This window comes from Centruroides vittatus, unplaced genomic scaffold (assembly GCF_030686945.1).
Source record: "Centruroides vittatus isolate TY-2023 unplaced genomic scaffold, ASM3068694v2 contig_1408, whole genome shotgun sequence".
NCBI classification, from domain to species: Eukaryota; Metazoa; Arthropoda; class Arachnida; order Scorpiones; family Buthidae; genus Centruroides; species Centruroides vittatus.
Window position 1 is genome coordinate 213,980 of NW_027120884.1, and position 561,709 is coordinate 775,688.

The 561,709-nt window shown below is 26.5% G+C and overlaps 3 protein-coding genes and 1 pseudogene across 7 annotated transcripts; 2 read left to right on the forward strand and 2 right to left on the reverse strand.

Annotated features, from left to right (window-relative positions):
- Window positions 1–8,662: 8,662 nt before the first annotated feature.
- LOC136968165 (glutamate receptor 1-like) lies at window positions 8,663–72,149 on the reverse strand. Of its 3 annotated transcripts, none has more exons than XM_067262127.1 (16): window positions 71,936–72,149; window positions 70,030–70,182; window positions 58,603–58,851; window positions 33,894–34,150; window positions 32,611–32,775; window positions 31,913–32,113; window positions 29,137–29,244; window positions 28,687–28,797; window positions 28,349–28,564; window positions 26,601–26,956; window positions 22,620–22,818; window positions 22,262–22,512; window positions 22,050–22,158; window positions 21,173–21,310; window positions 10,474–10,548; window positions 8,663–9,923 (listed from the first exon to the last, which is right to left on the reverse strand). In XM_067262127.1, the coding sequence occupies exons 1-16, from the start codon at window positions 72,021–72,023 to the stop codon at window positions 9,828–9,830; spliced, it is 2,772 nt and encodes a 923-aa protein (XP_067118228.1). In that variant the 5' UTR covers window positions 72,024–72,149; the 3' UTR covers window positions 8,663–9,827. The 3 variants fall into 3 exon arrangements, with proteins under 3 accessions (XP_067118228.1, XP_067118229.1, XP_067118230.1); XM_067262128.1 differs by having other exon boundaries at window positions 10,449–10,548; XM_067262129.1 differs by lacking the exons at window positions 70,030–70,182; window positions 71,936–72,149 and adding an exon at window positions 68,602–68,730.
- A 66,608-nt stretch (window positions 72,150–138,757) lies between these two features.
- Window positions 138,758–253,098, forward strand: LOC136968166 (glutamate receptor 1-like; annotated as a pseudogene).
- A 521-nt stretch (window positions 253,099–253,619) lies between these two features.
- On the forward strand, window positions 253,620–430,299 carry LOC136968167 (gamma-aminobutyric acid receptor subunit beta-like). Of its 2 annotated transcripts, XM_067262131.1 has the most exons (8): window positions 325,108–325,614; window positions 327,747–327,820; window positions 334,105–334,172; window positions 334,310–334,536; window positions 369,779–369,861; window positions 403,850–403,987; window positions 408,133–408,599; window positions 426,336–430,299. In XM_067262131.1, exons 1-8 carry the CDS (start codon window positions 325,520–325,522, stop codon window positions 426,594–426,596), a joined length of 1,413 nt encoding a protein of 470 aa, XP_067118232.1. In that variant the 5' UTR covers window positions 325,108–325,519; the 3' UTR covers window positions 426,597–430,299. The 2 variants fall into 2 exon arrangements, with proteins under 2 accessions (XP_067118233.1, XP_067118232.1); XM_067262132.1 differs by lacking the exons at window positions 325,108–325,614; window positions 327,747–327,820 and adding an exon at window positions 253,620–253,624 and having other exon boundaries at window positions 334,110–334,172.
- Window positions 430,300–521,694: 91,395 nt separating this feature from the next.
- LOC136968175 (gamma-aminobutyric acid receptor subunit beta-like) lies at window positions 521,695–547,295 on the reverse strand. Of its 2 annotated transcripts, none has more exons than XM_067262147.1 (9): window positions 547,182–547,295; window positions 546,524–546,624; window positions 538,805–538,872; window positions 535,324–535,514; window positions 533,701–533,783; window positions 530,953–531,084; window positions 530,718–530,870; window positions 525,440–525,675; window positions 521,695–522,228 (listed from the first exon to the last, which is right to left on the reverse strand). In XM_067262147.1, exons 1-9 carry the CDS (start codon window positions 547,286–547,288, stop codon window positions 521,878–521,880), a joined length of 1,422 nt encoding a protein of 473 aa, XP_067118248.1. In that variant the 5' UTR covers window positions 547,289–547,295; the 3' UTR covers window positions 521,695–521,877. The 2 variants fall into 2 exon arrangements, with proteins under 2 accessions (XP_067118248.1, XP_067118247.1); XM_067262146.1 differs by having other exon boundaries at window positions 521,697–522,228; window positions 535,324–535,544.
- Between the last annotated feature and the right edge of the window lie 14,414 nt (window positions 547,296–561,709).

Below are 561,709 nucleotides of genomic sequence, written 5' to 3' on the forward strand. Positions count from 1 at the left end.
ATCTCTGAAATTTTTTGTACTACCTGAATACAACAGTAAAAGATGAATCATCATCCGTAAAGACAATTCCAATCGCTCATAACAGTCTTTGTCATTCAGTCTATCACAAAAATCAGAGTAAATCATACACGAAGTGTTTTAGAAAGTTCCATTGTTACTATTAGAAAGGGGGTCTCTGTCATTTAGATTAAGGCAGATCAGGGCCGGATTATCGAATAGGCAAAGTAGACAAATGTCTAGGGCCCGTAATTCGGAGGGGCCCGGTTTTAGTGCAGAAGATTTCTCTGTTTGAAAACGAGTTAAAAATTATTTAAGAAATTCGACAGGACAGAAAAGGCTGTATTTAACGATTATTTTCTTACTAAGCTCCGCTCGACTAGCCATTACCTAAAAAAAAAAAAAAAAAAAAAAATAACAGCCACCCGTGCGTCAGAAGTAATGTACAGTACGCCACGGGATCTCTCGCGCCATCTAGAAATATTCCTAGGGCCGCGTCTCGTGGTAGTACTGATGTATGGATGGTTATGATTTATTTTCTAAATTTACACTTATACGTCGCGACATCACATATTCGATATAGCGTTCAAGTTGCTCGAGTGCGAAGATATTACAATTCAATAGTGTTTTATAAAAGAGTTAAAAAGGGTGACACTACGGTGTGACTTGGGGTGACACCACGATATCCGCACCGGGTGTCACCCATGCTAGCTACGCTAATGTGACATTATATAAGATTTGTTTAGAAGCAACTTATTTAAATGGGACCCCAATTTAAATTTTGTCTAGGGCCTGCTAGAGGCTTAATCCGGCGCTGAGGCAGATTGATAAAATTTGTTTATACATAATGTGTCATATGAAGATTACTGTATTAAATTTATAAATAAATTTAGTTTGTTTAATTAATTTTCAATTCTTTACGCTTTTCCGTCTAAGAAAGAATATATCTATTGAATATATATATTGTAAATAACCGATTTCAGTAAATATTCTTCAAAGAATTTTAAAACTGATATAATTTATTAAAAATTTACGAAAGTTAAATCCATTCTACAAATCATTTTTATAGGTTTTAAAGTTATATAAAACATATTTACATTCAAAAATATAGACATCTGATATAAATCAAATCAAAAATATTTACGATATTTTGATTTTTTCCCCTTCCAAGAAAAAGAATGGCAGAAATATTATTTACTCCATTCAAATATAAATTTTGTTTAGTCCCAATTGTAATACATTGATTCCAAAAAAAAACGACAAGAAATGTCAGCATTTTATTAAAGTGAATCGTAATATATTTTTCTAAGAAAAATCAAAAGAATAAATTTTAAATTTAGTGTAAAAATGTCTCACCAGATGTCGACACAGGACGGCACCTATAAAAGCTGACTTTTTACTGTCATAATAAATATTTAAATAACTTTTTAAATAAAATATATTACTTTTTAATATTTAAAAAAATATTTTAATATGTTTTTAAAAACTTCTGTTTAATTATTTATTTAAAAAAACGTTTTATTATATTTTAAAATAATGTTAATAATAAATATTAACGAATCATTATTTAAAAATAATTAAATACTTCTAATATATATACATAAATTTTTATATTCGAAAATCAATAAAATGAATTAAAATGTTTATTAAATTTCAAAATTAATTCCTTTTACGAGTATTTAATCATTTTTTTAAGGTAAAAAAATAGACTGGAAAAGAATTAAATTTTTCTATTATTTAATTATATCAAATGAAAACTTTTTTTTAGTTTGAAAGTACAGATAATGTTCGAAACCGGAGGCAAAAAAAAATTAAGTTTATGAAATCTCCGAGAGCAGAAATGACCACAGAGACAGATAAAGAAAATGCAGTAAACCTCTAAATAACGGTCACCGCGTGAACATAAAGAATAGCCGCTGTATGCAGGTTATTTTGTATCCATTTTGCTCAGAAAATATTCCTGAAAAATATCCTGAAAAAAGGTAGATGTGTCCATTGTTGGGAAGTGACTGTTATTGAATGTCCACCTTTATTATCCGCGTGTAAAGAAATGCTTTATAAAAGTTGTTTCTTCTGTAAAGTAATATGCCTAGAAATAAAGTTTAATAAAATATACATATATATAATATATTTCGTAAAATTTCGAATATCTACAATTTTTATAATTGGAGAAACAATTCACAAGTGGGCCTAATTCTTTTCTTAGTTCGCATTCTTTCATTCTTGTTGACGATGTTTATAAATGTTATCGTCATAAAAACCGAATAAAAAATTTAATTTATTAAATTAAACACCTATAAAGCGACGGAAAATGAATTTTAAAATATAACGAGGGAACGTAATTAAGAAAAATGATTAAAAGTTTATTTCACAGATTCAGACATTTTTAATTTATCTCGTGTCAAATAATTTTTTTTCCAACCCCCGAATGTCCGATGTTACGTAATAAATTATGAAAAATTAACTACGAAAATATATAAATTCGCTTTTCGTTAATTACGTTTATTTTTGCCGTCATTTACAATTAAAAATGATCTCGGTAATAATCAAGTTAATTGCAATTCTGCCTTTTTTTTCCTCTTTATAAGTATTTTTATAATTTCTTCTTGGTTAATTCGAATTAGTTCTTCGTATTAAATACTCGTTAAGTTCGATCGAGATGACAAATGGCCAAATTTGATAAGAATTATCAAATTTGGACATTCGAACATTAATTTTATTAAAAAATTCTATAAAAATTTGGTCATTTTAACACTGAATTCATCAAAAATTCTTAAACATTTGGCCCTACTATCAAAATTTGGCCATTCTAACGTTGATTTTGTGAAAATTATTACCATAATTTGGCCATTCTAACGTTGATTTTGTCAAAATTATTACCATAATTTGGCCATTCTAACGTAGATTTTGTCAAAATTATTACCATAATTTGGCCATTCTAACGTAGATTTTGTCAAAATTATTACCATAATTTGGCCATTCTAACGTAGATTTTGTCAAAATTATTACCATAATTTGCCATTCTAACGTCGATATTTTAAAAATGATTTTGTATAAAAATTTGGTCCTTGTACATCGAATTTGCCAAAAATTTTTAAATCCGACATCGTTTTAGTGTTTATGTTATCGTCTTAAATAAATCTTATAAAATCAATTAAAAATTTAAAATTAATTGAATTCTAATTACTTAAAATACTGTAAAAATATTTAGTTTTGTTTTTAATATTTAAAAATTTTTATATTAAATTGCAAAACGTACTATATTTTAGCGTGTGTTTATCTTACTTTCGAGATTTCGATTTGTATGATAACATTTCTTATAAAAATTATGAAATGAGTTAAAAATAACTCGTATTTTATATTTATAAAAATGAAAGAAAAATCGATACAAAAATTACTTTTTCCGTTAGAAAAATATTTCATACCCCTCCGAATTTTGTTTAAATTAACTAAAAATAGCTTCAGTCTTCAAAACGAATATTAACTTTCTTACAATATTCATTGTTTACTTTGAATATTTAATTTACAAAGTTATAAAAAAAAAGAATAAAATAATATAAAAGTAATTTTCGTGAAAGTTTTCTTCTTGATATTCTTATTTTTAAATGTTAATTAAGAAAATTCCTCTTTATTCGGTATGTATGGCCAATTAGTATGGTTAAAGATTTTAGGTAATTGCTCAGATAATCTCCAAATAAAGTTTTAGGTATTTAAAAAAAAAAAAAAAAAAATTGAAATTTTAACAAGGAAAAAATTTGTCATATTGAATATAGCGAGTGACAACATTGCCTCATTTAGTGGCATTTTGTCGTTCAGACATCGGTTCAAGTTTTCTCCTTTCTGACACGACCTGTCAAATTCAGATAGGTAGAAAGGAAATGTGGCAATACGTGTTAAGGAAATAAAATTAATGTAGCGTAAGTAAAACATCTTTTTAAACCAACTTTTCTAAGAGTTTCCGTACTATTTATTAATGTTATTCTGCCCTAATTGTTTATTCTCACAGATATGTTCGCGTCATAAATTATTCGTTACGTAAATGTGCTTGAAAATTCCGTGAGAAAAGTAATAAAATTTATTATTTAAATATTCTTAACTGATAAAAACATTTATTACAATAAATTTACCAATGTATTTATTATTATTGGTTTCTCTACAAAACGAATTCATGTTTCGTAGATAGATCAAAAGTAGTGTAGGTCGATCCCTCCCGTATGCATCGTATAAAAAGCTATATAAATATAAGAATAATTATCTTCAATGATGGAGTATACTCTTCTTAATGGCAATTAGGAGAAATATGCGGGCCGAATTTCGAATTTTTGCGAGATAGATCGCTATTATTGATATTGTTTCAACACACGTAGTAGAGGCAATGCTTATTACAAGATGATTGGATTTCGGTTCCACTCTTTAGGAGTTTAACTGGATCAGCTAGTATTAGAGAAAAGTACCCCAGACGTCGTCTTAGTCATCAATCCACCCATTTAAAACCGAAAATTTTATCATTTTCGTACACCAAACTCTTCACGTGTCATTTACTGAAAGGCATGAAGTTACGAAATGGTTCCTTCAATGTGTCGAGATAAAGTTTTACCAAGTAAGAATTTTGGTTTCATAAATGAAAAAATTTTTGTATTTTTTCGGAACTAAAAGTACAGTTTTCATAAATGAAAATTGGTCTACTTGTATCTTATCTGATATAAGATCAAAATTTGCATATGATCTTATCTTAAAAATAATAATGAAGACATAATAATTATACATAAATTAACAAAGTTACTAAACTGTTAATTACTGTAATAATAATATTATGTAGATCTGTTCTCAGAGACAAAACAATTATTAAATAGTTTAAATCGTTTACTGTATAAATATGTTTAAAATCATTAAAAAATTACTTTAATTAAGTAATGTAATGGTTCAAATAAATATTTAATAATATTATTTAAAAATGAATATGAAAGAAATTGATGGGATCAGAGATAATTCAGAAATTCGCTTGATTTTTGTGCTTTAAGACATAAAGTTCTGTGCATTTAGAGTTTCATGAATTATAAATACTGTAATGAAATTACTAGATTTGAAAGTAAATTAGTTTACTCAAAATCTAATGTAATGTTACGTGTATGACCTAGTTTCGCGGCGCTACAATCCACAAATGACGTAATAATTTTCCAGTTACGTGGAGAGTTTCTATGGCATGTACTGTACAACGCTTCAAGTTCCTTTTATATAATCGTTTTTAATAATTTGGAATTTTGGGTAATCGAATTTCTAATTCGAATATATATTTGAATGTTAAAATCATTTGTTACTCTTGTACAGATATAACTAATAATACGTGTAGGTCTAATTTTACATTCCTCAAAACCGCATATTTATAAAAGAAACGGTTGCAATATATTTAAATTTTAATGTCTGCGTATCTATTTTTTTAAATCTCATTGACATAGTAATGTTTGATAATAATTATAAGTAAATATCAGTTTTCTGGTAAAGTGTGTCAATTAAAAGAGTACTTGTTTATAAAACTATGGAAAGTTTTATAGAAATATAATGAAAACGATCCATCTTTTTAATTTTAACAATTTCTAATGTTTATTTAGCAGATATAAAATATATTTATCTCAAAGAGGGATATTTCCAATGAGATTTTATGAAGATCTTTCCGATTCAATGGCAATTCCTAAACGAAAATATTATGAAATCACGAAATTCTAGTAATGGGATTTTTCAATATTTCAATATTAAATTCAATGTTGAAATATTGAAAAAATAGAGCAATTCAATTTCAAATATTCAATATATCTATTTCAATATTAAAACAAAATTTTGATCTATTATAATTACAGTATATTAATTTAATTAATACAGCGCTTCTTTACTGCACTGAATATTAATAAATAATTTTTGAGTGATTTTCATTTTTATTTATTACATTATTCTAATAAGTAAATGAAATTTTATACATTATCTTTAACGCAGAATTATGAAACTTTAACACTCAATTGAACACTTAACTAATTGTTTATCGTTCAGTCTTTTATTGTTTATTCACGCTCCAGTTAAAAAATATATCAATATAAAAATGTTTTCGGGCAGAAAAAATTGCTCTAGTCAATGGGAACAATGTTATTGTAGTGTTTTGAGGTGTTCAATAAAAAAAAAAACACTCGAAACACAAAATTGTCTTATTATGTCTTTTTATATATTTAACTTATATTGGAAATGGATCAAATAATTCATGTTTTGGGAATTTCAGTAGTTCTTATATGGTCCTTATTGATAAATATTGATATAAGGCCTGTCCTGAAAATATTTGAGAAAATGGAATAATTTTTATGATTCGAAAATTTAACGTAGTTTATAGAAAATAAAGTATAAAAACAATATAAATTATTTGTAAATCTACTTAAAATTACATACGAATCTAAACTCTAAGGATCTAGTTCCAAAAATAAAGTAGCCAAATTAGAGTTTTTTCTATGCAAATCTAAGTAATTTCTCCTTGTAATTCCAAAAATGAGTTAGTCAAATAAATTTTTATGTTATGTAGTGTAATTACTTAATTTAGTACGTGTAAAACATTATAACAACGCTCTTAACGTAAAAAATAAGTGATTTTTTTAATAATTTAAAATAATGTTATCCATTTTTAAGTAATTGAAGTGGACTTGTGCAGAAGACAAAGTAACCACGCGAAACAATGTAAAGTTGTAAAATAAAGAGAATTTTATTCATAGAAAGTTGAAAGTAGAAGAATCGGGTTACATACAAAATAATAGGAGACATCAAAAAACTGATCATGTGATTGCTGATAACCAATAAATTCAATAGATTTATAGTCCTTGGCATTCCACAAGAGAGCGATGCTTAATATAGAAGATCTCGAATAAATCACCCTAAGTTAGCAGCATTATACTATTACATTCAAGAATTTAGATAATTCCAGTTTAAAGTTAGCAAATTTCTAATAAATTTTTAATTATTTTTTAATGGATTTATACTTATAATTGGAATTTTTATTAAGGTAAAGTTCTTAATATAATTTTCATATTTAATTCATTCTTAAGTTATTTAATAAACAAAACACACAATATTGCTAGAATTTGTTCAAATTCTCGACATAGGTTTGGAATAAAGGAAGTTAAGTAATAAAAATATTTAATATTTACGTTAAATATAATACATTTTATAATTTATTAACAACGCAGCAAAATCATAATTATTTTTGATGAAAAATTTATGAACTCTCATGCAAAGTAATTTAATTATTTCGAGAGAATAGCAACAAACTAAATTAATCGAATTAAACAAGTTAAGGAGAATTACCAAGTAGAAGAACTGAATATAAATATCTGGTTTCTTACAGAAAGACACATGCAAATGAAATTCTTCTGGAAATTCCCGAAACAAGAATTCCAAGTTTTCTAATCCTGAAGATTAATTTCGATTCTAATGATTTGTTAATCATAATTTACCATAATCTCCATTAATTAAATCAGATGCAAACTCACAAAGAAATTCGACTATCCATGTAACAAGACGAGTTTCTAAGAGTTAAAACATCCGCATCAAATTCCTATACAAATATTCTTGTTTGCCAGGGCGTAAATTATATTCCATTTGAAATAAAATAAAAATTGGTTGGAGAATTTGATAAACAAGAAGAGTTTGAGTTTTCAACGAAAATAAATTTAATTAATATTGGGTGGCCAAGAAATGAAGAAACCGAAGCAAAGATTGAACTTCCTCGGTTACAACTGGGTAATTACTGTTGTTGATGAGTGGCAGTCTATTGTCACCTCTACTACCAACAGGGAAAGACTCGGTAATTACCTAGATAATGACTTTTAGTTGTTTTCCTTTGCTGGGAGCAACAATTGGCACTGACTTTCCCCCGTCTACTCCCCGTTTTCAAATGTAGAAATCAATATTCAATTCACTCTCGTACAATTTATCTTTGTGGTTTCTTTTATTTATTAATATATTAAAGAAAATTTTCTTCGTTAATTAAAGTTTTAAGCTCTTCCAGAACGCATTTACAATATTTTAAAAACTGTAAGGATTTAAGAACATTTTTAATCAGAATGAAATAAAATTTATAAAGTAAATCAACTGGAAAATTCTTCTTATTCTATTCATCAAAATTTACGTTTTTGATTTCTTATTTAAATTAATTCGATAAATTTTTAGACTGTAGTTTATTCCCCCCCCTCTTATCAGGAGTTAAAGCTTGTAAGATTTAATTAAATTTTAGCTTCATATAAAACGTTATCACTCGTCCATTTTGAATAAATTTCGAGTTACGATTTTAGATATTTCTCTGTAAATCGATTATATCAAAGAAACTTATATTAATAAATTCAAAATTCTTGATAAAATAATATTTTTAATTCATTATAATCTACAATATTGCATAAGAACAGTAAATTTTTTAAAATCTTTCATACATAGAATATTAAACAATTTCAGAAGATATATATATATTTTTTAATCAATAAATATAAATAATTTTTCGATCGGTGATAAAAAACTCAATTAATTAAAATCATTATAATTTAAATTCTAGTTTAACAATAACAATATACTCGTTTCAAATGAATATGTTAAATAAAATAAAGAATTTAAATGATTTTCGAAGAAAAATATTAAATCTGTCAGAACAAGTTGCTTTTTATTTTTTGAATTTTTATAGTATTTAAAGTGATATTTTAATGAAAATTATTTTTAAAACTTAACGTAAAAGATGAAGAGAGCATAAATAATACGTAATTAAATTTTTTTATGCGCATTTTTGAATAAAATTACTGTAAAAAATATATATACGTAACAGAGTCATAAATGCTTTAATTTGGTTTCTTGTTGAATGAAAAGAAGCAAATAAAAAGATTAAATTCGAAATTAATTCACGTAAAATACAAGTTTGCTCTTAATAATAACAAATGCGAATATTTTTGAAAAATATGCGATAAAATTAAAAGAAAATTTCAAAGAGAAAGTATGAAAGAAGAATGTTGCAACTCAGTGATTCGGAAAATGGAATATCGTGTACTCTTATCCAGGATTTTTGTTTTCAACAAAACAAAAAAAAATACAAATGTAATCACTTGTAAATATAAAATAAAGAATTATTTAAAAATAAATAAATTCATTTGTAAACGAATTCATTTCTATCGTTTATAATATTATTTCTCGATATATGACAATTTGACTGTATTTATTAATATATTCGAATTGTAAAATTAATTTTGCAAATATAAGAAAAAAGATCATTTAAATTTTATTACAAGGAAATATTCTTCATCTACAGAAATCTGCGAAATATTCTAAATTGTAGAATAAATCTCATAACGTTTTTTTTTCTTTTTTTGTTAACAAATAACAGATTCTCTTTCCAACTGGATAAGATTTTGATGCTATTTTCTAATCTATCATAATCCTTTTTTTTTGTACAAAACAATGTCTTCTTTACAATGATTCAAAAAGGAGATAAAGACTTAATGGAGAAGCAGTCGGGTCGTCAGAAGAACTCTTGACATTAGTATACGTGATACAATATATAATAGATATGCTTTTGCACTGTTTAATAATTAAAATTTTAGCACCAATATCTTATTAGTAATTTTGACTTTCTGAAGATAAACGTGGAAAGCTCTCTTCTCCTGTTTTATTTATTTATTTATTTTTTCTTCTAAAATCTGCAAAACTACAACTGTTTGTTGACTAAAATTTAAATGATTCGGAAATACGTAAATTATATATATTTTTTTAAGAATTATTTTTTTCCGATAGAGTTTATTCTTCTTTTTTAATCTATAAAAAGCTCATTTTGAACGCCTTCTCACTTCTGAACGTGCTGATAAGTGTTGAACATCTACAACTCCATCCGCTACGATGCTGTGAGAAGCTGGCGTGTATAACTGTAAAATTTATTAAATAATATATCATTTATACCATTTTTTTTACTAAGAAGAGGATTTTATATTATCTGAAAATATTTTCTCCTCTTTAATAATATATACTGTATATGCTAAGCTTTACATTCTGAAATCTTTTATTTTAAAAGATGCGAATAAACTGTTAAATATTAACAATTTAGGCAACGATCGTTTATAGATGAAAACTTTTAATACTTAAAAATATAATTCTATATTTATTTTATCCAATTCCAAATTTTATTTGAATATTTTTGAACTGTTTTCTAGTGTTATTCGCTAACGAATCGAGCACCAGTTTTAAAGAAGAAAAATTTTTTATCTTCTCTTCAATTTTAGTAAAAAATAATTAAATTCTGACTAAGTAAAATTTCCTTACCGTTTTTTAAAAATATCTTAAGCTGAAAATTAGAGAAAATTTCCAGAAAATTATCACGAAAAATTACAATCGAGTGGACCACTTTCCACTTACGTAAAGTACTAAAGAAATAAAAATTGAAATTGGTATACCGAATTAAATGGACCCTGTTCGTACCCTGCTGCATTCTCCTTCTAAATCACCATTTATGGACATTCGTAGTTTATTTTTCATGGCTTCCATTAGACTCACCTGAAAGATTTGAACGTTATTATTTATTTTTCTCGTGTAAATTGTTTGTCTTTTTCAAACATGAATTATGTTTTTACCTCACGTATTTCTTTGGCATTCGATTAAATGTTATTTATTATATTTAACATGCAACTTTTCATACTTTTACTATCACAATTTTCTGTAAATATAGCTGATATATTCGACAATTTTGCTATATTTCAATATTCAAACTATTATCAATTTATGAATAAAGTTCCATCCTTGTCTAACCCATTGTTAACACAGTTCTTGTACTTCGAGTAATTTATAAGAAAAATTAATTGTAATTAATCATTTATAAAATTTAAAACAAAAATATTTATAATAATAAACAAGCTGAATATAAAATACTAAAATCTATAAAAAAAATTTCACTTATGTTAGAATTAAATTGCAGTTTATTATTATTATTATTATAAAAATCAAGTATATTTTCAAATTAATTTATAATATTCCATTGTGATTAATATAAAATTAAATCGAATTTTATGATTTTTTTTCATTTTTATCAAAGATATTTATATATTAAAACAACTTCTTGCAGAATTACTGGAACGTATAAATCACACTCTAGAAGCTTATGAATGTAGTAACAACAACACTCGGAGGTACTGTTATGAAAAAACGGGCAACACCAGCAGTTAGCAACCTTTTTCTATACCATTATTTATATCTTATTATTGACTGTTTCTATCTCCATTCTAACATATATGGATAAAAGTTGTCTACACGCGCTTAGATTGTTCCATAGATTTTAAAATAATTTTTGAACACGTGTTCCATACGTACCATCAATTTTTAAAAATAATTTTTAAATATTACTCTTTGTATTCCACGCTCGAATCGTACTGGTTTAAAAACGTGAGGAAGACCGGGTACGGTCGAAAACGTTAGTTATCCATTAAAGTGTTGTTCCTGGACTCCTAAGGTTCTAAAGTGTGATATTTATATAAATTATTATTTTATCTTGTATTATATAATTTATAAATCTATTCAAAAATGAGAACGTGCTCATAAAGATACGAGAGTTTATAAATTACAAGAGAGATTTATAAATTTAGAATATTTTATTACATATAAATTTAGATATTAGAATAAATTTAGAATATTTTTACAGAAATTTCGAATAAAAATGTAAATTAGAGAGATTTATAAATTATATAAATCAATTCCGAAATGAGAACTTGAACATCAAAGCATGAAATTCGTAAATTTTGTGTAATTCGAGACAAAAAATTTATTTTCTGAATGAATCAAAATATGCAAAAATTAAATATCGAAATTAACTTTTTATTGAATTCTCTGTGTTCAAGAGCGATTTTTCTTCATACAATAACGAGAAACAATAAATTCATTGTTTTATACACGTATAAAACTGCAACTTGAAAGTACAAGTTTTAGAAAATAATCTTAAGAACCAACAAAATAAATAATTATTATCAGTTCTTCATCATAATTGAAAATTTAAAAGCAATATTCTAGCTAATTTAATTTGGATACTTAATTATAGGAATAAGTTCTGCGGATAAATCACAATTTAGTATAAATATAATTGAAAATTTCTTATAGTTATGAATTTTTAAAGACCAACTGTATGTGAAAAACACGTATGATGAAAATCATATGTTTTACATGACCAATTAATAGCATCGAAACTGACAATAATTCAGTTTCGATGCGATTTATTGGTTGAAACGAAAAGTCCGAAAGCATATAAAAGTATATTTTAATATAATTGTCAGGATTGAAACTTACAGATTTATTTCGCATAAAATTTTAACTCGTTTACTGGAATAAGAACACATTTGTAAGAGCACTTTACGACGAAAATTCGTCGTAAAGTGCTCTTACAGCAGAATTTTCAATGTGGCGCAGGAATGTTTGTTACTTTTAACACTTCATACAGTAAATTAGATAAAATGTCTTTATGTATGCAGATAATTCAAGGAAAATTGTACTAATTTAAACAAAAAATTCCAATAAAATGAATTTTTTTTTCGTAAGTGACGTGTGCTGTATACATCAGTCGTAATTTCTACTAAGAATCCATCTGGTTGATTCAGATGTGTAAATGATAGACTAAAAAAACGATGGCTGAATACATCCCGAGTGGAACTGAAATAGGTTTAAATTTCGAAACGAAGTCAAGATACCTAATTTTAAAAAATCATAATTTAATGTAGCCTTAATTTTCGATACAGTTTGAGCTTCTAACATTGATCTGTCAATCCGTCATTCTGCATTACTCCTTATAAGTTATAGTCTATAGAATGTAGAATTTTGTCGGCGAAATTAATCCTTAAGGAATCATTTTTTGGCATCATCCATCCAATAAGTATGCTTATGCGTCATTTGATACATTCAGAAAGTATTATAAACGACTCACAGAATTTGTATTTGCGAATTTCTTAAAAATAATATTCACGATACGTATCATTTGCTAAATATTGGTACAGAAGTTTAGCACTAGTATTGAGAAATATTTACATTACGAGAAAGTATTTTTATGTCATTTCAGTCGGATTTGCTAATTTAAATTCGAAAATACACCGAACTCCTGATTATCCGTGCTAATTAGCGCATGGAAAATCGGAAAACACGGATAATCCAAAATAACCCTCGAAACTATAAAAAAAAATACTATTTAGAGGTTTTAAATTAACTACGGGTATATATACAGCTCAACCTCGTTATAACGTGATGCTATTGTGAATAACAACCCCCAAGTTTCTAAAGTTCAAGTCATGCTAAATAATATTTTTAAATATGTAGTATAAAAATTTAAATGTTACGTTTCTAAGCATAATTCTTACATCTTTTTCCTAAATTAATCTATTTGTAATTTAATTTTAAGACTAGTAGGGTATTTTTAAACTTTTTATAGCGTATAAGTGTGTCTTTTTGCGTGTATCAATAAATTTCTAAATTTTCGTATTTAAATTGAAGTCAACTCCCTTGCACGTTTTAAACCTTTTCATGAAAAGTCAGCTCAGCTTGAAAGATCACTGCATGTGCACTGATAATGTGTACACAACTTTCCTTCCTTTCACTGTCCGTGGTCAAAATAGACAAATTATTTTGGCGATGCAAGGATAATCGGGAGTTCGATGTTTGTTATAAGTTCACAATACTCGCATTCTTGATATTATCATACAGCTTTAACAGTTTTATAAAGTGAAAAACTTCACACCCTTATAACGGTAACTGACAGAAAATTAAAAATATCGTCAATCATTTCTTCATTATCATTCGATATTGCATCGAATACTTTATTGTTTTGATAATATTTTCGAATTTATAACGGATTTCCCTTAACGTACGGTATGAAATGCCGATATATAAAAGGCTATAAATGTCTCTGGCAGTACGAAAATTAAGATGTTATATATTTCAATTTGTTTCAGTCATAAATTACTATTGGTGGCTTGCTTTACACTCCGATGAAATTCGTTAGAATATTATTGGAATTAGTAACGTTAATAATTATTCAAATGTTGAGTAATATCTCTTCGGGATTAACTATGATGTTTTAAGTTGATGAAATGGCAAACGCACTCGTTTTGAGAGAAATTAAATGTATCGAAATTCAATCAGATCGAAAATGATATTTCGGCATCTCTCCGAACTTAATTAAATTATTTTGGGAATTTAATTGTCTGTATTAATTAATATTTAATGTCTGTTATAATACTAGAGTAATCATAATTATTAATCACAATATCGAGTTCTCAACTTTTCAATTACTTTTCTTTTATAAAGACATAATCTTGTTTTTATTTCATCCAAACAATTAATATTTTTCGTATTCGAGCGAAACGAAAACTAAAAAAACACCGTCACAACTCCGGGCTGTAATTTATGAATCACCCTTTAATTTAAAAAAGTCTCGCGTCTTCCGAAATCCGTATATAGTTAACGGAAATCTCGGTCCATAATCTTTCCGTATCTAGTCTCGATTTTCAGCTATCTAACTCCGTTATCGAGATTAACGAAGGACAGACAGATGGACAGACGTCAGTGGGAATGAATAGGTCTACAATATGAAAATTTTAGCCTAATATACAGAATTTTGTCAAATTTCTCAATATAAAGATTATATAAAACCCTTAAAATAACATTTTATTTAACATTTTAACATTTTTAAAATGTATTATTTTATTTTTAATTTTTGCAATATTTTTCTATATTTATAAATATTTACTGTATAGAGCAAATTACATATAAAATATTTCTTTAAAAGAATACGATGTTTAAAATTTTTATTTTAAGTTTTGTACATAAGTTACTCGAAATTCAAATTTCTAAAGTCAATATTTTATTGATTTTTTAAAATTCTTCATAACAATTAAATTAATTTTTGTAGATATAACATAGATTTGGAACACTATACACCAGTACTAACATGAAAGTCCTATGTAAACTTATAAAGACAGAGGGAGCATGAATGAAGCAGAAAAAATAAAGTGTGTTTTGATATAAAAAATACGAATCATTTGTCTCGAAAGTTGAAATTATTGTTTTCAATATTGCCAAGTTTCCTTGAATCATGCTGAAAGAATTTCAGCAATAAGCTGCGGGTAATGTTTCGTATGAATGAAGTGAATCGACTTATTCAACACTTTCGCATAAAACAATTCATCAAATGTCATGTTTATGTATGAATAAATCTTACTTCGAATACAAAGGAGCTGATTTATTACGTCGATTTATGACTCTAAACTAAAGAAAATAGATATTTTAACGCACATTTATTATTTACTTTCTTTAATTTATGGTAATGTTAGAAGAGTAAGTAACAGAAAAGAATGGACTTAAAAACAGAAAATTTTCTAGATGAAAACATGGAAATTGTGAATTTCTGTAAAGAAAATACTGTAAAATATTTACATAACTTAATCATTTATGTGAATATGCAATAGCATTATGAATATTTAAATGTAACTTTAGAAGTTTAATAGAGCTTTAGAAACATTTTTTAAATTAGAATTATAATACAAAATATTTATATTTTATATTTTAAAAATTTAAGGTAAGATGAATTGTTACATGATTTTAGGAATTTGTAAGAAAAATGATCGAATATGATTTTCTAAAAGTTGTAAAGAAAAGAGAAAAATTGTGTTGTCGGTTTTATCTTTACAACTGTCTACAAATGTCTTTTCTTGCAACAAAAATACAGCAATTGCCAAAAATTTACTGAGAAAAGAGAAAAATATTTACAAGAAAATAGAGTGAAATATAAAAGAAAAACTTCCATTAAGATAAGCAAAATTGGGTCCATCAAAGACTATTACTAAGAACTGTAAGGTACAGAACAATGTTAAATGCTTTTACTATTATTTTTTACAATTACTTTCTTACTAAATGTTATTAGTAACAAAATTTAATAATTTCTAGTTGCATCGTTCAAGTATATAATTATTGGGCCCAATAATTATATACTTACAAATGTCCCAAAAATTGTATACACAAATGGGAATTGTAGAAGGTCTACAATTCCCACTGGTGTCTGCCTGTCCTTCCTTAATTTCGGGGAGAACGGGGGTTAGATAAATGAAAATCAAGACAGGATATGAAAACTTTAAGGGCAGGAAGCCCAGATTAACTATATATTTATCACGTCATTTCAATTCAAAAGTTTTCCCAAGAATGGAGTCACATAAATGACACCGTTGTCATCAGGAAAAGTATGATATACAGGGGGAAAGACGTTACTGATTTGAGATCCAGAGCATATACAATACAGTATTCTAAATTAACGAGTCTCTACTGTAAATTAAAAATATTATTAAAACGTGCAGCCCTGTGACGATATTATAATAATTTTTGCTCGTCTATATTATATATATTCTTACTCTCATTTATTTTTATATGGATATTTCACTAAAACTATTATAATGCTGTCGAAAGAACAGTTGTAATGATTGTTTTAAGTTACATCTAAAATAATAATGAAAATGTTGATGAAAATATCAGGTTTATATCATCGAATGTCTTTCTCACCCCTACAGCCAATACGATTTTAATTGAACTAATTAGAAGAAGGAGAGAGAATGAGGCCACATCTAACCACTGACATTAATAACCTATGCAATTTAAATTATAAGTTTTCTTTCAAGAAAACGCATTTACAATCGATTTTAATTATTTAAATGAAATTTTATAAAGGTGAAGATATAGTTTGTTTTTATGAAACCTCACTAAAACATTAAAACAGTTTGTAAGGAAAGAAAAAATTTCGAAATTACATTCGGCTTCTTTTTCTCTCGTGATGAACATGATCTGATAATTTCATCTGTGAAGACAGCCCAAACAGGGCCCTCCATCTATCAAGATAATGTCGATAGTAAGGTAAAAAGAATCATCGATATTATTTGATTGATAAAATTTGATCTTATAATTTCTCGCGGATCACTTCAAATTACTAACGATTTTTGGCATTTCTCTCTAACTTATCGAATGAACATAAATTCTCAATGAGGAGAATTAAGAAAAACTAGTTATAATCCAGTTGTTAGCAAAGTTATAGCAATTTCTAAAATGATTACCCCAAAGATTATTTATAATAGCTGTAAGTTACTAAAAAATAGTTTAATGATTATTAACTATTAAAGAGTTTTATATAATAAATTTATACAATCTTACGTAAAGAAATTCTACTCATTACTATAATTACAATATCAATCATTATTAGGCCTATGTTAAGACAATATATTATATTAATTTATCTATATTATACAATTATTAAGGTTTCTTAATTAATATTTATTTGAATCAGGCAGTTAATTTAATAAAATTGAACATTTCATTAAATAGAAATTAAATTACCTCCATGTTTTATTCAAAAAGGTGTGACAGCATTTATGTATGTGGTTACAAATATATAGTGGAAAATAGTTACAATAGCAATTTCAAAATTTTAAATGAAACTAAATATACTATTATAATAATTGCAAGAAGTTTCGAATGTTAAAACACTATCAATTGATACATCAGTTATTGTCCTTTTCACAAACGACATATGTAATGCCAATTAACTGAGTTAACTTTTATTTAAATTTTCAAATTATTATTATATTAGCTATTTAAAAAATTAACACCATTTTTATAAAATTATCAGCCAAAATGTAGAAACTGAAAAAATGCACTTTCACAGAGAATGAAGAAAAAGATGCTATTTCACATCCCATGAGTCAAAACTGCTTTCAGATGGATTTCAGATGTAAAATTTTGTATCTAGGTTATTGGAAAAAATCTGAAATCCCTATTTGTGCATTCATCATAATTGACACGGTCTTTTCTTGATTGTCGCCCGACTGTTTGAATCGAAGAAATTCACTCACATTTCTCAGTTCCGAGTAGATACAAACCACTGAACACTGGTAGTTAGTCGCGGGTTCGCGCCTCACAAACGAGCTGGCCGCGTGGAATTTTCTGGATTTACTTCGTATCTAGCATATAAATATGGGCCAGTTTACCACAGAAAATCTGGAAAATATTGCCGCTTTAGTAGATAGCCCATAACTCAATCTATCAATCGTCAATTTTTCAGTTTTGACATAAACTCGGCTGTATTTAAAATGTCTAGTTTCCCTTAAAAATTCTCTAAAATACTAATTCTTATTAAATTTTCATCTTTATAAAGCTGTAATTTCATTAAATACTAAATTAAAATGGAAAAATTCAAGTAAGAAACTGTATTATACTTATTCCTCAAAGCGGTAGGATGATTCTTAATATGTGCCATTCAGTTTTCTTGTTTTAAATGGTTTACTATTTCTAATTGTTCTTTATAAAAACTTTATTCAAAGTAAATCGTTTTCATAAAATTTTAATTTAAAAAATTTTAAAAATTACAAGCTAAATTAATAATTTAAAAAGCCTGTTATAAGTAATAATAGGCATACGCATTTTTAAATTAAATAAAAAAGGGGGAATTAATTTGCATATTATGTTATGGACAAAAAGTTTTACTATCTTTAATATATAATAAATTCCTCATTTTTAATAATATCTTTCATTCTATATTTTTCTTTAATTTCTAAATATTGATAAATGTGCCTTGAATTTAGAATTAATAGATTTTAATTATTTTTTCAATAAAATATTTCTCTAACGGGGCAATCATTATTATAAATGTAGATGACTACATAAAAGTAATGTATTGATGTTTTTGACATCATTAATGTGTAATTTAATAGTATTATTTACTTTCATTTCGAATAATAATGGAATAATTTAATTTTAAATATGATTATTTTTTATCAATTTGGAATTTTCTTTTCTATTATTAAATCTGAAGATACTTGATAGGAGAAGAAACAACTATTATTAGTCTTTTTGTCGAGAAATTTTTTCAATGCAAAATTTATTTGAAATAAACCGATTTCTCGTTTCCCTCAATAATAAATATTCATATAATTAAAGGTAGTGAAAAATCGCATAATAATACAAGAATATTTTATTGAATTCCTATTAATTAGAGTCAAGAGCGTTTACTAAAGTATTAAAAACCTATTTGAAATAAATTAGACTTTGTCTTACAATCATGCATAATTACTGCAATTTCTTAGTTAATACTGAATTATGGAATTTAGTTTCCTCATTTATTAATCATGACTTTCGTTAATGTATAATGCATCTCTCTTATTATTTTTCTTTTACGTTTGATTATTTACAAGCGATTTTTGATCGGTTTCGCTTTTTAGAAATAAATTTCCTTGAGTTTATTAAAAGTTGCATTAATTTAATTATTAATTAAACTTGCTAGAAAGAATTTCTAAAGATCGAATTTCTTGGAGTAGAAGAGAGAATATCTATTTGATCTGACAAAAATAACTGAAGCTTGTTTATATGGAACAAAGAATGGAAAGAAAAATATCGCAAATTGAGTCAAAGAAAATATCTGTTTGATAGGACTGTTTTTATCTAATAGGTGCAAACAAACAAAAACAGAAATAAAAGTAAAGCTATCAACAAAGAAAATAGATCCATTAGGTGAACACTTTGATAATGAACACTTTCTGTCTTCTCTGAATGATGCTTTTTTCCCAAATAACCATCCAGATGAATTCTACTTACAAATATTCTGTCATTAAATTGGCTAATGAAGAAAGTAGTAATGAAAACATTTATTACGTTTTCTTCACTATTTTCCTTATTAACTCAATTGGACGAGTTACAACTTACGAGGCAAATGATTCTGACAAACAAACAAATGCATTTTCATATATAACGTAAGTTAATTATGAGACAATTTGCATTTTAATTATTTTAAAACAATCATTGCGCTTCATTAATCAATTTTAATTTTTATGATGAATATTACGCAACGCATTTCTAAAGTTGAGGTCGATCCATAACAGAAATAATGAAATTGTTTTCTTTTTTTCTTAATTTAACTTTTACAAACAGATGGCCGTATGGAATGCTGTATGGCCGTAAAGAATGATAAATTTGCAAGTTCCTAATTAATATTACGCCTAAATGTTTTTAAATTGTTTACATAAATTTTATAAAAGTAGATTTGCTTAATTCGAAACAACAATCTTCGCTTCATATCTGATAATTAATTATTATTTACTTTATAGATACTATAAATATTTAATGGGACGACTTCAAACCTACATAAATTTTATAGAAAAGTATACATGTAAATTTAAAAAATTATCATCATTCAAATCAAAAAGTAAATTATGAAATTACACGTAAAATTATTCTGCTTTTCTTCTTGAAAATACTTAGATAATGCGATCAAATTTAAGTTTTAAAATATAAATTGAGAATTTAAAAAAGTTAATGATTTAGGAAGATAGAAAAAAAAAGACTTGAATGTAAAGGAAAGCATTTTTCTCAATTACAAAATAAATATTATTCTATGTTAAGTGCCAATATGAAACGAGAGAGAACGAAAAGCGAATGTGTCAATGTCGAGAAAGATGGCATCTGTTGGAGAATGACTGTTTACATTATATCTTGACATTCACAGTCCATTATTGATAGGCACACTTTTGTCTCTTGCACTTCAAATAGCCAATATGGACTATAAGCCAAATCAGCTTAGCAGCAATCTTCTGCCTTTGCATGATAAAGCAACAAGACTGTCAATCCTGTTTCATTCTTTAAATATCTCTTACAGTCTCGACTTTAACCCGTCTCACTATACTTTGCGATCGAGTTAAACGATTTCTAGAAAGGCAATTTCTTCAGGAAATGAATTTGTGTAATAGGATTTCTCTAACAATCTCTCTTTGTTTCTTAATTTGCTTTTATGTAATTTAAAGAATATATATAATGAAGTAATCCCGCAGTTTCGAATTATAGTAATTACGAATATTCTACTTCTTTTCTTTTCATATTAACAATTTAAAAATATTCTAATATTTATCAGGAATATTTAAAGAGGAATATTAATATTTCTTTATGATTTATGCATACATAATTTTTGAAAATAAATATTACAATTAAAATAAATTTTAATTTAAAAATCTGTAGTTTATTTATGTTAAGCTAAGTAGAGTATATTTTTAAAAATTACTATCAGCTTACAAATATAAAGTAATTTTATTGCCAAATTATCGAAATCTTTATAAATTTAACTTACTTTTGATCGATTTGATTCAATCTGGGATACATAACAAAATTCAATTGTAGCTACGCATAGGGCTAATATACACCCTCCAACCAATATATAGAAACAACCGGCCACATTACTTAACGTTAATTCGTTTTGAGAAGATTCCTGAAAAGAAACTCGATAAAGTTTAAAGTTTTGCATTAAAATATTTATTTTAGTTTATATATTTTTTCCAATATAAGTTTAGTGTCTAAAGATAAACCCAATAAGAATATTAACTGAAAGTAAGACAACAGTCAAAATAAGAGCTGCATCAATCAATCATGGTTTGTTATTGGATGTTGGTGCAGTGAGATTGATGCACCATCCATCATAATTTGTTGTAGCTAAAATATGGTGGCTAAGATGGTCCGGTGGGCAAAAACATACAAAAATGCACATGAGAAAGAATTTATATCCATTCTGTATAGTGGATCATTTGTTCACAACGACAGCCCATTCCGATGCAGAAATATTTTGTGCATTGAGATTTATGGAAACAGGGAATAAGACTTTGAATAAATTTATATGCCAATATATTAGTGAGTTTTGTATAAAACTACCAAAATTCATACACGTATGTGTATACCGAAATAAATATTACGTTGTAAATCTCTTTTAAACTGTATACAAAGTAGTATGTTTGATACGAACAAATACTTTAATAACGCAAGCATCTATTCATTACACAGTTTATTTAAACAGTTAATGTAATATTTGTGTAATTTTCAAAATTGTGAAATTTGAATTATTATGCATTTTATTATCAAAAATTAAGTATTGAAAATTAACAAGGTTTAAAGTTTAATTCGATATAACTTGAGGCTTTTCTTACTAGCAGAATTAAAATTTATCCATTTTTTACCTTACTATCCCCGTTTCTGCATTCACTCCTATCGTACCACCATTTATTTTCCAAACGAGCTAAATCTCCTTTCTCCAACATTGTCAAAACAGCCAAATTCAAACGATCCCTAAAAATTGCCCATTTAATTAAAATTCTACAACTTAAATCAGAATTATATTAAAAAAGAATACTACTTAATATATTAAAATGTCTGTAAATATAACATGTACCTGAGATTAGATCCAACAGGTGTTGCCACACCGTATCCTTTAGCATCTAAATTTCTTCCTACTTTCATCGTATCGCAAGGTTGTCTCTCGTTAATATATTCGTTCTTAGTAGATTCCATTAAAAATGCATATTTTCCCTTCGACTCCCTTACTCTTCTAATGCCCTCTCCGTAAGAAGAGACGAAAACTTGCTTTCTCGAATTCATAAATTCCCACATTCGAGCATAAACAGCTATTTTTGCGCTTTGAAGCTATCAGAATAACGAGATAAAATCTTACATTAGTTACATTTAAAATTCTTATTTTTAACACTTTCAATGTTAAAAATCGATAGAAAATACCCTTCATAAAGTCTTACCCTGAAGAATTCCTGCGTCGAAGAAAACGATAGAGTACCATATTCGACTTCGGTCTGTTTGGCTAAGTCTTCAGCAGAATTAATAGGCGTTACCATTCTTTCCATTGTGAGAAAGGCAGCCAAATTGGCAGTGTACGAAGAGATAATGATGAGTGTGAAAAACCACCAGACACTGCCCACTATACGACCTGCAATCGACCTAAACAGAAACGTTACAACAGATACTGCGAAGCTATTTATCTCATTCGCTACGACGAAGACGAAACTTATTATTTTCATAATGACTAGATTTAAATTTATATTAATTCGAAAATCATCATTCCAAGCAAAGCATTCATCATAAAGTTCAGCAGATAAATAAATCAAACTCTACTCATTTTCGTCACTACGTTTTTCGAAATTTCATAATTATACATTGTTTTTGCAAACGAAGTAGCATAAAAAGTGAGGAATACAAAAGAAACGGAAATTATTTTTAGAATTGAACGAATTTAAATAATTTTAAAGCAATTAATTATAATTAATTAGTAAAATAAAACTCGAATCGCTCGATTAATCAATTAGCATATTATACTTGTTTTTTTTATAAACTACTATAACAATATAAATTAAATTTTTAAATATTACTTATCATTTTGATTTATACATGCGCCAAATAATAAATTAAATGTTTCTATTTTTGTAAACAAGAAAAGCTGTTCATCGATTTAACTATCTGCATTCTAAAATACAGTATATGCATTGCAGAAAAGGTTAATAAAAATAAATGACCAATTAAACAATAAGTTAAATATCATAAATGTAAACAAAATTATCGAGAAAATAAATTGAAATATTTTCTGTAATTACATTTTCACCTTAAATGTATTAAAATTTTAACTGTTTTTTAAGTTAAAAATATTCATTCTATTCTCCAATATAAATGTAATTCAGTTATATGAGATTAAAGCAGTCTACAAAGAAATGTGAGTAAAAATATGTAAAAATTTAATAAAGTTCATTTCTTTATGAAAAATGTCCTTGAAAAAAAAAATGGTTAAAATGATCAGAAATTCATTTAAAAACATTTTGCTTTCTTTAAACATTAATGTTTGTTATTTATCCTGAGGTTATGCCACTCTCTTCGTTCTCTTGGTGATTGTAATGGACTCGTATATTGTTTCACTGTTATTTTTTTTTATACTTTTTTTTTATTCAAGTTTGTAGTCACTCTAAAATACCTCGTGCATTAAATCACCGAACAGTATATCACTTAACCATTAATTTCCATTAAATTACCACCAAAGTGTGTCTTTGACTTTTTTTTCTTTGATCATTCGAGTTGTTTTTTTTTTTAAATACTGGAAGATTCTTCACAACGCTGATGATGGCAGGTCTCGTTAGAGAAGTAATCTTATCTTGTTCGGCTAGCATTACTTATTTTAAATATTCTCCCAGGTCGTCTGGATGTAACGAAGACTGTGACACGTGCCCATTTGTTATGTGTGAGTTTAATTTAATAAATTATTATTAGTATTATTAGCATTATTATTATTATTATTATTATTATTATTATTACATATACATATATACATATAAAGAATGGAAAACTATACGTTAACAGTGAATTGCTTTACCTGGGAATAACAGCTGCAGCCTTGGCATACCCAACATGGCAACACTTTGTAAACAAATTTGAAATCTCGAATATGTTCAATGCTGGTTGAAATCAAATTAAAATAATACAAATTGCACAATGTTTACAAAATAAATAATATTGCATCAAGAATTATGAAATAATTGATTAATCATTTTGTTAGAATATTTGAGTACGAATTAATATCTTTTTTTTTAATTTAGAAAATGAATTAATTTTAAATCATTAAAGTGAAAATAAGATACTTATAATAATACAAGGAAGAAGAACTTTCAAAACATAACTCATATTTAAGATAAATTTTTATTATTTTTAAGAGAAAATTATTTGAAATACAGTAAATCATTATTACGGTGTTAGATGATTAATTAAACAACAGAGCTTAGAAATTAATCGTAAGAACTCTTGATTATTTATTATAAAAATTTTTTATGTGAAAAATACTGATATAATAATAAATATAAAGTTCAGCAGACATGCTAATGATGTAGAAACTGAAATTATATATTTAAATAATTCAGATCCTTACATGATAAGGATGATCAAGTGAGATGTTTTAATTAGTCCATAGAAGACAGAGTGCGGCTCACCCCAGGATAAACAACAAAAACAAAAAAGGTTTTCTTTTTTAATATTTTAATAGAATTCTTCATTATAATTTTATTATCAAAAATTATCAAGAGTGATTTTAACAGTTTCAGAAAACAGACTCGACTTCACTACGTTTCATACCATACAAATATTTCAAAATACATTCCATCTTTTAGACTATTTCTAGCATCATTTGGCATTGCAGAAATAAAATTGTCATTCCTGTTTGCCAGCAACATTCCATTTATTATTATTATTATTGTTTTACTTGAATTTTTCCTGTTGGGCTTTCGTAACTATTGCCTCATGCACAAGACTACAACGTTTCTTTCCAGGTAATCAATCCACGAAACTATTTTATATGAATCAATTAATTCCTATATCCGTTTTCACACTTATAAACTACGTAAACTTAAGGCAGATAACTAGAAATGTTTGCATTTTAGCATTCATAACTTATGTATGCTATCGACATTCTTCACATTCACAGACCATTAAATATAAAGCAAGCATGCAAATTCACTTTAAAATAAATGGATATAACAAGCCATTCCTTAGAGGCAAGGCAAACAAACTTATCTTATTATTATAAATTCATATGCTCTATTATATCATCATCAAGCATATAACATGCAAATTTTCGAAACGAATACTGTATATTACGTACAATTAAACCTGGCGAATATTCTAATCGTAGGAAATAAATTACAAATTATAAATGTCATGAGTAGATCTAACATTATAATTAATACATAATTATAATATAAAGTCGACATATTATATATTTTTTTAAATTGATATATAATTGATATTTATAGGGAGCGAATCCTTGGTTATTAATTAACAAATCCTTATTAAATTGCTAAAATATAATAAATATAACTGCTACTAAGCAATTACTTAAGAAAAACCGTGGAAAGAATATTATTTTTCATTGCTTTTCACATACTAAATCCTATAGAAAATAGTTTTTAAAAAAAACTCATTTTTCTTTCTAAATTTAGTTAGATAAAATTGAATTTACAATATCTTGTTCGTTGATTGCATTAAAATGAGAAAGATTTACAAGAATTTCTGTCGAAGGATTTAAATTCAGTTTTCAAATCATTCACTAGAAAAGTTCAAAAGTAAATAAATTACTTTTTGAAATATAAATGGTATAGGCTTTCAGATATGAGAACGAATAAACTGGGAAATGAGAAAGAATAAATTGCTGCTGGAGGAGAAGGTATTTGAAAAATTCCTCTGAAAAGTAGATCAGTTTTCATATTAGGCTACATAGAAATAAAATTTAAAAAAATAATAATTTAATTACATTTAATTTATAAATAATTACAATAAAAATTATAAAACGATATTTGCTAATTAATTAAGCATTCACTCTCTAATTGCAACAACATTTTAAGTATAGCTTATATAAATTAAATAATCATGCAAACTTTGAAGGATAAAATTTATAAAACGGATAATTTACAGTGCAACGGTTATAATTATCAAATCGTTAAATTTTAAAACGATTTTCGTTTATGATAAATTTATAAATTTTATCCATCAAATGAAATTAATATTATACATTAAATTTTAAGCTTACATTTAAAATTTAGCTATAAATAATCTAAAGATAATATTATCAGTTAGATACGTAAGATTACGTTTAAATTTTAAATTCTAAATTCTAAAATAACTGTAAGTTTAATTTCGCTGTGGCCGGGCGAAGAGAAAGTGTGGATATGATATAGGCATCGTGTTCGTACCTCGGACAAATGTCACAGCCTTGTTGCATGAAGGCGCCCAAGGAAAACCAAAGACTGTTTTGTAGAGAGAAGTCATTGGAAGCCGTTGGTCCCATCATTCCGTCTTCGTATCTCCATTCGTGGGGTGAGAAGCGACTGACTAGAAACAAGACGACAGAAACACCGACGTAGGCGAAGATAATGCACATCCAAATCTCTTCTGACAAAGGATTCATAAAGGAAAACACACCAGGTTTCCTATTTACCGGTTTCTTGATCATGATGCTGATACCCAACGACATAAAAGGTTTGGTAAAATCTATCACGTTCTCTCTAGCCGATGTTATTGTTAATGGAGCAATGGCTATATCGGCTTCCTGAAAAATTAACAATTCGTTACGTGAAAAATATTTGCTAAACTCTTTCTTTCACTAAGCACTAGTTTTTCCATTTTAAAACTACAAATTTATACTTTAATATGATAAATTACAATATATTTTATATACCTTAATACAGTTTTATCGCTGAACTTATATACTTTACAGTATAGAGTGAAGCAAGATCACTACCTTTTAGTTTAATTTAATTCATATAAAAACTGTTTGACTAAATTTATTACTTAAAAAAATCTATTAATATATTATTAACTTTAATTTAGTATAATAATTAATAACATTAAGTTTAAAAATAAGTAAAATATTATACGTTTGTAACAATAAAAGTTTGTAAAATATGTTTTACTAATTACTAAAATAATTATTTTTTATACCCAAACACATAAACAATAAATTTTTATATTTTAACTTCCAATTATTTTGAATAATTAATTTAAAAAATAGAAGAATATTATGTGAGATATAATTACTGTATGTTATTAGTAACAATAATTTGGAATGAAAAAAGATCTCTCTTTTAATATTTCGATAGAAAATTCTAAAAATAGAATAAAAAGTGTGAAAAGTTCAATTAATTAAATTTATAATATATAAGAAATTAATAAATATTCGTTGAGTCTAGACGTCTGCGAAAGTTAATTAGGAATTCAAGCAGCAATTTATCAACAAAGAGGATTATGCCATCTCTTAAACTGAAGGGAGCTTTTTTAGTCAAAGAATACGTCAAAAGACCGAGCTGACAATGAGACTAAAGTCACCCAACGTATGACATTTATTTATAAAATGTATTTTTATTTTTAGCCTCCTGAGGGCAAAAGAGTGCTTTGTCCAGCCCTTCAGCAGCTTTGAAACTTCTTAATCCGTTTGCAGACTACTTCGTTACTTTATCAATCTTTCTTCTATACAGAAATTATTTTTTTTCAAAAAAGGAAAGCTTCTTGGTCATAAATTTTAAGGAGAATTTATCATGTAGCTTTAAACTTTCCTATCAAAATATTTATAGTATTTGAACTTTAATCTTTTCGGTCATTTTTTCAAAAAATTGTAAAATTTTCAATGAAAATATATGATGTTTATTCTTAGAAGCTTTTTTTTGTTTTATTTTTTATTTTTTATTTATTTAAGCAATTTTTATTTAAAATTCTAAAAACGATATTAAAGAAAAATATTTTTAGAACGAATTCATCTTCAGTTCTATGAAATATCGAGTTGTTAACATTAAAACGATTAAGCAAGACGAAAATTTGAAACGTTTAAATTTAGTCGACATTAAAATATCCATCCAATGTATATTAAATGGCGATAAAAACTGAACATATATAAATCAAATTTATTATAAAACTCTTTAATAAAATTATCTAGAATTCATCATACTTTGCGAATGAGTTCTCCAACCATTCCATTCCATCCTCCTTTAGCATTTGGATCCAACCCTCCATATTTAGAATCGTTAACCAACTGCAAGATGTAGTTGAATTTTAGATTATCTGCAATCAAATCTGCGAGATCTTTGCAATATCCTTCGAACCTATCGTTTCCTTCCATATTTTGTCCCGGTTCGGCTTTTTTTTCCATTAAATATGGTTCTTCCTAAAATCACGCAATAAAATGCAAAGTTTTAACTACTACTTAAAAACTTTCGACTTCAGTATTTATATCAATTTGTCAGATAAAACTTTTAAGATTTTATCAACATTTTACAACATACATACTAATATACTAGTAACGATATATGTTTTATTTTCAAATCCGGTATTCTGTGGTACACGCCTGTATTTAGGAGGAACTAACTCCAAACCTTTCGTGTCTGACCATTGAGCTATCTGCAACGATAATTAAATATTTATTTTATTCATTTTTTATTAAATAGTTTAAAATTTTTTAGATTTATTTTAAAGACCTGAAACCTTAAAAAAGTCTTCAATTCTCTACCTCATTAAATTCTTTACTTATTTTTTTATTATACCTAAATTTATCGTTAATTTTCTTAAATTTTATTATTTTAATTATATATTTAATAGAGATATTTACTTTTTAAACATTTAACAATTAGAACATGAACATTAAAAGCTAAATAATCTCTCCAATGACAAAAGTAAAAAGAAAAAATGAAATTATTTGTGTTAAAAATAATTTTAAAATTTTAACATTTATGTTCTTACTTTCACCATTTCGCTGTTAATTGTCATTTCTACAATATCCACCGTAAAATTTTTTCTGTAACCATATTCATCGAAAGAGATATTTCCAGTTAAACCTTTTATTTCTGTCTGTAAACAAGAAATAAAATTAAATGAGAAAGAACAAGAACGTCAAAACAAGAAAAAAAAGACGTTTAAAAATTAAACAAACTTCTTGTTTATATTGAGGAATTAATTTCAGAACTTATATTTACTAAATCGAGAAAAAACGTTATGCCACTTCGTTAAACGATACTTGGCAATAATCTGATCCTCAATCAAAAGATTGCTATAAAATACTTTGAAATTAGTTCTTTGATTGAACCAAGTGATTAGTTTGCCTGCCACGTTAAATTTAAGAAGTTGTAAGTAATATGGCATCTATCACGGTGTATACGGGAACTGTCACTTCCTGTTCGCTCCCTATAAACCCCTTTTTATAGCTTTTTCTCTTCTACAGTCTAGGCAACTGTTAAGAGACATCATAAATCCAGCGAATGTTTTTTCTCACAGACGAAGTTTCCAGCAATTTTATTGAAAGTAAAAACAGCCATCCTCTACTATTGCCACCAGAGTTTAAAGGTTAAAATGAAAAACGTTGCTATAGCTTTAGCAACCGACTCGATCCTTTCTCCTGACACCACATATTACTTACATTTAAGAAAAGGATAGAATTTGAAAAGAGCAGAATATATTGTCATGAAATCCTTTTGTATAGTATTATGATTCCTTTTTCTTTAAATTTATATCTATTTTATACATTATCTTCTCTTAAAATATATTCTTACAAAGATCAATTCGCAGAAATAACTAGTTAATTGATATTAAAATTTTTTATAAAATATTTAATTATGTAATAAACTATCGTCATATTGAATATATATTTTAATTATTATAATATACCATTCATAGAATCTTAATTTTGATTAGAGTTTACGAATATTTTTACTTATTAAACGCTAAAAATAACTATCGCTGATTGGTATAAGAAAATATGTTTACTTTTTGGAATATATATATAAAATCCAAAAATAATATATATATAGGCATATATATATTAAAAGACCGAAACGTCACGATGCACTTAGTTTGATATAATGAAGAAAAATATCAGGTAATATATAAAAATTTCGTAAATATTGCTAAATTGATTTTGCCATTCAATGAAGAATTCTTGCAATAGAATTTCAAAAATAGAATAAACATTAAGAATTTGAATATCTAAAATATATATTAGGCCTATTAATTTATTTATTCATGATTTGAAAGGATTCGCTTGCTCTTCCCACAGGATTTCGCCCACTTATTCCTTATATAGAATTTTCATAAGAAAAATTTTATGACATTTCATCAATTCCCGGTGCTGCCGTTTCTATTATATATATATTAACGTTTCGTTAAGTAATTCATCGAAATTATATTAAAATCATTTAATTTAATCGAGTTTACAATAGATTCTTAAAAAATATCTACGATTTTATAAAATAAACGAATAAAATTGAATGACATTTTATTGCGTGAAAATGCTAATTTAATTCTGTAATGAAAGTAAAATTATCCTATACAATATATATCTCATGCCAAGAAAATATATTTAGCTTAAAATTAACAGCAAATAAATGTAATTATAAAAATTAATTATCATTATAAACGTGTTTTAACGATTAATCATAATTCTGTTTATCGATCAATTAGTCTATTACTCAATAAAATGTTTATACTTGTATAAGCAATTATTGTTCAATGCTCTCTGTTCATTGAGCTGTTTACTCGTAATTGATATATTAAAATATATTTTTATATTTAATTATTAATGTACAAATCTTCTAATTTTCAAAATGGATTCTGATTTTTTATTGATAGATCAATTTATTCTTCTCATTTCTTGAATTCTTTTTTTACGATTTCGTTATAGATATATATACTGTAGATTCAGAAATTATCATATTATTCGAATATTATAATATATATAATATTCGAATAAAAAAAATATATATATATATAAACAATGCATCAATATAAAATTTAAACACAAATTTTAAACATAGTGTAGGGTTTGGAATCGCTAGGCGAGCGATTTCCGCCCTGGTTTATTATAACGAACTTTCTTAACGGAAAAGCCGTTAGGATCGGCCGTTAGAAACGACCGTTAGAAGATCCGTTGTGTTTCAAATCGACGACAGACAGACGATTGGCCGGCGGGAAATGACCGTTGGCGGCCGTTGTGGAAGAATTCAAATTTGATTGGCGGACGATTCGAACGTTGGGACTATTTAAGCCGTAGTTTCGGCGGGAACGGGAGTTCGTATCGTGAGTTCGTATCGTGAGTTCGTATCGTGAGTTCGTATCGTGAGCTGTATCGTAAGTTCGTATCGGGAAGATCGGATCGGATTAGGAGATCGTCGTTATCGAAGTGCTAACTAACTCTCTCGTCGGACGTTACGGAAATCTGGATAAAGTAACTCCAGTGTTTTAGTACGAACTTGTTCCTGACTCGGAGGTGTTATTAATTACAAGTCTGTTTGATCGTAAGGAGTTCTTTCGACGAATTTGTACAGGAATAGTCGGTTGTCGTTAGATTAGTGTTTGTGCATATTTAATTGTGACGTTGATTTGTATTATTTTGTACATTTACTGTAAATATAAATTTTGTGTTTCGTCAAACCGACTGAGTGGTTATTTTGAACATTACTCATAGATTCTTATTTTAAAATGTATATTAATCTATCTTAAATTAACATTTAATTTTTTTGTTTACCTTCTTCATAAAGTTAATAATTTTTTCACCATGTTCCCAAGGCATTACTGGAATCCTTCTGCAATCAATTCCCTTTGTTCCATTATTATAAACTTCGCCCCTACGAAAATTATTGCGAAATATATCTGGTTTCTTCTTCATTAAACGACTGAATGCATCTAAAATAACTTTGATGCCGTCATACATAAGAGCAATATTAGCCTGAAAGATAATGGTTTTATTGGAACATTGAAAGACTATGAATAAAATACTTTATATATTTTTAAATATCTTACACTAAATATTTTTTTAAAAATTAAAAACTAAATTATTCAGATAAATGCTCATAAGGAAACGAAAAAAATATTGAATTTTAGTACGAATTTATTTAACTATTTAAAGAATGTAAATACTTATCGATTCTTTCGTTATAATTTTTCCTTCTGCAGAGATCCAGCGAATTTGCTAATTTTTATGTTATGAAAAGAACAAGATATCTGTGGTTATATAGAAGATACTCGACGAGCAACAAATGGAGAAGGTATAGCCAGGGGCTATGACATTAACTGTCTCATTCTGCTCGGCCATAATCAATATTTGGAGGAGAAACACTTTAATGATTCTCCGAATAACAACACTAATCGAAAATGGAAAGACATCGACCTCCCGATTTTTGTACTTATTATAAATATGAAAGAAAAAAAATCAAATAAACTTACATCAAAGAATTTATTTCCAGAGCCCGGCCATTTAAAAGGATCGAGTTTTTTCCACTGAATCAAAAAATGCCTCATTTCTGGTCGATTTGGTTGAAGTATTTGAAATCCCGTCACGTTAATAGCACCGTGTTGCAAGACTTCGCTGTTCCAATTTTCGTCTACAATCTAATCGTTGGTAAAGATAATACAGAATATTCTTCATTCTAAATATCTTATGCTTCATTTATTTATAATTTTAAACATATTTTTTTATTGTTAAAAATTATATAATACAGTGTCGAACGTCTTGACAATTGTCGATGTCTTTGAAATTTACATTTTTTTTTTTTTTGACAGATTTACGGATTTCTCAATAAAAACCTTTTAATATTTTTATTTCATATAAGTTATACCTTATATCTTGTTTCATTATAAAAAATCTTGGTCTAAATAAAATGAATTATAGACTTTATTCTAGAACTCTCAGATTTATTTGAAAAATTAATAAAATTATGGTATAAATTGAAGTTCTCTTCATAATATTTGTTCTTATAAACATATAAATATTTTTATTTTATTCATAAACTAATCAACTTACTTTATGAATAATATAAAACATAAAAGCTATGATTTCGGATTTTTTAAAAGAAAGAACTAGATTAGTAATAAGAAAGTTGTAGTTTATGTATTATTGATAGATAGAATTACTTATGCAACGGCCGTTCATACAATACGATGCAATATTAATTTTAAGAAGCAATTCTCCGAAAGACATTAACAAAATAAAGTCATCTTCTCGAATTTCCCTAAGGAATGACTAAAAGCTCACTCCTCTAACGCCACAGATTTCTAATATTAAATTTATCCATCCCCAACCAAAAGATGAGGTAACAAAGAAATGCATTTGTTAGCCAAATACACGCATAATGCATTTTAGTATTTCGTCGTAATCTATTATATGTAGATACCGTATTGAAAAGACAAATCTTTTCCTGTAAATGTTTATTATTGACATTAAAATCATTCCTGGAAATTAATTATATTTTAATGTTACTTCTATTGATGATTTCCTATAGAAACTATGTTTAAAACAGTTAATGAAAATTAAATGATTCATCCACAAATGTCAAGATATTCGTCTTCAAAATATAATCACCGAAAGTAAACTAAGTAATTTCTCTTTATACAACTCAAACTATACATAGAATGTCATCTTTCTAGAATTTACCATTAATTATACTAAATTATATGATAAATATATCCGTACAAATGATAAAAAATACGTTTTTATATGGAGTACTAACCAAACTAGTTAGAAGAAAATGATAGTTCCTTCGACCCATATAAATATTTTTGACGTGATTAACAATTATTTTTTGTGCTACTGTCGCATTGCAATCCAGAATAATATATTTTTCTTTGTCTTGAGTTTGATCTTGACTTTGCATCGAATAGAGAAACATGTTGGCATCGGTTTCGTTCACTATCCTTCTCACTCCTCTTACTTTTAACTTATAAGTTTCGGTCGTCAAATGAAAGATATGTTGGAGTTTTAAAAGACCTATAATAAAAGAAAATTCTATTTTAAAATTGTTTTTACATGTATTTAAATTATATGTTTATATTATTTATATCTGAGATCATTGCGAATTTTAAAAATTCATAATCATCACGCAGCAGAACGTTGAAGAGAAAAATTCGTGCATCTTTAAAAACAATCCTTCTTAAAATATTTTTAGTTGAAAATGTTGGCAAAAAACTACTTTTAAATTGAAGTATATTTCGAATATACTTTATTCTATCTTCGTATATAGTAAACATTCTAATTCTTTAAACGGCGCAAACTGTATTATTAAAATCGACTGAGAATACATTCGAACATCCAGTAACTGCAACCTGTAAACAGCGGCCTTTTTTTCAGAAACTTTTTTAAAACAAAACTGTTTACTGTACAAAATAACCTTCGAACAATGTCAATTTTTATGTTTTCCTCAGTGTCCGTTGTTCAGAGGTTTGAGACTAACAATAAGAGTTCATTGACAGTATTTCCGTTCTAAATAATATTATCCAAATAGATTTCAAATAATAATATTTTTATGCTAAATACATTACATTTTATATCAAATGAAGTGACCACATGTCTTTGATTAGCATGAATATAGACTTTTATATACTGGTATTAAAATTAATTTTCATTGATTATTATAAAAATATAAAACTACTACTAATTCTAAAATCCATTGTTCAATAACTGCTGAAATGTATTATTGTTATTATTATTTAGACGTATTTTAATTTTATTATTTAAATCCGTAGATCAGTAAGTATCAACAATGAAAATTTCCGTGAAAAAATTTAAAATCATTTAAAATTTTTTTGGCGAAGACTTGTCATGTTTGGACGTATCATCCGTCATCCTTCGAGCAAAGGACATTAGAATGCAGCAAAATAGAAAAATAGTAAAATAGGCTGTTTAATAGAGATGTCGAAGTCGATAAACATCTCGGAAATTTTGTCAAAGAATCTTAAAACTTGTTTCTTTTACTTTGGAAATTTAGAATTTATTGGGACGGCTACAGATATAACAATGTTCATTTTATTTGCGAATTCTTGACACGTTCTGCGCCACTTCTTGCCTTTTCCCGTATTGGATTGGTCCATTAAGTTTAAATGTAAGAATCAGCTCACGTTTTCAATAATTTCGTAATGTATTGTGCTTCTATCTATACTAACTTTGTCGGTTTGTTGAGGTGTGATATCGAATAGCATAGTTTCAAAATTGCATCCCTTCCTTTTCTCTCTCCATCTTCTCGGCTTCAATTTATTAAATTTAAGGTTAGAACCTCGGAATGTCACAACTTATCATTATTGATTGAAGAATTTCGAATGGGAAATGTAAGAGTTAAAATTCTAAAATAAAAATTCGCTCCTGTATTTCCATATTAAAGTTGTCCAATTTTTGTAAAATAGCCTTTTATTTAAAAAGTTTTTTTCATAAAAGTCAATTTATCAGCTTGAAAAAAAATGCAAGTAACAATGATTTGAAAGCGCATTACAAATTGGAAAATCGGTATCTTTCCTCGTATTAAATGTGGATGAATTTACAAGATATATCGATAATTCGTAATTATTAAAGCTTTGATAAATTCATTTCCAATCTACTTATTGTTACCGTGTTCACGTCTCTCGAAATCAAATTCAAACCTTTATTAATAGACAAATCGAGTCTAACTTGACGTAATGAGTATGGTTCAGAAATGACATTAGATTGGGATTGTAATTCAATTGCAATTGTATTGCTAGAGTTTGTTCGTAATGTTTATTCAATTACAAAGTCTTCTATTCATCACTTAGAATACTTTTTGATATATTCCGTATGGTAAACAAAGATATTATAGAGCTGTTTTCTCTATCAACTTTACAATAAATGCATAAATACATTCCCTGTAAAAAATTGAACAGTGTTAAATGGCTAATTTATGAGAAAATATATTTAACTTTTAGCTCAGTTACAGAATTTTGATGCATTATTATGATATATTAGTTACTGTAAACATAATTAAAATTGGAGTGTTGTCGAGTATCTGGCAACTTAGAGTAATATTGTATCCAGTTAGTTTATTAATTATAATTATATATATTAGTCGTTGTTTTCAAGAAACTTGAAATTAATACTATTCTAATTTACACGAGAGCTCTTTTATAATCAAAAGTAGGCTTATATTCGATTTAGTATATAATTAACCCACAATTTATTTCTTTACTTTAATAAATAATACATTTAAAAAATCTAAAATTTATTTAAAATGAACGCTTTTGTTTAAAGTTTAAAGAAAAGTTTTTTCTGGGGGGAGATATCTGTTTTTAAGAACGTTATATTGAAACGAATCGAAGTTTGAGTTTATAAGTTTTTTAAAATATAAAAATAATATGCGTTGCCTGGAAATTCTTCTTTAGTATTTACTAGTTTTTGTAATATTGAGATCATTTCTACATTTTATTGACAACAAATGATTGTAAGCTTCTTATCAAAATCAGTCATACGTTACGAAGTTCTTTCACAATCAATGAAACAACACTGTGGCCATTTCAAGTTCTTTATACCGATGTAAATCCGAAAATTTGACACAAATACGATTAAGCTTATATATATTCTTGTCTGAACCAATCTTATAGAAGATAAACAAACAATCGCAAATAGTATAGCACTGTATACTGTACTACAGTATAATATAGTACTGTAGTATTAGTATATTCTAGTATACTGTTGTACATTTATTTATTTCAAAATAGTGTACAAGTAAAAGTCTGAAGACCGAAGATTATTATCCCCATTACCCATAGGAAACCCTAGAAACCAAATAACATAAATCAGAATACAAAAACGTTATGCATAGAATAGTAGAGTATACATTATCTACAACGTGACAAAATAAAAATAGAAATTAATTTTTACCATGAAGTTGTAGCTTTTACCCACTACAATAAAGTTTTAATTGTGCATATTCTTTTAATATAAAGAATTTAATAATATTTTGAAGCACAGACGTTATGTAGTAAAACAGTTATTCGCTATTTTGAAAAATGTTAATTATCTAACTAAAGTGAAATACATTATTTTTTATATTACGCTTACCATTATCAAGATAATGAAAAGAAAATATTTAACAATTAATATTGCAAAAATTATATTTATTATATTAATTAGCATAAGTAACAGATGCACAAAATTGTTTTCTTTACGCATGTAGAAAAGCGAGGTGTCGACATCGTTTTTGTATCAATGTTGAATCCAGATATTGTCGTCGAGGTGGAAAACAAAAACTTCGAGGGCATTTTACTGTAGAAACAAACTTAACGGCGAATAAAGCAATTTTTTCTATCGGAAAGAGTTTGACTTGACCCCGAGCGTAAAACCTTGGGCACTTCCTGGGATTTAACATTGGTTTTTTGTTTCTCCTCTCGACGAGTGACACAAAATAAAACAACTTGAATTTATTCGAGCAACTGCGATGTTAAACACAAACACTTCTAGATTAGTTTACATTTCTTATTTTGTATTAAGAGTTGTGTATCCAACTGTACTATCTTTAGAAGATCGTTTATATAATGTAAAATATAAATTATTACGTCTTCATTTTACAATGGCTTAAGAGACTCAATTATATAGTAATGATTGACTACGATCAGTATATTATTTGAAGACTTATTGCCTTTAATTAATATTTTTAAACTAATCTTCTAAAGCAATATTAATATTTTAGCAACAAGCATTTAACGAATTACATATATATATACAGAAGACAGCATTATATATATGAAAACGTTACGTTATGTAAGTACTGTGTTTCGTAATTTTCGGAATAGATATATGAGGCAACGTTACAGAGCATTACAGAGTAGGAAGGCAGTTGAAAGACATACGTAACTTATAGACCATCCCTGTGTACAGTGTGTAATTAGGCAGGTGCAACAAGTATGCAGGCATAGAGACCGGGGACGAAGGTAGGAATCATAATGGAACTGACAAAAAAAATTGTCAAATATACTGCAATAATATTTTTGCTTATAAATACATATGAATGGTTTTGTATATTTCTTGTATACACAAAAATTATAAATAATTGTTTTATCATATATTTATTATTATTATTATTATTTACTCTCCTCTAAAAAATTAAGAGTTCTGTTTACGTATATATAGTAAATCACGTTCAGAATGCTTAAATTATTTATAAATCATACTTATGAATGACTTAAAACAAATATGAATCTCCAAAATATAGGAATATTTTATTATAAATTGATAAAAATAAAATTATATATAGCTTTATCAATAAACATTCAAATTTAGATTTTAAAATATTCTAATTTTGTCTCGTTTCTTAAAATATCATACTACTTGAAAGTCATTATTTTGTTTCTTTAAATGTGGTGAATATTTTCAAATAATTAAAAATTATATATTCATTTATTTAAATAAAATATATATATATATATATTACATCAGAAAGTTTTACAAGATTTACATAAGTACACATTAGGAACAATTATTCACTTTCAGATCCAATATAGTAAATCGCCTAGAGTTGGCATCAAATTCTATTAAGGATTTCGATGCTCTCTAGGGAAGTTCAAGGAGATAATTTTGAATGTCGCTGTCTAATTATGTAAAGATCACTGCTCATTTGTCTTGATTGTGTGCAGAATTGCATACTCTTGCTGAAATATGTATTCGTTCTACCGAAACTAGATCTTTGCTCACTTTTAATCATTTCAAAGTAAATGTATAAATTTCTATACGAAGTATAGAATTGTATATGTATAGAAATGTAAAGTAAATGTATAGAAATTTATACATTTATTTTGAAATTAGTAGAATATTTATGAATCTTAGAAAATATTTTCTTTACTCTTCGCCATTTGCCATTTAAATATGTATATATGGCGCAGTAAGGTCAACGTCTCTGGAGATTATTGCAAATGCCTCGACTCTAAACATTACTATTTGATGATGATAATTGTATCGAAGCAATGTTCCCGTTTCTGCAATAAGAAATATGAGTCAGATATCCATTTTCTTTCTGTTCAAGATTCAGAAGAGAAAGATAGAAATCCAAAATTTATGGCATAAATGACCGCCAGAACGCGTTGGATTTACTTCGGAAGGTCTAAAAGCACTTTGACGTAGAAACTTAGGGACAGTGACTGAATACTGATACACTCATCAGAAGTAAGCAGTTGGATCGATAAAGTTCCCTAAGAACTGCTATAAGCCGTTGGAATATCTCTTCGAAAAACTAAAACTTAGAGTTTCTTCCAACCTCTTATACCCCTATTTGAAAGCACATAAAACGTTATGTCGAAGACAGATAGTATCTCTGGGGATACAAAATTGCAGCATTTATCGAAGTAAATGTCACCACTTCGATGCAACGACCGCTTTCTGAAGTTCATTTTTGTACAAGTGAAAGTAATTACATCCCGTAATTGTTTCCTGTCTTCGCTCTCTTTGCAACCGCATCGTGCCTATAAATTGTCAACTACCTACTTGCACACAATTATACTTATCTACTCCTTATGAGCATTACTTTCGACGTGAATTTTTCGGACTTTTCGTGTTCGCTTTGGTTCTCATTATAGATCTTATTTGCAAGTTGGTTTCGTTATTTTTTAGATACAAAAACTAAACTAATTGCAACATTTACAGCTAAATCTTCATAAAAGTTTTAATAAATTCGTATTATTCTTCCTTCAATACTTTTTCGAGGAGGATGTTTTCATCTATATCAATATTTTCGAGGTTAACGCGACACAAATTCAGTTGCATGGTGATGAAGATTCTTCTAAAATAACAAGTAAAATTTCAAATATCAAAAGTATCATATATTCAAATCAAGACTTTATAAACTTTAAAATTTTCTCTTAATTTTATCTGCTTGCGTTAAAAATTAAATAATGTGTCCGCTCAAGAGAGCACCCTTGGATTGCTGTGTTATGCTCTCTTATCTGAAGTTACGAGAGAGTTACTAATGGTATTCGATTCTCTTCATTTTTTCATGTCTCACGAAATTTATCTAACTTATAATACTTGTAAATGTTAAGATTCATTATCACATACAATACATTTACCAGTCATATTGCTTTCACTGCTCCCCAGAAATACAGTATGTGACCTAGATATAAACGTCCTTACTCCAAAATTCTGAATGCTCTCTAATGGAAATAAAATACTTCTTTAAATGTAAGATCACGTCACTTCCAAAATTTGGTCGCTAATACTTCTTGCTTTGTCCCCTCGAGATGAGGACATATATACGATCTGAGCTGTCTGTTCATTTATACTTTATGATTCCGTTTTAATAAGTAGATTTAATTGTCACATGTGTGTCCAATAAAACCTGTTTATTATGATTCTGTAAGAATTTATTGTCCATATATTAGAAAACTTACCAATGAAAGGTTTCACTAAATCTCTACATAACATACACCATAGTGTAGATGGTCCTGTTGCCATGCGTCCTGAGAGGTAATGTACCTTAAGATTAAAGATAGGCCCTTATAAATCTTCCTTAGAATGGTGCTCCCTTATGCGAACTGCTTCTCTAAAAATGTTGCCACACTATCACTCATTTAAACAGACTGCCCTACTATCTGGTTCTCTGTTAACAGGAGTTCCACTAGATATAAAGTGTTATGAAGTCCATCACACTGTTTTTATAACAAAACTTAGGGGGAAAGTATAAAACATGGAAGAGCGGTCTCTTAAACAAATTGCTCCCTTATCTAATGTTCTGTTAAGTATATAATTGACTGTGCTACCAAGAGAACAAAACCTAAAATAAATAACATAAAACCGAGACAGAGATTAATTTAATCAAGTTAAAAAATTCCCAAAGAAATAATTAATTAAATAAACAAAATATTGTTTTATAAAAATTTCTCAAAAAATAAAGAATTCTGTTTTCTTGCATCGAAAGACAATGGAAACGAGAGAAGTGTGTATTAGAGTTTTTTGCAATTCCTTTTTTTCCTATTGCTCGGTGATCGAGAATCGTTGTTAAAAATAATTAAAGTTTCCATAAATACTTTTTAAAGATAGCGTAGAGAAATTTCCATCACGGGGTGTCCGTGAACTAATTACAAGGAGAGGGTGAGATTAAGCTGCAGTCACGCATTCTGACGTCGCGCACGGGCAAGTGCGATGCCTCCGGTGATGAATTACTCTTAGAGCAGTCTTACATCTTGCACTTGTAATCTCCTGCAGCCTGTAATTGGTCGGGGTTTGGAATTTCAGCAGACACAAGACGATTACTGATACAAAAGGTGATAGGACTAATGGCACGGCGCTGCACAATTTAAAGAGCACACACACACCGATGCTGTTTACTCGACAAATTTATTTTTTAAGAACTTTTCCATTTTTAAAACGTGGGAATTAAACCCGAAATTTATCACCTCCAACGCTCGATCTAATTGAACTTTATCACACTTACATTCGACATTTCATCTGCAAAAAATACATCGGGAAATTCTTAACATTTTTACAAATTTTTTTAGAATTTAAATTATTTTTGTAGATTTTTTGTACGTAATTATTTTCATAAATGTATAGTTTACTGGTCTGAAATAATTTTTAATGCCAATTCGTAATGCTTCATTATTATTTTAATATGTTAATACAAACAAACGTCTAATTAGTTTAGAGGTAGAATCTGTTGATAAAATATGTATTTATACGTGAACTGAATAAAAATATACAAAATTCTGCTTAAGAAATGTAAATATCGCGTGAAATAAATGGAAAAATGCAAGTCGGATATAGAAAAAGGTTTTGTTTTATTATTATTTGACCATTGAAAATCATATTTGATTTCATACTCGTGATTCTGAGATTTAAATTCAATGAAAATAAAACTTCTCGGGTTTTTATTATTTTCACAAAATCAAAATTATTTCCATACAATAATTTAAATTTTATTCATTTTATTTTAAATAATCTCATTTTGACTCTATATAAAAAACATTTTAATGATATATTATACTGAATACCGAATCATAATTAACGTACTCTTATTCAACGCTGTCTAAAGGTGTTCGGCACTTAAAATGTAACTAAAGTTTATAATGTGACATTTCAAGATATATGGAAAAAATTTCCATTAAAAAATTTTTACCATAATTCACCACTGTAGCACTTTTGGCGCTGTAAACAACGAAAGAGCAGCTTCACTTGTGGAAACACTTAAAAAGTATGATTTATTGAGGATATGTTATAAATTTATGAATTTCTCCACCTTTAAAGACAGAATCACATTCTAAGTGAGATTATTACAGAGGATCGGTTACGTCTCTTGTTGTGGCACACTGCATGGCTTTCAGGCAAAATGGATCCACGTTGCTCAACATTCTCAATTTGTCCCACATTGAGAAATATCTGCGTTACTAAAGTTTCTATACATCACTAGTGTCTTACACAAACAAAATATTTGTTGCTTGCAGCAGCACCAAAAGTGCCACAATGGACAGTTTTGGTACTAATGTTTTATACGGAAATGCCTTTTAAGTATTCAGAAATGTCACCAGTTGTTTCTGAACCGGTAGTTGTCTCTCTATACCAGCGTTGAGTAGGGATTTATCATACACAGTTACTTAAAATTACAATAAGAAAATATTGTTCGTATTTAATATCCAAACTTCATTTTCATATATATGTATTAGCAAAATAAACATCATTTAAGTTTATTTTTTAAAATATTCTTATTTAAAGCGGCGTAATAATTTTAAACTTTGATTTCGTGTGTGCTGTAAATTAACACATTTAAAATTTTGGTGCTGTTTCAGATTATTATATTTAATATTTTGGTTTAAATATATTCGTTCCTGCTGAAAAATTTTTCGTAAGAAAAAAGTAAAATATTAAAACGTTTTTCCAGTAACTGGAAGTAGGAGGCAACTAAAGATAGTATCAAAATTAAATTATATTATTAAAGATAATTCTGTTCTTCAGATTGCTAGACACTAATATACTGATATTAGCGCTTAGTACTTAATTAAAATTCTAAACCAATTAATAAGTAATAAAGAGTTACTATAAAATCCCAAAGTTTTAAGATTTAATCGCTTATAAAATGAATCGTAACGAATATTTATAAATTAATTATTTTTATTAATTCTAATTAACTTCGTAGAAACGAATTAATCTGATCGGCCATCTTGTATCGGTTTTGGTGAAAGGAAACGTTGTAAAAACGTTCACGCTACGTTACCTCACGAAACGTAACGTGAGACAAATGTCGATAAATCTTATATAACTGAAATTTAATTCGGATTTGTTTAATTTGAATTTTATGCCCAACTCGAAACCTTTATATTCGGAAGAACTTCATTAAAAAATTTAAATTTTGAATTTATTTAATAAGAATTTTTAAATTTATACCAAACTGAACGAAATAAACAAATATTTTACACAGGATTTAAAATTTTAGAGATAGATTCGGAGAGAAATCCGCACATGCCATCGAACGGACGATGCAATTTAGTATTAAAATAATATTTTTCTATATATTTTTCTATATATATAATGAAATACTGAGTAGAGAAATAAGGAAGAAAATTAATAATGGCAATGTTAACTTGGTAACGTAAATGATCTTCCATAAAATATGGATTATACAGTGACGAAACGATAATAAAATATATCAAAACTTTTTAATTATCGAAAGTTTTAAAGTTCAATCCAGTTTTTACCTCATTAAAAATAAACAGAAACTTTCAAGTCAATGATATATTTGACGCACTTCTAAAAATCGTGCTCTTGTTTATCTTATTTGAAAATCGATGATGTCGCTAACGGTTTGAAATTTTACATAGATGCTGTATATATATATTGTAGCATGGCCATGTTTTATTTTTTATTTTGTGGATCGTCGAAGCAATTATCACAATCGCTATCACATCGAAACGGTTATCTATAACGCGTTAACTTTCGCAAAATTGTCGTAAAATTCTGGAAGTTCGACGATGCGATAGGAGTTTAGATAATAAAAACTACAGGTAACATAACCTAACATTCGACCGATAACATTTAAAATCGGGAAGATTCCATATTCCTATCAGAATTTCTGTAATCTAACAAACTTCTGTGGCTCGTATCCAAAATGCAATTCGTCTCTAGAAGATTCCTGTTAAAATTATTACTCCAATTTAAATAAATTTTAATTATTCGTATTCGAAATGGGGCTATTTAAATTTAAATAGAGAATGTTTAAATTGAGGATAATTTTAATAAATTATTCACTCTTTTGTAATTAATTATATAAGTTATTATACATTCTATTAACCATACTATAGTTAAAATTATCGCAATTTTTGTGAGCGTTAAATGGGGGTACTTTATCAGCTAGGATCAAGTTTTCGGAATCAAAGATAATTATTATTATTCCTCATTTAGAAAAGTAGAAACTCGCGAATTTAAAAGTAATTAAATATATAAAAGAAGGAAAACATTAAGATATCAAACTGTTGTTTATATTATGTTAACATAACTTCAGCAAGATGAGGTATGAAAACGAAACTGTCGCAGAATTTCGATATGTTTTTTTAATATTTGGAAACGTCAATAATATGTAAAGATGAAACTTGGTTCTAGGCCAGATCCTGCAATTACAAACCAAAAGTTCGGAAAGTCAGAATCGATTTTATTATAGATTTAAAAGTAGAAAATGAAAATAGTTCTAGACTCAAGTTTCCGATTGGAGAATTCGTTCAGATAACAATTCATTCGCTTGGACCCGATACAAATCTGTCGAAAACATTGCCAAAGGTTTGATATTGACGATAAAATCGAGTTATAATTTTCCTTTCAAATAATATTTTGTAAGATATAACTTCATAAAACAAAAAAATCTCCCTACAGAAATTGCAGTACGTTGTTTTCAGTTTAAGTAAAGAATTTTCAGACCCAAATATGTCCATTCGACTTTCGTTTTTCATTAATTAATTATAAAAGTAATTTTATATCGTAATTTCTTTAAAGAAGTTGGCATATTCCTTAATATTTTTAAACGCATTGCCATGCTTTATTAATATTGCAGACCTTAAAGAGTTTTACATTAATAATTCTAAAGGCGAATGTGAAATTGTTTAAGAATATTTACACGCTGCGTAAATATTTTAATTTGAAAATTTCAAAACTTCCCTAGAATTAAGCGAGCTAACGTTACTTTGGTAATAAGTGAAATATTGGTAGAGTAGGAATTTTAAATTACTTGTCAATATTTCGGTTTTAGATGAAAGTAGCGTATTATGCGCTGCTGATAATAAAGTTTAGAGGGTCTTTATCTCGTTTGTTTACACACGCTTAAGACCTATCGACGCATTTTCAAGAAAATGTCACCAAATATCGTCGGGTGCATTTTCTGTAAATATTCATCAATCGGAATTTTTGATGTCTCTGACGATCGATAGATCATTATAAGCAATGGCATAATCTCGCTTCTTCAAGATTTCAGAAGACAAATTCATTTTTCTTTATTTAATATGATTAAATATTTTTGATCTCATCACCGAGAAAGCTCTGAAGACTACACGCATTTGCGCTTATCCCTTTGAGCGATGCCTGCAAATCCATCACATAATTAATGCTAATGCACAGAAGGAACTTATCCTTCGACGGGATCGAAATCCTGTCGATGGTAACGGAAAGGTGGGGGGTCGCAGTGGCAACGAGGAATCGCCGATGTAGAAAGACGTGGCAGGTTTGCCAGACAGTTACTTCGGTCACAGACGATTTGCAGAACCGCCTAATCTTTTGGAAATAAGCTGGACCGAATGTTGCAGGGGGAGAGAGAACGAGATAGCAGATTACACGTCCGCTACAGCGTGTCCTCGCCACGGTGTTATTTTGCCCCATTAACTTTATATTGGGTAGCCTTCTAACGGAACTTCCGCTCGAAAATAATATTTTCTTTACATTTCCGTTCTTTGCTCGACCCATTTTCGAGTAAATTAATTATATTTTTTTGCTTAAAGTACCCTCACAAAGATATCTTAGAAATTAATTTTATAGGCTAACTTATTAGAGATTTTACGTTGTTAGACTAACTCTCGAGAAGTAGGAAGATAACATCTTCATACTTATTGAAAGTTAAATAAATTTCTAATGAAAAAATATATATTTTATTAGAAATTAATTGTAGATTTCTCTGTTACATTTTAAGTATCGAAGAATTGCTTAAACGGTTTTTGGTAGAAAGTTTCCTTCTTGTAACCACAAAGAAAGAAAGTTGAAATATGATAAGAGAGGGAGGAAAGACAATCATTTTTTTTCTAACTTCAGCAAGAAATATTGTTAGAGAAGCAGTGAGTGTGGTGATGCGTTAGACTCTCCATCGGTCACGGCTCCTGCAACAGACGACATAAATACTGTTCACTAAGCCCACTACTTCTTCTTGCCGAATATATCACCCTTTTCGGATACCAGGGATTTACTACAAGAAACTAAAGACTCATTAATGACTCTCGATGCAAGCTTTCGCTTCCAAACGTTCTACTTTCACTTGTTTACAAATATGCCGTGCTGCAACTACCGCATTTCTATACATATGTATATACACAATAATAGCTTGTATGGCTGGTTCTTTTTTTTGGCCGTAAATTTGCTTTATCACGCGTACTCGATTGATAATATATGGCGATGTGTAACTACCTTCCGAGCCATTATTTATCGATTTGAGAAAATTCGTTTATTCTTTGTACTTCGCTGCCATATTTCATCTCCGTACTTTCACTTTTTTCTCCCTCGATATATGGCATTTACCAATGCTTGGGTATTTTAATAAATGATCCCTTTTTCTAAACTTCGAGCTATATTAATCTTTACTTTAAATTCCACCTGTAAACTAAACTTGTATTTTGTTAGATGAATTGAAATATTATGCTAGACTTTTATAAGATTTTCTTCCTTAATAAAAATGCTAAATTTAAGAAAATTTATCTATTAAAATTCCTTAAAAAAATAAATTTAATTCGATCATGAAGAGATTTTCATTCCAGACTTTTATTGTTTTATTCGTGCTTAACAACATATTTAATGCATCAAACTTAAATTTTCGTCAGCATAAATCTATTTTTGACATGCTCAAGTAATTAAAATTGTCATAAATCTCTTAAAGGTAATGGAATCAAATTACTTGATGAAGATCTAATTTGTATATTAATTACATAAATGATTGTACGAAGGTTGAGTCGAATTGCCTACTTATTTATTAGTCAAGAAAGGGGAAAGAAGTAAAGAAAATATAAGAGAAATAATTAGAAAATTGCAAAAACTTTATACACGAGGAAATATTAGAGAAATAGTAGAAAAATAAATGTTTATTAAGGTAAGAATCGTCGCTTTATCGATTAGAGTTATGAGATGAGACGAAGACTGTATTGCTGGTGTGGATGATAAGAAGAAAGCTGTTATATAGCGAAGGTGTCACCGAGTCAAAAGCTTTGGATACATCAAGTCACAAACAGTTCCCTAAACACAGACATTCGTTTGGAATAGCCAAAAGATAGATCTAAATGATACTAACAGCGGAAAGAAATGGCAATACAATAAATAATTCAAATGATTTTTATCGCAAATTTCTTTAAATTGAATTAAAACACTATTACAGTGAAACCTGTGTAAACAGGAACCAGATATTTTTACCGGTTTAGTAAGATTCCGTTTAATTCAGTTTCCGTTTTAGACAGGTTTCACTATATTCTTCAATATGTTATGTGATTTTAATTTGTAAAAATACAATTTAATTGCGATTTAATTAAAATTTATAACGAAAAAAAATGTTCGAATTACACGTATATATTATACGATTATAATTGACACGAAGGAATAATCAATATTAATTTTAAATTATTTACGCAAAAGTAAGCATTTAGTACGTCATAAAAATAGCTTTCATTTAATAAGTTATCGTCAATACTTATTATAAATTAAATAAGATCTTTCTACTAAAGAAGAGCGTCACAAATAATTAATTAGTTTATAAAATTTTACTTTAGTTTCTGGAAAAGACTGATAAACAAAACAAGCAATTTAGATTCGATTTTTTGCTTCACTGTCAATAGCTAGAAAGCTGCTTTTTTTCTATTGTCATAAACATCATTGAAATATATATATATTTTAACAATAATTAACAATTATTACTTATTAAACTATATATAATTATGTGAAGCAATAAAATATTTCCTGGAATTTAAAAAAATTATAAAATTCTTCGATCAATATGCAGTACATAACTAAGATAATGTCTCTATTTAATTCTGTAAAATTAAACTTTTTCTTTTATTTCTTCGTCCGATGTTTAAATAGCAAGAAGACAGAAAAAAATTATTCATAAATTTTTATTTTATAAGAATATTTTAAATCTAAATTGATCTCGTTTATTTTCAATTATATTTAAACTGATTACGGTTTCATCGAACGTCATTTGCTCTCTTTCTTCCCTTATCTATCTAATTTTTTCCATTCATCCTGACAATAATGTAATAATAAAAAAAAGTCTAATTGGTTAGAAATATCGAAATTATTCTTAAAAATGGCTTTTAAAAAATGTATATAACATATTACAGTTGAATACTTACGTTTCAATTTGTAATTTCCGTGTGTTAACAGGAATTTAGAATTCAACTTTTTCTATTTTTTTTAAAATATTTTTTATGGAAACTAATTGAAGTAAAATTACTTCGAGTATATACTTCACAAACCTTTAATCTTTAATTAAATTTAATAATAATCTTTCAATTAAATGGAATAACGACATAAAATGTAATAAAAAAAATTACTTTAAAAACCATTATACATATATATTACACTCGTTTAACCGTGAAAAACTGTGTCCAAGACACGTAATTTTAACCAGAAATCAAATTATTTATATATAAAGATGTCTTAACGTTTTGCTGCATTGTTGTACGTACATTTTTATGTAAAAATGTATCGACGTAATTATGTTATGACTAAATTTGGGATACTGAAAAAATAAGAATGTTTCTTTTTTTATTCTTAGACATAATTAACCTTCTAATGGCATTAATATTTGATGCACGAAACTATATTCTCTACTCCCAATTCCATCGAGCAGACAAAGTTTGATATAATGTGCTTAATGAAGCGAGCTCTAATTAATTGTTCATTTTACTTTGTAAAAAATCCCAACTTATCAAACACCTTATAATTGTTGTTATATGACTCGAAACGAATAATAAATACGTAATTTTATCACTCGACTTGTTTATTCTCTATTCACAGAGAGAAAATGAATATTTAATAACGCGAATTGTAAAGGATTTCGTTAAAGAAAAGCTGTCCGTGTTCATTTGTAATATGCAGAATTACTTACTTCTCGACTTTTTATCTCTTCTATAACGTTAAGGATGCAAAGTTATTGATTATATTCAGTTAATATCGAGTTAATTTTATATTCAGGAAGAATTTATTAATTGAACTGGGACATGTAAGTTAAATTATTAGTTGTTATTAGGGTTTCTCAAACGGGATTCCGGGATCCCGGGATCCCGGTCGTTTTTTTAACCCGGGAAATCCCGCAAATTTTTTTAAAAATTTACTTTTTTCTTATTTTATGTTAAGGTTGAGGAAATTTTGCAAATATAAAGTATCATTAACTCATAAACTGTCAGAATACATTTGTATTTATTAATTTTAAACCTACTTATTAGTTTTTTTTAACTTTTGTTCGTTATGGCAGGTCACAAATGGTCAATAATCAATACGTAGCTTATTTGTGGCAGAACTCTCAAAATTCTTTACCAGTAATATCCGGAATAAGTGTGCTTATGCTGTCTTAATTTTTAACCATGCTTAGTAGCTTCAATAACTGCGTAACGCCAAGTTGTGCAAATTGGGCAAGGATACAAACGAGTACGAAGTCTGCAAGTATGAAGTTTTTCTTCATAACCTGATTATTAAAGACAAACGAACTGCCGAATTATTGGGCTATGATCTTTCTATTAATGCAGCCGAGGTAGACAAATCAAGAATACTAGAGAACAAAAGAAGTACTACAATCTCGAAAACGAACTAGAAATCTTTCAGGATACAGATGAAAACACATAATATTTGTCTTCTCTTAAATGCATTAAACACGATTCCAATCGCATCAATTGAATCGGTAAAGGCATTCTCGGTAGCAAGACTTTTCATTACTAAAATAAGAATCAGATTGAGTGATCGGAGTATTGACCATCTTTGCTTTTTAAAATCTTATAAAAATTTACAATATTTTGTATTATATTTTATTTAAAAAATCAAAAATTACCTTCTAAGTTAGAAGTTTGATCTAAGTTCATTTTTTTTAATTTTCAACTCAATTCAAAGCATTTTTGTCGTTGCTGTATGCAGTTTCCAGCAAACTTTAATAAATTTTTTCTATTTGTGAAAATTTCTAAGTAATTCAAAGGTAATTTTTAATACATATCTTATACAGCATTATTAATATGATTTTGGAAAATGCAGAATGTATTAAATTACTTTAAAAGACGAAAAATAATTAAATCATTTCATTTCATAACATTTTGTATATCTTAAAAACAATTAATTTTATCTTGGGATTCCGGGACAAGCAAAAGACCGGGAAATGAGAAACCCTAGTTGTTATAAGTTCTCTGAGGATGTAATTTAGTTGTTTTTTAAACTCTTCCACCTTGTGAGCACTAAGATAGGCATTTTTACAAGCCCATTATGGGTTGAGCCAGGCTAATATTGAACGTATCAAGACAGACCAACCCTCGAAAACTTCCTGGGTTTTTTAGCCCGAAGGTATTTGATCCATGATGATGCCTTTAATAATTTAGTTTAATAACACATATTTTGAGTAAACAAGATAGATACTTAATTAATGCAATATATTATAATATAAAATTTTAATTTACAGCGTTATGTTTTGCTTCTTCCGACAAGTTTAATCAACAACTCCTTATCACTTAAAAACTTACTTTTAACTTTATAAAAACATCTTGAATTATAATTGCGTATATTTTAAAGAAAAACACATTTATATAGTTTCGAAAACTTAATTATTTAATAAAATTATAGGCCAAAAATATTTTTAGTTAAATGGTTTCCGAACTTATATCATTCGTAAAATTTAAGTAATTTGAGCGAATTTTTAAATTGTTGGTAACAAATTTTCGAGTAATTTCCGAGTAATCCCATTTCGAAAGTATTTTAATATTTCTAACACCGGTGGAAATATTTGAATGCATTTTTCTGCGGTTTTATTTAGAATTTTCCGAGTGTATGAAAAATTTCATACCTCGGCTCATTCGCCTTTAATTGAAACCGAAGTAATATTTTTCTTTTTTCCTTTTGCTGAAATGCTGTAAACATTCAATGTCAATTCGATTAAATCTTACTTTAAGAAAAATTTATTTACTTTTATAAAAATGATCGAACGCAAGTTTACAAATGAAAACATTTTATCAAAAGTTTTCTAACGTTTTTACAACCGATAATTTGACACAAAACGTATAATTACCTTAAGATTAGAGTGAATCATTATATTTATTATTTGAAATTCGCCATTTTGACAAGCAAAAATTCAAAATTTGCCATTTCGTTTACAAAAATATAATCCTAAAAAATTACAATAATGTTTTCAAACAAATATTTGTCTCTATAATATCGGTTAATTTACACAAATGAAGTTAAAATTTTTATGTATTTGTACTTTACTAACATCTAACATCAATCATTCTAATCCTGGAAATTTCAGATTTAAATATTTTTTACTAAATTAATTTTTGTGTATATATATTACTATTAATATCATTAATATAATTATTCTGTAAAAAATAATATTTATTAAATTTAACAATAATTTCGATCCTAATCGGAATAATTCAAATACAATCGAACACTTCTAAACAGCGGCCATTTTTTTCTAAAAATCAATTTTTGAATAAAAATGCATACAAAATAACGTTTAAGCAACGTCCATCTCCGTTTAGTAGTCGTTGTTCAAAGGTTTAACTGTGTATACTTATATATAAATATATTTTAAAATTGTTAGTATATTTTATCCAAGTTCCTTTAACCTCTCGATATTTTTTAAATTATATCTTGTGTAGGAACAATAAGAATATCCAGAAAATTATCTGCACTTTTGATATTGTATCAAAGGTATTCATTTTATAGGAAATATACCTTTGAGGAGGAGTGAACTATTTTTATTTGTTTTTTCTTTTCTTCGAATAGCATTTTTCTATTGTGATATACTTTATTAAAAGAAACGAAACCACAAACCGTAGCACTCTACAAAATTGAATCTTTCCAATCTCTTTCTAACTTATTTAGATATGTAGAAGGAATACATAACTTATGTTTTATAGTAGTGCACAAAATCTCGTACTATCGTAGTTTAAATACAGACATTTTGACTCGACAAAATATTTATTTTATATTCTTATTTCTGGTTCTTATATAATCGAAAATAAAAATTTAAACGCGATGCGTTATTTTATCCATTTTTCTTAGCGAAATATTGAAATTATACATGAAATAATGATAATATACATTATTTTTTATATTATATTTAAATAATGCATATTAAGTAAGAATTAAAAAGAAAATCGAAGAAATGTTAAAAAGTAAACGTAATATAAATAAAATTTCGAGAATATTGCATCCAGTTTTCAATTCGTGATGTGAACAAGTCCATGTTAGAACCAGAGAGTACTCACCGTATGGTTCTCACTTGGACTTGGATATGAATTGGGCACTTGGAACTGACTTGGAAACAATTTTACAGCAGAATTTGAAGTTTAAAACTTTGACAACTTTAGCAGATAGAAACACATTTTCACGTCTAAAACTTGCTTATACTGTTAATAGAATGAAAAAACTCTGTGTTAACAGATAGATGATCGTAAAAAAAACAGAATAGAGTAAAAATCAAGCAAACAAGTGAAAAAAAAAACGCTGTGGCTCTCACCTCACGAAGTGTCAGGAAGATAATTCCTGAAGACACTCAAAATATTAAAAGAGAATTTGAAAAGAAAAGATATATATATATTTTATACATTTTAATTTTATAATTCTTCAAGCGAGAAAGCCTTATTGACAAAGTTAGAATATAATTCGAAGTCTAATTTAATTTTTATTTTTTTCTAACTTAATTAGAACTCTCGTCAAATTTCCTCTAAATGTATAAACGTCGGTTCGTATAGTGTCACTTTTGACAGACTGATCGACACGACGTGTTTTTTAAATATAAATTAATTAAAATATATATCAGTTTAGTATATCTCTTCTATTAATTTAATAATTAAAAACTTGTAAATATCAATTCAAGATTATTTCAATATTTGAATCGAAATTGAAATTTAATATTGGAATTGCAAAACGAAAAATATTATGCTCGAAAAATAATAGAAATTATAATCATTTACGAAAATTTTTATTAGAATATATTTTAAAATCCACTTCATTTCGAATCGCTTAACACAATTCAATATCAAAATCATTTCTAGATATATTAAATCACCTTGGAAATTTATTGGAATAAAATAATTCTTTCAAAAAATTTATCACTCGACAACTTTCATTTCCTAGATTTAAGAAACGATATATATCGGTGGCTTCTATTATATTTTGACAATTGTGAATAATGTCGTTTGAGGAAAAATGCGAAAATTCCACCAAAGATTTTCTACCGGTCACTACTTTATGACAGGAAATAGAATGAAAATCTATTTCCCACTTCCAATATTTTTCGCAGTTGAAATAATCTGACGCCTCTTGTTTTCTAAAAACGCGCCATATACCCCACCCAAACTGTAGAAAGAATATATTTCTTAGAAAACCGGAAATATTTTCCACTTTCGTAGGCTTACATTTCGTAGGCTTCGACTTGGATTTACGATTTATTTGAGTTTTCCAAACTATTCTTATCACTTTATAGCTTCGGTCTATCGTTCTCGATTGAGAAAAGGAAAATTTACTCCTCCCGGAAATAAATCTAGAAATTAAATATCTAAACCCTGTTACAAAGTCAAAATATTCACTTGATATTAACTGCTTATAACATATTTGCCATTGTTTACAGAAATTCTACTCTAGAAAATAATTAAAATTTTCTGTAAAATTGTTATAAAATGATATAATTTTTAGGATATTTAATAATAACTTTGTTACTATTCAAAATTATTAATATTTAAGTTATTAAGTCATAAAAAATTGTAAGATCAATTGAAAACAAGATAAAATTTTATTTACAATTTATAATTCGAAATAAATAACAGCTAAATAAAATTTTAACTTGTATCAAATTTATATAATTTCCTTTTTATTTACACTATAAAAAAGGTGATAAATGTGATCAATATGGTTTATACCTACGACCCTACTCGAGATTTGATTACCATCCCTGTATCTCCTCTTCCCCTTGACTTATAATCTCAAAAATTTAATATCATCAATACCGTATACGGAGAAGTATTCTTGCTAAATTTTTAAAATTTTCGGTCAAGTAGGGTCCTGAGATATAAAGCAAAATAGTGACCAACATACACATATACATATTACAGAATTCTGTTTCCCTTTTTATGATGTTTTTGGAATCAAGGAAGCTGAAACATCAAGATGCAAAAAACTAGGAGAATGGATTAAAATACTTTCTCTCTGTTTAGTTTACTTATGAAATCAATTTTTCTGCCTAGTAAGGGGAGAGAATGACGTAATTTAGTAAAATTAACAATTCGATCAAAAATTCAAAAGACATCTCTTATCTTCACCTTTCATTCTCGGGGATTTATCTTTATCCAAACCATTTAGATTATTAAACAAACTCGTCGTCTGCTGGTTTATCTCTTCACCGTTGAGTAATTTAACAAAATTGTGTACATAGATGCTAAGCGGCGATAACATTAACTCATTTTATACATAAAAGATAACTTTTAAAATGCCAAATAATGCTTAACAAATACAGAATAAAACGTTTCGCCTCGTTAAAAAAATAAAAAAAAAATTGCACAAAAACCTTTACAATTAATTTTCGCTTTATTATATTTACGTAAAGTATTAATAAATTACGACTTTTAAAAATTATTTTATTAATTATAAAATGGCAAATCAAAATTATTACATAAAAACTCCGAATATTTTATAGATTTGCAGGATTTTCAATGTGAAAAGAATAAAATCGCCTGCGAAGTTAGTTTATCGATACAGGCAGAATAATAGAGGAGTATAGATAATGATTCAATACACCTAGCGATTTTGATTAGTTACACGACCGAGTTTATTGAATACAGAATACAAAGATAAGAAGTGTGAATCATGTTTCTGAATTTGTTTTTTTCCCCCGGCGTGTTATCAATTGCTCACATGTTTTACAATATCCTTTTGTCAAGTTGTGAATAGTCAGTAAATATTGATTGACTTCCGAATGACGAGAAAATCAAAGAGAGTGTGTATCTAGACAAGAATTACAGAAGGTATTCGACTAAGATGAATAGAGGTGATAGGTATTCTCGACTCCATTTGTCCTCCCATCTTTTCTTGTTCAACTTTGACTAAATGATGCAAATCTTCATTGTTACCAGGCTTATCCTACTTACTAAGTCGTACCTTTTTATCACACACAACTCCTTACTGCCTGAGCATTTACTACATCCAATATTTATACACGGCATCTCTTAATCAGCCTTCTTTACAGCCTATCTTATATACGTTTATATATAATTCAGAGTCAAATAACAACAACGTTGTTGTTTTATAATACAAATTAAATTTCTATTATTGCTTTTTATTATTAACAAGAATCTATGCAGATGTGAATCGTTTTATATTATATTTAAATGCCTTATATTTCCACTGAAACATTATTTTTAAGTGGTTGATTCGAAGTTCAATAATTTAAACTATTTTTAAACATTTACGTAATAGAATAAACTACATACGTATACATTCAGATTTGAAAGAAACTAAAGAAAATTAATAAAAAAATAAGATAAAAAAATACCGACACAATCTATATTTACACGACATCTTGTAGTCACAAGAGTGGAAGAAGGAGAAAAGATTTTGATTTTTAGCATTTGATACATCTTAGTTATACATTAAGTTATGAATTATTAAAAAGTGAAGTTGATTTCTGCGGAGGTGACAAGAATCTGCTGTAAACTAAAGCTTGACAGCGGGCTCTAAGAAGCCAATGATGTATCGTCGAGCAACCGCCATCAGTCGTATTGACATCAAACACGTACATACCTAACAGTGGAGAAAACGTGGAGCTGCCGCATGACTGCCTGACCTAAGATAGATCGATACGACCATGTTCGAAAGCTTATGTTGTATCTGCTTTGTACACCTTTACGATACCAGTCGAAACTAAGCCGCATTTGCCTTTGACTCAGAGGAGAAGAGAAAAATATGGAAGAATTCATCCATTTCTGCACCCAAACAATCGAAAATAAAATTCTTTCATTTAAATACTACCAAAAATTTATTCGGACGTAAGAACGTTTCCTACTATTTCTTTTTTAATAGCTTCTCTTTTTTTACCTGAACGAAGCGTTGGGAATAATAATAATAATGGCATCTCCTTCGGATGCGGAACAAATAAAAAGAGCCATTAATGAAAAGCAACGTAATCTCGATTTTTTTTCCTTCTTCTTCTTATAATTTGGACCTTTCGCTAATTACTTAATCAAGGAAAATTAGAGAAATAAAAAAAATGCTATTGACAGAAAATTAAATGTAAAGCATTTCATTAGTAAATGTTTCCAAAGAGAAATTAAATTTATTTCTATTTAAAATAAATAAATGCAAGTAACTGTGATAGAAAAACAGACTATCATCGTATACAAATTAAAATGTAGAAAAATGTATATTTTTTTACATGTTTTATTCCACGAAATAATATTTCTTGTAGAACTAGAAAGAGAAATTTTCAAAACTAAGGCTCTTTTTTCTAAGTACTACGTAGTACTTAGAAAGGGAAATTTTCAAAAAAATAAACAAGAGAATAAATGACGGCCGCGATATACTACATCATCTCCAGAGTTTCGATAAAATAAAAAAAGGGGACGGGCAAAATTTAATGAATTCCGGGCCATTAAGTCGAGAAACGAAGGCTTACACTAGAGATACGGCGCCATTCGATAGACCGCATTCAAATTAATAACTCCGAATACGTAACTTCACGCTTCCTTTACGTAACTTCCGTTTATATCGTTTAATTTCCCGTTCGATGCGCTTTTAATCTGAGCCACGAGTGAGAAATAACGATTATTTAAACTATAAAGAAAAAATATATATATTTAAATAAAATAGTTATTGAAATGTTTAAACAACACAAATGGATTTAAGTAAAATGAAGTGGCTTCTAACAGAGAAATTTTCGGTGGTGGCCACTCATGCAAATTCTCTTTTTTATACGAAGCTTTCACGCATAAAAGCATCATTAACTCCACTCCAAAGTGTTTTACATTACGAAATAAAAGTATAGATAAAAGAAATACTTTATTTTCACAGAATTTTCCAAAATATTTTACGTACAATCGACGAGTTTTTAGAAGTTAAGGAAAATAAAAGATGTATTGTATTTTTTTTTTCTTTTTAATTTTTAATTTTAATCAAAATTCTTATTACGAAGTTTAATACGTAAAAATTATTTGTCTAGTGATAAATTTTAATTTACAAAATTCCGATATATTAAGTTTTTAATGACGTCTATAATCTATTTTTAATTTATTTTTGTGACGAAACAGGTAAAATCGATAATGATTTTCATTTTTATTGTCATATCGCATATTTGTATTGATTTTCAGTTTTCCTAAAGATCGAAAAAGATAATCAATTCGTAAATTTTTATTTTAAGAAAGTGGAGAAAAGTGAATTTTTAGAAAATGGAAATGCACAGATTCGAGAATATTACAAGAATAGAAAAAGGAATCTTCTCCACTTTTTTTTCTTCTTTATATATCATGGAATACGAAACCTTTTGATACAAACATTCATTCAACATCTTATTTTATTTTTTTTGAATTTTTTGGTAAATCATTTCTAAATCGAGGAATGAGAAATTGGATATCTGCTTATATTTTATTCTGGAAATGCACAGTTTACTCCGGTGCATAAAATGGGAACAAAAATCGTGTAAAATGATAAGACGGCATTTTAACAATTCCCCTTCGTAATTTCAAGAAATTAATTATTAATGATTCCAAATTTCCACTTTTATGCTCCACAGAGCAAATTATCTTCACGTCCATATAATTATTAAACCGAACACAGACGTAAGTTTATACCTTTAACAGGGATGTAACTTACATGAATGCGTGGTTATAACTTACGCCCCGTTCAAGATTGAGTGTTTAAAATATTTTCTGCGTAAAAAGTCTGTTATATCATCGCTTAAACCCTTTATTTTTTTAGTGTATAACCATTACAGAACACGATCAAACTGTACAGGAATCAAAGTAAAGTAAAGGACTCACCGTCGTCCGAATCGTATAAATAAATGATAGACTTCCATTGATAATGTTTGATGACGTCGACGATTGCACGCAAATAAACGGGTTTCATGTTGAGGGCAAATTGCATGTCGCGGTCAGCCCCGGCTTCCGGAAACGAAGGGCTGACCAAAGGCATCTGAAAGGTGTTGGTATAGGCAGCCAGAGTGTGATAGGACGGTTCTGACGTCGGTGAAACCAATGCGAATATACCACGACTCAGTTGATTACAGACTGAAAATAAATAAATAAATAAAATTTTAAAAATTATTGGTTTATGCTCCAAGCGAAAATAAAGTAAGAATTTCATGAAAAATGCAAGAAGTAAAGCAACGACGTTGCTGTAATTCTCGCGATTTCATAAATGTTTACTTCTAGTAGCACCGAACGTAATACGCATTTCTGAAGAGGGAAAAAATATATATTTAAAAACTATCGAAGACTCGGCCGAATTGAAATTTAAATTATTCAATATTTTATATAAAAGTTATTTTACACGGCAGATCAAAAAATCAATTATCGCTATTGTAATTTTAACACATAAAACTGTCAACGTATTGATTTATTACGGAATATAAAAAGTTCTAATGCGAAGATTCTTGATAACAAAATACTAATAAAAAGTTTTAAAATGGGATTACGTCTGAAGTTTGGATTAAAGCTGTGATTTCCGAGGCCTAAAGAAAGTTTTATTCAACGCTTTATAAATTGACACACCGGCAAAAAATACGTCGTAAAGCCGAAATTATCCTTTTAAAAATTAATAAATAATTCAAAAACCAAAATTAATATTAAAATACTTTCATAATAACCTTAATACGTGTTAATATTCGTAATAATGCATATAAATTCTGAATTTCCTTTTGCTTTTATATCATAAAACATTATTATTCAGATTTTAAATATGAATTTCTTGGTAATAAATTTATTTATTTTGCTACGTTGAAAGAAACTTTGCAAACAATATCAATTTTCTGCAAATTTCCTTGATGAAATTTGCAAGTTTTGTCAATTCCGAGAATAAATTACCAGAAAGATTTGCAATTAGCAGACCTTTCTGGTAATTTTTTCTTGGAATTGACTTTTCTCTTTTAACTTTTTCTAATAAATATTTAAGGAAAAAGTCAGAAAAACAAATGGAAATAATTAAAAGCGTAGATAAATATTAGAAAATATTTTCATAAAAGCATCTATTATGAAAACTGTAATAATGAATAACTTACAGATAGCCTGTTGCATAATTTATATCGATACTTCCTTACAGTAATTTGCAATTAGTTGCTAATAGTTAAGATATTTATAACCCAACCATCTGGTTATATAAATTGATTTTCGGTGTTGCATAATCTATATTCTATTATCGCAAATTTACGTGCGACTTTGTTTTTATATTCATTCAAAATTAAATGGTTAAGTTAATTTTTCTCGTCCATATCCGTACAAAAATTTTAGATTATTATTCTAAAATAAATGGTGTTTTTATTCTTTCCCATGTTATAATGTTTACTACATTCTTAATACCGATTTTTGCTGTTATGATATGTACAATAATTAAAGTAAAGTTTGATTTAAATAATAAAGAAAAGTTGGCAACGTTGTGTTGGACTTTCCGAGTATTCTTTGTTTGATTTCATCCCTAATAATTGCTACCATTACGTTTGTCTTCGGATTGATTCGGGAAATGTTAAGGAAGTGAAACCATATCTCCCAAACCAATTGTCCAATTTGTCTGAAAATTACTAGAAAACTTTATTCTTAATACCCAAATATCTCTGCAAAATTTCAGCAATTTTAATTAAAAAAAACGGGAGTTATTAAGCTTTAAAAATGAGTGAACAAAATTGTTTCCCTCCCATATAAACACTAACATCCATTAAAACAGAAAAATCCCCAACTTTTTTTTTGCATTTCTCATTGTTTCAAGGTCCTCTGTGTTCAAAAATATAATTGGGGAGTCATTTTTTTACTAATCGCCATACTTGGAAAGTAATAAGTGATAACAAAATTACTTAATGTAATTTATATTTAAGTGAAAAAATTACTTAGTTATGTAAGGAATTAATTCCTTACGTATTGTAATTATGTTAAGGCAATAATAAACTAAATTTTAAGGAATTTTTCTGTATTTATAAATGCATGAAAAAGATATGAAACGATGCAAATAGAACGTGGCGAGTTACGCTGTTACTCGACATCGATATGACATACAAACACGATGGTGGAAGGGGGAAAAAATAAATAAGACACGAAGCGCGTAACATCGAAGTGTCAAAGTACTGTACATATGTTGAATATGAAAGTTAAAGAGAAAGATGAAAACATGGATGAAGAGATGAAACGTATGGATAAGATCTTATTGCAATTCAAGACTGGTGCATAGAAGTAGCTATGTATGACAACAGGAAAATATACGTGAAGTTACAATGTAGGTCATAAGAAAGAAGATTCTTTTCGAAACGAAAGAAATATAAGTAATTTAACATTCGAAGAAAAGGATTTGTTTGAAGATTTAGACTAGAAGTGGAATTGTAGAACAGCAACTACAAAACATCGCGACACAATAAGGCAAAAAATTGGAACCAGAAGAATTTACGGGACGTATTGTACATTTGAGAAGAATAAAAAAAATATTTCAAAGTTAGTGAGTAAATATAATAATAACAAATAATTTTAAGAATACAAATAGTAAAGGAATACCTGACGATTTCATGCTACAAATTTCCATCATTATCAAGATGTGAAGAGTGGTGATTGATGGTTCCAATATATATACAAGTGAAATTAAACAAGAATGGCAAATTTGTTTACAAACGAAATAGTTGTCTCTACTACAAACTTAAATTTATTATAATCATTTTCTTATAATTCTGAGTTTGATAAAATAAAATTTGATAAAAATTAACACAGTTTTGTTTAAATTATACTCATAAATTTCCTCGAAGATTATAGTTGTTTTTATTTTAATTAAATATTCAATATTTGATAAAATTCAAAATTTATAATAAGATTTAGGTGCCTTTTATTTAAAAAAAATAAACATAAGAATACAAAAAAATTACAAATATTTGAATTGTTGATATGTAGAATTTCTCTATCGTGTCTGTTGGGAACGATGCACCTGTACATAAAAATTAATTTGTATGATATAATATTATAATCTAAATTATATGTTATATTAGTTGTAAAATATATTTATTAGTTAAAATAAATCGCAATTTACACTTCATAACCTATAAAGAAATATAAACATAGCACAGCCTACAAGTGAATAAAATCTATCAGGATGAAATCTGTATACAATACTCAAGATGTATAATATAAATAAATACGAAATAGAATTTTTTTAAAATTATACTTAGGTAGCACAATAAAATTACACCGAAAAATACTTTCCAATTAAAATCTTGCTTTAAAAATTAGAAAAGGTATTTACAATGCACATACTCGAGTGCTATTATTTTACGATTAATAACGCTAATTAAATGTATTATAAGTAATATTAAATAGTATAAAAAATAAAATCTCTTGTGTGAATACATGTAATGAAATCAGTTCGATTTTTATAAAAGAATAAATTGATAATTTAAGATAAAATCTGGTCGAAAATCAATAGAAAATTCATCTTGCGATAAGGATTAATAATTATAATTACCGCCTAATTACATTAAATACAGTTAAATACAAAAAAGCATATGATAAAAACATAACTAATCTAGGCATAAGAAAAGCTGTATAAAGTTGTATTTAAAATTATTACATAAATGGAGAACATTAAATGAAAAATATCAGGATAATTTAGTTGTAAAAGGAATGATATATAAAGCAAAAACATGCACAAAAACGTAGGATAATGCTAGTTAAAGAAATGTTTAATGCTTTAATATTTTTTCAAGATTACAAGTGTAATTTTTAGTGAGCAATGAGACAGTCTCGTGTTTTTAAATAAAATATTTAAGTATATATATCTAGCATATAACGTTTGTGTGTGTAATGTACTGTACATATTTGTGTGTGTAGTATATCAACCGTTTCAAAATCAAACTTATGTGATTTATATTAATTAAATAACAATAAAGACCACTGTAAACAAACTAATTGTAATTTATAATAATTAATTGGATCAAAAACGTTTTCAAATATTTAGAAAAATAAAAATTTAGCATTATCTTTTCGAAATAAACAAAAGAAATTAATGAATTTTGATTTATCCATCGTCAATAACAAAACCATTTTTCTTATATTAAATATTTGTTTATGATTATAAATTTTAACAAATCTTAATGTTTTAATCAATTTAATTTAATAATTATAATAATTACTTATATTAAATTAACATTTGCTTATTAACAATAATTAAGATGATACAAAATATATATTTTAAGCATTTAGAAATTAAAATTTATCGAAATAAATACTAAATACGAAGAAGAAAAATCTACAAAATTGTAGTTTTTAGATCTTTTTATATAATTAAACTAAATCTGTTGTCAATTTAAACTCAATTAAATATTAAAAATTCCATCACCTTTAAGTTTTGCTGAATGAATTGAATTTAATGATAAAATTTATAAAAATATAAATAACTATTACTATTATATAATTATTCCTTTACGAGAATATTTAAATTATTCTTGAATATTTCTGTTCTGCCATTTAATTTAAATTGACACTCGAAATTCATATTACTGAAATATTCCATTACGAGTTAAATTCGTACTAAACGAATACGTATTAAATGTAATTATTATTTAATAAAAATAATAATTTAAAATTACTAATGACTAATCGGAATATTTGAAAATAACAAAGGAATAGTTGTTTAACATATTTTTTTCGACTTATTAAACCAATTTATTTATTAAAACTCTTAATTCCTTGAAAACAAAAATGTATAAGACTATGTATCAAGTTACTGAAACCGCCTGAATTTAATACTCTTTAATGAGTTTATATTTAAATATATGATATAAAATATTAAAAAAAATTCTGCGTCGTTCCTCGAATAGAAATTTTAATTATAAGTTAATTAAAAGTCTATTTAAGTGGTAAATTCCTTTATTATTTTTTTAAGCAAGTTAAACGATGAACTCTTGCTGTTTAGATGTGGATAAAGGAGATCCAGGAACCCTCAAGAGGCATTCTTCTACCTTGCAGTAATAATATAATGCCAAAGAAATGAATATAAGCGAGCGAGTAAGATAGAATATCGAATAAACTTTTATTTATCAACGATTTCTTTTCGGGAAAAAAATAGTTTGTTTACATTCTCAATTAAATAAACAAAGGAGAAAACGGTTCTAAATATTATGTACACATTTAATAATTTGTAAAATAATTATTTCTTCAAAAAATACAGTAAAACTGTTTAAATAACTTCATGAAAGAATTTTACTATTTATTTAATTATTCTCTTGTAAATATTCGATTTAATTAAATTATTTTTATTTATACAAAAAATTATATAAAGGTAAATAGCTTTAAATATCGATACAAAAATTAATAAAATATTCGTGTAAATAGTATCTTGTATACTAGAAATTTAAAAAAGTAAATTATTTATACTGAAATATCTTGTCAAATTAATGAAATTTTCAAGTGAATGAGTGTAATTTTTGAATAAGTGTACATGTGAAATTTTTAATAAAAGTATTTCAGTGATCAAATTTTCATCTAATAAAAAAAGAATTTTTTATAAATTATTTTTATTAAATTATCGAATAATAATTTTAAAATTCAACAACTAGTCGAGTAACATTCTCTGCAAAAAAGTTAAAATTGTGTATGGCGCCATCTACTATGAGGTTTTATTTTTAAAACTGTTTATATTATTAATTATTATAAAAAGGCAAAAGCTTCATTTTTAAGATAGAGATTAATTTCAATAAAAATTGTAAATGATAATATCGAGTCAAATCTTCATTAAGTACGACCTCACTCGAGATATGACGCATGAATCCCCTCTATCTTTCCGCCCTCTCGAGCTTTAACCACCAAAATTTAATAGCATTAATGCCACTTAAAATCAAACAATCTTGCCAAATTTCAGAAATTTTTGACGAAAAGGACAGGAGTTATTAAGCTTCAAAGTGGGTGAACAAGATCATACATCAATTCCCACATACACATGCACACATACACACTAACATCCATATACACAGAAAAAAAACCTGAATCTTTTAAATAATATATTCTTGCTTAATACTAAATTTTTTATTTTTTTCAAATATATTTATGTAAAATAAATCAACAATAACGTATTATTTACTTGATAAGATTTATGTCTGGCTGAACACCATCTTAATATAATTCAACGTTATAAACATGAAGGCCCGTTGCATATATTTCTCTAGCGAGTAGGAAATTTTGTAATTACTGTAGATTTGATAGAAGCAAATCCCTCGAAAATTCAGAAGCATTTATCAAATTGAAGATAAGTGAAATTGGAAATCTTTTACAAACCAAATAATTCTTAATAAAAATATTCTAAGATCTTAACTCGTGCTACGTATTTATACGAAAATAATCCAAGATAATTGTTAAAATATTATAATTTCGGTAATATTTTTTACTTTTTGGAAGTAATTTCTAACCTACGAAGCTGCTTCCATTTGCTAGAAAAAATATTAAATTATATAATTTTAAATTTTCTTTTTTGAAATAATTAAATAATGAGATAAAAATTTGTACGATATAACACGTTTTCCGTACAAACGTGTTACAAATTACAGAAACGTTTACTTAATTTAATTTAATAATCCTATAGATATAGGCCTATGTTTTAACCTGAGAAAAATGTATTAAATTTATCGAATTCTACTTGTAAAATTTGATTTAAAAATGCCTATTTTAAAATAAAATGATATTTTTAAATAAATAAATTTATTTTCACGAAAATATTTAAAATGAATTTTTATTGCAAATTGTTTTTATTGAAAGAATTGAATAAATGATGCGAAAAAATTCGAAAGTTTTCTACATTTGTACTTCTTGCAAATTACTAAGCTTATTGTAGAGCAATGATTCCCTAAGTCCCCCTTGAAGTTGGAAGAAGACTCAAGGGGACTGGAAAGCAAGGGGGCAATAGGGGTGTTGGAGACAAGGGGAACAAAAGTTCATTTTGAACAAACAAAAATTTTAAAAAATGTAAAAAATACATGCACTTAAAACGGGGTGGTAGCTCAAAAAGTTTGGGAAATAGTGGTATAGAGTAACTAGAAACTGTACAAGCTCTAATTTCAATGAAATTTGTATAAATGAAAAAATTTTTATCGAAAAATAGCAAAGATTTTTACGCTAAGAAGCAATCAAATTATCTAAAAATATCTTAATAAAGTACGTAAAATTTAAATTACATTATTTTCCTTGGCATCTTTTCTATTTTTAATCATTAAAATGTAAAAACTTTTAATGAAATTTAAATATATTGATAAAGAATTACATATAAACACTATCTATCGATTGGAACGTACTGTATGTACTGTACATCATCCAAACAAGAAATTCGGACGTTAAACATCGTATCTAAGTACAAATGTTAATAGAATATCTTGGAAAATGAAGCTGCTTATGTAAAGAGGGGGTATTTATTTTACTACTATGTCATTTTACAACTCTACTAAATTGGTTCCTTAATAACTATTTTAAATTTTGTCGTAGGAGTGTGTGGAAGAATTAGCATTCCGGCATAATAATTAAAGCGTGAATGGATATAACATATAAAATTACTCAAGTTACTCTTCCTTATAAATATATGTATTATCCCAGCTATAAAGTTAATTCTATTCGAATCGATGTTTATTTAAAAAGTCCGTAATTAATTACTGTCTAAGTAGTTCTCTTCAAAATGATTTATTACTCTTAAATAAGTTGTAATAACCTCGTTTCGTATAGAAAGTGTCACAGTGAGATTTCAACATAATAGTTCGTGTCATATAATCTATTATATACTAATAATATCTTCAATATCGAGCAATATTACAACTTTAAGCCATCTAAAGAAAATAAAACTAAAGCAATTTCTTATTTTTTTATTATTTTTTATTTTTGTTCATCTTTGAGGAGCTTCTCACTCCTCTGTTTCTGGCATTATTTGATGGATGATGCACGAAAGGCAGTGTCTTCTACCATTCCCTTCCCTCGCGTCAGTACCATCTGTATGCTTTTTTTCTACGCGTTTTATGTGAGAAGTAACAGGCTAAATCATTTTAATAATTCGAAAAGAAATTTGTTTATAAGAAGAGTCATTAAGAAACTTGAATAAATATCCTTACTTTTATTTGTAGTGATGTAAAAAGACGATTCCGTACTCCAATATATTTCGATGGGATTCCCATTAATTTACTCTCTCTCTCTTTCTTCGCCAAGTTTTTTTTTGTCACTAGGAACTATATTTATATACCAGGACAATAAAATTACTCCCTCAATACTGCTGGAATATCGCGAGTTGCGTTAATGTCAACCCATACTGATGGACGACCAATGTATAACAACCTACAGCTCTGTTGTATCGACTGAAGATAAGAAACACGGCAGACAGAATGGTAATAGCCAAGAACATCTAAAAAAAACTAATGATATGGAGTATTTATTTATTTATTTATTGCATATTATCATTAAGCAAGTGTTCTTTTAATATAACTCCTTGTTTTCTTTACCAGAAGATCTATAAAACAGCGTACTTTACGTACACTATTCGTCACAAAGTAAATAATATTTTAAAATATGTTTTATGATTAAATAAATTTTAAATATATATATGTATATATATAGCACTTTGGCTTACACCGCGATAGATTTAACTTTAAAATCTGTTTATGAAGAATCGGGTGGAACTCGATGACGTGGAGAAGATTGCTTCCGTGACAAGAGTGTATCACTAAAGAAAACCCATCCCATTCTGATAATCGGTTTCGGTTTCGGATAGTATTTATGACATTCCCTTACTCGTAGATCCATCTGGATGCTTAGACATGATTGGAAAGACCCGATAATAACATTCGTTTACTGAATGTTATTGCTATTCTGTTAATGTCTGCTACAGATCATCTTCCGTATCAAAGCTATATCGGTTAACATTATTACTACTATAACAGGAGGGTGAACGTAACGGACCATGAATATGATATAAAACAATTTTTTTAAATTAATATATAAAAATATTACGGATAGATATTTAAGTATTCGACAAGTAATCCTGTTAATTTTGACTATTTGTAGTGTTAGACATGATACTCAAATATTATGATATTGATGTTGATTAATAAATGATAATTAATCAATTAACATGGATATTTTTAGACGCTTTTATTTAATTTATTTTGTAACGTACTGAAATTTTATCCCCTTCTAATTAAGATAGGAAGCTGAAACTTTACAGACACATAAGTCTGATGACGATGTATTTTAATGATGTTTTAGGGGTGGACCATCCCCACCCTCCTCCCTAACCCAAAATCTTATAAACAACTAAATGTAGAATTTACTCATGATATATATGTGTAAACGTATTGTAATAATATCTATGGTGGAGCGAGGTCATCCCACCATCTTCCACCCCATCTCGAAAAACAGCCAATAAAAACTTATTTTAAACATATATTAAAATTATATAATGAATTTTACAATTCTAACTCAATAGTACAGTTTAGAAAACAAGGACTATAAAATCATTAACAATCTGATTATTTTAATCAATATTATCTTATTATAGCCTAAGACTATTAAACAATGCTTCAGTCTTCTACACGAATAAATAAACTTAATTTGATACTTCAAAGCATCAATGCAAAGCAGGATTTACAAGAGAAATTTTACAAACTTTAAAGTTACAATAGATTTTACGAAAATGTAAAAAAAATGCGTTACGCAATTCCCGAAACGAATTTAATGACTTTTTAGTTAATCCAAGATTTTATATTTTTCGAGGAAAACACCAAGAATCTAATATATCTAGCATTTTTATATGTGGTGACCTTTTCTGCTTACCCAGTTGTGAACACAGGAAAGGCCCGAGGCAGCGGTACCACTAAATTTACATCTCTCGATTCAGTCCTAAAGTTGTTTACAGAAGAAGAGGTTCTCCGCAATGCAGTTCGGGTCAGAAACACTTCCCGGAATCATAAAAATTTAATATGATAGTTACTCTTTGCGTGTACAACTATAAAGATACAACACTTTTTGAAGCATTTTTACTTTATCCTCTTTTATTTTATACGCCGAGCCCCGTACTAAAAACTAATTTCTTTCCTCCATAATAATATTCCACTATAATTTTTTTTTTTATATTTTGCTTACGCAAGTTGACAAAATTTTAAAACCAAGTTAAAATAATCGATACGAATACGTTTAAATCAATTAATAAGAAGCCACGTTGTAAAATTCTGTTCGTTTCATTAGAATAAATATAATTTTATAGAAGAAATTCGTTTGAATTAAAATTCATTTGAAGAAATCCAACATTCCAAATCTTTTATAAAATTAGATATTACTTTAAAATTAAATAATAAGTAGTCAGATTTAAAGGCTGTACAGTACAGAATAACGTATACGCAGCCTTCGAAAATCAGTGTAAAATTAAAATAAATTTTACAGATAATTAAACAAAAAGGAATAAATTTAATAAATGTTATATAAACTAATCGAATACAAATTAATTACCGGCTTAACATTTATTAATAAAGTATTGACTTAACACACGAAGTAATTTGTAGAGTCGTGTAAGATAATGCTAGAATGTTGTTATTCTATTTTCTTTTAGAATATATTGAACTTCTCTTTTGTATTTGAAGCTGTGAAGACATAGGAACCCCACAAGGCATTAAATTTTACAAATGATAGCACCGGAACATGCAACAGTGTGCGTTCCACACAAGAAAAGGAGGAATTACTTTTGTTGTAGAGTCATTTCCCCTTTTCTTGGAGATTGCATAACTTTGTATGTTCGCCTGTCGTTTTATAAAATTTAATGGTTTTAAATGATTTTAATATTGAAATTAATCTTGATATAAAGTATTATTATACCATATATTTAAAATTCTGTATAAAAAGTTATATTTATAAGTAAATAAAATAAATATATATCGATGAAATTCTAATGGTGGCTTAGCTTAACATGAAATTTACGTCTGTAGATCTGGGCGTATTTTATTGCCGTTCGAGATTTGTTATATAATATAAGATAACCAGAATATAGAAAGGAATCTTTTGAAGGAAACTTCACTATCTCTTTTGAATTCTATTGAAAAAGTTGTATAAAATTCGAGTAAATATTTGAAAAAGTTTACTTTTCAAACTATGCAATACCTCAAGGGGATAATATTTAAAAAGTACGATTTTCAAGAACGAAAGTAAAACATATTTTTCATGTATCACTTATCGACTAATATTGGATAAAGGATACATTAAATAGCTTACGTGTTCTAGAAATCTTGAAAGGATCGTCCAAATCAAGGACATCAATAACAGCTTTTACTTTAAATCTCGCTTGGCTATCACTGGTATTATGAAGGTAGATGGCATACTCGAAAGCTGTATGTAAGGACTGTGTTCCCGGTGTGAAGATGGCTCCTAGGAGAAACAGGAAAAAAAACTGTATAAAGGAGTCATACAATTGAATATATCAAATTATCTATTAATATATCATAAAAATGACACAATTTTCTTGTATTATTGATTTAAAGAAATAAACAAAAACACTTCAATTATAGTTTTTAATAAGTTTTATATTAAAATTTACAAGAGATATACTGAAATTTTATATTGTTTGAAATATCTTTAATGTGTAGGTTTACATTAGTTTACATTAAAAACTATTTTATATATATATATATATATATATATATATATATATATATGTAATATTTATTACAAAATCTTTATTAATTTACAATCTAGAATAGTTTCGTGCTAGAAAAATAAATAAAAATCAAACAAGTGTCGCTGAATATTCACAAAAACTTATTCAAACTCCTAAACACAAATAACATTCCCAGAAACTTTACATGGTTTAACTAGCATTCACTATCGTAATATATAAATATAATTAAAACTTTATATTGGATTATCTTCTAGATAATCTTCTTTTACGTAAAGTATATTTTATGAAATCTATATTAATTTTACAAGAACTATAAACTAAATACGAAATTGCTAACTCTTAGTATAAAAGAGATTATAAGGAAACGTCTCTTATCTCTTACATAAATATACTTTACATTAGGTAGAAAGTAATTTTCTACATGAAAATGAGGAAATGAAGATGTTAAAAGTAAATGACTTAGAAAAATATATTCTCGACGAAAATAAATAATAAATGAAACAGGAAATGAATCGGTTTGCAAACTTCTCTGATAATAAATTGATAGACGAGATTGCTCTTAATATATCTCTATAACAGGAAACCTATTAATATCATTAGATGCGAGGATGCTCGCATAAGTTTATTAACACGTAAATTATTCTCCAGCACAATGATTAACTATTGAATAATAATTATATAATCCATACTCCGAATGAGGTAAGAATAAAATGTATAAAATATTCAATAAAAGTTGCCTTTATTTTCTTTCAAGTATATTTAAATTTAATGAGAAAACTTTCGCACTAATTACGTAATTAATTCATTCTTATTTCGTTATAAAAATAACGTAATAATTTCTAGAAGAAACTGCATAATTTGCAAGAAAAGTAGTTACTTCGATATACGCTCATAAAATATAAAATAAACGACTTCAAGATCTTTCCTAATCGTTCGAAATTAGATTAAAAGTAATCGAATCTCTAAGCATTTTTAACATAAAAATTTTTCATTTTTAAAATACTTGTTGCATCTTCTATAATTAACAACGTAAGCTTAAAGCCTATATTACATTTTTATTTTTTAAAAAATAATATATTTCTATTTTATTACTCTTAATAAAAAAATAATTCGAAAAAATAATTTTTTTCTATATTTTTTTTTACCATTTTTAAATTTAAAAATATATATTTTGGCTCAAAAAAAATTTTATAAACACGAATAATTCGCGCTTAAAATATATTTTATAAATAAATTAAAATTATCGATAAAAAATTAATTTTCTTAATAATATTTCGAGTGATCGCTTATTGTATTTAACAATAAACTTTCTTTTCGCGTATTTAACAAGTTTGTTGCAGTTTCTAGAAACAAAATATAAATATGGAAAAAATAAAGGAAAATGCGAAAATAAAACGAAAATGATTCGAAACTGGCAAAAATAAAGGTAAAAATCGCCGAATTAAATTATGTAATTACATAGTTGAAGTGGCGCTATCAGGTGTCTTTATATAGTGTACTTACCTATGGGTAACTTTTCAGGAACGGGTCTTACCAACGCCAGTATGCAAGTGAAGCTGACCAGCTTCCATGTCAGAACAACTTCCTTCATAATGATATTAGAAGATGTGAAACCGGTCGGTCATATGAAAACTCCATGGACTTTGGCCGTACGAGCCTCGAGCGACGACATTGTTTCCGACAGGCTGCAGATTTCTCGCGAGCCTTTCGGATCCAGCCACAGCCTCCGACTGCGCACGCGCCGATAAACGTCGAAAATGTCCGCATGGCGTCGCTCTTTGACCAGTTAGCTACGAATAGTTATCGTCGCTGCTCCACTCGTTCTTAAACTAATTATTCTGTTAAAGTTAGCCACTTACTCTTTATCTTCCTTTTTTAAATGTTATTTTAATTATTCTATATAATAATATTAAAATGCATTCGCTTCTATGTTACATGCTTTATCTTATTTCATACATCAGTATCGCGATAGTTTCCGAACGTACTATAAAACTCGATAGTTTATACTGACAAATTCCTTTAAAATTTCTTAAATTAGTTAAATTCTTAATAATTTATGTTAAAAAAACGCTTATAAATACGCATAAATTGCGAATTTCTTCCACGAAGAACGAAGATGGCGAATTACAGGTGGATCTTCGTTATATATTTTTAAATAATTAAGAAATATGTAGAGAGAATAAGAGCTTGTTTCGTAACATTCTACAGTTTCGACCGTCATTTTAGTTGTAGTTACTGGTAACCATAGCAACAATCCTATCATTGCTGGGATGCAACTTTATCTTTTGTTCTTCTCTCAGAGGTGATGTTCACTCTGGTTGATCACAAAGTATATTTAATTTTCTTCTTTCGAAGACAATCAATTGTTCTATCCCCGAGATGCATTCTTACCTTTATTTGCCCATATACCTTTTTGCCAGATTACTTTCGAGAATTACTAAATTAATAAAGAAAATTCTTATAAATAAATATAATTGACATTTAATTCAGTACAAATATAAATCGAATTTATCATATAACGAATTATGCCTTTTTTGATAACCCAAAACTTTAACAAGAATATTTAATTTGATTCTGCATCTAAATATCCATTCTTATTTTAATCGAATTCCAATTTGATTCCGTTGGATTTAATGGAAAAATAATTTTATGAAAATCATTTTTGTTATGAAAAATTAAATTTTATTTATTTTTCATTATTATTATTTAAAAATTAAATTATATTACACTTTAAAATGCGTAATTATTCGAGTTTTAACTACGCTTATTTATTAAATCTCAAATTAATAGATTAATAAGTTAATTTAATATTCATTAATACTAATTTTTATGTCTAAAATTCAAAGAAAAACATCTATTTAAATATTCTGACAATATATACAATGTTAGAGGAATAATTTATATTAGAACTAATTATAAATATATATTTATTCACACATTGAATAGAAAGACAAATGAATAAAGGCGTTATACTTAAGCATCATTAATTTTATTTTAATTAACCTTTGTTGTATGAAAAATTCTAAGCAAATAGCAAAATTAATAGATAAATAATATTAAATTTATTATTCAAATAAATCAAATTTTCAATTCAATTTTTAAATATTTTAATAAATATTAAATAATTCATATTTTTTAATAACTATAAGTATTCGCCATATTTTACTAATTATTATATTTAATATCGTAACATTACATTCAACAGTATTGATTTCCGAAGTGTTATTTTTCTTGTGTTTTTCTATATTTTTTCGAATTTATTTATTATTAGAAATGTTTTCTAATAATAAATAAACTTATTGTTGACGAAGGTACGAAAATAAAGAAATTGGTTTTTCACAAAATGTAAATTCTTGTGAAATGGCCTTGGGTCAGTGGAATTGTGTATAAGCCATACATACATAAATATCAATAAACATGCATTATATTCTGCAGTAATGTAAATATATCCTATATAAACATTGAATAAACTTCCATCTTCTTTTCGACTAAATCTTAGATTTTTACAAGATATTAATATAAAGTGAATAAAAGCAAATATGACAAATATATTATTTTGTAGTGTAAAATTTCATAAATCTGTACTGTACAAGTAATCTGGGTTATAATGTCAGTCACATTTGATTGTAATGTATTTATTTATTTATTCTAAAATCTGAAAAGAATTTTTGCCAAAAAAGAAATAATTTTGCTTAAAAAATATCAAAATATAATTAATAATGAATGTTTCTTTCATTATTAATGTGGAGGTGTCTTATACTACTAATTGGACATCGCCGTGTATTTATTTTTTTGTGTGTATAAAGAATAAAGAACAAAAATTAGAGAACAATAATCTCATAAAAAATTAACTACAGAATTATTTTATACGATTATTTATATTATTTTACAGTTTGTTTTTTATAATAAACATGTATAATTGATGAGTAATTGTTAATATTTCGTTCAGAAATATTTATTTTCAAGTAGTGTGTTTATAAAATGAAAAATGAATCTTTTAATTCTTCCCGATATACTGTTTTGAAAATTGAGAATAAAATATGATTAGTAAACAAAAGTTAAACTAATAAAGAGCTTAAATTCATTAACTACTGTTTCACTTAACTTTCAGTACTTTAAAAATAGTGTCTTGAATTATTTACCGAGAAGAAATCTTTTTTAAAAAAATCCTTTAATCTTCGAGAGTCGTGAAATTTATCATTTGGAAGTGAGTATCCACAGAGCTAAGGAGTGCACACGGGGTGATTTGCAGGTGTAAAATTCGGGCAAAATTAAAAAATTAAATATAATTTAAATGTTTAATTTAAATTTTGTTTTATTTTATTTATTAAATTTTATTTATTTATAATTATTTTGTATTCGCCCAGTTCGTCGTAAGTGTTGTGTTACTCTATACACTTACATTTTAAAAAATTAATAAACTACGTTATGAAAAAATAAAGTTCTATATTTTAAATCCCAATCTTTTAAAAAATGCTACGCGGGGTCTGTACAGAGCACTAACTGTTTTTATAGTTACAATAATATGAGATTGCTCAAATTTCAGTGTAATTATTCTAGTTATTTTGCCTGTCTTTTCGAAAAACTATTTTTGAACACGTGGCAACTATCACATCATCCGCGCTTGTCACTCGTTCGCCATCTACTACTTCCCTCCAAAAGTCATTTCCAATTTGTACCCGTGAACAGTTTGAATTTATTTTGTTGTTTGTACTTAATGCGGCCAAATGCCTCAGTTTCTAAAATCTTTGTTGTTTACCTGCACGAAAAAACACTAAGACTAGAATTATATTTGTAACTTTAGTTTCTCGTGAACAGTCAATTCTAAGCCGAAAAAATAGCATAACTAAATTTATGAAGAGAAAAGAAAGTATTTTAATTAACTATTACTTAAACTACTTTAATTGTTTATAAATTAAGACATTTCTTATTCAGAAATTAGGCATTAAAGATGTGTCAGAAAAGTTTCAACTAAACTTATGACTGTTTGATATTAGAAATGACAAGTGAATAGGGAATACAGATGCAATATGAGGAAGCGTGCTTTTTTCCATATATATCTGTTAATCAAGTGTTCAGTTTCAGGACGATACATACAGTACAGTGCATCTGTCAAAAGTATCTTCGAATTTATTTGAAACTATAGAAAATGGAGATATATTTGAACCCAATGATTTGTTGATGAAATGCTTAAATGAAAGCAGTATTCAAATACAAAGGAAACTTTCGAATTTCTACTAAAGTGAAGAATTGAATGGATTTTCGGTTTGTTTTTATGTAGTAAAGCGGAAGAGTTTTAGTGTATGTCATATATTTTAATAGGCTGCACGTCAAATCAAAAATGTCATTGAATCAATTTATTACTAAAGGATTTATGACAAGGTAAAGATTGAAACAACTACCAACTTGAAATACAAAATATCCTACGAATTTATTCATAAACCTCTGTCGTTAGAAACTAAAATATTTTCTGATAATTTTAACTTTATAATAAATTAACACAGTATAAACTTTATGTAAAAAGCAAGCAGGAATTAACAGTAAATAATTTTATAAAAAAGCAATGATCGTTTTTATATATAATGTTGTTCATTATAAATTTTCAAAGGTTAATTGTAATAAATACTTTCTATAATTAAACTGTTTTTATATAAATTGAAATGCCCATTATGTTCGATCTGTTCGATTTTCTAATCAATTATTTCTAACGAATCTTCAACAAATTAATTGCATTTGTAGTTAATTACTTGAAATTGCTTAGAGAAAACTAAGAAATTCAGGAAACTTGTTTCGTTTATTTTATATTCATAGTCTCCTAGACTATTTTATATCTTGTTCAATTCAATTAGGCCTGTTACATTTGAATAATTAGTTATTTAAATGTAAAATTTAGATCTTTATCCGTAGTACAAAATTTATTTAGAGATTCAACTGGATCGACAGTTGTTTTTACCATGTTAAACTCAATTTTTTAAATTCGATTTTAAACGCAGATCTCATCAGTCTAATGTAATGTAAATTTTGTTAAAGCGATGATTAAAATTTTCTTTATTAATGTCTGGTATATATCAAATAAACGTTGAATACACAAGTTCATGATACTAAAATCTGCAATATATCGTGCAATGTCACATATTATCTCGTATTAAAATGCCAGTTGAGAAACACCAGAACCATCTTTGTAATTGCCAAATGATAATTGTTATTGCCATACGTCATTTACTAAAATCGACAAGAAAATTTTGTTCCAGATATCTTTCTTATTTTTGGATATTTTCTTCAGATCGATGAACGTTGAAATTTTCATTCAGTGCTTTGAAACGGGAAAACAACTAATTATCTTTATCTCTTAACGAACTGAGATTTCATCTAACAACTGTAAATTACAATATTTCGTTCTTCAAATAATGCATTTTGTATATTTATTCGTTTATATTTTATGGTTTTCTTCTCAAACTCGTCTCATAATTAAGATAGTATTTCGAGTAAACAATGGCTTTATTCAGAAAATATAATTATAAACTGTTTCAACAAATTTTTAATTAATGAGGAGAAGTATTTTTAATTCAGTATAAACAAAGTAATTAAAATGAAAATGTTTTCATATTAGTGTAAACTTTCAAAAGAATAAGGGCGTTTCGTAAAATCGTTGCTAAATATAAAATCGAAATTGAAAAGAATTTTGTTTTATTATGAAATGGAAAATCTCATAAAATTTCTCTCACGTATATTTAGTTACACCGCCGAATAGAATTCAAGTCTTCTTTAACTTGTATTTTCGTAACTATGATAAAATCTATACATTTCACTTTGCATTTCACCATAAGAAAATTTCATTCTGCACAACAACAAAGCGTGTACTGTACTTCCATTTACACATTACATTTAGAAAAATATACTTTAGTTAATTATTTTTTTTTTAAATCTTGTGAAATGTATTTACTTCGATACATTTTTCCATCTGTATTTTTCGTTATAAATAACTGTAAATATTTTTTTTATGTTTTGATTTCAAAACTCAATTTTAATAATGCGAAGTATCGATCCTTCATTATGTAATGCGTATTGTTTCTGGTTTAGAACAAAATTTAATCATATCAATAGATTAGAATAACGACTTCTTTTCAAACTAAACTATTTTCTTCGAAATTTATTTATTTTTTTTCTAAAGTTAGTTTATTATAAAATATCGAATCGATTAATTCTTTCGTCACATTCATTAATATCGAAAACATCAATTAATTTTTTCTTCTCGCATTTCACGCGCTTACAAATCTTTTCGATAATTTAATTTTAGTAAATTCGATAAATTTTTTTTTCTTTACAACTTTCAGATGAATCATAAATTAAGTTTCAAAATTAACTATTTTTTAAAAGATGCTTTAGATTTTGTCATTTATTTTCTCTTTTGTAAACAATTCCATTGCAATAATCATTTTCAAAATAAAAATAAATGTATCTCGTATGCAAGTATTTTTTAAAAAAGTTTTATAATTAAATATATATGTATATAAGAAACAAATAAGGCTTTGTAAGATGAAATTTCGAAGGTTATTGACATTGTATATCAATTTAGGATATATGTTTTAGAAGATTTTTCAATTATTACATGTACTAGGAGTATAAAAAAGGATTGTTTACTTACATTATTTACGCTACTTGGATACAAAAATGATAAAACAAAGTACAAATCTTCATAGAAATGTTCTTTGGAATATGCAATATAATTAAAAAAAGTAAATAATCATTAGATTTATTTACATTTTTCTTATACCAAACTGTTTTTAATATTTTCGAATATTTATTTAACTGGAAACGAAAAATTCGAAGTTCTATTGGTATTAGAATCAGAATTGTCATATTTGATATTGAATAAAAACTTTGAATCAAGTAGAAATATTTTTTTTAAAAAGTCATCAGTTTAAATTTATATTTAATGTAATTATCGTTTGAATATTTGCGAAATAATTTTTGTTTCCTGTTAATGTATGGTAAAAATGTTTTTCATTTGATAAAATATGGAACTCATTAACACCAAAAGTTACCTACACAGGTGAATTGAATATATGTAAATTGCATCAGATAGATATGTAAACGAATACAGTACCTTAAAATCGCTATCATAAATCGTACAAAGGCTCTGAGCTTCGTCGTGTTCAGTATTTACAAGTGTAGCTATTGTTTGGAGGTCTTCGAACACCAGCCACATATGTACTGTTCGATGCAGTCAAAGACATTATTCATAGCTGAAGGAGTTTGAGAAAAGCAGCATTCTCAGTCTGAGAGAAACAGGATGGCAATTTCGCTGAGTTCCACTATTTGCGGCGTTCTGACATGTTGGAAGCAGGGATACCTAAGGGCACACATATAGGTGGCCAGGCTCTGAAGCCCCAGATAGATCATCTGGAAAGACAATTATCTGATCTTCAGTTAAGCACGAACAGCTGCAACGGAGTTTTGGTCTACCATCCAGTGACAGACAGAAGCCTCGCTAAAGTACTTGGTCTTTTTCCATACGATTGGCAGGCACCTAGAAGAAACAAATTTGCATGGATGGTGATTATTACACGTCCTACCATTAGCACTTTAACAAAGGCTACTTCATTTTTAGCAACGCAGAACGAGAGGAACACGGACTACTATAATGGCCTTTAGCAACAAATCTTAGAATACTACAATGTTAGAACTACTAATGAATACCTGAATCCTGCCTTCAGTGTTGAGCAGCACACCGCTGCCATTGCTGGCGTGTTGGTTTGGTAGCCATTTCGATTGACAGTCTGTCTGCCCTAGTAGTAATACGAGGGACATTAATGACACAGAGGTGCTGTAGGTTCAGAAAATCCTGCGCAGTAATGTGTCGTCTAATGGCAGGGTTGCAAACATTGGTTTTCCAGCTAGGATTTTCCAGGAATGTCTTTGTCACGTTGTCACACTTTCTCCGACTACCTGGTGTCCAGATTTTACGCTTGAACAGATGCCATGTTAGCTTCATCCAACTACGAGTGTGAGTGACCTAGAGCAGCAGTTGCAATATGTATAGGCAAATCTGTCGCAGGATAGCATACGATGTTTGTATGCCTGCATGGACGATTGTATCACCGCCATGTATCGGTAGTAATAAATTATTCAAAGTTAAACGACAAACCATCATCAATTATTCATTGTTTAATATTTAGCTGAAATTAGAAAAGAATAAAAGTTTTACACAGACATTAATAATAAGCATTTTAATTATATAGTTTTGATGTATAAGACAAAACAAAAATCATGTAAATTAATATCATTTTTCCTTTTCATATTAAAGAAAAATATTTCATACGAGAGGGATATCCATTTAAATAATTGCAAATATCCCCGAAGTCATTGAAAACATACAAAGATTATAGAAAAAGTCAATAAAGAAGCATCTTTCGTTCTATATTCTGATAGGATATAATTCCTCCTAGTATCAATATCCTAATGTTTGCTTTAAGGATAGCCCTACTACATAACTTAACAATGATACATCAACAATATCACGATTATCTGAATGGAAATACAGTAGTAAGAGAAACAAGACTGTTTATCACACAATCCTACAATATTCATTTTAATCCATCTAAAGATTTGGAATTATTATATACAATCTAACATACAATTTGAAAGCTGAATGAACACGAAAGCTGGGATTTTAATTTTTAATATAAATTAAATTGTATTTGATATGTGAAATAAACACTACCAAGAAATAAACTTGAATGTTTGAAAGTGTTTGTTTGTTTATTTATTTATTTATAGCATTGGAAGTTACGAAGTTACTTTCGAGTAACGTTACGTTATCCAAACTGGAATCTAATGCATTGTAACAGCACTTAAAAACGAATGTATAGCATATTTTTATCGATCGAATCCATTATAATTTATACATATTACAACTATTATGTAAAATGATAACAGATGTACTCTCTTATTACTTGAAAATTTTATAAAAGAGTTCTCAATTTTTTTTCTAAATGCATCTATTTTTTTTAAAACTTAATAAAAGACATTAATTATTTTATATGAACTTAAATTTAACATAGATAATTAAAAGTAATTATTACATGAAGAGACGTTTTGAAGTTTTCATTTAAAAAATTGCTTCACCGAACGAAATTATTTAGGAAAGATTTTAAATTGAATTCCATTTAAATCGTGTTATTGTAATATCATTTAAACAATTTATTTCTATATATTTACTTATCTTCAATATTATATTTTTGATTCCATAAATAGCATATTCCTCGAAGCTTCATTTAAACTTTTTAAGTCTATTTTGGTATTTTCACCCGAGGATCTTTGTGCTACGAAGTTTGGTAATCAATTATATAAAAAAAAGTAATTCAGAATAAAATTTAAAAACTAGTTCTTTAAACATGTCTAATGCGAAAATTTTATAACCTCGAGAAACTTTGCATATATTTTAATCGTAAATTACAAAATCTTGTAAATCTTCGAGTATGAAAGATTTTCAACGTGCACTTATCGTTCTTGGAATCAGCAACTTGTTTGTTTGTGTCCCTTCGACCGTATTTAATTTAAAAATTAAATTATTTGTAATTAGGGCTCCAACTTCTCAGACTCTCTAAGTCAATTGGTAATATATTCGTTCGAAAAGAAATATTTTCTTTCTTTGATCCTTGTATCATTTTCTTAAATATTTTTTAACGTGCATAAAGTATTCATGAAGAAAATCATTTTTTTTCTACTGATTTTTACTTTATAATCTAAGTTAATAAAGCACTTCTAATTGTTTATTTTATGAATAATGTATTTTATTAATATTATTTGAATTTATTTATTTTCATCTTTCTTTGAAGTATATTACATACTTTTTTAAATACATATTTTGAACAAAATTAAAAAGAAAATGAATGTTAATTTAATTTAATTAATTCGAATTAAATAGAACAATAAATTCATTTTCTGAAAATTATTTTTATTTTAAGAGGATCATATGTCACAAGATTCAAAAAAGTATTCGTAAGTAATTCGAAAGTGACGTTGCAATTTATTTTCTTTATAACTGTAAACAATTTTTTACATACAGAAAATTTCTTGGATGTAAAATAACAACAATAATAAAATAATTGTATAACCAAACCAATTGATAGAATTTTATTTTACCTTTTCCATTTGCAAATTAGAAAACGAAACGTTGGAAATTCGAATCATTAAGAGCAGAAGCTTGAGGGAATAGATTTTTTGAAAATGAAAGAGAAACCGGATTTGGTTCTGATGACGGTTGGAAATTCTTCTCGAATGATAACTGTTACTGGTAATTTGGAATAGCCCGCAGGTGATTTGGCCAATCGTTCCCTAGTGGTTAAGTTGATAATGTTTCTCAATCGATGGAAACCCATACAAGGAATTTCTGCTCATTAGTCTTCAATCCATTCCTAATCAACCAAAGGTTCGGTCGAGATACGTCCATTTTGGCCAAAACTTTAAGATAATATTTGTAACCCAGAGAATACTTCCCCGAAGCGCGCTTATCTTTCGTAATTCGTCCTTCAAAGTTTTAGAGGACCGAAAGTAATATTATACGTTCGTTAATTAATATTAATTACCGTGTCTCTGTTTATTAACTGCTTTCGAGAGCCGAGTGGATAATAATCCTTTCTAATTATATAAATAATTACCATTAAAATATACAATGCACAATAATATTTCTAGATTTATCATCGCCGAGATAACATCTTTGATCCGTTATATTTTGATTATCGTTACGACATTAATATTAATTTCTTAAAAGTAATATTAATATGATAATGCATTGCGACATCGTTATTAATTAAATTCAATACGCGAATTTCCCATCGTATATAACGTTGTTTTTCTGTATCAATACATTCATTTTTTAAAATAGAATAATCCTATTGTTGTTACTTTACGCGTTACGTCTTACATGTAATTAAATTTTATATAAATATATTGTTAATGAGATTATTCTATCGTTTAATTGCTAGAGTTTGTTATTGACTAATGTTACATCATATTTAAAAGTTTTGAATCTTGTATAAATTATATAGCTGATGAATGAGATTAAGCTTTTAGAAACAGGTGAGTAAATGGCTTAAGAATTTCAATATAATTGGTGCTTTAATAGTTTTAATTATATATTGAAAAGAGTTAAATGACATTTTGTATATTTTAATTAAATTTTGTAAAGTCAAATTGATAATTTTAAGAAATTTGATGGCGTTTAATGTGGTTCTTTCCAGTCTGTGGGCACTAAGAAGGCTTTTTTTTTTACTATACCCATCGTAGGTTCCGCAAGGTAGCAAGGTATCTAAGACAGGCCATCTATGTAAAATTCCTAGAGTTTTTTTCTATTGCTTGGATTGAATCTCGGGTGCCCCAGAACAGTGACGCGTTATAGCTTCATGAGGCCCAAGCAAATTTGAATGAGGTGCCTCATGTACAGAGTTGACTTCAGACATTTTTCTTCGAAACTATTTTTGGAAAAATATTTTCTTATAAAAAATTAGTTTGGGCCTCCTATTGTGGGGCACCCAGACAATTACCATTTTTGCCCATAGGATACGCCACTGTTTTAAACGCCTCCAAAATATAATGATTTATCAATGAGACTTGAATAAATAAATAATAAATTCAAATATAATTTTGACTTTTTAAAAAAATATTTAAACATTTTTCTTAATTATTAAAATATAATCGAGTGTAATTAATGTACGAGTATTTTTATTTGTTTAATATCGAGTCCTCTTCATCTATCACAGACGACTTACCTAAACAAAATGAGCTCGCTCCTCTTACTACAGAATAAGCTTTTATTTGTCTCCAAAACTGTCAATTCGATTCAATAAAAAACTCTATTAACTAAATTAAATTAATGGAATATATTTTTTTAATTTCTTAAATTATAATTTAATTCGCTAGAAACTTAATATAATTTTCTTCGTTTAATTTTTAATAATATTATGTTTTACAAAAAAAAATTATCATAAGCAATATTTATAAAATTTTATTTTCTTGGATAATTCTAACTCTAATAAATTCAAATAGGAATTATTTGGAATCCATAAAAGCAAACGGATATCTGATGAAGTAGAGAATCGATGACATACTTGGGAGAGTAGTGACGAACAATGCCAGTCACGCGATCATCTCACGCTTCCGACACGACACGAAGTGACACTCAAGAATTTGTCTCGTTAAGAAGGACGTGAGAGTAACGATAATGATATTGTTCTATTAACGACAACCTTACTTTAACGGATTAATAACAAAGACTTTAATAGCCGTCTTCTTATTAAATAGTTACAATGTAAACACTATTACGTCATTTTACACATCACCCCTTGTCTAAAAGTTATTATAAAGTGCATAAATAGAAAGTCATCAAGTCACAAATTTTCATAAAATATTCAGCAGAAGAGTACGTAACAAATTACACAATTTAGATTTCATTCCTTAATTAGAACGAACGTGTTCCGTTCATTCATATATCATTAATAGTAAACGTATTATAGAGTAAACAATTTTAAAAATAATTTTTTAATTAAAATTTTGAAATATATAAGTTACTTGGCTTGTAAAAAATTGCTTTTTGATGAACAGATAAATCCGCAAGACCGTTAATGGCAGTCGAATTAGATTGGCATAGGCATAACTGTAATATTGGAATAATCAATTATTCGGATGAATAATCTCGATAATAACGCGGCGAATATCTAAATGGACGGTTTCAATCTTATAGTTTTATTTATTCACGACGGATATTAACAAAATCGCGAGAGGTAATAAATTTCGCTAATTCGACTTGTCGAGTTCTTTACACGAGTAGCAATGGACGGTACATTATTTGTTTGGACACTCCCGGTTGTCACACGCGACTAACTAGAACACAAAAGAATATAATCCATGAGTCATCGTCAGTCTCCACAGACGACAGTGCTTACTTCTCGTACGTCGCCCCGAGCTAATAATTCTCTACCCATTAATCTATAGACAAGGCGCATGCTCGTCACGTCCCTTAGGAAGACCGTAGAGAGGGGATTACCGAAGTTTCAACAGCAATAGTCAGAGACACGGGCGTTGATTTCCCGTAGGGTACATCAGGTTTGAGATTCTCTCTCTAGATATATAAAATTTATATATCGAAACTTCTTTCGTTGTACTTTTTGTGAGAAAATTCCACCAATCTTAACATGTCATACGTTTGCATTTTTATATTATAACAATACCTCGTTACTTATTATTAGTGTTATATTAAGTTAAAATACCATCATATGTGTTCGATATAACGATATATCGGCTTTTGTTTATTGAAGAAGAATAGTTTTGAGAGCAAATAAGCGTTCAGTCCTTGAAATGATTACTTTCTAAAATATTTCCGGGTTTTTTATAACTGTCTATCATCACTATTAACACGTCTGTATAATAATTTTTCTTTTTATTATTACTCTGTTTTTCTATCTGAAGAATAAATTGCCAAGTGAGTATCTGAAATTTCCAACGTGTAGTCCTCTACAGAATAAGAATTATTCAGTAAAAATATTTAAATAATTCTTTTAAAAATTAATATATGTGAAAAAAATCAGAAAGAATTAAAAGAAAATTTATAAATTCTGAATAAATGCCTATTTACATCTCAAAAATTTGATAAGTTTTGATAAATAAATAAATAAATAAATAAATATATATATATATATATATATATATATAAGTGAATGAAACAGGAAGCTGGTAATTTCTCCAATATTTAAGCAACAAATACAACTGTACTAAAATTTCTTAAATATCTTACGAAGTTTTTAAATAAATAAACTGTTCGGGGGTAGTAAACGTTTATTAATAATAGGTTTTTCCCCTACATAAAAAAATCCATAAACATAGCAAATAATAAAATTTTCCATGAGTTATGAGTGCTATTATTCTGAATAATAATGATTTGTATTCATAATATTGGGAATAAGGAATTCGGTCTTATAATCAATTCAAAAGTTTTAATATCTCCAGGAATAATATTTCATCTTGTTCATTTCCCAAGATCTATTCATTTTTCGAATTTCTTTAAAATGTACCGATTATTCGGGACGAAACGAGAAAAACAGGAAAAAGAAGAAGAAAAAAAAATTAGGAGGACAGACAAGAAAACTCATTTCACTGGGACGATGTCAATCACGTGACCTCCCCTTCCTGTCACGTGACTCCTCTGGTGCAACGGAAATTGAAGATGGGACGTGGACCTAAATCCCCGGATCGAAATATAAATCCTTGATTCGTGGCATCCGATGTCACCACGTCGAGTTCTGATTACAGAGAATTTTTGATTTCTGACAGAGGAATGACATTTCATTTTTGGAATTTGCCAAACTATTTTCCTGTCTGAATATTTGTCAAACTCGAATTCCATTAATCCTAAAGAAATATATTTCCTGAAAATGTACAGATAACGTGTACTTAGTTATTTGTTTGACTTTTCATCAAAAAATCAAGTAAGTTTTTACTTGGCTGCTTTTGTATAATATAAAATTACATAAATTGATTTATTTGCAATTTTTTAAATTTACAATGAATAAAGAAACAATATAAATATGCTGAAAACACATTCATGATACACTAAAGCAGTCCATATTTACATAAAGGAAAATATACAAACTTCTATTCAATTCCTAAAATTTACTGTTTATGTAATCACATTTCCGATTTAGTACACAGTTATAAATCATTTACAAATTTCTAGTGGCAAGAAATCGCCATTTCACCCTCTTAGAAAAGAAATTAACATTGAATTATTTCATGCTTCACAACACGTGATTTCGAACGACCGCATCACACAGGATGCAAGTATTGGAATTTTGTCACTCACGCGCAGGATTTTTTTTCCTCCTTATCTTTCCTTCAACAAATACCAAAGATTCTTGAAGAATGTCTCTGGCAAAAAGACTTAAACTTTAAGCTATTTCAAAATAAATACAAAAAAGTCACTTTTATATAAGTTGTCGTAAATTGAATAAACTTTGTCAAATTTTCATGTTCATTTATAAACGTGGAAGACAATCCGGAAATGGAAACAAAGAGACCGCTAGCGAAACCATTAGAGGTTACTAAGTGAAAGCAAAGAGACCGCTGTAGGGAATGGAAAAGTGCGTTTGTAGTTTGTTCCTCTTCAAATGGACCGCTGCGACTATATGACCCGCCATCTACTACTATACCTAACATCACCTTCTTGTCAGAGAATTGCACGATCCTTAGGGAAAAGTTCTTCCATTATATGTTATCAAATATACATTAGTAAAAGCACTGGGAATATCTAGAATATCTTGTACATCTTTTTGATGTCCTTTCCTAGGAAAGAAGTACGAGGGTATATAAATCTGTTTACAATTTAAGCCGTTTCTTACGTAAAACACCATAAGAAATTCTCGTTTCGATAGAAGAAAGTCGAGAGAATTATTTAGAAAAATTTTAAATATTTCAATATATTTCAACTAATTATAAAAAGAGGAAATATTCTTTGTTCAAACTCATCTTTTTTCGCTTAAGGGAATATATATTAAATAAATCTGTTCTGGAAAAGGAACCGTCATTTAGTGGGAAATGATCTGTGAGTCTTGTGGTCTTTCGATGTTCACTGATCTCTTCTTCTTCTTTCTAAAAGTAAAAGAAAACAAAAAGTGATTAATGTAGTGCAGTGTCGTCCAGTTCAGATAAAAACTTTCACAGTCTTCTTCGACTTCTTGTTATCGAAAGCCAAAAAAAAAAAAAAAATTGATTATTTCTTAAGTAGACGTTTGCGGTAATTTTCTAACCTGATTGATGTTAATTTTAAATTAAGTCACAAGTTTTATTGTTATTATTATTTATTGTTAAATTTACTAATATATATACACACTAAAATTGCAAAACGCAAAAACGAATTTTATAACGTAAAGTAGATGCATATTTCATAGGCATCTTTTTATCGATATGCTACCATTTCCTGTGAGAAAATATCAAATATTTATGATGCAACTTTTTAAGTTTTAATAGAATATATTCTCTTCTATTGAATAATAACGTCTAGTATAAAATTTCTATTTGTTATACGTCTTCCTTCCTCTTTTTCTTACAGTTTACAATGTTCAATCAGTTTACCAAACGTAATAAATACTTTATTAATAGTTGTAAATATACTTTGATCTGTTGAAAGTCGTAATACAATCTTATAAATTTTTATCTATATTAATATATTATGAAATTATTAAACAACTCCAACGTAATATAAATAGAAATCACGGAAATAATGTTTTCAATTTAAATTTATGTCTAATCTGACTTCATATAGTATGAGGCAATAGAAATTTTTGGATATTAAATAAAATATAGAAGAATGTTGGAAAAGTTCTTCAGATAAATTTATATTTAAGATTATTATATAGAGTATAAAAGGAAAAACAGGATAAGAGAGAATAAATAGATGATAAATAATGTTAGGTAGGTGCAAGAAGACTTACAAAGAATAAATTACTATTTTATCTTAAGAATTTGTTTTCTGTTAGTTGAAGTTTTTATTGAATGGACCCAATGTTCGATTTTTATTTATCAATAAAGTTTTTTACATTTAAATTGTGCTAAATTTTTATTATTTAGAAATATTATTTAAAAACAAGGAAAGATTACTGTTAATTTAAAATGTAAAGGAAACAAGTTATATCTTATTAAATTAATTACTCTCAAAGTATTATGTATTGTATGAGTAAAAATAATGTAAAATACTGGTATATATTATCAAATAATTAATTTTAAAATATTTATTTAATATAAATTATACAGTATATGTAATATTGAATTACTCTTTAGTATTATTTAAAAATTAATAGTTTCATCTATTAATAGTATCAATTAAGAAACTGAATTATTAGAGTAAATGTTTATAAGGAAATTATGTAACATATTTCACTAAAAATATTAGTCTGTCCAGTTAGAAAAGATATTTTATGTCATCCTAACATAATTGAACAAAAATGGAGAAAATATTCTATATAAATTCAGTTTGAGAAAAGAAAATCTTAGATATTTCATGGTTACACTTATCTGTAAAGAGGAGTTGACACGAAAAGACGTTTTACTTATCCCGAATGGGAAGAGAGTGACATATCACCCAATAACAGCACACTGTGATTGCTAATCGTTACAAATTAGCTATTGCCTTCTCGTCCATCCCTATTTGAAAAGAGAAGATTCTGTTGGGAAAACAACTTGTTATTCTTGTTTTATTAGGACTTCCTGAAGGCTTTTGACAAAGATACATGACAATGAATTTGTTTTTTCTATGTATTCTGAAAGAAGTAATATATACTGTACAATTCATGTACATTAATTGTATTTATACACATAAAGAAAATTAAGAATGACAGTTTTATTTGAAAATCCCGATTTTCTTTTTGTTATTGATGTTAAAATTTCTAACATCTAAAATTAAATCCATATCTTTGCAAAGTATATTTAGTTTTAATTAAATAAATTTCATGCCAAATTTTTAGATTATTTTATAATAATTAGATAATTTAATATGGTAAGTATCATCTTTATACGTGAGAAAAATTGAATTATTTTATTGAAAAGTTACGTTGATTATAATTATACCATACAGAATTTTGATCGTAAAGAAAATTGATAATAGTTTTCCTCTTTATCGTATCGTAGCTACTTTACAAAGAATTTTTATCAATATTATTATATCAATATTTTTATAAATTTTTTATTGATAAACAATACAAAAGTAAGACGTAATAAGAAGATAAACTTGAAACTGTTTAATGGAAGAGTTCCATCTATTAAAAGTGCGAATACTTTATAAAATGGAATATTTATTGGGTTAAAAAATTGTCTGGAGTAAATGAAAGAAACATCTTTAAAACGAATAACAAAAGACATTCAATTTGTTTAACAGAGAGAAAGGCATAACAGTCTTCATTAATCGATTTAGTGCTGAAACAGAACGATGTTGTTCGGTGAAGAGTCATTTACAGGCGCTCGCTAACGATCGATAAGAACTGCCGGAAATGGATTTCAAGGTGTTACAAAAAACGGAGATCAAACGTGCTAAAAGGAAAACAATGTGACGGATAATATATATGACAAGTAAATTTGTAAAATGAAAACGATATAGGTTAACAATATGAAATGTGACAAGAGAACATTCACAGATTTTTATACATTTTGACTTATTGAAATTTCAAGTTCCGTATATGGTAAGATTGATTCAAAAATTTCCATAACTAAATATTATTTTTTTTCTAACATATTACATATTTTCAATAATATAAACACAATATTAAAAAATTAAATATATAAAAATTATTTAATATTTTTATATTTGGAAGAGTTATGAATCGTAAAAATCGAATTATCTAAATAGAAAATGTATTTTTATTTATAATATATTCTAAATAAACAATTTAGGATTAATATATATTCTTAGATATATAAATTTAAAAGATGATAATTAAAGAATAGTGTTATATACATCGTCAGAATGCTCGATATCGCATAAAATTTATCAAAATTTGAGAATAATAAAAAAATTAATACAATTAATTACATTAATTTTAAGATATTAAGAATAATTTTCTAAGATTTATTTTTAATGTATAAAAAATAAAATTCTGTTAAAATTAGAAATCCATGTTTTTTGGGAGGATTTGGCAATGGTTTCTATATATAAGACTAAAAAAAACGAATAAGAGGAGAGATTAATCATCTGCTAAATTAAATTAACCTCCACATTTTGTTCAATGGGAAATCTTAGTTTGAAAATAACTCACTTTTGAGATGTTATATAATCATGAAAGTTAGAAATCGACAAAAAAAAGAAAGAGATAGAGGAAAAAAAGATAAGGTCTTTCAAAGAAATAAACCGTCACACAATAAAATATTTCATTCTGAACAAATATTTTTTCGCTTTCTAAAATCTTTTTTATAGTACGATTCAAGTACAAATTCTATCGCAAAATAACAAAATATTTCGATGTTTATTTAAATATAAATATTTTAATTCAGTAAATTTACATTTATATTCTCAAAAAATAATTATGTTGTTATTATTATTATAACATAACAAGAGTTAGATAAGAATAATAATTTAAGAAGATGGAGATGCGCATTTATCCTTTGTACATGATCAGCATCACCAATGATTTGTTCGATAGCAACCTGACTCTGTTCTTCGACATGCTGCCATACATTTGTCGATCGTAACACTAAACATTGTAAGAGGAGAGGAGTGTTCACTCACGGATACAGAGTGTTCTTGTTTCCAACCAAAATCTCCGACCATGTTTTCTCAACTGTGATTACCTTTTAATTCAACAAGGATGCTTCAGAAAAAAGTGATCTTATTCTGTTTTTAAATAACATGCAGATTACTTTAATTAATTAATTACATTTTTTATACTAAATTCTTATACTTAATTGCATAATATTCAACCTATAAAAGTATAAAATTGCATTAATCACGTCACCAAAATTAAAATCTCTATAATTTTCTGATTTAGAATTGTAATAAATTATTTTCCTGTAATTTCTCATAGAAAAAAAACCAATTCTAATTTTTATCAAATTATAAATTAATTCATTAAATTAAAGTAAATATTTATATTAGAATTGAATGTTGCAATGTTTAATCATTTATGGAAAAATTATATATGCATACTTATTATTGTATTGTATATAAATATATTATTAATTACAGGTATTAATATAATTTATAAAGGGTCTCTCACAGAAGGTTGTTTTTTTATCTTTTTTTTTTTTCTTATAGTTTCTTCTTGTTAAAGATAAATGTGAGAGGAACAAGAGCAAGAAGGAAGGGCACTCCTATTGAAAGCGGAAAGAGGAAATTTCTTCCTTTTCCTTTAGTCTCTTTCATTTTATTGCTAAGAGTTTCTCTACTTTTATTGTTTTACCAATTATTTCTTGTTTAGAAACTAAATTTTCGTGGATAGTAATTCAGTAAATATCGAAGTATTCCTAAGAATAAAGTTTAAATTTTCTAAAAGAATTTTTTAAAATATATATATTTATTAATTTTCTGGATTTTCGAGAGACATTAATTTAAATTCCCCACTAAGATAATAAAATAAGATTTTTACAAAAATATACTTCGAGATTAAGTACATTAATAAATCGATAATTGAATTTAAACGAATAAAAGAAAATTAAAGATATAATTTATTGTAAATGATAGAAGAAAAAAATTTACATTTCGAATTAATGTGAAATTCATTAATGTTTAAATTGGAAGAAGTACAGAATTTTTGATAAATGAATGTCGTAAGATTATCTGTTTGAAAAGTTTTACTTGTAATTAAATGATCAAATTTTAAATAATTAGTGGCTTTTACTTATTTAAACTCTACATATTACGCATTTAAGACAGTAATAACTAAATTATACATTAAATCTATGAGAAAACGAAAGATTTTATCTCAATTTTAAAGGAATAAATAAGTAATTTGTTGAAGAATATTTTAAATTTCTGGAAAGTTTATCTTTTCTTTTTTTATTTTTGTTTTTCTTCTGTATGAAGAACATCATTCTGCGATGATACTTTGAGATTTTTATATAGAAATTCGACACGACCTCTGTCATTAAGGTAATTGAATTTTGTTGTTTTGTATTAAAGCAAGAATTGTAACTCTAATAATACTTTTATAACAAGGTTTTTATCTCTTATTTTTATATCATAACTATGGATTAACTCTTAAACAATAAGAGAAATTGCTTGTCATATTGTTTCAACGTCTTAAGGTTTTGTGATGTTTCTATGGGTGTTGACATTTAAAAAACTCCTAAAATTTAACGTGAAGTATTGAATTAAATTGTAAGAAAGGCACGAATATTATTTCGGAATTCTATTAGTCTTTAAACGAGTGTATGTAAATTTATCGAATATTTACGGTTAAATCAATGTACTTTGTTCAAGCTAAAACCGAAATTATAAATAATTATAAAGCAAATTAAATAGGCACAATACGTGTAACAAAAATAAATGTATAATTATGCTAATTTCTTAATAATATTCATGGAATAAGAATATTCATGAAAATAAGAATTGGTCGACTTTATAATGAAGTCATATATGATTTTTGTAACAGGAAATTCTATACGATAAGAAATAGGGACAAGATGACTAACACATATTCGTCAACTTGCCCCGATTCCTAAAATAAATTGAAAATTTTGACTTGTTCCACGGTCGTAATTAAAGTATCCCTGTTCAATGTGGTTCGAAAGATATTCAATAGTCCAAATGCAACAATTATGGGTATGATGATATTTTACGACACACTAAAGACATTTTCGAAAATATGAAAAATAAAATAAGGAACCAAAACTTGCCACTACCGTACTTTTGGCGCTGCAGACAACGAAAAAACAGTTTTATTTGTGAGGACACTTATCGAAGCCATGTTGCAAATTTGGGAGATTTGAAAGACAGCATCACACTGCGTGTGAGAAGCGTCATACAAGATCAATTACACTGTTCATCGCCTTCAGGTTTTACATCCTCAGAATGGGTACTACATTAAACAGTGTCCCCTGTATCGCTAAGGGTCTGCGTATAGCGTTAGAATCTTATACAAATAAAATGTTCGTTGCTTAAGCGCCGAAAGTGCCACAATGATGAGTTTTGGTACTAATGTTTTATTTACGCATATATCCTCCGCGTGTCCTAAAATTTCACCTTACCAAACTTTGGTTGCACATTTAGGCTACCAAATAGCTCTGTAGATAGCGTTGAATAGGGATATTTCAATTGCCAAAAACAACATAATATAATAATTTTCTAATTACATATTATTATACGATATCTGTAAACAGATTAAAAATGTAAAATATTTATTTAAATATTATTGAAAAAAATTAAAGTGTTTCTATAATATAAAAATTAATGACAATAAGCGAGAAATATCTTGTAAAATAGCAATAAATATAGCAGAAAATTGATGCAAGGGATAAACATTGATACAATTGTTGATAAATATCGAAACTTACAATGATTTCTGAATAAAGGTATTAATGTCAATATGTGTATTGTAATATCGGAATGGCTTGATGAATTTGCCCAATTTAATTAAATTTTTGGATAGTGCATATTCTTAAAGATGGAGATTTCTTATGACGAAAATGAAGTTTCGAATTTCTAATTCTTCTATATCTTTTAAGAAAATAATATTTATAAAAATGCATTTTTGACAATAATTTTACAGTATATTGAAGATTATAATATTCAAATACTTTCAAGAATCTTAAGATTTATTAATAAAGGTGTTCTAGTCCTGAGTTATAACTTCTCACGCTTTAAAGCATATTCAGGATTAAAATTTTTAGCAATTTTATTTTCTCTGCTGTTATATAATAGATAAAAAGTATGGTTATCGGCCAAAAAATGATTTCCCCTCAAGACTTTTTACATTTTTGGACTCAGAAGACCTTGAAATGTCTTGAAATGCAAAAGAGGAATTTTTTCTGTATGCATGGATGTTACTGCGTACGTGCGGACAGAATTTTGTTCACTCAGTTCGAAGCTTAATAAATCCTGTGCCTTTGTCAAAAATTTCTGTACTTTTGCAGGGAGGTTTGTGTATTAGAGGACAATGTTTATAGAAATTTTTAAGAAAATCGAACCATTGATTCGGGAGATATTGCTCTCTATTCCTTAAATCAATCTGAACACTTATATAAGTAATGGTAACAATTATTAGGAATAAAAACTAATAAAGAGTGCCAGGAAAGTCCAGCAACGACGGTTCCAGCTTTTTTAAAAGATTACAAATACAAATACATTATAATATTAATCTTACAATAATTCTATATTTCAAAAATCTTTAATTAAAAATGTTAGTGATGATAAGAGACTTCACACATTTCACAAATTACATTTTCTGATTCATTTGTTCCCATAAGATTTGTTATATCCATTTACATATAAATATAGCATGCAATAAATTTATTCAGATGTAAAACAACATTTAAATAAGTTCATATTATATAAAGAATCGTGTCATTTATATTATTTTAAGGAATAAAAATTACATTTTTCAACTTGGTGAAGATAAAACTTAACAATAACAACTATCAAAATTTCAAAGAATAGAGAAATTCCGTGTAATTTATCTTAACAAACGAAGTTTTCTTAAGAAAATATTATTAATTTTTTTTAAAAAATTGTATTATATTTTTCTTTTTAATGTAAATATTTCACTAAAAGAAATTATTCATCTCTTTATTAATAGGCCCATTGCTGCAGTTTCTTCGGAAGTAAGTTATTGTAGAGAATTTGTTAAATTCCTAATTTTAATGTATATAAATTGAAATTTTGGAAGATTTTTTTAAGGAAAAATCTGTTACATTATGCTTATTTTTCCAAACAATTTTGTATGTTTAAAGGTTTTTAGGTCAACACCTAAGTATAGTCAAACTTTGTCTTTATCCAACAGCTCTCAACCAACAATATATAAATATTTAATGATTTAGCTTTAGGCATCAGTTTATCAATTGAGATTGAAGTACGTGTAGAAAAATTTAATGCTTCGGTATAAATAAAAAGTAGAAATATCGTTGACTAATTTGATTTTCCTGTTATAAATTGTTGACGTTATAAGCAAAACGTGTCAAATAATAATGATAATTTACAGGCTACAATTTTATTTTTTATAATAGTAATAAAATGTTCGATTTTATAAAATACCAGTGGTAAAATTTCAAGTAATTATTATTATTATTTTTTAAATTTTAATTTAAATTTTATAAATAAATAGTTTTTGTTTTTCGTCAAATTTATCTGTACAATATAACTCGTTTAATGTATGATAAACATTTCATAAGGTTATTTTTATTAATAAAAATGCTTTTAAAATATTAAAATCTTTTGATAAAATATTATTTTTAGAATTTTAAAAATACATTATCAAATTATTAAAGCTGCATTAAAATTAGTTTTTAAATAATTAAAAATAAATTTATTGTAAGACAGTCAAACCTCTGAACAATGGCCAGTGATACGATCTAAGAAATGGCGGTTGTTAAGAGTGGCCGTTGTTTAGAGGTTATTTTGTATGCATTTTTATTCAATCTTCCTGAAAATGGTAGCGGTTTAGAAGAGGCCGTTATTGAGGGTGGCCGTTATTAGAAGTTGGACTGTATACGTTCCAAGTTTAATTTCTTATTTTTAATTATACGAATTATACCTTAAAATCAATACATATTATTTATATTTAACATTCATTGGAGTTAGATTGGATTAAATGCGAATTTTTATAATACAAATGATCTTTCTCAATTTCTTCTTCAAGTTTTTTGGATAGTTTGATTGAAGAACGAAAAGACAAAATTTTATATCTTATTTTTAATAATTTAAAATATATATATATTTAAAAAAATATTTGTAAAATTTTATTCAATAGAAAATATAATATAAAAGATAATTTTATAAATATTTTACACGAAATAACCTTATTTTATTTTATAATCTTTTCTAGATATATATTTATAGCTTCTTTTATGTTAACATTTCGCATATAATAAATTTAAAGTTAAACTTTTAAAAGGATGTGTTGTGTGGTATGTGCTTAAAACTAATATATGTATTACGAATAATGTGTGATATTAAAGGAGATATCAATATCTATATATCATTACTTTGTTATCGTTTCCATGGCGCAGAAATCAATAATTTCTAATCTGCTTTCCCGCGATGCCCATTTTAATATAAGCTAACAATTTTTTTCCTCGCTTTCTTTCAAATAATTTAACTTTTTGTATAAATTCCGATAAAATATTTTGCGATGTTAGCATATTTTTGTTGTTGCAGTGAATACGCTGAAAAACCTTTCAAGGTATTCTCTGCCACAACATATTGTTGATAATACGCTGAAAATACTGTCGCATATTATCTACAATATCATTACAATTATCTACCATTTCCTTAATAATTCTAGAATATTTGTAACGTTTAACTGTTACGTGATTTACTTATAAAGCTAAAATAGAAATTTAACGAACATAATTTTAATTTTCACCATATATTTCGTATTAAAATGAAGTTAAAGAAAGTATTTGAAGAATGCTTTCAGAACTCTCTTTCTCATAATGTTATAATAATATATAATAACATATATAAAATTGTTATTTTATATTTTGACTCAAACACCTTATGCCTCCGAGAATTAGTATTTATTATATTACAAACGTTTCCTATCTGCTCAATAGGTCATCATCAGGTAATTTAAACTCTTGGAATGTTTCCTTGCACAGGTTCTAGGTTCGAACGTTTAAATTTCAAATTTTTCCATAGTTAATGCTAACGATGGTGAGCGTGCTTGTTTAATAACCTTAGCTTTATTACAATTAATTACTGATCCTTCAGTTTGTGCCATTCTAGATAAGGCCGTATTGCAGTGTTCTTTACTTATGTCATACATATGTTAAGTCTTTTATTCAAGCTCCTGTTGGTGACTCCTATGTATTCTTTATTAAGATCCAACTGATCATTTTTATGGTATTTTATAGACCCCAGAGCATTCATCACCTTTGCTGTTATCCTTGTCGTTCCTAAGTGCACTGTAAATGGTGGGTGCCCGTTTATAGATCAACTTTGTGTTCCTACAGTTAGCTACTTCCTTCATTATAGCAGACAATCCTTCTCTGTAAGTGAATTTAGTGATTTCTCTGTTTGAATTCCCTTTTGGTTTCTTTTTGTTAGGTATTAGGTAAGATTTTATTAACTTTTCAACTATTGGCTTCCTAAATCCTAAGGATGTTTCAATGGCCCTGATTCTATTCAACTCTTGCATTCTGTCATATATGTTGGAGCAATAAGCAAATGCCCTTCTAATAAGGGTCGTAAACGCCGATAGTTTGTAAGTTGGCGGATCATTAGATGTGGAGGAATGTATAGTGGGTCATGCGTAGGTTTAATGTATACTCTTGCGGATAAGGAACCTTTTTTAAATGTAACGTTGATATCCAAAAAATGCACCTCTGTTGTGCTAAGCTGGTCCAGTTTTAGCGTTAAGCCATGGTTATTAGAATTCATCTCATTCAAAAAATGTTGTATTTTTCCGTCATTTTTCCATAAAATGAATAAATAAAATGAAAATGTTATTTTATAAATATCAATATTTAAATCCATTAATTATGTTAAAAGCCTTTTTAATTTTTAACAGGCTTTTGCATAAATTAATATATTCGTATTGATCAGAAACTATATTTTATAATTAAAATTGTTTGAAAATTTATAAATTTTGATGATTTCTTTGAATATTTAATAGATATCGTTATTTTTATTAAATTTTATTTTCCAATATACAAGTATTAAAATATAATATATAACAAATAATAAGCCTATAATTAGATATTGTAGAAAATGTTTTCATTAAAAGAATATGTAATTTCTCTCATTCGTTTCTATTTAATAATTCATTTATCAGCAAGAAATAAATAATTAGTTAAAGAAAGAGTAAAACTTAAGTAAATAGTCTGCTTCTTATCCTAATAAGAAGCATTCTTTATAGTAAACAACTAATATACAATTCCGAATATTTCGGGGCCTCGTTTTTCACACCTATTGTGGGCCTGGACGAAACCACTATGGATATAGGGGAAAAGGCCGTCTAAAATCAAACTAGGAAGAAAGGAACAGGAAAAGCCAAACATTCCTTCCCCCTGCAGATTGATTTTCATATTTACAGTAATACTGATATACCCTATTATGATGTTGTTCATCATAATCTGAAATATTTTAATCTTAAAAGAGAGTAAATTATGAAAGGTTTGAATATTTCTATTACTTAGACTTAAACACTTTTAATGATTATTTCTTTAACTGTAATTTACAACATGGACATTGTTTCAGAGATAAAAATAATTCAAAACTTTATAATTGCTTTAAAAAATGATTTATTCTAATTATTTAAAATAGAATAACTTTCTAAAACATTTCGATCTTAAACTCTTTCGTAAATAACTTATATAAAAATAGAAGTAAAGAATTTCACGATATCACATAATAATGGAATTTCTATCATAAAATACCACGATCTATCTTTAAGAACGAGACATGTCAATTTTCTTCTTCATATCATCGGAATTTCACTCTTTTCTATTATCTTATTACAGATATTACAACATAATCTTGACAATTTACACCAGCTTCTATCCTACATGTGATAACATAGTTTTTTAATATATATATATATATATATATATTTCTTTGAGGATATTCCGAATTTTATTTGAAACAAGTAATTTATTTGTCTTCACTTATACGTAATTTATAAGCAAAATTTATCTATAAATCTGCAGACTTCTGAATTTATAAATCTCTTACAAAAATATGGCGACCAAAACACCGGGCTGAAAAGTAAATTGGGTCTTCGGTCAAATTATTTTTCTTTAATTTAATTTATTTTACAATGTAAATTTCTATTACTTGTAAATTAAATTATCAATAATTTTTTCTTGTTTTTATGCTACAAGAAATTTATTATTTTGTTTCTGAAATGTATGTTTTACAACTCAAATTATTGCTCCAAAAACATGTGATTTACGTTATTCCGTATCAAGCTGAGTGAGATTATCTCATATCTGTATGCGATTTGTTATTTATAATCTATATATAAAATTCTATATATTATATCAATAGTATCATTAATTAAGATACTTCTTTGTTTTCCTTAAACAAAATGAATATATGTATATTTTTGTATATGCAATGTTTTAAAAAAATTGTATGCATAAAAACTAGATATTTAAAGGAATTTCAAGCTCTGATCTGATGGTAAAGTATATAAACATGCCAGATTCCTTGTACTGTACGTTATCTGTAGATACAGACGAACGGACAGGGCGATTGATGCCAGTGGTGCTGCTCTTTATTAAACTCTTGTTTAACTTGCTTTGTATCAAGTTCTCAAATCTTGCAACTCAAATTTCAACTTCTAATTACTCTAAGATAGAAGGCTAAAACTTTCAGAACATATCTAAGTCCGATGACAATGCAAAAATTAATGATATTTTAGAGAGAATGGTGGCTCCACCTCCCTCATCCTCTCCACCCCGAAACTCGATAAACATAACCAAATGTAGAAGTTAATCATGTGTGCGTAAATGCACTGTAGTGATGAATACGGTAGGATGCTCTATCTTCATCATTCCCATCTCTAATCTCCAGTAACATGACCAATAAAAACGAATTTTTTATATTTATTTTTAAAAATATATTAAAATTATTTTGCATAAATAATAGATTATATTTTGCTCGTAAAAATTTTATAATTTTTTTAGAAACTTTCTCTTCAAACTTTTAAAAAAATATATTTATTTTAAAGGTTATATATAGCATTGAAATACGAGTTATCGTCAACACGAGTGTATATGTTTAACGCAATAAATAAAAATTTTTTAAATTTAAAAAAAAAATTCTTCAGAACTTTATTCTAGTCAGCATCATCAAAATAAATCCGCACACAATAAAAATGAATATTTTAAAAATAAACTCCATCCACATCTTAAAATACATTTTTATATTTTTAACAAAACGAAAGAAATATAAAAAAATGGGCGACGAAAAAATTAATACAATATTTCTAACAATTATTGCCATTTAAGGGAAAAAAAGAGTCGAGAAGATAGAAGAAAGGATTTTTTTAACATGGCTACTTTTTAATACCAAGATTCTTTACACATCGGTTGATTTTATTTTTATAAGACACATCTTTGTACGAAAGTTTTCTTGCTGAAAAAGAATCGTCATGAATAATATTTTCGAACCCCATTTTTCATTTTTAGTGCTGTGGCTAAGTTTTTACCACTCTAATCCCATTCAAGTAAGAGTTGCTCAGCTGTTGCAATGGGAGTTGATAGTAGCTTTCTACTTAAACTAGTTCTTACTCTTATGGATGCCGAAAGGAAAATTTAATATAAGGCTTGTATTGACAAATAAAAAGTAAGGACTCGGAGAAATTTCTTATTCTCCTTCGCACCAAAACATAATATATAAGTTTCTGCAGACGGAGTTATTGGAATTCTCGTGTTTAACAAGCTGAACCATTTCCTGCTACGTTACAATTTGTATGCAGAAAGTAAAGATAGACCCGAAGGAAAATAACATAAAAAAATTTTTATGATCAACAGCTCCGAGATAGTAAATTAAAACGGTAAGGTCGTAAGTTTGTCCTTAATTAAAGAATGGCCAGTGAAAGCTTTTATTTTAACTCGACGTAACTTTATTGTTCTCTATGAAAATGCTATAAATCTTTTACTCTAATATATCGGGGATTGGTACATTGGCTTCATTTTCATAAAACGTATCATCAATTTTGATGAATAATTGTTTATTTTTAAGATAAAATATGCGCTTAATTATTGACCATCGTTAAGTCGAGTGCATATTTTACATTTAAAGTTTAAATAAATTTGTAAATCTTCCTTCCAAAAACTTCCTTCTAACATTACTCAAAATAATGGCACACTCGTCGAGTATAAGTGACTCCATAAAATAAACAATTTAATCAAAATAAAGATATGAGTTTAAAATGGCTGCAATATTTGTTGTTAAAATATTATCCCTTATTATTTTATTTTATGTTTACTTTATTTTTTTAAGTTAAGATTCGTCTAAACTTCGATTATTCGTAAGGCAAACTAACTATTATGCATATTTTCTCATTACTGCTAATTACTTCGCAATCAAAAGGCTTGCAAAGTGTTCGACGTTACAAAATACAAACTGACACTTTGTGGAAAGTAATAATTGCTTAATGATAGCAAACCGCATTTATTAAGAATATGCCCGATCATCTAAGTTTTAATTAAAATAACTTCTAGCTTCGAGCGTTTGGAAATATTAATCTATGTTTTGATTCGTAAAATCCCTTTATTTTTTTAACTGTACAATTTAATTTCAAAAGAAATTAATATTAATTTTTGAAAATTTCTATAATTTTTGAAATTTAATAAATTTATATAAATTCAATTTTGGTTTAAAATTTTCTTTAAAATATTGTACACTTATTTATTATTATTAAGCTTTTTACAAAATATCATTAATATTACAAAATAAATATGTTTTCTTATAAAAATTCATGATTTTGTCAATAATATTCGAAAATAATTTAAATTAGTCCGCGTAAGTACTTTATTGGGCTGTAACTTGAGAAAATTGTAGATCTGTCTGTCTGTCTGTCCTTAATCTCGAGAATGACGACAGATAAATGAAAGTTGAGATTAGATCTGGAAATCTTAGGGACAAATATCCCCTATTAACTATATACACTATATTCGAACTTCCGATTTGCATCGGAAGTCACGTTATTTCAATTCAAAATTTGCCCATAAATAGAGTTAGATAGATGACTGATATAACGCTATCGTTAACAGGAGAAGTATAAAGTACAGGGGCGAAACACTACTAAAATCAAAGCCAATATTTTAAATTAAATAAATTATAAAGATAATTTATAATTAAAAATTTCAGTCCGGCATTGTGACATCGTCACATCAATAATTGCTAGTTAAATATATATATATATATTTCATTTTAAACAGAAAATATTCTCAAAAATAAAATTAAAGAATAAAATTTGAGCATAAATTAAAAATATTATGCTTATTTGTATTAATGTAGTCAAAAAATCAAAGAAAGGTGAATATGAAAATCCAGTAAAATCACATGGGTTCGCGAGTTCACAAGTTTTTTAAAATGATTTTTGTATATTAAATATTAAATATCCTGAAAAGTAAGATTTTTAATATTAAAAAAAATTATTTATGAAGTATTTAAAATACGTAAAATACATTTATATACGCCTGACAGAAAACAAAAACAAAAAATTGCGTGTTAACATTGCATTTATACATTTATAAGAACAAAATTAAGCAAAATATAGCCCATACAGCAATAATAAAAACACATAAAAAGCCTTAAAAAAGGAAGCAAAATATACGAATAAAAAATAAATATTCGTAAACATTTTACTCAAATATATAGAATTTTAGATTTTTACATCATAAAAAAGTATAAACCTGTTTTTCTGTAGTCTTGAATTTTTTAAAACTCAGATTAAAATCTCGAACATCTCGACAGAAACTGGATAAATATACATAAAGGAAAAAAAAAACAACTTATAAAATTTACACAAGTTCGTCCTTTTGGGAATTAATGCGCTTGTACGAATCTATTAAAAGTTTAGAAATTTAAACTGATAATTTGAATTTTTTTTAGTGAAAAATTAAAAAGTTTTAAAAATATGTAATTGCTAGAATTAATTTAAGTATTATCCTATTTTTAATTATTTAAAAATACCAAATGAGTATTAATTAATTAGTTTGAACGACGGTTTAATTAATTAAGAGAAGCGTAAGATTAGAGTAGTGTGAACGTCTTTTATCGAAATGGGAGCGAGCATGTTGTCACTGAGGTCAACCTCTGGTCAGCAGGATGGAAAACGATAGACGTAGATCTGCTTTTATTTCTTCTTCACTGGATTCCTGTTTTCTTCTCCATTACTCCTTTTGTTCTTTTGTGTTAGATCTTCTACACTGATTTCTTTCACTTCCGCACTCTAAAGGGTTCAGAGGTTATTTCCTGTTTCTTAAAAAGTTAAATGTCTCTTCTTACTTCGCTTCCGTCACGACTTTAAAGTAATTAAATGTTATTTCTGTATTATATTTATTGATGTATTGACTCTATTCGTGCTTAAAATGTAATAATATATGTTTAAAACCCGCATCGATAAGTTCAATTTACATATTTTTATTTAATTCTTAATTTTATAAAGTTTAAATTAAAATTTTCGTGTAATTACTTTATTTTTTTGATAAAATTATAATTAATTACTAAATTAATTTGCTCGTTTTTTTAAGAATGCTTAAAAAAACTTTATTAAAAGTTTTCTTAAATTAATTTTAATTTTTAAAATAATTTAAAATTTTTTAAATATATTCTTCGTCGATATATGAATAAAAATAGTGAAAATCTAAGGTAAAAAAAAATGCAAAAAATGGAGAAAAATCAATATTTGATGTCTTTGATTTAATTCTTTTTATTTTCATTTGGAAACTATTTTAAAAAGATATTTTTAAAATAAAAGTTTTTATGTCTACTTTAAATTAATTTTAATAATAAAATTATAAAATTTCTCTCAAGTACTAATTAAGTATTAATTTTAATTAAATTATTAAATTAAATTAAATTTTATATTTAATGTTTTGTATTTTATTTAGCTATTTACGCTTCCAGATATATAAGATTTAAATTTAGAATTGTCAGTAATAGCATATTACGATCGATTAAATAATTCTGTCTACGATATAAATATATAAAAGTTAATTTTATATTTTAAAAGTGAACAATTTCAGTACGTAACTTGTAAATCTTTGCAACGATAATTACAAAAATTTACGATTTTTTATGTAATAAATTCGTAAATTTTTTCCTAATAAATAAATTAAAATCATTAAGAATTAAATAAAATATTCAATAAAAAATTGTTTCTGGGATAAATATAAAACGTATCTTATCATAAGTGGAATTATTTTTTATGATTTCGTACATACAATAAATCACGAGAATTTTAAAAATGTTTAGAGTACTTTCGAATGTTTACCTTTCTATAAGATGGCGAATTTATAAACTAATGCAAAATTTGAAATTGAATACAAGAAAATTCGGTTGTATAAAATAAAGATTGATTTTCTTTCAAGCGAATATAAATATTGCATAGGATTAACCAAAGTGAAATAATTCAATTCACTTGTTTCGAAAGTGAATATAAGTCTTGTAACATCGAACTGTATCCTCATAGGTCTAGCTTCTACTCTGGCCAAATTTAGTTGCTAAGTAACTCATTCGACAGTTGTCAAGGCAACGCGAAAATACAATTTATTTCCTAACATCATTGCTGTTTATGATGTGTCATTGGGGTTCTACCAGCGTGTGAATTTGAATGAAAACAAAAACACCTTCGAACTTTAACATAAGCACAAACTTTTTTTATGAACAATAATTTACTTTTAGTTTTTTCGTATATAACAATGATATTCTCTTAATACTATATTATAATTTATTTTTTAAAATATTCCCCAAATAAATAAATTCGTATTATAGCAAACAGAGACTTATTGCATTCTTCATCCAATGTGTCTTTGTAATAACGCGTTTATTGTTCTATAGATAGTATATAATAAGCTTTATATGAAAATATTTTTGAAATTTTACAAAAATTTGAGATAAAGTACAGACTTTTTGGAAAACATACCCAAAGTTATATTTATTTTTTTGTATCTAACAATAAATATGGTCTGCTTCATTGTTTTTATGATGGAGTTACGTGAGTTTATCATTGAATCCTCCATTAATTTAAAACTATTCATACATGACATGCCTTCTACATATTAATTTTTCAAAACTTATAAATATTTTCACCCTTTTTATTCATATTTCATCATAAAAATTAAATTTAAAATTTACTTTAAACATTTATTAATCCTAATCGAAATGTAAGCTTCAAATTAGTTATACTTTGAGATAAAACATTCATTAAAATACGAAATAGTTCAGGGATATAGAGTAATAAAAATAATGACAAATTGATAAATAAAATAAAAATTTACTACTCTCTTTTTATCCACTCTTCGTTGCTAATTAAATGGTTCAATTACGGTTATTATTGTAGGATTTATGTTTTTGACTTTATTTTCTTAACCCTATGTTCCAAAAATTCAATATATCTATAATTAAAAATTTAAATAAAATATTACAAAATGAAAAAAATGAACAGTACTTTCAATAAAAGTGAGATATTCTTGTAACCAAACAGAACAAAAATACTTGAACCTACGAAAGTCGAATTTTTTCGATACTAAATATTTCCAAGCACTTGTCAAACAGATCAAACAGACTGGATCTATGGTATTCAGACATCCGGAATGTATCTTCTCATGGTATACGTTCATCTTTCCTGCGATTCCACCTATCAACACATTCGTTACACGAAGAAAGATATCATTTTATCTGTTAAAATCCTTGAGCTTTTCACAATTCTGTAACATAGATTGATATTGTCAACATCCAATCTATGCTCCTTAATTCTCTATAAGAGATGTGTAAATAGTTATTTATATCTTTTATTTGCAATATCTTTCATTTTATTTGCATTTAAAAGTACATAAACAAATTGTCGATATAATAGAAAAATTGATATATATACAAAAATACACCTTCATAATTCAGAAAATTAAACTTGTATATCTAGAGAATACATTTAAAGTTGTAAATACTATAGATTTACATTGTTTAAAGATATTTAGTATCGAAAATCTCTCTAATGAGCTATACAATTGCTTAGTTTTACAAAGATACACTGTAAGAAAATAAACTAGTAAACTATTAAAAATTATAATACATTATCCAGAATAATTAACTACTACAATATTCTATTCAACGCTATAACATAATTAAACTATAGTCATAGAATATATACTGTATATGTCGTAAATCTAATGCAAATATAATATATATTATATTATATAATAATATAGCTACTTATATACTACATTATAATGTACTATACAATATTATTATTATGCAATACCAAACATAAATTAATATCTAATGAGTCATTTTATTTTCTTTGCGAATTTATTTATCTTTTCATTTATTTTAATGATTAATAGTGAATAATTTTACAAAATAATTTGTTGACAAATCGCTATGGAATTAAATGAATGCGATGAAATAAAAGAAAAATATTCTAAATTTTTATATTATTATTATTTTTTTATCCTTAGATTTTTTTACAAATGAGTGGTTTTTAAAATCACATCTTATCATTTACCACGTATTTAATAAACACTTTATTTTGTTTTCATTGCCACAAATATAAACGACAAAATTATTTTTAATTAAATTTTTAATATTATTATTCGTATTATTTTTAGAATTTTTTCTTCAAGTCTTGAATATATTTCGGCTGCAATTTTCAAATTTTAGAACTGTAAATTCCCACTATACGTCTGTTGGTCTGTCCGCCCGTCCTTCGTTAATCTCAAGAGCAGAGTTAAATAGATAAAAGTCGTGAGCAGATATGGAAAGTTTAGGAGTTGGAAGCCCCAAATAACTACATACAAACTTCCGGTCTGGATCGGAAATCATGTGATTTTTTTATATTAAAAATTGATTAAAATTTACAGACCGGAGTTGTGACGTCACAATAATATAAATTCGATTTTTTAATCATAAAACTTTGATTAAAAAGCAATTAATATATTAATAAATATTTAAAACTTAATTTATCTGTTAAATAGGCTATATTATTTTTATATTAAAATAATAATAATAATAATAATATATTTTTTAAATAATCAGTTTATAAAAATATTTCTTATGACTCGGAATTAACTATTTGAATTTAAACAAAATATTATTTTAATTTTTACCATTCTTCTACGTTTAATTTAATTTTTATTAATATAATAGAAATTTTCGATAACGTAATTAAATTGCAATAGCCACACAAATAATATTATTATATTCTTTGGTAACAGAAAAAATATATATTTTAATAGGTTTTTTTTATTATTTATAAAAATAAAATAAAATTAATAAGAAAGGTTGAAAATTTATTTGAAAAGTTTAACGATAACAAAGATGAAAAACGAAATTACTTTTCAAAAATGGATTAATTTAAGATTAAAAAATGAGTAGGAAAGAGACAATTTTTGCTTTTTTTAGATATCAGAAGAAGATTATTTAATATTTTTATCATCAGGTAATTGCTTCTTGAGATAATATTTGTAAAATTTAATTATTTTAGCAAATGTTAGACTAATAAAAAAAAAATAATAAAAATAGATTAAAGTCGGAAATCATTTTAAATTAACGTTTGCTTCGGGAGATAGAAAAGATGTTTCAAATATAAATACAAATAAACGATTTTTCATTATATTCTTTTAATCTTTGTTGTATACAGTATTAATTTATAATTATATGTTTAAAAACAAATTAGTTATCGAATGTTTATTATATTTAAAAGTAGAACATTTGCTCGACACTACTACTAATACAGGAAAAAATTAAAATGAAAACCGTATTCAAATTTCAATATTTTACATATTGTTATTGTTTATCTCGAAGTATCAACAGGAGGAAATCAAAAAACGGGTTATCCGGGTTTTACGATAGTATGTATTTTCTACAGCAGTGTTTTTCAACCGGGGGGCCGTGGCACCTTAGGGTGCCACGGCGCCAAGATTAGGGTGTCGCAAAGTTTAAGACCTTTAGGCATTTTCTTGAAAATTTACTTAAGTGTAGTTCAAGATAACTCATTGTCAGTATTTCGACAAAATTCAATGGACTTAAATTTTGATTTTGAACACGTAGAAACACTATTTTTGCATTAAAATACTACTTAAAACTGTCAATTTTTAAAATTTTTCTTCCCGGGGAGGGAACTGCCTCCCCGGACCCCACCCCAGCATTGCGCATAATATTCGTTTTCACAAAAGATTCATCTACCTCCCCATTAAAGCCCTCTTTTTCAGATTCTAGATCTGCCGCCGGTCAAGGGTGCCGCGATTTTTTATTTTTCAATCAGGGTGCCACTCAATGAAAAAAGTTGAAAAACACTGTTCTGCAGTATTCTTCAGAGTTACTATGAAAAATTCGGTGCAGATTAGTCAGAGTTTAAAAGTGTACGGAGTACGGACAGACAAACAGACATTCTAAGTTACATACGGAAATATTTTCTTCGCTTTATATTCTTTTGTTATTGGATTGGATATCTAATTTAAAGTAAATTATTTTGGAATAGTCCAAAATCTGCTTATCTCAGTAAATTGGGAACAATTTAAATATATTTAGAGAATTTGTAAAATTATCAAGAAAGAATTTGATAAGTTCATTTAAATTTGACCCCAATCGATAAAGCATTGATTGTTATTATATTCTTTGTAAAATTACTAAAAAGAAAATTAAAAATCAATATAGATAAATGAGTTTTTCCTCTACTTAAAAGCATCTATTTATAACCATTCATTCGCTTTTATTATTTTTTATAACGTTTTTGTAAATTTAATTCTAATTCAATTAGTTTTTTAATCGATTAAATAAATTATAAAAGTACTAAAATATAAAATAAAAACATTTTAAATATTAAATACTGTACAACGTATTCTATTTTTAAAATAAAAAATTCCAATACTAATTAAATCTCTTCTTTTATTTTAAATATTTATTGCTCGAATGTATATAAAAACATATTTACAAGCAGGCAATAAACGAACACATATATAACAGTACATATTTCATAAAATGTTAAAAAATTTATAGTAATAAAAGCATCTTTAATATTTAATATTGTAAAAATCCATATTCTCAAATCTTCACTTTGAAGAAAAATATGAAAATTTTAGATTTTATTTTGATTTATTTTTAACAACTTTTGCATTTGAATTTTTAAAGATTTCAGAATGTAAAACTTTTAAAACTATATATTCTGATTAAATATAAATTTCTTCAAAATTTGTAATATTATAAATGTAGTATAATAAATAAATAAAAATTCATGACAGGTTTGGGGGAATAATAAAGAAAGGTGAGAACATAAAAATTTGCAACATAGAGCGCATAAAAATTGATTATCTATCAGAGCAAGGGTCGTTTACGATCATCATTTAGCTAAGAAAGTAGTTAAACGAATTAACACAACTTTTCCTATTACTTATATAGACACTCTATTTATATATTGCGTTTTAGTGTTTCTCATTAAAGTTACATGGTGAGAAAAGAAGTCCCATGTGACAAATATATCGGCAGTTGAATATGTTTTCCGCTACTCTAACACTTTAATGGGCAAGTTTCTTGAAAGTAAAAATGCCGACAACACTAGAAGTCTGGTATGTTTAGTATCAAACTATCACCAAATTAAATATTTACTATAAAAAGTAGAACATTTCGTATTTGAAATAATTATTAAATATCTCGCTCCTCGAGACACTTCACATTTTGATGGATTTTAATTTAGAATATTTATTTTTATATTTTTTTTAATTCGCTCGACGAATTTTATTTATTTTGTATCCATATCAGCCAAGAATACGAGACGTTCATTGTAAATTTCGTCGATTATAAATAGAAATTTTGCGATAATTAAGAGCTTAGGACGTTTCTTAATTTAAATTGTGTATTATTAAAAATTTAACAGCTACACTATAACGATTTCCCTAACGATTTAATGGGATTCTTAATGGTAATGTAGATGAGTAATCTTTTGGATATTCTGTGAAAAAAATATGTACAGAAAAAATTTAAATTAATACCGATAATTTTCATTTATATCATATCTCTTTATATTTAAAAAATGTTATTTTTAATTATCTGTATTAAAGATTTCATTCTTATTTTGCCTTCTGCTTTCAAAAATATTTTTATGTTTAAAAAACTTTATTGAAAATAAATTTTTTAAATTAAGTTTATTTTGTCTTTCTCTCTTAAATGCCATTCTTTTCAATATTTTATTAAAAAATTTACAAAATTAAATCCTTTTCTATTTCATTCTCATCTTTAGAAATATGTTTTAACACGAAAATCGTAAGTTTCGATTCTGAACTGCATGAAAAAACTACTCAGGACGGTCTAAAGCCTGATTTGGAACCAGGAAATGAAGCTAACCCCTTTTTCCTAAGCCAACCTCTTTTGCATATTTTTGAAAAAATGAATGTTTCTTGTTTTAGTAAATAACAATCTTACAGGTCTTATTGTTTGTTAGTAAAAATAACATAAATGTATAAGGTCTTACACTATAGAAACCACTAAAGGCCCCAAACTTTACTCTGACCCTGAAGAAAAATTCCCAGCTTCCTTCCTCTAGACGGCCTTGGTTCTACATTGTAAGGAATTTTACATTCTAGGAAAGATTATAATTTTCGTTTCTTTGATTAATTTTGATTTTTCAATCAAAGAACTTCGATTTACAAATAAATATATCGTCTTTTCGTTCGTCTTATGGTCAATCTGAACGTATAAAAAATAAAATCAAATTCCAATAAAACTATATGGAATGTGGATTGAAAATAATGACGAAGAAACTAAACATATAAAAAAAATTAAAAACAAATAGTAAATTTTAGTATATAAAGAGCACAAACCTATTTACCAGCTTCGGATTTTAATACTAACGAATAATTTGGTCCAATTTGAACCATCTTTAGTTTCTCTATCATTTACAGTTTAAAATAAGTGTTTGTAATATTCATTACACGTATAAAAAAACATTATTTAACATTTTTAAATACAAAAATCAAATAAATTTTAGTAAAGATACTACAAAATTTAACCTAAAAATAGACGAATTTACTTTCTTTTAAATGATTAATTTTCTCTGTTTCTCAATAATCAACCAAAATAGTGACTATATACAATTTTCCTTTACCAGTACAGTTGAAAATAATGCAAATATTTTAAATTTTATAAATTAAATTCCATTGAACAACTTTAATAAAAATTAATAATTTAAGATCTTTGTTACGCCGATTATTTACTGTAATAACGTACTCGAAGCAACGTTAACAAAAGTATATTTTTAACTAATTATTACTTCTTATTTTCTTAAAAAGAAAGTAAAATATTTTTAATTTTAAATTAATCTTTCAACATTTACTCGAATTCCACTTCAAATATTGCGCTAATGATTTCGAGAATTTAAAATTCATACAAAATTTTAATAATACAGTTTTGAGTGGTAAAGTTATATAATTGACAAAGAAAAATTTCGCTTTTACCATCTTTTATAATTTCATAAGATTAAATGTATATGTTTCAAGAATAAAATTAATTAACTACATGAATTTCAATATTCAAAATTAACGTTGATTAATTTATAAACATATAACAATGTTTATAAATTAATATTTGTAAAAAAAACTAAAGAATGAAACATTGTAAATGCTTGGGTTTTAATTAATAAATCCGTTGAAAACGCGTAGAAACAAAGAGATCATTTAAAAATTATAACGAAATCAACAGCACTCTACAGTGGCTTGTCGACAATACGTCCATTAAATGTCAGGTAAAGAAGGAAAAAGTAAAATAAATGCGAATAAACAACGTATAAAATGGTGCCGTGGCTGAAAAATGAAAGACCTGAATTATGAATGAGCTGTTTTTACCGGAATAACACCAATTTCACGACAATGCTTCGTAAATATCGAGTTTGAAAGAAATTGGTGTTTACAGTTTGATATGTTTAAAGAGACATCGAACAACGGTATTTGAAGACACGAATCTTCTCGTGTATTTGTAGGGATGAAATCATCGACAACTCACAAAGACCTGTCTATTCGTAGCCATATTCTAAGATACAAACAACATTAATAAAAGATACGTAGGTAGGATTTTGAAAGTTGATTTTCAATTTATTATTAATAACCGTGAATGTTTATTTTATGTGAAATATTGTATACAAGTCCACTTTTATTTAAAGGTGGAAATTTTTGTCAAATTTCCTCGTAAATTTTATCGTAGAGTTGTGGAATTCTGTAATTTTATGAAACGTTCACAAAATTATTTTGAAATTTATTTATTCACAGAGATTATTTTCAAATTTAAATGCTTTTACTATAATTTTTGTATTTTCTTTAATGCAAATTTTCGTGAAAATATCTGAAAACGTAAAAATTTGTTAAGATAATAGTTAAATATTTGCATTGTGATATTAGCATTAACAAAAACACAAAAATACATTTTTTTTTTCATTCATTAGTTTTATTGTACAATTATAACACAATACAATGCCTTGCACCGCCGAGCACAACAGGGGTATATCCATTACAACAGTATCACCGAATTACAGTTATCCACTAATAAAAAAGTGGAAAAGAAAAATTCGTGACAATCAGAAAGAATCAGAATAAAATTGCAGCAGCTTGCTGCAGCATCGAACAGATCGTTTTGTCCGTATCAGATCCGAACGCAATACAGTAGATCCCTCTATAACACGGGTTCATATAAGACGGATTCGTATAACACGGTGGAAAAATTACGATTGTGTTCGTATAACACGCTAAAAAAGGCTCGTATAACACGGTAAAAGAATGAGACAGATTGTCATGGCCGACTCGTGTCTTGACAGGATTGGTCGAATCTGGACTAATAGTGGACATTGCACAAACCGTTGAGTTTAAACGAGCAGCGAACCTATTAAAAAAAAAAAAAAAAACATTTATTATTCAACGGCCATAAAAATTATACAGTCGACTCCGCATAAGTCGACACCCCAAGGGGAAGTGGAAATGTGTCGGGTTATCCGATGTGACGACTAAAGCGAAGTTGGAAAAAAACCACAAAACTACAATTAATAAAATACAGTAGTGCGTTATACAGTAGTATAGGCTTACAATACATTGTGTCCTCCATTTACAATTACTCTGTAGATGAAAAACTGAAAAATTCGTTTAGTGTTGTTTGTTTTGAGCACTTAACTGTCTCGACTTTCTTTTTCAACGATCACGAACGCCTTGAAAACATCATCTTCGCAATTGTCAATTGTTGGCAAGTAACGTCTTAATGCCTCTAGCGCGAGAAAATGCAAAATTCGATTCCGGTGTGACGTTGATGTAGATTGTACATTTTCTTTTTGTTTATCTGTTATTATTTTATACATAAAAATACATAAAATGTTAAGGCATTTTTATTAATATGTATATATATATATATTAATAATATTAATATATTATTATATTATTAAATATATTAATTACACATTAATAAATAAATCGAGTTCCCCTCCTGAAAAAAAAATGAGTTCGCACCACATGTGCAGAGTGAATTCATTTTTTCAGGAGGGGATGACGACTTATCTGAGTGTGGGACAGCAAAAGTATGTCGACTTATCCAGTGGTGACGAGTTAAACTGTGTCGAGTAAACCGGAGTTTTTTTAACATTAATGCCTATGTAAGTCGACCGGAACCAGAGAAACTGACTACTTAACCGATAGTGTCGAGTTATCCGGGTGTCGACTTATGCGGACTCGACTGTATTTATATTAATGATGTCTCCAAACTCAGCGAATTTTTCGCAGAAAGAATAACTTATCAGGAAACGCGTCCGCCGTTCCTCGACGAAAACAAGCTTAAGCAATGGCGTCTTCGAACGGTGCGCACTCGGTAAGTATTCCTACAATTTTTTGTTTATAGCATAGTTTATATGGATTATTCCCAAAAAAATTATACGTGTTTTGGAAATGTTCGAGTCAAATTAGTTTAGAATCGATTAATTTAATGGAAGAAAGCCTTTCAAACAGTCGTATCTTCTAAACTGCACAAGTGTCCGGCTGTGAACGGCTCATGTATTTGTAAAATCTAAGTGACTCGTACGGAACAAGGAATTCATATAACACGGAACGTATCTACCGTGTTATAGGGGGTCTACTGTACATTGAACCACAAAACACAAAAGGTACAAACCCATCTGTAACAAAGTAACAGCACTAATCAGTGCAGTAATCCGTTATAACAAGTAACTGAAAAATTACACATTACCTTGCATTGCACGCTCACATTACCAGTTAAGTTACCTCAGCGTATAAACAAAGTCCACACAAGATTCATGAACATTGTTTTTATGTCCAAAAACTTTCCAACAAAAGATGGAGTATACCGGGAGAAGCACTCGAACTTTCTTTCTACCAAGTCTTTACAAAAACCAACTAATGAAAAATGACGTCTTCCTTACCTCCGTTGTATCCAGTAAAAAGTAACACTGCTAAATTATATCCATGTCCCCCAGAACCCCAATGCACTAAGGCAAGTAATCAGCTGTTTTAACGTAAAGAGCTTTCGCCTTTAAATAGGCTGGACATTTCTTGTCTAACGTATTATGATCATGTTTGTCCAAACCATTCCTTAAACAATTTGCACATCTGGGCGTCTCACTTTTCTTTGGACATGTTTTAAACAAGTAATCATCTCCACAGTGACTACAGACCGACCCTCCTTGGAGATGGACAACTTTTCGCCAGATGACCGAAAGCAAGACATTTGTAGTACTGTCGCATCGGAATAAAGTCATAAACGTTGCACGTTTTCCACTGAATATAAAAGAACCCCTGTTTTTTAATCATTGCCAAAATCCCTGGTGGCATTTCTATAACCCATGATACAAATTCGTCATTTTTCTGCTTAATTGAAAAACTTATGTTTACACACTTTTTGAACTCCTCCATTTTATACTTCATTGGAAAATCGTTCTGTTCATACAAATATTCCATTAAGTCCTCTCTAGTGACCGACTTGGAGACTGATGTTACCTTTATGAGAGGAAGACGCCTCTTTGTGATTCGAGCATTTAACCCCTTAATTTTTTCCACTTTCTCCTGAAAGTATTCAGCGCCTTCTCTAGTGGTTAGATCTACTGCAATTCCTCCCTTATTGACCTTACGAAAACGCTTAACTGGCACCTTATAATACTTTAAATCTAAATTACTAGTAAGCATTCCTTTCGTTTCTTCCGAAATTATCTCTTCTTCATCGTTGTACACCAAAACAGTGTACGTTGGAGATAAGGACTCATTTTCAGATTGCATAAGTTTAGTAGGCTTAATTCCCTGTTGCAGAACAGAAATGTTCTGCAACAGGGAATCCGTCGTAACATCCGTCGTATGTATATATTCGTTGCCGTATTCTAAGATATAAATAAACACCATTTACAGCGGATAAATGTTTACTCATATCTTAGTATATGGCTACGGAAAGAAAAATGTTTGTAAGTTGTAGATGATTTCACTTTATTAAATACTTGAAAGTGTTTGTGTCTTCAAATGCCGTTATTCGATGTCTCTTTAAACACATCAAACTGTAAACACCAATTTCTTTCGAACTCGATACTTACGAAGTATTGTCGTGAAATTGGTGTTATTCCGGTAAAACAGCTCATTCATAATTCAGGTCTTTCATTTTTCAGCCACGGCACCATTTTATACGTTGTTTATTCGCATTTATTTTACTTTTTCCTTTTTACCTGACATTTAATGGACGTATTGTCGACAAGCCACTGTAGATTGCTGTTGATTTCGTTATAATTTTTAAATGATCTCTTTGTTTCTACGCGTTTTCAACGGGTTTATTAATTAAAACCCAAGCATTTACAATGTTTCATTCTTTAGTTTTTTTTAAACAAATATTAATTTATAAAATTTACAAACATTGTTATATGTTTATAAATTAATTAAAGTTAATTTTGAATATTGAAATTCATGTAGTTAATTAATTTTATTCTTGAAACATATATATTTAATCTTATGAAATTAAAAAAGTTGATAAAAGCGAAATTTTTCTTTGTCAATTATATAACTTTTCCACTTATTAAAAATGTATTATTAAAATTTTGTATGAATTTTAAATTCTCGAAATCATTAGCGCAATATTTGAAGTAGAATTCGAGTAAATGTTAAGAGATTAATTTAAAATTAAAAATATTTTACTTTCTTTTTAAGAAAATAAGAAGTAAAAATTAGTTTAAAAATATACTTTTGTTAACGTAGTTTCGAGCACGTTATTACAGTAAATAATCCGCGCAACAAAGAACTTAAATTATTAATTAGTTGTGAAAGTTGTTGAATGGAATTTAATTCATTTTCAATTAACTCTCTTGTTCTTTTAGAATTATGAAAGCTTCTATTAGTAAGAATTATTCTCTATCCTAGCCTCAGTATCAGCACAAAAATATTTTTTACATGTTTTGAAATCTCTCTACTTCAATACACCAATCACCCATGTCACTATAATTTTCTCTTTTCTCTTGAATTATGCTTAGTCTTCTTTCCAATTCAGCTGTAGGCCCTACCTGTAAACAATCTTATGATTTTTTGCAGTCATTCATAAGTGTGGAATTTATTTTATACCAGACTCGGCAATGAATATTCTTACTTATTTCTGCTATTTTTAATGAGCTATTTGAATTTTTTTTATCTTCTAGACAAGAAAGTGTTTATACATATTCTTTATTTTTTACAATTTGTTTGTTTTCAATTAACATGACAGCAAAATTTTCATGACAAAATCTAATCGCTAATATGCAAAATACGAAAACATTTTTCTAAATATTGACTTGGAATTTCAAACAGAAGTTTCATTTAATATTACTATAAATATTACAAATAAGTAAACAATATTATTTGCGATTTAAATGTCTTTTACATTTACTTCAGGTATCCAATTTAACAATTTCTGCAAGGAATGTGATCAAACAATTCAATTAACTTACTGCAATTAACTGTTCTAAAGATTTTAATTAGTGTCAGTATTCTTCAATTGGTTCATTTACAAACTATAATTTTTTTTATTATTGCTTATTTCCTCTATTTTATTTCAATACACCTTATAAAGGTATTGTAATTGTTATAATATATAATAAATTAGTTCATTAGGAACAGTTTATATTCTAAGAAAAATAATTAAACTTGTTTAAATATTGTAAATTAAACTTCTATCGAAATGAAGAGAAATAATTTATGAGTTCTTACCTTTTCACTATTACCAGTTATGTCAAATTTACTATTATCAATACATTATTTTAAACACATTCTTCTAATATAGTCATGACCAAAAAAATTATTCACAAAAACTTAGAGGTTGGAATCAAATGAAACTTTATTATTTCAAATTTGATAACCATGATAATAAGTGACTCCAATAATGGACATTTTCCTGAACAATAACAGTACGGTTTAAGAAGAACCTTTAATATCTTGTAGAATCTCCTCTTGCCTGGATCCATACGACGATACAGTCGGATCTACAAACAAGTACAATATGCTATCTTGCAACAAACTTGACTACAGATGTTACAAACTGCCGCTTCATATCCCTCACACTCGCAGATCGCTTAAGGTGGCATTCCATCTGGTCATACAAATGCTCGATGACAGAAAAATCTGCACATAAAGGTAGGCCAAGAAAATATGGCAACATAACGGAGACATTCCTTGGAAATCCTACGCTATGTACGGTGGAACGTTGTCTTGTTGAAAAACAGCCGTTTGAAGCCTTGCTGTTAAAGGTAACACACGAGGGCGAAGGAGTTTCAAAATGTACCGCTGTGTAATCCATGATCCTTGTACCACTATTAGCCGATTGTCATCCGAGATAGCTCTCAAATCAGCATGATAATGTGAGGTTTCTGCGATGATATGTGTTGGCGGTTGACATCTAGGACCACTGTGAAATTTTATTATGGTCTTTCCTTTTGACACTAAGTAGGTTACGCCTACTACACGAGGTTTTGAGCGTTTTTCTGGATGGCAATACGCGGTCTCGTATGTGAGACTTGGGGTAAGAGGATGGAGTAGGAAAGGACGAGATTCAGTTCTAATTGATTCACCCAACATAATTTATTACATTTAAACATTTATTAGACGGCACGAAAGTTAATGCAACACGTTACACAGAGTATTCGCATTCCGCGGAAAGAGAGAGATTACAAATTCTTAGAACCTCAGACTTCGGAACTAGAATTCTCGTTAAGGATGTTCGGAATGTAGTCCTTCGGTTAACCGTTTGGGAGAGAAGCAGCAGGTAGAGAGATGACGAAGAATCGGAGGGCAGGGCATAGAAGAGCACTAATTCAGAAAGGCTCACAGACACAGTAAACTGAAGAGTTGGAAGATCGGCGACGACAATCTGGAATCGGCCGTTCCTTGTCATATCCAAAGCAGTAAATACTTTAGAGGTGACCAAAAGTCGCGAGAAAGGTGTCACTACCGACTCTGAGAAAGCGTAAGTTGATACTCTCTCAGGTCAGAAAATTAACATAGGTCTATACTAGTTTTTTTTCCTTTACTTGTTCGATTCTCACGCTAACAGGGAGTTCAGTATGCTGCTCAACATGCATAAGTCTGAATCCAAACAGAATCAGGATTCGTTGCTGAAGAAGATTCGCTGTTAATTAGTAGAAGTTCATGCTCTTCTCTCACTGTACCACTTTTTTTTTAACTCTTTCCGCTCTTTGGGCACTGATATGACCTCTTTTTAGCAAGCGCATTATGGATTCGGCCAGACCGGGTGGCGAGAGATGGGGTTCGACATATCCGGACGGATCACCCACCAAAAAATTCCTGGGGTCTCACTGCACCGCTGCAAACAAAGAGGACGATTTTGCGGCATTAATGGCAAAACGCGTAGCGATCACTACGCATGTATACAGCAGACCCCTATAACACGGGTTCATATAACACGAATTCGTATAACACGGCGAAAAAATTGCGCTCGTGTTCGTATAACACGCCGAAAGAGACTCATATAACCCGGTAAAATGTCATCGCTGACTCGTGTCGCGACAGGATTGGTCGAATCTGGACCAATAGCGGATATTGTACAAACCATTGAGTTTAAACGAGCACTGGATCTACTAAAAAAAATTTATTATTCAACGGACATAAAAAAATTTATTTTTATTAATGATGTCTCCAAAGTTAAGTTATTTTTCTGCGCTGATCAGGAAATGCGCCCGCCGTTCGATGAGCCGCTCCGCGACGAAAACAAGCTTAAGCAATGGCGTCGTCAAACGGTGCACACTCGTTAAGTAATCCTACAATTTTATATTTGTAGCATAGTTTATATGAATTATTCCCAAAAAATTATACGTGATTTGGAAATGTTCGAGTCAAATTAGTCTAGAATCGATTAATTTTATGGAAGAAAACCTTTCAAACAGCCGTACCCCCTAAGTGCACACGTGCCGGGCTGTGATTGGCTCATGTATATAAGTGACTCGTACAACACGGATTCATATAATACGGAACGTAGCTACCGTGTTATAGGAGGTCTACTGTATTTGCTTCTGCTAGTTGCCGGCCAGTGGTACGGAAAGAGACTGGATTCTGTAGCAAAGCTTTCATTTATCCGGTTGATGGTGAGTAAAAACGCCGCTGCAGCTGTTCGTACTTGTCTTTCACTAAAATGAACATAAGTATTGGTAGTCTGTTTGGGATGTTCTCTATTTACTCTCTGTGTTTGTGTGTCCTAACGTCTTCTCTCAGATCAGAATAGCAAAAATAGCTAGCAATTTGGGAAGATGGCTATCCTGCTTTCCTCTGTTTGGTGATTTGGTTTTTCTGAAAAGTCATTACCGGACGTGCAATCAGACCGTAACTGTAATCATTTACAGTAGTGGCATTAATTCTGAACACTTTTAGTAGATATTTTCAATTTTCCTTACACTCACGAATTTCATACGGTATTTAATATTCTAATCAAAGGATGCTGTATTATTATGTTTTCTGTTAAATTTTACACTATAAATTTGGAAATCTTTAGTAAAATTATTTAGTTAACAGTTTTACAAGAATGCTTTATTCATAAGATTTCATTCGAAATACACACCGTAAAGTAAAACAGTTTATTTTTAATATTTTCTTGCATGATTATCCTGAACTAAGTTTGAATGAAGGCTTCTCTCAACTTTTGTTACCGAGATTGAGGTCTGACATCAATACTTTAGGCCTGAACACATATTTTTTGTTGGATTTTGGTCATGACTATTTCTTGAACAAGGCAAGACAGTAATATTTTGGTCCCTCAATTACTTTAGGCAACTTCTGGCTCTATAAGATGGTGTTCCATGCTGCTGAAAGATGCATTACCTTTAAACAAATTCCGAATGGTGGGCAGCAGTTTAGCTTTCAACACTGCTTCCTGGTAATTTTTTCATCAATTTTGCATTAAGACAACGAATACTATGTCTGGCCATGCAAGCTCACACCATTACATTCACAGAATGCCTAATGGTTGCCGTAGTGCACTTGAGCAAAAGGTCTTCACTGGCTCGGCGATGAACGAACTTCCAAAGATACAAATTTTTGTCTTGTCACTTCAAATAATCTTTCCCCAGTTTTCTTGTGTTCACTCCTTGTATGCCAGAGCTCAATTGTTGCGTTTCTGCCTCCGTGTTTTGTTGAGTATGGCTTTTTTCTTGGTGTCTTCGCTTATAGACCATTGTCATGCAAGTTTTTTCTAACGATTCTGTCAGCGATTTGCATGTTAAATGTCTTCAGAAGTTTGTTGATGTTTTTTGATGATCTGTGACAGTTTTGCAGGGAGAGTCAATAGATTCTACTCACATTATGCTCAGTTATTTTTGGTTTTCTACCTGTTCTTGGAGCTTTTTTGTCAATCCCGTCTCAGCAAAGCATTTACAGATTTTTCTCACAGCTAACTTTGCAGCACCACCACTCAATTTAATTGCTATTTCTTTATATGTGTAGCCTTCTTTTCATTGCCAGAGTCCAATCAGCATGTTTTGCTTTGTTAGGAGCCATAATTTCAGTTTTATATTTACATAACCTCAAAATTTAGAGATCTCTCGTCAAAACAATACCTGCTAAGAATGACAAAACCGTCAGATGTGGTTGCTCAAACTCTCCTGATTGAATACTGAAACATACCTACGTGTTATCCTGTAATTTGTTAAAATAAACATATGGCATTCAATATTGCTTTTGCTACTGATCAGAAGGTTAATGCAGAAATTCTTGTATAAAAAATTATAAGTCCTAACTTGTTAAACTATTGAATTAAGATGTATAAATATAGAATTAGAATGTCTTGAATTAATGTCAATTACTAAAAGTGTTCAGAATTAATGCCAGTAATGCATATATCTATCCGAGACTTAGCTATAAGCCGAGTTTTGCACTAATTGAATAATTTATCCGGGTGCGTAACGTTTTGTCAATGGGCAAGGTAGGTCATAATTATGTTCCATATTTTATTTTAAAGCAATCGTATTGACATTCATATACATTAAATACATTATAAGATATTATAAAACATATTCCGGTAAAGGATTTTGAGTTTCGCTTTATTTAAATACGGCCACTTGCAATGATAATGCACATGCTCATGCGGCGTTTTGTTTTATCAAAGACTTTCGACGTAGTATTACAAGAGGAAAAATCGCCACAATTTTTGTCTTAAACTTCTGAAAAGACAGCGACTTAATCACATAACCGCAATGCTTTAGAAAATTTCAGAAGAAAAAAATCCAATGAGTAATGCCGGGCGATTTCGGAGGCCATGGAATATCATCACGCTGGATTTCAACACGATTGCTTTAAAATAAAATGTGGGACATAATTATAGCCCACTATGTAAATATTTACGATTGTTTCGAATAATTCAGTAATGTAACATTTTTAAATGTATTCAAATTAATTACACTATTTCAAATACGATTAAGACGACTTAAATCAAAACTTCTCAATTTGTGACCGGGAATTATAATTTGGAATAATATCTATAGAATAATAACTTAAAAATATTTTAAAAAAACAGAATCTGTAGTAGACTGTTTAAATCTTTTAGAGGAACGCGTTTACAAAACAATTAAAATTTTTCCTTGTAGATCTCCGCTTTCTTCTCGCCGCCATCTATGCCAAATATCTCCCAGACCATGAAATCTAGATAAAATGGTACCTAAAAATATATTTTTAATTTAAAAGTTACATAAATGGATTTATTAAAGATTTATAGAGGTATCCAATTATTATTTTAAGACTCTAAATGACGTGGAACTTAATATGCATCGCACATTGAGAACAGAAATCGTAATGTTTGTTTATTAAAGTGTCCGTGGCCCTTGCATCAGATTATGTTTGTACTGGCAACTGAATTTTCTTTGGACATATGTTGTATAATACTTAAACAATTTCTGAAGTTTCAGCATCAATTTTATGAATGATTGTTTGAACTGTTAGGAAGGATTTCTAACCTTTGAAGGGAAAACTCTCCTCCGAGGTGCCCTAAATAAATGATGTTTTAGATACCAGGTACAAAATTAACGTTGGATTCAACGCTACTCACAAATGCTTACGTTGAATTTTATGTCAAAACCTGAATTTTAATGATATTTTAAAATTATTTTCCATATAACAAATAAATAACTAGTGACTATTTCATTACAGGTAATATTTTAACCACATTTATTTCCAAATTTCCAGTAATTCGGCAAATAAATTTAGTCTATAATGTGTAAGTTACGTAGTTCAACAAAGGATGAAAATCGCCACTTTTTATAAAATTTATGCCGACATTCTTGCATTCTCGTCGTTGTAACATTGCTTTACTTTGCATCTTAATTAGAATTTTACATAATAAATTATCATTATTGTTTCTGTAATATTCAGTTCAGATAAACATGAATATAATTTATTCTACACTTATTATAAGTATATTGACAAATTAAATGAATTATGTTTTATATTAAAATAGACTTTTTGAAAAAAAATATATCATATTTATTGTAGTTTTTATAATCGAAATATTTTCTATAAAGTTTTCATAATAATAAATAAAAATTTCGATTTTTTCATTATATTAATTAGCATTTGTTAATTTGATCAAAAAAATTTTTATTTTTAAAATGCAATCAATATATTGATAGTTCTGATTATTAAATCGAAATATTTTCTATAAAGTTTTCATAATAATAAATAAAAATTTCGATTTTTTCATTTTATTAATTAGCATTTGTTAATTTGATCAAAAAAATTTTTATTTTTAAAATGCAATCAATATAGATGCTGAATAGTAAATCAATGCAAAATAAATCACAATTAAACCGCTAACGGAACAATATCTTAATAAACGAAATATAAAAAGTCAGACAAATTTAATTACATAATATTCATTCATGAAACATTTTCAAAATATTCATAACATTTTCATTTTAATAGAAGGCTAATACTTAATTTTGATAAAATTTACAAATATATTTTAATCGGAGTGCCCACCATAGACGAGTGGTCCAAAGCACTAAGGCTAATAGTTGATTGCGTATTCCGCCTCATGAAAGGACTGATTACGTAGTTTTTCGCTCTTCACATGTCTAAACACCTAAATAAGGATTATTTTCGCATTACACATGGGCGATCTACCAAGTTGTCTGATTCCACCTTGTAAGATTTCCCATGTGTTACGTCAGGGCCGGGCCGTGCCGTGCCTTGCTATGATGCACGGCACGGCATCATATGAGGCGTCACCGTAAGGGGGCGGCATAAGCAGCGAAATCAAAATATTATTTGAACCGTTCAATAATTAAAAATTTTTACGCAACGCTTTTCTATATTATTCTGATATTTATGTATACGATTTATGATTCATCGCATGCCTCTGTTTAAGTGCTTTCGGTACCCTTTGATTTCGGTTTATGGTGTAGGTGCATTGTTGGCGAGTGCTCGCCAACGTGACAGCGCAAAGCTATTGTGTTTGTTTCTTATATCGCACGACTTCTCCTAAAAGCTGAGGCGGCAATTATTATAAAAGACAATTGCACGTTACACGTGCAATTGTCTTTTATGATGCAACTATCAACACGTTACACGTGTTGATAGTTCTGTTTGGAGCTTAAATTATTGACAATATTTGATTGTAACGTTAGTTTGTCTCCAGAAGTAGCAAGTGGCTGTGCTTATATATATCTTTATTAGTATAATATTTTTGCATTTATACTAGTTCAGTTTTTGTGTTTAAAAGATCAGGTAAGAGAATTATTGTTTTTACAGCAATTGTAGTTACTTATTATCATTCAAAAGGATTATGTTGTGACAATAGGGACTCGAATTAAAAAGTAACATTTGCTTGGACTGGGTTTATATCAAGTGCGAAACGTGTCCTGTGTATGATAGATAGTTAGTTATTTAGGTAATATTAGACTACTTTACGTTCTGTGTGTGATGGAAAGTTGCTTAGGAAATATTTGCATTTGCTACTTTTGCGTTCGTTATTTTTTGCTCTATTTTTACTAAATTCATATACGTTGAAATGGAGACAATACAATGACAAGTTAAGGAAAAGCATATGTTAAACTGGCTGCTAGTTGTCAATTTGACAGATATTCGTTATCTATTTACTAGCAGATGAGCCCGGCGTTGCTCGGGCAGAAAGAAACAATAGCGAAGTTTAAGATTATTAGATTATAGCCGATCTTACCCGTTTTCACCGGGTGCAAGAATTAGGTCTCCCTCTTCCGAGATTAATTAGAGAATTTTTACATGGTCTGAAAATATATGTTCGATTTTATGCAAAAACGCAAAAAAATTGCATCTAAAATAGTACAGTAAAGCCAAGTTCTTTAAGATAATCCTTAAAGAATTCGAGTTTCCTGCTATTAAAGGAAGGCGGAGATTTTCGCCCTCGCGTTATTTGGAAGTGTTGAGCAGTGGTGAAGTCGTTGAAGGAAGTTGGTTGATTTACTCTGTTAAAAACGATGCTGTTTTTTGCTATTGTTGTACTTTATTTCATAATTCCTCTGCTATTAGTGACTGGCCCAAAAAAGGCTATTTTGACTAGTGAAATCTTCCGAGCCCTCACAATGCACGAAAAGTCTGTAAATCACAGAAATGCTTTTATAGCAGAAAAGAATTGGACATTCAATTATGGATATAGAAATTCAGCATTGGAAAGGAGTTGTAAAAAGAATTATGTCAATAGTTAGACTCTTAGCCTGATAATGCTTAGCTTTTCGTGGAACAACTGAACATTTGTCTCAGCCTAATAATGGAAACTTGCTAAAATTGATAGAATTGCTTTCTGAGTTTGATCATATCAGGAGACACACTTCTGGAAACCTGTAGCAAAAATTTGCAGTTTTTATATGACATTTTAAACCTCAAGTCTAGAAAATTATTGTACCAGTATCCAGTCAATATTTTGGGTCGAAAATGAATCAGATATAGATGCAAATGATCGTCAAGAAGAATCACGTGGTATATCCCGAATGTTACCATATTCTATGAACTTTTGGATGTTTTAAATAATTTGTGCCAAAATAACTTAACTACTTTGTATCCGAATACTGTTGTAGCTCTGAAAATTTTATTAACACTCCCTGTTCCTGTAGCTAATGGGGAAAAAAGTTTTTCCAAATTAAGATTAATAAAACACTACTTAAGAAGTTCAATAAACCAAACAAAACTTAGAAATCTATCATTAATTTCTATTGAATCTACATTGGCTGCCACTCTAAACTACACATCCCTAATTAATGAATTTGCTAAAGTTAAAGTTAGAAGAGTAAAACTGTAGTTTACAGTTGATATCAATATTTTATAGTAGTTTATATTTTCAAAATAAAAATAGTATTCGTACATTTTGTGCAGTTAAAAAAAATCACAATCGAAGGTTATTTTAAAGAAAAAACATTTAAGGGGTGGCATTTCGAACTTAGAAAATCTACCGGACGGCCGTGTTACGTTGCTTTAGATCATCAATTGAATCCAATGATGAAAATGATTTACCTTTCAAATTTCAAATATTAGCCCTATCTTGTAGGATATCATTTTAAAGGATTTTTAATTCCGAGTCCAACGGTGTAGTCAAATTTAAAATCGAATAAAGCATTTACAAGTTATACTTTAAAAACGATCAATTTTTGATAGAAGTGCAACTAAAACGTTTTAGTAAAATTTTTTTTTTTAAATTTATATATTAAACGACTTATAGAAACATTAAGAATCGTGTTTACCAGAGATTTTTTTAAATAATACTCACTTGACAATGAATCATATTCAAAAACAGTCAGGTATCGAGTTAAAAAAATCCTGAAATAGTGTTTAGATATAGTCCTATGTAAACAGTTTTAGTACGAGTACAATAGACCTCGTTTGTTTTTCACCCTCTAAATTAATTTAGTTCTATTCATTTACTTTCCTAATTTCATTTAATTATGTAATTTCATTTTATACTAAATTAAGGAATGAAAAAATTTTATTGTAAAGTGATTTTATCTGAAAAATTCCTCATTTTCATGCGATGTCACTTATTAATTTTTAAAAATTCTGCATTTGATCGAGTCAAATCGTGTTGTTAATGGACTGACCAATGGTCCCCGAGAGTTCATATCCAGAAAATTCACAAACGTCATATGACGTTTGCGAATTTTCGAAGTTTTTATTCGCTACTTTGCTCCGGCAGCGGAATGATACATATTCAAAATCCAGCATTTCGGCTCCATTGCTATTTTGGAAATTACTTTGGATTTAGACTTACGTTTAAAAAAAAAATTCATTTTTCCACTGTTCTAGGCTATCTTAATGAACTTAGGCGAATTAAACCGACTTTTTATCAATAAGGATGCCAATAAAAACGTTTAATTTTTTTTTTAATTTTTGAAAATTAAATAATTTTAGTTGGATTAAACATTGAAGTTTTGTAAAATTATTACAAGATCAATCATAATTTATTTCTTTCAACGGGACGATAAAATTTAATAAAATTGCCTAAATATAATATCTTACACAATTATAATAGATACATTCTTTCTATAATAAGATGTAAAATAAGCGAAAGGAATAAGAAATTATTTGAAACCGTTTATTAGACGTGAATTATAAGAAGTATTTAATAAATGTTATGAATTATTATTGGATACTTTATATTATCAAGTCATTTGGCGAATGTAACATTATTAATCATAAAACAATTACTCATTTTATTAGATATAAAATTGTATTATTTAGTATAAGAAAATTATTAATCTAATCGAAATTATGCTAATTTTACAACATAGAATTATTGAAAAATTTTATATCAACGATATTGATGAAAAATAAAGAATTTCTTTCTTTTGCATCTGTGCCATTAATATATAGAAGAATCAAACAGTTATTTTTTTATCTCAATTAATATTTTTAAAATTTATTTTCAAATTTATAGAACTCTTAACTTAGAAATACTGTATAAATATAAATCTGGATGAATCTTCTTTTCCATCCATTGCATTTTTGTAACACTAGATATCGTATTTGTAGTTATTTCGGCAACAATTTTTCTATTGTTCTTCATGTTTTCTAGATTCATTTTTTTCGGGAACTGTTATTTTTTCCACCATTTTTTACTTTAACCTGTCCGTACTGACTCTAAACTGTCTTCGTAAACATTTCCATTCCGTTTCCTCATATTTTCCGCCTTCTTTTAACACTAAGCTTCCTGGAAGTTTTTCATTTCATCACATATCTTTGCTGTGATTTATTTTGTCAAAGTCTGCTTTTGTGATTCAGGTATAGTTTAAATTTTATAATTTTAAACATATTTTTCGTTTTATTTAGACATATTTTATAATAATATCCTATTTTATAAATATTGAAATATATCCTTCAGACATTCGTGATGTATGCTTTTAACGTGAGCTCATTTATTTTATGTTCTAATTCTTAATTTATTATTTCACTCAAACGTTGGTAAATTATTTCTACAGTTTCTTAGTTACAAAGTGCTTTAGTTTTAATATTAAATTTAAAAAATACGTGTTAAGAAATTGTTTAAATATTTAAATTTTATTATTTATATATCAGCTAAAAAATAAATAAATATTTATAAATAACTCTGCTATATATTTGACAAAAAATATATTTATCAATTATCTGATAATGAGCTTAGATGCAATATTAAAACATTTAACAATAAGTTGCGTAACTTTCCCGGCCAATCTTTGAAATTGTGTATGACGACATCTGTTGTGAGATTTTATTTTTAAAAGTTTTATATTATTAATAATTATAAAATGACAAAAATACTTAATTTTGAGGTAATTATGAGTTCAAATGAAATAGAAAAATGAAAATGCTAATAATGAGTAAATTTTTCATTAAGTCCGATTACACACGAGATATGAGAAGTGACCCTTTGACTTTTAACCACCAAAATTTAATAGGATCAATCCCCGTAATACACAAACTTCCTTGCAAATGTTCAGAAATGTTAGACAAAATGCACTAGGGTTATTAAGCTTTAAAATCGTGTTCCTCACACACATATATTAACATCCATATATACAGAAGACACTCCCAAACTTTTTGTATTTATCGACGTTTCAAGGCTCAATGAGTCTAAAAATGTAAAAATCTTGGGGTCCATTTTTAACCGATCACAATACTTTTCTATGTTATATATAACAGACTGAAAAGGAAAAAGCCGTTAGTTTCTTGAGAAAAGATTCCTTGAATTTCTACTCCTTTGTTATATCAAATTTTTAAACAGATTATCTTCGTTAGAGCATAAAATTATTTAAATTTGTAAATTGATAGAATTAGGTCTCTGAATTTTAAATTTGATTATTCGTTGGTCTACATGCTACAAGTGCCAAGTGAACTTTACTAATTATATAAACTTATAATCGAGATAAGTTAGGAAAAAGTTAATTAAAACAAAAAAAATGAAATACGAAAAACATATTAACAAAAATTAATTTAAAAGAAAGTTAATGTAAAGATGAAAGATAGATTAGGATCTTTACTTGTTGCATGGAAAACAAATGAAAATCGTATTCATTTCTATTCGGATAATGTCATTTGATATTCTATTTCCTAAATAACTATTTATAGACATAATACGAGATCATAATGCATTATTAGATGCAGGGTTCATTACGTTGATTAAAATCTTTGATTTTCAATACCGTTATCTTCGAATAATAGTTTTAATCATACCTTTAAGTTATTTTTCTTCCTGGAGAATTTGTAACTAGATATTATTTGTACTTTTATATGTTACAAGATTTTTGAACAAGTTAGCAATCGATCGTTCATACCAAAGTTTGAGCCACGAAGGGCGATCCATCAAGAACTGATCATTGATCTTTGTTGAAGAGATTCGTATAAAGTTGTTTCTAAATGCAAATACAGATTATATTATAAAAGTTTTTAATTGAATTTAAAAATAATTTCGAAAAATTGATGGATTATTACGGATTTTTACATCATAAATTGTTAAAATCTTTATTTATTTTTCGAATATTTATACTTTTCTAAAAGAATAGAAACAACGAAAAGTGTCAAATCTAAACATTACTTCTCTATGCGAAGAAACTATATTTTAAAACTAATTTAAAGTTATCAATATTAGATTATGAATACAATATTGATAACTTCGATAAGCTAAGCAGAAGTCATTACAATTTACGCAAGAGATACGCCACTTCGTATATCTCGTTCCAAATTTACATTACAGTCGAATTAATTACAATGCATATTATAAGAATTATTCTGCAGGTTATATTTGTTAAAACGAAGAGAATAAAATAACTTTATTATATTAAAAATTTTCAAGAATTTTTGAAAATAAATTTCTTAAATAGTCACGTTAAGCTGTGCTGCGGGTTTGTAATGTAAATATATTAAAAAAAAAAAAAATTTAACTCCAGCGATTACTTTCCGATAAGCTGGAAAAACTTATCGAACTTATGTGACTAGGCATGGAAAACTAATAGTCGAGGGACGAAGTTTAACAGGAGACAATATTTATTTTTGCGCAAGATCAACGATGCCGATTACGTTTCTATTATATAAAGACGTGTGACGTCGTGCGAATGCGGAATTTCCGGAATTCGTAGGAAAGCGGAAAGGGATATCTGAGAAGCGAAGGTTATTAAATCCCACAGAAGCTGTCAGAGGAGTGCGACATATACCTGGGGCAGATGTGCGCCGTGCGAAGGAGTTTGCAGATTCACGCAGCGTGTTGCCTTTAGGCTTTTGATGTAGAGAAGAACATTCGACTGAATGTACTCGTCGTGATTGCCACACTCAATGAAATGTAAACAGAGGAGACAGAATGTAAACGAAAAGAAGTTCAATCAGCGAATGGCTCTCCTCTCGATACAATGATGACTAGCGATTTCTTAATGTTTTGTTTTCCATAAGAACAATTCTTTTGTTAGAAACACATCTTATAACTTGGTTTTTATGAACTTCTTTTACGAATTCCATCCAACTAAATAAACTTTTACTCGAGTGTGTTGTCAATTCGAACAACATCCAGTCAAAATCTTGTTTCTCCTATTAATGGATGTTTCTCTTGTTTCATATTTATCATTAATAAATATATTAAAGTTTCATTTAACAATTAATTAAAGAATTAAAATTTTAAAAAATTTTAAATATAAATTTTGGTTTAAAATGTGTTTCTTGTAAGCGATCTTACTAAATATTGTTTGAACATTGCTCTCATTTAAGAATATTTATTTCGTTTCCGAAGCATATTTAAATTAAAATTCAATAAAGTAAAAATCTCAAAAATATTCAGACAATTATTCAACTTAACAATAAATATTATAATTTACTTAACATAATTTTTAAAGTGAGAAGCGAAGTTCAGTTTCTTTCCTTCTTCTTCTTCTTCTTGAACTTCTTCACATGGATGCTCCGCAATTCAAAAATTGTAGGTAAATTTAAAAATTTATATAAACCGATGAATAATTAATCAGTTTTTGTGGAGAATATAATAGTTTGACTTTTCGGTATATTTATTATAAATAAATAAATAAATAATTCACGACTCTGTTAAATAATTTGATTCCCTTGCCAATGTAACTAATTACTTTTCTAGCTTTCTTTCTATATCTGATGAATCTATAAGTTTGAGAGAAAGGCAGAAGATGGATCATATTTGTATTAAATTTTAATTACAAGTTTTGATTCATGATCTCGTGTGGTAGCATCGTATCATGATTGTTTGAATGCAATGTATCAGCTATAATGGACGGCACGCAACTACAACCACGTAAGCATCCAGTTTCGGATAAATAGTGTAGAAAATCTTTTGCGGATTTTCCTTTGCTAATTAATGATGCATTTAGTAAAATTTGTTTTATTATATTTTTAAAATTGTATTTTAATTAACCCGTACGAATTTAATATTTTATCGATGTCCTCGAATTCATTAAGAAGTAATCATTATATGAATTCTTTAAAGAAAACTGATTAATGGAGTCGGTTGTAAACAATGTAAGTAATCTACTGACTTCGTAGATAAGATGAGAATTTTATGGATTTAGATTTAATTACTTACATAGAAAGATGCGCTCGGTTTCATCTGCCTTTTGATGATTATTGTTTTGAAACTTTTGTTTTGTTTCGTGTATGAAGTAATGAAATTTAAGGAAATGTCGGTTCATTATCATTCGTTTCTTTTGTCAAAAATTTCTTTTAAGATTTTTACAATGCTATCAACGAAGCACTAATGAAGCAGTTTTGCAATTACTTTACAAAATACAAAAGAGAAGTAATTTTACTTTCAATCTGCTTTCTCGACTCACGTTTTCTCTTATTTCACCAAAACAATAGAGACTTTTTCAAGGTTGAGTTGAAGTGTTGTCTTTACCGACGATATTCAAAACGAAATTAACTTTGATTTACGTAAGCCTCCTCCCCGCATCGTCAATAATTCTGTTCTCTATCTACCAACGAATTAAATTAAATTTCATTTCGGTGAATCCGTACAATGGATACGACCAACCAATCGAAATTTCGCCGCGATAACCCCTCTTTTTCTTATTATATTTCCTATTATTAAGAGCATAAATACTGTTGTACGTAACAATCTTCGGCTGCACTACAGCAACACCGTGGCCGGAAGGCAATAAACTCGGTTCTTCCCGCAGCCAATCTGCTTAGCATCGTCGTAAATTGAAGCTGACAGCTAGGGTTTGGAGAGTGCTCGAGTAATAAGACGAAGCCTCTGGTGCTATATCCGCAGCCTGGCGAGAGCCGAGCGTCGATGTCCATCTATACCCCTTGTGCCTTTCCTTGCTTTACCAGCTGACATCTATGACTGTTTCATGAGCTTGTAAGCCAGGGGGAGAAACTCCTCTCTCCACCCTCTGACTCATACTCCCCTCTCTAGGATAATGTCGACCGTCGTATAAAGCCAGCACCAATATTTTGGCTGAGGTCTCCATTGGTACACCAGCTGGTACAACGGTCATGAAGATATATCTGTATAGCTATCTCTATTGCTTCCACCGACAGAATGAACTAAACCGATAAAGTTCGTGGCTCGATCGTTTTTAGATCGCCTTTATTTTTATTTATATATAACAATACGCAGTCTATACGTTTACTTACATATACTTACATTTTTGCCATCTGGCGTTGATTTCCTGACAAAAAAATTTATTATACATTTATTTTCATTTCCTTTTTTTTTCCTTGCAGAAATATTCATTTTGCTTACGATATTTTAAAAATTTTAATTACATGTAATATGATTCGCATTCAGTTACGTTTATTCTTCATTTTAATAACAGTAAAGAAATACAATTAAAATAAATGCTTTACTTCTTATCATCACATCACTTTTACATATACTTTATATGTAAATAGTTTTTAACTTTAATAAATTAATTTACGAGTGATAAATTAGTATATTTTAAGCTTTAATTTGTTAAGAAGTAAATTTTTAAAATTAATTTATATAATAACATATCAAATTTAAAATTTTACAATAAAAATCAATTCAAAATCGATAAATTCATATCGATTTTCATTGAATTTTGCTTTAGAAAATTTGTAATTTTGTCAAAAAGAATGAGAAAAGTACGTCGTATCCGATAACTATATGTTTTATGTAAAACCATTATTCCGTGTGGACGATAGTTTTGGTAGAAAACACGTTTAAAACGTATTTTCCGCAAGAGACCATTTAAGAAAACCGAACTGGATTTCATTTCTATCCAGTATAAAAAGAGATAGGTTGGAAATTACTGGAGCTGTTTGCCCTGCAGTGACACACTATTATCAACACGTTCGATAGAAGGTAGAGGGGGAAGTTGATAAGACCTGACTTAACTACTATTAGTTACATTTGTTTTCTGCCAGACATCTTACGCTCTTATCAGTATTCACACTACCATTATGCAGGATTCCAGACAAAATGGAACTGACTAAGCGTAAACGAAAGATTAAGGACCGCACTTTAATAATGTAGTGCTCTTGTTAAAAGCCGTATAATGATAATTTCGCAATTTTTAATGAAAGTTACACATGTATTTTATTTTATTTTATTTATTTTCGTTACTCTTTCTAATGCTGGGAATAATTTTTGAATTCCAATTTTGTAAATAATTGTTGTAGAACGTAAGAATTTCTTTTTAGTTACGAAGAAACGAATTGGCTTTCTTCGTTATCTCTACATTATTTCATCATTCGATAAATCATTATTAAATGCGAGCGAAGCCATTACTGGAAAATTAGCCTAAATAACAAGAATGGGAAAATCGATAAGGGTTTTCCCATTAGCTGAATCATCAAAAATTGTAAACAACTAGTAAATAGAATAATTGTAGTCGAAGACATTTTACAAGAATTAATTTTTCGATAAAGACTTTACGAGTTTAAGAATGAGTCTTATGTCTACTCTCTTAACTAAATTCTTCCAGGAATCATTACACAACACACGTGATCTGTTAGCAAAGAGTAAGTAGGTGTATTTACTGTAAAGCTAAATATCTAATAGTCTATAATCATACTCTCTCTGAATGTATCTTCATTTATAATGCATCGAAAACATGCATTAACTGATAAAATTCGCTTCAAGGAATTGAAAATTAGATTATTATTATATTTTTAATCATAAAAATATCTTCTAGTGTAATTACTCGAATATCACGTATACAAAAGTTATTATATTATTATTTTAGAATAATTTTCGAATATTTTCTAATATGAATAAAGTTCATATTTAAACAATTATTAGTGAAATTTCTCATCGTCTGAACGAATAACTAATTTATATAATCCTTCTTACAAACCATAAAAATTGCAAATTCCATTACAAGAACATTACTTGTAACTGTTTAGTTTACATTAATTATTTATGGCTAATTTAAAAATTTAGTAAAAAAATTTCTTTCTTTATTCATCATTTTCTTTCTTTATTTGTAAGGCAATACATTTACTCGCTACTTACTAAAAACATGATAAGCCATTATTGTAACGTTTTTTTTTTTCGTTTCAATTTATCTTGGCTTTTAATGGAATTTTAATTTTATTAAATTTAGTAATAAGATCTATATATATATATGTTAGAGTCTGTAAAATTATATTTTTATACTTTCGTCTTAAATATAATTCATAAAATATAGAAAAAAATCTGCATACGAGTTTTTACCATTTTTTAAACATTAGCATTCTGGCAACAGCATGCAGAACGTAGCTATTCTAGAAATAACTAACTCAAAACATATTTTTTTTATTATTTCATTTCTTTCACGTTCCACAATCAAGAAAAAGGTAGAAGTTGAGTTGCTCGTTAACAAAGAATGGCTGCATGTCACGATTACAGCTTAGATGCGATGTGTTGATTTACATACATCGCTTGTTTCTTACCAGTTATCACGAAGAGAATTTCTTTCCCATTGCGAATTTTATCTTTATTTCACGAAATAAATTTATTTTAACTTTTTACGATATTCGTGTAATTCAATTTATGTATCTATAAATATGGACAGACAATTTTCGTCTCCTAAAGAGTATTATTTATCGATAGGGATTGGGAATATTTACGCTCTAAATACTAGAAAAACACTTTAAAATAATAGATATATTTTAGCTTTAAATACTTCCAAATTTTTACAAGAAGAAAAGAGAATTGTATATATGCAAATAAGTGATATCGATAATTTTTGAGAATGAAGTGAGACGTGGTTTTGGACAAACAAACTCTCTCCAATCATCAACAGGTTTGTTGTGAGGGAAGTTAAAAGCGATCGATACAGGCAAGAAAGATTCTGTCTGCAATGTTGAACGTGCGTTTAATCCGCTACTAGATCTCTAGGGGAGACTTTTTCTTATTCTTCTTGTTTGCTTCATTTTCTTGGTTTTCTCATGATTGTAACTAAGCAACGGATTTCGTCATCCAGGTAACGTTTGCTGATGAAGAAATCTGTTGATTCATATCTTTTTTCCTCTCTCTTTTACTTTACTCTTAAAATAAACACTTCTATAATTTAAGAGATTACTAATTACATTATAGTTGATTAAAAAAATTCAAATTTTATTAAATTTTCCTTCACGGATGCTAATCATTGTGTATATAATGATCTAAAATTATTACAATTTGTTGTTTTTTCTTATATGACAGACAATATTCTAATATAATTGCGTTTATATATATATATATATATCTTTTTTTTACATCTTACGAATAATTGACTAAACATAGAATTGAAAATATTTAAAAATCCTGATGTAGATTAAATTCAATGCCTTTAGGTTAAATAATAATTGTATATTGTTTAAGAAAATAAATATATAATTTACATATATATTTATTTGACAGCTGGGAATTAATTACGATTTCTATTTAAACATTTATTTATTTATAATTTAATAAATACAGTTTCTTATTTTGGAGGGGATTGTTATTTTTAGAAAGGTAAAAATCTCATTTTTGTAACGAAATCGTCGAAAATTTAAAAAAAATTATTAGATTTTCTAGAATTAATTATTTCGAAATTTCTTGAATATCAAACAATCCACAGATGTCTGTAAGTAATCCGAACATGTTTGTTCATAGAATCTTGACCTAGTTTATGAACTGAAGCCGGTTTTCAAACACAAAGACCAGTGGTCCATTGGTGAAATCTCTATAATGATTGGTTTACAAATCTCTTTTCTTCTAACATGTTTCCATGTGCAGTGGTTGGAACACTCTCTCCCCGACTCTCCATAATCCTAGTATTTACGGTAATGGGTCATAATTCTCGGTAGGAGGCACAGACTCACTTTCCATCATATACTGTAGTGTACGAAAGAGGAGAAACCTAGTCGTAATTCATGACCCACTGTGCACTGTTATTGCTGATATTGTTCGATCGAACCCATAACTTTTTAAATTATCTTGCATATTATTGATTTAGCTATAAAATATTTATTGTTTATGCTACTGCACTTTTAGCAATTATCTTTTTTTTTCTTTTCTTAGAGTTTATCGGTTTTTAAATTCATTATAAACATCTGCACCTTTATTTGTTAATTAATATAAAATTTTATCTAAAAATTCTAATAAAAAAATCTTTTTAAGGGTTTTATGTTCTTTTTAGTTCAAACATCACTTGTTAAGTTAAGATACTTTGTATATAAACACTTTACTTAATCAGTTTATGTAGAAATTCTATGAAAGTTTATTCTAAAATTTAAGTGTACAGTAAATACCTGTTGGCTAAATATCTTCTTGCTTTATATAATAAAACATTTTTAAAATATATAAATGAACTTATCCTCCATTAAAATATATTTGACCAAACAATAATACAATTTGCTGTTTAAAATTATAAGTAACGATAATGTTATATTTTAAATAAAATTAATATAATAAATTGTACTTAAAGTATAGTTTATAAGAAATATTTTATAATATTAAACGTGAATAATCTAAATAATAAATAAAGTAATTCACAGAATAGATTTACGAGATGCATAAACGTTTATAGCTTTTATATAAATTGAATCTGATGATTTAAAAAGATAATTTTTCTGAGTTATAACAGATTCTCCGGAAAGGAGCTTTTAAAAGATGAAATAATATTTAAGGGAGTCAAATATTTTTTCTTAAACCGGTATTTTTGATAAAAATAATATTTTTATATTATAAAATATTTTTTAAAAATTGTTTATAAGTAATCATATTAGTGAAGAAATATTAGTTATATTTCTTCCCTAATATAATTACTTTCTTCACTAAGTTATATTAGTGTAGAAATCACGTATTGAAATACGTGATTTCTTACATATTATTTAATCAAAATAACCAATCATTTATCAGAATTTAAAATATAATTTCGATTAATAACTAAAATTGTATTAAATTTTTCATTTATATTTGCTTAGTTATTTTAATTTTTAAACATTATAAAATTATAATATAAATTAAAATTTTATTTTTAGATTTTGAAAGTAAATCGGATATATCTCGAGTTTGTTCTTTATTTTATATAAAATTGAGTTGTAATAATGATTATTTATAAAAGGATTAAATCATTGAAAATAATTAAAAATTAAATATTACTAAAATTAATTTTAAATTCATATATTAAAGTATAATTAGAGACATTCGGTACACCGAAAATACTTAATTATATATTTTAAAATAGATTTTTAAAGATTTTAAACATTCCGAAATTTAAAATATTAAATAAATTGATAAAATAAAGTAATTCGAAAAAATAAATAACGAATTTCGAGTTAGTCATTTACAAATTATTTCGAATGATCAATACTTATAACTTAAAAATGCATGCAAATTTTAATGTTACCTTATTTAAAAATAGGAAAATTTTTCTCTAAAAAGTTGAAATGTATGCATTTATTCTAAAGTATCTTATAACACCTCATAGTAACGTCGAGTATAGAAGTTTAAAAGTATCTTCTCGAATATACTCTCTGGATGCCAGTGATAATAAAAAGAGTTAGGAACGAGAGGTGAAAGTTTATTTCTTTGGTAGCATCAAACCCGAGGGAAAAGGGTCCTACACTTCGAGTCCATTTACATGTCACTCCGTCTATTTGTCAGTATACTTGTCTATGCTTTTGTAGGCTCTCAACACTCGCATCTGCTGTTGTATTTAGACACTTTCTTACAAAAAGATAACAGCAAGGATTTTTCCAATATCGCTTTTAATCGGGGAGACAACATTTCAATTGAATTATATTAACATAAATGAATGTATTTCAAGAATAGTAAATCCTTTCTTAGCTTTGCCACTAATCATTATTTACCACAAGTTTCGGTATATTTTTAAGGTTTAGCCTTTGAAGACAAATTTTAGAAGGATGTTAAGGTTAATTTTCATTGTAAAAAAAAACATTTTTAAAGCTTCTAAAATTTCAATTTTTTAAAAATAATCGTTATAATTTTATGTTAATTTAAATTTAAATTATATAAATTAAACTTTAAGTAATATTGAGGAATATAATTTATAATTTATTTATATCCATTATTTTGACATTTAATATTTTGAGAATACGTAAATAAACGAGTTAAGTTGCTTGTAATATAATAAGTCCGACTTTAAAATCAATAAATATATTTTTTTTAAATCCTACATTCTATTCAATTTATATAATTTAATTTTTAAATTAATGATTCAATTTGAATAGCCTTAATTTAAAGTAAAAATGAATATAACCATATTAATTTTATCTACATAAATATTTTTTGTGAAAATTATTTAAATCGGACGTTTGAATAATATAAGTAAAAACAAAAATAACATGGAGTTAGATCGTAGATGAAGATGCCACTCGGAAAATGCGAGGGAGATAACACAAAAAAAAAAATATTTATTTTTTGTTTGTTTTCTTAAACGTATCTGGAATTTGTACGTTATTTGTACGCGTCGGATATCAGATGTACAAGAATACTTCCGTCTAGATTTTGCAGAAGCTGCAAAGCGCCTTCTTTCTACAAACTAACAGTCACCTGATACCGTTGGACGTTAGCTCCGTAATTCGTGGCGACGACACGATAGTCGCTGCATCCAAAGCGCATGCGTACAACAGACCTGTTCGTCAGACGGTCTTCAAAGTCCGTCGGCCGCGAAACTCGCTACTCGCAAAATATGAAGTTGGAGTCAGCCACGTTCGCCTTGTGGTGAGTATTAAGAGAAGCGGTCTGGTCATGGAGAAGCTGGTGTTAACCTGGAAATTACTCTGCTTCACTTGCATACTGGCTTTAGTACGACCCGTTCCCGAGAAAATACCTATCGGTAGGTAAATCTATACCTATAATACCTCCAAAAATTCCCTATGACAAATTATCTCCTCGTATTTCCGTATTTATATGCCTTTCGTGTTTTCATTCCTTATTTATCTGTCATACACTGTCTTGTTTACTTAGGTTTTGTCTGCTTTGATGATTTTAGTGATGGAATTTTTTATTTATAATTTACTTATATATATATTATATTTATTAATAACTCTTACCTGTTTAATGTATTAAATTTAAAGGAATATCTGATCTTTTAATTTGTTTATATTCTGAAGAGAAATGTAGAATAGTCTCTTCTTACACTCTCTAAATATTCATCTCGTATATTCTCTCTCTCTCTGTCTCTGTCTATAAATATTATTTTCTAATTTTTCAATAGAATATCGAGAATATTAAATATATAGATACCTTCGTTTCAGGTATTAGAGAATCATAATAATTTTGACTTCAAAATTTTATAGTTATGCTGTGGTTATTACATTGAAACTTAATATTTATAAATCTATATTTAAGACGTAAAATATTAATTAATTAATAGAAAGTTTATTAAAAAAAACGAATTAAAATTCGTACCTTAAAAAAATCTTTACTTATTTTAATTAATAAAGCGATGCGCTCTCAACCGCACGTAACTCGAAATATATTAATATATAAATAATGTTATTTCATTGATGAAAATTAATCTAAAATAGAAGAAATTTCGTCTAAGTATTTTTCGTTAAAAATAAATTAACTTTTGTCTGTTTTTCTTATTTTTCGACGCCTTAATGCAATTTTATACTACTGCAGTTTACATCGAGTTGGAAGGATTAAGAAAAAAAATTCACTTAGGTGAGAGTTTTCATTAGAATTTGATTAAAATTGTTAAGGAAAATAAAAATTTTAAAATTAATTTAAAAAAAACTGAAATTTTATTTAGAGAAATATTTTTTGTAACCGGATTAAACAGGTGTTTATCAAAAAACAGCAAAAGAAAAATTTAGATTAACAGCTTTAATAACTTTCCTCTCCTATCATCAATCATTTTAACATGCGAGCTATATTATATATGTATATTTTCGCATATATTTTATAAATTGCTATAAGTCACAGATAAACAACTTACAGTTTATGCTATCCCCGTCATTTATCATATAACTCACCTAATTTAGGCACAGTACTTATGATGATGTAGCCACTCCATGCACTCTAGCTTTTAGATGAAGTACTCCTACACCGAGATAACTAATTGACTGCATAAGCTGTATAAGAATATCTCCCTTCTCGATATACCAAATCTAATCAAACACACACTGCCAAAGCTTCCTCCATGGATGGACAAAAGTGTCAACTGCTTGACTTTGCGTACTTTCGGATCGCCGACTGCGACAATTGGAATACAAATACATTAACTGGGAGACGATTACAAAAGTAAATAGTGGGTCGGCGGGAGATTGTATAGGATGAAGCCCTATTCTCCTCTGAAAATTGATACGTCGAGCCTTTGATGACGAAAATGACAACATTATGGTTGGAATCAACTAACTGTTTACAATACCCTGGTTTCTGCTGATGATACCATTTTGTTCCTTAAGTTTTTATAAAATAATAAAAAGGATTTTGTAATTTTAAATAAAAAACGTCCTAAAGTTAATATTCTATACCTTGTTTAATAAATAGTAGAGATATAGTGAATATTTACATATATTATACTAGATATAATATATCTATAACTAATTTTAATATTATAAATTAAAAAATGGCTGAATCTATCATTAAATATACAGATTTCATCAAAAATTATTTAGTTTTTATGTAGAATGTAAAGATATAAAATTAAATATTTAATCCAAATATAAACGATTTTATTCGTTACATAACCTATAAATTAGTTCAAACTTTATTTGTTTGTATAATAGAATAAAAGTTTTATTACTGTTTTAAAATAAATTCTAATTTTTTTGTGGTATTAATGTGATTGACAAGTAATTTGTTCCCATAAATCATTTTGTAACCTCAATTCTTGACAAGTTTCGTAAATAATTTGTATAATACATCATAATATATCAGTAGAGGCATTAATTATAATACTTGTCAATGGTAAAAATCATATTTACTTTTTAATATTTAACATTATAAAAATTAAATTGTAAATTTTTAGATTGATATCATTTATTTCTGCGTAAACATCCTCTTCATAATTACAAACAAGAATAACTTTGCCATTTTGTATATAATTAGCTTCGCGACGTAGAATTCAGTTATTTTCTCTAAATTGCAATCACAAATGAAATTTTTCTGAACTAATTGCTTAAAAAAAATAAATTATACATATTTTTTCCTCTTAGAATCATTTTTAACTTATAAAATCTTTCAAGTGATTTAGTGGAAGTGCACATTAAAGTTGATTACTTTGTTCAACAATAAATGGAATTCATTACAATATCTTATTGTGAAACAAACTCTTTCTTAATCTATTGTTTTTAATTTATTTACTTTGACATAAAGAAATATAATTAAATCTATAAAAAAAGCGGTAAAAATTTTTAATATTACTCAATTATTTTATCGAATATTAAAATAGATTTTAACTTAAAGTTTATATAGGCTATTATAAAATATTTTACTTAAAAACCTGTTTATAAATTTAAAATTAGTTTACTTGTAAGAATATATTTTAAATGGTCTTAAATTAGAATTTAATTCTGTTTAATATTCCTGTATTTTATCATTGCTTCTATATTTAATTTCATATGATTTACTATTATTTTGATATTAGAAATTTAGTCATTTATTTAACATTAATGTCCTTAAATAACGCTTTAAAATTAATATAACTAGTTTATATTTTTTATAAACAAGACACAATAAACCAGTTTCATACACTGAAGCTATGAAATTAAATATTTTCAGAGTTTTGTTTAACTATTTTAAAAATCAACAATATAGTATGGAGCTATTCTAATTTAAATATTAATAGCTGTTTCTAATAGCCACACAATGACTTTTTGTCGCTTCTTTGTTCCTTACCAAAGAAATGAAAATTTTCAAAAACTAATTAAGGTATAAATAACCTTTGTAAAAATAAAATTATAATATTTAAAAGTAATTTACATTAATTCCACAGTATTATAAAAGGCAAACAGAAACAACTGCATTCAATCGACGAATAACATTAAACAAGTGGCGCTGTTTCTGTAGATCTAGTTGGCTATTTCCGAATATATTTTGATTCGATTTCGAATTGATATCAAAAAATATATTTCCCTAATGCCAATGGAGTCTCGAGTCGAAATTTTGGACGAAATTGCGTCGTTTCTTCTGAAAGTTATCATCACCTAACAGGAAATTTTTAGTGCATAAATGGCTTTCAAACTTGGCCTAGTAGTTGCATCACAACTTAAATGTCGTGTCTAACTTTATCCAAACTTCAAACTTTAATTTGAATTATTGTAACACTTTATTCAATTTCAATATTAAATTATTAAAATAAGATATTCCTGATAATCTTGGCGAGCTTGCTTAGTTGATAATTATTAACTCTCTTACCATGGTTAAGCAGTCGTGTTTATTTTATACAGTAATTTAATTAGTAAATTTTAAGCATCATTTTCAGATTTTATAAATTTATACAAGGTTAAATTATATTAGTTACGCACTACTTTACACATAAAAGCACAATTAGAAGACAATTATCCACTATTATGTCGAGTGTTGAAGTGTAAGAGATGAAATAGTTCGACACTTCGTTGAAGAAGTTTTAAATCCCAGTTATCTACCGAAATACAGTCATGGAGCTTAAAAATAAATTTCTCGCTTCAAATAAATTCTTTGAAACTAAGTTAAGATAACGTAGAAATGTTAGCCCCAGGAAATTCAACGCTCTGTAAAACGTGTGCAACGTATTCGTGTGAAACCGAGTGGCAAATACAGTATTTGACCCTATGGCAAATTACAACATTCTACCACATAAATGCGATTTAGACAATATTTGAGACAAAAACATTGTGTGCCAGCAACATAAAACATAGAAATTATATCTTGACATTTTGAAAACCTATCTTTATCTCTTGTAAATGTCATAATTATATAACTTCGTTCCTCCTAACCATTCAATATACCATACTTTATATTTCTGTATTCATAGGAAAATCGGATTAAATTTAAGAACTAGACTAAATATTCATAATTAATTTCTAAAATAATTTGTTATTTAAACAATGAATAAATTTCACTACAGGAATGTTACTTATTATTTGAAAGAAAGTAAAAAGATTTTAAGAATTTAAAATGTCTTATAATAAAATTTTTATTCTCTTTTAACTAATTTAATTTGTTTTTATAATGATTAAAATATGTGAGGGGTTAAATCCTCTATAACAGTGAGAAGTGAGGATGAAGCAGTGGATTATAATAAATTATAAATAAAATAAAGCTGTTATAAACTTATAATTTTTGTATAATTATAAACATTATAATTAATTAAATTTTCTATAAACATAGATTATTTATAAAAACCCTTAAAGTTGTATATAATTTATAATTAAAAGCATGTTTACATATTTTAGCTCTATAAATATTCTATTGTAACAATTTATAATTTAAAACTAATCTTTGCAAAAAGAGAAAAATTTTCTTTATTAAAATATTTTATCAGTAGAAAATAGCTTAAAAATAAAATATAAATATCACTCGCATTTATTAACATAAAAATTATTATTTTATTAATATTTTCGAAATTTTTTTAACCTCTGTTTTTTTAATTTCTATTATTAAATATCTTATAGCTTAATGTCTAATGTGATTACTTGATAAAAAAAATAAATAAAATTAATAAACAATATTAATCTTATTATTAAAAGTGCTCTGTAATGAAATAATCTCTGGATAATAATTTCATTAGAATATTCGTATTTTTTGTTCTTTGGTGAGAAATTGTCTATTGGGCAATCATCGAATTATTTTTCTTTCCTTTTCTTCTAATAAATTAATAAAAAAACTAAGAAAAAAATCAACAAATTTCCTAATTTATATAATATAAACTAATTATTAATGTGAAATGTATACTACACTGTTTAGGCCTGCGTAATTATACATGCGAAAATTATAATTTCTGTTATTATAAAGAACTACCATATAGACTTACATATTTGACACTTTTATAATAATAAAGTTAATAAAATTTCTTCTTTGCCTAATAAAATCTCATAAGATAATAAGATATTCATTCGAGAATAGAAGACAATTAACTTCCCTTTAAGCTCCTTTAACTTAAAAGGTTTAAGTTAAAGGAAGCTAATTATCTTTTATTCTCGAATGAATATTTTGAATGTTTAATATATCGATAATTTATTAAAGAGAATTTTAATTAATTTCAAAATAGTCTTGTTTTAGGCTAATGTTATTCGTTATAAGAAGTTCATATCTTTAACCAAACCATGCGGATGTTAAGAACTTGGAGGCAGAGATTTTGGCTAATTTAAATCATATTTAATGTATTAATTTAACATTCTATTTTAAAAAATATTATTGCAAATTAATTACTTTATACAACAGTTTACACTATTTAAATAAATAATTTTTAAACCGAATTTTATACTAAAATTTTTAAAATATCATCAAGTAAATACAATTTTTCTTATAAAGTATTGTATTTAAATATATTTAATTTTAAATAATGGCATAAATTTAGAGCATTATTTAAAGTTTTGTTATGAATAATTTAAAAAAAATAGTAATAATAATTAAATTATTTTTTTTAAATTACAAAATTAATATTATTTTTTATATAAATATATTAAATTTTGATTTATAAGCAATCTACTACAACAGTATTAATTTATATTCATTATAACGAGCATAAAAAGTATCATTTATTTTATCTCGTTTATGCCTTATAAATTTAATTTAATTTATTATAAAAGTTTTAATAGGATTTACTAAATTTAACATTTAGAAATCAAGTGTATTATCCTATAATTTGTATGAAATGAAGCTTTAATAAATTTTATGAGCTTAATCTTTGAACGAAGACGATTGGTAAAATTGATCGAATGAGATTATGATTAAATATATTAAAATATTTTATGTAAATTATTAAATTGACTGAAAGAACGAATATTTAGAAAAAAAAGTGAATTAATTTTGGTAGGTAGATCCACATCTATCGAAATATATTCGGTTAGAAAAGTAGGGGAAAAAATTTAGTAGAAATCGAGTGGGTTGATTTGATGGATAACTTCTTTTCTTACTATTTTGTAGAGGTTCTAAAATAGGCACTTAGCAAATTGGAGTTACATGAAAATGGACTGGTAAATAAATTCCGTAAACTCCATCAGTAATTAATTTCTATTGTATTAGTGACAGAAAAATAATGCTTAATATACTTTGAATATATTATAAAAATTTATATTTAATACGTGTAACAATTAAATTAAGCATTTGTTTATAAAATATCCGTCAAAATATTCAATCAAATCTATATGAACTATGTGTAAGCATTTATAATTATAATATGGTGTATTTATTCAGTCAAACCTCTGTATAACGGCCACTAATGGGAGTATAGGTATTGGCCGTTGTTTGGAGGTTATTCTTTATGCATTTTTATCTAAAAAAACTGTTCCTGAGAAAGTGGTCGCTGTTAGGAGGTAGTCTTTATTGAAGGTTCGACTTTATACGAGAAAACAAAGACTTTTAAGACTTAATTTTTGTAAAAATTCAGTGTTTCGGAAGAGAATTTTTATCAAAACTGTAAGTTAAATAAGAGTTTTACAATCTTCAACTTTTGTCTAAAGAGAAAATTGAATAAAAATAAGAAAGTGACAACGCAAATATAGAAAAGAAGAGAAAATAAACATTGCGAGAAAGTTAACTAAATAGTAACAATGAATTTTATTTTAAAAACATGTAAATAATAACAGAAAAATATAAGAGTGAAGAATTCAAATAAACGACAAATTCCAGAAATTTCTTGAATTTTTTGAAAATACACAAATTTTTCTAATGATAAAATTCGCTTTATTTTTTGAGAATAAGGTAAGGACGTTATTAACTTATAATGAACAACCAGATAAAGAAACAATATGACTTATATTCTTTGTAACTATAGAAATTTTATTATTATTATGATTATTATTATTTTATTTTTAAGTTTTTAAATAAATATGTCTTGTTTATATAATTATTATTCTTTATATCATATTCAAATTACTAATAAACAGTAGTAGTTAAATAATGATTAATAAAAAATGCTTTCAGATTAATTATATATTAAATAATTAAGCATAATTAATATTAGTTTTCTACAGTTCATTACAGGCCATTTTAATAATTAATGATAAAAATATTGCCAGGGTTGGACTTAGATTTGTTGTGGCTGTAAGCTATAACATAATAGACCTCTCTCTCTACTAAATAATGATACATGTAAAAGTATTTTTCTCTAAGCTATAGATTAATTACACGAGGCCCTAAGCTGAAACTTACTTATGTACAAGTTAGGCCCCAAATATTGCTTAGTTAAGCTCTGTATCACTTTTATATACTTAAAATAGCTTGCGTAAGACTTTCAAGAGTTCGATCCTGAAATTCTCTTTTATTGTTAATCAACTAATGTGTTATAATTTACAAATAAATAAGAAAATCTGCGAGACATAAATCAGAAAGAATCTTAAGATTTATATAGACATATATCATAGGATTAAAATAGAAATTATAGATTATATTTTGGATAGCTTTATTTTCTAAAAATTTTATTAACTGTCAAACGTGCTTCGTAATACAGTCAATTCAGGTTGAACTAGTATAAATTTAATCCCATGAATAATTTACTTTTATATAGATTTTATTATAATTTAAAATACAGGCATGAACTATAATTCTGTTGTCAGTATTTTGGTTATTAATTCTCATATTATATTACAAAAATTGGAAGGAAAATTAATGTAAATTTTTAATCACAGTACATATTTTGGAATAAACTTATGTTTATGAATAATTTCTTTGTTAAAAAGAATATTTATATAAGAAGAATAAAGAGATTCTTTTTTAAAAAATATTAGGAAGTTTTGCTACAACAAGCAAATGATTAATCAGAAAATTCAATATTTTATTTCAGACAAAATGTTTTTATCAGTACAAATGATATTAGAATTTATAAATCAAATTTAACAACAATTTCGAATAAAAAGAAAAGGATGTTATTGGTATTAAAGAATCAGTTCTGTATATCACACAAATATCTAATCTGATATATCATATATCAAATCGATTTTTCTGCTTAAAATATTGAAAACTCGTGCGCATTCACTCAAAATTTCAGAACATTGGATTGCGGATTTGATTGTGCCGAGCGACTACAAAGATCAAAAGAAAAATATGTAACTGTTTTGTATGTTCCCGTTCAATTCTCGAGAGAGAGAGAATGCATCTTTATGTAGACTTTCGACTTTTCCATCGAGAATACTACAGAAATTTCTCTCAGAACACATGTATATCTTCCACTACATCACACTTCTAAACTCTTGAGTCGACAGTCCCTCGATACGAGATGGGTGATATTTCGAGAGTTTACTTCTTGTGTCTTAGTATAAAATCCGATGTTGTTCCATTTTTAGATTCAACATTTACTTTCCTGATTGTTTTCTCGAACAATTTTAAAATAAAAAAATACTTTCCATAATAATAAATAAGTAAATACTTTGAGTATTCGTAACATGACGATAAACACGTGTATCGTATACTTATTTTTTAAATTTGCAAGAATAACTTGCCGTTAATACATATAATATATTTCGATAGATTTATCATTAAGGTAATTTGTATATCTCGTGATTGTTTCTATTCTATCGTGTTATATTATTCACAAATAACCATTAAATATGTTAAATACTTTTCAAATAAAAGTATAAAACTAATTTTATCACACAATAAAATTAGATTTAAATCTACTCAGATTTAAACATAAAGTTTATAATTACGTTAAAATATTCTAAATATTTAATGTATTTCTTCTAACCAATCCTAAGCTGTTTGTTGAGAGTTATTTATAACTTTAGTCTTTTAAAAAGAAATAAATAATAAATAAAAAGTAAAGTATTATAAAAATTGAAATATAAATTAAATGTTTTAAGTAAATCTTGTCAAATTTGTGTATAAACAAAAATTAAAGAACGAAAAGATGTCACAAATTTGCATGTTGCCGCATACAAACAATAGCTATCTGGCAATTTCTAACAAGACTCGCGGGAGTTGATAGGAGTGCAGCGGAAAAGCCTAACGTTGTATCTCTGTTTTATTGCCTTTCTGGATGAGAATAGAGTCCAGATAAAGTAGACTGTTCCATTTGAGTCGGTTAACATGCCGAATATGCCTCGTACCTTGCTCACTTTATCCTCTTCTTCCTGGCAGAAACAATAAAACGGTCTCTTTGGTGTCAGACTCGAAAAATATAACATTCAAGTTTGACCGAAAGAAAAGTAATTAAAGTATATATTTTTTCATTCAAAATACTAAAAATAAATGCATTAAAATATTCTATAAATATAGAAGAAAGTCCGATTTAATCGTAATAAAACAGTATTTATTAACCAAAAAATTCGGTTTTTTCTTTAAAGCTGTCATTTACTACGTATCACTTTAGCAAGATAAATAACGAGTGTATCCAAATCTGACAATGCTTACCAACCCACCTGACAGGTAGGTTGGGCTCAATCTGCCGCTCGAAACTGCATAATCCATCACGCAAGAAGCTCTAGAACACCTGGCAAGGTAATTTCCCTGCCACGTGACTTTACGAGTGACAATGTAAAATTTCTAAAAATTTTCAGTGATAATTAGATACAGATTATCTAATACTACACAAGTTTAAAGTGCTTATTTTTAATACGCAAACAAATTTAATTAAGTTTAGAAATTCTAATATTAAATAGATAGGCTTCCATATTAAAAATTCCGTATTAATGTTAGAATGAACGTTGTAACTACACTACAAAAATGATAATAGAATATGGAGGCGAGGTATTTTTATAGTATTTTGCGAATGATCATTTTATCACTCGATAACAAATCGAAAAAGATGTTGAAGATCACATATGCTATATCGTTATAAAAATATTTACTTTAAAGAATGATTTCTTTTACAGTTATGAGTTCCATCCATATAAAAATGGGTTACGTGAATTTTGAAATTTATTTTTCAATGAAATATAAAATAAGGAGTAAAGAAAGGTTGTTACTAGAAATGAATATTTAATATATATATATATATTGCTGTTACAGGCGCTGTTTTTACTCCTGGCACAGAAGATCTTCAGACCGCTTTCAAATATGCTCTCTATATACATAACATTAACGATAGTCAAGCAAGGTTTAAGGTCGATCCCATTATAGACGTTATAGATAAAGAAGATCCTTTCAAAATTGCGAGGACATGTAAGTTTTTCTATATCTATAATTAAAAATCAAACGTTACTGTACATTATTGTGACATCGTTACAAATACTGGGCTGCAATTTTTATTCATATTTTAGTTTAAAAAACCACGAAACTTACAGTCCAATCCGGAAATTCGTATATAATCATCGGAGCTTCCGGTCTTTAAGCTTTCCGCATCTGTTCTCGATTTTGGTGTATCTAACTCTGTTCTCGAGATTTACGAATGACAGATGGACGGACGGAATTTAAAAATTGCAGCCTAATTAAGTCAATATCATGTATTTGTATGCAGTTATGGTTATGATCTAAGAAAAATTCATCAAGGAATAAACATTTTACACTTACCTAATCTAGAAAACAATATTCTTTACAATATATATATAATACGTTAATAAATTAATATTTATATATTTTAGTATGAAAACATTTAAATTTTTTTAAACTAGTAAATATTAAAATATATACAATAAAAATTTCTTGTTAGCCGGATGAGAATAGAATTAAAGTGGAATTATTTTTGAAAGAATAGAAAAAAGAATTTATATATATATGACATATACTTGCTGGTTCCTACATAATATTGGAGCGTGCGTGAGTGGAATCGCTCATAAACTTGGTATATTGTTGAGTTTGTAATAGTTTGCCATATTTTTTTTTAGTTTTATAAAATTTTGTTGCTGCAGTATTTTTTTTTTTATTTTATTTTAAATTTTCCTGTAATTCTCTATTATGAGAAAATATACTGAAGTGCATTTTAATTATAGAACAAGTTTAATCGATATAAACTATGAGCTAAATGATCTGGACTGTAAAATAAATTAGTTGTCTTTATAATCATGTAATGGAAACAAAATAATTAATGACTTTTAAACAATAGAAAATGTTTGAATTTACCATTTTTTTAAAAAACAGATTCTACCCTCTCGACCACGTTTCTCTTCTGATTTATGCACTTCAAACTTAATTAATATTTTGTAATAATTAAAAATTTGCACTTAAATTTACCGAAAAATTTCATTCACGTAAAATATTTACAAAATATTTTAAGTATCGTTTTAATCGGCAATTTACTTGGCCATTAATTCGTACATAAATATTCATTCAGAAATAAATCATAAATTAAAATATTAATAAATTATACTGAATTGACGAAGAATTGATAGAATTTATAAACTGATGTTTAACGTTTATTATTAATTTGATACTGAATAACAACAATAATTAATTAATTGTAAATATTAATTTTAATGTTATTTAACATTATACTACTACGGTATAATGTTAAATTATAAAATTTTAATTGTTAAATTATATCAACTTGTTTTTATTTGCTAATATAGAAGTGTTTACTCGAGTTTTAAAAATAGAAATATGCTGAAAAAATGCGATTTAACACGATAATGATTGTAATAAGAGATAAATAAACATTATTAAATAGCATTTTTAACAGGAATAAAAGTTTAAATAAACATAAAGGTTACTCCATATTTATGATATTAAAAATAAATAAATATTATTTTCTAATTCAATTAAATTCAGTATTAATAATAATTAAATTTTTAAGAATATTTATTTTTTTTAATTCATAAATATAGATTAAAATATTTTTTACGAGTGATAATAAAGATGAGGTTATTTTCTTATGGTCAACGATTTCTAATAACTTCTAATTTTAATATGAATTTTGAAAGGAAGGGAAAATGTGATTAGATATGTTATTACAACTGTCATTTTTGTAACTATATTAAGGATAATCGTAACAAATGTCAAGATATTTTACGTTCTTCTCTGACGTTTCTTACACTGATTAACTGCGCGTTATAGTCGAGTTTGACCTTTTATCTGCCTAAAATTACTCCCTTCTAGGGAAATATAATTTAAAAACATAATTTAGAATAAATATAAACTACAAATTTTGTTAATACACTAGTGAAATTTATATATATTTGTATATATTCTAAAAATATATAAATACAAAAATAGCTTATTATTTCGTGAATTTATTTTAATGTTTTCGATTGTTTAAATTATCAAAATTAAATTAAAAACGGGCTTTAGTATACAGTTAAATTGAGTAAATTACTCAAAATTTAATATAAAGATAATAATAAAGGATAACGTATGATATTTTTTGTACGTCGTATTCGGAGTTTAACCTCAGAGTAAATATTTCTTTAGCAATTTCCATTATCTTTATTACGGTAACTAACTGGATCAATTCAAAGTAGTAGCTTCCATCATTCTGTAAGCACGTATTGTACAAGGATGCTTAGCTTCTTTGCACGTTAGATATAACGTGATTGGTGAATCACCATTAATTCGAATAAAGTGCATTTTCAGAATGTTGTCATGAAGGTTTATCCTTCCATCAGTATTATGTAACGCAATAAAATTCTTTTCATTCGAGATCGGTGCGAAACAAACCCTCTCCTGTATTCTGTTACAAGATGCTTAAATATTTGATATAACCGGGTAGAAGAATGAAAAAGATCACTCTTAATCCGTTGTAATAAATGGTTTGTGTCTAAAAAGTCTTCTATTATCTACTCTCAGTTTATTTATTTATTTATTATCGAGAAAACTTCTAAAGGACGTTTATAACAAGCTATTCCATCGTCATTGCTGTTAACGTCTGAATTATCAATGATGAAAAAGTATTATAAAATAACTTCTTTTTATTTCTATCTTCGGAACATCTAAACAATTATTATACAACTTTTTCTACACTATATTTACCATAAACCTTTCAATAATTTGATTTTTTTAAACATTAATTGATTCTATGTTTGATTTGTGTACTCTAATTATTATAATGATCTTTATTTTTGATCGAGGTGTAATTTAAAAAATTGTAGACCTATAAATTCCCACTGTCGTTCTTCGGTCCTTCCTTAATCTCCAGAACTGTGTTAGATACATGAACATCGAGACCAGACATCGAAAGCGTAGGGGCAGGAAATCCCTATTAACTATACAAGAATTTTCATATGATTTCAATTTAAAAATTTTCTCATAGTGGTGTTACATAAATGACCGACAAGACTTTGTTGTTATCCGGAAAAGTAGGATGTACTGTACAGGAAAAAGAAACTACTGATTTGAAATCGAGAGGATATATTTTAAATTAAATAAATTGAAAATATAATTAATAATTGCAGCCCGGTATTGTGAAAACGTCAGAATAATTTTTATTCGTTATAGACCGCCATTCTTTTCCTAATTATCTAGTATTTTTTACCATTATTTCGATTTTAAAAAATGATTTTCTTAAATCCGGTTAATCATTATTACGATATTTTATGACTTTTATATTTAATTTGATTCCTTTACCTCGTAAAAAAGTATCAGCGAAGCTTAAAGTATTCTCATTGAAATTTCTTTTTAAAGTAATTTCTTCTCCAAAAAAAAACTAAATGTAATTCAAACTTTTCTATTAAATATAATGTATAATATTTATCCATATTTAAAATTTCTACATTGAAAAATTGTTTCGAAATTGGGAAAGACGTCGAAGAAGAAAAATCAGATTTTCTTTTAAAATCTAAAGAAAATCACACAGTACTGGCTTGTCATTAAAAATGTAGGCCTGACTGCTTTGGGGAGAAACGTGTCTTCTACGCTTTAAAAGTTCCCCATGCATTATTCAAGCGGGAGTAAAAGTTGCAGTAGTTATTAATCCTATACTTCTGTTGGTATATATGCTATAGTGGAGAGTAAATCGGGCATGCATGATGCATTTTTAGAAATAAAAAAAAAGCTACTCTCCTCTTTCCTCCATTGTTAAAACTTTAAACGATTATAACAAATATCAAGATTTTTCTATTGTAAAATTACAAGAATTATCATTTCCTATTGAAAATCAACTATCATAATTGTTTAACCATATTATTATTATTATTATTTTAATAATAATATTTGAGATTTAATCTCTAGAGAAGTGCTATCGTTAAAGACATCAATTGTACTGTACGTGGTACATCGTACAATAGACTTTACTTTTATTTTTTTGGAAGGGAAAAAACTACAAATTTGGTTCATTTAGTGAAGAAATTTCATTATTTTGGCATTCTCCACGTTATCGAAAACTTAATGAAAGTTAATGAAGGTGAACAAAGAGGCGATTTCCACCCTCCCAAAGCCAAAATGGCAGAAAGCGTAGAGGAACAACTGTTCTATCTTTCCGTTCGTGCGAGACTTACTCATCGATTTTTAGCGTGGGTACCCTTAACATCATCGTCCGACCATCAACGTTAATTAGGATTTTATACGCATAACCGTCTCTGGGAAGTAAATAGCTAAATGCTTTCCATAGTCAATAATGGTAGGCAAACGATATACTCTCGGGTGGGATATTGATGGATATTTCTTGTTAAAAAAAATCACTTTGTTCCTACCGAGCGACTCACAGTAAAATATGAAAGTTATTAAGTACACTACATTAGATTAGATTAAGAAACTGAAGCCAGATGAAAGAATTATTTATTAGAAACTTTTTCTTTCATCAATTTTATTAATGCAAAACATATAAAAAATTAACTTTGAATTTTATATAAATTAATAAATAAGCTAATGTAATTTTTCTTTATACAAAATTCTTCTGAAAATGCAATTTTTAATAATAATTTTTTGTTTTATTTTTTATATTTTATGTCGAAGCACTTTGTTACCATAGAAAAATTTCTAATCTATTTATCGTTTTTTAATAATTGGATTATTTTATGCATAGCTTAAGCATTTATTTTTAGCTTGATTTATTAATGCATTATACGAAAATACATAAATATTCGTGTGTAATTCGTACACAAATAATTTATTAAGTGAATGGTGAATTAGGCCTGTTTAAATCAGTCATTTCTATTAAAATAATCCTAATAAATAATTTTTAAAATATTTAATTTTAATATTATTATTAAAGTGTTTAATTTATATTATGAATATAGCTGTTAACGTTGAACAATTTTTTAAAATAGAAAAGTAATTACTTTAAAATGAAGTAAGCACGTTTAACAAACCGAATAACTTAAATTAGATAAATAAAAGTCATAGAATATTAAAATATTTAATATAATTTATATAAAAACCTTTACACCTTAAATTTATAAATAAATTTAACAATACTTTTAAATGGAAAAACTAGAAAAATACAAAAGTTTTATTGGGCAACGTATCCAAGTACCGGTACATTTGAATTATTCTATATTCGAATATTCACTTGGCTTGAGTATTTTTCCTTAGATTTTCTGACGAAAACTCTGTTTTTAACCCATAGAATTTTGAAGATTTACTGTGAGAGAAATATCTATATAGTATTTTAATATATCAAATATATTTGCAGAAATTCTTATGGAAAGTAACAGAGTGAAAATTAGGGGGAAGGCAATGTTTCTCTTTTCTTGGATATTTTGTTCTTTTTTCTTTATGAAAAACAAAATAAAGGTAACTTCTTTCAACACATTTTAAATTATAATTCTGTCAACTTCCTCAGTCACATCAACCGGATTTTGTATTTCAAAATTCATCTCCTTCCTGAAAGAGGATGACGAATTCTTGAATAATACATGGGGATAACTCTATTTTCTTCACACATCATAATACAACAGAAATATAACTTTATTTAATCATCTGTTTCTATTTTAGAATTGCTGTTTTTAGTGTTTTCTATCGAAGGAAATTCCTTGTTAAACAAATAATCAAATTTAATTCTCTACACATTAAAATAGATAATATTTATATTTAAATATATTATATTAATCATTTTCATTCTTAAATTTCGATTAATTACAAATGTGCTAAAAATAATAAATATTTTAAATCGATATTTGATAAAAATGGTTATTATTTTTTTTATCTTTAAAAATTATTAAAATATCGCTTATATTTTGCAACGTTTAAGTCTTATTAAAGTAATGATCTGGTATTAAATATATATATTAATTTAAGTAAAAAATATAACAAATAAGGAAAAGTATATATACATAAATATACAAAACTATGGATCTAGTTTACGTTATTTTCTGTCGTATCACATTCTATCAGAGAACGTAGGAAATCATATTTCAAAAATTCTTGCTTTTCTTCCCTGTAGAAAAAAAAGTATTTTTATATCGAAATACCTTTTATTAAAATACAAAATATATTACAAAAAATGTAAGTTATGGCCAACGAATCTAATATTAGTTTTGTCATTTTCGCGAAATGAAATTTATAAGTAAAATTAAATCCAGACTTACCGTAAATTACATCGAAATATTTAATTGTTTATATTTAAAAACACGATCTAAAAATTCACATAAAGTAATATATATATACATTTTTTCCTCCATTAAATGTTCGTGATATAGCTTACATAATTAGAAAATTTTTCTTGTGATTCCGTATTTAAGATCAATATATAATTTGAGATGTAAAATGCGAGCTTCCCTTAACTTAGATTGTGTCGTAGAAAACTCTTCGATTAGATTTAACATCCACATAATTACAAAATTCCGAGCATTCCAATTTCTCGTCTCTCAGGCAACGAACTGAACGTTCAGCAATTTAATATAACACTCCACATTGTATTTCTCGTTAAGAAACTTAAAAGTTTTTGCTATTAAAAAATCGCATTCGCAAATTTTCGAACCGTAAAATTTCTTATATTTCCTTTTCGAAACGAAAATGAAATTCGCATCACGAATTAAATATATTAAATCTTTTATTATTATACTTTCCATTTCTTTCATTCGTTAATACTGTTTGTTGCATAAAGTTTATTTATGTTATTTAGCATTTATATTAAACTTATATACCATTTTATAGAGGAAAATTTTAAAAAATGGATTAATAGAAATATAATTTTAAAACGAGCAATTATTTATTGTGAAATCGTCACAATGACGGCTGCAATTTTACTAGGACAGACACACACACACACACGTAAATTCGAATATAGTCTATATTCTTCCCTGCACTATCCTGAATATATGTAGTATGTACCGCACAAAATTTCATAGAAATGGGTTGAGCCGTTCTTACATGATACTCGAACAAACGAACAGACAGCAGACGTGAATTCAATTTTTTATATACAGTACAGATTAGGAAATGGAGTAAAGATAAATTCGTTAAACTTAAATGTAGTAAGGATTAAGGTAAGAAAGATCAAATATAAAAAATAATCGCAATTTTCCTGTTAAAATTAGCTAAAATTCCGTACGAAAACTAAAGTAAAACATATTTTTAACAATTGAAACACGTGCTGGATAGAATTTCGTGGAAAGTGCGTGAAATTCTATCGAACATGTGTTTCAATTTTTAACGAATTAACAATAGTTTCTTAGTAAGAAATTTGTTTGAACTTAGTATTTTCAGTCTGCGTCAAATGGACATATTTCTTATCATTTCGTGAAAGTCAGAGTACTTAGAAAGGAGACCAATTTCTCGACTGAGATTCAAGTTTCGATAAAATCTGCCAGAACGATGACATTGGTCTCAGATTCCTGATGTAAGTTTTTCTATGGAAGTTCCGCGCTTGAACGATCGACATTTGTATGACATTTTATTTCTTCTCAATGTATCTATCTATGCTTTAAAACGACTGTTGTCCGAGTTATTGAAAGATTACGACCCAGGCATACAATATAGAAATATATGATTCGAAAAATTTCGAGTTCATTGATTTAGAAAGTAGTTCTTTATCTTCCTTACATAGATTTATTCGGAATATCGATATTCAAAACTACTATTACATTTACTGTGGAATAATTGTTAAAAAATGCAGTAATTATATTTAATTTTTATAAAAATGCAGTAATATTTATGAATGTAAAATAATTATTATCCACTCTTAAAACTTCGATATTTAGTTTTAAATAAATTTTCTTTTAAAAGATGTTTGACGTTTATTGCGTTTTTATTATTTATTAGGTCATTGTTTTATTTTTTATTTTTCTTTGAATATTTAATTAATTACTTACGTCGAGAAAATATGATTTAAAAATTTATATATATATATATATATATTTTTTAATTGTTAACGAGTTTTATATACATTATTTTTCCGAAAATTTTGTTTATAAATTATTTTACCTTATCTAAAAAGTTACATCAGGCTCATAATTCAAATACATACAATAGTTTTGAACATATTTCGTACAGTAAAACTTGCTTAAACCGGAATCTACGGCACCGAGTATGTTTTCGTTTTGACAGGTTTCCGCTTTGAAGAGGGTTTTTCTAAGCGTAGAAAAATCGCTCCGTTTCGAAGATTTTATCTTGTTTAGGCAAATGGTTTTATTCAGGTTCTATCTTGGACAGGTTTTACTGTATTTTTAGAATATTAATATATTAATTTAATCTCTGTTTTTATCATCAAAATTAGTTTATTTAGATGTATTTTACCTGTATATTTTCAAAAATAACGAAATTATCAAATAAATTTCTTGAAAAAAATATATATAAACCATCAACGAGTTGTTAAATTTTCCCGCAACAATTGATGACGCCATCTGTTACGATATTTTATTTAAAAGAATTTTTTTATATTTTTAATTATTATAAAATAACAAAAAACTTAATTTTGAGGGTAGAGATGGGTTTTGAAAAAAATTGTAAATGATAATAACGAGTAAAATCATCATTAAGTCAGACCCTATTCCAGTTATGACAGAACTCCTCTATCTCACCACCTCCTCCACCTTTAACCACCAAAATTTAATAGCATCAATCCTCCTAATACACGAATTTCCCTATAAAATTTCAGAATTATTCGACAAAAAGCACAGGAGTTATTAAGCTTTAAAGAGGGTGAACAAAATTGTGTCCTCCACACACACACGTACGCTAACATCCATACATACAGAAATTTTCCCCGAATTTTTTCTACATTCCTCGACTTTTCAAGGTATTCAAGTCCAAAAATGTAAGAATCTTAGGGGGGTAATTTTTTGACCGATTGCCATACTTTTCCATTGTTATATATAACAGCCAGGAAAGTAAAGTTACTGTTTTGTGATGAAATATTATGAAAATTTGACATTTGATACTATTGAGTAATATAATATTGATAAAATGTATTTGTAGTTTGCACGAAATTTTAAAAAAAACTTTTATTTATATTTCATTTCACATAAATAATAAAATTATGATTTTTGTTTTGTTCTTTTATTGTAGGTATGAAAAGCACTATAATATCTTATTTATATTCGTGTCGAATGTAAAATTTAGTAAAAATATTATTATTAAAAAATTGTTTTTCTCAGCTCATTTGATGATAAATAAATAAATTACTTTGAAATTTCCTCTCCATAATAGTGTAATTTTATCTTCTTTTCAATATAATCAATCGAATTGATTTCTTAATACGTTTCTAGAAAAATGGGACAATTTCTATAATGAAGAAATGTAAAAATCAGTCCTAAAATTTCAAAAAAGAATATATTTTATTTATTTTAAATATAGAATTGTTTTTTTAAGATTTCATTAATTTTTATAAATATTTCAAATTTTCTTTCATGCTATCGTTTACTTGTAGAAACAATTTAACAAACTGAAACCATAAATCGAGAATGTCATTCCAGATAAGAATTTCTGATCGACATATTTGAATTTTCCTCTTTATTCTAGTTTTTCTGTGTAAATATCGAATGACGGAGACAGAACTAATAACATGGGATGCGTGTCAAGAATCTAGAGACAAGAAGTCAAACGAGAAAACGGAAGTTTGTACTAAATTATCGTTATCCACAATTGATAGAGAATTTTGTTTAGTATGGAAGAATACAGATAAAATCTTGTCTTGTTTATCAACCGTTGTTTATATCTTATAACAAAACCGATAGCAATGATCTACAGATATTTTCTTCCATAAAAAAATAATTAAGTTTGTTTTTTCTTCTCATAACTTCGCCTTATTCACTCGAATTTACCATATGTATCTTGTTTCTCTCCATTATTGTTAGCTGGCAACAGAATACGTTAGTGCCATAAAAACAATAATAGTTAAGGTAAACATATTTTGATTTTAAGAGCATGATTAATTAAATGAAATATTTTCAAAATTGAAGAATAATTTTATTTAAATACGCGTATTCTCCTGAATAAGTTTGAATTGGAATATTTACAAATTTAATTGAATATTCAGAGTCAAATATTAATAATTAGATTTTTAAATAAATATTGTAATTGAAAATAAATATAAATAATAATTTATAGTTTTTTTTACTTCCTTACAGCAAAGGAAACATAATTAAAATATTAGAGAAACGAATACTATTGTAGGCTCTATTTCGCCTGAAATATGTAAAAATTACTCTATAGTTTTGGGTTCTTGACTATTTTATCTTGGATTTTTAAACTTCTAGAATATATTTTTAATATAATTTTTAAAATATTTAACGTGTAGAATTGAAGAAATTCAAAAATTTAACTGTTGAAAACATATTTTTTTTAAACTTTTCAGTCTCGATATATAATGTTTGACGTTAAATTTAACGAAATTCTTATCAATTCTTTGTATAAACTTATTTGTATTACATTAATCTACCCATAATCACATCAATTTGTCTTGTACGAAATCTTTCCTTTTAATGAATATTCCGCAGATAATTGTCATGTCCTTATTTTACTGATTTCCATATGAATCAGTTGTATCTATGAAAATTAGTAATCATTCCTTCTATACGTTTGTTTTCTAAAATTATCAATATTTTAATTACATAGTTTAATAAAATTTATGGCTTCGGTATTATTAAATTTATATTGAAAAATTTTAAGATTACATTTATATATACTGTATATATATTTTATTACTTAGAATTAAGTTAATGAGACATATTTTCATACTGACTTAAAGTCATTAAATTTCCTTTAAAAACGCAATGCTTCTTTAAATTATAAAAACATTTTACATCATTAAGTAAATTTTTTATATATAATATGTAATTTAAACAAGAAGTTCATTGTTATTATTTTTTAAATGAATTAAAATTAATTTCGAGTAACGTTAATCTTCCGTATCGTTCTACCATAATCATCATATTTGTTACAAATATTATCTTATGAGCTATATATTTTAAAAATGCCTTCCAATATCCATAAAATATGCAAATTTTATACTTTATTTTATTTCCAGGCATATATTTTAAATGGTTAATTAAACCATTAATGAAATAATATCTTGAAAATGTTGAATATTTTCAATGTTTAACATAGCACTTTCTTAATCTCTATGAATTTATTAGTCCTGTTCTTGAAAGATTTTTAATAAATATTTACATGTCTCATGCTAAACTTTATACGGGTGTTAAGAAATTGAAATCTAAATGAAATGCATAAATTTAAATACCAATAGATTTAACACAAATGTAGCAAGAGTTTGTAAAAAGTTGTATGAATCGATGCTTAGATGTGCATGAAATATTGACGTCATATTTATATCCAAGTAAAGCATTTTGACTTTTCAATGGACCATTTTCTTTCATTCATATTCTAAAATATTTTAATTCTATTCAACTTTTAAAATAAACTCGAATATTTTAAAAATATGTAAAACAATTTGAAACCATTATAAAAAGCATTGATAGAGTAACAATTACAAACGACGATGTTTACTAATAAGTGTTAGGCACTTATTCTTTAAAAATTGAACAACGATACATTTGAATTAAATGTCTTTTATTCAATAAAGTTTACAAGTATTAAATTCTACTCTCTTAATTTAATTAAGGTAGTCATACTGAAAAATTAATGTTGGATTAATTCTCAGAATTATAAAAGGTTTACACTAAATATATGTAAAGTTTGTATACTACGAATAAAATTAATTAAAATTGATAATAAAAGTGTCATATTTGTATTATTATTGTTGTTGTTGTTGTTGTTCTGTTTTAAAGGTTCAATTATCTTAAATCTATTATACATCACAGAGGGAAAGTATGGCGATCGGTCGAAAAATCTCTCCAAGACTTTTACATTTTTGGATTCAGGGGACATTAAAACGTCGAGAAATGCAAAAAGAGTTGGTTTCCTCCCTGCTGGTGGTGTGCTTGTGTGTAGGTAACACGATTTTGTTCACCGAATTTAAAGCTTAATAACTCCTGTGCTTTTTGTAGAAAATTTCTGAAATTTTCCGAGGAGGTTTCGTATATTATGAGTATTGATACTACTAAATTTTACTAGTTAAAGATCAAGAGGTGGGGAGATAGAGGGGTCATCTCGAATGGTGTCGGACTTAATGAAGATTTGACTCGTTATCAGCATTTATATTTTTTTATTATTTTATAAAGCTCATTTCTACCATCAAAATTAAATTATTTGTCATTTTATAATAATTAATAATATAAAAAGTTTTTAAATAAAATCTCATAGCAGATGGCGCTACATACAATTTTAACTTTTTTGCCTGGAAAGTTATGCAATTTGTTTGCTGGATTTTTGAAATATAGCATTCATTGAATTCTCTTCGAATCCTACAAAATATTTATTTATTTTATTATTAAGAAAGGAAATGACGGAAATTATTTGGAATTTTTTTTCAGAATAATAACATCGAGGGAATATTTAAAAGGTAATTTAGGCCTAATTTTCGTTTGTATTTCAGCGATTAATTTAATTCAAATCTTTTCTGAATATATTGTTTACTAAATTTAACACATATTTTACAAAGTGTTAAAAGAATTTTAACAATGAACTTGTAAAAACTAAAGAATCGAACATCTTAAGATTGTAATAATTAGCTTTTTCGAATTTGTTTTGTAGTATTTCGTATATGCCTAAATAATAATAAATACAGCATTTTATCATTTTCTCTAATGTATCTAAATTTTTAATTTAAAATATATGTTTAGTTATTTTCGTTTTATTCTATGATTGAGAACTAATTGAAAGCACAATTTATACAGTTAAAATATCACCTAGTCTATATTTTATTATTAATGTAACAATATTTGATCAACAACTAAAATATTCTAAGCTCTTTCTTCTATTTATATATATTTATATATATAAGATAGATAGATACATTAACGCTTAATCCTTGTTCTTGTGTTTATATATTGAAATATGTCACTTAAATTTGCTATGTAAGGTATGCATCAAATATTAATAGTATGACAGCATAGAGAAAAATCTTTTCTAATCGGTTATAAAAATAATAATGTATTATATCCTTATAAATTAAATTATTAACTAAAATAATTATATGTATTATCCCCTGTAACACGGAAATTTTTCCCTTTCGCTAATAAATTATTTGATTTGAATATTTGAATAACGATGTATTATTTTAAATCTACAAATAGATTTACTACTTCACACGTTGGAAATTAAGTAATCTGATGCTGTAAATTGTATTCCAAAACTCATAGCAGTTTGGGCATAGGTCATTTATCTCATTAGAACAAAGAATAGAATAGTTATAAAGTAGTAGGAACATATAAATAACAAAAAGTCATAACGGAGTTTAATTAATCATATGACATTGATAGAAATAGGTTTTAATTTAAAAACGTATAGATTTGATTATTCTGAAGATTTGTTAAAATAGTTTTATTATTTCGAGATAAATCACTTTCTTTTTTTTTATCTTATTAACTTGGTTTTCAATCAGTTATCAATCTTTACTTATATTTAACCATCATGGGGTCATGATAACGAAGATTTTATGTAGCATGATCTGTAAATCGGACAGGTTTTTTAATAACAAATTATCAATACAGTTTGTCAACGTCAGACTCATAATTAAATGATTAAGATATGTTGGTAATTAAATTTTATAACACGATAATCTCATTATCTAAGCTTCCCTTCTATAAAATATAGTTCGATTATTTTGTCTTATTTACATATTAAAAAATTTCGATGAAAGGAAATTAGATATGTTAATATTATATTAAAGAGTTCGTAAGAATAATTTTAATTCATTCAGTATTTTGATACAATAAATACATTTGTAAATTCTAAATTTTTTTAACTTCAATATTGTTTCTATATGAGTAATTTTAAATTTATACATTCGACGTCAAAATATATAATCAGATTTAGCAATGATAATGATAATTGTATTGTTTATGTAAGTCTTATTTCAAGGAAATTATAAGGATACATATAATTTATAATAGAAAAATGTAATTTTAAGTTTTGAATATGATAAAAATATCTTTTACATTTAATATGTTTTCATAGACTATCATAACTGCAAATTCCATCTGTTATGACTAATTCTCGTAAATTAATTATTATATATAAATAAAACTTTCGATAAAAAATAAAATAAAACATTTAGATCAGTCACTTCAGAGTCACATTGGAGAGTATAGTAACACTACCGTTTCCAAAGAAGTCCAGAGAAGAGAAAATTAGGCTCATAAAATAATTTCGTAACACTAATGCCTACAAATTTCGATAAAATTATAGAGTATCCGTAGAAAAAATGCATTTTTTTTAGAAGTTTAAAACTTATCTGAGATCAAATTACACAATTTATTTTTTAATAACGTAACTGATCGATTAGAAAATAATATCTTTTAAGTGGATCATGTTTCGATGCAAAAACTTATATTTATTTATACAATTACATCGTAATCATTATTTTATTTCTATATTTAAATATAAAACGAATATTATTTTAACTTCATAATTATTTTATTTATAAATGTAAAATTTTTTATTCGTGATTTACAATCGATATAATTATATCGTGTTTGTTATAAGTACAGTATTATGTTATACTGAAATATATCAGTGTTGTAAATTCGAGTGAAATCTTTAAGATTTAGTACGTAAAAGATTTATAAATTTTCAGAATTCTATATTTCTTACACTATTATTTTATTTTTGGTAAAAACAATAGCATTGAAATATGTTTTGATTCGCTATCTGGTTTGATTATATAGAATGCTGTTGTTTATAGAAACTGCTTCTCTGCAATCAAGAGATTATGAAATAAAATGTTTTGCTTGTTTTCATTTCTTCTATCCTTTTCCAGGGTCATTGCGTTTACAGTACTTAAGTGGCTTAGAAGGTAAAATAAATATGGAATTTCTTTTTGAAAAACATCCAAACAGTAGTGTTGTGTTTATTTATTAATAGTATCTTAGTCACATGAGTTACGAGTATTTATATTGTAAATAATTCAATTATTTTATTGTATTAAAATAAATATTTTTTAAAATGGAGACAAATAAATTGCATAATGATTTATGTATGATATTGATTCTACGAGTATATACTTTGCTTTAATTGACTAATTGCTTCAGTTTATAGAAATAAAGTAAATATTAAATTTTTTAAAGTTTAAAAATTATATTTGTGCCTGAATTTAATATCAATAATTTATCGTATAATGATACGATAATTCTATAACCATTGTTAGGAAACTCAAATAATTCAAACCCAACAGTAGTCAAAAACCACTATACACGAATTGTCGCGGGTTCGCTCCTCACCAACGACCTAACCACATGAGTTTGCCAGGTATTTTGCACCTCTCTAACACCTAAATAGGGGTTAGTTTTCCATAGAAAATCTTCATGGCAGGCATCCTCTTGGAAGATTGCCTAAACGTTGCGTTGTTTTATTCTATAATAGAATCCAAATAATCTGAATTTCATGCAATAAGTATAAAATTGTTATTTCAAACACAAAATCGTAAATTAAATAATTGAAACAGGACGGCAATAACAGTTTATATGAATTTCGTATATTGCATTATATGTAATGAGCTTTACAATGAAACTAACTTGCTGGATAAAAATTTAATATGTATTAGCCATAAAAAAAAATAGTTGTATCATACTTTATTTACATCCATTCTTTGAGAAATTGCATTCATTAATATTGCCTGAAATCTATTTAAGAATAAAATTATATAATTACTTCGTGTAAATGATCCTTAGTTTCTCTCATGCTTTTTTCTTTATGGAATAGATTATAATTTTGTACTTTTTGGTGAAATATTAATATTATCAAGAAATAATTCTTGATATTCTTAGCTTGAAGTTAATTACAATTAATTTTAATTTTAGTTATTAATTCTAGATTTTACAATGAAATTTCGCAAATATTTGCAGATTACTGCAGTTACAAACTTATATTCTGCAAGATTAAAAATGGAAATCGTTAAGTTAAATAGCAAAACTTTTAGAAAAAGTGACTATTGTGTTCGATTCAGAATGTCACAATAGAAAATCCGAATCAATACCTCATGGTCAATATTATTCAGTACAATATTTCGTGAACTCATATGTTAGACATCTTCCATAGTATTTCATGAACCTTGCAAAATAGGTATGGGGCGTCAATATTTTGCAATGATCCTCAAGAAAATCCCTCAAGAAGACTCCTGAAGAAAATCCAAGAATCAGAATCGTTACAATGAATTACCTAAAATATTACAGAATTGTTTTTCATAGTAACGAATTGTTTAAAATCGTTATAAATACTGTAACAAGTCTCTAATTCTTGTAATAGACTGTAAATAGACTCGTTAGAGTTATCATTGTTATTGACTATTTCAACAAATTAAAAGAAATCATAGGAACAATATAATAGCCTTGTAATAGTAAGAAGGCATTGATTAACGACTCTTTCAATCTCTGCTTAGTTCAGTAACAATAGAATGTAATATTACGTTAACTTAAGCTTGATTTCTCTTAAACATCAAAGAGCATTATCGAAGATTTCATGAATAGTACTAAGAAAGAATCGTTTTCTCTTAAAGGAACGTAATTTACTTTTCTCTTATTCATCTGGCAGGACTACCAGATGAATAAGAGAAAACTAAATTACGTTCCTTTTATTTTGTAGATAAAATAACAATAATCGTAATAATATACACGACAAAATATATTATTCTTATTATAAATAATATATTTTGTCTCTAGCAACTCAATGCAATTTACCATTTGAAATAGATGAATAGCGGTCACTTCTGTAGCTTTAAGAAATTTAAAATTAAAACAATTACATATCATAAGTTGCATTAACATTCAATCAATAAATTCTCAACAGAAATCACGTAAAATTGAAATGTGTTAAAAAGTGGAATGACGTTACATTCTATTGTAATGTAAATTGCTAAAAAAAAATCCGACTCTCACTTCTGTGAGGATTTTTTTTCGAAAAAAGTAATTATTCTATAATATTCTATATGAAATTAGCTTCAATATTAACAAATTTAGGCATGAGGAAACTCTTACTATGAAGTTCTCTCCGAATACAAACATATTGCGTTATTCAAAATGGATAGCAGATTGTAGACCTAACCAACTGAAGGTATATCAAGAATCTTAATTTCAAATATGTAATAATAATAATTCTAGTATTGATTCTCGAAACTATTTTAATTTTGATTTATTCATCCATTTATATGTTTTTGAATCAAGTAAATTATGTTCTATTAAAACAAACGTGTTTGCTCGTATACATCCATATATATACTGTATATATATATATATTTAATAAAAATTAAAGCGTATAATAAAAGTTTTATAAGTATGAAAAAATTCGTAAAATTGTCATATTTAATTCTAGAATACTCATTATTAGTTTTTAGGAACAAATATTACAAAATATAATACACAATCATATGATATTTATTTTAAATTATATTATTATACAATATTTAAGTAGTTAAAGATTCTGATATATATTTTTTCATTTGATATCTTTTAAATATTAAATAAAATTACTATTATGGTAATTTTAACATTAATAACATAAATAAGCAATATAATTACTTCTTAACCTGATTATTCTATTATATTTATTAAAATTTGTATATAAATTTTAGGTGAAAATTTTAAAATATAATTTCTTTAATTATAAAAATAAATAATTAATTATGAAAAGAGTAATTTCATTAATTTATTTATTCAAATCATTTATAAGATTATTTTATTTGTCTTTTGAAGTTAAAGTCATTATAAAGTTTAAGTTAGTAAAGGAAAACAAAGTCAACTTTTATATACCTTTATTGAGGATAATTTGTTATTTCTTCAAATTTATTCAGCACGAATGGATATTTTTATAATAACCATAAAAAATTATTTTTTGTTTAATAATTAAATTTCATTTATAATGATTATTATTTATTTATATAATTTATAACATAGGATAAGAATTTAGTCTTTCGCCAATGTCCTCGATCAATGCATTAAGTTAATTGGCCAAATAATTGAATAGAACTTAATAATTAATTATATCAAATTTCGATGAATATTTGCATAATGAGCAATAATAATTATATATGTAGCGAGATATCGAAATGAAATTTCATTTAATATTAGATAAATTATTTAAGTATTATAATCCTCCTTCAAATTGTAAAGTATATTTGATCACGTTTTACAGGAGAGTATTTTTATTTATTTTGTAAAGTAAAGAAAAATCAAATTCAACTAAAATGCAAATTTTAATTATTATTATTTTTTTAACGATTTAAAAATTATTATTATTTTATTTTTATATCAACGTAATTTTAAACGGCATTAAATTAAATAAAGTATTAAATAGTCATTAATTATAAGTATTTTACAAACATGCCAACGTTTCACACGTTTTTTTATATAATAAAATATCTAAATTATATAAAATATATTGGCTTCTTTTAGAAAATGGGTAGAAAAATATTCGTTTATAAGCAAGAAGATCCATCGGTTCTTAACACCATTACCATAGCAACGAGTATATGGTCCATGGCAGTTACTAATTCTCTCTTCCTGCCTGTAGATGTATTTAAATTCAAGTCACGTTGAAAAGCAGGAACAAGAGCACTACTTTACCTTTGGGATTCCCTAGACTTTTATCCACTTGCTATGACTTTAGAATCATGTACGTGCTAAAGTTCAACTAATCTCCTCTTCAGTAAAGAAAGTTTCAAATACAAATTTAATTTTTCTTCTTTTCAGAATAAAAGCATTAAAATTCTATACAAATATCAAACTTACCTTACTAATATCACATAAAAAATTTCTATTTATATTTAATTGGAATTTTTTTTCTTGCGAATTTTAATGCAAATTTTCTATATAATTATAAATGCGTGAGATTAAAAATATTATTAAAATTTAATTTATAATATTGGGCGCTTGACAGATTTCTGTGTTTTACATAAATTCTTATGACTTTAGATTATGTTTATCGTAGTACATTTACTTTGTTTTTACCAAACTTCTTAATGTCTTTATTATATTTTTAGAGAATACCGTAATTAAATTTAAAACTTTGCTTTACAAATTCAATTATTTGATAAATTTAATAAATTATATACGAACTGATTTCTTATTATATATTATTAGATAATCTAAAAAAATAAAGGTTTTATTTTTAATTTGTCTTCAAGATTATCTTTAATTAACTATTAGAAAATAACTTATACTGTATTTAATAAAGAAATTCATTAAAATATATATATATACATATACATATACATCTTCCAACTTGGTAAATGAATTTCTAAAGTTGTTTTAAATCAATATTTTTGGTAGTTTGTCGCGGGTTCGTGCTTTTTTAATAGGCATGTAGTGTTTTCCGGGTTTTCTTTGCGTATCTAACACCTAAATAGGTGCCAGTTTCCTATAGAAAGCCTTATTGGGAGGTACTCTTTATTGGCAGTTCGCTCATGTGTTGCGTTATATTAATCTCATCAATCTACTCATATTTGTGAATTCTTCTTCAAACAAGCAAACATTCTTAAAAAGAAACGTAAATCATTAGCATTTACATCTGATATAATCATTTATAAGCCTGTAGTGAAGGTCATCAATTAATTTACATCATTTAACTTAAGCACTGTTGTAACAAATATCTTATAAAGGAAAGCGCTTAATATCCTTAATTTTGCTGTCTGTCCGTCTGTAAGTAGATTATCTCCGAATATTTTAAAAATTTTTATAATAATTTTTAAATAAAATTTTGATTGGAAAAGAGAAGTGTATTACAAAATTATTTTCACAATTAGCAAGCAAATAAATTTTCGAGTTTTAAATTGAAAATAACTTCGAGGTTTATCTAGATATTTTTCATATTTGATTGAAATTTAAATTTTAAAGAATTTCATAAAAATTTCAGTTCTGAACTAATTTAATTAAGTTGTATAAGATATTTTTTGATTAATATGGTTCGATATAGGTTAATTGCTTTTTAAAAACAAATATCTAAGAAAATAATATACAATTTAATTTAAAAATATCAAATACGAGTTATACAACAAGAACTTTAACAGAGAAACGATTATAAGTTTAAATTTACGATATTAAAGTATAATTTCATAATAAATAAAATTAGATATATAATTAAATTGTTGTTAATTGTTACAAATATTGTTAAATTGCAAGAAATAGTCACATTTAATTGAAATATTGGCGAGACGATTTCGTAAATCAGAGCAAAATTTGAAGTAAAACGAATTAAAATATGATTAGATAGAATACATTTTAGATTTAAAGATCAAAGTTGAATATATTTATTTTAAAATGTAAATTACAAAAGGGGTGAATAATAAAATAAGCTTTGTAAACTAATTTAAATAATTAACATATTTAACAACTTATAGAGTGATTAATAACTATATTAGCTTCTAAAGGAATAAATTAAATTCAGTTGGAAAAATCAAAGCGTGTACATGAAATATTTATGCAATTAAGAAGTTGCTTAATAATTTGTATATGACTGACTTAAAAATTCAAAAGCTTGTTATGAACAAGAGTAAATTAAGTCATATTTATGCTAAGAAACTCCACGATATTATCATCTAAATTTTCATTTCTACATCATTTTTATGACAATTTATATATTTATTTTTTGGAATTTATTCGATTCCTTATATTATTCCAACGTTTACTTCATATTACGTTTAACAGAATTGTATACATTATAATTATATTGAAATATTATTTGTATAAATTTGTATAAATTATATGAAAATATATTTGTGTTATTTTAATGATTTAATGTACTAAAAAAGCAAAACTAAAGGAATAATATTATTTTATTACTCCTTTTTTTAAAGTATTTTATAAAAATTATTTTTATTTCTTTCGGAATGATAACTTTCAAATAGATTACATATAAATTAATAGAAGCAAATTGCTATAGTTTGCTTGTCAAATTTTCTAGACTTTCATTATTCTAGAAAAATTCCCGGAAGGACTTTGATAGAAAAGTGATTTTAATTGGGTGTCAAAAATTATTGAGAAGAGAACACTTCCCATTACAATACTGCTAGAATATTAGTTATAAAAAACCAAAGAATGGGCTAATTAAAGAAAAAACTGATTTCGATTAAAATATATCTTAACTACGACAAGAATTTTACATAAATTACGTTAAATTCTCATAATTAAAGCACGAATCATACTTGTCTTATAATGTAATAACGATGTACTGTACTATGTGTAAGACATAGCGTCATGTTTACTTATGAAATAATTAAAAAATTCTTGACATTAAAAAAAATTAATAATAATGTTTTTATTTTGTTTTTTAAGTTTATTATAAATACATCAATTTAATCTTAATATAAAAAATTTAAAAAATTCTAAAGAGCAAATAACAAAAGCATCATTAATATTTATTATATTAAAATGTGCAGCTTTATCAAAGTTAATTTTATTTTCGGAAAAGAAAATTGGTTTTTTTAATTATTATTATTTTTAATAATATTTTTTATTTCTTAATTATTTTTTAAATTATAAATTCAAATCAAATATCTAAAAGATAAACTTTTGTATTTTCGCTTTAATTATTATCAAATTTACAAATAAAATAATGAATTTATTATATATTTTTTAAATATTTGCGAGAAATTTGTATGAATTATGACACATTAACGTATGGAAATTAGTTGAATTATTTTTATTATTACAGCTTCTTTACTTTTCTATCAAGTATTTCAACAGTAATAAAGAAAATTATCGAATAAACTTTGAATTAATTTAATATTTAACATCCGAAATTACAGATAATGAAAATAATGAAATGATCCTCCTTCGGATTATTTTTTAAATTATTCACTAACTTAAGAATTGTGTACAAAGGCAAAATATAAAAATAAATCGAAACAATCGTATGAAGTATAGTTTCTGGTGTAATTTGTAAATGTAGATTTTAATTTCCGAATGTTTAATTAAATTTTAAAAATATCTTAAATAAAAATTTTCCTTCTTACAAAATGAATATTAAAATAATAAAAGAGTTAAAAATGAGTTTATTATATTTAAGAAAATTTCATTTGCATAAAACTTATTCTCACGAAATGAGACTCGGAGTTATTTTTATCAATTCCTCTTTACATCATGTTAATTATTATTGCTATGAAATTATTTATTTAATTTTTAATAAAGTTTTAATTATTGTTTTCTAGAAAGTTTTGTGCTTTTATTATTTTTATTTTTTATATTCTAAATAAATTCGAATGAAGGTGATAAAAACATTATAAAAGCATAGCTTAAATTATTATAATGAACATTTAAGAAATGATGCAAACAATTGTACACAGAATAAAAAGGGGTCTAGAAAAGTTTTCGCTCATTCATTTATTTATTATGTACCGCTAAAAAGAGTAAAATATAAAATGCTTAGAATATAGATACACGTGTTTACTAAAATCATTTGTTTTAATGAATAAATCCATAAAATACAACGGGAAAAATGTATTTTTTTTTTTTTTATTGAAATAAATTATAAATTTACAAATATATTTTTAAATTTTTCACTTAAATGCATGAGCCAATCATAGCCCGTGTGCCGGGCTGCGATTGGCTCATGCATTTAAGTGACTCGTACAACACGGATTCATATAACACGGAACTTATCTACCGTGTTATTGGGGTCTACTGTAATCCAAATTCCCAGTAAAAAAATAAATAAATGCTATAATTATAAAATGAATTTTATTTACAGTACTTCTTATTTAATATATTTTCTTAAAAGTTCGTCTATTTGTAATGCAAACAGTAAATAGTTAACTCGTTATGTTTTGAAGGGTCAACTTTCAATATTCTTCAATGTACATTTACATCAATAAATTCAATTTTAATTTTACTTATTAGTCGTAGAAAACAATAATCCATCTATTTATTATTTCATTTTATCTTTAAATCCATTATTTTCGGTAAACATTTATAGATTTATAATGTTATACCTTCATTCATTTGATAAACAAGTTTTCAATTTTCAGTGGAAATCTTCAATCATTTAAAACGTTGTTTTGGGCTAAAAATAGTATAAAAGGAAATTATATATTGGCTTTATTGTATTATTTATAAAGATATTACGTGAAAGGAGCTTTGTAAAGTAAATAATCTTACTTATTTTAAAATGTTTAAATTTAATTAAGTCGATAAACTCACTGTAAACTGGAAGAATGGAAGAATTTTAGTGAAATCTTTAACAAATTTGATCAGTAAGTGGAGAAAATTTGTGCTGTTTACAATGCAAAGAGTTCAACCGTCAACCATATCAGTGAAATTCAAAATTCCAAGTAAACATTCCTAATACGTACTTTTACTCTCCATGTCATCATTATAAATTTTTAATTTAACGATATTATTTATTCATTCACTCTTGATAATTGTATTTTACAATTTACCTGTACTTATAAATTAATAATATTTACGATGATAGATCTTTCAATTAGAAAATTTAATTAAAATAATAACTTTAAATTCTGCTTATCTTATTAACAATCGAGACTTTTATACAAATAAAATTTTAACAGAATGATATATTTTTTTAAAAAATGTTTAATTTATAACTAGAAAATAACTAAGTTTATGATAAATTTATTTTTAAATTTACATTATATTGTTATAAATAATCATTGATTTAACATATAAAAATAATTATTTTGTATAATAAATTTATATTTACTGATGCTGTAAAAAAATTCCAGTCATTTCATTGTGTTATCTGAGAACTGGTAGAAACAGCATTTATAATAGGAAATATCATATATATTTATCATGAAACAAAGTTATAAAATGTTTATGCATCTTATTCATGCAAATTCTATAAACCCACTGTACCAAAACTGCGGCTCTCATCACATATGGCTTACTAAGACTCTCGTAGGCCTATACTTATACAATTTCTTTTTATAGATTTGGTACATACTATTGATACTTGCACAATCAATATTTCTGTAATTTTACTGACTATTATGCAATGTGATATACTCCTGAATTGTAAACGTAACTCGCAACTTACCCTTAAATAGACGACTAAAAGACTGAGAGCACATTATTAAAAACCGAATTTTAAGCATTTAGTATCCTAACTGCAGTCCCATAAACCTTCTACCCGTAAGTAATTAAGAGGAAACATTGATATATATTTACAAAAAAAAAGTAATTAATTTATAATAAATCTAATTTCTCAACGCTTTCTTACATGTTTATTCAGATGTACACATTCTTTTCCTAACATAAAAGTGATATTTATTATAGAACAGTATTTTAACTATATATACTGTATAAAATACCGTTCCAATATAGAATGTGACTCTCGCGTATTTCTGATAAGCGATATATGGCTCCTATCGTGACAATGTTTAGCCATCCTTACTATAAACCAAATACTGTAAATGGCTATTCCAGTTTTTATTTATTTTTTATTTTTTTCCATTTAGGTGGGTGCTAGAACACGATGATTTCGACCTGTATAACCAGTTTTTAACATCAGTATTTCCTGCAAAATACTTACTTCTATGCCCCTAATGCTATCATTATAATCATTAATATGAAAAAGAATATTCAAAATAATAAAATCCAAATTTATGACGTCAGTAATTAAAAAATTCAAAGAGATTTTTTAAAAATTAAATGTTATTCAAATATTCCTCTGCCGTTTAGACTTTGTAATATTTCCAGATTTCTAATTTTATTAGTGAAATGTAAGGAAACAGCATTGATTTTAATTTTATTTTTTAATCGAAATTAAACAAATTAGTAATATTAGAAATGGAACATATCAAAGTTCAAATTATGAAAAAAAAGTAAATAACTCTTTGAGCTTCGTCACATTCAAATGACTAACGTTAATAACCGAACACTTTCTCAATAAGAAAAACAGAATTAAGTTAATCTTGGACAATTCCAACAGCGAATTAATATTTTCATTTCTATCAAGAATATTTATTATATTCATTAATATATTTATTTATTAAGCTGTATATTATATAATGATGATAATACAGTAGAGCATCGATTATCCGACCCCCGATTATCCGACTTATCGGTTAACCGATCGCGTTCTAGTCGGCAAATTCAAATGTCCGCTAGTGATGTGGCGCTACAATATTTGGTTGTGTCTTGGCTACTTTAATATTATTTTTGTTAAATTTTTGCATGTTTTAGCTGGCAGCACTGGCTCGACCATGAAAGGTTGGCTAGTATTTAAACCAGGCCTAATACACTATACTAATAATGTATTTTTTCATGCTTTTCGGTTATCCGACTTTTCAGTTATCTGACCAACCCCAGTCCCCAATTGAGTCGGATAATCGATGCTCTGCTGTATTATTTATGTAAATTTAATGAATATTATTCAGCATTTATGTTAAATATTCTTACAATGGTTAGAAATTACAAATTGAAATAAATTATATAAAACCAAGAAACTCAAGAGTGAGGAAATTTCTATCAATGATATGTTACTTTTCTTAAAAGTTATATAATAAACTTACAAGTTACATGTAATTTAATGAACGATGATTACATTATATATACATAAAAATAATATTTTAAAATCTTTTAAGTGATTTAATTTCATCTTTTTGAAATTAAAGTGTTAATGATTACGATTTTATAACATTCAATTTACTTTTTTACAGCTGATTTTTAATGAAAATAAAAGCACATAAACCCAATTAAGTTAAAATACTTATTTTAAGACTTGATTTATTAAAATATATAATAAAAATATATAACGGTAGAAATGTTATTTTAATGGTAACTTATTGTTATAATTTTGATTTAAAATTGAATTTAAACAATAATTAATTAATTTATTATTATTATTATTATTATTAAATATATAATCAGAATTTCGATATAATATTATTTTAATTGGCTCACCATTCGTTAATTTATTTGTTAAAAATTTAAGGTTATAGTAAATAATTTTCTAAAACTTCATATTTAATTCCTGTGTTTATATGTAATCCTTTATATAAATTTAATTTTACTGATAGAACAATGATTAATTCTTTTTAATAAAAATAAAACTTATTAACGTCCATCGACTAAAATTCTTTTTAATATGGCATATCTTAAAATAATTTCGATAATCTCTGTTAAGAGATTATCGAAAGAATTCTTATAAATGATCGACTAAGGCCGAAGACAGAATTGTTTTTTCTCTAAAAAAATTTATTGCATGTCCTACTGATCAAGGAAAGTTCTAAAACTTGTCTATACCAATGAAAAATTATTAGATTCATCTTTGACCCCAATGTAAAAACTATGAACATCTGTCGACAGACAGACAAACGGTGCTCGAACATTGATCGCATTCAGTAGTTTAAAACATAAGAGAAAGATTATTATCGACCTCTATCCAAGATTTTATCTCGATTAATCCTACTAAAACTTATTTAATCCCCGATACCGACGATAAATAAACGCTTTATTTATTCTTCGTTATAAGGGATTAATATATTAACGAAATACATATTTAAAAAGTAAATTTAATAGAAACATAAAATATAAATTTCTCTTTAAAATTAAATTTTTAAATTATTCGAATTTTAAAACACGAAATGTAAATTTATATATATATAGGCCTATATTTTAATTAATGAAATATATCATTATAAATTCCTTGCGAAAATAAAAAAGTAACGACGAAAATAAGCAATAATTTAACTAATTTTAAAATATTTAATCTTTAAATTAAAATATTAAAATTATTTTTATAAATTTAATTTTTATTGACTAATTAGAAATTATCAATGTTAACTTTTATAGATTAATATTAAATAATTTTTAATATTTTATCATAAAATAATTCTTTTACAATTTCGCTTTATATAATAATAATACATCAATAAAAATAATAAATATAGTAACCATGTTCTGTAGGCGTAGTAATTTAATTTACCCATTATAGCCCATAAAATTCATATTTATAACAATAAAATGGACTATAAAATAGGATCCAGCCCATAAAATTACTTAATTTCTTGCCTACAAGGTACGAAATCAACTAATGTGAGGTAAATTAGTGCGAAATATACCAAAAAATAGGTGCATTCTGCAGTACTTAAGCCGCGTGGTGATATTTAAATTAGTTATAAGGTGATGATATTTACACTAATTATTATATATTAAATTCTGTATTAATACAGGATAATTTATGCGCAATATAGAATTAATTACGTATATACAAGTGTAAGTTATACAATTCTTCTGTAATGATTACAGTAGGCCTATTGTAGATTTATTTGTAAAGTGTATTAAATATATTAAAGTCTACAAAATTAAATGCCATTAATTATGATGTTATAATTTTATGAAACATAAATAATTCAAGTATCATGAAAAGGTTGTATAAAGAAAAATTTTGATGCTACTCCATTGAATTTTCGAAAGTAGAGAATTTTTAAACATTAAGATCTTTTCGAACTGTATCCGAAAGCTAGGCAAGTAGTGATGTTATTTAATAAAGGCGGAAGTTATTATTATAAATTGCCAACGTTGTTCATTTTTCTATCAATTATTGACGTAACGGATGTTGTGCTATAAAATATTGAAAGTAAAAATATATCTGAAAGCACAATTGAACAGTTTTTATTAGAAATGAGCTCTCTTATGACTCATTTTCCGAGAATATATAATATTAAAGAGTGTACCCCCCTCACAATTCTTATAAGCTTAATGCACCAACTATTATAATATTCCATTTGAATACATTTACATGAGAAAGACATAAACGTCTGTTATAAATCTCACTTCTCTCTCGGTGCAAAAGCATTACTTCCTTTGCCTCATTAGCTTTTTCTTTTGCTGTGACACTTTCGGCATTTTTCCTCCTACTCTTATCAAAAGTAATTCCGATGACTGACTCTATATCGTAATTCACCACCCAAAACCCATTAGAAAACCTCGTTATCCACTTTTTTAAATAATAAAAACAAAAAATGACATTTTCGGTCCACTGTTCCCTTCTTCTTTTTTCTATTATGATACTTAAAATTATAAAAAAAAGAGTATATACCTTCGATTCCATTTCGAAATTTAATTCATTGACTTCTAAAAATAATTCTCTTTGATATAACAAACTCTTATTATTTTTATTCCAAATTACTTATAAGATTTAAGATTTATAAATTTAAAAAAAAAACTAATTAAAAGTGGCATAATTAAACGGTGTATAATAATTTATTTTTTATTTTATTTATAGTTAATTTATATCTTAAGTACGACGAAAGGAAGTTGTAGATATAAATTCCCTTTTATTGAGTTACTTTAAATACTTCTACTACTACACGAAAAATGTATAGAATTTTAATATTAATTAAAAGAAAAACAACTTTTTATAATGAAAATGTTTTTAAAAATTCGTATTTAGTAAGTAATAATAGCTTAAGATACTTACGTAAGTGTCTTGTATTTTTATAAACAGGCGAAGAATGTGTTAATTGAGTTAGCGTGATATTTATTAGTGTTCGAGAGCAATGTTACAATCTATTAAATTACGAAGGAAGTCATAAAAAGCAGAAGACGATTTTTGGGTAAAACATTTCTTTTTAAAACACCAGTGGCAACAGATAAGATTGTCAGAAACAATGATTGCGTTGGATGAGAAATGTTGCGCAGAGTGGCATCTCTATCCAGAACATCTGTTCATTGCTAAGTGGTCTGAACGAAAAGAGTTCAGAATCTCAGAATGAAAGCCTCAAGCACTGTTCAGAAAAAGTTAGAAAGTAATTTTTTCTTTTTTTCTCCCCCTCCCCTCTCCAGTGTCAGAAACAGAAAGACTGTTGTCATCTCGACACGAGACTGAAAAGAACACTTCTGTGTTGATTCAATTTGATTCGAAATAATTAAGAATAAATTCAATTAACTAATCCGACTTCTATCTTTTCGACAATTTCATTAATTTTGTTACTTTTTAAAATATATATTTTGTTTAAAAATAAATATATATTTTTTATTCCTTTCACTCCAACTCGTTCCAATATATTTGATTTATTTTATGTTTAAACATTTGTTCTGTGTTATTTTTAATTATTGAAAGAAAAACTTGACGGTGTCGTGTATTGTTTGCTTTAATTCGATGGCGTAGAATTTAGAATTAAATTATTAAAAAAACAAATAGTTTAAAGTTTTATAACAAAATTAGCAAATTGGGTATATTAATTTTATTTTCTTTACACGCTACTGACTTTGTATATAATCTTCCTATTATTTAGTGAATAGAATTTAGTTAGATTGGAATCTTGGTTGGAATTTGCAGAATATCTCGACTATTATTGGCAATGGAATATGAGTAAATCCTATGTGGACCTTGCACGGATAGTTCTTTAACGATCCATTTCGGATTTTAATTGCACAGCAATAAAACAACCGACGTAACATTTGCATATCTCATTTCGGAGTTTCAATCTAGATAAACTAGTTTGAAATGTTTCCAAACTTTTTCTGTTTGTCGAGTTATAATTAGATATCAAAAGCGAATATTTCGCAAAGTTAAACATAAATGTCGCCCCCGAGAAAAATTTATTTAAATATGGAATATTGGCATTTTAATTGGTCCCATTTTCCAAATATAAAACTTATAAAATCTATTAATTTTGTTTTTATATTGTCCCTGTTTATAAATAAGACTTAATATAAACAAATAAGACAAAATATCTTATTTTGACTAAGTTTTCTTCCTTTTGATAATTCGAAACTACACCAGTATAATAAGTTTTATTTATAAGCAAGGTCTATGTGGACAATATAAAAACGACATTGAAATATTTAAGAACACAGAGGCACAAAGAATTAATTATAAAATCTGTATTTAAAATGTAAACAGTAAAATTAATTTACGCGACGATATGGACAAAAATTTTGCATGTGAAATTTACTAAAAGACACACTTTAAAGAATTTCGGGTGATTAAATATTAACATTTAGCGACGCACCGAGTTAGATGCATTAATGTTTAAAGTGTACTTTTTCATTGGTAACAATGGAAGCAGTCCATGCTACTATAGTTATCAATACGTGCCATTTGTAGCAGGAAACGGGGTGTTCACACTTTGCCTTAATTGGTTTTAACTGTAACAATTACTGACTTGGTCGACTCGCTATCTATTATATTCGACATTAATTGAAATTACTAGTGATGTTTGTGGCGTAAATTTTGACATCGATGGTATATCTAGGACCGAAGCCATGCCAATATTTGGCTGACCCGACAGTTTCGATAAGTGCTTTTAAAATCTATCGAGCAGTGAACGTGTCGTCGTAGGAATGCATAAACTGCGATAAATCGAAAAAGATTTTTTTCTGTTAAAGTATATTTTTATGGTTCAATACTAAGTTTCAATAACGAACAATCGATTTTAACTCACCTTATTCGAAAATTTATCAAAAATCTTTTACGTGAGAAAACTGAGGATGATACTAAATCAAAGCGAAATGATTTTCATTTTGTATTTTTTCTAGGTCAAGTTTGCTATACAATTGCAAAATTAAATTTCACTTAAGTTGAATTCAAGTTTTCTCATTTAATCGTTGAACAAATTCTCGTAAATAAATGTTATAAAAGGCATTCACCCATCTTGTTGTGATGTATGTCAAATGACAATGGAACAGATTTCTATTACGTTTGACATCCTTGATTCCCCAATTACTCGTACCTCAGAGACACTCGATTCAAATGCAAATGATCTAATTTAAGTCATTCTCTGTTCACAACAGGTGTTTTCTGAGTTAGCATAATCTTTACAACTTCCTTTTCAAGCTAGGAAAATTGAAAGACCCCATTCTTACAAAAATTGCAGAATTCACCAGTAAATCGAAAGTCGAAAAGTTGATCGTAAATAGAGTTATAACATGCTTTTTTTCTTGGATTTGGTATGGATTTATTTATTTTATAAATCTTTATATATTCCTATATATATAATAAAGAGAAATTTTGAAAGAAGATTATAAATTTTGTGTTAGCAATTTTGATGCTTATTATTTGCCTATAAGCTGGAAGGATTTTATGTATGTTTTATATACGAGTCAATTTATTGAAAGAAAATATTTTCAGAAAATCATATTTACTTTAATATAATAAAGATATATTTTAATAAGTTTTAGATAATATAAATTATTTTCATTTATTATAATAATCTTAATAATTCTATAATATAAACAGTTGCTACATAAATTTATATATAAATTTTATTTGATGAAAATACGAAGATAAATCCGTTTAGAGAAGACAAAACTGAAGCGGGTTATAGATAGACTTTCTTAAGAGGATCCGAAGATTAATTTCAGTAAACAGATATAAAATAATGGGCAAATAAAGTATAAAAAAAAGTTATAAGTAAAGCAAATAATAAAGAAAAAACAAAAGTGAAGTAATGAAGAGAGCTCGCAGCAATGAAAATAAGATAAATGATAAATAATCCATAATGGATAGCAATAAATCAAAGATGGAGGACGTCTAAATGAAACTAAATTTAGCTAAAAATAATAAACAGATCGATGTACTTATTATTAATATCTTTAATTAAGTTATCGTTGAAATACTTAATCAAAAATATTGTTAAAATTTATATTTTTAAAAGTACGAATATTAAAATATTAATTAAAAAAAATACAACTAAATCCTATCGTTGTGCATTAAAATAACTTAAATACGTCGTTACTTGTAAGCTTATTATTTTATAGAACTCGTTGTTAAAATATGTACTATTTAATTAAATTTTAATAGTGTTATACAAATATTATAGAAAAAATTTAATTTTAATAAGAAATATTCACATCTTTTATGATAATTTTTCCGAATATAATCAATTTTTAGTACTTAATTTCAATTTAAAAAATTATAAATAAATATCTACTCTCTACTAAACAGAATATTCTGCGTTAAATTTAATTGTATTATAAATATAATTATTAAATTTTAATTTTATCGTTAAAAGAACCTAAAAATAAATTTAGAATTTTTTTTAAATACTCATTTTAATATTAAAAACTTATCTTGAGAGCAAGTTTTATATACCATCTACACGTAAGGTTAATAACAAAGGGGGAAAAAAGGAATTTAATTTAATTCTTTATAATTGGTAAGAAAATTCAAGAATTTTATGTTTATTTAAGGTTTAATCTTTTTAAAAACAAAATTCTAATTTTAAATTGCAAAGTTACTTGGCGTGTTATTCCCTTAAGATCCACTTTTGCTACTGTAAACAAGAGAGTAAGTAGAATTAGCTAAGCTTTAATTAATTCTCGTGTTTGGATTTAGATGTCTAAACCATTTTGCCATTAACATTTTACGAAATGTCAAATTGGAACTTAATACGTTTATCGTAAATCAAGAGGAATTAATGGTTCTCGAAACACTTAGATTTATGTAGCTTAAGGGGATATTATTGCATTTACACTATAATATAAGCTATTAGTTGCCTATAGGTGACCTTTCAGTTTATTTATGGAAGAGGTATTAACTTCTATATATATATATTCCTTAATTATTTTTATACTAATCAATTAAAGTAAGCAAAAATTTACTTTTAACAAATTGAATAATGTAAATAAACCATTTGGTATGTGATTAGTCTCTACGTAAAACCAAAAAGATTTTAAAATAAATAATAGAAATTACTATTAAATTTATTAAGTTTAGTTGTTTACTTAGAAAATAGAAATAAATTTTTCAATTTAAAATATACATATTTCATTTTATATTATTAACGAAATGAAAGGTTTAAAAAGAAAATAAATAAAAATAAATTATATTTTTACAAAAATTCTCAATTTATAAAAATTTTCATTTCTCAAGGAGAAATTGAATTATAAAAATATTTCCCCCTTTTTTATAACGAGAATTTTTATAATTAATAAATTCCAATTCCTTCCAAATGGTTTTTTATTCAATTTTTTTTTGTTTTATTTTTAGGTCAACCAGTTTTTAATTTAAGAAAATTCTTTTATTTTTTCCTCTATCTTTCTCTAGTTCTTGAGAAAAATAAAATCATTAAAGAATACAAATATTAAAATTCAACTCCTCGTTGAGAAGTTACAAACGAAAGTTTTTGTAAGAATTGATAATTAAATTTTAAAAAAATTTTTATTATTAATTAAAGCAACAGGGATAATTTTTAATAGCTTAAAAGAATTTAATATAATTATTCAACTAAATATATTGTGTTTCGTAAAACGTTTATGTTATAAAATATTAAATAATTAATTTTACGGTTAAATTTTTATTATTTTATATTTATCTCGAATAATATAAATCTGAATAAATTCGAATTTAACCAGTTTTTCATTACATAATCCATCAAAGTTGATGGAAATTTTCTTCTCTAACGCATCATATTTTTCTTGAAATAACGCGTTGTAACGATCGACAAAACTATTTTCACTTCAGCATTTTGCTTCCTTAGTATACAAATGGAAATATATGCTCTTATTCTATTGATTTAAAGTGCGAAGAAACTTCAAAATAATTAAATTCTATTTACTTTGCAATTATTTATACTTTGCAGAATGTAAATTTGTACATCAGTTAATATAATACAAGTCATTCTCAATGGTTGCTTCGATTATAAGTATCTATTAATAGATGTTTCACAATGGATGAGGAAGAGGAATTTATTTACTTTTCATAACATTAATGAAAGAAACTTATAAATGTTGTTAGTCGATATTCATGAGCTTTTATGTAAAGTTTCTGTTGTATAAAGAGCTTCACGAAGTTGGGTTTTAAAATTATTTAAATAAATTAAGCAGAAAAATACTCGCAACTGATGCCATGGAAGAGTGTGTTAAGTTTATTTTTTAATTAGAATTACATTCTTGTCTTTATTTTTTAATAAATGAATACATAAAATATTCAAAAGTTTAAGTTTATAAAGTTTATTTTCTCCACAAATAATTAACTTAATGATATATACGCTAGTAGAAAAGTTAATCCTACTCATCTTTCATTTTATCAAATTTATAGCTTACATAGTTTGTTATAAATCTCATGATGGAGCGATTTCTTTATTTATTATCATTCCAACAAAGTTTCTTAAGTAAAAACTAATGTTTCGAATGTAAAAGATTAAAAAAAAATTGAAAGAAAAAAAGATTTAGCATCAATCTTAATAATGTTTTCGAGAAGTTCTAGATCCATTAGTTGAAAAAACACTTCTTTGATTTAACGTAAAAAAATTAAAGTTGGAGATTTTAATGATATCTTGATTTTTGTTTAATTGAAAAAATACTGTACAAACTTGGTGGATATAACTGAATATTTTAGCAACGAAATCATTATGGAAAAACAGTTTTATTTTAGAAAAAATAGTAATAAAACTCTGATATAATTTTGTTTTCTAAATACAGTAGAACCTGTGTAAACAGGAATTGTATAGTACCGATTATTTTTTCTGTTTTGGCAGGCTTCCGTTTACTCAGGTTTTACTGTATTTAATTCTAAAAAACAATTCTGCTTCTATAAATGAAAATTTTATTCAGTTTAGTGCTCTCCGTTGTAAATTTTCCAATTAAATTTAATCATTTTAAAACTATCCATGCATTCATTTACAGTGATTATTTATAGATTGATCAGAGCCATTAATAATATGAAATTATAAGAAAAATTACATGATAGAAGCCAAATCAATTAAGAAACAAACATGTTGTATATTTTTCACATTGGCAATGAAATTAATGTTTTATCTGATAAGATAATACTGATCCTGTAATCTTCAGTTTGAGTTATAGAGTATGTATGAATGATCGCGATTACATGGAAGCAAGAATCTCGTGTTGATGAAAAATGATTTTTCTATCTGCAAATGATGACAGATCCCATCCATTCAGGAATAATAAGATGGAAATTGATTTTATCATCATACTGAATCCAGTAGTTATCGACTCCTGTGTACTTAAATTGTAAATAATTATCGCTTATTCCAGATGAACTTAATGATTTTGTAGTAAATATTTTGATTAAATTCTCAAATTTAACCTTTGATAAGTTAATATATATTTAAATTAAACAAATGAAAAATAACTTGTGTAGCGTAGAGAAATTTTTCGCCAACAAAATTAAGGTGGAAAGGATCTAATATTGATATTTGAATGCCATTAAATATTTTATATGAATTAAAAAATCTTGATCTGCTTTTGCAAGATATACACATAAGTTATATAGTACTAGGGTCGCCGAAAGGAAAAAGCTGAGGGTTTTTTCCTATGGAGAAAAAATTCTTAGCTTCCTCCTCTCGACAGCCATTTTAGAGGATAGAGGATTTTTTCTCATAGGGAAGAATCCTCTATCCTCTAAAGGAGGATTCTCTACAGGATTTCCATCCTCTAAAATCCGAAATCCTCTAAAAACTTGAAATGAGTCTATATGCGTATAAATTAATGTTGTTTTTAAATGATTTTATTTAACTTATTCTGTATCATCCTCAAATATTGCAACTCAAATTTCATCCGCTTCTAATTAAGATAGAAGGCTCCAAATTTTGAGGGCATAAGTCCAATGACAATGCATTTTACTAATGTTTTAGACGGTACAGTGCATTGATGAAATTTTATTTGATATAAAATTGGATAGGAGTTTTTACTTTGTTATTTACTTACTTTCATTTATTGTGGAGATAAATGAAAATTACAAGATGTTTATATAAAATTTGAAGCTAAAATAGTTAAATATCAATAATAAAAGACTTATATATTCAAATATGAAAATTCTGATTATTTCGAGAAGAAATTATTTTTTCTTCTAATTTTAAAAACGTTTTCGTAATAAACTCAACATATTTAAACAAATGATTTAAAATTATATTTATAGGTCTATAAATAATGCTTGGCTCGAATCATCCATTTTAAATATTCATTTTTTTTTGTTATTCAATTTAATGCAATTTATTAAACTTAAAAATACATAAAAAGCGTATAAATTATTTTAATAAAAAGTCGAAATTCATTTCTGTTCTCAAAATAAAATAAAACATCATTTTTGTCATTAATTTAAGTAATGAGAAATTTGTTTTTCTGTAGAATATAGAAGCATTAATTTAAAAAAATATATATATAAATGATTAACGAACCAAAAAAAAATTTTTAAATATAAAATTTAATATTTGTTAATTTATTATTTTATTTTTACTTTAAATAATATAAATAGAAAAATAATTTTTATGAGCATAAAATAAAAATGGTTATATCGACCACATGTTAGAACATTTACGGCATTAACGTTACTTAGAACAGTCTCTGTTCACTTTTAACAACCATTACAACCGTAACTGTGGGTAGAAAAAAGGCAGAAAAATTAATTTTCGCAAATAGCACCCACTCCAGAACCCTTAACTTTCATCCAACAGTACCATTTGGACAATTCGCCAGCATCTTTAGAAAATTGTATCCTCATTAATTGCCGGAGCGTGGTTAAGATCACGTGACGTCGGGATTAAATTCGCCGTCCGGCGTGACGTCGTCAGTCATCCGTCCCTCTCGAACACGACACGACAGGTTCGCTATGACATATAGCCGCTTGTGTCCGCGTGGCTCCTCCCCTAACACACTCCTACCGTCCCTAGAGTAATAGAAGCTTACGGAGCAGCAAAGCTTAACAACTGGGAGGCGTATTCTTGCTGCGGGCAGCGGGCGGGACGGAAGATCCATCACGTTACTGGGGATGTCAAAAGCAGAACCGCTGTCGGGCCGCCTCCCCGCCGTCCCTGTCTCCGACACCCGCTGGGAGTGTCGTCACAGACTGCACCACCGCGGAGATGGCAACACGGGACACCCCGCGCTTAAATGTTATTACGTTGTACGCGTCGTTTCGTTAGAAAGACGAGCGAATCTTTCCTTCTACCTCGACCTTTGCAACGTTTACAGCTCGAGCACCACTTAATTTGCTTTGGAAATTACTAATGGGATATTGAAAGATAATTAAGAAACGACTGGCTCTAATTTGTACACGCTATAATTAAAGGTTTAAGCAAAGTATCAATTAGAGAATAGACCTTGTACACTGGTTTCAAGTTTTTTAAAAATCCGACTGGAAAATTAGAATGGAGTCGAGTTATTGCGCTCATAAACACCGTTATTTATTGTATCGTCGGTTATTGTTGATGTTTGAGTAAATATATTATCAAAATATTTTTTTTTCAGATATTTTGAACAAATTTCTTAAAGGAAACATTAGAATATCTCCATTTAATTTGTTATATATTAAGATTAATCACACTCATCATCTTTTTCCATAACTGGACTGTGATTTCACTCTCTCTAGTGACTAATTCTATTCTGTTTCAAGTATTTTAATATTATTTTCTCGCCTTTAATAATATTTAAAATTAAAATAGGAATATAAAAGCACCATTAACATGTATCGTCCTAGTTAAATGTTAAGCAGAACTATGCAGAACGTATTAAACATTAAAGTAGGACTGTGTACTGTACTTTATATTTCTTGAATAATGGAGTATTTATGTTAGTGCTATGATTCGAATTTAATTTTATTTCTTTATTTTACAATTTTATTTTTAAAATACTCTTGGGTCTAATTCTATGTATTCATAAATTGCTTGCATTTGCTACAGACAACATATGAAGGAATGCAGACCTATATCTTATGATTTAGTGTTTAAATTAACGATATAAAAGTTTAGATAATAAATATAATGTTAATATGTTTAAAATCCCTTTATTAACTTTGCTATTTTATAAAAATTTCAAAGTAATTTAAGTTTCTAGATGAACAAAGCCAAACATAAGATTAGTAAAGTGATTCCATAAAGAAGATTAAATGTAATTATGCTACTGATAAATAAGACAAATCTTATTGATTTTGATAAATTTTTAAAAAATGTATTTATTTTGTGTTATATCATTGACTAAATTAATTTCAAAATGTGCTGAGCAGCAACAATAAAAAAGATAAATTATCTTTCTGAGTCTTGTAAATAAAAACTTTAACAAATTATTCTCTATATTTTTGTAGATGAATATTTTTAAGATAAGATCACTTCAATTGATTATGAATTAAAATAATTCTTTAAATTTTGGTATATTATAACAGTTGTAATATTTTCTTTATAATCAAATATATAATGTTTAAAAGTTGTTCTTATTTACACTATAAAAGCTATGAAACTTGAATTTATACGAATGAATTGTATAAATTAATCTATGTTTAAGATCCGCATTGTTTGGAATAAGGTTTCTATCGTTTCCATTTAATGATTGCGTCAATTTCGAATGAGTTTATCTCGTAATTACTAGGTGAAAAGTCTAGGGACTGTTCATATGCCCTAAACGTATTGTATACACAATTATTGATGCATTCAAGTATAAATTGTTTATATATCGTTAAATACTAATACTAGACTTGCATATCAAAAGTGTCTTTTCTACTTATTATATTAATATAAAGTCGTAATCCTTCTTTTATATTTCCCCCCCCTGAAATACTTGAATATGTAGGCTTGTATAGGCCTATAGTAAACTAATTTTTAAAAAAAATTAAATTATTGTGCAAAAATAATTTAAAATAGAATAAATTTATCATAATTTATCTTATTTATCTTTTGCGTTAAGAAATAAATTTATGAACAACATGGAGTTAAGAGCGAAATCTATATATTAATTCATTAATCTCTACTTTGTTGAATTAATTAAATTATAATTCATAAATAAATATTTGTTATTTTTATAAATATGAAACTAGCAAAACGTTATTTAAGATAGATTATAAAAATTTAATATAAATAAAGTTAAATTGAAATTTATATGCATGATTTCATTATGTATGACCTACTAATTAGACATTGAAAAGTCATTAATTTGAAAATTCGCCAGTCTTAATAACTAAAGGAATTAATAAAAACAGTAATTTGATTTCTTAAGCACAGAATTTGAATATTTTCAACTTAATATCATTGTTTATAAAATTTGAACATGGACGGATATTATTTTTATTTGTTGGCTTGAAGCAATCAATAGAACCAATGGTTTTATTGGTTGCTTCAAGCCAACAAATTGACCAATAGAAATTTTTGTTATAAATTTCAAATTGAGTTTAGTATCTAAATTTGTCTCTATACTTTGAATTTCTTATAAATGCAATCAAATTTTACGTGGAATATTCGTAATGATAAGTACTGGAGGATGCAAATGTAGGTAGGCCTATACACTTTCTATTTAGCGGGGAAAAAAATATTAATTCTTATGCGTAAATCACAAACAAGGAATACAACATAATAATAATAATAATGGACTCTGCATCAAACAACTGTATTTGTCAAATTATATTGTTATACATACAGTACTTTCACTCCAGTATATAAATATAAATTAACAATATTGTATAAGGTTTATAGAAACCTTGTGGGATCTAAATTCTATATGTTAAGTTGACTACATCTTATATTTTTTGTCACTAAATTTTTAAAGTAAATTATAATTGAAAAGTATTGTTTTAGGCCTGTATATGTACTGTACTTAGGAACAATTTATCTGATGCGCTTTATTTTAGGATCATCTCGAATTAAGAAGTTTTATTAGAAAAAAAAACTGAAAAAGAATCCAGTCTATACTTACTGAAAGTCGGTTAGAAAAAAATCAAAAAATAACTAAGAATTCTTCTTAAGTATTGTAGTTTCTCCAAAAATTTAATAAGAGAAACTCGTCTTTCCAATTTAATAAATGGAAGTTAAAGTATTTTGAAAGATTCCTAAAATGTGTCTTTCAAAAAAAAAAAAAAAAAAAAAAAATAGAATAAAAATGCATTTGGCTTATAGAAACTATTAATTTATAGAAAAATAAACTAAAATAAAAAATAATATCAATTAAATTCGGAAAATAACTTTGTTATCTGGCTAAACATTGAATACATTACAACAAATTTGCTTTGTTCTACTCGTTAATGATTGAACATAAAATTATAGAAGTTTTTGCTGGTAATTTTAATAGTATCAGTTTATAATAGAAACGTATATCCTGCGTAGAAACCTATCAAAAATATTTATAAATATTTTAGATATATTTAATTATTGCGAATATTCCTTAACTGTTCTTATCATTGTGCCATTGTTATCTTTAAAGTTGTTTTATACACGCGCCTTTTAAAACTTTTTATAAATGCATTCTATAAAAAGGGTTGTGCCTAAAAGGGATAAAATAAGCGCGATAAAATAATACTTTTTGTCGTGACTAAAATGTAGACATTATGTTCAAATTTTGCCCTGTAGCAATTTTCCTAAGCGTGATGGATTGCTGGCAACTCGATCGAGATTCAATCTATTGTCCGTAACACGCGAATAATCGAGATTTCAATTTTTTTTAAACCCGAAAGAAAAAAATTAAAGATTAAATTTAGGAATAATATATTAAAATATATCAGAAATTTTTTCTCAAATAATTTAAAAAGATTCTAAAATATTTGAAAAGACAATTAAGTCTTGGTTACTGAATTTAAATTTTATCCAAAGGGACACTGTTGAAAGATGTGAAATTATCAAGTTTGTTGGAAATTCGTTAATGTAGTAAAAACAAATAAATGATTTGAAAGTAGTAGTAAATCATCGTGTGGTATTCACGTGTCTTTGCAATTATCTCTTTGGCAGTATGTCTACAGATGAGTCGTGGCATCTTCACCCTCGTGGCACCGACGAGTCAACCGTCCTACGATATTATCGCAGCTTACTCCAACATGTTCCAGATGCCATTTGCAAGTCCTGCATTTCCTCAAACGGGAGCACACAAGCCGATGTATTACGGTCTGAACATGAAACCCAACTACCTCCGAGCAATTTTGGACGTCATTAAATATTACAACTGGAAATCTATCTTTTATCTTTATGATTCCGATGACGGTAAGTTGTAATTCGGTTATCAAATATTAAAAAAATATATATATATATATATATATACCATTTTGTTATCAAAATCGAGTAGCATTAAAAATTATCACGTCTTTTCGCGAATTATTTATAAATTCTTTTTATTTTTATATTATTATTATTATTGCTTCGAAAATATTTGCTAAAAATTAATAATATAATTTTTTCCACCAGCAATAAACTTTATTATTATTATTTACTTAAAAATGGGGACGTAATTTAATCTTTATTTTATTTTATTTTACTTTTACACGAATGCTTTAAAGTACTATCGATTGAAGAAATTTCTACAGATTTAAAAAAAAGAAAAAAAATCTTATTTGAAACAATTTTGCCTTTCAGATTTAAAAAAATAAAATAAAACAAAACAAATGCTATTCTATGAGCTTCTATAGAGTTTATCCTATCTGAAAGAGTGCAGCTTTTTGTGGAAGACGTCAAAAAGATCGCAGTTATGGTGTCAGGGACAATAATAATCTTTAGAAGAAAACAAGAAAAAAGTCTCCTGGATCTCGGCATAGGATTTAGTTTCGTACTCGTTATAACTTATTGTCAGAAATCACCAAACAGACTGAGAAGATTACTTTCTAAGTTAGAACCTGTCAAAAGTCTGCCCTTTTCTTTGTTGCTTCCTAATCCGGTTATTCGCTTAGTTGTTCGTAAAAATATTCCGTCTTTAGATATTCTTTCAGATTTTATTTTTATACCTTTTAATAGATCACAATATATATATATAATATTTATTTTCAATGTTTTTTTATATAAGAAATTTTTAAAAAATAAATTTATAACCTCTACTTATAGAAAGGTTGATAATTTACTTATTGTAGCCTCTATGTATACAGTCTATATTAAAATTATAAATCAATATATAGAGAAATTTGAAACATTGTTTGGAAATTAATAATTTATTAATTTTTGGTTAATAATAAGTAAATAGATCCTTAATTATTGAATTTAACTATTGATGCGCTCATTTTATATTTATAAACAATATGCCATTAATTATTATTATATCTACGTTCGTATTCAATAATGAATTATATTTTTAGTATACTAAGATAAAAATACAGTACATTCTACACGTAACGAATGATGCAATAATAATTATGATTGTTTAGATTTATTTATAGGATTAATAAGCAGGTGTTTATTGCGTTAATATTAGTCAATTTGTATTTGCTTTTGCGTTTTTATCAGAACAAATATAATTGTTGAGGTGCTAGGAGCAATTTTGTTTGTTTATTTGGATTTGAAAGTATCATTCGTCTCGATTATTTGTAAACAGATATTTTCACAAAACAAAAATTTTAAATATTTTGTAATTAAAGTGAAAGAAAACACGCGTGGCAGTGCATACAATAGATAAACTAAAGGTGTTGTTACAGAAAAGTTGCTAAAAATATTCAGTTTTTTCCATTGGAAAGTGTTTGTTATACATTTCCTTTAATAACTCACGAAACTATTTTTATTATGAAAATATTTTTATGTGACTCATTAAACCGTGCACTATTTTAAATTTTGTTTCTTACAAATATTTACAAACATTTATTAAACTACGGGTATCGATAATTAATTCAAAACTTGATGTTTTTGTTCGGAACCTTTATTTACATACTGCATTTACTCTTCAGAAAATATTTGCATAATCAACTTACATAATTGTTTATAACAAACATTTTAAATCTGTATCAATCATAAGTTCAATATGTTTCTGTCCTAGTTTATTTACAAATTTATAGTCCTTTACAATTCAATGATTTTATTATTCCAATTAAGTTTACATTAACATTCTACAGATTCGATCCATATTTTGAATTATTAGCACGGCTTCTAGCTATTATGTTTTACATTTATAATTACTTAATATATAAAGTTATAAGCAATTTGCGAATAGCAAATTTCCGACTAAGATTTCTCATTAAATATCCTCTTACTTCCAACTATAAATTGAAAATATGATATTACGTTTATTACCGATGCAATTAAACTTCATAGCTTTGGTATAATATGAGAAAATTGAAGTTTTCTCGTCTCGTAACTAAATTGTTTGCTCTGGTCGAAGCTCTTAATGCACGGTTATTAATAGAAATGAAAGGAAATTATTTATTGTACGTAAAGGAGGAAAAAAATGAAAATACAGTTTTTATTATTAAAATAAAGATTCTTTTCTGTAAATGTATGACGTAAAACATAAAAGGGAGTGTTTTGTATGTGATACATAGAGCATCGATCGAGAGAGGGTGGAGTGTAAGAGGCTAAGAGAAGAAGAGAGCTTCGCGGAGTTGCATGCAATTCGTCCTTTTTCTCAGACTCGCATTCGATTTTTGTCTTCCGGGGATTGTTCTGCAGAAAATCGGTAATTTATACGCTCGACGGAGATACCCGACTGGATACCAACGAATGCCAACAATGTGACGGCAACGTCTCATTGGTTCACTTTAGTTGCTTGATGGAATGTTCGATCCGAATTCTTAGCGAATGGTGAAGCGTGAATTTGTAACGCACACTTCGCTTCCTGTGACGTTTACAGTATTTAAATTATTTTAAATTTTTGACCCGACTTAAATATTCTTTCGATTATTATCCCTTTAGGCTTTTCTATCGAAATTAAAATTCTAAATTTAAGATATGGTTAGATTGCAGGGTTAATATAAATTATAGAAACTAAGGTTTGAGTACGTTTTTAATTGAATTTTTAATCTCTAATTTATTTAAATATTAATAATAAACCTAACAATTGTACGTAAATCCTTAGATTTAAGAATACAGAATTAAATTTGAGAATAATCTCTCTATAAATTGAACTAATTCAATACTTGATAAAGAACCTGTTTATAAATACATCTAGTGAAAATTTATGCACTTAAAAGTATTATTTTAACATTTTAACTTCAATTTTATAAGTAATTCTACATTTAATATTAAAAAACACTTATGTTTTAAATAATTCTACTTTAAAACATGAAGTTAATTTGCTTTTTATATGCAAAAATCATTTTAAGCATTAAAATGTTCTCAAATTTAACCACAGAATTTTGGCATATTTGTTATATTCTGCTACAGAAACTCTCTTATAATTTCTGAGTTATTACAGTTCTAAACACGTAAACTGTGTAATCAAATAATTAGATAAGTTGTGCATTTGATACCCACTTAAACGAGTTTATAATAAATAGGCCTAATGTGCGCAGGTTATCCAACTAAATTGAATTTAAAGGCAAAGATTCATCAATTCGTGTCATTTCTAAACAAAATAATTAAAATTAGGCCAATTCAAAAATTAGAAATAAACAAGTTCCGCTTAATTCTTTAAGAGGAAAAGTTAAAATGTAAAATGTTCAGTCGAAACAATATAAGAGATCATTGTAAACAGTATAATATACTTTCGTTAATAAGTATATAAACAAACAATTAAGCTATAAATTATATAAATGTTATAGCTATCAAAATAAATTTTGGATCTCATCAATAATGCTTCTATTGCACTTAATTCATTTTGCAATAGTAACTTTCCATAAAGACACCCAAATTTAAATTAAATCAGCTTGAAAACACCTAAATTGCTTGAAAGATAATGAATACAAATATTTATTTAGTTATTTATTTTAATTATAAATAGGAAATGTCAAGCACAAGTGATTTCCATTCCAAACCAATAAACTCCTACAAAAAGTAATTACTGTTCCCCTGTATATTTAGTATCTAAGTATAGAGAAAGAAAATTTTTAACATTTAAACTGTGCACAATACATAGAAATTTTATTTTGTTTTCGTATCTTATTTTATAAATAATTTATACCGTAAAAGTATGCAAATTGTCATTAATAAAAAAAATAATAATAATAATGATTAAATCGATGTGTTTGTTTACAAAATGCAGCAAAAATAATCGATTTATATATATATATAAAGTTGTTTTAATAGGAGACTACTTATTTTTCAAAGATGTCGAAACGACAAACAAGAACGTGTCCGACATATTTAATATATACAGACCGGAAAATTCCGGTTGAGTGAACACGAACTCTGCCGCCAGATTAAACTGCTTTACCCTGGCTGACAGCGGGACTTCCTGCACCAGTGCCCGGTTAGCCAGCGACGTCATCCGTCATTCTCTCTTTTGTGACCATCTTTAATGTCTGAACTCGAATAACCATTCCCCCGATTCCTTTTAAAAGCTCTCTCTTATTTAGATTTCTTAAAGTGAAGCGCATTTCTTCTGGTAATTATGTTTCTAAAATCACCCACCGGCCCACTTTCTCTTCGTTTCAAAAAATAAAAAATAAAATAAAAAAATAAATAAATAAAATAAAATAAAATAAAACAGAAACTAATCAGGAAAAAAATAACTCTTTCTATCTCCGAGTAATTTGTTTTTCTCTTGTAATTTTTAAATAAGAACTTATACAGTTATAAAATCGAAAACATTTATTATATGAATAAAAATCGCCAAGAAAAATTGAGTATTATGAAACGTATCGGTTCACACTGAGCACGATCGGTTGCGACGCGAAAATTGCGTACGCAATAATGTATCAGTTACATTCGAATGTCGTCGACTGTGACGCCATCGCTGACGTAAATTCCGTAACTGTTTTCGTCATTGCTTCATGTTTGAATTCGGCGGGTAAATTAGATAATTTTTTTGTTTTGTTTAAAGTCGTGGCGTTTATTTCAACATCTAACACGTAACATTTTATGTATATCGATAAATAATTATCTGTTTAATTAATTACTTTAAGCATCGATCGTAAAAGATTATGAAATGAAACCTCTCAACAACGGCCACTGACGTAAACAAAAAAATGGCCACTGTTTGAGGGTGACCGTTATTTGCAGGTTATTTTGTATGCGTTTCTAAAAATGGCTGTCGTTTACAGGTTTATCATTTTTATTTATCATTATTCTCTTAAAATCTGGCTGCATTTTATAGTAGATCGAAAATTCCTACGACTGCTGAAATAATTGAAAGAGAAAATATAACGGCCACCTCTAAATAGCGGCCATTTTTTCAGCAACATTTCTTTTTAAACAGAAATGCATACAAAATAACCTCCAAGCAACGGACACCGAAGATCTGCCAATTTGTGTGTTCTCATCAATGGCCGCTACTCAGAGGTTTGGCTGTATTAAAATAGCATTATTCTATTCAGTGTGTTAAGATTATTTTATTCGACTATGATAAATGTAAACAGGCATTCGAATGATCGAAGTAAATTCTTTCATCGTGACCCTCCTGTAAAATGTCTACTTAATAAATAAATTCGCAAGTATCGTATATCATTTACAAGATGATAAAATACGTTGTTACTCCTTCAGTTAATTTACGTGTGGAGAATACAAAGAAACTATTATAAATAAATCCTTCAATTTTTAGCTTAATATTATGTGCAATTTCAATATTTTAAGAGAAATTCTAAGTTATATATTTGATCAATTCGTCAAAAAGTACTTTATACATATATTGACGGAGTACATATAACGCGCACAGACCTTTCTTATGCCACAAGTCTTTGTCGACCCCATAAATCTCAATAAACAACCGGTTATCCCATAATATTAAGGGGTCTGGTTTCTGAAGGCAGACGGCAATTCGATTAAAATTGATAGCCTTTGAAGTCACTCTGCTTAGTTTCATCACGCATAAGTTCTTCGCTTCGAATTATCGTGATTTATGCTCTCTATATATACATATATATCCAAAATGTATAACTATGTATAACTTTCTCCAGTAAGTTACTTCAAATAATTAACGACGTATTATTATTGGTCACGAATTATTTAAAATTTGTTCATAAATTACGTAATTATCATTAAGAAGTAGATTTTGTGAAGGGTATTTTTGATGTCACAATAGAGAATACACTTAATATAATATGATGATGATAATATTAAATTTATATAGACTGAGATTTATAAATAATTTAAATGTTACGTAATATATATTTATATATATATATACTTGGAACAAAATGTTTAAATTATTTTTCTCGAAGACTAAGCTTGACTTTTGTTGGAAAGTATTTGAATAATTAATAAGCCTGCAGAGAAAAAGAAAATCAATCTGACTTTCCTTTTGAATATTAAGTCTGTTTGCAATTCATAAAACTGTAGGGAGTGTTGTAAATTAATAATTCTTGAATTTTTTTTTTTTTGCATTTAAATATTACAAGTTCTCCTTCTTCCAATTTTGTTAAAGCTACTGAAAATGCGCATCGATATCAAAATCTTTTATATTGAATGACGAGAAGAGTCGTTCTGTTTCGATGCTACAAAAATTTCTCATCTTCCTGTCTTATACCGTTCTGCAAGCCCCAATTGCTTGTCACGCACCACACGAGTTGCTATGACGACCGGCATCACTAGTCAATACCACGTGATACTCAGGGGATGACCGGAGTACTTGGATCCTGACGACACCCCGGAGACACCGAAACAAATGTCTAATTTCGGAGAAGGCTTGGAGTGATGGGGGACAAAACTGTGTTGACGGATGAACCAGGTAGTTGTGCAGTGTTAGTTGAGAAATGAGAAAGTTTGGCTAATCCTAGATCAAATGTCACTTTTTAAGAGATGACAAAAGTTTGAAAGTTAATTTAGAAATTTAAATTAGCAAAAGAATATTAATTTAGATAAATAATCGACGTTTAAACAGGGTTAATTATTTTTGTATTGTTCTTTATAGTAGCATTGTATGAAATATAAAAATATAAAAGAATAGCATTTCAATTAGAATTAGTAAGTTGAATATTAATTTAACATAGAGGGGTGTGTTAGAATTATCGAGTAACTCGTAGCAGAAAAAAAGCCCCTGTGCAAAACTTGTATAAATTATGTTATCGCTTTCTAATTTCTTGATAATTTCGTATAGAAAAGTTAACAATTGTAACAATTAAGGATTTTTCTCGTTCTCTTGGAACGAATATGGTGATCATCTATTGTCGACAACACGGTTTAAGTGCAGCTGACATCATACTAAGCTAACCTTTCTATAGTCGTTATCTGGACGATGCAGGCAGAAAACGTGGCCGTAAAGCACGGGAGGTAGTATTAATTCGGAGCGCAGTTACCCACCCGTTCATCCGAGAAGTAAACACCAGTGGAAAGACTATAAATCTGACGAATGGAACGTGATGCTGCAATACTCTACACGGACCATTAAGCTGGGAAAACCCGTGACAAAATGGCGACTGACTTACTCTCCCTCAACAATAAGAAGTGAAAACTAATTGAACCTTTATAGGTCTTACCAGAACAACAGTTTTGAAATCACCAGCCCGAAACAGATTTTGTAAAGTAGCTTTTTAGGGGAGTAAAGTCATTAAATCCCTAGTTCTGTTAGAGGAAAGAACAGAACCATTTCTCGATTATTTTGTTAGATGACAATTAAAATACATGGCACAATCTATCGCACAATTTAGAAATAATAAAAAAATTATGTTATATATATTAAAGTAAAATAAAATAGGTCTATTTCTTTCTCTAGAAAAGTAGTTTGTTTATGAATGATCGGGTCGAAAGCTAGAAAAATAAATATATTCAACAGAAAACTCCACGTTACAACACGACTCCGCAAAAACTCTTAGAAACAGATTCTTACAATAAACTTTTCATTCTTTTCAAAGACATTTCGTGTTGAAATGCGAAGAATTCATCAAAAGAGAAATTTCTAACGTGATTCTCGCACAAAACACATCGACCAGACCCGTATACTACAAAATAGACAAGTTTTTTTTTATGTGCCAGAATTTATTTCAGTGTCTTCTTTCGACTCAATTTAAATATTCCGAGATCTATTATTAAATAAAAATAAAATAGGAAGTTAATATTATCTTTATAATGTAGATAAAGAACACAACAGTTTGCAGGTGGCTCATTAACCATTTTTTTTTTTAACCCAAAATTTTCTTTATTAGAAAAGTAGATTTGTTCCCACTATCTGTAGTTCTAAGAGGCCTCTTTTCATCGTACCCATTGCGAATTTTAATCAGTTGTTGAAGGAGAGGCTTGATACATTTTACAGACCATCCCCTGAAAATTCTCATGGTTGATCACCCAGATTCGATCTCGGATTCCCAGAGCTGTAGGTTGACCGTTTATATTTCTAGAAAATTAAAAAAAATGATAAAACAATGTCTAGAAAACTATGACATGTAGGATCATATGTTTTTCATATTTTTATTTTTTTCGTAACGTACTTCATTACACGTATAATTTGTACGACTTAATCTATAATATTGTAAAATAAGGTAAAAATCTAAATCGCAATTACAGAAAATTTCCTAAGAAAGTATTAACTCTATAACGCTGTGTCAGGCAAGAAAATAATCCTATCCACGTTATGCAAATTAGAATAAATTCTAATTTTTCTTCTTAAATACTTTAAAAACTTTCTAATTTATTTAAATATACACAATAGGCGACTTTAATGTTATATTTATTTACCCAAATTTATTACTTCTCGTATAAAATCTAATTAAAAGTTTTAATTTTAATAAACTCCTGGAAGTTTTAGGCGAAGATTTTTTCTTTGAAATATTTTCATAAAATTAAAATAAACATCTTTATGATGGAAGCGATGATTTTTAAAAATAAAACGTGATAAATAGTGGTTTTTTTTTATATTCGAGATGACAAGAAACGATATCAATTGTTTATTACGGTAACTCCGAATGAAATGAAAATAGTAGGAAATGATCATTTCCTCTTCTAGATAGGCCTCGAACTATATATCTTCGTTACTTATACTCATACAGAGATTTATAGTAGAGTTTACATACTCGGAAAATTGTCGACAATAAATCAAACAGATGGTAGTTTATTCGGTGAGAAAACTGTTCAAGATACTCTCGAGGGGATTTTTATATCATATATCTGATCTACATCATGTGGAAAGTAGATATTCAACTGGCAATAAATTACTTAAAAGTACTGTTTGATACGCATTCGCCCCGGGTCTTAAATTTGCAACGTGTGCCTAAAACCGAATAAGTTATTCATGGCCACGTTCTTAATGACTCTTCGACAGTCTTTTGTCGCTTTTTGGTACAGATTTATGATATCGTTTGAATATTTTTATCAAATATTCAATCATTGCAAATAGTTAGTTTCCTCTTTACAAATATTTCATTTTTCTATCGTCCATTGCAAATGAAATATAAACAAAATTTAACTTCTCCCACAATGATTTTTATTGTATGACGATTTAACTAAGTAGATTTTATTTTTATATATTTTAAGTAACAATTGTAATAAAATTAAATAAAAACCCCTTAAAGGAGATAGATTTTTTTTTATGCGAATATTTTTTTTTATACTTTAATTTTCGTTGAGTTAAATTATATTCATTGCGGCGAAGAAATCTATTTTTTAATATTTAGATGTAATTTGCCTTGTTTGTTTTAAACTAACATTTAAAATTTAATTATTTATAACTAATTTGCACACATTTTAAATTATAAAACAAATTCAAGTAATTATCTCACTGAATATTCTAATGTAAGGGAATTTTTAAGTATATTATTCTGTATTGCAGGACTAAAATATTAAAAAGTAAAATTATAAATCTAGTGAAAAACAGAATTTATCTGCAAAATAAACCATGTGTTGATTTAGCATATAGTTTTCCTGTTAAAAGTGGCTCTATAAAACGGTGAACAAGTTACAGAGAAACTGTGTGGTAAACAAATCTGTGGAACTGAGAGTTTTATAGTTCAAGAAAAATTAGTGTTAATTATATACGAAACAAATGTGTACATCAATAAATAATACATTTTTTCACTAGTCGAATTATTACTAACAAATCTATTAACAAATCAAGAATAACCATCAAGGTAACACTAAAACTAGTGTTATACTAGTCTAGTGTTATCAGATACTTTTGTGTGTTATTGAGTTTCATCCTTACACTTCTTGTTACCAACAATATTCACTTTCCTTTTCTATCCGTACAGGCATTACTATTGAAAGCCTTTGTAACATTCCGGCATAAATACAATCTTACACTAAAAAAATTCACTTACCTCCATAGAGAGAAAATTCCTCTCTAATCTTCGTTGTGTCGACTGTATTGAAAGAAGAGAGAATTTCCTAATTTCCTAATACATTTTCAATTAAAATCCTAATTTTAATTTATTTTAATACATTCATATAAGAATAAAATTAAAAAAAAATTTTCTAGTAGTGTTCAATTACTAGTTACAAGATAGGGATGTATATACATTTTCCGTATTTTAAACAGATAATTTTGTAGAGAATGAGAAAGAAAAAAAGAAAGTATTGGAAGGAGGAGAGTGACGTGAAGAACTTAGTTTGTAGAGAATGTTTGCTAGAGGTCGAGACATTCTTTCCACAAGACATATCTGTGTGGCGAGTGTCGGAACGTGTATCCTAGTCAGCTAATCAGTCGGTCGTGTGGTGGATCTGCCCACTTCTGGTTTGCCACGACGTGGTAATCAGGCTATTAGTACAGAAGGTGGACGTAATCAAGCGGCGACTAACGATCCTCCGACCCGGCTACTAGGGGTGGGCTATGGCATTAAGTCTCTTTGTTGTCGAAACTCCAAACGATAACATCACAACGGATGGCATTGTACAATGGTGTCAAATGAACGTGTCGACATAATCACTATTTTCGATATTTTCAACTTTTCCACTGGCACGCCGGAGATTAATCTATTTACAAAAGGAAGTCGCTTGCTTATTCAGTCTTATTCAATAATTTTAATAAATTATTTTTCGATTCTAAAGAGGGGTAGAATTAAATTTTAGATTTTTCAGAATGGATGTGGCTTATTTTAATTAAATAATTTATGTATTAAATAAACAAAATGTGCATACTATTTTCACAAAAGTCTTTTGATAATTTTAGACATTTTTAAAAGTTAAGTTGCTATCTCGTTTTAAAATTGTTCGAAAATCGTAGTTTCTTTGAATGAAGCCATTAATGATAATAATTTTAACGAGGAATCCAGGATCAAATTTCTTTCGATTGCCATAGCTATACGCTAAATTGTATACTTTACATCCAGGGCTGCAGGAGCGCTGGTATGTGGCTTTGGGTGGAGAGGGCCTCTTTCGCTTTTTAGGGGGCCTTTTTTACAGTATTTTTGAGGATTTTATATCTTCAAAAACAGATATATAAACAGATGTTTTATCATTAACAGAAAGTAGTCTTAAACATTTTATTTTAGTTTATAAGGGTAAGAACCACGAGAACTTCCGAGTTTTCTCCTTGCCTCCTCCCTCTCGATGTTTCTGTTTATAACAAAAGGCCAAGATACTCTTTCTATAATAAGATATAAAAGAGGTTATACAAAAATAATTATTAATAATTTTTAAAATAATAAAAATCTTAAAAATCACTTAGAAATTTAAGCTAAGTAAGTCAGTTTTCCTCTTTATAAGTTTTTATGGTATTTATTACACGTATTTTGAATAAATAAAAACTATTGTGAAGAATTTTTATCCCTATTGTGCAGTACGTTTATTATAAATTTTACCATTATATTTAAACCCGCTATTCTTTCTATGCCTAGTAAGCCTTACTATAATGATTAAATTTCGAGAATTTGTACAGCATAAACAACTTGGTAATAGGGCCATATTTATTAAAATTTTACTGTAATTACTCCTATTTTATATATTGAAAAATGATATATTTGAAGGGGCACTTAGATTTTAATAGTGAAACAATGTCAGAATGTAGCTTAATCATTTTAAAAATGGAAGCATCACTATGGATAAGCCTAGAAGTGATAGACCTTCAACAAGTGTTACAGATGAAAATCGTTAAAAATTGATGACATGATTCAAAATAACCGACGTTTGAAGATCAGAAAAATCTCAGAAATATTGGTAATATCCATTGGACACATTTGTTCAATTATCAATCACTCAGGATATCAAAAAATAATCTCACCAGACTCTGGAGAACATTGCCAATTATGCATGGAAATTGATGCAGCACCCCTCTTTTTTTTATTTAGTCACTCGAAGAGGCATCTACGAGATCTTTCAATCAAAACAGTGACTTAACTTCAGTTTAAGAAAACTGAAAAATTTGTGCAACTCGCTGGAACCCCCCTATTTATAGAATGACTTTCACATTATGAAAAGAACAGTGGATAAAATGTGTAAATGAAGATGGAGGGTAGATAGAGTAGTTTCATTCTGTAAATATGTCTTTGTTCTTCATTTTAGAAGAAATTAAAGTATTTTGTCTTATTATTTCATCATCAAACAAGCATTACTTTGTAGCGTAAATACGCATATCTGCATACTATATAATAATTATATACCCTTATTCTTATCTAACTTAGTAACTTAAGATCAAAAATGTTGCAATTTTAATCATATTTTTAATTAATTTAATTTAAAATATATGCTTTCCACCTCAAATTAGTAGCGGCTTGCCCCTGTACATCATACCTTTCCTTTAAAAACAGAGTCGTGCCGGTCATCTAACACCTTTCCGGGAAAATTTTTCAATTGAAAAACATGATTTTCGGTTTGTATTGGAAGGTTATATATAGTTAGTTGGGGCCTTCTTCTCCCTCCATTCTCGATATTAAGAAAGGACAGACAGACAGACAGACGGAGAGTGGGAATTTATAGGTCTATAATTTTTTTTCAAATTGCATCCCAATTACTGAAAATTTCCGCGATTTATTTACAAAATAGCATTGTTTATATTTATAACATAAACATTTTCTATCATTTATTAATGAATATTCAATTTTGAGCATTTTTGTGATGTCGAGGAGAGTACTTCTGAAAATTTTCTTTAAATTAAAATATCGAATTGTTGATTCAAATCAATTTCTTGAAGTATTCTACTTTCCAACATTTACAAAATTGTCAAGAAATATTAAAATTGCAGTCGAGAGTAAATGCGATTTTAATTTCTAATTATTTTCGCTCGAATGTTTAAATTTTCAACACAAATGCGCTGCAATAAATATAAATTTTATTCTAAATCAAATAATTGGATTTTTTAAATTTTCGATATTTTTATTTATTTATTTATTTATTTTTATTATTCATATTAACAATTCTAGTGGATAATCCAATTCTCTTCTTTAATATTTTATTGATTATAATCGCATTAAGCATTATTGAGGGATTAAAGCCACAATTAGATTAAAATATAACATTAAATAGAATTTAAAAATTAAACATCTTAAGTATTAATAGAAGAAAATTCAATTAATTTTTTTTCCTATTTCATTCTAAAAATTTACCACTAAAATTAATTTGTAAGTCTACATTCTAACGAAATCAGAAAATATTTTCCCTCTTTTAACATTAAAAATTCTAAAAAAACTCTTTAAATTAAGTATTTTTTTTCTGTAGATAATAAAGCTTATATTTTATATAATAACAGCCATTAAAATACTTTTAAATATTATTTTATATTTAATATATAAAATAAACAAAGAGTTTTATAGTGTTTATAATTTAATAATTAAAGAAAATCCATAAAAAATAAATAGAATAAAAATTAATTATCGAAGAGGAGATTTAAATCTCTCTCTCCTCTTTATCCTCATCCGAAACAGTTGTTAATTCTCGGCATCTCTGGATATTTAATGAGAGTATCTTTGTAGAATATTTTAATGGGGAAGTCAAAGTGTCTATCCGTGCTATGCCAAATGACGTCATTATCCTCTAACCGTATGGCATATCACATGTCTGGCTAAAGTTATCGCATCGTCTTAGCGTTGCAGAATTGATTGTATCATCTAGTTAAACTGCAAACTTTTCCATATATATTTAAAAAAAAAAAAAAATGGTCTCGTTATAATTTTATATAAAGTTTAAAGAATTTATTATATTTTTAATGTCGAAACCGAACTTATCATTCAAATTTATCTCGAGTAATTTAATATATATTTGTAGAATACATTAAAATTACACTCAAAAAAAGAAGAGATCCTTATCATTAAGTACTGGTATAATTTTATTTTATTCCCTTTCTTGCAACAATTATCACGTTACGTATAATAATAATATAGTGTCGATAGCTGTGCTCAGCATCTCCCGCAAGAAATTTAAAACTAAAGGGTATTAATTAGCGATTGGCTGTATTATTTTGTGGAAAGAAGGGGGAGAAAAAGAGGAATGTTTTTGGGGTGGAGGAAAGAAGAGTTCGGAGCTTTTCAGTGGGGTTGTTGGGTCTTGGAACAGCTAATTGCAGGGACAGCGTGGCCGAGATAAGGGAGACACAGCCAACTTGTCTCTCCATTGTGCCAGGCCTGTAGCGGTGCAGCGATAAGGCGAATGTAGTATGGAGTCCTCCGGGGAATCTCTATTGTCGTCGACCAATGATGTGTAGAATGTGTTTAAAGGTAGCGAAAGGCAGCAACTGGATCGATGGCAACTCGGCTTTATAGCCTTCTACCCAACCTGCTGCCTGGCGGAAATTTCTAGACTCTTTCGATTGTTATACTTTTTGATATTTTCCATCCAAATCCGCCATTTTTATTTTTATATATTTTTTATAAAAACCTAAATTCTCTTCTCCCAACTTCATATAAAATTTATATTTCTCGAATTAGAAAATTGTTTATTGTTAAATATATAATTTGCCTTAATTTCGTAAACATTTTCTCCTTCCAAATTAATTAAATTAAATGTAACATCGTTCATTATTAACGCGTTTATAATGTAATTTACGAAGAAGTAACCGTTTTACGTATTTTAACACCATCTGGTGGACGATTTCGGAAATGATTTTATATATATTAAATGTTTTAAAAAATTTCCTAAAAAATATTTATTTATTTATTTATTTCATAAATATAAGTAGCTAGAAGATACGACTATTTATGTATTTTACATATTGTTTTGGCTATTAAGTTACTTTTTTAAAATAAAATTTAATATTAGGGAAATCTGGGGATTATATGCGTGCGTTGGGAGAGGAAGATGGAGAGAGAAGAAGGGAAATTGAGAAAAATTGACGAGTGAAAATGTTTATTTTTATTGGAAGGAAAGAAGACGAGGAGTGATTTTTTCCCCATTACGTAGGGTAGAGAGAATGGAAAGCGATTGCCTTTCTCCGGCACCGCAATTCTCTCGAGAGTAGAATGCAGAGTAAAATGACGTCACCCCCTCCAGTAAGAGTGTATCTAAAACTGTGATTTGTAATAAGATATGGATGGAAACTGCGAATAATGACTTAGTACCGGTCTACTATACGGCAATGAATATTGATTTCTAAATAAAATTAACTGGCCCGCTTATATACTTCATCACTACATTACAACTAGGCCCTATATTCTTCTATTAACATCCCAAGATGGTTGGTAATCTTTTTCTTTATATATATATATATATATATATATATATATTATTTCGTCCGTCCATAACCATAACGCCCTATGAGATCGATATAACCGGACATAAATTTTATACCGTAATTATTTCGTAAAGTAATAAAAATTTGAAATGTCCAATCGAAAATCCCTTGGATGAATAATATTTATTTCTGATGAGAATTATTATTTGATGCTTATTATGTAAAAGCTAAATGGGCTGCGGTCGAAGATTCTGCAATGGTTTCCAGTAATTGGTTATGACTTGAGGGATTTATGTCCGTAACAATAAACGACTCCAGAAATCTTTATAACTACTCTCCCAGGATGAAATTATATAACTTTATCTCAAAATTTACAACTTAATACACTTAGATAACTGTTATTATGTAATTTTAAATTACAAATTAACTTTTACTAATTTTTTTTAGGCTACGTATATACATATACACGTCACGTTCGAAATTCTGTATTTTATATCCGATTAGAGTTAAGTCTGTAACAAAATAAAAATTATATTACTTGTATGTAAATGATATTCCATATTGATGAGACGGTTGCGAATTTAGAATTGAATTCGATTATCCGGATAAACTCGAGAAGTGGATAGATTGTCACTCAATCAAATTTACAAGAAAATAAATTCGGTTAGAACGAAATTTTCGAAAGAAATATTAACATTTCATTGAGTATATATATATATATTTTTTCTATTTGCAATTTGTATTCAACAGACGAGGGATGAATCGTAGAAATTTCCAATTGTTATACAGTACCACGGATAAAACGAAGATATACAAAGAATACTTCATTTTTTTTTAATGGAAATTATTTAAATATTTTTATGTTATTGTTAAAGGACTGATTATTATATAAAACAATAAAGGATTTTTCATTTGCAGGACTTTTAAAACTTCAATACATATTTCAATTAAGCGCAGAGAACTACAAATTGGAGGTACCCGTGGTGAAGAAGATAAAAAATGCCACCGAAGCTAATGATTTTTTGCATTCAGTAGAGATAGCCGATCCCGTTAGTAGAAAATATGTAGTTTTGGACTGCAATGCCGCAACAGCCAGATCCGTTGTCATTAATCATGTCAGGGATATATACATGGGAAGGAGAAACTACCATTTTCTCTTTACCAATCTGGTAATACTATATTTGACAATAAGGAAAAACCTGCACTTTCTACTTACGTTATTGAAGTTTTGTTTTGTCTATAAAATCTCCATAACGAATATTATTTTCCTTTATTTTTGTAAAAACAGAGAGTATTTACTTGTATCTAGAATATACCTTCTTTCTTTTAAAAGATTCTATTCGCTTTTAAAAATTGAATAATATATTAAATGATTTATTCTTTTAGTTAAAATTTTTATTTTTAAGGCGCTTTATTATTTTAAAGGTGTTAAAAGAATTTTTGTCATTATTTTAAAATTCTTCCACGAGATGGCGCTACAGATTTTTCGAAAATATCCCTTTTTTCCAGGTGATGGACGAATATTGGAATAACGAAGTGTTAGAATTTGGGGCTCTTAATATAACGGGATTTCGGATTTTGCAACCGTCTTCTTCGGAATTTAGGCATATTTTATCTACTTGGAAATTTCTGGATCCTTCCAGATGGCCCGGAGCGGGAACTAAATATATATCGGTAATTAAATATTTCATCCGAACCCATTTTTACTACTTTGTATTATGAAATACCTCTTGGTATCAAAGATTATTCTTTAGATGAGGCCTTATAATGGAGGAAATTCCAATGCAATAATGATTTTGTACATTGGCAGGCCGACGTTGCTCTTATGTACGACAGTACAAAGGTGATTTTGGATGCGTACAATCGCCTGTTAAAAAGGAAGCCAGACATATTCCGTAACAATTTTCGAAGAGGCGAAGTATACAACAATGGCACCAAAGGGATCGACTGTAGAAGGCTTCCAGTTTTGGCGTGGGAACACGGAGAGAAGCTTGCAAGATATATGAAGAGGGTCTGATACTGTAATTTTTCTTCATCCCTTTCTACCATCATTCATTCAATTGTATATTGTTCGGTTCTCTTTGATAATTCTTATTTATAAATACAATTAATTTTAAAAAACAATTAATTTATTAAACTATATAAAACTAAATTTATCATTAACAGACGGACATAAAAGGGTTAACAGGTAACATCTCGTTTGGGGAAGACGGACAAAGAAAAAATTTCTTCATAGACGTGGTGGAAATGAACATGAACAGCGAAATGGTTAAGGTAGGTAGCGCCATCTGGTGACACAAATTCCATTTAATTATATTTTTAACAACTTCCAAAATTTACAACAGTTTATATACGCTTTATAAAAGTTACAATTAATTATTGTGTAATTATTTTTAATTACTAAAAGAATGGCCACAGTCGGGAGTTAATTTTAAGCATTAAAAAAGGAAAGGAAAGATCATTTATGTCATTCATATTTTAATAACATTTCCAGATGACAACTCTGTTAATCTGAATAAAGAAAAAAATAAAAAAAATAAATGAAATTCTGGAAAAGAAATAAAAGATAATGATCATTTACTTTCGTTTTGCTAAACTTTGACGATAATTGCTTTGATCTAATGAAGGTTTTTACGCTTCGAAAACATCAACCCTGCAATAAACTGCCTTTTTTTAATTTAAAAAAAAATCTTTCGAGATTTTGTTTTTTCAGATGATGATTTTTGGCCACGCGACTGTTTACAGGCGCCATATTTTTTTACATTGCATTCGACAATCTCTTTTGTAAAGATATCCAAAATTTGGCACTTTATCATCATTATTCTCAATCGTTAGAAGTGTCTTCTCTTCATTTTTAAAAATTTATTTACGCAGATTTTCCGAAGAATTACATACAAATAATTCGAAAAAATTCAAGAAAATTATCTACGTTAATATTACGTAAAATTGCTTAAAATAATAATAATATTAAAGTATTTTAATTACATTCGATTTAATTAAATCTTGCTATCAAATTTGAGTATTTAATTATTAATTTTATAGATTTTCTAAACATTTTATGTTAAATTACGAAAAAATTTCAAAATTTAAAGTATTCCTTCATATTATCAGGTGAAGGTATTAAGATTTCATTAATATTATGATTGTTATTATTAGGGGGTAGAGTTTAGTCTGAAGAGTCTAGGATGAAGAAAGGAAGAGAGGGAATAAGAAAGAGGATGAATGAGAAAATATAAAAATAAATAAGATATTTATTGAGGAATGTTTATATAATAATTGTAATTACGTAAAGTAACAGCTGCGCTATAAGGGTATGGCCTTATAGTGATTTGTATTGCCTCCATTACAATATAATGGAGGCAATACAAATTCTAAGCTATAACAATGAAATATGATTTTACTACTGTGATACATTCTACAATAGAATTAAAATTAAATGAGAAAAAATGAATATATTTGCATATTTAAATATCCATTACATAAAAATTTATGATAAAATATTGTGAAAATTGATACAAATCAACTCAGCCAATCAAGATTGACATTTTATTTTTTATTTTTTAGGCTTTATCTTTTAAATTATATCTAGATAAATAAATTTAATATAAAATTTTAAATAATAATAATAGTATAATAAATAATTATTTAATTTTCGTTTATTTAAATTAAATTAAACCAAACTCGTTCCATTTCCAATTTATGTTAACAGATGGAGCCACACAATTTTCGTTAGAAATCGCACCCTATAAAGATTTATTATGATTTATATATAATTAAAATTAATGAAATTATTTTATTTAAGCTGGGAAGATGGACACCTTCCGGCGGACTAGTCTTAGATTCTTCAGTTTTTCTTCGTCAACCGAAGAGTAAAGAAATCAAAAATAAAACCTTTATCGTGACAAGTATCTTTGTAAGTTGACTTTTCGTGACGTTCACTTAGTGAAATTTCACTTAAAAATATAAATATTTCATGGTTTATCGCAGGAAGAGCCTTATTTAATGTTAAAGAAAGCCGAAATCGGCGAGGAATTAATCGGAAACGATAGATTCGAAGGTTACTGTAAAGATTTAGCGGATTTAGTTGCTGAACATCTCGGTATCAAGTACGAGTTAAGGTTAGTAAACGATAGCAAATATGGAGGACAAGATCCAAATGCCGAAATGGGCTGGAACGGAATGGTTGGAGAACTTATACGACAAGTAAGTCACCATTTATAAACCTAAATTACCATAAATCGCCCCTTAAATAGGCCTACTCCCAATAGAAACCGTGCGTGATGAATTCCACGCGTGAGGGGGAAAAATCGATATTTTAAATGTTTATAACACTATCTGCTCTACACAAATGTGGCTTAATAGAGATTTAAAAAAATCTTGTCATGTTTATTTTTTTCTGGCTTCTAATCAAAGAATATTCTCTTTTGAGATCTTGCTAAAAATTTCGTTATTCGAGAGATGTTGTTAGATAAAAATCTTTTTATTAGTAAGATATCTCGACATCTCGTGATACAAATCTTCAGCATCTTTGATTTATCACAGAAAATCCTCTTTTCTCCTCTTTTCCCCCCTAAATAATATAATTTCTGATACTACTAGAATTTTTTTCCCGTTTCTTTTCTTACGTCCGGATTATATTGTAAGAACGAATCACATAATATGGAAGAAAATTTCATATTTTTATATATTTTTAATTATTAAATAATATAATTTATATGAAATTTAAATATTTCAAAGTAAATTCAAGAATATTTTATAATTTTCTTTTTTAGAAATTATAGATATACATTGTTTACTACTTTCCTGGCTATTTATACATAACAGAGGGAAATAGTCGGTTTTCTTTACCCTGTTTGAAGCTTAATAACTCCTGTGCTTTTTGTCGAAATTTTCTGAAATTTTGTGAGAAAGTTTGTGTATTAGGAGGATTGATGCCGTTAAATTTTAATGGTTAAAGGTCGAGGGGGTGAAAAGATAGAGAGGTTCGTGTTATAACTCGAGTAGGGTCTGACTTAATGATGATTTTACTCGTTATTATTATTTACAATTTTTTAAAAAACCAATCCCTACCCTCAAAATTAGGTTTTTTTGGTCATTATATAATAATCAAAAATACAGAAAAGTTCTTTTTAATAAAATATCGTAACAGATGGCGCCATCAAATGTTGCCGGAAAAGTTAAACAACTCGTTGCCGGATTTTATTTTTTCACCGAAGCTGTAGTGAAATCGCTGATAATACATATACGCGTATATCTTAATTAACGTAAGGATAAGTAAAATTAAATGTCTTGAAGTAATTCACTTACTCCAAAATAAATAATAGATAAATAAGTATTATCTGAGTTATTTTATGTTTTGCTCCCAACATAATAATCCACCATTCTGAAATCATGAACCACATTAACTATCGTAAACGGAGAAAATAATGGATTCGATATTCTTTTACGATACCGTTACCACGATTTTCCAGGTATATTTTTTTTAATGTGAGATAGAAAAATATAACATTAAAGAAAGTAAATCCGAAAAGATTATTTTCCTCATCCATTAAAAAAGCGAACTTTTCCTTGTTTAAAAGAGAGATTTCTTTCATCTTGGTCGAACAATGCAATTTATTTCTTAAAGAACATCCTTTATTCTTCACTATTGTGGCAAAACTTTTCTTTGGATATATTTTTGAAAGACTCGTATCGATAAGTAATCGAGAAGTTGAATAATTACTTATTAATTTCATTCGATATTGTAATTAAAACATCAACGCCTCGATATGTGCATTATATAATTACTAACGATTCATCATCGTTCGATTTTACTAACAAATTTTAAATTCTTAAAATAAATTTTATGTGCAAAGTTCGACATCACATAACGTTTATTACAGTAAAGATATTTAATTAAATTAGTTGAAAATTTATATACCAAGGCAAATTTTTCTCTATTTTTTAGCGTTTAAAATTGCGATTGTTTTTAAAGTAAGTATTGTGAAATTCGATGCAAAATTTAAAATCGGTGATAAGAGCTAATTAACGTTTTTTACATTTTGCTCTTCTCTCTTTCTTTTCTGAACACTGGCTTGGTCGTGGGTTTATGCCTCACCAACGGCTGGAATACGTGGAGTTTTTCCTGTTTTATTCGCGTGTTTGACACCTAAGTAAGATGCCATTTTCCATAGAAAGTTTCCTAGAAGGCACTCCCTTCAGGAAATTTATTTATCCATGGCCAAGCACCTAGGCTTTAAAAGATTTTCATTCAATCTTTCACTCACACTACAACCGATACCCTGCCCTGGAACGATAGAGACTAGACTGCAGTACATAGCCTTATTTTTGTATATTTTTGTAAAACATTATTAGTCCTTTTATCACCATTTCTTTAACTGGGCCCTATTATGCCTATTGGCTTTAATGGTTAAAATGGTCTGCCCCTTCGGCAAATAGATTATGTGTTTCGTTGCCATATCCCATCAATTCAATTTAATCCAATCCGCTCTTTCTTCTCTGAAATTCGTGCATACAACTATACATACCAGTTCTCAATATGTGTGTTTCTCACTTATGATACACACCAAACCAATAAATGCAACTCCCAAAAATTCTCATAAATGTTATTTTGATTAGTTAATTAATGCGTACGTTATTCTCTAAAGCAGCAGAGGATAAATTTTTGATATTATCTGTAATTAATTCTTATGTTCTGTGCAGATTTCGACAATTCAGTTGAAATCTGTTTATCTAAACAATGCTTACAAATTGATGTGTTATGTGATATTGTCTTACTTGTTATGGGAATCGTCTATATCTGTTATCGACAAATTTTATGTAGAATTAAATTTATAAAAAATTCTTATTGATCTTAAACTGCTGTGCCCAATATACTTTGTGATTCTTTTCTGTGTATGTCTCTTTTGTCTATGGTTGATTTTTATCATACAGTGAATTGTTTATATCACGAAAGAGATTCTTACGAGTGAATTTCGATTAAGAAGTATTGTATTTATTTGCATACACGCTTGTATCCACGAAAATAATTTTACTGTATGCCTTTTTATATTATCCTATTGTATACAATGTAATGAAAGACAATTTGTAGTATTTTTTTGTAATAACTTTTGACAGATTACTTTAATCAATAAAGTAACATACTTTTTGAAAGGACCATTTCATTATATATATTTATATATATAAGTGAACTGAATAATTATTATTAGAGTGCCAATTCAAAGATTTGGCCTGAAGAAGATAACAGAGAAACAAAGAGAAGGTCCCATTTGAGAACTGAATAATGAAAAATATAGATATTTGTTAAGAAATGTTAACTATAGAGTACGTTACAGTAATACATAGTAGTAGTAATTATATAAAGTAACAGCTATTCACTATGTAACGGTTATTCACAGCGTAGTGAATAGCTGTTATGTCCTTACAGGACATAATGAGAAAGTATAGTGAAGAGCTCTAATGAATTTGTATTCAGTACTATATTATTATTTAATATTATATATTCTAAATCGATAACAGTTTTTACTCCGGCAACAATTTAAAATTAAAAAAAAATTTGGATGATTATCAAATTACATTAAAAAATTTAATTATAAACATAAATAGATTACTAAAACGAGTGGAAACGATTTAAAAGTATATAAAAAGAAAATTTCGAGCGATGAATATCAAATCAAGTCGAATTTGCCAAAAGATGTGGTTAGCATATTATTGTTTGAATAATTTATTATTTTCAGCAACGTTTAATCTCTTATTTTTTCCACTTATTTTCCAGTAGTCACTTCGCACTCTTAGAGGAATTAACTTAGTTATTATTATTCGAGAAAATCTAAAGAAATTCACTTTTTTGCATTTACTTTAACTAATTTAATAACGTTTTCCATTAAAAATAAAGCAAATGCATTAGTCGAGTCTGGAAAAAAAAAATTGGAACAAATTCTAATCCTTGTTACATTTAATGATATTATTCAAAAAATTACAATGGAAAAGTCACGAACGGCATGAAATATATTTAAAATATATATTTTATATAATTTTTTTTATAATTTATAATAATAAAATATACATTTTAGTATATATTTTACCTCATTTATTTGACAAAAACATTTTCTTTATTAATATAATTAAGCTATAATATGTCTTAATAAGTGATGTTTTTATTTATAAAGCTATACTTTATAAGTAAAAATTTAAAATTTATGTAATAATATTTCTACTTTTTTATACAAGACACACATATATACATAGAAGGACCTTCAATCAATTCTTTTTGAATATATCTTATACTCTTCTAAGAACGTACATCAAAAATATTTCTGTGGTCATTTTTTAAAATTAAAGCTGCTGAAAACAGTAATAATAAATTTTAAAAAAGTCTTGGGTATACAACTTTAGCTATTCAAGAATAGAATTTTTTAAAAAAAATCAAAAATATAAAGTGTTGCACTATTCAAAATGCTAAAGTTTGTGTTATGATAAGACGAATTGATCAGAAAGGAATTTTTTCTTTCTATAAAGTTAAGCATTCGACAACCCAAAGAATATTTATTCTGCTTTGATTTTATTGATGTCGATATATTTGTAATCATAGAACATTTTTAAAATTCCTTAGAAACTTTTTATTTATTTATTTTGAACAATAAAAATTGAAGCGTATTTATTTTCAATGAGTAATATTATAGAATATTTTTTCTAGTCTCAAATTTAGGAAAGAGAAGAGAATTTTCTTTCTCTTTTCTAAAGTTAAAACTAAAAAAAAAATTATAATAATATTATATTTTAAATTTAGAAATTTTTATTTAATATATATTTTTTATTTTACTTCTTAGAATGAAATTTTTAAAAATAAATTTAAAAGCAGAAACAATATTTATGTAAATTATTATTTTGTGTAATTAAATAAACGTTTTGTATTGTGTAAATGCATTATTTATTTTATTTAAAATGTAAATAATTTTTTAAAAATATTTTATAAAATGATCTATCCTGCAGTAATGAGTAAATTTGTAATTTTATAAATATATTTTATATTGTTATTTATTTATCAAAAACTTTTGATTTATTTACACTGGTGAATTGACCTCAATAAACAGAATTCCTAATCGATTAAGATCGATTTTATTTTCGTTTTGGTACAAATCATTTGTTTCGTGAGTCACGATTCTATAATATCCAATCGTGTTGTATATATTATCTTCGTGAAAGAATGCTGCAGTTTAGTATACCTGTCGATTAATATTGTGTATCTAAAAAAAAGTATAAGAGTAAATTTCATTCCTATAGCTTTCTTAATGATTTCGTGTTCTATATACTTGTAGAACATGCAAGTAATGTTCAAAATAACCACTCTGTCGGTTTGACGAAAAACACAAATTTTATATTTACAGTAAATGTACAAAGTAATCCAAATTAGAGTTACAATTAATTATGCACAAACACTAGTCTGAACAACAACCGACTATTCCCGTACAAATTCGTCGAAAGAACTCCTTACGAACAAACAGACCGGCAATTACCAAAACCTCCGAGTCAGGAACAAGTCCGCACTAAACCACGTAACGTCCAACGAGAGAGTTAGTTAGCACTTCGATAACGACGACTTCCCTTGATCCGATCCGATCACCTCCGATCCGATGCCAGCCGATCGCGATACGAACTTAAATAGTCGACGGCGTTCGAACCCTGCTCCAATCAAATTTGAATGTTCCCGCAACGGCCGCCAACGGTCACTTCCCGCCGGCCAATCGTCCGTCGGTCGACGATTTGAAACTTAACGGTTCTTCCCACGGAAGTTCCTAACGGTCGTTTCTACCGGCCGATCCTAACGACTTTTCCGTTATGAAAGTTCGTTATAACAAACAGGTGGGAATCGCGCGTTTTGGCGATTCCATACCTTACAATGCAATCATTCAAAATAACTGTAATAGGTATGAAATTTGCTTATAGATACATACGCATACATGTGCATAAGCGTACAAGAACTGATGTGATTAATAGTTAGGAAATTACAATGGAATTGGACTTGCCGTTTAGCACTAATAGAAGAAAATTGATGGATGCTTAAAATTCTCAATTGGTGCTCAAGAGATCACAAAAGATCAAGGAAAAGACTTCATTGAAAATTGAGAAACAATCAGAGAGATCTCCATCCAGCAGTAGATTGATAATGGCTAAATATGCAATAATGATAAGTTTATGTATGTGTGGAAACTTACCATCATATTCAGCAGTTATCAATCAGCTGCTGGATAAAAGTTTCTCTGATCATCTCTCCCATTTCAATGAGTTCTTTTTCTTGGTTTTTTGCAATCTCTTGGGCGCCGATTATGAATTTTCAGTATTAATTAATCTTTTATCTTTATACATAAGTTAATAATATAAAGGAATGGTATGAGAAATTAGAAAGGCTACACATATATTACAGATATTTATTCATTTCTCAGTTTCCTTTTATATTATTAACTTAAAATTATACTTTTTATTTAAGATTTCGAAAGATTCGAGTTGAATCCCGTTTCATAAGGTACGAATTTAAGCTAGAATCTTACTAACGACGAGTATCACGTAAATCATCAACGGGCCTTATAAAGCAACTTAAGGATTTTTCAACAAAAGCGTGACTTATTTTCTCAAATTTTAGATATAAAAATAAAACAAATAAAAATAAAATTATTTATTCAGTGCAGATCTAATGTAATGCAAACAACGCACTTAAAATTCTTTTCAGCTAAATTCAATTTCCTGCAAAGGAACTCAATTTAATATCCAGACTATTAAATACTTCCTTCTGTTCATTGTTTTAAAAATGCAAATGAAATGACTAAAATCGATGAAAAAACAAAAAAATAAAAAAAACTTTACTTCGAATAAATTACAGAGTATAAAATAATAATCACTAAGAATCGCATATGTTAATTTTCATTTATTCAAAGTTTTATCGAATATTTGGAGCGAATAAAAATCTAAAATTAAAAAAAATTCTGTAAATAGCTTAGAAAGTTGGAAGATTTCCATAAAATGAATTCGATCAGACTAGTTTCCTTAGATTATTTTATCTTAATTTCTTTGTAAAATTTCATTTTTCACTGTTAATAAATTATAATAAATATTCGTTTACTCGATCAGATTATAAAATAAGCGGAATTAACATTTTTTAACAATATTAAATTCATTAATTCAGAGGTTATCTACTTTATCTTATTTTATAGTTTCGTTTCACGAATATTAAACGAATTCGTATAAGAAGCTATAGAAAATTAAGATAAAGAACAAGTAAAAATTGCCAGGTTGCAATTTTTAATCATATTTTTAATTTCATTTAAAATATATGCTCTCCATCTCAAATTAGTAGTGTTTTGCCCCTGTATATCATACTTTTCCTGATAACAACAGAGTCGTGCCAATCATCCATCTAACTCCGTTCTGGAGGAAATATTGAATTGAAATCGTGTGATTTCCGCTTTAGCCCGGACATTCCTGTATAGTTAATCGGGGCGCTTTTCTGTCTGCTTTCGACTTTCATCTATATTAAACCTTTCTAGAGATTAAGGAAGGACAGACATCAGACAGTGGAATTGATTGATCTACAATTTTTTTTAAATTGCATCCAATTAATTAATTTGTTGTTGTATAGCAGAATAGAAAGCATGTAGAAAGAAGTTAATATCTTCTGGCCCTATACCAAACTTTGGTTATTCATCTTACTAGATGAAATGACAGTTTAAAACAAATCGGTCTTCGATTCGGTAAATATCGAATGTAGTTTCAAACCATTATTTATATCTCGTTGGATAATATCGATTCACATAGAATATTTTGTTTTTTAATAATAGAATCGAATCACAATTTTTATTCCTCATACAAAATTATGGTATTTAAGTGATGCGATTTGTTTCTTTATACGCAATTTTCCCACAAAAATGATTCAAAAAAAGATTATTTAACTATGCAGATGTTTGTCGTTGATTAATGATAAAGATAAAAACATTTTATATGATGTATTTTTTTTAAAGATTGGAAATTTATGTATATTATTTTTTAAAAGTATCTTTGAAGTTTAAATAAAAAACCATTAAGTATTTTTTGAAGAGAAATTGAAGAATGGTAAATGAGGAATATGTTTTATATTTCTAGTATATTAAGGTAATTTATTATAATTATTTTCATATTTAATTGTTTTTTATTGTTTTTCTGTATTCAAAGAGATTTGTTAAGTGAATATATAATGAAAACAGCATCGATAATGTTAACGGAAGAAAAAGAAGATAGTATGGATAAAAGATATGGATAATATACATATTTTTAATATTTAATCGAAACCATTCAAGATTCTACCTTGATGTAGATGCAGCAGACAATTGATTCGAATAGTAAATGAAGTATTCGTGCTTTTGTACTGTGTAATATGTATCTGCAACTTTAAGTACCAATATTCAGCAATGCCAAAAAATTCACGGAATTTAAGCAATTCGTCTTGATTTCCAATTTCCATTGACCCGATTTACATCTTTGAAAATTTGCACGAGTAAAAATATATTATTGGTAGAGTTATTTGAAAGATTTATACGTGTATAGATCTCAAGAATATTTTTTGATCAGTGGAATTTGATCTTCGTAACAAAATAGTCTATCATTGATGTGATAAATTCCACCATTGTACAGGCAATTTTCGATACGACCTTTTATAATATCACTATAGTAAGTAGTATCACTATAGAAACAGTTTTGCACTGTATTTTCAAGTGCCTGTACTAGGTTTAATGTCTCTGCATTTTATAATTGTTTAAAGTGTAATTAAACTATCAAATTTGCAAGATATGTTCGTATATTTTCACATAAGATCGCTACATTGGTCTCCAACACAACTCCATTTCTGCCCTCGTAATTATTTATTCTGAAACAATAGATGTGTATTTCGCCCTCAATTACGTTTCTATTTTTTTTTTTTTAAATTTTGATTAACTCTAGTATTATTTAATTATTAATATATATTTACCTTAATTTGTATTTTTAAAATTAAATTTATAAGTGTATTATAGTATATTTTTAGGATATAGTTTTTAATTTTTTTATTAAGAAAATTAAAGTTTATTCAAATTGCTTTACTTATTTTATGGATTTCTCAAAAAACTAAGATTAACTATGCCAAAAGCACGTTTCCTAGGAATTTAAACTAAGACCAGTTAAGATTTTTAGAAATTATATGGATTAATTTTCGAAGGTATACGTTATCTGAAGAAAAAAATACATTGCCTTTCGTTTTCAAAAGGATTTTTTGTGATCTCTTCCATTTAAGAAGAAGCAAAACAAAACGACGATGTCGAAATAAATTTTACTTCCTTACAAACTGATAAGAAAGTGTTGAGATTAACTCTATTGCAATCTTGCAGCGATCACTCCAAGTTAATAAATCATTGTGCTGCTGTCATTGTTGTTTGTGCTGATGGTTGTGTGCACGCCAACTAAACACTACTGATCTTTCACAGTTATTTCCTGCAGTCATTGAACAACACAAAAAGAACCGAAGCTTACCGAAGTACAAAAGATTTCAAAATGAACAGTTGCTTATTTTGAACGTTGAACAAAAACTGCTTAAAACTTCTTTTTTACCTGTCATTTCCTCTTTATAAACAATTGCTATAAACAAAGCTTTTATTTTCATACTTCCATTCTATTGATAAAATTGCTTGTTTTACAAGTTGTTTATTCCAAACCGGTATTATTTTCTAAAATATCGAATTTATATAAGTTTCTTCAAATTTAAGATACTTTAATAAATCTAGAAGTAAGTATCGTTGAGAAAAATGACTTAAATATACATCAATATATTAATAGTTTAAAATTTACTCAATTAATTTATAAATTATTTTTCCAATTTTTAGGTATGTAGGCCTATACCATAAAATAGTTTTATAAAATAATATATTTTTGAAAATTTGTTTATAGAATTCGCTTTAATTCTATTGTTTACAGTTATTTTATACATGAGATGGTTAGAAAACATTTATAATTATAGCTATCAAATAAAGTAATGAAATGAAAATTCACTTACATTCTGTGAAAAATCTTGTCTGAAACGAAGTCAAAGTGTAACGTAGTTAATTAGAATGATGCAGCTGTGCAATGTTGATGTCATAATACATAGTATCAAAGACAATAATCCTGTTGATCCTATGATCTAATGGCTACTAAGATTCTCGACGCGTTACTCTTGAATACTTAAAGCATAATTTGTGTCATATTTCCAGTTTCAGAATAAAATCCTTAGGTTTCTAGAATCTGCCATTCATATCTGAATGCAGCATTATGGAAAGTCAGCGCTGATTGTGTAATATGATGAATAAAAATATCATCATCTAAAACTAAATTTCAGTAGTATTATCAATTTTATAAATGGCTTTATTCGTGAACTGCGATATTATTTGCATTTTCGACTCATTTGCAGAATTATATATATATATATGAAGAAAGAAACTAAGAGTAACCCCGCAATCCCTCATAATAACGCGTTAACTTATTTACTGAAATCACAATTCCGATAGATATTGACTTTTCCAACTATGTCTAGATCTCTACTGTAGACAAACAAGAGTCGATCGTAGATGTTTGTCCAGCTAATTCCATTCATCCAAGATACGTTAGGAAAACACAATCCTTAAAAAAAAGCACTACACAGCTTCTGCATCAAATGTTTTTGTAGAAACTAGAACCAAATTAATGAGAAAGTCGAGAAATATTTTTTATTCAATCCTTTGATAAAATATAAACACGGCATTGCTATGGTTACAATAAGATTTCATCTTGCTGTGACATACAATAAGATAAGATACAATACCTAACATCAATATCAGACGAAGATAATAACTTTTTGTTATCCTTTATTTATACGAGAAATGTGTGTAGATTACTATTATTCCATATTTGCATATTTATGTAACTGATCCACTAAGTCAATAACATGTTTTAACAGTGAATATCGATCACGTACGAGTGGTCTCATAATTGGAACATGGCACTGATATATTATTTATTAGTTTCTTTTTGTAATTCTAGTGAATTGTTGTACAACAACTCGTAATTAAATCTTTTATTAGTGATTAAAAAACTTAAAAATTTAAACACGATAAAGGAGCAAATGCATAAAAATAGTGAATTTTCTTACATTTTCCAATAAAAAATAATTTTCTTCGCCTTGTTTCACAAATTGAACGTATTGTGTTTTCTCTTAATTACTCTTAATTTAAGTTTACTTATATTTAAAGAAGAATCTCATTACTGAATGAAAGAACAAATAAAAGAATAAAAGAAAAAATAATTCAAATTGTCAGAAAATAGATTCTTTTGTAATTTCGAAAAATAAAACAATTGTTAAATGAATACTGTACTCTTACAAACTATACTCTTCTCCACTAACAAGTTTCTCTTTTCTTTAGTCTCTTTCAGTTTATTATAAACCTTTTGATCTTTCTCATTTCTTTTAATCCAGTGATAGTTTCCTCCTTCAATTACTTAAGTATTTAGGTTTATCTCATTAAATTAATTAACCAATCTAAATAAATACCTATAAAAATGTCAGTAATATTTAAATTCAGTTGTGATTGTTTTAATGGTACTCCATTCTCTAAAACTTTCACTCAAAAAGAGAAATGTAGTAAAAATTGATATGTGAACATAAATCAAAGTAAATTCATCCATATTGACTTTACCAAATTGGATATGGACCTACTAATATAAGGGAATAACTTGATGATAATGCTATGGATATCAACGCGTCAGATTTATTTATTATCTAAATATGATCTTCTCTGTATAAGTTTACATATCAATAAAACGTGTAAAAAAGATAAAATTTATTAAATTATTTATGTTAATTTTAACATTTTGACTTTTACAAACACATAATTAATTAAATTAGGCTTTTGAAATAACAAAATTTGATACTTAGAATGCGTTTTCTAACGTATCAAATTTTACTTTAAGAAGTGGGATACCTATCTGCAAACCTAAATACCTTGAATTGTAAAATTTATTCATTTAGAAAACAGTAAAGAATGAAATTAAGAATTGGATAAACTTATAAATTTCTTCTTATCAGTTTTTTAAAGCTAGAATGGTGTCAATATGTTTAAGGAATTAAATATCGGCGAAATCTATAACGTACTTCAAAGTAAAACATTGATTAGGATAGACATAGTTTTAAATTCATTATCTACACCACGTTGATTAATTTACCATTTACTGGAAATGCCCACTATTAATGAACATCTCTTTATTCTTAAGGGGGTATTCGAAATCGATCTGTTTGTATTCTTCTTTTGTCCTCTTCAACTCTACTAATTTTATTCGGAAATCGATATAGTTTGTTTGGTGACCAATCTACGACCGTAAATAAATTTAGTTAAATTTATCGCTTAAATTAATCAACGCCGACTTAAATTCTCGCTTTAAGGGACATTTAACTACTAATTTTTAAATTTACAGAAAGAACAATATAAGTTTGCAAATTACCTTCTCGTGTTTTTTATGTGTCCAAGATAACCAATAAAATAAAGTTAACGTTATATTTTAAATATAAAATAAGAAATTTTAGTTAGAAAATATATTTTACAAAAAAAGGAGAAAAGATGCGAACAAAATACATTTCAAGAAACATTTTTTAACTGATGAAACATACGTTAAGAAGGAACAGATTCAGTCAGATCCCATTCACTTTTCTTCTCTATGCTAGTAATATCTTGGCATCTTTCAACTTCTGCACACCACTCGATCGATATTATCCTCCTTATTACCATTATCAAAGCTTCGGGCTTTCACATCTTCCATTTCTAGTCATTTGCAGATAGAAAGAAGGAATAAATATCCATTATAGTTGTCGCATTGGAATCTGTTGTGGCAGAAACGAAATGGAAATAAATGGTTGCAATTTTTACTTTGCTTACTCATGTACTTTGCTGATTAAACACGAAAGTAAAATATCCATAGAAAAGCTTTATACTAATGCTTCACTTGTCGATATGTAACTATTTCCATTTCTAACTCTTCAATTTCTGAAGTGTATGAATCGATATATTCCTCCTCCCCCTCTGAGATCAAATCCAGTGCTTTATATTAAGGATATCTCTATTGTAAATTATCTTATCGACGTTGCCACTCGACATAATGGAAACGTAATATTTAACAAAAATGTAGTAGGCAATTGCTAGTAGATAAAACGATAATCTTCTAAGTTGCATTCGCTTCTAGTTTTCACATAAATTCCATTTTTCGTACGCTCAGAGGTCCTTAACCCACGATCGATTCGAGAATTTTAACTACTCGACTTTAGCTCTTTAACTGGTTCGATGTAAAGGGAAGATCGGATTACTTTACCCTCTCTAATGGTAATATTTAGTTAATTATATAAAATTTAAACTTCCCTCATTCACTTCATAATGTATATTTTATAAAAACGTCCAACAATACTATCAGAATTTTAACCTTCCTCGTGCTTCGCCTTAAAACTCAAACATTTTTGAAGTTTTTAATGTTAAACGAGTTCGATTTTTCTAACTTTCAAGCTGACAGAACTAATTTATATATGTTCTTTTTTCTATAAAACTTACGCATAATTATAATTAAAATTGATTTAAATACGTATGCTTTAGTAATAAAATGATTGGGAATATTTTTTCAAAGCTTAAAAATTCTTTATAATTTATTTTTTTATATTACAGTAATTTGTTTGAGTAGTAACAAAAACTCAATTTATTCCATTTATTTTTTAATTGTATCTCCCTTTATATATTGACATAATGATAACTTATTTAGTTTAAAACAAGCAACAAATTGTGGATTATTGTTGATAATTCGATATAATATTTTATTGAAAATTACAAGTTACGGATTTATGGATGATAGATTTAAATATAACAGCACTTATATGTGATGCATAAAGTTTACTATCGAATATATTTTTAAATTTACCCTAGTTTGTAACAGGATGAATTAGAAGAAACTTCATTTTTTCAGGAAAATTTCCTCTCGTTTCTTTAATAAAAAAATAAATAAATGAAAATATTCTATAAACAAATTTTTCATTTCGATTCTGGAGACTTTTACAGTAATTTTTTAAATTAATTTATCGAAGACGGTTGTTTTCTATTGTTTGTTTCATGTTCTTTATTATCTCTCCTGGAAATAAATCGAAAAAACAAAGATATTTCATCACTAAAGAGTTTTTTATTAATTCAGTTTTGTTGCTTATTATTTTTAATTATAACATAAATTAATAAACATTTTTTTAAGTTAAACGTTACAAATTTAATACATTTATTAATAAAATTTTATATATGACTTTTAGTTCCAACAAAATTTTATTTTTGTATATGTGAAATAATTCCTAATTTTAAAAAACATAAAAAATAAATAAAATATATTAAAATGTCTGCTTTTTAAAATATAAATTATTTATTAATATATTTGTAATAAGCAAGATGCAGAATTTAAACACTGACGAGTGAGAGTAGCCTAAATACACGTAGCCTGTATCTGAACAAAAGATGTGTTGCACATATTGAAGATAGGCTTTGGATAGGCGTATATTTACAATGTAGAAGGTATAATTTAAATAAATTTAATATAATATACGCAATAAATTGCAGTTTATTAAAATGAGTAAATGTAATTTGCGAGAGAGAGAGAGAGAGAGAGAGACAGACAGACAGACAGACAGAGATAGAGTTGAGATAGAGAGAGAGAGTTGGATTTAAAGATGAAATTTATGAAAATATTTATTAAAACTTTTAATAAAGGTTTAGCTAAAAAAATGAATAACTTTTAACTTAAAGTTTAATAAAAATTTTGAGTTTAAAGCAAAAAAGGGGAATGCTAATTTGATATTTTATACAGTAAAACAAAGGCATTACAGGCATTTATTCACCGTGAAATAACTGAATTAAATAATTTTAATCTACACATATTACATATTTTGCCTTTAAAAAGAAGTTTCATCCTATTCTATTTGAAAACATTTTAATTTTTTTACATTTTGTAAATGAGAAATTTAAATTTTGCTCTGTAAATTTTTCATTATGAAATATCATGTTTTCAGAAGTTCTCAGAAGTTACACTTCATTCTTGTAAAAGAAAATTAGCTTTTTTAAGATAGTTTACGTACATAAAAATCTAAAATACATTGTTTTTTAAAGAAAATATCATATCTACTAACATTAAATTATAATAAAATGAATAGCAAAAGGAAATGTACAGTACATGTACTATATAGAGTAGAGATAAAAGAAAATCTTTTAATTTTTTTTAACTTTTTTGCTGAAAATTTGTTTTATTATTCGATAGGTTCTTCCTGTTGTTCTCTAAAATCCTTAATTGTGTTACAACACAAGGCACAATAGCACAGTACAATATTGTTGCCGTCTCTTTTCCCAATATTTTTACATTTTTGTTCTCAGGGGACTTAAAACGTGGAAAAATGCAGGAAAAAAGGGTTTTCTTCAGTATGGATGGATGTTACTTGTGTTTGGGAGTACGATTTTGTTTACCCAATGTGAAGCTTAATAACTCCTGTGCCTTTTATAGAAAATTTTTGAAATTTTGCAAGGAGGATTGTGTATTACAGGATTAATGCTACTGAATTTTGGTGGTTAAAATTCAAGGGTAGAGGAAAAGTCACTTGTCATATCTCGAGTGGGGTCGGACTTGATGAAGATTTTACTCGTTATTAGCATTTACAATTCTTTAAAAATAAAATCCATCCCTACGCTCAAAATTAAGTATTTGCCATTTTTTAAATAATTAATAATATAAGTTTAAAAAATAAAATTACATAAAAGATGACATTTCACACAATTTTAAAGTTTGGCCGGGAAAGTTATCCAACTCGTTGCTGGATTTTTAACATAAACTTTGTAATAAAATAAAATATTTAATTATAAATAATAAAAATAATTTTATTTTGAATTATTATTAACAAATTTTTAAATTTTCTATCGAAATTTAACGTAAATTTAAGTAATATACATAGAAAAATATACATTTTTATGAAAACAAATTCAAATTTTACTGAAATCTTATTTTTTATTTATAATGATTTTACTTCGTATATAATAATTATATTAATTTACATAAAATTTTCATTTAACAATTCAGAAAAAGATAATTAAAAAAAATTCAATTATAAATTCTGGTAAAAAATGAAGAATATTTTCCTATAAAATTTAATATTTACGTCGATTTGCCTTCCCATTTTTAAAAAGTCCTTTTAAAAAACTTTATCACATTTTGCAAATGTATTAATTTAACAATAAGGAAAACTTCGTTTGACATTTTTACGATAAAAAATTAATTTAATTTAAAAAAAATTATAATTTCTAGAAAACGAATCGATAAAAATGGTCTCATAAAAATGAATAATTAAATTTATAAAAATGTTTCGTAGAAAATAAGCATTGGAGTGAAAGTATTAATTATTTTAAATACTTTGTTTTCGTGTTTGTTATATATTTAATGTGTGATTCCTATTAAAACTTCACTTTACGCTTGGTTCTGCTCGAAGGACTCGAATCCATTTTAATTATCTCAATTAAATATTCACTCTGTGTTACTGTAACGTTATAAATATAACACAAAATTTCAAACTTACTTTTTAAACATTTAGTATATATTTGCCGTATTTAAAACTACAGAATCTGCTATAAATATTTTATATTTTAATAATTATAATAGTCAAACACGTCGAGTAGAATATAAAAATCTTCTAATGCTTAATTTAAATTTAAATTCTCTAATGAAATCAATGTTAAATTTTAAAAATTAATTTTGTTTTGTAGTTTTACGTATCTAAAAAGCATTCTTTTATTTTTGATACTATAGGAAAAATGAAGCAATATATTTTTTTCCTTCTTTTTCATGAGAATGGCTTAAAGAAAGTTTGTTACTATAAAAATGGCATTATTCGAAAATAGTCGAAGCTTTCCTTGCAAAAAAAAAACACCCAAAACTCTATTGTTATAATTTGGAAAAGGTCCAAAAATACTTTTAAATGATTAATAAAATGTATTTTTATTTATTAATTATTTATATATTTACAGTTTTAAAATTTCATCTTTCTGCTCCTCCTCCTCCTCGTCTTCTTTTCCTAAAGAGGAATATTCGATTTTATGAAATATTATACTGTCACTTGCACAAATTTTTATAATTTTCCACGAAAATCTTTGCTCATTATTTGTAATTTTATTTAAAGTAAACCTTCAATTTTAATTTAATTTCAATTTTTAATTTTGGAAAATGGCGAAAGATATAATTAAATTAACTTGTTTTTATGGCTTCCATTTTTTTCCTCTTAGTGTAAAAATACTGGCCTGTCAAATTCTTTGATCTTATTGAATTTTATTGCGATATTTAAAGTAACTCTAAATAAAATAAATAATTTTTTAAATTTATTCATCTGTAGTAAAAGAAAAATCAAGTTATATACCGAATATATAATTTTATTTTTTTATGTTTTTTGATAAAGGAGTAGTGTCGAGTAAAAGTTTAGTTAAAATAAAATGAACTAACAAAAAAATGTCTTATAATTATTCTTTTGCGTGTTTGTTAAAGGTGTGGATGTATTAATAGGAAAAATATATTACATTTATTGTAAATTGCTACATTGACACTGAATAACGAACGGAATAATAATTGATAAATGTAGACATTTTTTATCGTTTTATCATTAATACAAGCATTTTTTCGATTTTTTAAGTAGAAAAAAATACAGTAAAACACTTAAAATACATTTAAATATATAATGGAAACTCACTATAATATTTTCAACTAAATTCTTTAAATTCTTAATTTACATTTTGCATGATTTATATAAAATTATAACATGTAAATCTGTGTAAATTTACATGTTGTAAATTTATCTGACATTCGGATACAAAATATATTCGTAATATATTTTTTTAACTTGTTAAACGAAATAGAGAAGCGAATAAATTTAAAATAAAATGAAAATTGAGTGAATAAACTGATATATTTTATTATTATCGATGTATACAGATAAGATAATACTGGAATCTTTTCTTATCGTGTATTCTGAAGTGGTCCAGAACTGGTAAAGTACTTAAAATAATTATATCTTTCACTTGATGTGATACGATTCTAAATATATACATAATCTATTGAAGATAAGTAGATTCGCAGGAATAAACTTAATATCTAGAATGGAGATTATCCTGATTATTATCACAATTGTTTATTATATCAAATAATAGTCATAAAGTTTCCGCAAATTAATTCTGCTATTTAAATTTTATTGCCAAAAGTGTAGAAGTTGTGATGTTTATCTAATTTTGCTAAGTTGCATTTACATGATTAATAGATTTACTTCGTTTACCTATACCTAACTTTAAAAGTATATTTATTAATATTTCATGTAAGAATTTTAAGAACAAATATCATTAAATTTGTCAGATTTATGCGTACACTATAAATTAAATTACCTTATATGATTAGCTGGAGTATAGATTAATTTCCAATACAGTTAATTCGATGAAGAAACTAACTTATACATGTAATACGAAATGTATATATAATATATTTACTTACATGTACATTTATTCTATTAGAAATTAAAAAGAAAAGGTTATTTCATTTAATTTTTAAAATTATTTCTCTTATATTATTTATTTTATTAACATCTTCATACAACAGAGGGCAACACTGATAGTAAATAATGTTAAATGGCACCGTTTTGCTGTGAATTTTTAAAGTTTTTTCAACATTTTTAAAGTTAAATATAATATTTACGAATGTTTACTGTCAAAATAGATTTTTTTCTGTATAAATTTATTAATAATTAAGCTATGGTAAATGAGCATTATGCTGTGTACAATGAAGTAGTTAAGGAAGTCGTTAAATAGTATTAGTGGTATAATATATACGTTAATATGCCTTATTCCGTATATACCTAGATATATCAATATAAAAGGAAGCATAGAAATAAGGCAAGTTAATGCTACAGCTTGCACATTTATGACATATTTCCGTACCGTTCTTCCGCATCAAATACGTGACATTAATAGTGATGGCAAAGTTTTAATTAATGAATTACAGGTGTATTTCGCGAGACAACGCCTATAATCTAACATTTCTACTGAATTATTTCACTTGGCTTATTCTATACAGCATAGAATGATTTATTACAAAATTTTTCCATTAAGTTTTATATATTTCCATTAAAGTCTGATTTACTTTACTTAGTTTTTAAAAATAAATTATTTTAATTTATTAATATCTGTCTCTGTGAAATTTCAAACATTAATATTTGATTTAGAAATATTCGTGATAAAATAATTTAAAATAATTATTTTAAAATGGCACTTTATAAAAGTTTTAAAATATTTTAACGTGAGAGAAGAATGAATTATGTAAATATTTGCTTTACTTTTTCGATAATTAAATAAATTATTTAATTAAATCTCATTAAATATTTATTTTGAACATTTAAAACGTCATTGATTAAACTAGTATTTTTAAATTATTTTTTTAGATAACAAAATCTAATTAATTCTAGTTAAATTTCTATTTTATTCTTTAAAATAAATCAATGAAATTATTAATAAGTGTGATATATAATAAAAGAAAAAATGAGTGGAAAGTATTGCTTCTAATAGATTTTATCGCATCATTTTACCAATGAACCTATAAGAATCATATTAAATTGTTTTTATGTGTGATATTTCTATACAACTTCCAAATAAAAATTACCTTTGTACAACTATATACTTTCTGAAAATGGTTTCAAATGCTACGTGAGCACTAAAATTGTCGCTTAATAGAGCTACTTAGAACAATATATCGAGTAGAATTATTGCTTATGACTCAATAAATCGTCAAAATATTCTGTGTAAACATTCGACTATTATGTTATATTTTTGCTAGACCGCCCATAAAATATAAACTTAACTCTTACTGCACTTTTTCGAAGAATCAAAATGTGCTACGATCGCTATAAAAGATGAAATACAATTTTAGATAAATTGCGAATATAACCGAGAAGATAATGTAAGAGATACATTCGTTTAAAACAAAATTCCAAATTTAAATCAAAGAAAATTGAATATAAATTACAAAAAAATCATATATTTTAAATAAAACAGGCAACAATTGTTATGACGTTAAAATGCCAGGCTGCAATTTTTATTCACATTTTAAATTTATTCAATTTAAAATATATGCTTTCGATCTTGAACTATTAGTGTCTTGCCCCTGTACATCATACTTTTCCTGATAACGAAAGAGTCTTGCCGGTCATCTATGTAACTTTGTTCTGGGGAAAATTTTCAAATTGAAATCACGTGACTTCCATTATATACCGGAAGTTCATGTATAGTCTGTCGGGGCCTCCTGTCCCAAGCTTTCCATATCTGGTCTCGACTTCCATCTATCTAACACCGTTCTCAAGATTAAGGAAATTGCAGTACAATTATAATTTATTTATATCATCTAATGGGGAAAACGAATAAGTAATTTAAAATTTTTATTACGACGATCATAACTGAATAAATTATAATTTATTTTTTAAACATCTACATGGAAGGTCAAGAATAAGTATGAAACATAATAAATTAAATAAGAAAAATATTACATTATTTTCAGATTATATTTTAATTCTATTAAGAATTGAAAGGAGAAAGTTCTCCACGAGAAGATTAACATAAATTAAATCTTTTACGACAAGAGAAGATTACACAGGAACAATAAACGTCGTAATACGTTGCTTAAACAAAGCATAAGTGGAAATTATTATACGAATCGTCTTACAAGATACAAAATAAACTCAACTCGAATGCTTTATTATTAGTAGTACATTTACATAAAACTATCTAATACGTGTTAACTGTACATAATATTGAAGAATTTATTTTACATATTTTATAAAATCTTATAATATATTTTTATTTCCAAATAAAATAAAAATAAAATTATAATTTGATTCGAATATTCTATAAAAGGGCATATTATTTTTTACTAGTGAATATTGAAAACTTTGTATGAATAACATAAGTAATGAATGTCTCAACTACAAAGATGATATCAGAGGCTACAATATCTATAAAGATATAACGTAAAGAATAACTTCTCTTGGTATTGTTTGCACATTTTTTATTGAAATTTCAAATATTTTTGCCATATATCTAATATAAATTTTTATTTATGCAGCGTATAAAGCGTGTAACATATTTATCTAAAGTAATATTATTCTCTCAACCATCTATTAGTTTTTCCCCCATTTCAGTCACGCAAAAATAGCCTTATTCGTTTCTCGGAAAGGAAATAGAATATTCAAATGAATGGGAGGAATAACATTACTTTATAGAATTGTTTATACAATTTTATATCTTTCCGTTTTTAACTTTTAAACTAATTCAAGTTTAACTTTTTAAGGATATACGCTTTTTTTTTTTTTTTTTTTTGATAATCTTTTCTGAAAGCTATTTCGTGCTCAAATGATTTTTCCTTGCAGTTTAAAGTCATAATATGAGTTTTATTTATTTTTTCCTACGTCTAATCAATGAGTAACAAACACTGGAAACTCTATCTATCAACTATTGAAGTGGAGTATAAAATAACGAGTTGATATTAAAATAAAATATTAATAATATATATAGCAATAAAATATATTATTTTTACATAATAATATATACAAATTTCAATATCGATATAAAATTCATGTTTTATATCGATATTGAAAAATTTATATAAAATTTATGTTTTATATCGAATAAATCATCCATTTTCTTAAAAGTTATCATTTCCTTTGTGAAAAATGTATTTTAATATAATTAAATAATAATAATAATAATAGATACAGTTAAACCTGTGTAAATCCGACTTGCACGGAATATTTTTTAGGTTTCTGTTTTAAACAGGTTTTTTTTAATACAGAAAATTGCTGCTTAACAAAGAATTTTACCCGTTTAGGCAGGTTTTATTAAGGTTCTGTTTTTAAACAGGTTTTACTTTACTTATTAGATTCATTAATTAATTACGTAATGTTCCTTTTAAAAATAATAAAAATACACGAGTAAAAACAAAGGATTTAAACTAAAAGCTTAAAATATGGAACTCAAGTTTAATAATGGAAAATAAGGAATAGAAGCGGGAGGAAATATTCGCTTCTTGTCAGCTTAACGTCTGGAAGTGATATATGATCGAAGTCTGCTTTTCCGCTGGGATATTAGCTGTGAGCAAAGCGGCATTCTAACTTGGCTACGATAATATTAAACGAATGGCTACCATTCGGAAGCGAGCACACCGAAATCCCTCGATAATCACTTTTTCTGTTTTAGATTAATTAGGATTTCAGCAGATATCTTAATGCAGTTCTTTTTTTTTATGAAATTAGAGAATTAATGAATAGTTTAACAAATTATTAAATTCTTCAAGATAAGATTTTCAATACAATAGAGAAATTTGTGTGCATTCTTCACTAGAAGATAAATCTTTAATTTTTTAGTTTACTCCTGTAAATCATACTTCTCTGTCTAACTTATTGATATTACAGTCGAGCTGCATGTGCAGGAAGTGAATGATGCATGTTTTTCTCTATAGAAATTATATCAGTTATAAATTATATAAACGAATAAAATATAGCACGAGAATGTTTTAGAGTGTTGCTTTTAACTTATTAAGCAATATTAAGATAATAAATATAATAAGTTTCATGCATTACTAGAATGCTGATAGTAAATTGTTAAAATTAAGAGGAAAATCTCACGAAACACATCAATGAATATAAATCTAATGAAACAAAATTTAGTAGAATAGGTACTGAACATGAAATACAACTTCTAAATTCAATTACGAATAAAATAGTAACATAATTTTAAAATAATTATCTGAATTGAGATAATTATAAAATGTTGAAGTTGAAAATATTTTATGAAATTACTAATTAAACCCCATCATACATTATATTTATTTTAAAATCGTATAAATAAGAACCCTGTATTAAATTAAATTCTAATTTATTATTTTATTAAAATTGTTTTAAAAATACATTACTTAGCATTGAATGAGAAGAAAATATACTTTTTGTAATGGAAATTTTCCTTAATTTTTTCTATGCAAACATAATTAAAATTAATAAGAACTCTATTTGAAAAGTTATATAATAAAAGGAACTAAATATAAACAAATTTCGAGAAAATAAGATAAATAAGAATAGAGAAAAGAAACTAAATATAAACAAATTAAGAGAAAATAAGAATTTTCTGAATAGCTAATAAGTTATACTAAACATAAATATAAATAATACAAACGTTATATAATTAACTGTAGATATACGTTTCCATATCTTAACATATCCAAAATTATAATACTTATAAATAATTTAGCTAATTTAGAGATAATTGAAAAAATATTGTTATTAATATTAGATAAATTTTTATTTGTAGGAAGCGGATATAGCAATTGCACCTTTAACTATTACTTCAGCTAGAGAAAGAGTTATAGACTTTACTAAACCATTCATGTCCTTGGGAATCAGCATTATGATAAAAAAACCAATGAAGAAAAAACCGGGGGTATTTTCTTTCATGAATCCACTTTCCGAAGAAATCTGGATGTGCATTATTTTTGCATATGTCGGTGTGTCCGTTGTCTTGTTCCTCGTCAGTCGATTTTCCGCACAAGAATGGCGCTTCGAAGAAGGTTTCATGGGTCCTAGTGCCACCAACGACTTTTCCTTTTACAACAGTCTATGGTTTGCTCTCGGAGCTTTCATGCAGCAAGGCTGCGATATCTGTCCCAGGTAATGTTAATGTTGCTTTTTTTAACTGCACTTTAAACACTAATATGATCTATAACATGCAAAGATTTTGTCATAAATTGACAATTTTGATAAATTCTGGCGGTTTAAATTTAATTTTTATGATGTTCTATACTACATTATTTATTTTTATTCACAATCTAAGGTGTAAAGTATCTCTCTGATCGTTTACTACGATTATTGTTCTCTGGTTCCTGAGAGGTAAAATTTCGGTTTCAAAATAACGATACAAATATAGTTTTTATCGTCGATGATCTGATAAAATATAAAATGATGCGAATGTTATGTTGGAAAATTGTATAAAATAAACTAGAAATTTTTATTCAACCAGTGAGCTAATGTTACTTTGATATTATTACAAATATATCATAATTGATTAATGCTTACAAAGTAAATTCACTACAATTTCTCGAGTATTTTACGTTGATAACAGATGTTAGTGGAATATTATTTCTGATAAATTTCTTTAAAAAAATTCTAGTAGTGAATTTTGATGACAATCAAGTAACTTCAATTTATCATTGGGAAAAAAGAAAGCATTACTGTTCTTTGTCATAGATGAATAGAACATCGAAAGAAAATGTCATTCGTTGGAGGGGCCGACACCGTTTGAACTCGCACGAGTTTAGTGACCCCAGAGGAACGGTCATTGTAGTAAGATAGAGGGATATGTCACTAAGGTGGCATTATACAATGTCCCTTAATGGAAGAATCATCGATCAAAAGAAAGGAATAAAAAATAAATCTATTTTATGCTCTTTATTCTTCTCCTTTTATAATATGAATAAAGTATTTAATGAGAAATTTAAATGACTTTATATTATCTCATATTGTTTCCGGTACATGTTCAATGATAAACTTTAATAACGTTTCTTCTACTTTACATGTACTGGAAAGAGAAAATGCAATCTCAATTCTTCTATTATTTATACACAGTTCAATATTTTTTCTAGCAATAAATTGAATAAGAGTAATCTAAATTTTTTTTATATATATTAATCATAATATATTTAATAGTTACATTGAATGCTATTGTTTTCGTTTAGTGCTGTACTACTTCCGAAGGTAATAAAACTATCGATGTATCTGATTTATTTATAAAGCAATCATAAATACTATTTATGTCATTACTAGTCTATAAATAACTAGAGGAAGGTCTCCAGTTATCCTGTACAAAGTAGGCTATAAAGTAGACTTACTTTCTGTCTTAAATATAGAAAAAATTTAGATATTTGAACATTTTAATAATTCAAAATAAATTTCAAGAAATGCCATTAAGACTTACTGAAAGATATAAATAGCTTCGGATATAAAAAAAAGGCAACAGGCAACTCGATAATTGCTTCTCTTATGAAGGGCGTAGTATCGATGTCACGAATGTGCTGCCGAAATTTCTGGTTCAAAATGAACTTATTGCATGAAGAGTTTTTTAAAATATAACAAACGATAAACACTTTTAGGAAGAACGTAAAATATCGTGACTCAGAAATTAAAAGAACCACTCCTTCATTCTCTCCATTATTTCCTATTTAAAATTCGATAAAGAAAGAAACAAAACAAATAGTCCAATTGGAATGGAATTTATATTACTTTTTAATCAAATTATTTAATTATTTAAAATTTAATCGAACATTCTCAACAAATTTAGCGTGTTCAGACGATTCAGTTGATGCGGATGATAGGCAGATGACGATTAAATAAACGATATATTCGCATGTGAATTTTTGTTTAATATGCTTAATTATATATTTATTTTAAAAATATATAATTAAAATTATACAATTTTGTGTCAAAGTATGAGTATAAATGACGATACTTTCAAAGTTTAAGAATATTTATTGAAGGAAAAGCAATAGAAACTGTTCCACACAACAACGTTATTATTAACAATTATGCATTAAATAAATGATGTTAATATTATCATTAATGAGCGAAATTAACTTCAGATTGAAAATTAATTAAACAATTCTATTGTTAAGTATCGAATATTTTCCAAGTTATGTTTATTTAAACAAGTTTAATAATTAGGAACTGTTAAATTCTTGTCGGAAAATATCAGATTTTATTCAATCTTATTTGCCTGTATCATTAACACATTAACAAAGATAAATTTAATAATTACAAATGAAATATAAGCAATAATATAAATACATATTTCTCTCAAATTTTTAAAAATAAAATATTCAGCATACGTAAATATTTTGTTTAACAAAAGAAATATTTTTCCTAAAATTAATCAAGTCATTCACAGTTTCTCTTATACGAAAGGAATTTTGTATAATAGATGTAGAAGTTTTTATCACACAAACTTATAAAATAGCCAACACATTATCTAAATTTGCAAAATATAATTTTTTCTACAAGTGGCTGAATGGATAAAACCACTAAACACTGATAGTTAGTCGCGGGTTCGAGCTCACCAACGTGCTAGCCACGTGGAGTTTACGGAATTTTTCACGTGCTTAACACCAAAATAGGGGACAGTTTCTTATATAAAGTCCTCCCGAAAGCCATCTCCTCGGCAGATCTCCCGTGCAATATTTAATTTTTGAGTTTGCGTTATTTCAAACTTCAATGGCACTTGGAAAAAAATTGACAATTTCTTTACAATCATGCATGATTATACTTCCAAATTGTAACAAAATATCTGAAGAATTGATATATTTTTATCAAATAATAAACAATAAATTACTATAACTTCGTATTTTTTATCTTCTCAAGAGAATTAGTTTTATACGTAAGTCCATTTTAATGATTTGTGATAAGTAATTTAATTCTGTCTCACAAAATTCCTATTTCTCATGATATAAACGGAAATAAAAATTGCTAGAAAAATGTATTTAAAAAATTTAAATTTTCTATTAAAATATAGTTTTCAAAAATTGTTTATGTATTATAATTAGAATAAATTAAAATTAAAATAAAAGCTTTTACCGCTACCTCTGTCGCATTTATGTATCAAATTAAATTAAATATTATCTAATTTCTAACTAGAATTGCAAGAAATGTATAAATATAATTTAAAAACTCAAATTTTGAGATTAAATTACAAATCTCTTTGCAAATTTATTGGTAGTAATTAGTCGTTTATCAAAAGAAAAATATTATCATTTCTTTAATAAATGACTAATTACTATCAAAATGGAACTACTGTTGTAATTAGTATTTAATTTTATTATCAATAATAATTCTTATAATTCTTATAATAATTCTCATAATAACTCAGTTCGATTGCGGGTACGAAGGGGTTAAAAATTGGAAATTAATTATTGTATTTTTAATATTAAAACATTTTTTAACTTCTTGATCTAGGAGTTGAAAATTCTTTTATACTAAAAATAGAAAATTAATGAATATTATTGAATTAGAAATTAAAATTTCACCAGAGATGTTAAATTTTTAAAAATATTTTTATTTAAATTTTTCGTATTTAAACAAAGAAAAGTATAAGTGACAACTTCTAATTCGATTTGTCAGAAAATATGCGTATTTTACGTATCTTCATCTCTCAAAATGACTGTGATTGAAGCTGTCAAGTACTTTTCTTCTCTATATTAAGATTAGGAAAAGGAAAATAACTGACACTTTCCTTAAGCTATGTAAGCGATTGGAAAGATAATCAGTTTTTCAATTTCTCTAATTCCATTTTTTTCTTAAATATGATAACTAAAGTTGTATTTTTTTCTAAAAAGAACTCTTACTTTCTATATAAAACTTTAACTAACAAGGAGAGAAAAATTTTTACTCTCGGCACGATTCATTTATTCTAAAAAAAAGATTATCAAACTTTTCCATTTCTTCGCCTTTTATTCTATTATTCGTACATTTAGAATGCTTATTCTCGTCCTAAAATCCACTAGCTCAATATCAAAATTGAATATTTCATAAATGCCTACATGAATATTTCAAAGTTCCTGTTGTTGGCAAGGTGACCTAAATGATACATATGTATAGAAAACGGTTCCAATCGAAAGAATTGCTCTAGCGATAATTTATTCTAAATTATTCCCTTCTACTAAATCAAAAAATTAAGCTTTCATTTATGTGAATGGACGTTATAAGTATTATAAAAGGTTATGTGAAGCCAAACTTCTAGAACACAATAAAAATATATATTTTAAGGCGATGGAATATTCTCTCTCTTTCTCCTTCGCTCGTGCTCTCTGTCGTTCTCTTCTCTCGCCCCCTCTCTCTTCTCTGTCTGTCCCTCTTTCCTCTCTCCTCTCTGTCTCTTGCCTCTGTTTGTCTGTCTGTCGCGTGCTCTCTCTTCCTCTGTCTCTTGCCTCTCTCCCCCTCTCTCTTGCCTCTTTGTCTCTCTTATCCCTCTTCCCCCCTCTTGCCTCTCTGTTTATCTCTGGCTCCTCTCCCATCCTCTCTCTCTTTCTCATTCTTACTTTTCCTCTCTCCCATTCTCTGTCTTTTTTATTGCCAAACAGTAAAGAATCCGGGTTCGATTTCCACGTCTACTCAACTTTTGTTCGCTTAACAGCAATTATTTATGTCAATATGACAGATCTCGCTGCGGGGTAAGCGGCACCTTTTTATGTATAATGGCCCATCTTACCACCTTCTAGATACACCTTCCCAATACATTTGATTGAGTGGAAGATAATCAAATGGTAAACAAAGCATGCACAGTACTTCGTGATTGAATGTACGAGAAGATGCTGAAGCTAAAGATAAATTAAATATTCTCTGATAATTTTACAAGCAATCAAATGAGCAAATAAAATTTAATTTCCCTAATGGGAAATATCGTGTGTAAAAACATATATGTTTAGTATCTAGAGATATATTAAATTTATTACATAATATTTTTACTAAAATAATAAATTACCCTATAATTCTTAAAGTTAATAAACTAAATTTTAATAAAATGCATAGGATAATTTAGAAAAAAAATACATAAAATTTTTTAATATCTCCATTTATATATTATAAACGACGACGAAAGAAAATCTCTTAATTTTATTATTTAAAAAAATCTAATTTTATGTAATTATATATACGTATAATAACGAGTATAAGTTATTTTATAATATATATAATTTGTAAATAAGTAATAATAATTATTAAAATAAATAAAACATTAATTAATTTATATTATTAAATTTTAATAAGCCCCTTTTAACATTTTAATACATTTTTTCCCTTCATTAAATATTATTAAAATAATAATAACAATAATAATGTAAAATTTTAATTTTCATTAATTTTATTGAAATTATTTAATAATTTCATTCAATAATTAATTATTTTTATAATTATAAAATTGGAAATGCAAAAGAAAAAAAATACGAAAAGTAATTTCAAAGTAGAATTATAAGAAAGAAATTAAAACGTGACCTTTGACATTATGATTATTCGTAATAATTTGCATGAATTTATTGATTCTAATCACGTAAATCGAAGATATAAATGCTATAAATCCACAATTGTGACGTAGTTACATTACAAAGTAATTACGCAACATTAGAGAAGCCATCTAATTATAACTTAGAAAAGTAGTTTCTCGGGTTGCACGCTGTCTGCCTTAATCAGATTCATTCTCTTAGAATAATTTAAATGTTGTAGTAAAACATTGAATCGGATGCACTTGAATTGTAAAGGGCATTTGGAAAATACGCAAGAATGAATATTATTACATTCTTTATGATTTCAGATTTGAATATTTTAAGAGTCGTTTATCTACTAATTAAAAGATGCATGCGGATGAATTAATGCGTTTCCCATAATGATTTATGAGATTGCTTTTCGTGATACGTGAATATAATTAGTATTTAAATAGAGTCACGTATTAAATGGGTGTGCGAATTTTTTTTTAATTCTGTGTGATGTAATGGCTTGATGTCTTCAAATAATTCTTTCCCTCTAATAGTAGAAAATGTATTATTTAAAATAATATTTTTATTTATTAGCCTGTCTTCTAGAAAAATCTTTGTCTTCGTCATCCAATAGCGATTTTCTAATAGTAAACATAACGTGGTTATGATGTTAGTGACGTCGAGTTTTTGTGACACTTTGGCTAGTTTTAACGGTGTTCAATGGTATCATCAATGAATAACGAAGCATTTTACTGCAGAATTTTTAAAATTTTATCTTATTGGGCTGCAATTTCAAAAAATTGTAGGTTTATAAATCCTCACTGTCTTCAGTCTGTTTGTCCTTCTTGAATCTCGAGAACCGTGTTAGATAGATAAATTTCGAGACCAGATATGGAGAGCGTAGAGGGACGGTGACCCAATTAACCGATTAGACCGAAAATCACGTGATTTTAATTCAAAAATTTTTCCCAGAACGAAGTCACATAGATGATTGGCACGACTCTGCTGTTATCAGGAAAAGTATAATTTACAGGAGCAAAACGCTACTAATCTGAGATGGAGAGCATATATTTTAAATTAAATAAATTAAAAATATGATTTAAAATTACAGCCCGGCATTGTGACTATATTACAATTACTTTTGCTCGTATATGAAGATTTTACATTATATACATTTGTATAAAATATCGTGATTATAAACAGTCATTTTCATCGGTGTTAGTGAACTATTCTATATTTTAAAGATATAATTACAAAAAAATTAATATGACATTTAAATTTTATAAATACTAAAAAATTATTCATGAAGATTTAAACTTTTTTAAACAGTTCACTTTTTTTTATTTAATGTAAAGATAGAAAAAATAAACAGATGCTGAGATGAGTAGCATCATCCTACAAAGTAAAATATAGAATTTTTGATGTAAAAGCGATCGATAAATCCTAGTAATAAAGAACCTTACCAAATAATACAAGAAATCCAACCGACATTGATCAACATTGAAAGATATCTAATGATATACTGATCTAGAGATCTACTGTATCTCCAACTTCCTTATCCTATCAGGAGCAATGTATAGAGCCGTAGACAATACATCCATCATTCCTAAGCTCGTAAGGACGTCTAGAAACAGAATTAGATAAATATTTGCTTTGCTACTTAAACATGGCGTTATTTAATATTTAATTTTGTCTCTCGTATCGCTAGACATATAATTGACTTTGTTGGATGGTATTGAATATTATACACCAGTATATCAGTTATATATTTCTGATAAGATATTTATATTTTCTAGGTCTACATCGGGTCGTATTGTTGGTAGTGTTTGGTGGTTTTTCACCTTAATCGTCATATCTTCCTATACTGCTAATTTGGCTGCCTTTCTAACTGTTGAGAGAATGGTAACTCCCATCAATTCGGCAGACGATTTGGCCAAACAGACCGAAGTCGAATATGGTACACTCATAGACTCTTCCACACAGGATTTTTTTAAGGTTTGATTCCTTTACACACTTTTAATAAATATAACATAATATTATAAACTATCTTATAATTCTTGCTTAATTTAATCTTATAAACTAAGATTTTCTAATTTATAATCACTTTTATGCAGGGTCAAATTTTCTTACAATCAAAAATATCTAAAAAATTAAAATTATACAGCAGAATATACTATAAAATTCTACTTCCTACTTCTTAAACATGATCGAAAATAACATAAAATTATCTTCTAAAACATAATTTATAATAATATAATTTCAAAATAATAAAAATTTTTTCAACAAATTAAAGAATTTTACTACAAATTAGTGTTATTACATAAAGACGAAGCGTAATTACAGTATAGAAAAAATTAATAAGACAATTACCAAAAATTTAATTCAGAATAATTATTAACAATTTTTTTTTAATAATGAATTTAATCGCAAAAAATTAAATTTAAGCAATAATTACAGTAGAGCATCGATTATCCGACTTAATTGTGGACTAGGGTTGATCGGATAACCGAAAAGTATGAAAAAATACATTATTAGTATAGTGTATTAGGCCTGGTTTAAATACTAGCCTCTCTTTCATGGTCGAGCCAGTGCTGCTAGCTAAAACATGCAAAAATTTAATAAAAATAATATTAAAGTAGCCAAGACATAACCAAATATTGTAGCGCCACATCACTAGCGGACATTTGAATTTGCCGACTAGAACGCGGTCGGTTAATCGGGGTCGGATAATCGATGCTCTACTGTATTTTTATTATTGAATATTTTAATGCTGTTTATATATATATATATATATTTGAGTAATTTGTTATTTATATACATGTAATTTTTCTTTTGAATGAATGCTTTTTTTAGAGATCCAAAATTGCGGTGTACGCCCGAATGTGGGAGTTTATGAAATCTAGAAAGCATGTTTTTGTTACATCATATAAAGATGGAATAAAAAGGGTAAGGGAATCTAAAGGGAAATACGCTATTCTGATCGAATCCACAAAGAATGATTACATAAACGAAAGGCAACCCTGCGATACCATGAAGGTAGGCAGGAATTTAGATGCAAAAGGCTATGGTGTAGCAACTCCTTTAGGTTCCGAAATAAGGTGAGGATATTTTTAGAATTTCAAAGTATATAAATACTCTATTTTATCTATACTTTACTTTGCGTGTCTCGGGAGCTTGTTTAATTACGGACCAAGAAACTTTTGTATATTTTTTAAATGGACAAAATTTCGTTCATGAAAAATTTAAGATAAAAACATTAAATTTTTAAACTTTTTTTTTAAAAAAAACTTATAAATAAACCTAAGTTAAAAGAATGCATTTAGTTGATTATTCTATATTCTTTACGTAAAAAAATGCAACGTTTTCTACTTTTCTAAACGTAATTTTTTGTTTTTTTTCTATCCTTAAACAAGAATTTGAAAGAAATGTACTGATTCGAATATTAGAACCTTTAGACATCATATCCTTATAATTTTTAAAATAAATTACATTAAAACCATTAGATTGTTTCATGTTTCTTTTCAAATAAAAATATAATTTCTGTTTATTTTCGATATAGATTTGTTTTTTGGACGTGATTATTTTATTCATAGACGCAACATAATCAAAATGAATGACTTAGAACCGAAAAATGATGATGGTTTCTGAATCATAACATCAGTATCAATATAACGTTATTTTTCTGATGAATAAATTATATTTGAGCAGATTATACGAAAATAAATAACCTTGCTCAACCAAAAAAATAATTAATGATATATAAAACATTAAGCTGTCTAGTAAAAGTTATCGAAAAGTATTTAATTCAGAAAAATTTTATAATTAATAATTTTCTTTCTATAAATATCATTTTAATAATAAAAATTTCTGCTTAACAGAAGACTAATGCAGTAAAATCTGTGTAAACTGGAACCGTACGCTACTGAATTTCCGTTTTAGCAGGTTTCTTGTTTAATTAGGTTTCGTTTTAGACAGGTTTTATTGTATTTATTGACTGAAAATTATCTTGACTTTTCGTTTATTTTATTTCACTGAATTTTAGTGATGAAAATACCTTTATATCATTTTTAATTGAAATATTTTTATGGCTTATGTATCATTAATTTTTTTATTTTATAAAAATATCAATTTATTTTTTTAGAATTAAAAATGTTTATAATATATTTTATATGTATATTTTATGTTTATTAAACATATAAAAAAGACATCTTTCTGTTATTAATTTGTACGAAATTTTGTATTAAAATTTACTTTAATTAGGTCTACATTTTTCAAATATAAAAAATTTTCACCTTAAGTGCAAATATAAATTTATAAAAATGCTAAAGATAATGTAAAATGTTTTAGTTTGTATTGTGTTATTTATGAATATGTAAACTCGGAAAAGAATAAATGTTTAGATTATTAAAAGGAGTTTTTGCAAGAGATAATTTGGGAAAGATGCCAAATGGGGGTGAAATGGCCAATGCCTGAATTAAGATTAAAATAGTTTTTAATTATGCCAAAAGCACTTTATATAAAAGAAGACACTATTGAAAATTGCACGTTTGAATGTATCAATTTTATATATTTTATTTTCTTTGTAATTGAATAAAATAATAGAAAATATATTTTAAAATTATATATATCTATATATAATTTTATAGAAATCAGTTAAACCTAGCTGTTTTATCAAGAAAAGAAAAAGGAGATTTGGCACGACTTGAAAATAAATGGTGGTATGACAGAAGTGAATGTAGAAAACGGGGACAGCAAAGTAAGTTTTTATTTTAAAATTATTATAAAAAATATATATATATATTTAAAAAATCTAATATATATATATATAACGGTGGTATGATTTATTACTTACATTATTTTATACTTTATGATTTTTATTATGTGTTTTCAAATTTTAATCAGCAAATTGAAACAAAAATAAATTCGGTTGGTTTATTTTTTTAAAACTTATCCCACTTCTTTTACATGCTTTATTTTTTAAATCTTTTTCCTAAAAATATTTCTCGATTTAGTGAAGAGCAATTAGAAAATAGAAAAGTGATATTTTAAACATTATTTTTTTTTAGTTTGCTACCGCAATGAATAATTTTTAAAAAATATTATTTATTAAAATCTGAAGAAAGTTAATGAGGCTTTTGTGTATTATTCACAGGAATCCTCCCAGAACGAACTGACATTAAGTAATGTGGCTGGATGTTTCTATATCTTAATTGGTGGCCTAGGGTTTGCCATGGTGGTAGCTTTACTCGAGTTCTGTTACAAATCGCGCCTGGAAGCAACTAGATCGAAGGTAAACAAATAATAAAAGAATAAAGAAAGACAACTTCCTATAAATGAATTAAGTACAATAATAAGATCGAATTCTCTTTCGTAATTCAAATATAAATATATTTACTCTGCTATTTAAATCTTACTATTTAAATCCATAAAAATCTAAAATTTTTACTCTGGAATATCGATTAAATTAATTTTATTAATATTTAAACAATCAAGTACAGTAAAACCTGTTCAAAACTAAACCTTAATTAATCAGGAAAAAATATTCGCTTGAGTTCGGTTTACACAGATTTTACTGTATCACTTTTATTGTAAATTTACTTTAGTATATACGTTAATTATTAATTTTAATGAAAAATTCGTAAATGTTAATACAGTTTATATTAAAACGAGCAAAAAATTTTAATTATATTCTTAATTTAATTGAAAATATATGCTCTCCACCTCAAATTAGTAGTGGCTTGCCCCTGTATATCATACTTTTCCTGATAACAACAGAGTCGTACCGGTCATCCATGTAACTCCGTTCTGGGGAAAATTTTTGAATTAAAATCACGCGATTTCCGGTCTAATCGGTTAATTGGGGAATCGTCCCACTACGCTTTTCAAATCTAATCTGGAAACTTATCTATCTAACACGATTCTCGAGATTCAGGAAGAACAAACAGTGGAAATTTATAGTTGTACAACTTTTTCAAATTGTAGCCCAATTAAATAATTTATATTAAAATTCATATCTGAAATAAAATTTTGCAAAAATACGATAAATATTGCAAATTTTATAATTTAATCTTCTAAATATCAAATTCTAAAAAGAGGGATGAATTTTAAATTTCTCGCAACATTTTTTAATTTATTGACTATCTAAAATTTAAAATTTGAGTTTATTTCGATTATTTATTTATATTTTTTTTAGAAATAAATTTTAATTTGGTCGGATACGTTTATAATAAAATAATATTTGCTACAACGCTTTGTACGACCAAAAGTAGAAAAGTGAATTAAATAAATTTAATTATGTATGATAAACAAATATTAAAAGTGAACGAGAATTGTTTCCGTAAATTTAATTATTTAAATTTCACTTATTTATAATAAATAGCTTCGTATTTGTTATTTTAGATAAATTAGATGCTAAAATATTTCAAATTTCTCTTTTATCAAATATGGAATGGATATAAGTGATGCTGATCCTCTCTTGATCCTTCCAAATAATTTTCTAAGTAGAAAAATATAAAATATTTTAAAATTTTCAAGTCTAATCTTTGTATTAAACTTACATTTACTGGTTGTATAATAAATATAAATCAAGTAAACTTATAATGGTTTACTTGATTTATATTTATAATGATTTTAATTATGTAGTTACAACTTAAAATGCTATCAATACTTTAGATCTAGAGCAGATGTATAAAGTTTAAATTAATTTAATATTAAAATACAAAACTAATTAAAGAGGAAAGCTTGAAGTTACAGTTTTTAATCTATATTTTAAAAATTATATTTAAATATTAATTATAATTTTCCATAGATGAGTCTGTGTGATGCCATGAAGACAAAAGTTCGCTTATCTGTTACAGGAGGTCCAAACGGTGAAAGAGGGAGGGTAAGTTTTCATTTATTTGTTTAATGAAAATTATTTATTTATATTATTCCGTAAGGAAATATATTTAAAAGAATAAATTTGCATGAAAATTATGAAATTTAATATTACATTTGGTAGTAATTTATACAAAATGAAAGTATAATTTTGGGAACGGAAGCTACATGCACGTTAACTTTCATGCTATTTTGGATTATTTTATATATTCGAAATCATTATTTTCCACATATTCTATCATTATTTAATCCATCTATAACTTATTTTTTTACACTTTAAAAATTTCTTCTTATATTACTATTTTTTTCCCTTTAGTTTCATATGATTAGCCTATAAAATATTTACCTAAAATAACCAAAAAATCGTAAAATTTCATCAAATATTTAAAGTTTTATAGTGATTTAAATCTGAAGAAGTATTTTCAAATGTGCATAAGCTTTAAGTATCATGTATTTTCCCTTTCGTGTTTACACAAATCACATTTTTTCACTTCCAAGTGAAAAATTTACTGATATTGATCGATAATATTATTTTTCCACGAAAATGCTTATATTTACAAATAAAAATAACTCATAATTTCTGAAAAGAGAAGAAAATCAAACATTTACATCCAAATATTTGCAATAAAAAAATTCAAATTAATATTTGAAATTTCACAATTGTTAAGTAGTGCAAAAAGTTATACAATCCACAACAAAAATTAAAATTCAAGCGACTATAAATGTATAAAATTAATTTCTTTCAAGTAATTTCTTAATTGTTTATAAAGTAGCATTGTGTTTTTATACATAAATATAAATTACTCCATAAATATCCAAATTAGTTGCTTCAAAATGGCGGATGAATATGAGTGTAGTGTTCCTCAGGTGCAGAAACAAGGCAGTACCACGTTTTGTTACGATGAGTAATTCTTGAGATAGTGAGCAATTCGGAAATTATATAGCCACGGTGGCCAAACTGTGGCTCTTGAGCCACATGCGGCTCTTTTCTAGTATACTTGTGGCTCACTGCAAGATACTTAAATTTATACCAAATTTGTTTTTATTTTAATTTTGTTTTTATTTTTTATGTATGATTCCTGGATAATATAAAATAAATAATATATTGTTTGAAATAAAAAAGTCAAAATATGGCAACGTTATACATTATTTATTGAAAAATAAATGTAATATTTATTAAATATCATAATACGTAAAAACATTAATAGAAAAAAATAATTATAATGCTTATTTATCCAAATCAACATTAAAAATGAATATATAATGAATAACAATTTCTATAACGTTAATAGTTTTGAAATTTATATTTCCTTATTGACAATTGAAACTAGGAAACGTTTTAGCATTTTTTGGTTTTTAAATTTAGATTATGCTATTTAATACGGCAATTATAATTTATTTATTATTAAAAAAATTATATTGTATTATAAAACATAATATATAATGAAATAATAGCTAAAGTGTTGTTTTTTTTTATAAATATTTAAATGAATTGCTGTGGAAAAATATGTATATATGTATATGCGGCTCTTCAACGAATTCTGTTTTCAATATATGGCTCAAGTTCTAAAGAGTCTGGCCACCCCTGTTATATAGAAAATAAGTTAAGATAGGATGACAAATAGAGTATAATGATAAATCTCCTTTCATTTCTTACATTTACGATAAGAAAAACACTGTAAATAATGCTGCATTTTGTCAGGAACCACAACGAATTAAATGTATAAATCCAATAAAACTTTTAAAATTTACTAATGAAATCGAACCTTAAAACTATCAAGATAAGTCATTTCGACAATTGTTTTTATATATTAATAGACACTTCTTGTTAAATATAATAAATGCCCCTCGTGCTTATAATTCGTTACTCATTTTTTATAACTATGATTATACTTTAAATTAATATCTTACCGTAAATGATGAGCTGCTTAGAGTAAGATAAATGGTTAAGTTGAAGAATCGTCATTGTCTTAGTCACTTTTGATTTGAATTTATATGAATAATTTCGCAATTTCTAATTTAAAAAATCTAACAGATGTAATTGCGAGCCAGCTAGGGTATATTGAAAATTATAATTCGAATCACATTAACTTAGCAAATGTAATTTGCATGCAAGTTAATTATATTAAGTAGATTACATAAGCATATTATTAGCATATAAGCTAATTACTTGGTAATATGTATGGAATATGTAATGTTAAATCAAATTAGTCACCTTATACTAAATTAGAAAACTGTAAATTTGACACATACACTACACTGAAAATTTTTGATTTTTTTATCATATGCATTACATAAACATAGAAACAACATAATAATATTGCAAAATATGAAATATAATACACAATAACCTGCCTGTATTGATTATTATTTACAATTTAAGTTAGAAACAATATAAAGATTTTAATCCATTTAGCTTCCCCCATACGAGTCATGTTAATTTTATATAATTTAAAGTTAAAATATTTAAATTCTTGTTACTAAATTACATATAGTGATAGATTTATTATAATTCCTTGCAACATAGCGATGGTAAGTAAAATTATTCTACTCTATAAAATTTGATAAAATTGAAAAATTTTCATATTGTGAGAACCGAAGGGGTTAATTAAGCGGTGAGCTTGATCCCGCTTATCGGCTTCCTTGTCAGGGGGCTTCTTGTTTTTATGTTGTATGCGAGGGGGCGGGTTGGTGAGGTCGAGATAAGGTGCCGAGCGTACTCAAGAATGACAAACCATAAATGATAAAACGACATATTTAATAAATACATAGATACAATTTTAGTTACAATTATTTTAGAGTACACATATAAGATACCAAATTAAACGGTAAAGACTTGTATCGGCCCGACAATTCTAATTAGCGCGTGACCGTTCGTGCGTCCCGTTGAAGTCGGGTAAGGTCTAAAGGAATCAGAGAGAAGACAGAGAGTTCTAAGTACCCAAAATAAATACCTCTTAGAAGCAGCGATCGCGTCCGATCAGTCCTCATGTAGGGGAGTGGAGCCGAGATCCGAATGGAGTTCCTGGTCTAGGGTTTCCAGTAGATGATCGCCCCGAGGCGCGGGTGCAATCTCGTTTTATACCCTTTCCGCGAGAGGACTCCCGAGGGGGGGAATTCAGATGCAAGATGATCTAAGTCCGATCCGCGTCTGGAGGTTGTTTATACTAATCGTCAGAAATCGAACATTTCGTCAAATTTATTACTTTTGTCTATTCTGTATTGTTACTCATTCTACCTCATAAAATTGATAACAGCTGTCAAACACTGAATAAATGGCCGGAGGTGATTGAGGTTAGGATATATAGTGCAACCTTAGCAATAATTGTTTAATTGGTGGGTCACCTGATCGGTTTTATCAGTGACAAAATCGAGCGAAGTGGGAAGTGTGGGGGTTTGTTCGATTCGGACTCCTCTATTGAGGTGACCTTCTCATTACCCCCTGTCCAGTAACAAAGTCAGTCTCTCGTTAATTGGCTAGCGCCGTAGATCATAACACAGGTGGAAATGAACAAATGATACCAGGTCGCGAGGGAAGAACCGTCTCTGACGTTCGAGACGTATTTGAAAGGGTAAAAAGGTCACTTCTTGAAGTGCCGCAGCAATCGGAGGGGAAAAAGGTCGTCTTCTCGACCTCCCACGGAAAAGGGGAAATTGAAGCAAAAAGGAATAATAATTAAATTTATCTAAGTTTTAAAACTCACAAAGAGCTGAAAATCTCACAATATATATGAAATTATCAACAAGATTTCATGAAAATTTGTGAAATCTTGGCGTTAATTTAATTGTTTAAATATCACTAATTTGATATTCAGACAATACGAAAAATTACTTAATATATATTATTTTTCAATTATTAAAAAAATAAAAATAGAATAGAGACTTTTAACAAATTTATTTTTATAAAAGATAATTTGTGTAATTCGATAAGTTTTTATTAGCACGTGTTCAAATATTTTAAAGTGTTTTCGTTAAGATCAAGTAGATTTAACAAGTAGAGTAAATATAATATTACGCTTATTTTAGAAAATATTAAAATATTTTTTAAAAATTAAATGATTTAAAAAAATTTAATATAAGAATAACAAAATAATGTTATTTTTATATTAAAACCTACCGAATCAACGCGAAATTTTCGTTTTTCGTTAACAAAGTTGATTTATTTTAACAAAACTTATGAATAATATAATTTCTAAATATTCAAAAATATGAAAAAAATAATAATAATTCAATTTTGTACAGAAAAATTTTTAATTTAATTTAAATAGAATGTTTATTTATATTGTATGAAATTTAATCGTGAATTTCAAAATTTACAAACTTACAAAATCTTTAAAATTCTATAAAAATAAAAACTCACGAAGTTAAAAATTTTAAAATGTTTAAGAGAATTTTTTAACAAATTATTAAAATGAATAACAATAATAAAGAGAGTTTAAGTAATGAAATATATTTATATATGCGACTATTTTATTCCTTTGTAAGTTTATATTTAAAATAACATGTAAATGAATAATTGTTACATTTATTCGGGGAAATTTTTAAGTATTATACGAGATAACAAACTTTCAAGAATCGATAATTTAGTGACTATTACTCGAAATCATTTAAATTATATTATTTGCGACAATGTTGATAAGATGCATTCGCTCTACCATAAAATGATTTGGAGAAAAGTTTTCGCTTTTCAACTCGGATAGTTTTAGTCTTTTAATACATTCTGTATTCAAATGAGTTTTTGGAACTAGTTAAGAATTTCAACTACCGCATTTTCCAACCGTCTACTTAATCTTATCAAAATTTCGACTATGAGAACACAAATTCCACATTTGTAATGTGTGCATCCAGTTGATTTTTAAGCTATCACATTTAAAAAAATTGTATATGCATATATATATATATAAATTATTGATTCTAATCTCAATTATTCGTGTAAATATTTAGAAATTTATTTTAAATTTAATTCTGTAATTTATGTTCAATTCTTAATAATAAATTTAGCAAAGTTTGCCATTATAGAATTTTTTGAACGTAGTAAAAAAATCTAGTATTATTGAATTACACAAATTAATGCTTTAATATAATTTAGAAAGTTTGAAAGTTTGGGATTATATTTTATAATAAATTTTTTATTAAATAAACTTAAAATAATTTCAATAATATTTTCTATATTAAAAATATTAGATATTGTAAAATTAATTTTACAATATTTAATATTTAGGATAATCCACTTCTGTAGGTATTACTTATTATATATATATTATTGGCATTAAATCTAAAAGTGAAAAAAAATTAATTTATTAAATGTATTAAAAATATACAGATATACTTTTAAATATATTAATTTTTATTTTTTACAATCATCTCTTTTTTAAGTTTCGTATAAGCAGCTCTATTTTATAATTTCTTGTAAATTAATTTAAAAATTTATTTCTATTTTAACTGTAGATTCATAAATTACATGTAACATTTATCAAATAACTAGTTCAGAAAATTAAATTTAGTTTATAAGAAAATTGTTGTAAATTAAATGTAAAATATTTAAAAAATTAAATCGAAATTTCTCATATTTTATACTTGAATAATGATATTTAAGTATTTAAATTTTAGCAGAAATTCTTATCATAAATTAATAAAAAGTTATTTTTTTATATCGTTAATTCGAAGAAGTCAAATATTTTTCATATAATATTCGTGTATAACTAAAAAGTAAGTCATTTTTACTTATCATAAACTGCTTATACGGAAATTATAAAGAGAGATATAACGATAACGAATAATTATCTAAAAATCTGTCAAAAATTATATATAATGTGGAATGCCTTTTTCGAAATTTAAAATAAATTATTGCGGCCAATAGTAGCGTTTGTTTTAATTCTTACTGTGTCAACAAAATCGGCCGCTTTTGTGGTGCTTAGAGCAACTTCCTCTTTGATGTAGCATTCTCCCGTGACCAGTACAACAGGGAGTTGCTAGGGAGCAACAATCTTCAACCATTTTCATTTCCCCTCCAGTTCTACACTCCTGCCTCTCAACTGATCACTGCAGACGGGCATGCGGACTCCAATACACATACCCAAGTTTGATCTGACCTTTCACATCGTGGATCTTCTCATAACTGTTCAGAAGGACGAAGTGCGACAGTTGGAGAGTGGACTCTGAAAGAAATACCGTAATATAGTACATAAATATAATATTTTATGATAGGCCAGATGCTCAAAATATTTGTAAACGAATTTTCCGGTTCTATTATACTAAATAAATTTAAAAATAGAATTTTTTTTAATATATTCGTTATTATATTTGCGTTTTTTTAAAACAAAAATCAATTATTAATGAAGAAGAGTTATTGTTAATTATATGTGATAGAAAATATTTTATAAAAATTGTTCTGTTATATTTAAATTTTATAGAAGAAATTATTCGTATTGTTAAGAGAATACGGAAAATAATAAGTTGTAATGTAGTGAAAAATATATATGAATGGAATCGTTATAGTGTTATAGAATAACTAACAATTTAGGGATGAAAAAATATGTATATGTATAATATAATTTAATACAATAAATTAAAGTAAATAAGTGTATATTAAGATTATTCTTGGAATGTTTAAAATTAATATATATCTAAAAAAGTGAAAAATTAAATTTTATAGTTAAAATTTTAATTAGCTTTCAGTAAATTTGATGAAAAAATCGATAATATTTTTATGTTTTTGATGAGTAATTTAAAACGTAATACGTTGATATTTTAGGATATTATTTTATACGCTTATTTCTAAAATTTTTATTTATATAGTAGAAAGAATAGATGAAGAATATTCAAATAAAATAAAGCATTTCAGCTATATGAATTTTTGTACTGGATCATTGAAAAAAAAGAAAAAAAAGAAAAATTCTCTATGGGAAAACTTCATCACTTCAAGCACAAAATATTTTTTAGAATGGAAAAAAGGAGTAGTTTCCTCGCTTTTCATTTTTTATCTCTTACAAATACCAAGATGTTTTCATACGGGAGTCAGGGAATTGAAGTCGAATAAAGAATTTTCAGATCGCATCAAGACCTTTTGATCTCAACATATCGAACGACATCCGAACGAATACTTTCTCTGTTAGAAACGGTCTTTGCACAGATCCAGTTTTCGAATTTCTTTTGAGATAATCAGATTTGAAGTTTTAAATATTATTTTATTTTTTCGTGATAAAATAAATGCATTTCCTTCTTTAATCTCCTTTCTAAAAAATCTAAAAAAAAAGGGATTACTTCACTGTATAACATTTATAAATGCCACACATCACCTTGGCTTTAACAGAAACGAATGCTTTTTTATAAGAAGAAAATATATATTGTTATATAATCATAATAAAACGATTAAGAGTACGGATTTTATTATGATAATATAATAATAAAGAGAATAAAAATTGAATGAGCTAAATTATAATCTATCAAGGACACTTCTCACGAGTATCTTTCCAAATTTTCAATATTCAGCTTGAAACTTTATGAAAGTTTTACTTCTTTTCACATTAGCGGAGATTAAACATTGATGTCAAATTAGTCATCTTATGAATGACATACACGAAAAGAGTGGAGCCTTAGTCCAGCTGGATTTTCTGTCACTGACCTTTGCTTATTGATACACCTCCGCCCTCGAGTCTAACTGGCGCCAAGTTATTATTTTCTAAAGATATTCGCCTTCCAAAATCAGAAAATTCAGATAATAAACTCATTATTCTAAACTTTTCAACCATTTTCTTTGTATTAATAAAAAAAATTATTCAATAACATTTATTATTCTCTAAAAATCGGTAACTCTATTTGTGTCATTATCATTTGAATCGAAATGGAAGTTCTTGATACATAATTATCCGAAAATAAAATTAGTGATGAAACTTTAATATGAATAAATAATGCTATAATCCGTTATAATTCTAATAGGTCTAGTAAAATAATCTGAATTTTAATAGTTTTGATAAAGTTTTAATAATAGCTGTACAGATGTATTTAAGATACACAAAGCGTAGTTATGTAAATATAAATAGATGGTTCAGTAGAAAAAATAAATAAATAGTAAAATTATCTTTCTATAAAGTTTTTCTATAGAATAATTAAATATTTATAGTTCTAAATTTAATAAAATTAATTTTATTCTGTGCTTTTATATGTTTTAAGTAGATTTTAATAGTTGTTCTCTTCTCCAGACAATCATTTACTGATCCTTTTTATAAAACGGATTATTCCGTTATGTTCGTGAAAATATTTAACTATCATTAGTTATTCATTAGAATATTAAATAGGGTTATTAGAATTTTTTCTTAATTTTTTATTATAGCTGTTTGGTTAATAATTTAATTTCTCTTTAATTATTAAGTCGTCGGAGACGTTTCATTGCTGCATTCTTTAACAATCAAACTCTATATAAATAATCTTGGATTGAAAAAAATAATTTCAACACAGAAAATTGTACATTAGATGCATCGTTATCCGCTTATTTCAAGTCAAATTAACTCAGCTTTAGGAGATTACGGCTTCTTATACGTAGCTCGCTCCGAAGATAGTTCAGTGAATCGCTACCATACGAAGTGTTGTATATTATATAAACAAGACACTTCTTTCGTCATAAAATAGGCAATTAATTTAATAATTCTCATAAATAAACTATACAAGAGTAATATTCTTTGTCTTTTCATTTAGAATCGTATACAATGCTCTAAAAAATCTATCTTAAATTGTACTTACCAAAGATAAGTTATTAATTCATAATCGCATACAAATATACACTTTATTATAGAAGTATAAATGTAAGAAAATGTTAAAAATGTGGACTTAAACCGGATCACTGGAAAATCAAATAGACTTTTCTTAGAATATATTCTTGGAACTAACGAAGAAAATTATGACTTACATCCTATAATTAATTATAAGAAAAAAGAAAAAAATCTTTCAAACATGAATATTAATTAGAAAAATCCTGTCAAGAAAATTATATAGAGAGAGTTCTTTTCCCCTTCTCTTAATTAAATGCGATGGAGTTGTTGAAATTTTGAATCTTGCCTTAAATTGTAATAGATTTTGTGATGTCAAAGAAATTTTTTTTTTTTTTGACAATATATAGATTTTTGTATATATATATATATATATATATATATATATATAATTTAGTTAAAATCTCGTTGTGTGTTCATCTACGTTAGTATTTTCCTTTAAAAAGTCAAAAACTTATTTAAAATATTTAATCTTTATGTATATTTTGTATTATAATATATTTAAAATATTTACTAAAATTAAAAAAAAACCGGAAAATTATGTTATGGCCTATCGATCATATGTAAAATTTTTATTTATTTTTAAAGTGTTTTCATGATAAATCAATCATTCAAAAAAAATTTTATTGATAAAAATTGCAAAATTGTTCTAAAAAGTCTAATTATAAATTTGTTTTTCCAATTGATTTAAAAAGCTGTGTATATAATAAATTTCAGAAAATAAAATTTATAAACCCCAAAGTATTTGTATCTGTGTTTAAAATATTAAATAAATAATAATATAGAGTTTCATTAAACCCTGTTTATATATATTATTTATTGAAATACTATTTGGAAAATAAGTTTTCTAGGAAACACAATATAAATTTGGGTCGTACCTTAAAATAATTAATTAATTTTTAAACAATGTAGACGAATTTTTTGATCCTATTGTAATCGGTTTATCGTGGATCAATTCCAGATTGGGAAACATCCATATTTTCTTTGTAATGTGGATTGATCCTCAACTCATTTACAAGTAATTTTCACGATTGATTGCTATTAAAGTCGTAACATTTGTGTGTATCCGACTAATTGTTAAAGGAGGTGCGTGTTGAATGAATAGCGAAAAACTTTGAAAGTACAGTATATTATTGAAGAGAAACTTCAAAAAAAGATAAAGGATGCATTGAATCTTCAATATATCCTTTGCCTTTGAATTTTTTACAGTTTTTTTAGAACAGTTCTGATTGGCCGGGATAGATTCAAGCGAAAGGCTCATAGGACGATTTCTATTAAACATTATCATAATTAAAGTATTGTATATTCGAATCAATGTGAAAAAAGATTGATCTTCTCATCCTCTAGATGCATTAATAACAAATGATTTTAAAATTTTACAAGTAAATATATTATTAATATAATTCTTATTCGGAACAGAATTTGGGAGCAGAACAAAGGCGAGACATAAAATAATTACAATCGATATTTGATAATATGAAGAAAATTAGAATTGAAATTCAGAGCCGTCGAGAATTTGTATGGGATCCGGGGATTGAGGGCCCCTTTTGCGTTTTACAGGCCCTTTAGTTATTTTTTTTTTGAAGAAATAAAATTTGTAGAATATTTTTTATTAGTTAAAAGCAATCTTAGAGGTTTTATTTTCTATTAGTAAAAATAACGTTAATTTTATAGAAGTTATAAAAATCATTACGTGTCCCCAAATTTGTTCGGTTTGGACCAAATCTCCATCTCCTGCCTCTCGATGTCTCTGTTGAGATCAATAATTGAAAATTTTTTGGTTAAATTTTACTTAAAACCATGTAATTATATATATAAAAATATTATTTACGATATTAATCTAATAAAAGAGAAATATTAATTTATTTCATAATTTTGCGTAATTATTTCATAACTACAACTTACGGGTTAAATATGAAGAAAATATAAAATATTTAAAGCGTAAAAAGTATTTAAATAATGTCAAAGATGGTAGAAGAGAGTAAATTTGAGAAAAATAGTCCAGTTAGATCTATATATAGAAGCACATATTTTATGTGTCATACTCAAAGTGAAAATTGAATGCTTGGGGCAATTTACTTCGGTCATATTTCAAGCTTCAGAATTTCAGAATTTAAAAGAAACTTTTCCTTCTTTCTCTACATTAATTAAACTTTATTATTACGATGCTCACAAAGGCATTAAAATTGTGACACATCGTAAACAATCGTATCGATTATTTTAATGACCTTTATCACATCTCATAAAAATTAACTTCATCGAGACATTCCAATTCTATACATTATTAAAAAAATATTCTACTACTCAAAGTAATTTAAATAAATAATAAATAACAAAATTTATTTAAAATAAAATTAAATATCAAACATTTGTAAAAATTTTATTTATTTTCATTTATTTTATTCTTATTAAAATATTCAGAATAAATACAATTTTTATGCAATTTTTTACGCTAAAATTATTAAAATTAACGGCTAAGAATTAAAGATATTCATTCGAAATACTCTTTATAATTTTCGTTTTAATGTTTTAAATAAATTAAAAGACTATATTCATTTATTTCTATGATATATGCTAATCTTTATAATAACTCCTAGATTCTACATCTTATAAATATTTAATATAACTTAAGGCGAGTTATTTATAAATATTTTCTAGCAAACATTTTATTTTTAGAAAAGTAATTGAATTTACTAAAAGATTTTTAAGCAAAAATCGATATTTTTCCAGTATATACTGTTACAATGTTTTTTTATCTCTTCTATTTTTAACAAATATATTTTTAAAAATAAATAAACAAGTATAAAATAATTTGAAATTTAAAATTATGAAAGGGAAATTCTTTCCTGAATAAATTTATAAAAGTTTGTTTACAAATTTAAAATTATATTTTTAATAAATACGAAATGTCAATTTAAATACTTTTTACATATTTTTTCGTTGTTATTGTTTAAAAAAATTTTTTTAAATATATAAAATGATGTGTTGGGAATTTCTTTTTTCTGATGATTTATAAGAATTTTTGTTTTGAAATAAATCAAATGAAGAGTTTCATCGTTTCCTATCCGTTCAATATCTGCAGAGTTGTGATTTATGAATTACAAATATAAACATCGATCCAAAATAGAAATATGGAAAAATAATATCATTTTCATTGAACTACGCAAAAATATTCTGTTTTTCTGATATAAAATCGAAATGGATATTTGTCATCTTAATATTTTTTTATATTTTTATACAAAATTATTATTATTATAAAAATAAACAAATAAGGAAACTTTTATAGTGTTTTTTTCATCAAAATATATAAAAGGATTTGATAATATAAAATATTATTAACAAATATATTTATTTTAATACTATATATACAGTGAAACCTGTGTAGACCAGAATCGCACGGTACCTAATAGTTTTTCTGATTTTTGACAGGTTTCCGTTTAGAGCAGGTTTTACTGTATTAAAATAATACGAGGGCGAGTCAAAAACGAGTGAGAATGAATTTATTAATCACGAAATATATTAGGCAGAGTCCAGATACTACTTCGAAAAAGGACATATTATCCTTTTTTCGAAGTAATTCCTATCGAGTTGTTTGCATTTGGCTCAAAATATCTACCTGTCCTGGAAGACGTGCTGGAACATCTGTTTTGACATCGTCTTCAAAACCCTCTCCGAGTTCTTCAGGATGATCGTTGATGAGTCAAAACCCTGGCCCCACGGCTCTAATTTCAGATGAGGTAACAAAAAACGTCACATCGAGAAAGATTGGGGCTGTATAGAAGGTGGTAGATACGTTTATACAACTCAATGAGGACTAGTACGATAAAGGCCATATCAACCTGGACCCTGCCTAATGAATTTCGTAAATAATAAATTCATTCTCTTTCTTGTTTGATTGGCCTTCAAAAACAATATAATTACTCAGTGGCGTAGCGTGGGTGTCAGCCGCCCGGGGCGGAGGAAAATTTCGCCGCCCCCTTATTTAGGTATTTTTACAAGATATTATTATTTATTGTGAAATTTTGCCGCCCCCTATAAGTGCCGCCCGGGGCGGGCCGCCCCTGCCGCCCCCACTACGCTACGCTACTGTAATTACTTTGTCTAATATTGTGTACTTGTCGATATAGACAATACTGTAAAATTCTAAATAAGTTAGAAGAAATGCCCGCTAGCATGTACAGTATTGTACCGGTACATTGTTTTCCAATTAGTGAATTTTGATTATAGTTTCTAAAATAATTTCTTCTGTTATTCTAATAAAACATCTGAATGTGTAAAGATGCTTTATGAAAATACAATATCCAAATAATTTCCTTAATATTTAAAGCTAGAGGATATTGCGTATAACACGTATTGCAGCTGAACATTAATAAATTTCTTATAACTGCATCCAATATTTGCAGAAAACTTCTAAAATACCTTATTATTAGTGTAAATATTTGATTTTTACTAATATTATTAAAAAATAATTATAAATATTCTGTTCATATTTATAGGATATGATGATACACACCAAGGAGTAAATGCAGAGTTAAGTTTTGATTAAATTTGAGATTCTTAATCAATAATTTAAATAATGTGGCTTTATGTGAGTAGAACCGATATTAAAAATTTACTTTTCAAAATTCTCTAGGAAATTACAAGCAAAAATATGTATTTGAGAAACTAACTAATTTAAATGTATTCCCAAATTCTCATATGAAATTTATCCTATGTAATAGGTATGATTTTTATTATACTCATTGTACGCAAAGGTAATTATCAACTCAACTTATCTAAAATATATCATTTAGATTTTTTTATTTAATTATCTGTTTAGATTAGTGTCAAGAGTAATAATTTGAATTATGGCTAGTTTTATTTTTAGTTCATGTTACTGACCTACGAAAGATTTTTCGAAAACGTTAACTATTTTATTCTCTAAAGAATTTTTCATACATTAACATTAGATTATTTAAATAATAGCTTTTAGATTATATTGTGAAAAAAATCATAAAAATAAAATATACATTTTTGTTGAATAAGTTAAAATGATTGAGAGAAATTTATCAAATTAAATAATAATTCAATTGTATATATGTATAAGTATACATGAAAAATGTGTAATGATTTTTATTTTTCCGTGGAAAAATCAAATTGTAATTTTGGTCAAAATTTATAAACTTGTTCTTAATAATATTAGTGAAAATATTCTTTAATCAATTAATCAATAAATAATGTATAGTTTAGAAAAATCAAATATAATTATATCTTATATAATAATAATTAAATTAAACAAGTATTAACTCATTCGTTAAGTCAATGTTATGATGTTTGGGTTGCAATTTGAAAAAACTGTACACCTAAAAATTCTAACTGTCGTCCATCTGCCTGCCTGTCCTCCCTTAATTTCGAGAATGGTGTTAGATAAATGAAACTCGAGAGCAGATGTGGAAAGTGTAGGGGCAGAAGGTTCCGATTAACTAGACCGAAAGTCACGTGATTTTAATTTAAAAAGTTACCCAGAATGGAATTATGCAGATGACCGGCAAAACTCTGTTGTTTTCAGGAAAAGTATGATGTGCAGGGGCAAGTCACTACTAATTTGGGATGGAGAGCATATATTATAAATTAAATAAATTAAAAATATAATTAAAAATTGCTCGTTTTGTGTTTATTTTATTTCTTTTATTTTATTTTTTCAAATGCTTCTGTAAAGGCGCAGCCACGAAGTGAATTTGGCACGCACTGTTTACAAGATCAATAAAGTTTAAAGGGAATTAAGTTTCACATACATACGTACAAAGTTTTATATTTGAATTTTTATTGTACTTTCACTATAATCTTATATTTGAGATTTTATTTTATGTTTTCTGATATAGGTTACATTCTCTGTAAACCTGAACGATACGAAAATACAGTTTAACCCCAAAGAAAAAGAAAAATATTGTGAAATATAGCAATCAAGTAATATAAAAATTAAATATTCCCAAATATTAAAAGAAGACAATATAAATTTGAAAAACTCTTCATAACTGTAATGCTACGTAATTATTTTTTTTTCAAAATTTGCAACCGAACTTGGTTCAGCGTTTACAGTATAAGGCAGGGATTTTAAAGGTGTCTACTTCCAAAGTAAATTTACAAATCCATTCAACTATAAATTCAATTACACATAGGAAAAGATGAAATTTCATGTTAATTATTACAATATATAAGAAACATTTACTTATCATGTGTGCCATGGCTACGTTTTTGCACAGGTTTCTCATGTGAGCGTGGTAACTGTAACAATGAAGAACCCAATATAGTTGTATTGGCAGGTGTTAAATGGATGACGTGTGCATATGACGTGTGTAATGCATACGACAGGTAAAATCGCTTTTTCTCTGATTTCCGACTACTAACAATTGATATCGGTGATTTTATGATACCTATTATTAAATCTCCGGTAGCGATATAAATCTCTTTCTAATGTTAAAAGCTTATCTTGACATTTTTAGATCATTTCTATATAACAGAAATGTAGCCATTTATAAACTTATAAAATATTTAAATGTAGTTATATAATGGATTATATTTTACTTTAAAAAATAATGAAAAAATGGATATTTCACGATACAATTTTCCTAATTGGTTTAAGAATAAAAACAAATTTTTACATTTACGTAACGAAAAATATTTTTGACAGAAGTAAAAATTGTGGTCATAAAATATTTCACACGTAAGCAATAATAAAAATTAATTTGTAAGTCGAAGATAATCTAAAAATAATTATAATAAACAGTTAAAATGTGAATGTTTGCTAAATTTAAAATTGTTAAATATTAATTTAACAAAACATTTTAATTAATTAATTTTTCTTCGAAGCAATTTTTATTTTTTTATTACACAAAAAAGAAAATTATTTGCCAATTTTTAATAAATTACTGTATATGTTTGTAAGATTATAATTGCACGTGTTTGTTTTGTTACACGTGGTTTAACGTCTCTCTCAACGTGGAAATAATAAATTGTAATTAATAATTACAGAAACTCGATTTTGTTATGATGATTGCTTATTATACTAAAATAAACTCCAAGACGAGAAAAACTGTAGAGAATAGAATAAATTCCTAAATAGGTAATCTTTCATCCTCGACAATGGGATGCTGTGATGCAATACTGTATTCTATAATCTACAGAATACTGCATCTAATTTCCTGTGAAAAAAACCATAAATTAAATAAATAAATAAAAATTTATTGATATAATTATGTCTCTAAGTTTTAACCTCCTCCCCGAAAAACTTTCTGCGGACGTCCACGAATTAAGCAGTAATTAAACTTAAATAATATTAATTATTGCTAGCAATATGGACATAACACTAGTTCTATAAAAATTGAATATATTTTTGCACGATATTTGATTTTTATAATGCATAAAATAATAAGTATTATATTTATAATTATTAGAATAGAAAACTTACAAGAAAATTTCATTAATGAAATATGAAAGTATTTAAAAAATATAGCTTTAGGCAAGTTAATGAAATTAATTAAATTGTTGTAATAATCAAATAGATATATAATATTTTTCAATCATATTTTGAATATTCTATACAATACAATACAACCGAATATACGTTCTTTCCTTCAAATATTTAAAACTTAAAGTTTAAGTTGTAAACTTTCCAATAATTTCTCTCAAAACTAAATTATCTAAAGCAAATATAAATGATTAAGTAGCATAATTATTGATTAATGACTCCTTGATCTAATTTCGCTGGATCCATTACATAAATTTGTTATATTGGATTTTCAATTCCTAATATATAATGCTTTTAAATTTCGCGCTAAATCATTTTGTAAAATACTTTAAATGACATTTTATTCATGTTTTGTCAACTATTTATTTATTTATTGCATAAGTTTTGAAGGAACAAAGAAAGTAATAAGAAAATTTCACGTTAGAGCTGATAATTGAATATCAAATATATATACATCGTTGTAATTGCTGAAAAATTAATTTTTACAATCTGTCAAATCATTTTGCAATATAGAAAATACTTATGTATAAATTTTGTTTAAATTACAATGATGAGCATGATTGAATGTAATATTTATATAAAAATATGTAATTGATAAATAAAAATGGTAAGAATACCATTGTAAACTTGGTAACCTAAAGTATGTAGTTGTTTGTACGTAGGTATGTAGGGAATAAATTTTAATCTTATAACAGATAATGATATAAAAATATAAAATTATGAAGAAATAATCTTTCTTACACCTCTTTAAAGATTTTAAAAAAGAAAAAAATCGTTAAATAATTAAATCTAACTCTACTATTAGCTTCTATTTCTTAAACTCTAATTGTAAATAGACCTATGTTAAAAGGTTAACACAGGGCGCAAGATACGCATATTCCTGTACTTCGAACCTTCATCGACTTTGCCAAAATATTTGAATCGATAAACAGAAAAAAGAAATGTGTAAAATTTTAATGCACTACGGAATCCTTTCACGATAAAATGTTTCAGACCCAACACATAGAGAAGTGAGCAAAAATTTTGATAAATGGAACATATACAGATACCATTACATAGCTACTAAAATACGATCGGCAATATTTTCTCTCCGTATGTAATATAAATATCAATCTTTTCATAAATGTATTCAAATCAAAAGTGATGGCTAGCCCTATAGATTTTAGAGTAACTTTAAATGTAATGGTTAACGGCTGACATAGCTGAAAAATTTCAATAGTTAAGATCATTTATCATAAAACAGAAAAGTAAATATAAAACAATTTAACGGAAGACATGCCTTTCTTTGAAGATTAACTATTAGGAATTCAGATATATTAAATTAGTCTATGTAAATCGATAGGTTCTTTTCATAGATTTCAGATATGGGAAGGATGTAAACATAATTTTCTAAATTATTTACATAGATACTATCGAAATCTTAATAAATATCTTTGGCTTTTACAATTCAAAAGTAAAGACGAAAATATAAATAATTAACAAAATAAATAATTGATATTATCATCAATATTTTAAAATAAATTTAATGATTATTGTTTAAATTGAAGCTCGAGAAAATAAGAAAGACAAGTCAAAAATACAGTAAATTTCGTCATTAAATTTGTAAAAAATTAAGTTATGAGGTCATTAAATTTGTAAAAAATTAAGTTATTTTAACCCTATAAAAACTCTTACAGAATATATGTTAATAATTATTATTTCATATAATATATTTTGAATAATTATAACTTAAAAGAGATAAATAAAAGTAATAAATTTAGATAAATTCGGATTTGGTGTAAAAGATTCAAATGAAATTTAATTAAACAAATAAATAAATAAGTAACAACGGAGAAACAAATTTCAAAGAATCATTCTTTATTCGTTTCGAAAATATTTTCAAATTGAAGTGTTATTCGAACATTTTTAAACAGTTTCTCTATAGTTGTTTTCAGGAAAACAAAAATTATATTCCTTGAATTTATGAAATTTAAAATAAAGATATTATACATGCATACTTATTAAAAGTATTTGCATTTATTTAAATTTCTCAAGAAAATGTGCTTTTTTCTTTGAAAGTTCTTAAGAAACTGATTGATGAGCGTGTCTCCAGAATCAAAACTTTTATGCATCTTAATTTGGATAAGAATTTTTTTAGCTTTAAATTCGATATTTTAAGAAATCTCGTTATTTATAATAAAAACATGTAATTTTTACTCACAATCCTTAATTATAAGCACATATATTTCAACTACAATTTTCAGATTGCAGACCTACGATTCTCAATGTCGTTTATCTGTCCGTTTGTCTGTCGTTCTTTAATCTCTAAAACAGTGTTAGTTAGATGAAAGTTGACTAACTATATACACACCTCCGGTCTGAACCTGAAGTCACATAATTTTTTTAATTAAAAATGATTAAAACCTGTAGTCTGGAATTGTGATAATGTCACAATAATATATTGTACATTCGATTTTTTCAGATAAATTCTCTATTATATAAAAGTATATTACTATATTAATTTAATTATAATTAATAAACAATAGCATAAAACATGAAGGTATAATCAATATTAACATTAAAACAATTAAAATTTATTTATAAAAAAATATTAGCTTATTAAATTTTCAATTTTTTTCATTTCATTAATTACTTCTAACATTATTAACATCGTAGACTTAAAATAAATATTATAAATTAAACATATTTATTCTCAAGATAAATCGTTTGTTCTTGTTTATAAAATAATATTATTAATTTATATTGATAATTAAAACAAATTTATTTATTTAAATTAAGAATTAAATCGAGTAATAATTTATTAAATTACAAAAATTAATTTAATAATTTTCTTTAAGTTATAAACAAGATTAAATTTAAATTTATAATCAAAAATTTTATATTATTTCTCTTGTTTTAAAATGCCTAAAAATGTTTTAGATAATCTTAAATTTATTATTCGAGAATTAGATTAAGAATGAATTTTATGACGATAAAATAAAGGAAATATTATATGAATTAGATAAAGTTTCTGATTGATGAACTCAATAAGATACATTACCTTAATGAAATTTTCAGGAAATACTTATAATTAACTGGAGAAAATGGAAATATGAGATAAATACATATTCAGATGTTAAAAGATATTCTCCAGCTCAAAATTTCTTGTTGGTTCCTCACGAAAACATTGTTCAATTTTATTTTTAAAAAAATTCAAGTAATGAGTTGATTGACTTTCCCGGCAACAATTAAAACTGCGTTTAGCGCCGTCTGTTATGATATTTTATTTTAAAAAACTTTTTATATTTTTAATTATTATAAAATGGCAAAAAGTTTAATTTTGAGAACAGGGATGACTTTTATAAAAGAATTGTAAATGCTAATAATGAGTAAAACTGTCATTAAGTCCGACCCTACTCGAGATATGAGAAACGATCCCCTCTATCTTCCCACCCTCTCGACCTTTAACCACCAAAATTTGTTAGCATCAATCACCCTAATATCCAATCATCTCTGCAAATTTTCAGAAATTTTCGACAAAAAGCACAGAAGTTATTAAGCTTTAAATATAGTGAACAAAATCGTGCCCCACAAACACACACACTAACATCCATATATACAGAAAAACCCCCCTCGAATGATTTTGCATTTCTGAACGTTTCAAGGTGCCATGAGTCCAAAAATGTTAAAATCTTGGGGGAGACAGATCATTTTTTTTTACCGATTGTCATACTTTCCCCTCTCTTATGTATAACAGAACCGGAAAAATAAAATTCCTTTTTCAGCTATATTTATAAGATATATTACAACTTAAGAAAAGACAGAAAAATTTTCCTTTATTTATATTCTATGACTACATTAATTCATCCTTTTAATTAATCTCATCATCTTATTCAGATATTACAGATTAATTAGGTTTATTAAACTAATCAAGAGTTAATTACTTATTGTTAGCTTTAGAGAGATTTCTCAAAGTTTGTGCTTATTATATACGATGAAATTTGTAAGTCCATTTCGATATTTGCGTGAGAAAGAATTTTCTAGTAAGTAACCAATGATGAACTCATTAAGTAGAGGTCAAACTTTATCCAGATCATTATTGGTCATAGCATTTTCGGTGCATCCCTACTAAAGCTTGGCCATTACTTTAACAAATGACATTCGTAGGAATAACCTTTCTACGTTATTCTTCTTGGTTTTGAAGCGTGCTATACAATAACAGGATTTACTTCACTTTAATCTTTTTCTGTATGTTTTCAATTTATATAAAATCCTGCACGAGGACATTTTCATCAAGATGATTATTCTGTATCCAGAAACATCTCTATCTACTTATCAACTAAAGACAAATTACTCGTGTACTTTGGTAAGAACGAATTATTTAATTTCGTTCCTGGTTTGTTTTTATTTTGAATATTTAAAATTTATTCGGTAAAATATTTGTCTATTTTGTAAAATTTTAATTTGTTTTGAGTTTAAATCTCTTATATATATTAATAATTTGTTATCATGTTTTATGATTTCGAAATAATTCGAGTAGAAAGCATTTATATATAAGATGATTATAATTAAAGTGTAGAAATCTCTGTAAATTGGACAAATCTTTACTTCAAAATTCAGCCGCTAGAGTTAAATTTGGCACTCTGACCCTTTAATTTGCATATTGAGTACGTTTTCTAATGAATTTCGGGTATTAAACGTGTGGCAAAACGTTCTTCACAATTATTCGACAGTTATGGTGCTGACTTTGCCTGCTCAGGAGTTACTTATCAATTAACCTCTTTAAGTCATCAATTGTACAGTACAGTACCTTCCACATCTGTAATTTAAATAAAATTATTGAACTCAAGAAAAATATACGTAATATGCAGTTTACGATGTCAGCAGCGCCAAATTTTGCCTGGGGGCTGACTCTTGAAGTAAACTTTTTAAAAACCGAAACAATCTATTCAAGACACTATATATGCCAAATTTGAGATTTGCTTAATAATTATTTTTACAGAGAAATCAGAATTATTTGTTATAATTCACTCTAACTGTGTTTATACTTGTAAAAAGCGCATCTAGATGAATAAATTATAATAATATATAACATTTTAAGCTGTAACTTCTGGTTCTTATCAGATAAATAAAACAGTAAATATTTATTTTAATAAGACAGGTTGAAAAATAAATTTAATATATTTAATCTAATTATTTTTACTTGATTATTTAAAGAATAAATTAAAATTTCAAGTTTAGGAAAAATAGAGAAATCTAGGTAAACATTACGACGATAACAAAACATTTGTGCCATAATTTCTATACAAAGCAAAATTATTCACTTATTTATTTTTAATTCAAATTTATTTCGAATATTCTGTTCAAAAGAATAATTTTAAAAAAAATTTTTATAATTTTTAAATTAAATTACACGATAATTTTAATCTCGATATTTATTAATTTAATTTTATATATAACACTTTTCTTGTGTCAAATAAATTAACAAATGAACATCAAACTCGAGGTTAATTAAATAAAGATTGTGTGAAAGTAATACTACAAAATAGCATTTATCTGGTCATCTTGAGGCCAGAAAACACGGTAAATTTAATGGATTTTTCCAAATTTTCTAGAAATTCATACAAATAAAGTATTTAAAAATTAAAAATAATAATAATAAATATTTATCGAATTTTACTTATTGCTCACGTTTGCATCGTTTTAAAATTGAATTTTATAATTAAAATTAAATAAAGTTATAACATTTTTGCTAAGAAGATAAATGATGCTGCGCTATGATACGTCTAGTCGAAGTATCTCTACGAGTCTATGCATTGGAGAATATATATATATATCTATATTGTCGAGGAAATTCAACAAACCGGCAAAATCTGATAACTGACGTTCCATGTTAAGAGAAATTTATTATGTAATAATTGATTCACTAACTTACACTATTCACTGCTTTTATATGCTGAACGAATAGGTTAACGCCTCACTAAACTATTGCAGAATATAGTATCATCAATCAATTCGAATTTTAAAATTGATTCTAGAAAATTTAATATATTGATAAGAGAAATAAAGAAAATATTCTATTTTATTTAGTTACTCAATTATTTAATGAATAAAGATAAATAATTTGGTAAATTTATTTCCTTATCAAATACAGTATGATCTTGCTAATCCGGCCTCTCAATTATCCAGTGTACTGCATTGTAATATATCTGTCTCTTATTCGTTTTACTCTCCCGGATAAAGGAGAGAAAGTACGGCGATCGGTCAAAAAATATAAAAATCTTTTTTATATTTTTTGACTTGGGGGACTTTGAAATGTCCAGAAATGCAGAATATTCGGAGGTTTTTCTGTATGATGTTACTATGTATGTGGGGAGGGATGATTTTGTACACCCTCAAAGACGGTGAAGATCAATAACTCCTATGCTTTACGTCGAAAATTCTGAAATTTTGCAGGTAGATTTGTGTATTGGGGGATCGATGTTCTTAAATTTTGGTGGTTAAAGGTCGAGGGGTGGGGAGATAGAGAAGATCGTTTCTTTTATCTCTAATAGGGTCGGACATAATGACGATTTTACTCGTTATTAACATTTACAATGTTTTTTTTTATAACAGCCATTCTACCCTCAAAATTAAGCATTTGCCATTTTATAATAATTAAAAATATAAAAGTTTTTTAATGGAATATCATAACAGCAATCAAAATTTTAAATGTTGCCGGGAAAGTTAAGCAACTGGTTGCTGGATTTTTTCAATGCTCACAGTAAACTTATAATATTAAAATTTAATACAGAATTAAACTTACAATGTCTTACTGTGTCTCTATGCAGTACATAATTTCACAATAACGAAAATAGTAGAGATCCAAAAAAAAAAAAAAAAATCAGTACCAAATGAATACAGGTCATATCATTCGTTGCCTTTAGGTCTATAGACTCTCAGTAATCCGGCACTCTGACTAGTCTAGCACCTCTCTATGCAATAAAGGACCTGATTAGCAAGATTGTACTGTAATTTGTTATAGTTCAATTTAAGGAACAAATAAAAAATCGATATATTTTGGATAATTATAATGTCATTTATAAAATTGAATATTAACATTGAATAAAATAGTCTAAATTATAAGTAAAGGATAAAGAATTTGTTATATATTAATCAGGTTACATCATTCGTCTTAAAGTAATACATCTTAATATGTATACATCATAAAACAGTATTTGACTTATTACCAATGAATTTATTAAGCCACATGTCTTATTGAATTTAATTTTCTATCTAACCTTCTTAAGAAATCTGTTTTTGACAGTGTATTTATCTTGTTAAATTTTGATAAGATGACACGTTTATACTTCATTTGATTAAGATAACTCTTCTAGAGGTGAACGGTTTAGGATAATTTATATAAATTTAAAGTTTATTTAACCGAAGGAAATCAATAACTTAAATATTTTAAATTTATTTTTAAATTTATAATTTAACAGATGTTTGATACAGATCTTGCCAATCTCTCTAGAGATATGAAATATGTAAATCTCGAGTATAACGATATCGAAAATTTCTCGTGGGAGTGAAAACTTTCCTTTGTATAAGTGTACATTGATACATTATTACGATGTTTGTAAGTAGAGTTTACTTAAATATAATGTATATATTTTTCGGCCATCTTCGTACAGGTCATAAACTGCTACCTGATAGTTTGGAATTCTTGTTTATGAGGTCTTTATATAGTTTATGGTCATCCATTTGATACTTTGAATCTTACCTATAGCACATATTTCAAATTATTTGGCTTTTAGATAATTTTGTAAAATATTTAATATTATATTTACTACGTTACAACTATATAAAGAGATTTTGGTATCGTTAGAATATGAAAAATAGCATTATATATTATTATTATTATCATAAATTTAGGCAATAATAATTTATTATCATCTAAATAACAATAAAGAATATATTAGAAATATTTTTCTTTATTTCCTTCTCTATCATACAAGAACTTTTCATTATTTATTTCACATATTAAAATCTTTCATATGAGCAAAATATTTATTAATAATAAATGAAAAATTTTAATATATTTATAGAAACTCGAAAAACAAAGAAAAAATAAAAACTAAGTTTAAGTTTAATAATTACATTAGAAGATTATTTATTAATTTTATGTTTTTTCAGGCATAAATATTAAATATAATCGGATTAAATCAATATTTAATTTAATTTTATAAAAAATTAAGGTTTTGTTTTTTTATAATAATTTAATTTAAGAAAAATATGAATAAAAATATTCGAAAATGAAATTAAAAATTTATAAAATATTTTTCTTCGTTGAGTTTATTGGATCTGACTTTTTTTTTATGTCTTTTATTTGATTTGAAGTTCAAGATGTCAAATTTTGTCTAGAATTCAGCGGATTTTTCGTCGAAAAAAACGAAAATATTTCACTTATACATATAAAGGCAACTTCTTCCTCTTCTAAATTCTTATTCGAGCACCTTCTAGATCAAAGAATTTTGTTTTCTTTTAGGATATAGATAAAAGTATAAAATAGATCCTAAACAAAAAATAAAATATTCTAAAACAAATTTCAAATAAACTTTTCAAAACATATTCATGTTTTTTATTTTTTCAAATATTTTTATTTAAAGAAAATAATAGTAGATTTTATTTACACAATTATTTTAGAAAACATTTATGTAGACTCAAATTATTAGAAAAAATTATTTAAAATAAAAAAAATGATAAATGCCACGACTTAATGCATAAATATAAATAAATTAATAACAAAATTTTGTATTTTTTATTTTTGAAAGGAAAAAAAATTTGCTAAACAATATACAACTATTCATAAATGTCTAAACATCCGAAAGTTCGAATTTTCACGAAAGAGTTGATTAATTATATTATACATCGAATTCACATTATGTTATGCAAATATTATAGTTCATTAATCATTAAACAAACTTATATGTTACGTAGATCTCGAATATACTAATTATCTTATAATTTATCATTAATACATACGCTGTAAATATTTGCATCCTGTAATTTTAGAAAATTCAAGTGTAATCACATTTTTATTAATAAATTAATCTATAAATTATAATTCCAAACATATCAATTTTTTTGAAATTTTTTATTGTGAAATATTCAATTTTTCTTAATCAATACATTAATGAATTTTGATTTAATTATATATATTTTTTGTAGAAAAATATCATTACAGTAATTATTCAAATATTAAATATTAAGTTTTAATTTAATTTTAATAAAATAGCATTACTTGTATTTATAGTGAGAGAACTTTGTTATCAGAAAAGCTTTTAAGGATATATTAAATATTACTGAAGTTCTAACTGATAAGAGATAAGTTATTAATTGATGTATCTTGTTTTCGAGTGGTTATAAATATATAAAATCATGCCTAATTGACTAAATACTAAAAATATGTAAAAATTTATACGAAATTTTAAAAAAATAGTCTAAACTGAATTAAATTTTAGTTGAATTTTTCAACTAAATCGCACGTTTATAAAACTGATGACAATTATTTATAAACTAAATAGTAAAAATACAATGCAGTAACACCATAGTTAAATTTTATAAAGCATTTATATTTAAGAAAATTTCAAAAGAGAAATGGATTTAAGATTAATAAACGTTCAAAAATGTTTATTTTTAAATAATTGATTCCAGGACCTCCCATGGATATCAAAATCTGCGAATGCCCAAGTCTCTTTGCATACGGCTAATGCATATTTTCCTGTATACTATAAATCATCTGTAGATTACTTATAAGACGTAATACAATGTACATGTTATGTAAATAGTTGTTATACTGTATTGGTTAAGAAATAATGTTAATTTAAAAAAAAGTATATATAGTACACGATCAGTGTAGATGCAATCATCTTATAACTAATTGCTTAGTACATGTCAGCAACAAAATAACACTTTCTTTCTTTAGATACTTGCAGATTGTCTTCTTTTAATGGCCTGAAAACTTCTTTTTCGAGTCCTTAAAAGAATATTTTAAATAAAGGCAAATTGAAGTTTTACTTTTTGGAACTTTCTTCTTTTTTAAATTGGTATTTTTGATCCGGATCGGTTGAATCCGCGGATGCAGAACAAACGGATACGAAGAACCGACTGTATTTTATATTCGTGTAAATTTTAATCTTATTATAATAGTAATCTTACAAAAAAGATAACTGACATTCTGGTATAAAGATACTCTTAATTATTATATTTACCAACTTTGATTACATTAATTACTTAATAAATATTGTAATGGAATGTTGTAAATAAATATAGGTTCTTGAATTATTTCTATTACTTTAATAATTACTATATTTATACAAAAATGTTTAAAAATCGATATTGTTCAAAAATAACTGATATCATTCTATCGAGCATTAAAGCCCATTATTTAACTGAATTCTTATTCCAATTAAAAATTATTATTGCTATTATCCAAAACGATATTTTATCAAATTATAATTTGTATTTAGTTCTCTTTCATACGTAAAAGTTAAACTGTTCTAAATTTAAATCATGAAGATTTAATTGAATTGATGTGATAAATACTTTCGATGAGGAATGGACTATTAAAGTCCTAAACAAAATGATTCATAATCTAAAGACAACTTTGACATATAAATAATTCAAATTTTAGTAATTGATATTAAAAAGTAAATTTTCTATAACTGAAATTATGAGAATTTTAACTGAGAATTTTCATTTAGATTATATTATATAATCATATTTTTGAATATTGCTCTAAATCAAAGATTTGAAAACTGTATGGCTAAATAACAAAAGTTATAACAACTGAATTGTATGAATATAATGCATATAAATAAATCAAAATATTAAAACTAACGTTCATTGAAATCTATCGAATTATTGTTGTGTGAATCCAAGCAATTCACCGACTTCGTACCTGACTTTAATATAAAAGAATGCTTCAAATTGAAAGTACAGTACATAAATGAATAATAAATATGTTCAATAATTAGAAAAAGTTATTTAAAGATTATAAAAAATTAATAAATTCATATAATAAATAATTTATTTGTTTCAATTACAATATGCATTCTAAATGCTAAAATTGCATTACTTAATGGGGATAGATTTTCATTATATCAAATTTTAGCTGAGAAAATTATAATTAGAAGTGTGAGTACATGAATAATAATAAATTTTAAATAATTTATTACCCCCAACTAATAAATTACTTTTCGTTCAATTAAATTATTCTTGATACGTATTTACAATTAAATTTTTATACTTTAACTGTATTGGAAACTTGATATCTATTACAATAGTGTTATTGATTAAAAGAAAGTTAAATGCTCGACCAATTATAACCTCAATTAATCATAAAAGTGACTAAATGTTCCTGTTAATAGCAAATATATTGCATTTTTATAGCTACACGTTGACTATGTTATATATCTGAGCATGGTTGATTTACAATAGTGGGGTGATTGAATTCATATCATTGTCAGGAGTGTCTTGAATCTTCTTATCCACGAATTTCTCTTCTTGTGGGATGGGATAGGTTACTGAAAATTCAATTTAGACCACTACTTGAGTAAAATATTTTTAATGTTTTTAAAATATCATGTGTAAAAACTGTTAAGACAATATTTTATAGACGTATCAAGAGGAATTTCGAATAATTTTTAGCTTTTCACAATATAAATTATCGTCCACTCATATACGATTATAGCAATTTTGGATGATTTATTTGAAAATATCAACGATGTAAATTATTAACGTAATAGCAGCAACCAAGTTCCTTGTCAACATTGAAAGCATTTCTTTATAATTCAGAATTTAATTTATGGCTTTAATAAAATATTGCAATGGTTCTCGAAGTATTTATCATACAAATCAGTTAGAGCTACTGATTAGAGCTACAAAAAATTAAAATTTGGCTGTAGATAACTATAAACATATCTTAATCTTATTTCCTCAACATAAAACTCTTTATGCTTTATTTTACACTAGAGAAATATTAGAATGTTTGAATAACAAAGATATTCTCTTTGTAAATCAAAGAATTTTATCAAGTTATAATATTTTTATGTTGAATATTATAATTTAAATCTTTCCCATGAGAAATTCTCGTATTAAATTTCAACTTTTTTACAACTCTTTACTCAGCTTTCTTTAAATTATTCGAAGATTTTACGGAGCAGTGTGTTTAGTTATGACAGTAGTTACAAATTTGTAAATATATTGATACTGTGTTATAATATAACTCTTCATATTAAGAAATATAAAGATCCTGATTTATCGACAAAATTATTGTGACATCATCACAATGCCGGGCGCAATTTTTATTAATATTTTAACTTACTGTATTTAATAGTGTCTTGCCCCTGTACATCATTCTTTTCCTAATAACAAGCAAGTCATACCGGTCACCTATCTAACTGCATTCCGGGTAAAATTTTTGAATTGAAATCACGTGACTTCCGGTCCCGCTCTGAGGTTGGTATATAGTTAGTCTCGGTCTCCTGCCCTAAGATTTCTATTTCTGTCTTGATTTTCATCTACCTAACTACGTTCTTGAGAATAACGAAGGAAAATCAGGCAATGAAATTTCTATATTTGCAATTAGAAAAATTCTATGTCCCAATAACACATCATTAATTTTCTGAATGAATTCCTTTTGATTAATAATTAAACTTTTAATCATCTTAGAGTGTGAATCTCAGTTGTACTTAATAATCTTAACTATAAATTTCTATATTAAAATCGTTTAAAAGTTTGAATTATGTATTTAAATAGTTTGATAAAAACAAGTAAATTTATCATAATTCATTTTTTTTAATAATATTTTCGAAGAATATAATTTATAATGGATTCATTTACAACTGATAACGGCAGTTGTATATTTTAATAACTATCTTAAATGATTATATTTATATAAATATTTAATGAAAGAAAATTATATTTAACGAAATTTTCTGATAATGTAATTAATTTAATTAAAGTCACGAATGTTTGTAGAAATTAATTTATTTAAATTAGTCAAAGGATACTCTTTGGAAAAATCACGCTTTTGACTGTCTCAATTTGATCAAAGATGACACTCTCACTGTAATTAAATTTGATTAGAAAAATCTTTTTAAAAAGTAAATTATTTACTTTACTTTCTTTCAAGTAAACTTAATTCGTTAGAATGAAGTTTGAGAAAATTGTATTTAATTAAAAAAATAAGCAAAATCGATTTTAAAAAACAATACACAAAATGTTGGATTTTGATTTGCAATTTAAGAAACTTTTAACAATACTAAAATCATTGAGAAACTTACTTATACTTACAATTTAAGCTAGATTTTGAAACATTTTTTGCTTAATTTGTAAATATGTATAAATTAGTTTATAAGGTACATATTAAAGAAGACATGTTTACAATTTAAATATATATATATATATATATATGTTTATTTCATAATTAAATTTACGAGGAAAACACATTTGTAATACATTGTTTAGATAAAATAGTAGGCGAGAATGTATAAGCGATTTTGTTATAGGAAATCTTAAAGATTATTTATAAACGGATTTAAAGATACAGAAATATACTGAAAGCTTTCAATATTTAACAGAAGGTGCACCTAAAAGTTAAACACAAAGCAACCTGATAAAAATAAGATTTATTTCTTTAAAGTACAGCTTATAAAAACAAAGAAATGAATCATTATAATATATATATATTTATAGAAACTCGACTCATAAATTTATATTGTATCCGAAAAACTCTAAGGATATTGCATAACATACATCCGTATCCACAAATCTTTGATTGGAAAAATATATATTTTACAAGCAAGAAATATATAAAAAATGTACATTTTACAAGCAAACATAAGAGTCTCAAGTCAAAGTTATCAGTTTTTGGAAGGAAAAGTATAGCAATTTTGTATATACAGTAAATTGTTTCGCAAAAATTCAACGAAAATTTATGCTGTAGTTTTGATAGAAAAAAAATGTGGTTTCGTATGAAAGAAGAAATTTGAGTAATACAAAAGTTTCGAATGAATTCCAATAAGTAAAAAGAAAAAAACTGAAAAGAGAGTTGGAAAAACATTCAAAGTTTAGAATGTTAGATGGAAGGAATAAGACAATTTTTCAACATCAACGTGATGATGAAGAGAAATTCGAAAGCAATGAGATTTGGGAAATATGTTTTATTTCATTGAGATTACCACATTTGAAATAAGAAAAAAGGTAGATAGGAACTAAGTTACTTCCAGTTTTTTAAAAATTGAATTTTAGAACATGAGAATTCCATAAAATATGGAAATATGGTTACAACTTTACGAAAGAAGAGATGTAATTGTTTTGCTGGAAAGATGAATAAATATTGGAAGACAGTTATAGGCTCCAGAAATTATGGATGTACTTCTTAACATGATTAATAATAAAATAATAAGTCGTATTTAAAATCTACAAATAAGATTTTGAGAAAATTGTAATTAATTATTTGATTTGTATTCGAATTATGATTCTTCGTTGCAGAAGATTAGTGACGACACAGAATAAATAAATATATAGAAACAAAAATAGTCTCTTAAAACTAATAGTTGCATAATGAAAGATAGCAAACTAAATTCATTTATCGAAAAATTTTATTATAATTGCTTTAGGTTTTTGAAGTTTATTTGGAATTTTTATCTAAATATTTACTTTAAAACATTGTTTTAAAATGTTTACAGAAAAAATAGCAAAAAATATTGTTTATTAATTTCAGAATAAATAAAAATCAAAACAAAAATAATATTTAATACTATTTATGTACTCGGATACTTTTACATAGCATATGATTATGTACAGGTCATAATTCGAAAATGGAAATATTATAAATGTATACTAAATGAATTCGATTTATACAAATTATTTAATAAATGAATTTAAGAATTTTATTGATTAAATATCCTTACTACTAACTTCGATTTTTAATAAAGAAAAATAAGTATAAAGTAGCAATTATTATAACGTCAAAACTATCTTATGTTGTTCAAGTGTAGATTATTACAATATCGAACACCTCATTGCATGGTTAAGAATTTAATTTCTAAGTTTCCTCATTTAAAAACAATCCGAATGTAAAAATATTTTATTTCTTATTTTTTCCTCTTTACTCTTGAGTCATTTATATCTATTCTATAAGAATAATGCAAAACCTTTATTACTTTTAGTAATTACTTTTCCTTATAAACGTTATTGGATTTACTTTTTTTTTACCTAATTTCTATTAGTTTACTCCAGTTTTCCGTAATATTCTCACATCCGTAACTGTTTCCATATCTTGTCTGTTACATTTTCTTCATCAAATTTTCACTATCTGAAAAACACAGCAATACTTATAATTACTTTCTTCTCTGAAGTTTGATATAATTCTTGGTAATAAGTAATTCCGTAATTCAGAAAGTTTTTTATCTTTTAAATATTAAAATTCGATTATATTTAACTGTAATTTAATGCATTATTTAATGTAAGTGTAAATATTTATGAACTGTAACAAGTAATTTACCTCTTGAATCTTTTAGGTGTTTCTTTTTATGTCTACTGTCATTTGAAGAGTTTCTAACTAAAAACATAGTGAATTTTCTCACTTTAAGATAAAATTATTTTAAAATTTTGATAATATAATAACGTAATTATAAAAATAAATATCGTAGATTGTCCTGCAATATAGATTTTCATACAGTCATTTTGGAAAAGCTTTTAAATTCTTCATAAATTTGAAGGATTCAGAATGTATCGTTACTCAAAATAAATTTTAGTAATTTAACTAAAATTTATTTTGAGTAACGATACATTCTCTAATGAGTTTACGCTGTTTTTTCATAGCTTAAGCTCATAAATCAGTAAACAATATGTATTGTTGAGGCTTATCTTTTACCCTCTTAATTGATTCTTCTCTTTTTTAATTCTAAGCATATTTTTTAAATTCTTTTATCACTTTTTGTTTATATTTTAAAAATTCTATCGATTAAGTTAAATGAAGTTATTCATAATTGGAAAAAGAAGGGTCAGTGTCAAGTGCATTTGCCCCTATTCTTCCAAGCCACAGAATTGTGTTGTAATATAATCAAAAACTTTATTTTGAATGCAGTTAGCGAAGAATCAAAGGTGTGTCCTTTACAGATTACACATCTACAGTGAAGTTTTTTTATCCCATTTCCCAGCAGCAAGCAATTTTTTCTAGGCTAGACGAGCCATCAACGTACAACACAAACCAAAGATAATCCACACATTGTCTTCTGAGTAATGAACTATAAAGATTATGAAATCATTTTTCTATTTTTTTATACAACAATTAACTTTGAATAACAGCTGATGTAAGCTGTTAGTAGGTAACTTCAACGGGATATCTGAAGATTGTAGTTAGCTTAATATGTTTATATGATTGTATATGAGAATAACATTTGGAACAATGACATTTTCAAAAAATTCGGATCCTCCGTAAGTATTTGCAAGATATAGTGATAAAACGTTTTAAAGCACTTGAGTTAGAAGTTATTAGCGATAGTTGAGAGGAATGAAAGGCATTATTTTGAATAAAATCCAATACACTTATCTATCGGCTTATCTTGGAAGCATTACTAGAGTCTTACTACGAAAAACAGCGACATATTCAACTAGATTATTCGAATATAGGCGTATGTATGGATTTTCTTAAAATGAATGAAATCGTTAATAACAATAACATATAAAACAATATCTGTCATTTGTTTAGTTACTGCTTTAAACTACTTAGTACGTTTCCAGTTAAAACCGGAAACATACGAGGGTTGTTTAAAGCATTGTTTTGCATTTCTTGATATCGAGTATACAGCCAATTTAATTAACTCGAAAATTCTTGATAAATATAATTTAAAACCATTCAAGATCAAGAAAGTAACGGGATAAACACCGCATATATTGGTAAAAAGGGCACTGCCACTCTATAAAGTTCAGAGATCACGGGGTAAAAATAGAGTCAATAGTTACGAAGGAAGTGGAGTGCGACCTACTACTAGGGACTCATATTTAAGAATTGAATATATAGTGAAATTTTACTAAGCAAGAACTATTCTTAATAAGCTTGGATCGGGTTATTTTGTATATAAGCATATAAAGTTTATACCAAAGAACTTAAGTTCACTGTTGATTTTGATGTTAGTATGTAAAATTCAAACTCTTTACTTCAACTGTTCTTGAAGCATGGGCATTAAAAATCAGTTAGCTTATAGATGAAATACGTAGTGATTTCAATAAGTGCAAATATTTTACCACATTAGATTTAAGAATATGGATTTTAGCATATAGAAATTAGTAAGGAAACTAGAAAGTATATCGCCTTTGTTATACCATTTTGACATTATATATACTTATATGATAGGGTAAAAAATTTCCGTGCCTTTTTTTAAAAGATAATAATGTGGTATTAGGAAAACTTTTAGATGATGAGAAAGAATTATATTGGAATTATATTGATAATATAAGCAGGGGCATAATATGAAATATAAAATAAAGGAAGACATATCGAATCCTATAGAAATTATACCAAGCTAATTTTGTCATTAATCTAAATAAATCATAGTTTAACGTTAATAAAATTAAATTCCCGGTTAAAATAATTGACGATTATAGAGAAAATACCACGCTAAACTCAATGAGAAAGATTGCCAAATGCCTCGACCACGCGATTTTCATATGTTTCATCGGGTTAAGTGGTCATTTTCATGCCTAAATCCCGAATTATAGTACTTTTGTCATCCATCACACGATTTCAAAAAGAAAAGTACATTTTTTTTCATCGATTTTTAGGCAGTATATAATATATTTACATATACATTTTTTTTATCATATTCAAATGGAGGTGTGTCTTACTACTTCTGAATATATTTCTTTAGGCAAGGGACTTTCTCGTGCAGGAAATCCCATCAGGTGATAAATTACATGTGTGAATGTCTGTTTGAGTGAACTGCTTAACAGGAGTTGTTACGTTGAAGCACATCTAATCTCACCCTTTAGGTTGTGATTGGAATTTGTAGTTTGAACTAGGCATGAATGCTTCCTCATTATGGAAGCAGATCTATATTATAACAACGGAATCCAAAAACAGTTATGGATAGAGTGCGAGTTATTGGTTACCAGTCATACACTTTTAGTGTAGCAGAAATTAATTACAATCGACAGAAAACGTATGTTTGGCAGTGATGAAAGCAGTTAATCTCTCAGAACCCACCAATTTTCTCAAAACAAATAGTCCTTTCACACGTATACATCATACATGCTTCGATTAATAGAATACGTTGAAGCTGTATTTGACAACAGTTATAAAATGTTTTAATAACTATTTGACGTTTTAAATAAACAATTTTATATAATCAGATTTATAGCAAGATTATTTATTTTATTTTAAATATTAATAAAAGTTAAAAACACGACTGCTATAAGAAATTATATTTTTAAGGCGCATTTATTTTACATTTATTTTAATTAAATTTTCACTTGATATCCAGAAAAACTTTATATTTTAAGTGTCTTTTATTAATTATAATTTATAAATTTCTATCTATTATTTAATAAATATTGACATTTAAACTAAATTAATAAAGTGAGTAAACTAAAAATAATATAAATTAATTAATAATTTTAAAAAGATATTTAAAGTAAAATCTTAGAATAGAACCAGTACATAACGATTTACATATGTATACTGTATTTAAAAGAAAAAAAATTCTACTGAAGTTTTTATTTACTTATCGAATGTTTCCTAATACTTTACTCTTTCAACAAACGGTAAGTTACATTTTTTTCCATCGATTTTTAGGCAGTATATAATATATTTACATATACCTTTTTTTTATCATATTCTATTCAAATGGAGGTGTGTCTTACTACTTCTGAATATATTTCTTTAGGCAAGGGACTTTCTCGTGCAGGAAATCCCATCAGGTGATAAATCACATGTGTGAATGTAGCAAATTGTAGAAGACAGTCGACCGATGAAAATGGAAGATACAAATCGAATTGCGAAACTCGTTTTTTTTTCCCTTTTTTTCATAAATTCCATTCTTGCAAAGGTTTTCCTTCTTCAAAAATCGAATTGCAGCTATCCTGTTATTTCTTTTTATACCTTATTCTAATATTCAGTTATCTTTTTGATATATTTGTGATCAAAATTTTTATTTATTTAGAAGTATAAAACTTGTTGGTCTCTATGCAGATGGAAATATAATATAAAAACATAAATATATATATGTATATATATATATATATTATCGATTTCTTGATTTCGTGTTATAATACAGTACGTGACAAGTAAAATGTTTTAATTAAATGTAACGCGAGCTTTTTTGTAGTAGCGGTAGAAAGTAATTAAAAATCTACTTAAATATTTATTTTTAGATTTATTTATTTGGTAAAATTAAAATAATAATAATAATTATTATTATTATTTCGGTATTTGAGGGTTTATAAATAAGTAGAAAAATTTTCTGTGGTTAAATGTAATTGAATTGAATTGATAATCTGGCTACTTAATTATTAAATTATTCATAAATATCTTTTAATATTAAACACTTTAAATAATTTATTATTAAAACATTTAAAAAAAAATTAAAAATCTGAAAGTCAAATTCGATTAAATTGATTTTATCAATTAGAATTTACATTATTATTACATGTTAAAATTCATTTGATTACTATTAAATTATTTTATATAATTTTGAAAGTAAAAGTTAAATGAAAGCTTTATGTCATGGTCGAAGATGTAATGATTTAGAGCAGAATAATACAGAAATATAATATTAATGTGTCGCAAATAAATCTTTCATAGTCGCCATAGAAATCGTGATGAATTTAACTTCATTTTAAACCTGTATATGAAATAAAGTTAGTTATTTTAATAATTTCATCATTATTAACAGCTAGGGCTGGACTTAGATTTGTTATGACCTGAGGCTATAACATATTGCATGCCCATTATTTCAACCAAATAGTGAAATATGTAAAAATGTGAGGCCCTTAGCTATAGATAAGATTAAGCTGCAGCTTGTTTAGTTCATGCAAAAGTCCAATCCTGCATATTTTAAAATAATAAAAAAATTCCAATATATATATTATTTACATTATTATGTTATATAAAACTATAAATCTATATTTTGTGTTTATTTTTATAAGTTATTTAAAGTAATCATTATCATAAATAATAAATAAAGTAGAACTTTATTGAGAAATTGTTGAAGTTTTATCAATGAACATTGTTTAACTTACTTTTAAAAAGCCTCAACTAGGATATGAACGGAAAATTTTATAATAATTAGAGTATTTACATTTACTTAATGATATCAATTAAAATTGTATAAATGACTAAACATGGAAACTAAGTTTGCAGAAGATATAAAGTTTTCCCTCATTTCGGTATCACTTATTCCTCGCGAGAAACATCATTTATATAACAATTGTCGATAAACTAAAACCACTGTCATAATTACCAAATGTGATAAAACTGAAGGATTAACTCTTAATCATTTTAATCTAATTTCCAATAGAGAAATCTCGATGACATTTTAAGCTGATTGATTTGATTTCTATGTTAGAGTTGATATTCCTGTTTTAAGTAAAAGGAATGTATATTCTTGCTAGTAAAAGTTAATTTTATAAATAAAATACATTTTATTTTCAAAACAAATACTTTAAATTAATGTTCTAGCAAGTAAAGAAACACTGATATGTGTCGTGAATTTTATTAAATAAATGATTTATTTATATAGAAATCAATGTTAAATTAATTTTCATAATTTAATAACACTCTCGAATTATTATATTTATAAAACAGAAGCGGATAATTAAGTACGAGTATATTAGATAAAGTAGTTTTAAAAACTATTATTTTAATTTCTACACAAATTTTAAATTAATGAGGATGAGGAGAGAATAATATATGATTCTTTCATTTGCTGTATTGAATTTCGATATGTTTAATAAATAATTAATAATGAAGAAAAAATACTATTTCATACGATTTATATTATTTACGTATTTAAAGTATTTAAAAATAAAATTCAATATTATTCTCTGCCGAGTTAATGACTTAATAATGACTTTAATATTAAATGAGCAAAATTGGTTTAACAATTATTGAAATTACAATGGCAGTAAACGGACTTCACTACTAATTATTGCATATTTTTAAAGTCTAAGTTGCATAATTGGTAAGTAATTACATTTAATATGAATGCAACTAAATTAATACTAAATAAATCGCAAGTAAATTCGAGTTAAAATTGTTGATTATGGATGAAAAGAAATTGCATTCAAAATCAAAATAAAATTAATAGAAGTATAACATTAACTTCATAAAATAGCTTTGGATCTATTTTCGGCTGGTTAAATCAATATTATGTAAAATTCATGACTGGCAAAAATAATGTTGATGTTACAGAATATTCACATTATCTCATCGTAACGGCATATTGCATAAAAGTATTATATTTTAGTTAAAAATTCATTTTGATCAGCTTCCGAATTTCATATAACTATGCACTTAAAGCATTACTCAGTTCATAATCATTTACTATATTATTATATTATATTACTATAATAATAATTTACATTAACTAAATTCTATAACTTTGTAATTTATTATAATTGAATAATATAATAATCTTTATTAGTTAAAACTCTTATATTTAAATAGCAAAATACTGTAATAGAGACTTTATGAAACTACGTTTTTATAACGATTACTTCGAAAAGGATGAAGATGAAGAAAGGAAATTTTTAAATTTCTTTTAATTACTATAATTTCAGTTAATTTTTTTTATCTTTAATCATTATCATTATTAAATATTCAGTGGTAAAATCACTATTTTTATGTGAAAAAAAACCAAATTGAATGAAAGAAGAATAATAAAATTTTATTTAAAAAATTATAATAATAAATGCAATTAGGATAATTTTAAAGTTTAATTTTAATTAATTTACTTTATAATACTTTAGAATTATTAATTAATACGAGAGAGCAGCTAAATTCAGGAGCATTTCTTCAATAGCTTTAATATGCTTTCATATTGAAGAAATGTATTTTTATCATTACAGAAATTTTACTCTTTCATATTTTTGAAGTTGGTAAAAATATTAAAAAATTATAAAATTATTTAATAAGTAACTTATCCTATTAATATATCAAAAATATTTGTTATAAAATCGTACGTAACGTTATTTTATACAGTGTTTAATAACAAAATATGCTAAAGAAAAATTATATTTGTAATTGTTATGGATATTAAGTAAAACGTAGCAAAAATAAATGAGTTTAACATAATATAAATAAATTTAATGATATAAAAATTTTACTTTTTAAAATTTAAAGATAAAGGATTACTTCTGAAGATGGAACTTCGAATCGTTTACTTGTTGGATATAGTTAATGATACGGGTAGAGTATGGTTATTAATATTTAATAGAAGTCTTTTGAAGAATGTAATTTGAATTATTTTTTATACAAAAAAAAAGAAAATCTAAAATAAGAAGCGATATATGATTGACTTTACTTCATCATAATTCTGACAACCATCAGAAAAGCGTTAGATGGAACATGGTCTTTAATCGAACTTTTAGGTGAACTATTTCACGCCAAACTTCATCTGTTGATGGGTTGTCAGTTTTAGCAAGCACATTTCTTCCTATATTTTCACTAGATTTTATTTACCAATTATCAAAGTAACGAAAAACTTTATAAGAAAAAAACAGAGTAAAAATATGACATCGTCACAATGCCGGGATGCAATTTTTCTTCATATTTTTAATTAATCTAATTTAGAATGTATAATCTCGATGTCAAATAATTAGTATCTTGCCCCTGTACATAATACTTTCTTTTTACTGTAACAGTATCACGCCAGTCATTTATATAACTCCGTTCCGGGGAAAATTTCTGAATTAAAACGACGTGACTTTGAATCTAAAACGGACGTTTATATATAGTTAATCTTAGTTCGCTGTATATACACTTTCCACATCTGCTCTCGACTGTCATCTATCCAACACCCTTCTCGAGATTAAAGAAGGACAGACAACAGTTGAAATTTATAGGTCTATAATTTTTTCAAACTGCAGCCCTATAATAAAAATAAAAACCTGCACAATTCTGTTTAATTAACATTTAAAACAATCGACAATACCGTGTTTTTAATTAAGATTTGAAGGTAAGAAAATTAAAATCTGATTAAATTAAATAAGAAAAAATATATATATAATAATAAGTAAATTTAAAACTCTGCACTTTTTTTTTAATTTTGTTTTCATTTAAAAATTATGAAAATAGATAACACAAAAAAATTTTTCCTGTTAAAAAATGTAGTTGACAGAGGATTGAACTATTTAGTTGAGAGTGGTCTGACACCTGGACGGTTACTACGGAACTTTACCAGATGCCAAACAGATTTAGAAACAACAGATTGTCGTTGAATCTATTATTTTGGAAAAAAATGTTTATATTGACTTTAGTTTATATCGTGTTTTGTGTAAGAGTAGAAAAGGAAAACGTTGCACAAAACTAAGAATTGAAAAACAATCAAAATTCGATATAATCTTACAAAACAATTTTAAAAAAATATATATATACGTATATTAAAATTATCCACCATTGAAAAAGAATATATATATTTTTTCTTACAATGCTCTAGTCTAAAATTCAAAGCAATATTTATCAAAGTTATCAAAATTAAATTATTAATTACAATTTTCAAGTGAGATATTTTACGAGATAACCGTCTGAACTTAAAATTAATTTATGATAATTTGAGTGAAGATGATATATAAGTGAGAGCAAAGAATGAATTTGAAATCTTGAAAGCATTACAAGAGGTCCTTGAAATTCTAAAATGCAACTAAATATTCTAGAAGCAGACGAAACTACTTAAAGATGATTCTTGTCTTTGTTCCTCAGGCAGGATGGAAAAATGAGCAAACTCTCTCTCCATCTGCTTTGATTCGATTTTTTAAATGTCTTTCAGTAGAAATAAAATATCAATTTGTAAAAAAAAACACTTTTTTCTATAAAATTTGATTAAAATTACACACTTATATAGTTTAAAAAATCGTTTTAAATTAAATCCTCTAAACGACAGACACATTTTAGGAACATTAAATGAAATGGCTTACAAAATAACTTTCGAACAACGGCCACTCCCAACAACGACCTCTTTTTTTTAATCTGATCGTCAGTGGCCGTTGTTTAGAGGTTTGACTATATTAAATGGGAAAATAATTTGATTATTAAGAAAATTGTTTTCTTCTGTATTTCAGAATTTAAAGATCGATATATATTGATTCATAATACTGAATGATCATACTAGATTGCTATGTATGTTAGAGTTATTTCTCTGTTATGAAAATACAAGAAGTTTTAGACAAAATCAAAGATAATGTTGAATTTCTTTTTTTTTAGATTAAACTAAATATGTTATAGATTCTATAAAAGAATATTTGTAATATAAGTTCGATCTATGGATAATCTGTTTAATTCGAACTGCATGATTCATGGTAATTTAGCATTTGTTATTCAAATTTCTCTTAAAATTTCATTCGTAATAAGTCTGGTCGGCTAATAAAGATTGAAGATTAAAGCTAAATAATCACACAAAATAAAAGAAATAATAATAAAATATAACCTCTGGTTATTTACCAATGCTATAATCGTGAAGTATAATCGTGATATATACTCATAAAAATTCATAATTATTCAATCGAATCCTTATAATTCACACGAAGAGAAGAAACAATAGTGTCATTTCCCGATTTTCACTCAACTGTCTGTCTGTTACACACTCCAGAAATGAAAGAGATTTGACATTGAAGTAAAATGTGAGAAAAATTCAAGTAAATTTATATACTGTTAACAAATGTTTTCCTTTCTATGTAAAACCCATTTTCGTCATATCCGGAATTTTACCACTTCCAAACCGGAAACTATTTCATCTTTTCTAAAAATAGTTACAATTTTTGTATCCGTCTGTCTTCTTTCTTTATGAATTTCTCACGTAATTTGTAAAACAGAATTTTATTTTTTGCAACTATTCTTGTTCTTTTATTTGAATTTGTCTCTTATTTAATGTAGAAATAAGACGTCTATCAGAAATTTTAACAGAATATTTTTCAAGTAATTGATCAATCAACAACACCGATCATTATCATGCTTTGTAATAAGATGTGACGTCTTTCCTCGCAGATTTACAAGCATTTTTCATTTAAATAATTTTATTTTTTGATGGTAAATTGATCCAAATTATATGAAATTATATTTTAAAAAATTCTTATTTCGTCTCAAACTTTCTGAAATTATTTGAATTCGTTTTTGATCACATTTGAATTATTTACTATACATTTAAAGTTATGTATCCCATGATTTAAATTTAAATAAATTACGTGAAATAAATAATAAACAAGCGACATAAACGATATAAATATTAATAAAAATAAAATAATCGTATTTTAATGTTAAATCCTATATAATTACATGCACCATTCTACTATATTTATAATTAACATTGTTTACATCGATACTTACTGTTATAAAGGACGAATAAAATTAATAAAGATAATTTCCATTATACAAAAGTTTATAAATAAATTTATTTAATTCCCATTCTTCAAATTATAAAATTGTAACATTTTAAATATATTTATTAAATATTTTACTATTTAAATAATCGATATTACATAAACAAATATAATTAATGCTAATATTACATATTAGCTGGTTGCAGGAATATTGAATATATGTAAATTATTCATAATTTAACAATTATTTAAAAGCAGTTTAGGAATAAATGAAATTATGAAAAATTTAATAATGTAAACGGAACATAATTAGTGTCTATTTTATGAAAAATAAATTAAAACGAGCAAAAATGTCGTTATAATTAATCTAATTAAAAATATATGTTCCCGATCTCAAATTAGTAGTGTCTTGCCCCTGTACATCATTCTTCTCCTGACGACAAGAGAGTCATGCCGGTCACTTATGTAACTCCATTCTGGGGAAATTTTTTGAATTGAAATCATGTGACTTCCGGTCTAAATCGAACGTTAGTATAGAGTTAATCTGGGACCTCCTGTCCCTAATCTTTCCACATCTAGTCTCGAATTCCATCTATCTAATTGATATTAAGGAATAACAGACGGACGACGGTAGGAATTTATAAGTCTACAATTTTTTCAATTTTCAACCAAATTAAAATTAAAAACTATCAAGAAAATACATCGAAGAAATCGAGATAATGATATTTTTGGAGACTTTTCTGGTTTTCCAATTAAAAAAGATTTAATACGCAAATAAATTTAAAAAATTATAATCAAGAATAAAATAAAAAAGTCTCTAATTGAGTAAGTAAATTACAAAAGTACAATTAACAAAATTAATAAAGGAGATAAAATCAAAGCAAAATAAAGGGAAAAAAACTTTAATTGCCGCATCTGAGATAATTTACACTAGTTATTAATTGCTTGGATAAATTTAATAGAAATTTAATTTTATATATTACATTTATTATTTTTAATACCCAATTCTACTTTAATAATAATAATAAACAATTTTACAATTTTACGTTATAAAAATAATGTTTTTTAACCAATATTTAATCTTTCAATGCCGAAATAAACTAAAATTCAATCATTTATAAGTATTCTTAACGTATCATGGTTCTTTGATGGGTTCTTTGATAAACACGCAATAAATTATAATTTTAGATGTAAACAAGCACGAATATCTGTAATTAATATTTTAAAAGTTGTAATTTAAAAATTCATTTTTAATATATTTTTTTAATTAAAATTCTACGTAAACTTCGATTTAGTGCAACTGTTTGTTCCTCTCTGAAATTGGCATTAAATCGAATCTGTAGCGTTAAATCGAAATACCTCAAGCCATTAGAATTATATATATAGGCCTATATATAATAAATACAGTTTATATAATGGGATCTAAATACATGTTTGTGTTTAAATGTCGTGTGTTTGGTGATAATAATGTCGTTTGCAACGCAAAATCGTACAATTAGTAATTCACATGTACTGAAGAATCCTCTATTTAATATTAACACGGTTAAAGAGTAACGATTATTCATTGATTCCTCACGAGAATGGCGCTACATCGAGGTTTCATTGTAATTTATTCATTCGTTTAAATCAATTAGAATCTTTACAGTTTGTAAAAATAATTGAGAAATGTTCTCAAATTAGTAATTTAACAACATTTTTTCGTGTAAATATATATAATTTTTATTTAAAATATTAATCAACAGTATACTTTATTCTTCGTTTCGATACTTAGCACTAAATTAAAGCGTTAAAAAGATACGTTGACATTAAATTTAATTTAGAAAAATATATATACGTGCTTTTATATACAATAAAAATAGCAAATTATTCAAAATTTGTGTGTAATTTTTGAATATTTTGATATTTACAAGTTGAAAGTTATTTATAAAAAAATCAAAATGAAATTCGCAGACAACTCTGGAGAGATTCATTTTACAGTTGATTGCTTGACACAACACTTTAGCTAATCTCTTCACTTTTAAATCCCTTTGGGATATTCCTCATGTGATATTCATCTTTCGTTTTTTAACCGTTTCAATACTCTTTTTTTAAAAATGATTATCATTAAATATTCCAAAAATTATGTTTTATGAATAATATTTTATGTCTCTTCAAGTTTTTACATTTACATTCAAAGAAGCTCTTTAATTACTATTCTCCTTACAAATTGTTTTTAAATTAATTAACATTAATTTAGTAAATTGCGACGTAGTCACAATGCCACGCTGCACTTTTTTAATAATATTTAAATTTTAAAATAAAAATTAATTCGGGCCTCCGACTCTTAAGCTTTCTACATTTGGTCTCGATTTTCGTATATCTAATTCCGTTTACGAGATTAATGAAGGATAGACGAACAGATGAACAGACAAACAGACAAACGACAGTAGAAATTTATAGGTCTTCAATCTGAAAATTGCAACATAATTATTAAACGTTTTAATTGATTAAAATTAATTTAATGAATTAATAAATGCAATTAAAATTACTTTATTTTATTGTATTTAGCGAAAATTATTTGATTAATCTTTAAAAAATTTTAAATATATTTTTTGAAGTTATAAATAAAATTTAATTTATTAATATATTTGGGCCTTAATAGAAATGGATTTACTATATTCAAATAGATTTTCCATTCGTTTCTGTTGACATTTATTCCAATTACAAATTAAGAAATTGTCATTCGGATGATGTTTCGCTAGAAATTGTTATTAAAGAATGAGAGCTAGCTTTGTTCACATAACAATATTTTAATCAATTCTTAAGAGCCTTAATACACCCCGAGAGATGATGTCGATGCTAACAATTTCAGTTAATTATGGACAGATATAAACGAAATATGCAAATGACTCGTAATTAATTAGTTCGACTACAACAGCATTATCAAAGACAATCAAAGTGAAATGTTCAAAGCCATCCTTGTTTCTCCTCATCATCAATACAGAATCGGGATTTAACTACAAACCAGTAATCATTAGATTCTTCATTAATAATCTCAAAGTTTGTGTATAAAATTTTAAACTGTATAATTATTATTAAACTTAAATTTTTTTTCATAATTATCATTAAGAATTGTTTAGTTTACTTACAGTCATAAAAAGAATAATCTTTAATTATTATTATTTCAAGTTTAATATTAATAAGATTAATAATAATTTCGGTAGTTTTCAGTGGATTTTTGTATTTAGAAATTTCGAAATAATTGTCTGATAACTAGAAAATTTTCAATAAACATTTTAAAATAAAATTTCGAGATTACTAGATATAACATTATTTCTTTAGTCGATGGAAGTTAAAGTGAAAGAACTCGATGGCATTACTTTTTGATAAAGTATACTTCTATTTTTATCTACGACGACGACGAAAACAAATAAAATATTAACGGATCAATATAGATTTTGCAATGATTCAATATAAAAAATAACATTTGATTCTAATTTTTTTAAATATATATATATATATATATATAAACTTTTAAAAAATAGAGTAAGAATAGTGTAATTTCCAAATGCGAACTGGATTTATTGATTTTCAATGATAATGAATGATATAATTAAAATGGAAAGAAGTGTAGAAACTGGAAGGAACAACGAGTTCATCAACCTCTTGAAGTTGAAGAAAATAACTAAACAAATAGAATACTATTGAATAATTTAAAATGAATAATTTAAGTTTAAAGACAAGTATGAAGTTGAGATGAAGAATATAAAAGATTATTAAAGACATTTTACATTAAAATTGCTTATAAGTTCTATATTTTTATAATCTAAAAACATTAATTTTAAATAAACTATAATAAATTATAATATAAAAACACAGAAGTCTATATATTGGATAATTAACTGTGTATCTACGAATTGAAAATGTTTAAAAAATAATAGAAAAATTTGACATTATAATTTAATTTTAATAATACAAATACATTTAAAATACATAAATTATATTATTTTTAATAAAAGAAACGAAGTAATGTGATGTAAATTAAGTAAAAATTCTTTAGATAATATAAAACTAATAATATATTTAATTTCAATTTTATTTGATAAAAACTCTCCATAAATATCACTAGATGTATTCTTCGTTTATTAAATTATACGAAAAATTACAATGTACAAATACATTAAATAAGAAAGATAATAGATTTTTTCTTTGTACGTCTGTTTGTATATCCTAAAAGAAAATATTTCAAATTTCAAATTACTATAATTTATTTCGATTATATCATAGTAATTTCCTTATAAAAATGTTGTTTTACTACATGTGTATGTGCATAATTGAATAAATTTATTTGAAAACAAAATCATTGTAAATATTACAAATTTTTCATTATTAAAACCAAAAAAAAAACAAAGAATGAATAAAAAATGAAATTCTATTTTATAAATTGTTTTTCTTTCAGAGTCGAAGAAACTAATTTTAAATTTTGTATTACCAGATCTATAAAATATTCTGTAATTGTTTAATTTAAAGAAGAAAATTATTTTTAACAAAGCTTATTTCTTTTTTATAGAATTTTTACAATTATTGAGAATACGAAATGTAATTACTTGCATCCTTCGATAATTAATTTTATCGAAAAGAAAACACTTTCTTCTAAAAACCTTTTAAGTTAATGAATTGGTACACATCGTATAATTGATTTAATTTTTTTTTTATTACTCGACGATGTGATAATTTTACACTCTCGATTCAAAAATATTTAATTCTTTTAATAAAAGTAATTTTTTCCTAATAATTTTTTGTTACTCAGTGTGCGTTTTTATATAACTTGCCACCATAATTTCCATAGAGAATTGTTCGTATGAAGAGTGCCTTTTTATATATCTTACCAGCATAATTTCCATACAAAAATTTATAAATATTTATTTAATTTCTAACGGAAATGTCATCACATTATTGTCGATGGTGTTTCTAATTTTTAATGGATTTTATTGATTTCGTCTTTAATTATTACCCTTTTCAGTCGAGCAAATTTATTCTGACGTTTCGCTTTTCTGATTAACTATTTCTATACTTACACTGTTCATTAATATTCTTAACGTTCTCGATTTTACATAAACATATGAAGATAATTGAACTATGCTGTAAGAGTGAATAATGAAACTTCTGATTAGAGAAAAATCTGAAAACTCTCGTCTTGAGTAAACTCAATTCTTAGAAATAAGACTTCATCGATCTTTTTAAAATTTCCACCTTGTTGTTTTAATAATAAAATTTTCTTGAAATATGTTAATTTATTCATAATTTTAAATGACTCGTTTTGCCTTTTAATAAGGTGATAAGCAGTTTTACAACATTTATAATCAAAATAAACTTAATTTATTCGTTCTCTCTCTACGAAATTTATTGTCGGCTATCACGAAATTATTTTCATTACTTTCTTGTTACGTATATTATAATAATTATTTCTAGAAATTCAAGAATGATAAAAAGTTGTAGGAAGTAACATACTACAAGTATAATTAATTGTAAAGAATTATATATGAAATTAAATATATAAGAAAATATATCATTTGTTTTAAATGAGATTTTTTCTCGTTATATTATTTCTTTTACTTTTAAACACGAATTTTTTAAAAATATTTTTTACATTGATTGAAGCTATTTTTTAAAGTTTTTCACATTCTGATACGCTTAACATCACATAAACTATAAAAAGGCTAAGGTTGAACTTACTTTCAAAGATAGAAATCTTCGAAAGAAGTGTTTCTTCAATTATAAATCAAGCATCAAGTTAAAAAATATATATATTGTGTGTTAAATATATGAAATTTTGAATTGTATATAAAATTTTAAGCTTATCGCAGGTTAAGTTAATAATTTTAAAACAATTTTTTACATCTACTTCTAATAATTTATTCAATTGTTCAGTATTATTCTCTTAGTTATAACATTAAACGAACGATTTTATCGTTTCCAATCATTTAAATTTTAAAAAAAATTTTTTTTATATATTTATAATAACTCAATCATTTTTTTAAAATTTTCTTCAGAAATACTTTCAATTTACATTAAATCAATTAAAAGTAATCCAGATTTTTCACTTCTGATAATAGTTGCAGCTTCTGTTAAAAGGAAATCAAATATACTATTCGTTTTGTTTGTATTTACATACTTTATTACGAAAACAACTTCGATTAGTTAATCATTTTTCATTTTAAATTACTTTAAACTACTTTCTCAAAATAATCGTTCTAGATTTGTTTAAATATATTTTAGGTCATTCGACTGTGAAATTGTTTTAACTCATTTATTGCTCTTGACTCCTTATAGAAGATAGAACTAAATATACTTTTCTCATATCTTAGGATTATTAGTTGAAGAATAACCTAATTCTCGACAGTCGATTCTTTCGTGTTAACATCTAAGCTAAGATATGCAAATCAAGGAATATTTTTATTAACAATTTTAAGTAAACTTATTCTCTATTCTAATCTTTTTTTGTTCCTTGGATTCCTTTTCTAGTCAGGTGAAGGTTACAGACTACTTCTCAGAAGAATGTTTTTAAATGCATACAATGAAATTACGAAAGAAACCAGTTACATCGAAATACATTTATTAAAGTAAAAAACATAGTTATAGTGATATATGTGCTTATTTCTTTACACAATAATTAAAATGTTCACACAATAACACAGAATTAAAATAATAAGTTGATTTTTACCATTCCAATCCCAAAAATGTATTACTCTTCAGTTGAAACAAGGGACCCCTGGAAACTTTTTAAAAGACCTTTAGTTAAGAACCACTATTTTAAAGGCATACTTTCTGTATTATATTCTGTTATTTATTCGATATTTAAATATGAGGGGAGTACTAGGTTAATTTTTCTAAATAATTTCATTTAACTATTGTGTATAGTTGTGTTCGTTTATTCACTAAATTGTTCGTATATGTGTTTACGTATTTGTTTACTATGTTTTTCGAATACATTAAAGCATTGCTAGAAATTGGATCTCACACTATACACATACGAATCTAAACAGATGAGATTCTTCTCACGTTTGTTTGCTACTAATATTAAAGACACCTGTGAGAAGATTACAAATCACTTATTTGAACTTGAAGATGCATTTCAGCTTTTAGAACGAATATTGAATATTTAGCATTTCTGTATTTATTAATAGGAGTGAAAATATTGATTTATTGATAATAGTTGGAGGCAAAGTTGGTAGCTAATTTGTGATAAAAGTTTCGTTTTGTTTGCCATTTTCAATCCAGAAACAATACATAGAATTTAAAATACAAACGTACAAAGAAATAATTATTCGAAACTATTCCTTGAAGATGTTTTGTACACCAATTTAAGATGAATTATATTGTAGAAATTTAATGCATAGTAGATATATGTTTGCAATGCACTATATTTTAAAGTTATATCATTAGAAATTTGAAAATTTGATATTTTATTATCGCTTTTGTACAAATTCATATAAATTAAAATTGTCTAACACTGTTTTTTATCCGAATCTTTAAAAACTTCTCACTTAAAATTGTCTTTTCAAAGAAAATAGCATTAAATTTACATATTAAAACAAATTAATGGCATAGAAACAATTCTCCTGTACTGTATCAATTCTGTATAGAGAGCACGCGTATACTGCTACCATTATAAGATTACAGTTTAACTTTTCGGAGATTCGAGCACTTTTTCTAATTTTATATTTTTTCTCAATAGAAATTTTATTTTAAAAATTATTTTATAGTAAGAATGGCATTATTCTGATGAGATATTTTAGCAATAATCGAGCCACCAATCTTGAATTTTGACCTCATTTTCCAAAAGGAATAAATCTTTCTTTGAGAACACGATTTTATCTTTATTCTGTTTGTTCTGTTAAGTTGATGCACTGTCGAATTTATTTCGAAGATTATCATTTGAGGTTTATCTTGCAAGAAAACATTTCTCTTCTATCGTATTCTTGTAACAAAATTTATAAAAAGTAACTTAAACTTCATTTTAAATTATGATTTTGTCTTACTTTAAATACTGTATATTTAGATATTTTATAGTTGAAAATTATAAATTTATATTTTTTATTTTGTTTATATTCGTCTCAAATCAGTTAAGAAAATTATGAATATATTCTGAGATTTTAATAAATATAAATATGGTAAATATCTATTAAAATGCATTGTTCGCTTTCTTTTGTCACGAAAATTTGTTTAGCTTAAACTATAAATTAAAGTTCTTTATTATGTTTAAATTTACAATTATATTACTACATAAATTTCAAGAGTTTTTAATTTTTTATTAAATCTTTCTTCTTCCAAATACTTATTTTAAAAAGCGTCAGAGAAGCCGAAATTAAGAGATAACACATTGCTTTATGAAACAAAATTCAATTACTTTCCGAAGTTAAAAATTGTTCGTGATAAATAAGTGATAGCTTTATTTATAATTATTTTTAATCAATTTATTTATAATATTTTACAATTTATTTAATCTATCTCTGTAATATTTAATTAATCTTGCTCTAACTTTTGTTTATTATAAAAATTCTTAGGCATATTACTTCTACATATAACTGAATGTTTATCGATGCAACAAATTTGAATAATTTATGTAAAATTCTATACTTTGACATTATTTTACATGAAATGTCAATAGTTAGTTAATGAGAAAAGATACGAGAAAATTGCATCATCGATGATGTCATTTAATCAATTATACTCATATATGACGACATTTTGATGTAATTTCCTCATCCCTTTGTAGTTATAGCATAAAGAATCTGAAAAATAAATTATGCTTCCGAATTTTCTATCAAATTAAATTATGTTAATGTTGAATATTCAGTTACTTGAATAAACTTATTTAATAATTATAAATCGATTTATTTATGTAAAGAAAGTAAATACGATCTTAAATAATGAATATTTTTATTATTCTTTCTTAATAAAATATTCATTTTAAACAAAATTCTGTATTTTTAATCATAATTGTTGTTAAAATTAAATATAAAATTAATATTATATAGTTTATTGGCGATGCACGCAATACACTCCAGCCATAGCTCTATAATTTTTGGTTGATTAATTTTGGATGTATCTCATAAAGATAATATAAAAGTATATAAACAAATTGAAAGCAATAAATTATTCTAAGATAAAAATATTACCTGCTATAAATACTTTTTTTATTTTTAATATAAAAATATATACTGAATCGTTTGGAAAATTTATAGATATGCCAGAAAATAGCAGCGAAAAGGAAAGCGACAAATCACAAAATTGCTATAGTATGATATTTGGATATCTATCAAAAAGAATAAAATGGCTGTATCAAAGGATGGAAGAGACAAAAAGATGGTGCAACATTTCTTGAGTCGACACAGGAGAAAAAAATTCATTGACATTTTCTTCTGCTGTAATTTGCCTCATAATTTAAAAAAAAATAATTATAAAATATTTACAATTATTACTTTACAATAATTTGAAAGTAAACATATACTTTCATTAATGTCAATAATTTTCGGTAAAATATAAATAACTGCACAACATTTTAATTTTCGAATACCTTTATACTTTGAATGTTTATATTTACATTAACTTTAATTTTATTTATATGAAATATATATATATAGGAAGAGAGAGGGATGAAAATTCATAGGGTATTCATTGAAATATTGATTTAATTTAAATTCAGAAAGAAGTAATTATATATTTTATTAAATTTATAGAATTCATTATTTTGTAAGATTTTTCTGAATTAATCATGGAAAGTTTAAAGTATTTTAAAATTAAAAAGTGTAATCGAAAACGATTTAGCCACGAGGAAAACTCTTCTGACGACATCGGAGACAAATGCTGATCGATAAGCAATTGATTCCTGTCTGTCTCAACTTAAGTCATTAGAAGTATTCACAATGCTCAACCCCCATATATATATATCTGCTTTGTAATTGTTTGTACTTTATGATGAAGTTTACGTTCTTAATCGTATTTTTGGTTCCCTTAATATTAAATCCAAAAAATCGAAGATAGTTGACGAAGAAGAAATTCTTCTTGAAAACTTTGCAGTTTTCTTCGATTTATTTAGAAAACGATCAAAGACATTTCTATTAATAATTTCTTCAAAGTTATTTCTCTTAAAACTGGAGATGTTTGAAACCGTACGGGTTACTTTAATATATCTTATTGTCAAAAAACTCAGTTATAATTGTGATTGATTCAAGATATATCGTTTATTCTTTCAATTTTTTAATAAATTACCTAAATCCATTTTGGAAATTATATTAAAGAAAAAAAAAACATGTCGTATGCAATCTAAGAAAAGGAGTTGTGAACATTATTCTTAAAGAATATGAATATTTCATAAGATGGCAATCAGCATGGAGTACGCTGGAAAAATATTTGAAGTTTTCATAAATTACTATATAAAATTTAAAATTAATATTTATTTTATTATAATAAGAAGTTATCAATGTGTACATATTATTACTTTAAAGTGGAATAGCTTTATTCTCCATTTAATAAATTAATATTTAAAAACGTGTAGACAGGCGAAAATTTTATTTTCATTTTTATCGAAAATATATACAAGATAACGAAATAACCGAATGAAATTATTATTTTCAACTAAATAATAAATTAATTCGGTTATTCAGCATTTTATTCTGAAAAATTACTTTATAAGAAAAAATACGTAATGATAATTTCAAAAATTTATATAAAATTAATTAAAAATTCTCTAAAAAATTTAATTTATTCCGTTTCTTTATAATGAACAAAGAGTTCAAGCTAAAAGTAGATATATTAATTAAAATTTCAGCTTATATGTTCTAAAAATCTTGTTCATATTAACTGAAGATTTCACTTATAGATTTATGGCTATGAAAAATTAATTTTATAGTATTTTTCACAGATATATTACTTATACATCAAAGAACAGCTGAATATAGCCTACATATCGACAACGTGACATAAATACAAAATATCATTCAAATCAAGAAGTATAAAGTAAAACAATTCACGATGCCATGAATTCTGAAATTATATTCCCATTTGGCATATGTTACAGAATTCTGTAAAATGCTCACATATAATTATTACTTGCCATAAACACTCGAAACTTCTCTACTTAACTGATACATGAATAAATTCTCGAAGCTGGAGGAGGAGGTAAAAAGTTGATCTTTGAGTAAAACTAAACTGTTTACAATTCGTATGGAAGCAAAGTTATGAAATGTAATTTAAATACTACTTTGGAAGAGTTTCGTCTCGATAACTGCAAGCAATTTTAGAAATAAAACGAGTAATCCGAGAGTTCAGCATAAAATAGACTTAAAAATAATCTCTCAGAATTTCTCTTAATTATCATTTACACTCCAGTAAAGAAAACTTCTTTGTATAACATGTAACTAAATTCAGATCATTGAATACCTTTTGTGGTGAATATTTATTTAAGTCAAATTCTTATTAATATTTACTAGATTTCTAATAAAAATATAATAAAGCTAATCTCATTCGCAAAGTAATTTTACACTAATTTGTTTGCTTTTGTTCGAAACGACGTCCATGTAAATAAATTACTTTACTTTTAAATTTTATCTTCTTTTTACTAGCTTGGTTTTATCTTTCAATAACTCTAAACTTAAGTTATTCTATCCTGTTAATTATTATTTATTTGTGTAAATGATTAAGATTGATGTAATTTAAAAAAAAACAAACTTGTATTGAAAGAATAATTTAAATTTATGAAATTTTTGAATATATACGAATAACTGATCTTACTGAATCTTTACAAGAACGAGGGATTATCCACGGGAGTACTTGTGGTGCCTCAGCTTTAATAACAACGCAATGAGTTTTGTCACTTTAAAATAAAAATAAATATATAATAACGCATTTCCCATGACTTCAATTAGGTAAGGTTCGGTAACTAAAGTAATTCTAAGATAAATGAGTAACATTCTCCAAAAAAAAAAAACAGGGGCACGTGCTTTTGTCTCCCCCTTCGGATTTGCCTTGAGCACTACCCATACTTTTAAAATTCTATATACAACAATGAGAAGAATCCTTCCTGACCTTAGTTGAAGAATTCTTCCTTATGTTTAGAATCAATGAATCAAGAAAGAGAAGATTTTTTTTACAATAATTTGAATAATTGGATAATTTAAAATATAATTTTATAAGTCGTAGATATTGTATTATACATAGTATCTTATACCTTCCACTTCAAAACGTCAATTGTTTTACTGGTAATTTAAAGATACAGAACTAACTTTTTTAAATAATAATAATAAGCGTTTATTCACAAAAAGGGAGAGTTTCCCTTTTAAGGGGGTGTTACATTTAATAGAGAAGATTGCAAAAAAGTTGAACAGTTTACATATATAAATAATAATCATTATAACATTAATTACAAGTATATTTTTGTTGGATAATAACAATCAAAGCCTTAAAGTCATCAAGACAGATAAAATCACAGTTATTTAGTATTAATGAACTATTAAGTTAGGTTTTTTAACATTTCTGTAATTTTGATAAAGTAATTATATAGTTTATATAAAACTTTTTTATTATCTTTGTTGATACTCATTCTAAGTTCGAGGAGTGGTTTACATTGAATTGTTCGTTTGATATCAAGTGAGTCGCGCACATTTGTTAAGCCTTGACAGTCCTGTATCAGATGGTAATGGGAATCTTTCGGAATTGCACCAAATACAACGATTATTTGCAAAATTAATATAACTGTTGATGATTTAAATAGAATATTTATTAAGGCGTATTTGAGCTATTAATCTTTTCACATTTAAATTAATTGATTTAGATATATGTGGTTGTGAAGATGGAATATGGAGCAGATTGGAGTACCAGGGATGATATTTACTCTGATTTAAACTTGTTTGATCCATGTTAATAGACTGAGATATTGCAGATTCGATTAATAGAGTATAGCCATATTTCCAGTTTTGCAAATTATCTTTGAATAGCAGGTCAGATACACCGAATGAGTAAAATTTTTTGAAACTTAGTTTGCCATAGTTGGTTTGAACTTATGTTTTTGCTTTTTTTGATAATTTTCTGATGTAGAACAATTAAATTATTATCACTTTTAAATTTTATATGGTAGTAGAATTTTATTATACGATTGAGAAAAAAAAAGGGAATGAGCATATACGGTCGGTTTCGTTACGTATAGCATAACCAGGAACAGATTTTTCTAGATGGAGAAGTTTACGATGAAAATAAATTTGAAAAGATTCCAGTTTATATAAGTAATTGAGACCCCAATTATTGAATTATATAACTTCATATGGATATTCAAGTTTGATGTTTTCAGAGTAGAACACAGATACAAGAGATTGTCAATTTCCAGCTTTCCTTTGTTATTAATAGTAGTTAGATGTGCTTTGAAGGTAATATTTCAATCAAATATGACTCCCAAAAAATTAATTTTTTTAACTATTTGTAGGGGAGTATTATTTAGATACAACTCCGATTCTGTTTGTGAAATTTTACAATTATTACGGAATATTATAATCTTTGTTTTAGCGGGATTTGTTGTTAGATGCAGCGAAGCGAATGAGATTAATTGATTAATTTTCCTCTGTAAAGAAATTTTAGTAGGTACAAGTAAAACCAAATCGTCAGCAAATTGAATATAGTGAAAAACTCTGTCAGCGATCTCAATCCCATCACTGGATTGGAGAAAAGGATAATCTAGATCAGATAAGTAAAAATTAAATAGATACGGTGAGAGAGGGTCGTCCTGAAGTATTCCACGTAATAAATTTAATGATGGAGTTTCCCTGTTTAATTTTTATACAATAGTTTGAAAATAATTTAAGTACTGTTGTTGAAAATCGGTCACCTGCACCCTTAATTCTTAATTTATGAACCAGTAGAGGAACGTAGACAGAGTCAAAAGCCTTTTTGATGTCTATAAATGCTGCGTATACTTTCCTGTTTTTCATTGTTAAATGAAGTTGTATTATAGACAGTAGTAGAAAAATTGCGAATTTGGTTCCTTTATTCTTGGTGTAAACATATTGAAATTTTTCATCTAGATCCGTATCTTTGTTCCACTGACAAAATTTAGAGGATAGCATTGACGTATATCATTTCTTTAATATCGAAAGCAATGGGTCTATAATTATCCGAAGATGGTCGCCTTTTCTATATATCATTGTATGGAATGTAATTTCTTTGTACATAGAATTAAATACTTTTTGGTACTTCTTAGGAGGTTTAATAGCTTGCTTTTGCGAGAATGGTAAAAATGTAGTTATAGTTGGGAAATGATCAGATGCATCAATTGTTGTTGTGATGAATTTGGAGCAACAGTCTATTAGGAATTCTGAGAAAATTGTGTAATCGATGGTGAATTTTCCATTATGCTGTAGACAGGAAAATTCAGCCGGATAATCGGGTTTAATACGTCCGTTAAGAATGAATAATTTGTTATCAGTTATTACTTTGATTAAGTTGAGTTCAAGTCTATTAGTATACTTATCTTTAGAAAGACGAATGTTCAGGATGCGGGAATTAGGACCATCATACCAAGAATCCATCAAGTTAGAAATACGTGAATTAAAATCTCCCAGTAATAAAATAAATGGAGTAATATGTTGCCAGACATCAATAATGTTAAAAATTGTTTTTAGTTTTTCCAAGGAATCAAGCGAAATAAATTAATTATAGTAATGATTATTTATATTATTTTCATTTCCGAGTATAGATTCTTTCATGGATATTAATAATAGTATATAGTTATCAGATTTTTTCCGTGTGAAGAATTGCACAAAGGTTTTTTTTAATAGATTGCATAACCCACCACTAGAGCGACCAGGTCCTGTTGGTTTACGTGCTAATGCTGTTTCAATTACGAAATGATTAAAGAAATTTGATTTATATACTATGTTAGATGTTATCCATGTCTCGGTTATTCCAATAATATCTGGATTAAATTTGGATTGTGAAAAATTGAGTACTGGTATTTTAGTTTTAGGTCTCTGGCAGTTCCAGTTCATGATCACAAAGGGATGATTAATTAAAATAGATTTCTTCTAATGAAATGTACTCTGTCTCAACAGACATCAACTTGTAGTTGTCCCTGGCAAGGAAAAAGGGAGAAAAGTCTCTACATGAACCAGTTTTCCCAAAACATCACTGAATGTCAGTCTGTCTCGACCTTTTATTAACATATCGTTGCGTAATTTTACTTGCTGGTTTTGTTTTATAATATCATGAAAGATTGGAAATAATAGTTTACGTCTAATTCTGGATTCCTTTGTTAGATCATGGAAGATTTGCATATCTGTCCATTCCTTCAGAGAGTTTTGTTGTTTCATTTTTATGAATTTTGTGAAAAAGTTATCACGGATTTGATTGTTTTGTAAAGTTAATCTTATTACTGTGTTCATTGATTTAGTCAGTTGAGTAATCTCCAGAATATCTTCATGTGATGCATTTTGTATATTCAATACTGTAGTAATAAAATTATGTATTTCTACTTTTGAAATATTCCTTGAGGTTGGATAACTATAAAGAATTATATTATTACGATGAAATTCATTAATTAGAACATCCATTTTGTATTGCGTCATTTCTTTTTTTAATTTTAAAGTCTCAATTTGCTGTTTTAGGTTATCATTTGTCCTTGCATATCTTTATATTGGTTTCTCGGATACTTTCGCGTATAAGGTCCAGATCTTCCTTAATAGATGATATTTGAGTTAAAAGTTTTTCATTAGAAGTAAAAATTAAGTCAGAAATTTTGTCCCATAGATCTGTCGTTGGGATGTCCGGCGAAATGTTCGGATTATTTAAAGAAACATTTGGCTCACCTGGTGGTCTTGCGGGCTATGGGGAGTTATATCTTGAAACAAATCAATAGCAGCCGAAGATGATTCTTGTGAAACTTTAGCACCGAGCAAGTTATAATCCGTTATAAGTTTAGAAGTTTGACAGACGAACGTTGCATTTTAATTAGTATGTAGTATTTCTTCAAAAATATTAGATAGAATTTAACTTTGTTTAGTAAAATTAATTGAACGAAAATAGCCAACAATTCGGTTCTTGCAAGTTAACAAAGTGCACAAAAAAAGTCACCCGTAGCCTCGACTACCAGACACGCCACCCACTATTTTTAATTATTTTTTTTCACAAAATTATTAATATCTTTCTAGATTTTCCTTATCACTATTGATATCATCAGATATTTATAATATCAAATATCTTTATGATCTAGCTATTCACATACTAGAATAAAAATGATTATTGATTAATAAACATACACATGAATTCGTAATAAAATGATTACAATTCATTTAATTAAATAAGCCATATAATATATAAATTTATTCCAATAATGTATTGAAATTAAACACGGACATAGAAAGGAAAGATACTCTAAACATTGAAAAAAATGTAGAATTTCGATCTTAAAATCTAGTAACTTTATACAAATTACGAAAGTTTGTACTCGATATTTTATAATAAATAGATTTAGGTTATTTGTATAAAAGGAAAATGAAATTGCGTTAAGTGAAGTAAGACAATTCGGTTAAGTTTTTTGATTATAAATTTAAGAAAAAATTGCGTGTTATCGGTTATTGAAGATACATTTCATAAGTTATGCTTGTCTGGTTTATATAGAAAGAGCAGGAAAAAACTATCAGAAATGGCTTACCGAGTCTAGAAAGAATAAGTTTACACTTGAGGAGGATTGATGGGAATTCATTTTATATTCTAGTCGTCATGTACTGAAAAAAATAAATAAATGCATCTTTTTCTCCTTTTTAGATGAATAATCAATGATGTGATACGTCTTCTTCACTTCTGACAATTTCTTTCAAGTTTTCTATGTTTTAATACAATTATTTTCTGTTTTATTTTAATTTTTTTCTATGATAGAAGATTATTTCATCAAAAACTTTAAAATTTTATATATAAGTTATACACCAATTTTATTAAAAGTATATATATTTATTCTTACATTTAATTACTTTGTTCTCACTGTTTGATGGATGGAGAATAATAATATTTATATTTACAGTAATGTACAAAATAATCCACTTTAGAGTTACAATTAAATATGCACAACCACTAATTCCAACAACAACCGACTATTCCCGTACAAATTCGTCGAAAGAACTCCTTACGAACAAACAGACTTGTAATTAACAAAACCTCCGAGTCAGGAACAAGTTCATACACCAACACGTAACTTCCCACGAGAGAGTTAGTTAGCACCTCGATAACGACGATCTCCCTTGATCCGATCCGATCCGATCACCTCCGATACGATCACACCCCGATCCGAACTCCCGATACGAGCTCGATCCGAGCTTAAATAGTCGACGGCGTTCGAACCCTGCTCCAATCAAATTTGAATGTTCCCGCAACGGCCGCCAACGGTCACTTCCCGCCGGCCAATCGTCCGATGGTTGACGATTCGAAACTTAACGGTTCTTCCCACGGAAGTTCCTAACGGTCGTTTCCAACGGCCGATCCTAACGACTTTTCCGTTATGACAGTTCGTTATAACAAACAGGTGGGAATCGCGCGTCTTGGCGATTCCATACCTTACACCTCCGCGGCCAAGGATCAAACTGAGCTTAGCCCAAGCCTGTTTGATCCAACAACACTCAGCAATTTTACAAATGTCCGTTCGTGCGGACTGACCCTTACCTCCGGTACAACCGGGCAAACTCGCTATCACCCGCGCACAGAGATGCCTCGCGATAGTGTAGGACCCCTTGGATCCCCGAGACCTATCCGCGCGGGTCCCCCTACGAGGAGGTCGTCCCCGTCGCCTTCGGCGCGTCATCCGGTTTTGTTGGTCACCAGATGTCGCTCGGCCCTTCTCACGGAATTTGGGTTTCTTACCGCGAGCTCGGTTGTGCCCGTTGTCCGTCGTTTTCCGGACCGGCGATATGCCTCCCTCCGGACTTAGCACGTGTGTGGGTAGTTCCGATTGGCCACTGGCCGCGCCCGCCGTGGCCCGAGACCTCCGGGTCTCTTCACCTCTGTGTTTTCTTTGAACCCGAGTGACGGTCGCCAAGATCACGTTCGCCTGTTGCCCAATCAATCCGGCCAAGTCGTCCACGGAATGACACTCCTTCGTAGCATCCAGGGGCTTATCCCGTGTCGCATTCGGTAACCCTAGCAGCGGTTCGCTAGTTTCCCCGATCGCTCGTCTTTGGTCATCGGCGTGTTGCGCCAACTGAGTCGCGCCTTCCCGGCCGATATCTCCCAAGTCGATTATTTCCCCGACGCCACAATTTTGACCCTGAGGCGTCCCAGCTACCCCATTCTTTACTGCTCTGACTCCCGGCCTCCCTTCATCAGCGTCCTCGCCCTCCAGTTTCCTGTTCGCGGCGGGTCGTTCGCTTCGGCTATCCGATTCGCTACCGGAATATCTCCTCGCAATAGGAGTCACGTCCCCTGCTTTATTTTGCTCAGACTGCGCCCTCCGCTCACACTGGGCCGTGCGCTGCCGCCCTTGTGTCTGGTCAAGCGGTCCTATGACCATCCCCCGGTTTTTGTCGTCGGGCGGCTCTCGTTTAACCCCCTCGCTCGCTTCCACGAACATCCCCGCTACCGCACTTAATATACTCTGCTCCTCAGCTAATTCCCTTTTTCTTGCCTCGGAATCCGCTTTCTCTCTCGCTTCTACCAGCGCTCGGAAGTCCCTTTCCGTTAAGAGGGCGTCTGTCGCTTTCCCTAACCTATTGGTGATCGCACACGTCACCCGTGCCGATCCTGGCGTTTCTTCGCGTCCTTCCTCCCACAATCCAAGCGGCACTGACGCTACGCCTGCCTCTACCTGGTGACCGAAGGCTCCAACGAGTTGGCTTTTCTCCTTCGTTCCCGTCACCGCTTTAGGGACCCATGCCTCCCTTAACCCCGACGCTTCCGTTCCCGAAACGTTCTTAACTGGGGGACCATTTCTGCCGCTTACTGTCTCAGCTTCCTTCAGCGACCTCCCGACTTCGGGTTGGATATTATGCACTGCCTCCTCTCGTCTTGCCGCGACTCCACTAGGCTCCCTAATGTCCCGGTCTACCTGTGAGCTGAGCCTACTTTCTACTCTTAGCATGGGGACTTTGGCCACCCTGACCCCAGCGGTTCCCGTCCTCGATCCGGCTACGTACGTGGGCCTCCCTTCTCCCCGCATTGCCTTGACCCGATCCTTTGCTTCCCCGCTCCCCGGTGGGCAAGAGAGTTTGGACGCTCTCACCTCCACCACCACGCGGTCCGCTGCCTTGGGTCGCATGCGTTCGGCCTCGTCGTCTACCCGCCTATCAGGACACCCTCTTTTCTGCCGGTCAGTTTCCCTTGGCCTATCCCATTCTACCCGCGGCCTGTTTCCCGACGAGCTTGTTCCATCCCCGAAGTCGCGGTTCCCCTCGACTTTAAGTCCTTCGGATCGTGTTTGCTGTTCCTGCCGCTTCGTATCGTCTAATTTTCCGGTGATCCCCAGCCGTAACTTAAGTTGTTCTAACTCTATCTCTTCCCTTCTCACCTCTGCCTCGATTTCCGCTCTTCTCGTCACTGCTGCCTCTGCTTTGGCCCTGAATTTCGCGATCCTCTCCTTGCTCGCCGCCTTGATTTTCGCGATCTCGGCCCGTAACTTACGTGCTTCGAGTTCACGACTCGACCTGTCTGTCCTACGCGCCGTTCCCTGCTCGTCATCCTCCCAGTCCCTAGCATCTAGCTGCCGCGGTTTCGCGCGTCTAGGCATCTCTGTGTGCTAGCGAGAAACAAATAATTTACCTGGGTCTAATTGCTGGTGATGTTCTGTACGTCCGTCTGCTTCTCTGTCGTAGCTCAGTTCTTCCGATTCTTTGGAGTATAATCCAGGATAATCCACCGTAATCCAAAGTATCCAAATTATCCTGTCGAGACTGCGCCAGTAATGTTCAAAATAACCACTCAGTCGGTTTGACGAAAACACAAATTTTATATTTACAGTAATGTACAAAATAATCCACTTTAGAGTTACAATTAAATATGCACAACCACTAATTCCAACAACAACCGACTATTCCCGTACAAATTCGTCGAAAGAACTCCTTACGAACAAACAGACTTGTAATTAACAAAACCTCCGAGTCAGGAACAAGTTCATACACCAACACGTAACTTCCCACGAGAGAGTTAGTTAGCACCTCGATAACGACGATCTCCCTTGATCCGATCCGATCCGATCACCTCCGATACGATCACACCCCGATCCGAACTCCCGATACGAGCTCGATCCGAGCTTAAATAGTCGACGGCGTTCGAACCCTGCTCCAATCAAATTTGAATGTTCCCGCAACGGCCGCCAACGGTCACTTCCCGCCGGCCAATCGTCCGATGGTTGACGATTCGAAACTTAACGGTTCTTCCCACGGAAGTTCCTAACGGTCGTTTCCAACGGCCGATCCTAACGACTTTTCCGTTATGACAGTTCGTTATAACAAACAGGTGGGAATCGCGCGTCTTGGCGATTCCATACCTTACAATATATTTATTCTTACATTTAATTACTTTGTTCTCACTGTTTGATGGATGGAGAATAATAATAAATTTATAAAGTTTTTGTAGTTCTCGTTAGATTTATGATTAAATTTTCTAAAGTAATTTCTAAAGATTTACTTTAAACTTATCCAAAGTTTAATTCTCTCAACTTTTCATTTTCTGGAACACGATTATTAGCGGGAGGAGAGCAACTAACAACTGCATTATTACAAGTTTTAATATTCGACTATGAAACATCAAACATTTTCTTACTCTATAACATGTATAACACTCGAAAAGCTCATAATAAACAGTAAAATAGTTCAAGTAAAGAAGAATGATAATGAAGAAATTCAAACAAACACTTAATCATGTTTATTCCTATGGGAAATTTCGGAATGTTTTCTAACTTATAATTTATTTAGGAAAAAAAATAAAACTCAAAGAAATAAAATCGAGTAATTTATTTCCTTTTTTATATTTTCCAAAAAATATAATAATTTACTTTAAATAATTTATATAAATTACGAATTAAATGTTACACCGCGTTTACACGTTAATGTTGCATATTATATACATAATACACATAAAATATTAAAATGTGTCATTATGTTAAAGCATGAGATGCAAAGTTAATGGAGAAAGTTAAGATAAAAATGCGAATCTGTTCAACAAAAAGTCTCTTAAAAAGAGAAAATCTTCCAGAAAGAGATTAGAATCTCGTAAAAAAAAAGTCATTCAATCTTTAGTAAGACGAAACCTCATTACAAACAGACTCTTGAAAGACGAAAGAATAGAAGATGCTTTCATTTCTTCCAAAAGAATGCGCTACAAAATTTTGTAGAGAAGCTCCAGAAAATATTCTATAAATTATAAGATTAGTTTTTAAACATTCAAATGTTTTGATAAATTTTAAATGTAAAACTCTTTAATAAATAAAATTAAAATGTTTATAAACAGTTTTTACATTTCAAATTATTTATTTTTCAAATACATTTAAATTTTTATATTAGATTTATATCCTAATTATTGTTCACCTTTCCACGTGTCTACTATTAAAATATACTAAATTAATTAATTTTATTTTTTATTTATTTATTACAAAAACAGCTTATTTTAATTTTTATTATTCTTTAAAGTATACAAATTAAAAGAATTGTTTCATGATTTGTAAAAATAAAAAAACTCTTCTTTATATTTAATGTATGATTTAAGGCAGAGAAAATGTGTTAATATTTAGAATTTAATAAGTTTAAAATTAGAAAAATCAATATAATAAAATAAATATTTTAAACTGAATAATAATATAAAATTAAAAAAAAAGTAAATGGAGTTAATGAAATTTCTTAGAAGTGTCGACATTAAAAAATATTTTCTAAAAATAAATAATATTTAATTTACGATTTAAAAAATTTTTATTGTTAAGAATAAAGATATAAATAAAGTCTTGATAAATTTAAATTTGATTTTCTATATTTTATTTATTAATAAAAACATAATTAAAATGTGACGTCAAGTTACATTTTAATTATTTTTTATTATTGTTTTAAGTATTGTTTGTTTAAATATATTATTTTTAATATTAGTTTTATATAAAATTGGAATAAAATATATTATTTATTATACATATTAAATAATAATTTGGATCAATGATAACTAGATTAATCAATGAATTAAATTGTTTTCGATAGATATGTTATTAAAAACGTCTGGAAAATTTGATGAAATTATAAAATTTAAATAAAATAAATAAATTTGATTAAAAATTAAAAATAAATTAATCATAATCTTAAGAATTTATCTAATTAAATTAAATATACGATAGATCTTCCCATTTTAAGTTATTGAAAATTTGATGAATTGGATAAGATTAAATATTTTAAATTTATAATATAAATTGATTAAGGAAATATTTAATCTTATTTAATTTATTAAACTTATTATTTCAAAAATTAATATTAAATTTCATTCCTATTTTATTTGCTAAATATATTTTTAAAAAATCAATTTAAATTTAGTTTTTTAAAATATAAAATTATAGAAAATTTAAACACGTTCCAATACATATATACATATAAGTTTTGTAAAAAATATAAAATAATTTTTTAATTAATATTCGTTGAGGGATATACTTTAATGTTAATCTGTTATAGTTTATATCATATTAATTATTAAAATTTCAATGATAACTATGAAATTTCTATTACAATTTCAATATCACGTAACTAATAGAATCCTTTATGAAATCATTATTCAGCTGGTGTCATTATGATATATACCAACAGAATGTAAATGAGAATATCATTTCATTTCTGTAAGTATCGTTAAGATATACATTCTATACTTACTTTACTTTCGGATTTCTTACACTTACTATTATATTTAATATAATTACTATTTATAAAATCGAATTTGCAATTGTGGAATAAAGATTCCGATAACCTCCTATGCCATCTCGTGAGTAGATTTTAAACTTTCAATGTTATCAATGGGAATATCTTTTGATATTTTATCAAAAAATAATTCGAATTTTCTTATATGTCAACATATTCTAATATATTTTTACATATTAAACTTATAAAAGTTATAGATATAAAAAGGTTTACTTAAAATAATTTTTCAAAATCGATACTTCAAACATCGGGTCCAACTTTTGAAAGTATCTTTGATATAGATTTTTTTAGAACTTGGTTTTTTTTCAAGCGATTTTCATTTTTTATTCCGTTTTCTTCAAAGAATTTTTGTTTGTTTTGAATGTTTTATAAATTTTCTTGTTTCCATTAGAATAATATTTTCTTTCCAGTTATTATATACGTAAATAAAAAAATATTTTTTAAAATAAATCTATAAATTTTTTTCAATTTTACTATAAAATGGATACATTAATTAGATGCATACACTTTGATTTCTTTGAAGAACTTAGAATTAATGATCACTGAATTAGTATTTGTATAATGATGCAAGTGGAAGAATGTAGTTTTGTATAAGAATTATTCAATCGTTCATTAAGTCGTACGTTTAAATATAGAATAATTTATATCTTAGTTTCTCAACTGGTAGTACGCAATCTACAAAATATTTCAAGATACATTATAATTTTTCATTAAAAGGTTTGAAAATTAAAATAATTGGGAATAAGTTTTAAAATTGAATAGTTATAAAGAGAAAAATTAAACAATAAATTAATTACGAATATATTTTATTACGGCTATTTATAAATTCATTAATATCAGTTACTCTGGATGTTGTATTTATATTAAAAGTAAATATGCGTGTATTTAACAGTAAAATTTCGTGTGGATTATTCTATGAGTGAAATAAAACTCCAAATTTAAATTAGAAATTAATAATTAGTATAGAATTATATATATTATTTCAATTAAAATTCTTAATTTTAGAAGTATATCTCTTTATTAGTATAATTTTATGCTCAATGTCTAAATGCTGTAGATGATTCTTAAGTTGAAGTATGTGGTATATAAAAGTCTATAAGGCGATGATAAAGATATTTGTTTTAGTTTATTTTTTTAATTGGATGTGTTAAATTAGTTTGATAATTTAAGGAATTGTTTACTAATAAAAATATAAAAATATCTTTATATTATGAAATCCTATTAGACTATTAAAAAAAACCATAAAGGTATCTAATTTAAAACTTCTTTGTTCTTTATGTAAATTTTTAATCGAATAAAAACAATATTCGCTATCATTCGGTTAAACATTGTTTAACCATTAGATAATGCCTACAGGTATTTTGTTCAGGCTTTTCATTATTATGAATAGTATGATATTATTTTATATTAAACCATATCATAATTACCGGTAATTAGTTGTGGAATAAAATTATTATATTTTAAAACAATTAAAAGTTTATAAAGTATCCAATGAGTTGTTCTTTCGTTTCATTACAGTGCTATAAAATAATTGTCCTGAAGTTGATATTTGAGCAAAAAAGGGAACCAAATTCAATATGTTTAAAAATTATCTGTTTTTTAGATTATTTTTATAATTATAATTACTATTTATAGAAAATTTAATTTAATTAACATAACTTAAAAGAGAATTTGGATAAGCAACAAATCAAGTTTTTCTTTCTTAGTATTGGGTTGATTTAAAATTACATGAAGGATTTCAGATTTGCAGCGAAATTTTGAACATTTCAACGTCGAAAAAATCAACTTTTATTTAATTACTTAGGAAAAAAACTCGAGGAAACCTTAATTATAATTACAAATATTAATAAATGCGATTATAATGTGTATCTTAATCTATGTTTTCTAATAAACAAAATAAGTTATAAATAAAGTTTAAATCGTGAAAAATTAATAGAGCTACTCAAATACTTATCAGATTTTATATATAGGTTGAAAAAATGAAATATTGATTGAAATGATTAATGCTTCGTTCTACTAAATCTTAAAAATCAACCTGGAAAAAATCTGCATTTTCATATATTAAAATTAGTAATCCAGGAAAGAGAAGAACGGGATTATATTATAAAATATTTAAAACCCAGAAAAATATTGATAAAATACTGATTATACAGGATACAATTAGTTGTTGAAATAGGAAAATCAAGCGTGGAATTACAATTAAATGAAAAAAGAAGAACTTAATTTTAATTAATACTTAATTAATATTATTTAATGTTTATGAGGTAATTATAAATAAAATTATTTTAGTAAATGAAATATTTAGTTTAATATATAGAAAATATAGATACGTCATCTGTAGAATTAAGTAAAAGTGGAATTCTCAATTACTCTTGTTTACTTTTATATTAAGAAATAAATCTTATTAATAAGGTATGTATAATTTTTTATAGATATATATTAATCGCTAATGCTAATGGAATTATCGATCCAAAGTTATTTTTAGATGTAGAAAATTTTTCTGCTATCTCCTTTATCTAATATTATTATATTAGTAACATAATACGTATTAAATTATTTACTTTAATGATCTATCTTGTAATTATAAAGATGAAAGATAGTCGTAAAAATCATTGAAGAGATTAATAATATTTTAATTTATACATTTAGATATCAATCTACCGTATAAATGCAGTATTTATAAAAATATAGAAAAAATGTATATATTGCATGCGTAGATAATACGATCGTTATCTTTATACCAGCAACGAATATAAATTATTAGAAAAAATTTTTTAAGATCAATATATAATTTGTAGAATTCTGAATAAGAAATTAAATTAAATACAATTTTTATCAATATTAACGAATTTCTTCCTTATTTTTCTTTCTGATTCGGGAGAAGTTACTGAAACACTTAAGTATAACACTTTGATACTTAGTTTCTTATCAAATTACTGAAATCAATAATTGAAATTTTTATGCGATCCAACAGAATTAGATAATATCTCGTATTAAATTCAATCGTAAACAGATCAATATCACAATTGTATCATGATCTGAGATAACCTAAATCCTGGTTGAAGTGCAATTATAAATTTCAAAAGTAATTCCACTGTCCACAGCTTATTAAATTAAAATATACACGATTCTAAATGTTCAATACTTAAGTTTTCTTATTGATTTTTAAAATCACTTTCTTCTATGACTAGTAATTTGCATGTAATAATTGTTTATTGAACGAATTTGATAAGCGCTACAGAAAGAGAAGATACAGTTTAAAAATTAAAAAAAAATAACAAAAAATTAATATAATTTAAATCAATAGATTAAAAATATTAAATTATTCATATTCTTTAATTGGAGATATTTTAAAATTTAAATATAACATATTTTGGGGGTATTAACTAGAAGATAAGTTATGTTTTCTGAGAATTTCTAAATTACGACTGTCGTCAAATGTATAGGTGTTGATTGCAGTGTGAATTTTAAAAAAAGAAAAGAAATTTAGATGTAAACCTGAAGGGAAATTAGACCTGAAGAGAAAGGCAATTAAATCCGATTTAAATTAATTAGGATTTAACTATAAATTTGAAATTTTCGTTGTGTATATAAAAGTGAGGAACGTACAGCACGTATACAGTTTTAACATTCCATGGTTAATTTTTATGGATAATTTCATAATTTTTATGAAAATTATCTATGGACTGTTGCATCTGTTAAGAATTTTCTATTTTAAAAGTTTCATAACAATTAAAATTTGGTTTAAATTATAAAAATTTTAATCTTCTATACTTCAAATCTTGAACTAAATGATTTTTTGTTTTAAAATAAGTTACTACAAATATACCAAAGCGAATTTCATTGATATTAATTTTCGAAGAATCGTCTTGTAAACTGTTCAAGAATATAAATAAAAAACCACAATAAATAACCACTAAAAAAACTGTTATCTTTTCTTCAATTTTTACCAATATTTTTGTATTTTAAATGAAAATAAATTCTGTTTTGAAGTGGATAAATACTTTAAAAATTATTTATGAATTTCACATTTTTATGTAATTAATCCATATTAAAAGTAATTGAAAACTGAAGTTTAATCTGCCTGAAATAAAATATATTAATAATGTATAAGATGATAATAAGATGTATATGATGATAAGCGCTTGCATGATACCTTGTATACACACGTGTATATACAGTGTTTATGTTTTTAAATGATATTTTTCTTGAAGATTCGAGCAAGATAAACTACTTTATACTTCATTAGCACACGCTAAACAAACAAACCATATGTTCGTGGCAAGTCAGGATGTCTACTCGCCGATTAAAATCGTTTTGAGATTTTAATAATCTTTTATTTTGACTGAATAAACACACATTTTAGCTATTTTTTTAAAAGTGTATTAAACACATAAATAGTTTAATTAAATTACTGATTGACCTACCTTCTCTTCAATTATATAAAATTATACTTATTTGGTTAATTGTAACTATAGTTTTACAATATTATAAGATAAAATATAAATGCTACCTTCATGAAAGACTCATCAAAGATTTCAAATTTTTTAACTTTTATATATATTATGTATTTAATATTCTTATATTATTATTTACTTAAATTCTCTTTAATGAACAAGAAAAAATGAAAGCAAAAAATCTACTAAAAATTGCACAAACATCAAAATTATAATTTTAATTAAACAAATTGCTAATTTATTTAAGAGGACTTCATTAATTATACGTAAACAGCAATTAATTAAAATTTCTTAAATTTTTTTTTTAAATTAAGTATAAAAGTAAACGGATGAATACTTTTTATTGCCGAAAATAGTCTCATTGAAGAATTGAATAATCTGTTTAAAAAAATAAAGAAAATATTACATTATTTATTTATCATATTGTTAATCTTTAATGAAAATTTATATATTTAATTCCAAATATTGTAAGAATTTAATTAAAATTAATTTACATCTTTAATTGATCTACATTTTATTTCGGCGTAATTTAAAATGATCCGTAAAATAATAAAAATCGTAAATTAATTTTTAGATTATTTATATGAATTAATATGAATTATAAAATTAAAAAATCGTAGAAATATCTTGTTTTTTAGTATATTTATTATATAAAATGGATGTATTTACGATGATTTATTAAACATTAAAATAGGTAAATCGAGACAGTTTAAACTGAATAAATACACATATATACGTAAAATTGATCATATTTACAAAATTAAGCTAATCAGTAAAGAGTAAATTGATTAATTTTGATTTAATAATGATCTTAATTTATATATATACAAAAATTAAGAACGATTTTCAATGTAATTAAGTGTAATAACATTATGTATATATATATATATATTATAGAGAGAGAGAGAGAAATAAAGATGGATAAAAAATAAATTATATATTTTTAAAAATTGTTAAAAACATGTTAAAAATTTATAAATTTTTCCTACATTTTGATAAATAGAATGAAAATTTTTAAGTTGTTTTGAAAGGAAATTTTAAAATAAATATAAACCGTGCACTAACAAAATTTAAAAATATATTCATGCAATAATTTCATTAAAAATTGATTCATATGTTTCTATTGTTAAAGACGTGAATAATAATAATAATAATAATAATAATTTTTTCCTGTAAAAATTATGTAAATGTTGATTTTGCTGCAATCTTTTCTCATGCCCATTTTCAAGCAAACATTTTATACATCATTATAAATTAATGCAAATCATCGAACTGTATACACTTTAAATTTCGTGTAATTGTTATCAATAAAATACATATGTAATCATTTTAAATAAATAATCGCTAATAAATAATTGCTATTTTCATGTTGAGTATTCAATTATTTATTTTAATTAATTCGAATTAATTTACTTTAAATATATATTTATTATATAATTAATGTATAATGGTTAAATATGCCATTTTATTACTGATTTTACAAAAACTTATTTTAAAAATGTTTACACATTACAAGAAAAAAATTTTTTAAATAATTTAATACAAAAAAATTCTATTTTTGCTATATTTTATAATAAATATTTTATTTTTAATAATAAATTTTTATAAATTTTTCAGATAATTATAACAAAATTCATTACTCTTCTCCAAAGCCATTTTTAGCAGCCATTAAACTAATAATTATAAATAATTAAATCAATAAGATAAAGTTCAATAACCATTTAAATTTTTTTAAAAAATTTGAAAATTGTATATTTTAAGATACTTAATTCCATGAATTTCAATTCTATAACCGGCTTTTTTGAAGTTTTATTTTACTTTTCTTAATAAAACATTTATTTTCGCTTCAGCGACTCTATTGTTGCCAAAAAGTTTTAATGAAATTAAATTTTTGGAACCATCAACCTTCACTAAATCAATGTTTTCATGTGAAATTTTAACGTAATTAATATATTTAAACTGTTACACCTCTATCAACGGGGTAAATAACGCTTTTTCATTAATGTACAGTACATACAAACACATGATATTAATGTGCACGCATTAAGAAAGGAGTAAATCGAATTTAATATTTTGCATGTACCTAATTTTATCGATTATCTTGATAAATGTTGGCTTATATATAATTATAAAAATAAATATTGCTAATGGAGTTTTTTTTATAAAATACCATTTATAGTTTTTTTTTCTATTTTATGTGAGTCAGGAATGCGCATTATACTTAAACAATCTTTATACTTCTACATTTTCTACATATTAATCTACAGTTAACAATAAATTAATTAAATTTTATATGTTTTAAACTCTTAAAAATTAAAAATTATTATTATATTTAAGTATATAATGCATATATCAATAAATTTGAAATTATTTCTTTAATCGTAATTAAATTTTGAACTTTCATAATGTTAATGATATAAAATGATTTTAAGTAGGAATTAAAAAAGTGTTATAATTGTTCGATTTTAATTAAATAATTATGGATAAATAAATTTATTATTTATTAATAAATGAATGAATTTAAATAAAGGGACATTTTTGATTTTCCCACATCTTAACTATGTTTATAACGAAAAGACTGAATTCAGGATCTGCATCACAATGATATCGATCATGCAGTAACACCCCTATCTCTAACACGGAATTTAACTGAATTTTTATATTAATATAACGATTAGAAGTCATTCATATAATAGTATTAATCGATATGTTACATACTGCTACAGTAACAAAATGCTCGATGAATGCAGGTATTAAAACAATATTTAAATAAAAAACAATATAGCTGAGGGGATGGATCACGTTCTTCTAGTGAATTTTTAAAAATTATAATAATAATATTATTATTATTATTATTAAAAATCACGAAGTTGCGCAGTCATTATGAATTTTAATAAAATATTTAATGTAAAACAGGAGTTATTTCTATGGTAGTTCGTTCCTTTACTGGTATTAATTCTGGCTTTCTGCCAATGTTTTTTTGTAATGCTATGACGTGCCTTACCCGCAGTATCTTCAACTTTATTGACTTATGAACATTACGTTTTAAAATCCTATCCAAAATAATGTATAATAGCGAAAGTCATAATGACTTAAAATTTTAACACTAAAATTTTTCTTCTGTCCTATATATATATATATATATTTTCCTTTCGATTCTTAATTGAAAATTCTAATTTATGAAGAATTTCTAACGAATTTTGTTTTGTAGATTTATAAATTTTTTGTAAAATTATTTCTTAGCGCAGATTTAATGAGTGACAAACAGGTGTGGTCAATTCATGGTAGTGAAGAGCAAACAGTTAGAGTGATGAAGTAAGAGTGACGCCCATGCTTGTGGAATTTGATATCTGTTAGAATGTATATCATTACTAAAAATGATCTCAATTTATATTAATTTTAATTACCTTTAATTGTTTAATTCCATTCGCCAATTTTTCGTATCATTTTTAACGTTAATGTAGATTTTATTGAAGACATTTGCATTTTAAAACACTGATAATTTAAATTTTAAATAATGAATATGTTCTATTAATAGAAACTATTAATTTTAAATTAAAATCGTAGAAAACATTTTCAATATTATAATTTTATCTGGGAATATTTAAATGATTTCCAGGAATGATTTTGTTGATAGATTATTTTAAATAAATTATTTATGTAAAAATGTATGGAACTTATTCAAAATTTAACATTTTACCAGTTTCTTAAATTTTTTTTTTCTTTGTCGGAAGTTTTGGTTGGTGATGGATGTACCTATTTTCACCCTGTTTCAACAATTTAATAAATTCTGACAGTTGAAACAGGGCTCTTTAATCATTTTTTGTCTACTATATTTTATATTCTACATCACTATACACATAGACATTAAACTGTTTGTAAATTTATTAAAATTTCGTTCAAATTAATATAAATTTATAGAAACAAATACATTTCTAGGTCTGGATATTTCTGATATTAATTCAAGAAACGATGATTTGGATTGTTAATGATCACTTTTAAGTGTTTTGTTATAGCTTCAAACTTTCTAAATTTAACTGAAACAAATTCTTTTGTCAGATTTAAGGTCCAATAATGTATAAAAACTGTTAAACTAATTCGAAGAATTTATATAGCTTTACAACATTTTGTAGAAGTTTGTTTTAATGCCAGGAAGTATTGAGTCATATAAATTTCAGACAATTGAAAGTTAATCGATACTAAATTATTTCTTAGTATCAGCTGCAAAGGCTAATGATACTACAAAATGATTATCCTATTTCCAGCTATTGTAATAAAATTTCATGCTCTAAATATGTACGCACAACTACTGTAATTTATATATTTAGATTTTTGATAAACACTGAATTGATTTATTATTATTAAGTACGAGTTACGGAATTCGTCTTACGTTTATTTATAAATTAAGTAGCGGATGTTGTGTAATTAGTGTATTTTTTTATTTGTGGTTTGTAGAGATCTTTAAACGTGGTACGTGAGGTGTTTATTATTATTATTATTATTATTATTTTTGCAAAGCCCGAGGTGGACAAGACGTCGTGATGTTCAATGTTTGTTTCTGATATACGACATCGGCGTGAGATATCTACTCGTTCTTACATACAGTTCTAGTTGAGAGGTCGACCACACGGTTTGGTTAGGACAGATTGCAATCGATCGTAGCTGGTGGCGACACACTGTAGAGGAATCTCTCTTTCTCTATGACCCTTCCATTTCTCGTTTCTTGTTCCTTAAACAGACTAAATAGACCATTTTAATAAAAAGAAAGCATCAGATTTGATGTTTTCTCTAACGTTAAATCAAACAAAATATAATTATCAAATAAAACAACTTAAAATTTCTCTGTTTAAAAAAAAAAGAAACCTTTAAAACTCCAACTTATTTTAAAAAGATAATCTTTTATATTCAAGATTTTACATTATTTTTAACGTAAGTATATTTTGTGTCTACAGAAATCACGTTGTACTTTCATTTATTCTATATTTTCTTTAAATATTACTAGAACATCATTAACAGAAGTGTATCGAAATTCTTTAGTAAAGCATTGTTTCATGTTATTCACCCATGCTTATCGAAATTATTAGTCGATGTTAGATATGAAATGGTGATGATTGAAATCTTTGAGAATCATCAGCTTACTCTAGAATGGAAGTGACTGACGCATCTTATTGAAAAAGCTATTTGTTTTCAGCTCGAATCTTCACAGATCAATATCTGCTATCTGACTGAATTTTGTTTAGGTAAGATAGATGCGATAAGAAACTTAAAATTTCGCTTGATAAAGAATTAATTTTTTTCTCTCTTATGTCCTTTAAAATGAAATTTTTTTAGAAAAAATTTTCAGATTTTTCTATTAAAATTTTTTAATTATGTTCGAAGTCTGTTCTCGTCTTACGAGGAAATGACAAACGAACGTCAATAAAATGTTGAAAATTTATACAGGAACACAATTAATTTTGTTTTGTTTAATAAATTTTTAGAAATGTATAAGTGAATTTCTATAAAATTTTAGTTCTCACTTCTTTCTGTTAAGTTTATTTTACTTTCAACTTTACAGTGTAATTTCCTTTAAGAATAATGCTAAAATGATATTTTATAGAAATAAAAAAAATTTTTAAACTGGTAAAACATGCAATTTTGTTTTTAAAAAAACGCTAAATGCATTCTAACAGAATCTAATAACACAGTAATTTAATTTCTATATAAAAAAATCTTGTCATGAAATATTCATTTTCTTAATTTAGACATTAAGAAATGATATCGCTTAAAGAAAAAAAAAATATATAAGGTATTTTCGAAAATACAGTTGAGAGAAAACTTTAAAATTTTCAATATTTTTCTAATATTTATAAAATAGACACTTAAATAAAATTTATGCATAATTTATAATAAATCTAGTCGCTTCGTGTTATGTTTCGGGTGGGATCACGTCATTGTAAAGTAGTTTGTTCAATGTATTGCCTGTCACAAGATACAGGAAAATATAAATTTAATATTTGTAAGATTATATATTGTTTAATACTTCATCCAAACTAAAATATTATATATAGATAGATCCACTTACAATGAATTACTAAAAATATACTTTTTCTTTCACTCGAAATCATCTTATTCTTTTCAATGATCGTTAAGAGGATCAATGTATTTATTATGGACTAATGGACTAAAAACGTTTAAGGGGAAAAAAACAATTTTTTGATTGATTTTAGTGGGATCACTACTTTTAAATTAAAATTTCTCTGAACTAAATACAAAATTATTAAAATATAGTTATTTATAGTCTAAAATTCTTCATTATTATCTTAATTAATATACTATCAATCATTCTAAACTTACGCCATACACATAAATAACTACATAATATTTAAAAATTAAATAAAATTTTGCATTTTCTGTTGTTTCGATTTTAAGTTGCTTCTACAGTTCAGTCTCAACTGCTATATGCAGTGTATACTTGTATGTATATATATATATATTTTTTAAATGAGTTGTTTTATAAATTTAACATCGAATTTTTACTACAGAATGATGTTTTTTGATATTTTCTCTTGTTTTATTTTTAGAAAGTATGAAGAGAATAGAAAATTCTGACCCTTTACTAAATCGAAGAAACTATTTCTCAGCCACAGTTCTTGCGATCTGTACAGTTTATCGATGGCAGAGCCGAATAAAGTGCCAATCAATATCGACCCTCGACAAACCACGCATGCCTGGAAAGAAATCGAAAAGCAAGACGAGAAGTAAACTCGAGGGAATGTCAAGGAATGTGAAGAGGATGGAACCGAATAAGAAAACATTCTTTCTCGAATTTAGACAGACAAAAAGGCGTTAAGTGAGTTAAGTTTGCAACACGACTTTCAGCAATGTTAAAGTTTGTTTAAAGAATCATTTTGAATCTCTTCGACTCGTAGAAGAAAGAAGAAAAAGAAGAAGAATAAGAAAAAAGAATCCTTAAACTCCACTGTTATCAATCTGGATAAAATTTTGTCACCGCTACTATAATGCTAGATTGAAGCCACGCGTTAAGCCATCACGTATGAGATAGACTTGTATATAACATTTTAAATTCAAGATTTAAAATATATAAAAATTGATTTTTACACTTGATTATTTATATACTTTTTTCTTCTACTTTACAAAAAGTCCTTTATAAAGTATCTTCGTTGAAAGGCTTTGATAAAGCAACATGCTTTCAAAACTTTATTGATTAGTTAACTGCTTAATTACTTCAATAATTTAAATATTTGATGTTCCTTCGCTTACTATATTAATGTTCGTAATATATTTTTGAATATATTAGTTTGTAATAATTTTTAATCTAATCTCTGAAGACTTCAACGCAATAAGCTTATGAAGTTATTATTTATTTATTTATTTTTTCTATGGCTATTGAAATCTGCAACTTATCTAATAGTACATCAAGCAATTTTATAAGGTAAATAACTTTCGACGTGAGATTACTTACATTAATTAATAAATTTGCAAACATAACATCTGATGATATTTATAGAATTTTAAGTGTTTGAGGAAACTCTTCAGTTCCTGTCTGGTTGTCTGTACGAATTTAAGTTTAATGTATATTGCTCAAGTAGTTTCAGATTTTAGAATAAGTTATATTTTTTGCCCTCCATTTTGATTCAGTTTGACGGTTGTTTTGATTCTTTATATTTTAGAATTTTGAATATATTCAAATGAAATTTTTAGATAAGAATTCACCTGATTAGGAAACGGTATTTGCATTTATCTAATGAATAACTTAGAAGTGTTTTGAATTAATTTAAATAATATTAAGACATTTTATGTCATTTTTATCTTGTTATCATCATTAATTGGTGTATTATACTTATAATAAATATACAGTATTTTAACATATATTTTTGATTTATCTAATTTCATAAAAAATTAAATAAAAAAATAAAACAAGTGAACTATATAAAATTTCTCGAATGGCCTACTTCCTATTCACTTGAATTTTTACTTATCTGTTTGATTTTTTTTTCTTTTTTTGAACAGCAAGACTTATAATTTTTCTACATTTTCTTGTTTCTATCATAATTAAATTGTAAATTCGCATGCAATTTTAATTTTGTCCTGAATATAAATAAATTAATATATTTAGTATGTATCACATTAAAGAATCAAAAAAGTTTTAAAAACTACTTTAATAATACATTCAAATCATATATAAATACAGTATTTGTTTGATTTTAAAATATATAATTTATGCTTCACGTTTCGTGTACTTTCTACTACGGCCTTGAGTTTGGAAGAAAACAGAAACCGTTGCTATCCTGCTTAAGAATGCAAATTTAATAAAAGTAGCTATTTGTTCAATGAATTTTAAAGTTTCTTTTGGAAAAAAACTAATAAAAAAATCATTTTAATTTTGGTGATAGAACGTTAAAACAATTGTTCAATTTGTTCATTCAAATTACTCGTACCATAAAGTATTCGAAATTCTAAACGTATCACGCTTAAAATAGGCGTAGAGACACTGAATTGACAATTTGTAAACTAAGCTAATATTCTTTAAACTATTCGCCATATTCATCACCATGTATTCACTTAATTTAATAGTCTAACAGTAATTATTACGTAATAAATAAAAGGATTTTAAATGTAATTATGTTAATCATTATTCTACTACGTTCATATAATCAAAAATAAAATTATTTAAAATTAAATTAAATAATCAAAATATCAAATAATTTATATTTTTCTCACTTATCAAATTTTTGAAATTTTAATTTTAATAATTACATTATCTCAATTGATAATTAATAGAAATTTTATACATATATAAATTTTACTTTATTTTATATGTGTTGGATAGATTTATAAATAATTTTTAAAGTCTTATAAAATAATTTATTTATTTATTTAAAATGAAATTGATAATATCCGTGTATTAATTATAAAAGATTAAGTAGCGAGAGGAAAAAATCCCTCTTTTTTCATGAACTAGGAATTAAATTCCTAAATATTTTATAGTATTTATCGATGAATATTGAGTAACTTATTTTGTTTTATTAATAATTTTTGCTGATTAATAAAATTTTTGTACAGAGTAAAGAAAATTTGTAACGATACGCCAGCCATGAATTGAAATAATCAATCTACTAATCTGACGTTTCATTATAGCTACGAATTAAAGCAATTTAGAAATATTTTACGATGAGGTAATGCAAAATTGAATTTAATAATACGTTAAACGAAACGATAGCTACGTTACAACAAATTATTCTTATTAAATATATTCGAAAATCAGAAATTAAGTAAAATTTAGGATGGTAATTTGTAGAAAATTTAGGATGGTGATTTGTAGGTAATTATAGAATTCCCATCGAAGTTCTTTAAAATACATATATGATTTTATAGAAAAATTGATTTCATTATCAATCTTCTTTAAGCTTGATTTTCTTTATATAAGAATATATTATAATTTAATATTTAAGAGTAAATATGACGGAGAAGAGGATAAAGAAGAAGTTGATTGTTTCAGTAATATAATTGTCTCTATTAGAGATTCTGTAAACAATTTTCTGCCAACGTTTTCTTCTGCTTTATTTCTAGCCAGGCTGTGTGAATCCTACTGTAAAACCAATTCATTTAGCTGAAATTTAACAGAAACGATCTAGTGCAAGATCTTCGATAGTCGAACAAACCGAGTTGATTCTTATCTGAAAGTAAATAATTGATTTTTTTTTCTTTTTTAGTCTTTGAAAACCGAGTCCAATAAATTAGGAAATTTTCGGCATTCTAAAAACAATTAATTATAAAATCGAGAGAAAAGTCGTGGCGAGTGCCACTGCATTTCATCGCCGATGGTGTGGCGTATCCCCAGAGAATCCAATCTAACAGTCGACGGAAATAGAAAACCACCGACCAATCCGCTACCTCAAGTCGAAATTACGTCAAAGCAGTTAACTACGTCATTCGTGGGGCCATAATTACGTGAAAATTTGTTAAAAATTTTTTTTTAAAATATATTATCTTCAATTAAGTATTAATTTCGACGGGTAAGAAAAGAAGAGCGATTATATTTTAGATACTCGACGGGAAGGTGGTGTTGATCGAAATCGCGCATTTACGTCGATGGTTCTTCCACGTTAAGATCTTCCCCGTACCAAAACCAATGCAGCAGGTGCTCGGTAGTGATGCGCAGTGGTGGTATCGATTATTTTTGGGTTCGCGGGTAAACGGACAAAACGGGCCGAGCGCCTGGTTGCGAGATTGGAGTTCAGTTCAGCAAGTTAGACAACAGAGGAAGGATCGATTCTGTTTCGGGCGAAGGGATATTGGTCGCCCCCCGTCAGATCACACCGATCTGGCGACATTGTGAAGGTCTAGAGTGTACCTTAGCCCGTCCCTGTCACCCGGACAGCCGTGCCGGACGAAGATCAGGTGACAGTAGAGAGTGAAGACGGAGGATAGCTATCGTACAGCCTCCTCCTCTCTCGCTCTCTCACAGCCATACAGTCTCTCTCTCTCTCTCTCTCTCTCTCAACAGTGTTCTTCGTGAGGAATCATTATACCATAATCTCTGTTTAGCCTTCCATGGCGAACTAGAGATGGAGGACATAGGACGACTGTGGTTTATTGTGACCTTCTTCGCCGTGCTCGTTCCGATGTTGTGGGTAAGGGAAGGAGCCGGCGAAGCGTTAGGGTGAGTACATTATTTTTTTCTCTTCAGGCTTTTAAGGCTTGTAATTGACGCTTCTAGGAAAATTGATATCATTTCTAACGTCTAACTCCATTTTATCCATAGTTAACAATTTCCTCGTTCGGTGACTTTTATCGCATTGCAAAATATGTTCTGTTGACAGAATTATAAAAATTCGCTCGTTAGTGCATTCGATTGAAATTTCGTAGGCCTACTCTAAAATCGAATAAAAATATTCAAAATGTTATGTATTTTATTGTATAATTTATATATAAAAATTAAAGTTAGCATTCATTAAAACTAATCAATAAATATCAAAAAATAACCCATTTTTAATTTTACTCATAATGCTTTACATTCCTTATTTATTTTTACATTAAATCAATTAAGCTACAAACAATTACTATAAAATATCATTTCACACTCTTCAAGCAGATTATATTCTATATCGTTTAAAAAATAGCAAAATTATTGAGAATATTCTCATTAAGTAAACTAAATAACAGTAAACACTATTCAAAAATCAATAAGCTAATTAGATGTGTATAGTGAAGCTTTGAAAAATTAATAGGTTAACAGTTGCTATACAGGTAAAAACATTAAAAATTTGATAGCAGATATATGGAATTTAATAGATAAAAAATCCTATTTTATGCATATAAATATTGTAAATATTTACTCACTTTTATATTTATCGACTTAAGAATGACGATATCGAAAAAAATATTATCTAAGATCGATCATTTATAATCGACATAACATTCTCGGAACAGTGAATATAAAATATAAAAGTAATTTTGTAAGAAAATTTGATTATGCAAGAATTTTAAACATACTTTTTTTTAATTGAAAGTTGCTTTCTTCTGCATAAAAGTATAATAACTATTCTAAATATTTTTCGCCCATAAATTAAAAAAGAAAAAAAATCTGTTGTAGAGATTGTGCTAAATCGATTCTACTATTAGCAGTTAATCTTACACAGTTCATCTGAAGTTCATCTGATATGGATACTACAGTATATAATTTTCAGTAACTTTTATAATAATTTTCAGGTTTTACCTTGAATATTATCAAAAATTGTTTATAATATTTTACTAAATATATATATATATATGTCCAACATTCTTCATTAAATGAACTTTTTATAAAAGGATAAATATTAAGTGGCGAGATATTAAATATTATTAAAATATTAAGAATGGGGATTAGTACAGGCCTAAATAATCACTTCACTATCTTGCAGTGTAAATATTCAACTTGATATTTATTCAAATATTGTATTTGCATAAATAGAGTAAATATAAAAATTCTCATTTAAAAACAAGTATATATTTTTAAAAAAATATTTAACTTTTTATGCATAAATCTGCATACATTTAAGAGAAATTAAACTAAAAGTAAATATGTTATAAAAATTTTACATTAAAGATAGCCCTAAAAATATAATATATTCTAGTAATATAAATTCATGATGCTCAATGTGTAAAAAAATCTTTAAATTATATAATTTTCTTTTAATAAAATCGAAGTTTGAAGTATTTTATTAATATGATTTTGGTAATTTCAAATTCTGCTTCATTGTACAAAATACTGAACTACCAAAACTATTAATTAAACTGTAGAAATGTATTTACTTCTATTAATTTTTTAAAAATATCGAACTTTATTCTAAATTTTTTTTTATTATTTCACTAATTAATTTCAATTAAAACCCAATACAATGTTTTAAATGAATTAATTATATGCAAACCGTAAAATGTTATTCTGAATGAAATTATATTTGAATAATTACCAATTTCATAAATGAGATTATCAAGTTTTCTTATGAGACTTTGTCGATGCCATTGAATCAAAACAATGTGGGAAAATTACGTATAGCGTAACAGTATTTAACTTCGGGTGATAACCTTTTCGAGTAAAATGTGATAAACTATACTATAGGGGTGCTATGTATTTTTCATTAGATAATTTACTTTGCTCTAGGATATGCGATAACATCTACTATTTGTAACACGATAAAGCTATTAGGTTACAGTCTTTAAAAGTATATTGCTAATGACTTCGTTTATTCTTATAATAATAATAAAAATTCTGTTGAAAAACTATTGACTAATACTAAAAAATTTCATTTGTAGCGACCACATCAGCCGTATCCTCGACGCATTTTTTCAACAAGGATACGACAGGAGAGTGAGGCCTAACTATGGAAGTAAGTTCTAATTTGTATCATAAATAATATAATCGAAGCGGAAACAATATAATATATACAAAGAAATTACGAATTTTTTCTTAAATCTTCATCAAGATCTTTTCAAAATGATGTCTTATAAGCCACGATCATCGCGTTATAATCTTCAAAAACTACTTTAATTCTTATATTTTATTATTAATTTGCATGAAATATTTTTAATAAATGTCATAAAGTTACAAGTTTTCGAAACTATTAAAAATTAGGAAGATTTTATAGTTTGCATTTCGATTATTTTTCATGTTTTCCATACCATAGAAAATTGATTAAGTTTAATAATTTTAAATTAATATTATCTATAATCTAACAAAGTTCTGGTAAATAAACCAGTCAAATAGTATTATTGTTATAAATCCAATTTTTATAGGAACGTTACTTATATCAATCTGGTAATCTACATAAATATTGATTGAAGTTGTACTGTCGATACAATAGAAAAGCGCTAGAAAGTATCATTTGGATGGTTTCTTTTATATTTTAAGTGTGTATAATCTTTCTTAAACTTGAATTCGGATATCTTCTTACAACTGATTTGATATTTATTAAGTTGATAGAATTATATTTAGTTCTGTATCTTACTACGGAGCTTCTGTTTTCATTCTAAAATAATCATTTATACAATGAAAGATATTTTATCGTATGACCACGTATTTGAAATTCAAGAAATTAAGATAATTTTGCTCAAAATGTATTATTAAAGCTACGAAGTTAATATTATTACTTTAATTTAATTTTTCTAAGATAAATACCTCACATATAGGCTATGGCGTATTAAAAACTATATGAGATTTGATCTTCTTTTCTAATTCTCTAGATATCAATGCTTAATAATCAGCAGTATTTAAAATTTATTTCTGTTAAACTGTCAGAGATATATTAAGAAAAAACTTTTTAAAATTATTTATATATTAAATTTAAATAGGAGTCTGTAATAACGAAAGAGTTGTGTCTGCATAAATATAAAAAAATTGAAGAAATTATTATTATATTCTGTTATATTTTGAATAGATAAATCTATAAACATTCAGATTAATCTTTAGATACTTTTATTTACTCAATAGTTAATTATCAGAATGTAACTTCAAGAAGAGAATTTTAGCCGATCATTTATCATTTAACTTAAAACAAAGATGGTTTTTGCACCAAAAAAATAAAATAAAAAAATAAATAAAAATAAAATTTATCACGAACAAAAATTTTTCTTTTATAAAACTATACAAATAATTTAAAAGTATAAAAATGTGTAATAAAATATTAACAAGTTAGAAACTTCTTTATTTATTTTTTATAAGTTTTTCATAAAAATAAAATTTTAAACTATTATTATAACTAAAAGAATAAATATTGAATTGCTATAGCTAAAATAGACGATGTAATGTTTCAATTCGTATCATGAAATTAGCTTATAAGTAACTTTCTTTTTTGATTAATCTGTTACTTTGATCGATTCTTATTCCTGTCCAATTAATGTGATCAATTCTTGAATCTTATTAGAAAAGTATAGAGAATCGATCAGTACCACGTTAATTTAGCATTTGCAAAATTAATAACAGGAAATTATAAATAACTCGAGCTAATAATTACAATATTTAAGATAGAAGCGGTTCTTAATTTGTTAACGCACGAATAAATTCAATTACAAGTATAAAAGATATTTTATGGAATAAATTAACACGATTTTTAATCGAATTTTGAACAATTTTCTCGTGTTAAAAATAGTTGATCGCTAAGAATATTTCCTGATTACTTACTCAGATTCGCTAAATATTCTAGAAGCGTACGGAACTGGAGAAAAGTGAGGATACTCTTGGGAATGATAAAGCTTGCGAGTCTTAAATGACCCGATCCATTTTCTGTAACCTTAGTAGGCATTTATCGAACTAAAATATCATCTCCTATTGCATAATAATTATAAAAAATGTTGTAAATTTTTTTTCATATATTTTCGCACAAAAATTTCCAAACTCTACGTTATGAAAAATAATTTCTCTATGAAATATTATCGATTTTAATAATCGATTCGATGTAACTTAAACTCTAACGATTTATATTAATTTAAACGTTAATGTATATGATATATTTAAACATCTCACGAAATCTACTAGAAAAATCTATAATTTTTTTATTTTTTAAATTTTCAACAAATATAGCAATATAATTATTTTCTGTTAAAATTTATATTCTAATTCTGTTTACGTTTTCAAAAATCCTTTCTGTTCCGATTTTAAGTAGATATCTGTATATAAAATATGTTTTCTTACGTTTTAAGTTTGATAATAAACAGAAATAACGATGCTATACGATCCTAGATAAATTTTTCCGGATCCTCTTTGTTGTACATTCTTTGAGATGTGATGCAGCAGCGAGAAAGATGATATCAAGCAGATCAAAGTAGGAAAAATATTTTTACAAGCAGAAGCAGATGGAATAAAAGATTAGTTTAGATGTATAAGTGACGTTTGAGAATTTTTATTTGCTTGAAAAATTAAAAAATACCCCGAAATCTTGAGAAGTTGTAAAGTTCAAATAAAAATCTCTGCGCTTAGTTTAATATAAACTTTAAAGAAGTATAATAATTTATATTATTTTTAATGTTCGTTTATTTAATTAAACGGATTTACGCATTTATTAATTGCAGTTATCTACTGAAAATACTTTTTTTTATGCTTTAAACATTTTTACATAAAGTTATCAAATGTTTTAGTCTATTGAAATTGTTTTTATTATCAAATTTTAAAATTTTATATATGTGATAATTGGATGGTAAATAAATTTCCTCATTAATTTGATAAACAAATATAGTACGAACTAAAAATTTTATATCCAAGCTCAAATATTGAAGGAAAATGTCATTCAAGGTTCTATAAATATATTCTAGTAGCAACCGTATTGTAAATAAAGATGTTATACGATCTGTAGTTTCTTTAATTTCTGTTTCTAAGTCCTAAAGATATGTTTATTTTATGATCAGAACGAGATGCGTAACATCAATATCTATAAAATGTGTGTTACAGTTAATTATCTTTTTGATTTTAAAACGAATTTAAAATGCATTATTTTCATATAAAATACAAGAAATATAACAAATTTTAAATTCGATTGTTAAGATAACTGCAGTATAACTCATTTCCACTCTGTGTACATAATGCTATTTTTCTTCATTTTTCCTAAAAGAACATTTTATAAGACGTCTTTCAGACGTTTTATAAAAACAGAATAAATATAACAACAATGTATTTTATACTGTAAATATCTATAACACGAACTTCATTATTCATTTGAAATAGACCAATCAAATTTGATTAGAACACACCTTCTAAAGATTTCTGGATCCGATATTGTCTACCTAATGGTTAAATTCTTATGGTGAAAAGCTTTGGATTGTCATAGATCGCATTTACAATAATACATACTTTTTATCTTATAATCATAATCATAATGTACTATTGGTCACATGTGTAATAAATATTATGTCCCATGACATACAATTACAATTTGACTTAGCCCACTAGCGGCCAAGTGGATAAAACCACTGGGCACTAGTTGGCCATGGGTTTGCTCCTGGGCAATGGATTGACCACATAGAAATCTTTTGTTTCCTTTACGAGTGTAACAGCTAAATAGGGCTCGTTTCCATGAAATTCCTCCTGGGAGGCACACCATTCTTGGCAGTTGCATTCCTTATCCGATCATTCTACTCCACATAATTTTAATAAACATCAATTCGAAACCTTCATACAACCGTTTAAAATTCGAAAAGTATAAAATAATATTTATTATTCTTCATAGAATATGTTCTAAATGGCTTCTATTATTAAATTGATAATAGTCATTCATTATTTCAATTTATGGATAATTTATTAACCACAGATAAGTAGCAAAAAAAGATAATTTAATGAAAAATATTATAGGCAAATTAATGGAAGAGAAAAGGAAATTAGATACAAATCCAAACTCGTAATATTCGTCTTTTTATGTGAGAATTCTATCTTCTGGTAAATTTTTGACCTTTGTTTGGTGTGTATCCTAAGGGAAATCTTCCAATCCAACGTTACCGAGAAGCTAAGCATTACTTTCAAAGAAAATCATCCAAAAAGAAAATTCATTCCGATCTTCACAAATTGAAGAAAAGGGAATTGAGAAAAATGAACTTTATGTTATCAAATGTCACGATGTTCGCCATTTTTGTGAAGAAATTTTTTTAGAAAATTCTGACTTATTGAATAAATGGATTTACTTTTTTAAAAAATAAATGTAAATTTAATCTTTTGAAATTGTTTCGCTTCGATTTTTTTAAATTAAAATTTCGATTGTCCTCTTATAATCCAAACATTAAAATAAGTTTATGATAGATAAAATTACTATAAAAAAATTCGGAAAAATATTTTTAGCATAATTATCAAAATTTAATGCGAATATAAATTCAAATTTAAAATTATTTTTTATTATTTTATTTCCGTTATTAAAGGCCTACTATATTATTTTTATATAATTATATTTTAATTTATAAAAATAAAAATAAGTTCGTTTTACATTAAAAAAATATATATCGTACGAAAGAAAAATTCGATTTTAAAATAGTATAAAGCATTAAATTAATTTAATAAAACAAGAATAAGTTTTATTATTTTTAATTTCGAAATATCAAAAAGAATAAATTAAAATTGAATATTTATATTTATAATTGATAATTATTAATGTCATATTTATAAAATAATTTTATTTTATTTAATTATATACACATATATATATATTCACAAAGGAAATATATAATTAGGAGAGAAAAATAAAAATATCTGCTACATAATTAAATCAATAACATCCAACTTCAATAACAAACAAGCCGTAATTTATGTTTTAATTTAGTGAAAAAACATATTTCGGTCGTAAAATAAATAAGAAAAAAAATCTATATTAAAAATATGTAAGGTATATTTATGTTGAAATCAATGAATAAGTAACGTGTTATCAGCATATTTATCAAATTAAGTAAAGGTGACGTCAGTAAATTAAACAAAGACTGTTTCATTGTAAAATAAAATTCGACTTAAAACTATTTATTTAAAGAAAGAATTCTTAAGTTGCCGTCCAGACTCAGTAAATTAAATCTTGTTCTGGCACCCCGGATAATGGGATTCTTCAGATTGCATTAGTGCCACTCTTGTACATTTAATGGAGAACTAACATCCGGAGAAGTCATATTCGTGAAGCAGAATGGTGTAATGCTGCATTCGAAATTATATATACCAAATTCAAATATACCGGATTTTTGAAAGACCACGCTTTCTAATGCATGTTTTTAGAATATATAGAGAAGGATATATGTCCATGTGTTTCTGAGTAAAACCTTACTTTGTGGGAGAATAAAACAATTTATTAAATTCTATCACTGCGTGTTTGCAAAGAACTTTTCCCTCAGTATCACGCGAAAATATTTTTCAATATAATAATTACATTACGTCTTTTGCGATAACATTAAGAATATATTGAGCGAATTTCTCTCGAAACTTGTATTTACGTTTAGTATCATGTACAGTACGTATAAATTAAAAATATCATAAATTTATTATATTTTTATTATTAAAATTAATAAAGAAATCTTTACGAAATAAACACTATGTAAGACACCCGTATAAAATGTCATTTTTATATTTATTTCCCGGCTGTTATATATGGCGGTCGGTCAAAAAATGAACGCAAGATTTTACATTTTTGGACTCAGGTGACTTTGAAACTTCAAGAAAAGCAAAAAAATTGGGGGTTTCTCTGTGTATGGATATTAGTCTGTGTGGGCACGATTTTTTTCACCTAATTTGAAGCTTAATAACTCCTGTGACTTTAGTCAAAAATTTTTGAAAATTTTTATCTAGATCGGACAATTAGTTTGGGAGATGTGGCCTATCTCCCGAATCAATCTGAAGACTTAAAGATAATGGTTGCAACTACTAAGGATGAAAATAAATAAAGAATTCTGGGAAAGTCCAGTAACAACATTGCCGCTTTCTTTGTATATAATTTGCTTCTGTTTGTATAAATCTTATTTATATTAATACTTGCGTAATCAAAAAATTTAAAATTTTAATATCTATAACCTAATTCCTGATTCATTTGTGTGTAAAAAAATTACATAAGCTGCATTTTAAAGCACTAATTTACACTTAAAAGAATATAGTCATATGATTTTAGAACTTATATAACATTATTTTGTAGGAAATTTATTTAATTATCTGTTTATTTATTTAAAGGTTTACCAGTTGAAGTTGGAATAACAATGTACATCATCAGCATAAGTTCAGTTTCCGAAGTTCAAATGGTAATGAAATATAAATTTAAAAATTACAATTAAATTATTTTATAAATTAGTTCATTTAAGTAGGCTTATTAGAGTCAAAATCTAAAAAAATTCGATAAAATATTTAGCAGATTAGAAAGATAAACGTATCATTTCAGGACTTTACACTGGACTTCTATTTTCGACAATCCTGGAAAGATCCACGTCTAGCGTTTGAACCTCAGAAGGGTTTAGAAAGTCTCACAGTCGGGGCTGAAGTAGCGGACAGAATATGGGTACCAGACACATTCTTCGCAAACGAGAAGAGTGCTTACTTCCATTTGGCGACCACTCCAAATACCTTTCTTCGAATACGTTCCAACGGAGAAGTTTTTCGTAGCATACGGTAAGTCGTCTTTGCTTTGTGAAAAGTGCTTTGCTTTGATGACGATCAATGATTTTCTACGGTTCTCTCTGAATTTCAAAGAAAAAAGAAAGTAAAGTAGAAGAAGAAATAGTTTTTGGATCGATTTTAAAATGTTGCCTTCAGAAAGATATGCTTAAAGTACTAGACATCGTTTGGAGAAAAGTATTCTTTTGACCTTACTTCGTCATTTTTACTGAAAGAAAGATCCATAGAAAACCGTGGAGATAATTTTACTTTTATTTTGTTTTCGGTTAATTGCAATTACTTATAATATAATATAGAATTAAGATAATTTAATCTCCTGTATTCGATGGTACAAGAGAAAACTTTTACAATTCGAAAACTCTTTTACAATTCGAAAAAATAATTTAAATATTTTTAGATTAAAATTACAACAAGTAAATGTTAATTTAACAAGTTTAATTTATTTATATATAATATTCATAAGTAACAAAATATAAATATTTTAATCACAGTTGGGATAATTAAATACTAATTTATCAAATTTCGTATATTTGTATATGGATTCTTTATATAATAATGAATAATAATTCCTCTCTCGAGTCTCACCAAATAGTTCTTTTCTTTGTTCTTGAAACACTGCTCAGTATGAAACAGGTGATCAATAAAATTTTGAGGGTTTTTCAGAATATGTACAAATTTGGATAAAAAAGAATAATTTGATTTAATGTGAAATTTATTCCGTCTGATTTGAAGTAACATGAATGCAGCCTTATAGTAAAGATTGCAATCGAAAACATGATGAGCTGTACTAAACATTCCGAATATCGCTGGGAAACCAATAATTTATTTTTTGTTTTTCGGTTCAACTGACTATGTTTAAACAATCATCATAGTGTAATTCGAGGCTATAATTCTCACTATTCTCAAACATTAGACCAGGATTAAAACCTACTTTTGTAATAACGTCGATCCACGGAGCAATTCTAGTATGAAAATTTACTTCTGAATAGAGTTTTTGTAGAAACTGATATTTTGACGATCAAAAATTTTAAGATGGTAGAAAAAAGTTTTGAATAGCATTGAAAATACTTGCTTTTTTATGAGAATTTACTAAATTGTAATATAATTGCAGTCTGGGACAAAAGGATCAAACTTAAGCATACTCCTGAAAAATCGTAGCTGAATGACCAAACATATGATATATATAAATATTTATGTAAACATATTGAACTAAATAACCGATATGCTAAATTTATTGAAGTTTTTCATTGATGCAAAGGGAAATCAAACCTCAAACCTTTATTTATTTGAATAACTTACGAGATGACATAATTATAACGTAGATGAAAAGTACAGTGAGAATTAAAGAACACACCTAAGTATTTAAATGTAATAACTATCTCAATTAATGGCCCATTTAAATTTCATTTATCCGATATTCGTAGGCTTCCTCCACGCCTAAATATTATAATTTTCGATTTATAAGTATTGAGTTTAAGGTAACTTCTAGCACAATATTCAACAAGCTTGTCGATTTTTTTTGTATTATAATTCCATTTTCGCTCTCGAAAACAGCACAATATAATCTGCGTAAATTTAAATTATAATTAGAAATATTATTAGTAATATAGAAAAATAGAATTAAGTTATAATAACATTTAATAATTAGTCGTAATAATAGGGTAGATATGGGGAAAGTACAGTTTCGAGAATGGTTAAATTGAAAAGAAATGAAATTTTTAGCATTTTAAATTTATATTTAAACGGAGTTTAAATTCTGTAAATATTGTATTCACATTCCATATATTAAATTTAAAAAATTATAATGTAAAAAATTTCTAGCGAATACATTTTGTGTGTGGACGTAGCGGTATGCAAATGATTGTGAGATCAGTGTTTACCTACCATTCACGAAAATGAAAATAATGTACGATAATATTTGAGATAGTTATTTCTTATAAGATGGTGCACAACAATTTCGTGAGTAAAAATAAGAACGTTTCTTGTCTTTACAAAGAAACAACAACACGAATTTTATATTGATCTGATGCAGTTTCGAAACGAACAAACGTGATCTGAATAGGAACCAAACGTGATTTATCGTCTAGAAAAATAAATCTCTTTTTACAAGTGTCGCATATTTTACTTTATTTTAATATAAAATTTTATATAATTAACATATTTCGCTTATATTTAAACTTTACAAGTATATAAATCGTTTAGCAACCAAGCAGAAATTCACATTAAAGGATATCTAACGTAAAAATTTGAAAATAAATTATTGGCCACTTTTCTCTATTCAAAAAAAAGTTCTCATTCAGAAAATAAATTTCTTTGACGTCTTATTTGCGATTTTTTAGATAGGACGACGATCCATCAACGTTATAAAGCGTACAGTTATAGAACATTGCTCAATTCATCTCTTACCATTAAAATGTAATAGCGTAAAGTGAGCTAGATGCTTAGCTGTCGTAGCATTTTTCTAACCATGGCCTTGGGTGATGTTTGAAGAAAGATGGAAGGGGACGAAGCCATAACAAAATGGAAAAGGTATAATCTATAGAATGCCTGTGAGAGAAAATTTCAAACGGATTTAAAAATATAATTGAAATTCATCTTAAAGAAGCATCTCGTATCTTTTATTTTAACCTCAAGGTAAAATAAAAACATCAATTCTTTCATAGCAAATATACACTTCAAACAATCCATTTTGATGACTAACTTGTGTTCTTTTTCCTTTTACAAAATTGATGGATGATGACTTTATCCATAAAACTATTTTATTATTATTGTTATTATTATTATTATTATAAAAGATTTTAATGATATTTTTATTCAAATTGACTGTAGTATATTTCATAATTTATTGAAAGATTTTTCGGAACGTCGTACGTTTCTTATTATTTTTGAATATATTGTTAAATTTTAAAAATATTTATAAAAAAATTATATAAAAGATAACAGCCTTTCCTTAAAATAAAAAGTAAAGAAAATTCAATATAATTTTAATGAAGTATTTTTTTTCCACGTAAACAAATTACATTGAAAAGACTCGTGTGAGTGGAGCCGACTAAAAATAAAAGAAAAAAAACAAATAAATTGTCTAAGAGAAAATATGATGTTGTTCATTAAGAATGGATGAGATGTAAACATCTTTTTTGACATCTCATATTTCGAAATTATATTAATGTTAGATTTTTCAAAAATATAAAAATTTTAAATTTATCGAGCATCACAGAAAAATACTCTTCGTTACTATGAAGCAAAGTCTTTTATAATTTATTAAAACTCGAAAAATTGGGTATTAACAACATACTTTTAACACAAGACCTTTAAAATATTTTAAAGTAATTTAAAAATAAACAACCATTACAGTGAAAAATATCATGTGGAATTCAAATAATTTATAATAATAATCATCATAATAATCAATTTTATAAGTTAAATATATTTTAAACTGTTTGCAAATGTATTATTTCATAATTAAATAATGAAATAGTTGGAATAAATTATGATTTTGCAAGCCAAACCTAAGAAAAAAAATATTGTTCGAAAAATGTTACTTTTTTTAATAGAAAAATTAATTTTTAAATATATTTTATTATATTAAAAATAAATTATAAAAAATTTTTATTATTTGAGAGCTTCAGTATTAATTTTGAGGATATTTATAACATTCTAATTAGCATTTTATGTCGAGTATAATTTACTCTTACGTAGAAATCTAATATTATTTGTTTTATCAAACTTTAAATATTCGTTAATTACGAACAAATATAATTATAATTAATTTGATTTCTAGCCGATTGGTTATTTAATGATTAAGAAAACAAAATTTCTCCTTTATAGTTTTATTTTCATTTTTCGAATATTGATAAAATTAGTCGAGCAGGTCACAATTAAGCACGATTCTATGAGTGATTAATAAATATACGCAACTGGATGACCTAAGAGTGCATATATTTAATAATCATTCGTATAATTGGTATTTATAATTGTTAATACATTGATTTTCAGAACTTCTATACAAAAATTACATTCACAAAAACCGCAATCTAGAAAAAATAAAGGAAGAAAAAGTTCTCTACATGAAAAACATCGTTATCACGTAATAAATTATTAATGCAAAACTCGGATGTAGTTTTGAAATTGTTTTGAAGAAAAACAATTATTTTTAATTTTAAAATTTATTTTTTATTAATATTTTATTTATATAGAAAATTCAGATATATGTTAGTTATATCGTTCATCTAGAAAAGATTATTGAACCAATTGTTATAGTATATTGCATACGTTTGCTTATCAATTTATTTTATGTTTGCATATATTTAATCTTAATAACCGTGCCGAATAAAGTGTGATATTCCAATTCCGATGCAAACGGTCGGAACTAGGATAGATTTTTTTTTCCTTTTCATATTGAACCGCATCATCAAAGCGAATCGCCATCTTTCTCATTTCATTTTTTGCAATAACAGAGATATAATCGTGGGTTGTGAAGACGGAGCAATATAGGCTAATACACATGGAAGAATTTTCACAAGATCTTTATCAAAACTTTAGTATTATTTCTGAACTGCATTCCGAGAGAGCGAACGACCCTTTCAGATTTCCTACATAACATTCTCATCTCTCTACATATGACTTCATTTCTCGTAAAACAAATGATGTTTCTTCTTTTTCTTTCTTTATTTTTTGGAAAATATCTACATGATTTCGTTTTTTTCCAAAAAACACATCATTCTTCCTTCGTATCATGATGGAGTCTCTATACTGATACATCAAGAAAGTCATCAGCGTAAATCTGTTTATTCAACAATATATTTTAATTCTTTTTTTATATTTTTATAATAAAATTCTAACGATAAATATTTTAAAAAATTTTAAATAAGTTCAAGAGCTGTAATTATTTATCGATTGATTTAAAGAGAATTTTTTAAATTAATTTTTTAAGTAATCATATACTATATTATATATATTTCCTAATTTATTCTATAAATATTTTGAAGAATTTTGGATTATTACATTATTGATTAAAGATTTATTTCTTTAAAATATTCTAGACTTGATTAAGCTTAGGAATATTTACAGAATATTCAATATTCTAAGCAATTGTAAAGGCAGCAGTTTTATAAGTGTAGAATTTTGTTTAGTTATAAGTTAGATAAGTTATATACGTGAAAACCTCATTAACATTATATTATATTTAAAGAAATTTTAGCAATAAAAAGAAATTATTTTAAAGTTTTAAAATATTTATTCAGATAGATCGTTTTCTAAATGCTAGAAAAGTTATAGATCAAATAAATTACTGATTTTAGGAATGTTTCTGACGTCATTACAATTATATTATATAATTATGTAAAATGATAATGATGTTATATTAATATTCAAAATATTAATATTTGTATATTAGTATTTTCCTGTAAATATTTGTATTTTCCTAATTTTGACTCATTTTTATAACGCATATTGTTCTTTATATATAGCAGAGTACAGAATATAATTTAAAAAATATATAGTATAGTTGTATATTTTTAAATAACGTTCTATACCTCGCGAAGTTCGAAAATACTAAAAAATATACAAAGTTTATTCTAAATTTTTTTCAAAATCAAGAGAACTTTATGTCAAAGAAACATATGCTTAGACACAGATATTTAGATAAAAATTAATAAAGGATGCTAGGCATTGTATTTATATTGTAGTAGGAAACAGGAAATCGTGTGGATGGGTTGTAACCTTTGAACTCTAAACACCGCAGTTCGTTTCTGTCCATGTTTTTCTGTTGACCGTTTCCATTACAATTCTGTTTCTGTTTCTATCCCTTTAAAAATTGATTTCCACTCGGGTCAGGAGCTGACTCGAAGATCGATGGAATTCCTACGCTCCTTCTTGACAGACTGGCTTCGTGGCGCAGTTATCGTCTTTGAGATGTTCTGTATTCATTGATCGAGACGACAAAATCCTACTTGAAACTCTCGCCTACCCTTTAACAACGGGAACAAACAAGTTAGAAACACAAATCTGATTCTAAATTTTCAACTCACATCTCCAGCAATGTGTTAAAATTTTAGTCAGTTTATATGTAGTTATAAAAATATATATATATTATAGAAGTGTAAACCAAACTAAATTTATATAGTTAATAATTCATAAAATATATTATATCGATAGAAAAAGTTTTATTTATTTTGATTTAACCTACTTCTTTCGATAGTTATACGCCTGTATATAAAAATATTTTCTTGATGAGTATCAGTGAAATTTTTGTATCTTAATCAGTAAAATAAAATTAAAATAAAGAAAAATGAGTTAGAAAACTGTTCACGAATCTTAAAACTTGAAAATTTTATAGAATTATGTGTTTATAAAAATATAAATTCTTTCCTGTAAAAATTGGAAATAAAAATTTACAATTTATACGAAATTCAATATTTATTATTCGCTATTTTACGAGTGTTCTAGAGCAACTTATATCGAATTAAATATTCTTTCGGGATGCCTAATATTCTAAAAATTCAGAAGATAACTGATTTAAAGAGAATATATGAAAGTCATCCATTCAATTGGAATTTTTCCAAAAGTACAGTTACTCGTAAGAATTTATATTTATTTCTTCTTCGATCTATACAGGAATAATAATATAACGATTTTGCTATCAACTAGTATAGACTACATGTATGAAAATCCTATAATTTAAGTTTTTTATTAATAAATTTAATGAAATTTTAATGAATTTTAAAAGTACAGGTTTGATTTTGAGTATTAAAAAATATTTAATATGTAAAATGCAGGAATTAATTGAAAGTTTTCTGTTTGATTCGAATTTTACCATGGCATTGATTCAATCAAGTGAAAACCTTTGTTGAGGCAAAATGTAGTTGACGTAGCTAAAAAGTGTTTCTTGTGTGTCAGGGTGTGAGAGAAACAAGAGGATGTTAGACCATCTAAGTCGGTCGATAGAGCATAGAAGGATAAGGAAAAGGACTTCCATCGACCATTCGACAACCCCCTTCCAATAACATGTGCCACTATTATGTTTTGGTGTTTGTTATATAAAGAAAGACTATATCAAGTAATTCGACAATATAATTCAATACAATTATATTCTTAAATAAAATTAATATTTTAAATAATTTTAATTGTTTAAAATTAATTTAAAATAAAGAAAACAAAAATATTAACAGTTGTTCAAGCCAAAAAAAATTGTATTAAATGCGCTAATTTTTAACGGACGAAATTCGTTTTCGTGAAATATCGATTTGTTTTTAGTGAAAAATAAGCGAAAGTGGTATAATTTTTAAATATTTTTTTCTTTTATAAAATAGTAGTTGACTAAATAGTTGCAACAAGAGACTTGTTCTTAAGGGAGGAAGATAGTTATTCTGAAATCTACTGTCACGCGATTAAGCTAATATGTTTCGATGGTCGAGTTTCTTGGGACAATCCAATCTTTCGGAAACTAAGGGCGTTACAACTCACGCATTTACGTAATTAGATTCTTTTTTTTATCCATATCGACTTTTACAAGTCTTTAAAGTAAAAAAAAAGCTTTTCAAAAAAAGGATTCACTTTTTACAGTGGCTTTTCGAAGCTCAGTAATTTAAACAACACCACAACTATTTAACAATGAAAATTTATTTCTTATTTTTTTAAAAGATAATATAAAATAAACTATGTATATATCAAATCGATTTCCTTACAAAAATATTTTATATAAGAATTTCTAAACATTGTCCGTTTGTGTAAGAAATTGTAAATTTAAAAAAAAAAATCGAAATTGATGTTACGTAAAAGAAGAGTTTTTATACAAAATTCGAATGTACAAAGATTGATGTAAAGCAGAATATTTACCTGAGTAGCACGTAGCACAACAATCAATAAACATAATGTTGATTATCTAAGTTCCAGAATGTTGTTTGCAAGAACACAACCCATCAACTTTCTTTTTACTCATGCTGAATGATAGGTACCTAGCAAATGGACAATTTAGATATGTGAAATAGGAGTTAGTAATATTGTTAATGTCTACAGTATAACAAAAACATTGCTGTGATTCTTCGGTCTTTAAGATTGTATAACTTATATTAATATAGTTATAAGATATATATATTTTTTAATTTAGTGAGTTTTCTAAATAAATTTTATTTTACAATGTATATTATGTTTTATGGGATGTTGGTAAGAGAAACTTTTGTTTCTTTGCAAAAATTCTGTTTGTTTTTATAGAGTTTTTTTCTAATTTAAATAGATTATATATAATTCTTCTTATTATACCACGATTTGTAGTTTATGTTCAATTAGGCTACTATCGTAAATGGGATAAACTATTTTTTCAAATTTTGATAAAAACTGTAATATATAAACGAAGTGTAATAGTTCTAGACTGTACTCCAATGTTATGGACATAAACATCATCTATTTAAAATTTTAACGTATATTGTTTAGAATATAAATTAAAATACGTATGGAGGTGCAGAATAGTATAATTTATAGTTGAATACTATAAACTGTCTTGTACAATATGTGCTGTGTTGTAAGTTGTATTATTAGGAAAGTTGACGTTCTAATACAAAATAATGAAGGAAAGTTATTATAGCAAAATGTATTTTAATTGAGGGATAACTTAAACTTAATATTAGCTTGTTTTCTCTTTATTTACAGAGAAAAAAATCAACTTAATGAGGTTGTTAAAGAAAGAATAATATAAACATAAATTAGTTTCCAAAAACACCAATATTAGTATATATAGAAAACTATATAGAATAACTTTAATTAAAAATTAAATGCAACAAACTGTCACTGGAATAACACGTTAACGTTTTTTATCATCATTTACGCTGATTTGTACTCATCACAATAAAATGTACCGGTACAATATGAACAAAAGATGCAGGTACAAATTATCGGACGGCGCTATATTTTCTTACAACGTTCTTTCCTTGAGGATAAAAAAGATAAATTTCAAGTATTGTTGCACTGAATTATTGCTATATAAGTTAACTGTTATGCTACATACATGATACACAATTCATACAACGTGAGAGAGTGCAGAGGCTTAGCTTACCAACCAGATTTTTACATCATAGAAGCTTCAAAAAACATCGTACGTGTTGGTGTAAAATTCGTCTTTTTAGTAAATCTACGTTACTATATTGGTTCGTTACAACTTAATTCTTATTCCTTACAGTAAAGTGCCCCATAATTTAAATGGTTTATCAACTATGCGTGTTAAACAATTTACATGCAGGTATAACATAAAAGACTTCACCCTACTTCATAATTTTTAACTTTTATATAAAATCTAAAATATATAAAATAAAAGCTCGGTATAACGATCCTCGATGTATTGGATATCGGATATACCGGATCGGATCAAATACAATAGAAAAACATACTCATAAATATCTGAAAAAATTTATAAGCGTAAACAAAATATTAATAAAGTTTTTAGCCGATTAAAATTTGCTTTAAAAATAAATACTGTCCATAAAATATTTCAAAATAGAGTATTTATATACTCAAATATGATTTCAAGAGCAAACCATCTAACTAGATTGTTTGTGTTCATGGATCAACATATCGTTACATTTATTATAAATTATTTATTGTTATTTTTATACTAAAACGTAATTACAATTAGGACTGTTTTAATTTAAGCATTTATTTCCTGTTACTTTGTTACTACATTAAAAACCAGCCCTCTGATGTAACATTCGCCAGTGACGAACTATACCTACCCCATATAATGATATAACTAGCGTAAAGTGTAGTGTATTTTCATTGAAACCTGAATTAATGATTATGTTTTAGATGAACATTCGTTTAAAGCAAATAATTAAATATTTAATGTTCACTGTTAAATAACAATCATCAAACTTCAACAAATTTATTAAAATTTCAATAATCTTTATTTAATATTAAAAAAACAAATATTTTGCTTCTAATTTAGACCTAGAATATTAATTTTTTAAAACAGTTTTTAAATATTTTATTAAAAATATAATTTTATATTAAAATTTAATTTATTTTTACTTAATAGCAATATATAATAATTTTTCGTATATGAATTTAAAATTTAATTGAAATGCAAATAAGATTGAGAAAATTAAGTCCAAGTTAAAGTACGTAATGAAAAATTATTCTAAAAAAAGAAAAAGCTTCAGAAGCAAATTTTCTTTTATATTCATTCCGAATTTTTTTCATAACGATATTATTGCTTATGAACTCTGAAATAGTAAAGAAAATACTGCCATGTGGTATTTTTTTTAAATTACTTCAAATGCTACAGATATAAATATATTGTTAAAAATAGAATATTAATAATTAATTTAATTAATTTTTATTTTTACAATTTTATTTACAAGATCTGTATCAATTCTTTTTCATCGAATGACACTATCAACTATAACTTTCGTTAAAGTAAGACTTTCTCTTATTGATGTATTTTCCTTGTTTTACTTTATTTATCTGCTTTAGATTTATTTACCAAGGATTTTTAATGGTATTTTGGATCATGAAATTTTTCTTTGCTACCTATCTAGGCCAAAGAGGTAGCAACGGATTATTTTCTCGAACAAGCAAGACTAAATAGCTTCTAGTGAAGGTCTTTTGTTACATCTTTGCAGAGAAGTGGAAAAGTAGTGATATGGTTTTCTTTACTTAAATGAAAGAAAAAATTATATATATAAAAATTGTTATATACTTTCTTTGGTCTTTGTTTTTATGTTATGTTAATGAAAATGTGTTTTATTTTTTCCTGTTAGATCTTCAATGTCTTCACTCCTTAACCATTCTCTGGTCGAGAGTCTGATTAAATATTTTTGACGAACCTAAAATATCTTTTTGTTATATGAATTGAAAACTTCATAAGTAAATGTTTTATTCTTATTTTTAAAATAAAAATATGAAGAATTTATTTTACAATTTTGCTTTTTTAATCTTTATATTTTCATCGCATTAAGATAAATCTGTTACGTGATTCAAATATAATAATAATTATTATTATTATTAAAATTTACATTTAACATATTTTTGTATCAAAATAATTTTTTAGAGTAATGAATATATGAATATATTTTCACGATATATTATAGAAAGGAAGCGTAAAATTAATAAAAAGTAGGTTATATTATACGTTATTTGAGCTGTTCATCTGATAACTATATAATTTTTAGCATATAATTAAGTGAAACAAACGGTTTAAATATTCTTTTGAGAAACTAAATTGTAATTTTAATTTAAAATTCTTAAATAAATATAGTAACAGTTAGGGTGTGCACACACGTATATACATATAAATTATATAGGCCTATAGGCCTATACAAACACGCCCTGTTGGTTGTATAGGCAAAACTAATTTTTTTAGATAGTTATTTATTCAATTTTAACAATAAATAACGAGCTATTTTAAAATATAAAACCATTTTCCATGATTATATCTTTAAATATTTCATCCATTTTTATTTACTTTATATATTTATTTTTCTGTCGTATGAACTTACCTTCATATATTAGAAATGAAGAATTGTATAAAATCATTCTGTTTTCTATTCATAAACATAAATTCAACATTTTGAAATAAACGACTTTTCCTCAGAAATATCAAATATTAGCATTCTTTTATCTATTTGCATTTTCTCATCGAGAACAGAAGAAAGAGGAAAAAAGTATTGAAGATCTGTTATTAATGTCAACATAACTCTGATAAATTTATATCCAAACATCATCGTAATTCAAGAAAATAGTTTTCCATTTGTTCCCGAAGTTACTGTTTTTTTTTTCCTCTCTTTGAGTACAAATTTTTAAAAGTATTACGAAATTATTTTATTCGTTTTTTAAAAAAAATTAATTACTAAATGACTTTTGTGAAATTTTAATCTACAATTCATTACGATCGTTATTTTTCTCGACAGATTGCTAACAAGAATTTGATTGCTTTAAAATCAAGAATTTCATTTAGAATTTTCTTTAAACTGAAATCTGGATTATCTGTGTTTTTTTTTCTCTTTGTCTGAACATTTTTAAAATCGCATTTTGAATATTTTAAAATTCATTTTCGATTATATTATTGCTATAATTCACTAAAATAAGGTTTAAAAATCTATATATGTGTCGTTTAAGGATTTGTATATACTACAGTTTAATTTCTAGCTACGATTCTACGTTGTAAACATTAAAATTAATAATATATCTCTGTTGTAGACATTAAAAATGTCTGTTTGATGATAGGTAAAGTACATATTGGATTAATGACTATAACGTCAATATAAATTAATTAATTAACTAAAACTAACGATATTAATTAACCTATTTCTCTTCTCGTTCATCGTAATTTTATTGATCAAAATATGTAAAGCTATACCAAAACATTTCTTGAAATATGATATATAGATCAATATTTCTCATCAGATTCAATAACTGTTCGACTGAAGCTAGTTAATGTGTCTGATATTTGTTGAAAGCTTTGATAGTCTACACACCATCTGATAGTTCATCTCATCGCACTAAATTCCTCACTTAACTCGTAATTAAATCTGTCCTTTTAAATATAACATGTCTAGGATATTAATGCGATAATGGAGAATTCTATCATCACATTAATTTCGATACATCTAGTTAATGTAATCTATCTGACAAAGGATTCATTAGTCATTTGATGAAACATTCTCTACTTTATATTCACTACAAAAAAAATGAAAACATTTAAATTTTTTATTCGTTATATTCAACGTTACAGCGGTGTTGAGATGTTTAAACCCCTAGAGTTTCATTCTTATTACGTTAAGTTGTACAATAATGATTATCTTCTCGAGGATGAATTATTTAGAACGTTGGAAATATTTGTTACGATCGATCCGAATGTGATATTTAGAGTCGTCTGTTCGAAGACTTAATACTTAATCCTTCCTTCTTTCTAAAGAGCTAGAGATACTAATTTTAGAAATGAATATTGAGATGAATAAGTAGAAGAGTTGAAACTGAATTAATTTTAAAAATAAATAAAGTAGAAGTGTAGAAAATTAGAATACAAAATCTCATAGGAAGTAAATTATGTTGTCTAAATTGTAGAAGTAATTCAATTGCTCCTGTGCTTCCTGCAAGTAATTAAAACAGTTTTATAAGATACATTCCTATAATTTACTTAAACTGAGAAAATGCTCGTCTTACTTTTTTTTAAATTTAAAATGTAAAGTAATAATTTCTGAAAATAATTGAAATTGTTTTATTTTTTACTCTTTTGCCATAACTTCAAGTGTGAAATTTTAGTAGTTTTCACTTATTTTTTCACTTAAAAACTTTTATTTAACGAAAATAATAATTTTTTGTATTAGCTGTTAATTAATGGATACGTATATTGTTGATTTATTTAATTTTCTAATTTAGTTACATTTTTTCGGGATTATTAAATTATTTTTATAAGAAAATTTGTAAAGTTTTATAACAAATACTTATTTTATTGATGATAAAAACTGGCATTTTATATTCCTGTCGAAATTCGAATATGAATAAATTTGAATGAGCAATAACTTCCGCTATTAAATATTTCAGAGAATGAGAATAATAATAGTTGCCACGGTAATACAACTCATCTGAATTCTTTGCTCGTGTACATTTTCAGTCATGCATGTACCTTTAAATTTAAATGATGTAAAAATAATAGCATGAATATTTAATTACAATTTTTCTTCTGGTTATATTTGTAATTATATATTCAGTTACGCTATGCGTTACAGCTGCTTGATCAAAAAATATGTATCTTTAAAATATATAAAATAATCACAACTTGTTATTAATAAATCGAACAAATCTGCTGTACTGTAAAAATTGTACATGTTAGCAATATTATTCACCTAATTATTACTTCATATTTAAATATTTAAATTTAAAACCTGCACGTCCATTCATCTTATAATGTCATTTACTATCTTTTATTAGAACAGAATCGATTCCTCGCTTTATTTTTTTCATATTCAAATTTTTACAATGGAAAAAATTAAATTTATCTATTGATGTATCCATCTCTTATATATATATATATATATATATATCTGGCACTTTTCGATTCGAATGGATAATGCAATATAAAATTTAATAAGTAACACGTTATGGTCTTCTCGAAACACTTAAATGAAGAAATATTTTTATGAAAAAATGTATTCTAATATAAAAAAGAAACCGTGGGTTGCAGTTAAAAATTATTAATTTATGTTTGGTATATGAAAAAGTTTAGTGCCATTTAGTGAAAGGGATTTCTGAAGCATATTACCTTCTCGTATGGTGTGGAGTTTACACAGAAAAATTGAATGTTGTAAACTCGAAATAACTCCGCATCGAATAATTTATATAAGAAAGATATTTCTCCATTTTTGTTGTGAAAAAAAGAATGAAAAAACGGCCACTTTTTAAATATATTTTTCGCAACAATAAAGTACAATGTAAAAAACATTAAGATGCATATTTCATGTAAACATTCTACCATTGAATTAAACATAAGTATGCTGTGAATATTTTTCATTTTTGTTAAGTCTAATTATTATTTATGTCTATAACTATAAGCAGAAATAAAAATAAATTCTCCAAAACTGACTAAATTCAGTTGTTTATTGTATTCTTTCCAGCAAACGTCAGATAAATGATAATTATTGTTTACTACAGTGAACAGAATCAGTTTATTTTCTACAATTTCATTTATTCCTTTCCTTTTGTTTAAAAAAAGATCTAAATGCCTACGCTGTAAAGAAATTAGCTTTAATGAAATGTTTCTAGAATTCGGTAAACATGTTGAATATTAAGCATGTTGTCCGGAATACATAATGGTCCATCAAATCGGGATTACATACAATACAATAGGATTTCACTAGTTTCGTGAAACATGCATCGTGGGAACTAAACAATTGACTCGTGATACTGCCAGTGGTTGGAGTGGTGTATCAACTCGCTGCAACAGAATTATCAATTTGTATTCCTTTCGATTATCAGTCTCTCATATGTTATAATAAACATCCGAGTATCGAGAATAAAATACTTAAATGAAGGTTAAGCGAAATCAGAACTGTTTTCAGTGGAAAAATTTCTATTGATATACCGTAATGAGCATTTTCATACTATTCATATGCTTATATAATTATATTAGCATTTAATTTATAACATATACTGTAATAATATATTTATTAAGTAGAAAAAGTATAAGAAAATTTTTAAAAAAGTTTATATATCTTTCACCTGTCAAGCATAAATGTTATTTTCTGATTGAAATTAAAATTGCATTAAAAATGGTATCCAAAAAGCTACATCTGGCACATTTCTTGGAAAAATTTATTTTAAAAAAGCTAAGACCTAACCAATATTTTATATAAAATTTTCATTTATATTATTTTTTATTTATTGAAGCTTAAAATTTCATATTACAGTTTATTCTTTTTATCTCGTATGAAAAGTCGTGTTATATATAGAATTTTAAAATTTATTATTTTTTAAAAACGTCATAAATAACATTACTAATGAAATTTATCTTTCTTCTAAATAATATAATAGAATTTACAATATAAAAAATTAATAATGTTATTTTTATGATTATTATTATTATTATGCCGAAATATATAACTTATTTAATTAAATAGAAAAATATATGATTACATTAATTTCCCCCATTAAAAATGTTTTAAAAAATTAATGTTTAACGGATTTATACGTATTTAATTTCTAGTATTTTTCATTAACTTATTCTAATTTTTTTTAAATGTTCAATTGTAAATTATCATAAAATTCCGTAAATCGTAATATAAATGACAACGAATACGCCTTTGAAAAATATGCAACCTGCGAATTTTTAAAATATATATAAAATAGCTTGAACATACTTTCCATAGATTTTTGGTTAGAAGTTAACATGAGATCTATGGCAAGTATTAACATTTTAACTGTAAAAACTGTAATTGTTAAAATTTTAAGAGATAAATTTGATTATTTTGTTTTATTTTTCAAATTTTTAACCATATTTTTAACTTATTTAATTTAAAATATATGCTTTCGATCTCAAATTATTAGTGTTTTGCCCCTGTACAGTACATCATACTTTTCCTGACAACAACAGACTTATGTTGGTCATCTATGTAACTCCACTTTGGGGGAAATTTTTGAATTGATATGACGTGACTTTCGGTCATGCCCGGAAATTAGTATACAGCTATTTGGGTTTTCTGCTCTACGTTTAACATATCTGATCTCTGTTTTCATCTATCTAACATTTTTCTCGAGATTAAGGAAGGACAGACAGGCAGCGACTGTGGAAATTTATAGGTCTACAGATCATTGCCTATTTTTCTCCTATATGAAATTATACGCACGAAGCCTTTGCTTGTGAATGCATATAAAAGACAATTATTATATAATATAAACTTCATTAATGTATTAAATGATTTATGTAAAATTCGATCCTTTTAATTTTATAAAATAACTTTACTATATAGTATATTTTATTTTTATATTATTAATAATTTATTGATATAACTCAAAATATCGTGCCAATTTTTTAATGAAATTTTTTGGTTGTGACAGACTACATGAATTTATTACACTTTAAAATTGATATACATTCGTTTCGTTGATTGGCCGAAAGCGAGAAATACGTAATGATAGAATCGTTCGCTACGGAATCCGCAATGTGTTGCGATTGGTCGAATGTCTTATCAGTTTAACAAATCAGAGATAAGAATGTTTTTATACTTTTAAGTATCCTAACTAATTGTAGAATGACGCAACCAAAAAAATTTATTAAAAAAGTTACTGCGCTTTATTAAATCTATACATTTTCTGAATAATCGTATAGAATAACTACTGTAATTTATATATTATATTATTATTCTGCTTTATAGTTTACACTGTTGTATCTTCATATAATAATAATTTTTTGTATTTAAACAGATTTGAAGTGTTATCCTGTGAAATTTTAAAATGATGTAACTTATACATTCTATAATAATTTACTGTAATTTCTTATATACTAAAGTCGTATATTTTAATAATTTGAACAAAAGATAAAGAAATTGGTATAAGTTTTTAATTTACAATTAATGGATAAATCTATTCATTTTATAAATTTTTTAAAATGTATAATTTTTATATTATAAATTACAATCAGAACTTATTATATTGCATCATATCAACTTTTAACATATTTTGTATAAGAATTAAAGGAAAATATTCCGATTTAGAGTTATGTACGCGCTCGTTTAACGAATTTATTTAAAATTTTATATAAAAGTTGTTTTGATAAGAGTTTCCATTTGTCTTCTTTCTCGAAAAAGAATTACTGTAGAATCATGATTTGATTTAGAGGTTTTCTCTGCGCATTCTCTCTAAATAGTTTTGAGAGCGAGAGAGAGAGAGAGAGGAGGAGAAAAAAAATGTTGAAATCACTCCACCGGAAACAACGATTTCTACTGGGCTTTTCTTATAGAAAATTTCTTTTGCTAATAATAAATATTATTCAATCAAATCAATGAGAAATCATAAATTAGATTCTTGCCTGGCGAAGTTTAAGTTATAATTATATTTTCTTTCCGAAAATGGTTTTTAAATTTTAATTTACAAACATATAGACTAAGTTGAATTCTTAAAAAAGGAAACTTTAATTATTACCTGATTTTTTTTATAAAACAAAAAAATTCAGGTTTTTTTAAAAAATGATTTCTGTTATTTAAAGACTTGTTTTAATCGATAGGCAAATTTCTGATATTACAATTCACAACATTTGAATTTTTAAAGTGGATTACCATCTGAAACTCACGATCCATTTCGCATGTTTTTAGAGAAAATTCGTTTGACAAGAAACATATATTTCTTTCAAGATTTACTTTTTGCATTTGAATGATACTGACTTATAATAACTTTCTTTATTCCAGTGAAGTTATTCGATAGGAAAACCTTTCCATTTTCTTGAAGAAGATAACAAAACTTATTCGAATAAATAAATTTATTCTGGTTGCAATCGTCAAACACAAATTTGTATTCTAAAGTAAACGACATTTGTTATTTCGAAAATAAATTCTTCTAAAGGTATCACCAAGAATATCGTGTGATCCAACCTTTTTATTATCAGACTAGTCAGGATATGAGATTAATTGTGATTTATCTCCTTTATAAAGATTAAGACTGCTTGTAGTGATGTTAACTGATCCTGCATCCGAGAAATGTTCTTTTTTTCCTTCTTCGTGTTTGTTTTTTTTCCTGGTGATAAATAACTGCCATATAAACCATGTCTATGGGAGATAGAGACCAAAATCTAAGCTTCATAGAAATGGATATACGTGCTTTTCTATAGGTGCATAAGATGCACTATTTTATTGTGACATACATCAGTTGTCAGGCGAAATTTAGCTGATAGCGATTATCCAAATTTATAGTCTTCTTAACCCATTCTATTTTGGTCTTATACTGACGACACTAATCATTCCTAACTGCTTTCTCATTGACGAATTAAATTGTTCTCATAGATTCTTATATTTCTTATTTAACCAAGTTTTAAAATTTATATTTGAATATTAAATATAAACAATTATAATATTTATTTTATACGATGAATTCACTATGTTTATCTTATCTTCTGTTAATTTTTTATTAATTGTATCTTTTACTTAATACGCTAGTTCCTATTCAATTTGTGATTATGATATTTTTAATAATAATTAACTCTGAATATTTATTATTTACAGTAAAAAATAATAATAATCATAAACATGTTGATATTTTATAATACGTGTGGAAGTTATTTCTTTGGATCAAATACCTTCATATCGATCAGATATGAAATATAAGGTAGAACTTATAAGATTTATTATAAATATTAAAACTATTTATTAAATTAAATTTTAAATGTTAACTATAAAATTGTATTTTTTATGTATCAATGGGTAGTTTTATATATTATTTGTATACATTACCAAAATTGTTTCCTTATTTAAGATGCGGAATAAAGCAATTTTGATAAATACTAGGGAAAAAAAAAAGCTGGCAAAGTTCTTGTTGGCCTTTTCCAGCAATTTTTACGTGTTTTCATTCCTAATAATTGCTACTATTACTTTTATGTCTCCAGATTGGTTCGGGAGATATTACAGGAATGTGACTATATTTCTCAAACCAATCGCCCGATTTTTCTAAAAAGTTCTCAAAACATTTTCCCCTAATACACAAACCTTCCTACAATATTTCAGAAACTTTCGACAAAAGGCATAGGAATTATTAAGTTTATTATGCTATTATTATTATTAAATGCGTGAAAAAATCGGATGTTAGAGTATGCTCCACACACACACACACACTCACACACACACACACACACACACACACACACACACTAACATTCATACATACAGGAAAAAAATTAACTTCTTTGCATTTCTCGACGTTTCAAAGACTTCTAAGTCCAAAAATGTAAAAATCTGAGAGGGGCCTTTTTTCTGACTAATCTTCATATTTTCTCTCTGTTTTATAACATCCAGGAAAGTAAAATAAAATATATTAACGTCTCAGTTTTCAGAAATTCCTCGAATACAATCATTTATTCTGTTATTACTTTTTTAATTTTCAATCACAAAAGATGTAATTTTCCAATTTATTTAATGATTAGAAAATAATTAATTAGATTTCTGGACGTTAATACGAAAAAACTTTGTATTCATTCGCTCGAATACAAAATTAAAAAAAAATTACTGTTAAAAGTACGTTTCAACTTGCTTATTTTTTACATTGAATGAGTGCTAAGAAGTAAATTTTCGCTCTAAAAATTCGTATAATTTAATATTTCCGAGTTAATAGCAATTCTTCAATTTTCGTTTTGAACATTACAATTTTTTGATATGATTATTAAGCCATTCTTAGTATGGCATTGCTAATTTACGTGTCATATTGAAGACATTATTAGACAAATGAATAAAAATGATAAAACTTATAATCTAATGAAGTGCGAAATTAAGTATTAAATGTAATTCTAATTCTTCTCTATAATTTTCCTTTAACTCGTTTCTTATGTTTCAATTCATTCGCGCACATTTATGTTTTAAATTAGTCAGCATATGCGACTCGAATTAATGATTTAAAGATATAAATTTATTTATTTTATTTACAATTAGGAAACGTTCTAAGACAAAAGATTTCATCTCCTTATACCAAAATAAATTCTCAATCAAAGAATATACTATAAAAAATATATAAAAATAAACGAAATATATTAAAAATTAGAACAAATTTCGATATAAATATTAAGTAGTAATTTGATAATTTCATTAATTTAAAATATTGTGTATAAAATATTCTACAATCGTAAAGAATAAAATTATTGTCTGAATGATTTAAAATGTAGTTTAAAATAATTTTTTAGATAGTTTTCTATCGTTTAAACTTGTGTTTTTATAGATAATATAGCCATCTGTTTCTTTAAGAGCGTATAAAATCCGAAAATCCATTTCTTACATCTATCTTGATCTATTCTAGCTTTTGCAATTCTTTAGTGGATTTTTCAATGTTTCTATTTCGAATTACATTTTAACAGTTTGTTTCTAATACTCTATTTTATTAAACATAATATATACTTTAATATTACTAATTTTGACGATGAAAATTATATAATTTATAATTCCTGACATGCTATTTAAACATCATCATTATCAGTGTCTACTCGATACATATTTTTCAAATAATTAATGTTAAAATTGAGAATTGTGCTTAAGAAGTTAAATATTTACTTAGGAAAGTGTCTCTAATAAAGTTGCTATATGTTAAAAAATATATTCTCCCAGTAAACATAGTATTTAATATATTTAATATACGATTCAATATTCTAAAATTTTAATTATATTGGTATATACAAAATCGATAACGTAAAATATACAGGTTATAAATTTTAATAACAATGTATAATAAAAATAAACTATTAAATTTACTAACTACAGAATAATACTTGATTAAAATTAATAATTCGGATGAAGTATCGAAATTTATGAAGTGAAAGAAACCTGGAAACATCTTAACTTGACGATGTATATACTTTAAAATCAATATTCTTTCGCTTGTTTCCAACAAAGCTATTGTGGTTTTCTGTATCTAGATATAAAAAAAGTTGTATTCGAAGTTTTTAAAGTAAAGATTTTAAAATATTCGGTGGAAAAATGTACAAGGTAACGATTATTGCTTTGGCCAGGATTATCTTTTTTTATTATTATCATTTTTTTTTAACCGCGCTGTATCAATGTTTACGACTGAAAGAATGTTTTCATCAGATATGAATTGTCGCAGCTGGGTTTGGCCAACTGCACTAACCAGAGACAGCCTCATATTGGAAAAGCATCTTGTTAAAAAAGCAAACGTCGTCTTTCTATCGCATTATATTGAACAGAGACGATAATTTTTTTAAATAAAAATAGTTGTATAAAGAATATACTCGTTGCATTATAAATATTTTCTAAAGATTTCGCCATCTTTATAATATAAATTTTTTTATTTTAATAATTATTCTTTATATAAAGAATATTTTTTAGAAAAAAAATTAATTAACCCGATCGATTAATAATGGTTAGAGTATATTTATTTTTAATTTTAAAAAATTGTTTATATAATTGAATATTTTGCTTTAGAAAAAAAAGGATAGTTGAAACGTTTCATTTGTTTTGTTTCTTTGATAACTAAAATTATTTTTTTATCTGTTCTTATAATTATATTTATATGTTTTTTATGTTTCAAGTAGCAAATCAAAACCAATATTTTTTATTGCAGAAGTGTTTGAAGGTATATAAAAATTGAAAGAAGTATTCTGTAATCAAATTTATATCTAAGAGTTAAATAAAAATAAAGGAGTTGAAGAAATAAATTTCGAAAAAGTATGACATAAAAAACTGTAGAATAAATACTATTTTCACAAATTTGATAAATTTTTTCTTTTGTTCGAAGCTTTCGAAACTTTTATTTCTCTTTAAATGGATTACGGAACAAATTAATGTTGGCGAATTTATGCATTTTTTTTATTTGTTTTGAAGCATTTCATAAAATTCTACAATCACGCGAACGTTTATAACAATGCATAAAAAAATTAAACTCTCTGTTTATTCACGATGTTAAAAGTTGAAGTTTGTATTTATTTTCTAGGATATATATAGAAATTTTTATAAGTTTACAAAAAATAATATTTTAACCAATAAAAATGTAATTTTTTTAAACATTTTTTTCTATAGCCTGAAACAATGATATCAAAGTCGAATCGCTAGACTCATTAGTCTTGTCATATATTTAATAGTAAATAAATTAAAACCGCAGTTGAAAAATGAGAAATTTTCAGTTAATAAAATACTAATGAGGTAAAATAAATGATATAAATAGCATTAATAACATTAGTTATAAGAATGGAAAATACATGAAAACCGATTATGAAAGGATTTCCCTGAAGAAATCGATGATAAATAATAGAACCAACCCTTAGAGCAATACTAAATAAATATTGAATACTTTGAAAAATTAGACGTTAGAAAAATACGACCAAATATATTACTTCCTAATTCTCGCATCAATGTATACCGATATTAATTACATATTTTTAAATTTAATTATAAACTCGGGAGATTCGTAAATTAATTTCAACAGTTTTAAAATTGTTCAACATCACTCCAAGATTGATGATGAAATATTTAATGCGATTCGTTAACAAGTTTTCCAATCGAACATTTAAAAGTTTCAAACTTAATCTACTTTATAAAACCCAAATTAAGGGAATATCTAACATTAAAAATAAGAAATTTATAAAAATAAAGAAGTTTTAACACGCATATTTTAATTAGATTTAACATCGGATTAATCCGATTATAAGACTTTGATTAATTAATATCGATTTGTTTCTATTAAATTTTCTGATTATTATTCTTTTATAATTTTATAAAATATTATAAAGTATTCATTTCTATAATGATTTAAAGAGATGTTATTGTAAAGGAATTTTGTATGGCTATAAAAATTGAAGTTGAAGTTCGCATACTTTTTTTCCCGCTTGTTATAAACAGTAATTTCTTGGATACTTTCTTTTAAATTTTCAACATATTGTTCTTTCCCATTGTAAACTTAGCAAGGAAAAATTTCTTTTAAGTTAGCTAGTTTACGCTCACATTTTTATCCCGAACCATTTGGCATCCGCTTTCTATTCTCCTTTCGGAAAACTTGATTCAAGTTGAAAGTAAATCTATACCATCTGCACTTTCTCGAAATTGTTCAGCAGGCGAATTGAACATACCATATTCTTAGGCATTGTAGAGTCTGTGCGAAAAGAATCAGATGGTTTTGGTTCAGATTTCTATGTTGGGATAGAAAAATGTCCAAATATTTCTTTCTTTCTTTCTTTCTTCTTTCTGCTTCTCAAATTACACAAATTTGAAGTTAGAGCAATAAGCTTCTCCAACTACCACTTGCAGCATCTTGGATATATATACCTGATCAAAATTTTATTATTACCTGAATTTTAAAATGATATACATTAATTTTACTTCACAAGAAAACCACTTTTATTTAATTTTCAATTTTATCATTATTTATTTATTTATTTTAAGAAACAATAAAAACCTAATTTTTTGTATTTCTGACCACTAAATTTATTAGATAAATAAATGTAATAATATTAAATATTTTACTAAACTATTCTAAAAATAAAATTGTAATTCTAAAAAAAAATTTTTTTGTATTGAATGGTTGAGAAACTTTATCCGAAAGATAAGTTTCTTTTAAGGATGATCCAAACTACCTTTACAGGTTTAATATGTGTCTTTGAGAGATTCAGAATTTCTTTTTATAAACTCAATTTTTAAATCAAATGTGTCACATTTCGTCGAAATTTTTTATATGTAACACTATTTTCTTTACAACATCAATCACTTTTGCGATACTGTGACGTAAAGTGACGTAAAGATTACTACATAAACTTACTTGTTAAACATTAATCTGCAGGGAGTTACAAATGCACAACACGAATACTTTCTATGGCTTTTTATTTACAGCATAAAGTTGTCATTGCCATCTTATAAAATGTTAGAATCTTAATATATACAATACATTTTAAGAGAATCGTAATAAATTCATTAAAAAATTCTTTATTAAATTATTCGCTTCTAAATTGTAAAAAAAATATTTGTAAATAGTTTTTATAGTTATAAAATATAAAATAATAAGTAATTATTTTACACCTTTTTAAGGTAAATTATTATCAAATTAATTAAATATGTCATTTATCTAATTAAATTTAAGCCGAAACATGCGTGTATAACGTTTAGAAAAATGTTTAAAATGTTTTGTCATTCAGTAAACAATGTTTAGAACTTATTACGGTAAACTTATTATAAAAATGTTTTAGAAAATCAAGAAAAAAATGTTTTAAAGAGGAAATCTGTAATCCTAAATGATCTCCAAAGTAAAAATTTGTAGTGTTTTTTATATTATGTTCATGACAAAAATAAACATTGCATGTTTAAGTAGGATTTATGCATGAAAGAAATGATATCAATACTTATTACCTGTTAATACTCTGTTCAATTTACATCGACATTACTTGCAAATGATATATTTTGCGATTGATAAAAAAAATTTTATTTTTGGAAGTGAATGGAAGTTAGATTGATGTTTATCATTATTGAAAAAATTATGAAAATATACGCAGTATTTTAAGATTACTGTTTATAATTAATTATAAATAATTTTAAAATTCATTTTTCCTATTCTAAATTTATTGTTAATTATATTTTATTTCGACATTAAATAATATACATTTTAGTATACTTAAATGTATAATATAGCCTAAGTATTATCTCTTTTAACTCTTTGGTAAAAAAAAATGAAAAATGATAACAAAAATTCACTTTAATATTTTTATTGTCGTGATTTACAATTTTGGGATATTAATGAATTAATTTTATTATAAATTTAATATATTTTTAAAATTAAATATTGTATCCTCAACTCGAGCACATATACGTATCAATATACGCTCATGTAGTTTGAAGTAAACGATAAAAACTCATATAAATAGCTAAAGATGTTTAAATTATGACTCGAATAATTTATTAAAAATAATAAATTACAAACAAATAGAATTTTTATATACAAATATATGTTATATATATAATAAAACCGGGTGAGATGCCTAGTCGAGAGATACGCCTAAAGATTATTTATTCGAATAATACCCAGTAGAACACGTCACTAATCACTTTAACGGTGGCTGTTCTTAACATTCTTGTGTTTTATTCTTTTACGAATGGTTGTTTTGCTAATTTTTTCCGTTAAAAATAAGTTTCTATTCTCATCGTTTTATAAAGTTTTTGCGACATTCACATTTATATGAAAAGTTGTGAAATTCGAATATTTCTATTTCGTTTGAAAGTAAAGTTAGTTGGTGCGTTGTAGTCGAAGTCGGAGGCTCATCTAATAATTTTAATTTAAAATATAGAAATAGACATCTTCTCGTATTGCTTGGATGAAATTCCTACTGGACTTAAAGGAGAGATGCATACTTTTTCTGAAATTCTTTATTATGACCTTAATTACATTTATTAATTTTAGATGCCTACAGAATACAAAAAGGAAACTGGGATCAATAAAGGAAAATGGGTTGAATAGGACTTAGTTCATCCAACTGAAACAGTACAGACTAATCGCTTAACTTACCATCAAGCCAGCAAAGATTTTAACATTCCACTTATACTCTTTGCAGAAGACTTAAAGATAATGATTTAGCAAAGCGATCTCTTCGATCAGATTAAATTTTAGGTATCCGAAATGAAAAAAAAAACATTTGTTTATTATATAATTAAGTATAAAATCAAGCAAAATAAAGCCGGATTCGATGTGCAATGTGCAAAAGATAGAAGCGTGAAACTGTACTGTACAGTACAATGTATATTACAGAGTAAAATGAGTGTGGAAAGTACAAAGAGCGCGGAATGTTGATTAAAGTAAGTTTTACAATAAATAAAATAGGCATCTCACCGTTAAGCATTAGGCAACTCTTCCGGAAGTACGGGATAGATGCCCAAAACATACTAGTATCATTATGGTGTTACCACTATGTTACGCAGAGTTTTTATTTAACTGTGTTCATATTTATTAAAAGATAACACTTGGTTGTATATACGTCATGTATTAATATTTATTTTTTCTAAAACCAATAGTTAAGCGATTTACAGTACATGCATCAATAAATACTTTAGGCATCTCACCCAATTTTACCCTATATATATATATATATATATATATATATATATATAAGCATAGGCTTAAGTATAAGCTAATACAATTTTGTATTACTTGACGTTGTATAAGAATGGAGGAAAATATAAATCAATATGAATGAATTTAGTTCATTTGTTTATTTATTGTTTTTAATTCAAATAATCTAGTGACATGTTAATGATGGTACTTTACTATCAGAAGTTTAACGAGTAAATAGTTGTCGGCTTTGTTTAATAGATTAAACAGATCGGCGATGAAAAGTTAAATCGAGTTGCGTGATGAAACGTTTTCTAATTAATCAGCTTATAAAGTTAAATTTTAGAAGAGCCTACTGCATTAGTTGACAGGACAAATTATATACTTTGTACGTATGGAAACTAATCGGAGTTTTTTGTCATGAAATCAATTAATAGAACTAAAATATGTAGAATTTATACAAAAAGAGAAAAAAAGCTGAAAATGATTTAACTATTTTTTTGCCAAATTATTAATTTTGGTATTGTAAAACATCGACGCATTTATTAATTTATCATTTTTTAACAGTTTTCATTAGATGTATAAATGCAATAGCGCACGAATAGCTTTAATTCAAATTTAACGATATTAAAAACAAAAATAGTATAAAAATATTGCAAATTTAATATGCAGAACATGATATAAATAATAAAATTAACTTTTATACATAACCGGTCTTCTGTCAAATACGTAAGATAAAACGTTAAAAGATTTTAACGAAATTGATTTAAAATGTATTTAACCGAATTTTAGTTGGTTAAAAATATAAAAATGGGTGGAGATAATACCGCTTACTTTGTAGTTTTAGCTAATTAGTTTTAAGTAACCTGTATTTATACCAATTATTTTTTATTATACTATTTCAATCATTTTGCTTAACTGATTGAAAGTGAAGCATTCATATTCATAAATACTTTAATTACTTTTGTTCCTTTACAATGATTTCATTTTTTATGATCTCTAATATATAAATATAGCTAAGCACACAGATTATTTGTAATATATGCAAAATTTTAGAACCAAGCATTTCTTGGTGAATGGAAAATTTAATGATAAATTTTTTCGCATAGTAAAACGTTGCCGAATCGATTATTGTCGATTCATATTCTTTTGCATCTCCTACGATAAGCTTGATTAGCTCATAAAAGTTATCTTATCACACTGATCGCATTATAATTCACTGAAAAATCGCATAATTTTGAATACAGCAACATTTAGAAATTTCGAAATATAATAATAATACCGATATTGAAACTAATATACGTAAAAATTGACCACTTTAATAAAAATTTCTTTACGAAAATAATTCTCTTTATTTCCTCTAAAAATATAAAAAATGTAAATAATTTATACAATGGCTATTGTATAAATATAATTTCTTCTTTTTAATTTACACACACACGAGTTAGACGATAGATTTATTTTAATATTTAAAATGTTTATGACATAAAATTTATGAAATTATTTCATTTAAAACTTTCGATTCGTATTTTCTAAAAATAATTGTTTTTAGCTTCCACTTCACAATGTAACTTTTTCATTAAATTTGCTGCAGGCGAGTTTTCTAGCTTCGTTATTTTTAAACTTTATGAATATTAAAAAAGAACTGATTTACATATACCAACCACACAATAAAAGAGAGCTTCTCCGTAACAATATCATATATAATTTAAGATACAGTTGCCCATATATATGTTTGTGTGTGTGTGAAGAGAAAACTTACCAAAAATTTCCAAATTTCTATACAAAAATTTTAAATTTTTAATATAATTATATTTTTTATTTTAGAGGAATTTTTATAAATAAAATTTTTGTGATAGATTGGTGAAAATATATCGATTCAAATGTATTTTTGTAAATATTACTTAATATATTCAGTGAATGGTTAGAGGCAAGATGAAGATGGTGAAGAAGGTTCTCTTAGAATGGAAAACATCTAATTAGATTTATCTGCTCTCGAATATCTGTCAACAGTCTCGTCATAAGCATCCTTACTTATCTTTTGTTCCTTTCCCAACTGACGATACGTTAGAAGGATGCCGAGGATCGATAACAATTACCTTCTTTAAAGCACTGTCGCACTTTCCAACGTTAGATAGTCTATCGATTTATTACTGCAATTACATATGTTGGTTAGATGCTACCTTCAAACGAGATTTTGATGCGTGACCTATGCGCAGTTTTGCGAAATAAAGCTGAATAAATCTTTGCTAAATTAAGATGTTTTCGCATTTTTTTTCAAATCATATATTCGTTACATTAGAAATCATATATTTTGCTATTTCTTTATATAAACGAATGTATGAGTATGAGCATAAACGAAGAGTTTTACTATTTAAGCTTTGTACTTTCAATGTTAAGTGTACCCTAATTACTTGTTTTGAATTTTTCAAAAATTAAGAAATTTAATTCGAAAATCAATTTGGCAGTTTTATATTTCAAAAATTTAATAATTATACTGATGTTTTATTTAAAAAAATAAACTTTCAGTTATCATTTAGGGTGAAAAACTGCATAGTCGACTTGTATAGGCCTAATATTAAAGATGGATAGGTTAATTTGGAGTTATAAAAATCTTCGTTTCAAAAGAAGCATACAATAAATAAATAATTAAAAATTAAATCAAGTTTATCTATTAAAAATAATAAAGATATATTGAAGAATAAATTTTTAAACGTGCAACAGACAGGAATGGTATATATAACGGAGCTAAAATAGCAAATTTTATAAAGAAACAAATGTTTTCAGTCGAATAACTTAATGATTTTAGTTATAAAACAGGAAAAATTGAATTCGTTTAAGATTCTGATCCTATTTTTTTATATCGATATTTATCATTCTAAATGCGTTATGACCATGTAGTCCTGCTGAACGATGGTTAATAACAAGTGATTATTGCAGTCTTAGAGAAATCCTACAAAAGCCCAATAGAGAAATAAATATCTGAAGTGGAAAACAAGAAAATATAAATGACATATCAATTGAATTTATTGCTATATTTTATTCTGAAAATATCACAAAACATTATTTTTCTGTATTCCGAAATCAATTACATTCTATTGTTTCCTTTTTTTTAATAAATGATTTTTCTCTGTTGATGAGAATTAATGAATGAATGTAAAAAAAAATGTTTTCGCATGAGATAATGCCAATACAGGACATATACTGAATAGAAACCGCTATTTAATAATTTGTGTTACTGAAAATGGAAGTATTTTCATAAGGAAATTATATAATTCATTTGATATTAATATGGTTAATTATATTCTGTAACAATTATTTACAGGATATGGGATAATTTTACAAAGTATCATTTATCAAGGTAGATAAATCCAAACATAGAATACCATTAACAATAGTGCTGTATTATTAAACTACATATTATAAATTATTTTTAATGTATTAATACAAACAATATTTGATTTTAAAGTTATAAATATAAACTTTTCAATCTTATATAAATATTTATTATATAATTTTAATATTTTTAACATTATTTCTATAAATTTTACTAAAGAATTTGTGTATATTTTATTCCTCTTTCCTTAATTTGTTAGTAGGCCTTATAAATCGATTCGTGCTACATATGTATAGAAAAGAAATTGTATAATAATAAAATTTTAAAAATATTCTCAGTTTCATTTATATAAAATTGATTTTCGGACTATTAGAAACTGAATTATCTCTAACTATAACAATGTAATACGTTGAAATCTTTATAGAAGTAAGTTTTGATACTTCATTTTTGTACAGAAAAGTATAATTTTTGCATTTTATATATTATAACTGTAAAAACTATGAAAAAATAACATTATATGGACAGAAAATTTAAATTTGCAATTATTATTTCTTTGTTATATAAATGTAAATGGCCTCACGTTTTTATTATGTATCAACGCAATTAATATACATTAATATTAATTTAATATATTTTACTATTTGAACTAGTTTTTATTTCTTTACCAATATATGTTTATCTTAATTATAATTAAGAAAAATGATAAATGTTGGCATAAAAATTTAACACATTAAGTAAATAGTAAAAAATATATTTAGAACTTTTAAACATTACATACTTATAAAGTAAAGATTTTAAATATTTTTAATTTATATAAAATTAAAATCTGACCAAAATAATATCGAAAATATTTATAAATGTCTTTGAGGTAATATAAGTTAAAAGTAAATCAAAATTAAAATGTTTAAATTTACAAGTATTATATATTTAAAATTGATTTATTTTACAATAAATTTATAAATATTATAAAATATTCTACTAAAAATTCCAAGACAATTCTATCATTTTTAATTATCGTGTTATACGAGAAATATCTGTATTTTCAAATTTTAAGCAATAAAAACTTCTCTTTTAATAATTATATAAAGTTATTTCTAGTAAATTTAAAAATAAGAAAAAAAAATGTTTTTCATTCAAGACCATTTTATTTACTTTTATAATTTAACAAGATTTTGACGATCAACCTGTGACTTGTCATTGCTGTCACTTTTAGAGAACTTAATAACTATCAAACATAGAAATTCACTGATTTGCTTTGTTTGCTGATTCTCAACAAATCTTTCTTTTGAAGAGACAAACAATTCTGTCTGGCACTCGGAGCAAAACCTTCTGTTGGCAAAAATCGAAGCCTTGGCTCCTATTCAACAATGAGCAGATTGCGGCAGAATATCGGAAAGGGGATGGAATTCAAAGCACAGAAATCTCATAAACCAAGAAAATTCAAATATTTTTGTAACTTTTAAGTTTTTTTAGACATCTCGATGCTCGAATGGCCACCGCTTCTGAATCGATTATATATAAACCTATTGAATAAATGTTAAGTTAATAATAAATGATCCGATTCTTGTACACATTCTGATACAATGTTCAATATATATATAATCCAATATACAGAATTTTTTAAAAATATCTTACTGAAAGATTAAAAAAACTAGTAAAGTAAATCAATTTTATCATTAATATTGTGAAATTATTTATAAATTAATCTTATTTACTATAGAAGGTTTACGTTGAATAATTAAATATAAAATTAGCTTTGAAAGTATTTACTCGTTTATAAAGTTAATTTTAAACACAATAGAATATTAATTATAATTTTAATTTTCTTAAAAAAATAGAACATTTTTTACATTATCTTGAATAGGAAAACATAATCGATTTTTGTATTCGTTGCCATAAGTAATTTATTGCATAAAAAAAACTATAGTCATGCTGCATTGAAAGCGTTAATATTCTAAAAGTAACAACCTGTAACATGCTTTTAACGTGTGGAAGTAATATTGATAATAGACTATTTTATATTACAAAAATGCCAGAACATTTTCGCAACATGATATAGTCCATTATATGTAATTTTTACTTCAATTTTTTTCCTGTGCTGTTATGTAATCTGAGTTACGAAATTTTTGAAATTAAAGAAGAAAAAAATATAAATATTTAATAGTTTATTCAATAAAAATAATTTCGTATAAAATGAATCATATTTTGAAATTTATTTTGTTAAAAAATTGCTGTTTAGCGAATATTTATTGAAGCCATTAAGTTAATTTAATAACGCGTAATAAATAAATAAATAAAAAGTTGCATGTTTTGCATATTATTCCTTTTTTTAATTTTAAAGGTATTTACAGTATATTATCGCTAATCAGAAATTTAACTTGGCATAGAAATATATTACGCGTCAACTGTAGTAATTTTAAACTGTAAATATTTTTTAGAGTATCTAAAAATAACCGAATCGATAAATGTTCTGCTGATTTTAAAGGAAAAAATTTTAAATATTTTTATATCATAATTATATAAAAGTAGATAGAAATGCATACTCTATCATTTTGCCTGCTTAAAAATATTTGAAATAAGTGAAAATATAAATAGTTCTTTATTCAAATCATTTGTTTTCAGTACGTTCTACTTCATGACTTTTCGGGGAATTTTTTTTTTTCAATTTTTATTTTTGTTGAAAGAAATTATTTAAAAAAATTAATATTAATTTAAGTGAATATATAAGAATTTTCACTGTAAGATAGTCCTATTCGTTTTTCATTTTAGAATTTACAAAATTACAAATTTCTAAATAATATTAAGTTGATTTTGATTTTGAAGTTGATTTAAATAAGACGTGCTTCTCTTTAATGTATTTAAATTTTAATAAGTTTATCAATGAAAATATGTTATTTTAAGAGAAAATTAATTTTTTAAATAAATATGCTAGGCTTTTATAGTAATTTCTAATTATATTTTAATTTAATTAAAATTAATTTAATAATTTTAAACATTCTTACGTTGAAGTGGATCGAAATTCGTATTTTTTGGTATTAACTGCTTTGCTTATACAATTTTCCAATAACGTATGACATAGTCCTATGACGAGAAGACTTGATTTTACTTTCCCGGTTAATAACAGAAGGAAAATATGGAGATCTTTTAAAAAATGACCGTGAAGATTTTTAAGTTTTTTCACTCATAAAATTTTGAAACGTCGAGAAATACAAAATTATTTTTGTATTTCTCGACGTATTTCAAGGTTTTGAGGTTTCTTTTTTCCGTTTTTTGTTTTTTTTTTGTATGTATGGACGTTAGTATGTATATGGAGGCACAGTTTTGTTTACCTATTGTTTTGAAGCTTAATAACGCCTGTGTCTTTTGTCAAAAATTTTTGAAATTTTTGAAGAGAATTTGTGTATTAGAAGGAAATGTTTCTATGAATTTTCAGGAAAATCAAACTATTGGTTCGGGGGATATGGTCTTCACTCCTTAATATCTCCCGAACCAATCCGAATAGTTAAAGTTAATGGTAGATTTATTAGGATTGAAAACAAATAAAGAATTCCGGGAAAGTCCAGCAACAAAATCTCCTGTAATTTTACTTTTAAAATCTATATTTTTTCGTTAATTTTATATATGTTAATTATATAAAATATAGTAAACCAATAAGACGATGAAAATAATGTAAATTCCGATTAATCAGTTGATATAGCAAAAATATTTCCAAAAATTAATTTATGTTTTAATTTGTAAAAAGTATAATTTATTAATTTTAATATTTAACTTTAGCTTTGTTTGAAGCTAAATATTTTACAGTTTGTTAAGCTTTATTCTTACTTTTTATTGTAAGAAATTTTTGATGCCGCTAAAAATTTGGCATCAGATCCCAGTATCTGTTTGCCTCACGTCCAGTTTGATTAATTAAAATAACGTTTCGAATGTAGAACTAGACAATGCAAAAATCATGGAAAACATTATTAGATATATAACATTAAACATTGACACACGAATTATTAGATCTCAGGAGCTACAATAAAAATGACATTTATCTCTAGTATAATTTTTAGAAACTCTACAACAAAATTCACAATGAGACGAACACTAACCTTACCAAATAAGAGTTACGTTTCAGGTTGGAGCATTAGTTACCCCTAATGTGCACTAAACCGTTCATATTGGCAATCCTAAAACTGGTCGCTTTTAGGTCGATTCATCCTGACAAAACCAATTCTCCATGACCAGCACCAACTTTCACTTCAGTGCGGTTAGTGCACATTAGTGCACTCTAGAGCCCACTAGTAACCCTCTCCAAACCGAACGAGACTGTCTTCAAAGGACAATTTTTAACATTCAAATCAGTAATTCTCTACGTATATTAGTGATTAAATACATCAACAGTAATATAGGTTACACAAAAACTAGTTGATATTCTGTATCTGTTTTTATAATAATTTTGTCGAAATTAATTTTATGATTAGAAAATATGTCTCCTTTCTGGCATAATTATAAATGAAAAACAACTTATTATTACAGTGATTATTTCTTAAAATCCTTTCTGGAAAAATTACAGAATTTAATTTCTGCGGATTATTTATGTTATTTTCTAATATAAACTTATATTATAATGTAAATTTAATTTTAAAAGTCATAAAAAAAGTGGAAATCTATCGTCTAACTATATTTTTTTATTTTTTTCTTTAATGATCTTTAAAATGTCCTTTAATTAAAACTTTAGAAGAATCTAAACATGATTAAAAAATAATTTTGATCTACATAAATAATACTCTGAATGTAAAAAGTCATTTGTAAATATAAAACAGTAATCTACAATTATATTTAATTAATATATTCCCTATAAAATCCATTACAAAACAAAGAAGTTAAATTCATATATATATGAATTAACATCTCTGCATATAAATATACACTGCTTATAAATTAAATTGGAGATTTTTTACGTAGAAAAAGTAATTTTTCTGGTATTTATCTGATGATTTTTCTTTAAAAGTTTCGCTTGTAGAGACAAAAGTAATAAGATTGATATTCCTAAAAGTCACTTCTGCTCTCGATAACCCTACAATCCTCGTAAATCCATGCTATCTAATGGGGGTTCTAGGCGTTTTGGCGTCAAGTGGATGACATGTCGACAATAGAAGAGAGATAAAGATGTTGCTGCTTGGAATCCCGCTTCTTTTTCACTGATTAGACCCGCACCCTATCTGCAATGTGGAAGAGAACAAATAGTGTGCTAAAAGATAGTATCGTCATTTCCCATATTTTATTGCCAAATGGTACTATTGTCATCCACTGACGATAACAATTCCAAATTTTATCAACTGACCCCGATGATGTCGTAATTAATTGTATTTATGGCATCATAGATACCGAAAACAAGCCTTATTCTTCTTCAGAATTAGATAATCAAATTATTAATACAATTTTTCAATTATAATTTAGAATTTTATCATAATGTTCGTAACAATACTTTCCCACAAACTTGAAAATCTATACATCCAAATAAATTAAAGATATTTACGAAAATAACAACTTAATTATAAATATTAACCATTCTGCTTTCATAAAGTAATTACGCGATTTAAATTATATATAATACATTTAAATGCGCTGTAGTACTTGTTAAATACAATTAAATTTAAATATTTTGAAAATTTAATTAAGAAATATTTTTAAATATTTTAGATTAACAGTCACTGCGGGATGTCCTATGGACTTACAATACTTTCCAATGGACAGACAAGTGTGCAGTCTTGAGGTGGAGAGCTGTAAGTAAATTTAAAACAACTTAGATTTTGATTTAGATATAAAAATATATATTGGGGATGTTTATAAGTTACTCAAAACTCGAAAATTTTATAAAAACAGGTCTAAATTTGCTTAAATTATCATGATTATTTTTGGCATATTTGGAATAATCTGTAAATAGATGGAATGATTATTTATGAATAAAAAACATTATTAATAATTTATAAAGTTTATTTTTCCAAATTTTCTTGTAAAAATTACTTTTATATCGTATTTTCTTATCAAATGTCGCTTCTGTTTCTATCTGATTATATTAAATTCCGAAAATAATTTTTTCGATGAAGTCAAAAACAACAATAATTTACTTAGTTTTGACGTTGTCATTATAGATTTTCCTATTTTTGGACATAATAATAATTTTATTATTATACCATAATCTTATAAATTTGTTAAATTTTATTCTTAAACTTATATAAAACTTTTAAATGCATTAAAAAATACTGATACAAAACGAAACTAAATTATATATTTTTATTTATTAATAGAATATGTGGTTATATCTTTAAAACACTTATTATTTTTTAAATTTCGAAAATATTATTTGCTAATTTTATAACAATATATTTATTGAGTTATAATTAAAATAGGAATTATTGTAATTGTTATTTATATTGATACATTTCAACGTGAAAATTTATAATATTTTACAAAATGTTATTTATCAACGAAAATACTCTATTGAAGTAAAATATAAATTAAATTTTATATCTTAAAATTAATTTTAAAACCATAAAAACGTTAAAATATATTAGTGAGATTTTGCAAAACTGCAGCATAGATGTCTGATGCGGAGGGAGAATTATTGACTTTCTAGCTGCATTGCCTTCATCCATTTTGGAAACACTATATTTATCGATATAACAAACTCTAATATATATTTAGTGTATAATATTGTACTTTTTCATCACTATCTATTAATCTTTGTTTTTATTAATATATATATTTATTCGTTTACATACTTTATTCAAAAGATGTCTTGAATAATATAACTCTATATGTACAATACATATAAAAATCTGTAAAAATATTCTCCATCATTCGTTGTTACGAATTCACATCAATTAGGAAATAATGATATATATAACTGTGATTTAAAGTATTAAATATTTCATTTAGATAAGTTAAGATGTAGTACGAAAATAAACATTTTATATAGATGCGTTAAAGTATTGGAGAAAAATAAAACCATACTTTATAAGAGTAAAGACTTTTGTTACAATAACTGCCAAATTCGAAAGATTTCGTTCAGAATTTCTTTAAATAAATTTACTTTTTAAGTTGACCTATATATTTTTTATATAACTGGCGTGTTTTATATGGACATAAACATTCGAAAGTCCTGCTTTTTTAGATGTTTTTATCATAATCTTGGAGTGTGCGTGAGAGATAAAAGGTAGCGTGATGAAATAAAAAAAAAAAAGACAAAAATCAAACAACAGACCTGTGTTGTCCGCTGTCAGTCAAAGTCTGACATTTGGACATCCAAACGAAACCTCAGAAATTCGTGCTTACAATGAAAAGATTAAGTTTCCAATTCTTCTGTATCAATTCCTGAAACCAATTCTTATAACTTTATTTTTTTAAAATATTTTAATTTAATATCTTTAATAATAAAAATATAAATTAATTAATATTTTAATTCATTTTGTTTATATAAAATTATTATAGAAGATATTTACATTTTGATTTTTCAATTAAGAATTTGAGTTGAATCAATCAATATTCGATTTTTTTTTAAATAAAATTTTTATTTTTAATATTTATTTCAAATTTAGAAGTGAAATTAGAACTATAAATAAAACAAGTAAATTTTACACAATTTTCTATTATTTTTCGTAACAAATTTTAAAAAATAAATAATAAAAACTTTAATGAATAATGTTTTATTCATTAGATGTATATATAGAGAGAAATTACGAATCGAAATTATATATTCAAATATTCAAATTGAAAAATCTTTAATTTAAATATTGATTTCAATAATGAAGAACTTTTTAAGAATATATTTTTAACAATTCAAAATATTCGCAAGTATTCAAAAGTTTGGAGAAAGACGATTTGTGCATAAGATGAGGGTTTTTTTTATTATGATTTATAGATTTTTAATGAATAATAATGTGCAGAAATTTCTGCGATAGTACAAAAGATACAAGGAAAAAATATATATCCACGAACCTAATGAATGTAATGATGCCAGTTGTTACGAAGGTAGTAAATGGATTTGGTTTTCTCTCATGTTTCTTACTATCTACACTGCAGTAGTGTACATCATCATTACTAGCAACGCCCTGAAAACTCTCTTACTATTACGAGTCATTCGGGAAGCCAAAGTAACATGGCAACTACATGACTTTTCTGACCTTAGATGTAGTTATAGTGGAGTGCTGTTAGTTACATTGACCGTAAACTTAACTGTCTGCAATGAAGTACATCAGAAGAAAAATTGGCTACTCTATCAGATATTTAGGTTTCTGTTTATGTGTAAAAATTATTAAATACTCGAAAATTTTATATAAATTAATTAATAATTAAGTGGTTTATTTCCCGTTATCCTTCTGCATGATTTAATTACAATTAAATTGCAATTTTGAAGAAAAATTATTAATTCGATCAAAAATTAATCGTGTTAATAATAAAGTCAAATTTTTAACTAAATTGCAAATGTATAGAATTTGTACCAACGTAAAACCAATTAAAGTTGCCAAATTAAGCAACGTTAATTATAAAAGTACACAATAATCAATCAGCGTGAGGTTATTTTTCAGGAAATTCGCGGATTACGTCTCATGCAAATTAACCATTTATTTGCCTAAATTATTTGATAAAATTAAAAGATAAAAATCGCATTTGTTTTGAAAGCAGAATATGTTCTAAGGAATAATCGAACTAGTCATTATTTTAAAAAATCAAATAAGTTAGTACAATTAGTACGGTTGATAATTTGATATTAAATCATTTTTAATTATTAAATTTTTATATGTTATGATTATAAATATTAGAATTACTTTAAAATATATCAATAAACATCGTAACATCTGATTAAGTTTCATAAAAAACGGTTTAATACAGCATTACAAAGAATTGGAAAATTCTTGTAATATTCTGCAATGTGAATTCGAGCCGAAACTATAATTTAATTACATTATTTATATATTTTCTTTTTAAAAAATACATATTTTATGTTTTAAATGTAAATTTACTTTTAAAGGACCCAATAGTATATAAAGGTATTAAATTCAAATTTCTCTTATAATGTCGTTAGTCACTTTTATGTTATTTTATTCTCTTGAAATGAAAATTTAAGAAAGCAAAAAATTCATTTTTATTTCCTCAATAATTTATAAATTATTTCATTTTTTTTTTGTTTTATTCGTTGTAGCAAATGATTTTGATGTGATTTTACAAAATATATTAATAATGGCATTTTTTTTCGGTCTTGTAATAGCATTGCAAGGAAGGAATTGTCTTAACAAGATAATTTTTTTTTTACAATATTATTTCCTTCAGCGATAGTGTTCTTGGAAAAAATGAATAAAATCGAAAATAAAGAAATCATCATTTCAATATTTTTAAATCTTGTTTCTCTCTAATTATGTAGAAAGCAAAGTGTAACAAGGCCATTTTCAAGAGTGAGTTTCGATATAATGTGCGTGCTCGTTTGTAATTCTGCTTAATGCATTTCGTAAGAGTCGATGGGTTCTATAATTTTCTGTTTGTAGCTTGAGTAATTTATTATGTTTAGAATGTCGAATTACGCTAGAAATTTTCAGAGCAAATTTTCCATTAAGAAAGTGGAAAAAAGAAGAGAAAATAAACTCTTATACATTACAATCATCTACAGATTTATTGCTAAATTTAGAAAAATAATATACATATATATATATATAATTTTATTACGTATTAATTTAATTTTATAGAAAAATAAATGTAATAAAAAATCTTTTAAAATATTACTTTTTATTTTTAATATTTATGTACTTTTAATCAATATAAAGACAAATAAAGATCTCGAATGAGATATGAAATTACTTTAAAATAATTAAAATGTTTCTTTTAACAAAATTTTAACCTTTAAAATAATTAAAACTTTGTTAAAAGAAACATTTTAATTATTTTAAAGTAATTTCATATCTCATTCGAGATCTTTATTTGTCTTTTATATTGATTAAAAGTACATAAATATTAAAAATAAAAAGTAATATTTTAAAAGATTTTTTATTACATTTATTTTGCTTGAAACAAAATTTTAACCTTTCATTACAATAACTAAAATTGCTTTATATATATTTCGAATATAAAAATAAATATATTTTTTTAATATTGTATTTAATGTAATGAAAATGCAAATGAAAAGTGCGTCATTTGTGTTATTGACAGAATTAAAATCAGAAATAAAACTTAATTTAAGAATCTTCTTTTTTAATATAAATGCAAAACATTTATAACCAAAAAATACTTAAAATTGAATGCTTAATTGAATGTTTTTTTAATAAAACTAAATAGATTTTTTTTGTACATTTTCTTAGTAAAGTGTTTTAAATTAAAAATTTTCTAGAAGTGAAATGGCATGGACTCGTCATTCGAAACCATTTGAAAATTTAATACAAGTGTGAAAACATTTTGAATAATGGATGCATTTCAGAAAAAATCATAAAGAATTCTGTTTTTAATCTTCTATTATCTTTAAATAATAGGATATCCAATCGAATTTGCATTCTGTTCTACACCATTTTAGGTTAGATATGGTGGCATTTGAAAAAGTAGCAGCATTTATTGAGTTGAACGTGATGGGAAAATAATTCAATTTACATTCATGTTGAATTTAATACTACACAAAAACTTTATAAAGATTTCCAACAATAAAGAGATTGCTTCTACATTTTTTTTTATAAAAGAATACAGAAGATTAATTACTTTAAAAGTCTAATTATTCTTTATATTTTTACTGTGATTAATTATCGTATAAAAATTAAAATTAAGAAAACATATTTATTTATTTTAATTATTTCTGATTTAATTAGATTGAAATTTTCCCTGCAGGAGAGCTCCTATTACTTAAATATTTCTGAATTTAATTTGCAGTTTTTCATATCCTCATCAATTTTAAAATGAAAAAATCCTCATAATTTTGCTTAAAAATTATTGTGGAAATGTTTTTAACAAATTTGTCTTCTTTTTGCATTAAAAAGTTTGAAATTTTATCTAAATTTTTAAAATTTTTGTCAGGATAAATATTTGTATCGATTATATATAATTATTTTTTGACTAATACGTAATTGTTGATAAAACTTTTAATCTTGTATCATAGATGAGGTCAGTTATATTCTTGCCATCTAGGACAGAGACGTATAACATCGATGCTGACGGGATAGATTTTCTTTTCTATGATCACGCCATAAATCTCCCCAGGTTATTGCCAGGTGTCCGTGATGAATAAATCTTCACTTTTTGAAGGACTCCTAGATTCGATTAGCAACCAACTAAGCGAGAAACCATTCAAAAATCAGGAAAACTAATCGAACTTGTTTACATTATTAAATTAAAAATATCCTCTATGATGGTATTACTGTTAAATAAACACACCAATATAACCACATCAGTATAAAGCTCGACTATTCTTCTTGCGTACAATTTTCAAATTGCTAAAGATTCATAAAATCATTAACCACTGAAATCGAGAATTTTATATATATATATCTAAATGTAATTGCAATAACTGTGTGATTTTTATGATAATAGTTGACTTATTTGCGAATACTCTTAGGTAATATCAATCTTTCAAAAGGCAAAACTTAGGAGAATACAAATATAACATATCGTAAGTTAGAGTGACAGGTTGGTATAATGTCGAGCGATTACTGAAGATCACCAATCAAAACGTGACAGATTGATCGGCTCGTCTTGGTCCATTACCCTTCTTTTCCTCACAGAAAATATCCGACTTCCTCTTCACTGGATAGTCTTGTAGAGCGTAGCTAAATTGATTTGTTCTTCTTCGAGCAGCTCCAAAGATAATTTTCTTTCATTATACACCGAATATACAAGGCTAAGTGATATTTTCATAAGATAGTTTTTTTTCAGAACATCCCATTTCCTACATATCTCGACTTCTTAGAAGCGAATGGTGATTTCTACTCATTTATCATAATTATTTCTTAACTATAATCTTCTCGGTTGATTTTATGCCCGTATCTTAAAATTTTTAGCATTTTTAATGATGAGGAGTCGAAAGATTTTTAAATTTAAATTCATGAAGGTGCCATGAATTCGAAATAGACATTTAATATTAATCGCTGCACATTAGTGGAAATATATTAATGATGATTATCATCATTATACGATCTTGGATATTAATGATGGTAATGAATTCAAAATTCGTGATGAAAAATGTAATTTGGAAAGATTAAAGATGGCATTGTATAGTTCTTTTTTAGTAAAATTTCACTTTCAGTTATTTTAACTTCCTTCTGTTACTCGATCTCGAATTGTTTAATAAGTAAATTAACGAGATTACATGAAATTTTGCTAATGTTATTCGTTTACACAATCCTCTACACGACGAAACGAATATAGGTTTTATGTTTAATGCTCAATTTTTCGAGAAAACGTGAATTACTTAGTGAAGCGTGACTTGAATGCACAAGAATTTGGTGTTGCGTGCGTTGTCATTCTAATTGGAATTTTTAATTAGTCTAAACATGTCTAAGTTGTAAAAAAAAGATTAATGTCAAAGCACTTTTAAAAAAATTTTGTTCAAAAATTCGAAAATCGAAAATTTTTTTAATTTATTCGAGCAGGAAAATTTTGCTGGTTATTTATCATACTATCGAGTAAAATCTGCGACGAAGTTCAATATAACAGCTATATATTCTTCTTGAACTGTTCAGATCTCACGCAATAACTTTAGATACTGAATTTGCTATATCATAGATCATACTTTTTAACTTATATAAGAAGTTATAATATATAATTTAAATATTTGAATAGGCAAAGGTTTAAATTGTGAACAATATGTTAAAAAATAAAGAAAATTGTTAATTATGATAATATATTTTTAATTGTATCGCAAAATGCTTTTAAAATTCACAATTAATGTTTTAGAATATACTTAAAATGTTAAAGATATTCTTCAAAACGTATCTTTATATCGAATATGGAAAATAATGTAAGAAAATGAGTTATAATTGTATATATTAGCAGCATTTATCACACATTACAACGTCGATAGAAAATTCTATTATAATGTATTAAACTTCTAACTAATTATAATTAAATTCCAATTATCTGTTAAACATTATATCAAAATTATACGTAGAATTATTAATGTTGTATTTATTTAAAAAATTACTTTAAACTATGTTTACCAATAAATTTCTAATTCAAGTTGTGTTTTATTTTTTAAATTAAAACTTAAAAGTAAAATTAATTTAATAAACGAGTTTTTAATTTAAAAATATATACATTATAATAATACGTTTATAAATAAACGTTGTTTGAGGAGATTACTTTTGAACAATGTATTAGGTTTCCGTCTGCCAAGAGAATATTAGTTTTGCAGTATAAAAAAACTATAACAAATTAAATTTTGTTAAATAAAATTTCTGAAACATTATAATTATTATTCACAAGATAAATATTTGGAAAATGTCTTAAAATAATTTTTTTTCATATATCTTATATGGATTAACGGTTAACAGGATAAGTGTACGAGAATATAAAAATATAGCATTTATATTCTATAAATTGTATACAAATATGGTTTTTGTAAGTAAACAATATTATATTTATACATCCTCAAAGTTCCATAATCCAATTGGTAGGAGAAGCGAAGGTTTTCCTTTATAAATTTATCTCTCATATATTTCGGTAAAGTATAAATGTTTTCTATAAGAAAACTAGATATATATACAGTATGTATATTCTATATCTAGTATAAATCTGTTTGCTGTATATATCTACAGTATATATATATATATATATATATATATATATATATATTAATAAATAAATATAGTTTGTATTATCAGTTTCTTATTCAAGATACATAATTTTATTAAAATATAGGTCAACTAATTGTATGATTTATTTATATATTATATTAGAATATATAAATAATTAATTTAAACATTTAAATACAGTCTAATAAAATATTACAGTTTTAAGGAAAATTATAAACCTTATAATTTTTTAGAAACGCAAAAGTATTTTATAAAATAACATACTTTAAATTAATTTTTAAAGATTAGATTATTAGTAAAGGCCAGACCAGATTTCCCACTAGGAACGTGAGGCACATGCTTAAAGACGTCTAGTCTGGGACCCCCGAAATTAGGAAAATACATAAAGTAATTCTATTGATATAGTTATATACTATAATTTATAAATAATTAAACGTTATTAGTTTATAATGTGGTAAAATTATGTGGAGGGGCCCAGAATCTTCTGTGCCTAGGCCCGGACGATCTTAATCGCTATTAATTACAGAACGTTAATTATTTCAAGAAAATAATAACAATCAGTAAAAAATCCTTTTTAAAATTAATGAATTTTAATTCTATTCTCGAATTAATTTTAGAAAAATATTAAAATTCTAAAATATACTTTAATTTAAATATTTTTCGAAAATTAATTTACTTCTAAGCTCTTAACAAATATATTAAATCATTAAACACTACGTAATAATCTGGATAAGTCAAATAAAGATAGAAACAGAATTATGTGTAGATTAAATATATTTTTCTATTATCAGATTAATGTATAATTTATAATAATGCTCGATAGCTTAAAATTTATGAAGCTATTTCACGTTAATTACATTAGATACTCGGGTCATTTGAAAATTTTATTTAAAAGTCATCAGTTAATATTCAATTTTACAGATTTAAATCTTCGACTTTACAAAATTTAAAATAGAAAAATCTATTCTGATGCATATTTAAAATTAATGTTGGATTTTAAAATGTGAAAGAAAGCGCATTAGTTTTATATGATGGATACTATTTGTAGAATAATGTAAAAAAAATTTAATTAAATATTAAAAACTATGAAGATGATATCATTTGTAATATATCTAAAATTATAAGAAATAAATTGCCTGATAAATGTAAATTTACGAAAAATATTTTTAAAGAGAAATAACAAATATTTTAACTGGATAAAAAATTATTACAGTTTATCACAATTCTATATAATTAATGTCTTGTAAGTAACTGAATATATTTAGATAATACTTCCTTAAAGTTTTATATTAGAAAAGGTGTGGCAGCTTCATCACATTAACTATCTGTCATATATTTTTACAATAAATTTTTCCATTTTGTGAATTCGTTGCTAAGTCTAAGAATAAATGGTGAACATCTACAAAATGATTTCAAGTCATCTGTTAAGATGATTCATTACGCTGAATAAAAACTGTTCCTACGTCTTACGATTCTTACTAATATAATAAAGTAATATCTTGTTTTTTATTCTATCTAATATTTAAGTTAATATATTTATGCGTATCTGTAATTATTAATGTTGTTATTGATTTATCAATATATTTATCGTAAAATTTAACAATTAGTAGCATTTTTCGATAAATATGTTGATACACAATGATCTAATTATACTTGTAAAATATTTATTTTTCTTATAGAGACATGTGTCAGGTTTGATTTATTTAATAAAATTCAACATTTTTAAAGCTGAGTGTTTGTTATAAAGAATTCACACAACGAAATTTTTATTTTCAATTTTTATAATGGAAAATAAAAAAATTTTCTATCTTTTTAGAAATTAAACGATTTTTTAAAATTATAATAAAAGAAATCAAGCAACGAGTTGCATAACTTTCCCAGCAAATAAATTAAAAGTGTGTGTGTGACGCCATCTGTTATATTTTATTAAGAGCTTTTTATATTATTAATTTGTATAAAATGACAAAAAGCTTTATTTTGAGGGTAGGGATGAGTTTATGTAAACAAAAAGTTGTAAATGCTAATAAGGAGTAAATTCGTCATTAAATCCAACCCTACTCTAGATATGACGCATAACCCTCTACTATCTCCCCGCCCATCGACCTTTGACCACCAAAATTTAACAGGATCAATCTCCCTAATACACAACCCTACCTGCAAATTTCAGAAATTTTCGACAAAAGGCACAGGAGTTTTTAAGCTTCAAAGAGGGTGAACAAAATCGGTCCCCCCATACACTAACATACAGAGAAAATCTCCACGTTTTTGCATTTCTCGACGTTTGAAGGTTCTCTGAATATAAAAGTATTTTGACCGATTGCCATACTTTCCCTCTGTTATATGTAACAGCCAGAAAATAAAAAAATATCAAAGTACTCAAAGTATACTATACTATAAGTACCCAAAAAAATCGCAAAAATAAGGGCTCCTTTCTATTTATAACATTAGTTTTTTTATCATTAATAAATATAGTTATAATTATTTAGATTAAATATATGGTAAAGTAATTTATACTATATCTAATTTTTATTTTAAATAATCAATTTCGCTTTTATAAAATGAAACGATTTTTTATTTTTTAAGAAAGGGCAAATCTTCGAATGCAGGTGTATGCGTTATCTTCCAGTCTTTACTTTTTAATAAATTCTATTAAAATATTTAAAAATATGAAAATTAAATATTCTTTTATAGTGAAAGTTCCAATAAATTGTATATATGTCAAAATGTAGTTTGAAACAAAAAAGAAAGTTACAACTAAGTACAAATTGCTGTTTTTTTTTTTTTGCACTTTTTTGGAGAATTTACTAATTTGCATAATTTCGTTTTATCATTATCGTAATTCTGTCGGTTAGAAATCTGTACAATGATAAAAAATGTTAGAATATAATAAAATATTTTAGACGAATAAATTTGTGAAATTCGTGAATTTATACGATGGTCGTAAAATCTCTTTATCATTTGAATGAAAATTTTTTGATTTGCTGAATATTCTTTGATCACCATATAAAAATCAGCAATGATGTCAAAACCACGAATTGACGATGATTGTCATTACATTCTCTTTCCAATAAACTGAACTTGGGAGGAAGGAATCTGCAACTATCTAGAGATTCTCTATTTGCCTAGAAGACTAAAGTACTGTACTTTTGTCTGTCTCCTCAGAGTTACATTGAGTGAAAGAAAGCAAAGTAGAATTCCTTAGACTGTTCTGTCCATCTTTTTTTTTCTTTTTCTGTTTTTACTTAAAATGAAATTTTTCGATTTCTCTTTTGCTTCTTTGTCAAGTCAGCTGGTTTATACGACGCACACATCTTCCTCCAATAGAATATTTAAAGAATTTAGACTTACTTTTAGTAAAAAATAAGGGAAAAAAATTTCGATTCTTGATTAAATGAATATATTTAATATAATTCTCGTCGTGTTAATGGAATTTTATGCCAATTTTTATTAATTTATACTTATTTAAATGACATATCTACAACATTCTTAATTTAAGTATTTTGTAATATAATTTTTTATTAAAATTTTTAATATGTAAATGACCTAAGATAGATGAAAGTATAAACAAAATTCTGTATACAATAAGTTTACGTTAAGAATTCCTGTTAAATGTATAGAAAATAAAATTTTGTTAGCATTTTTGAAGAAAATTGCTGTTTGTAAGCATTACTTAGTCTGCTAACAAATGTTTAGTATTAGTTTGCTAAGCATTTATTGTAACAAGGAATGAAAGAGGCATTCACAAACAGGTTCTAATTCTAACAACTCTTTCTTAGGAGTAGATTTGTTGCTAGGAGGCAGTGGTATTTCAATTGTTTCTTAATGTTATATTAAGTCTCCAAATTAGTTCATCTAGCTACAGCAGAATTGTAGTAAATTTGTATCAATGCTTACAAATCTAGCTTATTGTTATAAATGTACGTGATATTAGTTACAATGTTTACAAGTAATTTTCATTTCCCCAAATAAAATTATTAAGGAAAAGCGTTGAAAATCGATGAAGCCGATCTGTTTTAGAATTTTACGAGTGAATCCTTATATCAAGAACATAAATACTAAAGTTTTTTTTTTCTGGGGCCTAGTTATCGATCAATCCTCTTTAAAACTGGAATAAAATACAAGCCAAGTATTAATTTCGTTGAAAGTAATATTAAACCGCTATTTTAGTATAAATAATTTTGAAATAATAATTTACATGATAGAGATAAATGTCTTTCTGTTTACTGATAATTATATAAGAATTTTTGCCATATTCAATAATAACATCTTTGTGTGTAATATTTATAGTTTGTGTTGTATTTTTTCCATATTTTAAAAATGTTTTTCTTAATCTAGCCCATTTTTGCAACGTAATACATGAATTCGATCCATTTTTGCGATTTATATCTATGGTTTTTATTAAAGATAGGATGCTTCATTAAGTTGGAAGCTCTTCTTGTAAGCTAATATTTCATACTTTAGTAGGTACAAACCTACGAAAGTATGCAATATAAGACAAAATTGTCCTCTATTTTCTGGTAAATTTGATATATTTATACATGAAATATATAAATAAGTATAATTGTAACAAAATTACTAGTAAAATACGTGAATAATTTGTATTTTTCACTATTGAATGCAAATTATTCAATTTAGATTAATTTACATACGATATCTGCATAATTCACTAAAAGAGTTAATTAAATCAATGATTCCTTTTATAGTAAAATAATAAAATTTGTATAATTATAAAATATATACAAAATTAAATAATCTAAAATGTAATTTCTGTTTAATTGTCACAACTAACATCTTTGACAAAGTTAAATTTTATGAAGTTAAAAATTATTTTATAATTATCCTATATTATTTGAAACTTTGTTTATTCAATTTTGCCTTCACATAGTTTCTAAATTTGAATAAAAATTACTTTTTATAAATCATTAATTCGTATTAAATGACAAATTGATATGTAATGCTTCAAGTGTTTGGAATCAGTAGCTGAAAATCTTTTTTCAATGTTTTGAAATGGAGTTATCTCTAGCAGAATTTACAGCATTGATATAAATATTTCACTATATGATTTAAATTTCAATATATAAGCAGATCTCTTCGATGAATTATTTTTATCTGGCAATGCGGCAGAACAATTTTGTTCATATAAATTCATCCCAACACCATCTGTTCCTTTAGTATCAATCGAAATTTTGCCGAGGAACTAACTGTTTATATCATTTTTCTGAATCAAAAATATTATAATTTAACATTACACTTTTCAATTTTCTCGAAAAATGTTTATATTATGAGTTTAAAATAAGCGATCGATTGACATTTCGTTCTTTAACAGAGTGACGTTTTAACCGAAACTTAAACATTGAAATTTTTAACAAAACTTTTAAACTTAAAATTAATCCGAAGATTGACGGAATAAAAATAATAAAATTAATTTAAGTTTATGTTATAATTAATAGATAAAGTCTTAGTATGAATTTCAGGCAATTTTTTATCGTTAAAATTCTGTTTTTTTTAGCTTTATCTGTTAGTATCTGCTTTATAAACTCTAAGCATTAAACATCCTTTTTGGCAATATATACACATATATATATTATATATGCATGGTATCTTATTGTATGCAAAATTAAACCTTTAAAGTTTGTAAGAGAAAAATGGAGTTCATCAACTGGAAACAAACAATTACGGTTCGTTTGCTCTCCTATTAAATTTGTTTGGATACTCTTCTAATTAATTCTACTGTGGATAGATGCTGACAAGGAATTGAAATTTGTTTATCTCCCACAAGTAATAATAGGATGAACATCTATTAATTTCTCCAGAAGCTAAAGGAAGAAAACTAATTTCATAGCTTTCTTCCCTTAAGATTTGTTAACTGACAATACGAATTTATCCTTACGTAAAACATTTCGCATATTTTTCTCATTTAATTAGAAAATAATGCCGAATTTATTTTTAATGTATCAGTTTTTACTAAATTCTTATTTTGAATTTTTATTTTATATATATTATATATATATATATATAATAAAATGTATATATATATATATATTTTAAATATTATTATATTTTAATACTATTTTATATTTATAAAAATTTGCTTTAAATTTGTATAAAGTTATTGTTAAGAAACTTTATTTTATTGTATTATTATCTGTTTTTCATTTTGTCAAACTTTCGAGAAATATTGAATATCTTTACTAAATTTCATAATTTATTAGTCGCTGTAGAAATTATCTTTACACTAAAAATAGAATTGTAGTTTAGATTGATTTCATACATTTATTAACAACTAAACTTAGTAAAATAATTTTTAATAAATTCGTTTTAATACTCGTATAATTAATTTTTGTGTTTATTCAACGTCAAACATATAAAATTTGTTTAGTTTTCATACATAATTAGTTAGACACTCATTAATATACTATATTTATGAATGTTTTCTTATCGATAATGCTAAATTTTATATACGATTTATTTATTTGACAGTGTTTTTTTTTACATCGTTTATAAACTGCAAAGGATTCAAAATGGATGAAAAACCCAAATAACGTTAAATATTTAGTTTTTTCATTTATAAATTTATGTATTTATGTAATCATACACATATAGGCAATATGTATATGTAAACATGTGATATTAATATACTGTATTATCTGTTTATGTATTTGTCAATAAGCTCACTCATGTAACTAAACACAGCGGACTACAGCAAATAATGCTAGAAAGATTCGAGTCTATAAATGGAGAAACTCAGGAAATAATATAATAACAGAACTAAAAATACTATCAACGACATCAAAGAGAACTTAAACTTAGAAGAAAAGTTTAAAAAGCAATAAAATATTTAATTAAATATGACGTTTTGAGGTAAAATTGTACGACCTTACTCTTACCATATATAATTTTTCTGATCTCCAATGAGTCTGGAAGCCAACCTTTCTCGTTTCTGCAAACACGAGCTTGATATAGAAGGTAAAGATTCAAAAAAGTCTTTCAAGCTACCGCTATCGGAAGAAGTCAAAACTTAATTAAACTCAACCTTAACTCAAAAGCCAGGAAAAATTCTATTTTGAAAAATTTCATGAGAAAATGCCAGCAAAATAAACGAGAAATATTAAATTACTCCAGATCTTTGCCCTAGTTCTGAAGAAGGGAGAGAAAATGTCCCCTTTTATACTAGAGAGGAGTTTCAAGGCTTCCAAGTTCAACTTAGAAACGTTTACTTACTTGTCGAAAATAAAGTTTATATTTATTCAGAACATATAATTCAGAACAACACTACATTATCGGCATTTAAGTGCCTTCACAATTTTCTTTCTGCTGTTAACGACATCAATTATCTCATCTGGCTATTCCTCTTATCAATAAAACCCGCAAAAACTTCTCCCCGAATGCTAACGTTTACAACAACAACGTAATAACTATTTCTTAGAATGTACATGGGTCTGCTTTATAATAATTCTCTGTATGATCTTTAAAAAATCTCATTAAATTATATAAAATATTATCTAATATGATCGAAATATCCGAAACTTAGTTTACAACATCGGTTGATTATGCCATAAACAATGAAAAATGCAATATTCTAGAATTTCCCGCAGAACGCACTTGAAAATTTGGTTGTTCATCTGTTGGCTTTATTCATCTATAGAGTACACAAATCTCTGGATATTCTAAAATACATTTTTTAACTAATCGCTTTATATTGGCTAAAGTCATTGATTCTCGATGAAATAGACCCTGTTTAAATACTCTTCTCATGCATCCCTTTATTCTTATTTAAACGGATTACAGTCATTCACTCAAAAGCCAAAATATGGTCCAGCTCTTTTAATCAAATTACCATTATGAGAGGTTCTAAAGGTAGAGTAGCATCAGATAAGGACTCTGGTTGCTACAGTCCAAATCTTAATTTCTACAATAAAAGATAAAGGAAAGGAAATTTAAAAACTCCGGAAGAAATAAAATGCTCCAAGTAATAATAGAGAATTTGCTATATTTGATAAACAGTGATATGAATGCTGAATTTACTTTTTCAACAAAAATGATGGTTTTGTTATCGGTATCATGATCCTCCCAATGGTTCTTACTGATTTCCTTGTTAATACAAAAATACTAGAACAAACCTCTTATGATTATTTCTCTGTTAAAATTATCATTAATATAGCCGTAAACGACAAAATTATTAATCAAAACTCCAATCTCCACATATCAAGTTTGAAACAAACCTTCAAGATTATATAAACCTTCCAGCAAAACTTGACAAATTCCTCTACGTATCTATAATTCCGCCACAGGCGAATCAACTCCTAGATTAAAACAACTTAATCTAACTTCTGTTTAAAGCATCGAAAGTCTTCAATCTCTATTACAAAAGCCCAAATCACGTGTATTCACGAAAGCTTCACAGCTTTGGTGATTAAATGAAACGTACAGTAAGATTCTATCTTCTTAAATATCATCAAACTTACATCAAAAGTAATTTTTTAAATTATTCCTAATGAAAACACGCCTACAATAAATCTCTATAAAGCTACTTAAAAAGGTATTTCAATCAAATTCAGCACAACCTATTATAAGTTAAATGAGGCAAGTATTCTTTGGTCAACAATCAACTAGTTCAAAAGTCGCAAGAGAAATGAAATTAACTAAATTAACTTTGGCCCAAATTTTTCACAGAAAATGTATTTGGATCTCAAGTCTCGTTTCTATCCCTGGTTTTTCCCTAATCACGAATTTCCAATTCTGGACCTGACCTGACTTGTATACTTGTGAAGATAAATTTCGCAACTATACAATAGTCCTCGCCAAAATGAAAAATAAAACTATTCCAACAAATGACCTTATTTCTAGTTCTACTTAACTCTGCTTCATCACATCTCCAAAAGCAACTGCTAAAAATATTTAACGATTTCTTTCAAACTGGATTTTTACCTCAAGTCACCAATTTTATCGTAATTTGAGCTTTTAAGAAACAGGAGTCTCTGAATCCAAAAATTATAAACGATCAGTCTTCTGTCTATGTAAACTATTTACAAGCCTACTAGCATTAAAATTTATGAATGAATGGATGGAATAAAATATTTTAAATAACCTACGGTTCGTAAACCTACAGTTTAAGTAACTTATTTTAGGCTCCCATACCTGGCAGAGAAACAACCTAGACTATATATATTATACATACTCAAGTTTTAATAAAATAGCAGAAATTATATGCATTCTGCTTTCATCTAAAGTCTGCCTCGAACCGTATCAGTTTTCTGATGTATAAATTGATTGCTTACAACGTCAATCCTAAATTAATAAATATTCAAAATTTATTTTATAGCCTTAATCCAAACAGGAAACCTGCCTAAACCTTTATAAATCTCTCTCAAGGTGATTTCATCAGTTCATATCTATTCATCTTTTTTATTAACGATATCTTTCAAGTGTTTAATTACAATAACAATGGAATAAAGATGAAGGCTACCTGTACACTTATTATCTTTAATTCATGCATCTTCTCAAATTTCTCTTTAACACATATAGATCTTATCGTTAAATATTATAATGAAAACAAGTTCAAATACCGGAAAAAATTCTCGTTTAAAAAAACATGGAAATGTTTTCAAACATGATTATTTTACATTATACAGTATAATAGCAGAATTATAGACAGAGTATAATAAACATTATTCCATATTTTGAATTTCTCAGAATATAATTTTCAGTAGTCCTTTGCTTTAACAACATAGAAAAATTCATCATTCGATAGCCATGATATTTTCCCTACTAGGAAGAAAATCTAATATTTATAGATCTTTCAAATTGTTTAGAACGTCATACTTAACTCATATATGCTTTACTTATTTGAATTCATACAGTACTGTTTGATACTGAAAACCTTCAATATATCTTTGTCTGTCGTTTATTTAAAATGGATCGTTCTACTCTTAAATTATACTTTGATATAGAAAACAGGGCGCACTAAACTCTATCCTTATTTCTGAAATACTAATTGGACGTCATCAGGAAAATTTTTAGCCAGCCTAACAGTATCTCATGTAAAGTTCTGAATCACTTTAAAAGCTTAGATCTACAAAATCCCATTTTCAACAACTGGTGAACATGGCGCAGAAATAGCACAATCTTTTTGGTGTAACTACAAAATCCATTAAGGTTGCAGACGACTGGCCTGCTTTTCGCAACTCGTGTCAAAACTGCATTAGATAAATAAAAAAAAAGACAAATATAGTCTTCAGAATTTCACTTTTCACCAATGGTATCTTTCTAAGAACTCTGCTAATATTCTTTACCACTACATCTTCAGCAATATGAACATCAGCTGCAAAAGCCACTAAATTCAATTATGGCTTAATTCATTTTGTCTTTGTTATTCATCTAAAATATTGATAGTACACTGTAAGTCATTACTATCTCATCTGCGAATCACTGTAGAATTTTATATTTTTATCGAATATGTACAATTTGCACAGTCTATTCAACAAACATAACCTTGACACTTTCCAATAAAATCTTTGGATATATTTGAGGATGCAATTTGAAAAAAAATTGTAGTCCTACAAATTCCCACTGTCATCTGTCTGTCATTCCTTGATCTGGAGAACGGTGTTAGGTAGATGAAACTTAGAAAAGATGTGAGAAGATTAGGGGCAGGACGCCCTGATTAACTACTTACGAATTACCGATACAAACCGAAAGACACGTTATTTCAATTCAAAAATTCTTCTCGGAATGGAGTTACATAGATGACTTCCATGACTTTGTTGTTATCAAGAAAAGATAATAATGTACAGAGGCAAATTTGAGATGGAGAACACATATTTTAAATTGAATAAATTAAAAATATGATCAAAAATTGCAGCCTGACATTGACGATGTCACAATAAATAATTGCTCGTTTGTAACAATTTTCACAATATCTCTACTGAAATCAATTCATTGCTCAAAAATATTCAAGAATATTCAACATTTTTGGACTGTTTTATAAATGTTTAATACGTTGTTTAATTTTTACGTCGTTTTTTTCTATTTAACAAATTATATTCTTTTTTGTAACTATACTGTAATTCTTAACTTGAATTTAATTGATTCTTCAATACGATCCTCCTTTATTGTTTAATAAAGCATATTTTATTCTATCTTGACAAATTAAAAAAATACAGTATATAGATTATATATGTATGTTATTTATGCGTATAAAATAATATTTTTAGAAATGAAAATATACGTAAAAATTTGGAGTAATAATAATAATAATGATAATATCGCACTTAACCCAACATAATAATAATAATACCATTAAAATTTTATTTTGAAACTTCAAAAATAAAAATTTAAATCAAAGTTATATAAAACGTTTAAATAATAAATTAGAAAATTACTTATAAAATTGTCAAAACAACGATTTCTAACTTTGATAAATAAAATAAACTTAAATAATTTATATATTAGTTATACGGAATTATTTTAATGGAGCGGAAATAATAAATGTTTCCATAATCAATATATATGGTTGTTTTTGGATGTTTTTAATTGGCATAAGTAGTGATAATGGAGCTGAAATCTTACGCATTGACACAAAATGTGGCATTTTGCCAACGCTTAGTAGTAGTGGATCCAAATGGCGGTGACTAGATATCCCTATGGAATTGTAGACAGAAAAGTATCGATTCGTCTCGTTCGTTCCATCTTGATTCCTTCTACAATGATGTAGTTACGTCATCCGTTGCGAGTTCGGAAGATATAACAACAGAGCAGAACGAAACCGGTACAAACTGATACAATTTGCAGATTTTATCTCTTAACGATTATTATACGTTAGGAGGAGCGAGGAGCACCTCCCTACTCTCTATAATTACAATTTACAAATGATAGAACAAGAGATAATAATTACGTATCGTGTGGTAAAAGAAGATAATCTCTTCGGATTAAATCCTTAACCCTCCGTGTTACACTAATGACACACACAAAGTGAATTTGGCTACTGATCAATTGCTATAATAATTAATTATTTTACTTAACAATATGCCGCAGATTTTTAGATTTTCTTCCAAAGTTTCTTTAAAACAATTGATTTAGTGGGTAGAAGTTAGTTACTTCTTAAATTTTATTTAGTTTTTGTTTTTTAACGTTAATTGATGAAGTTTCTTTACAGGATTTTGTGTAATTATACAATCAAAACATACGGTTAAGGGGATATTTTGAAAGAAGAATAGTTTGTCTTTTTTGAAAACATTTATTAGAAAAATAGTGAATAAAATGTAATTAAATTCTTATGCTTAAATGAACAATAATTTATAAGAGTAGTTTTGTTAAGATTTAATTAGACGCAAAGATATAAATTTTCTATTTAAAACTACAAACATTCGAAGAAATATTCAACTTATTGATTGCCGACTAATAATAATATTACTGAATTTAAAAAAATAAATATATAAATAAACGTTAATATATTCAAAGAAATTAATTAATTTCTAAATTGTTTACGAACATTTTCGTGTCTACAATATTTTATATAATTTGACTATTTTACTAAATACGACTGCAGGAAAAATACGAAATATATTTCAGATTTTTTTATTTTTAACTTTTTTCTCGAATCTTTCATTAAATTAGAAATTCAGAGTTCATTCCCCATATTGCTTAATTTTGTTAATAAAATATAAAATTTTAAAACGTGGATAACAAAATTATTATATGTATTTTAATAACGAAAATCGAAAGTGATTTTTGAATGATATTTTAATCACTTGAAAAAATATTTTAATAACTTCTGGTTGTTTCTATATTTCTTGAAATGAGATTTTGATATATAATATATTTGATTATAATAATATTTACTCAAATTATATATATATATATATATATACACAAAGGTATAAAGGTACTTATAATACTCATAATTAGTTAAATCCGATTAAGTTAAGTTTGACATTATACCATATGATTATTTACCAAGTACACAATATGAATGTTAAAAACTTACAATAAACATTTAAACCGTTTTCGGTCATCCGGTACAGCCGGATGATCGAGGCGGTTAAGGCCTTAGCGTATTGGTCTGGGAGATCCGGTATCAAATCTGGCCAAGTAACATCAGGAATTTTTCATGAGTGGTAAATCCCAGATATGTTGGGTTCCATTTCTCATCATCCAGTTGCTCTCATTGTAAGCTTGGCAGAACACACGATGGGTGGAAAAAGGCTCTATTAATGTCTATAGGGCTGAAAAAAACAAAATAAAAATTTTCCATAAGATGTAATAATTAAAAATAAGATATAATATAATGCACGCTAGCGAAATATAGTTTATAATATTAATTTGAATAATTTGTTTTTAAGAGATTTACGATATTTAACGTTATAAAGTCATTTCTTATTAGCTTTAACAGTGATATCTTTTCCTTGATTTACTTATGATAATTTTACTTTATAAAATATTAATTATATCTTATCTATTGTAGAAAATATATTGATTATTCTTCGTAACCGTATAATACTGAATATATATATTATCACTGTTATATGTTTATCAATATATAAATATTCTTATTCTATTATATTGTTGTTACTGTTATTCGATTGTTGAAAATCATTTAGAATATGATTTAAATCAGTGTCTATAATGGAAATAAAAGATATATATTATAAATAAAATTATAATGTTTAAAATAAACAATTTTACGTTCACATTTATATAGATTAATCGTGTTTTAATTAATTCATCATATACATATGATTAATATTAACTGAATATTTATGAATTGTTAATAAACTAGAACAATGAATTCTTAAATCTATTTACCAAAATTCTATAGTCCATTATTATAATTAAGTAAAAGCTAAAATTAGCAGAATTCAATATTTAAAAGCATTAATCAATTACCATCTTCACAGTATCTATTTATATGAAAATACTACCATCAATAATGATTTTTCCTTTAACTTGCTTTAATCGGCCATTTTGTAGCAGCTGTGGCATGTTGTAACCTTTACTGAATTGCCAACGTAATCGATATGCAAGTACATTTAGCTTCGTAATTTCTCTTCATTAACATTTTAAAATAAGATTTTACTCTTTATATATTATTAATTCATCTATATAAAGTAACTAAGTTGCGGTACCTCTTAAGGGAATTTCGATTTTTAAAAATTCTTCTAACCCATTTTTATCATATCTTTCTTATATTTATCGTGGTAACTAAATACTATATATTGTAAAACCTCGCGAGAATATATGTCAATAAGGGAAATATTGAATTTCTGTAAAGTTATAATAGTTTTTTTATTATTATTTCTTGCCAGAAATTGGATATTTGAATTTTCGTGTTTATGCAATAAAGAAACGAAGGAGGAGGTATAATCCCAGAAGAAGGGAAGCTTCCGTGTCGTTAAATGTTAAGAAAAGAAGGAGAAAATTCGAGTATCACTCTTGCAGTTTAGTTTTGAAAGCCTATCGTTTGGGTTTAATATTTAATGGGTTAATGGAGTCTGTGCAGTGTAGTGTTAAAGGCATTGTTATCTTGCGCTGAAAGCCATTCTTTCAGTTTAGGAGCTTAGATATAGCAGTTAAAATTGGTTCTTTGCTTTCCAATTGCAGTAATGTACTATATTGTACGTTACTTCTATTTTTGTCTTGTATTTATTTTCTTTACTTTCCTTTTACCATAGAAATGTCTCGAACACATTTATTTTCGAAGATTAAACGTTCTCTCTTACAGAATTGACTTTTTCTAGATTTTTGTCGTATTTTTTACAACGTTATATACTTTTGTACTACTTTCCAATTGTCTTTGAATCGTTTTATCTGATTTTTAAAATATTATCTGAAATTTATATTAAAGTAATGCAAAATATAATATTTGTAGAATATAAGATCTATTTATATTTTCTTATATTGAACTTCAATAAAAAAAAATTTATAGAAATATCATGGCATTTTAGAAATTCCAATAAAATTAATTTCACTAATTATGTGAATAATATTCCTTTAGTATATATATATATATATATACACATATATTTCCTAAAGAAATATTATCCACATAATTTAAACTTATTTTGAAAACATTTTATTTGCTAATTCATAAATTCATTTAAGTGATTAATTCATTCTTCCTAAAACTCTATTTAAACATTCTGATTTCATTTATGTTCAAGATCTTAAAATTTAAAGTAAATTTTAAAAGAATTCTGAGATAAAAGTAAAATCTTTCTCTTCAAAATTACTTTAAAATAAAAGGAATTTCTATATAAATTTTAAATAGATAATTTTAGAATTAACTTAGAATTTTTAAAATAAAGTCGACATCGATTTCTTACATTTTTATTTTACTTGGTAAAGATTGTACTCGATTTCTTTGAATTTTTCTGGTATTAAATTTACAAGAAAGTGTTCAAACCTTTCAAAAGTTTTTTTTTATTCTTAATTTTGTAAGAAAAATAAACAAAAAATCTATGAAACGATGATATTAAAGTAATTTTAACGATAAAATATGTTTTAATAAATTTTCTAATTTGAAATCAGAGAGTGATTACGTAATTAAAATCATTTGACTATTTTTTCTTATTATATAAAACTGTATTTACTTTACGAAAATATAGAAATATAAATTCATTAAATATTTAAATAAACAAAGGGAAAATTTATTTAAACAATTGATATCATTTTGTTATGTGAGAAGTACGAGAGAAAAATTTTGCAATTTTTTTTTTTTTTTTTTTTTTTTTTGCTAAAAGTGAAAGTGAAAATTCTTTGCTCTCGCCATTAAAGATTTATAAGAGTAAAATGCAATTGGCAAAAAGCGTATGACCTATGACCTATAAAATATGGTGGCGTTTCAGATTCTAGTATCATTCATTTATTATTCTGTTGTCTGTCTTATTGCGGTTGATAATTTATCTTTGTTTTTTCATATTATACATATAATAATAAATTATTCAGTTTACTTTATGCATTTTAACTGCGAAATACTGTGGATTATTCACTTAAAATAACGAAAAATAATTATTTGATATAAATATATATATATATGATTATTACATTTTAAAGATTACATTAATTAATATAATTTTATAAATTTTATATACATTAAATTATATAAAAAGTTAAGTCATCTTTTTATCTATTTAAATAGTAATTTTTTTTAAAAATTAGTTTTTGATTTATTTATTAAAATTTCTAAGAACGTTTTAAATTATTATCGATAGAATTTATCGATTTAATAAAAATCCAAAAATTAAAATTTTATTAACTTATTGTTAATTTAATTTATTTATAAGAAATAAATTTAAAATAATTATTATTTTACTAAAATATTCCTAAATAATTTTCTTGCAATTTAGAAATTAAAGTATTAAAAAAACTTTTTTTACGAGTTAAACTTGTTAAAAGCTAAATGTTTTAAGTTAATGAGAATTAAAATTAACGATATTCCATTAAATTTCTTACGATGTAAACTGTAATTTAAAAATTACTTAATCAATATAATCGTTAAAGATACAGTTCTTATTTTAAATTGTTACTGTAAATTATCCAGTAAAATTACATCTAACTTTCACTTTATTGACAAGTTTTATTAATATTTTCTTTCATAATAGCATTTCCAATATTTTGAATCACTCTCACCTACAATTTTTTTTTTATTTTTAAATCTTAAGAACGTTATCTGATTTTTTGATTCTGAGTCAGTTTAATTTGTATTTAATGTTTGATTTATTACTAGATTTCATTTTGTATAAAAAAAGAAATTATTTTAGAATTTAACATAATTTTTTGGACAGTTTTAATTGTAAATATACTGTTATGTCAACAATTTTTACTCTTCTCGCTGTCATGTAGAAGAAAAATATGGCGCTCGGCAAAAGAAAAATGATCTCTCTCAAGATTTCAAGATTTTTACATCTTTCCATTCAAGGGACTTTCAATCGTCGAGAAATACAAAAATTGGAGATTTTTCTATATATATGGATAGTAGTGTGTGGGAGATACGATTTTATTTTCCATTTTGAAGCTTGATAACTCCTGTGCCTGTTGCCAAAAATTTCTTAAATTTTGCAGGAAAATTTGTATATTTGGGGAAAATATTTTCAGAAATTTTCAGGAAAATCGGGCGATTGGTTTGGGAAATATAACCCCATGCCTGTAATATCTTCCGAAACAATCTGAATGGTTAAAGTTAATGGTAGCAATTATTAGGAATGAAAAAACAAATAAAGAATGCCAAAAAAGTTCAGCAAGAACGTTGCCATTTTTTGAAAGTTGTCTTTATGATAGCAAGAAACAGTATCGTGAAGATAAATAGTATTAAATATATATTTTAATTTCCATGTACAAGTATAATAATTTTTTATAATAAACTTCTGAAATTCAATTCAAATGAAACATTTTATACGTCACTACGAAATTTCTAAATTTCGTTACGATCAATTTAAAATCATTTCAATTAGTTGTAACAAGATTCATACTTCTGGCTTTGCAATAAGCACAAACATTCCAGTAATTGGCTGAAAGAAGAAATTCAAAATTTTGAATTTCTTCTTTCAGCCAATCAGTGGAACGAATACTTGTAATCTACAAAAGGCTCTGTACTGGTTTAGAATAGCACAGTTACGAAATTTCTTTAAGATAAATTGTTGATTTATTTTAAATCCGTCTAAAGAAATTCGATTTTTTATGTGTTCTATGTAAAATTCAATAATATATATGTAGACTTAATTTTATAAAATGTTAATAATCATTAAAATTCGGTTTAATTGTAAAGTATTTGAATACAATTTTAGTAAGTTTTAAACTTAAAATTGATTATTGTTTCTACTAAAATTAAAAAAGAAGTAAAAGATTTTCTAAATTTAATCAAAATATTCTATTCATTTCATCGGAATATTTAATTAAAATTGTTCTTAGATTTTCTTTAAATTATTCATGTTATGTTAATTTATCGCGCTTTGATTTAATTCCAACTGTTTAGAGGATTTAATGTTTTTGAAATTATTTAAGGAATTATTTATGCATAACATGGGTGGAACCAAATGGGATTTATTTTACTCCACCCATATAATACGATTTGATAAAGTGGTATATCATTACCAAAACAATTTTTAACTCTACTGTTTAGTAGATATTCCATCGAACTTTTATTATATTTTATATGAAAATTCCATTTATAAATGAATAAAAATAATAATTAAAATTATTAAATTTTTTATATTTAATAAAAAATAAATGATTTCGAATAACAACAAGAAAATAAATAATTTTACTTTGAAATTAATATTAAAAAAAATAATTACGAAAAAATTCTAAATGTCTGTAAAAGTTTGTTGAATATTGTTAATTTATTTATAATTTTAAATTAAAAATAAATTATTGGCGTATCGAAGCTGCTATAAATAATAATTTTTATAATATTTTGAGAACATTATGTATTGAAATTGTACAATTTTATAAGATTAGTAACATGTTTACTAGTAAAAAAAATTCAGTTATAAATATGTTTAATCTTATCTTTTCTCTGTACATTCACTTACTATCAGTTCTATTGTCACTAAAACTATATTTTAGGAAAACAAGTGTAGTATGAGGTGACAGCTAATTGGATTGATAACATCAAAGTCGAGTTGTGCTACCATCGTTTATAGTTAGAAAAAAGAAAATAAATTAAGGCCAGAAAATAAAAGTTCAATTTAGCAAAATAATCCAAACTTTATATCAATTTATTATGAAGTTCTTTTTTATCTTTTAACTAAATTTATGATGTTAAATTGAAGGTTTCCGTATATTTGTATTTATACTCGGATAGAGCAGCGTGTTTCCATTTGTGATTTTCCTATAAATTGCTCAGAATCTGATCCGAACACAATTGCATATTTGATATCTGTACGAATTGAATACAAAGTCCAAAAATAATAAAGATTATTTGTCTTTATCCTTAGAATTTTGTTGAAAACAATTCGGCGAAATATTTATTTGTGTGGGATTTAGATATAAGTAAACTTTGAAAGTAGCCATTCATAATAAATTGCATCCTTTATTGTGAATGGAGAATATTTATCTATTTGACGAAGACACAAAAGACTTTATATTGACTACGACATTAAGGAGCCGTCTTCTGTGATTTCAGTTGAAAATCCATTAACAATATGTCGCTCCTTTTTTTATTTTTTACTCTGGTAACATTGTAAATTAAACATTTCAAATATCACTTCAATTGAATATTTAATTCCCTTCAGCGATATATAAAGTCGCATGAAACAATAAAGTCTTTGGAAATTTGGAATTCTTTATTTTCTCTAGAAGCTCGATAATGAAGAATTCATCATTTCAATAGTTTTATTGCAAAAATTGTTACAAACTATTTACGATAACTTTAATATAATAAAGAAAAAAAAGGAATAAGTTAAATTCCCAATTCGATAAACTAAAATATGAATTACTTTTTTTAAATTTCATTTATTACTGTACAAATTTATTACACATTTACACATTTCTTATAAAAAAATAAAATAAAATGAGTATGAAAAAATTAGATGTTTATGTAATATTCTTTTATATTCGAAATTAAATTAAATAGAATATAAAAATTAAATTATAAATTTTTTAGAAAAATATTTTATTTCTTCGGATGTAAGATTTTTGTGTTTGTTTATGAATAAAAGATTCGATTTCTCTCAAAATGTCTCGAATGCTTTTGGCTTAAAATAGAGAAGTCTCTAAGGAGATAAAGATAAAACTTCTGTTATTTTAAATAGATTGAATTTGAGTAAGTTAGCTTCTATAAATCGATTTTTAAAACTAACAATACAGCGAAATGCAAGTCGTATAAGAGAAAGAACAAGTGCACATATGTTTCTTTTATAATAAAATTTTGTAAAACCGTTGGAAAAATACTAAAAATATTATATTAATAATACTTGCTGTGTTTTGTTTACCTAAAAATAGCTACAGCTTGTATTTTAAAAAATACATGAACGCGAATATATGTTTTATACATATATAATAATATTATTTCTTTTATAAATATTCATTTTGCAATCTATATAATGAAATATCATAGAATAAAGCGATAAAAACAACATTATTCTTATTTTTAATATAAACCTTTATAAATATTTAACATGTTTTTTTATCTGAATAAAAATTCAAATTTATATTACATAAAATACTTTGGAAAAATTGCTTCTAAGACAATTCTTTGTTCACCAGTATTAAAATGTCCTAATTTGTCATTTATAATCTTTGTTTAATATTTTTGAATAAATATTTATTCATTTTGTAGTAAACAAGCAAAGAAAATTATTAAATTAATCATAAAATATTAAGAAAAATTGAAGAACAAGAGAAAATTTATTTACCAATTTTCTTTTATTCTATATATATTTTTTACTCTTTTAAAGAACTAACAGAAAAAAGTCAATCGTTATAAATTAACCAGATTTATTATCAAATCAAGAAAAGGATCAAATTTTATTCCAGAATTATTTAAAAAATTGATCCGGATCAGATTCGATCTTAGATCATTTGTAAGAATGATTTCGGATAAAATATATTTCAGATATTTTTTATGATTGTGGATAGTCCATCTTCTATAGATAAGTATCATACTATTAGCTATTAGTCAGTAAATATTATCCATAATAACTATTATAACTTAGTGCACTTATCATATGTAACAGATAAACATCTAGACGGAATGTATATGTGGATATTCTGCAAAATATCTATATAAATATATTTAGATTCTAGTTATAAGGAAATATTTCCATAGTTTTGTGTGCAATTAAACATATTCATGTATTATACTTAACGTTTAATTACATATATACATTAATAAGAAAGTCGTTTGTCACGACATTAATCAAAATTATTATTTCGTATTATACAATTGTGTTATTTAAATTATTAATAAAACAGTTATTGTAAAATAAACAATATTTTTTATTTGAGAATTTTACAAAATTAAGCAACGAATCAAGCAACCGAATTTTGTTTTGAGATACAAAACAGAGAAGTTATAATTTTAAAATGGCATTTATTGGCAGAATAAAATAACGAATTGGAAATTTTCCTTCAAGGGCATAAAGTCCATCAATTATTTTATTGATTTCTAGAATTTTCTGGTTATACACCATATGTTTTATTAAGAAACCTTGCAAAATATGTGACTGTAATCAATTCTCAAAAATATTCTTTGTTAAAGTTGTTCTTGGAAAAAGTAATTTATGATAATTACTTCATTAGGAGAAAAAAACACTTTTCTGAGGTTTTTTAATTCAAAATATAAGTATTATCTAAGCAAATTATTCAAAATTGAGATGGAAAGTTAAATATTGTTATTATTTTTAATGAATAATAAACTCTCTTAATAATATGCATTGCAAATTAATGCTAATTTTTCTATTTAACATATAATTCATTCAGTTACAAAGAACAAGTGCGTTATAAAATCATTTATTTAAGAACTTAATAATAAGTGACAAGCTTTAGTTTTGTTAAGAAATCAAGAGTGGAAAAGCAGATGGTTTTGACAGGAAAATAGCATAAGATTTTTTCAAAAAAATTTTTCTTTACCTAGTATATTACAAGAGATACTTTTTTAATATTTTATTTTTTTTAATTCGGTTTAGATATTAAAGTTTAGATGAGTAAAATTTATTTACGAAATGTCCTCTTTATATAACGTCTCTCTTTAGTGAAATAATGAAAGATATTTCTAATTTAGAAACGTACTGTACTAACGAGATAGAGTTTAAGAATTGTTTTCCAGTTAAATCGATAAATTTTTCTTAATAAATTTTTCGAATTTTCGTCATTTAGGACTTATAGCTTAGGGCATAACAAATCTAACATATTGCAGACCCTTTCCCTTCACCAAATAATGATACATTTATAAATATGATTGCGATGCCCTAAGCTACAACTTGTTTAGCTTATTTACAATTCTGTCCTGTTTATAATTTATAATATATATAGATTTTAACGGGAGGATTTAAATTTTTCCCTATTTGAAATCATTCTTACAAAGAATTTTGCTAAATCCTTTTCAGTAAATTACTTAAATCAGAGATTTACAGATTCCCAGTTGATAACTTGTATCAAATATTTTGACTTTCAAATGAGTTTGAAGTGGAAATAAAATAGATGCATAATTTTTTCTTTCATAAGCTTGACCTGAATTTTTTTTTAACATTTACTGACAATGTAATAAAAATGGCACTAAAAGAATTAAACCTAGGTGTATAAACAAAGTTTTATAGTAAATTTACATGTTAGAAAACGGTATTCAAATGTGTAAGAAACTATATTTGTCTGGATAATTACTTTAAATTTCCCCTTTTTTTTCTTTTCAATTTTAACAGTTTAGAAAGCAATTCAAATTCGAATTCTTCTTCAATAATTAGCTAATTGTTTTGTATTTTATCTTTATTTTCTTTAACGATAAATTGTGCAGAATACTCCAGATTTACATTTTATCAGATTTGTTACTTAAAAAATAGCACTTAAATTGTTTAATCTTTTACTATAGTTAAATAATACTTAATTAACTTATTAAGCTTTAGAATTTTATTTGATATGTTAATTTAATTTAAATACATTTCCAGCAAATCACTTAAAATAAATAAAAATTGCTTTTTACTACCTCGTTGGCTATTTTCTATGCTTTTCTAATGAAATTTGAAGGCTAATTTTGATGGATAAACTAAACGTACTGATAGAAAAACATTTTAGATTTAGAAGAGACTCATTAATATTATGATTTTATTTATTTGTGTACTTTCTTTGTCATTATATTTAGACTAAGCTTAACACTGTTTGTCTAATGGATATAAGAACCATTTACCGAAATATAAAGTTCTATATAAGTACTCTGATATAATTAATAGCGTAGTAAGTAAAAATGTAAGCTATATTTTGTATGAGAATTTTTTCCAGCATCATCTTTTATCTTTATTGCAATCGTTTCTAATTTTTATGATGCTTTTGTAGCTGAAATATACGTGTATATACAAGTAAGTGCTATATTTGTCATACATTCGTGTATGTTGCAGTCACGATAAACATTTTAATGATGATTTAATATATTAGAAATATTAAAAATATATTTATTTTTATGTATTAAATTATCTTCTTTTTAGAAATATTCTAAATATAATTCCATATTTTTGCCGCAACTTTTCTTTTTTGGTAAGAGATAATATGGCAACAGAAAAAGAGTCGCATCATAAATAATGGTTTATTGTTTTGAAGTTTTAGAGTAAATATATAAATTATTTACTCTAGAACTTCTGTTTTTAATAAAAAAATTTTCACTTGGAGGAAAACTTTATAACTATAAGATTTTTCAACTAACTTGTAAGATACATCAGCTTGTAATGTTATCTTCGTGTGGGTTTGCTGCAGGAAGAAAAAAATTACATTAATAATTAATTTGAAAAATAAAAATTCAATTATCGTTAATATTGTTAGAAAAATTGCCCGGAAATACGGTTAGAATCAATTAATTATTTATAACTTACTCAATTTATAATGAATTAGTTATTTTAATTTTTACTCTTGAATTAGTTTACACTATATGTAAATTCTTTATATTTTTATAATTTAAACAATTTATTTTTACAAAATAGAGTCATAAATCAAGAATTAATTTTATTCTAAACAATTTCTTATTCTTGATATATCACATTATATTAAATAATGTTGTCTCATTCTCTTTGAGATAAGATACATTTGAAGTCAAAGAAAAAAAACATGGTGTTCAGAGAAAAATAGTAAAATCTAATTAAAATACAGATAAAATAGTTTATATTTGTTGTTAAATCAAATAACACGCAAATATTTAATATATTTTCTACTTTTACAACGCTAGAATGCACTACTACATGCGAGGAAAAAAGACATAGACATAATAAATTAATAAATATTTATTATAGTGTGTAATAATTTATATTATAAATAGATTTATAAAATAATACAAAATAAATAAATATGAGATAATATGAAAATATATCAAAATTATTACGACAAATTCTATTCATAATGCACCACCAGTGAGAATAAAACAATTCAGTTGAATCAAGTTATTTTTCATTAAGACATACTTTAAACTTAATAAATTAGATTTTAAAAAATATTTTACGTCATACGAATTATTTATTTCATTTTACTAAATTTAAAATTATGTACATTTTTTTTTAACTGCAAATGTCATATTTATAAAGGATTTTTCTCTTATCTGTTAATATTATAACTCTGTTTTAAAATATTACTTTTAGAATTTTTAAAAAAATATATTCGAGAAAGAAAATTAAAATTTTTATATATGAATTTAAAAAAACTTATTCTGTATTCGTAAAATATTCTAAAGAAAAATTTCCCGGAGGAAAAATATGATAACCCTATCACTAACCAGTACCAAATTCTGTCATAAACAGAATTTGACGATACTGCAGGCTATGATAATGCATAAGTCATGTACAGTACATTAATTATTAAATTCACTCTACCTTACACCGCAATATGTATATGAAAATATTCGGAAATTTACCAAAATATTTGAATTCTATCGTATTAATAATTCTTCCAACCGTTATTTAATAAATTAAACGATTAAGAAATTATACTTTTCAGACATTATACAAGTTATTTGTTAATAATCATTCCTTTTTTCAATATAATAATATTTTATTTTAAGAATTATATTTATTTTTATAAATTATACTATTTTTAAATACACATCTAATTTAAATTTAAATTTAATGAATAATGCGTATTCAAAATGTAATTTGAATTTTATTTTTTGTTTCTAAGTATTAATTATAGAAACTATTATTATTTTTAGTTTGGTTATAAAGCACTTATAAATTTATGTAACTTCAGCGAAGAGATTGACAAGAAAATACGGTTTTTTTTTTCTTCTTTTCTTGTAAAGATGTCAACTTTTGCAAGGAGAAGTTGATAAAATTAAAGTAAAGATTTGAAAAATTTAATATATTTTACAATAAAGATAAGTTAAGAGTGTGAATAAGTAGAGTTGTAGAAAAGATTTAGTGAGTAACTCTTAAAATTGCCACGTATTCTGTTGTAATATATGTTGGAATGTCAAAGAGGCATTAGTTTAATGAAACATTCCAGAAAACGAGGCTATTTTATTCTGTTTTTTTCTTTTTCTGGTCCAAAGGAAAGTTTCCTTGATTGAAGATTTTACTTAAACTGTGCTTCTTCTCAAATAAACAACGTTGTTCATCAGAAGTCGTTTGTTAAATGGAATTTTACATTAAGAGAAAACGCATTTACAATTGGCAATTGGATGAATCCATATTGTTAATTAATTGAACTTGTAGGTAAATAATGTTTTATAATGGTACATTTTTAAAATGGTTTATATGCGTTTAACATAAATGAAATTTCGTGAAAGTCTATTACTGTCGAATGTGTAACAATCAAATTTGATAAATATTAAGTGAAACGTTATTAAACATGAAATGAAAAATTTAACTTACAAAAAAAACTGTTATAAATACATTATTTCTTATTTATGATATTAATTAATTAATTATATTAAATTAATGATTATTAATTAGTTTCCTACTTTTAATTATATTTTATATATATTTAATTATGCATAAACGACATTAAAATATATTATTTTTACGTGTAAATAAATCATATTATACTATATTGTAAATACATATAATTAGATTTATTTTAAGTGTGTTAGAGTAATGTTATATCGAGGGCATAAATGATCTTTACAAAGTTTTATAAAACATATTATTATTATATTTTAATTAATGGAATTAAACCGTGTAAATGGGGATTAGTTTAAATGAAAGAATTTTTAATGATTATAAAGGAATTGTCAACACGAACAATTTTACGATTAATTTATGGTTTGTCTGGAAATTTTCTGTTACAAACTACACGTATTAAAGTATTTACTCTTGTTAGAGGTGATTCAAAGTCATTGACTCGGATCCAATTTATCTTTCTACAGTTGGCTACACAATGAATGACATCAGGTATAAATGGGCCGACGGGGAGAGTTCCGTTGGTATGTCCAAGGACGTTGAACTTCCCCAGTTCAAAGTGTTGGGACATCGTAGGGAGTCGAAGGAAGTTATCCTCTCTACAGGTAAACATTTATTATTCTCTTGCTTTAACCTGTGCCAAATTGATTTGCATCCTTTTCTTGTAGATCCAACTAATTATGGATCATTTATTTTAAACTAGAAATAATTTTGACGTAACAATGGTGACATACTGTAGCCTATACTAATACTTAATTTTAAGAGAACACACTTTCGAAATTAATTAATGTAAATCGAGTAAAATTAAATGAAGCATAATGGATAAAATTTAACTTTTCTAAAGTGTCCTTTTTTTATTTTCTTGATTTTAAATTATCTTATTTTCTGTATATATTGAATTTTTTTAAAAATAATATAATATGGAGGTAAGCTAGAATATATAACGTATTATAAATATTTCATCACACATAATCCGTATATTAGATAAAAGGAGAAAGAAGAAGAAAAGTTTCTTCTCTGTTCCGATATTCTATACGAATATTGATCCCGAAGAACTAAATTTACTATTTTTTGAGATTCCCAAGGAATTCGACTTATCAAGAATATGGAAATTGGTCCTATTGCTCCTTCTCTCACAATATAAGAATTTATTATATTTGAATTTTCTATTGCGTGTGAATTATATTTTCATGATTTTTTCCCACCGAATACGAACTTAAACATGTTAAAAAGTATAAAGTTTCTTGACAATATCTCGAGTTAGAATCTTTGCTCCAATAAGATTTTCTAGTATTTTCGTTAAGGCCATAATGATACGGTCATTAAATGTGTAAATTTGTATGGCCTATTTTTATACATTTTTAAAATTCGGATTTAAAATTCACATCTTTCTTTTTATACTAAGAAAGCGAAAATTAAATATCAAGATCTAAATAAGGATAAATTTGACACAATAAATGTATATGAGCATTTATAAAAATTAATTTTTAAAATTGTTAATATAATTTATAATTAATTATACTAAACTATTACCGCAACGTTATTAACTAAGCAATCTAACTTACTATAAAAAAGGGAATTTTACGAAGCACTACAGTTGAAATTACTTCACTTGCGCTTCCAATGTTCGCATTTACTTAATGAAGACGTTAATGAAAGGCTATCAAAGTACTTGCACAATAATTTAAGTGCTATAAAATTTTTATATAGCTTACAACTAACAGTCAAATGCGCTGATATTTAGTATGTAAGTTACAGGACTTGCTCAAACGATATAATTTTTATCAGTTTTATTTTATAAATAATTCTTATAAAGTTTACTCGAAACCTACAACAATTTACACGTCAGTTAATTATAAAATTCAAAATGCTGCTTAATTTCATTTCTATTGTATGTTCGTTGTTAAACTTCTGAAATGACTTACAAGTTTATTATTCTATCTTCAAATTTACAAGAATCTTATTTACAAATTATTTTTGGAATTTTTATTACGCCAAATAGTTAATATTCCTGTATCAGGTTTAGGTCCATAGAAAATAATACACAAAATTTGAAGTGAATAGAGTGAATATAGAAATTTGCTGTTATATTTTGGGCATAATGCGATAGGTTAAGAGCTATAAACTATATCTTTAGGGATTTCGGGTTCGAATCCAGGTGACAAAATACCCAGGAATGTTCATGGGCTGTATGCCTTATCCCTCAGCCCCATTGCGGGTTCAGCCTAAATCACGATGGGCATGAGAAACATTCTCTTATGCCCACAGAACGGAAAGAGTCAAATAAAAATTTAAAAAAATCTAACAAAGCGTAATAACTTTTTTAGAGAAATATTTTAACCACAGAATTCTAAAAATTCGAATTACAGTATACGAAAATGATCTAAGTTCTTACAAGTGTTTTGGTTGGTTTAACGCTCGATTAAGTAATTCTAATCATATAATGATTAAAAAGTAAATTCGACCAATCGCAACTTTCTAACCCGAATAATTCTCACGTGTTTTACGCTTTAACCAATCAAAAGAACATCTGTAATTTTTAAACTATATATTAGCCGTTGGAAAGCAGGACCAAAAATTTCAAGATTAAAACATTATGTTAAAATACGTCTACTTTTTAAAATATGAGAATAGTGGCTTGTTCACGCACATATAAAATTCGGAAAACGAATAAATATACAAATTCATGTTAACGTATCACAATACAATTGAGAATAAATTATTTCATAAAATTAATATAGAAATTGTTCTCTAGATATTTACCTTTCACTTATGGATTGTGTATTTTGGATATACTTTATACAGATTTTAATATAATAAATTTCCGATTTCTGTATCTCTATTTTAATTCTAAAACTATAATTTCTTTGTTTTAATGTTGCATTACATAATACTTAAAGTTAATATAGATGTTTTCTCAATAAAAATTCTATTTTTAATTAAGTATTTTGTTTGATCAAAAGCTACATTTAACTAACCTGTAATTTATGATTTATTTTTTATTTTTTTAATTTTTAAATGCAAAATTGTATTTATGAAAATTATTATTAAAATTTATTATTCATAAGATCTATAATTATGCTTCATTTAATAATAGATATTATTATATTAGAAATATAAGAGACTCTAAGAATTAAATCGCTAAAATTTTACATTTATAAATATTAAAATTAAATTATAATATAATAAATAAAATACATTCAGTTATTTTTAAACATTGAATAATATATAATTACCGAATTCTTATTTTAAAACAATGTAAGATATAAATCTTTCCTCTGTTCTATACTTATAAAAACACATACAACAAAAAGATGAAATAAAATATATTTAAAGGTTCGAATAAATTAATTTATATATTTTGAATATTCAAACAATGCAGAAAATATACACGAAAATGGTTTCTAAATATTGTAGCGACCTTGGAAAACTCAAAATATAAAATAAATCACTTCAGAAAAGTTTATAAAAAAGAGTTTTTAACGGCTAAAAAATTATTCAATAGTCGATTCTAACTTTTTCCTCTCTCTCTTTTTTTTTTATTTTTTAATACTAAATTGCCAGAGTGAAGAGTTATAAAAATTTCTAGACTCTTCCAGAATCACAAAAATCTATTTTTAGGCACGAAGAATGAAATTTTCACTTTAAAATTATGTATATAAAACCTGAGAATTCTCTACGTTTTAACCATTTATCTATCGCACAAAAGAATAAATATAAAAATTTATTGGATTAAGGCTTGGAATTTTTATTTTTCTAAAGATAAATGAGTAAATTTAAACGCAAAATAAATTATAATTTAGATAGTAGTAAAAAGATAATTAACAAAGATCTTTAGAAGGCCTGAATTTGATTAAACTTGTGTAATAAAAGTTTCTTTGGAAAATTTTCTATAAAAAAAATATACATAAATCTCTTCCGAGATAACTTAGTTATAAATATTTAACATCAAGTAGTAATCGAGGTGAAATTCTTTTTTAATATTTTTACATTGGGGATGCTTAATGGTCAAGCAAACATTCTGTTTACTTATTTTCATGATTTATTTTGGTTAAAAGAATTCTATGAGATGCTACAGATTATGTAATATATGTTCATATCTGTTATTATAAATAATATTTATCTAAACCTGTATGGATTGTTTATTAAATATTTGTTGAACAAATATTAATTTCCTGTTAAAGTTGAAACGGTGAAAATGTTTATTCTCTGATGGAGTTTTGTATTTATTGTACACATAAACATGGAAAAAATAATAAACAATAAGTGTAGTATATTATATAACTTACATTGTTTACTGAATATAAGAATCGCGGTACACGTACAGTACCTATCACGAAATGGTAAATAAATACGGGTAAATAAATGTGTTTACCTGTGATAAACCAGTAAAAATGTTGATTGGAATGAATTTTAATATTTTATTTTAATAAGTCATTTCTAAATCTAAATTTAAAAATTCATAATAAAGGAATGGTTCATTGACGACAATTTTGTTGACAGTAGCAAACACCATAAATATTATACCATGATTACTTCTTAACATATTATAAAGGAGATAATTTTAAATTAAAATACCAATTTGTAACAGTATAATTAGCATAAAGTATAAGCAATTATTTATATTTTATTTTAAATATATTCAATAATATATGTACGAAAGAGGGTAAACAATGTAAATTTTTAAAATAATTTTATTAAATACTTTTGTACCAATTTAAAAAAGTATTTAATTAATAAATAATTACAGGTAACTATTCCCGTCTTGTGTGTGAGATCCAGTTTGTACGGAGCATGGGTTACTACCTCATTCAGATCTATATTCCTGCCGGCCTAATAGTTATCATCAGCTGGGTGTCGTTCTGGCTACACCGTAATGCCACTCCTGCTCGTGTGGCCTTGGGTGTCACTACAGTGCTAACGATGACAACCCTGATGTCAAGCACAAATGCTGCTCTGCCGAAGATCTCCTACATCAAGAGCATTGACGTTTACTTGGGAACCTGTTTTATCATGGTTTTTGCCTCATTATTAGAATATGCAGCCGTTGGCTACTTGGGTAAACGAATATCTATGCGTAAAACTAGACAACAACAAATGGCTAAAATTGCTGAACAACATCGGCAAAGGTGCGCTGCTGCAGCAGCTGCCGCCGAGGGAGAGAGAGAGCCTGTTCTTTTGCCTGGAAATGCGGAAGTGACGATGGTTAAAGCGGCGGTAAGTTTACCCGATTTTTCTCATAAAATTATTCATTTCTTTAGATTTTTGTTACTAAACACACTTGACAGCTTAGGAGTTCAGTGTTTCCTACTTAAATTCTTTCCTACCTTTCTATGTAAAGTCAGTATATGCAGTAGCATGTTATCCTATGAGCGAAAAAGGCAATTGCTTTGGGGCTCCACAAATAGGGATCATAAACCAATCTTTTATAAGAAAATATTTCGGAAAAAATTTCTCCGAAAGAAATATGTCGGAAGCCAACATCATACATGAAGCCCACTAATTCAAATTTGTCTGTGGCCCCATGAAGCTATAATGCGCCACTGAGTATATGACTAGTGCTGAGGCACGCGCGCACTATGCTGTATAATCAAGAGTCGTGGGTTCGTGTCCCATGTTTTTTCCTGTTTTTAAATAGTCATTCAAATATTTGCTTATCATTAATTTGTTTTTTTAATAAAAAGTAAATTTCTTAATTAAAATTAATAATAATAATTGAAGAATACTTTTATGTTAGTTATATTATTTGCAAGAAAGAAGAGTTGGAACTAATTACGTTTTAATTTATTATATTACTTTTGTTTTATTAAATTCGAGATCAATATTTTCAATTTAGCCTATTATACTAAAAGTGTTAGTTTTTTCCCACTTATAATTAGTAAATTGGAAATTGTAATGGTGTTCATTCTTCTTAATCACCCATAAATAAAATTTAATAAACAATTAAATATAATAATAATTGCATTAACAAAGTAAGTATAATTTATATTATGTATAATAAGTATCTAAAAAATTATGATTACAATTCTCAAATGTATTAAAAATTTGGAAATACTTAAATTAAACACTTAGTAAGATTACATCGCGTTTAATGTGATAAATAACACTTTATGCATAATTTTTTATATACTTTTAGTATATAAAACAATGGAGAATTGTTTCCAATCAATTTATTATTAATTGGCAAAGTTTATTTTGAAGTCAAAATACAGAATTATGCATCTTTGTATGCAAGGCCGTGGCTAAAAAATTTGGCACCAGGGAAAAACTGAAATATGGCGCCTTGGGGTAAGCCTTTCATTAGCCTGTTTCAAATAGAAACACTTTATATTAATATATTTTCTCATACTAATATATGACAGTTTTCTCTAAATTTATTAGTTCGCCCATGTAACAATTTTAGAATTTTGGCTCCTTGGGCACGTCTCTGTTTGTAATAGATTCTTGGCTTCACTCAACTATCAATAAAATCAAAAATATTTCACTTTAACAAATAATATGGAAATACTTTTCATAGCCAAGTAACAAATACAAAAATTCATGAAATTTCGAGCAATTTTTATTCAATTATTGGAATGGTAATTGTAGAAGTTCGTGAAATACAACTTAAAATTTATTGTTACAGTAATTATATGAGCGAGAACTGTTTGACAATAACTTTTCTCTTTTAATAATATTTTGAAAACGAATAAATTCAAATAAAATGCATTATAAACTTGCAATATATTGAAACATTCTCTTAAATAATTAATAGAAAATCTGACCTTTAACGTTGATGAATTAAAATACGGTCGATAAAAGCAAAACTATAGTCTTGATCCGTTCATCAATACTTTAAGCAATTGCAGGAATTTGTTATAAGAAAATAAATTTAAATGATAATAATTAACACTTACATTCTACACGATCTATCAATGGAAATTAAACTTAAATTATAAGAATGGAGACTTTCAAAATTTATCTAAATTATAAGTTATAAGAGTTAATAATGAAACAATGCGTTTACCACTCGAAATAATTACTAATTTGCATAATATAATGAAAATTCAGTGTTAAAATACTAATATATTATCATTATATTATTGGAAAATTTAAATAATAATAAAATTTTTAGTGAAGAAATACTTTATTTAAACTTTCATTTTAAAAATATAATTTAACTGTATATTTTCACAAGTAAAATATTTAAAAGTCAAAAATAAAACTTAAATATACTAGAAAAGTTTTTATTTTTCTCAACGAAATATAAATTCGAATTCTTATATCACATGCCGATTGTACACGAAATAGTTGTATCTTCTCATATTAATTAAATTTCTTCTTGAAATTTATAAATATTAAATGGTTAATATAGTACGGATGATTATAGATTTCTCACAATAGATTTTTTTTTAATATTTGTAGTTAAATCTGTACTATAAGGTTAAATTTATAAACAAATTTTCACTGTGTTTGGATGTACTACACACTACATTGTTTAATTAGTTTCATCATAAAGATAAATAATGCTTCAAATGCCGTGCAGAATTTGCTGTTAGAACTTCACTCATTTTATTTACTTTTTTTGTGTATTTCGATAGGAAAATAGGAATTGTAACTTCTAGACATGGACAAATTAAATAGGAAAAATTTTCCTAATTGTCCCGATGAGGATTTCCTATATTTTATAATGTCATAGATCCTTACATATACGGAAAAATAGTTCGATGCTTTATCATTTACTTTTTATAACAATTTTTTTAGTCGATATAAACTTACTTCCAAGTACAATGGCGAGTAACAAAAGGAAAAGAGAAAATTGTAAACTATAAAAGAAAAAAATAAAGGAGTAGCTTTTCTCCAAAATTTTCGAGAATCTATCGATGTTTCTTAAGCTATGTTTTCTACATTGATTTGAAAGGTATCCTCTCTGAAAGAGACTCACAATCGGCTTATATATTTTAAAAGATCGCTTAGTATCCTCAACTAAGAAAATAAATAAAGTAACGGATGTCTCTCTCCTTCGCTGTATCCTTCAATAAAATTCTACGGATTCAGTTCAAAATCCAGTTCCAGAGAATAATCAAAATGTTCCATTGTTTAAAATTATTCAAAACTTTAAAATAAAATAACTTTATGAAATTAACAAAGGCAAAAATAATTTTTTAAATAGTTTGAAATATAAAAAACAGGATTTATGATTTTTCCAAAAGCTTAATTTTCTTCTATAACTAATTTTTATAAATACCAAAATGGTGAGTGAACTTGTATAAGTGGTGACCCATCACTAGAAGATCCTAGGTAGATTCTCTCTTGGATTCCTATCCCATCGTCTTCTATTGCCTGACATTTTTTTTACTGCTTTGAAACAGAGAAAGGTCAATAGGAAAATCAGCTAGGTGAATGAGAAAGCAATCTCCATAAAATTACATTTCGATAAAATTATTTCAAAAATATTCAGTTACAATATTCTCCTTTGAGAGTATAATGTTAAAGCAAAATCAAGCGTAAAGTTCAATTTTAGAAATGATAGCGAATTTCCTTAAAAGTGAAAAACAATTTCGCTTCGACACTTCTAAGAAAAGTCTGAAGAATTTTTGTGAACTTTTCCAAAAACTTCTTTGTTGCAGGTGAGTTGTAGGAAATTGCTTCTTTCTTTTGTCTTATTTTCCTTTCGACTAGTGTCTAAAAGCAATCTTCCAACTTAAAATACTTTTTTCTCGTCTTTCGACGTTTCAGTTTCTTTTATGTGATGTGATTACTTTGGAGTCCATTTTAAATTTAGACTTAATCTTCTCTTGTATACATAAATATATACACTGTTTATTTAATCTATTTTAAAATACACAACAAAGTAATTTCTCATAATTTTATGAACTTTCAAGTAGCAAATTCGAAAATACTTTTTACGCAATTTATTTACCTAAATGATGCGATATTACACATAGATGATCTTGGAATCTTCTCAGGCTATTTTAATATTAATATAATTTAATTAATCGTAAAATATATTTTTATATCTAAAGGCCATTTACAATTATATATTTAATATAATATATAGATATTTAGGCATGCCTATAGTAAATTTATAAAATAACGAGAAAAAGTTGCGTATTATATATATATTTATACAGTTAAATTGAAGTAATATAGTAAAAAGGAAAAGAATTATAAAATTCAAAAGTAAAAGAAAATATAATTTCTCTAAATCTCATAGAGTACTTGTACTGTTCGAAATGATCGACATCTTTTTTTGGCTGGAAGCCAAACATGGAGAACAGAACTTCAACAATGCTTAAACTGCCTTAGGATACATCTTTCTGTTGCCATGGATACTGTTGTTTGGATACTATTTTAAACTCTTGGCTATTTCTTCTTGTTTTTCTTTATGTCTTCCATAGGCAGCTATTGGAAGGGAACGTATTTGTCACTCTTACATACTAAATGCATCTCTGTGAGCAATGACAAATAGCTTACTTTGTAATGCACTTAATCAATCAATGTTCAATAATGGACTTTATGAAAAAAAATCCACGTTCAGAATTTTAGTGTCGATCCATACTTGAATTAATTTCTTACAATACTTATTATCAAATAAATGAACGTTTGTGGAAGAAAATAAAATCGTTTTTCTCCAATCAAAATAACAAAAAAAACAATTTTTTTTAATCTCTTGTAAAGTTTGAAATGAATTTTTGGGTATTAAATAAAGTTATCAAATTGAATTAATTTAATCTAAATTACTATACTTTAATGTAATAATTAGTAATGTAATAATTTTAAATGTATTAAGTTAAAAAAGACATATTATCCTTTTTTTAATTTGTTAATTTTCCTAATAATTGGTAATAAATTGCAAATAATAATATATTTTAAATTTTATTATTATGTTAATTTTGTATTATGTTTGATACTGGGATAAAAATTATGGAATATGTAAATCTAATTCCAAAATTGGTCAAAAATACATTTTATAAATGATTAAAATATTAAAATATGTTTAAAAATTATCAGAATACATATGTTGTAATAACTTTATTCAAAACAAAACCAAATTAAATTATAGATGTTCTCAATTTTTACGGGCTAGAAACTTTAACACATAAATTATTTTAATTTGATATTTATTGAAAATATTTATATAAATTTTATTTATTTACTTCTTTTTATTTCAATGGTAGTATACAGGTATTCAAAGTGTGAATTGTTTCTGGGATTTTTTGGGGAGAATACCTCACTACTGAAACGTTGCTACTATAAAAAATTCTATTATTTTTAATTATTTTTATAAATATGATACATAATAGTAATATGTAATAATAATAAATAGTGAATAATAGATTATTTTGTGTGGGCGAAGCAAATTTCCTACATGTAGACTACTGAAAGTATGAAAATTCCATTTCTTATATATTCTTTAGAAAGCGAGGAATAAATAGGATAAAATTATATATTATTAATAATTTTTTTAATATATTATAATCAGTAAACATTAACGTTTAGTGAGCATTAATTCTTTATACATTAATGATTCCTATATCTGTTGAAAACAAGAGTTAATTAAATTAAATACTTATAATTTTAACTTATTATGAATTGAGTAATTGGTAATAGATAATCAGCCTTTACAATAAGACATAAATGTAGAAATCTACAAGCAAATTAAACGTATAAGTATAGAATAAACTGAAATAGATTTCTCCATTGTATCAAATTTAATAATCGATACATTATATTCAATATTGAAAGCTCCCTCGCATACGAAAGCATCCCTTTATTAACATTATTATTAAATATATGAATTTCATTAATGGGTTTTAATCGATTCTCATCGCATTTCGTCGAAAATTTATTAATTATACTTCCCTTAATAATTGAGTACATTACAAACTGTAATTACAGTAACGCTTATCCCAGTTTTAGATTCTAGAGAAAGAGATTTACTAAAACATCAATAATAATCTATCAAATATTGTTTGCGCATAATTTGGATATCGTCATTTGTTAATCCTTTATTATGTCTGAGTTTGTGAAACGAGATAACGTTTAATTCTCCAACATCCATAGTTGCTTAGCAACAGTATTCTCTTCAGAATATCTCTGATGTAGCTGAAATATCACAGTAGAATCCTTACAAACTTTATATAATATAAATTCTTTGACGTTCCTCTTATGTTTAATACGCGGATAAACAAGTGTCAGCGAAAATTTCAATGCTTTATTGTCTATTATACAATTTGAAATCTTAATAATGTCGTTATGAGCATAATTACTTTAATAAACCTTTCATTTCGGTTATTTTTCTAATTATTTAATCAAATAAATAGAATAATTTCACTTTAAATAACTTAATAAACGATAATAAATGATAACACCTCATTATTTTAATACAGTAATTGTTTCGTTAAATCAAAATTTCGAGAAATTATCTACGATTCACCGTACAGATTGATTTAAAATATATATATAAACTAAATTTAAATTTATTTGTGTAAAATTAATTAAAATAGAATTTATTATATGAAAATTTGTATAGATTCGTATTTAAAATTAGCAGAAAGAAAAATTTTATAAAGTCCTTGGTAAAAAATAGTGGATGCTACCATTAAGTAATTATTAAGTGAATTCATTTTATTTAATTATATATAGAAAAGTTTGAATAATCGTACAATTTTTCATGCTAATCTTGTTATCTCTTTAAAATTAATGGAAATTCAGAAAAGGTAATTTTTCACTTTCAACTTTTCTGAAAGATAACATGACGATTTGATTATTATTCATCAATGTCCTTCAAATCTAAACAATGTTTCCTTTTTTTAAAGAAAAAAGCTTAATAAAGTAATTTAATACTTCATTATTTAAAGTACTGAAGTTCTTTTTACCATGATAAGATTATTTACATTATTACTAAAACTAAAAATACTTTAATCGACTATTCGGATCAATTTACAAATTTGACATTTCGTGAATTGAATTTTTACATTCAATACAATCAAATCAAATTTTAAACGAAAATGTATTCATTTATTCATATAAATTTTCGTTTATAATATATACATAAATAATGATATTCGAATCATTAAATTATTTGGAAAATTAATATTATAATATACATATGTGATTATTAGTATTAATTAAATTATTAAATTTAATATTTTATTTATTTATTTGCTAATTTATTGATCACAACTTAATGCCTTTACAATTAATTTCGTCTCAGAAAATAATGAAAATCAATTAAGTAATTCTTCTTTGGATCGTATATGAAAACATAAGATTTATTAAGACCAAGTAATTCTGCTGAGATGATCTTCAATAAATCAAAATTTTAATCTTACAATGCAAATTTATCTTTTACGTTAACACGTAAAAGATTACGAAGGGATTAAAAATAAAATTAATTTAAAAATTATCAATATTTAATTTTCTAAAAGAAAAAAAAATATTTCTCCGTTTTAATTAATTTTCATAATTTTAATTTCTTTTTTTTTCCTCCTTAGTTTTAAATAAAATAAAGGTAAGATTTATTCGCGAATTCAAATTGAACAAAACAGTAATTTTGTTATTTTAAGAGATTATTTAGTTTGAAATTTATTAACGACTGTTAAATACTCTGAATATATTATTTCATTTGTTTTTTTAAATTATTTTTATAATTTATTTTGGTAATAAATATGTAAAATTTATTGCAAGTAATTCTTTGTTTTCTAATATCTAAGAACCGAACTTGCACAGGAAATTCTGAAATTTTTTATAATGCAAATAAAATAATTTAATTTAGAAATGATACATAATCTAAGCAAGAAAATTTACAACAATTTTTTAATGAATTAGCGACATTATTTATTAATATACTGTTATTAACACTGCCTATCTATTCTAAATAATTATTAATTTTTGAATATCGTATCAATAGTTAAAAAATTTTGAATATATTTATGATAATTTCTTGCTATTTTTTAAATTAAAAATAACAAATAATTTTATTTAAAACAGATTATTTTAATAAAATTATTCCTTCGCCATGGCAACACGAATACATAATCACTCTTGCGTCACGTATGCATCACTCTTCCAGAACAAATGATTCTTGAATGCAGCCATCAGAAACAATTCTAAAAATATTTTTCTAATCCATTATTTAAAAAAAATTCGACTCTAATGAATATAAATTTATAAAAACGACTTCTATAAATACTAAAAAATTACGTAGCAGCCTTTGTGAGTAGTTACAAATTTCGACGTAAAATTTGAGTCTAATATATGTATAATTACTTTAATTTAGTACTTTCGACGAATTAGAATATCTTTTTAATTATATTTTAATTGTTTTAACATAACTTTAATAGGCCTTCATATAAATTAAAAGTTGTTTATCCTGTTGACTTAATCTCACTACTTTAATTTATTCTGTATTGCGTGCTTATGTAACTAGATTTATTTTAGTTCTCATAAACTGCAAATTTCTAGATATGAGAAAATGTTTAATAAACTTTTATTAAAAATTATAAAAATATCATTTATATTTTTATCATATTTTTCACTCAATATATATCAAATAACCTTTTTTTAATGGGTCGTTAAAGATTTTACCATCCTCTTCGGATGAGAATCCTTCCAAATAAGAATTATATAAAAATAAAATTCTAAAATATAGGCCTATAGGAATATATATTTCTCCACTTTTTTATAATAAAAATTATATATCTTCACGCAAAATATCAGTCTGTACGAATTTATATTTCGATGAGACGATCAAAATTTAAAATTGCTCAAAGGTAAATTTTAAAAAATTAACGTATCGAGCAAAAATTTTTAATCATATTTTAATTTTATTTAACTAAAAATATATGTTCTCGATCTCGAATTTGTAATGTCTTGCTCCCTGTAAATCATACTTTTCCTCATAACAACAGAGTCATGCCAGTCAGAGAAAATATTTGAATTGAATTCATGTGACTTCCGATATAGACCGGAAGTTCGTAAATATTTAGTAGGTCCTCCTGTTTCTCATCCTTCCATATCTGCTCTCGACTTTCATCTATTTAACACCGTTCTTGAGACTAAGGAAGGACAGACAAATAGATGACAGTGGAAATTATAGGTCTACAATTTTTTAAATTGCAGCCTAATAATGTAATTAAAATACGAAATATTTAATAATTTATTTATACATAAATCTGTTTGTTAAATGAGGTAGAAATACATCATTAAATGTAGTAAACCACTGAGGGATAATTGTTTCAGTATTGACCTCATCGGTTGAACGTTAGAAATCTGAAATTAATAATGAAGCAAAGTGAATAAAATAACCATCATTATATAACAACCATTAACAGGAAATTATCTATGTTTATATCTTGGATAAAGCGAGTATGGATTGTTAAAAGTTTTCATTAATTAACGTTGGATACTTCAAAAATAAATTCAATTAAGTCTTTTTTTTATTATTGCTTTTAGTTATTAATTTCGCATATTCATCTAATTATTATGAAAATGAATTTAATAGAATTAATGAAATTGTTTTATTTAAAATAATTTTTAAATGTAATTAATATAGAACAAGAATTCTCATTACGTTAACAGAATTAATGAATTACCATTTTAAAAATTATAATATCATAAACATTCTAAAAATTATAATATCTATTCTTAAATTCATTCTTTCTACAGGAAATTATTAAAATTATCAACAGGAAACTATCAGAAACGTGTTTATAAAATTAGAATTTTGATTAATATTATACGTTCGAATCTCCAATGACGGCCACCTCCTAAAAACGGCCATCTCTAAACAGCATTTATTTTTTTCAGAACTTAATTCTGGTACAAAAATGCATACAAAATAACCTGAAAACAACGTCTACCTCCGAAAAATGACCATTTTTTATATCCTCATCAATGGCCGTTGTTCAAAGGTTAATTGTGTTTCCTGAAACAGAAATAAATAAATGTTATTTATTATTATTTTAAAATGTTTTATTTAAGAATATTTTAATTATAACTTTGTTAATAATACTAATTCAATATTATTTTAAAACTTTATAATTTAATATATGGATAAATTTAGTAAGTAAATTCAGGTTTCTATAATGACTTATTTCCTAATTTGTTGTTGATTCTATACACGTAGCCTGTGTTAAATGAGGTATTCAGTTTAAAGTATGGCTGGGTATTAATTGCAACTCATTTTTTTAAACATTTGTAGGAGGATTAGAGTAATATTTTCTAGTGTTTTTTTTTCCTTTTAGTTAGATAAACTATTTTAAAAGATTGTGACATTATTCAGCCTCCCGTGTAGCTCACGGCTTACTAGTTGAGAAACATTAGTGTATATAATTCGAATTTACGAAGTGTAGCTTTAAATCTTATTTTCATTACTGAATTCTTCAAACACTTTTCAAAGAATTCGATAATCAAATATTTGAAAATTTGTTCAAGAGTTTCCTCAAGCTAAAAGTTCTGAGTTTACTCGAAATAAAATAACATCGTTCCTTTCTAAGAGGAACATTAAGTATGCCCTAAAATTTATAACTACAGTAAAACCTGTCCAAAACGGAACCGTAATAAAACAGAAACCTGTCTAAACGAGAAAAATTCTTAGGAATGCAGCTATTTTCTGTTAAAAAAACACTTGTTTAAACTTGAAACCTGCCAAACGAGAAAAAATATTTGGTACCCTACGAGTCCGGTTTACACAGGTTATACTGTATTTCAATTTTTTTAAATTTTAATAATTTTATATCATCTTCAATAATCTTTAATTAATTGACTTCTTATTAAAATAATTTATCCAGTTACTATGATAACGTAGAACTACATAAAGTTTTTAATCGAGAAAACTTTTTGTTCTAATTTTTATAATTGCTAAAAATTAAATTTTAGAACTGAAGCTGAAAAACGATAATAATGTGGACCAAAATATAATAAATAATGGGTTATAGCAATTAAAGTACCCCTATTTAATGCCCTCCAGAGAGACGTGCGATCAAATACGGTTTTCTGCTGTTTCAGTACGTGAGAAACACATTTTCATAAAGATAATAGTATCAAAACTCACCGCTATGGAAGTTTAGGCGCTATGAATCTTAAACCGTGTGATTTTGTTTTTGGGACACTTAAAAAGTGTGGTTTTCGAAGACAAATTGTAAATTTGGCAGTATTGAAAGACAATATCGCATTGCATGTGAGAAGCGTCACAGATGATCAATTACTGTCCACCTTTAAACACACTGATCATCGCCTTCAGGTCTTCAGAATAAAAACCGCATTGAACTGTTTTTTCTGTACAGCTCAGGTTTCTTTATAGAAAAATGTCTTGTATAAATAAAATGTTTGTTGATTATAGCGCCAAAAATGCCGTAGTGGCGAGTTTCGATGCTAATTTTTTTACACAAGTCTTCAGCATGTTCTTAGATTTCACCGTAAAAGGTTTGGTTGCATTTGAACTGTTAAATATCCCTATAGACAGAGTTGAATAGGGATAAGTTACTTCGCCCAGCAAATAAGTTACATCCACGCTTATGTAATTCCACAAAATCGAATTAATCCGAAACTTATGATGCTTTCGTGTGCGAAATTTCAGTCGCAAAATTAATATATATTGTTATACTTACAATAAGACTGTTGGCTCGTTAGTTACTATGTTCTATGTATGTTAACAAATATGAATAAAGTAATTAAAAGTTATGAATATTTGCCCCATTAATTATAAATTACATCAATGAGACACATGTTATGATGTAGACAATTGTTCATAGAAAACCATTTTAATTTTTATATTATTATTTTTATTGTTTAGCATTTTTGTTTATGTAACTTGAAAACATATTTCCCCAGCATGTAAGAAAATTTAGCATAAATTATTAACAAAACCTCAAGAGGTATTCTCCAGTTATATTATCATTATTTTAATTTCGTAATAATGGCGATTTCATTCACTAATTTGTAAAATTTGTTACTTTTAATATGAAAATTTTATAGAGAAAGCTGATTTTTGTTGCTTTATACTATAAAACAATATTAAAGATAATATAATAGAGTTTTTATTGCATTTCAATATTGGTTTTCTGATAGTCGATTACTTATCAAATACATATGTCTTTGTATTACGCTTATATTTTTAATATAATGACTTAAGCGGGAAATAGTGTGTAAAATTTAATAGAGAAAAGCATAAAATATATTAAAATATTTCTATACAAAATTAATTTTATAATATAAATTCTAAAACTAAAAACATTTACTGTTAAGAAATGCCTTATGACTATAGACTCATTTAAATCTTTTTGAATATTATAATTAGTTTACAGTAAAGAACGAACAATTAATTAATGTAGAATATTTTAAAATTAATTTTTTAATAACCGTGTTAATCTAAAATTAATTTTATTTGCTTATGAATTTACTATTGTTTTTAGATCTTAAAATTATTCAGTCAACTTTTAGATACTTAATTCTTTATTATATTCCTATATTTAATTAATTACACGTGCCAAGATAATTTTCTTCGGAAAAGCTATTTGAATAATTTAGAAAGAATCATCGTATATATATTATGAAGAACCGGAGGAATCATCAGTTATGTAATTTTCAACGAAGCATTAAAAATTAATGTGCTAACAATATTTTAAATAAATTATAGAGATAGAAGCTCAGTTGGAATAATTGAGATTTATATATTTTAAATTTTTGAATCAAATTTTCATAAGCTTTACTAAAACTATTCACAAGGGATATTCACATAAATCATTTCTTGGGAGCTGGATAGTGTCTTGAAAAATTTTTAGCCTGTATTTTAAACTCTCCAACAAGACAAATTGAAATTTTATATAAAAATATATTAAATAATTCATAATTTTATACGAGTCGAAAGTTTTACAGTTGGAAATTTTTGTCGAAAGCGCTAAGGACTACTTACTCTTTGGGCCGTACATCAACAGATAGCAGTTATCTGTTGACAAGGTGCGTCAACCACAGCTGTCTTCGCACTAGACCTGTTGGACCGTATCTTTACTAGAACAAAATAAAGACGTCAACTTCAGTCTTACCCAGCTGGTAGCCGGTTGCTGTTAACTTCCAACAGATACAATTTTATGGACGTGTTTTATTACTTTAGGAACGTTTATTCGCCAAGAATCGTCTAAGTGAACATATTATATAATATTTGTTAGAATAAACATTTAATAAAATACTCTCTTTTACTTTGATTTATCCTTTGAAGTTTATCAAAGAAATTTTTCATATTAAAATAATCTTAAAATGAGATATTTTCTGAAAATTTCAATTTGTAAAAGATCTGGAATTGTATCTACAGTCATTATCTGTGTGAGTTAAATCAATGTGTCTTTTAATATATTGAAAATCTCATAACTGGCGTTAAGATAAAATCATATAAAATTTACTTCTAACTCTAGTTTTAACTAATAAAACTATTTTATGTGTTAAATTATTAAAATATTTAAAATAGTAGGATGTTGTGAAGTTATTTACATTTAGAGAGGACTAAATTATAGTCTCTCTTCAAGAAGTTCCATAAAAATTTCACTTCTGTATAAATAATATGGAAAAAACTATAAAGTTTTATTATTAATTTATGAATGGAAATCTTATTTTTTAAAATATTTTATAACGTTTCACCTCTTGATTTAAGATTAAACATTCATTAAATGAGGAAGATTAAAACAACTACATTATGACTCGAAGGCATAAAGGTCAAAGAATTTAATAAATTAATTTTAAAAATAATATTTGTATAGAAATATTTGTCTTTCTCTCTCTCTCTCTCTCTCTAAACAATAAATAGATAACCCAAACAATAGATAAATTTTATAATCCGTCAACAGAATTTTTTCACAATTTGAAGTGTTTGTTCACTACTTAAACCGGTTCCATTATTGATATTTAAGCTAAATAAATATAATAAAACTTATATCGGATATTTTCAAAGAATTTAACATAGCAGAAATACTGTATAATGTTACGAATAATTAAAAATTCTTCCTCTTCATCCAAGTAAATCTATAAATTTCTTGTTCTCTAATTTATTTAAATATTATGAATATCATTTTTGTTTATAATCCTATATTTAAAATAATATCTACAATATTTTATATTTTTTACTCTAATTTTTATAAAAATATATAATTAATTATACGTCTTTCCTATTAATATGGTTCGTAAATTTTAATATTTTTTCTTAAAATTTTTGATTTTCAGAAGCTTAATAGTAATAAATTTGTTGTTCTTTTTCCATTGTTGGCACTTATTGGGTTTTTTTCCATAGCTATTATGAATTGGGCTAATCTCATAATGAAAGTGAGTAAATAGTGAGAAACGGGACAGACAGCCCATGAAAAATTTCTGGAATTCCTAGAGTGGTAGGCTGTTGTTTGTATTATAAAATGCTCATGACATTCATATTAATTATTTGAAAACTTTAAGAGCATTCTTCAGTTTGACGTTATTTCTATAGTTTGTTCACATTTTATATTACAAAAGGATTTAAAATTACGTTAAATTGACGTAATAATGTATTCTATTCTAACAAAATAAATGATCTTATACAGTTTTGTATTTTAGGTCATAATAGTGTGAACAAAATATAATGGCTGAACTATAAGGGTTCGGCCAAACTGAAGCCTAGTGCCAACAGGAGCCCGAATGTGTCAAGCAAAAAGCCTATGACCCATGATAAAAAATTATTTTGATCATGGGTAGTTTGAGTTTTTCTCAGTCAATGACTAAAGGTTTTTTGGGGATGGTCCTTTGTGGTGAAGATGGGATTGGAGGGGGAGTGATCTTCATTAGAATTTCGAACCATAACCCGAAAGCTGCTCCCCCCTCTGGAAAAATATATCACGAATCTTTAAAAAATTATAAAATTTTTTTGCCATTTAAAAAAATTAAACTTTATATCTATAATTATAAAAATTTAAATTGTTTTATAATTAGAAATGTAAATAATTACAAAAAAGAATTTTTTTCTTCTGATAATTGAAATTATTAATCAAATAAATAAATAAAAGAAATGTAAATATAATTAATGATATTATACTTATTTTATAAACTTTAAAAAATATTTTAAGACGAATTAGAAGTATCATTAATTAACAATTTAAAATATGCTTTTTACTTTAAAAAAATACAAGATTTTTATTTATTTAAATTTTGTTTTTAACTTTAAAATCTGTTTAATTTACTTAGTAGCCAAATACAACATTCCGGGCTTTCGTGAATATCTTTAGAGAAATGTTTGCGTGAGAAACAACGAAAATTACATTCGAATGTTTTTCCTTCTTCTTCTCCCTTCTAATTAAACTCGGAAGCAATTATGTTCATTAAATAGTAGTAAACTCCATGTACGCCCATTTGCGTGATCTGTCAAACTTCTGTTTTCCTACTCGTCCTCCTCCTCCTCCTCTTCATCCGACCATTCTCTTCATCACGGAATTAAAGAAAACCGTGTGAATAAAATTAAAATAATAAATTTATAACTATTTTATTTTAATGATATTTCAAATTTCCTTCAATTTTATACACTGTATTAAAGCCTATTAATTGCTGTTACTTAGAACGAAAATTTAATTGTATATAATATTATATATTTCTATAGGATATGAAAATATATGCTTCAATAATTTTTGTAAAAAGTATGAATTCTAAAATCAAAAAGGAAGCTTTTACATATATGAAATAATATATTTTACTATTGTTTTCTATATATAGAAAGCTTTCTTTATGATTACAAATGTAATTTTCAATCAATCGTAAAACTGTTTTTACAGAAAAGTTTTCAACACCAACAGTTATTCATTTTATTATACTTTTTTAAAAAAATACATAAATTTTAATCTTTTTATTTACTGGAGAATTTATAAAAAAATTTTATTCCAAACGTGAGTAATATAGAATAAATGTTTATTCAAATCCACAAGAGTGAAGATGAAGATGGCAAGATGGCCAAAGAAAAAATATATATATATTATTCCGTTTTAAATCCGTTTACACTTTTTCTAAACCAATAATATTTGAGTACAAAATATGTAATATTTTTTGAGGAAAATACATTTCGTAATTGAACTGCTTACAATATACAAAATTACTTTACTTTAAAATCTATTTCTTTATAAGAATTTTTCTGGAATTTTGGATAAACGTCTGTAATATTTATAGTCTAAAATTTCTCTTTTTATTTCTTAATCCGTTCCATTTAAGTAAATAAATATATATATTAAAATATTTTTGAACTTTTTATATTTTTGGATCCTATCAATATTTTTACATTTTAATTTATTTTATTTTACGTAAAAATATTTTAAAAAAGCAAATATTTAATAGTTGTAGAGAACTTAAAATTTTTAATTTATGATGTAAATAAACGATTACTTTTCTTTTAAAATGATCAAAAAATCAACTATGAGGATCATATCTTGCCATGAAACTATAGTTTACTGTACATTTATACTTTAATGTAACAAACTTTACATTGAATAACTTCAGTAAAGCTTTGATAAACTGTAGTAGAGCTTTGATAAAAATTGATGTTTTTTAATTATTTAACAGTGAATTTAAAAAAAAATGTTTAATTGATGAACCTCAGAAGAGTGGAAACTCATTATTAATTTTGTTATTTATAACTCATACTAGGCAATACATTTTCGTTTTACGTAATAGTTAATTACGCGATTCTGTAATTTTTTAATCAATATATTTTTTAAAAATTTTATTTCTAATACAGTTCACTACTTTTGAATAAAATGATTAATGGAAAATTTTCAAAAAAGTATTATTTACATTTTTTTTACTTATTTTTCCTAGAGCTTTTTAATTAAAAATAAAAAATATGTTATTAAGTTTTTAAAAATTTTAAATTGTCATTCTGTTTATTATTTATTAATGCGATAATATGAATCAAGCATTTATTAAAAATTATTTTTTTAATATTTTAAATTTTCTTTCCCTTTTTTTAAAATTTATAATTTTTCTTAATTATCTTAATAATTAAATTAATCTGTAAACATTAAATATTCATATTCTGTTTTTTTTTTATTCTACCAACATTAAATAGATTTTTATTTCTTACTTTGTTACTCCTCCTAGGTTTATATTAATAATATATTTGACCAACCATTGCCCGAGTGTATAAAACCACTGGTAATTGATTAACGGTTTTTGCCAGTGGAGCGTTATAATTTTATGGGGTCCAGGTATATTTTAATTAGTGGAACCAACGTATAGTGTTGATTTCAGACATTTTCTTCGGAGGAATTTTTGGGGGAAATTTTTTCTTATAAATGATTGGATAGGGGCCATCTGTTAGCGAAGACCCCAGGCAATTGCCATTTTTGCCCATAGGATAACGCACCACTGGTTTTTGCTTCAGCAACGGGTTGACTACGTGCTTTTCCGAGTTTTCTTCGTGTGTAACACCTAAATAGCGCCCAGTTTTCCATAGAAATCCTCCTGGGTAAATCTCCCTTGGCACTTTCTTATTCCATTAATCCTAATCCTAATATGTTTGAATTGTATGGTATTATTTCATTATTTATTAATAAAAACAAATTAGATATTTTTTGTTTAATTCTTAGATTAACATTATTTATATTTTCATAAAAATAAATTAGTAATAAGTTATAACATATATATAAATATAATTAGATAGATTTTTTTTATCTTCAGTTTTATGTAGTTAGAGGCTACTTTACTTAAATATTGTTGTTTATCACAATAAATATCTACGTTTTATATATTAGTATATGATAAACAATGATTTATACTAAGTTATATTAAAATTATTTATTATGTTAATAATAGATTTAAGATATTAATGAAAGTGTAAGCTATGCCTCACATCTTGAAAGTGAATTACACTTTCAAGGTGGGAGGCAAAGGGTGTGTGAAAGTCATATGTTTAAACATAAGCACAGATAATATAATTTTACTAAAATTTATTTTTATTTTGTTTCTTTGCAGCAAGATATTCGGCTTAAAATCGCCGACCCAAAGACATATTGCAAGACATCGTCACTTGAAAACCCAGCCAACGGTGCTCCGGATTTGGAGTCAGCCTTTTGCAAAAATACTAACAAGCTGTTTGGCGTAAGCCCCAGTGATATCGATAAATACTCCAGAGTAGTGTTTCCTGTTTGTTTCGTCTGCTTTAATCTAATGTACTGGATCATTTACTTACACATTAGTGATGTCCTTACAGAGGACTTTGTATCACATGCCTGAAGCCAAACTTCGATCCAACTCTTTAGTCGTTATTTCAATCAGTTAGGACTGTACACAATGGTGTACTTTATCTCTCAATCTGTGGCTTCTCGTATTCCTTGTGCAACGTCCTTTAACACCCGTCTTTTCGTCGAACATCCATTTGTGGATTTACAATGCGTCTAGTGCCATCAGTCTCTTAGAATGTAGAATTTCGGTTTACATCATTTCATATCCTTTTCCATTTATCCTCTATATTTTTTGCACGCGCTGCTTAACTAGAATGTAGTCACAGTTCCTGAAAAAACTACTCCAAAAAATGGTGTGGACCCAGTTCGGACCCATGGCGGGTATCTTTACAACCGTAGACACACCGATCGGATATAAAATCGTCTGTAATTCTTTCTCCATCTCATTGACGAGATTCAAAAATAATTAATCGAGGGGGAATCGCAGATTATACGAGTCATCGGTGTTATAACACGGTAATGTACATAGTGTATATGTATACATTTGTGTTCTTATTACATAAAATTGTGTGTGTGAAGAAACAGTAACCACAAAAAAAATGAAACAAAGAGACGCAAAATACTCATTAATCAAGTTTGTCTTCAATTTTTTCCGACATTTGTATACTGTTGTAGTTGGAATTATAATTAGCACATTATTTAATTCCTTACATATGCCTGGGAAAATGTAGTTTTGTCCATTATATTAACATGAAAATTATATAACAAAAAGATAATGTATGATGTGCAATACGGGCAGCATAGTTCAAATTAGATATAATGCCATTAGGATAATGGGTATTGCATAAGAATTGTACAAATTGATGGAACAATTTATATTTTCTATCATAATATTGTCATCGTGTAAATCCAGATGCATTTTCATGTTATGCTTGTTCGGTTCAAACGTTTGTAAAACGAATTTCTTTCAAACATTTTATCAATTTTGAATATTAACGACAGATGAGCCGCATCAAATGTAAATAGCTTTAAAAAAATCGAACGAATTCAAAATTGTACAATAATGGATTTCTCTTCAAATCATTATTTAGTATTCAGATTTACTAAGAAAAGTGAAACCGGAAATGATTTCGCAATAATTTTCGAACAAAATTTAATATTTTTAAAGATTTTATTATAAATATTTTCTTCTGTATAGCAAATAATAATGATAATAATAATAACAATAGTATATGAAGAGCATAGAGGAATGATGAAAGGAAGGTTGAGCAAAAGGTATTACAACAGGATTAATTAGAGTTCGGTATGTTCTCAACTCTCTTGTCAGGCTTAGAATTGAGATGACTTTTTTATTTTTACTCTACGCGAAAAATATTTAGCTATGAACACTTTAATCAAAAATTTATTTTCGGCTTACTTCCATAGTAATTTTAGGAAACTTTCTGACTTAGTCTTCTCATAAAAATAGCTCAATTCTAACGGAGGAACTGAACAAAAAAAGAACTTTGATGTTTGGGTTTAAGATATCAATAATTCCATTCTAAAAAAATTCGGTTGTATTTGTGTCTATATATTCTAAAGTCTTATCCAAATCTTTATCGGTGTCGTTGATTTCCTAAAACACTTCGTACATATTATTTACTTTAGTCTTCCAATTTAAATAGATACATTAAGAATTAATCTTTATCGTGTAGTATGATTGATAGGTCTCGTTCTATTTACAATTCACAATTTACAATTTCACAAATATCAGTTTGTTAACATAAATACGAGAAGACTTATAAGTTCCTCTTTCCTGAACGTTACGCTTCACACAAGAAGCTTCACACTGCAAACACAGCTTCACAACAAAACTAGAAGATTTTTGGTTAAAACGACTCCATAAATCTTCTAGACAAAAGCAGCAAGACTATCTCGTCAATGCTTCCTTTTTTGTCTTCTTCAGCAACACTTAATGAAACACAGTACAAAGGAAGTTACGAGCAAATTTTATGTATATATACTCAAACACACTTGCATATATATAATATACACTATATCTATATACACACCTTATATTATCCACGATTCTATTGATTGCGTCATAGACAGATTCTTCCTCCTTTTTCCCATATTCTTAGTTAAGTAATCAAAACTAGAAACAGATAATTTCTCTCTGGACATATGGGGTTTGCGTGGTGGACAAATTGTCCCCCTCCCCAAAACACTTAGCCTCGTCCATTCACTTGCTCAAATAATCGATGTCTAGGGAGAATATAAATTATTAAAATTTTAAAGTATTTCAATTAAATTGAATCTAATAGCTTTGTGCTCTTAGATCACACTTACGGTAGGGGGGCACCGGAACCTCGATTTCACTGAATTGTGACTTCTTGGCAACCGGTACAGCAATACACAAACTCCTGCTTCACATAAATCTGTCACGAATGGAGAGAGAGAGAGAGAGAAGAGAGAGAGAGAGAGAGAGAGAGAGAGAGAGAGAGAGAAAGAGAGAGAGATAAGTGTGTGATAGAGAGAGAGAAAGAGAAAGGGAGTACTGAAAGTATAGTTTGGTGACACCCCCTTCCGCAGACTTTGTCTTGGGATGGAGATCATTAACATAACCTTAATGCATCGTTTTTATTACATACATAAATATACATTACATGCATATACTACTACATACTATAACGGTTCATTTTTCTTTCGGTGCGTGACGTTTGCGTGAATCACACCCCGTTCGTGATGTGGCGTGACGTAGGTGTAGGCTCCGCTCACGTTGACTTTATAGAAATAGGGACGTTCCAGTTTATGTAAAGAATGGTGTCTCCTATTATAATTTGTCGTTTAAATTACACTTTTTCTCAATTTACACTTTTTCGTTCTCATTATCGAATTAGAACACTATACTTTAAATGTTTATATTTAAGCGTCCAAAGGAGTATCTATTTTTTTCCAAATTAGAAGATACTCGATATTAAAAAAATGATATTATTAGTAAACAGGAAGGAATCATCAACGAAAGTCTTCCGTTTGCTGTTGATCTTTATGCTGTTTAGCATTATCTACACCGAATAAAATTCCTGTCAGCTTGATAAATTGAAACAGAATCTTTGGTATTTTTGGTCCACTATTTATTTTTCTTCTTTGCACTAGGGGAATAAGGTAAGAAGTTCATTGCTGACGCACCGCAATGAATTCCGACCTTCTTCTCGAGATTGAAAGGGACTCTTAGTGCCATATAGATCAGTGAATATTTTATAAGGATGCAAATCGAATGAAGTGCGTAACTGGGTGCTCAATTTAAATATCAATAGAGATGGCTCTCTGGTCATCGTGATCAGGAAGTAATGGTGCAATGTGCCAGAGGGTACATGTCATGAATGACGGATATTTCTACTTGTTAAATGTTGAATACCCGTTCAATTCTTGATTCATTATTCGTTATACAGTTCTATATATATTATAAAAAAAGTATATTATATAGTCTTGTATAGTTATTGTTATGTGAAAATAACCGAATAAATGTATAGGGATACCCATTTTTGTTGCATACAAAATAAATTTTAGAAACGGGAAATGGACTAATATACCATGTACGATTTGTGATTGAAAATGAAAATTTGTGTATATATTAAACGGAGAGAGAAAATCATTGTATGGAAATAGTATATTATTCTCCTATAGGGTAAGTTGTAGTATAGAGAGGACAGGTTTTTGTATCATTCAGCTTGATTGCTTCTAATAAAATACACCTTACCATATTTTGTCTTTGATATATGAATATCTTTATTTACAACATTTAGTTCTCTGTTTCTGTTATATTTATGAAATGATAATTAAATGATAATGGTAGTGAAAGAAAATTAATTATTTAATAAATAAATATATATATATATATATATGATAATTTTACAAATTACTTAAACAATTCGATTGACTGTTAATATTATTTATAAAGCAGATTAAATAAAGTTAAATCATTGTATATATATCTATGTACATTTGAAATATGCTGATATTTGTCATATATATAAGATACACAATATTTGTGTTTCGTTTCGTCTCGTTTAATCCTTTCTGGAACGAATAGAAGATTCTTACCTTTTACGTATGAAGAACGGATAATTTTTGAAAAATTAATTAATTAAAAAAACAGAAATTTGCTTTGTTAAATGGTGATATATTTGAATAAAGATATTATTATCAGTAATAATATATAATCTTACGTTTCGACACTGCACTACATAATTTCAAGTATAATAGTAGTATAATGCTACACTCAATTCAAGTCCTTCTGAGCAGAAATGAGTTTATTTATATCATTAATAATTGAATAAAATTACATTCGACGTATTTTTTGAGATAATTCATGTAAAAATGGAGATGAATTTTTCAGGTAAATTTCTTATAATTAATGTAAAAATTTGAAAGTGTTTAAATATTGTAAAATCCAAAAGATATGGAAATAAAACCAAAAAGTTTTACTTTTTTCCAGTTAAAATAAATAACTATTATTTTAACGAAAGATTCTTTTTATTAAACTATATCGTAAATAAAGTTTCTATTATTATTCTCTAATAAAAATATTTGATTGTAATCATTATAATAAATTACACGTACAGATTTAAAAAAAACACTATTTTATTAATAAGTTTACTTATAAAAAATTTTATTTTATTTATATTACACTAAAAACGTTAATAATTTTTTGGTTTTTCAAAAACAAAAAAGAATTGTTTAACAATAAGGTACGTTTATTATAATTATTTCTAAATTTATTTTGATAATATATATATATATATTATTAAATTAACTTTTATATTTTAAACCCGAAAATATTCATAATAAAGAAAATAAATGTTTAATTACCAATATAACCATTATTTAAGTAGTTTTAACTCGCTAGATGAGGATTCTGCAACGTTTTCGGTTCGGTTACGCCTGATAACAATATAAAATGGTATAAGCTTAATTTTGCTGTTAAGTTATGAAAGTATACTTTCTGCTCTTTATTCAATAAAAACGTCTATTTTAATATAACTTATACATAATTTTTCGGCATAAATAATGAATTTGCTAAACGAGATACAACACTTTGAATCTATCTGAAATGCAATGTTTTCCTAAATGCAAAAACTTTCCATTTCTGTTATACAAAGAAATTTCAAAATTAATTATATGCAACTGCTATTTAAAAAACAAAAATACATGAAATTTTGCTATGTATAGTATAAGATCTGAGATGCTGAAAAATCAAAAACTCTTACTGATATTTTCGTACCAAAATCTATTTCTTAGATTCAAAAGATAATCATTCTTAATTGCTCCCCTGGATATACAAATAATCTCACAATATGCACAGTTTGTAGACTGTACTATGCAAAGACTACGACAAATATTCTATTATTAGTTTATACTAAAATGTAATTTCACTTATAATTTATTTCCATGCCGTGTCAGCTATGGAATTTATTCAAAGTGTATAAAGTTTATATTTTATGTTCAAAAAGCAGCTTTTATTGCGTGATTAATTGTATTTATTCGTAGAATTGTCCTTATTTTTCCTATATTTCTATAGAAAAATCAATAAGTGTTATTTTTTCTGTTATAAAGTTTTAGTTTAGTATATTATCTTATCAAAAACTTTTTTATTATTTAACAAATAAAAATATTAAATTAATTATTTATTATGATTTTTATATTTAATCATCAATAATTTTATAATAGACATACAGAATATTTTATAAAATAAATAATTACTATTAAAAATAAAGACGTAATTTCCTAATTTCTTTCCATTACAGATCAAAATCAGAATTAAAGTATTAATTGTTTGATTTTTAAAATATTTCAAACACGTTGCAAATTCAGATAAAAAAAATATGCAAAACAATAAATGTTTCAACAAAAAAATCTAAATTCTAACAATACACAAAAATATGGGTGAGGGGAATCTATATTTCGTAAGAAAAAAATAAATAAATAAAATTGGTTCTTTCGTATGGCGGAGATGAAATGCCAACTCTAACACTAAATCTTGTTATCGATCTTGTTTTCAAATCCGAAGTATTTTTAGATCACACACAAAATGCCAAAAGATGGCTTCTCTAAAAATATTATTGCACCACTTCTCTCGTAATTACTTCAATTAAACAACAACTCTTCTTGCTTTCTTTATAATTAAAGTTTGTTTAGAAATTTCGATTTTTTAGATCTTATCTGCTTTAATAGTTACACAATTATTTTAAAATTAAATACTTCATCAAGAAAATTATTTGTTTATTTTTATAAAAATAATTATATTTATTTGTTGTTATAATAATAAAAAATGTTAAGTGCATTATTAAAGTATGTGACGAGGTTTATCCTCTGATGGTCTGATCAATCGATATGCATTCGAATATAAAATATTAAAATAATCAAATTGGAAGATATCAATTTGTAGAATTTAAATTCATGATATCTATAAATTACAATTTTCTACTTTAAAATGATCAAGGTATAATTGTCTTCAATATGTCATAATGATGATAAATTCTGTTAAAGAGAACCCTTGTGCGTAATATTTAGGACATAAGCACCATTATCATCAAATTATTCAATTAATAGATTTACTTGATTACCTAAACGACCGCTAGTTACATTTATACAGTATACGAGTATATTATAAACAATAATTATAAATAAAACTCATTTTACAAATAAATAAATTTAATTAAATGCACTCTAATTTTTTTTTCTGGCTCCATTCTGATACTTTCTGGTTTGGCCATTATATAAAGTAGGTAGGTGATGGAAGAACATTGTTAATAGGAATGATTTTACATAATGTAATAAAAAAAATCAAATGTTAAATCTTTTTTAAAGAAGAGATAAGAATTACAGCAGACATCGAGTTGGAAAAGTGGATGTAAATAACTGGAGCCGCGTAATGATTATCCAAAGTTGATGATTCTTTTTCAAGATGACTTAGTTAATGAAAGTAAAGCTATTTAAATAACCAGAACGACTAGGCGTTCTCTTAAGTTTGATTAATCTGAAGGAAGATAATCGATCGAACAACAAAACCTTAATCCCTTTCACTCCTCTTTCTAGCAAAGAGACGGAAATTAAAACTTCCTTTAGAGATAAGGGAGTGTATTTAAACAGAAAAGACTAAATATATGATGTTTTTACAATGGACAATGATAAAAATTCTTTAAATAGAAAAATAAATCTTTATTCTATCAAATGTTACAAGTTTAAAAGAAGTAATATTTACTTGTAATAACTTATAGATTATACTGTATTTATTTACATTTCAATATTTTCTCAATTTAGTCTTTTGAACTTTTCAAAATTATAAATAAATATATTATTTTTAACAAAGAATTTTAAAATTCGAAAACTGTAGAATTCATTTTTATTTTTTAAAACTTGGTTAGCATTTACATCAAAATTTATTAGAATATTGTTCAAAACCAGAAAAAATATTATAAATATTTTTATTCATTATAATTTAAGTTACTAAACAATTTTTAATCATATTTTAATGTTTTTAATTTAAAATATATGCTCTCTACCTCAAATTAGTAGTGCCTTGCCCCTGTACATCATACTTTTCCTAATAACAACTGAGTCATGCCGGTCATCTATGTAATTCCATTCTGTGGAAAATATTTGAATTGACGCAATTAAAGTAACGTGACTTTCAGTCTATACCGGAAGTTCGTATATAGTTATGGAAAGCATAAGAGCAAGAGGCCCGTTATATCTGGTCTCGACTTTTATCTATCTAATATTATTCTCGTGATTAAGGAAGGACAGACAAGTGAACAAGTGGTAATTTATAGGTCTAAATATTTTTCAAATTGCAGCTCAATAATAAATATTATTAAGTAAAATATATTAGTTATTTTATTTACAAAGTATTTAATGTATACAATAATAACTTACCGAAATTTAAAATAGTTTCATTTCATAATTACAATTTTGAAAATTCGATTTCTTCACCAATTTCTTGATAAGAAAAAAAATTGAACTAATTTAATTTTAATTATTAAGTTAACGAGCTGACGTAGAAATTCTCATTTAGTAAACCAAACTCGTAGATTATAATGGCTGACAAAACAGCCATTTTGAGTATCCGATATTTGTATGAATGGTCTGAAAATTGAGTTGAAGAATGTTGGAACGTTTTCTAGAAACTGTTTGATTGAAGGAATAAATTTAATAAATTAAATCAAAAGCTATTGATTTTCCAAAACGTGACTCACATATTTAGACTGTTCCAGATTTGATATGAAATGTTTACTACTCCTATTTTATCCTTACGTTTTTTATTTAAATTTAGCATTTATCTCTCTGTTCAAAATCTGAGTCAATGATTCTTTTGTCAATAATTTTATGTGTTTATTTTATGAAAAATATTTAATTACAAAATATACTTTTTCTCATAAAAATAATGCTCGTTTATACAGTATTCTAAGTAGAGAAGCAACTAATTATAAAAATAATATTTAATATGTTTGGAATATAAATTGGTTTAATTTAAAATCAACTTGTGATTTATATTAACAGAAAATTGATTATTATATTATCGATTATTCGCAATAATTCTTCTAAATATTTTTATGTTTTATGTTCATAAATCTTTTACAATTAACAAAGGAATTAAAACAGCAATCGATTCAAAGAAATTGCTTTTAAATTTTTTATTTGATAAGAATTAAAATAAGTTTTAAATAAATAATGTAGAAAAAAATTTGAATTTCTTACAATTTTAAAATAATATATCATGTATAAAGTTAGCTGTCTACTAAGATAGAAAGAATATATTCTAATCTAAAATGTCTACTGAATTTTAAATGTAATTTAAAAGATCTAAAAATTTTCCTTTTCGTAAAAAAGTAATAAAAAATTGTATTTCAAATCTTTTATGTGAACTAAATCCCCTTTTTAATCCCCTAACTCTTCTATCATGACGTCAAAATTAAAGAATACGAAAGAGTAAAGCTTTGCTTTTCTTTCATATTCACTCGCAACATCTAAAAAAGTTTTCAAATTTAGTTAATTTTTGTCGGGGACCAAACTCGGAACTTCATTTCCTTTCTTCCTCTTCTTCCTCTTGTGTTCAATTCACTATGGATTCGGTTAGTCATCAACAGATATGGCTAACTTCCTTCGCTTCATAATCCTTAGTATTGTTGAAGGAGCCATAAAATTTTTATCCGACCAACCAATTTACTTGAATGATAAGTTTACTGGCAATTTTCTTATTTTTTCAACAATAACTTTAATCTGTCTTTTCCTAATAATTTTAGTTAATATTTTATGAACGGATTATATAATTTTATACAGATTTAAGTACATTGATTCGAAAGATTTGTTTAAAATATTAATTTTTGCTAGCCAAAACTAGGTCATTAGAATTTTGAATCGCATTTATACTTAATAAAATCTCTAAATATTTTCGTAATGTTATCCATCTCTTCTTTCTTCACCTACAAAATTTATCTACTTGTGGAAGGAATGAAGATTTTTTAAATGATTTTTAAAATTTGAGAAATAAATTAATTCAAAATTATTTTATAATTTTTATATATTTTTTCGAATATCTCACTAAATATAATATTCATAATAGATAACTTATTTCTTCCTATTTTTGTGAATATTCTAATATTTTTAAAAGACTTCACTCTGGTTAGAGCTGCATCACAAAGTATGCTCACGCATTGTTTGATCACCTCCTTTATATAATATAGCTATGATTTAAGAATGTAATTATAGTTACCATTAAATTATAATCTATAATAAAAATAAGTAACGTTTCCATCACTGCATTTCTAGAGCAAAAATTCTTAAAATATTGAAACTAAAACATGAATTGTGTCTCATCAAATGCGTATCGAACCTTCAGATATTGTTGCTTCCTGTATTTTGGTAATACTCCTTCACATTTATTGTACGTGATATATAATTATTTATTTGTTTACATCAAAAAAACTTGTGTCACATTTATTTTATATTTGAAATAATATAATTCAAAATTTTTGTAAAAAAATTCTTGAAAATTAACGAAGGAAACGTAAAACTGATTTATGGATCAATGTACTTTTTATGATTTTCAGCGATAATTGTTGTAATAATATAATTAAATGGATTAACATTTATTTTTTGTTTATTTATTTTATTTAAAACATAATAAGTCAATGTAATATACAATAAATTTTGACAAATATTCTAAATTATGAAATGAAACTTACAGCTTAATCCCATTTGAACAATAAAAAATAGAAAGATTTATTATTTTATTTGGATTAAAATGTTCATTATTCATCTTAAAGAATTAAAAATAAGTTCAATTTTAGTGAAGTTTTCTTGTAAATAAGGCAAAAACTTGATAATTTAGTAAAAAAATTATAACATTTTTTGTTTTACATCATTTGGAAATTTTTTTTTAAAAGTTTAAATTAAAAAATTTATTTTTAATAACAAAATATAATTTATTTAGTAAGACTTTTTAAAATAAATTTACTTGGATCTTTGAAGAAGTTCCTATTTATTTATTTATTTTTAATTTAGCAAATTTTAGGTATTGAAATTTTCACTATTTGAAATATTCACTAATATTTCCTCAAAATTCTTTTAAAATTATATTCATTTATTCGTTAAACAGTGAATAAGACTATGATTTGAATTTTACTGAGAGATCAATTTTGTGTATACCTCAATCAAATTGTCAAACGTATTTTGGTTGAGATATGAAATATGAGGAAATTCATCTTTCAGAAATCAATAAGATCGATAATCTCATTGATCTCTGAAAAATAAATTTCGTTTTATTATAAATATATATTAAATAAATCTATAAAATTTGCACTGACAAGGCTCATAATGTTTATGCATAACAATGTTAAAATTTTTATTCTTCATCTCAAAATAGTTACAAAAACGAATAAATAAATTACACATAATTAACTCACTCACTAATTTCATAATTAATTTTGATTATAATTAAAAAATATAAGAAAATAATTTTATTACGGGCAAAAATATTAATTGCATCGTTTAACATTTTTAAATTTAATTCTTCTTGATTACGATTAACTATTTAAATAGTAACATTATTTAAATTATTAATTTTCTGATAATTACTAAGTTAAATTTAAAATATTATTAAAAATATTTTGTAAATAATGATTTTATTATTAATTATATTGGTAAATTACACAATAAGTACATTCGTTTGCCCGAATAGTATAAGCTAGTACGTCAATTTGACGTCATTATTATGGTTTTTTTTTATGTGAAAATATGATAATGAAGTCAATTTGACGTAAAAGAACACACTGTTTAAACCAGGGGTGAAGAAATATTTTTCACTGTCTTCCCTTTCAAGGATTCCTTGAACTTTTATAGATTTCTTTCGTATTTTTCTTCTTGATAATATTAAATACTTCTGGTAAGCCAGTATTAATCCACACACCGTTTTCACAGAAAACATGCAGTTACAATGTGCAAATTTACATTATCTCGAGTTGTCATATACATAACCCTAGACTAATAATTTTTAATGAATTAATCGTCGTATCGATCACTTTGGGACCTTGGGTGAAGACAAAGCGAATGGCTCTATAATGTACACTATTACGTCAAATTGACGTCATTATTACATTTTCTTATAAGAAAACTGTAAGAATGACGTCAATTTGACGTAACAGTGTACATATTCGAACAAAACGAATGCTCCTAAAGTTTTATTTTTATTTTTAGTTCCTTATTTCATAAGCTCTTCGACATTCTGCAAGTTTTAGATTAAGGTAGAAAACTAAAAAGCTTTAATTTTTAAAAATGGCAGACATATTTATTCTTTTTTCATAATTTATTTGAAAGACATTTTCTTTCAGATAAAATATTTTAGGTTAATTTTTAAACTGGAGATTTTATATATACTGTATAAAATTTGAGAAATTAAAGTTATTATATATCTCATTATTCAAAATAAATTAAAAGTAAATTTAATTAAAATTTTTATTGAAAAACAATAAAATTCAATCAATTTTCTGTATGATGAGATTTCGACGTGTCGTTGTCTCATGTAAACTAGTTGAAAATTCTCATTATTTTTAATCTTTCTTAACACTTTCTTATCTTAGGTATAAAATTACACCAGTTTAATGATGAATTTCTTGATAAAGTGTTATAATGTAATTATCATAAATAAATAATTAACGTTTGTTTTGTTAGATTTAATGAATTTATTTAAAATATTTTTAATATATTTAAAATTTTTATAATTTATTTTATATTATAATTTTGTAATCCTGAAGCATTTTATAACTGCACGAATTGTATTCACACGCTTATCGATTTGACACTTAAAAATATAGTTTTTTTGACCTTTTTTTCAAGATCCTTTTTTCAAACACGATTTTTGTTCGAAAAAATGTCAATGTTCTCATTTATTTTGTCAAGTACTAACTGTACTCAATGTGTTATTATTACTTTCCCTCCAAAGTGATCAGCTTAGAAATAATTTCTCTAGGATTCATGGGCACGTAACCACATTCCAATTTCTAATAACTATTGTTATATATTGACAACAGTTAAAGAATCTAATGGTCGACAATTTTCGTCACAAGAGAATTGTTCTTGCTGACAAAACTTTTCAATAATTTACAAGAAAGTAGTAAACAATATAATTGTAACGATATAAAAAAACATATTACATAGAAACTACAAAAACTGTTATTCTGTTCAGTTTAAAAAGGATTTTACATGAAATTTAGTTTTGTTTGGTATGCTTTGCTAGGATAAAGCAACTCAATACGAGTTATTTATCAAGGGATGCCTCCCACCTACAGTGGAAACTATTTAACTGTTATACATGTGGAGAAGCCAGGAAAACTTTACATGAACAACCCATTAGTCAGGTGCTGTGGAAAATTTAAACATATTTTTAAATATTATTTTATACGACATTGAATTTTACATACTGAAAATGAATCAAAGTAAAATAAAAATTATCCTTACAAATGAAATTTAAATTGTTTGTTTAAACTCAAACGAATCATTTCCACAAACGTTTTACATGGTTCTTTCGTTCAATATCATAAAATTTATCATGTAAAATTAAAGTAAATTAAATATTTCCTTTTCTAACAGAAAAATGCAAACTCAATACTGGTATATTAAAGCATATATAAGGTTTTCTACCGATTTTTTTTTTATCAGAACTGTTTTTGTTTTTACAGAAATTTTCATTATAAGAAAAAAGAGAATTTGATTTTTTTTTCTAAATTTTTTTAAATCGTTCGATGTGAATTTAGAAAAGATTTTATTCGGGAAATTGTATAAAATCTTAAATTGCATCCTTATAAAGATTATATTCAGAGAATTTTTACTATTAATTTTATTGATTCTAAATTATTACCTATTCTAACTTTTTTCGAATCATATTTATCATTTATTTCATTTATTATTTTAACACAAATTTATACACAATGCATTATTAATTCCTAACATAATTAAAAATTTCAAAGATTATAATTATTAATATTGCAAGTAAAGTAAATTATCTCCATCTAAAGCGCTCTGTAGCTAAAAATTTTAGATCCAAAATTGTGCCAATAGTGAAAATATGTCGTATAAATCGTGGTTTTCCAGCAGAAAGCTGGATATGGGAAGCATAATCTTAAAAACTTGCGTATCATTCTGCTTGATCGTGCTTTAATTGTCAAGATTTCTACGTTAACGGATGCAAAACTACAAAGAGAATGCTTGGATGAGACAATTTTCATACAAGCTGGAGATCTGCCTCATATTGCGAGACCTGTAGGACAGCTTTTACGAGACCATTTCACATAATTAGTCACATATTTTCTCACGTCATGGCTACCGTAATCACTGGGATTTACACCATGCAATTTTCGGCTGGGGATCACCTCAAAGCCAACTTCTATCAAGGCGATATTCCTAACCTAACTGTTTTAAACAACAATACAATTCAGCATGTCAAATCTTCCTCCCAGCATGTTGCATTCTGAAGTCCAGAATGCCATATAATGCATGGACATTTTGGCTTAAAACAAAGGTAATCTCTTCGAAACTAAGTGCAACGTCAGCGACATTTTTAAAAATTGTAAATAAACGATGAATTACGTTCAGGCTCTAATGATAAAAATTTAAATTCATCTTTATTTCTTTTTTGTGCCCTTGCATATGGTGTTTTATGTTGTAGAGCGACACATTCCCCCTATCGATACATTTTGTTTTAAATTTTTTCACAAAAGCGTTATGCTCAGATGCTTTGAATTATATACGTATAAATTATATCATATAATATGCATTATATATATATATACATATAATTTAAAATATAAACCAGTAAACCAGTTTTGGACTGTATTGTAAAGGTCGCTTTTAGCGTCCTAAGTCGAAAAGCCACGCGACAGAGATAATTGGACCCACCTGGCGTTGGGGCCATAAACGGCCGGAAAGATCAAAGGAGTAGCGGTTTCGTTTAGGGGTCAATGTGTGTGCTACGTGCCGGCCGGCTTGGGAAAAAAATGTAAACAAGGGACGGACGCAAATGTGAGCTACGTCGGCGGGAAATAGGGCGGACGTCTTTGGAAGCTCTCAAAAAAAAAGGGAGGAACTGATTGGTCGCGGGTGGTCGCAGCAGGATCCCTTAAATTGGAAGGGTGGCGGAAAAACGAGGAGAAAGGGCGAGAGACCGGATACGTGGTGGTCTCTGACACTAGGTAAGCCTTTGAGGTGTATAGAGAGAGCGTTCTCCTCTTGGAAAGTCCTCCGGAAAAAGGCTAGTGCAGAGACGGACGGCCACGCGGTTGAGCCATCTCCGGAAAAGCGACTTGAGTTCCCCGAAGCTTAACAGTCCCCAATAGACAAGCCGACTAGCGATACTACATCTTTGTAGCATAGTGTATGTATTGGTGTCGAACATTGTACATCTTGTAAATATTTGTTGTGTAAATAAACTGTATATATTTACTTGTTGAGTGTGGAGGTGTAGCTTTCCTCGAACCATCTTACGGACATTCTCGAGTCGCAAAACCCAACTCGAGACGGAACATCGTAAAGATCGCAACGGAGTAATAAGGATCTTCACTTGTGTCATCATCTATTATAGATGAATTTAACTGTAAATTAAACAAAAAGTAAATTTTATATCTTATTTTTTACAGTTTACAGCTAACATTTCAAAGAAAATAAAAATATTATTAGAAAATAATTTTTTTTTATTTTCAAAAATGTTTCGATGTCAGTTATAGAAAATGAAATTTTAAAGGAGAAAACAACCTTAGGAAATGTTAAAGTAAATAAAGAAATAACTTCTATGCCATTAAATAAAAATAAAATCCAAAGATAAACCGATTTATTTTTTTATAAACCATCAAAAATATATTTTATTTTTTGATTATAATTTATATTCTTGTAAACTATTTTTAGTCATAGAAATGTCTTTTGATCAGTCTTATCTCTTTCTTTCTCATCCCAAAGGTAATGAATGATTAATGATATATCTTGTATTACTTCCAATATCAATATATTATTGTTATAACCACATTTGGAACAATAATATGACATAATAAAACGTCTTACAAGAGCTTGAAAAGGAATTTTAATGTTTAATCTTTTATTAAATATTCGTTTTATAATATTTAAAAATACCTCGTTTCTGTTCAAATAAAAAGAGATTTAAAAATAAATGATCTTTTGCGTTATAATTCTTTGTATAGAGGAATTGAGTAGAATTTTTCAAAAAACTCCCAATTTTTTATAATATTTCTATCTTGTTTATTAAATTTATTTATTTTGAAATGTGTTTTATTGTTGCACATTTTTTAAATATAAATATTTTAATTTTTAAGTAAATTCTTCTCGATATCTCCATTTTGATTTCCAATAAAACTGACCAAATTCGAATTACTCCGGAAGATTATCATCAACGAATAACTAAAATGATCATTAAATATTAAATGTTAATAAATTACTGAATTATTTCCTATAAACATTTTAACTCATCTTATTCAAATCTAATAACAAGTTTAAAATATAAATATAAATTTTTAAATTAGTAAAGAGGTATAGTGAATGAGACGTCTTGAGACACGTGTAGACGAGTTATAAGATTTTCCTTCTTGTGACCTGGGTTCGAATCTCAAAAGCAACCACACGAATTTTTCATTAACGGTAATTATGAGGACACATCAGACCACTTTGTATCGCAGTAGGTGTGACCGGGTGGTTAGCAATGAGTCTAAAATATCCGAGACGATCCTATTGTAAGACTCTAATCCATGATGGGCATAATAACAGATCTTCTTAATGCCCAAAGAGTGGAAAGAATTAGAAAGAATCTATTATATTGAATACATTTTCAATAATTTGAAATATGTTTATATAATTATTAAATTTTTAAATTGTTTTAATTCAATTGTTAGATTTCACTCATTTTAATTTATAGATATGTATATTCATTTGCTTATTCTAATATTTACAAATTAAAATATACATAAATTTTAAAATTCTTCACGAAAAGACATTTCAATTTTTTAAAATTTAAATTATTATTTTCTATTTAAAATACTACTTTTAATTGACTATTTAGATTAAAATAATTAAAATAAAAATAACAAAATTTTCTTCCAAAAGTTATTGATTATATAAATATTTATATTTATTAAATAACCTAAAATCTTTGACATTTTTTTTTATTTTTTAAGATAAATATTTAATTATTATAAGTCCTAAAATTATTTTTAGCCACACACGTTTTAAATGCAATTTTTTTAAATATTATTTTTGCATTCTAATTCCCATCGCATAATTTATGGAAAATGTTATAAAACTTAACGAATTTTCGAGATAAAATTGCCAGACAACAGCTGCTTGAATTTACTTATAAAGAAATTTTAAAAAGGCAATTTCACTTAGAAAATAATTTGTCTACTTTGAGCAGCTTTCACTCGTAGAATAAATGAAGAATGAGAACGATAAATCAAAGATATGTCTAGCAATAACTCTTTAAAATGTAGGGAATTCATTAAACTAATATCAGCCATCCACAAATTTAAATATCTATGGAATGTTTGATTTAAAAGATACTTTAGCCACTTTAAAATATTAATGTCCCCGTAGAGAAACGTATTTTCTGAATTTTTAATATTAATATAAGCGTAATGATTAATAATGTAGAAAATTTTACTCTTTATCCTAAAATAATATAGAAGATAATGCGGTTACATACACACATTTCGAATAAATATTCATCATTTTACGAAATTTAATAGAATTAACTATATATAGGATAACTGATAGCTACCGAATGTAATAAATTGATAAATTAATAGTCTAGAATTAATAATTAAAATTTAAAAATGAAGTTTTATTCGAATTTTTGATTACATTTTAATTTAAATTATCGTAAGAATAGATTCTATACCAAATTTATCGATCTATACAGTAAAGTAAAAATTTTGAATTCAATTCACGTGACTTCTGGTTTATACCGGAAGTTAATATATAGTTAATCAGTTTCCGGCCCCAAGCTTTCCATATCCGGTCTTGATTTTCATCAATTTAACTGTTCTCGAGATTAATAAAGGATGGACGGACGGACAGCCGACAGTGAGAATTTATAGATCTGCAATTTGATAATTGTAGCCAAAAACGTACAAAGTGCATTAAATTTATTGTTTAGTATGATAAATTTTTTCATGTATAGCAATTAAAATTACACATGAATTTAAAATAAAATATGAATTATGTCAGAATATAGACTTTTTGTTTAAAAAAAATGAGAGCAGAATATTAAAACTTTTATATATAAAATATATAAAAATCATAAATTGTACTGTACTGTACTGTACATATGTATGATGTTTTAAAAGATCGCTGGCTTAGAAATATGTTTGCAGTAAATAATTAAATAACAAAAAATAGTAAAATAAAGCATGCATAACGAACAAAATCTTTTTTAAAAAATAATCCAAATTTTTCATTTTAAGTTTTCTATATAATTAAAAATATTTTAATATGTTGTTAAGTAATTCAGTAACAAAGAATTTAGACAACTTTATACCTAAATAAAGTCTTTAAACAATTTTAAAATATTTTTAGACTTTTCCCACCTTAACATTTTTTAATATTCAAGAATTTGATAGATCTTATAAAACTTTACTAGAAATTAGAGTAATCCTGCTTGAAGACGACAAATTTAAAAGTGCTGAGAACAATTTTGTTCGTGAATGTTTCGAGCGATTTTCTTTATTCTTCTAAGGAGATAAAGAAACTTTTGTTTATAATTAAGTTACTGTATGATACAGAGGATCAATCTAGATCTATTCTTCCTTAATTTAGTTGCAGGTATGGAAAAAACAGGATTTGTTTATATCCCTTCTCTATGTAATAATACGTTTTGTTATTTTAATTGTGTGTGTAAACAATTTACTTGTAAGACACAAATTGTAATATCATCTTTTGAAAATTTTAATAAATTAAAGTAAGTAAACAATAAACACTTTTATTTACGTCACAACTCTTTCTGTATACTTTATTATAAAACAACAATATACGATATTATTATTTTATTTATACTCTAATTATAAATGTAAGCTAATTTTAACTCTACTTTGACCGTGTGAAATTTTATTTAAAGTTTATACTTTGGCAACATAAAATACTTCACTTACATACGCTTCATATAATTTTATTTTCTAATAAAAATAAAACTGAGTTTTATACAAACTTTTCTGAATTTATTTTTGGTGCTTTCAAGTGTTATTATTAAATGTGTAATTAATATTCAACGCGCTCGATATATCGACGAGTCAATTCAAGATTTATGTGAAATTTACTAACGAAGTGAAGATTTACTAAATTCAAAAGGAGCTTTCAGTATCTAAATCCTCATCGAGTATTAAACCACTTAAAAAATAAAAGTGGATTCTTTACATAGTAATGAGAGAAAAAGTGCATAAAATTTGTCAATATTTAACTCAGAACAATACTTTAAAATTAATTTAATATTGTGCTCTTTACTAAGTGATTAACAAAGGAAAAATTATGAATATTTTTCAAAAATATGCACAAATGTAATTTAAGTTAAAGATATTTTTGTTTAAATCTGACCTAGAGAAATTGAATACATTACATTATTTCTACAGCAAATATTTACAAATATAAAATAAAACCAATGTTTGAGAATATTCTTCTTTTATTCTATTGTTTGTTTGCTGAAGGTGTTTCTAAACACGTCAGGTTAATGAAAATCTTTGTGGAATGTTCATATTTCTCACATGATAATTCAATTATCAGATATTTTCTTTTATGACGTTACTCGGACATACTCTGGTGATGATGTCTCTTTTCTCTTCTCATAGTAATATATACTCGTTACAAAAAATAACACATCAATAGAGCTGTCCGATTGTTCAAAACTCTTCATACAACTATGTTTCAGACGTTCAGGGCGTGTAAATGATTATAATTGTGGTCCGATTGTACTCCAGGTAGTGCCATCAAAGTGCCTTAACATCGCTGTCCTAGTATCCTATAAAAAACGCTCGCAGAGGCTCATTGTGTACAAAAGTTTAACTGTATATGTTGGTTGGAGGTTTCGAACGCCAGTGATTACGCAAAACTGACGGAGATTGATAAAGACCGCGTTGTTGAGCTGAGGGAAGCAGGATAACCGTTTCGCCGAATTGACCACCATATAGGTCATTCTGATCTGGCTCTGAGCAGGTGTTGGGGTAGCGGATACGTAAATGTGCACATACATGCTGGTCTGGGAGCTGTATCGTATGACATTTTGTCACCTTATTAGTAGTGCAAGAGACATTGATAACACAATAATACATTCAGTAAATCTTGTGTCCTCATGTGCAGCCTTTCATGACAGGACTGCAAACAGAAGATAATAACAGCAAGATAATTCTGGAACGAAAACAGTTTCGGTTTCTCAGCAATGTCTTCGTCACCTCTTGGTCTGCCCAGTCTTCACATTTATCGTGCATCGAGCATTTATACAACCAGACGGGCTGCTAGCTTCAAATATCTACGAGTGTGCGGGATCTGGAACGTCAGTTGCAACATCTGTGGCAAATCTGTTACAGGATAGCATATGGTGCCTTTATGCCTGCATGCTCACCAGTATCGACGCATGTAAACTTATTTTATTCGATTTTACTTCATGCGTAACTTTCCTGTCAACAAATATATTCCAAGAATTAAAAACAAATAATAAATATATTTACCTACTTAAAATTGAGAGGCTGCAGAATCTATTTCAACTTCAAAATTAATGTAAAAAACTAAATTATTCAAAAATCAAAAATCTTTTCTGTTTATTTCTTGCATGTACGTATTATATTATTGTATTTTAGTCACGAATCAAGATGATTATATAACGAATAAGAGTGTAATATAGATTATATTTATTGATAGAACTTACAACATAAGTTGCGTGACAAAATGCGATATTTAGTATAAATCTATTAACTCGGAACATATTAAGGAAACAAAATCCAACTTCAAGACTTTAATAGACTAAACTTTTACAGCAATTACTTATAAATTTGATTGATGCTTGAGTTGTTATAAAATGTTTAAATTTGATCTTAATAAAAAACCAGTAGAAAGGCCGTATATTAAACAATCTCTAATAGAAAATAGAGATTGTATTTACAGTAAAAAATATATTAAATTAAATGGTAAATCTATCCCTGAATCTAATTTAAATTAGACTCTTATAATTATGCAATTTTTTCAGATAAGATACGCATCGATGTAATACCTCAAGTCAGTTTTCCTCATGAAAATTTTCTCTTAGCAAAACGAATTGTAATGATATAGTTAATAAAACGATTTCTTAAAAAGATCTTACTTAATCATATAGCCATATATTTATGGTAAGCAAATTAAACCATTCACTGCACTGCTTAAAGATGATCCATTGAGACTTTTGTTTTATGACCATAAGTTTTGATGAAATGAGAATTACAAACGAATATAATAAGAAAAATCTAAGGTTTCGTCCAAGAAAGTAAGCTTATATATTGAATGAAATAATTTAAAAGTGATAACTACGTAACACGTGAAAACTGGATTTAATTAAGTCCAAAGCACTTCGCTTTACCATAAATATGCAACACAAACTAAAACATAATAGTGAAGATCCTTAATATCCGTCACGATCTTTACGATGAATCGTCTCGAGTTGGGTTTTGCGACTCGAGAATGTCCGTAAGATGGTTCGAGGAAAGCTACACCTCCACACTCAACAAGTAAATATATACAGTTTATTTACACAACAAATATTTACAAGATGTACAATGTTCGACAACATTACATACGCTATGCAACAAAGATGTGGTATCTCACGTCGGCTTGTCTATTGGGGACTGTTAAACTTCGGGGAATTCAGGTCGCCTTTCCGGAGTTGGCTCAACTATACGGCCTGTCCAGTATCCGCACTTACCCGTCCCTGAGATCGTTGTCAGAGGAGAACACTCTCTCTACGCTCAGCGGGCTGTCCAAGTGCCTGAGACTACCGTATTATCAGTCTCTTGCCCTTCTCTCCGTTTTTTCGCCACCCTTCCAATTTAAGGGATCCTGCTGCGACCACCCGCGACCAATCAGTTCTTTCCCTTTTTTTGAGAGCTTCCAAAGACGTCCGCCCTATTTCCCGCCGACGTAGCTCACATTTGCGTCCGTCCCTTGTTTACATTTTTTTCCCAAGCCGGCCGGCACGTAGCACACACATTGACCCCTAAACGAAACCGCTACTCCTTTGATCTTTCCGGCCGTTTATGGCCCCAACGCCAGGTGGGTCCAATTATCTCTGTCGCGTGGCTTTTCGACTTAGGACGCTAAAAGCGACCTTTACAATAATAGTAATAATAATAATAATGTCATATCATGCCAGAAACTATACAACACATCACGGTTGCAAGCTCTTGGAACAGACAGATTATTTACAAGGACATAATAAAGTAGCAAATATAATACATCAAGAGCTTGAAAAGAAACACAAATTAGTAGACATCCATGAACCATACTACAAATACATTCCACAGACAGTATTGGAAACAACACGCACAAAATGTACTACGACAGAGCCATAATCACAGATAAAACAATTTACCACAACAGATCATACATCACACTCATTGACAAACACAATAAAATTACATACATTATAGACATAGCCATTCCAAACACTCACAATATACAAAACACATTCACTGGAAAAATTAGCAAGTACTGTACACAGAACTCGCCCAGGAAATAAGGCATCTGTGGAGATGGATAGAGTGCTTATTGTACCTGTTGTTCTCTCCTGTACAGGTGTGATATACCACACATACTACCCAAAAGCCTGGGAACATTATAATTGAATAGAAATGCATACATCACACTACAGAAAGCCACGATATTGAATACATGCCATATTGTTAGGAAATTCCTGAATACAGACACTGACATTGATACACGTCTTTAATTTTTGTTTTGGTTACTATGCCTTGACTTTGATCCGGCATAGTACACAGACACCGGTGTTAACCGAGTATATCTCACTTAACTCAACATAATAATATTAATAATAAACATAAACGTTTTCGACGATTTTTAAACAGGCATCTTCAGGTTAACTAATAGTTCAGCAAAAGTAACCCATTTTCAAGGATATTAACAACAATAACAATTCTTTGAGTAAACTGGCTAAACATCCTGATATTAATGTCTCCAAACCTATGCTTTAAAGACTTGTGAACATCAGTTATTTTCTTATGTGTAAGAAGAAAAATTTACCACCTGCATTAAAGCTTAGCCATTAGGAAAAGCGATTGAAATGGGCTGAAGAATTGATGACCTGGACTGAAGATTGTAAACAGATTGTGTGAAGTAACGAAAAATACTTAATCTTACTGGCCCTGACAACTGGCAATACTATTGGCTTCACTTGAGACGTAAGGAGCAACTATTCCCTAAACGTCAACAAGGAAAGAGATCAGTAATGGTACGAGCAGCATCTGGATGGAATGGCACGACAAATATTGCATTTGTAAATGGGCAAATAAATGCCGTGTAGCATCAAGGGATGCTATAGACACATCTTTTACCATTTGGTGAAAAATTTGAATGACCGTTCTGAATTTATTAACAGAATAATGGCCAGTATGCAGTTCTGAGTTGAAACGTTTGGGGTGCTTGTTAGGTCCTGTGTATGCAAATTGGAAATAATATACATCTGTAAAAAAGTTAAAAATTGATATACAATCAACTAAAATCACTTGACAACTTGATACATTTTAAAATTGCATTACTTAAGCATTTATGTAATTTGCAAAATGTAATTCTAAAATTGTTTTTATATTTTACATTAATTTGTAAGAATTAAAACCAAATTTATTTATAAAGCATCAATGTTAAGCTCTATCCAGAAACTAAGAGATTTCGAAAAGATAAAAACGTTAAAGTAAAGAAAAGTTTTTCTAATCTAGAAAATGGATTAAAAATAGACAACAAATAAGCTTAGTTTCTTTACACTTCTGAAAATAAAGTTTTAACAAAGAAAAACTTAGTTATATAAATTAACAACTTATAAAAAAGGACTAATATTTAAAGATGTGGAGTAATCTTATCTTCATCGAGTTTAAATATGTTATATAAATTAATTTATTTTAATTTCCAATTAACATAAGATTCTTTAATTTATATTAAAGTATTATTTTGCAATTTTAATGTATTTGTATTGTTATACTACATATTCACATTTTAATTTGGATCATAATGAGAAATCAGAGTAAGTTGGGGTGAAATGAATCATGCTAAGCTTTTAATGTCGTATTTTTAAGTGTTTTTACTTTTATTTTTCGTTCCCTGCTTCTAGACGTTAAGAAATAAATATTGCATTTGTAAATGCAATATGTATTATAAAATTCGCTTTGATTTCGTACAATTGGTTTTTTGTGTGTATATGCATGATTGACGAAAACACGTGAATACATCGTAAGTTATTATCTGCACAAGCAATAAACTGAATTGTTACACTTATGATTACAAATAAAAATACAAGTCTATTATCAAGTAAAATTAGAGGGCTTTTGAAGATGCTTTGCCGTGGTAGGTCTAATAGGAGGTAGTCAGCAACTAAAAAAAAATTTATACTGCAATATGTATGGAGAGAATTGAATAACTTTACATGGACTACATTTGATCATTAGAATTTACGAAATTTTTTTCACAAAAGCTGTAAGAAATCGATAATAGAAGTAATAGCAAACAGTTGTCATGTTCTTTTTATTTTAACTTGTCACATTGTACTGTAAATGTATTACAGTAGAACTTTGTCTTTAATTTGCGAATAGAGATAGTCTACTGTTATGGCTTTAGTACATCTAGATTTTACGCGGATAGTCTTAAGTTATACATATTACGGGCATGGCCTAGCCCACAATGGGAGTTGACCAGGTAGTCAGTAGGGTTAAATAGTTACGGTTCAGGATCTTAGCTCTCCAGAGGGCTAAATTTCTGAAATAATAAAGCCAAAGGGAAGTTCTTATGGGGGTCACAGAAATCAGATTCCCAGGACCAACTATTTAAACAATGGTAGTAAAGAACGTGGCTCTTATTTTCGATTTTTGCCTCCTCCTATTTCATGAGCACTAAGACCTTTTTTTCTTTTCCTTCGTATAAAAATTTTCTTGAATAATTTTATTTAAAACTATTTTAATGCAGTGAGTTGGTTTTGATATATTTGTGTTCAACTAGTTTGATTTTCATGATAGATTGTAAACATTCGATCCATTCCACTCCATATAAAAATTTCATTGAATTTTCATATGGAGTGGAATGAATCGCATGTTTTCATTTCATACTTACATTGGGGTAAAACGGATCGTTTGACAATAGAATACGGTGTCTATAATTAAAGTATATCACTTTAGACCATTCTGGAGACAAAACTGTTAGAAATAAATCGATAAAATTTCGTAGGTACGTTTATCTCAATACGTGAAAACTATGGAGTTTCAAAAATAGTTACAATTTTTGCCGCTAGGTGTCTGTAACGATACAACTGTCGCAACAGCATCAAAGAAACTGTTCAACATTCTTTCCGCCAATGTTAATCACATATTGCAATCGAGTTATCACATTATCAACAGCAGAGTGAGACTCAGTACTCTTTTAATTCGCCTGTTTAGTTTTGATAAATCCGTAACTCCACCTGTATAAACCCTGCTTTTCAAACGGCTTCATAACCAGAAGTCGTAAAATGCGAGATAGAGTGAACGAGCGGCCATTCTAACGGAAAAAAACTAACTGATCACCCCTTTCATCGCGTGTTAGACAATACCTCTCTCCCTCAATGACGGGTATGGAGTCTTGCACTGTCTTATATTAACATGATGTTACTCGAATATTATCTCTACTCTAGTTTAGGGATGACAAAAGGTTGCAGCATGTCTTTAGAAAGCAAGATGAGCAGTTTCCTTGATGCTGTTGCGACAGTGGCGCCATTATAGTCCTTCGCGGCAAAATTTGTAACTGTTTTTGAAATGCTGTCCATAGTTTTCCCGTGTGGAGATAAACGTGCCTACGAAAATTTGCTGAAACTGATCCAGTACATCCCAATATAACATATAAGAATAGTATTAATGCAATGTTCCATCAGAAATATTGATTTGCAATAACATTAAAAACACAAATAAGTGAATAAACATTTAATTTTATTTAAAAAATTTAATTTTTTCTTAGGCATACTTCATTGTTTAATCAAGCTACATGATAGAATCAAGTTTAATAATTATCTACTATAATTACGATGAAGGAGGTAATGTGAAGGAGTGTAAAAATTTCATTTATGATCATTCGTGATGATGATCTACGATTTCGAGCATTATTATTACATTAACTTCTGAAAAGTAAAACATTTTATTTGAATTTAATTTACTTTCTAAGTATGTCGCGTTACTCGTATCGATACATCAAACATAATTTTCTCGAACTACATAAACATTTACTATATCTAATCTCACTTTATAGGCAAACAATTCACTTTATTACACCTTAGAGTTTAAGAGATCTCTTATATTTATTGCCCCTAAAACCTATTATAAGTAGGAGTAATAACAAGAATAAACTTAAATATTTTTCCTATGGGATACACATTCTTCATTAATGGAATATTGTTTTTGTTTCAATTCCTCAGAGAAACGAAATAAAATATTTTAAAAATTTTTATTTCAGGAATCGTTCTAAATCGTTCTTATATTTTATGATGGAAGTTTTCAGAATAAGTTTGAATTTAAGTATTCAACAATTCTAGTTTGATTGTTATCCTTATTTTAAAAAAATCGATCTTTATTTATTTTGTTATAAATATTTAAAATATTCTTCATTATTTTCTACTAGATACGAGAGAATAAATCTCATCTTATCATCATTATCTATAGTAATCATTGTGCATGTACGTTCATTAAACTTTGATAAGGAAACGGTTCAAGTCTTGTTGTGCAGCTCATTGTTAACGAAATTTAAAAAAAAAACAATAATTATTTTGTCCAATAAAACATGACTTTATACTATCTAAACAAACAATATGAATTATTCAGAGGAATAATTCCAATTAAATAAATTTATTTTATTATTTACATCACTCCATAATCTTTAATACTCTTCCATTTTCAGAATAATATGACTTTATGTATCTAAGAATATTTTATATTTGTGTAACATCAAATGTTCTTTACTATAAAGCTATTAAATAACAGATAGATAGTTTATAATTATTATCAACCCGCATTCTATCAACATAAAGGGAAATGCTCCTGTGCTTTACATGAAATAAATAAAAAAATTTTATTACTTGCCACCATGTTTAGCAGGTTTATAGGCCTACTTAATTCAGGAAGTGGTAATAAACTTTGATTAAGTCACATGTATACAGAATTTATAATCGCTGTTAACTTTTTCTATAGACATTTAAAAAGTATAACTTAAGACGCATATTATCATAATTGTAATACATGCCATGAGAATGAATAATATTATTATAATTTAAGTTGCTGATATAGATTTAATATTGTTCCATTTATCTTTAAAACATATTTAAATGCTTTTCAATCTTATAATCGGCTTCATTTAACATATTTAACGACAGGTAAACTATGAGAAGTACCAGAAATCAAATTTTCAATGTGCTACAATGTATATATTCATATAAAATTTTATATATGGCAAAATATTCGTGACAATATGCGGTTTGGCATGATTTTCAATGGTACAATCAAGTGTCCTTGGTATTATTATCGAAAATATTTTGGGTAAAGACCTCAGTTAGAATGATCATCAGCAACAAACTTATAAACCGACAATATAATAATTTTTCATTTAGAAGGGCATTAATTATTAGACCTATATTAATATAATTATTGATTTTTAATTAACAATTACATAATTAGTCCCACATAACCGTTACTATTTAATAAAAGTAATAAGGATTTATGTCAGGAGTAACTAAATCTTAATAAATAGAATTTAACTTTATTTAAAACCTATTGGCATTTAAACTGAATTTTCCATGTAATAATACAATTAAAACAAAATAAGTATTAATTATAATTCGTTTAAACATACGATGAATTAGTATTATTTACTTTTAATGGTTTTGTTATGAAAGTGTGGAAGCGTTTTAATACATTAATTTATTTTATTACTGAAGAAAGATTTTAAAATGAATTAGCAATTAAAATTTCAACTGATTTAAATAAATCACGAAAAAATAATATTTATGAATTGAAGAGATATGAATTAATATTATTTGTAGTTACGCCTTAATAATCGATAAATAAAAATAAAAGAATTCATTCAGTGATGTTTGCTTTTTATGAAAAATTTAATAATATTATTCAACGTTTATTCTGTTAAATTTTAAATTAAATTTCTAAAAATATGAACAAATTATTTAAGTTTAAGTTCAATCTGAAGTAAGATTTCTTCTCGTGATAAATCTTTAACAAAAAATACAGGTAAACAGTGACAATTTGCAGGTATGAAATTCATAAATCTCAACTTTGTACACAACAAGTTTAAATTTAAATATTTTTATGCTTCTAAATAATAAAGAAATGAATATATAATTAATTTAGATATTTTGAACAATATTTAATGCTATTATTACAAAGTAAAATCTAATTAAATTAGTTATAAAATTGCATTAAACAGTCGCTTATCTCCGTTGATCTACATTTACAGTTTGTAATTATTTTCAAGCACTCTTTATGATATTTCATTATTATAAATTAATAATAATATACGATCAAAAACTTAAACTTTTTTTTAAAGTTCTTAAAATTTAGTTATGTAACTCAATACATTTTTAAAGATAGGAAAACTTTTCAGATAAGATAAAAGGATTTAATCACGGTTGATTAATCAAACCACCGAATCCTCAATTAATTTGGATAGTCGATAATCTGTTGTAGGTGATTTTTTTTGAAGGATTGATTAGATTATATTTAGTTTGGATGTTTAATAATAGTTTGATAATAAAATTACTTTATCAATTTTCCACTGAAATGATCAATAGCATTATATAAAGCTCACGGCGGTAACAGAATGTAAGGAGTTTAAATCATTTCTCTTGTCAGCTCTGACAATAGGGGATGGTCAACCATAATACTAAACTTGATTCACTTGGCAGTTGCTAATTATCACATCCACACATTAGATCTCGGCTTTAGTGCTTAAGAAAGAAACCTTTGGCTTTTTTTCTTTATACTCTTAATTACGGCAACGTTGGAAGTGACGTCATTGCTTGAGGAAATGATGGATGAGAAATGGAATCCCGCTACGTAACTGGAATTTCTTTAGATATTTCATAATTAAAATTTATCTTTTACACGTAAAAATTATAACATAAGTCATATTTATATCAAGAAACAAAAGTAATTTAATTTTTTTCCTTTTAATTTACATTTATTTTAGTTCCTATAGCTCTTAGAGAATGCTGAATGTTCTGTTAACAATATCCTACATCATAGTAATTTATTATGAAATTAATTTGTCAATTATTAATTTAAAAAGTTTCATAAACAAACTTTGGCAGAAAAGAAGTTTATAAACTAAAGGATTTACAAATATTTTTTATTATTAATTTTTTAATATATTATCATTATTTATGCATTAAATGTATATTTTTTCGACATTAAACTTCCTTATTTATATAAAACTAAATTATAAATTAATTAGAATATATTTTTAGCTAATATAAAAATTTATCGAAGATAACAATTGTCAAACTTTTAATTTTTATTAATTTTTTATTTCAGTTTAGTAAATAAACAGTTTTAAAATTGTTTAGTTTTAATTAATATAATAAAATATAATTAATAGATAGGCCTATACTACTAATATGCAATATTACAAATATAACATTGAACGACAAATTAATTTTATATAAAAATTACAAAATATTTATTTACATATTCCAGGCGTGTTTCTTGAAAGAAATTTTAATATTTTAATTATTAAAATTAAAATTTTAACAAGTTTTTACTGTTTTATTGTAAATTAAATAATGCATATAAATAATAATAGAAATAAAGCATAAAAGTTAATTTGTATTACATTTATAACGTAATAAACTATACTTCAAGTCAAGTATAGGGTAATAATATAATTAATTTACCAAGATATTCTACTGAATTACGATTATTTATAGAAATTTTAAATTTCAGACTTATAAAGTTAAATTTTAACATGTTAAATACGTTTTATTTTAAAAACTAACTTCGAAATAATTTTTTAAATATCAAGATTAGTGAATGTAAGTCGTGTATCTCAACTTGAACCACAATACACGATTCTTGGATTAATCTGCCAAGGAGTGATGACTCTCGAAGGACTTTCCGTGGGAAACTGGCTCCAATTTAGATATTAGACATGTGATAAAAACCCGGAAAACTCCACGTCGCTCGACCGTTGGTGAGGCACGAACCCACAACCAATGTTCAGATTTTATCCATTTGGTAATTGGTGGAAATTGATTTAGGATGATAGATGAAATCGCATTCGATTTTGATATATTTTTCTTAAATTTATAAAATCAATCCTTGGAAGGATAATCATAAATCTAGATATACAGTGTATCATTAAAGATACATTTCTAAAGTGAATACACTGGTGTTCAAAGTTAAGAAAATTTGTACATTTTGTCGATTTTAACAAAAAGTAATAAACCAAAAGTACAAATTATGCACCAAATAAGAATGCAAACTTTTAGTGTTGAATACGTATGCTTACATGCGTGTTTTTCGTGCTCTCCACTGTCAAAGCTCTGCCCACATACACGTGTAAGCATACACGTGTATGTGGGCAGAGCTTTGACAGCGGAGGGCACGAGAAACACGCATGGCTTTGTCTGCAATTAGTTCACTCGTACTCCTCGACGAAATTCGTTGTTCTTCTTTCAAGAGTTGGTTCAATTTCATAAGCAATTAAGTAAAATAAGTAGCCATGAACGTCTTGATGACGGAATGAGATGGAGAATCATAAATAGATTAGAGGGGAAGCAATCTACAGGTTACTACAGAGCAAGTGCAGGTTACTACAGAGGTAATGTAAGTCGTCTGTAATCAGTTTGTCTGCAATTTGTGGAAACACAAATTTGTGGACATTTGTGGATATGGATCTGGAGTTTAAGGACTTCAGATCCATATCGAGAAGACCTGGGCAAAGTCATTCAAGAGCCATGACGGCCAATGAAGATCGTTATTTGGCACTTTCAGCGAGGTGCCACAGGACTGCTACAGTTTCACAGCTATCTCGTGAGCTGCATGTTGCCTTTAGAACCCAAGTTTCAGAATTACTTTTTCCCGGAGGCTTCATGAGAGAGGGCTTTATGCCAGAAGACTCGCCGTTTACGTCCCGCTCACTTTAGCACACAAGAGAGTGCATTTAGCATGTTGCAAACAGCATCAGCTTTGGACCAGAGGGGTACAGTTCTCTTCGTACATGAGTCGCGATTCAGCCTGGACACGGATTCTCGCCCACCTTCATCTGGAGAGAACCTGGGACTTTCCTCCAACATCCGAGAAAGGGACAGCTATTGCAGTGGAGGTGTCATGTGTCAACATGGGCAGGCATCATGTTGGACAGCCGCACATCTCTCTATGTGTTTTACAGAGACTCCCTGACTGCTGAGAGATATAAGGATCAGATCTTACAGCCCTATGTTCGAGTTTTCAGGGCGCAGTTGGCCCTCGGTTTATTTTTATGGATGACAACGATTGTCCACATAGGGCTCATCTGGTCGACAATTATCTTGAAGGTGAGGATATTCGAAGGATGGATTGGCCAGCCAGATCTATAGACCTAAACCCTATTGAACATGTCTCAGACACTCTCGGGAAGACAAGTGCAGTTCACAAACCCCCTCCGAGAACCACCCAGCAGCTGAAAAGTGCATTGCTGCAGAAATGGGATCGACTGCCACAGGGACTCATCAGCTGTCTCCAGTATGACGTCGCGATGTGAGAGTTGTACGACTGTGAGAAATGACCATACCCCATATTAGAGTCATTTTACGTTTGATCTTGCAACGTAAGTTTTGGACATTCCTACGCTGATGACCGTTGCTGACGATTATGAGTGCGTACCATAACTGTTGTATAGTATGCTTTTTTCTCTTAAATAACTGTGTATCCACAGCAAATTTTATTAAAATGTGTCCATTAGTTTTTCAGAAATTCGACAAAATATGCAAATTATCGTAATTTTGAACACCAGTGTATAAATAATATTTTAGGTTAACATTACATTTAAATTCATAATTAAAAAACAGGATAGATAGACTTGTTTCTGTCTTAACTTTAGAATGTATTTATCTTTGTAAAGAGCAGAAAAATCATTTATTTTTTAAAGCCAGTTTTCTTTATCAAAGGGATTAGTTTCTGTTACTTTCTGAGATTTTTCTAGAATCATTAATTTATTTACTTAAAATGTAAATAAACTCGGCACGAAGTTAAATATAATTATATTTATCACATATTACTAGATAGCTTGTTCATTCATTTCAAATGTAAAAAGAACATGCAAAATTTTAGGAAGTTTTTAATAGGATTAATTAAGTTGATTTATATTTTTTATTCGAAGCTTATCTTTGAATATTTATTTTCCTATTATAATTTAAAATTTAGGAGAATATTTTTTAATCAGTGAATTCAGCTGTAAAAGATTTCTGACTAGCATTATTATTCAGTTTATTTTTTATATTTTTTTAAAGACAAACTGTTTAACATTATAATAACACAAAAACAAAACGTCATTCCTATCTACAGTACATCTCATAAATACATTCTTAAAATTACGTAGAAAATTTGATATTTTATACAAATTTAATGAGTTAAAACGTAACAGAAAATATAAATTATAACACGATAAATAATTATTAAAAATGTTTTTTCGTGTTTACCATTAAATAATATTTTTCATGTTGTTTGTGTTAATTATGCGCATTATCTACGATGTTTCTGCGGAGCTTTCAATAAATAACGTTAAACAAATATTTCGATATATAAAAATCGTTTGTTTTTTAATTAAAAATAAATTATTGTTAAAATTTTTTTCCTATTTATAATATTTTACAAACTAGAATTTTACAATAAATAAAAATATATAAAAAAATAATAATAAAAATTCATTTTGTGAAAATTGCAACATCCAGAACATCTGTAAGTGCTTGAAAAATTTAGACAAGAGATGAATAATCAAATACTAAGTTTTTGAAATATTACAACAATACTTAATATTTTTATATAATAATTTGAAAATTATGTAAAGTTTGATAGGAATTGTGAGAAGTGTGAAAGTCTTCCAGTGTTTCCTTCTCATTAACAGGTGTGATGTATAATGTAGGATTTGAGTGTCTAATCGAAGGTTCATTGAAATACACTTCGGCACTCAAGTTGGCTTTATACATAGTTTATCTATAAAATAATATATACATCAATCAGTTGTGGGGGTGGACTTCTCCTCGACGAAACAATGGACTCTGGACTGAATTATCTATACTCTTTCTCCGATCACAATACCTCGCTGTATTTCACAGTAATTTCTGTTAAAGGTGAACATACCGGAAAATTAAGATCCAAGGGTAGCAAACCTCTGCGTTCGTACACAATCTCCCTATTCTTAATTTAAGGAAAGAAATCCTGACTGTGAAGACCCGAATATAAAAATAACGAGATTCGATTTAAATTTTTTATTTTATTTACCAACCGATTTTCGAAAGTTAGGGTTAAATCAAACACAGAAACAAAAAACGGAAAAACACCCGACAAATTTTCTCGTAAAAATTAATCATAAACCATCGTTCCCACGGTAATACTTCCTTGTAGAAGATGAGTTAACTGTTGAAAAATAATTATATCATGTAATTCACCATTGGTCAAAAAGGACTTCCACCCTTGACGTACTTCACAAAATCTCGAACCCGAGATCCCGAAATAAAAGGAAAACGAACAATGACGCAGAGAGAGAAAAAGTTTCGACAACTGTCAAGTGTGTGTGTGTGCCGTGGATTATCGTCTCCCGCCGTTGAAGCCGTCCATCCCATCTATCTTCAGTCCATTGACTCTTATATTCAAGCGAACTCTCGTTCCTCGGACTTGTGCAAATCTCAGGATCACTAAGGTATTTATCCTACTCGCGATGTTTTGTAAACTCTCTCTCTCCAATCACTCGAGACGCGGTTTAATAATTCGATTCGATGATATAAATAACTTCCAAATATGTTAATTGATGTATTCCCTATCAATCTCAAAATAAACGGGTATTTTTGTTTAATATTAGAAGAGTGTGCGTTTCTTCCTCCATTGCCATCATCCGGCATCCCACGATTCGGAAAATAACGCGTATCTATCCGCGAGAAGTTTGATAGATTGGTGTCAGTTCCTGACGTGAACAGGATCCTACGATCCTCGTCCATAAATAACTTTGACCGCTCGATCCCTAGTCATCCTTTCGACAAACGAGGTCGGACCTCAAGGTCTTGTGCCGTTAAGAGGTAGAGAAGGTAAGAATCATCTTCCACCTCCTACCCTCGGTTAACCTCACACTGACCAATCAGCAAAGTACCTGGGAAAAGCTCACTGTTACATCCGACTGATTCAAATATGGGTGGTCATTCTTCCAACTGTTTACTTGTTTATTGCGTTTTACATGTGGAGATAGTTTATGACCAGATTACACTTGAATCGAACTTAGAGCAATGAAACTTATTTTCCCCTTGTTTTTCAACTCTTGATGATAATGTGTACTACGAGTACATGCTCGAAAGTGCATCACGTACTATACACAAAATACGAAAAGAAACAAATGAGCAGTTACAAGTTATATCTCATTAATAAACGTAGCCTAAAATTTTCATCGAAATGGTCATGTAACCGATTCATATAGTTTTGCATTACTATATATAATATCTGATGAATGGTAATTCAATTCGAATAAATTAAATACTCAGTAAAGTTCTTAGAATTACGTAAAGAAATTATATATATATATATTGATATATATCTATATCAATATATATTTCTTTACGTAACCACATGTGGAATATATATATATACATTCCACATGTGGTTAAACGAGATTAGATCAATTACTTTATGGAGAAGTTTTGGAGGACGAATGAGACATTTAGTTTGAAGATGAAGGGAATATTTTTGTAACTAGCGGAATAAATCCCTATGTGCCGTAAGATTCATGAAATAAGCTTTCAGAATGTTGCTGGAAAAATAGATAGATAGTTTTAATGGATTCAGCAAAAAAATGCTGTTGTTCATATTTATATAATAACATACAAATGGTTTTTTCCTGTTACTGTGGCTGTTACAGAATATAACATAGGAAAAGTATGGTGATCGGTCAAATTTTGACCCCGGTGTTTTAGCATTTCTCGATCTCGGTTTTGACATTCAAAAAGTTCGAAAATGTAAAGAAACTCTTACAAAATTCTGTATATAGATATATGTTTATGTGTCTATTATGCATTATATCGTCAGGTCTGGATGAACCAAAAATTTTGAAACTTGGGTTATTACTACATATTTTGTCAGGGTTATTTCTACATATAGGACATTGATGCTGTTAAATTTTGAGGATTTAGGTCAAGAGGTGGGGAAATAGAAGGGAGTCGTGTGTCATATCACGAGTACAGTCAGGCTTGATAAAAATTTTACTCATTATTGGTATTTACAATTAAAAAAAAAAAAAAAAACTCATAACTACTCTCAAAATTAAACTTTTTACCTTTTTGTGATAATTAATAATTTAAAATTATTTTAAAACAAAATCTCATAACAGATAGCGCTACACATAATTTTTAACTTTGTGCTAATGTATCAGTGTTTTTTAAATAGAAAAAGTTTTCATAATTCAACAAAATTACTTCTTTTAATCTTTTTTCTTATTTAAATTTTTTATCGCAGTATAAATGAAAATTTTCTGACTTTCTTTCAGGTCCTGTTTACTGTTCGAGTGTCTGAAAGTGAAGCAAAAGCCCTTATCAGCTTTTTCATCTAGAAATTATATCCAAAATAATTACATAATATTATTATTATCGAAGAAAATAGCATAAAATATAATTATCCATTCGCATCATTATAGATATTTCGCGTGAATAATTGATTACAATTTCCTCACATTACTAATGATCGATCGATTATTTAATCTGTTGTATTAATTACCTGTTTACTGCAATTGTTAATAACTAACTTACAACTAATTAGTTTTCTTTATAGACAAAATATAATAAAAAGATGTTGAAAGAAAATATATATGTATAGAATTTCTCAAAATATGTTAAAATTTCTCGATAAATAATTCAAAACAAATATAAATAAGTTATAAACATATATATCAAAATTGGTCATTTATATTAAAGGTTATACGAATATAATTGCTAAAATATTTCGATACGACAATGAATAAAAATCATTTTAAAAAAATGGAAATGAAGATGATTCGAAACGCCTAATCATCTCATCGAACTTGATCTTCATTATTACCCTGATTAACACTATTTTAAATTATTTGAATTAAACATAAAATTTAAAAAATATTAATATTCGAAAGTACTCCTGTCGCTAGAAATTTCCTCAAAATAAATTTAAAAAAAAAAGTTTTAAAGATATTTCTTCATAAATTTTTGTTTTTCTTTCGTTTCGAACATTTACCACAGATGCATTTGTTAGAGGACAACATTTTCCTTTTAGACCGAGTTCCCAACGGACATGGAGACCAAACTCGGCATTCCATTGGATGTTTAACACTATTAGAACAATTGATGCACTTCACAATACATTCTGATAAGTACACTTCCGTTTTCTGTTTGTATTCAAAGCGGGAAGCGGAAATGTTCCTCGTCTTCATTAGTTTTCCTTTTATATCTTTATTTATTTGTTCGAAATTTGATTTTATTTTAATTTTATTCCTATACTTTTCACAAAAGCCATGAGTTTTTATGACGGAAACAAGAACGTATTTTTAACTTATTAGACATGTTTTTTAAGCAATTTAACATAATTTGAAGTAATTTCTACTAATAAGATTAAATTAACGCTTTCGCTTCGATTACTCTCCCAAACAGTAAGTCGTGAACTCCTGTAGATAGAGTTTTTCTTTCCTTAATAACATAGATGAGGATTATTATTGAAAATAAGATTTTTTAAAATGTTATTTTTAAATAATAATACAGAATATGTATCTTGTTTCTGTTTTCAAATAGAAAAATTGCCTAGAATTAATTAAAAATAAGAAATAATCTGATCGAAAAAATTTATTTCAGTCTTGTATTGTTCATCTCATTTCAAATATGTTTTTAGTATTGAAAATTACAATTTTTTTCTTAAATATATTATTCTTTCGGATAAATATAACAAAATTTTATTTTAAATAATATAATTTTATTGCAGGAACTTGTAAATAAATTGAATTACTGATTTGAGAAAAGTCACGACTCGCATTTTTTTTTTTTTTTTTAATAATTCAAGATAGAAGAAAATTATTTTGAAAATTCGTCTTTACTTTTAAATGATTGATTTAATTATAGCTCGTATTTTTGGTCGTCAATACAAGCGTAAATTCAGGAAAATTTAATATAAACTCTAACAATTTTTCTAGAATAAACTCGATTTGTAAGAAAAGATACCAAAATCGAATTTATTGAAAATCTACTAATTACAAATTATCGTCTATCTCTATAAAGAAAAAATAATAATATTTTGTAAATGTAAAAAAAAAAGTTTGATGTTTCTTCTAAAATAAAAATTCTGTTCTCCACATTTTGTCAATAAAACAAATTTTTATGTCTCAACGGCATAAGATTTAGTTTCTACATCAAACGAGTTAGAAATTCTAAAGAAATCCAAAGAAATTATTTCGAATTTCTAAAAATTTGTATTCAAGAAAGAACAAGTTATATTTTGTATTCAAGGAATCACACACTTTAGGTCTACAAAGAGCAATTAAGTGTCTACTGAAGTGGCAGATAACAAGAGGATAGCATCTACTTAGGAAAGGAATCTAACACAGAAATTTATTTAGGTAAGAAAATTGTTTTATTATTATTATATCTATTCTTATTAAAATCTCGAATATATTATTGAACACAATCTGTTTAGTAGATTGAGCATCGTAAATATTTTTCTATGAGGATTAATTGTGAAAAACTTATTTTAGGAAGGGCGAGATATGTGTTTGTTGTGATCCAATGCATTAGTATTTGGTTGTACACAAAAATTTTAATGTATAAGATTGCCGAAAAATATCTGAAATTTTTTATTTTTGCGATTATTTGATGAAAATAATAAATATCGTAAAATTAGGATAAACGGGCGTACAAGACAAATAACTAAGTAATAACACATGAATTACAGTGAGAACATTGTTACGTAACACGTATGAAATTAAAGACTTTCATATCACAATTCAAGTAGTTATTAAAGGTTAGTAATTTATTTCATTGATATTAGAATTACTGATTGATACTAATGCAAGAAGTCCTTGTGCTCCCAACATTGGAGCCTAAAGACAATTGAATTGGGACAAATGGATTTCAGTCATCAAAATGATCAGAATCGTTACCAGAGCGAGGACGTATGTACAAAGTAAAGATCATTATTTATGTTAAACACATAAAACACAAAACTAAAATTTACACCGTATCCATTTTCTCCCTCACTGTACAAATTTCTGCATTCAATATTACTCAAATCCATTATATTCACTTGTCTTCGTTTTGCTGGTTGATAGGACGGTGCACTCTTCTCAGATATTTTTGGTAAGGATTTTCTTTTGCCATTAGACTCTTGGTGGAAGTTTGTTCTTGTATATCGAAGCTCGTTCGTGATCTTAGACTAGAAAGAATCTTGGGCTCGCACATTCTCACTGTCCTGATGTTGTGGCAATGAGAAGAGGAGAGAGGCCCCAAAAACTTGTCTCTTCTGCTGATGATAAATTGTAGCATCGAAACAGTAAAATGTCGATAATACAGTTTGCTGTTTCTATTGATAGTTGTTCATCTTCCTCAATATCTGCAGGATATCTCGGTTTCAATATAAGCAGGCACACTAACCATGGCACCAACTTGACTTTCATGGATCTTTATTGGAAACTTTTAAATTTAAAGATATTGTATTATGCAGAGATAAAGTATTATGATTAATAAGAAATTATAATCAAATAACATGAAATATAAAGAATATATTAATCAATTTACAATTTCAGTTATTTTAACATTACAGTATTGAAATGAGAAAAATATCATCCAATAAGCCGAATTATCGGTCTAGAGTTTGCTATAATAATAAATAATTAATAAGACAATTTGGCACTAGAGCTCGGCGTTAGGCGCCATCTCTTACTAAACTTAATAATTATAATTAAATTAAATAAATAATTTTAATAATTTGGAACTGGAGGAAAAGAAATCGGCCCGAAGCGGGACTCGAACCCGCAACTTCTGCTATCCGTGCAGACACGTTACCAGTTACGCTACCCGGACCTTCAGTCCGATCGCCTCCTCCAGTCGTCGTGTTAGCTTATATATACTGGAGGAGGCGATCGGACTGAAGGTCCGGGTAGCGTAACTGGTAACGTGTCTGCACGGATAGCAGAAGTTGCGGGTTCGAGTCCCGCTTCGGGCCGATTTCTTTTCCTCCAGTTCCAAATTATTAAAATTATTTATTTAATTTAATTATAATTATTAAGTTTAGTAAGAGATGGCGCCTAACGCCGAGCTCTAGTGCCAAATTGTCTTATTAATTATTTATTTATTATAGCCAACTCTAGCCCGATAATTCGGCTCTTGTGGATGTATAGCTTTGTATAACGTGATTAGACGTTATTTATTCAATTTACAATTTCAGTTATTTTAACATTACAATATTGAAATGAGAAAAATATATCAATAAATCGCTGAAATAATTGTTCAAAGTAAATTACTTTATTTCTGAATCTGGATTAGTTTGCTTTTATAATAAAATGTTTTGATTCAATGTGAGATTACGTGTTATTTGGTATAGAATTAATGGTATTTCAGCTCAATAAAATGAATTAATGAACTACAAGTCTGATGTTATTTGCTAAATTAAACCTTCTGGATTCTTAAATTTTACTTTAAAACTTTGGATAAGAAATCTACTTAAGTTTATATAAATAATTTTAATAATTTGAAATAACTGAACAATATAGACATAGAATATATAAACAATTCCATTTACTTGCATCGATACACATCCATGAATAATAAAATATACGAAAAGAAAACATGGTTTGATCAAGATTACACTGCAAAGATACTACAGAATTAGATTGTTGAAATATTCAATCAAAATAATTTATAGTAGAAATTTAAAATGTTACCTTCAAATCTGTACATCGAAATTTTACTTGGAATATAAATTTTAAAAAATAAAATTTACTTAATATGAAAATAAATACGATAAAAATAATAATGAAAGTTAACAAAAATTCATGATTAGTAAATTTACTCGTAGTAACGCGAATCTGATGGTGAAAATCTTTAGGAAAAACTTATAAAAATTTATTTAATACAATAATAAAATCCTAAAAGTTAAAACATTGAACGTGGGTAAAATCCTAAAATATCCTTCACATAGAATTAATTAATAGCATTTATAAATAACGATATTCGAATAAATTTATATACAAAAACTACTAAAAATAAAATTTTAAATTAAAAAAATATATATATTCTAAAAATATTCTTTAAAAGTTTTGAAATATTTTGCCAATATGTTTGCGAAAATCTTCAATAGAGACTTTTCTGTATTGTCATCATTTTAAAAATGTATTATATATATATATATATATTTTTTTTTTTTTTTTCCAGGATATTTCTTAAAATCTGATGTTTCATTGAATAAGTAACTACATGTAATCGAAGAATTTCTAAGTATTGAATTCCAGAAAAGTTTCATGAAATAAAATTTTCTTTTCTCATAAAATTGTATTGCTTACTAAGAATTGTTTACATTGAATTTTCTTGTAAAATATTTATTCTTTAGCGAGTTAACGATGTTAAAAGTCATTATTAAAATTAATTTCTATTTTATTTTATACGATGCCTATTTTTATTTAAATTACAGCAAAGACTTTTAAAATAATTTAGAAAATAGCAAAATGTTTGCATCTAATACCAAAAAATTAATTGTATAATCATTAAATTAATGAATTAATTCTAATTAAAATGGAGTTTAGACAATATTTGTAATGTTCTTGTAGATTATAGGTTTTTATTTCTCGATTGTTCATTTAATCTGCTTCAAATAGTCTTCAGGTTTAATAGGAATAAGCTTATATTATCATTTGGTGCAGCATTCTGTTAACTATTCAAATAATCTCATTTAGAATTTCTAATCTTTAATGCATTTTACGATAATCCTTTATAAGCAATCGAATGCTTAATTAAATATTTTAATAGTATCAACCATTATTATGAATTGATTTAATATTAATGTTTAAGCTTACTATTTTTTCGGCTCTTGGAGAGATGCAACATTCCTTCATAGCTGTTTGAACTCATTAATATAGCATTTTTCAAATTTATTTTTGATAATAAAGATAAATTTTTTAATATGCAAGCAATCTTCAATCTTTTCTCATTTTAAAATTATATTCAGTTGCTGATTATCTTTCCAAAAATTAGGCATTTAAACTGTTGGCAAAATATATAATTTGTTCTGTATAAAACTGTATGAAATCTCTTGACTAAAAATTATTTATAAATATATGTATAAATTTATATGCCTAAAGATTTACTTTTAATACTTACAATTGCATTAAAATCAGTGTAATTTTATACTTCATTTACATTACTTTTCAGCACAGAAACATAATTAAAATATAGTTACAAAAATTAGAATTTCATTTCATAATTATAGAGGTGATCTTAAAAATAAAGATTTTATTTCTCATTAGTTAAGAATATACAGTACTAAGGAACATTTAAAAACTTCTTTTAAAAATTCTAAACAAATAATCATTAATATTTCTCTTTTGTTTTCTGGAAAATGTATCAAATTTCTTGGATCATTTATTGCAATTATGACAAGATGATAATCATTAAACAAAAGCGATTTTGAAAAGTAATAATTAATATTAAGAACAACATCAACATATATACTTGGAAGAATTTTATAAATCAGTATTAACATATAAAATATATATCGCTGAAGAAGAAAGTCAAAAAATACCACGCAATTAATTTGGACAATTTCTTTTATTGTTTCTCAAAAGTAAAATATTTGAAGAAATAAAAGTCAAGAATATTAAATAATTTTAGAATATTAAACAAAGTAATATACATAAATTTTATGCCTATTAATTTTAATGTTGATATTGTTTTAAAAACACTAGATACCATACTATCATTTTCATTTCTTTAATATAAGATCGAATATTTTGATATATAGATATTCATTTAATTGAAAGTTAATTAATTTTATTTTCTCCATTTTATACAAAACAAAACTTTGATATGTCTTTGACACCGTGAGTAGAAACAACTATCGTATATTGCAGTAATTAACGCTCATGCCAATTTATGATTTTGTATCTATCGGCGTTTATAGATATCATAAAGCTATTGATATTATGACAATGTTTTCTAATATTTTATTTACACATTTTTAAATAAAACAAGCAAAAATTATTGTGACATCCTCATAATGCTGGACTGCAATTTTTAATCATATTTTCCATTTATTTAAAATATATGCTTTCGAGTTTAGTAGTGTCATGCCCCTGTACATCATACTTTTCTTCGTAACAGTGGAGTAATGCCAGTCATCTATCTAATTTTGTTCTCTAGGTTATAAAAGAACAGAGAGACAGAAGCCAGTGGGAATTTATAGGTATGCGATTTGAAAATTGCAGCCCAAAGAATTATAATCATAATAATCAGGAGTCTTTAGACAATGCTCTTCATAATGGTCATATCAAAACAAAAAGTAGTGAAACTAATAATTTTGGGAATTTTTTATGGGTTTAAGAATTAATTTTCGTATTGCTTAATTAAATATTTGAAATAAATTTTACTTAAATTTTATCTTGTTACAGCTGCTAAATTCTTTAATCTATGGAAACATTTCTAAAATTTAATAAAAATTACGAATTTCTATAGTTAATTTAAGTAACATTACCAGAATATTTTAAACTATAATATCGAATGTTTCAATTCTTTTTATTACACAGATGTATTTTATATAATTATAATTTAATTAAATAGTGAGAAATTTATATATTTTATAATTTATTTAAAATGTTTGTATTAAGTATTATCATAATAAATCATAACACTAATAAAATATTACATATTTTAAATTAATTCATATATTTTAGTTCATAGTCTTTTTAAATTTATGTTCTAATTTTTTTTACAAATTCTTTCTATATAGAAATTTTTCATGATCGAAAGGGATGATATTAAATTTCTTTAAACAATTCTAAAGTTTCATTTCTATGAATCGATTTTATATAACATGATAAATACTTTTTATCATGCCTTATAAAATGAAAGATACTTTGTATCGGTGGAATATTATATTGTTGTGCTTTATTAAATCTGTGATAGCAATATTAAAACTATAGTTTCGACAAAATAAACATTGAGAACGTTATACTTTGCATTGTTTCCTACCAATATTTCAGGATATTACAAAGATTTAAGTTTAGATTTCAATCACAATATTTTTCTATAGCACGATACAACATAAAGGAAAAGTAAGAATAAAGAGCATAATTCAAATTGAAATTTCTTAATTGAATCCGGATAAATTTTTGAGAATGACTTATAAATCATGAAATCTCAATATTAATTAATTTAATAATAATTTAAATGTTATTTATAATGGATTTCAGAAGTAGATTTTGATTTAAAGATTCTTTATTTTGATGATGAACATAAAAAGTTCCAAAAACAAACACTAAAATTATGTAAAAATTGAAGTAATTTGCTTAAAATTTTGAAAATAATTGTGATTTTTGAACACAATTCGAAAGTCGAGTGAAAGATTTCTATGTAATAATAAAAAGATGTAATTCGCTTAACTTTCGTCTCGAGTATTAAATAAATAAGTGTGATATTAATATGTAAAAACGATTTAATGATATTAAGCGGTTCCTCAAATAATATCAAAACAAATAACAATACTTGAATTATATTTTCGTTCGTTCCATTGTCGAAGATCTGATAATATGAGAATTCTGTGTATACTTTTTCCATTTAGACTCATTTCCCTCAACAATTGTAAATTTTGTGTCTATCGAATGTTTATAGCATAATTTAGAACATTTAGGTCTATATTTGTTTAATAACTCAGTAAGCAAGTTAAATCTACATAGCTGAGTATACCCGACATTCAGAGATGATGTTCTAAGTATAACAAAAGGGAGAATCCCAGACAAAACGGGCTATATATATATACTGTACTGTACATATATGAACAAAAGAGTTGCACAGCCTGGTGACAACAAGATTTGAATTTCAACAATATTATATTATTTTAAACCTCTGTTTTCATCAATTGAACAGTGAATTTTCATATTCATCCTTGTATTTTCATCTTAGCAAATAAGACGAATGAAATACATTACAGTTCCAAAATTCTGTTTTTCTTCAAATCTGAAAGAAACCGTTTTCAGTCGTTAAATGCTTTCATTTTTATCAATAATATCTAACAGAACTCACAATTTTAAATAAAATTCCGAATATATCGATTATTTAATATTCAAGGAAAGACAAGTTTCGTTTCCACCCCAGACCATACATCAATTTTTGTCTGGATCTTTGTTTTTTTCATAAAAATTTTATGTATTTTAAGATTTAAACGTTGATTGTCATATACTTATATGCTAATTTATCATTGTTTTATAGCGTAAATATATATTGATCGATGGAATTATTATTTTTAAGTTAATGTTTAATTTAGTTTTATAAATAGAAATTTTTGTTTTTTATTGTTTTTATAACATTCTTTGCACTTATAAAATAATAACGAATATTTTATATATTTTTAAATGTTCTTTTTCATTGAGAATAATAATTTTGAAACAAGAAATGATATAATTAATTTAAAATATTTATTTATTTATTTATTTTTAAAACAGAAAATAAAGTAATAAAATAGGTCATAATCTTATTTATAATAAAATATTTTATATATTTATATAAAGTAGACATTGTTGAAAGATTAAAAATAGGACTTTTAGTGGTGGGAACCATTGTTTGGTGGCTATTTGTATGCATTTTTTTTCAGGAAGAAAAAGATGTTCGCTGTGTAGAGGTGACTGTTGTTGAGAGGTGCCGTTATTGGAGGTTCGATTGTAGGCTACATAAAAACACTAGTTATTTCATTTTACGTCATAAATATTATTCAATTATCATGATGAAAACTTTCTATTATCAGAAAACGAAGTTTGTCATGTACTCTAAGATTACATACAATATATGACAGACGGCTTAATTCGAGTAGACATGTCATAATCCCAAAGGAATAATAGAACGTCTGTTGACCAACGTCTATGTCATTTTAACTGTCATTCGATAATCGTTACTATAACAAACGTGAATTTTTTTATTTCTTATTCTTTTGTATATTCTTTTACTGTAGCTAATGAAAGTTTCTCAGATACGTCAATAGAAAATCCACATAGAAATTTTTTATTGTAAAAAACGTATACAGCATTGACTTAGCTTTTATTTTTAAGTCTGAGTCATTTTTTTAATTTCAATTTTTAGAGATAAGAACATAAAAATGCGCGAAAGTATTGTAATCTCTTAATTTTGAATAGTTTTTCTCCATTATTTCAACTTGTTTAGCATGAAAATAAAACTTTTATTTTTAAGAATATTGGAAATAGATGCAACTGCAATCTCAAACATATTATGAAGTTAGATTAAAGTAAATCGATAGAAAGGAAAAAACTAAAATTTGTGAAAAAAACACAAGCAAATATAATTTGATAATATTAAATAGTCTTTTATTAATCTTGCAACTAAAAATTTACACACTTCTAATTAAGATAGAAGGCTGAAGCTTTGAGAATACGACAATGCATTTCAATGGTGTTTTTAGGAGTGGTCCCATTGCCGCTATCCTCCTCGAAACCAGATAAACGTAACCAAATGAAAAATTTAATCATGATTTGTGTGTGTAAATGATCTGTAGTAATGTATATGGGGGAGGTAACTGCACCCCACCGTCCCACATTCCTAATCTTGAAACACATGACCAATAAAAGCACTTATTAAAGTTTTTAAAATACATTAAAATTATTTATTTATTTTAACATTTCTCATACCCATTGTGGGTTCAGCCATTCCCACAAAGGTAAGACAGGGTGATGAGGAACGGAGCCAGACATACCTGGTAAGACCACCCGTAAAAAGTTTTTTGAGTTTTCAACTTCCGTATACGATTTGGGTCCCCCAGAGCATTTTTATAGAAAAAGCAGACTGACAGCTAATCGTCTCGACCACCCTAAATAAAAAACAATGAATAATTAAAAATGTTTATTTACTTAATTTTTAAAATAATTATAAATGAACAATATCATTTATCTTATCTATTTTCATTTGTTTTGTGCAATTTTCTACTGATAAGATAAAATACCATTAAATATTCTAACTTATTCATATACTGATTTTAATGATTTTTCTTGGTCATTTTCCATTTCTAGAAGGTGATTTCACGACACAAACTATCAAATTTGTTAAATCTGTTAAATCTTTAGAGTCTACTTAAGTGAGGATCCTCTGAATGAGGTATTGTCTTTATTGTCTTTTCTGCATTATGACAAAGTTAGTTGTCAAGAGAAGCGATCACGCCTGAATTTGATAATTATATCCTTCCGAGAAACCTCTTATAAAATGTAAATTCGATCGTAAATTCGAGGAATACTTTTATTTTATTTTTTCCAATAAGTAACTTATTAATTGATTTTAATTTTTTTGTTAACATCAATTTCAATAGTTTTCTTTTTGTTTATTTTTTTGGTTAATGTTACCTAGGTAGCCAAGATGGCGGCCGGGGGAATTTTCCCTACTTTCGGAGTACTGAGACGGGGAAAAAATTTTCCCCTGCATTCAAGATGGCCGCGGTTCCGGCCGCCATCTTGAATTTCTCTGCAGACTCCGCGGATTTTTTAACCGAAATAAACAATAAAAAACAACAAAAAGAGGAGTTTTTTACTCACTTTTCGATTGTTCGATATTCTGAGTATGATCTCCTGTTTGGGGGTCGACGAAATTTTTCGAATGGTTGACTGTTCTATGTTCGACCGCTACTCCTTCTATGTCGTCAATGTGCATATATCCTTTCCATTCGTCCGTTATTATCGTACTGTCCGGAATTCACGTATTTACAAACGATCCAATTCACAGTGTTTTCTGATCTGTCGTTCACCTGACATATGAAGCATTTCTTATCTTCATCGCAATGAATGCAAACGGACTCGGTCGGCTGTATGCTTAATTTTACAGCAAAATTCGATGCGTTATCGATACGGGGAGGCAAACCTAGCTCCGAAAAGTCGTCTTCCATTAACTTGTAGAAATCACGGGAAGTGCATCTCGACCAAAATTTGTCGTTGCAACTCAAATCGGCAAAACTAGTCATTATCGGACAATTGGCAATAAACTAAACGCGGGGAGGTAAGGAGAGGAAAAAAACACGGTCTTTCCTTAATTTCTGATTACTTGGTTCTCTAACTTTTAGGATTAAATTGTAATAAAAGAAATAACAATACTTAGTAATACTGGAGGAATTAATAATAATAAATATTCACCGATAGCAATTTGTGTGCAAATGAAATATCGTTACGAAAAAAAAAACACAGCAATTAATCCAATACGCAATTCGTCGCAACACAGCAGTAAACGATTCCAACAGGAAACTAGTCGATTTGCATAAAATTGCCCAGAAATGAACAGAAATCACGTCGCAGATCATGCATTTGCATATTCGTTCGTAACACCCCTACGAATTTCCCGCCGATTTTATTCTCGCACGACGTCACGAAAAGGCTCCCTCTACCGTCGCAAATTTACACACTACCGTCTCCGTTTCGAGGTTACAGGATACTCGGCAACGTCGAACGCAGGGTAGAAACCGAACGGGGAAAAAATCCCCACGTCGTCGACGTCTCGACTCTAGGGAAAAATTTTTCCCCGTCGCCGTCTAGAATGTAGGAAAAATTCCCCGGCCGCCATCTTGCAATAGTTTTCTTTTTGTTTTATTTTTTAATTGGGTCGTTAGAATTCTTATAAAAGAAGAATGACTTCGTTTGCCAAATTTTAGAATTATTAAACTTAAAGGAATTAAAATTTAAATAATAATAGAAAATCATCTTAATTTTATTTCTAATCATTATAATTAAGCAGGGCAAAATGTTTCATTTAAATATCATTAATGTTTTCAGAAAGAAAGTTATATGATAATGATACATTGCAGATGTGAATACTAAGACATTAAAAACACACAATTATTATTTTTAACACAGTCCAATGTAACTGTAGCATAACGTATATCTTTTGTAGTTTATTGGGTTGCAATTTTCAAATTGCAGATATGTAAATACCCACTGGCGTCCGTCTGTCTGACTGTCCTACCTAAATCTCGAGAATGGGATTAGAGAGATGAAAACAAAGACCAGAAATGGAAAACATAGTTGTCGCAAGTCCTGATTGACTGTACAAGAATTTTAGGTCTGGATCAGAAGTCACATGATTTCAATTCAAATTATTTTCAGAATGGAGTTAGATAGGTGCCCGGTATGACTCTGTTGGGGTCAAGAAAAGTATAATGATCAGGAGCAAGACTACTAAAATGGAGAGCATATATTTTAAATTAAATTAATTATTTCTATACTGACACAATGAAGTGACTTCTTTCAAATACTTGGCAGGTTATTCATCTTTTTATTTAATTAATTAATTAATTCAAAATTTAATCGTTGCGTAAAAAGCACATCTGAATCCAATTTACATGGAAAATTGCATTAATGAAAATAATAAAAAAATAATTATTTCTTCATCTGAATTAAGCTGGACAGATTAAATTATTGCAAAAATAATTTATGTAAAACATAATTATATTATATTATAAAATATTTATTGGTTGAGAATATTAATATTTCCATAATTAGAAACTAATTATGTTTAGATAAAAACTTGGAGATAATAGAATAAAAATACATTGATGTTGCAACGAAATCTAATTTTGATATTGTGTTTAGAAAACCAAATATTTATTTTAGAAACGGTAAATTAAATTTTAATAAAAGAAGTACTTAAAAGTAAATAAATAACCAGCTCAATCACTTTATTCATTATAAAAAAATCGTGTTTTGCATGTTAATTATATAACTTATTAAATTATTCCTTGTATCGTAGTTATATTTATTTCTTCGAATAATAATAGGTAATATAATTTATTAATATGACTGAACATTTAAATTGAATAATTAATTCTATCCACCTGTTCCTCAATTCATTCCTAATGAATTTATTACTCATTTTTATTACTTTATACTGTACTATAACAGAGGGAAGAGAGAAAGTATGGCGATAGGTCAAAAAAATGACCCCCCCTAATATTTTTTCATTTTTGTACTCAAGGCACCTTGAAACGCCGAAAAATGCAAAAAGTTGGGTTCTTCTGTATGTATAAATGTTAGTGTGTATTTCTGTGGGGACACGATTTTGTTTACTCAATTTAAAGCTTAATAACTCCTGTGCGTTTTATCGAAAATTTCTGAAATTTTGCAGGGAGGTTTGTAGAATAGGGAAATTGATGCTATTAAATTTTGATGGTTAAAGATCGCGGAGTTAAGGAGATACAGGTCACATTTCGAGTAAGGTCGGTCTTAATGAAGATTTTACTCGTTTTAGCATTTACAATGCTTTTATATATATAATTAAGCTTTTCTCCATTTTATAATAATTACTAATATAAAAATTTTAAAAATAAAATATAACAGATGGCACAACACGCAATTTTAAATGTTGCCGGGAAAGTTACACAACTCTTTGTTAAATTTTTGTCGAGATATCGATCAAATCATTTATTTTTAAATGCAATCTTGTTACGGGAATGAAAGAAATAGTTTAAAAATAATTTAAGTATTTTTATAAAATGGAAATTAGATAATTTTTTCTACTTTTTATTACATCTTAGTTAATTAAATGATATTCAATTTACAATATTTTAAAAAGTATTATTTCTATAGATATTTATTCTGTTAGCAAGAGTTCGTTTCCTATAAAACCATTTACTTTGTAAAATCTTTTTTTATTTTGCATCTTTAGTACATTTTCTACGTTCCATTCTGCTGTAATGTGTATTTTGAATTGTATTTGGTCTCCTTAGTTGTATTAATAAAGCAAGGTTTTGGAAAAGTTACAAACATTATTACAATTTCTAAGAATTTTCTTAAAATAGGTCAGTACAATATTACAATTTTTAAAACTCCTTAAATCTATGATTCTTGCTCTTTCATTTTTTAAAGTTGCATGAGTTTTAATTTCTTTTAACTTACTGCCTACAAATATACAGAAGAATCAATACCCATAAAAACAATATTAAAGAAATACCACAGTTCCTAAGAATAGAAAAAATTGTTCTAGTAATTTATAATAATTTATAGTGATTTTAGTAATATTAGGGTAGAGTAATTTATAAAATGTAAGGATGCAATTTTCACATTGCGGGTTTATACATTTCCTCTGTTATCCGTCTGTCCGTCCTTCCTTACTGTTAATTGTTCGTTACAATTTAATTTTTATAAGTTAATTCAACTTTAGAGACATTAAATTGTCTCGTGAGACATGAATATCAAACTTTTCGGAAAGAATACAATAGTATTTATTATCAAAGATAAAATAAATTTAAAAAATGTAAAAAAATATGAATAAGAATTATAATTAGACATTTTAAATTAAATTTTTAATTGTAAATATTTTACAGTTATCCACACAAATATATGTTATTTATCACTTATTATTGTAACACGTATTATCAATATATTATACAACTTAATTAGATATCAGAGCATGAAAATTTATTAGGAGTAGGCCAGACTAATATTTACGAGAGATTGTTTTACGCCGTAAACGACGATGATATAAATGATTAGATTGGATATATTTTATCGTTATTAGTAAGCTCTCGATTTCATGTAAATCCACATAAACAAATGTGCCAGAGCGAGATACTCTAATTAGTTCCAAATTCACTCGTTTGTTAAGAGTAATGACTGAGTAATAAACCAGGTCTGCAATATATATAGGTCTATATAGTTTTATGAGTCAATACAGGTCTTTAACGTAAAGTCTAGGATGATAATTAATGTCCCTTCGTCATTCCTCGACTGATATCAAGAATTAGCTTTATTAATATAAAATTTAAAAAGAATATCTTATTCCTATTAACGCATTCTTTCGTAATTAATAATTTATTGAAAAATGCTGATATCAGCAGAATTTAATTTTTGCTTATGGTGCAAATTACTTTTAAAATGAAGAACTTTAATCTGAAGTTTTATAATAATTCTATCATCAAAGAATTTTCTTTATTTTATAATACATTTTTTAAATTTTTGAATTTTAAATTTACTTAAGTAAATCATTAACTACTTTTAATTACACAAAATTTTAATTTTAAGAAACCTTATTACAGCTTTAGATATATCATAATTTATTATTTTTATCTTTTTAGTGGTTTTAAATTATGTGAAGTATTGAATTTTCTGTGATTCACTTTATGTTATTCTAATTTTACAATAAAGATTTTATTTAGGTAATTAAAAAGGAAAATAACAGCTTGCACTACGTCCTTTGATTTACTTATGTAAAGTAACTTTCATGGACGATAAGCTAAAGGAAAATGCCACCCGGGAGGATTTTCTAAAAGAAAATTACCCCTATTTAGGTGTTGAGAAACGTGAAGAAAACCCTCACGTAGCAGCCTGTTGGCGAGGCGCGAACCAACGAATAACTACCAGTGTTCAATGGTTTTTCTACTCGGCTACTGGTGGGCCTCTCCACCTTTAGAAATTGAGTTGTAGGTATGAACGTGGATGAGGTCACTTTATCGTTTAGGAAAAGTTTACCGAAACAAACAGCACCGAAAATTTTACAAATATCACTTATTTTAATCCTCAATCTAACAAGATTTTCCTTCAGAATTTGACTTTAAAATATAATTAGAACCTTCTTTTGCAAACGTGCAGTCGACATTAGAAAAACACGAAGGTAAACTACAAAAAATAAAACCACTTATAATGAATTCGGAGGGTCGTTGTCAGTTTATGGCTTCCAGTCTGGATATTGTGAAAGAACAGCAAGATTCAATGAAGCTAACAATTACGAGTAAAACGTTAAAAAAGAATCCTGATTAAATTAATTTAGGTACAGCTCAGCTACTTTTATTTACAACAGATAGAACACTTAATTATATTAATAGCGATAAATTAATTGTTATTTAATTGTTTAATATCTAAGGAAATAGATTCGAAAATTTATATTCAAGAATTCTTTGAAAAGAATTAAAGGTAATTAATTTTGGAATTGAAAATATGATTATTTTAATGGTAAAAACTGCGAAACCTGTTATCTATCGTCTTAATGCAGCAAATAAATTAAATTTGAGATATAAAATTCACTTCCCACTTTTGCCACTAGAATTGGTATACAAATCTAGACAAAGAAAAAGCCTACTAGAAGTAATAAATAATATTCGGAAAGCGGAGAAGAGAGTGAAGGTGAGAGATGATGATTTATATATTGAGAGAAACTTTTTACATATTCGTTAGTTTAAATAACATTCTAGAAATTCCAATAATAAAATAAATCCTCGATCTGAAGGTTATCGTGCTTCTTCACTTCTTGATATTGATGTCCCTAACTCAGATACGAATATGATGTTTTTGAAGGATAATTTGAGTTCATTTTTAATGAGGAACTGTAATGGTCTTCATAATAAATTTAGTTACACGTTAGATACTAATAGTTTTAGTGAATGATACAAATTTACTTGGTTTTGTATACACTTGGATAAAAAAAGAGATGGACGGTGTACATCCTTTATAAAAATCTTGTCTCAAAAACGGAAATACTATCAAAAATTGTCTTTACGAAGTTCGGTTGTAAGTCGTCCTTCCGGCGGTCTTATGATCCTTGTGAACCAACAAATGAGTATACAATACACGATGCTCGGGTTCATCACTCAGACATTTTTTAGTACAGTTTATGAACCGGAATTGTTTAATGATCAGAGAATCTTGGTTCTTTTAACTTATATGAGTCCTATTAGAAATATTACAGAATTTTTACAGAATATATTAGAAATAATAGATATGTTCCTCATTACGATCAAATCATTCGAATGCCCAAACGAGCGGTTTAATAGATTTGAGTCTAAATTATAATTATGAGAGAATTTTCAATATGAGACAAAATAAAGACAAAATATTAAATGAATCTGGAAAAGAACTGATAAAAATTGCTAAAGACTAAATTTATTATTCCTAAATGGAAGATTTCCCTGCAGCACAAGTCAGTAATCGATTATATAATGATTAGTAAGGGCTTGGCACGATATTTACTAAAGTTAGACGTTTTGAACCTTGATATTTCAGACAAATTTATTGTTTCAGCGTGGTTTAAGAATAAGACAATAACTTGAGGAAACGTCATTCAATCGTATAAAGTTAAGTTAAACAAAAAGTATTATTGGCGTGATCAAAAATTCAACGATCTCTGTGATGAACTGATTACCTGGTCAACGGTAATTGATTTGGAGTAGCCTGAGATTTTGACTTTGGAACAAAAAATAAAAGAAATCCTGATATCAATTGTTACCAATTTGAAAATCTTGTAAATGATAGCAATAGGTAATTGTCGCAAACCGATGTGGGTTGATTTGGATTGTTACAACGCAGAGAGCACAGTTAAGTGTACTGAATAAATTTTGAAGCAGCAATTTACCTGTAAACTATTCAAGTTACATAAAATCAAAGCACAATTTTAAAAATATGTGACAAACAAAAAGGTGGTAATTTATGAAGTGTTATGTTGTATTTAGCTATAGTGAACTCTAGGAATTTTTAGAATTATATTAACTTAATAAGAACAATTTAATCATGAATCTGGTAGCGCTATTACAAAATAGTATTACTATTGCTCTAAACTGTTCCATTATATTGGTATCAAAACAGAAATTCGGAATGATCACTTAGCTTCAAGTTCATTTGTTGATTCAAGTTTAGATGCAATAATAGACGACAATGAAAGCCATGGGAACATATGCAAATTGAGATCTAAAGTTATCCTGGAATTGATGGGATTAGTTCTTTGATAATAAAAATTCCGATAATACAATAATACCAATACTAGTTAAGATTCATAATTCAGCTCTAAGAAACGGTACTATCACCTTTTCCAAATTACTGGAGCAATCAAATAAAAACAAAACCTTTAAATACGTTTGGAGTTTTCGTTAAAGTTCTATTACTGGTATTTAAAAATTTTGTCTTTATTTAAAACGGTACTGTTTTTTCTGACTGGAATTAGATAAAAATATGCAATATACAAAAGGGAAACAAAAATGAATCACATAATTACTTACAGATTTCTTTACTACTATATCAGTTACTCGTAAAAATATTTTCTTTAATTTTGATACGAAGACTTAACAAATGGCTATCGATACAGTGTTAATTACTGTTACTGTAAAAAACAAAAAATGTAAAATTAAACAGATTTCGACAGGAAAAGTAATCTTTATAGAACACCTGTCTAAAACTTAGGGTGCGACTATGCAGACGTGAATCTAGTAGCGATGCGATATGCAGTAGTTCTCTCAAACGAAAACCATGCACAAGCGAGAAACGAAAAGTCTCGCTAGCAGGAGAGAATTTCTTGCTTTTGCAAATATCTGACAGTTTGATATTTATCGAGGCTCGCTCTTCTCGCTGAATTCCACGCAAGCGTCTTGGCACAGAAGTATAAAATGGCTTCTTTCGGTGAACAAGTTAGGGATCTTGCGGTAAAAGAAAAAAATAATTAAAAATATAATTAATATTGTTTATTCTCACCCAGAAATATGGGTGAGAATAAACAAACAACGCGAACATGTGGCGTCATCATCTCCACTCCACTTCCTCCCGTTCGCTCGCGTCGGTGTGATTGTACTTAATGAGATTGAAAAAAAAGTTCATAAAACGTCAAAACCTCTTATCACCACATATTCTCGCTCGCTCACATCTGCATAGTCACACCCTTAAGGACAAACAGAGGATAGCTGGAAATTTGCACAGATGTACGAAGGAAGCAGATAGCGAATGCATATTCCTAAATGACAGGTTTTCCTAACTGGGTATTGCTAAGCATTTTACATCCATTCTTCAATGTCCAACTGCTGTATTTTTTATTAAAAATTTGTTTTATTGCTTTAATTTGTATTAATAAAATATATACAAGCTCTTGCATATTAACCTGTGTTAGACGTCGAGTAATACAGTTCTTGCCATATTTGTCTGCATTTATCTATAATTCTCTCTATTCATGTATAAATGTCGTTTGTTCTAAAGTTTTGGAAATGTGTGTAGATTTCATTCTTATTCTTATATCGACCATCTCAGCTTATAGAAGAAACGAAGAGTGATCTCGTGCTTTGTTGATTTCTCTGTTCGTGTGATTCTGTGATCCTGTTCAGGTTATTTAATAAAACTTCGCCTAAAAGGCGTTTTGTATAATTTTACATAGGTTATTAAACTGTTATTTTCAGATTTGATAGCTACAGTTTCAACGAACTGGGAAACTCAGAATTCTTTTCGTTATTTAGATGTATACCATAAAGTGACTCATTGAGTTCGAGTTTATTATCGATATATGTTAATAGATTGTTCGATATTTTTCAACAATATAAAGTTGATAGTTTTGAAGTTTCTGGAAAATTAATCATTCTTTTCAATATGCTGATGATTTGGTAATCTTGGCTAAATCATTCAGATTTATGCAAAGGAAACTAAATGATTTAATTAAATATGCAAAAGACAATGGTCTAAAAATATACAAAAAAAAATCTGATTAATTTTCTGTGAAATTAAAAAAACCTAAAATCTTAAATCATATATCCTATTTGGAATAACTTTATCTTATATTATTTGACGAACACCTGGACAAAATAGAGAAAAAATTAAGATTAAGAGCCACAATGCTTAGAAAGTTAATGATTAATAATAAAAACCTCTCTTTTACAGAAGAAAAGGGAGCAGAGTTTATTTGAATTAAATGCTATATAGTGAAGATCCTTCTTACTCGTCTCGTGATCTTTACAAATGTTCCGTCCCGAGTCGTTCTTTACGCCTCGAGATTGTCCGTTTGATGGTCCGTTGAAAGTCACACCTCCACACTCGATAATTAGTTATATACAGTTTATTTACAAATATTTACAAAGATATACACTATGTAATAGCATTACGTACACTACAGTATCGAAGCTGTGATGCAGCACGTCGACTTAGCTGGCCTGGGAACACGAGTCACTCTTCCGGAGATGGCTTAACCTCGTGGCCGTCCGTCTCTACAACAACCTTTCTCCAGAGGACTTTCTAAGAGGAGAACACTCTCTCTATCCGCCTCAAAGGTCTGCCTGTTGTTAGAGACCGCCACGTACCAGGTCCCTCGCCCTTTCTCCTCGCTTTTTTGCCACCCTTCCAATTTAAGGGATTCTGGCACTGCCTCCTGCGACCAATCACTTCCTTCCCCTTCTTAGAGCCTTCCAAGACGTCCGCCCTATCTCCCGCCGACGTAGCTCACATTTGCGTCCGTGCTTTATTTATTCTTGTTTTCTCAAGCTGGCCGGCACGTGGCCAACACATTGTCCCTTAAGTGGAGACGCTACACCTTTGATCCTTCCGGCCGTTTATGGCCCCGACCCCAGGTGGGAGCAATTACCTCAGTCGGGCGGTTTCTTTGACACAGGCCACCAAAGGCGACCTTTACACCTCCCACCGACAAGGTTCAAACTGCGCTTCAACAAAAGCCTGTTTGACATAAACAATACTACCGCGACACACAGCAATCTTTACCGTACAAATTATTTTGTTACACTACACTTCCTCCTTTCTTATTACAAGGATCAAGTTACTACAAATAATAAACTATACTAACAATATACAGTATTTAATATTTTACAGAAAAAGATATTTTACACAGTCAATAACATCTTCGGCAAATTGTCCCGTCACATTGCATTCAGAATCGCCTGGTAGATACTGATTACATCTATCCGAAGGACTTAATACCGAAATTAAACTGCCTTGTCTGTACGATCTGGGGGTTCCGGATTGCTCCTGATTTCCCGTCTGGATAGTACGTCGATCTCATTACGATTTTTCCCTCTTCTGTGCGCGATTTTTGCCTTATTATCCCGCGCTACCAATGCCCTAGGGACCGATTGTTCCTTAAGAGGCGTGCGGTCAACTAGCCGAAGGGGAACGCTTGCCTGCCGACTATGACCCGCCTTACAATATTTTCTAGCATCGCTCTTTTTATTTGTCGTGGGGCTCGTCCTATTTTCCCCGCTTTCTTTCGCAACCGTAACCCTCGCGACTGGTTTCCGTCGCCTATTCGTTTTCGTCCGTTCGACTCTCCTCAAAACGCAATAATCGGCTGCCGAAAGTAATGCATCTGTACCGCAGCTAAGTTCGTCAGTTAATGCGCAAGTTATCAAGGCTGGAGCGTAATCATTTTTCTTTTTATTCGACCTCCCTTCTAGTCTTACAGGTATTGTCGCTAACACTGCTGATACCTGCTGCCCAAATGCGCTGATCAACTTAACCTTTCTCGCTGCCCGCGACACGTAAACAGGCACTACAGACTTCCTAATAACCGTCATATCTACCCCCGTGTCCACTATTGCAGAAAATTTATTATCTTTACAAGCGAGCAGGAGATTTTTGTTTACACTAACGGGTACGTTTCCGCTGATCGTTTCCCTGTTCACCTTTACCCTAGCTACTAGCTGCTCGTCCGATTCTACCGTTTCGTCTATTTTAACCGCTCGCGTTGCTTTAGACTTCGGTCCTTCCTCTTTAATATGTCTCCGAGGACAATCCCTTCTGAGATGACCCATTTGGTCACAGACATAGCATCTCATTCTTGATCCTCCATTGTTCGCGCTCATGCCTCCAGTTCTAGTGACTGTTCTATCCCTTTCGCGTTCAGGTATAAGTCTAACGTCACCCTTTGCCACAGCCTCCGCATGCTTATCTGCGTATCTGGCTAACTCTTCCGGTGGGAACCAGCCTTTACCTTCTTGCAACAAAACGTAACGCTTAGTGTCGGCATCTAACTTAGTCTTAAGGTGATCCGAGACCACTAATTTTGTTAGCTGCCCAAAAGAATCTACGCCTCTACTATTCAGATAATACCGATACAGATCCTCCATTCTAGCTGCAAATTGGGGCCACGTTTCTTTGCTTCCCTTTTCAGCGGAAGTGAACTCTTTGAGGTACTCAGCGGCAGACAGTCTCAGCTCGTCTAGTAGGAATTGTTTTAAGGTTTGGTAATCCCTGATCTCGTCTGCCGTAAGCCTATTTAACGCCGTTTTACATTTCTCCGATAGCACCGTTAAAACTAGCTGCCCCTGAAGTTCTTCCGGCACATCGTACGTTTGTAACACTACCTCTACGGCCCGAAACCACGACGGTACTTCCGCCTCCTTGTCTGGCATTTTAGGTAACGCCCATCTGATTTTTCTAGCTAGGCTATCCAAGTTACCTCCCAGCTCAGAGTTATTACTAGTCCTAGAATCACTTCGTAGACGATCTCTCTCTAACTCTATTTCGGCTAGTCTAATTTGCATTTCCATTTCTTTTTCGCTTTTTCTAATGTCCCTTTCAATTTCCTTGTTTTTAGAGTCTATTTCGGCTAGTCTAATCTGCAAGCGTAACTTCTCTAACTCGTCAGACTCAGTGCCCCTCTATTTCATTCTGGTTGTCTCGTAACCTCGACCTCGGGGTCCAAAATTTCCCTTTCTGGCTCCGTATCCATTTCCTGGGATTGACTAAGATCAGCCCGACCTCCCTGATCCTCAGAACATGGCATACCCCTTTTTGACCCTTGAGTCCTTCCGCGTCCCGGCATTCTGAATACAAATAATCAAGAACAACTTACCAATGTTGAGTTCTGTTCCGCCTTGATTTCCGGCTACTCTTCCTTCCGTAAGTATCCAAATCTCTCGAATGTGGGCTCAGTACTTTCCTGTCGTCTTGCGAGAATCTCCTGAAGATTTGCAAGAATATCCTGTCGAAGACTGCGCCAGTGAAGATCCTTCTTACTCGTCTCGTGATCTTTACAAATGTTCCGTCCCGAGTCGTTCTTTACGCCTCGAGATTGTCCGTTTGATGGTCCGTTGAAAGTCACACCTCCACACTCGATAATTAGTTATATACAGTTTATTTACAAATATTTACAAAGATATACACTATGTAATAGCATTACGTACACTACAGTATCGAAGCTGTGATGCAGCACGTCGACTTAGCTGGCCTGGGAACACGAGTCACTCTTCCGGAGATGGCTTAACCTCGTGGCCGTCCGTCTCTACAACAACCTTTCTCCAGAGGACTTTCTAAGAGGAGAACACTCTCTCTATCCGCCTCAAAGGTCTGCCTGTTGTTAGAGACCGCCACGTACCAGGTCCCTCGCCCTTTCTCCTCGCTTTTTTGCCACCCTTCCAATTTAAGGGATTCTGGCACTGCCTCCTGCGACCAATCACTTCCTTCCCCTTCTTAGAGCCTTCCAAGACGTCCGCCCTATCCCCCGCCGACGTAGCTCACATTTGCGTCCGTGCTTTATTTATTCTTGTTTTCTCAAGCTGGCCGGCACGTGGCCAACACATTGTCCCTTAAGTGGAGACGCTACACCTTTGATCCTTCCGGCCGTTTATGGCCCCGACCCCAGGTGGGAGCAATTACCTCAGTCGGGCGGTAACCTCTCTTTTACAGAAGAAAAGGGAGCAGAGTTTATTTGATTAAATGCTGATGTATGATGTGCCATTGTGAGACTTATGTTATCTCAAAAAACATCTTATTTACATTCTTGCTATTTTAGAAGTATTTTTGATTTAGAAAAGTCAATTCCATACTACACAATTTGATCAGAATTGGGACTTGTGAACATCAAATTAAACATATTAAAGATATCATTAAAAATTCTTGATGAATTTACGTCCAAGTCCTGTCTCTTTGAGGTATTTACTGTGTCAGCATTTAAAAATTCTCTAGAAAAGTTTTAAAAAAATTGTTGGTTATCAAAAATGAAAGATTTATTAAGACATGCAGGTATTTCTTCAAATGCACTTGAAGATTCGTCAAATTTAATTAGGTATTATATACAATAAATTTTGTACAGTTTATAAGGATTATTTAATTCGAGTAGAAGAGTAACATATTAAACACAGTAGATTACATGAATATGGTATTCAGGATTTTTAATGTCACATCATCCATTTTGGATACATAATAAACTTAGTAACGTTTTTTTCAACTTAAAAAGGTAATCATACGACCGAGACTCAATAAATATACTTTCCGATGGAAATATAGTTTGTATAAACAATATAGTCAAAAGTTCGTTCATTTTGTAAATCAGGATCTGACACTTTTCCTCATTATGTTTTAGAATGCATCTTAATGAGGCTAGGGTTAATCGTGAAATAAGGGTGAACCTGGATGGTAATCGGTAAATATACTTCGATTAATGCTTGTAATAATCATTCCTTAAATACTTTATTTCATAGCTATAATATTGATATCTCAGTAAAGTTTATAACCTGTTATTTAATTAAAGAGTAATGATTAATTATTTCCATTATTTGTGTAATACAGTGGACCTTCGTTATAGCGCTGCTCACTATACCGCGCACTCGGTTATAGCGCGGGCGATGTTCGCGACGCGATAAGCTCTAACACGTTTATACAGGTCCGCGCGGCGTTAGTGAGTAGCGCATTTTATTGTTACTGCGTATTGAGTAATTGTGTATGTATTGAGTTCCTGAATGTATTTTGAATAGTGTTTAATTATTGTATGCATGATGAGTAAAAGTAAAGCTTACAGTGTGAAAGAAAAGCTTGACATTATTGCTAAAGTAATGAGGTGAACCGCTCCGCTCGGTATAACACGGTTCACCTTATAACGCGGGTGTTGTTTCCCGCCCGACATGCGCGTTATATCGGGTGTCCGCTGTAATTATATCCTCCTTCCTATGAGTCTGTAAAAATCTAAATAAAATAAATATTTGATTTGATTTGATAAAGAAAATCACTTATGTTTATTCTAAAACTTTAAAATATTTTATATTAATTGAGTATTTTTAAAAATAAATAAATATTCAGTTATATTTAATCATAAGTACATTTAACCATAGATTCATTGATAAGTATCGTAATCGTCGACAATAATCAAAAGTGGTTTAATCAAATACTTGCTTAAACCACTTTTGATTATTGTCTACGATAAAGTTTATATTTTCAATTATACAAAATACACTCAAACTATTTATATTCCTTAAATATTGTATAGGTATAAAAAATATAAATATAAACGCAAAAACTTTTTCATATAGGCTAATCTATTTTACTGTCCAATGAATAAATTCAATCGTATCTATTTTTAGATTTTAGCGTTATCTTTCTACTTTTCAGAAAAAAAATATTTTGTAAATAATTCTGTTAGTTGTTTACAATTTTAAATTTTAATTTACGTCTCAAACATTTTACATTTTCTTTCGATTCAATTTTTTTAAACCTGCTACATTTAATTATTTGTAAAACCTTTATGCAAACTTTATTAATTTAATTAAAGACACTTTAACACAGGCGTGTAGCTTATCACAATATACATACAAAATACAACTTACAAAATCTGTATTAAGTGAATTACAAGATTTTTTTCCTATTCCGATGTCTCTAATTAATCAAATATAAATTAGATATATGTTCAAATTTAATCAATAAATTAATATAGAAAATTTGCCATCGTGAAATAATAATCATTAATAATAATAGCGAGGTTGCGGCCGAAGTTTTCAACGCGAAAACGTGTACGTCGGACGTTCAGCGCCGCAATCCTGTAAGCCTAGAAGTTTGACTATGGCATTTGAAACATCGAACATAATTCCACTGACGTTCCAACGCCATTGTCAAACTTCTAGGCTTACAGGATTGCGGCGCTGAACGTCCGACGTACACGTTTTCGCGTTGAAAACTTCGGCCGCAACCTCGCTAATAGTTATTATATCAATAACTCAAACTTTCTGCTATGTCTCAATTATTAATACGGCCAATGATAAAAATGTTAGGCACTGAGAAGACAGTGGAATGAAATTTGTTCGTGCGAATGTAATAAAAATGGTAATTAGTAATTACAATATCATAGCAAAGAGATAATTTACTATGGACCATTATGGTGCAATGTAAAAAAAACATTTAGTACCGTTGCTTTCAGTTTTGAGCCTTTCCTCCGGGCGCTAAGAGAGCCACTAAATATACCCATTATGCGATTAGATCAGATCTTGTGTTAAGATCAGATGATCATCTTCGTTAATGGCCTGTCTGGAGCATTCAAAACCTGCTCACCGTGTATATGTGCTAAGACGTGTCTACTGCTTCCAATACTCCTTTAAAATTAAGTCAGAACAAACAATTCCATCCTGCTTTCCTCAGTTTCACGATGCGACCTATTTAAACTATCAGCATAGTGTTTTTACTGCGTGGTACAGACATAGAAGAGTTTGAAGAAACGAAAAACACGCTGAAAATTCTGAACGTAGTAAGCCTTTGCGAGCGCTTTTAGAGGATACTGGAGTAGCGATTTGAAAGCACTGTCGTGCCATTACATGACACAACTGTAATTTTTCGCTTAATATTTTTTGTCAATGCATAGTAATTTTTGTTATAAAAACAAAAAAAAATTAAAAAACTATCATACAAAATGAAACTTAAAATATTGATATAGGTATCTGGTAAAATAAATCTACACTCATAGATTAAATGACTTATTTTTCTTAATTTATTTATTAAAAAAAATGATCATGAGAAATCATAAAACTATATTGAGTTTATTACAAATAAAAGTTTACACGATTCATATAAAATTTTCACAAAAATTGCATATTTTTGAAAAATCTTTTCTTTTTCCTAGTATTATTCGTAGATTAATCTAATATGGAATGTCCGGTCTAGAGTAGGATTAGAAATCGTGATTTCATCCACGAAAAATCCATACTCTGAGGTGGAATTCAATTCCGAATTTCTCACGATAATACAAATTCCTTCTTTCATAGTTCTAGTAGCTCATTAAATTTTTTAACCTGAAAATACTCAGAAGTGCTAAGCATCTTTCTTTATTTTGTAATAGGGGAAACCAAAAAATTTTAATAATTTGCCTATTAAGTTTAGTTATTTGCATAGACATGCACTTCAATTCGAAATGTTCAATTATAAACAATGTATTATCTATTCGTTAATTTGTATGATAAAACATTTAATTATTATACGAAATTTCTATAATCCAGTACTCTGAGATGAAATAATTATTTTATTCGAGAATAAAATTGTGAAATCTTTTCAGTTTATCTTGAAAACTTTAGTAAATTTCTTGGTTGGATACAAACATATTTTTTAATTGGACATTACGAGTGACTTAATTAAATTTTTTTATTAACAAAAGAGATTAACATCGTTTAAGACAGACATTAACTGACTGATTAGAGAAACATCTGAATTAACCAAGCAGCATAATTAAGACAATAATAGACATAAACAATTTTCATCAAGTTAATTTGAAATGAATTTCTGCTTTGGTCTGTCGATTCTAAAAGCCAAATTTACGAATTATATTAAAATTAAGATAAAAGTCCAAATAATTTACAGAAACTTTTCTTAAACATTCACAAAGTATAATTAAATTCTAATTTGAAAATTTTCAAGAAATCGATTTAAAAATTAATGCATTCACAATTAACATAAGGTCATTAATGATTAAATTTAGATTAAAATTTATAATTATTTTATTGATTTAATATTAATATTTTCATTAATAATATAGATTAATTAAAAATACTATCAATGGTATATTTAATTAATTTCTTTTAATAATTTATTGTTGTTAAATTTTAATATATAAAATTATGTATAAAGCTTGTATAATTGAATATAAGTAACAAGAAACTATTGAATAGTATAATCAACTGCTAGAATAATGTAGGATTTTAATTTAGTTTTAGAGTAAAATCAATTTATAAACAAGTCATCAAGTTTCATTTATATTTCTAATTTGGCCTTCATAGCAATAAATTAAAAATAAATATATATTTATTGTTAAGTTAAAGTTTATAATTTAAATCTTTTTTACATTTTTAGTAAATTTTATGATTTTGGTATTATATTACATGATTTATAATTAAATTATTTAATTAAAATAAAATTTTTACTATTTTGCCCATAATTTATTAAATGTATTTTTTAAAAATAATTTAACAGGAAAGTTTAGAAACATTTTATTTACTTAAACATCAGATAATATTTCCAATAGAATAATAATAAGTTATAATTAGCGTATTATTAGAATAATCCGGTAAGCAAAGTTTAGCATTATCATTTATTAAATGTGAATATATCTAATACATAATTATGTATACATAATGTATATCCAATACAGATAATGTTAGTAATAGTAATACTAATAACTACGATCAATTATACAGATGTTAACCTTTTGTAAGGAAAAATTAAATAGAAAGTTTTAAAGATTTGTGTATAATAATTTTTATAATATTCAATATAATTAAGAATATATATAAAACAATCCAATAAATAAATATGTATATGTAAAAAATGTAGTTATATTATTTACATATACAGCTGTGTATTCATACATGATATATGTAAAAAACAAAAATTTATATGTAGCTACGTTCCGATTTCAAATACTTAATGGCTTTTACTTCAACATGGTATCATACGTCATTGCTGAGCTCATTTATGACGTCAGGATTTACAGTGAGTTTAGATTATGCATAGTTTACATGACGTCATATAGTTTATTATTAGGAGTTTCTAATAATAGAGCACCGATCGATACGAAATTCTTGGAGAAAATTGTTTCCAATTTCTTGATGTTTCCTATAATTTTCGGTTTTGAGAAAACTTAGCAATTAATAAATAAATAAAATTATTTTAAATTGTTAAAAGTATACGTAATCTAAATAAAAATGCAAATACTTTTATTTCAAAATATCAAATATCAATCAAGAAAGAAATTATTATAAAAAGAGATTAATATAATTAATTTTTAATATTAAAAATTTCATTAGAATTTTCTTAGAATTTATTTCGGTTAAGAAAAGGTTTTTTTGGATCAATAATCAATTTTTGAGGCATTAAAATTTATGTATCCTTACACATCTTACAGTAGATGTAGACAAATGGAACTAGTTTGAGAGGAATTTGAAGTTCAGGTAATCTGCAAGATGTCGAATTGTGTGCGAGGTGGGTTTATCACAACAGAAAAAACGAAAAACAAGCATTTTAACCTAATGATGTTTTTTTAACTTGATGTAATATTTCATTACCTGACAGGTATAAACGAGGAGCTAACCTTCGTTATCATCAAACTGTCTTTGTTTTTCTCCTATTTTTTCACAAATTTCTCTTTTAACTGTCGTTAGCATACATTCTTCCTGCGCAAAAAATATTTTTTTCTTATAAACAATTCAAGAAAATAGTAGAAATAACCATCTTTTCTAACATTTTATTAAATTTTAAAATATTTTTACTAATTAAACTTTTAGTTGCATTAGTTGTAAGATTATTTTCATAAAAATATCTGTGTAAATTAAGTTTCTAATCAAATTTATCAATTTTAATGATTTTTAGTTTATGTTTATATAGATGTTTAATATTTCTAAATGAAATGAATTTAAAATAGAATTTACTATATTTGCTTTAATATGAGATTATGTGGACTGTTATATTTATTGATATATCAATTTAAAAAATAGAATGTATAATTTTTCATAATTTTAAGTTTTAATCTTCTCTGTAGAGAATATAACTTAATTTATTAATATTTTAAAATCATTATAAAAAGAAAAATGTTCAATGAAAATAAATTTCTTTATTCTTATCTTTATGATTTATATTTTAATTTTCTAAGGAAAACTTTAAATCTTTATTAAATACATTTTATTTTCTATATTTAGATTTATTTTATCAAAATGTCAAGTTTTAATCAAATCTTTAAATTGTTTATCAGCCTTTCTGGAAGCAAAATCCATTCTTGAACAAGAGCATCTTGAAACTCCTAGAGTATTCTTAGGTGGAGGCTAATGGGATATAACCGATTCCCTACAACATCCCACACATGTTCATGGAGTTTATGTCCGGAAAATTTTTTTAGCCATTCTATGCAACAAATATCTTCATTGACGATTCGTTGACGATTGCAGTCATACGTATGAGCGCATTATTGTCAATGATAATTAAATCTGTCCCATAGCACCTCGAAAAAAATCTCATATGTGGTTCCAAAATCTCGTTTCTGTACCTTGTAGTAATGACACTTTTTGGAAAATGTAGAGTTCTGCGTGACTACTAAGCTGAATACTGCTAAGACCGTGATACCACCTCTGAAAAACGATCTTTTTCCACGACGTTTTTACAGCCAATATATATGATTTATATATAACTATAGAGTTTAATGAACAATTTCCATTAATGACGATATTATTAGCAAGTTGCAAATTGAAATACTTTTATTTTATAAATTATATTATATATTAAGTAAATATATTCCTATAAAACATATAATCATCAAACTATCAAGTTTCTCCTGAACTTTTTAAATAAAATCTACATTTTTTCTCATTTAATAAAAAGAGAGATTCATGTATTTAATCTCTTGTTTTTACCGTTTCCATAACAATGTTTGTATATAAAAAATAAATCGAAATGGTACTTGGTTATGAAGAGATAAGAAATTTTACACATCCAACTTTAAAAACGGATGTAGACATTTACGGCTTACAAATTGCTTGATTATGCAGCTTACATACTTTGAAATTTGTTTAAGAAATTTCGTTAAGGCTTCAATTCTTAAGTTCACAAAAAGGGAGCTGGTAAAGCTTCGATAGTAAGCAAGAGAATTCTGGCTCGACGACTCAGGCAGAAAAAAGGTTGTTTCACAAAAGAATTATCAGAGAGAGTCTGCTCAAATCACGATAGCCTGGAGTTGGTTGGGAAAAAAAGCTGGAAGAAAACCAAGAGAAAGATGCTATATTCTATATAACTTGACACCTCAAATGAAGCAACATCAAGTCGACGTTTGTCAACTTCTTCTATCTCATCAATAGTGATGAGAGTAGGATCCGTTATGATGGTCGAATGCGAAGAATCCAATGGTAAAAATAAATGAGGTAGCAGATCCAACACCAAAACCGGACAGTCATGAGAAAAAACGAATGTTCGTTTTTTCTCATGACTGTCCGAATGACGAAACGAACGTATTATGTTACGGTCGATTTGGGGTCTACTACATTGGAGGTTTCTTCCTTGTGGCAAAACAGTGAAGTTATTGCCACTTTCTGGACACAATACAAACAATTCTGTTCGACCAGCAGATAAAAGGGGCTATAATGAAAAAGTATTGTTCCATCGGATAACGTGCGCTCTTATGTTTCAAATATGATGCAAAATAAAATCATTTGTGATATCAAGTGAGAAATAATTTGTCACCCGCCTTACAATACAGACATTGTTCCCTCGGACTGTTACCTGTTTCATGCCCTAAAAATTTTATTCCGGGAAAAAATCTACCTGCTCATCTGTGGTGAAGAGGTGGTTTTTTGCTGTAAAGGAGTTTTTCGTTCCAAACAAAACCCTGATTTTTTTAAGAGAGGATTTGAGATGCTACTGAATAGATGAATAAATCTGTTTGAAAATAATGAAGAATATATACAACAGTTGCATAACATTGTTATATTGTAAAATCCTTCGTTTCTCTTAACGAAATAAATAGCAAAAAATGTTACAGCTTTTCAATATATAAAGCAAATATATTAAGATAAGGATTAATGCAGCTTTTATATTTACTTGTAGAACTTGAATTCTAGTATTAAAAAATTGTCTGTAGGCCAAATTATATAAAAAATTAGAAAAAAAATCGAATTATATTTGCGCATATTTTTCTTTTACATTACTATTTACTATTATTTACTATTATTTCACTAAAATTTTTATATATTAGAAAATAAAAATTTCGTTTGGCATTTAAAATTTTTCATTTATGTTTTGTTTTAATAATTATTTTAAATTTTTGCAACCAAACATTTTTACTATTTTGACTAAAATAAGTAGAAAAACATTATTTTTTATTTATAATTTCCTATTAAAATATTTTAACCAAAACCAAAGTTATGAATAAACTAATTTCATAAGTAATAAATAATTTTTTTGTAAAAGAATAGAAACTTAAATTCACCAGTTAAAATATATAAATAAAATTTATTTTTTTTAATTAATGTTTTTAAATTGTATTTTAAAAAACTAAATTTATTCGATGTAAAAAAAAACAAGGAAATGATAGAGATTATTTTGTGTTTTGAGATTTTTATTTATTTTTATTCCTGCAGAAATTGTGTTTTTAAGTAAATAATTTATTTAAATTAAATTAAATACAAGGAAATTACTTGCGGCCTACACTAAAAGATTAACATAAAAAGTAGTTGCCTTTACACTCCTTGAAGATTATTCACTGAGTCAGATTTATTTTTATTTTTATTTTCCTTGCAGATTAGAATTAACTTTTCTTGTAAACTACTAAATCTTTGTCGTCAAAATATTCTTCATTTTGTCATAAGCAAAGTAAACACGTTATTTATATTATAATTATTTCACCGCATTCTAATCGTAAAATTTATTCAGAAGTGTTTACTTTGCAACTGATTTTAATTAGAATTTACAATATTTTTAATGCAAATATTCATAATTGTTATTGTATTAAAATTATTATGAATTAGTAAACATATTTAAAAACTACTCAAGTTTTCAAATTACAATTTAAATGTAATTTTTAAATTTTTTTAATAATAATATTTCAGACTAATTTTTAATAAATATTAATGAAATCAGAGAGAAATAAATAGTAACTTACAAAGTTTTTAGTAGAGTCAGCCTTAAACTTGAGGCTCTCTTCTGCCTCTGCCTCAATAATGTTGAGTTTTACATATTGAGGAGGATGAGAGCCTCAAGATAAAGATGTACTTGATAAATGTCTTCCTAAAGATACACTTAAAAGACTTTGTTATTCTTTTGAGGTGTGATAAAAGACAAAATGTAAAAATACTATTACTTTATTTTAGTGTTTTTGGGAAATTTAGTTTCTGTAAATGGAATTTTTTTCGAAATTTCTTCAAAACAGAAATATAAAAATAATTATATTATAACTTTATATAATCTTACCATATACTATAATGTATTAGCTATATTTACCCTTAATTATATATATTTAGTGAAAATTTGACTGTAGAAAGGCATTAAAATTTTTATTTTTTATGTAATTTCTTAAAAGCTTAAGTAAATTTATTTTATATTTGTGTCTCGCAAGATTTGTGAAATTTATTTGCTTTGGAAAATCTCTAAATTTAGTCATAATTAACCTTAGATACAATTCATGTAGTTCCTATGGAAATAACGAAAAGCCATTTAAACTGTCCCGTACAATTTATTATAGCTGGAGATGATAATGAACATAGAATTTATTTTGCTTAAATTTTCTAATTAAACAGGAAATTCTTTTTTAAAATATACTATAATTTACTTTGCGCCCGCAGTTATGGCTTATTGCTGACCTGTTAAAGAAGTTTTGTAAAGAAGGGAAACATTTAATTTTTAATCAGTAATTGATATAAACAAAATTTTTTAATTCTTTATTTCTAATATAATTTCAGAATTATATATTAAAAAAATTAATTTAAATAAATCAAATCATTATTTTTTTTAAATTCGAAGTATATATATTGCAAATCTAAAGTTGGATAAAGTTATTGTAACATTTTATGTAATTTATTTTGATATTTTCGTAAAAAAATTCACTTAATTTAAAAATTAATAGATTAAGTAATAAAATTTAATCTAAAATAAAATGTAAACGGGTTTTATTCTTTCGTATTTAGTATCGATTATTCGATGGTTCTAGGCGAATCCCAGTTAATGGGACTATAAAATTCAAAATGTTGTCGAAACTACGAAAATTCCAGAAATTCGATATTTGATTATTAAAATTTCAACTTTAAAAATAATATCTAGAAGAAACAAATTTCCAATATAAAACATTACAATTTCTTTTTTTAATATAATTAAAAGTTACTTTATTTAGTTCTCGTTAATGCATAATTTTTTTCATCGAAGTTTCTGATAAAAAATCAAAGATTTAAAAAAAATCTGAAAGATAAATTGGATACCAAATCGAAATTTAATTAAATAAATTAATAATATTCGTATCAAATTTAGGAATTTTATAATATATTAAGTTATAAAAAATTTTCAGTAACTGATATGTCTATGAGCTTATCAAAGAGGATACTTTTTACATGATTTTTTTAAAGCATTCACCATTGGAATCTTAGCAATTTTTAGAAGAATTACTGTTGTATAGGAATCTTATCGACTTATCCACTTTTTTTGTCAATTGGAATAGTAAATTCATGAAGAAAAATTCAAATATTTATGCAAAACATCATTTACTTTTAGTGTAAAATTTTGCATATGAATAAATAAATGTTTAGGAATTGTGAATTTTGTAAATTTCTTGACAGAAATTTGCCTGAATGCATCACTTTAAAATTGTAATTTTCTCTTTTCAGATAGCTCTAAGTAATATTTTGTTTTTTCAAAAGCAGTTTATACACTAAAAATATATTTTTTCAATTCTGAATATTTATTTTTTAATAAACTTCATTATGATTCTTATTTTTTTAATTATAAATTTAAATGTTATGGTTAAACATAATCTGCATTTTTGTAATAAATAAATGAAATAATTATAAATAATATTACATTACTTTATATTAAAATTTTAATTTTGTTATAATTAAATTAATATATTTTTCGTTTAATAAAAGTAATTTATACCGATAGTGTACTTAAATTATGTTGAAGTATTTTTATTAACTTATTTACAAATTTCGATTATATTAATAATTGCAAATGTATTACTTTCTTTAAAAGGTATTAATAATATATTATTGATACAATTTCTCAATAATATATTTTAAATTTATTTAATTTAACATATATGCTCTCCATCTCAAATTAGTAGTGACTTACCCTGTACTGTACATCATACTTTTCCTTTAACAATACAGTCGCTCTAACACCTATCAGGGGAAAATTTTTGTATTGAAATGACATGACTTTCGTTCCAAACTGGAAGTTCTTATGTTGCTAATCGGGGCCTCCTGCCCGTAAGATTTCCATATCTGGTCTCGGCTTTCGTTTGTTTAATTCCTTTCTCGAGAAGGAAAGACAACGGACAAACGAACGACAGTCAAAATTTATAGGTCTACAATTTTTCAAATTACAGCCCAATTAGTATTTTAAGCGTCAATATAAATCCTGCAGCAATTAAAGTATTATACGGCATTCTATAGGTGTAAAAAACACAAGTATTGGAAAAGTACATATGTAATGCTCAGTGATATCGATATGTAAATTAAAAAATGATTTCCATGAATTTATAATAAAGCTATCGTAATTCATTTCTACCGAAAAAATATCGGATCGATACATAACATTCATCTTTAGTTTTTCTTTGCTGAAGTATTTGTTGTGGTTGAAAAAAATAGAAAAATAAATACAAAATCTGTATTTCTAAGACTTTCGTAAGTAACACTATATAACTAGTAAACATATATTATATCTTTAACCTAATTACGAATATATTATGAATAAAAAAATTCTGGAAATACATTAACCTCCTCTTATTATAATCAAGGATAATGCTATCAAAATTTGCATGTTCCAAAAACTTGTGTTACATTATAAAAAGTCGCTTATTGTAATCAGAAATCGGTTATTATTATTATTATCTTCGATAACTAGTTCTTTTTTATGCTTTCTTCTCGTGCTTTCTACTTCAAATTGTGGCTAATAACATTCAATCGTTATCAGTTATTGGTCTTAACCAAGGCTTCGAAGTTAATCGTTTTAATCGTTATTTGCTCACAATACAATAGTCTAAATTGCTGGTATTATGCGCTAACTATTGTTAAAGTTGGTTCAACAACAGTTGTACAAACAAACAATACTGAATAAATTATTAATTAATTAATTATAATAATTATAATTAATAAGACTTCAAGTTAATACATTTTTTAATTGCTTTAGTGCGCCCTTTTAGTCATCGAAATCAGAATTTGTTTTTAATCGTAATCTTATTTATTCGTTTCGCATAATATTATCATTTTAGACAAGTACTAAGTACAGTCTAAGGTACTAATTTTTAACATGTTTATATTATTATTAGTAAGAACGAATATTACATTCATATATCCAATGGTCATTTATATATCATGTAATTATTTTGAATTAATAAATGAATGCCAACTGTGAAAAAATTATTGGAAAATTAACAAAATACTATTTCTAAAAACCATATTTAATTAATTTTCCAATAATTGTAGTGATAGGATTGTACAATTTTAAAATAATTTTAATATCTTCGATTTCTCTATATTTTAACAATTTGTATAAAGTCTAATTATTGTTGTTGTTGTTATTATTATTATTATTATTATCAGATTCATATATCTCAGTATGATTTTCGTAGTTTCTAAAATATTTTTATAGGCTCTTCATGAAATTTTAGAAAAATTTATTTTATACTTTGTATATAGTTTTTTATTATGTAGTGGTTTTTATTTCAGTTCTGAGTATTAGAGTTTTTTACAATATACCTCATTGGTTTTGGATTCAGTCAGGCCCACAATAGAGAAGCTGGGTAGTAAACGAGGTCTCCACATATTCTGGACATAAAGTACAGTACTTCCGTAAAAAATTTCCGGGTTTTTTTCGATTAACCGGATTTGATTTCGTGTCCTCTAGAAGGGTAGGCTGACCGAGCATCATCACAAGTATATGCCGTATAATTTAAGGCTAATATCTTAAATTATAGTGCTTATATATATGACGATGCCGCGGCCACCCGACCTTCACCTGTAAAGTTAGTATAACGTTTACTGCATCACGGACGGAAATACTTTTATACGTAATAAATTTTGATATAATAACCCAATTTATTGAACGCGTTGACCTATAAATTGAAATGAAATATAATGAAGTTATCACATTGAAAATATCTTAAATTAAAAAAAGTTATTCATTGTAACAATTTGTCTTTCCCTCAATACAAATACAGCACAGTCTTACTAATTTGGCCTCTCGATTATCCATGATCACCTATGTGATTCCGTTTTCAAAAAATTGTTAGTCACGCATCCTGTTTATTCGAATTTCATTCCTGTCTACACTATTGCATGTCAGTGCGCCTTATTATTTGCTCGCCTTCCTAATAATTGTAATAATAAGTGACGATGAATGACGGGTCACATTATTCGTTGTCTTAAAAATATCCGGCAATCTCGCTAATCTGGTACACCTCTAGCAAGGAATTACCGAATTAGCAGGAGTGTAATGCATAACATATCTACACATAACTGTATAAAGTCGATTAATTAATTAATTTTTTGTAAATTAAAAATAAACTGGATACGATTTAGATAAGCAAATGTCAATATTATTTAACTTCCCAAAGAAAGAAAAAAAAACATCGTATTTATAAATTAATCTAGATAGGACAAATATTTGAATTGATTTTTTTTAAATAAACAGAAAATGTTTTGTTAAATAATTTAATAATATCTAATGTTGATTTTATTTTATTAAAAAATATAATGTATTAGAAAATTAAATTAATTTTCTCAATAATAAAAATATTAATAAAAATATCTGCAATTTTGTACTTAGCATGTTTTTTTGAGGTATAATTATATTAATAAATTTAGATAACAGACACGTTTCGATGTTGTTGTAGAGAGAAAAAAGCAAAAATTTCGTCTTGTCATGTTTCTATAACCAAATTGTTAAATTTAACAAATGTATTTGACATTTTTCCACAACATATCTTTAATAAAACTTTTTCTCGACAGCTGTTAAGAACGATCTTCGAACATCTGGATAAAGATATTAACTAAACACTTTCTAACCACAATAAGAATTTACTAATTACCTAAAATTACAGCCTTTTGTTAAAATTTTCACAAACTTTTATAAAATCTTCATAAATTATATCGCTCACAATATTGTGATTTATTATATTTTCCATTTAGAATTTAAATTATTATTTCTGTCACGCCTCAAATATAAATAAGGTTATAAGGATTGTTTACTGTGATTATTCTAAACGAAATTTTAAGTTGTTTAATTAACCCGCTGTTCAGCAGGGTTAATAATTTAAAGTTTCATATAAATAAACATATTTAATAATCAGTATAACTTCATAGTATGTAATTAATCTTTATCAATAGTTAATACTTTTTTCTTTAGAAAAATTGAGTTACAACAAAGGCGTCCTGTAACTTTGTTTCCTAATGTAAAATCTTACTTTTTAATAAAATCTAAGAAAAAGTAATTTTTTTGTTAGATTCTATTAAAATTTATAATTGTTACGTAGAAAGGTCATTATGACCTCTTATATTTAATTAGTATAAAGCGTCTGAAAATGAAATTATGAAGATGACTCTTATAGTTTAGCCTTGACCCTAATCAAATCTCCAAAATATTTCATGAATAGAATAAAAATTAGAGCCATTTGAGAAAAATGTTCGCTTATCAGCGTCATCTGAAATGCTTCTAGAGTTAGAAGATTCTCCTGCAGCGGAATCAGTGACAAAAATCTTTATTTAAAACCGTATTTTATCCTACTAATGAAAATAAAATAGTAGATATTACAAATAATAGAAGGCAACACACTTGTGGTTAACAGTGGAAAAAATTCAGCAACGACTAGCGTAAGTTTCCCAGCTTATAAAAATTATTTTTAAATAAAATTTCATATTTTTAATTACAACATAATAAATAAAATTGTGTGTGGCGCCATCTGTTATAAGAACTTGTTATGAAAACATTGTATTTTTTAAAATTATTATCGAATAGCAAAAAACTTAATTTTGAGGATATTGATCAGTTTCATACAATACTGTAAATGCTAATAACGCATAACATCTTCATTAAACTCGATTCCACTCGAGCTATAAGATATGACCCCCCATCTCTCCATCCTCTCGACCTTTCATCGCCAAAATTCAGTAGCATCAATGACTCATATACACAAGCTGCTAAGCCAAATTTCTTTGGGTAACCTTTACCCCATCCTGAGGTATCAAACGAAATAGACCTCAGCACGCATACACATATATACATATCCATGAAATTTTTTTGCCATTTTTACATCTTTGGATTTAGGACATCTCAAAATTTGCAAAAACCTCGAGGAAAAAGTCAAATTTGACACGATTCCAATACTTTCCCTTATTACGTATAGGCAGGACAACAGCCGGGAAAGTAAAAACTAGATAGTGCTGTTTCTCAAGCATAGGTCTTCTGCTGATAGCTGGAGTTTATCCCTTACACAATGAATCTGATCTATGGAAAGCTTATAGAATAATGATCGAAATACATTTAGAACGACAATATATGAAGGCAATATATCTTAAAACTTTCTGTGTGATTTTGCGTGTTATTCACTTGGTGACAGTGCTACAAGTGCAGAAAGAAGGTCAACCGATAAACTTGCTCTATTCGAAATATTTGGGAAAAATGGGTAAAAATTTGTACAGAGTTGTGTAATCTCAGACAAAATGTTTCTACTGATAAAACCGAAACTTTCACAACGAATGACAGAAATACATTCAACATTTATAAACGAATACATTCAACATTTTTTGAAGTAATGATAAATTATGTTCCAAGGTATATAAAAATGTTCGCCCAAACACAATGTATCTTGAAAAACAAATAAGCGAAAGAAATGATAAAGAAAATCGTAAATTATGGATTAAAATGCAAATATAGGAATTATGCTTGATGTTTCTACTTACAATGTTCTTATTTTGTGGACCAAAGTAAAACCAAATTGACAATCCAACAAATTAACCAAAAGAAAATTATTTTTAGAACTTTGTAAAATGCTAATCAAGGATTATACGTTGTCAAAAACATGCATGCTGAGTGCAAAAGAGTTACGTCGCATTGTAAATATTTTCAACAGGGCGATTCAAACGTAGCTTTTACATATGCAGGTGTAATGGATGGAAGCATCCGAAAACATGGAAGATATAAATTTTGCAGACGAAGTGCAGACGAAATATGTTGTGCAAAACTGTAAAAACATGTACAACCCATGTTATATACTTATGTCACGATGGTAAACCTTAAATTTTAAAATTGCTTTTAAAATGTTTATTGTGCGTTAGTCATTCAAAATATGATACTACGTTTCTAATGAACAATGTATAAATCTATTTAGTTACATTTATCTCACAAATATGATTATGGTGAATGGGGTTCAATCGACCCAACAATGCATTCATTAAGTCAAACCAAACTAGCAGAATTAAATAAATTTACTAAAATATAGCAAGATTTTTATAAGAATTTATCTTCCACTTTCCATAGTGTTGCCCCTAGTGGAGGAGTGGATCAAACCACTTAACTACTGGCAGTTGGTCGTGGATTTACACCTCGCGAACAGGCTGACCATGTAGAGTTTTCCATGATTTTCACGTTTTTAACGCCTAAATGTGTTAAAAAACCTGCAAAACCCGGATAAATAAGGTCAGTTACCCACAGAAAGTCCTTCTGGAAGACATTCTCCCTAGGCAAATCGTCGCATGTCGCGTTGCCTACACAAACAAACTTATCTGATACCTTCCATATATTTTTTTAAAACAATCGAAAAAAACGTAAAAAATTTCCGATAATTTATTCTTACAAGTAAAGAACTAATTTATATATTAAAAAGACTATTTACCAATTTATGTTACAAAATAAAGCGCTTATTTTCTATTCCATAATCTAATAAAAAATTATAAATTAATATAGAATTACGGTTTTATCGATTTTATTAATTTAAATTTGTAAGAATGAGTTTTAAATTTAGAATGAAAGGATCATTAAAAGTGACCTTAAGAAATATTTTCATTACTCTTCGTAGTGTGTTTAGAGATGCACGAACAACTCGCATCTCATTATAAGTAATGCGAGACATAAGGCCCAACTAAGTAGTTTTATAGTAACAAAATGAGTTCTCTTCTGGAATGGTCGTTTAATTCTAGAAGATTATAAAGGAGCAGAGTAATAGCAACTTTACATTACATCCTTCAGCAGATTAGTTAATTCGATGAAATGGTTTAAAGTTCCTCATGCAACCTATAAAGTTAAGACTGTGAATCCGACGAAATTTTAATGATTTTTATATAAAATTAATTCATAAATAATTAAATTTTCATATTAAATTTCAATCAATCAATTAAATCAATTATTAACAAAAAGGGAATTTCCCTGTCACGGGGTGGTACATTTGTTAAGGAAAGGGTTACACAAAAGTTGGAACAGTTTCCAAATTATTAAACTTATACACTTATTTGACGATTGATTTCAAATAAACACATTCCAAATAATCACAATCAATAATATCAAAAATGATAATACAGAAAAAGTTAACATACATGTAATGATGATACACGATGAAACTATTGACTTAATGAATTAACATTTCTGTAATCTTGATAAAATAGTTATATAGTTTATATAAATGTTTTTTATTGACATTATTTATGTTCATTTTAAATTCAAGAAAAGAACCACAATGGAATATCCGGTTAATATCAAGTGAATGTGACCAAGTGACTTCTTTAACTATTTGTAGAGGAATATTATTTAGATACAACTTCGATTCTTTTTGTGAAATTTTACTGTTGTTACAAAATATGATAGTCTTTATTTTAGCGGGATTTATTGTTAAATGCATAGATTTGAGGTATAAGTTTAATCGATTTATTTTCCTTTGTAGAGAGATTTTAGTAAATGCAAAAATAACCAAGTCATCAACAAATTTAACACAGTGGAAAACTCTATTACTAACCTCAATCCCAACGCTGGATTGGGGAAAAAGGTGGTCTATTTCAAGTAAATAAAAATTAAACAAATAAGGCGAAAGGGATCCCCCTGAACTATTCCTCATAACAGGACTAATGATAGAGAAATGATATTACCCTGTTTAATTTTAATATTACATTTTAAAAACAGTTTTAGTATTGTTGTTGAGAAACGTTCGCCAGCACCTTTTGATCTCAAATTATGTACCAGTAAAGGAACGTAGACAGAGTCAAAGGCTTTCTTAACGTCTATAAATGATGCATAGACGTTCCTGTGTTTTGTTGTTAAATGTAGACCTAATTGTATTATAGACAGTAGTAGAAAGATTGGAAATTCTGTTCTTTTATTTTTACTATAAGTATATTGAAATTTAGTATCTAAGTCCATTTATTTAATCGATTGTCGAAATTTATCGGCTAACATTCTCGTGAAGCATTTTCTTAATGTTGAAAGCAAAGCAATGGGTCTATAGTTATCTGGAGAAAGGCGATCGCCTTTTTTATATATCATTGTAATTATAGCAGATTTCCAGGAGTCAGGAAATACAGTTACTTTCTACATTGAATTAAATAAATTTAATAGTTTTAATCTTGCCTGATGAGGAAACATCTTCAGAAACCCGGACGGAATATTGTCACTACTAATTCTGGTTCTGTTGATAGCGTCTTCTAAATCCTTAATTTTGAAGTAGGAGTCTAAATGTTCATTGTAAGAATCGATATTAAATTTTATTGGTGAAATAGATTAAATATTTGGGAACCGCTGATAAAAACTTTTCCATACGTTATAATCTATTACTGTTATCATTTAAATTTATACTGAATCGTAATTTTCGTATTGTGGTCCAAAATAAATTACTATCCATACTGTTGTTGATTAGAATTGATTCAATATTTCTAAAGTAATTTTTCTTTTTATCCTTAAGTAGGTTATTACAAGTCTGTTTAGCTTTCCTATAATTGATGAAATTTACATCATTCGGGTCTTTTCTAAATAAATTTAAGTTAATTTGTTTTATTTTTTTCATTTTTGTGACCGTCAAAATCATACCAGGGGTTTTTGAACTTATAAATTTTGCCTTTATCAGTTTTAATTTATATATATACATATATACATTCATTAATTAATTAAATCATAAGATAACTTTCATCACTATTAGAATCGGTCGGTTCCGTGATATTAAAAAAACGATTCTCAATTTCAGCCAAATATCTTGAGGTGTTGTAATTAATCCTATGGCACTTTCTAGGTAAATTAATAGGTTTCTTTTGCGAAAACAATAAAAATTTTGTAACAGTAGGGAAATGGTCAGATTCATCAAATGTTATTATGATGAATTCCGAGCAGCAGTCTAGTAGAAATTCTGAACGCATTGTAAAGTCGATGGTGGATTTCCCATTATGTTGCAAACAGGTAGACTCTGCCGGGAAATCGAGTTTAATACTTCTATTAAGAATAAACAATTTATTTTCAGTTACTATTTTGATTACATTCATTCCCAATCTGCTGGTATGTTTATCTTTAGAAATGAAATATTTTGAATTAGGGAGTTTGGACCATCATACTATCAGTTCATCAAATCAGAAATACGTGAGGTAAAGTCCCCCAATAATAAAATGAATGGAGTAATATGTTGCCATAAATCTATTATATTAAGAGTTTCATTTAATTTTACTAAAGAGTCAGGTGGGATATAAGTGACTATTACTATCATTAATTTGTTATTTACACTACCAAATATGGGTTTGTTCATTGAAATTAGTAATAGTATATTGTTATCGGATTTTTCCATATCAAGTATTGTGCAAAGGTTCTTTTTTATTAAAATGCACAACCCATCACTTGGGCGGCCAGGACCTGGTAGTTTTTGCGCCAATGCAATTTCTATTATGAATTTATTAAAGAAATTAGATTTATAGTCTACATCAGATGTTATCCACGTCACAGTTATTCCAATTATGCCTAAATTGAATTTTGATTGTAGAATATTAAAGAATTGTGTTTTAGTTTTAAGATCCTGATAGTTCTAGTTCGTAACCACAAGTGGCTGATTATTTATAGTAGATTTATCATGATGTAGTTTACTTTGTTCCATTGGACATCAACTTGCAGCCACCTTTGGCAAGGAAAAAGGGCGAAAAGTCTCGACATGAACGAGCTTCCCCAAAACGACACTATATGTCAGTCTATCGCGACCTATTATTAAAGTATCATTGCGTAATTTTGATTGATGGTATTGTTTTCTAATTTCGTAAAAAATTGGAAGTAATAGTTTACGTCTAAGTCTTGATCCTCTTGTTAAATCTGAACAGATTTGTATATCTTTCCAATCATCCAGTAAATTTTGTTGTTTCAATTTTTATAAAGTTCGTGAATATAAGATCTCGAATCTCATTATTTTTTAGAGTTAATCTTATCACTGAATTCGCTGATTTCGTCAGTTGAGTTACCTCCAGAACATCCTTCTGTGATACATTTTGTAAATTTAATAATGAAGTAATAAAATTATAAATTTCTTGAGCTATTTCTTGAGGTAAGGTAATCATATAATATGTTGTTGCGGGGAAATTCGTAACTAGAGCATCCATTTTGTATTGCGTAATTTCTTTTTCTATTTTTACTGGTAGGTTATCAATTTCTTGTTTTAAATTGTTAATTTGTCCTTCCATATTTCTATATAGTTCCTTGGTTTCTCGAATACTTTCACGAATAAAATTTTCCTATTAAATTTTAAAAATTCTAAAATTCATTATACAAACCATGAAAAGTTTAAATAAATAAATTACAAATTAATAATTTAATTAATAAAAATGTATTTAGAATATTTAATTATAGATTTATTTTAATACCAATAATAGAATTTTTATTGTAAATATATTTATAGAAAGTTTTCTAAGAAGATTTTTTAATATTATTTAATTGAAGAATATCTATCGTGTCTGGATTTCATTTATCCGTTTGTAATTAAAGAGAAAACAAAGAGAATGCGAAGACTCAACGTCAAAAATAATATTTTTTTCTCTGGTCCAACAAATAACAAAAGACGCTTTCATATAATGAAGAATCGATTGATGAAATATCTCCATTCTTCTAATGAAAAAACTAAAAATAAAAATCATTTCCAGATCGGAATGTCATCGATGTTAACAAAGATCCTCTCCACCGTAAACAGATATTTAAATATCAATTAATTAGTAATTGATAATAGGTTATTTAATGAAATATTAATTTTTTTAAAATGTACCTTTTAATATAAAATTGATTTATAAAAATTTAATATATTTTAAAAAATCTAAAAATTGGTGTACGAGTATAAGTGTACTATATTTACATACAAATTACATAAAACTACAATAAAATTATAAAATAATTCAGCAAATTGAGTTTTAATTGGGTTTTAAAATTTATTTGTAATATTAATTTGGGATTATATAATAATAATAATTTTAATAAATTTTAAAAGTTTGTTTATATACTTTACTGAGAATTTCTCATTAATTGTGCACTTCTTGAAAGAAAAATTCATCTAATTTCTTTTGGCTAAATTAAAAATCATAGGAATTTTATAAAAAGATTATTAAAAACAGATTTTTTAATGTTTAAAATAAATTAATATTAAAATCTTATAAGAATTTATAGTTGAAACATACAAATTTGAAAATCTTACATCTGGTTCGTATGGTACGAAAAAGATGCAGGGAAAAAAAAGGATTATATGGAAGACTTTCAAGTTATTTACGTATATTTGTGTTATCTTTGGAAACTTTTGGACTTAATTTAAGAGCTAGCTGGACAAAACATTCTCTTGCAATACTTTTCTTTAGTGTAATGAAATATGTATATATATCTTTCATTAGTAGTATATTCTCCTTCTCTTTACAGTAGTTTGTTTGTCTGTTTATCTGTTTTTTACGCATCTGAAGGCGTGCAAATGCAGTCAAACTTTTTAAAAATCATTCTCTCATCCATTAGCTTTTTTAAATTGTCTTTTTAAAAATGCAATACATCAAAGATTCAATAGTAAATTTTTCCGAGCAACACTGGGTATCTCCGCTAGTATAACTAAACTTAAGTAAGTAGTAACTTACGTGTCAACTAATTTAATATATGGATATATTCTTTGTAAAATCTTTCATTAATGCTTTATTAGAGTAGTTATAGCGAATTTGTCAATTTTCTTTTTTTCCAAAACGTAATCAATTCTGAAAAACAAATAATTTAATACGCTTTAGATTTAGTGAATAAGATAATTAGCTACTAATTTTCAATATATAAAACGAGAACGAAATGCCTAAATTTAAGAAAACCAAATTGTCATTTCTCACTTAGAATAATGAGATGATGATATAAACATGGAAAGTGGCAGGCATTGCAGACAAGCGAGATGTGAACTTCCGATTTTGGCTCGATACCTCCAACAATATTAAATGCGAATGTCAGTTGACATCACTAACAATTCTCTATTGGCCATTCTTTCTGTCACAATTAGTTAGCTTCGAATTAGTAATTTAGCTCGACGAGATAAGACAATATGGTGAAACAGAATTTATTTCTTATTTAATAGAGAGAGAGAGAGAGAGAAATTCGCTGCGAGCACAAATTTTGCTTTTATATCGATTGTTTGTAGCGTATAACGTTAAAATTATATATTAATTCTTTATAAATAAATGTTTTTATTTCGAAAAATTGGTGAATTTTATGTCGAACATTCCCTAGAACATTCATAAAAATAGTTATAAAAATTTTATGTGATCATAGTAAAATATAGTTTTTAATTCTAATTTTCAAAAATGTGCTCAAAAACAATATTTCCGAAGTATTTATTATATTTAAACAATTTTATTTTTACAATAATTATTTGAAAAATGAAATATTTTACAATAAATAAACTTTGTGGAACGAATTTACTAGAGAAAGTCAAAGTAAGTTTTCTTATTTCATTCTGTGTAAGTGGGGTCTGTAGAACATTGTCTGTGGTGTGTCAATTACTATCTTAACCTCCTCAACAGATGTAGAAGCGTCCAATTTCCCAGCTCAGATGTGCTTGGACTATGTCAGTTTAGTAGTATTGAATGTTTGAAGTAAAGAAATGAGTCTTTATTCGTTTTCTCCGAGTTAAAGGCATTCAAACTCGTAGAAATTACATGTGAGTTGATAGCAATCTATAGTTTTAGTGTAATAACGGTGCATACATGCGTCTATTTTTTTAGGGTTGGTAGCATTGCTAGGTCTTAATACTTTTTCTGACCCGGAAAACTTTATTCCAGCGAACCCCCTAGTAACTCCGATTCATATTCAACCTAAATAGTTTCATAAATTCGGAAATGAACGGATTAGTAAAGTGGAATAAACAGTGTTTTCGTTTCTTTGAAGATAAAAACAGAAATTTTTAAACTATGATGCACCTTCGAGGACTCACAGCCTGTATGGAAAACATCTTATGAAGTTAAGCGCTGTACCTAAGTAGCAGCTATAAATACTCGCTTCTAGTGGAATTCAAGATGTTTAATTCTACTAACCAAAAACGAATTCGGTGGTCACGTGATTAACTCGCTGCGAGAAAGCGTCTGTGTCGACTCTTACGGCTACACAGTGGACATGGGATTACTAGTCCAGGTTTCCTGCTTTCGTACTCGCGGAGCGGTGCTTAACTCAAAATAACAGGTACTAGACGTGAGAAATCCAGTTCCGCTTTTGGAACTGGAACTGTTAGAATCGATTCGAGTGAGGAACGGTTCAGCCGGAACCGTAAAGCTAGACAGTTCTTCGAAACAGTTGGAATTGTTTACAAGTTAGTTTGTTGGTCCCTTGTCGGTTATATATATAATAATATGTTTGTGTCTATATATGTTATTAGCATTTTGGTCAAACTGCTGCAAAATATTCTTATTTAACTCTGACTCCGAGGAGAATAGAGACTATTATGAAACCTGGACACCTTACCCCTCCCCTGATTTTATCCCTCATTATTTCCTAAATGCTTTGTCCGATCTGCACTAAATTTTTTAAACTTATTCTCACTGACTCTGAGGAAAATATAGAGTTCCATCAAATCTGGACATTTCACTCTTCTTCTCGACACTTCGTGATAAACATACCGAGAGTAAGCTAATATAACCAAATTTGTAATACAGTTTTGATTTTAACATAGTTTTCTTACTCTTTGGCCGTTCAAATCCAATGTTTAAAACTAATTAATTTATTGTATTCATAGTGTATAGTACAAGACACAACGAGTAATATTTTATTGTGACATCGTCACAATGCCTGCAATGGGCTACAATTTTAATCATATTTTTAATTTATTTAATTTAAAATATATGCTCTCGATCTCAATTGTTAGTGGCTTTCCCCTGTACATCATACTTTTCCTATAACAATAGAGTCGTGTCAGTCATTTATCTAACACCTTTCAGGGGAAAAGTTTTGATTTGAAATATGACTTTTCTTTTGCATCGAATATTCTCATATAGTTAAACAGCATCCTGCTACTATAGTTTTCATAACTTTTATCTTTCTGATTCGGTTCTCGATATTAAGGAAAGACAGACGGATAAACGACAGTGAAAATTTATAGGTCTACAATTTTTTTTCAAATTGCAGCCCAATAACTCAATATTTGTTATTTAAAAATTTTCTGAGAAAATAAACTTTCTTGAAAACACATTGTATACAGTACTTTTCTAAACTTTTCGCTCTATGGACACTAAGAAAGCTTTTTCTATATCCATCATGGATTCGGTTAAGTCCATAAATGGAATGGTGAGGGACAAAGACTGACATCAGGGATCCAACCCGAAAAATTCCTGTGATTTTTAGTACGAACCTAATTTGTTCCCGAATCCGCACCACTTGACCAGCCAGCCTCAACCCCATATACTTTATAATGGAGTTGAAAAATTCGTTGTTAATCTTGTAGGGCTTTCGCAGTACATATGATTTCTTGTTGTGGTGCATACCTGTATTCTATTCATATTTTACATAATTCCTCTTCAATATTTACTAATATTTTATAATATAATAAGTTTTTAAGAGAAGTTGAGTAAGTTTTTAAAGTGAAAACTTTGAAAAGCTTTATATATTCTTCTTTGTTTTCTTTTATTTCTACAGAATTATAATATAGATTAAAAAATTTAATTAAGAGTAGATTATTAATTTTAAAAACTGATTCGAGAGAGTATCTAGCAATTCATATTTTTTATGTTCACCAGAATTTAATTTTTTTTATATAATTCTGATTCCAGTACGTTAATAATGCGAACCATCAATAAATTAAATCGAATTTATGTATTTTTAAAAAATCTTTATTTAATAAATAATTTAATATTTAAATTTAAAATAATAAAATAAAATTTGTCGGTTTTGAAAAATTATGGTGCAATGAAATTAGTTCTAAAAAATGCAGGATTTTTTTAAATAAAAAAAAACGTTGAAAATTATATTTCTACAACACGTTATCTCTAAAATTATAATTTATTACATTTTAAAAACTAATTTCATTTTACTGTAATTTGGAAATCGATAAATATAAGTTTTTTTTTTATTCTATAAAATGTAAACATCCTGTAAAAGTAGTGATTAATCTTTATTTTAATGACTTTTATTGACGTTTTATTATGTCACTAATAGACAAATTAAGTCAAAAGTCGCTGTATTTTTTATAAATTTTTATAAAATAATGAGTTTCTGGTAAATGTAATTAGTTAATTTTTTAACAGGAATTTTTAACCTTGAGGGAAATAAATTTATGATTTATTTATAAGTAGAAACTATTGCTAATGATGAAATACAGATATTAGTTGTTCAAAGAAAAACAAGAAAGTTTCTTTTTTTCTCATCTTTTTTCACTCTCTATTGATTTTCTATGGCATTGACGCCATTTGTGTTTACTACATTTGAAGTTAACGGGTTGTAAATTATGTTTTTACGTGATATGACTTAATGAAACGTGAAAACGTGTCTTGTAGAAGAAATAATAATTTCTGAATTGCATTTATCCGTTTGAATTTTTGATTAATTACATCTAATAACATCAATACCCGAATTTGTCTTTGATCCTAAAAGAAAAATTCAGTTTACTCGATTCTATAATTTACTCATTAAACAATTTAAAACCGCTGACTAATTACAGGTACTGTAGAGTACTTTAATATTATCAACACACACTACAAAGTATTTTAAAATGATCGTTACGTTTAAACTATCAAAGCCAAAACTGATTTCCTAATGGAAGCACTTAAGAAGGAATGAGAGCGTGAGTCACTTTTAATTAATTAAACAAATTATGTACACTTATATGACTTGAACTGAAACAAAGTTTATGTATTTGTATTTTATAGTACACTAGCTGAGTTACCCGGCATCGCTTGGAAAAATAATGTATTAATTTACGATAATTTACTCATATAAAAAATACACGTATAAAAGTGTATACAGTAAAAAATATGTACTGATAATGCAATAGATCTGACTCTAAAAGCATGCTAAAGCTTGTAAAGGATTCAGCAGTTTTCACGTGATACTCGAGCAGGCAGACACACAGACATGAATTCGAAACTAACTTATATCCTTCCCATCACTATCCGGAATATATGGAGAAAGTTGTATAGAAATCGGTTCAATCCTTCTCAAATGATATTCGAACAAACAGGCAAACGAAAAGACAGACGTGTATTTAATTTAATGTATACATAGATAATACTTAATCGCTAATTATAAGCTACAAAAGTATGTAAATAAGACATGTAAATAGCTCCTATAATGGATTTATGTGTTTTAAAATGTTGCATGAAAACTAAGAGATGACTACTAGCAATATGTTGGTAATTTTAACTCACATTGATTAAAGATAAAACAGTATAATGGGTACCAATTATTTATTGTGGAATAAAAACATCGAAATTATTTTGAAGGTGGGATAAAGGAATCAGTGAAAACTAGCGAAAGCGTATAAACTCTTTGAGATATTGGTGGTGTTGGATGAATCAACGTCGCTTATACACAAGAGGACATAGAAATCAGACTGTGTAAAACTGATAAAATTTAATGTTGAAAAGATTGCTGAATACATCTATATAAATATACAAGCATAAATTTATATAGTATACTTTTAAGTGGTTATAAAACATTTTTTTCTATCCGGCAAGTATTGCTAATTTTAGCTTCTTATTATATATAGTATAGTATAAATAAACATGTAGTATAGTTATTACAGCAAATGCAAACAGCAAGTCTTCACTTAACGTCACTAGTGTCACGATTAATTTTATACCTCTCACTAATAGTATAAACGGTAATTATACAACTTAAATTTTACTGCAAATCGAAAATTTATGAAATCACCACTGTAAAATGTTTAAAATTTTGACGAAGTAAAACTTTTGTTTATGAGCGTTATAATAGTTTTCGGATTATCTTCATGACAACCAGAGCTAAATATAAACAACACTAATGGCACAATTAACATTAGGGCAATTATTGCAGCTTTAAAATTTTTTTTTTCCTGTGAAAGAAGCACCCAAACTTTTAAAAGCTGACGCTTTGGAATTGTTTTGTTCTTTTCTAAATGAAACTACATAAATAAAAAAAATAAAAATAAATTTATTAAGAGAATATTACATTTGCAGCAGAGGAAATCATTTGATTGAAAATACTGTACTTAAGAAAATTCACTGAAACATCGAAATAAATGATTTCCAAATTTGACATTCTTATGCAGTATTTCACATTATTAGCAAATTTTAAATTTATGGCACATTTGTTGATCCCATATTATAATAAAATGAATACTCTTTAAATTAGTATAACTAAGCAAAATTTTAGAATAACACTTGTTTTATTTCATAAGAATGCTTTTAGACAAGGCCATGCCCCTCGGTGGTTTTAGGGTTTTAACCCCAGAATTTGAGAAGAATTTAAAAAAAAAACTAAATAAAAAACTAATATAAAACTATCAAGCACCGAGTTGCCTAACTTTCCCGGCAAAAAAAAAATAAAATTCTGTGTAACGCCATCTGTTATGATATTTTATTTAAAAAATTTTTATTATTATTAATTATTGTAAAATAGAAAAAAGCAAAAAAAGCTTAATTTTGAGGATAGGGATGAGTTTCATAAAAAAACTTGTAAATGCTAGTAACGAGTAAAATCGTCATTAAGTCCGATTTCATTCGCGATAGACACAAGACTCCCCTCTACTTCCCCACCTCTCGATCTTTAACCACCAAAACTGACTAGCATCAACCCTTTCTGCAATACACAAACTTTCCTGCAAAATTTCAGAAATTTTCGACAAACACAGAAGGTATTGGGTTTCAAAGAGTGTGAACTATATCGTGCTCCCACTCACACATACTTACACCCATCCATACTTACAGAAAAAACACCCATTTTTCTATTTCTCGACGTTTCAAGGTCTCCTCAATCCAAAAATATAAAAATTTTGCGGTCATTTCTTGACTGATCGCCATACTTCCCCACTGTTATACAGTATATAACAGTCAAGAAAATAACAATGTTAATACAGTATAACTTTATTTATTTTGTAATCGTTTACCTTTTCCTTATTCTACTGTATTGTGTTATTATATGTAAAGTGTTTGTATTGTAAAAATTAAATAAATTACGTTAGAATATAAGAACAAATTTCTTATATTCATTATTATAGTCTAATTAACAACTGGTAAATCTACATTATGTATTTCGCTGAGAACATCAATACACTAATTAATTATAATTAGGTGAATTCAAATTATGATAAAATAGTATAAAACTTAATTTTTAATTTAAAATTAATTAAATTTCAAGTTTTGTAGAAGTTAATGTTTTCAAATACAAATATAATGCTTTAATTAATTTTAAGATGAACATAATACAGTTTAGTTTTGAGAAACAACTATAAAAATAATTACAAATTTCAATAATTAATTTGTATTTTTAAAATTTTTCCTGCTAATGTAAATTCAAATATTTTGATTCCATAAACTGCATTACTTGTTAATATTAATTGATTATTTAAATACGAGTATAATTATTGTTAAAGAAAATTATGTTAATATTCGTGATATATGCAGATATAATATGAAAAAATTTATTAAATTTTTCTAAATTACAATTAAAAATTATCAATAATTAAATACATTATTGCTGATTCTTACATATTTATTTGTTTATAACAAAACTTAAATGCTATAAAATTTAACTAAACCAATTGAAAAAGTAATTAAATCCTTCATAAAATCAAATAAAATAGAATTTAATGAAAGTGTAAGTAATTTAATTGGTTAATATATTAAAAATAATTTTGTGATATATTTAAATAATTTATAAAACTATTAGTTGAGTTTTATTTAAAATATTCTATTCAAATTTCCATACAGGATTATTATTATGGTTTGCCAAATTAATTGGATCCGTTCAAGTTTAATATTTATGCTTAAATATGAGCAAAAATTTTCTGCAACTTTTAATTTAAATATGCTTTCGATCTCAAATTAGTAGTGTCTTGCCCCTGTACACTATACTTTACCTGACAACAAGAGTCATGCCGGTCATCTATGTAATGCCGTTTTGGGGAAAAGGTTTGAATTAAAATTATGTGACTTCCGTTCTAGTCTGGAAGTCCCTACATATATAATCGGGGCCTCCTGCCTCTGAGCTATCTATATCTAATTTTGACTTTCATCTTTCTTACACCGTTCTCGAGATTAAGGAAGAACAGACAGACAGACAACAGTGGAAATTTATAGATATACAAATTTTTCAAATTGCAGCCCAATTAATTAATTAAACCATTTTGTTAATAATTTGTAAAGTAGAACACCATTTGTAATTTAATATTTTTAATGTACATGGTCATGTATAAAACAGACATTAGACGTACACGTAGGTTCTAATTAACACTTTATTGGATTCTACTATACAACATGGACTTGAAAAGCATTACGGGATTTGTATCCCCTCCTCAGCCAGCCATGCATGCATACTATAGAACTTGAGGTATGCAGGGCTGGTTGAGAAGGGGATAAAAATCCCAAAATGCATCTCAAGTCCATGTTGTATAATGGAATTCAAAAGTGCTACATAGAACCTATGTGTATGGCTAGAGTCTGATTTATACATGACCAAGTATATTTAAAATATTAAATAATTTTGATATTTCTATTTAAAATCTCATAGCATAAATTATTATATAAATCTTTGCACTGAATTTACAATTAAAATTTACTAAAAAAATTTTGTTAAGAACTGTTACAATATTCTGTATAAATTACAATATAATTTAAAATATTAATATAGTAAATTTAATGCCTAATTAATATAAATTTTTATAATATAAAATATTTATTTCATTATAAAAAGTTTATGTAAATTAAGATTTATAATTATAAAATCTGCATTTCAATTATTTTTATATAATAATTCGCACAGATATATTTAAAATTCCTTGATTCTTATAAAGTCTTCCATCGATAACCACAAAGAATTGGTTCTAGGACTTCCGTAGATGCTCAAGTCCTTTATATAAAATGGCATATTATTTGCATATAAACTATGCACATCTTCCCGTATACTTTAAACCCTCTGTAGATTACTTACAAAACCTAATACAATGTAAATGCTATGTAAATAGTTGTTATAATGTATTGTTTAGGGAATAATGACAAGAAAAAAGTCCTTACATGTTCAGCACAGACGTAACAATCATAGGCCTTACATACGTCAAGACATATCAGAAACAACGTAACATTTTCTTTCTTCCAACACTTCCAGTTTGCTTTCTTTTAATGGCCTGAATGAAAAATATATATACTGTAATAAAATTCAAAATATTTAAATAACAAGAAATTTTAAGTTTTGCTTTTTAAATCTCTGTAGATGAATTAGGAATAATTTTTATAAGTTTAATACATTTTAAACAACAGATTATAGGCTACATGAAAGTCGCATTAGAATAGTCCTATATTACTTTATGTCTTGTTTTCAAGTTAAATATATATCATAATGGATGCGTTGTTAACGTAATGTATCAAAAATAATCTGAAATAGTTTTTATTCATTTAATGTTTTCATTTCCACTTTAATTTGTAACAATTGAAGTGGTGCTTTTCTTCTACAATTTAAGTGTTACGTCGTTTCAAAATGAATATTAAAATCTTGAATTTATAAATATATCAGGAAGTAAATGAAAGAATACATATCTTTGCATTATTGAAAGTTTTAAATTTAAATTATGATTTTATTTTATTTTTTAAAAAGAAAGAGAATATGGTTATAGATTTAAGCGTATAATTTGAAAAAATTCGATTCTGCATAAAATTAAAATTAAATCTGTATTAAAAATTTAATTATTTTAGCCTACTATTGTTATGTTTATCATGAGTGTCCAGATAATGAAATCAGGAGGAGGAGGGCTGTGTCCAGGTTTTCTGGTATCCTATATTTTCCGCGAGGTCCTAAAAAGTAATTATGAAAGAATTGATCCAGATTGGCTAAAGGGTTCAGGAGTTAATAAGAAAAAAACATACAGACAGACATTTTATCATGTATATACTATATACAGATCTATAGGAAACATTATCCTAAACATTACAATTTGATAAATTTTTCTAAATTATTGTTGTTTTCGTAAACAATATTAATATACTCAAATAAATTAAAAATATTAGTTACAAAATAAATAAAAATTTTCTTAAAAATTTACCTAAATATTTTATCTATAAACAGAGCAAATAAATTTATAAACAGTTTGTTTATAAACATCTATTGTAAAAAAATATATTAGTTAATATCTTTGATATATAAATAATTTGTCGGGAAAAAGAAATTAATTTAGAAACTTAAAATAACTAGGTTATATTATTTATGATTTAGTTATTTTTCGAGGGAGTACAGCTGTGAAATATTGGTGCAGTCATCGCATTGACATTTTACTTAACCTGCCATCTGGTATCAACACGAAAAAATTTCTCATGTTTCTCATTGTCTGAAAGATTATGCGAAACACCAAAGAATTCCATCAGATTTTATACATTATGCCATTCAATTAATTACATTATAATTCTACAGATTCGTATTCGATTACGTGAAATTTTATTAAACTTCTTAAAGACAAATTAAACTAAAAGATCGAAATTAGAAAGTAAGAGATGCATATAAATGCATTGAAATGTATAAGAGTGAGGTAAGAAGCTGTGTTTGTTGAAGAACATTGTTAACTGATAGTTAGCTTTGTTTGTTCATTGTAGTGTGTAGAGTTCCATAAGGAATAGCGCAGTAGATAAACACAGACGAGCCTGTGTTTGACTTTTGCATTAGAAAAAAAAGCAACCTTTATTTTTATATTGATTGTCGAATACAAAAGACATTAACTATATATATAAATAAACCTTCTTTATTTATTTATTTATTTATAATTTTAAATGTAACTAAATAATCAATTATAAATTTATTTACTAGCAATTTAACACTTAAATTATAAATTGTTATATTTTAGGTACTGAAAATAGGATATCATATTTAAATATCGCAATTATGTGATTAAATGTAAATAAAACGAGCAATTATTTATGACATCGTCACAATTTCGGGCTGCAATTTTTAATCATATTTTTAATTTATTTAATTTAAAATATATGCTCTCAATCTCAAATTAGTAGTTTCTTGCTCCTGTACATTATACTTTTCCTGATAACAACAAAGTTGTGCCGGTCATCTATGTAATTACGTTCTGGGGAAAATTTTGTAATTAAAATCACGTGACTTTTGCTGAAGCTCGGACGTTCTAGTATAGTTTCTTGTATAGTCTTGTATATACAAGAAACTATACTAGCCCCTATCCTTTCCACACCTAATCTTGACTTTCATCCATCTAAAACTGTTCTCGAGATTAAGAAAGGACAGACAGCAAACGGACTGACGACAGTGGGAATTGATAGGTCTACAGTTCACTGTTTTATTAAAATTTTCATATAGAGGAGTTTAAAATCAAATTCTAGTGTTTATTTGTTATATTCTTAAAGAGTTTTGTTGCTTGTATGAAATTATTTTATGTGAAATATTTAACAATAAAAGTAAATATTCATTTATAAAAATTTGTGAACATATATTCCAGGATATTGTTTAAAGAAAGATTTACAATTTTGTTTACAGGTCAATTGAACAATACATTCCTTTTTGGTCGAGTTACTCTTTCACTTTAACGTTGAGAAAATATCATAAAAGCGTATATAGTATTTATACTATAGGAAAGTATTATGTAAAGGTAGGGATATTTTCTAAGAATGCTTTAAGTCAGTCGCTTTTATGTACACTAAAAGTAGGTAAACACATGTTTTATAGAAAAAGGGAAATAGTAAATCATAAGTGAAGTGAAACCAAATGTGAGTATAGAAAAAATCAAATAAAAAAAAACAAAACAAAATGCACTTTATCATCCGTATAAATCAAAACTTTTAGTATTACTAAGTTACTCCTTTTAGTACATTTTAACTTTTTATTTTATTTATTTATTCATTCTATGGACTAAGCTGATGAAGTACAGTACATGGCACTTTATGCTTGTATCTAACTTTTAAAATTATTTTTTTTATATAAATTCAATTAATATATATATATATATATTTAACAGATATTATGTTAATAGATATATTGTTTAGATATATTGCAACAGATATTATGTTTATATATATATATATTAACATAATATCTGTTGGATTAATTCAGGATAGAAGATAAATAATTTCAAGTAAAACCGTATATAAATGCTTTAAATTTCGAGTTTAATGTATATAGCTTGCTATCCTTCTTTATTATGAAGCATTTTGAGCATTTTGATGTGTTCTTAAAAACGTTTTTTAAACAATCATAAATTCTATAATTACAATTGAAAAGTTTTACTGGAAGAAAAAACACAAGATTTTATTGAAATTACAAAGTTTGACTATTAAAGTAAATTTGTATTTGTAGGAAAAAATATGTAGTCATTTTGTGTCGTTGCAGCTGACGTAGCAAGAAGAACAATTTATTGCTCGACGACTCAGCACAAGAAATACACAGTTTATTGGAGGGCATCGAATCTGACGTCACAGTTCGGACGATTTAACAGGCCGTAAGAAAAGATAAGAATTCTTGTAGCAAGTATCCAGGTTGTTTTCTTTCTTGTAAAAGTACTGGTTAGTTCTAAAGTCAAAATTTCGCTTCAGTTCATCTTCGTGATTTATAAGATATATAGTTCATGCTTCAAATAGTTCTGGACAATTTTATTGGTTATCGGGCCCATTCTCGATTTGGTAATGAAAGTCGTTAGGGAAGAACAAATGACTTCATGAACTCGAAATAACCGATAATCAATAAATATCAAAATATAACTTTTTCTTCATTAACGTTATCTATAAACATCAATTATATGTAAAATTTGTCTATAAAACTCTGTTCTAGAAACTAAAAATCTCAATTTTATGGTTTAAAAATACTTTATAAACGTGATTTAAATGTTTTTAAAGTAGTAATTTAACCTTTATCAATTGTGTTTAAACACGGAAATCTCGAACGTGTTATATAAATGCTCTTTCTAGTAGCTGTTATTTAGTTGAATTTAAGAGAATAGAAGTGCTAAGAGAACCTGAATGTAATTGCGTGTAACAACAAAGTTATTTAAACGTAACAAAGATGCTTCCTTGCACGTAACTCTAAATCGTATAACAAAGTTTATGGTGATGACTTGGCGTCAGACAACAGTTTAATTATTTACAAGCTTCGTTATCAAGAATAAGATTAAAAAGTAAATATTCTCGGAAAATCTTTTAATATTTAAGATTATTGAAATATATTTAGTAGAATAAAGCGCAGATAAGTTATTGTAAAAAGTAACATAAAGGCTAATCCCTTCCTATCACATCTTTTAATCCCTGTCAACTGGTATATATTGCTGAAGGCTGCTGGCTAGAATCCGGCATTTAAATAAATTTTTATTAAAAATCACGTAAAATATTATTTCATATAATCATTTAAGCAAAACTTGTGTAAAGGATAAATTTATTTTAAATATTTATTAAAAATTACAACTTAATAACTTTCGTTACAAATATAAGTTAATACTGTACTAGAATATATTGTCAAACGTGAAAAATCTTATTTATAATGTTATACAATTATTAAAAATAATTATTTTTAATATTTATACATATATATGGAATACGATAAAATGTATAAATTAATTTAAAAATAATTTATAATATGTTTTCAAACGTTAAAGATTTAAAAAATGTAAACTGCTCAATTCTTTTATATCAGAAATATTTTTTGAATAATTTATATTATAAAATTATTAATGGATATTTAGTGTCAGAATACGAATTATGAAGAATCTAGAAATGAAAGAAAGATATACATTGAGATAAAGTTGACTTGATAATTGAATTAAATTATGTTAATTATTACTTTTCCAAATTATATAACATAGCTTGTAGCAATCATAAGACATAGAAACACCAATAAAAAGCATTGAAAACAAGAAAAGAAACGGGAAAAATTAAACGTGAGCATCTGTCGATCTTGTTGACATCTCTTATTTTCGGTAGAGAAGCTCTAATAACACTCGCACCCCTGCGAATATTTTTCAAAACTTTCGGTCTTTCCGCATGGAAATGGTCATTCTTCCTTTTTCTACTGTTATTTCCAGTTAAATTCTTCAGAGATGCCGAAATTCTATGCCCCATACTAATTGTCCTGAAAGAAGGATCCGACTCTTGACCTCTCTGTCTATTCCGGACTAGTGATGCTGGAGAATTCTTCACGTCTTCCAACTCGATCACATCGTCCTTCTAAAAAAAGTTAATAAAAAAATTCGCATACATCAAAATGATTAATTACACTTTTCTGATTTATGAATGGAAAACATTACTAGCGTTAAAACTGTGCTTAAAGTTAAAATAAATTATTTACTATATTACACGTGTCAAAACTTTTAGAAAATCACCCATTTAGTAAGTCGAAGAATTCGCATAAAACAAAATGCTAAATGATAAGCATTTACTTCTTGTGGAAATCAATGTAGCATATCACTATTTGAAAGAGGAAGAATATATATTGCTTCTCTACGCATTTGTCATGTATGAAGTAGAAATTCGTTCTAGAAATTATTCTGTAAGCTTTAAAATGTTTTTTGTAAGTGTAATTAAAAATAGTTTAATAATTTTTCTACCATACGCTTGATTCTACATTTAAAAAAAAATTAAAATAGAACTTTTAAAAATTCGAATTTAAAAACGTTTAATTCGTATAATTTTATATAATTTTAATAATGTTCTAGATTCTAGAGCATAATTTTAATTAATTAAGACTTATGAACCAGAAGCTTGACCATTTTGTAAATTTCAACAAAGATAATTTAGATGTTTGCAAGAATTAATGGTTATCCTCCAGTGAATAACTAAATATCTAAAGTAGATTATTTAAAATTATGTTATAAACAAATGTTTTTAATTCTTATAAATATTTTAATTTATTCGCTTGTAATATTTTAAAGAAAATTTTGTAAAAATTTATATATTTAAATAAACTGCTTTAATTTTTTCCTGTACAAAACCTGATAACGAATCTGACTTGCCAACGCATTTATCGTTTAGCATTAACTTTGCATTTTCAAATAAAATTATTATATTTGGTAAGGAAATATTCTGCATAAATTATGAGTAAAAAGTAATAAATTATCAGAGAAATTTTTAAAAAATACCTCATCTGTAGAATTTAAATTTTAAATGTATTTACTCCTCTGACAATTGATACTGAAAGTTATTTAATTTTTATAAGATTCTACATCATTATTTAGCAAAAAAAAACCTGGTATAATCTTTAAAAAAAATTAAGAAATTATATACATTATTGTTACGCATATTTATGAATGAAGCTCGAAGTTTCAGAAAGAAAAATGACGTAGTAAATGATATTAATGTGTACTATTAGGCATTAATTATAATTACTCTATATGATGTAGTGCTGACGAAATTACTTGATGCAATAACATTCTATCTAACGATAAATAATTAGAAAAATAATGATTGTTACAAGAAAAATGTGTTATTAATTACATTTTAGCTTATATATTATATAAAATAAATAGCCTGTTAATAAATATAAATATTATTGTGCGAACATTACAGAACAGTGTCATAAAACAAATATTTTAGTAGTAAAATATTCGTTTTATCAATTTAAATACTGGATTAATTAATACAACTTTCATTTATACACAATTTATAAAAGGACAAAATTATTTTAATATTAAAAATATAATTTCTTAAATTAAGGTAAAACCTCAATATGGCCAACAAGAGTTTGGACTATTATTTTGATTAACTTTAATGTTTTTTCAAGAAATGACTAAGCTATCACCTAGAGTCTAGGTTTTAAGAAATCCAGCAGCGAGTTGTGTAACTTTCCCGGCGAAAACACAAAGAAAAATTAGCACAAAGTTAAAATTGTGTATGGAACTATCTGTTGTGAGATTTTATTTGAAAACTTTTTTATTATTAATTATTATAAAATGGCATAAAGCTTGGTTTTGTGGGAGTAGAAATGAGATTTATAAAAAAATAATTGTAAATGCTAATAATGAGTAAAGTCTTCATTAAGTCCGACCCCACTCGAGATATGACACGACTTTCCTCGATCTTTAACTCTCTAAATTTAATAGCATCAATGCTTCCTATACACATGCTACTATGCCAAATTTTGCTTCTTAATCATTACCTCCATTCCGAGTTATTAAACGAGAAAACAAACAAACACATACACACATATAAAGGGGAAAAATCCCATGGGTGCGTGTGCACGCGCGCGCATACACACACACACACACACACACACACACACACACACGAAATTCCCCACTTTTGACATTTTTGGGTTCGGGGGGTCTCAATACGTCAAGATTTGCAAAAATCATAAATCATAGACGGTCAAATTTAACAATATTCCAATATTCTCCCGTTTTAAATACACAACAGCCGGGAAAGTAAACTTGGAGTTGGACAAAATAAGAATCCACAGTTGTCGGGCCAAAATGGAACCTCTACCTTATATTTTGTCATCCAAAATATCTGAAAATATTAATTTTGTAATTTCAAAATTCAACATTTTTTATCATAAAAACATCATATGGATTATTCGTTTTAGAAAGTAGCTGTCTTCTCATCAAAGTAAATTATATCCTGTCTAATCAGGATCTGTCAATCTTTCCCTCTTGAGAATATCAACACGCGATATCGAGACTGTTGAGGATGTAATGTCAACCTTACGAATTGTGATGTCACCACTATGTTTTCCTACTCATACGTCTTTGACAGCAAACCTCTAATTGGATTTATAAAACTCGTAAAGTACTAAATGTCACTACTAATTTAGATTAGACTTATGAAGAAATTTTCTATACGTTTAAACAAATTAGCATAAATTTACGGTATATATAATATAAAATTATATAAACCCGACGAAGATTTAAACAATATATTTCTAGATAATTGTCTTTAATTAACGATACATTATTATAAGTTCTGTGTATAGATCTTATCGAAACTTTTGTTTAAAATTTAAATATAAATCCAGAAATATAATATATTTGAGTAGAATGTTGAAAGAAAATCATATTTTAAATATAAGCCATGCTTAAATTTATATAAATTCGATAAGTATACACTTTGGTTCACAATACAACAATAAATCATAGAAATTTTTAAAAATATTTTCAAGTTTCGATGGTATTTTTATGTTATATTTTCTATCAATTTATATTTATTCCATCCAAAAAAATATATATTTTTTTTTATTGGAGATGCTCTACTATTTTAGTTCATATTCTATACCAAAAATTCGAAAAAAGTCTAGAAATTTATCTTAAAATCAATCCATCTTTCATACACGAACACTTCTAAAAAAATCTGAAAATAAACTGAATGATTATGGAATATTATATACATATAAAAGATTTCAAGATATGATTATAAATCTAAGAAATTTATTCAAAGATAAACTTACTTCGTAGCTACTACTGTAATCGCAAGTAGTTTTGTGCTTTTTTAAATTCTTTGTTTTTTTCTTCGCTCTGGCGGTCCAATAAGTATAATTGACAGCTGCATATTCTAAAAGTGCAGCAAACACAAACACAAAGCACATCACCAAGTAAATGTCAATAGCTTTGACATAGGATATCCTTGGTAAAGCTGATCTAACACCAGTGCTGATAGTTGTCATTGTTAATACTGTAGTAATGCCTAAGGAAACAACATTATTTCGCTAAGAATCATACCCGTAACAAGGGATTTAATATGTACATAATTAATTACTAAACAATATTATCCGGTATTTTATTTATATTTAAGAATATTTAAAATTTAATAGATCAAAAACAAAGGTTAAAATTTAATGGGTAAACTTATTCCTAATTCTCATGCATGCGAAGGATCGTATGAAATTTTAAGCGAAATTTTCTACTTTGATTTACAGTTAATAAATGTTAAATGTTTTTTCTTAGATTCTTTATGAGATTACAGATTAAATTTCGTATTAGAAAATTGGAAAAATGCAACTTAAAATAAATATAATGTCTAAAAAATTCTCTAGTTTATTGTCTTATTATAAATAGCAAATAAGATAAGTAGATTAAGACAAAAAATAATACGTAAAAAAGATTTAAAAATTCAAAAATAAATAATAGTTTCTAAGAACTATTTTCATCCTTGACATTAATGTAAAACTAGAATAAATTCTAAAACACGCGATTAACACTTGTATTAATAGAGTTTATTAGGCTACAATTTGAAAAAAATTGTAGACCTAAAAATTTCCACTGTTGTCTGTCTGTATGTTCTTCCTTAATCTCTAGAACAGTGTTAGATGAAAATCGAGATCAGACATGAAAAGCTTAGGGCAGGATACCCTATTAACTATATATTAATTCAAATATTTTCCCCAGAATGGAGTTAAATAGATGACCAGCATAACTGTGTTGTTTTCAGGAGAAGTATGATGTACAGGGGCAAGACAATACTAACATGAAATCGAGAGCTTATATTTTAAATTAAATATATTTCTAATAGCACTTTATTCTAATGAAAACAACAGTAAAATATTCTTTCGTCATATGATTTGCACGTGAAATATTTCAGGTACGAATATATGAATAATTTCACGTGCAAATAAAGTGAATAATTTGCACATTAAATACTAAATTCTATTTAATTAAAGAAACGAGAAGACGAAAGAAATATTTTGATTTATCAGATTGAATAATTGAGGTCAATTTTTCTGCCAAATTTTTAAAGAATTTTTAAAGTTTGACAAAAATATTTAAAATATTTGAATAGAATTGTTATTTTTATAAAGGTGATTAGTTAAGGCGGCTTCTTTGTTTCCATAAATTAAGTCATAACTAACACGAGTTTTCATTTATGCTAATTATAACGCTGATTAATTAAAATTTAATGGTGTCAGGAACAAAAATCCTAAATAAATATTTTATATTTGTATCCTAAAGAATAAAGAAAAATTAAAAAAAAGGAAATTTTCTTTAAGGATATTTTTTAAAGTATAAGAAAATGGCAAAAAATAAATCCTAGTTACCATAATTTATTTCTTTATAAGAATAAACGTTTCAAAATAAATTGTGTAAAATGATTTTAAATTAAATTCCGAACATTCTATAAATTAACTTTAAAAACTTATACAACATATTTATTCTCGGTATACGAATAAATGAAAAATATAAATTTCATTTTCTGTGCTTTTTTTAGAATGTATAACGTTCAGTATTAAAGTTTATTCGAAAATTCGAGAGAGAGAGAGAGAGAGAGAGAGAGAAGAAAAAAATGGCGACTTAATCGGCATTTATCCTTTGTCAAATCGAGATACTTTAAAATAAACAAAAGTCAAGTAAAATTGCATCGAATTGGTTATTTTCGCTTGTCAACAACTTTGTAAACTTGAAGAAGTTTTCAGAAAATAAAAGTTGAATTATTTTCTTTCAAGCTTATCGATTTACACAATTTGTTTGCCATCGAAAATTAAATATTTGTTTTTGGTATTTGCATTTACAATGTTATTGGGTGAAATTTTATTTAAAAGATTGGTTTAAACGGAATTTCAAAGTCTTTATTTTTTGCAAGTTCTTGATTTTATAACAATTGAGAAGAGGGAGAAAAAATTTCGAATTTAAAATTAATTTTTATTGCATTTTTAAAATAATTAAATATTCTATTTTTATTCTAAAACAGCAAATTATTGGGCTGCAATTTGAAAAACACTGTAGACCTATAAATTCTCACCATTGTCTGCCTGTCTGTCTGTCCTACCTTAATCTCGAGAAATTCGTTAGAAAAATTAGACTTCTGGCCAGATATGGAAAGCGTAAGGGCAAGAGATCCGAATTAACTATATACAATATCTCGATTCAAACTTTTTCTCCTAAACAGAGTTAGATATTTGACTGGCATGACTCTAGTGTTAACACGAAACTTATGATGTACAGGGGCAAGATACTACTAAAATCAAGTCCTATATTTTAAATTAAATTAAAAATATGATTAAAAATTGCAGCATGGCATTGTGACAATGTCACAATAAATAATTGCTCATTTATATATACAGTATATATAACAATTCCAGATTTTCTAATATAGTAAATGTTGTTGGAAAATCTTTAACGGTGGTGTATGCAAGATTTATGATAATTCTAAGCAATAATGTAAAAAAATATTATCGAAAATTTCGAGCTCGAAATGGCGCTGTATTCGAAAAATACAGCATTACACAAAGTCCAAATTTAATAAATTGAAAAATCACATTCATAATAAATAACAAGAAAATGATGAAATTTCAAAATCACATTCGAAAATTCCACAAATAATTTATCAAAGTGTAGACTTCGGCACTTCTATATCAACTTCGAATACGTTCTTAGTGTTTCCCAAGAGCGTTAGATACCTCGTGATCAACCATTTTCTCACGAATTTAGAGGACCCAGGGCAATCCACTCCAAATTTGCGGACTCCATTTCAGTTATTGACAACATTCTACTCGGTCGTATCTACTCTTCCAACGTTATAAACCAAATACAAGATATTGTAGAACGGACATACTTTGAGAATTATCTTGGGATCTACTATACTCATTATAGTCTACGATACATAAAGGGAAGATGCTGTAGTCGTGTTGTATCCAGTAACTCTCACGTACAATACTAACTTCCATTGTATTTCTCGAGGGAAAGGAGACTTTGTAGAAAGTTAAAAACAGAAACAAAATAATCGTCTATACCTAATAAATTCCTGCAGTAAAATCGAATAAATAAAAATATAAACTACTTTTTTTAAATAAAAACAAGTTTATTTATGTATTTTAAGCTTAATTAATTAATTTTTTTGTTATAGATTGAAATGGAGTTGTGGCGTGAAATTAACACTTATTTCGTTATTAGAACAAGTTTCAACGTGTTCAAACTTGTCCTGATAATGAAAATTGTCGTTATTTTTGTTATTTATTAAAATATATTGGAAATAAAGTTAAATACAAATATAAAAAAATAATCAAGACGACTTATTCAATGGATATTGATTAAGAGTTCGCATTAAGTGCTGCAACATCTGGTAAGAGTCAAAAATAGGAAATCCATGGATTTAATATCATCCTGATACAACAGGAAGTCAACTTGGATATTAATTTGGGATTATGAAATTATGGTTTAGTGCTGCCATCTGTCGAAAATTTTGGTAACTCAGTAAACATTTTTTTAAAAATATAGCACGATAATTGTAATGAATAAATCGTATTTGTTTAAAAACTTTTCTGTAAAATTCTCAAAATGTAGGCCTTAATTGAAAATATGAACTTTAAATATTGATCTTTATATGGGTATAAATATGTGGCATTATTTAATTGAAAAACAAGAGTGACGTCTTTAGAATTATGATAATTTTTAAAATATTCTTAAAATAATTATATTATTGAAATATTATTGACATAATTTCAATGGAAACTTCAAAATAGCATAATGCAATGATACATTAATAAATACAGAACATTAATATATAAGTTATAACAGTTATTACTTTATATATATAAATGTACAGTACATACAGAACACATACATTTGTATATAGTACAGTATACATTTATTGTACGTTATATACTGTTTATACCTTTCTTTTTTGTATATACTGTATATACATAACTGTCCAAAACCTGAATATTACGGAAACCTGACTAAAAGGGAAAAATGTTTGGCACCGTGGGATTCCGGTTTACGCTGGTTTTACTATATATATTTACTATATATATATTATCAAGAAACTCTTGTCTTTAAATATAAAATATAAAAGTTTTAATATCTATTCATAAAAATTACAAAATTTATTCTATTCTTTTACGATATTCTAATTAATAACCTTTCTTAACCTAACAAAAAACACTCAAAATACATCATTTATTTTGATAAATTCCATATTATATTTTACTTTATTTTATTAATTTTTTATCATATCTTTTCATAATTATAATAGGAAAAAATGGACTAAAAATGAAGTTAAATTGGTTATTAACTCATTAAAATCATTTTTGTTATCCACCAAAATCTCCAGAAGCTAATTTGATCTCGGCTTTATGAATTATTACTTTTTATATTTGTAGCTTTAGAGTCATTAAATATAAAACAAACTAACATCAATCTAATGTTCAATTATTTTCTCTTAATTAACGAACAGTATTCACCTTAATGAACACGATTACTTACTTTATTTTGTCATATATCTTACTATACGTCAAGAAATATGTAAAAGCTACACACTTCTAAAAATTAGTAATAATTTTGGTAGTATAATAAAGAAAATTTAAAAGAAAAAAATAATAAAATAAAATATAATAATAATAATAATTTACACGAAAGATAATGAAGTATGAAAATTAGATTCTAGAAAATTGATTCCGTGAGTAGAGTCGAATTACAATTAATTTAAATTAATGTACGATTTACTGAAGTATACAGTATATATAAATATTTTTAAAAAATAATTTTTAGTAAAATTTTGTTTATTTTTAAATTTAAAAAAATAAAAATAAATATTTTATACAATGAAAAAAGAAGGTTTGTTTCGTGAAGAAAATCTGTTGCATGCTTGAGCATTTTTAAACACGCGATTTGTATTGAGAAAATGAAAAATTATTTGACAGGATCAGTATAAAAGACATCTTTTTCTAAGAATTGCATGAGTAGCTGTAAGGGATTTACTCAAGGAAAAAAATATATCTTTAAATAATATCTTACCTAAAGCAACTCTGGCTGAGGTAGCTTCGTGATTGATCCAAAAGGAAACCCAGGATAACATTACAATAAGAATGGAAGGCAAATACGTTTGGAATATAAAATACCCGATATTTCTTTTTAACTCGAAACTAAGAGAGAGTCTTTGATATGTTCCTAAATTGAAAGCAAAAATTGAATTGAAAATAAATTATATAGATATTTATTATGCTTATAGACATATAAAAATTTACTTTACCGGTTGCTAAAGTCTCCATACGATCTGTCGTCTCGTAACCAATTATAGAAAATTGTGGAAGCTCCGCTTCTTCCACCCCAACGACCGGAGTATCTGTCCAGTACATCACAACATCACGCACTGTGTAACCATCTTTGTGACGTGGCAAGAAAAATATATTTTGTTATAGTACAATGGAAGATACACAAATATTCTGCTAGATAAAAGCATAACGTATTGATATGTGTTAAAATATAGATTATGTACACTTCATTAATGTAATATACATAAATTATATTAATTTGTGTATATTTTTGGAGGAATTTTTGTGTATAACAACACATCAAATACTTATTCTGTGCTGCTGATTATCAGATAAGTAAACTGAATTATTATCTGCTAATTATAAAATTTAACAGCGTGATAATTTTAATTAATATCATAAATATTTGCAGATGATATATTGGTGATTGCATTATTAGAAAATAATTGTTAATTTCATATATAAACAGTTCAGTATTTCATTAGCAAACTGCCTAAAAATCGATATTTTTTTCGGAATAAAATGCCGAAAATATATTAAATTTTTCACATAATTTTGATTGTAAACTTTATAGATTTTAGAATTTTCTGAATTAAATAAGATTTCTTAAAGACTTTCATAAAAATGATGATAAATTGTATATTTGAATGTAAATAATAGTATATATTAATTTTACTTTTCTCGGCTGTCTGACGAGAAAATGCAGACAAAGACGATCCATCATATAAAATACAAGCAATCAATAACTTATGCTTGGTTTGCTTGAATCATAAATTATATTAATGATAATAAAAAAAGTCGAATATATTCTTATGTAATAATTTATTATCGTAATAATATCATCGAAATAAGTAGACCAGGATATCAAAAATGAACAGGTTTATAAATAATAAAAAATAACATTTCATTAATTATCAATTAATTACTTTTCTTATATAAGAAAATAGTTTTTTGTAAAATTTTTGAATTTTAAATCACAGAAAACGAACGATCTTCGAACTTAAGAACTTGATGACAATGGGATGATGCTCCTCTGAAGAAGCAATTACTACAAGCTGCATGAAACTATTCACATAAGGGTAGAAAATATCAAAGATTTCAATGATATCATTAACTTTCAGACGTTTTATATTATATATATATATATATTAATGCCCTGTAATTACTTTCAAGAAATTTGCTCTTGAATAATCTTTGACTCATGATACAAATCTGAAAATAAATTCTTGTTCAAAAAATCAAAATTCTGTGAGCGTGGAATACATTTTAATATGAGGAAAACGATACGTATTCCAAGTATCTTTCAATCCATAATAACAAGTCTTTTTTTTTGGGAAGACACTTTGAACGACTTTATATTATCAAATTCGAGGTTTCCAATCTTATAATGTCGTAAAATAGCATCCTGCATGTAGATCTTCCTAGAGTTTAGATATGTTTATGGAAATGTCTGCAATTTTGTGGCTTAAATTACTTCGTTTTTAAAGTAAATGACGTTATTAAACAATGTGAATATAAGCTTGTATATGTATATACATGTGTAGACGTGATGTGCAAGTTAAAGCTAAAAATAAAATATTATAGCTTTATTTTCGATAGATATAAATTTCATGATCCAAAATTGGAAATTTCAAACAATATCTATTATCATGCAAATAAAATTTGGAGAATAAAAATAAAATTTAAAAAATTAATTAACTTTATGTGATATTATTTGTTTTACAGTTATTTTAATATTTTATAGATTATGCTTAAGTTTTACCACAGCTTCTGTGTTGATTAATGCAATATTTGTTTTCTTCGATGTTTATTTGTTAATTTTGGAATGTTTTTAATTGGTTTTCTTATATATTTTTAGAAATATTAGAGAAAACAAGCCCTAAATTCTAATTAAAAATAGATCTATTGGTAAAATCAATACTGTAACCATAGCAGTTTAGGTTTGAATTCAAACTTATGCTGCTATAGTTACATTTGTAAAGATTATAATTTAGCTTCTAGCATTTGAGAAGACAAAGTTAAAGCTACTGTATTGATGTGAAAAATAAACAAGCGTATTCAATTATCGCTTCGTTAATTACTTTTAAGAATTCTATAAACTGTAAAAGTAAACAAAACATAATTACTGAAGGTTATCTTTTTGTTTAATTATTAATAAAGTGATAGGCGATTCTAATTTCTAATTATATAAACTTTAAAAATTTTATAAGAAAAGCTATAAATCTCTAAATTCATATTATTAAATAATAATAATTTGAAATAATTCTATATTGTATAACTGCTAAATAAATGCATTTAAGTGTAGTTTTGATGACTTTTAATAAGTAACTCATACAATTTATATGAATGTAAATGATATTTTGAAGATGGAATCTTTAACTGAATACCAATAATTTTCACAATAGAACTTGGTATTTTGCCAGAGTTTCTACTTCCATCCCATTACCGAATCTTATCGATCCCAAAATAAAAGGAAATGGTGAGAATGACTCCAGATGATACAAATCCTCGTTAGTTCCTCTATTCATCAATTGATGCCATCCTGGTAAATACCTCGGTGATAATTAGTCTCATTTGTTATTTGTAATGTTTTCTAACTAAAATAATTTGCAAAATGTAAAAATTTTCAAATAAGATATTCCCATTTCCAAGTATATATATATATTATTAAGTCGAACCATTATCAAATTAAAATCGATAATATTTTACAAAATATATTGACTTACAACTTTCTATTTCTACGGTACAGTTTTGTGAATCCAATGGGTAATGGTGCAGGTCCATCATACAAGCTAGCGTTGTTGTAAATCTGTAAAATTTTAATATAAATTTATTCTATTATGTTCTAAATTTAGTATATCTGTACAATTAGAAAACAATATTTAAATATTAAATTAATTCTTACATATATTATTGTTACACTTTACTAATTACTTTTCCAGCTGTTATGTATAACAGAAGAAAAGTATGGCAATTAGTAAAAAAATGACCCCTCCTCTAAAAATGTTTACATTTTTGCACTCGGGGACCTCGAAACATCGAGAAATGCAAATATTTGTTTCGCCCCCCCCCTGTATGTATGGATGTTAATGTTGGGGGCACGATTTTGTTCACCCTCTTTGAAGCTTAATAACTCCTATGCTTTTTGTCGAAAATTTCTGAAACTTTGCAGGGAGGTATGTTTATTAGGTAGATTGATGCTATTAAATTTTGGTGGTTAAAGGTAGAAGGGATGGGGAGATAGAGAGGTTCTCGTCTTAATTCGAGTGAGGTCGGTCTTAACGAAGATTTTACTCGTTATTAATATTTACAATTTTTTTTTATAATCATCTCTAATCATCTATAATCATTAACTCATCTCTATCCTCAAAATTAAACTTTTACTATTTTATAATAATTAATAATATAAAAAGTTTTTAAAATTTAAAAAAAAAACATAACAGATGGCGCCACACATTGTTTTACATTATTTGCCGGAAAAGTTAAGCAATTCTTTGCTGAATTTTTTTAATATAGACTTAATTACATTTCTTAATATCAACTAGTAATAATTATTATATATTAAAATTAAAACAATTTATTTATTTTAAGTTGTTATATTTTCTAAGAAAATCAAATTCTGAATTACTTTCAGCAAATTTTTACAGTAAATAAGAAGAGGAAAAATTTGAAAATAATTTTGATAGCATTATAAATTATATTCGAAGACATTTTTAATATAAAAAATAAATCTATACTAAATATTTGAAACTATTTTATATATATAAACATTTATTAGATTTTAACAAATGGGTTTTTATATATATATAGTAGTGGATATTCGAATTTATATTCTATAAAAGTTTACATATTCCAAATTATTTTAAGAGAAATTCTATTACAGGTTTTAAATAAATATTTGTATTAAATTTTATAATGGATATGAAAGGAGTATTTTACAACAAATGCAACAAAATATTTGTGTATATACATACACAAATATTTTGTTGTTTATATATATATATACATGTTTTATTTGTTATAAAAATATTTTTTAACATTAAATTATAAATTATATGCTGCTTAATGACTATTTCTTTGATCTTTAAACAGGTCAACATTATAAAATGTTCATATTTTCTTAAATATATTTGTATTTAAATCTTTTTTAAATAATGCTGACTTGTTTAAATTTCAAAGAACTAGTCATTAAACAACGTTTAATTTCATAATATATTATAAAAAATATAGAAAAAGACTCTTTTATATAATTTTCAAATATGTTTTATTCTTATTCCTAATAAGGAATAACAATTTTTTAATATTTTTTTCGTAACGTTACAGGAATACGCAATTTAAAGAGCATGTACCTCATTCCATATGCAATGGAGCCGTTGGACTGGAGCCGAATCATCTTGTTTTTTTCGGTGACATCATGTAGAAAAGAATTCTTGTCGTTGGCAAAGAATGTGTCTGGAACCCAAATCCTTTCTGCAAATTCTCCAGACAACGTAAGTTCATGGTTTTCTTCACCAAAGGCTAATCTTTCATCTTTCCAGTACTGGTTCAAGTAGAGAGTAAGAGTATAGTCCTACAAATATATTTCGCAGTAAAGCTTTGATCTTACACAATGATATTCAAACAAGATATTCTACGTGACATCAACAAGGCTACAGATTTCTGCATTGTCAAAATGATATTTATATTCTATTTTTCTTCCTTTGTATTATAATATCAATTCTAAATAGAGATAAAATTATTGATTTACCAACATTTCAAAACAATGGAATGTAATTTTGACATATATTCATTATTATAATGTTAATAAGATATTAATTGCTCAAATAAATAAATAGTAACGTTTTAACATTTTAGCAATTAACATAATTTGTTAAAACTAAATTATTTCTACTGATGTTTAATCGTATTAAGTCATAATTAGAATATGTACGGTACGTAATAAAACTAGGAAAGCCAATTAAGTTATATAAGTTTATACTTTTGTCATTCAATATTAATTTTTCTCTCTTAGTTTAATCTTTCTATTAGTTTTCAGTAGAAAATAATTCATAAAATAAAACACGCATCTAAGAAGTAATATTTTAAAATGTTTTAAATACTTACAACAAAACACAGTTTTATAATTTAAAATATGTATACATATATTTCTAACAATTAAATGAGAAATTAAGGAAACAGACAATTGACAATAACTGCAATTATTAATAAAATATAACACTATAACCATTGACCTTTAATAAAAACTAGACGATTGTCTAGTTTTTATTAAAGGTCATTTAACTTTTACTGCATTTTAACTTTTTAAAAATTGAAAAATTTTGATATAATACAGATCCTTAACCTTTGATCTCCCAACAACAATGAACCATTTTATGCAATAGAAGTGCAAGCTCCTCTATTTTTAAGGGAAGGAATTACACAATATGAGTCTAGGCCTCTATTTTTAGGGGAAGCTAAAATTATAAATAAGGTTAATAAAGGTGGGATTGCTCATAAATCACGTAACGTAATTTTTATACATTTTAACTACCATCCCATCTCCTGTAATGCTCCGTAACGCTGTCATATACACCCACCTCTGTAATTACGTAATGCATATCCTCTTTCAATCCCTTTAATTGTACAAATGTATACTGACAGCACGGGGTACCGAACATCACATTGATTTATGTATAGAGTACAAAGCACCGACGTAAACAATACGGTTCATTATGCAACACTTCAGAAAACAAAATAACCCTAGCATTATGTAACGTTTTCATAAACACCTCACCATCTTGTAACCCATCGTAAGAATGCCTGCTGTGTTACGTAATTTATGGGTAGCCCTTTATAGAGAAAATAAAACTCTTGTTTACAATGTTTTGATTCATTTATTTAAAAAAAGAAAATTAAATTAAAAAACTAATAAAAATAAATTAAAAACTACCGTTGCTTACATTGTATAAGAAACAGTAATTAAGGCATTTCTATCTTAATTACACGCTATGTAATTTTCTATTATTTAAAGCTTTTATAATATAAATAAATTCGAAATCATTTTTAACTTATTTTATAATTTAAAAATAATTTAATAATATTTAAATAATTAAAATTCATTTGTTCATTCACCTGAGATAATTCATTGTATATAATTTAATACATATTTTAGTATACAAAGCAAATTTATAATTATTTCTCTTTATGTTAATTTAAAAAAAACAAGAAAAATATTTATTACTTAATTTTTTTTATTTTATTCGTTAGACTTTTATCTATTTAATAAATGAAATTGTTACTAAATATATATATATATATAAGTTAAATATAAAGATACGTCTTCTTGTGTCAATAAACACTTCTTTATTAATCTGGAAAAATCGATAAAAATAATATTGAATTATTTTTAATAAAACATTATTTGTGATTTAATTCGTTCAATGGCATTCCCTATAACTTAATTTTTAAAATAATAGATATGAAAAAAATAAAATAATCGAAAATTTTGATACTAGATGGAACCACTTTTCATATATTCATAATATAATTTTTAATTCTCCAATTATAATAATTATATTTATTATTAAATTAGTAAATTAAACATAAATAACTAAATTAAGGTAATGATAGTTATATTACTTTCATTAAATTATAATAAAGAAAAGCAATAATTATGATTATTATTGCGAAAAACTTATTTATTATTTTCGCATCGAAATGACTTTAATATACATTTGTTTAATTATTTTAATAAATATATTTATTATAATAAAGAAATAATTAAAATTATAAAATATTCGTTAAAAATAATATCAAAATTATAAATAAATAATTTTATAAAATTGAAGTAAAATTTCATTATTTTGTTAACAATTCACAATTTAAAAAAAAATTGTGAATTGTTAACAATTATAATTATTAAGTAATTATAAAATATACAATAATTTAAATATAATTTAATTAATACATTCAAAACCTCTAAACAACGACCATTGATAGAAACATAAAAAATGCATTGTTTGGGGTGGCCGTTATATAGAGGTGATTTTGTATGCATTTTTGTTTTAAAAAAATAATGAATTTCCTAAAAAATGGTCATTGTTTAGAGGTGTCCGTTGTTAGAGATTCGACTGTATTATATATATTCGATATTTACTGATTATTATAATTTAATATAACACAATTATGAATATTCTTTGAATGATCGCTCTCGTTCCACATTTGAGTAAAGATTTTCTGTAATATTACTCCATGTTTTCGAGTACGAGACATTAAACGTCCTTGTCCATTAACCTTTTTCAAATTTACTAATCGTTACATTTTAAATTAATACATTATTGGCGATTAATGATGCAGTAATTAATAAACAACACATTCGAAAATTTATTATTTGGATTGAATTGGATTGATGGAATGTGGCAAAGCAACACGTGGGCGATCTGCCAAGGGTGCCTCACAGGTGGACTTTCTATGGGCTCTATTTATGTGTTAGACAAGTGAGAAAACAATCTGAAAAACTTCACGTGGCCAGCCCATTGGTTAGGCGAGAACCCGCGACCAAATTTCAATGTTTATTGGTTACATCACTAAGCCACTGATAGTCGAAAATAAAGAAAGAAAACCTTTCTAAAATGAAATTTTAGGAAGGTTTCCTTTACCATACCAAGATAATTCTATTCTTTATTTAGTTAGACATACAATTCAATAAACAATGTAAAATTTAAGGATTTCTTACACAACAAATTATGAATTTTTAATTTGAGTAAATACAAAAATTCACACATTTCTTCATTATACAAGATATAATCTTAAATTTTACAATTTTTAAAGAATAGACTTAAAATTACTTACCATATTTACTTCAGAAATACTATCAAAACTTGCAATAACTAAATCCATTCCAATATATAGAGGAAGTCCTATGGAATTTAGAATAAATTACAATCATAGATTCATATTCGTTATTAATATTCGTATCAACTCTTAATACATATTTAAAATTTCCACAATATTCATAAAACTAAAGATCAATCTATTCGTTAATTTTCTCAACATCAAATATATATATATATATATATACAAATTAAACAATTTTAAAAATTAATCATTTAATCTATCTAAATCTGTATGAAGTTATAAAAAAGTAATGTTAAAATTATTTATTTGAAATATTCCTAATCACATTTTTTAAATTTATTTAATTTAAAATATATGCTCTCGATCTCAAATTAGTAGTGGTTTGCCCCTGTACATCATACTTTTCCTATAACAGTAGAGTCGTGTCAATTATCCATATAACAACTTTCAGGGAAAAATGTTTGAATTAAAATAACATGACTTTGCTTTTGATCGGAAGTTTCTTTATAGTTAATAGGACCTCCTGTCCCTAAGCTTTCCATATCTGGTCTCGATTTTCATCTAACACCGTTCTCGAGATTAAGGAAGGACAGGCAGTGGGAATTTATAGATCTACAATTTTTTCAAATTGCAGCACAATAAATTATTATCCTGTACATCCTTTATCCACGCTGTTTTATGTGTTCAAACATGAGTAAAAAGTAAAAATGCTTTGCTGATATCCTGGTAAATATTTTTTAAATCAAATTTAATTTCAATTTTATTGTATCAAAAAAAACTAACTTTAATACTAATTGCAAGATACTGAATATATAAATATGTGTTACTAATTTAATGAAAAGTCCTTAATTTTCATTGAATTTAACACTATTTTTTTTAATCATTATGTTTGTGAATGTTTTATACTCCAGAAGATAAACAAAAGAATTAAAGTCTTTTACGGCGAATTTATTAGATTAGATTTTTAATTCATAGTTTGATTATTACAGAAAGTGGATCAGTGTGCATTAAATTGATATCCCACCGAAGGGCATACTATTCGAACACTATTTTTAATTTAGTTAATGGTACACAACACATCACAAGTCTTCTAAACAACATTCTTCGTTTAAAAAAGAATAAAAACAGGAGCATCTAATGCCCAAGAGGTAAATATTTCTTCCTTACAGTTTTAAAATCGTTTGAAAATAAATCGTTTAATGTTTACTTTTCTCTTTATCTGTCTACACTATATATCTAAATCGACTGATTCTTTAAATTTCACATTATATTTATCATTAGGTGATGCCACAAATAGACCACAACATGGATGCTTACATCTAGTGTTTAGAACGGAGGTGATAATTGTAGCATATTAAGTTGAATCAATGTTTGTATATTTGTAAACTGTACACTTAAAGAAGAGTCCCTATATTTATTATAAGGGATTTTTTTAATTTGAGTATTAACGATTTATAATAATTTTCCATGCAATTCGATGCTAATTATTTAGTCCATAACATCTGTAGGTTTCAATCCAAATCTAGTTTCCTTCATGAAAATAGTTTTAAATTTAGAAAGGATGCAATTACTTGAGTATTGTTATCTCACGAAGTCCTATCAGCGAGCAATCGTTAAAATTTGAGAAATTTAAATTTATTAAATTCAAAGTAAATCTGATCAGCTCATATTACTAATGAGAGTGATAAAACTTTGTAAACATGTTTACACCTACATTTGCACAGTAAATAATATTTTGTTTTAAATCAATATTCTTCAGATAATTAAGCGACGAAGAATATAAAAACTAAGCTGACAATTTGTCTTTTGCAATGAAGTCATATTTTATCCAGATAAAAAATAAACTATTCTTCTTGAATTAAAATTTGATATAAAAATGTTTATTTTCTAGAGAATAAACTGCAATGATCTTTATAAATTTTCTTTAAATCGTCACTTGGAAAATTCTTTTCACGTTGTTGTATTCCATTTTAAAAAACAATTGTTAAGATACGGCAACACAACATGTGGGCAATTTGCCAATTGAAGAGTCCCACCTTGGAGGACTTTTCTATGGAAAACTTGCACTTATTTAGGTGTGAAATATACGTGAAAAAACAGGAAAGGTGTTTTTTCACGTATATTTCACATCATCTAAAGTAATGGCTATATAATAGCTTCATGAGGCCTAGGCGAATTTGAATTAGGGATCTCCTGTAATGTTGACTTTAGACATTTTTTTGGGGGGAATTTTGCCGGAAATATTTTCTTATAGAAGATTGGTTTGGGGCCCTTGTTGGTGGGGGTCCCAGGCAATTCTTTTCTACGTCTTTAACGCACCACTGATGCAGCAGTGAGAGTCGAACCAAAGATCCGTGTTCAGTGGTTTTATCCACTCAGCCACTTGCTTGTGTTTTTTTAATAATTTTTAATTAGATTGTGAATAAAATAAGTATATAATCGTTACACGTGAACTACAATCAATTCTGAAGATTTGAATAGCATGCAACAAGACATAGATGCACCGACATAGGTGTATCAATAATCTTTCTATTTAATCTTGTGTCTTCTTTGTGATGTTATTCGTCATCATTCTACGTTAAATTCATAGGCCTAATTGTAAAAAAATAATTTGTATAAAAGTTTTTGTGCTTTCGCGACACTAACCTTCTCTGCTCTGCCAGATAAACGAAATTTTATGATTTCTTGAGTTTACGATTCGCTTTCATGCCGCTATTTGGACCACTTACACGGTGATTCTCGCTGTTACATTCGAAGTCAACTAAAATAATAAGAACTAGATCTAGATAATATGCAACAAAATCGATTTTTGTATAATTTTGATAAAAATAAAAATAAATATCAATGAAGTTGATATTTATTTTTATTTTTATCATTCCGTTGTTAAAATTTCAAAAAATTTTATTGTCACATGGAAATAAAATGTTTGTCAGACTGAAAGAATTAGACAATAGATCTGAACATGATAAAATATCTGCATACATAACACAAAAGAACTATAGGAATTAAATATGTAAACGAGTAGTTCTTTATGAAATCATAAAATTTCGTTTATCTGGCAGAGCAGAGAAGGTTAGTGTCGCGAAAGCACAAAAACTTTTATACAAATTATTTTTTTTACAATTAGGCCTATGAATTTAAGGTAGAATTATGACGAATAACAATACAAAGAAGACACAAGATTAAATAGAAAGATTATTGATACACCTATGTCGGTGCATCTATGTCTTGTTGCATGCTATTCAAATCTTCAGAATTGATTGTAGTTCACGTGTAACGATTATATACTTATTTTATTCACAATCTAATTAAAAATTATTAATAAAAATATATTAAATTTCTCGTTAACATCACTTCAAGATGTTATTTTCTTAAGAAACACAACAAAACACGAGTTTATTATACCGTAGACGTGTTAGTTTGGTCGAAATAGTGAATAAATTTTTATACTATATCATTACAAAAGTAAAGAAGCGATGAACAATTGATATAAAAATTGAGAACTATGGCAATCAAATGAATAAATCTTAAGTATTTCAAGGAGTTCCCTCATGTTCATCTTAAGTATTCAAGAAGTTCCTTTCTTTTTGTAACATGATGGATTCTGCGAATTCAATATTTATTTCCCCGTATTTTATTTTATTTTTTCTAAAAGGACGACGACACCGAAACCAAAATTATGATTGATTACAATTTTGATCGAGATTTTATTAGTAATAGATCAATCTGAATAGCATTTATACGACTTTTCTACCTCATTTACGTTGAATTCGAATAAAAATTTTCTACACTTTATTTCGTTTCTATTTTCTGCACGATTAATTCCTAACAGAAAAATGTTTTTTTATCTACAGAAACGAGTTTCTTGTTTATTTTATAAGTCTAGTATAAAATATGTTGTATTTTTTTCATATTATAATCTTACGTTGAAAATTAAAATGTTAATCCTGTTTATTGAGCTTATTTTCCTTTTTTATAATGCATTATAAAAAAATTTCTTTAGAAAATAGAATTTTTGGACAATTTCCAAAGGGAAATAAAGAAAATAACTTTATCAACTTTTATAAATTACATTTCTATTTATTATATTAAAAATATAATTATAATATGTAGCTTTGATTATATGTAAGATTCATTTAGAAATCGTTATTATTGTATTTAAATTATTATTATTATTGGGAAAAATTTATATTTTTAACGACAACAATAATTATAATTGTAATTTTATTATATTAAAATATGATTTAAAAACATTTTCTGGGATTAATGTATATTAATTTATAACACATTTATACTTATGTCAGGTAATTTGACGAATGTATTTAAAAATAAATTAAAATAAGAAGCTAAATTTAAACACGTGTTTAAACAATTTTGAATAATTAATTTTTTGAATGAAAAATATTTAATAAAATAAATAAAGTTCAGCAAACAAATATCTTTGTTTAAAATAAAATAATCATTTTCTTTACAAATACTGATTGATCGTAATTAAAGTATTTTTAATTTACAGCTCAGATTCGACCAAATTTGGTATGATGGCATTTCAGGACATGCGGAAGACATTTCAATAAAAATATTAGTGCTAAAACTCACCATAGCGGCACTTTCGGCGCTGCAAGTAAGATGCATTTTAATTGATACTATTGAAGATCCTGTTCTGAAGATGTAAAACCTGACGTAGTGTTCAAAGGATGAAGGTAATTGTTCTTCTGTGATGCTTCTCAAATACAGTGTGATACTGTCTTTCAAGACAGCCAAATTTTTAACATTTCTTCAATAAAGCATACTTTGTAACTGTGCCCACAAATGAAACTGCTTTTTCTCAGTTGCAAGCGCCAAAAGTGCCAAAGTGGTGAGTTTTGGTACTAATTTTTTGTGGATATTTTCTCCGTGTGTCTTGAAACCTCACTATAGAAGATTTGGTTGCAATTGAACTTCTAAATATCTCTCTAGACCACGTTAAATTTGGGTACTTTCATTACGATCACTCTGTAAATCAAAATCAATTGTCTGATTTATATCTATAATAGCTGAAATTTAAAAATTTGTTATATGTAAAAAATGCGACAACGAATTTTATTATTAATTAAAATTAATTTCAATTAAGTCACTATCAAAATTCTGAAAAATTTATCTTCATCATTTGAATGAATTAATAATTCATTAATCCTAGAAATTGGCTGTTTAATTGCTGAATTAATATTATAATTACTGCTACACTACAAATAAGTTATTTCTTTACATTAATTTTCTTTTATAAAATAGAAAATTCTCGTAAAAATAAATTTTTAATTCAAATTTAATTGAATTTTTTTAAAAATTTTACTGTCATTAATTATTCTAACGAATTATTATAAATAAATCTTCAAAGTAACTAGAATAATTTTCTATTATTTTATAATATTAAGTAGGAAATTAAAGACAGTTTTCAGTTTAAATATGCTTACAAAATTAATGATTTCGAGTTTATTTTTGTATAGGAGTCATTAATTATTCATTTTTATAGAAAATAAATACTTTAATTCTATATAAATGATATCGTTGGTGCTTACTTTCTAAGTAATTTAGAATTTGGCATTCTTGCTCTTCTCTGAATCAAAGTGTTGTTTGGAATAATGATGAAGTGACGTAGATTTGAAGCAAAGGAACACATTAAATCATAAATAAGTTATTTTCTTTGCAATTTAATTTAAAATAGTGACATAAGTAAAACGACATTGTCTCAATGCAGAGCTGCAATTTTTAATTTTTATTTGTAATTAAATTAATTAAAAATATTTCGTAGTGTCTTGCCCCTATACATCATACTTTTCCTGATAACAAAAATCATTTCGGTCATCTATTTAACTCCATTCTAGGAAAATTTTGAATTAAAATCATGTGTACTTCGGTGCAAACAGGACGTTTATATATAGTTATTCGGGCCTCCTGCTCCTATGTTTTCCATATCTGGTTTTGGTTTTCAAATATCTAACTCCCTTCTTGAGATTTCGAAAGAACAGTAGACAGCCGGACGATAGTGGAAATTTACAAGTTTACAAGTTTTTTTTTAAATTGCAGCACAATAAAAGTATAAATGAAGTAGAATTGTCCAAGTAAATTATTTAAAGTATTTTGTAGATTTAATTATTTAAAGTACTTTGCAAATGCAGAATTAAAGCGAGTGAAAGTACACATTGTTCATATGTAAATTGTATGTAAAATCATTCAACATGTCGTCCTCTCTCTCTATACATAGACTATAATATATACAATATTATCAAGTTGAGTGCTACCGAATTAAATGCCCATTATGGATCCTAAAGACCTTTGTAAGCGTATGATTTAGTTGATTAGAAAAAATCGTGCTCCAAAAGTGATTTTCAAACTTTATCCATTCAAAAACAACAGGAAATGAATTTGAATCCCAGTATACCGATTACCATAACGTAAAAACCTAAGAGAGATGGAGTTTCGATCAAGAATCTATAAACAAAGTGCCACACCGAATGCAAAACAAAACTGGAACGTTTCGCTGAATGCGAATGGCATTGATGTAAATATAAATATAAATATATATATATATATATATACAAAAAATACTCTATTTAGTGACGAATGCGTTAGGTATAGAAGTATAGTGGTGTCTGGTGTATGAAAAATAAAGCGAGAGATAAATCATGCAAAATATTTTCCGTGTCTCACAGGACCGGTGGAAATATTGTTTTGGAATGCCACTGGAATAAAAAAAATCGATAGAACTTTATCACCACCAATGAAATATTGATTCCGAGACTGTCAAAATATCTTTGTATGTTTCTGCAACAGGTTAACCATAGCATATAGGGATTATCCGTGTAAATTCTTTCTGCCATCAAGATTTCGTACTAACAATGCATAATCACAATTCATAACGTCATACATCGAGTTGAATGAAATTAAAATTGCTGCTGTAAAAAATCCAGTTTGTCGACTTTACACTTGTATATACTTTCGATTATTTTGGTAATTAATTGCAACATCTTATCCCTTCTTTTATAAAATCAGGTAGAATAAGACAAGAACATCAATAATACGTGTTTAAAATCATTAGAAAAGTGTTTTGCTCTTCATTTTATAACTTTATTAAAAGTATTTTTATTTATTAGTCTTATCCTTTAAATTTTGTTTTGTAAAATTGAGGGTAAACTTTCTATAAATACAAAATATATGAACCAACTACATGATTCTTTTATAAATACCTGTTGTTTCTTTGTCTAGTGTATGAGAATGTGTTCCTAAAGTCAATAATTCTTTGTATCTCGGAGGTATTCCTGATAATGTAAGTTAAATATTTGCTGTAAGGAATGAAATGTTGATATAAGGTTATTCCTAGCATTATTTCTTATTCATTATTACTTACAACTTAAAAATACTAAAATCAGGGTTTAGCATTTTTTTAAAATATAAAACAACTTTAATGCTATTTTTTGAAGTTGTGAGTGAATTAATTTATATTATACACTTACGTAATTATAAATAAACTCTTATTTTCATCTAATCATAAATCAATAAATTTAAATAAACGTAACTTGAGTAGGAAGATGCAAGACAAACTGATCAAATTTACAAGCTTGTTGATATCCAAACTAATGAATAATTTGGCAACTTAGGCTAAGTTTTTTTCTTTCTCGAATTAAAAAATTAATTTTTTAGTTAAATATAATATTATAATAATAATTTTAAATTTACCTCCAAAATTAGGGCGCAATCTTACGTCGTATCCATGAAGAAGTTTCCTCAATGTATCAGTTAAATTATAAAGATGTTCTTCGTTATTTACTTGACAACAACTAAATTTTTTAAAATAAAATAAAATTATTTAAATATATTTAAAATCGAATATATTTTTTAACTAATTAAATAAAAAGCTATCTCTCTAAATAAAATTGAAGATTGAATAATAAAATTAATTCCACCCAAATGATAATTATAATTAAATAATAAATATAAATATATTAATAATTTATTAAATCGTATTTTATATGAAATTAATACATAAAAAATCGATATGTTTACCTTCTCGTAAAGATAAAGTTAATACCTTTATAAATAATTAATGATCGAATTTATTTTTATGCCATCATAAAGAGACATTTTCTATAAATCTTCCACTGTATCCTTAATAATGTTGTCAACAACATTAAATAGCTTAAATGCTGCTAGGTTAATTATTATAACCTCCTTTATATGTAATTTAATAAGAAAATAGCCATTTACTAGAAATTATATTGCGTGAAAACAACGGAGAAGCGTGAGCGCCAAGGGTGCACAACATGGAATTTATTATTTTAAAAAAAAGAGAAGAAAAAGAAAAGAAGAAAGAAAACCAGGATAAATTTGTACTTACCCAAAATTTACAGTCAAAAATAACAATACGAAGATGAGATGTATAGAGAAAAGCATGCCTCTTCTTAAAGTATAGCATCTCGAACCAATAGCAGGAATTTTCGTCATGCTTACCACTGACTACACTATGCAATATGCGACTGCGTGGTCCATGCCCGAACTACCACTTCCGGTTTTGTACATGGTAGATATCAAAGGGAGGTCTGCGTTGGTCTGTAAACCTCTAACTGCATAACTAAAGGGGAGTTTTGTATTCCTTTAATATCGATTGGATCCTCTGTTGACGCAGTCTGTGTGTATCTCTATCGAATGCCTTCGACGTTTTCTTCCTTCCTTCGTTCTCTGTTGTTAAACATTTACGTCATACGACTCCTCTTCCCGTTTACTTTAATGCTTCCTATTATATTAAAATGTATTTTTATCCATACTTTTTTAATTCATAAATATTCGTTTTGGATGTATTTAGAATGGCATGAACTACTAATCCAATGTGGAACAGTTAGAGTTTATAATCATAATTAAAAAATAATATAATAAAATAATTTATTATATTATATTATAATATATTATATAATACACCTACTTTTGAAATTATGCAATTATTTAAATTTAAAAAAATGTAATACTTTAAGTTTTAATAATCAATCAAATTATATAAATATTAAAACCAGATGACGTTAATGATTTATATCTTTGTCGCGAGATGGCGACACTAAATTAATGTTTTACTAATATGATCTCGAAGAGGATATTTATTATCATGTTAAAAACATTTTTTAATTATAATTTCGAAAGTTTAATCCAAAAATGGATTCAGTAATTAAAACGATGTTATTGAAATTTTTATATTTAAATTTATTTTTAAAAATTAGAAAAAATGATTACTGTTCTATTAAATATATAAAAATGTATTTTATATTATATATTTTTGTAAATTTTTATATATTTTGTTTGTTGTTTAATGCCATTTTTTTACTCATGAACATGATAAGTTTTAAAATAATAAACTTAAAATTTAATAACGTCGAACCAATTGTTTAATTTCCTAATATAAACGGTGTTTTCTCTTCTAAGAAAGCACAGAGGGAAAAATAAAGCAATTTTTAATTATAATTTTAATTTATTCAATTAAAAATATATGCTTTCCACCTCAAATTAGTAGTGACTTGCCCCGGTACATCACACTTTTCCTGATAACAACAGAGTCGTGCAGGTCATCTATGTAACTCTATTCTGGAGAAAATGTTTGAATCGAAACCACGTGACTTCCGATGTAGACCGGAAGTTACGTGGGAATTTATAGGTCTATAATTTTTTTAAAATTGCAGCCCAACGAAAAATTTCCCAGATAATAAGGAGTAAATTCAAAAATCAAAATTTCTATCTAGAAGTACTTAATTCGTCTTCTAAATGCATTTATGCAATGCATTTATGCAATGCATTAATGCAATGTTGTCAAGCCAAATATATTAATTTTTGGATGGAGATGTTTAACATTTACTTATATACAAAACATTTAAACATAAAATATTATTTATTAACTAAAACACAGCCAATTTCTCGAAAAATGTAAGTTATACTCTCCCAGAAATATGCTGCGAAAAGTTATTCGAAAAAATTTAAAGTATAAAAAATAGATTTTCTGTATTTTTCTCAACGTATAATTTATTTCTCTAGAGATAAAATATACTTTAACAATACTATTTAAGAAATTTTAATCTTTATTTTCTTGCAAAATTTATCGATCCGGTTAAGTTATATATATATATATATTTTTTTATTAATTACAATATATAATTAAATTATATTAAATTTTGAAAGAGATTCGAATAGCATTTATTCCGGAGAGTAAAAACCTAGAAAATGTTTTTATTTATATAAAATTTAAAAAAATACCGGATTGAAGTGAATTTTATATAAAAATTATTTTTTAATAATTTTTTAAATGTAAATTTGATGTTAAATTTACGTCACGCCATTTACTTTATTATAATTATTTATTATATAAATTTGAAAAAATATATGTTTTGATGTTGACCAATTGAAAATTTTTTTCATTATTTTTTAAAATATTTTTAGATTCAAAATACGAAAAAAGTGAATTTATAATTGAATTATTTCGGACTTTTTAGTTTATTCCTCTCTAAAATCAACATTTTTATTAATTTTTTGCTTTTTTAATAAAATTTCAGCTTCGTCTCTCTACTTTTTGAAGTGTTTTTTTTAATATTTTTTCAAAGGTTCTTCAATATTTTATTCTTTTAATTCTCATTTTTCTTTCTCTTCTTACATTACCGCAGCCTCTTAGATCATTATCATTTTATCTCATTTATCTGTTATCATCATTTTATCTGTTTACTTTATTTTCTTATCATTAAAAAAATAGTAAATATATTTATTCGAAACTTAAAAATATATGTAATAATTTATTTAAATGCTTATTTTAAGAAATAATTTTAAAACAATTTTAAATATTTATTATGGCTTTTAAATTACTAGTTTCTAAACTCAGTAAGCAGAATCTCATCCCTTCATCAATATCATATATCTTCGTATCATTAAGATTTATATAGTGAAGTGATATTTCCACTTTTAATGGCACAAATCCTCTTGGGCTACGACACTAAAATTGTATGATTGGTATTTAAGAAATTCAATAATGTAAAGTTTTAGAATTTAATAATTTACGAGAGAAATTTAATAAATTTAAAGATGTTAATAATTCTAATAATCAGCTTTCTGGAAATTGTTCTCCATATTTTCAAGTTAAAAACTATATTAAAATATAAAAATCAATGCTCGTTTCAATCTGAATAGAATTAAATTCAAGTAATTTTTATAGAATTTATCATAGGTTTTATCAAATTTTTATATTTTCAAAAACAATAATTATTAATCAATAAGAATTTTAAATATACGGGCTTCAAACCTCGGGAGTCAAACCTCTGAACAACGGTCGCTGAAGGGCACATTAAAATATGGCCGTCGTTTGAAGATTATTTTGTTTGCTCTTAAAATGCCACTGTTTAGAGATGGTCGTTCTTAGGAGGTATTCGTTATTACAGATTCGACTGTATTCACTTTTTTCACTTTTTCATGTACCCCTACTAAGCAGGACTTCAAAGGCCTGAAGCGAAATACATATCGAGGGGCCCTACAGCAAATTAGGTCATTAAATTAAAATAAAGGAAGAAAGCGAAAGAAAGAAAAAGAATGAAATCAATATATCTAATTTTTTATTGATAGTTCCTAGTAGAAAAGTATTTTTGAACATAAATAAATAAGTATAAAATTTATTTTATGTACAGTATATATACACTTTTAAACAAATATTTAAATTAGGTTTAAGTTAGCTTCGTAAATATTTTTCAAATACAGTACTGTTTTTTATATATCGACATTATATAGGGCCCAACTTTTTCCGGGTCCAGGGCTATTTGCTTTTTTGCCCCCATCTTGGGGGTCCCTGCTGCTCAGTATCCAAACTAGAACTTTCTCTCCTCTTTCTTATTCTCTTTCTCATCCCTTTACTCTTACATTCTTCAGCCTAAAGCTTTGACAAGGCCCTTAATTATAATAAATAATATATTTGAATTACTTTTTTTTTATAAAATATATAATTTTTTATTTAAAAAAATAAGAATTAAACTAAAACAATTGTAATGTAATGATCAGTTTTTAAATCTCTTAGTAATTTTCAATGATTTTTTTTCTATAAGAAAAATAAAAATTTAATTTGACGAAAAATTCAATTTAAAAAATGTTTTACGAAATTTTAATATTAATATATAATTTATACGAAAAATTAATTGATTGACGAAGTAATTTTCCAGTTGTTTTTACAGATGTGATTTCATGAATATTAATCATTTATGAATTTTAATGAAATTTATTTATAATTGGAAACAGCTCATGTAGATTTAATTTTAAAGTAAATATATTTATAATTTTAAGTATTCAATAAGATTTTAAATGTTTAAAGTTATAAGCTAAGTATTCATTTTAGTAATCTTCTATAACACGTGTTATCTATATTATAAATCATTATAGGAATTATTCCAAAATTGGTTTTATTCTTTGCTGTAACACACTAATAAATGATAAAAATAGATATAATTTACTACTTTATGATGAAATGAAGTGAAAAATATTCGAAAGGATACATCAAAGGTAGACCATGAAGCTTTAAATTTTATCTCTATCATCGAATGTGAAATAATTGATTATTGATAATAGATTAACAATTGTGGAATGTATTAATATCGAAAAATCTTTAATTGAATATTTAATAATAATATTCCAGCCGAGTGAGAATATTTATAGGATTTATTTTCATATAAATATAATTTTTAAGTTTATTTTAATATTCTTGCTGAGAATAAGAACTTGAGGGATCAAGTTCAAGTTCTCAGCATCATCAAGTTTTTAATCAACATTTTGTAATGTTTATAGTAAAGATAAATTTAGAAATTTATAGATTTAATTACATTTTTATTTCTTATTAGAAAATAGAATAATTTAAAGAAATAAAATAATTTATTTTAGGATCTGTAACCATAAATCGCATTTTAAACGAGTTACATACGACAAACTCAAGTTACACTATTAAATTTATGCTACAAAACTAAACTAAATTTTTGATTTTATAAAAAAATATTTGATTATATGATGTCGAAATTTATGAACTTTCTCGTTTTGTTTACAATTATTTTAATTGTTTTACTTTTATTTATGATAACATGGTCTATTCTGAGATAGATAAGTGCTAGTTTCTTAAGATTTAGGATTTGAAAATTATATTTTAAATAAAAAATTGATATTACAATCTTTTCTGACAATATAAAAATCTTATTTCAATATTTTCATAAATTTTATAGTTTATTTCTTTTTTAATAAGCAGGTCGATTAATATATTGAAAATAAAAATTATTAAAATTTTATAAAGTTTTTCAATAAACCAATCTTATATGAAAATAAATAATAAGAAGAGAAATATATCTAATTTAATGATAAATGATTTTCGATATTTAATAAATATTCTACAAAAAGTTATATATTTGTATAATGTCGAAGTTCGATGATTTTTTTTATTTAAAAAAATGCCAACGAGTAAAATCGTCATTAAATCCGACTCCACTCGAGATATGATACATGACCCCCCTGTAATTCCCCACCCCCTCGACCTTTAACCAAACCACAAAAATTTAACAGCATCAATCCCTCTAATAAGCAAACCACGCTGCAAGGTTTCAGAAATTTTCGACAAAACGTACAGGAGTTATTAAGCTTCAAATTGGGTGAACAAAATCGTGTCCCCTACATACACTTACATCAATACATACAGGGGGAAAAAAACGAAATGTTTGCATTTCTGGACGTTTCAAAGTCCCTTGAGTTCAAAAATGTGAAAATTTTGGAGGGAGGTCATTTTTGACCATTACCATACTTTTCCTCTGTTATATATAACAGCCAGAAAAGTAATTCGATTCTTAAGTAATTCTTTTTCTATAAATACCCTATTAAACTATTGTGTAAACTAAGTATCATTTATGTTATCTCTCTATTCCATCTTTACCATTAATCTGCAAAGTGGAATCCTTCGAACAAAAGATGGCTGCGATAATAATTTAAAGACAAAGGTATAGAATTTTTTTTTTAAATATTGTCTTGAAAACAATCCTTGACATCTAACTTCTTATATTTTAAACTATTCAGTGATAGTAGTTTTAATACTTATTTCCTCTACGTGAAGAATAATAAATGTTTTTAGTTCATAAATCTTAAATATTGTAGGTTCTTTCACATAATTGTTTCATTTATTAAAGCTTGAATCGAGTTTAAAATAAACAAACTGTTTTAATTTTGAATCTTACAATGTAGTTATATCGAATGTTAAAAAGAGATTATTTATTAAACGTTATTTATTAATAAATTAATTTTCATTTTAATAAATACATTAGATATTGAGAACTTATCATAAGTCACATTTATATGATTCATTTCCATATAAATATAATTTTTAAGTTTGTTAGGAACAGTTTAATTCTATATTTTTTCTGAAAACAAGAACTTGAGAGATCGAGTTCTTGTCAACGTCATCATCAGCACCATCACAAGAACTCGGCAGCACATTACAAGGTCTCCGCATCATCAACAGCATCTTCAGCAAGCTCTTCGCATCATTATCATCATCAAAAAATCTCCGCATCAGCGGCAAGGTATCCTCATCACCATCAAGATCTCTGTAACATCATCAGAATCAAGATTTGAATCAACATTTGTAACGTTTAAAGATAAATTTATGGATTTAATTACATTTTTAACTTATTATTAGAATACAAAATACTTTAAAGAAATAAAATAATTTACTTTAAAGTGTTGTGTATTGCAGATTCGAACACGTGTTTAATACATAATCTAAGATCACACTTAAATGCATTTTTACATATTTGTTACGCTTCTGTTTAGTTTTACTTTAAGATAAGTTGACATTTTTGCTTAATTCTAAACATATAAAGTTGAGATTGCGCTGGAAAAATTGTCGTTTTAATCAAAGTTGCGTGTACAGTACTTGTTATGTCTAAAAAGCCATATGATTTACAGCATCTCTCGATGATTATAGTCTCGGAATGGCTCGGGGTATTTATGTATATAATGAAAACAAAGTTTTTAAAGGTTAAGCCACTCAACCCTTTCTACCAAAAGTGTTTATTTATCAAAAAATAGAAAGTAGTTTCGAGTGTTTACAGCATTAACCAATGACATGTACTTTCTAAAATGCCTCTTACGACTATAACCCGCGGCGGTTGTTGCGATACGAAATGGCTGGTTGGCATGGAAACCTCGTAACACCATCAACTAGACACAGTGTGAGTTGTATTGAGAAAATGCACGCTGAAGGCCAAAAAAATCAGTAGGTTAATACAAAAACTTTAAAGTCGACGTACCTTCGGATTTTTCAAAAATATTTTCAATTGTCTAATAAACTATTGAATTTACATTATTATTTTAATGTATTTTAATTATTTTTGAATGAAATTAATAAAATATACAGGGATATTTATTTATTGCTCGTATCGTCTGGGGAATTTTTCCCAATTTATGTGATGCGAATGAATAATAAGTAATAAATAGTCTGGATGCAAAGTTGAAAAAATGTCTGAAGAAGTTTTTTTATGGCAAATGTGTTCCATGAAAGATAAATAAAATTTTCTTTAGGCGAATTTGGAAAAAATCGTGATATGAAAAATTATTTTAGCGACAAACCCCTTTAAACTATAAAAGAACAACTTATAATTTTCGTGTTTAGTGAATGTTAAGGTGGGTTGTAATTTTTATATTTTAAAATATAATTAGTAATTTAATTATATTTTTAAATAATTTACTTAACCATCGTATCTTCCAGCTAGATATAATCAAAATATTTTGATTGTGAAAATTATAAGAAAGTATAATGTTAATTAAATCACCTCAAATATTCATATCATTAACGACCTTCATATTATTATTATTGAATATTTATTCATATTAATATAGTGGATGAAATAATAGAAAATGATTAAATTATCAGACTAAGATTTTTTTTGAACCAGCTCAGACTAACTTTAATTTTTAATCCTTGCATGTGAATATGATCATCAGAGGGATTTTTTAATCGTATCCATTATGTCTTTTTATTATTCCAGCTTCTAGGCCCCATTTTTGGAGCCTATCAGATGAGGCCCGACATATCCATGTCATACCGCTTATGAAATATTCCTTTGGCGGCTTCCTCGAATTCAATCCCGGAGTAATGTTCAAAATAACCACTCAGTCGGTTTGACGAAAAACACAAATTTTATATTTACAGTAAATGTACAAAATGATCCAAATTAGAGTTACAATTAATTATGCACAAACACTAGTCTGAACAACAACAGATTATTCCCGTACAAATTCGTCGAAAGAACTCCTTACGAACAAACAGACTTGTAATTAACAAAACCTCCGAGTCAGGAACAAGTTCGTACACACACACGGAACTTCCAACGAGAGAGTTAGTTAGCACCTCGATAACGACGATCTCCCTTGATCCGATCCGATCCGATGCCAGCCGATCCCGATACGAACTTCGATCCGAGCTTAAATAGTCGACGGCGTTCGAACCCTGCTCCAATCAAATTTGAATGTTCCCGCAACGGCCGCCAACGGTCACTTCCCGCCGGCCAATCGTCCGATGGTCGACGATTTGAAACTTAACGGTTCTTCCCACGGAAGTTCCTAACGGTCGTTTCTACCGGCCGATCCTAACGACTTTTCCGTTATGAGAGTTCGTTATAACAAACAGGTGGGAATCGCGCGTCTTGGCGATTCCATACCTTACACCCGGATTCCCCAGAACAGTACGTTGATACCTTAATCTCCTCGGTCATCTGCCATGATATTAATATTCATTTATTTTAACTAAAAAATTCGATTTTAAAGTCTCTATATTCTGTAATTTTAAAAATTTGTTACAAATATATCAATACATTTTATACTCCTTTTTTAGCTCCTGTTGAGTGTGATGATGAGTAAGTAAACCATACCCATTTAAGTTTTATTATTTTGATATTTTTATAGTTATTTTAAATAATAATAAAAAATTATATGTTCTAATAAACTTCTTTTATAGTGTATTCAATAATAAATGGCAGAAAATATACTTTCTAGTAGGAAAAAATAAAAGTAATGAATGATCAATAATATGTTTGAAAATTTGATACGTGTCATTGAATTCTTTACATAAAAATTTTTCTGACGACTAATTTTATATTCGATTTTTTCTGAAAAAATGAATTAACATTTATAAATAAAGATCAAAACTTAGATTTAAAAATTATTTCAGGCAATAAAAATATTATATTATTCATTTCAGTAACGTTTAACTTACAATGATTGATGCAAATAACTAACATCATATTTTGAATTTATCGTTTTAGGCGATTAATTTGAAAATATTACGATAATTTATAATTAGATAAAGTATCTCGTTTATAATTCTTTAACATAAAATAACAGGACGTAATTAAAAAGTATCTGAAAATAATTAATTTATAGAAAAATACAGTCAAACCTCGATATAGAGTCACCCTCTTAGAGAGCCAATATTAAATAGAGAATTATGTAGATTTTGAATTTCAAACTTTTATATATAGTACACTTCATTGTGCTTTTATAAATATTATTGTTGTTTCAGATCCTTCGGTTTATCGCAAAATTCGATTTAGTGTTCGGAGATAAACAAATGTTGACGCTACATCGAGTTTGATTCTAATAGTTCATCTTATCGAAAATTGATTTTCGATAAGATAAATAGAATATTAATAGAATCTATAAACAAATCATTCTTGCACTGACTATAAGTAGGTATATATATAAAATTGTGTTTATAAGTAGGATGTATAATGTTGAAATATATATAAAATATTCATAAAATATATTTTAAATATTTATTAAGCATTAAATGCTTTCTACATCCCACAAACTATACCATGATATCTGTGTTTAACAAGGGAGTGAGAATTGTAACAGGAATAATTGCTTTAAATAATGTCTCGTTAATCGTGTTCCATTCCCATTTAATTCCCATACGTTTCTTCGTATTGTACATGTTATAATCAATAAAACGAATAACATTAGTCTTGAAATTTGATTTTATATTATAATTTATAAAAATTATTAATTATTATTGTTATTGGAAAGTTTCGTTCTTCTTGTTGATACAAAATTGCTTAAAATTCTATGTATAATAGTAGTAAAATTAATAGTGTTTTCCGAAAAACAGATTTGAAAAACAAAATATAATTCTTTGTTAAATTCTCATCTCACCCTTAGAAGTGTGGGTTGTTGGTGGACAGTATATGGATGAGCTCTATACCAGAGCCTACTCTGTTATTTTTGACTGATTACAGGTTAGATTCATTATCCAAGCCTCTAAAAGTTTCTTGTATGTAATACTCTACAGTATTACATACAAGAAACAAAAGTCGTATGATGATCTCAAGATTTTCGAAGCTACTTCAAACATGAACATGTATAAAACATTCTGAAAGTCATAAACAAGAAACACAGCAAACGTGGCTTTCAAATATATCTATTATCTACAATTGGCACTAACTTTCAGTCACATGTTCATCTAATGCTGATTTATTCTACACAAACTTTCAATCTGGACCGGAATTCACGTGATTTTTCTAAAATTAAAAGTGAATTTTGTTCAGAATATCAAAATTCACATCACTTTCCATTGCTTTAAGACGAATTTTTAGAAGATAAATGAGGTTGGTGATGACGAAAGACGTCTTAACGCGTGCAAAATTACGTTTAAAGAAATGAATTTGTGATTCAAAATATAAAGAATATTAGTGAGAATATATCTTAAATTTAATCACTGTTACCTCCATTTTTACAAATGTATTCAATTAATAAGATCTGTAATACTATAAGAAGATTAATGGGCCGAATAGAAACTCGATTGAATTGTTTGAATTATATTAGCATCTAATAATGAATTATAAATCTAGATAAGGTTACTAAATAGTGCTTAAATAGAATAATACATAAAGATGTACGATTTAAATATTGATTGTTCTATTAGTTAACTGATAATCCAATTAATTATTAAACATTTGAAGAAGCGTGAATTATTAATTAATTGTATTTTTATTGATAAATTTATTCAGTGGCTTCATAATTGATACAGTTAAAACATCAACATCAGTTAGTGAACTCGAATTTATTTTTATGATTTTTAAATTCATTGTTCATTTAAATTTTACCGTGTTTAAACTTTATAAACATAAGAAATAAAGTGAAAAGCCAAGTATATAAAATATTCAAAGACGAATTACACAAAGAATTTATTTGGATTTCGTATAGGATTAGAACAATTCTTATAGAATAATGTGTAATTTGGATCCTTATGGAGCCTTATGAATTTTTAATAATTAAGTGTTGGTCTTTTCGGATTGGTGTATGGTCTAATAATTTATACTAATCACATAAACTATGTGTCAATCCCCAAAACATAAACTTGTTCGTTTATTAATGAACATAACACAATAATGTTTATTACATATTGTTATATGTAATAACAATTACATAACACAACGATGTTACGTAGTAATTGAGTTATGTTACAAATTGACGTTAACACAACATTTTAATCATGAAGGAAATTTTGCGAATTACGTAACCAGTTAATTTCTGAATTGATAAAGAACCAATTATATTTAACAACCTTTTAAAAATTTATTATCCGAATCTGAAAAACTTAAATTATTCAATTTATAAACTTTTAATTATCCAATCCTACGCAAACATTACGATATACTGCTTAATTGAATTTATATCTATGTATTAAATAGGAATTAAATTTTACACATAAATAATTTCGTTTTTTTTAAATCTATATAGATTATATAAAATAGACTGTCACTCTTTACACTTCTCATCCCTTTGACTAATCTGTACCAAATTTTTCATATTCTCTAGGACTCTGCGAAAAATATAGGTTATCCTAAAACTTCGAAATCCCATACTTCTCTTGATTTAACCCTCTAATTAACTCCTGACTGACCCTGATCAAGTTTTTTACAGGTAATCTGTAGGACCCTAAGGAAATTGTAGGCTACCCCTGATTTTATTCCCTTAACTCTTCCTGATAAACTTGACAATGATAGGATAAAATAACCAAACTTTTAATACAGTTCTCGTTTTAACATTACTTTTTGATTACATGTAGTTATTTTATAAAAATTTCCTTAGGATTTTCTTTTGTAAAGCACAAAGAACTCGTAGTACCTTTGATAATTGATGAAGTTGACAAAGAAACATTTCTACGACTTAACTCGCAATTTTATATTAAAATAAATCGTTTAACCTTAGAAAATATTTATATTTTAATCCGGATAAATTAATTTTATCTGCATAACAATAAAGAAATGAATAATAATTAAATCAAATTTATCATAATCATTTGTTACAACTAAAGAACTTAATGCATATTCAAATTGTTTCCTAAGAAAGTATGACGTTAATCATTCTGATCGATTTAATAATTTAACAAATAATTTTTAAATATTTAATAAAATTTTATTTAAAATTATTTATTTTCGCACGATTTTATTGTGGTTAAAGATGCACACCTGTTTTCAATGATTAGTCCACGTTTAAGTTAATTTTATTAATTTTTTAACTTTATTTAAATAATAATAATACAAAAATGACTCCAACTTGTTTATTTAATAAATTTTATTACCAATAAAATTATTTTATTGTTAATAAAATGTTTTCATTTGTATAATTCTTAATTTTAATATATGACTTTCAGGTTATTCTTATATATTATTGTAAATTTTGTGTTTATAATTGATTTAAATTCATCTATATTATATTTATATAAGAAAATCAGTATAATTTTTGTAATAATTTTAAAATTATGTTTCTAATATACATAAATTTTATAATAAATTCTATTGTTAAAGTGTTTGATCCTTGTAATTTTCAACAATTCTGAACAATTATTATCGACTGAATTTCTACACAATTACAAAATTTCTAAACTTGATACGAATTAATTTCAATAATACCAAACCTCCAATAACGACCACTTCTAAACAGCGGCCATTATTTTTTCTTTTCTGTGTTAGTTGTTCACAGGTTCGACTGAATATAATCAATACAAAACATATTATTTCTAAATTACAAGCAAATATTCAACACAATTTTATTTAATATCAATTTTTACAAAATGTAATAATTAAAATTTAAAAATTTGTTATGATTTTACATTTAAAATTCTGTCGTTTTTTAAATAATATTTTTATAAATTAAAAAAATATTTCATTATAAAATATAATTTATCTGTAATAGTATATAATTAGAAAACTTTACAATATTCCAGATAATGAATTTAGTTACATTTTAAAGAAAATATAAGTGATAAATGCCTTTAAAATAATTACTTCTAAAAAAAACTTAAATCTAATATCCAATTTTTGAGTAAGAAACAGGTAATTAGAAAATTAAAACATGCCTGGAATAAAATTAAGAAATTACAGGTTTTTCTTCATTTTATCCTAAACAACAGCTTCATTTTTCATCTAAAAATACATAAAAATGTACTAAAATTAATAATTTAATAGTGTATAAATATATAATTTAGAATAATTGAAAAATAAATAAATAAATTCTAAAACTATACTCTTCACCTGGATAAATTTATTGAATAATCACAAGCGATATTTAGGAATTTCACAATCGATTTAGGCTCACAAACCGTTAACAATTTCATATTTGAAATTCCCCCTTGCGATATATTAACTTAAATTAAATGCAGTTTATTTATCCCCTGTTTATCATAAATATTCGACATGTATTTTCTATGTTAACACTAAGATACAATATATTTAAATATACGAGAATTTTAACATGTGATAGATATTAAAGGGCGCATTAAAATATTTTATGTAATGAAAATTCTCCATACATTTGCCTGTATATATTTTATTTTTATATGTATTTAATAGACACGAATATGAAATTATTATTTTAGTCCATGATCTTAATATATTTTTTTGACACCAAGACCTGTCGCGTTTTTCCTCCGTTGTCATAACAACGGGTTTCACATGACACTCCATTTTATTGAGGTAATCATACAGATATCTTTTCTCTAATGGCTGACTTCCTTTCGTTTTTCCTCTTTCACTCAACGTCAATATCTTCAGTAGATATCTTACAAGATTGCATTACCTCTTTTGTTAACTATTAGTTACTGTAATTTAAAGATAATTTATCTTCGTTATCCCATTATAAAACTCATCAGCTCTAAAGGCGAAATTAGGCTACTTTCTACTTCAATTTTCTCTTTAAAATATACTCATATTTCAATATTACTGTATGCATGAAAGAATTAAAACCTCGTGCCTCTTGGCACAAAAGATTAGAGTCCCTTTACATATTTTTATATTATGTAGAGGGCCCCAATCTTGGATTTTAATATACAATTTTAACGGTAAAACCGCTTTGTTTTTTTTTCAATTTTGGGGCCTCCCAGGCAGAGTTTTTCTCATACAATTTTTAACGAAATAAATAAAATATAAAATAATGTTTATAAAATATTTCTATATAGGTATGCGCATTTAAACATTTTATATATTGTTACTTGTGTATATTTTATACATAAAAATAATATTTTTTAGAACATGGACGAAACAATACGAAGTGAAATATAATTTACATACTCGTTCGTTGCGAGCGATAATTAAATATATTTTAATTTGATTTTCTAATATTTAAACTGAAGTGATAAGCAATTAAGTTAAATTTCTGTAAATTAAAATAAATTTTTAAATATTTTTAGAAAAAAATAAATAAAAAACACGACGGCGTGTTTGTGAAGCGTAAAGGTAGTGATTAATTTTTCTAAAAGAACTATAAAGTAAATTAAATTTTATAATTTAAATGAAGGTAGGAATTGGTTAAGTTAGAAGGAAAATTTCTATC

Bases quoted from the DNA above. Each gene is read 5' to 3' on its own strand.
- LOC136968165 (XM_067262127.1), bottom strand. From the start codon at position 72,023: ATGAAGGAAGTTGTTCTGACATGGAAGCTGGTCAGCTTCACTTGCATA. The intron at 70,183-71,935 runs GTAAGTACACTA...TGTTTCTCCTAG, and splicing joins TCCTGAAAAGTTACCCATAG to GAGCCATCTTCACACCGGGA. The intron at 22,159-22,261 runs GTACATGTTATA...GGCAATTTTTAG, and splicing joins CCTGTTGGATCTAATCTCAG to GGATCGTTTGAATTTGGCTG.
- LOC136968167 (XM_067262131.1), top strand. From the start codon at position 325,520: ATGGAGGACATAGGACGACTGTGGTTTATTGTGACCTTCTTCGCCGTG. The intron at 327,821-334,104 runs GTAAGTTCTAAT...ATTTATTTAAAG, and splicing joins AGTGAGGCCTAACTATGGAA to GTTTACCAGTTGAAGTTGGA. The intron at 369,862-403,849 runs GTAAGTAAATTT...ATCTTTCTACAG, and splicing joins CAGTCTTGAGGTGGAGAGCT to TTGGCTACACAATGAATGAC.
- LOC136968175 (XM_067262146.1), bottom strand. From the start codon at position 547,288: ATGACGAAAATTCCTGCTATTGGTTCGAGATGCTATACTTTAAGAAGA. The intron at 546,625-547,181 runs GTAAGTACAAAT...TAAAAAATTTAG, and splicing joins TTTTTGACTGTAAATTTTGG to TTGTTGTCAAGTAAATAACG. The intron at 531,085-533,700 runs GTAAGTCAATAT...CACGTCACAAAG, and splicing joins TACCGTAGAAATAGAAAGTT to ATGGTTACACAGTGCGTGAT.